We start from the raw sequence: 576,716 nt of genomic DNA, 5'->3' as shown, positions 1-576,716 counted from the left end.
AGGTGTCCAGGGCATAACCAGGGTGATTACTCACTCACACACACACACATTATTATGTGAAATATTATTGCACACATATAATAAATAAGGTTCTTACGAAATTTGCCTGATAACGCAGTTCAAAACGTAAAAAGTGGCCCATCAAAAATGTATTATATCTTGATAAATCAAATGCATTCAAAGGGATGTTGTCTATCCTTCTCATGATTCAACAAAAGCTTAACCTGCAAATTGTAAAGAAAAATGCATTTAGGCCTACCTTGTAAATTAAGTCCATTCGTCTGCTGAACCTCTGTGTGAGTGTTGTAGAAGACAGGGCAGGACCCCCATGTCCATAATTTTATTCTGCATGCACACAGCAGGGCAGCCACGCACATACAATGGTTATAGTGTACTGTAGTTAGTTGCAACTATCTTGTTGAAGCCAAGGTTCAGGCCCGCACTGAGTGGCAGGAGAAGCTCCATTCTCCATAGGCCACAAAGCAAAGGTAAAATTACCAAGATGTGTAAAAGTCAGGGTAAGTATTAATTGTTAATGATGGTTTCCGACAAGTGGACAGTCCAGTACTCACTGTTCGCATGCCCTACAGCTAGCAGTGAGGGAGATGTTGGTTGCCTTGCCTGTCATGAATAAAGTCACATCTTGTATGCTGCCTCAGTCTCGTCATAAATGTAATTACATTTGAGGAGCCACTCTTCGAACCCTCCAAATGGCACGTCCGTTTCATTATTCCAACTTGGAAAATTTTAGCGGTGCAGTATAGTAGTGTCTATTTGTCAGGTTATTTTTACTAGCTAGCTTTGTTCAGTTGAAGGGATGCGAGTGACAAATTATGTAGACTCGCCCAAATGTGCCCAGACATTTAGGCAATACGCATACGCATAATATGAAATCGGCTCAATGCATCAAAAGCTAAGCAAAGCAGCGACACCTATGCTGACCCTGTTCATTAACAGTGACTGGATTCAGAAAAGGCCATGCGTCAATGAGTTTAGATTTTTTTTTATGGATTTGAATCGATGGAAAGAAATGCATGAATACCCTGCCGCCTTTCCTGAGGTTTTGATGCAGTTTTAAGCAAATTCTGAACATAAAAAAAAACAGAATGAGAAAAAAACAAAAGCTCCCCCACACAATCACACCTCCTCCTCCATGCTTCACGGTGGGAACTACACATGCGGAGAGCCTGCGTTCACCTACTCTGCGTCTCACAATGACACAGCAGTTAGAACCAAAAATCTCACATTTGGACTCATCAGACCAAGGACAGATTTCTACCGGTCGAATGTCCATTGTTCATGTTTCTTGGCCCAAGCAAGTCTTCTTCTTATTGGTGTCCTTTAGTATCGGTTTATTTGTAGCAATTCAACCATGAAGGTCTGAATCATGCAATCTCCTCTGAACAGTTGATGTTGAGATGCGTCTGTTACTTGAACTCAGTGAAGCATTTATTTGGGCTGCAATTTCTGAGGCTGGTAACTCTAATGAACTTGTCCTCCGCAGCAGACGTAACTCTGGGTCTTCCTTTCCTGTGGTGATCCACATGAAAGCCAGTTTCCTCACAGTGATTGATCGTTTTTGCGACTGCACTTGTGAAGAAACTTTAAAAGTTCTTAACATTTTCTGGATTGACTGACCTTCATGTCTTAAAGTAATGATGGTCTGTCGTTTGTCTTTTGTTATTTGAGCTGTTCTTGCCATAATATGGACTTGGTCTTTTACCAAATAGGGCTATCTTCTGTATACCACTCCTACCTTGTCACAACAACTGATTGGCTTAAACGCCAACACCTGTTAATTGAAATGCATTCCAGGTGACTACCTCATGAAGCTGGTTGGGAGAATGCCAAGAGTGTGCAAAGCTGTCATCAAGGCAAAGGGTGGCTACTTTGAAGAATCTCACATCTCAAATATATTTTGATTTGTTTAACACTGTTTTGGTTACTACATGATTCCATATGTGCTATTTCATAGTTTTGATGTCTTCACTATTATTCTACAATGTAGAAAATAGTAAAAAATAAAATAAAGAAAAACCCTTAAATAAGTAGGTGTGTCCAAACTTTTGACTGGTAATATATACATATATACACTTCACTGCCTGCATTATATTGCTAGCAAGTATCCATCAGGACAACCAACTATAGATGTTTGTAATGTATAAAGTTTACTTAGGAGAGGGAGACAGACCATGTTCACACCATGGCCAGCGCCAGGCCACTCTGTGGCGGTGCCAGCAGGGCTGGTGACTGAGACAGGTGCAGCAGATGTCCAGACGGGCAGAGGGGAGCGCCAGCACTGACAGTTTCCTGGCACCCTCACTCCTCTCGGACACTTTGCTACACATGGGATTGAGACACGCTCAGCAGTGAGCTGCACACACCATAGGGTGAAAAGAGGAGAGAGGAGAAGAGTGACGAGTCTCATCTTATGCCAGTACAGGCTTGATATAACCTGGACTTTACTAGGTAGACCTGTGCTCATCTCATTTCTCCCAAAGGTAAACATGTATTTGACTAAATGATAGCAGAGTAATGTTTCATATAAAACATGGGAAAAGAAGGTATAGAAAGCCTCAAAGACATTTTACTTTTTAAAGATGTGAATCTAAAATAGGTATATCTCAGTTTTATTATAAAATCAATTGACAAACTATGATAACAAAACATGGAAAATACTTTATCATCTGACAGCGCGCTATAAAGTCGCTCTTAAAATACTGTATCAGAAGCACATATAAAATTAGTATACAAAACATTAAGAACACCTACTCTTTCCATGACATAGACTGACCAGGTGAATGAAGGTGAACGCTAGGATCCCTTATTGATGTTACTTTTAAATCCACTTCAAATCTGTGTAGATGAAGGGGAGGGGACAGGTTAAAGAAGAAGTTTTAAGCCTGGAGATAATTGAGACATGGATCGTATTTGTGTACCGTTCAGATTGTGAATGGGCAAGACAAAAACATTTAAGTGCCTTTGAACGGTGTATGGTAGTGTCAGGTGCACTGGTTTGTGTCAAGAACTGCAACGCTGCTGGGTTTTTCACGCTTAACAGTTTCCCGTGTGTATCAAGAATGGTCCACCACCCAAATGAAATCCAGCCATCTTGACACAACTGTGGGAAGCATTGGAGTCAACATGGGCCAGCATCCCTGTGAAATGCTTTCAACACCTTATAGAGTCCATGCCCCGACGAATTTAGACTGTCTCGGTAAAAAAGGGGGGTGGTCCAAGGTGTTCCTAATGTTTGATATATTCAGTCTATACAGGTGTACATGCATAGTAATAATTACAAAATTACAGAACAAAAACAGACGGCTGTTGAACAGGGAGATGGAATTTCCTCAGCATTTTCTTACAGGTGAATGCTGTGCTGCCTACTGTATGTAAACCATGTACGTGTCTATGCAGTGGACTCAGAGTTTTGTTGGGCTGTAGTGTTTATGAGGTCTCTGGGAAGACTCTCTCTGGCCTCCTGCATTCGTCTCCTGGCCCTCTGGAATGCCTCTGCCAATTAGAGCACAAATCGATTGTTTACCAGACTACTTATTTTCTTTCACTCAGCATATTGTGTACCAGCATCTTGACATTTTGTTATTCTTTCTCAATGATTTGTATTTGGACATTACATTCCTTACCCAGGACATTATAGACAGAACCTTGCTGACTGAAGCCTCCCAGCTGGTCTAGAACACTCTGCCTCCTCTTCTTCAGGGTGCTGGCATCAACAAATGCCCTTCACAAAAGACAAGCAGAGTGATGTCAAACAAACAACAGAAAATATGGCCCAAATGGAAAGAATCCAGATCTCTAGAAGTCTGAACCTTTTTCATTCTGCTGCTTTACCCCATACCAAAAGAACATAATACTGTAGACCCCTCATAAATAATCTGTAAATATTCGATGTGGTATTTTCATCTGTGCAACCAACAGAAAGTCTTGACTTAAACCAGACTCACCTGGCGTGCTGGATACAATGGAGGTTGAAGGTGACGCTGCCTGTGGTCTGTGTGCGGAAGCCAAAGCGACTCAGCCGCTCTCCCTACACAGACAGTGTTAGCTAGACTTGTATTTAAATACTTCTCTTCGAAGTCGGTGTTTTCAGGACTTTATTCAGAGAATTGCAGTATTTTCATTGTACCTTGAAGGTTCCTGGGACTCTGACGTAACTGTAGTCCTCCAGCTCAGGGGATCCACCAATGAAGAAGCGTCTCAGTTCTGACACTGTTCCCGTCTGGAGCGGTCTCCACGTATGACATGTTATTGTATGCTTGCCTATGGGATACAGACACACACAGCCAGAGTAGATCATCATTTAAGCTACTTTCAGAAAACAATTCCGACTGTCATTGAACAGCACCATGCTCTATACACATCTTACCAGGGGTGGAAGGAATGACCAGGTAGCCATAGCCTTCATTTCTGTAGCGCTGCCAGAAGTCCAGGGAGAGGACTTTGAAGTACAGAACTGGCCATTGGGGGAGGGATTCTATGACAAAATAATTAGCAGGAAAATGAAAGAAATGCCATATGAAGAAATGTTGTGATAAAATGCATGGAGCCCTGAAAACGCCTGGCACAAATACAATAATTATGTTTAGGAATACAATATAAACAAAATATTTATTTTGATACAAATACAATATAATAGTGCATTTGTAAAGTATTCAGACCCCTTCACCTTTTCCACATTTTGTTATGTTACAGCCTTATTCTAAAATGGATAAAATCGTTTTCCCCCCTCATCAATCTACACATAATACCCCATAATGAAAAAGTAAAAACAGGGCTTTAGAAATGTTTCTAAATAAAAAAAATAAAAATAAAAATATCACATTTACATAACTATTTACTCAGTACTTTGTTTAAACACCTTTGGCAGCAATTACAGCCAAGTCTTTTTGGGTATGACGCCACAAGCTTGGCATACCTGCATTTGGGGAATTTCTCTCATTCTTCTCTGCAGATCCTCTCAAGCTCTGTCAGGTTGGATGGAGAGCGTTGCTGCACAGCTAATTTCAGGTCTCTCCAGAGATGTTCAATCAGGTTCAAGTCCGGGCTTTGGCTAAGCCACTCCTGCGTTGTCTTGGCTGTGTGCTTAGGGTCGTTGTCCTGTTGGAAGGTTAACCTTTGCCCAGTCTGAGCCACGCTTGGCCAGGTGATGAGCGGTGCCTGGTGTTCTCCAGGCGTGACGCTTGGCATTCAGGCCAAAGAGTTGAATCTTGGTTTCATCAGACCAGAGGATCTTGTCTCTCATGCTCTTAGAGTCCTTTAGGTGCAAACTCCAAGCGGGCTGTCATGTGCCTTTTATTGAAGAGTGGCTTCCATCTGGCCATACCATAAAGGCCCGATTGGGGGAGTGCTGCAGAGATGGTTGTCTTTCTGGAAGTTTCTCCCATCTCTACAGAGGAACTCTGGAGCTCTGTCAGAGTGACCATAGGGTTCTTGGTCATCTCCCTGACCAAGGCTCTTCGTCCCCGATTGCTCAGTTTGGCCAGGCGGCCGGCTCTTGGAAGAGTTTTGGGGGTTACAAACTTTTTCCATTTAACAATGATGGATGCCACTGTGTTTTTGGGGACCTTCAATGCTGCAGAAATGTTTTGGTACCCTCCCCAGATCTGTGCCTCGACACAATCCTGTCTCGGCGCTCTACGGACAATTCCTTCCACCTTATGGCTTGGTTTTTGCTCTGACATGCACTGTCAACTGTGGGACCTTATATAGACAGGTGTGTGTCTTTCCAAATCAAGTCCAATCAATTCAATATACCACAGGAGGACTCAAATCAAGTTGTAGAAGCATCTCAAGGACGATCAATGGAAACAGGATGCAACTGAGCTCAATTTCGAGTCTCATAGCAAAGGATATGCATAGGATCGGTTTTCACTTTGTCATTATGGGGTATTGTGTGTAGATCGATTAGGGGAAAAAATATTTAATCCATTTTAGATTAAGGCTGAAACGTAACAAAATGTGGAAAGAGGGAATTACAATGCAAATTCACCCTCTGTCTCATCCTCTCTCCTGAAGAATGCCTCAAAGCTGAATGGGTAGCTGAAGAAAGCCACGTCGTCCTGCAAGCATAATAAAAGCATGTTCAGATATTTGCCTATGTCTCTAATAAGAACATAGATTAATGTGAAGACCTGAAGTATGTCCCCACCTTTCCTATGGTCTTTGTGCGACATGTCTGAGTCACGCCAGAGAGAGAGTGGAATGGCAGAGTGGACCAATCTAGGCAGAACAGGGAAGGTAGGGTTAGTTGAAAACAACTTATTAAAAACAACCAGCTATATTCTCTAAAGAGACAGGAATTTAGTTGTATATAGAGCTTACAAAGTTAAATGATGTAAAAGACATACAGTATATTGACAATATGTGTAAGAAGTGGGATATTTTTCTCTATAAAGTTGAACGTTTATTTTGACTCACTGTGGGGCAGCTCCAGGAAAAAGTGGACGTATAAGTTGTCATATTCAAAGCCTTTGGCTGAGTCTGGAGAGCAGAGAAATTGTCACTACAGGAGACCTAAGGAAGTGCCTATTTTAAAATACAGTATATTGAAAAGTCATATTATAACTGTCTCTCCCATTACTGACCTATTTCTCCATTCACCAACAGACGCAGAATTCCAGGGGGTGGCTGAAGGACACAAACACAGACTTAATCCATCACATAATTTCATACATTGACTTGGCGTTTCACCAAAACACCTGAAATGTATGGGTTTCTGAGCATTAGTGCGTAATTGAATGACCAAATACTGAGCTAATACCGCAGGTGACCTTTGCTGATTAAACAACTTATGTTAAGGATCTGTCACAGACTACATACATACCATTTCAAAGTCCTGGCCAACCAAGCTGTTGAGGTAGTCTTTATGACGTACATAAAGCTGAAAGGAGAAAAAGAGAGGAGGTCATCGTCATAGAAAAGACTCTAACCTGCCTGAAAGGCTATAATAATATTTCATCAGTGTACTGTATGTACATGCATAAGGACAAATCTGATATTAGGCCACTGGGATACAAAAACATCTTCCAAGTTTTGATTTTGGGATGAACTATAATACAAGTATTATTACAGTGCACCAACAGTGAATAACACTACACACTCAGTCACTCACATCTTTATACATGCGCTGTTCCCGTTCCTTCTCCTCTGGTCTGATGCCTTCTGACACGTTCTCCAGGGTTAGACGCCACACCTCCCTCTTCTCCCCCTCCGTCTCAACTCTGGGCACAAACACACAGCATCATAACACAGTCCATGGCTTGTACTGTATGTATTCTGCTACCAAGTCAGTGACCCTTACTTGAGCTATGGGTAAAACATTTTGACTTCAGCGGGTGCGGGTCACTTGCCTGTAGGGCTCCTTGCCTTTGTTGAAGTCTGGTTTGATGGTAACCACTCCATTTCCATCTGCTCTTATCGTGCACAACAAGCATTCCTTCTCCTTTTGGCCAAGTCTGAGAAATACAATAATAAAATGCCACTTTTCAATGCCTGAATTGGAATCTACTTCAAAGTTATTACATACAAAGCAGTGTAATAAGTGTATACGCTACATAGTGGTTTTTCCCCTTGTTCTACTCACTTCCCCGGTGGTCCCAGGTCCCCCATGATGTGCATGGTCTGTACAGGTGTGTTGACCATGTGGCTGGTCTTCACAAAGTCCTCCGAGGGCTCCCAGGTAATCAGCCTGGACTTGGGGATGGTGCTGTCACTGCAGACCAACAGAATACCACAAACACATTTTGCATACAAGGGTATGGTGTAATGTGAACATACCGGTACACTGTTTGTCTTCAAAGCAGCACATCATGCTTCAATGTTGGTTCAATTTCATTCACTTTGGTGAGTAACAGGGACCTACACTGGGCGTCTGTCCTGTCGTCTGTGTCTGACATTGGCCATCCTTTCTGCCAGGAAAGTAGGGTTGGACTTGACCTGCGTCACCATACTCTGGGAATGCTGTAGTGAGTATATCAATAACAGCTTTAAAACAATTACATTTCTTTGGGACAGAAATTAGGTAAATGCTACTACAATACTGGACAACCCACTCCTCTTGAGGAATTACATCTGTCCAGGATGGATTGTTTTGAAAAACATTAATGAAATGGAGAATCAGTAGAAACTCACCCCTTCCCAATTGGTGAAGCGGTCAAAATCGGTGTAGGTAAAAATCCTGCGGTTCCGTCTGCCCCTGGTCCGCTCCTGAGCCATGATCTCTGTGTGATATTGTCTCTCCAGTGGAGTCTGGCATACTGACTCACTCTGGAACAAATCCACTTCATACTGCACACACACACACGCACCTTACCATGCAACATCAAACTATCCTAAACAGTCAAGTCTTATTTGTTATAAGGACACTGGTAGAGGACCTACCTGACTGAACAGCTTCTCCTGCCAGCCTACCACTAACTCCTCATCATCATCTCCAGCTGAAAACAAAACCAAGATGTTGTGGTCCATATCTAGCCACCACGAAAATAACATCTACTCAACTAAGAAGCATCTAACATCATCTTTATTTTTCACATCATCTTTCTGTTTCAAAACAGTGTTAATACCTGATTGAGACTGTGAGTTGAGGGTGTCCAGCTCAATGCCTCCCCTCTCCTGTTGAGTCCAAACCTGCTGCTGAAGGTGTTGAGAGAGGGCTGCTGTGGAGGTGACTCTCTGAATACGGATCCTGTAACCACCATTGTAAATATAAACAAAGTAAACAGGATTCCAGCTAGCTAAATGCCATGTTTTCATGGCAAACTCAGGGATCAGGTCAAGCAATATACTGGGTGTTTATCATCATCTGCTTTGAGAGCTAACGTTAGCTAACGACAGTGTCTTGCTTGTATGGCAATGCAAGGACTAAAAGCCACACAAACGCCAACTTACTTCATTTTAAGGTTTTTGACAGCATCCCGGGAACGATAGACAGCTTCTCCCGTGTCAGTGCTCCAGCCGTCTGCCATGTTGTTACGTTGGGAACTAATGTATTGATGCTTGCTAGCTAGGTTAGCTAGCTATGCTGCAGTTGGTGGCTTAATAAATATTATTCTTAGCTAAATAGGAAGCTAACGTTAGCTTAACTAGCAACATACACACGCGCGCTATGTATCTAGAATAAAGATGGTTTGCAGCAGGAACTTTACTAGCTAGCCAATTTTGTAGCTAGTACTTTTCACAAGCGTCTGCTCGTTGCATGGTAACAACTATCTGCCAGCCTGGTTGGGTTTCTGGCGAGCAATACAACTATTTATTGGTTCACTACCGCCACCTACCGTGGGATACAGTTCAGAGCAGCAGAATAAATCCCCCCCACTGATAACAGGTAAGATAATATCAGTACAATAATATTCCCTTGATGTAAAAAGTTTAACAACCCCTAATGTAATTAATTGAGACAAAAATATGTCTGACACAAATAATTTGAATTTAAAAAGCTTTATTGGAAATTCACGTTTCAAACAGCACAATTCAAGTACAGATGAGTGTAGCTACATCAGATACATGCTAATTTAGTTTAAATGTGATGCAGTCCTCCAGTCCCAGTTCATTTCTACTCTTTTGACATGCTTCAGACCAGATGCATGCTCCACTTCAGTGTACAATGGTCCTGAATTTGCATATCAATGTGTTTGAAGCTTTTACGTTCTGCATCTCTCTGCTGTCTTTCATCTGAAGCCATATCCTCCAGGGTCTAAACAGGTGTAGATTTCCATCTCTGTGTGGGAGACCAGATATTTCAAGGAGACCAGTAAAGGGCCTCTTCTCTTCCCTTTGTCCAAATGAGACCTAAGACCCCAATACCAGTGACACTGCCCTAAGCTTGGTGCTGTTCTTTGGATGAGACTGTGGAGACAGAGGTCTTATCTCTCTGTGGTTACTAAAGATGTCATGGCACTTATGACATGAGTAGAGGTGTTGACCCTGCTTCTCCTGGCTATATTTCCAGGCCTAAGCATGTAAATCCAACTCATTATCATAGGCTGTATGGGGATCAATATCATATTTTTTTTTTTAAATAATGCTGCATGTCTCAAAATATAAGAATGAAACCAATATATGTATTTTGCTAATCATAGTTCCTGTCTCTGAAAATAAGTTTGTGTGTGCTGTAGGAATAACCAATACTCAAAATATGTGTGTGTGTGTGTGTGTGTGGGGTAGAAGTAATAGTTGGCCATTATTTCTTTGAACATCTCAGTTTGGACAGCAGCCACTGAAGAAACATGTCAATCAAAAACCACAGGAGAATAAATAGTATTATAAACTGGGTGGTTCGATCCCTGAAAGCTGATTGGCTGAAAGACGTGGTATATTTAAGCAAAAAGACACGAGGGGGTGTGGTATATGGCCAATATACCACAGCGAAGGGCTGTTCTTACGCACAACACAACACGGAGTGCCTGGATACAGCCCTTAACCGTGGTATATTGGCCATATACCACAAACCCCCAAGGTTTCTTATTGCTATTATGAACTGGTTTACAACGTAATTAGAGCAGTAAAATTAAATACTTTGTCATGCCTGTGGTATACGGTCTGATATACCACGGCTGTCAGCTAATCAGCATTCAGGGCTCGAACCACCCAGTTTATAACAGGCCGTATACTACGCACATGACAAAACATGTATTTTTACTGCTCTTATTACATTGGTAACCAGTTAATAATAGCAATAAGGCACCTCGGGGGTTTGTGGTTTATGGCCAATATACCACGGCTAAGGGCTGTATCCAGGCACTCCGTGTTGCGTCGTGGTTAAGAACAGCCCTTAGCCGTGATATATTGGCCATATATCACACCTTCTCGTGCCTTATTGCTTAAGTTTGCACTTACACATCAGATAGCTGCTCTTTCTCTGCTACCTCATTCTATTTCTCTAATTCTCTAGTCTAGTATTCCCTGGTGATGTCCCACTTCTCCCTCCTCTATTTCCTCACCTCTTCTTCAGACTCTTCTTTTCCTCTTTCTTGTCCTCCTCCTTACTTTCTCCAACGTTTCCCATCTGTTGCGTCTTACTGGCCTTCTCTTCCTTCAATTCTGTTTTGGCCTTGCCCTTCTTTTTCTTATTGACCTTCCCTTCCTGAATATTTTGGACAAGCAGATAAATTAATGTAAGTTTATGGGTTTTCTCTTCTCTTGAGCTGCTATACCTAGAGCTATACTATACTAGAGAAGGACTTATGCTATACTATAGAAGGACTTATGGCCAATATTCCCTTCTTGTATTTCCTCTCACCTGTGGGGCCACTCCAGCCATTTCCTCGAGCAGCTTCCTGCCGGTCTCGCTCAGGTTGGTGATGGGTGCCAGGCGAGGGCTGTGGTGGTATGGGAAATTCTCTGTTCGGGGCGGAATGATAACGACAGGGTTGAGAGGAGTCCGAGGCCTTGGAACATTTACTGGGTAGGGAGAGCCTACAGCAGAGGGCAGGGCCCGTAGGGCTTCAGCCAGGGTCCGGTGTGTTGAGGTCACAAGAGGAGAGAGGCCATTGTTGACAGATACAGGACCTGAGACCTTCCCTGGGCTCTGTAGGACCAGAAAGTAAAGTAACATATCAGGAAAGTGCTACGTTCAACACAATCTGTAGAAATACTTTATAACTACTCTATACACATTGCAGATACATGACTACACTCAATAAGTAATTGTCTGCATCATTTCCAATCCCCCATGTATATATATAAAACATATTTAATATACAGAACTTACCAGGAAGTCTGACTCATCGAAGGAGTGGAGAGACAGATCATCATCCTCGTCCATATCCCTCACATCAAGCTTTGTCACCTTTCCATTCTCAACTTTCAGCTTTGGTGTCCTCATTTCATGATCCTCATCATCACACTGTGTATCAGAGTCAACTAGTCAGAGACCATCCTCCTCCCAGTGATGTCACTCAACAAAGACATGTACCGGAGGGTACAACTCTTTTACCTCAGATTCACAGTCAGTGAAGGAGTAGATGGAAAAGTCATCAGAACTGGAGGATGAGATCACGTCATCATATTTTCTCTCTATCAGCCGAGTCACCCTTCCAGACTGAGGAGACAGAGAAAGGCATGTACTCATGGCAGCCATAGAATACACTGGCATTGACCCTCAAGGAAATGTAGAATATGTAGGCAATCCAACATGGTTGTACAAGTAGTGAGTAATATATGGGTAACTGAAAATGCAATAAATGCAACTCCCATAACATTAGGGGTGGGGCTAAAGATCTTCCATAGTACAGGATTCTTTAGCATCTCGAATGGATAATTGTCAATTCAACCAAGCCAACCAAAATGGCCATATGAATCAACAGATTGATCTAACTGTTGTGTCTCTATGGGAACAGCAGAGATGACCTGGCTGAGAGGCTCTGGATTGATGCTCCATCCATCCCCAGATGTCTGGTCCTGCCCATAGCTCACAATGATTGGTTGTTAACAGTAAAGAATGAATTCAACACTGCTTTGCTCATTTTGGCCTTGAATTGTGTATCAATAAATAATATAAGGACTGTTATGTGGTTGAATTTGAATGTGACTTACAGGCCTTTTGTGGATCTGAGTGGTCTGCACTGAAGTAGACTGTCAAGACAGCATTCAATGAGGTTAGATAGGGATATCTGCATTTGCTTTAATTCTGAGAACTGCAGTTTGTACATGCAGAATGCATAACTAATGTGTATGTGTTTTTGTTTCAGGTCAGATATGACTTACAGGCTGTGGCCTTCTGTGCACCTTGCCGGTTGGCCACAACACGGAATCAGGGGTGTTCACCCTCACTGGTTTCAACTGTCAACACAACACTCAATTTAAAATGTGATAATATAACAAAAACAGGACAAAACAAAGGAATATTTTATATTTACCACATAAGGGCGGCGTCTTAAAGCTCTTTTGATTCTCTCATCATTACGATCCATCTTTCTTTCTGAGGGAAACATTTCCATCAATTAACTGACACAAAACACATCCTGACACACACACACACACACACAAAGATGGCATCGCAAATGGCACCCTATTCCCTATATATGTATGTATATATATATATATATATATATGTTGGGAAGGAGGTGCCCCAAAAGGCCAAAGATTACCTGCAACAACCTGAGTGAAGAAAATTATTGTACAGATTAAATCAAATCTGAACACCGTTTATGTAGTAAATTAATGCATGGTTACGTCATTTTGGGTCACAGCTTTATGACTGCGCTTAATACGTCACAAGAAAAACGCTTGTTTGGAGCCGGACTGGTGGAATCATCTTTTAACTGGTTCTTTCTCAATAACGAAAGTGATGTACTTATTATATCTTACTAACTGAGTAATGGTTGTATCGATGGTTGGTTGGACGTTTTACATAGATAGGCCAACATGATATCAATAGGAAGAAACCATTCCTTGCCAAATATTTTGTTGTATTATTGTTTTACTTTGAGTAACATTAAGGGACCACAATAGAAGCCGTTTAATTTATTGTGTTGTCCCTAGCCTGACACGTTTTATTTAATTAAACGGGTTTTATTATTTAATTAAACTGTCCAATCAAATATATCTAACTTTCTATCTAACTCACATGAGCTGTTGAGGACTCCTTGGTCATCACATTTCAGGCACAAGCCAGCAGGTGGAAGGAAGTGTCTTTAAATGCAGCACTGCCTTTAAAACCTGTTGAGGACATGGCAGATTTACGCCCCCTTTGGAGAAATCGGGTACCCCTAGAAAACTGAAGAAAAAAAATGTAAAAAATTGCTAATATATGCATATAATAATTATTATTGGATAGAAAACACTCTAAAGCTTCTAAAACCGTTGGAATTATGTCTGTAAGTATAGCAGAACTCACAGGGCATGCATTCTTCCAAACTAGTTTTGTGGTCATGAAAGTTGGAGCAACTTTGACGTCATCGCCCCCACCCTTCCCAACCACTTGTGGATCTGGGTCTGATGTCCTCATTCTGTAGAGCGTTTAATCGTTCAAATCGCGCGAGAATTGACCCTATGGGAGTGATTTGAGTAAGTGCCGCGAGAAAAAACCTGTGCGTTAGGGCGCGAATTGGTCACAGCCATTCCTTTGTTCCAGCACTCCTGGGAAGAGCAAACGATGCCCGGTTGAATTGAAATTTGTTTTGTGTGTTAAAAACATCATAAAGCTTGCTTCTGCACTTAGTTTGACCTGTTTAGTCGACATATAATATGTAATTTTGAAGTTTTGATGCGCAACTTTTCCGGACCAGAGGACATTTTGGGTGCATTTCAGCTGATGTTATTAGCAGTAGCTAATACAAAGACGCAAGACTTGAAACCAAACGATGTATTGGGTAAGTATGAACCCTTCCAGAACATTCTGAACGAAGACCATCGAAGGTAAGGGAATATTTATGCTTAAATCTGTGTTTCTGTTGACTCCAACATTACGGAGAAATGTAGCTTATATCTGAGCGCCGTCTCAGCATATTGAATAGTGTGCGATTTCTGTAACGTTAAAAAGAAATGTAACAAAGCGGTTGCATAAAGAAGCAGTGTATCTTTCTAACTATATGTAGAACATGTATATTTAGCCAAAGTTTATGATGTCATGTTGCCGTGCTACCTAGATTTCCTGCGGACATGTTTGAGTAATTTCTGAACATGAGCTCATTGTAAATGGACATTTATGGATATATATGGCATATTATTGAGGGGGTGGCGTTTGTTTTGGTTTAGCAAGCTAGCTACTCCAGTCTTGGCTAAAGTGTTGTGCAATATTGGAGGAAAGGTGTCGTTACTGACATTTTGTAATGTGCTTGATTATCCTCTAGTAGTTTGACAAGTTTGTACTGAGCATCAAGATGATCACCCGAATAGTTTAGAAAGATGTGGTTCAGAGGTTCAAGAGTTTTACTCCTGAGTTCAGGCTAACAAGTGACATTGTTGCTGTCATTATAGTATCATCAGTTTTGTTTACTGTCACTACATATTTCGGTTTATCAGAGGATGTCTAAAGTCTTGGAACTACAGTTTTTGCCAATGGGCATGGTACCTTAGCAAGGAGGGGTTGAGTGACTCAAGAATCATGCTCGGTAGCTAGCTACTTTGAATGGGACTGTTGTAACGTTATCTAGCTTTCTACAACGTGTAGCTAACGTTAATGACGTAACAGATGGTGCCAGTAGGCTACAGCAGCAAGCTAGAGCACAACACATCAATGCCTCTGATGTCTGTCAACCCGATAATTTCCGTTTAATCCTCTCCTCTTCCTTTGCGTTACACAAGCTCATCACATACTCCTTCCACCACCAGACAGAGATCCAGATACTCCTCAGCATTGGGGTTCTGGTGTTCCTCTGTGGTGGGATTGAGAAGAGTGTGGGCACTGTTTGGTTCCTCCTCATGTTTCAGCTGCTCTCTATCAACACAGGGGTGTTGTACACAACCGCGGGGCTAGTACTGTTTGGTGCATCTGCCCAGAATCAAGTGGAGGGGTTTGTTCCTGTATCCCCCTCCAATATGGGTATATGGCCACAGTGTACTCACTTATGGTTAAGGGCTTTCTCATAATCACCCATGTTAGCCCTGGCCTGGCTGTTTCTGGTCATAGTAACACTTTTGGTCCCACACTCTCTTCCTCTGCAACCCCATCATAGCAGGGGGGATCTCTATCCTTACTCCAACCTTATTGTTGTTGAAAATAACACATACACTGCAGTATGTCACAGCTTTAAGTGAGCTTACTAGTGTAGTTAAGTGGTAACATGTTTATGTGCGGCGCTGTGATCTAAGGCACTGCATCTCAGTCTACAGTCCCTGGTTCGAATTCAGAATGTATCACATCTGGCCGTTATTGGGAATCCCATAGGGCCGTGCACAATTGGCCCAGCTCTGTCCGGGTTTGGCCAGGGTAGGCCGTCATTGTAAATAAGAATTTGTTCTTAACTGACTTGCCTAGTTAAATAAAGGTTAAATAAAAATAAATAATATTGTAACGGCCGTCATCGGTGGAAGAAGGTGAGGACCAAGGTGCAGCGTGGTAAGTGTTCATGATTTTTAATATAATCAAAACTGAACACTAAACAAAATAACAACTAGGAAGAACGAACAAACGAAACAGTCTTGTCTAGTGATGACACACAAAACAGAAAATAAACACCAGCGAAACACAGGTGGAAAAAGGCTACCTAAGTATGATTCTCAATCAGAGACAACTAACGACACCTGCCTCTGATTGAGAACTATACCAGTCCAAACTCAAAAACCAACATAGAAAAACAAACATAGTCTACCCACCCTAACCATACTAAAACGAAGACAAAAACAAAGGAACTAAGGTCAGAACGTGACAAATATGCTTGAAATGTGTGTTGAGTCCTCATGCTGAACATAACGGGATGTTTGGTTAGGAAAATCTACCATCACTGTGTCACACATTCTCCTTATCTTGCTCGGGTGAAACATACGGAAGGGGCTGGCACCCACTTCTAGACATGTCTGATGCTAGAGCATCAGTCCTGGATAAGAAGATGCCTTTCAGGCTGCTGAAGGACAACTCTGGTTTTAGAAGTGTTTTTTTCCCCATCCGGTCAGATAAATAGTCCAAACAGCCAACCCAACCGCGTCCTCATGGCCCTCATGGGGGTATGTCTCCCTGTCCCAATGAAAGTGTTGCCCCTGAACATTGATGTCCTGTATGACCCTACATCAATAGAGAAGGAAGACGGTCCACCCACCCTGAGTACTGAGAAAGCACTAGACGCATCATTTATCCTCCAAGACGAGAGGTCGTTAAATTAACATGATTGCTGGGTGCAAGCCAGAGTACATGATGTACTACAGTATAATGAGCAGTTTCAATAAATGATCCTCAGCTGTAATTGAATACTGTACAATAGGCACCTAGTGGTCCCCCATGATTAGATAGAGAATCACTGTTTAGTTAGATAAGCTCTCTGTAAACTCTCCACATTCTCATTGGTTCCAGAATCATTCCTACCCAGTCCAAGCCTACGCTCCAGTTTCCTCCAACCTACAGGCTACCGAGACCACACCAAAGACATTTGAAGGCTTGGCCCAGTCCTACTATACACAGGGGAGCCCTGTTGAGTTCTCAGGTTATTATGTTCACAACCATGGATATTCCCTCAAGAATAGCTTTGGGTCACGAACACAGCTGCAGCCACAGTCAAGGCCATGGACATAGTCACGGACACAGTCATTGGCAGACATCTGCCTCTCAAACCAGCAGTCACTGGGCTCCAGTGGCTCAACATCTACATTCTCAACATTCTCTCGTCTGTCTGTCAGTGACCCCCAGAGTTTCACAGCAAACATGCCCGAGTCTGTGATGGTTCACCCAGGGGCACCGGTGTCTTCATTGACAGATTGATAACATAGAAAACTAATTGAATGACAGCTCTCTCACATTTGTTATACGTTGAAATGTAATATACTTGGACATGGGGTTTGAGGTAGTGCTTAAAAGGTACACGGTTTCTTCACTGATGATTTTGGTTTGAAGAGTCAATCAAACTCAATGTTCAGGGTCAAATCAATGCAAGAAGGTTTTGATTGTCAGTTGAATGAAAGACCACTCCTTTTGGCTTGTACTTTGTGTTGTTCTACACATACGGTAGACAAATCTCTTGGCACTCTTGATCTATACAACCTTTATAAATCAGGCAATTTATATTACACTGATGTATTCCGTTTCTTTCCTTAACTACTTACAGCAATGAAATGAAATAGCATCCACTCACCAGTAAATTAGATCCATTACATGCAGTTTGTTGGGCAATGCATCATTCAACATTATTATATATTCTGGAGCAGGGAGCAGTGGTTGAGATTATCAAGAGTGTGGGCTACAAGGGCAGATTATGATGTCATCTTTAGAAACTACATGCATACCATTTCAGTCCTGGCCAACCAAGCTGTTGAGGTAGTCTTTATGACGTACATAACGCTAAAAGGAGGAAAAGAGAGGAGAGGTCATCGTCATAGGACATACTCTAACCTGCCTGAAAGACTAATATTTCATCAGTGCACTGTATGCACATGCATAAGGACAAATCAGACATGAGGCCACTTTGGGTTACAAAAACATCTTCAAGTTTTGATTTTGGGATGAACTATAATACAAGTATTGTTACAGTGCACCAACAGTGAATAACACTACACACTCAGTCACTCACGTCTATATATGCACTGTTGCTGTTCCGTCTCCTCTGGTCTGACGCCACACCTTCCTCTTCTCCCTCTCAGTCTCAACCTTGGGTGCAAACAAACAGCATCATAACACAGTAAATGGCTGGGAATGTATGAATTCTGCTACCAAGTAAGTGACCCTTACTTGAGCTAGGGGTAAAATATTTTGACTTCAGCGGGTGCGGGTCACTGGCCTGTAGTGCTCCTTGCTTTGAGAGCTAACGTTAGCTAACAGTGTCTTGCTTGTATGGCAATGCAATGACTAAAAGCCACACCACGGCCAACTGCAACTTACTTAATTGTAAGGTTTTTGACAGCATCCCGGGAACGATAGGCAGCCTCTCCGGTGTCGGTGCTCCAGCCGTCTGCCATGTTGTAACATTAGGAACTTTATTGATGGCTAGCTAACTAGCTAGGTTAGCAACATACACATGTACATAGCAGCAGACAATTTTGCCAATTTTGTAGCTAGTACTTTTCACAAGTGTCTGCTCGTTGCATGGTAACAACTATCTGCCAGCCTGGTTGGGTTTCTGGCGAGCAATACAACTATTTATTGGTTCACTACCGCCACTTACCGTGGGATACAGACCAGAGCAGCAGAATAAATCCCCCCCACTGATAACAGGTAAGATAATATCAGTACAATAATATTCCCTAAGAATCTCTGATGTAATTAATTAAGACAAAAATCTGTCTGACACAAATAACTGCAATTTAAAAAGCTTTATTGGAAATGCACTTTTCAAACAGCACCATTCAAGTACAGATGAGTGTAGCTAAATCAGATACATGCTAATTTAGTTTAAATGTGATGTATTCCTCCAGTCCCAGTTCTTTTCTACTCTTTTGACATGCTTCAGACCAGATGCATGCTCCACTTCAGTGTACAATGGTCCTGAATTTGCATATCAATGTGTTTGAAGCTTTTACATTCTGCATCTCTCTGCTGTCTTTCATCTGAAGCCATATCCTCCAAGGTCTAAACAGGTGTAGATTTCCATCTCTGTGTGGGAGACCAGATATTGCAAGGAGGCCGGCCCTCAACTCAACTTCACTTTGGCCAAAGGAGACCTAAGACCCCAATACCAGTGACAATGCCCTAAGGTTGGTGCTGTCCTTTGCTTCTCCTGGCTATATTTCCAAGCCTAAGCATGTAAATCCAATTCATTATCATAGGCTGTATGGGGATCAATATATATTTTTTATTTAAATAATGCTGCATGTCTCAAAATATAAGAATGAGACCAATATATGTATTTTGTTAATCATAGTTCCGGTCTCTGAAATTACATTTGTGTGTGTGTTGTAGGAATAACCAATACTCAAATCTGTGTGTGTGGTAGAAGTAATAGTTGGCCATTATTTATTTGAACATCTCAGTTTGGACAGCAGCCACTGAAGAAACCTGTCAATCAAAAACCACAGGAGAATAAATAGTATTATAAACTGGGTGGTTCGATCCCTGAATGCTGATTGGCTGAAAGCCGTAGTATATTTAAGCAAAAAGGCACGAGGGGGTGTGGTATATGGCAAATATATCACAACTAAGGGCTGTTCTTACGCACAACACAACACGGAGTGCCTGGATACAGCCCTTAGCCGTGGTATATTGGCCATATACCACAAACCCCCAAGGTTTCTTATTGCTATTATGTACTGGTTAACAACGTAATTAGAGCAGTAAAATTAAATACTTTGTCATGCCTGTGGTATATGGTCTGATATACCACGGCTGTCAGCCAATCAGCATTCAGGGCTCGAACCACCCAGTTTATAAAATACCGTATACCACGCGTATGACAAAACATGTATTTTTACTGCTCTTATTACATTGGTAACCAGTTAATAATAGCAATAAGGCACCTCGGGGGTTTGTGGTATATGGCCAATATAGCAAAGCTAAGGGCTGTATCCAGGCACTCCGTGTTGCGTCGTGCTTAAGAACAGCCCTTAGCCGTGATATATTGGCCATATATCACACCTCCTCGTGCCTTATTGCTTAAGTTTGCACTTACACATCAGAAGCTGCTCTTTCTCTGCTACCTCGTTCTATTTCTATAATCTAGTATTCCCTGGTGATGTCCCACTTCTCCCTCCTCTATTTCCTCACCTCTTCCTCAGACTATTCTTTTCCTCTTTCTTGTCCTCCTCCTTACTTTCTCCAACATTTCCCATCTGTTGCGTCTTACTGGCCTTCTCTTGCTTCAATTCTTTTTTGCCCTTCTTTTTCTTATTGACCTTCCCTTCCTGAATATTTTGGACAAGGAGATAAAGTAATGTAAACTTATGGGTTCTCTCTTGTGCTATACTAGAAAATGATTTATGCTATACTATAGAAGGACTTACGGCCAATATTCCCTTCTTGTATTTCCTCTCACCTGTGGGGCCACTCCAGCCATTTCCTCGAGCAGCTTCCTGCCGGTCTCGCTCAGGTTGGTGATGGGAGCCAGGCGAGGGCTGTGGCGGTATGGGAAGTTCTCTGTTCGGGGCAGAGCGATAATGACAGGGTTGAGAGGAGTCCGAGGCCTTGGGACATTTACTGGGTAGGGAGAGCCTACAGCAGAGGGCAGGGCCCGTAGGGCTTCAGCCAGGGTCCGGTGTGCTGAGGTCACAAAGGGAGAGAGGCCATTCTTGACAGATACAGGACCTGAGACCTTCCCTGGGCTCTGTAGGACCAGAAAGTAAAGTAACATATCAGGAAAGTGCTATGTTCAACACAATCTGTAGAAATACTTTATAACTACTCTATACACATTGCAGATACATGACTACACTCAATAAGTAATTGTCTGCATCATTTCCAATCCCCCATGTATATATATATAAAAAATATTTAATATACAGAACTTACCAGGAAGTCTGACTCATTGAAGAAGTGGAGAGAGATCATCATCCTCATCCCTCACATCAAGCTTTGTCACATTTCCATTCTCAACTTTCAGCGGTGGTGTCCTCCTTTCATGATCCTCGTCACACTGTGTATCAGAGTCAACTAGTCAGAGACCATCCTCCTCCCAGTGATGTCACTCAACAAAGACATGGACGGTAGGGTACAACTCTTTTACCTCAGATTCACACTCAGTGAAGGAGTAGATGGAAAAGTAATCAGAACTGGAGGATGAGATCACGTCATGATATTTTCTCTCTATCAGCCGAGTCACTCTTCCAGACTGAGGACAGAGAAAGGCATGTACTCATGGCAGCCATAGAATACACTGGCATTTACTCTCAAGGACCTTCCATAGTATACGATTCTTTAGCATCTTGAATGGATGATTGTCAATTCAACCAAGCCAACCAAAATGGCCATATGAATCAGATTGATCTATCCGTTGTGTCTCTATGGGAATAGCAGAGGTGACCTGGCTGAGAGGCTCTGGATTGAATAAGGTAACACAGTGATTAATCACTTGTAAAAACGTTTTATATGGGCTCTGATGGGACCAGTTTTTCCTAATCAGGTCAAATGTTGTTTTTTAACTCCTGGGGGGATGCAGACCTGTCAAACTGCAGCTACCTTATATTTGTTCATATCAATTGTTTTTAGACTAGATTAAGAGGGGGATTTCCTCAACCCATAATCACCCACAACTCAAAAGTGAAACCAGGCTACCTAAGTATGGTTCTCAATCAGGGACAACGATTGACAGCTTCCTCTGATTGAGAACCATACCAGGCCAAATACAGAAATCCCAAAACATAGACAACCCACCCAACTCACGCCCTGACCATACTAAACAAAGACATAACAAAAGAACTAAGGTCAGAACGTGACAACAGGGCTGAGCTTGCTTTATGCATGCTTGCATCATGCAGGCCTATGCAACTGTTGGCCTTACATTTTTTTTTACTCACATCTGTCTGCCATCACTATCATGTTGATTGATGAATTCCCGTTAATCATTTCGAATTAACGTATAGGCAGCCTAGCCAGCCCAATTGAATATATATACTAAATTTGATCACATTTTCTACTGACACAAATACATGTTACCAATTAGTTTACCCTGATCGGATGGACAGGGCGTTTAGGCTGTATGCAGGCAGTACAGGCGACTTGATGAAAGGCTCCTATTAACCAGTTCTACTTTTGATACCAGTTAGTATTGAACGCCCTCACCTTCTTCATGAAACCGATCTCAAGCAGAGGTCGACCCTCGCTTTTAATTCGCACCTTTTCCGTGTACCCCAGAGAATGAAAATGGTTTTTCAACCAAAAAAATCCACAACATTTTCGGCAGCGTTGGCCATTCTACCTTTCTGGGGGAGATAACTGCACACTCGCGCTGGTAACGCTAGCTAGCTACTGGAATTCGTGTCATTTATTTAAATTTGGCTTGCTAACTGCACACAAAAATAAAGTTCTAAAACCAAGAAAACTATTTCTAATATACCTCCTCGCTCTCCTGTAATTTAAAAAAACGAATTTTAATTGAATAATATCAAAAAAATGCTCAACTATCACTCTTCACTTTTAAATCTCTATCCAACGTCACTAAATTTCTCACCACGTAGAACCCCCATAATGCTCTGTGGCACAATCCCAATACAACACAATAGGGCTGTATTCCAAACACTTAAAATGCACACCTTCTCCCCTCAGCCCTCAAATTAAGTGGACACTTCTAATTTAAAAAAAATAAAGTATTTAACCTTATTTTGACCAGGTAAGCTAGTTGAGAACAAGTTCTCATTTACAACTGCGACCTGGCCAAGATAAAGCAAAGCAGTGCGAAACAAACAACAACACAGAGTTACACATGGAATGTGGTGTACAGTCAAAAACACAATAGAAAAAATTATAATTCTATATACAGTGTGTGATAATGGCGTGATAATGGCGTGAGGAGGTAAGGCAATAAATAGGCCATAGTAGCAAAGTAATTACAATTTAGCAAATTAACACTGGAGTGAAAGATGAGCAGATTGTGATGTGCAAGTAGAGATACTGGTGTGCAAAAGAGCAGAAAAGTGATGACGTCTGATGAGTTGACACTTGCAGGGCAAGGGAAGAATTATTTCATTTTAAATGGACCGCCCAGAAATGTGTCACTTGTTCATCCCACGGTTGTGTTCTGTCATCATGGAACTGTTGTGTGTGCCTTTTATGCACTACAGTCAATTATGATTGCATTTCATATCTTGGCTAGAAGACAATGCCTTCGCAGACATCGAATGTTAGCCATCCTACTATGTCAGGTAAATCGAAAATTACAATGTATAAGTGTGATGTCAGGGAAAGTTATATTCTTTCGTGTTGTTGACTATCATTAAATGTGAAAACTGTATATTATCAAATCAATTCTCTGTGTAATTTAATTACGCAATAAAACTAATCACGTAACTTTAACGAGGAAGTCGGGGCACCACAGAAAAAAATGTGTTTATAGTGTCAATTTCCCAAATATAACTCCTCAGTTATTTTCATATCTTATCAAAACAGTCGCTTATTAATAATGAATTGTATTACCTCATCAGTGTCATTACTGAATGTCGCAAACCCTTGGATAGCTGCACGAACCCTAGTATAGAATCATGAATCAGTAATATACAAATTGGCTTAATGATTTATTTACTAACTAACTTAATGAATCACAGAATTACATAAAACATACTCACAATTAGTTCATACATGGGTTACGTAACATGTTGCTGTTTCTCTCTGTTGTCGCAGGTCCATCTGCTGGAGGGAATCGACAGAAAAGTCTCTGGTTGCGTTCCTAGTGGATACATTAGGCCATGTTGTCGCATACATTAGGTGTTTCGGAGTTTGTCGGTATTCTTCGTCCTCGGCTAAGTACATTTCCAGCTGCAGACTGAAGAGGCCTCGTATAAGATTTGCTCCTTCTGTGGCAATGTTTTAGAGTTTAACAATTTCTAGTCGTGTAGCCAACGCTACACGCTGTATGGTCTTAGAAATTCAACCATTTACAACCTTAGCTTACACCGTGGTCTAGTCTGAATTGCGTCACGGGGGCTTTTATACTTGGGTAGAAAAGGGGCCGGCCGTCTCATCATGTTTGTGATCACCTGGGCGTGGCTACTGACTGTGCATAAATTACCATAAAACAACCAATTCTGATTTAGAAGACTAAATCTCATTGTTAGCTTTTGAAAAGTATTCTTATACTTATTCATTCATCTTATACAACATTCAGATGTAAAGCTGACAGCTGGGAAATGTACACTTTAAGAGATAGAGTTATGTGTGTTTTCTGTCCTTCATGAGCACCAAATTAAACACACTCGTCATGACTGTCCCTTAAGTATCCACGGACCATTCCCACACACCAAATATAAATATTGTTTAATTCTCCCATTTTGGGGATCAGGAGTTTTTTATTTACATTTGCTTCTACTTACACTTGTATGTTGACTTCTCCATATTAATGTTGGTTTTAAGTTTTGGCTGACTTTGCTAAGCGGATCATCATCGCAAATTTAATTATGGGGCTAATGGTACATTCACAAACTCGAATTTACAATTGTAAGTGAAACTCGGCAAAAACAGAGGTGATTATGAAATTAAATATTTCGTCAGAACATGTATCATGCTGTGAAGATCCCCACAATGTGTTTTATCTTGTAAATGAACTCATTTCAAATGTAAGGCATTGAAAGCATTCTATATTGGCAGTCTGTAAATGTATTTACAAAATTCAACATGGCTGTCTATTCAGATACCTTAGGAAGGTTGTGTAAATACAGAGAGAAGAGTAAGATTAGAGTAAAATATCCATACTTGTAGCACATTCATATTGTACCATGTATTGTTAAATTCATACATTTAAATTGCAGTAACTATTTAGTAATCGAGCCTTGTTCTTCATCAGTTCATTAAATAATAGGTCTTAGATTAAGTGGTGGTCAAATGTAAAAGTGTCCAGGTGTTTTTTTTTCTCACGCTCTCTAACTTTAAGGCTTAGTGCCAACTAGTTACGTTTAAATGGACACTACCACAGCATATAGGCAATGCAATATGTGTTGGTTGTATGTCCACTTTCAGTACAACATGAATACATCTATTAACTGTAATTTATATGTGTTCTGATAATCACTACCTCTGGTGTGTAGTATACAAAACATTAGGAACACCTCCCCAATGTTAAGAACAGACTCAATTCGTCAGGTATGGACTCAAGGTGTTGAAAGCGTTCCACAGAGATGCTGGCCCATGTTGTCTCCAATGCTTCCCACAGTAGTCAAGTTGTCTGGATGTCCTTTGGGTGGTGGACCATTCTTGATACACACGGGAAACTGTTGAGCGTTAAAAACCCAGTAGCGTTGCAGTTCTTGACACAATGAACCCGATGCACCTGGCACCTACTACTATGCCACTCAGTAAGTATTTTATCTCGGTGTCTTTCTATGCTGATGGTTGGTGGTCCAATACAAAATATTTACTTCAACTTGAGGTTCTGCTGAACATTAACTGTATGAAATAGATGATATAAGGGTGATGTTCAGCAGTTTCTTTTAATAGAGAAACCCCTAAACTATTGTAGTGATATGGCAGGGTTCATGTTTTCATGTGTGACTGAACTTTTTCTCTTGCATTACTGATATTGAATAACGTGTTCCATCATGACCTGTTACATGACTTTTACCACTTGATCCAGTTGTTTATGCAAAATAGCTATTTGTATATAAACAGTGTAACTGGAAAACATGCATTAGTAAAGAAATAATAATCATTAATTCGCTATACTTAGCCTAGGTAGTAATTAACCCCTCAACTTGATTCTGGGCAGATGCACCAAACACTGTCTTGTGGTGGAAGGGGTATGTGATGAGCTTGTGTCACTCAGCCCCTCCTTGCTAACTTACCATGCCCATCGCCAAAAACTGTAGTTCCAAGACTGAAGGCATCCTTTGATAACCTGAGACATGTATTGACAATAAACAAAACAAATTACATGATAATAACAGGATCAATGCCACTTGTTAGCCTCAACTCAGGAGTAAAACTCTTGAACCTCTGAACCACAGTTGTGGAAAATTCTATTCAAAGATTAAGGCAGGGTTTACTTACTGACTTTATTGTCCCCATGGGGAAATGATGTTGCAGTGTCATGTACACGTTTAAAGTGGCGTTTTAATACAAAACAAAATTAACAATACAACTTTCATAACAGTTACATAGCAATAAAACATTTAAAAAAATGACTAGCCTGCTGGCCTTACTGATTCGATAGGCACATCAGCCCGAGCTATTTAGGAGGGATATCACACCTGGCACAAATGATTGTCTAGTTCTGTTTTTCTTGCTGAGAGGTGCCCTATACCTGTGCCCAGTGGGGAGTGGTTCAAAGTCTGGGTACAAGGGGTGGCTTGGGTCTAAAATGATTTTGTGAGACTTGCGGAGGGCCCTGACCTAAAAGATCTCATCCAGGCCTGTCTGTTTGACTCCAAGTACTTTGCTTGCTGTGGTGATAATCCTATATTTAACAATGTAATAAACATATTTAATACAAGCAGCTGCAGAGGAGAGCCACCTCTAATTTCACAGCAAGGATGAAATGGTTACATGTCCCTTATATAGTGGGAGGTGATAATACAATCATATTGTATTCACACAACAGTTTTTTCTATAAATCAATAGTTCCGGAACACAATGGCCTTGTGGTAGGACGCAGACATACCAGTAGTCTATGAATCGCATAACATCACAGTCCAACACGGAATATATCCCTTGAGAAGTTACAACAGCTCACCCCAAATTCTTCCACCACATCTTTCAAAACTGATTTTTGATGCTCAGTACATATGTCAAACTAATACCAGTGGATAATCAAGCACAATACAAAAATGTCAGTTACGACACCTGTCCTCCAATATTGCGCAACACTTTAGCTAAGACAGGGTAGATAGCTTGCTAAACCAAAGCAAATGTAATGGACTTCCGCATTTTTATTAATCACGTTCACAACCAAAGTTATTTGATGCTCAGATCATGAAGTGCACTAAGGCAGTGCTGCATTTAAAGACACTGCCACCTGCTGGCTTGTGCCTGAAATGTGATGATCAGAGTTCTCAACAGCCCATTTGAGTTAGATAGAAAGTGAGATAGATATATTTGACAGTTTAGTAAAAAAAAATCAAACTGTTTAATAAAATAAAACGTGTCAGGGACAACGCAATAAAATCAATGAATTCCATTGTGGTCCCGTAGTGCTTGTTACTCAAAGTGCAAAATTATTTTTTTGTGGGGCAAGGAATGGTTCCTTTCTATTGATATCCTGTTAGCCTATCTATGTAAAAAAAAAAAGATCCAACCAACCATCGATACAACCATTACTCAGTCAGTAGGAAATATGCACATCACTTTCGTTAATCAGCTAGCTACAACCAGTGAGAAGACAATACCACTAGTTAGGCTCCAAACAAGCCTTTCTCTTGCGATGTATTATGACGTAACCAAGCATTAATTCCCTACATACACTGTGTTCAGATTTGATTTAATCTGTATAATCTTTCTTCACTCAGGTTGTTGCAGGTAACCTTTGGCCTTTTGGTGCACAGCCTTCCCAACCTGTATACAGGGTACCACATACACTCAGAGCTCTGGAAAGAATTAACAAATGTTTCTGTAATCAGCATCTCTACATGTATGGCAGAAATTCCATTCCAGTGTCTGTTGATTTCCAACACAGGCACACCTGATTCTACTGAATGGGGTACTGATTAGGTGATCACCTGAACCAAATCTTATTTAACGAGGAAAAGTATAAAAACCACTGCTGTGGTCATCACTATCCTCTTGCAATAGGACCAGCTGGATGTTTAAATCAGTGCTAGTAGTACCTCAAAAGTAATTGGAATCAAAAAATAACTATTAACCATGCCAGAAGAGTTGAAAAGGAACATTTTGAGTGAGGAAAAGAAGGGCTTTACTGGCAGAGGGATACAGGATGCTTCCATCCTTAAAATTTCAAAGACAGCGGTTCATTGGGGTGGCAAGTAGCCTAGTGGTTAGAGCATTGGACTAGTAACCAAAAGGTTTCAAGATCGAATCCCAGAGTTGACAAGGTAAAAATCTGTCGTTCTGCCCCTGAACAAAGCAGTTAACCTACAAAAATAATGGCAAATGCAGCTGAGGTGAAGTGCACGGTGAGGATGGTTTGAAACAGGCTCCTAGGGGCAGGGCTGAAGTTGTGCAAAGCTAGAAAAAAGCCCTTCATCAATGAGAAGCAAAGAAGTGCCTGGCTGAGGTTTTCAAAAGACCATAGTAGAGGACTGGAGTAAGGTCATCTTCTCCGATGAGTCCAATTTTCAGCTTTGCCCAACACCTGGTCGTCTAATGGTTAGACGGAGACCTGGAAAGGCCTACAAGCCAGTGTCTCGCACCCACTGTGAAATTTGGTGGAATCGGATGGAATCGGGCAGATTTATCTTTGTGAAGGACGCATGAATCAAGCCACGTACAGGGTTGTCCTGGACGGAAACTTGCTTCCTTCTACTCTGACAATGTTCACCAACTCTGAGGATTGGTTTTTCCAGTAGGACAATGCTCCATGCCACACAGTCAAGTCAATCAAGGTGTGGATGGAGGACCACCAGATCAAGACCCTGTCATGTCCAGCCCAGTCTCCAGACCTGAATCCCATTGAAAACTTCTGAAATGTGATCAAGAGGAAGATGGATGGTCACAAGCCATCAAACAAAGCCAAGCTGCTTGAATTTGAGCCAGGATGGCATAAAGTCACCCAACACCAACGTAAAAGACTGGTGGCCAAGACGCATGAAAGCTGTGATTGAAAATCAGGGTTATTCCACCAAATAATGATTCTAGAACTCTTCCTAAGTTAAAATATTAGTATTATTCGAGGTCTGACAACACCGCATCTGTTTTTGTTATTTTGATCAGTTGTAATTTTCTGCAAATAAATGCTCTAAATGACAATATTTGAATTTGGGAGAAATGTCAGTAGTTTATAGAATAAAACAAAAATGTACATTTTACCCAAACGCATACCTATAAATAGTAAACCCAGAGAAACTGATCATTTTGCAGTGGTCTCTTAATGTTATCCAGATCTGTGTATATACACACACTCACACATATATATATTATATATATTCATACAATATTGATGGAAATGTTTCCCCCAGAAAGCAATGGATCGTAATAATGAGAGAATCAAAAGAGCTTTAAGACGCAGCCCTTATGTGGTAAATATACAATACATGGCTGTTTTGTCCTGTTCATGTTATATTACCACCTTTTAAATTGAGTGATGTGTTGACGGATGAATCCAATGAGGGTAAACACCCCTGATTCTGTGATGTGGTCAACCGGCAAGGTGTACAGAAGAACAAAGCCTATAAGTCATTTTGAACTGAAATCAGTAACATATGCACGTTAGTTATACATTCTGCAATGAGCAAAGCAGTGTATAATTAATTATTTACTGTTTATAGCCAATCATTGTGAGCTGTGGGCAGGACCAGACATCTAGGGACGGATAGAACATCCATCCAGAGCCTCTCAGCCAGGTCATCTCTGCTGTTCCCATAGAGACACAACAGATAGATCAATCTGTTGATTCATATGGCCATTTTTGTTGGCTTGGTTGAATTGACAATTATCCATTCGAGATGCTAAAGAATCCTATACTATGGAAGGTCTTTAGCCCCACCCCTAATGTTATGCGAGTTTTCAGTTACCCATGTAACTGCATTTTCAGTTACCCATGTATTACTCACTACTTGTACAACCATGTTATATTGCCTACATATTCTACATTTCCTTGAGGGTCAATGCCAGTGTATTCTATGGCTGCCATGAGTACATGCCTTTCTCTGTCTCCTCAGTCTGGAAGGGTGACTCGGCTGATAGAGAGAAAATATCATGACGTGATCTCATCCTCCATTTCTGATGACTTTTCCATCTACTCCTTCACTGACTGTGAATCGAGGTAGAGTTATACCCTACCGTACATGTCTGTTGAGTGACATCACTGTGAGGAGGATGGTCTCTGACATGTTGACTCTGATACACAGTGTGATGATGAGGATCATGAAAAGAGGACACCACCGCTGAAAGTTGAGGATGGAAAAGTGACAAGTTTGAAGTGAGGGAAATGGACGAGGATGATGACCTGTCTATCTCCTCTTCCCCACACATTTTTGAGTAACTCTTTCACTGAATGTGGAGAATGGACTATGACCAGCTAGCTCTCTGACACACAGCTTGATGATGGCAATGACGCCTCTACTGAGGACAGTCCAGAGCCTCCAAAGGAACCACAAGGACCACCGAAGGACCATCGACTGGTAGGCATCTTTTAAATTTGTGTGTGTGCGTGTCACATCTCAGTGGTTTGACCCTATATCTGTTGAGATTATTGTGGCCAAGCCCAACATCCTCCTCCCTGCCTTTTTGAGTGCCCTGAATAATGTGTCACACCAGATGGAGGTGGTCCCCACTGTCCGGCCCTGCAGGCAGCAGCTGGACAAGAAGACACAGTGGACCAACACCAACGAGGAGAGTCTGAGGAGGATCAAAGAGAACCTGACCTCAATAGAACTCAACCTGGAGGAAGGTCTGAAGACGCACAATGACGGTCAGCACATCAACCAAGAGGCAGAAGAAGAATGAGGGATGCTGTAGAGGATGGATTGTGAAGTGAATGGGGAGGAGGAAGGAGAGACTGAGGGATGAAGACGTGGCTAGGGAGGTCAAGAGGATGGGCGAGCAGGTGAGGGCACTGATCCAAGTGATGAAGAGAAACTGCAGTGAAGGTGATCTTAAGGCAGTAGACCTGGACAGTTGGCTGAATGACTTGGAGGTTGAAAGTGGCATTCAAGAAATGCACTGTAGAGATGGCTGAAATTATAGACAGCATGGCAGAAATGCAGACCAGTATAGCCGAGAACAGGCTCCTCAAGTCATAAAAAAAGAACAATGTCCAGAGCTTTGTAAGTTACTCCAACTTATTGAGTGTAGTCATGTATCTGCAATGTGTATAGAGTAGTTTGTTTTTAACATAGCCTTTTCCTGATATTTTCCTTTACTTTCTGGTCCTACAAAGCCCAGGGAAGGTCTCTGGTCCTGTGTCTGGCAAGACTAGCCTCTCTGCTCTTGTGACCTCAGCACCCTGGACCCTGGCTGAAGCCCTACAGGCCCTTCCCTCTGCTGTGGCCCCTCCCTCCCCAGAGAATGTCCCAAGGCCCCGGACTCCTCTCAGCTCTGTCATTATCACTCCGTCCGCTACAGAGAACTTCCAATAACGCCACATGCCTCACCTGGCCCCCATCACCAACCTGAGCCAGACCGGCAGGAAGCGGCTCCAGGAAATGGCAGTAGTGGCCCCACAGGTGGGAGGAAATACAAGAAGGATATATTGGCCACATGTCCTTCTACAGTATCGCACAGCTCTAGATTTTGCAGATCAAGAGAAGAGAACCCATAAACTTACATGACTTAATCTCCTTGTCCAAAGAATTCAGGAAGGGAAGGTCAAAAAGACAAAGGGAAAAGCCAAAAAAGTAGTGAAGCAAGAGAAGGCCAGTAAGATACAACAGATGGAACATTTTGGAGAAAGTAAGGAGGAGGAAAAGAAGTCTGAGGAAGATGTGAGGAAATAGAGGAGGGAGAATTGAAACATAACCCGGGAATACTAGACCAGAGAATTAGAGAAATAGAATGAGGTAGCAGAGAAAGAGCATCTATCTGATGTGTACATGGATATATTGTACTTTTCATAATAAAACGTATGTTAATTGTCAAAACTTTCGTTATCGATTTTACATTCCCTCTCCCAGTCGTAGCTTGACGTTTGTCATGAATATTGCCCTGGAGGCAGAAATTTCTCAAGATATGGCAGATGCAAAGCCAAAATCGGCTATATTGTAAATATTTGTGGAAAATAATTGTGTTTTATGGACTTAATTTAAGGTAAGGATTAGCAGTGTGGTTAAGGTTAGGTTTAAAATCATATATTACTTTATGCCTGTGCCAGCTTGTGACCACTTTGCAGAACTGCCGCAAGGGCAAGATTCATGACAATAAATGCCAAACTGCATCCCAGTCATCCTCTCCCTATCCTTAAAAGGCTGCAGAACATGCAAGCTAGTGATGCGGGGATTGTCTCACAACCCACAGTCCCCAGGCGGGTGGGTTGCAGGCAGGTTCAATAAAGTGACAACAATAGGCTACATAACCAAATCCATAAATGTATAATTATTGTGCAATTTACACTAAGTGTACAAAACATTAAGGACACCTGCTATTTCCATGACAGACTGACCAGGTGAATCCAAGTGAAAGCTATGATCCCTTATTGATGTCACTTGTAGATGAAGGGGACAGGACAGGTTAAAGAATGATTTTTAAGCCTGGAGACAATTGAGACATGGATAGTGTATGTGTGCCATTCAGAGGGTGAACAGGCAAGACAAAAGATTTAAGTGTCTTTGAACGGAGTATGGTCGTAGGTGCCAGGCACACCGGTTTGTGTCAAGAACTGCAACACTGATGGGTTTTTCACGCTCATGTTCTGTTCCACCAACCAAAGGACATCCAGCCAACTTGGCAACTGTGGGAAGCATTGGCTTCAACATGGGCCTGCATCCCTGTGGAACGCATTTAACACCTTGTAGAATCCATACCCCGATAAATTGAGGCTGTTCTGAGGACAAAAGGGGGTGGGGGGATAACTAGATATTAGGAAGGTGTCCTTATTATTTTGTACACTCAGTGTATAACCTATAGGTTACACTGCGCAGTTAGGGGCCGTCTGTAAAGGTACTATCTTTACCAGCATCATAAAAGCTGATATTATTTCATGGGCCTATTGCAACGAAGATTGGCCACTAGAATATTGCCAGTTTATATTCATAACTAAAAGTTCACCTAATTGTATCTTCTGTTATAAAGACCATATTCAAATGAATAAAAACGAAAATAGAAAACTGTTTCCCATCTCAAGAGATTCAATTAAAATATGACTACAATAAGTGCCTATTAAGTAAAGGCTGACCATAATATTATATTTTTTTGTATTTTTTTTTCTTTTAACCCCTTTATCTCCCCAATTTTCATGGTATCATATTGGTAGTTACAGTCTTGTCTCATTGCTGCAACTCCCTACGGACTCGGGAGAGGCGAAGGTAGAGAGCCATGCGTCCTCCACGAAACACGACCCTGACAAGCTGCACTGCTTCCTGACACAATGCCCGCTTAACCCGGAAGCCAGCCACACCAATGTGTCGGAGGAAACAACTCTCCCATTCACCTGTGTGAACTTCATCTTCGTGGCATGCTAGCCTTTTACCGGCTGCGGAGAGCCTTTTCTGTTTGCATTTTGTTGTGCACCAGGTTTTCATGTCTTTCCATGTTCTGTTTGTGAGAGCTGGCTCTGACCCATAACAGTCAATCCTCTTTGCCAGGAACCTTCTTTAGCACTTTACATTTTCCCAAATGCTTCCAAACTGATGCTTTCTCACAGCTGCTCTTAGTCTTGGGTTGAGAAGTCATTCTCCAAACCTAATCGCAAACAAAGAAAAGATTAAAACACATGACGGTCCAACACAATAGGGGAGGGGGGCATAGGGAAGGTAAGGGAGAGGAGATAAAAAGAAAAGACTTCCTCCGTGTCAGGTAAGCAGTCTCGAAGTGTACCCTCACCAACTTACCGGACTAAGTGAGTTCTGAACATCCCTCGCTGTCCTCTGTTCCTGCATCCAAGTCTTCTTGGGCCTCTTTCTGGTGTCTGTCTTGACTCTTTATTACGTTTTCTCAGTTCTTTCTCAGGCTTGCCTGAAAAACACAAAAGGATGGAACATAAGAGTAACAACAAATCCACATATTAGCAAGCAACGACATTACATTTTTGTTCAGAACTCACTCAGCCTGGTAAGTTTGACGGTAGACTGCGGATGTTCCCTTGCTTACGAAAGCAGCCGGTGTCTACCGTCACAGAATTACCAGGCTGTGTGAGTTCTGAACACCTGTCACTCGAGCTTTCGCTGTCAGGTTCATACTCACAGATGCAGCCGGTGTCACTCAGCTGGTGTTTTGTATCATATTTGTACAACAGCTGATGAAACTATGAATAAATGTTATCAGTGTAACTTCCTGATAGTTGCTGATTGAAAATACAATCTACATAAGACATTCTAAATCTGCAGGTTTTGCATTGGTGGAGTTTTGGCTTGCTTGGTGACATCACCAGGTGGTCTAAGTAAATAGACCAATAACAAAGAGTTCGAAATCTCTCTGCCAATAACAGCTCATTTTGAGGCTACATTTCCCTCCCATTAGTGTATTGATCCATGTTTAACCATGTTTTGAGGCTATGGAGTGTTTGTTTACATGTACATTGAAGTAAAACAAGCTTATATGCTGAGTTCTGATGGGGTACAACTGTTGAACTAAGCTCATGAGGCATTTATAAGTTATATTCTTCAAGAATCAATGGGTATATATCGTTCAATTGCAGGTTCAAAAATGGATTTTGCAACTTTAAAATGCAGGAAATGAGGGGGTGGTTGACGGTTGGCTACATACCTTGGCACGAGAGATTCCTGCTTTTAGATTACAATTTTAAAATAATGAATTAATAAATGTATAGTATGACAGATTACCTATGACAGCAACAACTGTCTCTCCAAATCAAACCTTCCCTTCTAGCACCGTCTCTGCCAGTCCTGCAGCAAATAAAACATGTTTTCACAAAAAATAGAAATATAATTGGACCATCCGGATATCCATATTTGAATAGTGAAATATTCCAAATGCCTATCCCTAGCTGCCATTTCAAAATACAATCACCTCTAAACAAAATGTCTCACATTGTGACTTGTGCAAATAACTCGGCATGCCACAGGAAAGCAACCGAGCTAGGACCACATTTGCATTACAATGTAGGTAGCTACCAGTAGCTAGTTTAACATTACTCCTATGGAGTTATTTAACATTATGCACAACATTCTTCCATATGAGAACATCTAAGACATCATAGCAAAGATAAGCAATGCAATAATAATCCATTCCGAAATGTCTACTCCAGCAACCTTTAGCAGCTAGCTGGCTAATTAACCTATCAGTATAGCCAGGAAAAATGGCTCGCTAGCTAGCTAACAAAATGCTACAACAGAGCTAATACTTTTCCATGCATCGACGAAATGTAGCCCGCTACAGCTACATTGGCCGAGTTATTGTTGAATAATAACGAAGCTAGGTAAATTTATTTGAAATAATATCACTAGTAACTTAAAAATACTTACAGCTGAAATACACTGCTGTTTTCTTTATGAGCATGGTGAACTGAGGAAGCCGCATCCACCTGTCGTGTTGTGGGGGAGGGGACAAGTTCCCCAAATAGACCCTGGCTTTGGATCAGATTTGAATTCCCCCCGCGAATGGTCCTTGTTAGGTTTGGGGAGGGGAAGCTGATCCTAGATCTGTATCTAGGGGAAACTTCGCCCCAGCACATGCAAAGAAAGAGAGTTGGGGAGAAGGGGAGGAGAGAGAGCGTCGATCTCAGGATTGACAGATCATGTTCAAAATATACCAGTAAGAAATTGGTTTCAGAAAATAATATATTACCTTTAGCAGTTCTAATGTCTTCATTTGCCCCATTTCATTAGTCTTGTTGATTGATTGCTGATATCTAGTTTCACAGAAAAGATGGTGTTGATGAAGAGCATCCATCCATGTATAGACATATAGTTCATACTGGTGGTCCTACCCATTGCCCACTTCACTCCATTAACCCTAAACTTGCTGCTCACATGGTGGTTTGTCTAAATGTATTTGACTTTAGGTTAGTTAAGGTTAAGAAGGTAAAGATTGTGTTTTGCTGTGTTGGGAGCACTAGTGGCAATGCTGCCTCACCCAGATCACACATTACCCTATATACATATATATTGTAGCCAGCTTAACCCAACACTTACCACCTTCTGATCTCTTGGTGTAATGAATAAGGTTGCTAGTCGCTGGACCGGGGTTCGAGGCCCAGTTGGAGCTACCCCCAAGTTTGTTACATTGGTATCAGAAGTGGGATAGTGCCTGTGAAGCCATCAAAGATGTGTGTACACGTGAGAGACTGTGGGAGAAATTAGGTACATATATGGATAAATATACTGTCCTATATAAAAGAGGGATGCATTTGCCATTCTGGTAAGGTACATTGTCTATTGTATAGGACAGGAAGCCAGAGTGGGGCCATGGGAGAGGGCAACACCTAGGGCAGCTGGACATACAAAGGTCAGAGGTTGTCTAAGGAGGGGGTCAGCCAAAGGACCAATTGATGGATCACAGACATCAATCACAACACAGGAGACAAGTCTGTTTGATCTTAGACAACCATATGAAGAGAAGGCGACCAGAACAGCTAGGCACCCTAAAGCTAAAGGAGATGAAAGACACCAAAAGGGACACATGGAGTTAATTACAGGGTATGAACACAGGCCACAGGAAAGGGGAATGTATAGTATTTTTAGTATAGCTGAGCATGCTAAAAACAGAAGAGACACATAGTCTGCTGACCCTAGATAACACACAAACAGGAGAACGCATTAAGCTGAGTGAAGGGTCAAAGCAAGGGTCTTGTCACCATTAGGATCTAATGGAAAGCAGATGGGGGCGTTATTGGGCTGAACAAGCAGGAAGCACGGATTGGGATGTAACTTAATTTGCATATGGGAGGGACTTATATGGTAGGTGTATAACTCAGAGCGAGGGCTCTGAAAAAGTGTGTGTGTTCCGCGGACCGCTCCGGCTTATGATACTGTTGTATTAAAAGTCTATATTGATTTTCACAAAGTTCTTGGTTGTGTCATATTTGAACCGATTTGCCACTACAGACTTGGCGAGCTTGCCAGGAGAATTAGGGACTGAATAACGTTCTTGGCTGGCAGCGGGATCTTTGGACGATCTGGGCAAACAAGGGTGGCCACCCAGCTAAGGTAAGACAACAGTGAAATGTTTGCGTAGATCGCTTCAGAGATCCTGCCTCAGCAAGAGGAGCGTCAAGTAGGTCTCTCTCTCTCAAATTTCCTAAAAACTATAGAAACGAAATAACTTTTTGAAATTCAATGAATTTGCATGCATGTGTGTAAGCTTGGAAATTGTATAATGAATGTGCATGCGTGTCTAGTGAGTAAGTAGGTGGGGGCTGTGAACTTCGCTGGTGTCGGGTGTGTTATTCGGCATGTTGGAGCTGGGTTTGGGCGCAGGGCTACAGCTACCTGCTTATAAGGTTTGAATAAAATAAGTAGTTATAGAAGTCCTGCGATACCGCTTCAAAATATTTACCAGAAGGTCAAAATTTCTCTGGTCAAAATGTCATTGGAAACTGTAGTACTGAGGAAAGCAGTTAGAGATATTTTGGCCACACAAAATCTTAGTATCTGGTTAAGGCTATAACTGGAGTTCCGGATAAGTGAGGCCAGCTCATGTGTATTCTTGGCCTATATGCGATAGTGGGTTTCCTTTGGAAGGGTTTTTCAGTTCAGTTTCAGATTGGGTATGCAGAAGGATGGAAGTGTTTTTGGCCTATAGGAGATAGTGGATTTCCCTTGGGAGGGTTTTTCAGTTCAGTTTCAGATTGGGTATGCAGAAGGATGGAAGTGTTTTTGAAAATGTATTTAAGTTGTTTCTAAAGAAAAGGGAGTGAAAACATTTTAATGGTGTCAAATGCCCTGAACCCTAAGAATTTCCATTGAAGACTGATCAACTTCACTAGAACAAGTGGGATTTAATTATAAAATGATTGAGAAACACCAGTTTCTATTCAAAGTGTAGAATCACAGAAGATGAAGAGTTGTAATCTTGAATTGACTAGTTATTCAAATAGGTTTATTTTTATTTAACATGGGGTTATAGGAGAACATATCAGTTCCCTGGGGTTATGGTCTTTGGGTAAATACAAAATGTGCTTTGTTCATTCTACATATAAAATGGAAATATATGTAAACAAGGGATAACAGTTACTCCAAATAGGTTATTGGAGTGGGGGTTTATGCAAGGGTTATGATGATAACTACATAATCTGTAACTCATCTGAGAGATCGCCAGTAGAATAAGGGAGTTATCATGGAAATGTAATGTCAGAATGCATTAATGCTTGGGAGAGACTATCATAACACCAAGTGGGTGTGAAACTCAAACCCACCCTACTGGCTGAATAGTGTGGGACAACTGTGTCTGATGACCTGTGAACTGTATCTGGAATGATATGTACTGGGAGAAGAAAGACTAAAGGGGATTGGGATAATGACCTTTTATTACCAGGCCACTCATGACAGAAAAACAGAGGTAAAAGGGTGCATGGTAAATATAGATATTACTGGTACTAAAAGTTTTTAGTATAATGTTAATTATTAAAGGGAGATGTATTGAATTGAGTAGGTCAAATTTGAGTTAAAGTAAACACTAAGGACTGTTATCCTGAATATTGGATTGGATAATTTATAAACAACATTTAGTTATGTTTTGAATATAGGACTGTTTAAATTTACTAGGCCTAGGGAAGCTCTGGAAACTAATCCTGAGACAGGTTGATTGACAGAACTTGCAGAATATTAGATTAAAGTTTTTTGTTTCTTTTATTTTACAATACCATTGTAATTGGAGTAATACATTGGAATGACATAAGTAATTGAATAAAAAGTATAGTCTGTTGTGTGATAACACCCAAGGATGAAGAAGACATTACAAATAGTGGTAATTTATTGCAAATATGCAGTTATTATAATTTACTTTACCATTTTTCTTGTTTGGTCAATGTATTTTTGTTTTGAGGAAAATAAGAGTGTATATTTTTCCTGAGGAGGGACTGATATAAATTGACTAAAAATGATTTGAGAATGTTTAAGTATGTATCAAACTATGGAAGGAAATTAGGAGTAGTGACTTATGTGTTATGGGTTAGAAAAACTGTAACTACATTGGGGGCTCATACATGAAGGTTATGGTAGCGGAGGGGTGTTATTTCTAGAAACAATGTATATTAATAGACAAGATCATTCACAGAAAAGGAAAGACAGTTGGTCTTGTAAAAATATAGGCACAATTCTAAAAGTAAATAGAACATTACACATACCTAGATTATGGTAAAAATAATAAGTAGTGGCATTTTGAACACTAGAGCAAAAGTTTAAGAAGCTTAGGATTTAGTTTTGTTAGGATTGGATATTCTTTCAACTGGAAGACACTTGACTGATTACATGTTATTCTTGCAGCAGTTACGGTAGGGACCATAATTTGGCTATCATTATGAATATTTTTGTGGCAAGAGGCCAGGTATTTAAGACAGAATGTTTACATAGGGCTGTTATTTAAAAATTAAGATTTAGTGATCTTGCTCTAAGAAGAAAGTCTGTTGTCAGGAAATAACCCATGAGTTAGTATGTATGTTCCCAGGAAAAGACGCCAGATGGAAGGGCATGGGCTGAATTCTGGAAACTGAGTGTACATCAAGATACACCGGGCTGGGGATATACTTCTTACAGCACCTGCAGTGGTAAAGATTGTCATGTCTCTCTATGATGGGTGCATAAGTTTCACAAGAAGTAAGGTCCAGCTGAATAATGGGTGAGCTTGAAAACACCATGACAGAGGATGTGAAACAAAACAAAAGAGAGAGAGAGAGACTAGATTCTAATGTAGACATACTGGGTTGAGTTTGGGGGTTATTTGTTTTATTTGATAATGTATCATGTGAATAAGGATATATGTTAGGGTAGTTGTACTCTAAACCACATGTTGAAGGCTCAATGTGGAAGCCCATTCCGTGTTGAATTACTTTAAGAAGGAATAATGTTGATTAAGGTTATGCACATGTTTATCAGTTGAAACAGAGCAGATGGGGAACTAAGTAAAAAATGACATGGTTTGGGAACACCTCTCAGAACCTGCGGCCGAAAGGGGAAGACTGGATGAAAGCACGAGGAAGCCAATTAGGGCCTCCATTTTTGTGGAGTCCAGCAGAAAAGTATCCTGGAGGCATAGAGTCAGGTGAAGAGAGAGTGGGAATTGTCATGGTCTCAGATTTCAGTATTCATGAATACAGTCATGCATAACGTATAACATTGTCAATACTGTTATGTTTTGTCCTTTGTTTTCCAAGTCTTATGTTTAGGAAACCAGATGGAGAAGGGTTCTCCAGCTTCAGCTGGAATGTCAGTTTGTGTGATGAGTGATGGAAGTAAGAGAATGTATGGTGTAATCATAGAACAGAGGCCATAAGTCTCTAACATGGCTGTCTATTCAGATACCTTAGGAAGGTTGTGTAAATACAGAGAGAAGAGTAAGATTAGAGTAAAATATCCATACTTGTAGCACATTCATATTGTACCATGTATTGTTAAATTCATACATTTAAATTGCAGTAACTATTTAGTAATTGAGCCTTGTTCTTCATCAGTTCATTAAATAATAGGTCTTAGATTAAGTGGTGGTCAAATGTAAAAGTGTCCAGGTGTTTTTTTTTCTCACGCTCTCTAACTTTAAGGCTTAGTGCCAACTAGTTACGTTTAAATGGACACTACCACAGCATATAGGCAATGCAATATGTGTTGGTTGTATGTCCACTTTCAGTACAACATGAATACATCTATTAATGGGGCGGCAGGGTTAGAGTGTTGGACTAGTAACCGGAAGGTTGCGAGTTCAAACCCCCGAGCTGACAAGGTACAAATCTGTCGTTCTGCCCCTGAACAGGCTCAGTAACCCACTGTTCCCAGGCCGTCATTGAAAATAAGAATTTGTTCTTAACTGACTTGCCTGGTTAAATAAAGGTTAAATAAAAATAAAAAAAAATTAACTGTAATTTATATGTGTTCTGATAATCACTACCTCTGGTGTGTAGTATACAAAACATTAGGAACACCTCCCCAATGTTAAGAACAGACTCAATTCGTCAGGTATGGACTCAAGGTGTTGAAAGCGTTCCACAGAGATGCTGGCCCATGTTGTCTCCAATGCTTCCCACAGTAGTCAAGTTGTCTGGATGTCCTTTGGGTGGTGGACCATTCTTGATACACACGGGAAACTGTTGAGCGTTAAAAACCCAGTAGCGTTGCAGTTCTTGACACAATGAACCCGATGCACCTGGCACCTACTACTATGCCACTCAGTAAGTGGCCACTCAGTAAGTATTTTATCTCGGTGTCTTTCTATGCTGATGGTTGGTGGTCCAATACAAAATATTTACTTCAACTTGAGGTTCTGCTGAACATTAACTGTATGAAATAGATGATATTTTAATATTATTAGTAGTATATATTAATAGTATTTTAATAGAGAAACCCCTAAACTATTGTAGTGATATGGCAGGGTTCATGTTTTCATGTGTGACTGAACTTTTTCTCTTGCATTACTGATATTGAATAACGTGTTCCATCATGACCTGTTACATGACTTTTACCACTTGATCCAGTTGTTTATGCAAAATAGCTATTTGTATATAAACAGTGTAACTGGAAAACATGCATTAGTAAAGAAATAATAATCATTAATTCGCTATACTTAGCCTAGGTAGTAATTTATGGCTTCTCTTTACTGTGCACAACGACCAATTATTCTAAAAATGTTTTGGTACTTTTATACATTTTTCGTGATATCCAATCGGTAGTTAGTCTTGTCCCATCGCTGCAACTCCCCTACGGACTTGGAAAAGGCAATGGTCGAGAGCCATGCGTCCTCCGAAACACAACCCTGCCAAGCCACACTGCTTCTTCACACAGAAGCCAGCCGCAGCAATGTGTTGGGAGGAAACTGGCGACTGCAGAGTGCATCAGTTATTTGGAGTAAGGATACAGATCCTGCCCTGTGATGATGACGTTGCAGAGTAAGACGGTGTGTGGGACCAAAAATGTTATGAGCAGAAACAGCCAGGGCAGGGCTAACATGGGTACGCTGACCCCAAAAAGGAAGCTCTTAACCATAAGTGAGTACACTGTGGCCATACCCATAAGGGAGAGGGATACAGGGACTAACCCCTCAACTTGATTCTGGGCAGATGCACCAAACACTGTCTTGTGGTGGAAGGGGTATGTGATGAGCTTGTGTCACTCAGCCCCTCCTTGCTAACTTACCATGCCCATCGCCAAAAACTGTAGTTCCAAGACTGAAGGCATCCTTTGATAACCTGAGACATGTATTGACAATAAACAAAACAAATTACATGATAATAACAGGATCAATGCCACTCGTTAGCCTCAACTCAGGAGTAAAACTCTTGAACCTCTGAACCACAGTTGTGGAAAATTCTATTCAAAGATTAAGGCAGGGTTTACTTACTGACTTTATTGTCCCCATGGGGAAATGATGTTGCAGTGTCATGTACACGTTTAAAGTGGCGTTTTAATACAAAACAAAATTAACAATACAACTTTCATAACAGTTACATAGCAATAAAACATTTTAAAAAATGACTAGCCTGCTGGCCTTACTGATTCGATAGGCACATCAGCCCGAGCTATTTAGGAGGGATATCACACCTGGCACAAATGATTGTCTAGTTCTGTTTTTCTTGCTGAGAGGTGCCCTATACCTGTGCCCAGTGGGGAGTGGTTCAAAGTCTGGGTACAAGGGGTGGCTTGGGTCTAAAATGATTTTGTGAGACTTGCGGAGGGCCCTGACCTAAAAGATCTCATCCAGGCCTGTCTGTTTGACTCCAAGTACTTTGCTTGCTGTGGTGATAATCCTATATTTAACAATGTAATAAACATATTTAATACAAGCAGCTGCAGAGGAGAGCCACCTCTAATTTCACAGCAAGGATGAAATGGTTACATGTCCCTTATATAGTGGGAGGTGATAATACAATCATATTGTATTCACACAACAGTTTTTTCTATAAATCAATAGTTCCGGAACACAATGGCCTTGTGGTAGGACGCAGACATACCAGTAGTCTATGAATCGCATAACATCACAGTCCAACACGGAATATATCCCTTGAGAAGTTACAACAGCTCACCCCAAATTCTTCCACCACATCTTTCAAAACTGATTTTTGATGCTCAGTACATATGTCAAACTAATACCAGTGGATAATCAAGCACAATACAAAAATGTCAGTTACGACACCTGTCCTCCAATATTGCACAACACTTTAGCTAAGACAGGGTAGATAGCTTGCTAAACCAAAGCAAATGTCGGATGGAATCGGGCAGATTTATCTTTGTGAAGGACGCATGAATCAAGCCACGTACAGGGTTGTCCTGGACGGAAACTTGCTTCCTTCTACTCTGACAATGTTCACCAACTCTGAGGATTGGTTTTTCCAGTAGGACAATGCTCCATGCCACACAGTCAAGTCAATCAAGGTGTGGATGGAGGACCACCAGATCAAGACCCTGTCATGTCCAGCCCAGTCTCCAGACCTGAATCCCATTGAAAACTTCTGAAATGTGATCAAGAGGAAGATGGATGGTCACAAGCCATCAAACAAAGCCAAGCTGCTTGAATTTGAGCCAGGATGGCATAAAGTCACCCAACACCAACGTAAAAGACTAGTGGCCAAGACGCATGAAAGCTGTGATTGAAAATCAGGGTTATTCCACCAAATAATGATTCTAGAACTCTTCCTAAGTTAAAATATTAGTATTATTTGAGGTCTGACAACACCGCATCTGTTTTTGTTATTTTGATCAGTTGTAATTTTCTGCAAATAAATGCTCTAAATGACAATATTTGAATTTGGGAGAAATGTCAGTAGTTTATAGAATAAAACAAAAATGTACATTTTACCCAAACGCATACCTATAAATAGTAAACCCAGAGAAACTGATCATTTTGCAGTGGTGTCTTAATGTTATCCAGATCTGTGTATATACACACACTCACACATATATATATTATATATATTCATACAATATTGATGGAAATGTTTCCCCCAGAAAGCAATGGATCGTAATAATGAGAGAATCAAAAGAGCTTTAAGACGCAGCCCTTATGTGGTAAATATACAATACATGGCTGTTTTGTCCTGTTCATGTTATATTACCACCTTTTAAATTGAGTGATGTGTTGACGGATGAATCCAATGAGGGTAAACACCCCTGATTCTGTGATGTGGTCAACCGGCAAGGTGCACAGAAGAACAAAGCCTATAAGTCATTTTGAACTGAAATCAGTAACATATGCACGTTAGTTATACATTCTGCAATGAGCAAAGCAGTGTATAATTAATTATTTACTGTTTATAGCCAATCATTGTGAGCTGTGGGCAGGACCAGACATCTAGGGACGGATAGAACATCCATCCAGAGCCTCTCAGCCAGGTCATCTCTGCTGTTCCCATAGAGACACAACAGATAGATCAATCTGTTGATTCATATGGCCATTTTTGTTGGCTTGGTTGAATTGACAATTATCCATTCGAGATGCTAAAGAATCCTATACTATGGAAGGTCTTTAGCCCCACCCCTAATGTTATGCGAGTTTTCAGTTACCCATGTAACTGCATTTTCAGTTACCCATGTATTACTCACTACTTGTACAACCATGTTATATTGCCTACATATTCTACATTTCCTTGAGGGTCAATGCCAGTGTATTCTATGGCTGCCATGAGTACATGCCTTTCTCTGTCTCCTCAGTCTGGAAGGGTGACTCGGCTGATAGAGAGAAAATATCATGACGTGATCTCATCCTCCATTTCTGATGACTTTTCCATCTACTCCTTCACTGACTGTGAATCGAGGTAGAGTTATACCCTACCGTACATGTCTGTTGAGTGACATCACTGTGAGGAGGATGGTCTCTGACATGTTGACTCTGATACACAGTGTGATGATGAGGATCATGAAAAGAGGACACCACCGCTGAAAGTTGAGGATGGAAAAGTGACAAGTTTGAAGTGAGGGAAATGGACGAGGATGATGACCTGTCTATCTCCTCTTCCCCACACATTTTTGAGTAACTCTTTCACTGAATGTGGAGAATGGACTATGACCAGCTAGCTCTCTGACACACAGCTTGATGATGGCAATGACGCCTCTACTGAGGACAGTCCAGAGCCTCCAAAGGAACCACAAGGACCACCGAAGGACCATCGACTGGTAGGCATCTTTTAAATTTGTGTGTGTGCGTGTCACATCTCAGTGGTTTGACCCTATATCTGTTGAGATTATTGTGGCCAAGCCCAACATCCTCCTCCCTGCCTTTTTGAGTGCCCTGAATAATGTGTCACACCAGATGGAGGTGGTCCCCACTGTCCGGCCCTGCAGGCAGCAGCTGGACAAGAAGACACAGTGGACCAACACCAACGAGGAGAGTCTGAGGAGGATCAAAGAGAACCTGACCTCAATAGAACTCAACCTGGAGGAAGGTCTGAAGACGCACAATGACGGTCAGCACATCAACCAAGAGGCAGAAGAAGAATGAGGGATGCTGTAGAGGATGGATTGTGAAGTGAATGGGGAGGAGGAAGGAGAGACTGAGGGATGAAGACGTGGCTAGGGAGGTCAAGAGGATGGGCGAGCAGGTGAGGGCACTGATCCAAGTGATGAAGAGAAACTGCAGTGAAGGTGATCTTAAGGCAGTAGACCTGGACAGTTGGCTGAATGACTTGGAGGTTGAAAGTGGCATTCAAGAAATGCACTGTAGAGATGGCTGAAATTATAGACAGCATGGCAGAAATGCAGACCAGTATAGCCGAGAACAGGCTCCTCAAGTCATAAAAAAAGAACAATGTCCAGAGCTTTGTAAGTTACTCCAACTTATTGAGTGTAGTCATGTATCTGCAATGTGTATAGAGTAGTTTGTTTTTAACATAGCCTTTTCCTGATATTTTCCTTTACTTTCTGGTCCTACAAAGCCCAGGGAAGGTCTCTGGTCCTGTGTCTGGCAAGACTAGCCTCTCTGCTCTTGTGACCTCAGCACCCTGGACCCTGGCTGAAGCCCTACAGGCCCTTCCCTCTGCTGTGGCCCCTCCCTCCCCAGAGAATGTCCCAAGGCCCCGGACTCCTCTCAGCTCTGTCATTATCACTCCGTCCGCTACAGAGAACTTCCAATAACGCCACATGCCTCACCTGGCCCCCATCACCAACCTGAGCCAGACCGGCAGGAAGCGGCTCCAGGAAATGGCAGTAGTGGCCCCACAGGTGGGAGGAAATACAAGAAGGATATATTGGCCACATGTCCTTCTACAGTATCGCACAGCTCTAGATTTTGCAGATCAAGAGAAGAGAACCCATAAACTTACATGACTTAATCTCCTTGTCCAAAGAATTCAGGAAGGGAAGGTCAAAAAGACAAAGGGAAAAGCCAAAAAAGTAGTGAAGCAAGAGAAGGCCAGTAAGATACAACAGATGGAACATTTTGGAGAAAGTAAGGAGGAGGAAAAGAAGTCTGAGGAAGATGTGAGGAAATAGAGGAGGGAGAATTGAAACATAACCCGGGAATACTAGACCAGAGAATTAGAGAAATAGAATGAGGTAGCAGAGAAAGAGCATCTATCTGATGTGTACATGGATATATTGTACTTTTCATAATAAAACGTATGTTAATTGTCAAAACTTTCGTTATCGATTTTACATTCCCTCTCCCAGTCGTAGCTTGACGTTTGTCATGAATATTGCCCTGGAGGCAGAAATTTCTCAAGATATGGCAGATGCAAAGCCAAAATCGGCTATATTGTAAATATTTGTGGAAAATAATTGTGTTTTATGGACTTAATTTAAGGTAAGGATTAGCAGTGTGGTTAAGGTTAGGTTTAAAATCATATATTACTTTATGCCTGTGCCAGCTTGTGACCACTTTGCAGAACTGCCGCAAGGGCAAGATTCATGACAATAAATGCCAAACTGCATCCCAGTCATCCTCTCCCTATCCTTAAAAGGCTGCAGAACATGCAAGCTAGTGATGCGGGGATTGTCTCACAACCCACAGTCCCCAGGCGGGTGGGTTGCAGGCAGGTTCAATAAAGTGACAACAATAGGCTACATAACCAAATCCATAAATGTATAATTATTGTGCAATTTACACTAAGTGTACAAAACATTAAGGACACCTGCTATTTCCATGACAGACTGACCAGGTGAATCCAAGTGAAAGCTATGATCCCTTATTGATGTCACTTGTAGATGAAGGGGACAGGACAGGTTAAAGAATGATTTTTAAGCCTGGAGACAATTGAGACATGGATAGTGTATGTGTGCCATTCAGAGGGTGAACAGGCAAGACAAAAGATTTAAGTGTCTTTGAACGGAGTATGGTCGTAGGTGCCAGGCACACCGGTTTGTGTCAAGAACTGCAACACTGATGGGTTTTTCACGCTCATGTTCTGTTCCACCAACCAAAGGACATCCAGCCAACTTGGCAACTGTGGGAAGCATTGGCTTCAACATGGGCCTGCATCCCTGTGGAACGCATTTAACACCTTGTAGAATCCATACCCCGATAAATTGAGGCTGTTCTGAGGACAAAAGGGGGTGGGGGGATAACTAGATATTAGGAAGGTGTCCTTATTATTTTGTACACTCAGTGTATAACCTATAGGTTACACTGCGCAGTTAGGGGCCGTCTGTAAAGGTACTATCTTTACCAGCATCATAAAAGCTGATATTATTTCATGGGCCTATTGCAACGAAGATTGGCCACTAGAATATTGCCAGTTTATATTCATAACTAAAAGTTCACCTAATTGTATCTTCTGTTATAAAGACCATATTCAAATGAATAAAAACGAAAATAGAAAACTGTTTCCCATCTCAAGAGATTCAATTAAAATATGACTACAATAAGTGCCTATTAAGTAAAGCTGACCATAATATTATATTTTTTTGTATTTTTTTTTCTTTTAACCCCTTTATCTCCCCAATTTTCATGGTATCATATTGGTAGTTACAGTCTTGTCTCATTGCTGCAACTCCCTACGGACTCGGGAGAGGCGAAGGTAGAGAGCCATGCGTCCTCCACGAAACACGACCCTGACAAGCTGCACTGCTTCCTGACACAATGCCCGCTTAACCCGGAAGCCAGCCACACCAATGTGTCGGAGGAAACAACTCTCCCATTCACCTGTGTGAACTTCATCTTCGTGGCATGCTAGCCTTTTACCGGCTGCGGAGAGCCTTTTCTGTTTGCATTTTGTTGTGCACCAGGTTTTCATGTCTTTCCATGTTCTGTTTGTGAGAGCTGGCTCTGACCCATAACAGTCAATCCTCTTTGCCAGGAACCTTCTTTAGCACTTTACATTTTCCCAAATGCTTCCAAACTGATGCTTTCTCACAGCTGCTCTTAGTCTTGGGTTGAGAAGTCATTCTCCAAACCTAATCGCAAACAAAGAAAAGATTAAAACACATGACGGTCCAACACAATAGGGGAGGGGGGCATAGGGAAGGTAAGGGAGAGGAGATAAAAAGAAAAGACTTCCTCCGTGTCAGGTAAGCAGTCTCGAAGTGTACCCTCACCAACTTACCGGACTAAGTGAGTTCTGAACATCCCTCGCTGTCCTCTGTTCCTGCATCCAAGTCTTCTTGGGCCTCTTTCTGGTGTCTGTCTTGACTCTTTATTACGTTTTCTCAGTTCTTTCTCAGGCTTGCCTGAAAAACACAAAAGGATGGAACATAAGAGTAACAACAAATCCACATATTAGCAAGCAACGACATTACATTTTTGTTCAGAACTCACTCAGCCTGGTAAGTTTGACGGTAGACTGCGGATGTTCCCTTGCTTACGAAAGCAGCCGGTGTCTACCGTCACAGAATTACCAGGCTGTGTGAGTTCTGAACACCTGTCACTCGAGCTTTCGCTGTCAGGTTCATACTCACAGATGCAGCCGGTGTCACTCAGCTGGTGTTTTGTATCATATTTGTACAACAGCTGATGAAACTATGAATAAATGTTATCAGTGTAACTTCCTGATAGTTGCTGATTGAAAATACAATCTACATAAGACATTCTAAATCTGCAGGTTTTGCATTGGTGGAGTTTTGGCTTGCTTGGTGACATCACCAGGTGGTCTAAGTAAATAGACCAATAACAAAGAGTTCGAAATCTCTCTGCCAATAACAGCTCATTTTGAGGCTACATTTCCCTCCCATTAGTGTATTGATCCATGTTTAACCATGTTTTGAGGCTATGGAGTGTTTGTTTACATGTACATTGAAGTAAAACAAGCTTATATGCTGAGTTCTGATGGGGTACAACTGTTGAACTAAGCTCATGAGGCATTTATAAGTTATATTCTTCAAGAATCAATGGGTATATATCGTTCAATTGCAGGTTCAAAAATGGATTTTGCAACTTTAAAATGCAGGAAATGAGGGGGTGGTTGACGGTTGGCTACATACCTTGGCACGAGAGATTCCTGCTTTTAGATTACAATTTTAAAATAATGAATTAATAAATGTATAGTATGACAGATTACCTATGACAGCAACAACTGTCTCTCCAAATCAAACCTTCCCTTCTAGCACCGTCTCTGCCAGTCCTGCAGCAAATAAAACATGTTTTCACAAAAAATAGAAATATAATTGGACCATCCGGATATCCATATTTGAATAGTGAAATATTCCAAATGCCTATCCCTAGCTGCCATTTCAAAATACAATCACCTCTAAACAAAATGTCTCACATTGTGACTTGTGCAAATAACTCGGCATGCCACAGGAAAGCAACCGAGCTAGGACCACATTTGCATTACAATGTAGGTAGCTACCAGTAGCTAGTTTAACATTACTCCTATGGAGTTATTTAACATTATGCACAACATTCTTCCATATGAGAACATCTAAGACATCATAGCAAAGATAAGCAATGCAATAATAATCCATTCCGAAATGTCTACTCCAGCAACCTTTAGCAGCTAGCTGGCTAATTAACCTATCAGTATAGCCAGGAAAAATGGCTCGCTAGCTAGCTAACAAAATGCTACAACAGAGCTAATACTTTTCCATGCATCGACGAAATGTAGCCCGCTACAGCTACATTGGCCGAGTTATTGTTGAATAATAACGAAGCTAGGTAAATTTATTTGAAATAATATCACTAGTAACTTAAAAATACTTACAGCTGAAATACACTGCTGTTTTCTTTATGAGCATGGTGAACTGAGGAAGCCGCATCCACCTGTCGTGTTGTGGGGGAGGGGACAAGTTCCCCAAATAGACCCTGGCTTTGGATCAGATTTGAATTCCCCCCGCGAATGGTCCTTGTTAGGTTTGGGGAGGGGAAGCTGATCCTAGATCTGTATCTAGGGGAAACTTCGCCCCAGCACATGCAAAGAAAGAGAGTTGGGGAGAAGGGGAGGAGAGAGAGCGTCGATCTCAGGATTGACAGATCATGTTCAAAATATACCAGTAAGAAATTGGTTTCAGAAAATAATATATTACCTTTAGCAGTTCTAATGTCTTCATTTGCCCCATTTCATTAGTCTTGTTGATTGATTGCTGATATCTAGTTTCACAGAAAATATGGTGTTGATGAAGAGCATCCATCCATGTATAGACATATAGTTCATACTGGTGGTCCTACCCATTGCCCACTTCACTCCATTAACCCTAAACTTGCTGCTCACATGGTGGTTTGTCTAAATGTATTTGACTTTAGGTTAGTTAAGGTTAAGAAGGTAAAGATTGTGTTTTGCTGTGTTGGGAGCACTAGTGGCAATGCTGCCTCACCCAGATCACACATTACCCTATATACATATATATTGTAGCCAGCTTAACCCAACACTTACCACCTTCTGATCTCTTGGTGTAATGAATAAGGTTGCTAGTCGCTGGACCGGGGTTCGAGGCCCAGTTGGAGCTACCCCCAAGTTTGTTACATTGGTATCAGAAGTGGGATAGTGCCTGTGAAGCCATCAAAGATGTGTGTACACGTGAGAGACTGTGGGAGAAATTAGGTACATATATGGATAAATATACTGTCCTATATAAAAGAGGGATGCATTTGCCATTCTGGTAAGGTACATTGTCTATTGTATAGGACAGGAAGCCAGAGTGGGGCCATGGGAGAGGGCAACACCTAGGGCAGCTGGACATACAAAGGTCAGAGGTTGTCTAAGGAGGGGGTCAGCCAAAGGACCAATTGATGGATCACAGACATCAATCACAACACAGGAGACAAGTCTGTTTGATCTTAGACAACCATATGAAGAGAAGGCGACCAGAACAGCTAGGCACCCTAAAGCTAAAGGAGATGAAAGACACCAAAAGGGACACATGGAGTTAATTACAGGGTATGAACACAGGCCACAGGAAAGGGGAATGTATAGTATTTTTAGTATAGCTGAGCATGCTAAAAACAGAAGAGACACATAGTCTGCTGACCCTAGATAACACACAAACAGGAGAACGCATTAAGCTGAGTGAAGGGTCAAAGCAAGGGTCTTGTCACCATTAGGATCTAATGGAAAGCAGATGGGGGCGTTATTGGGCTGAACAAGCAGGAAGCACGGATTGGGATGTAACTTAATTTGCATATGGGAGGGACTTATATGGTAGGTGTATAACTCAGAGCGAGGGCTCTGAAAAAGTGTGTGTGTTCCGCGGACCGCTCCGGCTTATGATACTGTTGTATTAAAAGTCTATATTGATTTTCACAAAGTTCTTGGTTGTGTCATATTTGAACCGATTTGCCACTACAGACTTGGCGAGCTTGCCAGGAGAATTAGGGACTGAATAACGTTCTTGGCTGGCAGCGGGATCTTTGGACGATCTGGGCAAACAAGGGTGGCCACCCAGCTAAGGTAAGACAACAGTGAAATGTTTGCGTAGATCGCTTCAGAGATCCTGCCTCAGCAAGAGGAGCGTCAAGTAGGTCTCTCTCTCTCAAATTTCCTAAAAACTATAGAAACGAAATAACTTTTTGAAATTCAATGAATTTGCATGCATGTGTGTAAGCTTGGAAATTGTATAATGAATGTGCATGCGTGTCTAGTGAGTAAGTAGGTGGGGGCTGTGAACTTCGCTGGTGTCGGGTGTGTTATTCGGCATGTTGGAGCTGGGTTTGGGCGCAGGGCTACAGCTACCTGCTTATAAGGTTTGAATAAAATAAGTAGTTATAGAAGTCCTGCGATACCGCTTCAAAATATTTACCAGAAGGTCAAAATTTCTCTGGTCAAAATGTCATTGGAAACTGTAGTACTGAGGAAAGCAGTTAGAGATATTTTGGCCACACAAAATCTTAGTATCTGGTTAAGGCTATAACTGGAGTTCCGGATAAGTGAGGCCAGCTCATGTGTATTCTTGGCCTATATGCGATAGTGGGTTTCCTTTGGAAGGGTTTTTCAGTTCAGTTTCAGATTGGGTATGCAGAAGGATGGAAGTGTTTTTGGCCTATAGGAGATAGTGGATTTCCCTTGGGAGGGTTTTTCAGTTCAGTTTCAGATTGGGTATGCAGAAGGATGGAAGTGTTTTTGAAAATGTATTTAAGTTGTTTCTAAAGAAAAGGGAGTGAAAACATTTTAATGGTGTCAAATGCCCTGAACCCTAAGAATTTCCATTGAAGACTGATCAACTTCACTAGAACAAGTGGGATTTAATTATAAAATGATTGAGAAACACCAGTTTCTATTCAAAGTGTAGAATCACAGAAGATGAAGAGTTGTAATCTTGAATTGACTAGTTATTCAAATAGGTTTATTTTTATTTAACATGGGGTTATAGGAGAACATATCAGTTCCCTGGGGTTATGGTCTTTGGGTAAATACAAAATGTGCTTTGTTCATTCTACATATAAAATGGAAATATATGTAAACAAGGGATAACAGTTACTCCAAATAGGTTATTGGAGTGGGGGTTTATGCAAGGGTTATGATGATAACTACATAATCTGTAACTCATCTGAGAGATCGCCAGTAGAATAAGGGAGTTATCATGGAAATGTAATGTCAGAATGCATTAATGCTTGGGAGAGACTATCATAACACCAAGTGGGTGTGAAACTCAAACCCACCCTACTGGCTGAATAGTGTGGGACAACTGTGTCTGATGACCTGTGAACTGTATCTGGAATGATATGTACTGGGAGAAGAAAGACTAAAGGGGATTGGGATAATGACCTTTTATTACCAGGCCACTCATGACAGAAAAACAGAGGTAAAAGGGTGCATGGTAAATATAGATATTACTGGTACTAAAAGTTTTTAGTATAATGTTAATTATTAAAGGGAGATGTATTGAATTGAGTAGGTCAAATTTGAGTTAAAGTAAACACTAAGGACTGTTATCCTGAATATTGGATTGGATAATTTATAAACAACATTTAGTTATGTTTTGAATATAGGACTGTTTAAATTTACTAGGCCTAGGGAAGCTCTGGAAACTAATCCTGAGACAGGTTGATTGACAGAACTTGCAGAATATTAGATTAAAGTTTTTTGTTTCTTTTATTTTACAATACCATTGTAATTGGAGTAATACATTGGAATGACATAAGTAATTGAATAAAAAGTATAGTCTGTTGTGTGATAACACCCAAGGATGAAGAAGACATTACAAATAGTGGTAATTTATTGCAAATATGCAGTTATTATAATTTACTTTACCATTTTTCTTGTTTGGTCAATGTATTTTTGTTTTGAGGAAAATAAGAGTGTATATTTTTCCTGAGGAGGGACTGATATAAATGGACTAAAAATGATTTGAGAATGTTTAAGTATGTATCAAACTATGGAAGGAAATTAGGAGTAGTGACTTATGTGTTATGGGTTAGAAAAACTGTAACTACATTGGGGGCTCATACATGAAGGTTATGGTAGCGGAGGGGTGTTATTTCTAGAAACAATGTATATTAATAGACAAGATCATTCACAGAAAAGGAAAGACAGTTGGTCTTGTAAAAATATAGGCACAATTCTAAAAGTAAATAGAACATTACACATACCTAGATTATGGTAAAAATAATAAGTAGTGGCATTTTGAACACTAGAGCAAAAGTTTAAGAAGCTTAGGATTTAGTTTTGTTAGGATTGGATATTCTTTCAACTGGAAGACACTTGACTGATTACATGTTATTCTTGCAGCAGTTACGGTAGGGACCATAATTTGGCTATCATTATGAATATTTTTGTGGCAAGAGGCCAGGTATTTAAGACAGAATGTTTACATAGGGCTGTTATTTAAAAATTAAGATTTAGTGATCTTGCTCTAAGAAGAAAGTCTGTTGTCAGGAAATAACCCATGAGTTAGTATGTATGTTCCCAGGAAAAGACGCCAGATGGAAGGGCATGGGCTGAATTCTGGAAACTGAGTGTACATCAAGATACACCGGGCTGGGGATATACTTCTTACAGCACCTGCAGTGGTAAAGATTGTCATGTCTCTCTATGATGGGTGCATAAGTTTCACAAGAAGTAAGGTCCAGCTGAATAATGGGTGAGCTTGAAAACACCATGACAGAGGATGTGAAACAAAACAAAAGAGAGAGAGAGAGACTAGATTCTAATGTAGACATACTGGGTTGAGTTTGGGGGTTATTTGTTTTATTTGATAATGTATCATGTGAATAAGGATATATGTTAGGGTAGTTGTACTCTAAACCACATGTTGAAGGCTCAATGTGGAAGCCCATTCCGTGTTGAATTACTTTAAGAAGGAATAATGTTGATTAAGGTTATGCACATGTTTATCAGTTGAAACAGAGCAGATGGGGAACTAAGTAAAAAATGACATGGTTTGGGAACACCTCTCAGAACCTGCGGCCGAAAGGGGAAGACTGGATGAAAGCACGAGGAAGCCAATTAGGGCCTCCATTTTTGTGGAGTCCAGCAGAAAAGTATCCTGGAGGCATAGAGTCAGGTGAAGAGAGAGTGGGAATTGTCATGGTCTCAGATTTCAGTATTCATGAATACAGTCATGCATAACGTATAACATTGTCAATACTGTTATGTTTTGTCCTTTGTTTTCCAAGTCTTATGTTTAGGAAACCAGATGGAGAAGGGTTCTCCAGCTTCAGCTGGAATGTCAGTTTGTGTGATGAGTGATGGAAGTAAGAGAATGTATGGTGTAATCATAGAACAGAGGCCATAAGTCTCTAACATGGCTGTCTATTCAGATACCTTAGGAAGGTTGTGTAAATACAGAGAGAAGAGTAAGATTAGAGTAAAATATCCATACTTGTAGCACATTCATATTGTACCATGTATTGTTAAATTCATACATTTAAATTGCAGTAACTATTTAGTAATTGAGCCTTGTTCTTCATCAGTTCATTAAATAATAGGTCTTAGATTAAGTGGTGGTCAAATGTAAAAGTGTCCAGGTGTTTTTTTTTCTCACGCTCTCTAACTTTAAGGCTTAGTGCCAACTAGTTACGTTTAAATGGACACTACCACAGCATATAGGCAATGCAATATGTGTTGGTTGTATGTCCACTTTCAGTACAACATGAATACATCTATTAATGGGGCGGCAGGGTAGCCTAGTGGTTAGAGTGTTGGACTAGTAACCGGAAGGTTGCGAGTTCAAACCCCCGAGCTGACAAGGTACAAATCTGTCGTTCTGCCCCTGAACAGGCTCAGTAACCCACTGTTCCCAGGCCGTCATTGAAAATAAGAATTTGTTCTTAACTGACTTGCCTGGTTAAATAAAGGTTAAATAAAAATAAAAAAAAATTAACTGTAATTTATATGTGTTCTGATAATCACTACCTCTGGTGTGTAGTATACAAAACATTAGGAACACCTCCCCAATGTTAAGAACAGACTCAATTCGTCAGGTATGGACTCAAGGTGTTGAAAGCGTTCCACAGAGATGCTGGCCCATGTTGTCTCCAATGCTTCCCACAGTAGTCAAGTTGTCTGGATGTCCTTTGGGTGGTGGACCATTCTTGATACACACGGGAAACTGTTGAGCGTTAAAAACCCAGTAGCGTTGCAGTTCTTGACACAATGAACCCGATGCACCTGGCACCTACTACTATGCCACTCAGTAAGTATTTTATCTCGGTGTCTTTCTATGCTGATGGTTGGTGGTCCAATACAAAATATTTACTTCAACTTGAGGTTCTGCTGAACATTAACTGTATGAAATAGATGATATTTTAATATTATTAGTAGTATATATTAATAGTATTTTAATAGAGAAACCCCTAAACTATTGTAGTGATATGGCAGGGTTCATGTTTTCATGTGTGACTGAACTTTTTCTCTTGCATTACTGATATTGAATAACGTGTTCCATCATGACCTGTTACATGACTTTTACCACTTGATCCAGTTGTTTATGCAAAATAGCTATTTGTATATAAACAGTGTAACTGGAAAACATGCATTAGTAAAGAAATAATAATCATTAATTCGCTATACTTAGCCTAGGTAGTAATTTATGGCTTCTCTTTACTGTGCACAACGACCAATTATTCTAAAAATGTTTTGGTACTTTTATACATTTTTCGTGATATCCAATCGGTAGTTAGTCTTGTCCCATCGCTGCAACTCCCCTACGGACTTGGAAAAGGCAATGGTCGAGAGCCATGCGTCCTCCGAAACACAACCCTGCCAAGCCACACTGCTTCTTCACACAGAAGCCAGCCGCAGCAATGTGTTGGGAGGAAACTGGCGACTGCAGAGTGCATCAGTTATTTGGAGTAAGGATACAGATCCTGCCCTGTGATGATGACGTTGCAGAGTAAGACGGTGTGTGGGACCAAAAATGTTATGAGCAGAAACAGCCAGGGCAGGGCTAACATGGGTACGCTGACCCCAAAAAGGAAGCTCTTAACCATAAGTGAGTACACTGTGGCCATACCCATAAGGGAGAGGGATACAGGGACTAACCCCTCAACTTGATTCTGGGCAGATGCACCAAACACTGTCTTGTGGTGGAAGGGGTATGTGATGAGCTTGTGTCACTCAGCCCCTCCTTGCTAACTTACCATGCCCATCGCCAAAAACTGTAGTTCCAAGACTGAAGGCATCCTTTGATAACCTGAGACATGTATTGACAATAAACAAAACAAATTACATGATAATAACAGGATCAATGCCACTCGTTAGCCTCAACTCAGGAGTAAAACTCTTGAACCTCTGAACCACAGTTGTGGAAAATTCTATTCAAAGATTAAGGCAGGGTTTACTTACTGACTTTATTGTCCCCATGGGGAAATGATGTTGCAGTGTCATGTACACGTTTAAAGTGGCGTTTTAATACAAAACAAAATTAACAATACAACTTTCATAACAGTTACATAGCAATAAAACATTTTAAAAAATGACTAGCCTGCTGGCCTTACTGATTCGATAGGCACATCAGCCCGAGCTATTTAGGAGGGATATCACACCTGGCACAAATGATTGTCTAGTTCTGTTTTTCTTGCTGAGAGGTGCCCTATACCTGTGCCCAGTGGGGAGTGGTTCAAAGTCTGGGTACAAGGGGTGGCTTGGGTCTAAAATGATTTTGTGAGACTTGCGGAGGGCCCTGACCTAAAAGATCTCATCCAGGCCTGTCTGTTTGACTCCAAGTACTTTGCTTGCTGTGGTGATAATCCTATATTTAACAATGTAATAAACATATTTAATACAAGCAGCTGCAGAGGAGAGCCACCTCTAATTTCACAGCAAGGATGAAATGGTTACATGTCCCTTATATAGTGGGAGGTGATAATACAATCATATTGTATTCACACAACAGTTTTTTCTATAAATCAATAGTTCCGGAACACAATGGCCTTGTGGTAGGACGCAGACATACCAGTAGTCTATGAATCGCATAACATCACAGTCCAACACGGAATATATCCCTTGAGAAGTTACAACAGCTCACCCCAAATTCTTCCACCACATCTTTCAAAACTGATTTTTGATGCTCAGTACATATGTCAAACTAATACCAGTGGATAATCAAGCACAATACAAAAATGTCAGTTACGACACCTGTCCTCCAATATTGCACAACACTTTAGCTAAGACAGGGTAGATAGCTTGCTAAACCAAAGCAAATGTCGGATGGAATCGGGCAGATTTATCTTTGTGAAGGACGCATGAATCAAGCCACGTACAGGGTTGTCCTGGACGGAAACTTGCTTCCTTCTACTCTGACAATGTTCACCAACTCTGAGGATTGGTTTTTCCAGTAGGACAATGCTCCATGCCACACAGTCAAGTCAATCAAGGTGTGGATGGAGGACCACCAGATCAAGACCCTGTCATGTCCAGCCCAGTCTCCAGACCTGAACCCCATTGAAAACTTCTGAAATGTGATCAAGAGGAAGATGGATGGTCACAAGCCATCAAACAAAGCCAAGCTGCTTGAATTTGAGCCAGGATGGCATAAAGTCACCCAACACCAACGTAAAAGACTAGTGGCCAAGACGCATGAAAGCTGTGATTGAAAATCAGGGTTATTCCACCAAATAATGATTCTAGAACTCTTCCTAAGTTAAAATATTAGTATTATTTGAGGTCTGACAACACCGCATCTGTTTTTGTTATTTTGATCAGTTGTAATTTTCTGCAAATAAATGCTCTAAATGACAATATTTGAATTTGGGAGAAATGTCAGTAGTTTATAGAATAAAACAAAAGTGTACATTTTACCCAAACGCATACCTATAAATAGTAAACCCAGAGAAACTGATCATTTTGCAGTGGTCTCTTAATGTTATCCAGATCTGTGTATATACACACACTCACACATATATATATTATATGTATTCATACAATATTGATGGAAATGTTTCCCCCAGAAAGCAATGGATCGTAATAATGAGAGAATCAAAAGAGCTTTAAGACGCAGCCCTTATGTGGTAAATATACAATACATGGCTGTTTTGTCCTGTTCATGTTATATTACCACCTTTTAAATTGAGTGATGTGTTGACGGATGAATCCAATGAGGGTAAACACCCCTGATTCTGTGATGTGGTCAACCGGCAAGGTGTACAGAAGAACAAAGCCTATAAGTCATTTTGAACTGAAATCAGTAACATATGCACGTTAGTTATACATTCTGCAATGAGCAAAGCAGTGTATAATTAATTATTTACTGTTTATAGCCAATCATTGTGAGCTGTGGGCAGGACCAGACATCTAGGGACGGATAGAACATCCATCCAGAGCCTCTCAGCCAGGTCATCTCTGCTGTTCCCATAGAGACACAACAGATAGATCAATCTGTTGATTCATATGGCCATTTTGGTTGGCTTGGTTGAATTGACAATTATCCATTCGAGATGCTAAAGAATCCTATACTATGGAAGGTCTTTAGCCCCACCCCTAATGTTATGCGAGTTTTCAGTTACCCATGTAACTGCATTTTCAGTTACCCATGTATTACTCACTACTTGTACAACCATGTTATATTGCCTACATATTCTACATTTCCTTGAGGGTCAATGCCAGTGTATTCTATGGCTGCCATGAGTACATGCCTTTCTCTGTCTCCTCAGTCTGGAAGGGTGACTCGGCTGATAGAGAGAAAATATCATGACGTGATCTCATCCTCCATTTCTGATGACTTTTCCATCTACTCCTTCACTGACTGTGAATCGAGGTAGAGTTATACCCTACCGTACATGTCTGTTGAGTGACATCACTGTGAGGAGGATGGTCTCTGACATGTTGACTCTGATACACAGTGTGATGATGAGGATCATGAAAAGAGGACACCACCGCTGAAAGTTGAGGATGGAAAAGTGACAAGTTTGAAGTGAGGGAAATGGACGAGGATGATGACCTGTCTATCTCCTCTTCCCCACACATTTTTGAGTAACTCTTTCACTGAATGTGGAGAATGGACTATGACCAGCTAGCTCTCTGACACACAGCTTGATGATGGCAATGACGCCTCTACTGAGGACAGTCCAGAGCCTCCAAAGGAACCACAAGGACCACCGAAGGACCATCGACTGGTAGGCATCTTTTAAATTTGTGTGTGTGCGTGTCACATCTCAGTGGTTTGACCCTATATCTGTTGAGATTATTGTGGCCAAGCCCAACATCCTCCTCCCTGCCTCTTTGAGTGCCCTGAATAATGTGTCACACCAGATGGAGGTGGTCCCCACTGTCCGGCCCTGCAGGCAGCAGCTGGACAAGAAGACACAGTGGACCAACACCAACGAGGAGAGTCTGAGGAGGATCAAAGAGAACCTGACCTCAATAGAACTCAACCTGGAGGAAGGTCTGAAGACGCACAATGACGGTCAGCACATCAACCAAGAGGCAGAAGAAGAATGAGGGATGCTGTAGAGGATGGATTGTGAAGTGAATGGGGAGGAGGAAGGAGAGACTGAGGGATGAAGACGTGGCTAGGGAGGTCAAGAGGATGGGCGAGCAGGTGAGGGCACTGATCCAAGTGATGAAGAGAAACTGCAGTGAAGGTGATCTTAAGGCAGTAGACCTGGACAGTTGGCTGAATGACTTGGAGGTTGAAAGTGGCATTCAAGAAATGCACTGGAGAGATGGCTGAAATTATAGACAGCATGGCAGAAATGCAGACCAGTATAGCCGAGAACAGGCTCCTCAAGTCATAAAAAAAGAACAATGTCCAGAGCTTTGTAAGTTACTCCAACTTATTGAGTGTAGTCATGTATCTGCAATGTGTATAGAGTAGTTTGTTTTTAACATAGCCTTTTCCTGATATTTTCCTTTACTTTCTGGTCCTACAAAGCCCAGGGAAGGTCTCTGGTCCTGTGTCTGGCAAGACTAGCCTCTCTGCTCTTGTGACCTCAGCACCCTGGACCCTGGCTGAAGCCCTACAGGCCCTTCCCTCTGCTGTGGCCCCTCCCTCCCCAGAGAATGTCCCAAGGCCTCGGACTCCTCTCAGCTCTGTCATTATCACTCCGTCCGCTACAGAGAACTTCCAATAACGCCACATGCCTCACCTGGCCCCCATCACCAACCTGAGCCAGACCGGCAGGAAGCGGCTCCAGGAAATGGCAGTAGTGGCCCCACAGGTGGGAGGAAATACAAGAAGGATATATTGGCCACATGTCCTTCTACAGTATCGCACAGCTCTAGATTTTGCAGATCAAGAGAAGAGAACCCATAAACTTACATGACTTAATCTCCTTGTCCAAAGAATTCAGGAAGGGAAGGTCAAAAAGACAAAGGGAAAAGCCAAAAAAGTAGTGAAGCAAGAGAAGGCCAGTAAGATACAACAGATGGAACATTTTGGAGAAAGTAAGGAGGAGGAAAAGAAGTCTGAGGAAGATGTGAGGAAATAGAGGAGGGAGAATTGAAACATAACCCGGGAATACTAGACCAGAGAATTAGAGAAATAGAATGAGGTAGCAGAGAAAGAGCATCTATCTGATGTGTACATGGATATATTGTACTTTTCATAATAAAACGTATGTTAATTGTCAAAACTATTTAGTTATCGATTTTACATTCCCTCTCCCAGCTTGACGTTTGTCATGAATATTGCCCTGGAGGCAGAAATTTCTCAAGATATGGCAGATGCAAAGCCAAAATCGGCTATATTGTAAATATTTGTGGAAAATAATTGTGTTTTATGGACTTAATTTAAGGTAAGGATTAGCAGTGTGGTTAGGGTTAAGGTTAGGTTTAAAATCATATATTACTTTATGCCTGTGCCAGCTTGTGACCACTTTGCAGAACTGCCGCAAGGGCAAGATTCATGACAATAAATGCCAAACTGCATCCCAGTCATCCTCTCCCTATCCTTAAAAGGCTGCAGAACATGCAAGCTAGTGATGCGGGGATTGTCTCACAACCCACAGTCCCCAGGCGGGTGGGTTGCAGGCAGGTTCAATAAAGTGACAACAATAGGCTACATAACCAAATCCATAAATGTATAATTATTGTGCAATTTACACTAAGTGTACAAAACATTAAGGACACCTGCTATTTCCATGACAGACTGACCAGGTGAATCCAAGTGAAAGCTATGATCCCTTATTGATGTCACTTGTAGATGAAGGGGACAGGACAGGTTAAAGAATGATTTTTAAGCCTGGAGACAATTGAGACATGGATAGTGTATGTGTGCCATTCAGAGGGTGAACAGGCAAGACAAAAGATTTAAGTGTCTTTGAACGGAGTATGGTCGTAGGTGCCAGGCACACCGGTTTGTGTCAAGAACTGCAACACTGATGGGTTTTTCACGCTCATGTTCCGTTCCACCAACCAAAGGACATCCAGCCAACTTGGCAACTGTGGGAAGCATTGGCTTCAACATGGGCCTGCATCCCTGTGGAACGCATTTAACACCTTGTAGAATCCATACCCCGATAAATTGAGGCTGTTCTGAGGACAAAAGGGGGTGGGGGGATAACTAGATATTAGGAAGGTGTCCTTATTATTTTGTACACTCAGTGTATAACCTATAGGTTACACTGCGCAGTTAGGGGCCGTCTGTAAAGGTACTATCTTTACCAGCATCATAAAAGCTGATATTATTTCATGGGCCTATTGCAACGAAGATTGGCCACTAGAATATTGCCAGTTTATATTCATAACTAAAAGTTCACCTAATTGTATCTTCTGTTATAAAGACCATATTCAAATGAATAAAAACGAAAATAGAAAACTGTTTCCCATCTCAAGAGATTCAATTAAAATATGACTACAATAAGTGCCTATTAAGTAAAGGCTGACCATAATATTATATTTTTTTGTATTTTTTTTTCTTTTAACCCCTTTATCTCCCCAATTTTCGTGGTATCATATTGGTAGTTACAGTCTTGTCTCATTGCTGCAACTCCCTACGGACTCGGGAGAGGCGAAGGTAGAGAGCCATGCGTCCTCCACGAAACACGACCCTGACAAGCTGCACTGCTTCCTGACACAATGCCCGCTTAACCCGGAAGCCAGCCACACCAATGTGTCGGAGGAAACAACTCTCCCATTCACCTGTGTGAACTTCATCTTTGTGGCATGCTAGCCTTTTACCGGCTGCGGAGAGCCTTTTCTGTTTGCATTTTGTTGTGCACCAGGTTTTCATGTCTTTCCATGTTCTGTTTGTGAGAGCTGGCTCTGACCCATAACAGTCAATCCTCTTTGCCAGGAACCTTCTTTAGCACTTTACATTTTCCCAAATGCTTCCAAACTGATGCTTTCTCACAGCTGCTCTTAGTCTTGGGTTGAGAAGTCATTCTCCAAACCTAATCGCAAACAAAGAAAAGATTAAAACACATGACGGTCCAACACAATAGGGGAGGGGGGCATAGGGAAGGTAAGGGAGAGGAGATAAAAAGAAAAGACTTCCTCCGTGTCAGGTAAGCAGTCTCGAAGTGTACCCTCACCAACTTACCGGACTAAGTGAGTTCTGAACATCCCTCGCTGTCCTCTGTTCCTGCATCCAAGTCTTCTTGGGCCTCTTTCTGGTGTCTGTCTTGACTCTTTATTACGTTTTCTCAGTTCTTTCTCAGGCTTGCCTGAAAAACACAAAAGGATGGAACATACATAAGAGTAACAACAAATCCACATATTAGCAAGCAACGACATTACATTTTTGTTCAGAACTCACTCAGCCTGGTAAGTTTGACGGTAGACTGCGGATGTTCCCTTGCTTACGAAAGCAGCCGGTGTCTACCGTCACAGAATTACCAGGCTGTGTGAGTTCTGAACACCTGTCACTCGAGCTTTCGCTGTCAGGTTCATACTCACAGATGCAGCCGGTGTCACTCAGCTGGTGTTTTGTATCATATTTGTACAACAGCTGATGAAACTATGAATAAATGTTATCAGTGTAACTTCCTGATAGTTGCTGATTGAAAATACAATCTACATAAGACATTCTAAATCTGCAGGTTTTGCATTGGTGGAGTTTTGGCTTGCTTGGTGACATCACCAGGTGGTCTAAGTAAATAGACCAATAACAAAGAGTTCGAAATCTCTCTGCCAATAACAGCTCATTTTGAGGCTACATTTCCCTCCCATTAGTGTATTGATCCATGTTTAACCATGTTTTGAGGCTATGGAGTGTTTGTTTACATGTACATTGAAGTAAAACAAGCTTATATGCTGAGTTCTGATGGGGTACAACTGTTGAACTAAGCTCATGAGGCATTTATAAGTTATATTCTTCAAGAATCAATGGGTATATATCATTCAATTGCAGGTTCAAAAATGGATTTTGCAACTTTAAAATGCAGGAAATGAGGGGGTGGTTGACGGTTGGCTACATACCTTGGCACGAGAGATTCCTGCTTTTAGATTACAATTTTAAAATAATGAATTAATAAATGTATAGTATGACAGATTACCTATGACAGCAACAACTGTCTCTCCAAATCAAACCTTCCCTTCTAGCACCGTCTCTGCCAGTCCTGCAGCAAATAAAACATGTTTTCACAAAAAATAGAAATATAATTGGACCATCCGGATATCCATATTTGAATAGTGAAATATTCCAAATGCCTATCCCTAGCTGCCATTTCAAAATACAATCACCTCTAAACAAAATGTCTCACATTGTGACTTGTGCAAATAACTCGGCATGCCACAGGAAAGCAACCGAGCTAGGACCACATTTGCATTACAATGTAGGTAGCTACCAGTAGCTAGTTTAACATTACTCCTATGGAGTTATTTAACATTATGCACAACATTCTTCCATATGAGAACATCTAAGACATCATAGCAAAGATAAGCAATGCAATAATAATCCATTCCGAAATGTCTACTCCAGCAACCTTTAGCAGCTAGCTGGCTAATTAACCTATCAGTATAGCCAGGAAAAATGGCTCGCTAGCTAGCTAACAAAATGCTACAACAGAGCTAATACTTTTCCATGCATCGACGAAATGTAGCCCGCTACAGCTACATTGGCCGAGTTATTGTTGAATAATAACGAAGCTAGGTAAATTTATTTGAAATAATATCACTAGTAACTTAAAAATACTTACAGCTGAAATACACTGCTGTTTTCTTTATGAGCATGGTGAACTGAGGAAGCCGCATCCACCTGTCGTGTTGTGGGGGAGGGGACAAGTTCCCCAAATAGACCCTGGCTTTGGATCAGATTTGAATTCCCCCCGCGAATGGTCCTTGTTAGGTTTGGGGAGGGGAAGCTGATCCTAGATCTGTATCTAGGGGAAACTTCGCCCCAGCACATGCAAAGAAAGAGTTGGGGAGAAGGGGAGGAGAGAGAGCGTCGATCTCAGGATTGACAGATCATGTTCAAAATATACCAGTAAGAAATTGGTTTCAGAAAATAATATATTACCTTTAGCAGTTCTAATGTCTTCATTTGCCCCATTTCATTAGTCTTGTTGATTGATTGCTGATATCTAGTTTCACAGAAAAGATGGTGTTGATGAAGAGCATCCATCCATGTATAGACATATAGTTCATACTGGTGGTCCTACCCATTGCCCACTTCACTCCATTAACCCTAAACTTGCTGCTCACATGGTGGTTTGTCTAAATGTATTTGACTTTAGGTTAGTTAAGGTTAAGAAGGTAAAGATTGTGTTTTGCTGTGTTGGGAGCACTAGTGGCAATGCTGCCTCACCCAGATCACACATTACCCTATATACATATATATTGTAGCCAGCTTAACCCAACACTTACCACCTTCTGATCTCTTGGTGTAATGAATAAGGTTGCTAGTCGCTGGACCGGGGTTCGAGGCCCAGTTGGAGCTACCCCCAAGTTTGTTACATTGGTATCAGAAGTGGGATAGTGCCTGTGAAGCCATCAAAGATGTGTGTACACGTGAGAGACTGTGGGAGAAATTAGGTACATATATGGATAAATATACTGTCCTATATAAAAGAGGGATGCATTTGCCATTCTGGTAAGGTACATTGTCTATTGTATAGGACAGGAAGCCAGAGTGGGGCCATGGGAGAGGGCAACACCTAGGGCAGCTGGACATACAAAGGTCAGAGGTTGTCTAAGGAGGGGGTCAGCCAAAGGACCAATTGATGGATCACAGACATCAATCACAACACAGGAGACAAGTCTGTTTGATCTTAGACAACCATATGAAGAGAAGGCGACCAGAACAGCTAGGCACCCTAAAGCTAAAGGAGATGAAAGACACCAAAAGGGACACATGGAGTTAATTACAGGGTATGAACACAGGCCACAGGAAAGGGGAATGTATAGTATTTTTAGTATAGCTGAGCATGCTAAAAACAGAAGAGACACATAGTCTGCTGACCCTAGATAACACACAAACAGGAGAACGCATTAAGCTGAGTGAAGGGTCAAAGCAAGGGTCTTGTCACCATTAGGATCTAATGGAAAGCAGATGGGGGCGTTATTGGGCTGAACAAGCAGGAAGCACGGATTGGGATGTAACTTAATTTGCATATGGGAGGGACTTATATGGTAGGTGTATAACTCAGAGCGAGGGCTCTGAAAAAGTGTGTGTGTTCCGCGGACCGCTCCGGCTTATGATACTGTTGTATTAAAAGTCTATATTGATTTTCACAAAGTTCTTGGTTGTGTCATATTTGAACCGATTTGCCACTACAGACTTGGCGAGCTTGCCAGGAGAATTAGGGACTGAATAACGTTCTTGGCTGGCAGCGGGATCTTTGGACGATCTGGGCAAACAAGGGTGGCCACCCAGCTAAGGTAAGACAACAGTGAAATGTTTGCGTAGATCGCTTCAGAGATCCTGCCTCAGCAAGAGGAGCGTCAAGTAGGTCTCTCTCTCTCAAATTTCCTAAAAACTATAGAAACGAAATAACTTTTTGAAATTCAATGAATTTGCATGCATGTGTGTAAGCTTGGAAATTGTATAATGAATGTGCATGCGTGTCTAGTGAGTAAGTAGGTGGGGGCTGTGAACTTCGCTGGTGTCGGGTGTGTTATTCGGCATGTTGGAGCTGGGTTTGGGCGCAGGGCTACAGCTACCTGCTTATAAGGTTTGAATAAAATAAGTAGTTATAGAAGTCCTGCGATACCGCTTCAAAATATTTACCAGAAGGTCAAAATTTCTCTGGTCAAAATGTCATTGGAAACTGTAGTACTGAGGAAAGCAGTTAGAGATATTTTGGCCACACAAAATCTTAGTATCTGGTTAAGGCTATAACTGGAGTTCCGGATAAGTGAGGCCAGCTCATGTGTATTCTTGGCCTATATGCGATAGTGGGTTTCCTTTGGAAGGGTTTTTCAGTTCAGTTTCAGATTGGGTATGCAGAAGGATGGAAGTGTTTTTGGCCTATAGGAGATAGTGGATTTCCCTTGGGAGGGTTTTTCAGTTCAGTTTCAGATTGGGTATGCAGAAGGATGGAAGTGTTTTTGAAAATGTATTTAAGTTGTTTCTAAAGAAAAGGGAGTGAAAACATTTTAATGGTGTCAAATGCCCTGAACCCTAAGAATTTCCATTGAAGACTGATCAACTTCACTAGAACAAGTGGGATTTAATTATAAAATGATTGAGAAACACCAGTTTCTATTCAAAGTGTAGAATCACAGAAGATGAAGAGTTGTAATCTTGAATTGACTAGTTATTCAAATAGGTTTATTTTTATTTAACATGGGGTTATAGGAGAACATATCAGTTCCCTGGGGTTATGGTCTTTGGGTAAATACAAAATGTGCTTTGTTCATTCTACATATAAAATGGAAATATATGTAAACAAGGGATAACAGTTACTCCAAATAGGTTATTGGAGTGGGGGTTTATGCAAGGGTTATGATGATAACTACATAATCTGTAACTCATCTGAGAGATCGCCAGTAGAATAAGGGAGTTATCATGGAAATGTAATGTCAGAATGCATTAATGCTTTGGAGAGACTATCATAACACCAAGTGGGTGTGAAACTCAAACCCACCCTACTGGCTGAATAGTGTGGGACAACTGTGTCTGATGACCTGTGAACTGTATCTGGAATGATATGTACTGGGAGAAGAAAGACTAAAGGGGATTGGGATAATGACCTTTTATTACCAGGCCACTCATGACAGAAAAACAGAGGTAAAAGGGTGCATGGTAAATATAGATATTACTGGTACTAAAAGTTTTTAGTATAATGTTAATTATTAAAGGGAGATGTATTGAATTGAGTAGGTCAAATTTGAGTTAAAGTAAACACTAAGGACTGTTATCCTGAATATTGGATTGGATAATTTATAAACAACATTTAGTTATGTTTTGAATATAGGACTGTTTAAATTTACTAGGCCTAGGGAAGCTCTGGAAACTAATCCTGAGACAGGTTGATTGACAGAACTTGCAGAATATTAGATTAAAGTTTTTTGTTTCTTTTATTTTACAATACCATTGTAATTGGAGTAATACATTGGAATGACATAAGTAATTGAATAAAAAGTATAGTCTGTTGTGTGATAACACCCAAGGATGAAGAAGACATTACAAATAGTGGTAATTTATTGCAAATATGCAGTTATTATAATTTACTTTACCATTTTTCTTGTTTGGTCAATGTATTTTTGTTTTGAGGAAAATAAGAGTGTATATTTTTCCTGAGGAGGGACTGATATAAATTGACTAAAAATGATTTGAGAATGTTTAAGTATGTATCAAACTATGGAAGGAAATTAGGAGTAGTGACTTATGTGTTATGGGTTAGAAAAACTGTAACTACATTGGGGGCTCATACATGAAGGTTATGGTAGCGGAGGGGTGTTATTTCTAGAAACAATGTATATTAATAGACAAGATCATTCACAGAAAAGGAAAGACAGTTGGTCTTGTAAAAATATAGGCACAATTCTAAAAGTAAATAGAACATTACACATACCTAGATTATGGTAAAAATAATAAGTAGTGGCATTTTGAACACTAGAGCAAAAGTTTAAGAAGCTTAGGATTTAGTTTTGTTAGGATTGGATATTCTTTCAACTGGAAGACACTTGACTGATTACATGTTATTCTTGCAGCAGTTACGGTAGGGACCATAATTTGGCTATCATTATGAATATTTTTGTGGCAAGAGGCCAGGTATTTAAGACAGAATGTTTACATAGGGCTGTTATTTAAAAATTAAGATTTAGTGATCTTGCTCTAAGAAGAAAGTCTGTTGTCAGGAAATAACCCATGAGTTAGTATGTATGTTCCCAGGAAAAGACGCCAGATGGAAGGGCATGGGCTGAATTCTGGAAACTGAGTGTACATCAAGATACACCGGGCTGGGGATATACTTCTTACAGCACCTGCAGTGGTAAAGATTGTCATGTCTCTCTATGATGGGTGCATAAGTTTCACAAGAAGTAAGGTCCAGCTGAATAATGGGTGAGCTTGAAAACACCATGACAGAGGATGTGAAACAAAACAAAAGAGAGAGACTAGATTCTAATGTAGACATACTGGGTTGAGTTTGGGGGTTATTTGTTTTATTTGATAATGTATCATGTGAATAAGGATATATGTTAGGGTAGTTGTACTCTAAACCACATGTTGAAGGCTCAATGTGGAAGCCCATTCCGTGTTGAATTACTTTAAGAAGGAATAATGTTGATTAAGGTTATGCACATGTTTATCAGTTGAAACAGAGCAGATGGGGAACTAAGTAAAAAATGACATGGTTTGGGAACACCTCTCAGAACCTGCGGCCGAAAGGGGAAGACTGGATGAAAGCACGAGGAAGCCAATTAGGGCCTCCATTTTTGTGGAGTCCAGCAGAAAAGTATCCTGGAGGCATAGAGTCAGGTGAAGAGAGAGTGGGAATTGTCATGGTCTCAGATTTCAGTATTCATGAATACAGTCATGCATAACGTATAACATTGTCAATACTGTTATGTTTTGTCCTTTGTTTTCCAAGTCTTATGTTTAGGAAACCAGATGGAGAAGGGTTCTCCAGCTTCAGCTGGAATGTCAGTTTGTGTGATGAGTGATGGAAGTAAGAGAATGTATGGTGTAATCATAGAACAGAGGCCATAAGTCTCTAACATGGCTGTCTATTCAGATACCTTAGGAAGGTTGTGTAAATACAGAGAGAAGAGTAAGATTAGAGTAAAATATCCATACTTGTAGCACATTCATATTGTACCATGTATTGTTAAATTCATACATTTAAATTGCAGTAACTATTTAGTAATCGAGCCTTGTTCTTCATCAGTTCATTAAATAATAGGTCTTAGATTAAGTGGTGGTCAAATGTAAAAGTGTCCAGGTGTTTTTTTTTCTCACGCTCTCTAACTTTAAGGCTTAGTGCCAACTAGTTACGTTTAAATGGACACTACCACAGCATATAGGCAATGCAATATGTGTTGGTTGTATGTCCACTTTCAGTACAACATGAATACATCTATTAACTGTAATTTATATGTGTTCTGATAATCACTACCTCTGGTGTGTAGTATACAAAACATTAGGAACACCTCCCCAATGTTAAGAACAGACTCAATTCGTCAGGTATGGACTCAAGGTGTTGAAAGCGTTCCACAGAGATGCTGGCCCATGTTGTCTCCAATGCTTCCCACAGTAGTCAAGTTGTCTGGATGTCCTTTGGGTGGTGGACCATTCTTGATACACACGGGAAACTGTTGAGCGTTAAAAACCCAGTAGCGTTGCAGTTCTTGACACAATGAACCCGATGCACCTGGCACCTACTACTATGCCACTCAGTAAGTATTTTATCTCGGTGTCTTTCTATGCTGATGGTTGGTGGTCCAATACAAAATATTTACTTCAACTTGAGGTTCTGCTGAACATTAACTGTATGAAATAGATGATATAAGGGTGATGTTCAGCAGTTTCTTTTAATAGAGAAACCCCTAAACTATTGTAGTGATATGGCAGGGTTCATGTTTTCATGTGTGACTGAACTTTTTCTCTTGCATTACTGATATTGAATAACGTGTTCCATCATGACCTGTTACATGACTTTTACCACTTGATCCAGTTGTTTATGCAAAATAGCTATTTGTATATAAACAGTGTAACTGGAAAACATGCATTAGTAAAGAAATAATAATCATTAATTCGCTATACTTAGCCTAGGTAGTAATTTATGGCTTCTCTTTACTGTGCACAACGACCAATTATTCTAAAAATGTTTTGGTACTTTTATACATTTTTCGTGATATCCAATCGGTAGTTAGTCTTGTCCCATCGCTGCAACTCCCCTACGGACTTGGAAAAGGCAATGGTCGAGAGCCATGCGTCCTCCGAAACACAACCCTGCCAAGCCACACTGCTTCTTCACACAGAAGCCAGCCGCAGCAATGTGTTGGGAGGAAACTGGCGACTGCAGAGTGCATCAGTTATTTGGAGTAAGGATACAGATCCTGCCCTGTGATGATGACGTTGCAGAGTAAGACGGTGTGTGGGACCAAAAATGTTATGAGCAGAAACAGCCAGGGCAGGGCTAACATGGGTACGCTGACCCCAAAAAGGAAGCTCTTAACCATAAGTGAGTACACTGTGGCCATACCCATAAGGGAGAGGGATACAGGGACTAACCCCTCAACTTGATTCTGGGCAGATGCACCAAACACTGTCTTGTGGTGGAAGGGGTATGTGATGAGCTTGTGTCACTCAGCCCCTCCTTGCTAACTTACCATGCCCATCGCCAAAAACTGTAGTTCCAAGACTGAAGGCATCCTTTGATAACCTGAGACATGTATTGACAATAAACAAAACAAATTACATGATAATAACAGGATCAATGCCACTCGTTAGCCTCAACTCAGGAGTAAAACTCTTGAACCTCTGAACCACAGTTGTGGAAAATTCTATTCAAAGATTAAGGCAGGGTTTACTTACTGACTTTATTGTCCCCATGGGGAAATGATGTTGCAGTGTCATGTACACGTTTAAAGTGGCGTTTTAATACAAAACAAAATTAACAATACAACTTTCATAACAGTTACATAGCAATAAAACATTTAAAAAAATGACTAGCCTGCTGGCCTTACTGATTCGATAGGATAGATTCGATAGGCACATCAGCCCGAGCTATTTAGGAGGGATATCACACCTGGCACAAATGATTGTCTAGTTCTGTTTTTCTTGCTGAGAGGTGCCCTATACCTGTGCCCAGTGGGGAGTGGTTCAAAGTCTGGGTACAAGGGGTGGCTTGGGTCTAAAATGATTTTGTGAGACTTGCGGAGGGCCCTGACCTAAAAGATCTCATCCAGGCCTGTCTGTTTGACTCCAAGTACTTTGCTTGCTGTGGTGATAATCCTATATTTAACAATGTAATAAACATATTTAATACAAGCAGCTGCAGAGGAGAGCCACCTCTAATTTCACAGCAAGGATGAAATGGTTACATGTCCCTTATATAGTGGGAGGTGATAATACAATCATATTGTATTCACACAACAGTTTTTTCTATAAATCAATAGTTCCGGAACACAATGGCCTTGTGGTAGGACGCAGACATACCAGTAGTCTATGAATCGCATAACATCACAGTCCAACACGGAATATATCCCTTGAGAAGTTACAACAGCTCACCCCAAATTCTTCCACCACATCTTTCAAAACTGATTTTTGATGCTCAGTACATATGTCAAACTAATACCAGTGGATAATCAAGCACAATACAAAAATGTCAGTTACGACACCTGTCCTCCAATATTGCACAACACTTTAGCTAAGACAGGGTAGATAGCTTGCTAAACCAAAGCAAATGTCGGATGGAATCGGGCAGATTTATCTTTGTGAAGGACGCATGAATCAAGCCACGTACAGGGTTGTCCTGGACGGAAACTTGCTTCCTTCTACTCTGACAATGTTCACCAACTCTGAGGATTGGTTTTTCCAGTAGGACAATGCTCCATGCCACACAGTCAAGTCAATCAAGGTGTGGATGGAGGACCACCAGATCAAGACCCTGTCATGTCCAGCCCAGTCTCCAGACCTGAACCCCATTGAAAACTTCTGAAATGTGATCAAGAGGAAGATGGATGGTCACAAGCCATCAAACAAAGCCAAGCTGCTTGAATTTGAGCCAGGATGGCATAAAGTCACCCAACACCAACGTAAAAGACTAGTGGCCAAGACGCATGAAAGCTGTGATTGAAAATCAGGGTTATTCCACCAAATAATGATTCTAGAACTCTTCCTAAGTTAAAATATTAGTATTATTTGAGGTCTGACAACACCGCATCTGTTTTTGTTATTTTGATCAGTTGTAATTTTCTGCAAATAAATGCTCTAAATGACAATATTTGAATTTGGGAGAAATGTCAGTAGTTTATAGAATAAAACAAAAATGTACATTTTACCCAAACGCATACCTATAAATAGTAAACCCAGAGAAACTGATCATTTTGCAGTGGTCTCTTAATGTTATCCAGATCTGTGTATATACACACACTCACACATATATATATTATATGTATTCATACAATATTGATGGAAATGTTTCCCCCAGAAAGCAATGGATCGTAATAATGAGAGAATCAAAAGAGCTTTAAGACGCAGCCCTTATGTGGTAAATATACAATACATGGCTGTTTTGTCCTGTTCATGTTATATTACCACCTTTTAAATTGAGTGATGTGTTGACGGATGAATCCAATGAGGGTAAACACCCCTGATTCTGTGATGTGGTCAACCGGCAAGGTGTACAGAAGAACAAAGCCTATAAGTCATTTTGAACTGAAATCAGTAACATATGCACGTTAGTTATACATTCTGCAATGAGCAAAGCAGTGTATAATTAATTATTTACTGTTTATAGCCAATCATTGTGAGCTGTGGGCAGGACCAGACATCTAGGGACGGATAGAACATCCATCCAGAGCCTCTCAGCCAGGTCATCTCTGCTGTTCCCATAGAGACACAACAGATAGATCAATCTGTTGATTCATATGGCCATTTTGGTTGGCTTGGTTGAATTGACAATTATCCATTCGAGATGCTAAAGAATCCTATACTATGGAAGGTCTTTAGCCCCACCCCTAATGTTATGCGAGTTTTCAGTTACCCATGTAACTGCATTTTCAGTTACCCATGTATTACTCACTACTTGTACAACCATGTTATATTGCCTACATATTCTACATTTCCTTGAGGGTCAATGCCAGTGTATTCTATGGCTGCCATGAGTACATGCCTTTCTCTGTCTCCTCAGTCTGGAAGGGTGACTCGGCTGATAGAGAGAAAATATCATGACGTGATCTCATCCTCCATTTCTGATGACTTTTCCATCTACTCCTTCACTGACTGTGAATCGAGGTAGAGTTATACCCTACCGTACATGTCTGTTGAGTGACATCACTGTGAGGAGGATGGTCTCTGACATGTTGACTCTGATACACAGTGTGATGATGAGGATCATGAAAAGAGGACACCACCGCTGAAAGTTGAGGATGGAAAAGTGACAAGTTTGAAGTGAGGGAAATGGACGAGGATGATGACCTGTCTATCTCCTCTTCCCCACACATTTTTGAGTAACTCTTTCACTGAATGTGGAGAATGGACTATGACCAGCTAGCTCTCTGACACACAGCTTGATGATGGCAATGACGCCTCTACTGAGGACAGTCCAGAGCCTCCAAAGGAACCACAAGGACCACCGAAGGACCATCGACTGGTAGGCATCTTTTAAATTTGTGTGTGTGCGTGTCACATCTCAGTGGTTTGACCCTATATCTGTTGAGATTATTGTGGCCAAGCCCAACATCCTCCTCCCTGCCTCTTTGAGTGCCCTGAATAATGTGTCACACCAGATGGAGGTGGTCCCCACTGTCCGGCCCTGCAGGCAGCAGCTGGACAAGAAGACACAGTGGACCAACACCAACGAGGAGAGTCTGAGGAGGATCAAAGAGAACCTGACCTCAATAGAACTCAACCTGGAGGAAGGTCTGAAGACGCACAATGACGGTCAGCACATCAACCAAGAGGCAGAAGAAGAATGAGGGATGCTGTAGAGGATGGATTGTGAAGTGAATGGGGAGGAGGAAGGAGGGACTGAGGGATGATGACGTGGCTAGGGAGGTCAAGAGGATGGGCGAGCAGGTGAGGGCACTGATCCAAGTGATGAAGAGAAACTGCAGTGAAGGTGATCTTAAGGCAGTAGACCTGGACAGTTGGCTGAATGACTTGGAGGTTGAAAGTGGCATTCAAGAAATGCACTGGAGAGATGGCTGAAATTATAGACAGCATGGCAGAAATGCAGACCAGTATAGCCGAGAACAGGCTCCTCAAGTCATAAAAAAAGAACAATGTCCAGAGCTTTGTAAGTTACTCCAACTTATTGAGTGTAGTCATGTATCTGCAATGTGTATAGAGTAGTTTGTTTTTAACATAGCCTTTTCCTGATATTTTCCTTTACTTTCTGGTCCTACAAAGCCCAGGGAAGGTCTCTGGTCCTGTGTCTGGCAAGACTAGCCTCTCTGCTCTTGTGACCTCAGCACCCTGGACCCTGGCTGAAGCCCTACAGGCCCTTCCCTCTGCTGTGGCCCCTCCCTCCCCAGAGAATGTCCCAAGGCCTCGGACTCCTCTCAGCTCTGTCATTATCACTCCGTCCGCTACAGAGAACTTCCAATAACGCCACATGCCTCACCTGGCCCCCATCACCAACCTGAGCCAGACTGGCAGGAAGCGGCTCCAGGAAATGGCAGTAGTGGCCCCACAGGTGGGAGGAAATACAAGAAGGATATATTGGCCACATGTCCTTCTACAGTATCGCACAGCTCTAGATTTTGCAGATCAAGAGAAGAGAACCCATAAACTTACATGACTTAATCTCCTTGTCCAAAGAATTCAGGAAGGGAAGGTCAAAAAGACAAAGGGAAAAGCCAAAAAAGTAGTGAAGCAAGAGAAGGCCAGTAAGATACAACAGATGGAACATTTTGGAGAAAGTAAGGAGGAGGAAAAGAAGTCTGAGGAAGATGTGAGGAAATAGAGGAGGGAGAATTGAAACATAACCCGGGAATACTAGACCAGAGAATTAGAGAAATAGAATGAGGTAGCAGAGAAAGAGCATCTATCTGATGTGTACATGGATATATTGTACTTTTCATAATAAAACGTATGTTAATTGTCAAAACTATTTCGTTATCGATTTTACATTCCCTCTCCCAGTCGTAGCTTGACGTTTGTCATGAATATTGCCCTGGAGGCAGAAATTTCTCAAGATATGGCAGATGCAAAGCCAAAATCGGCTATATTGTAAATATTTGTGGAAAATAATTGTGTTTTATGGACTTAATTTAAGGTAAGGATTAGCAGTGTGGTTAGGGTTAAGGTTAGGTTTAAAATCATAAATTACTTTATGCCTGTGCCAGCTTGTGACCACTTTGCAGAACTGCCGCAAGGGCAAGATTCATGACAATAAATGCCAAACTGCATCCCAGTCATCCTCTCCCTATCTTTAAAAGGCTGCAGAACATGCAAGCTAGTGATGCGGGGATTGTCTCACAACCCACAGTCCCCAGGCGGGTGGGTTGCAGGCAGGTTCAATAAAGTGACAACAATAGGCTACATAACCAAATCCATAAATGTATAATTATTGTGCAATTTACACTAAGTGTACAAAACATTAAGGACACCTGCTATTTCCATGACAGACTGACCAGGTGAATCCAAGTGAAAGCTATGATCCCTTATTGATGTCACTTGTAGATGAAGGGGACAGGACAGGTTAAAGAATGATTTTTAAGCCTGGAGACAATTGAGACATGGATAGTGTATGTGTGCCATTCAGAGGGTGAACAGGCAAGACAAAAGATTTAAGTGTCTTTGAACGGAGTATGGTCGTAGGTGCCAGGCACACCGGTTTGTGTCAAGAACTGCAACACTGATGGGTTTTTCACGCTCATGTTCCGTTCCACCAACCAAAGGACATCCAGCCAACTTGGCAACTGTGGGAAGCATTGGCTTCAACATGGGCCTGCATCCCTGTGGAACGCATTTAACACCTTGTAGAATCCATACCCCGATAAATTGAGGCTGTTCTGAGGACAAAAGGGGGTGGGGGGATAACTAGATATTAGGAAGGTGTCCTTATTATTTTGTACACTCAGTGTATAACCTATAGGTTACACTGCGCAGTTAGGGGCCGTCTGTAAAGGTACTATCTTTACCAGCATCATAAAAGCTGATATTATTTCATGGGCCTATTGCAACGAAGATTGGCCACTAGAATATTGCCAGTTTATATTCATAACTAAAAGTTCACCTAATTGTATCTTCTGTTATAAAGACCATATTCAAATGAATAAAAACGAAAATAGAAAACTGTTTCCCATCTCAAGAGATTCAATTAAAATATGACTACAATAAGTGCCTATTAAGTAAAGGCTGACCATAATATTATATTTTTTTGTATTTTTTTTTTCTTTTAACCCCTTTATCTCCCCAATTTTCGTGGTATCATATTGGTAGTTACAGTCTTGTCTCATTGCTGCAACTCCCTACGGACTCGGGAGAGGCGAAGGTAGAGAGCCATGCGTCCTCCACGAAACACGACCCTGACAAGCTGCACTGCTTCCTGACACAATGCCCGCTTAACCCGGAAGCCAGCCACACCAATGTGTCGGAGGAAACAACTCTCCCATTCACCTGTGTGAACTTCATCTTCGTGGCATGCTAGCCTTTTACCGGCTGCGGAGAGCCTTTTCTGTTTGCATTTTGTTGTGCACCAGGTTTTCATGTCTTTCCATGTTCTGTTTGTGAGAGCTGGCTCTGACCCATAACAGTCAATCCTCTTTGCCAGGAACCTTCTTTAGCACTTTACATTTTCCCAAATGCTTCCAAACTGATGCTTTCTCACAGCTGCTCTTAGTCTTGGGTTGAGAAGTCATTCTCCAAACCTAATCGCAAACAAAGAAAAGATTAAAACACATGACGGTCCAACACAATAGGGGAGGGGGGCATAGGGAAGGTAAGGGAGAGGAGATAAAAAGAAAAGACTTCCTCCGTGTCAGGTAAGCAGTCTCGAAGTGTACCCTCACCAACTTACCGGACTGAGTGAGTTCTGAACATCCCTCGCTGTCCTCTGTTCCTGCATCCAAGTCTTCTTGGGCCTCTTTCTGGTGTCTGTCTTGACTCTTTATTACGTTTTCTCAGTTCTTTCTCAGGCTTGCCTGAAAAACACAAAAGGATGGAACATACATAAGAGTAACAACAAATCCACATATTAGCAAGCAACGACATTACATTTTTGTTCAGAACTCACTCAGCCTGGTAAGTTTGACGGTAGACTGCGGATGTTCCCTTGCTTACGAAAGCAGCCGGTGTCTACCGTCACAGAATTACCAGGCTGTGTGAGTTCTGAACACCTGTCACTCGAGCTTTCGCTGTCAGGTTCATACTCACAGATGCAGCCGGTGTCACTCAGCTGGTGTTTTGTATCATATTTGTACAACAGCTGATGAAACTATGAATAAATGTTATCAGTGTAACTTCCTGATAGTTGCTGATTGAAAATACAATCTACATATGACATTCTAAATCTGCAGGTTTTGCATTGGTGGAGTTTTGGCTTGCTTGGTGACATCACCAGGTGGTCTAAGTAAATAGACCAATAACAAAGAGTTCGAAATCTCTCTGCCAATAACAGCTCATTTTGAGGCTACATTTCCCTCCCATTAGTGTATTGATCCATGTTTAACCATGTTTTGAGGCTATGGAGTGTTTGTTTACATGTACATTGAAGTAAAACAAGCTTATATGCTGAGTTCTGATGGGGTACAACTGTTGAACTAAGCTCATGAGGCATTTATAAGTTATATTCTTCAAGAATCAATGGGTATATATCATTCAATTGCAGGTTCAAAAATGGATTTTGCAACTTTAAAATGCAGGAAATGAGGGGGTGGTTGACGGTTGGCTACATACCTTGGCACGAGAGATTCCTGCTTTTAGATTACAATTTTAAAATAATGAATTAATAAATGTATAGTATGACAGATTACCTATGACAGCAACAACTGTCTCTCCAAATCAAACCTTCCCTTCTAGCACCGTCTCTGCCAGTCCTGCAAATAAAACATGTTTTCACAAAAAATAGAAATATAATTGGACCATCCGGATATCCATATTTGAATAGTGAAATATTCCAAATGCCTATCCCTAGCTGCCATTTCAAAATACAATCACCTCTAAACAAAATGTCTCACATTGTGACTTGTGCAAATAACTCGGCATGCCACAGGAAAGCAACCGAGCTAGGACCACATTTGCATTACAATGTAGGTAGCTACCAGTAGCTAGTTTAACATTACTCCTATGGAGTTATTTAACATTATGCACAACATTCTTCCATATGAGAACATCTAAGACATCATAGCAAAGATAAGCAATGCAATAATAATCCATTCCGAAATGTCTACTCCAGCAACCTTTAGCAGCTAGCTGGCTAATTAACCTATCAGTATAGCCAGGAAAAATGGCTCGCTAGCTAGCTAACAAAATGCTACAACAGAGCTAATACTTTTCCATGCATCGACGAAATGTAGCCCGCTACAGCTACATTGGCCGAGTTATTGTTGAATAATAACGAAGCTAGGTAAATTTATTTGAAATAATATCACTAGTAACTTAAAAATACTTACAGCTGAAATACACTGCTGTTTTCTTTATGAGCATGGTGAACTGAGGAAGCCGCATCCACCTGTCGTGTTGTGGGGGAGGGGACAAGTTCCCCAAATAGACCCTGGCTTTGGATCAGATTTGAATTCCCCCCGCGAATGGTCCTTGTTAGGTTTGGGGAGGGGAAGCTGATCCTAGATCTGTATCTAGGGGAAACTTCGCCCCAGCACATGCAAAGAAAGAGAGTTGGGGAGAAGGGGAGGAGAGAGAGCGTCGATCTCAGGATTGACAGATCATGTTCAAAATATACCAGTAAGAAATTGGTTTCAGAAAATAATATATTACCTTTAGCAGTTCTAATGTCTTCATTTGCCCCATTTCATTAGTCTTGTTGATTGATTGCTGATATCTAGTTTCACAGAAAAGATGGTGTTGATGAAGAGCATCCATCCATGTATAGACATATAGTTCATACTGGTGGTCCTACCCATTACCCACTTCACTCCATTAACCCTAAACTTGCTGCTCACATGGTGGTTTGTCTAAATGTATTTGACTTTAGGTTAGTTAAGGTTAAGAAGGTAAAGATTGTGTTTTGCTGTGTTGGGAGCACTAGTGGCAATGCTGCCTCACCCAGATCACACATTACCCTATATACATATATATTGTAGCCAGCTTAACCCAACACTTACCACCTTCTGATCTCTTGGTGTAATGAATAAGGTTGCTAGTCGCTGGACCGGGGTTCGAGGCCCAGTTGGAGCTACCCCCAAGTTTGTTACATTGGTATCAGAAGTGGGATAGTGCCTGTGAAGCCATCAAAGATGTGTGTACACGTGAGAGACTGTGGGAGAAATTAGGTACATATATGGATAAATATACTGTCCTATATAAAAGAGGGATGCATTTGCCATTCTGGTAAGGTACATTGTCTATTGTATAGGACAGGAAGCCAGAGTGGGGCCATGGGAGAGGGCAACACCTAGGGCAGCTGGACATACAAAGGTCAGGGGTTGTCTAAGGAGGGGGTCAGCCAAAGGACCAATTGATGGATCACAGACATCAATCACAACACAGGAGACAAGTCTGTTTGATCTTAGACAACCATATGAAGAGAAGGCGACCAGAACAGCTAGGCACCCTAAAGCTAAAGGAGATGAAAGACACCAAAAGGGACACATGGAGTTAATTACAGGGTATGAACACAGGCCACAGGAAAGGGGAATGTATAGTATTTTTAGTATAGCTGAGCATGCTAAAAACAGAAGAGACACATAGTCTGCTGACCCTAGATAACACACAAACAGGAGAACGCATTAAGCTGAGTGAAGGGTCAAAGCAAGGGTCTTGTCACCATTAGGATCTAATGGAAAGCAGATGGGGGCGTTATTGGGCTGAACAAGCAGGAAGCACGGATTGGGATGTAACTTAATTTGCATATGGGAGGGACTTATATGGTAGGTGTATAACTCAGAGCGAGGGCTCTGAAAAAGTGTGTGTGTTCCGCGGACCGCTCCGGCTTATGATACTGTTGTATTAAAAGTCTATATTGATTTTCACAAAGTTCTTGGTTGTGTCATATTTGAACCGATTTGCCACTACAGACTTGGCGAGCTTGCCAGGAGAATTAGGGACTGAATAACGTTCTTGGCTGGCAGCGGGATCTTTGGACGATCTGGGCAAACAAGGGTGGCCACCCAGCTAAGGTAAGACAACAGTGAAATGTTTGCGTAGATCGCTTCAGAGATCCTGCCTCAGCAAGAGGAGCGTCAAGTAGGTCTCTCTCTCTCAAATTTCCTAAAAACTATAGAAACGAAATAACTTTTTGAAATTCAATGAATTTGCATGCATGTGTGTAAGCTTGGAAATTGTATAATGAATGTGCATGCGTGTCTAGTGAGTAAGTAGGTGGGGGCTGTGAACTTCGCTGGTGTCGGGTGTGTTATTCGGCATGTTGGAGCTGGGTTTGGGCGCAGGGCTACAGCTACCTGCTTATAAGGTTTGAATAAAATAAGTAGTTATAGAAGTCCTGCGATACCGCTTCAAAATATTTACCAGAAGGTCAAAATTTCTCTGGTCAAAATGTCATTGGAAACTGTAGTACTGAGGAAAGCAGTTAGAGATATTTTGGCCACACAAAATCTTAGTATCTGGTTAAGGCTATAACTGGAGTTCCGGATAAGTGAGGCCAGCTCATGTGTATTCTTGGCCTATATGCGATAGTGGGTTTCCTTTGGAAGGGTTTTTCAGTTCAGTTTCAGATTGGGTATGCAGAAGGATGGAAGTGTTTTTGGCCTATAGGAGATAGTGGATTTCCCTTGGGAGGGTTTTTCAGTTCAGTTTCAGATTGGGTATGCAGAAGGATGGAAGTGTTTTTGAAAATGTATTTAAGTTGTTTCTAAAGAAAAGGGAGTGAAAACATTTTAATGGTGTCAAATGCCCTGAACCCTAAGAATTTCCATTGAAGACTGATCAACTTCACTAGAACAAGTGGGATTTAATTATAAAATGATTGAGAAACACCAGTTTCTATTCAAAGTGTAGAATCACAGAAGATGAAGAGTTGTAATCTTGAATTGACTAGTTATTCAAATAGGTTTATTTTTATTTAACATGGGGTTATAGGAGAACATATCAGTTCCCTGGGGTTATGGTCTTTGGGTAAATACAAAATGTGCTTTGTTCATTCTACATATAAAATGGAAATATATGTAAACAAGGGATAACAGTTACTCCAAATAGGTTATTGGAGTGGGGGTTTATGCAAGGGTTATGATGATAACTACATAATCTGTAACTCATCTGAGAGATCGCCAGTAGAATAAGGGAGTTATCATGGAAATGTAATGTCAGAATGCATTAATGCTTTGGAGAGACTATCATAACACCAAGTGGGTGTGAAACTCAAACCCACCCTACTGGCTGAATAGTGTGGGACAACTGTGTCTGATGACCTGTGAACTGTATCTGGAATGATATGTACTGGGAGAAGAAAGACTAAAGGGGATTGGGATAATGACCTTTTATTACCAGGCCACTCATGACAGAAAAACAGAGGTAAAAGGGTGCATGGTAAATATAGATATTACTGGTACTAAAAGTTTTTAGTATAATGTTAATTATTAAAGGGAGATGTATTGAATTGAGTAGGTCAAATTTGAGTTAAAGTAAACACTAAGGACTGTTATCCTGAATATTGGATTGGATAATTTATAAACAACATTTAGTTATGTTTTGAATATAGGACTGTTTAAATTTACTAGGCCTAGGGAAGCTCTGGAAACTAATCCTGAGACAGGTTGATTGACAGAACTTGCAGAATATTAGATTAAAGTTTTTTGTTTCTTTTATTTTACAATACCATTGTAATTGGAGTAATACATTGGAATGACATAAGTAATTGAATAAAAAGTATAGTCTGTTGTGTGATAACACCCAAGGATGAAGAAGACATTACAAATAGTGGTAATTTATTGCAAATATGCAGTTATTATAATTTACTTTACCATTTTTCTTGTTTGGTCAATGTATTTTTGTTTTGAGGAAAATAAGAGTGTATATTTTTCCTGAGGAGGGACTGATATAAATTGACTAAAAATGATTTGAGAATGTTTAAGTATGTATCAAACTATGGAAGGAAATTAGGAGTAGTGACTTATGTGTTATGGGTTAGAAAAACTGTAACTACATTGGGGGCTCATACATGAAGGTTATGGTAGCGGAGGGGTGTTATTTCTAGAAACAATGTATATTAATAGACAAGATCATTCACAGAAAAGGAAAGACAGTTGGTCTTGTAAAAATATAGGCACAATTCTAAAAGTAAATAGAACATTACACATACCTAGATTATGGTAAAAATAATAAGTAGTGGCATTTTGAACACTAGAGCAAAAGTTTAAGAAGCTTAGGATTTAGTTTTGTTAGGATTGGATATTCTTTCAACTGGAAGACACTTGACTGATTACATGTTATTCTTGCAGCAGTTACGGTAGGGACCATAATTTGGCTATCATTATGAATATTTTTGTGGCAAGAGGCCAGGTATTTAAGACAGAATGTTTACATAGGGCTGTTATTTAAAAATTAAGATTTAGTGATCTTGCTCTAAGAAGAAAGTCTGTTGTCAGGAAATAACCCATGAGTTAGTATGTATGTTCCCAGGAAAAGACGCCAGATGGAAGGGCATGGGCTGAATTCTGGAAACTGAGTGTACATCAAGATACACCGGGCTGGGGATATACTTCTTACAGCACCTGCAGTGGTAAAGATTGTCATGTCTCTCTATGATGGGTGCATAAGTTTCACAAGAAGTAAGGTCCAGCTGAATAATGGGTGAGCTTGAAAACACCATGACAGAGGATGTGAAACAAAACAAAAGAGAGAGACTAGATTCTAATGTAGACATACTGGGTTGAGTTTGGGGGTTATTTGTTTTATTTGATAATGTATCATGTGAATAAGGATATATGTTAGGGTAGTTGTACTCTAAACCACATGTTGAAGGCTCAATGTGGAAGCCCATTCCGTGTTGAATTACTTTAAGAAGGAATAATGTTGATTAAGGTTATGCACATGTTTATCAGTTGAAACAGAGCAGATGGGGAACTAAGTAAAAAATGACATGGTTTGGGAACACCTCTCAGAACCTGCGGCCGAAAGGGGAAGACTGGATGAAAGCACGAGGAAGCCAATTAGGGCCTCCATTTTTGTGGAGTCCAGCAGAAAAGTATCCTGGAGGCATAGAGTCAGGTGAAGAGAGAGTGGGAATTGTCATGGTCTCAGATTTCAGTATTCATGAATACAGTCATGCATAACGTATAACATTGTCAATACTGTTATGTTTTGTCCTTTGTTTTCCAAGTCTTATGTTTAGGAAACCAGATGGAGAAGGGTTCTCCAGCTTCAGCTGGAATGTCAGTTTGTGTGATGAGTGATGGAAGTAAGAGAATGTATGGTGTAATCATAGAACAGAGGCCATAAGTCTCTAACATGGCTGTCTATTCAGATACCTTAGGAAGGTTGTGTAAATACAGAGAGAAGAGTAAGATTAGAGTAAAATATCCATACTTGTAGCACATTCATATTGTACCATGTATTGTTAAATTCATACATTTAAATTGCAGTAACTATTTAGTAATCGAGCCTTGTTCTTCATCAGTTCATTAAATAATAGGTCTTAGATTAAGTGGTGGTCAAATGTAAAAGTGTCCAGGTGTTTTTTTTTCTCACGCTCTCTAACTTTAAGGCTTAGTGCCAACTAGTTACGTTTAAATGGACACTACCACAGCATATAGGCAATGCAATATGTGTTGGTTGTATGTCCACTTTCAGTACAACATGAATACATCTATTAACTGTAATTTATATGTGTTCTGATAATCACTACCTCTGGTGTGTAGTATACAAAACATTAGGAACACCTCCCCAATGTTAAGAACAGACTCAATTCGTCAGGTATGGACTCAAGGTGTTGAAAGCGTTCCACAGAGATGCTGGCCCATGTTGTCTCCAATGCTTCCCACAGTAGTCAAGTTGTCTGGATGTCCTTTGGGTGGTGGACCATTCTTGATACACACGGGAAACTGTTGAGCGTTAAAAACCCAGTAGCGTTGCAGTTCTTGACACAATGAACCCGATGCACCTGGCACCTACTACTATGCCACTCAGTAAGTATTTTATCTCGGTGTCTTTCTATGCTGATGGTTGGTGGTCCAATACAAAATATTTACTTCAACTTGAGGTTCTGCTGAACATTAACTGTATGAAATAGATGATATAAGGGTGATGTTCAGCAGTTTCTTTTAATAGAGAAACCCCTAAACTATTGTAGTGATATGGCAGGGTTCATGTTTTCATGTGTGACTGAACTTTTTCTCTTGCATTACTGATATTGAATAACGTGTTCCATCATGACCTGTTACATGACTTTTACCACTTGATCCAGTTGTTTATGCAAAATAGCTATTTGTATATAAACAGTGTAACTGGAAAACATGCATTAGTAAAGAAATAATAATCATTAATTCGCTATACTTAGCCTAGGTAGTAATTTATGGCTTCTCTTTACTGTGCACAACGACCAATTATTCTAAAAATGTTTTGGTACTTTTATACATTTTTCGTGATATCCAATCGGTAGTTAGTCTTGTCCCATCGCTGCAACTCCCCTACGGACTTGGAAAAGGCAATGGTCGAGAGCCATGCGTCCTCCGAAACACAACCCTGCCAAGCCACACTGCTTCTTCACACAGAAGCCAGCCGCAGCAATGTGTTGGGAGGAAACTGGCGACTGCAGAGTGCATCAGTTATTTGGAGTAAGGATACAGATCCTGCCCTGTGATGATGACGTTGCAGAGTAAGACGGTGTGTGGGACCAAAAATGTTATGAGCAGAAACAGCCAGGGCAGGGCTAACATGGGTACGCTGACCCCAAAAAGGAAGCTCTTAACCATAAGTGAGTACACTGTGGCCATACCCATAAGGGAGAGGGATACAGGGACTAACCCCTCAACTTGATTCTGGGCAGATGCACCAAACACTGTCTTGTGGTGGAAGGGGTATGTGATGAGCTTGTGTCACTCAGCCCCTCCTTGCTAACTTACCATGCCCATCGCCAAAAACTGTAGTTCCAAGACTGAAGGCATCCTTTGATAACCTGAGACATGTATTGACAATAAACAAAACAAATTACATGATAATAACAGGATCAATGCCACTCGTTAGCCTCAACTCAGGAGTAAAACTCTTGAACCTCTGAACCACAGTTGTGGAAAATTCTATTCAAAGATTAAGGCAGGGTTTACTTACTGACTTTATTGTCCCCATGGGGAAATGATGTTGCAGTGTCATGTACACGTTTAAAGTGGCGTTTTAATACAAAACAAAATTAACAATACAACTTTCATAACAGTTACATAGCAATAAAACATTTAAAAAAATGACTAGCCTGCTGGCCTTACTGATTCGATAGGATAGATTCGATAGGCACATCAGCCCGAGCTATTTAGGAGGGATATCACACCTGGCACAAATGATTGTCTAGTTCTGTTTTTCTTGCTGAGAGGTGCCCTATACCTGTGCCCAGTGGGGAGTGGTTCAAAGTCTGGGTACAAGGGGTGGCTTGGGTCTAAAATGATTTTGTGAGACTTGCGGAGGGCCCTGACCTAAAAGATCTCATCCAGGCCTGTCTGTTTGACTCCAAGTACTTTGCTTGCTGTGGTGATAATCCTATATTTAACAATGTAATAAACATATTTAATACAAGCAGCTGCAGAGGAGAGCCACCTCTAATTTCACAGCAAGGATGAAATGGTTACATGTCCCTTATATAGTGGGAGGTGATAATACAATCATATTGTATTCACACAACAGTTTTTTCTATAAATCAATAGTTCCGGAACACAATGGCCTTGTGGTAGGACGCAGACATACCAGTAGTCTATGAATCGCATAACATCACAGTCCAACACGGAATATATCCCTTGAGAAGTTACAACAGCTCACCCCAAATTCTTCCACCACATCTTTCAAAACTGATTTTTGATGCTCAGTACATATGTCAAACTAATACCAGTGGATAATCAAGCACAATACAAAAATGTCAGTTACGACACCTGTCCTCCAATATTGCACAACACTTTAGCTAAGACAGGGTAGATAGCTTGCTAAACCAAAGCAAATGTCGGATGGAATCGGGCAGATTTATCTTTGTGAAGGACGCATGAATCAAGCCACGTACAGGGTTGTCCTGGACGGAAACTTGCTTCCTTCTACTCTGACAATGTTCACCAACTCTGAGGATTGGTTTTTCCAGTAGGACAATGCTCCATGCCACACAGTCAAGTCAATCAAGGTGTGGATGGAGGACCACCAGATCAAGACCCTGTCATGTCCAGCCCAGTCTCCAGACCTGAACCCCATTGAAAACTTCTGAAATGTGATCAAGAGGAAGATGGATGGTCACAAGCCATCAAACAAAGCCAAGCTGCTTGAATTTGAGCCAGGATGGCATAAAGTCACCCAACACCAACGTAAAAGACTAGTGGCCAAGACGCATGAAAGCTGTGATTGAAAATCAGGGTTATTCCACCAAATAATGATTCTAGAACTCTTCCTAAGTTAAAATATTAGTATTATTTGAGGTCTGACAACACCGCATCTGTTTTTGTTATTTTGATCAGTTGTAATTTTCTGCAAATAAATGCTCTAAATGACAATATTTGAATTTGGGAGAAATGTCAGTAGTTTATAGAATAAAACAAAAATGTACATTTTACCCAAACGCATACCTATAAATAGTAAACCCAGAGAAACTGATCATTTTGCAGTGGTCTCTTAATGTTATCCAGATCTGTGTATATACACACACTCACACATATATATATTATATGTATTCATACAATATTGATGGAAATGTTTCCCCCAGAAAGCAATGGATCGTAATAATGAGAGAATCAAAAGAGCTTTAAGACGCAGCCCTTATGTGGTAAATATACAATACATGGCTGTTTTGTCCTGTTCATGTTATATTACCACCTTTTAAATTGAGTGATGTGTTGACGGATGAATCCAATGAGGGTAAACACCCCTGATTCTGTGATGTGGTCAACCGGCAAGGTGTACAGAAGAACAAAGCCTATAAGTCATTTTGAACTGAAATCAGTAACATATGCACGTTAGTTATACATTCTGCAATGAGCAAAGCAGTGTATAATTAATTATTTACTGTTTATAGCCAATCATTGTGAGCTGTGGGCAGGACCAGACATCTAGGGACGGATAGAACATCCATCCAGAGCCTCTCAGCCAGGTCATCTCTGCTGTTCCCATAGAGACACAACAGATAGATCAATCTGTTGATTCATATGGCCATTTTGGTTGGCTTGGTTGAATTGACAATTATCCATTCGAGATGCTAAAGAATCCTATACTATGGAAGGTCTTTAGCCCCACCCCTAATGTTATGCGAGTTTTCAGTTACCCATGTAACTGCATTTTCAGTTACCCATGTATTACTCACTACTTGTACAACCATGTTATATTGCCTACATATTCTACATTTCCTTGAGGGTCAATGCCAGTGTATTCTATGGCTGCCATGAGTACATGCCTTTCTCTGTCTCCTCAGTCTGGAAGGGTGACTCGGCTGATAGAGAGAAAATATCATGACGTGATCTCATCCTCCATTTCTGATGACTTTTCCATCTACTCCTTCACTGACTGTGAATCGAGGTAGAGTTATACCCTACCGTACATGTCTGTTGAGTGACATCACTGTGAGGAGGATGGTCTCTGACATGTTGACTCTGATACACAGTGTGATGATGAGGATCATGAAAAGAGGACACCACCGCTGAAAGTTGAGGATGGAAAAGTGACAAGTTTGAAGTGAGGGAAATGGACGAGGATGATGACCTGTCTATCTCCTCTTCCCCACACATTTTTGAGTAACTCTTTCACTGAATGTGGAGAATGGACTATGACCAGCTAGCTCTCTGACACACAGCTTGATGATGGCAATGACGCCTCTACTGAGGACAGTCCAGAGCCTCCAAAGGAACCACAAGGACCACCGAAGGACCATCGACTGGTAGGCATCTTTTAAATTTGTGTGTGTGCGTGTCACATCTCAGTGGTTTGACCCTATATCTGTTGAGATTATTGTGGCCAAGCCCAACATCCTCCTCCCTGCCTCTTTGAGTGCCCTGAATAATGTGTCACACCAGATGGAGGTGGTCCCCACTGTCCGGCCCTGCAGGCAGCAGCTGGACAAGAAGACACAGTGGACCAACACCAACGAGGAGAGTCTGAGGAGGATCAAAGAGAACCTGACCTCAATAGAACTCAACCTGGAGGAAGGTCTGAAGACGCACAATGACGGTCAGCACATCAACCAAGAGGCAGAAGAAGAATGAGGGATGCTGTAGAGGATGGATTGTGAAGTGAATGGGGAGGAGGAAGGAGGGACTGAGGGATGATGACGTGGCTAGGGAGGTCAAGAGGATGGGCGAGCAGGTGAGGGCACTGATCCAAGTGATGAAGAGAAACTGCAGTGAAGGTGATCTTAAGGCAGTAGACCTGGACAGTTGGCTGAATGACTTGGAGGTTGAAAGTGGCATTCAAGAAATGCACTGGAGAGATGGCTGAAATTATAGACAGCATGGCAGAAATGCAGACCAGTATAGCCGAGAACAGGCTCCTCAAGTCATAAAAAAAGAACAATGTCCAGAGCTTTGTAAGTTACTCCAACTTATTGAGTGTAGTCATGTATCTGCAATGTGTATAGAGTAGTTTGTTTTTAACATAGCCTTTTCCTGATATTTTCCTTTACTTTCTGGTCCTACAAAGCCCAGGGAAGGTCTCTGGTCCTGTGTCTGGCAAGACTAGCCTCTCTGCTCTTGTGACCTCAGCACCCTGGACCCTGGCTGAAGCCCTACAGGCCCTTCCCTCTGCTGTGGCCCCTCCCTCCCCAGAGAATGTCCCAAGGCCTCGGACTCCTCTCAGCTCTGTCATTATCACTCCGTCCGCTACAGAGAACTTCCAATAACGCCACATGCCTCACCTGGCCCCCATCACCAACCTGAGCCAGACTGGCAGGAAGCGGCTCCAGGAAATGGCAGTAGTGGCCCCACAGGTGGGAGGAAATACAAGAAGGATATATTGGCCACATGTCCTTCTACAGTATCGCACAGCTCTAGATTTTGCAGATCAAGAGAAGAGAACCCATAAACTTACATGACTTAATCTCCTTGTCCAAAGAATTCAGGAAGGGAAGGTCAAAAAGACAAAGGGAAAAGCCAAAAAAGTAGTGAAGCAAGAGAAGGCCAGTAAGATACAACAGATGGAACATTTTGGAGAAAGTAAGGAGGAGGAAAAGAAGTCTGAGGAAGATGTGAGGAAATAGAGGAGGGAGAATTGAAACATAACCCGGGAATACTAGACCAGAGAATTAGAGAAATAGAATGAGGTAGCAGAGAAAGAGCATCTATCTGATGTGTACATGGATATATTGTACTTTTCATAATAAAACGTATGTTAATTGTCAAAACTATTTCGTTATCGATTTTACATTCCCTCTCCCAGTCGTAGCTTGACGTTTGTCATGAATATTGCCCTGGAGGCAGAAATTTCTCAAGATATGGCAGATGCAAAGCCAAAATCGGCTATATTGTAAATATTTGTGGAAAATAATTGTGTTTTATGGACTTAATTTAAGGTAAGGATTAGCAGTGTGGTTAAGGTTAGGTTTAAAATCATATATTACTTTATGCCTGTGCCAGCTTGTGACCACTTTGCAGAACTGCCGCAAGGGCAAGATTCATGACAATAAATGCCAAACTGCATCCCAGTCATCCTCTCCCTATCTTTAAAAGGCTGCAGAACATGCAAGCTAGTGATGCGGGGATTGTCTCACAACCCACAGTCCCCAGGCGGGTGGGTTGCAGGCAGGTTCAATAAAGTGACAACAATAGGCTACATAACCAAATCCATAAATGTATAATTATTGTGCAATTTACACTAAGTGTACAAAACATTAAGGACACCTGCTATTTCCATGACAGACTGACCAGGTGAATCCAAGTGAAAGCTATGATCCCTTATTGATGTCACTTGTAGATGAAGGGGACAGGACAGGTTAAAGAATGATTTTTAAGCCTGGAGACAATTGAGACATGGATAGTGTATGTGTGCCATTCAGAGGGTGAACAGGCAAGACAAAAGATTTAAGTGTCTTTGAACGGAGTATGGTCGTAGGTGCCAGGCACACCGGTTTGTGTCAAGAACTGCAACACTGATGGGTTTTTCACGCTCATGTTCCGTTCCACCAACCAAAGGACATCCAGCCAACTTGGCAACTGTGGGAAGCATTGGCTTCAACATGGGCCTGCATCCCTGTGGAACGCATTTAACACCTTGTAGAATCCATACCCCGATAAATTGAGGCTGTTCTGAGGACAAAAGGGGGTGGGGGGATAACTAGATATTAGGAAGGTGTCCTTATTATTTTGTACACTCAGTGTATAACCTATAGGTTACACTGCGCAGTTAGGGGCCGTCTGTAAAGGTACTATCTTTACCAGCATCATAAAAGCTGATATTATTTCATGGGCCTATTGCAACGAAGATTGGCCACTAGAATATTGCCAGTTTATATTCATAACTAAAAGTTCACCTAATTGTATCTTCTGTTATAAAGACCATATTCAAATGAATAAAAACGAAAATAGAAAACTGTTTCCCATCTCAAGAGATTCAATTAAAATATGACTACAATAAGTGCCTATTAAGTAAAGGCTGACCATAATATTATATTTTTTTGTATTTTTTTTTTCTTTTAACCCCTTTATCTCCCCAATTTTCGTGGTATCATATTGGTAGTTACAGTCTTGTCTCATTGCTGCAACTCCCTACGGACTCGGGAGAGGCGAAGGTAGAGAGCCATGCGTCCTCCACGAAACACGACCCTGACAAGCTGCACTGCTTCCTGACACAATGCCCGCTTAACCCGGAAGCCAGCCACACCAATGTGTCGGAGGAAACAACTCTCCCATTCACCTGTGTGAACTTCATCTTCGTGGCATGCTAGCCTTTTACCGGCTGCGGAGAGCCTTTTCTGTTTGCATTTTGTTGTGCACCAGGTTTTCATGTCTTTCCATGTTCTGTTTGTGAGAGCTGGCTCTGACCCATAACAGTCAATCCTCTTTGCCAGGAACCTTCTTTAGCACTTTACATTTTCCCAAATGCTTCCAAACTGATGCTTTCTCACAGCTGCTCTTAGTCTTGGGTTGAGAAGTCATTCTCCAAACCTAATCGCAAACAAAGAAAAGATTAAAACACATGACGGTCCAACACAATAGGGGAGGGGGGCATAGGGAAGGTAAGGGAGAGGAGATAAAAAGAAAAGACTTCCTCCGTGTCAGGTAAGCAGTCTCGAAGTGTACCCTCACCAACTTACCGGACTGAGTGAGTTCTGAACATCCCTCGCTGTCCTCTGTTCCTGCATCCAAGTCTTCTTGGGCCTCTTTCTGGTGTCTGTCTTGACTCTTTATTACGTTTTCTCAGTTCTTTCTCAGGCTTGCCTGAAAAACACAAAAGGATGGAACATACATAAGAGTAACAACAAATCCACATATTAGCAAGCAACGACATTACATTTTTGTTCAGAACTCACTCAGCCTGGTAAGTTTGACGGTAGACTGCGGATGTTCCCTTGCTTACGAAAGCAGCCGGTGTCTACCGTCACAGAATTACCAGGCTGTGTGAGTTCTGAACACCTGTCACTCGAGCTTTCGCTGTCAGGTTCATACTCACAGATGCAGCCGGTGTCACTCAGCTGGTGTTTTGTATCATATTTGTACAACAGCTGATGAAACTATGAATAAATGTTATCAGTGTAACTTCCTGATAGTTGCTGATTGAAAATACAATCTACATATGACATTCTAAATCTGCAGGTTTTGCATTGGTGGAGTTTTGGCTTGCTTGGTGACATCACCAGGTGGTCTAAGTAAATAGACCAATAACAAAGAGTTCGAAATCTCTCTGCCAATAACAGCTCATTTTGAGGCTACATTTCCCTCCCATTAGTGTATTGATCCATGTTTAACCATGTTTTGAGGCTATGGAGTGTTTGTTTACATGTACATTGAAGTAAAACAAGCTTATATGCTGAGTTCTGATGGGGTACAACTGTTGAACTAAGCTCATGAGGCATTTATAAGTTATATTCTTCAAGAATCAATGGGTATATATCATTCAATTGCAGGTTCAAAAATGGATTTTGCAACTTTAAAATGCAGGAAATGAGGGGGTGGTTGACGGTTGGCTACATACCTTGGCACGAGAGATTCCTGCTTTTAGATTACAATTTTAAAATAATGAATTAATAAATGTATAGTATGACAGATTACCTATGACAGCAACAACTGTCTCTCCAAATCAAACCTTCCCTTCTAGCACCGTCTCTGCCAGTCCTGCAAATAAAACATGTTTTCACAAAAAATAGAAATATAATTGGACCATCCGGATATCCATATTTGAATAGTGAAATATTCCAAATGCCTATCCCTAGCTGCCATTTCAAAATACAATCACCTCTAAACAAAATGTCTCACATTGTGACTTGTGCAAATAACTCGGCATGCCACAGGAAAGCAACCGAGCTAGGACCACATTTGCATTACAATGTAGGTAGCTACCAGTAGCTAGTTTAACATTACTCCTATGGAGTTATTTAACATTATGCACAACATTCTTCCATATGAGAACATCTAAGACATCATAGCAAAGATAAGCAATGCAATAATAATCCATTCCGAAATGTCTACTCCAGCAACCTTTAGCAGCTAGCTGGCTAATTAACCTATCAGTATAGCCAGGAAAAATGGCTCGCTAGCTAGCTAACAAAATGCTACAACAGAGCTAATACTTTTCCATGCATCGACGAAATGTAGCCCGCTACAGCTACATTGGCCGAGTTATTGTTGAATAATAACGAAGCTAGGTAAATTTATTTGAAATAATATCACTAGTAACTTAAAAATACTTACAGCTGAAATACACTGCTGTTTTCTTTATGAGCATGGTGAACTGAGGAAGCCGCATCCACCTGTCGTGTTGTGGGGGAGGGGACAAGTTCCCCAAATAGACCCTGGCTTTGGATCAGATTTGAATTCCCCCCGCGAATGGTCCTTGTTAGGTTTGGGGAGGGGAAGCTGATCCTAGATCTGTATCTAGGGGAAACTTCGCCCCAGCACATGCAAAGAAAGAGAGTTGGGGAGAAGGGGAGGAGAGAGAGCGTCGATCTCAGGATTGACAGATCATGTTCAAAATATACCAGTAAGAAATTGGTTTCAGAAAATAATATATTACCTTTAGCAGTTCTAATGTCTTCATTTGCCCCATTTCATTAGTCTTGTTGATTGATTGCTGATATCTAGTTTCACAGAAAAGATGGTGTTGATGAAGAGCATCCATCCATGTATAGACATATAGTTCATACTGGTGGTCCTACCCATTACCCACTTCACTCCATTAACCCTAAACTTGCTGCTCACATGGTGGTTTGTCTAAATGTATTTGACTTTAGGTTAGTTAAGGTTAAGAAGGTAAAGATTGTGTTTTGCTGTGTTGGGAGCACTAGTGGCAATGCTGCCTCACCCAGATCACACATTACCCTATATACATATATATTGTAGCCAGCTTAACCCAACACTTACCACCTTCTGATCTCTTGGTGTAATGAATAAGGTTGCTAGTCGCTGGACCGGGGTTCGAGGCCCAGTTGGAGCTACCCCCAAGTTTGTTACATTGGTATCAGAAGTGGGATAGTGCCTGTGAAGCCATCAAAGATGTGTGTACACGTGAGAGACTGTGGGAGAAATTAGGTACATATATGGATAAATATACTGTCCTATATAAAAGAGGGATGCATTTGCCATTCTGGTAAGGTACATTGTCTATTGTATAGGACAGGAAGCCAGAGTGGGGCCATGGGAGAGGGCAACACCTAGGGCAGCTGGACATACAAAGGTCAGAGGTTGTCTAAGGAGGGGGTCAGCCAAAGGACCAATTGATGGATCACAGACATCAATCACAACACAGGAGACAAGTCTGTTTGATCTTAGACAACCATATGAAGAGAAGGCGACCAGAACAGCTAGGCACCCTAAAGCTAAAGGAGATGAAAGACACCAAAAGGGACACATGGAGTTAATTACAGGGTATGAACACAGGCCACAGGAAAGGGGAATGTATAGTATTTTTAGTATAGCTGAGCATGCTAAAAACAGAAGAGACACATAGTCTGCTGACCCTAGATAACACACAAACAGGAGAACGCATTAAGCTGAGTGAAGGGTCAAAGCAAGGGTCTTGTCACCATTAGGATCTAATGGAAAGCAGATGGGGGCGTTATTGGGCTGAACAAGCAGGAAGCACGGATTGGGATGTAACTTAATTTGCATATGGGAGGGACTTATATGGTAGGTGTATAACTCAGAGCGAGGGCTCTGAAAAAGTGTGTGTGTTCCGCGGACCGCTCCGGCTTATGATACTGTTGTATTAAAAGTCTATATTGATTTTCACAAAGTTCTTGGTTGTGTCATATTTGAACCGATTTGCCACTACAGACTTGGCGAGCTTGCCAGGAGAATTAGGGACTGAATAACGTTCTTGGCTGGCAGCGGGATCTTTGGACGATCTGGGCAAACAAGGGTGGCCACCCAGCTAAGGTAAGACAACAGTGAAATGTTTGCGTAGATCGCTTCAGAGATCCTGCCTCAGCAAGAGGAGCGTCAAGTAGGTCTCTCTCTCTCAAATTTCCTAAAAACTATAGAAACGAAATAACTTTTTGAAATTCAATGAATTTGCATGCATGTGTGTAAGCTTGGAAATTGTATAATGAATGTGCATGCGTGTCTAGTGAGTAAGTAGGTGGGGGCTGTGAACTTCGCTGGTGTCGGGTGTGTTATTCGGCATGTTGGAGCTGGGTTTGGGCGCAGGGCTACAGCTACCTGCTTATAAGGTTTGAATAAAATAAGTAGTTATAGAAGTCCTGCGATACCGCTTCAAAATATTTACCAGAAGGTCAAAATTTCTCTGGTCAAAATGTCATTGGAAACTGTAGTACTGAGGAAAGCAGTTAGAGATATTTTGGCCACACAAAATCTTAGTATCTGGTTAAGGCTATAACTGGAGTTCCGGATAAGTGAGGCCAGCTCATGTGTATTCTTGGCCTATATGCGATAGTGGGTTTCCTTTGGAAGGGTTTTTCAGTTCAGTTTCAGATTGGGTATGCAGAAGGATGGAAGTGTTTTTGGCCTATAGGAGATAGTGGATTTCCCTTGGGAGGGTTTTTCAGTTCAGTTTCAGATTGGGTATGCAGAAGGATGGAAGTGTTTTTGAAAATGTATTTAAGTTGTTTCTAAAGAAAAGGGAGTGAAAACATTTTAATGGTGTCAAATGCCCTGAACCCTAAGAATTTCCATTGAAGACTGATCAACTTCACTAGAACAAGTGGGATTTAATTATAAAATGATTGAGAAACACCAGTTTCTATTCAAAGTGTAGAATCACAGAAGATGAAGAGTTGTAATCTTGAATTGACTAGTTATTCAAATAGGTTTATTTTTATTTAACATGGGGTTATAGGAGAACATATCAGTTCCCTGGGGTTATGGTCTTTGGGTAAATACAAAATGTGCTTTGTTCATTCTACATATAAAATGGAAATATATGTAAACAAGGGATAACAGTTACTCCAAATAGGTTATTGGAGTGGGGGTTTATGCAAGGGTTATGATGATAACTACATAATCTGTAACTCATCTGAGAGATCGCCAGTAGAATAAGGGAGTTATCATGGAAATGTAATGTCAGAATGCATTAATGCTTTGGAGAGACTATCATAACACCAAGTGGGTGTGAAACTCAAACCCACCCTACTGGCTGAATAGTGTGGGACAACTGTGTCTGATGACCTGTGAACTGTATCTGGAATGATATGTACTGGGAGAAGAAAGACTAAAGGGGATTGGGATAATGACCTTTTATTACCAGGCCACTCATGACAGAAAAACAGAGGTAAAAGGGTGCATGGTAAATATAGATATTACTGGTACTAAAAGTTTTTAGTATAATGTTAATTATTAAAGGGAGATGTATTGAATTGAGTAGGTCAAATTTGAGTTAAAGTAAACACTAAGGACTGTTATCCTGAATATTGGATTGGATAATTTATAAACAACATTTAGTTATGTTTTGAATATAGGACTGTTTAAATTTACTAGGCCTAGGGAAGCTCTGGAAACTAATCCTGAGACAGGTTGATTGACAGAACTTGCAGAATATTAGATTAAAGTTTTTTGTTTCTTTTATTTTACAATACCATTGTAATTGGAGTAATACATTGGAATGACATAAGTAATTGAATAAAAAGTATAGTCTGTTGTGTGATAACACCCAAGGATGAAGAAGACATTACAAATAGTGGTAATTTATTGCAAATATGCAGTTATTATAATTTACTTTACCATTTTTCTTGTTTGGTCAATGTATTTTTGTTTTGAGGAAAATAAGAGTGTATATTTTTCCTGAGGAGGGACTGATATAAATTGACTAAAAATGATTTGAGAATGTTTAAGTATGTATCAAACTATGGAAGGAAATTAGGAGTAGTGACTTATGTGTTATGGGTTAGAAAAACTGTAACTACATTGGGGGCTCATACATGAAGGTTATGGTAGCGGAGGGGTGTTATTTCTAGAAACAATGTATATTAATAGACAAGATCATTCACAGAAAAGGAAAGACAGTTGGTCTTGTAAAAATATAGGCACAATTCTAAAAGTAAATAGAACATTACACATACCTAGATTATGGTAAAAATAATAAGTAGTGGCATTTTGAACACTAGAGCAAAAGTTTAAGAAGCTTAGGATTTAGTTTTGTTAGGATTGGATATTCTTTCAACTGGAAGACACTTGACTGATTACATGTTATTCTTGCAGCAGTTACGGTAGGGACCATAATTTGGCTATCATTATGAATATTTTTGTGGCAAGAGGCCAGGTATTTAAGACAGAATGTTTACATAGGGCTGTTATTTAAAAATTAAGATTTAGTGATCTTGCTCTAAGAAGAAAGTCTGTTGTCAGGAAATAACCCATGAGTTAGTATGTATGTTCCCAGGAAAAGACGCCAGATGGAAGGGCATGGGCTGAATTCTGGAAACTGAGTGTACATCAAGATACACCGGGCTGGGGATATACTTCTTACAGCACCTGCAGTGGTAAAGATTGTCATGTCTCTCTATGATGGGTGCATAAGTTTCACAAGAAGTAAGGTCCAGCTGAATAATGGGTGAGCTTGAAAACACCATGACAGAGGATGTGAAACAAAACAAAAGAGAGAGACTAGATTCTAATGTAGACATACTGGGTTGAGTTTGGGGGTTATTTGTTTTATTTGATAATGTATCATGTGAATAAGGATATATGTTAGGGTAGTTGTACTCTAAACCACATGTTGAAGGCTCAATGTGGAAGCCCATTCCGTGTTGAATTACTTTAAGAAGGAATAATGTTGATTAAGGTTATGCACATGTTTATCAGTTGAAACAGAGCAGATGGGGAACTAAGTAAAAAATGACATGGTTTGGGAACACCTCTCAGAACCTGCGGCCGAAAGGGGAAGACTGGATGAAAGCACGAGGAAGCCAATTAGGGCCTCCATTTTTGTGGAGTCCAGCAGAAAAGTATCCTGGAGGCATAGAGTCAGGTGAAGAGAGAGTGGGAATTGTCATGGTCTCAGATTTCAGTATTCATGAATACAGTCATGCATAACGTATAACATTGTCAATACTGTTATGTTTTGTCCTTTGTTTTCCAAGTCTTATGTTTAGGAAACCAGATGGAGAAGGGTTCTCCAGCTTCAGCTGGAATGTCAGTTTGTGTGATGAGTGATGGAAGTAAGAGAATGTATGGTGTAATCATAGAACAGAGGCCATAAGTCTCTAAGTATGAATGCCCCACAGAAAGAAGGCAGAAATCTGAACCAGGATGAGAGGTTCCACATCTGATGATCCAAGGGGACCAGAAGGATCTCTCCCAGTGATACCAGGAGATCGAGTCTACGTTTGAGTGTTCCGAAGGAAGTGGGATCAGCCGAGGAGGGAAGGACCCTACGAGGTGGCAACAGCCACAAACACGGCCGTCCAAGTGAAAGGAAGCAAGATGTGGTATCATCTAAACCACTGCACCCCGAGTCCCGACGGAGAGAAGGACACAACCATACAGAGATGAGGACACAGAGGATGCTGATTCACCAGAAGGGACCCCGGAGGGAGCAGGAGCAGCGGAATCGATCAAAGCGCCGGGGAGGAATCAAGAAAATGGCAGACCAGATACAACGAGTGCATCGGCTAACACACTCAGAAGAACCGACCAGGGAAAAAGAGCCTGAAAAGAAAAGAGACAAACAACCAAAGTTTCCTCCAGTATGGCCAGAAAGCCCAGAAGTGGGAGGGGGTAACATGTCTGCCACTCCTGATGATATACTTGTTGGGGCAGACTCTGTTGACGGAAGCCTTCTACAGTGGGACCCCGAGGTATTGTAAGGAAGTGCTATTTCTTATGCAGGTGACCAGCCTACTGCTATAACATTGCTATAACTGAGACAACGTATTTTCACAGTAAAACATGTTAGGTCCCATACAGGATAGCTCCCACACCCACACACACAGCACACACACATTACACACACTAACTGCCGAGGACACACAGATAAGACATACACCCACACATTGGGAGGAAGAGACAGCCTTGACTTGCAGAAACCAGCGCACACACCTAATCTCCTTTCTAGCCGAACATTGTGTGACTGAGGACAGCGCACACACCTAATCTCCTTCTTAGCTGAACATTGTGTGACAAGGAACGGCACGACAAGACTCAGAGGGATGACGGACGGCCCAACAGGACCAACCAGAAGACCAGAACTTCTAGACTCAACCTACTTTCTGTACTGTATATAACATACATGCACTCTGTTATCGGGGCTTATTTTCTGCTGGTTCCTTATGAACTGAATGAAATGGGCCCGTATACGTTGTACCAGATATCTTTACTCATAATTAAACTGTCACTTGTCATACAATTTACCACCTTGTCTGAATCGATCCTTGACCGGCTCGCCCTCCTACATATCCCATCAACAGAATCTTGGTAGCAGAGGATGGTTTACTAACGACCCAGTCCAGAGTGGTTGATGTGGGTGTGAGGGGGCGAGTTGGTGAAAGGACGGTTCCCAGAGGACAGGTGAAAACTTTCGGGGGAGGACAACAATTCTGCTCAACTCGGGAAACTGATCTCTGGTCGACCACAAAATAAGGTAAGCAAAACCTGTTAAATCGAACTTTGCATATTGTCGTATAGTCATACCAAATTACGATCAGTAGTACCGAGTGTGGGTAAGAATTTTTGTGTAAATTTAACATAAATAATTGACTTGAAATTGACAGTGAAGTAAACATATGTGGGAATTAGAATATCCCGATAGTCCGGCTTGTGTCCGGTCCGGTAGTGTCCGGTCAGGGATAAGTAATAGTAGATATAGAATATTCCGATAGTCCGGCTTGTGTCCGGTCCGGTAGTGTCCGGTCAGGGATAAGTAATAGTAGATATAGAATATTCCGATAGTCCGGCTTGTGTCCGGTCCGGTAGTGTCCGGTCAGGGATAAGTAATAGTAGATATAGAATATTCCGATAGTCCGGCTTGTGACCGGTCCGGCTGCGACCGGTAAGGAATAAAAATAGTCAATATAGATTTGCAACCGATAGTCCGGCTAGGGTCCGTTCCGGCTTGTGTCCGGTAAGGTGATCTATAATTGGGCATAGACTTAACCGATAGTCCGGCTTGTGTCCGGTCCGGCAGCGACCGGTAAGGTGGTCTACAAAAGTTTAATATTAGTGGACCGATAGTCCGGCTAGTGTGTCCGGTCTGGCAGCGCCCAGTAAGGTCCTTGAAATGAGAATGATGAAATAGTATATGAACAGTGAAATGATGTGATAAATGTATAATTGTGAGACGTCGCAAAATATGTTAATATGTTAATTCTATATGTATGTAAGAATGTTCGTGTATCGACTATAGTATAAATGTAAACGGAGTTTCACAAGACCCTGTTATTATTTCCTAAATTCTAAAAGTATTATCCAATCATTAAACCATTATTGTTGAAAATTCTGGATATATGACGGAGAAGCTCTGAGTTAAGGCAGAGTACGAGTAATAGTGTCTCCTAAGAATACATCACTGGTGCAAGCCAGTGACGAGCTAAGTATATTCAGATAGTGTGCAAAATATTTCTAAAACTCAAAATGGCGACTCCGCAACCTCCCAAATTAAAATTCAATGATTTTCTAGACCAACGTATGCAAGATAGGTCAGGAGGAAAGGAACAGTGGAAGTCAATAAAGGTTTGGGAAGGGTTGAAGTTGAAGTGGACACAGGCAGGTTATTTAATAGGGGGAACGCCAAATAGGGTCCAGCTTAGCACAATGGAAGGCGAGTTGCGTGAAGCATTACAGGAAGCTAAAGACAAGGAGGTAGAAAGAAACAAGAGCCGTTTATTTAAGAATCAAGGGACTAAACAGAGAGAAAGAGCAGAAGCGGAACTAAAAAAATAGGAACTTGGGCTATCGAGGAGACACGCAGAGTGCAACTGAATAAGAAACCAGAAATGATGGGGGTGGTTACTCCCACAGAGGGGGAAGATGAGCTGACGGACCTCCCTCAGGAGATGTCGCCAAATCCCTCTCTGCTGTTTGATGTAAGTTACTAAATTTAAACTATTATGATGTGTGAGATAGGAAAATAGTTGAGAAAGTAATATCTCTATTGGCAACTGCAATTTTATTATTGATCGACAATACTTAATGGTGCATTGTGTATGGGATGTACTAGCATGCCTGGCTGGTAGGTGGTAACAGAGAACACTTACTACAAGTATGAATGGTGGGTAACGGGTGACCACCAAAGCGTGAATGGATAGTCTGGGACTACATGTACGAGTGGTGGGTAACGAGTGACCACCAAAGTGCGAATGGAAAGCCATATGATGCGAATGTGATGTACTAGGCAGGGCCAAGTGTGAATGACGGATATTTGAATTGATTACTCGGACTTGAGACCGATTTAGCCTTTGGGAAAGGGTCTCTCTAAGGTCCTAATAAAGCATAGGTGTGTGTGTGAAGTACATCGGGTAGTGAAGTCGGCGCACTGACTACCAAGTTTGAGTGAGGCAGTTTTAGTAAAGGCATAGGTTGTTGACAGTATTGTAATGTACATAAAATATCGTTGAATATAGAAAAGGTGTTGAAAACGCTGAAGTCCACTCTAGAATTGAATGAAGGCAGAGAGGGTAAGGAGTGGAAGAGACGGGGTGAGAAGCTGTACGGAGAATGGACAGAAGGCGGGGCCATTGTGTCTCCCACTGGTCTGCTTGCTGGGGTGCATGAAATACGCTTGATATTCAGTCGGGAACTAATATCGGTATGAATGAGGTCGGGGACCAAGCGAGTGTGGTACATTAGGTATTTCAGTTGGAGCTGGTACCGGTGAGAATGTTGAAAAAGTCGCAGGCTTGCTGATGAGAGTTATATCATAGAATATTGAGGGGGTGTGCATGACTGTTGGAAAAAGTGTTAAACTCTAGTAACGTAAAATTCTGTGTGTAGATTTATATTATGAGGTTTGAACTATACTAATATTGTAGAATTACATAATCAACATCTGAACATACTTACGTTAAACATTAATTGAGCCACTGAATAATAGATAAGATATACACTAGGGACGGGGCGAAGGGTGTGGTCGATGTAAAACGGGAGTGATGTTCTAACCAAGTGCTGAGAAATAAGGTAGATTTATTTTGTTCTTTTAATTAATTTACACAAGTACTTCCCGGTTATTGATTTTGGTTTGATTGTTCAGATAACACCACTGAAATTAAACAGGAGGTTAAGGTATACTAACATTAGAATCTGTTTTCATTATGGGGAACAATGAAAGGCCCGCAGAGTGGATTGCAGGCTGATATTATTTTATGTTAAAGGGACAGTGCACGTTTATCACAATTGTGTGAGTTTATTGGCAGGGTATAAAGCATTTTGGGGAGACAATCCTTTAAAGACTGAATGAGTTACATGAAACATTGAGGAAATTTAAAACAAATTATTTGAAGGTATTATTATAATTATTAGGTTTTGTTTGTAGCAAACGTTTTGGGTTTAAGGGGATTTCCATGTTCCCAGAGACAAGATATCTTAAAGGGGTACACTCACATATGAAATATTATACGTTTTTATTTTCTGAGTCTTAATTGAATAGGTGAAATCTTTTGATAGAGGAATGTTGTTTAATATAGTAAGAAACACTTCTTTGAAGGGGTGGTATGACTTATGACCTTCATTGTAACTTTCCTTTGTGGTCTGATCAGCCTCATTGGAAAGCCATTTGGATGGAGAATCTAGGGTAATTTGTAATACTGATATTAAGGTAATTTAATACAAAAAGGCAGTGAAATTTACATTATAGTGTCAATATATTTTATCTGATGAACGTGGTGTGAAAATTCAGCTAGGATAAGTTTTATTTATGGTAGACTCATGTTAAGTATTTGGGACATATTTTGAGCCAACAGGGCAGGGAAGAAATTGAGATATTTGTGTTTGGTTTTAACACCTGTATATAGGGGGTGCCATTTGAATATTTAATTTGTGGTCATGGGTAATACGGTTTTTGTTTTTTTTAATTTTGTATTTTATTTTTTAAGGTAAATTAATTATAGTGGGGTTTAATTAACCTATATAAGGACTTTAGAAAGTGCCACCATAGACATGTTTTTCTAAAAAAAAATCCATGAGTTTAGATAAAGCCAAACAGTGAGACATTTAGTTCAAATTTGGAAACATGAGAAAACGAGCTACAGACAGATAAGGGGAAAAGGCAGACAGAAGAGCCCTCCCCTGCACTGCAGAGACCTTGAAGGTTGGAGAGCAGAGAGGAGAAGTTTTAAAAGGGAGCCAGGACGAGCAAAGATAACAGAATGTGTAGATAACAGTTACTGAGTGGAGACAAAAGGGAGAATTGGACATGTGGAAAATGAAAGGGGCGCTCCTACATGATAATGTCAGAACAGAAGGATAATATACTAATCTTACCTAAGTCATTATTTAGAGTAGGTAAGGTAGAGCCAGGTATCAAAAAGGGGATGGGTAAATTGTGGTCTAGGATAGGATGGGGCCTATTGGATAAGAAACTAAAGATATAATCAGATAAAACATATGAGAAACTGTTTGTTAACCAAGCCTGTATGTCCAGGATTTTATGCATTACAGGTGAACTACAGGTGAAGTCACTCAATCCAGTCCCAGAGGCTTGTTGGGGGGACCATACAAGGACTCCTGGTGACAGCTAGCTGAAAGAGCTACCCGGATTCATATCGCACGGGGGAGGGTAGGACACACTAACACTGTCGAACAATAAACAGTGTTCGAGAGGAGAACTGGAATTAACAGGATTCCGGGGGCCATCTCTCGAATGAAGTAACCCTCCCTGTCCTGTCACCCCTGTTTTTGTTCATAGAAGTGAAGATGTGTCTGGCTCTTGCTAGTGATGTGTTCTCTGGGAGAGGGTGGGGCTTTACAGGAGTGTCAGTGTACCTGTGTAATAGGGGAGGGTGTCCATATGGGGATTACATGATAACCAACTTGGGACAATTCTAGGATTGGAGAAGAGTGTATTCTTATAGCATAGGGGATCCCACAAAGGTGGATAGGTTTTCCATCATATGGGGAAAACCTGGGAGCACTGTTGAACTTTGTAAAGGTGATGAAATCCTACTAACCATCAAAACTATTAAGCTCTCTGATGCAGGCACTTACACCCTCGGACTACAAAGGACCGGGACAGACACGATGGGTGTGTTTTCTATTAGGGAGCTGCCAAAACCAGAGGTCCCAGACGAACCAGGGCCAGACACACTCCTCTACCACCACTGTGTTAAAAAATCCCATTCAGGTAATTAATGTTAGAGACTACACAGCTATTGATCAATTAGGCACTGAGACTGGTTTTGATGGTAGGGACAATTTGTGGCTGTCTTATGAGGTACACAGCTAAAACCCTGAGAAGAAAGGACTGCACTATTTGTAGTCATGCTAGACTTGTTCTGGCTACACACCCATTTGCTATAGGAGAAGGAGAGGGGTGGTTGTGTATTCTGAGAGGTTTTTACCAGGTTCAGCCCAATTCAACCCTCTGTTCCTCTTTGAGCCTTGTGTTTCCTACAGTACCTCCTCATCGGGCCCCTTGGGGTGTTAAGGCATATGGGGGCAATTACAGTTGCATCATGGGTACAGGTAGTGGCATGGACTATGGGAGATTGCCTGAAGCTGATTGCAGCAGTAACATAACCATTTATGCCACTTGGCCAGTTACAGGCCTAAACCAAACTAGTGGTCTGGCTGATGTGTGGTGGATATGTGGACCCAAAAGAGTACTGAGACCCATTCTTAGAGGAGACTGGCAAGGTACGTGTGCTCTGACCAGTTTGATAATTCCACTGACCATTGTTGATGTTACTTCTGAACAGCTGTTGGGTTCTGTATCCAGGGGACCTGAAAACATTCCATCCCATGGGAGACATAGATGTAGTGCTCCATGGACAGAGGATGTAGTTGACATACACACTAACCTGTTGGGAGTGCCAGTGGGGGTTCCTCATGAGTTTCAGGCCTTGGGTAGGAATGATGGACTCTGGCACTTACTACCTATTATAGGTCCAGCCATAGTGGATGCTAGACAGACTGCATGGATCAGTTATATCTACTATAATCAACAGCGTTTTGTGAATTACCCCCGTGATGCACTCACTGGTCTGTCTGAACAGCTTGAGGCCACATCTAGGGTTGCCAGACAGTCTGCAAGATGTTCGGTGAACAATGTTGCACGTATATTCCTAATAACACCACTCCAGATGGTGGTATAGCTAAGGCCTTTAATGGGCTTGGTGCACTATCTGCTGAGATGAGGACCATGGCGGGGGTGGAGGAGTCTGGACTGTTCTTTTGGTTGGGAGCCTGGTTTGGTAAGTACACTGGTATGGTGGTTACTGGATTTCTGACCCTAATTCTTGTATTTTTATTATTGATGTGTTGTGCTGCTTGCATCATACCGTGTTTTAAGAAGTCTGTTACAGATGTGACTCTAACATGTTTAATCCCATTAATGACTACGGATAACCCCAGTTGTAATTGCTCTGCCTGGGATGCTGTCTATCCCATGACTAAATCTACTGCTAGGAAACCATTGTTTTCCAACAAGGTTGCCAGGGCACATTTCACCTGTGTCAAAATGACGGGAGGCGGTACTAATGTGGGACAGGTTCCTGGGAATTGGTGTCTGGATACAATCAACATTGTTGGGAGTTTCAGGCCAATATCCAGAGCAGATGTGGGGTGGTGGTGTGGCAACACTGTCCTGTTTGATAAATTACCCTCCAATACTACTGGAAGCTGTGCACTTGTTACTCTCCTTTTGCCTGTTTCTATCTACCCTACAGAGGCTGGAGACCTCATCCTTAGGGTCCAGAGGGTGAACCCTGAATATTGGAGGGGACGTTCCAGGCGTGCCACCACCCCATCTAGTGGTGATCCGACGTACATAGACGCCATTGGAGTCCCAAGGGGAGTTCCTGACGAGTACAAGTTGGTGGATCAGGTGGCAGCTGGGTTTGAGTCCTCCATTTGTTGGTGGTGCACTGTTAATAAAAATGTGGATAGAATACATTCCAGAATCGCATTGCAGTGGATATGCTACCGGCAGAGAAAGGTGGAGCTTGCACTATGTTTGGTGAACAGTGTTGTACTTTCATCCCTAATAACACAGCCTCCGATGGTAGCTTGACCGTAGCCCTAGAAGGTTTGAGGACTCTTAATGGTAAAATGAAATCTCATTCTGGGATTGATACCTCAATGTGGGACTCCTGGATGAGTGCCTTTGGTAAATATAAAACCCTGGTCTCCTCCATTTTGGTCTCCATTTCGGTGTTCGCGGCCATTTTGGTTCTCTGTGGATGCTGTTGCATTCCATGTATCCGTTCCCTTACCACTAGGGTTATCTCTAGAGCTATTGACCCTTCCCCCCTTTCCCAGATGTTTCCTCTGCTGGCTAATGACCTGCCCGACTTTGAGGATGAGGTTGAGAGTGCCTACTAGGTTTTGTTTTTCTTTTCATGAAATGCTATGACTGCTGAAATAAGGGATAATGAGTGACACCCTAGTGGGTGTCAAAAAGGGGGGCTTAAATTTCACACCATTTTCTTTTGTTCTGTTTTTCAATGAGCTGTTGTTCTCTTTTGAAATGAGGGTTGTAAGTTCCTAGGTGGCTGGTAGCCAATCTAGTACATAGTGGGATCGAATGGAGAACATGAAGGTATTTTAAACTTTGTAATTGTTAGCCTAGTTTATGTCACATCTCTTAGGAGATGTGAAGAGAGGGAATCACAAAACTTTTCCTTCTGGGAAAAGTTTTCTTTTTGTGTCTGGATCTAGTTAGGTTGTGTCACGTCTCTGGGGAGACGTGAAGAGAGGGATTTGTAAGGAAGTGCTATTTCTTATGCAGGTGACCAGCCTACTGCTATAACATTGCTATAACTGAGACAACGTATTTTCACAGTAAAACATGTTAGGTCCCATACAGGATAGCTCCCACACCCACACACACAGCACACACACATTACACACACTAACTGCCGAGGACACACAGATAAGACATACACCCACACATTGGGAGGAAGAGACAGCCTTGACTTGCAGAAACCAGCGCACACACCTAATCTCCTTTCTAGCCGAACATTGTGTGACTGAGGACAGCGCACACACCTAATCTCCTTCTTAGCTGAACATTGTGTGACAAGGAACGGCACGACAAGACTCAGAGGGATGACGGACGGCCCAACAGGACCAACCAGAAGACCAGAACTTCTAGACTCAACCTACTTTCTGTACTGTATATAACATACATGCACTCTGTTATCGGGGCTTATTTTCTGCTGGTTCCTTATGAACTGAATGAAATGGGCCCGTATACGTTGTACCAGATATCTTTACTCATAATTAAACTGTCACTTGTCATACAATTTACCACCTTGTCTGAATCGATCCTTGACCGGCTCGCCCTCCTACATATCCCATCATCAACAGTATCGCCTAAAGAAGGGGAACATCTCTTCCCTGAAATGGACGCCTTCCCAGATGGAAGCCCAGTTCGGGCTGAGGAGGGAACAACAGGCGAAGAGAGTGGAGGAGAAGCCTTATCAGGAACAACAAGTGAAGAAAGCAGAGGAGAAGCCTTACCAAGAGCAGAAGGAGAAATCTTGCAAGATGAAAGAAATGGGGATTTCCCCAAAATTGACTTTTCAGCTCTTGAACAGCTCTTGAATTGTCTCCATAATGAACAATTGAAGTTAGACCCATAGAAGAACAATGATATTGACATAACAGAAGTAACAGTGAACGCTAGAATAGCAACAACAGACTCACGCACAATCAAGATGTAGGGTGGAACCAGGAAGAGAAGAGAGGAACCAGTCAAACAATCTAAAAAGACTGACAAGGTTAGAATCTCTGTCCCACCTCAACATATAACTGAAACAGAAGAATAGAAGACAAAAGGATCAAACCCTTACCGGAGATTGCATTCGGTGGATGGACATGTCATCGAACGAAGAGAGAAGTCATTTGGGACTCAAAAACCTGACGTTAACCAAAGAAGTAGACGAGTGGGTGCTCACCATGAATCAGATTGAACCTGCATCATTTGAAGAATGTGTTAAATGTAAAATGTTCAATATTCAGAGAAAATACTACATTCCCTTGTGTGACATAGAATGTAGGATTGCTCGAGGGAGCACTAGAGGCAGAAGAACCATGTTAAACGAGACTGGATTAGGAGACAAGGATTGTGCTGCCTATGACATTAAAACTTAATTAAATGGACCTCAATTAGACAGAAGTACTGTGGTTAAAGGTAAATATTAAGGTTTTTACAGCCATAACACCGAAGGAATTGGTGTAGGAAACACCACTGTAGAATGTGATACTATTTGGGTACTAGAGACTGCAGGGGTTCGTAGGAATAAAGATAAAGGGTTGGTGACGAATAGAAAAGGGTTGTGTGGTAAAATAACTTAGGTTGCGCCATCTCTTATTATGCTAAAAAATCAGGACAGAAGTATTGCGGATAGTTTCTGGATGTGTGGGAATGACAAACTGTTGAATGTACTGCCAGATGGTGGGAGGGATGGACGGGTCTTTGTACCTTAGTTAGAGCAATTCAACAGGTAGTCATCATGGGGTGATTTAATAATGGTTATGTTAACTCTAGAGTTAAGAGGGCGTATGAGAAAGACACTGAGGTATACTTTGATGCAATTGGACAGCCTAGAGGGGTACCTCGGGAGTTCAAGGCAAGAGATGAAGTTAAATCTGGATTTGAATCTATATTTTTGTGGATAACACCAAATAAGAACTTAGAGTGGATTAATTATATATACTATAACCAACAGAGATTCATTAACTATACTGACTCGGCTTTAACGGCGTTGGGGGAACAGGTACAGGCTCCCAGTAAAATGTCTTGGCAAAATAGACAGGCTCTCAATTGGCTTTTGGCAGAGAAGGGTGGAGTTTGTGTTATGTTCGGGGATGATTGTTGCACCTTTATTCCCAATAACACTGCGCCTAATGGATTCTTTGCTGTCGCTATGGCTAAACTTAAAGGGTTAAGAGAAGAGGTTAAGAAAAATGCTGGGGTGGACTCTCATGTTTGGGATTGTTTGGACTTAGCATTGGGGAAATGGGGAGCCATGTTTGCTAGGACGGCCTTTATGCTGGAAGGGGGGTTATTGGCTCTGGGTATTGTATTTTGTTGTGTTTTACCCTGGGTGAAATCACTTGTGATCCAGACAACGGTTAAACAGATGTTTGTAAGTAGAGCTGACACTCCGGTGATAGTTGATCCTGTGCCGGGTAGGCCAGGCCACTATACTGATGAAAATGGACAGTTATGCTGTCATTCCAAATTCATAAGAAAGTCAACTGATGCATATCCACAAAAAGGGTCATTTCCGTAGTAAGTGCAAGAGGTGTTATGTAAGGTCTACTTTTGCTCACGGCCTTGTGTTTTAGTATGTTTTGTCAAATGTTTTTATAGGTATATCAATGAATAAATCTGGTTTCTTTTAATTAAAAGTTAGTTTTGCCTTCTAAAATGCTAGGTTATATTTAAAAACATGTAGGTAACAGTGGGATATCCCGGTTACAAGTGTCTACGGACCATGTCCTTAATCTTCTAACAGAGGTTGGTATTGATGGTATCACGGTTGTTGGAGAGGTGTCTGAGAGGGAGAATCATGTGGAAAGCTTAAATTTAGAATGATCTGTCAATTTTATTTTGTAACTGCATGGAGGCCTAGTGTTTTCTCATATTCAATTTATTATTTGACTCATTGCTTTATTATATATATTTTTATTTTTCGCGTAGCTGAGAACCTCAGACAAGGTTATGTATTTACATGCTCATGCTTTAACAAAAGATAATGTATTATTTTTTGTTTCTATACCGAACTAGATATTTTACTCTTATGAAATACTAGAGATGTTTGGTGTAGGTGATTAGGAAGTTTTATTTTGTAATTATTTTTTATTTTTTTTAGATTGTTGATATTATATATATATATAATATATATATTATATAATATATATATTATATATTTTTAGACTGTTGATATTATGTTCCATATATGTCCTTTTTAAGTTTTTGGTGCTTATTAAAGCACCAGAGGGGGGTTATGTGGGAGAAATTAGGTACATATATGGATAAATATACTGTCCTATATAAAAGAGGGATGCATTTGCCATTCTGGTAAGGTACATTGTCTATTGAATAGGACAGGAAGCCAGAGTGGGGCCATGGGAGAGGGCAACACATAGGGCAGCTGGACATACAAAGGTCAGAGGTTGTCTAAGGAGGGGGTCAGCCAAAGGACCAATTGATGGATTACAGACATCAATCACAACACAGGAGACAAGTCTGTTTGATCTTAGACAACCATATGAAGAGAAGGCGACCAGAACAGCTAGGCACCCTAAAGCTAAAGGAGATGAAAGACACCAAAAGGGACACATGGAGTTAATTACAGGGTATGAACACAGGCCACAGGAAAGGGGAATGTATAGTATTTTTAGTATAGCTGAGCATGCTAAAAACAGAAGAGACACATCGTCTGCTGACCCTAGATAACACACAAACAGGAGAACGCATTAAGCTGAGTGAAGGGTCAAAGCAAGGGTCTTGTCACCAATAGGATCTAATGGAAAGCAGATGGGGGCGTTATTGGGCTGAACAAGCAGGAAGCACGGATTGGGATGTAACTTCATTTGCATATGGGAGGGACTTATATGGTAGGTGTATAACTCAGAGCGAGGGCTCTGAAAAAGTGTGTGTGTTCCGCGGACCGCTCCGGCTTATGATACTGTTGTATTAAAAGTCTATATTGATTTTCACAAAGTTCTTGGTTGTGTCATATTTGAACCGATTTGCCACTACAAGACTTGCTATAAAGAAGTGTGGCGGCATGCTCTCCCCAAGGAAGGAGGTCTCAGCTGACTCACGTTCTGTAGCAACTTTAATCCAACACCGAGTGAACACATCGAGAGGTTTGGACATATTGGAGTAGCACTTAAGGTGTTGGCTTGACAGTTGATGGACCCAGGTCCAAAACCTGTTTTGGGGCGACCGCTGGAATTTACAAAAATATATTTGTTTGCCTACGACAGTCCTTCTCAAATAGTGGGGCGCGCCCCCCTGGGGGGGCTCGGAGCGATGCCAGGGGGAACATGCTTTTTTTTGCCGCAGGGATAGGGTTTTTTTGCACCGAACAAGAGCACACAGTACAGAGCAGGAGATATGAAGTGCAGATAACAAACCCTTAAGAGACACCATGGAAAAACATTTAACAGGGATGAAAAGAAAGGCAGAGAGAGACGGAGATAATGAGACAAACGTAAGTCTCCCGAAAGCTAAGAAGGTAAAGGTTGTATGTAGCGCTTGGCTTCACTGTGACTACGGTGGGAGACGAGGAAAGACCGGTATGTTTACTGTGTATAAAAATGTTGGCAGCAGACAGCATGAAGCCAAATAAATTAAGGCGTCACTTAAAGACATTACACCCCAATCAAGCCGCTTGAGTTTTTTCAGCGAAAACGTGCCGAATATTGCCAACAATCGTCCCGCTTTGTGAATGCTACTTCAGTAAACCAGCGAGCACTGTTAGCATAATATAAGGTGGCATACCAAATTGCTCAGTGCAAAAAAAAAAAACTCCATAGCAGAGGAGCTGATACTGCCTGCAGCATTAGACATGGTCTCTGTCATGCTGAATGACGCAAGTGCTGCAAAAATAAAAACTATCCCTCTGTCCAATGACACTGTTGCCAGACGTATAAATGACATTGCTAACGATCTTAAAGAACAGCTGGTAGATAAACTCAAAGACGCTTATGTACGTTTTGACATAACAAACTCCCTGTGATAGGATCTACTTTTTTGTAAATATGTCAGAGACAGAGCCACAGCTGAAGAGCTATTCAAAATGCTGGACTGCTTCCTGACTGAGAATGGGCTAAAGTGGGAGAACTGCATTGGTGTTTGCAGTGATGGTGCACAGACCATGGCAGGGATGAGAAAAGGACTTCGGGCACTCATCAAGAAAGCCTCACCTAATGCTGAGTGGACACACTGTGTTATACACAGAGAAGCACTGGCATCAAGGCACCTTTCCTCTGAATTAAGTGAGGTTATGACTGACATTGTAGGTGTAGTCAATTTTATAAAGACCAGACCACTAAAAACAAGAGTCTTCTCTGCTATCTGTGAGGAGATGGGAGCTGAACATCAAGCTGTGCTATTTCACAGTGAAGCAAGGTGGCTGTCACGAGGAAAAGTCTTGTCCCGAGTTTTTGAGCTCAGAGAGCAGATAAGAATGTTTTCGGAGCAGGAGCACAAGTATGACCTCGCAGAAAAATTTAGTGATGAGAACTTCCTGGCAAAACTGGCCTACCTGAGTGACATAGTTGGAATTGGAATCCTGGCATTCTTCTTCCTTTTGCAACATCTTATCTTTGTGAGACTGGCTCCTCTGCTGTTGCTGCACTGAAGACCAAGTACAGGTCCCAGCTAAACATTGAGCAGGAGCTGAGAGTTGCAGTATCATGCTTCAAACCCCGCTTCGAAAAGCTGTGCTCTGCAAAACGTGCTCATTGTAGCCATTAATCCTGACTTCCTCATTTTGATTAAAAAAAATCAGCACAAATGGTTTTATTCATTTTTGTTTTATAGGCCAAAGTGTTTCATATATTGTGCTCCTGAGTTAATGTTGCTGATCAATTTTTAATAAATTATTATTATTATTTATTGATTATATTTTATTTTTCAGTATCAAATGGTGAAAAAATGTTTACAGTTTAAATAAGGATACATTTTTTTTTTTTTTTTCAGGCAAATTGATGCACTTTAAGTCTTTTCTGTTACAGACTAAAAACAATGTTAATAAAGTTATTTGTTGTAAGTTGATCTATATTTCTTTCTTTTTTCTTTTTTTGTTTTCTTTAATGTTAATAAGGATAAAATGTTATGCAGAGGTGTACTTATAACAATTTTATAGACAAATGATGCTATTTACAGTCGCGGCAGCGAGTTGGGGGGCGCGAAATGTTGACTTCTTCCTAGGGGGGGCATAACAGAAAATAATTGAGGAGCACTGGCCTACGGGCAGGGAGACCCGGGTTTGAGACAAAAAGGGGCATTACACCATTGCTGTTTGCAAAAAAACACTACATTGGTGGAAGCAGTGGAATTGTGCTTTGGGAGAGGTGTGCACATTTCATGGGCAGGATCTGTACCTGGGCCTCCTATGGGAAAAACCAGTGTCTTGACCATTAGACCAAGAGGTCAGTGTCTTGAGCTGAGGGTGACACTGATTTTAAAGTTGCACGCAGGACTACCTCATTACCAGATCATGAGACAGACTCATGTTTGCTACGCACATGGGATAGTGTAAAGGGAACTTTGCCTAGGAAGCCCATGCTAGAAGTGTTAGAAGGCGGAAGATAGAGAATTAGTCCAGTAACTGAAAGGTCACTGTTTTGAGTCCTGAGTCAGGCAACAAAATGTGTGATTTGATCTGAACTGGCAGATCTGTGACCAACCCCTTCAGAAAAACAAATTCCCTTTGTTCCCCGTAACATGGACTAATAAAGTTGTACTGGCGCCAGAGAGGATGGCTGCCGTTTTATTGGCTCTTAACCAACCATGCTATTTTGTTAGATTTTTCGCTTTGATTGAAACTTATTTTGTACATAATGTTGCTGCTACCGTCTCTTATGACCGAAAAGAGCTTCTGGACATCAGAACAGCGATTACCCACCTTGAATTGGACAAAGAATTTTTGTTTAATGAGTCAGACGAGAGGGATTTACTCCAGACACCTGAACAGGCCCTCATCCCCGTCATTTGTAGGAAAAAATATGTAGATTTCGCAGAAGGAGATCGGGGTGGCATGTGAGGATTTATCGACAAGTGGCTAATCTGCCTTGCCATCCGTACTGTTGGCCAACGTACAATAGCTGGAAAATAAATGGGACAAACTAAAAGCATGTATATCCTACCAACGGGACATTAAGAACTGTAATATCTTATGTTTCACAGTCGTGGCTGAATGACATCATAACATACAGCTGCCGGGTTTTACACTATCGGCAGGGTAGAAAAGCATCCTCTGGTAAGACAAGGGGTGGCGGTCTATGTATATTTGTAAACAACAGCTGGTGCCCGATATCTAAGGAAGTCTCAAGGTTTTGCTCGCCTGAGCTAGAGTATCTCATGATAAGCTGCAGACCACACTATCTACCTAGAGAGTTTTCATCTGTATTTTAGGTAGCTGTCTACACATCACCACAGACCGATGCTGGCACTAAGATCGCACTCAATGAGCTGTATACCGCCATAAGCAAACAGGAAAACGCTCATCCAGAGGCGGCACTCCTAGTGGCCGGAGACATTAATGGAGGGAAACTTAAATCAGTTTGACCTCATTTCTACCAGCATGTTAAATGTCCATCCAGAGGGGGAAAAAACTTTAGAACAACTTTACTCCACACACAGAGATGCGTACAAAGCTCTCCCTCCATTTGGCAAATCTGACCATAATTTTAGCCTCCGGATTCCTGCTTACAAGCTAAAATTAAAGCAGGAAGCATTGGTGACTCGGTCAATAAAAAAGTGCTCAGATGAAGCAGATGCTAAACTACAGGACTGTTTTGCTTGCACAGACTGGAATATGTTCCTGGGATTCTTCCGATGGCACCACATTAGTCACCGGCCTCATCAATAAGTGCATCGATGACGTCGTCCCCACAATGACTGTACGTACATACCCCAATCAGAAGCCATGAATTACAGGCAATATCTGCACTGAGCTAAAGGGTAGAGCTGCCTCTTTCAAGGAGCGGGACTCTAACCCGGAAGTGCTGTGTATTGATATTCTAGTTTTGTCCCATTAGGGCACCTGTAAACCCCCCTTGCTTACCTACGTTTTAATGCTTGGAATGTTCTCCCTGTGAAATGCATTAAACAATGCCCACGTTAATTTCTACTCCCGTCTCATGTCCTGTCCTTATATTAGTTGTATAAGTAATACAGTGTGCTATACAACAGGAAGCTTATAAGAAATCCCACTATGCCCTCCGACGAACCATCAAACAGGCAAAATGAAAATACAGGACTAAGATCGAATCGTACTACACCGGCTCTGACGCTCGTCAGATGTGGCAGGGCTTGCAAACTATTACAGACTACAAAGGGAAGCACAGCCGAGAGCTGCCCAGTGACACGAGCCTACCAGACGAGCTAAATAACTAATATGCTCGCTTCGAGGCAAGTAACAATGAAACATGCATGAGAGCATCAGCTGTTCCAGACGACTGTGTGATCACGCTCTCCGCAGCCGATGTAAAACCTTTAAACAGGTCAACATTCACAAGACCGCAGGGCCAGAAGGATTACCAGGCCGTATACTCCGAGCATGCGCTGACCAACTGGCAAGTGTCTTCACTGACATTTTCAACCTCTCCCTGTCTGAGTCTGTACTACCAACATCTTTCAAGCAGACAACCATAGTCACTGTGCCCAAGAAAACTAAGGTAACCTGCCTAAATGACTACCAACCCGTAGCACTCACGTCTGTAGCCATGAAGTGCTTTGAAAGGCTGGTCATGCCCCTAATCAAAACGAAACAAAACGGCCTAAACCCAGCCGTCAGAAAACACAGAAAATGTAACTTCTTTCAATGTGTCAATCACTCTCGAGTCATCTGGGACCCACGAGCTAAGCCCAAGGGACTATTAGGGGGGCACTTGAACATTCGTAGTGTCATTCCAAAAAGTGATCAAATTCAACATCTACTCACAGACTCCAACCTTGACTTTCTCTGCCTCTCAGAGACATGGCTCCATAAACACTCTCCATATGCTGCTTTGATTGTGCCTGGCTACAATGTTTTCAGGAGAGACAGGATTGAAGGAAGAGGAGGGGGTGTAATGATTTACATTAAAGAACATATCCGATGTAAACAAATTGAGTGGTCATGTGATAATGAACTAGAATGTATCAGCCTGAACGTTACACTGTCTCCCCAAATGTCTTTTACCCTCATTGGAATGTATAGGCCACCTTCCACCAAAAGTGTGTTTTTTGATCAGTTTAATACCATGCTTAGGGAATGTGATTTTGGGAAAGAGGTCATCTTAATGGGAGATTTTAACATTAATTATGAAGACAAGTGTTGTAGGAAAACCCTCAAACGAATCACTAATACCTTTGACCTTACACAGCTAGTTAAAGGGCCAACCAGGGTGACTTGTTGCTCTAAAACACAGATTGATTTGGTGTTCAGTAATAAACCAGAGAGAGTGACTAAATCATTCAATATGGTTACTGGGCTATCTGATCATAATCTGACACTTATAGCCAGAAAGCTGTCTAAGAGCAGGTTTAACCTCTCTACTGTTAGATTGCCGGATCAACTCAGAATACCTAAGAGTGAATTAAACTATTTTGAAAAAGCAATTAAGGGAATAAACTGGAATGATCTCTTGTCCTATACAGACGTGGAAGCTGATAGTCAGGTTTTTCTATCCACAATCCAGACTACAATAAATGGCTTCCTAAAGAAAATCAAATCCAAACCTGGCCAAAAGAGCACTCTTCCTTGGCTAAATGGAGACATCTGGAAATTGATGAAAGAATGAGATTATGCTCTAAAAACAGACCTACAATCCAAATTAGAGCATGACAGACGTAGGTTTACCATGTTGAGAAATACGGTGATGAAAGAAATTAGACAGGCCAAGGCAAACTTCTTTATTAACATAATTGGTGAAGCAAAGGGAAATTCTAAATTGATATGGGAGAATCTAAAAAAGTTAACAGGGAAAGACCATAGTAACACTGCAAAAAGACTAGAAATCATGGTGAATAACAATCTAACACAGGATGCAGTCGAAATAGCAATAGCCTTCAATTCCTACTTTATTGACTGTCAGTGCACTGACACAGAACCCCTCCACTTGTTTCCTGGGCCCAGTGCTAGTGAATGACACTCAACCTGTCTTCATAAGGGAGGTTTCTGAGTCAAAGGTGAACAAGGTGATTAGCTCACTAAAGAACTCTAAAGCCAAAGATGTGTTTGGGATGGACTCTACCTTTCTTAAAAACTACAAAGAGTCACTCATTGGCCCCATTACTAAGGTCACCAACACATCTATTGGTCTCTATTGGTGTGTTTCCAAGGGTATGGAAGTCGGCCATAATAACGGCCATCTTTAAATCAGGCGACCCTGCTGAAGTGAGTAACTACAGGCCCATTAGTATACTACCTGTGGTGTCAAAGGTTGTTGAAAAGTGTGTAGCAGAACAACTGATTGCCCACCTCCAACAACAGCCCCTTCACATTACACTCCATGCAGTTTGGCTTCAGAGCGAAACACTCCACAGAAACGGCCAACTGCTTTCTTCTGGAAAATGTGAAGTCCAAGATGGACAAAGGGGGTGTTGTGGGGGCTGTGTTTCTGGACCTAAGGAAGGTTTTTGATACTGTTAACCATGAGATTCTCATCACAAAATTGTCCAAGTTCAACTTTTCCCCTGATGCCTTGAGATGGATGAAATCATACCTTGAAGGCAGAACTCAGTGTGTCAGAGTGAGCAATGAGCTGTCGCCCACTCGTAGCTATGATGTGGGCGTGCCCCAAGGGTCAATACTGGGGCCCCTCCTGTTCAGCCTGTACATTAATGATCTGCCTTCTGTCTGTACTGGGTCTGAAGTTCAAATGTATGCAGATGATACAGTGATATATGTGCATGCAAAGAGCAAACAACAAGCTGCACAAGAACTCATTACTGTAATGGTCCAGGTTACAAAGTGGCTCAGTGACTCGTGTTTGCATCTCAATGTGAAAAAAACTGTTTGCATGTTCTTCACAAAGAGGGCAACAGATGCAACTGAGCCAGATGTCTATGTGTCAGGGGAGAAGCTCCAGGTGGTATCCGATTTTAAGTACCTTGGCATCATACTTGATTCCAACCTCTCTTTTAAAAAGCATGTGAAAAAAGTAATTCAAATAACCAAATTCAACCTAGCTAATTTCCGATTTATACGAAATTGTTTGACTACAGAGGTAGCAAAACTGTACTTCGAAACTATGATACTCCCCCACTTAACATACTGCTTGACTAGTTGGGCCCAAGCTTGCTGTACAACATTAAAACCTATTCAGTCTGTCTACAAACAGGCTCTCAAAGTGCTTGATAGGAAGCCCAATAGCCATCATCATTGTCACATTCTTAGAAAGCATGAGCTCTTGAGTTGGGAAAATCTTGTGCAATACACCGACGCATGTCTTGTATTCAAGATCCTTAATGGCCTGGCTCCCCCTCCACTCAATATTTTTGTTAAACAGAAAACCCAGACATATGGCAGCAGATCCACAAGGTTTGCCATGAGAGGTGACTGTATAGTTCCCTTAAGGAAAAGCACCTTTAGTAAATCTGCATTCTCTGTGAGAGCTTCCCATGTCTGGAATACACTGCCATCAGACACACATAACTGCACCACATATCACACTTTCACAAAATGCTTGAAGACATGGCTAAAGGTCAATCAGATTTGTGAACATGGTCCCTAGCTGTGTGTTGCCGCTTTCCATGTTGTCTGTTGTCTGTAGCTTGTGAGGTGTGGAAACACTTTGTTGCTTTTATGAATTTTGTCTTGCTGCTTTTTGTTTTATGTTGCTCTGTCTGTATGCTACGTCTTGCTTGTCCTATGTTGCTCTGTATGCTATGTCTTGCTTGTTCTATGCTGCTATTGTCTATATTGTAATTGTTTTTAATAACCTGCCCAGGGACTGCGGTTGAAAATTAGCCGGCTGGCTAAAACCGGCACTTTTACTGAAACGTTGATTAATGTGCACTGTCCTTGTAAAAATAAAAATAAACTCAAACATCAACACCATTATCCCAGAAACCCTAGATCCAATCCAACAGATCCACAGATGATGCAATCTTTATTGCACTCCACACTGCCATTCACACATGGACAAAAGGAGCACCTATGTGAGAATGCTATTCATTGACTACATCTCAGCGTTTAACACCATAGTGCCCTCAAAGCTCATCACTAAACTAAGGACCCTGGGACTAAACCCCTCCCTCTACAACTGGATCCTGGACTTCTTGACGGGCCGCCCCCAGGTGGTAAGGGTAGGTAACAACACATCCGCCACGCTGATCCTCAACACGGGGGCACCTCTAGGGTGCATGCTCAGTCCCGTCCTGAACACCCTGTTTAGTCATGACTGCACGGCCAGGCACGACTCCAACACCATCTTTAAGTTTGCCGGTGACAACAGTGGTAGGCCTGATCACAGACAACAACGAGAAAGACTATAAGGAGGTCAGAGACATGACAATGTGGTGCAAGGACAACAACCTCTTCGTCAATGTGATCAAGACAAAGGAGATGATTGTGGAATACAGGAAAAGGAGGACTAACCACGCCCCTATTCTCATCGACGGGGCTGTAGTGGAGCAGGTTGAGAGCTTCAAGTTCCTTGGTGTCCACATCACCAAACTATCTTGGTCCAAACACACCAAGAGTCGTGAAGAGGGCACAACAAAGCCTATTTCCCCACAAGAGACTGAAAAGATTTGTCATGGGTCCTCAGATCCTCAAAAGAATCTACAGCTGCACCATCGAGAGCATTCTGACTGGTTGAATCACTGCCTGGTATGGCAACTGGTCGGACTGGAGCTAAGCTTTCTGCCATCCAGGACCTCTATACCAGGCGGTGTCAGAAGAAGGCCCTAAAAACTATCAAAGACTCCAGCCACCCTAGTCATAAAATGTTCTCTCTGCTACCATATGGCAAGCGGTACCGGAACGCCAAGTCTAGGTCCAAAAGACTTCTTAACAGCTTCTACCCCCAAGCCATAAGACTCCTGAACAGCTAATCAAATGGCTACCCAGACTTTTTGCACCCCCCCCCCCCCCACTGTTTTAAGCTGCTGCTACTCTCTGCATAGTCACTTTACCTCTACCTACATGTACATATTACCTCTATTACCTCGACTAACTGGTGCCCCCGCACATTGACTCTGTACCGGTACACCCTGTATATAGCCTCACAATTGTTATTTTACTGCTGCTCTCTAATTATTTGTTACTTTTATTTAAATGATCTATTTTTTACTTAACACTTATTTTTCTTAAACTGCATTGTTGGTTAAGGGCTTGTAAATAAGCATTTCACTGTACGGTTGTATTCGGCGCATGTGACAAATAAAATTGGATTTGAGATGACCTTTGCTGACGAAACAACTTGTGTTAAATATCTGTCACAAACTAGATGCATACCATTTCAGTCCTGGCCAACCAAGCTGTTGAGGTAGTCTTTATGATGTACATAATGCTGAAAGGAGGAAAAGAGAGGAGAGGTCATCATCATAGGAAATACTCTAACCTGCCTGAAAGGCTATAATAATATTTCATCAGTGTACTGTATGTACATGCATAAGGACAAATCTGACATGAGGCCACTTTGGGATACAAAAACATCTTCCAAGTTTTGATTTTGGGATGAACTATAATACAAGTATTATTACAGTGCACCAACAGTGAATAACACTACACACTCAGTCACTCACGTCTATATATGCACTGTTGCTGTTCCGTCTCCTCTGGTCTGACGCCACACCTCCCTCTTCTCCCCCTCCGTCTCAACCTTGGGTGCAAACACACAGCATCACAACACAGTAAATGGCTGAGGATGTATGAATTCTGCTACCAAGTAAGTGACCCTTACTTGAGCTAGGGGTAAAACATTTTGACTTCAGCGGGTGCGGGTCACTTGCCTGTAGGGCTCCTTGCCTTTGTTGAAGTCTGGTTTGATGGTAACCACTCCATTTCCATCTGCTCTTATCATGCAGACAAGCATTCCTTCTCTTAGCCAAGTCTGAGAAATACAATAATAAAATGCCACTTTTCAATGCCTGAATTGGAATCTACTTCAAAGTTATTACATACAAAGTAGTATAATAAGTGTATAGGCTACATAGTGGTTTTTCCCCTTGTGCTACTCACTTGCCCGCTGGTCCCATGTTCCCCATGATGTGCATGGTCTGTACAGGTGTGTTGACCATGTGGCTGGTCTTCAAAGTCCTCCGAGGGGTCCCAGGTAATCAGCCTGGACTTGGGGATGGTGCGGTCACTGCAGACCAACAGAATATCACAAACACATTTTGCATACAAGGGTATGGTGTAATGTGAACATACCGGTACACTGTTTGTCTTCAAAACAGCACGACGCATCAATGCTGCTTCAATTACATTCACTTTAATAATAATTCACTTTGGTGAGTAACAGGGACCTACACTGGGCGTCTGTCCTGTCGTCTGTGTCTGACATTGGTCATCTTATGTGCCAGTAAGGTAGGATTGGACTTGACCTGCGTCACCATACTCTGGGAATGCTGTAGTGAGTATATCAAAAACAGCTTTAAAACACTAACGTTTCTTTTGGACAGAAAATAGGTAAATGCTTTGTTTTGAATAATGAAATTGTCACGTCTGCTCCAGCTCCCTCTCTCTGACGCTCGAGGTCGCCAGGCTGCTCATCATTACTCACACCTGTTACCATTTTTACACGCACCAGCGCTTCATCGGACTCACCTGGACTCCATCACGTCATTGATTACCTCCCCTATATCTGTCACTTCCTCAGTTTCATTCCCATGTCTGCATCGATGTTGTTTTGTTTCTCTTGTCCAGACTCTGTTCGTCTTTAGTTTCATGTCTATTTATTAATAAATCCTCCCCCTATACTTGCTTCCCGTCTCCCAGAGTCTTTGGTTACAGAACCGTTACAGAAATGGAGATTCTGTTGAAAACCACCCCTTCCCAATTGGTGTAGCAGTCAGAATCGGTGTAGGTGAAAATCCTGCAGTTCCATCTGCCCCTGGTACGCTCTGAGCCATGATCTCCGTGTGGTATTGTCTCTCCAGCGGAGTCTGGCATACTGACTCACTCTGGAACAAAACCACTTCATATTGTGCACACACACACACACACCTTACTATGCAACATCAAACTATCCTAAACAGTAAATGCTTATTTGTTATAAGGACACTGACTGAACAGCTTCTCCTGCCAGCCTACCACTAACTCCTCATCATAATTTATGGCTGAAAACAAAACCAAGCTGTTGTGGTCCATATCTAGCCACCACGAAAATTACATCTACTCAACTAAGAAGCATCTTACATATTTCTGTTTCAAAACATCTAACATCATCTTGCTGTTTCAAAACAGTGTTAACACCTGATTGAGCCTGAGTTGAGGGTGTCCAGCTCAATGCCTCCCCTCTCCTGTTGAGTCCAAACCTGCTGCTGAAGGTGTTGGGAGAGGGCTGCTGTGGAGGTGACTCTCTGAATACGGATCCTGTAAACACCATTGTAAATATAAACAAAGTAAACAGGATTCTAGCTAGCTAAATGCCATGTTTTCATGGCAAACTCAGGGATCAGGTCAAGCAATATATTGGGTGTTTATCATCATCTGTTTTGAGAGCTAACGTTAGCCAACGACAGTGTCTTGCTTGTATGGCAATGCAAGGACTAAAAGCCACACAAAGGCCAACTGCAACTTACTTAATTGTAAGGTTTTTGACAGCATCCCGGGAACGATAGGCAGCCTCTCCGGTATCGGTGCTCCAGCCGTCTGCCATGTTGTAACATTAGGAACTTTATTGATGGCTAGCTAACTAGCTAGGTTAGCAACATACACACACACGCGCTATGTATGCAGTAGCAGGCAATTTTGCCAATTTTGTAGCTAGTACTTTTCACAAGCGTCTGCCTGCCTGGTTGGGTTTCTGGCGAGCAATACAACTATTTATTGGTTCACTACCGCCACCTACCGTGGCACACAGTCCAGAGCAGCAGAATAACCCCCCCCCCCCCCCCACCACCACCACTGATAACAAGTAAGATAATATCAGTATAATAATATTCCCTTGATGTAAAAAGTTTAAGAACCCCTGATGTAATTAATTAAGACAAAAATCTGTCTGACACAAATAACTGCAATTTAAAAAGCTTTATTGGAAATGCACTTTTCAAACAGCACAATTCAAGTACAGATGAGTGTAGATAAATCAGATACATGCTAATTTAGTTTAAATGTGATATATTCCTCCAGTCCCAGTTAATTTCTACTCTTTTGACATGCTTCAGACCAGATGCATGCTTCATTCAGTGTACAAGGGTCCTAAATTTGCATATCACAGTGTTTGAAGCTTTTACGTTCTGCATCTCTCTGCTGTCTTTCATCTGAAGCCATATCCTTCAAGGTCTAAACAGGTGTAGATTTCCATCTCTGTGTGGGAGACCAGATATTACAAGGAGACCAGTAAGGGGCCCTCAATTCTTCACTTTGGCCAAATGAAACCTAAGACCCCAATACCAGTGACACTGCCCTAAGGTTGGTGCTGTCCTTTGGATGAGACTGTGGAGACAGAGGTCTTATCTCTCTGTGGTTACTAAAGATGTCATGGCACTTATGACATTGGTAGAGGTGTTGACCCTGCTTCTCCTGGCTATATTTCCAGGCCTAAGCATGTCAATCCAACTCATTATCATAGGCTGTATGGGGATCAATATTTTTTAAATAATGCTGCATGTCTCAAAATATAAGAATGAGACCAATATATGTATTTTGCTAATCATAGTTCCTGTCTCTGAAATTACGTTTGTGTGTGTTGTAGGAATAACCAATACTCAAAATCTATGTGGTGTGTGTGTGTGTGTGTGTGTGTGTGTGTGTGTGTGTGTGTGTGTGTGTGTGTGTGTGTGTGTGTGTGTGTGTGTGTGTGTGTGTGTGTGTGTGTGTGTGTGTGTGTGTGTGTGTGTGTGTGTGTGTGTGTGTGTGTGTGTGTGTGTGTGGTAGAAGTAATAGTTGGCCATTATTTCTTTGAACATCTCAGTTTGGGCAGCAGCCACTGAAGAAACCTGTCAATCAAAAACCACAGGAGAATAAATAGTATTATAAACTGGGTGGTTCGATCCCTGAATGCTGATTGGCTGAAAGCCGTGGTATATTTAAGCAATAAGGCACGAGAGGGTGTGGTATATGGCCAATATACCACAGCTAAGGACTGTTCTTACGCACAACACAACACGGAGTGCCTGGATACAGCCCTTAGCCGTGGTATATTGACCATATACCACAAATCCCCAAGGTTTCTTATTGCTATTATGAATTGGTTAACAACGTAATTAGAGCAGTAAAATTAAATAATTCATCATACCTGTGGTATACGGTCTGATATACCACGGCTGTCAGCCAAACAGCATTCAGGGCTCGAACCACCCAGTTTATAACAGACCGTATACCACGGGTATGACAAAATATTTATTTGTACTGCTCTAATTAAGTTGGTAACCAGTTAATAATAGCAATAAGGCACCTCTGGGGTTTGTGGTATATGGCCAATATACCACGGCTAAGGGCTGTATCCAGGCACTCCGTGTTGCGTCGTGCTTAAGAACAGCCCTTAGCCGTGATATATTGGCCATATACCACACCTCCTCGAGCCTTATTGCTTAAGTTTGCACATACACATCAGATTGCTGCTCTTTCTCTGCTACCTCATTCTATTTCTATAATTCTCTAGTCTAGTATTCCCTGGTTATGTTCCACTTCTCCCTCCTCTATTTCCTCACCTCTTCCTCAGACTCTTCTTTTCCTCTTTCTTGTCCTCCTCCTTACTTTCTCCAACATTTCCCATCTGTTGCGTCTTACTGGCCTTCTCTTGCTTCAATTCTTTTTTGGCCTTGCCCTTCTTTTTCTTATTTACCTTCCCTTCCTGAATATTTTGGACAAGCAGATAAATTAATGTAAACTTATGGGTTCTCTCTTCTCTTGTGCTATACTAGAAAATGATTTATGCTATACTATAGAAGGACAATATTCCCTTCTTGTATTTCCTCTCACCTGTGGGGCCACTCCAGCCATTTCCTGGAGCAGCTTTCTGCCGGTCTCACTCAGGTTGGTGATGGGAGCCAGGCGAGGGCTGTGGCGGTATGGGAAGTTCTCTGTTCGGGGCAGAGCGATAATGACAGGGTTGAGAGGAGTCCGAGGCCTTGGAACATTTACTGGGTAGGGAGAGCCTACAGCAGAGGGCAGGGCCCGTAGGGCTTCAGACAGTGTCCGGTGTGCTGAGGTCACAAAGGGAGAGAGGCCATTCTTGACAGATACAGGACCTGAGACCTTCCCTGGGTTCTGTAGGACCAGAAAGTAAAGTAACATATCAGGAAAGTGCTATGTTCAACACAATCTGTAGAAATACTTTATAACTACTCTATACACATTGCAGATACATGACTACACTCAATAAGTAATTGTCTGCATCATTTCCAATCCCCCATGTATATATATAAAAAATATTTAATATGCAGAACTTACCAGGAAGTCTGACTCATCGAAGGAGTGGAGAGACAGATCATCATCCTCGTCCATATCCCTCACATCAAGCTTTGTCACCTTTCCATTCTCAACTTTCAGCTTTGGTGTCCTCCTTTCATGATCCTCATCATCACTCTGTGTATCAGAGTCAACTAGTCAGAGACCATCCTCCTCCCAGTGATGTCACTCAACAAAGACATGGACCGTAGGGTACAACTCTTTTACCTCAGATTCACAGTCAGTGAAGGAGTAGATGGAAAAGTCATCAGAACTGGAGGATGAGATCACGTCATCACATTTTCTCTCTATCAGCCAAGTCACCCTTCCAGACTGAGGAGACAGAGAAAGGCATGTACTCATGGCAGCCATAGAATACACTGGCATTGACCCTCAAGGAAATGTAGAATATGTAGGCAATCCAACATGGTTGTACAAGTAGTGAGTAATACATGGGTAAATGAACATGCAATAAATGCAACTCCCATAACATTAGGGGTGGGGCAAAAGATCTTCCATAGTACAGGATTCTTTAGCATATCGAATGGATAATTGTCAATTCAACCAAGCCAACCAAAATGGCCATATGAATCAACAGATTGAGTTGTGTCTCTATGGGAACAGCAGAGATGACCTGGCTGAGAGGCTCTGGATTGATGCTCCATCCATCCCCAGATGTCTGGTCCTGCCCATAGCTCACAATGATTGGCTGTTAACAGTAAAGAATGAATTCAACACTGCTTTGCTCATTTTGGCCTTGAATTGTGTATCAATAAATAATATAAGGACTGTTATGTGGTTGAATTTGAATGTGACTTACAGGCCTTTTGTGGATCTGAGTGGTCTGCACTGAAGTAGACTGTCAAGACAGCATTCAATGAGGTTAGATAGGGATATCTGCATTTGTTTTAATTCTGAGAACTGCAGTTTGTACATGCAGAATGCATAACTAATGTGTATGTGTTTTTGTTTCAGGTCAGATATGACTTACAGGCTTTGGCCTTCTGTGCACCTTGCCGGTTGGCCACAACACGGAATCAGGGGTGTTCACCCTCACTGGTTTCAACTGTCAACACAACACTCAATTTAAAATGTGATAATATAACAAAAACAGGACAAAACAAACAAATATTTGATATTTACCACATAAGGGCGGCGTCTTAAAGCTCTTTTGATTCTCTCATCATTACGATCCATCTTTCTTTCTGGGGGAAAAATTTCCATCAATTAACTGACTCAAAACACATCCTGACACACAGACACACACACAAAGATGGCATCCCAAATGGCACCCTATTCCCTATATATGTATGTATATATATATATGTTGGGAAGGAGGTGCACCAAAAGGCCAAAGATTACCTGCAACAACCTGAGTGAAGAAAACTATTGTACAGATTAAATCAAATCTGAACACCGTTTATGTAGTAAATTAATGCATGGTTACGTCATTTTGGGTCACAGCTTTATGACTGCGCTTAATACGTCACAAGAAAAACGCTTGTTTGGAGCCGGACTGGTGGAATCATCTTTTAACTGGTTCTTTCTCAATAACGAAAGTGATGTACTTATTATATCTTACTAACTGAGTAATGGTTGTATCGATGGTTGGTTGGACGTTTTACATAGATAGGCCAACATGATATCAATAGGAAGAAACCATTCCTTGCCAAATATTTTGTTGTATTATTGTTTTACTTTGAGTAACATTAAGGGACCACAATGGAAGCCGTTTACTTTATTGTGTTGTCCCTGGCCTGACACGTTTGATTTAATTAAACGGGTTTTATTATTTTATTAAACTGTCCAATCAAATATATATATATAACTTTCTATCTAACTCACATGAGCTGTTGAGGACTCCTTGGTCATCACATTTTAGGCACAAGCCAGCAGGTGGAAGGAAGTGTCTTTAAATGCAGCACTGCCTTTAACGCACTTCATGATCTGCGCAACAGTATCATTGTAGTTGTGAAAGTGATTAATCCAAATGCGGAAGTTCAGTACATTTGTTTTGGTTGAGCAAGCTAGCTTCTCAAGTCTTGGCTAAAGTGTTGTGCAATATTGGAGGAAAGGTGTCGTTACTGACATTTTGTAATGTGCTTGATTATCCTCTAGTAGTTTGACAAGTATGCACTGAGCATCAACATGATCACCCGAATAGTTTAGAAAGATGTGGTTCAGAGGTTCAAGAGTTTTACTCCTGAGTTCATGCTAACAAGTGGCATTGTTGCTGTCATTATAGTATTGTAATGAAACAGACAGGGAGCAGGTCTCGAACCCTCGGACCTTCTAGCCCGAGGTCCGGCGCGCTATCGACTGTGCCGCAAAAGCATGTTCGTGCGGCAGAGTCAATTTCCGTGCTTATAAACCCAGGGTCGTTACAGTATCATCAGTTTTGTTTACAGTCACTACATATTTCGGTTTATCAGAAGATGTCTAAAGTCTTGGAACTCCAGTTTTTGCCAATGGGCATGGTACCTTAGCAAGGAGGGGTTGAGTGACTCAAGAATCATGCTCGGTAGCTAGCTAGCCACTTTGAATGGGTCTGTTGTAACGTTATCTAGCTTTCTACAACGTGTAGCTAACGTTAATGACGTAACAGATGGTGCCAGTAGGCTACAGCAGCAAGCTAGAGCACAACACATCAATGCCTCTGATGTCTGTCAACCCGATAATTTCCGTTTAATCCTCTCCTCTTCCTTTGCGTTACACAAGCTCATTACATACTCCTTACACCACCAGACAGAGATCCAGATACTCCTCAGCATTGGGGTTCTGGTGCTCCTCTGTGGTGGGATTGAGAAGAGTGTGGGCACTGTTTGGTTCCTCCTCATGTTTCAGCTGCTCTCTATCAACACAGGGTTGTTGTACACAATCGTGAGGCTGGTACTGTTTGGTGCATCTGCCCAGAATCAAGTGGAGGGGTTAGTTCCTGTATCCCTCTCCCTTATGGGTATGGCCACAGTGTACTCACTTATGGTTAAGGGCTTTCTTTTTGGGGTCAGTGTACCCATGTTAGCCCTGGCCTGGTTGTTTCTGGTCATAGTAACACTTTTGGTCCCACACTCTCTTCCTCTGCAACCCCATCATAGCAGGGGGGATCTCTCTCCTTACTCCAACCTTATTGTGGTTGAAAATAACTGTGATACACTGCAGTATGTCACAGTTTTAAGTGGGCTTAATAGTGTAGTTAAGTGGTAATATGTTTATGTGTGGCGCTGTGGTCTAAGGCACTGCATCTCAGTCTACAGTCCCTGGTTCAAATCCAGGCTGTATCACATCTGGCCGTTATTGGGAATCCCATAGGGCCGTGCACAATTGGCCCAGCTCTGTCCTTGTTTGGCCAAGGTAGGCCGTCATTGTAAATAAGAATTTGTTCTTAACCGACTTGCCTAGTTAAATAAAAGGTTCAATTAAAATAAATAATATGCTTGAAATGTGTGTTGAGTCCTCATGCTGAACATAACGGGATGTTTAGTTAGGAAAATCTACCATCACTGTGTCACACATCCTCCTTATCTTGCTCTGGTGAAACATACGGAAGGGGCTGGCACCCACTTCTAGACATGTCTGATGCTAGAGCATCAGTCCTGGATAAGAAGATGCCTTTCAGGCTGCTGAGGGACAACTCTGGTTTTAGAAGTGTTTTTTTCCCATCCGGTCAGATAAATAGTCCAAACAGCCAACCCAACCGCATCCTCATGGCCCTAAAGCACACTTTTGCCTCGTTTTGTATCACCTTTCAATGATACATCTGGGGGGGACAAAAATGCCATTTCAGAATGGGGGGGATGTCTCCCTGTCCCCAGTGAAAGTTGTGCCCCTGAACATTGATGTCCTGTATGGCCCTACATCAATAGAGAAGGAAGACGGTCCACCCACCCTGAGTACTGAGAAAGCACTAGACACATCATTTATCCTACAAGACGAGAGGTCATTAAATTAACATGATTGCTGGGTGCAAGCCAGAGTACATGATGTACTACAGTATAATGAGCAGATTCAATAAATGATCCTCAGCTGTAATTGAATACTGTATAATAGGCACCTAGTGGTCCCCCATGATTAGATAGAGAATCACTGTTTAGTTAGATAAGCTCTCTGTAATCTCTCCACATTCTCATTGGTTGCAGAATCATTCCTACCCAGTCCAAGCCTACGCTCCAGTTTCCTCCAACCTACAGGTTACCGAGACCACACCAAAGACATTTGAAGGCTGGGCCCAGTCCTACTATACACAGGGGAGCCCTGTTGAGTTCTCAGGTTATTATGTTCACAACCATGGATATTCCCTCAAGAATAGCTTTGGGTAACGTCACGAACACAGCTGCAGCCACAGTCAAGGCCATGGACATAGTCACGGACACAGTCATTGGCAGACATCTGCCTCTCAAACCAGCAGTCACTGGGCTCCAGTGGCTCAACATCTACGTTCTCAACATTCTCTCCAGTCTGTTTGTCAGTGCCCCCCAGAGTTTTACAGCAAACATGCCCGAGTCTGTGATGGCTCACCCAGGGGCACCGGTGTCTTCATTGACAGATTGATAACATAGAAAACTAATTGAATGACAGAGCTCTCTCATTTGTTATACGTTGAAATGTAATATACTTGGACATGGGGTTTGAGGTAGTGCTTAAAAGGTACACGGTTTCTTCACTGATGATTTTGGTTTGAAGAGTCAATCAAACTCTGAATGTTCAGGGTCAAATCAATGCAAGAAGGTTTTGATTGTCAGTTGAATGAAAGACCACTCCTTTTGGCTTGTACTTTGTGTTGTTCTACACATACGGTAGACAAATCTCTTGGCACTCTTGATCTATACAACCTTTATAAATCAGGCAATTTATATTACACTGATGTATTCCGTTTCTTTCCGTAACTCCTTACAGCAATGAAATGAAATAGCATCCACTCACCAGTAAATTAGATCCATTACATGCAGTTTGTTGGGCAATGCATCATTCAACATTATTATATATTCTGGAGCAGGGAGCAGTGGTTGAGGTTATCAAGAGTGTGGGCTACAAGGGCAGATTATGATGTCATCTTTAGAAAATAAGGTAGTTGGGCCTCCCAAGTGGCGCAGCGGTCTAAGGCACCGCAGTGCTTGAGGTGTCACTACAGACCTGGGTTCTATCTCAGGCTGTGTTACAGCCGGCCGTGACCGGGAGTCCCATGAGGCGACGTACAAATGGTGTTTCCTCCAACACATTGGTGCGGCTTCTGGGTTAAGCGAGCAGTGTGTCAAGAAACAGTGCAGCTTAGCAGGGTCCTGTTTCGGAGGATGCATGGCTCTTGACCTTCGCTTCTCCCGAGTCCATAGCGGAGTTGCAGCAATGGGACAAGACTGTAACTACCAATTGGGAGATAAAAATATATATATATAAATAATAATTGGTCGTTGTGCACAGTAAAGAGAAGCCATAAATTACAACCAAGACTAAGTATAGCAAATCAATGATTATTATTTCTTTACAAATGCATGTTTACAAGTTATACTGTTTATATACAAATAGCTATTTTGCATAAACAACTGGATCAAGTGGTAAGAGTCATGTAACAGGTCATGATGGAACACGTTATTCAATATCAGTAATGCAAGAGAAAAAGTTCAAAGGAATACAATTTTTACACTTTATCACGACTTAATCAAAGACCTATTCTTTAATGAACCGATGAAAAACAAAGCACAATGACTGAATAGTTACTGCAATTTAAATGTACGAATTGAACAATACATGGTACAATATGAATGTGCTACAAGTATGGATATTTTACTCTAATTTAACTCTTCTCTCTGTATTTACACAACCTTCCTAGAGCATCTGAATAGGCAGCCATGTTGAATTTTGTAAATACATTTACAGACAGTAAAAATAGAATGCTTTCAATACCTTACATTTGAAATGAGTTCATATACAAGAAGGATCTTCACAGCATGATAGATGTCCTGACGCAATATTTCATATCATAATCACCTCGGTCACACCCTGACCATAGTTTGCTTTGTATGTTTCCATGTTTTGTTCGGTCAGGGTGTGATCTGAGTGGGCATTCTATGTTATATGTCTAGTTTGTCTATTTCTATGTTTGGCCTGATATGGTTCTCAATCAGAGGCAGGTGTTAGTCATTGTCTCTGATTGGGAACCATATTTAGGTAGCCTGGTTTGTGTTGGGTTTTGTGGGTGGTTGTCTCCTGTGTCAGTGTTTGTGCCACACGGGACTGTTTCGGGTTTTCACGTTTCTTGTTTTGGGTTTTCACGTTTCTTGTTTTTGTAGTTTATTCATGTATGGTTTCATTATTAAAGTTATAACCACACTGCATTTTGGTCCGCCTCTCCTTCACCAGAAGAAAACCGTTACAACTACCCTCTGTAGTGCCTTGCGGTTTGAGGCCGAGCAGTTGCCGTACCAGGCAGTGATGCAACGCTCTCGATGTTGCAGCTGTAGAACCTTTTGAGGATCTGAGGACCCATGCCAAATCTTTTTAGTTTCCTGAGGGGGAATAGGCTTTGTCATGCCCTCTTCACGACTGTCTTGGTGTGTTTGGACCATTCTAGTTTGTTGGTGATGTGGATACCAAGGAAGTTGAAGCTCTCAACCTGCTCCACTACAGCCACATTGATGAGAATGGGAGCGTGCTCGATCCTCCTTTTCCTGTAGTCCACAATCATCTCCTTAGTCTTGGTTACGTTGAGGGATAGGTTGATATTCTTGCACCACCCATCCAGGTCTCTGACCTCCTCCCTATGGCCTGTCTCGTCGTTGTCGGTGATTTGGCCTACCACTGTTGCATCGTCTGCAATCTTAATGATGGTGTTAGAGTCGTGCATGGCCAAGCAGTCGTGGGTGAACAGGGAGTACAGGAGGGGACTGAGCACACACCCCTGAGGGGCTCCAGTGTTGAGGATCAGCGTGTTGTGCAGGTGGGAAAGGGCAGTGTGGAGTGCAATAGAGATTGCATCACCTGTGGATCTGTTTGGGCGGTGTGCAAATTGGAGTGGGTCTACAAAAACAATGTGTAACATTAAATGTATATTATCTCCAACTTTTCTAATCTGATGGGAAACAACAAAGGTCTGGCTGCACTCTTAATTTTATTTTAAAAATCTATTGGTTTATTCCAAAATAGAGAATCATTTTTTCCCCATAACCTTAAAGGAGAAGGTGGACCAAATCTCACCCTCCTCCACCCCTCACCCAAATGAAATAGGTTAACATCTAGGGCAGTGGTTCCGAAACTTTTTATAGTCCCGTACCCCTTTAAATATTCAACCTCCAGCTACATACCCCCTCTAGCATAAGGGACAGCGCACTCTCAAATGTTGTTTTTTTGCCATCACTGTGAGCCTGCCAGACACACACTATACAATACATTTATTAAACATAAGAACAAGTGTGAGTTTTTGTCACAACTCGGCTCGTGGAAAGTGACAATGAGCTCTTATAGGACCAGGGCACAAGTAAGAATATATTAATTATCAATAATGTTGCTCTTTATTTAGCTATTTTACATATAAAACTTTATTTGTTCATCGAAAATTGTGAATAACTCACCACAGGTTAATGAGAAGGGTGTGCTTGAAAGGATGCACATATCTCTGCAATGTTGGGTTGTATTGGAGAGAGTCTCAGTCTTAAGTCATTTTCCACACACAGTCTGTGCCTGTATTTAGTTTTCATGCTAGTGAGGGACGAGAATCCACTCTCACATAGGTACGTGGTTGCAAAGTGCATCAGTCTTAACAGGCGATTTGCCAAGGCAGGATACTCTGAGCACAGCCCAATCCAGAAATCTGGCAATGGCTTCTGATTAAATTAAATTTTCACAGAACCGGTTGTTGCAATTTCTCTTGTTCAGATATCAGTAAGTGGACTGGAGGCAGGGCATGAAAGGGATAATTAATCCAGTTGTTTGTGTCATTCGTTTCAGGAAAGTACCTGCTTAATTGCTCACCCAACTCACTCAGTTGCTTCGCTATATCACATTTGACATTGTCCGTGAGCTTGAGTTCATTTGCACACAAAAAAATCATACAATGATGGAAATACCTGTGTGTTGTCCTTGTAATGCAGACAGAGAAGAACTCCAACTTCTTAATCATAGCCTAAATGTTGTCCTGCACCTTGAAAATAGTTACGGAGAGTCCCTGTAATCTTAGATTCAGATCATTCAGGAGAGAAAAAAAAATCACCCAGATAGGCCAGTCGTGTGAGAAACTCATCATCATGCAAGCGGTCAGACAAGTGAAAATGGTCAGTAAAGAAAACTTTAAGCTCGTCTCTCAATTCTAAAAAAATGTGTCAATACTTTGCCCCTTGATAACCAGCGCACTTCTGTTTGTTGTACAAACGTTACATGGTCGCTGCCCATATCATTGCATAGTGCAGAATATACACGAGAGCTTTAACAAAGTAAACCATTTGCCCTGTAGTGTCCAAAATGTATTTCAAGCTGTCAGGCATTCCTTTGCAGCAAGAGCCTCTCGGTGGATGCTGCAGTGTACCAAAGTGGCATCGGGAGCAACTGCTTGCATGCGCATTACCACTCCACTAGGTCTCCATGTCATGGCTTTTGCGCCATCAGTACAGTAGATACCAACACAGTACAGATACCAGCAACATACACACACGCACGCTATGTATACAGCAGCCAATTCTGGAACTAGTACTTTTCACAAGTATCTCCTCGTTGCATGGTAACAAAAGTCTCTACCTGCCTTCTTGGGTTTCTGGTGAAAAATCCAACTATTTATTGGTGCTCTACCGCACTCAATAAGTAGGAGTAACTTACAAAGCTCTGGATATTGTTATTTTTTTCAGATTTGAGGAGCCTGTTCTCGACTATACTGGTCTGCATTTCTATAATTTCAGCCATCTCTCCAGTGCATTTCTTGAATGCCACTTTCAACCTCCAAGTCATTCAGCCAACTGTCCAGGCCTACTGCCTTAAGATCACCTTCACTGCAGTTTCTCTTCATCACTTGGATCAGTGCCCTCACCTGCTCGCCCATCCTCTTGACCTCCCTAGCCAGGTCTTTGTCCCTCAGTCTCTCCTTCCTCCTCCCCATTCACTTCGCAATCCATCCTCTACAGCATCCCTCATTCTTCTTCTGCCTTTTGATTGATGTCCTGACCGTCATTGTGCATCTTCAGACCTTCCTCCAGGTTGAGTTCTATTGAGGTCAGGTTCTCTTTGATCCTCCTCAGACTCTCCTCGTTGGTGTTGGTCCACTGTGTCTTGTCCAGCTGCTGCCTGCAGGGCCGGACAGTGGGGACCACCTCCATCTGGTGTGACACCTTCTTCAGGGCACTCACAGAGGCAGGGAGGAGGATGTTGGGCTTGGCCACAATAATCTCAACAGATATAGGGTCAAACCACTGAGCTGTGACACGCACACACACAAATGTAAAAGATGCCTACCAGTCGATGGTCCTTCAGTGGTCCTTGTGGTTCCTTTGGAGGCTCTGGACTGTCCTCAGTAGAGGCGTCATTACCATCATCAAGCTGTGTGTCAGAGAGCTAGCTGGTCATAGTCCATTCTCCACATTCAGCAGAGTTATTCAAAAACGTGTGTGTGGGGGAGAGGGGGGGTAGATCTGCTTTAATATTGCAGATACATTTTGAGATCTATCAATATAATTGTCTGTATCATTTCCAATCCCCCATGCAACATGCAGAACTAACCAGGAAGTCTGACTTGTCGTAGGAGTGGAGAGACAGATCGTCATCTTCTACAATACAACTCACTTCAAGCTTTGTCACCTTTTATATCCTCCTCATCCTTAACTTTCAGCGGTGGTGTCCTCCTTACATGATCCTCATCATCACACTGTGTATCAGTCAACTTGTCAGAGACCATCCTCCTCACAGTGATGTCACTCAACAAAGACATGGACGGTAGGGTACAAATCTTTTACCTCTGCGACTGCAGTGCATCAGTTATTTGGAGTAAGGATACAGATCCTAACCTGTGATGATGACGTTGCAGAGTAAGACAGTGTGTGGGACCAAAAATTTTATGAGCAGAAACAGCCAGGGCAGGGCTAACATGGGTACGCTGACCCCAAAAAGGAAGCTCTTAACCATAAGTGAGTACACTGTGGCCATACCCATAAGGGAGAGGGATACAGGGACTAACCCCTCCACTTGATTCTGGGCAGATGCACCAAACACTACCAGCCCCAGAATTGTGTACAACACGCCTGTGCTGATAGAGAGCAGCTGAAACATGAGGAGGAACCAAACAGTGCCCACACTCTTCTCAATCCCACCAAAATTCTATTCAAAGATTAAGGCAGGGTTTACTTACTGACTTTATTGTCCCCATGGGGAAATGTTGTTGCAGTGTCATGTACACGTTTAAAGTGGCGTTTTAATACAAAGAAAAACATTTACAATACAACTTTCATAAGTTACATACCAATAAAACATTTAAAAAATGACTAGCCTGCTGGCCTTACTGATTCGATAGGAACATCAGCCAGAGCTATTTAGGAGGGATATCACACCTGGCACAAATGTTTGTCTAGTTCTGTTTTTCTTGCTGAGGAGGTGCCCTATACCTGTGCCCAGTGGGGAGTAGTTCAAAGTCTGGGTACAAGGGGTGGCTTGGGTCTAAAATTATTTTGTGAGACTTGCGGTGGGCCCTGACCTTAAAGATCTCATCCAGGCCTGTCTGTTTGACTCCAAGTACTTTGCTTGCTGTGGTGATAATCCTATATTTAACAATGTAATAAACATATTTAATACAAGCAGCTGAAGAGGAGAGCCACCTCTAATTTCACAGCAAGGATGAAATGGTTACATGTCCCTTATATAGTGGGAGGTGATAATACAATCATATTGTATTCACACAAGTGTTTTCTATTAATCAATAGTTCCGGAACACAATGGCCTTGTGGTAGGACGCAGACATACCAGTACCAGTCTATGAAACGCATAACATCACAGTCCAACACAGAACATATCCCTTGAGAAGTTACAACAGCTCACCCCAAATTCTTCCACCACATCTTTCAAAACTGATTTTTGATGCTCAGTACATATGTCAAACTAATACCAGTGGATAATCAAGCACAATACAAAAATGTCAGTTACGACACCTGTCCTCCAATATTGCACAACACTTTAGCTAAGACAGGGTAGATAGATTGCTAAACCAAAGCAAATGTAATGGACTTTTTATTAATCACGTTCACAACCAAAGTTATTTGATGCGCAGATCATGAAGTGCACTAAGGCAGTGCTGCATTTAAAGACACTGCCACCTGCTGGCTTGTGCCTGAAATGTGATGATCAGAGTTCTCAACAGCCCATTTGAGTTAGATAGAAAGTGAGATAGATATATTTGACAGTTTAGTAAAAAAATAAAAACGTAAAAAAAAAACGTTTAATAAAATAAAACGTGTCAGGGACAACGCAATAAAACAAATTCCATTGTGGTCCCGTAGTGCTTGTTACTCAAAGTGCAATGTATAATATGTATAATAAAAAAAAACATCCAACCAACCATCGATACAACCATTACTCAGTCAGTAGGAAATATGCACATCACTTTCGTTAATCAGCTAGCTACAACCAGTGAGAAGACAATACCACTAGTTAGGCTCCAAACAAGCCTTTCTCTTGCGATGTATTATGACGTAACCAAGCATTAATTCCCTACATACACTGTGTTCAGATTTGATTTAATCTGTATAATCTTTCTTCACTCAGGTTGTTGCAGGTAACCTTTGGCCTTTTGGTGCACAGCCTTCCCAACCTGTATACAGGGTACCACATACACTCAGAGCTCTGGAAAGAATTAACAAATGTTTCTGTAATCAGCATCTCTACATGTATGGCAGAAATTCCATTCCAGTGTCTGTTGATTTCCAACACAGGCACACCTGATTCTACTGAATGGGGTACTGATTAGGTGATCACCTGAACCAAATCTTATTTAACGAGGAAAAGTATAAAAACCACTGCTGTGGTCATCACTATCCTCTTGCAATAGGACCAGCTGGATGTTTAAATCAGTGCTAGTAGTACCTCAAAAGTAATTGGAATCAAAAAATAACTATTAACCATGCCAGAAGAACATTTTGAGTGAGGAAAAGAAGGGCTTTACTGGCATAGGGATACAGGATGCTTCCATCCTTAAAATTTCAAAGACAGCGGTTCATTGGGGTGGCAGGTAGCCTAGTGGTTAGAGCGTTGGACTAGTAACCAAAAGGTTTCAAGATCGAATCCCAGAGTTGACAAGGTAAAAATCTGTCGTTCTGCCCCTGAACAAAGCAGTTAACCTACAAAAATAATGGCAAATGCAGCTGAGGTGAAGTGCACGGTGAGGATGGTTTGAAACAGGCTCCTAGGGGCAGGGCTGAAGTTGTGCAAAGCAAGAAAAAAGCCCTTCATCAATGAGAAGCAAAGAAGTGCCTGGCTGAGGTTTTCAAAAGACCATAGTAGAGGACTGGAGTAAGGTCATCTTCTCCGATGAGTCCAATTTTTAGCTTTGCCCAACACCTGGCCGTCTAATGGTTAGACGGAGACCTGGAAAGGCCTACAAGTGTCTCGCACCCACTGTGAAATTTGGTGGAGGATGGAATCGGGCAGATTTATCTTTGTGAAGGACTCATGAATCAAGCCACGTACAGGGTTGTCCTGGACGAAAACTTGCTTCCTTCTACTCTGACAATGTTCACCAACTCTGAGGATTGGTTTTTCCAGTAGGACAATGCTCCATGCCACACAGTCAAGTCAATCAAGGTGTGGATGGAGGACCACCAGATCAAGACCCTGTCATGTCCAGCCCAGTCTCCAGACCTGAACCCCATTGAAAACTTCTGAAATGTGATCAAGAGGAAGATGGATGGTCACAAGCCATCAAACAAAGCCAAGCTGCTTGAATTTGAGCCAGGATGGCATAAAGTCACCCAACACCAACGTAAAAGACTGGTGGCCAAGACGCATGAAAGCTGTGATTGAAAATCAGGGTTATTCCACCAAATAATGATTTCAGAACTCTTCCTAAGTTAAAATATTAGTATTATTCGAGGTCTGACAACACCGCATCTGTTTTTGTTATTTTGATCAGTTGTAATCTTCTGCAAATAAATGCTCTAAATGACAATATTTGAATTTGGGAGAAATGTCAGTAGTTTATAGAATAAAACAAAAGTGTACATTTTACCCAAACACATACCTATAAATAGTAAACCCAGAGAAACTGATTATTTTGCAGTGGTCTCTTAATGTTATCCAAATCTGTGTATATACACACTCACACATATATATATTATATACAGTGCCTTGCGAAAGTATCCGGCCCCCTTGAACTTTGCGACCTTTTGTCACATTTCAGGCGTCAAACATAAAGATATAAAACTGTATTTTTTTGTGAAGAATCAACAACAAGTGGGATACAATCATGAAGTGGAACGACATTTATTGGATATTTCAAACTGTTTTAACAAATCAAAAACTGAAAAATTGGGCGTGCAAAATTATTCATCCCCCTTAAGTTACTACTTTGTAGCGCCACCTTTTGCTGCGATTACAGCTGTAAGTCGCTTGGGGTATGTCTATCAGTTTTGCACATCAAGAGACTGAATTTTTTTCCCATTCCTCCTTGCAAAACAGCTCGAGCTCAGTGAGGTTGGATGGAGAGCATTTGTGAACAGCAGTTTTCAGTTCTTTCCACAGATTCGATTGGATTCAGGTCTGGACTTTGACTTGGCCATTCTAACACCTGGATATGTTTATTTTTGAACCATTCCATTGTAGATGTTGCTTTATGTTTTGGATCATTGTCTTGTTGGAAGACAAATCTCCGTCCCAGTCTCAGGTCTTTTGCAGACTCCATCAGGTTTTCTTCCAGAATGGTCCTGTATTTGGCTCCATCCATCTTCCCATCAATTTTAACCATCTTCCCTGTCCCTGCTGAAGAAAAGCAGGCCCAAACCATGATGCTGACACCACCATGTTTGACAGTGGGGATGGTGTGTTCAGCTGTGTTGCTTTTACGCCAAACATAACGTTTTGCATTGTTGCCAAAAAGTTCAATTTTGGTTTCATCTGACCAGAGCACCTTCTTCCACATGTTTGGTGTGTCTCCCAGGTGGCTTGTGGCAAACTTTAAACAACACTTTTTATGGATATCTTTAAGAAATGGCTTTCTTCTTGCCACTCTTCCATAAAGGCCAGATTTGTGCAATATACGACTGATTGTTGTCCTATGGACAGAGTCTCCCACCTCAGCTGTAGATCTCTGCAGTTCATCCAGAGTGATCATGGGCCTCTTGGCTGCATCTCTGATCAGTCTTCTCATTGTATGAGCTGAAAGTTTAGAGGGACGGCCAGGTCTTGGTAGATTTGCAGTGGTCTGATACTCCTTCCATTTCAATATTATCGCTTGCACAGTGCTCCTTGGGATGTTTAAAGCTTGGGAAATCTTTTTGTATCCAAATCCGGCTTGAAACTTCTTCACAACAGTATCTCGGTTTTATATCTTTATGGTTGAAGCCTGAAATGTGGCAAAAGGTCGCAAAGTTCAAGGGGGCCGAATACTTTCGCAAGGCACTGTATATTCATACAATATTGATGGAAATGTTTCCCCCAGAAAGCAATGGATCGTAATAATGAGAGAATCAAAAGAGCTTTAAGACGCAGCCCTTATGTGGTAAATATACAATACATGGCTGTTTTGTCCTGTTCATGTTATATTACCACCTTTTAAATTGAGTGATGTGTTGACGGATGAATCCAATGAGGGTAAACACCCCTGATTCTGTGATGTGGTCAACCGGCAAGGTGTACAGAAGAACAAAGCCTATAAGTCATTTTGAACTAAAATCAGTAACATATGCACATTAGTTATATATTCTGCAATGAGCAAAGCAGTGTATAATTAATTATTTACTGTTTATAGCCAATCATTGTGATCTGTGGGCAGGACCAGATATCCAGGGATGGATGGAACATCAATCCAGAGCCTCTCAGCCAGGTCATCTCTGCTGTTCCCATAGAGACACAACAGATAGATCAATCTGTTGATTCATATGGCCATTTTGGTTGGCTTGGTTGAATTGACAATTATCCATTCGAGATGCTAAAGAATCCTATACTATGGAAGGTCTTTAGCCCCACCCCTAATGTTATGCGAGTTTTCAGTTACCCATGTAACTGCATTTTCAGTTACCCATGTATTACTCACTACTTGTACAACCATGTTATATTGCCTACATATTCTACATTTCCTTGAGGGTCAATGCCAGTGTATTCTATGGCTGCCATGAGTACATGCCTTTCTCTGTCTCCTCAGTCTGGAAGGGTGACTCGGCTGATAGAGAGAAAATATCATGACGTGATCTCATCCTCCATTTCTGATGACTTTTCCATCTACTTCTTCACTGACTGTGAATCGAGGTAGAAGAGTTATACCCTACCGTACATGTCTGTTGAGTGACATCACTGTGAGGAGGATGGTCTCTGACATGTTGACTCTGATACACAGTGTGATGATGAGGATGATGAAAAGAGGACACCACCGCTGAAAGTTGAGGATGGAAAAGTGACAAGTTTGAAGTGAGGGAAATGGACGAGGATGATGACCTGTCTATCTCCTCTTCCCCACTTACACACACACACACACACACATTTGAGTAACTCTTTCACTGAATGTGGAGAATGGACTATGACCAGCTAGCTCTCTAACACACAGCTTGATGATGGCAATGACGCCTCTACTGAGGACAGTCCAGAGCCTCCAAAGGAACCACAAGGACCACCGAAGGACCATCGACGGTAGGCATCTTTTAAATTTGTGTGTGTGCGTGTCACATCTCAGTGGTTTGACCCTATATCTGTTGAGATTATTGTGGCCAAGCCCAACATCCACCTCCCTGCCTCTTTGAGTGCCCTGAATAATGTGTCACACCAGATGGAGGTGGTCCCCACTGTCCGGCCCTGCAGGCAGCAGCTGGACAAGAAGACACAGTGGACCAACACCAACGAGGAGAGTCTGAGGAGGATCAAAGAGAACCTGACCTCAATAGAACTCAACCTGGAGGAAGGTCTGAAAACGCACAATGACGGTCAGCACATCAACCAAGAGGCAGAAGAAGAATGAGGATTGCTGTAGAGGATGGATTGCGAAGTGAATGGGGAGGAGGAAGGAGAGACTGAGGGATGAAGACGTGGCTAGGGAGGTCAAGAGGATGGGCGAGCAGGTGAGGGCACTGATCCAAGTGATGAAGAGAAACTGCAGTGAAGGTGATCTTAAGGCAGTAGACCTGGACAGTTGGCTGAATGACTTGGAGGTTGAAAGTGGCATTCAAGAAATGCACTGGAGAGATGGCTGAAATTATAGACAGCATGGCAGAAATGCAGACCAGTATAGCCGAGAACAGGCTCCTCAAGTCATAAAAAAAGAACAATGTCCAGAGCTTTGTAAGTTACTCCAACTTATTGAGTGTAGTCATGTATCTGCAATGTGTATAGAGTAGTTATAAAGTATATCTACAGATTGTTTTTAACATAGCCTTTTCCTGATATTTTCCTTTACTTTCTGGTCCTACAAAGCCCAGGGAAGGTCTCTGGTCCTGTGTCTGGCAAGACTAGCCTCTCTGCTCTTGTGACCTCAGCACCCTGGACCCTGGCTGAAGCCCTACAGGCCCTGCCCTCTGCTGTGGCCCCTCCCTCCCCAGAGAATGTCCCAAGGCCTCGGACTCCTCTCAGCACTGTCATTATCACTCCGTCCGCTACAGAGAACTTCCAATAACGCCACATGCCTCACCTGGCCCCCATCACCAACCTGAGCCAGACCGGCAGGAAGCGGCTCCAGGAAATGGCAGTAGTGGCCCCACAGGTGGGAGGAAATACAATAAGGATATATTGGCCACATGTCCTTCTACAGTATCGCATAGCTCTAGATTTTGCAGATCAAGAGAAGAGAACCCATAAACTTACATGACTTTATCTCCTTGTCCAAAGAATTCAGGAAGGGAAGGTCAAAAAGACAAAGGGAAAAGCCAAAAAAGTAGTGAAGCAAGAGAAGGCCAGTAAGATACAACAGATGGAACATTTTGGAGAAAGTAAGGAGGAGGAAAAGAAAGAGGAAAAGAAGTCTGAGGAAGATGAGGAAATAGAGGAGGGAGAATTGAAACATAACCCGGGAATACTAGACCAGAGAATTAGAGAAATAGAATGAGGTAGCAGAGAAAGAGCATCTATCTGATGTGTACATGGATATATTGTACTTTTCATAATAAAACGTATGTTAATTGTCAAAACTATTTCGTTATCGATTTTACATTCCCTCTCCCAGTCGCAGCTTGACGTTTGTCATGAATATTGCCCTGGAGGCAGACATTTCTCAAGATATGGCAGATGCAAAGCCAAAATTGGCAAGATTGTAAATATTTGTGGAAAATAATTGTGTTTTATGGACTTAATTTAAGGTAAGGATTAGCAGTGTGGTTAGGGTTAAGGTTAGGTTTAAAATCATATATTACTTTATGCCTGTGCCAGCTTGTGACCACTTTGCAGAACTGCCGCCAGGGCAAGATTCATGACAATAAATGCTGATGGGTTTTTCACGCTCATGTTCCGTTCCACCAACCAAAGGACATCCAGCCAACTTGGCAACTGTGGGAAGCATTGGCTTCAACATGGGCCTGCATCCCTGTGGAACGCATTTAACACCTTGTAGAATCCATACCCCGATAAATTGAGGCTGTTCTGAGGACAAAAGGGGGTGGGGGGATAACTAGATATTAGGAAGGTGTCCTTATTATTTTGTACACTCAGTGTATAACCTATAGGTACTATCTTTACCAGCATCATAAAAGCTGATATTATTTCATGGGCCTATTGCAACGAAGATTGGCCACTAGAATATTGCCAGTTTATATTCATAACTAAAAGTTCACCTAATTGTATCTTCTGTTATAAAGACCATATTCAAATGAATAAAAACAAAAATAGAAAACTGTTTCCCATCTCAAGAGATTAAATTAAAATATGACTACAATAAGTGCCTATTAAGTAAAGGCTGACCATATTATATTTTTTTGTTATTTTTTTTCTTTTAACCCCTTTATCTCCCCAATTTTCGTGGTATCATATTGGTAGTTACAGTCTTGTCTCATTGCTGCAACTCCCTACGGACTCGGGAGAGGCGAAGGTAGAGAGCCATGCGTCCTCCACGAAACACGACCCTGACAAGCTGCACTGCTTCCTGACACAATGCCCGCTTAACCCGGAAGCCAGCCACACCAATGTGTCGGAGGAAACAACTCTCCCATTCACCTGTGTGAACTTCATTTTTGTGGCATGCTAGCCTTTTACCGGCTGCGGAGAGCCTTTTCTGTTTGCATTTTGTTGTGCACCAGGTTTTCATGTCTTTCCATGTTCTGTTTGTGAGAGCTGGCTCTGACCCATAACAGTCAATCCTCTTTGCCAGGAACCTTCTTTAGCACTTTACATTTTCCCAAATGCTTCCAAACTGATGCTTTCTCACAGCTGCTCTTAGTCTTGGGTTGAGAAGTCATTCTCCAAACCTAATCGCAAACAAAGAAAAGATTAAAACACATGACGGTCCAACACAATAGGGGAGGGGGGCATAGGGAAGGTAAGGGAGAGGAGATAAAAAGAAAAGACTTCCTCCGTGTCAGGTAAGCAGTCTCGAAGTGTACCCTCACCAACTTACCGGACTGAGTGAGTTCTGAACATCCCTCGCTGTCCTCTGTTCCTGCATCCAAGTCTTCTTGGGCCTCTTTCTGGTGTCTGTCTTGACTCTTTATTACGTTTTCTCAGTTCTTTCTCAGGCTTGCCTGAAAAACACAAAAGGATGGAACATACATAAGAGTAACAACAAATCCACATATTAGCAAGCAACGACATTACATTTTTGTTCAGAACTCACTCAGCCTGGTAAGTTTGACGGTAGACTGCGGATGTTCCCTTGCTTACGAAAGCAGCCGGTGTCTACCGTCACAGAATTACCAGGCTGTGTGAGTTCTGAACACCTGTCACTCGAGCTTTCGCTGTCAGGTTCATACTCACAGATGCAGCCGGTGTCACTCAGCTGGTGTTTTGTATCATATTTGTACAACAGCTGATGAAACTATGAATAAATGTTATCAGTGTAACTTCCTGATAGTTGCTGATTGAAAATACAATCTACATAAGACATTCTAAATCTGCAGGTTTTGCATTGGTGGAGTTTTGGCTTGCTTGGTGACATCACCAGGTGGTCTAAGTAAATAGACCAATAACAAAGAGTTTGAAATCTCTCTGCCAATAACAGCTCATTTTGAGGCTACATTTCCCTCTCATTAGTGTATTGATCCATGTTTAACCATGTTTTGAGGCTATGGAGTGTTTGTTTACATGTACATTGAAGTAAAACAAGCTTATATGCTGAGTTCTGATGGGGTACAACTGTTGAACTAAGCTCATGAGGCATTTATAAGTTATATTCTTCAAGAATCAATGGGTATATATCATTCAATTGCAGGTTCAAAAATGGATTTTGCAACTTTAAAATGCAGGAAATGAGGGGGTGGTTGACGGTTGGCTACATACCTTGGCACGAGAGATTCCTGCTTTTAGATTACAATTTTAAAATAATGAATTAATAAATGTATAGTATGACAGATTACCTATGACAGCAACAACTGTCTCTCCAAATCAAACCTTCCCTTCTAGCACCGTCTCTGCCAGTCCTGCAGCAAATAAAACATGTTTTCACAAAAAATATAAATATAATTGGACCATCCGGATATCCATATTTGAATAGTGAAATATTCCAAATGCCTATCCCTTGCTGCCATTTCAAAATACAATCACCTCTAAACAAAATGTCTCACATTGTGACTTGTGCGAATAACTCGGCATGCCACAGGAAAGCAACCGAGCTAGGACCACATTTGCATTACAATGTAGGTAGCTACCAGTAGCTAGTTTAACATTACTCCTATGGAGTTATTTAACATTATGCACAACATTCTTCCATATGAGAACATCTAAGACATCATAGCAAAGATAAGCAATGCAATAATAATCCATTCCGAAATGTCTACTCCAGCAACCTTTAGCAGCTAGCTGGCTAATTAACCTATCAGTATAGCCAGGAAAAATGGCTCGCTAGCTAGCTAACAAAATGCTACAACAGAGCTAATACTTTTCCATGCATCGACGAAATGTAGCCCGCTACAGCTACATTGGCCGAGTTATTGTTGAATAATAACGAAGCTAGGTACATTTATTTAAAATAATATCACTAGTAACTTAAAAATACTTACAGCTGAAATACACTGCTGTTTTCTTTATGAGCATGGTGAACTGAGGAAGCCGCATCCACCTGTCGTGTTGTGGGGGAGGGGACAAGTTCCCCAAATAGACCCTGGCTTTGGATCAGATTTGAATTCCCCCCGCGAATGGTCCTTGTTAGGTTTGGGGAGGGGAAGCTGATCCTAGATCTGTATCTAGGGGAAACTTCGCCCCAGCACATGCAAAGAAAGAGAGTTGGGGAGAAGGGGAGGAGAGAGAGCGTCGATCTCAGGATTGACAGATCATGTTCAAAATATACCAGTAAGAAATTGGTTTCAGAAAATAATATATTACCTTTAGCAGTTCTAATGTCTTCATTTGCCCCATTTCATTAGTCTTGTTGATTGATTGCTGATATCTAGTTTCACAGAAAATATGGTGTTGATGAAGAGCATCCATCCATGTATAGACTTATAGTTCATACTGGTGGTCCTACCCATTACCCACTTCACTCCATTAACCCTAAACTTGCTGCTCACATGGTGGTTTGTCTAAATGTATTTGACTTTAGGTTAGTTAAGGTTAAGAAGGTAAAGATTGTGTTTTGCTGTGTTGGGAGCACTAGTGGCAATGCTGCCTCACCCAGATCACACATTGCCCTATATACGTATATACTGTAGCAAGCTTAACCCTACACTTACCACCTTCTGATCTCTTGGTGTAATGAATAAGGTGTTGGCTTGCTAGTCGCTGGACCGGGGTTCGAGGCCCAGTTGGAGCTACCCCCAAGTTTGTTACATTGGTATCAGAAGTGGGATAGTGCCTGTGAAGCCATCAAAGATGTGTGTACACGTGAGAGACTTGCTATAAAGAAGTGTGGCGGCATGCTCTCCCCAAGGAAGGAGGTCTCAGCTGACTCACGTTCTGTAGCAACTTTAATCCAACACCGAGTGAACACATCGAGAGGTTTGGACATATTGGAGTAGCACTTAAGGTGTTGGCTTGACAGTTGATGGACCCAGGAATTTACAAAAATATATTTGTTTGCCTACGACAGTCCTTCTCAAATAGTGGGGCGCGCCCCCCTGGGGGGGCTCGGAGCGATGCCAGGGGGAACATGCTTTTTTTTGCCGCAGGGAGTAGGGTTTTTTTGCACCGAACAAGAGCACACAGTACAGAGCAGGAGATATGAAGTGCAGATAACAAACCCTTAAGAGACACCATGGAAAAACATTTAAAAGGGATGAAAAGAAAGGCAGAGAGAGACGGAGATAATGAGACAAACGTAAGTCTCCCGAAAGCTAAGAAGGTAAAGATTGTATGTAGCGCTTGGCTTCACTGTGACTACGGTGGGAGACGAGGAAAGACCGGTATGTTTACTGTGTATAAAAATGTTGGCAGCAGACAGCATGAAGCCAAATAAATTAAGGCGTCACTTAAAGACATTACACCCCAATCAAGCCGCTTGAGTTTTTTCAGCGAAAACGTGCCGAATATTGCCAACAATCGTCCCGCTTTGTGAATGCTACTTCAGTAAACCAGCGAGCACTGTTAGCATAATATAAGGTGGCATACCAAATTGCTCAGTGCAACAAAAAAAAACTCCATAGCAGAGGAGCTGATACTGCCTGCAGCATTAGACATGGTCTCTGTCATGCTGAATGACGCAAGTGCTGCAAAAATAAAAACTATCCCTCTGTCCAATGACACTGTTGCCAGACGTATAAATGACATTGCTAACGATCTTAAAGAACAGCTGGTAGATAAACTCAAAGACGCTTATGTACGTTTTGACATGACAAACTCCCTGTGATAGGATCTACTTTTTTGTAAATATGTCAGAGACAGAGCCACAGCTGAAGAGCTATTCAAAATGCTGGACTGCTTCCTGACTGAGAATGGGCTAAAGTGGGAGAACTGCATTGGTGTTTGCAGTGATGGTGCACAGACCATGGCAGGGATGAGAAAAGGACTTTGGGCACTCATCAAGAAAGCCTCACCTAATGCTGAGTGGACACACTGTGTTATACACAGAGAAGCACTGGCATCAAGGCACCTTTCCTCTGAATTAAGTGAGGTTATGACTGACATTGTAGGTGTAGTCAATTTTATAAAGACCAGACCACTAAAAACAAGAGTCTTCTCTGCTATCTGTGAAGAGATGGGAGCTGAACATCAAGCTGTGCTATTTCACAGTGAAGCAAGGTGGCTGTCACGAGGAAAAGTCTTGTCCCGAGTTTTTGAGCTCAGAGAGCAGATAAGAATGTTTTCGGAGCAGGAGCACAAGTATGACCTCGCAGAAAAATTTAGTGATGAGAACTTCCTGGCAAAACTGGCCTACCTGAGTGACATAGTTGGAAAGCTAAATTAACTAAATCTACAGCTTCAAGGGAAAGATACACACCTCCCTCAGGTCACAGACAAGATCAGCTCTTTCACTCGAAAGCTTGCAATGTGGGGCAGGCGACTTGATGAAGGAAATACTGATTTATTCGAGAACCTGCATGAATTTGTTGACACTACTGACTATGATGCCACCTCAGTGATTCCATATATTAAGGAGCATATTTCATCACTGATGGGATTCTTTAAAAAGTACTTCCCTGAAAACAGTTCCCAATATGACTGGGTGAGAGATCCTTTCAATGCACCAGCTCCAACTGGTTTCAGCTCTGCAGAGGAGGACCAGTTCATTGATATGACGTCTGACTCCACATTGAGACTGAGGTTCACATCACAGACACTGAGTGAATTCTGGCTGAGTGTAGAGAGGCAGTATCCACTCTTAGGGCAGAGGGCAATGGGCATTCTTCTTCCTTTTGCAACATCTTATCTTTGTGAGACTGGCTTCTCTGCTGTTGCTGCACTGAAGACCAAGTACAGGTCCCAGCTAAACATTGAGCAGGAGCTGAGAGTTGCAGTATCATGCTTCAAACCCCGCTTCGAAAAGCTGTGCTCTGCAAAACGTGCTCATTGTAGCCATTAATCCTGACTTCCTCATTTTGATTAAAAAAAATCTGCAAATTGTTTTATAGGCCAACGTCTTTCATATATTGTGCTCCTGAGTTAATGTTGTTGATCAATTTTTAATAAATAATAATTATTATTTATTGATTATATTTTATTTTTCAGTATCAAATGGTAAAACATTTTTTACAGTTTAAATAAGGATAAAAAAAAAAAATTAAATTCAGGCAAATTGATGCACTTTAAGTCTTTTCTGTTACAGACTAAAAACAATGTTAATAAAGTTATTATTTGTTGTAAGTTGATCTATATTTCTTTCTTTTTTCTTTTTTTGTTTTCTTTAATGTTAATAAGGATAAAATGTTATGCAGAGGTGTACTTATAACAATTTTATAGACACATGATGCTATTTACAGTCGCGGCAGAGAGTTGGGGGGCGCGAAATGTTGACTTCTTCCTAGGGGGGGCATAACAGAAAATAATTGAGGAGCACTGGCCTACGGGCAGGGAGACCCGGGTTTGAGACAAAAAGGGGCATTACACCATTGCTGTTTGCAAAAAAACACTACATTGGTGGAAGCAGTGGAATTGTGCTTTGGGAGAGGTGTGCACATTTCATGGGCAGGATCTGTACCTGGGCCTCCTATGGGAAAAACCAGTGTCTTGACCATTAGACCAAGAGGTCAGTGTCTTGAGCTGAGGGTGACACTGATTTTAAAGTTGCACGCAGGACTACCTCATTACCAGATCATGAGACAGACTCATGTTTGCTACGCACATGGTATAGTGTAAAGGGAACTTTGCCTAGGAAGCCCATGCTAGAAGTGTTAGAAGGCGGAAGATAGAGAATTAGTCCAGTAACTGAAAGGTCACTGTTTTGAGTCCTGAGTCAGGCAACAAAACGTGTGATTTGATCTGAACTGGCAGATCTGTGAACAACCCCTTCAGAAAAACAAATTCCCTTTCTTCCCCGTAACATGGACTAATAAAGTTGTACTGGCGCCAGAGAGGATGGCTGCCGTTTTATTGGCTCTTAACCAACCATGCTATTTTGTTTGATTTTTCGCTTTGATTGAAACTTATTTTGTACATAATGTTGCTGCTACCGTCTCTTATGACCGAAAAGAGCTTCTGGACATCAGAACAGCGATTACCCACCATGAATTGGACAAATAATTTTTGTTTAATGAGTCAGACGAGAGGGATTTACTCCAGACACCTGAACAGGCCCTCATCCCCGTCATTTGTAGGAAAAAATATGTAGATTTTGCAGAAGGAGATCGGGGTGGCATGTGAGGATTTATCGACAACTGGCTAATCTGCCTTGCCATCCGTACTGTTGGCCAACGTACAATAGCTGGAAAATAAATGGGACAAACTAAAAGCACGTATATCCTACAACGGGACATTAAGAACTGTAATATCTTATGTTTCACAGAGTCGTGGCTGAATGACATCATAACATACAGCTGGCGGGTTTTATACTATCGGCAGGATAGAAAAGCATCCTCTGGTAAGACAAGGGGTGGCAGTCTATGTATATTTGTAAACAACAGCTGGTGCCCGATATCTAAGGAAGTCTCAAGGTTTTGCTCGCCTGAGCTAGAGTATCTCATGATAAGCTGCAGACCACACTATCTACCTAGAGAGTTTTCATCTGTATTTTAGGTAGCTGTCTACACATCACCACAGACCGATGCTGGCACTAAGATCGCACTCAATGAGCTGTATACCGCCATAAGCAAACAGGAAAACGCTCATCCAGAGGCGGCACTCCTAGTGGCCGGAGACATTAATGGAGGGAAACTTAAATCAGTTTGACCTCATTTCTACCAGTATGTTAAATGTCCATCCAGAGGGGGAAAAATCTTTAGAACAACAAGTATTCCACACACAGAGATGCGTATAAAGCTTTCCCTCGCCCTCCATTTGGCAAATCTGACCATAATTTTAACCTCCTGATTCCTGCTTACAAGCTAAAATTAAAGCAGGAAGCATTGGTGACTCGGTCAATAAAAAAGTGCTCAGATGAAGCAGATGCTAAACTAAAGGACTGTTTTGCTTGCACAGACTGGAATATGTTCCTGGGATTCTTCCGATGGCACCACATTAGTCACCGGCCTCATCAATAAGTGCATCGATGACGTCGTCCCCACAATGACTGTACGTATATACCCCAACAAGAAGCCATGAATTTCAGGCAATATCTGCACTGAGCTAAAGGGTAAAGCTGCCTCTTTCAAGGAGCGGGACTCTAACCCGGAAGTGTTGTGTATTGATATTCTAGTTTTGTCCCATTAGGGCACCTGTAAACCCCCTTGCTTACCTACGTTGAAATGCTTGGAATGTTCTCCCTGTGAAATGCATTAAACAATGCCCACGTTAATTTCTACTCCCGTCTCATGTCCTTATATTAGTTGTATAAGTAATACAGTGTGCTATACAACAGGAAGCTTATAAGAAATCCCACTATGCCCTCCGACGAACCATCAAACAGGCAAAATGTCAAAACAGGACTAAGATCGAATCGTACTACACCGGCTCTGACGCTCGTCAGATGTGGCAGGGCTTGCAAACTATTACAGACTACAAAGGGAAGCACAGCCGAGAGCTGCCCAGTGACACGAGCCTACCAGACGAGGTAAATAACTAATATGTTCGCTTCGAGGCAAGTAACAATGAAACATGAGATGAAGCATGAGAGCATCAGCTGTTCCAGACGACTGTGTGATCACGCTCTCCGCAGCCGATGTAAAACCTTTAAACAGGGCAACATTCACAAGGCCGCAGGGCCAGAAGGATTACCAGGCCGTATACTCCGAGCATGCGCTGACCAACTGGCAAGTGTCTTCACTGACATTTTCAACCTCTCCCTGTCTGAGTCTGTACTACCAACATCTTTCAAGCAGACAACCATAGTCACTGTGCCCAAGAACACTAAGGTAACCTGCCTAAATGACTACCAACCCGTAGCACTCACATCTGTAGCCATGAAGTGCTTTGAAAGGCTGGTCATGGCTCACATCAACACCATTATCCCAGAAACCGTAGATCCAATCCAACAGATCCACAGATGATGCAATGTCTATTGCACTCCACACTGCCATTCACACATGGACAAAAGGAGCACCTATGTGAGAATGCTATTCATTGACTACATCTCAGCATTTAACACCATAGTGCCCTCAAAGCTCATCACTAAGCTAAGGACCCTGGGACTAAACCCCTCCGTCTACAACTGGATCCTGGACTTCTTGACGGGCCGCCCCCAGGTGGTAAGGGTAGGTAACAACACATCCGCCAAGCTGATCCTCAACACGGGGGCACCTCTAGGGTGCATGCTCAGTCCCGTCCTGTACTCCCTGTTTAATAATGACTGCACGGCCAGGCACGACTCCAACACCATCATTAAGTTTGCCGGTGACAACAGTGGTAGGCCTGATCACCGACAACGACGAGAAAGACTATAAGGAGGTCAGAGACATGACAATGTGGTGAAAGGACAACAACCTCTTCCTCAATGTGATCAAGACAAAGGAGATGATTGTGGAATACAGGAAAAGGAGGACTAACCACGCCCCTATTCTCATCGACGGGGCTGTAGTGGAGCAGGTTGAGAGCTTCAAGTTCCTTGGTGTCCACATCACCAAACTATCTTGGTCCAAACACACCAAGAGTCGTGAAGAGGGCACAACAAAGCCTATTTCCCCACAAGAGACTGAAAAGATTTGTCATGGGTCCTCAGATCCTCAAAAAATTCTACAGCTGCACCATCGAGAGCATTCTGACTGGTTGAATCACTGCCTGGTATGGCAACTGGTCGGACTTTGACCGCAAGGCACTACAGAGGGTAGTGCGTACAGCCCAGTACATCACTGGAGCCAAGCTTTCTGCCATCCAGGACCTCTATACCAGGCGGTGTCAGAAGAAGGCCCTAAAAACTATCAAAGACTCCAGCCACCCTAGTCATAAAATGTTCTCTCTGCTACCATATGGCAAGCGGTACCGGAACGCCAAGTCTAGGTCCAAAAGACTTCTTAACAGCTTCTACCCCCAAGCCATAAGACTCCTGAACAGCTAATCAAATGGCTACCCAGACTTTTTGCACCCCCCACTGTTTTAAGCTGCTGCTACTCTCTGCATAGTCACTTTACCTCTACCTACATGTACATATTACCTCTATTACCTCGACTAACTGGTGCCCCCGCACATTGACTCTGTACCGGTACACCCTGTATATAGCCTCACAATTGTTATTTTACTGCTGCTCTCTAATTATTTGTTACTTTTATTTAAATTATCTATTTTTTACTTAACACTTATTTTTCTTAAACTGCATTGTTGGTTAAGGGCTTGTAAATAAGCATTTCACTGTACGGTTGTATTCGGCGCATGTGACAAATAAAATTGGATTTGAGATGACCTTTGCTGACGAAACAACTTGTGTTAAATATCTGTCACAAACTAGATGCATACCATTTCAGTCCTGGCCAACCAAGCTGTTGAGGTAGTCTTTATGACGTACATAACGCTGAAAGGAGGAAAAGAGAGAGGAGAGGTCATCATCATAGGAAATACTCTAACCTGCCTGAAAGGCTATAATAATATTTCATCAGTGTACTTACTGTATGTACATGCATAAGGACAAATCTGACATGAGGCCACTTTGGGATACAAAAACATCTTCCAAGTTTTGATTTTGGGATGAACTATAATACAAGTATTATTACAGTGCACCAACAGTGAATAACACTACACACTCAGTCACTCACGTCTATATATGCACTGTTGCTGTTCCGTCTCCTCTGGTCTGACGCCACACCTTCCTCTTCTCCCCCTCCGTCTCAACATTGGGTGCAAACACACAGCATCATAACACAGTAAATGGCTGGGAATGAATGAATTCTGCTACCAAGTAAGTGACCCTTACTTGAGCTAGGGGTAAAACATTTTGACTTCAGCGGGTGCGGGTCACTGGCCTGTAGGGCTCCTTGCCTGTGTTGAAGTCTGGTTTGATGGTAACCACTCCATTTCCATCTGCTCGTATCGTGCAGACAAGCATTCCTTCACCTTTTGGCCAAGTCTGAGAAATACAATAATAAAATGCCACTTTTCAATGCCTGAATTGGAATCTACTTCAAAGTTATTACATACAAAGTAGTATAATAAGTGTATAGGCTACATAGTGGTTTTTCCCCTTGTGCTACTCACTTGCCCGCTGGTCCCAGGTTCCCCATGATGTGCATGGTCTGTACAGGTGTGTTGACCATGTGGCTGGTCTTCAAAGTCCTCCGAGGGGTCCCAGGTAATCAGCCTGGACTTGGGGATGGTGCTGTCACTGCAGACCAACAGAATACCACAAACACATTTTGCATACAAGGGTATGGTGTAATGTGAACATACCGGTACACTGTTTGTCTTCAAAACAGCACGACGCATCAATGCTGCTTCAATTACATTCACTTTAATAATAATTCACTTTGGTGAGTAACAGGGACCTACACTGGGCGTCTGTCCTGTCGTCTGTGTCTGACATTGGCCATCCTATGTGCCAGTAAGGTAGGATTGGACTTGACCTGCGTCACCATACTCTGGGAATGCTGTAGTGAGTATATCAAAAACAGCTTTAAAACACTAACGTTTCTTTTGGACAGAAAATAGGTAAATGCTTTGTTTTGAAAAAATGAAATTGTCACGTCTGCTCCAGCTCCCTCTCTGGCGCTCGAGGTCGCCAGGCTGCTCATCATTACGCACACCTGTCACCATTTTTACACACACCAGCGCTTCATCGGACTCACCTGGACTCCATCACGTCATTGATTACCTCCCCTATATCTGTCACTTCCTCAGTTTCATTCCCATGTCTGCATCGATGTTGTTTTGTTTCTCTTGTCCAGACTCTGTTCGTCTTTAGTTTCATGTCTATTTATTAATAAATCCTCCCCCTATACTTGCTTCCCGTCTCCCAGAGTCTTTGGTTACAGAACCGTTACAGAAATGGATTTTCTGTTGAAAACCACCCCAGTCAGAATCGGTGTAGGTGAAAATCCTGCAGTTCCATCTGCCCCTGGTCCGCTCCTGAGCTATGATCTCTGTGTGGTATTGTCTCCCCAGTGGAGTCTGGCATACTGACTCACTCTGGAACAAAACCACTTCATATTGTGCACACACACACACAGACCTTACTATGCAACATCAAACTATCCTAAACAGTAAATGCTTATTTGTTATAAGGACACTGACTGAACAGCTTTTCCTGCCAGCCTACCACTAACTCCTTATCATCATTTCTGGCTGAAAACAAAACCAAGATGTTGTGGTCCATATCTAGTCACCACGAAAATGACATCTACTCAACTAAGAAGCATTTGACATCTTTCTGTTTCAAAACATCTAACATCATCTTGCTGTTTCAAAACAGTGTTAACACCTGATTGAGCCTGAGTTGAGGGTGTCCAGCTCAATGCCTCCCCTCTCCTGTTGAGTCCAAACCTGCTGCTGAAGGTGTTGGGAGAGGGCTGCTGTGGAGGTGACTCTCTGAATACGAATCCTGTAAACACCATTGCTAGCTAAATGCCATGTTTTCATGGCAAACTCAGGGATCAGGTCAAGCAATATACTGGGTGTTTATCATCATCTGATTTGAGAGCTAACGTTAGCCAACGACAGTGTCTTGTTTGTATGGCAATGCAAGGACTAAAAGCCACACAAAGGCCAACTGCAACTTACTTAATTGTAAGGTTTTTGACAGCATCCCGGGAACGATAGGCAGCCTCTCCAGTGTCGGTGCTCCAGCCGTCTGCCATGTTGTAACATTAGGAACTTTATTGATGGCTAGCTAACTAGCTAGGTTAGCGCGTGTGTGTGTATGTTGCTATGTATACAGTAGCAGGCAATTTTGCCAATTTTGTAGCTAGTACTTTTCACAAGCGTCTGCTCGTTGCATGGTAACAACTGTCTGCAAGCCTGGTTGGGTTTCTGGCGAGCAATACAACTATTTATTGGTTCACTACCGCCACCTACCGTGGGATACAGTCCAGAGCAGCAGAATACACCCCCCCCCCATAGTTTAAATGTGATATATTCCTCCAGTCCCAGTTCATTTCTACTCTTTTGACATGCTTCAAACCAGATGCATGCTCCACTTCAGTGTACAATGGTCCTGAATTTGCATATCAATTGTGTTTGAAGCTTTTACGTTCTGCATCTCTCTGCTGTCTTTCATCTGAAGCCATATCCTCCAAGGTCTAAACAGGTGTAGATTTCCATCTCTGTGTGGGAGACCAGATATTGCAAGGAGACCAGTAATGGGCCCTCAACTCAACTTCACTTTGGCCAAAGGAGACCTAAGACCCCAATACCAGTGACAATGCCCTAAGGTTGGTGCTGTCCTTTGCTTCTCCTGGCTATATTTCCAAGCCTAAGCATGTAAATCCAATTCATTATCATAGGCTGTATGGGGATCAATATATATTTTTTATTTAAATAATGCTGCATGTCTCAAAATATAAGAATGAGACCAATATATATATTTTGTTAATCATAGTTCTGGTCTCTGAAATTACATTTGTGTGTGTTGTAGGAATAACCAATACTCAAATCTGTGTGTGTGTGTGTGTGTGTGTGTGTGTGTGGTAGAAGTAATAGTTGGCCATTATTTATTTGAACATCTAAGTTTGGACAGCAGCCACTGAAGAAACCTGTCAATCAAAAACCCAGGAGAATAAATAGTATTATAAACTGGGTGGTTCGATCCCTGAATGCTGATTGGCTGAAAGCCGTAGTATATTTAAGCAAAAAGGCACGAGGGGGTGTGGTATATGGCAAATATACCACAACTAAGGGCTGTTCTTTCGCACAACACAACACGGAGTGCCTGGATACAGCCCTTAGCCGTGGTATATTGGCCATATACCACAAACCCCCAAGGTTTCTTATTGCTATTATGTACTAAGGGCTGTATCCAGGCACTCCGTGTTGCGTCGTGCTTAAGAACAGCCCTTAGCCGTGATATATTGGCCATATATCACACCTCCTCGTGCCTTATTGCTTAAGTTTGCACTTACACATCAGAAGCTGCTCTTTCTCTGCTACCTCGTTCTATTTCTATAATCTAGTATTCCCTGGTTATGTCCCACTTCTCCCTCCTCTATTTCCTCACCTCTTCCTCAGACTCTTCTTTTCCTCTTTCTTGTCCTCCTCCTTACTTTCTCCAACATTTCCCATCTGTTGCATCTTACTGGCCTTCTCTTGCTTCAATTCTTTTTTGGCCTTGCCCTTCTTTTTCTTATTTACCTTCCCTTCCTGAATATTTTGGACAAGGAGATAAATTAATGTAAATTTATGGGTTCTCTCTTCTCTTGAGCTATACTAGAAAAGGATTTATGCTATACTATAGAAGGACTTACGGCCAATATTCCCTTCTTGTATTTCCTCTCACCTGTGGGGCCACTCCAGCCATTTCCTGGAGCAGCTTCCTGCCGGTCTCGCTCAGGTTGGTGATGGGAGCCAGGCGAGGGCTGTGGCGGTATGGGAAGTTCTCTGTTCGGGGCAGAGCGATAATGACAGGGTTGAGAGGAGTCCGAGGCCTTGGGACATTTACTGGGTAGGGAGAGCCTACAGCAGAGGGCAGGGCCCGTAGGGCTTCAGCCAGGGTCCGGTGTGCTGAGGTCACAAAGGGAGAGAGGCCATTCTTGACAGATACAGGACCTGAGACCTTCCCTGGGCTCTGTAGGACCAGAAAGTAAAGTAACATATCAGGAAAGTGCTATGTTCAACACAATCTGTAGAAATACTTTATAACTACTCTATACACATTGCAGATACATTACTACACTCAATAAGTCATTGTCTGCATCATTTCCAATCCCCCATGTATATATATAAAAATATTTAACATGCAGAACTTACCAGGAAGTCTGACTCATCGAAGGAGTGGAGAGACAGATCATCATCCTCGTCCATATCCCTCACATCAAGCTTTGTCACATTTCCATTCTCAACTTTCAGCGGTGGTGTCCTCCTTTCATGATCCTCATCATCACACTGTGTATCAGAGTCAACTAGTCAGAGACCATCCTCCTCCCAGTGATGTCACTCAACAAAGACATGGACGGTAGGGTACAACTCTTTTACCTCAGATTCACAGTCAGTGAAGGACTAGATGGAAAAGTCATCAGAATAGGAGGACGAGTTCACCTCATCATATTTTCTCTATCAGCCGAGTCACCCTTCCAGACTGAGGAGACAGAGAAAGGCATGTACTCATGGCAGCCATAGAATACACTGGCATTTACTTCCATAGTATATGATTCTTTAGCATCTTGAATGGATGATTGTCAATTCAACCAAGCCAACCAAAATGGCCATATGAATCAGATTGATCTATCCGTTGTGTCTCTATGGGAATAGCAGAGGTGACCTGGCTGAGAGGCTCTGGATTGATGCTCCATCCCCAGATGTTTGGTCCTGCCCACAGCTCACATTGATTGGCTGTAAACAGTAAAGAACGAATTAAACACTGCTTTTCTCATTGCAGAATGCATAACTAATGTTTATGTGTTTTTAGGTCAGATATGACTTACAGGCTTTGACCTTCTGTGCAACTTGCCGGTTAGCCACATCACAGAATCAGGGGTGTTAACCCTCATTGGATTCAACTGTCAACACATCACTCAATTTAAAAGGTGATATAACAAAAACAGGACAAAACAAATACATATTTTATATTTACCACATAAGGGCAGCGTCTTAAAGCTCTTTTGATTCTCTCATCAATACAATCCATCTTGCTTTCTGAGGGAAACATTTCCATCAATTTGATTGACACAAAACATATCCTGACACACACACACACACACACACACTATACCCTGTATATACACTACCGGTCAAGTTTTAGAACAGCTACGCATTCAAGGGTGTTTATTTTTACTGTTTTCTACATTGTAGAATAATAGTGAAGACATCAAAACTATGAAATAACACATCGAATAATGTAGTAACTCCAAAAAGTGTTAAATAAATGTAAATATATTTTATATTTGAGATTCTTCAAATAGCCACCCGTTGCTTTGATGACAGCTTTGTACAAAGTAGCCCAAGTAACATTCCTGAATAAAGCCCTGATCATCCACATACCTGACAATAACTGACAACTGCAAGCTGACTGGTGGCACAATAGGTCCCAGAGAGGTGGGGAAATTTTTACCCCCTGAGGCCTGGAGTTTTTCCTTATATGTTAATCTAACTAGGAAGACTCTGGACCCTATAAGGTAACACAGTGATTAATCACTTGTAAAAACGTTTTATATGGGCTCTGATGGGACCAGTTTTTCCTAATCAGGTCAAATGTTGTTTTTTAACTCCTGGGGGGATGCAGACCTGTCAAACTGCAGCTACCTTATATTTGTTCATATCAATTGTATTTAGACTAGATTAAGAGGGGGATTTCCTCAACCCAAACAAGAACTGATAGACAATATAACTGCGACGTTCGTCGTTGGGAGAAAGAGAGGACCAAGGTGCAGCGTGGTAAGTGTCCATAATTAATAGAACAAACTGAACACGACAAAATACAAAAACAACAAACAGAAACAGTTCCGTGTGGAACACACAGAACATAATCACCCACAACTCAAAAGTGAAACCAGGCTACCTAAGTATGGTTCTCAATCAGGGACAACGATTGACAGCTGCCTCTGATTGAGAACCATACCAGGCCAAATACAGAAATCCCAAAACATAGACAACCCACCCAACTCACGCCCTGACCATACTAAACAAATACATAACAAAAGAACTAAGGTCAGAACGTGACAATAACTCACAGGGCTGAGCTTGCTTTATGCGTGCTTGCATCATGCAGGCCTATGCAACTGTTGGCCTTACATTTTTTTTTACTCACATCTGTCTGCCATCACTATCATGTTGATTGATGAATTCCCGTTAATCATTTCGAATTAACGTATAGGCAGCCTAGCCAGCCCAATTGAATATATATACTAAATTTGATCACATTTTCTCCTGACACAAATGGACTATAAATACATGTTACCAATTAGTTTACCCTGATCGGATGGACAGGGCGTTTAGGCTGTATGCAGGCAGTACAGGCGACTTGATGAAAGGCTCCCTATTAACCAGTTCGTATTGAACGCCCTCACCTTCTTCATGAAACCGATCTCAAGCAGAGGTCGACCCTCGCTTTTAATTCGCACCTTTTCCGTGTACCCCAGAGAATGAAAATGGTTTTTCAACCAAAAAAATCCACAACATTTTCGGCAGCGTTGGCCATTCTACCATTCTGGGGGAGATAACTGCACACTCGCGCTGGTAACGCTAGCTAGCTACTGGAATTCGTGTCATTTATTTAAATTTGGCTTGCTAACGGGACACAAAAATAAAGTTCTAAAACCAAGAAAACTATTTCTAATATACCTCCTCGCTCTCCTGTAATTTAAAAAACGAATTTGAATTGAATAATATCAAAAAAATGCTCAACTATCACTCTTCACTTTTAATCTCTATCCAACGTCACTAAATTTCTCACCACGTAGAATCCCCATAATGCTCTGTGGCACAATTCCAATACAACACAATAGGGCTGCATTCCAAACACTTAAAATGCACACCTTCTCCCCTCAGCCCTCAAATTAAGTGGACACTTCTAATTTAAAAAAATAAAGTATTTAACCTTATTTTGACCAGGTAAGCTAGTTGAGAACAAGTTCTCATTTACAACTGCGACCTGGCCAAGATAAAGCAAAGCAGTGCGAAACAAACAACAACACAGAGTTACACATGGAATAAACAGGTGTACAGTCAAAAACACAATAGAAAAAAAAATTATATATACAGTGTGTGATAATGGCGTGAGGAGGTAAGGCAATAAATAGGCCATAGTAGCAAAGTAATTACAATTGAGCAAATTAACACTGGAGTGAGAGATGAGCAGATTGTGATGTGCAAGTAGAGATACTGGTGTGCAAAAGAGCAGAAAAGTGATGACGTCTGATGAGTTGACACTTGCAGGGCAAGGGAAGAATTATTTCATTTTAAATGGACCGCCCAGAAATGTGTCACTTGTTCATCCCACGGTTGTGTTCTGTCATCATGGAACTGTTGTGTGTGCCTTTTATGCACTACAGTCAATTATGATTGCATTTCATATCTTGGCTAGAAGACAATGCCTTCGCAGACATCGAATGTTAGCCATCCTACTATGTCAGATTAATCGAAAATTACAATGTATAAGTGTGATGTCAGGGAAAGTTATTATTTCGTGTCGTTGACTATCATTAAATGTGAAAACTGTATATTATCAAATCAATTCTCTGTGTAATTTAATTACGCAATAAAACTAATCACGTAACTTTAACGAGGAAGTCGGGGCACCACAGAAAAACATTTGTTTATAGTGTCAATTTCCCAAATATAACTCCTCAGTTATTTTCATATCTTATCAAAACAGTCGCTTATTAATAATGAATTGTATTACCTTATCAGTGTCATTACTGAATGTCGCAAACCCTTGGATATCTGCACGAACCCTAGCATAGAATCATGAATCAGCAATATACAAATTGGCTTAATGATTTATTTACTAACTAACTTAATGAATCACAGAATTACATAAAACATACTCACAATTAGTTCATACATGGGTTACGTAACATGTTGCTGTTTCTCTCTGTTGTCGCAGGTCCATCTGCTGGAGGGAATCGACAGAAAAGTCTCTGGTTGCGTTCCTATTGGATACATCAGGCATACCCATGTTGTCGCATACAATAGGTGTTTCGGAGTTTGTCGGTATTCTTCGTCCTCGGCTAAGTACATTTCCAGCTGCAGACTGAAGAGGCCTCGTATAAGATTTGCTCCTTCTGTGGCAATGTTTTAGAGTTTAACAATTTCTAGTCGTGTAGCCAACGCTACACGCTGTATGGTCTTAGAAATTCAACCATTTACAACCTTAGTTTACACCGTGGTCTAGTCTGAATTGCGTCACGGGGGCTTTTATACTTGGGTAGAAAAGGGGCCGTCTCATCATGTTTGTGATCACCTGGGCGTGGCTACTGACTGTGCATAAATTACCATAAAACAACCAATTCTGATTTAGAAGACTAAATCTCATTGTTAGCTTTTGAAAAGTATTCTTATACTTATTCATTCATATTATACAACATTCAGATGTAAAGCTGACAGCTGGGAAATGTACACTTTAAGAGATAGAGTTATGTGTGTTTCCTGTCCTTCATGAGCACCAAATTAAACACACTCGTCATGACTGTCCCTTAAGTGTCCACGGACCATTCCCACACTCTCAAAAATATAAATATTTTTTAATTCTCCCATTTTGGGGATCAGGAGTTTTTTTATTTACATTTGCTTCTACTTACACTTGTATGTTGACTTCTCCATATTAATGTTGGTTTTAAGTTTTGGCTGACTTTGCTAAGCGGATCATCATCGCAAATTTAATTATGGGGCTAATTGTACATTCACAAACTCGAATTTACAATTGTAAGTGAAACTCGGCAAAAACAGAGGTGATTATGAAATTAAATATTTCGTCAGAACATGTATCATGCTGTGAAGATCCCCACAATGTGTTTTATCTTGTAAATGAACTCATTTCAAATGTAAGGCATTGAAAGCATTCTATATTGGCAGTCTGTAAATGTACTTACAAAATTCAACATGGCTGTCTATTCAGATACCTTAGGAAGGTTGTGTAAATACAGAGAGAAGAGTAAGATTAGAGTAAAATATACATACTTGTAGCACATTCATATTGTACCATGTATTGTTAAATTCGTACATTTAAATTGCAGTAACTATTTAGTAATTGAGCCTTGTTCTTCATCAATTCATTAAATAATAGGTCGTAGATTAAGTGGTGGTCAAATGTAAAAGTGTCCAGGTGTTTTTTTTCTCACGCTCTCTGACTTTAAGGCTTAGTGCCAACTAGTTACGTTTAAATGGACACTACCACAGCATATAGGCAATGCAATATGTGTTGGTTGTATGTCCACTTTCAGTACAACATGAATACGTCTATTAACTGTCATTTATATGTGTTCTGATAATCACTACCTCTGGTGTGTAGGATACAAAACATTAGGAACACCTCCCCAATATTAATAACAGCCTCAATTCGTCAGGTATGGTCTCTACAAGGTGTTGAAAGCGTTCCACAGAGATGCTGGCCCATGTTGTCTCCAATGCTTCCCACAGTAGTCAAGTTGTCTGGATGTCCTTTGGGTGGTGGACCATTCTTGATACACACGGGAAACTGTTGAGCGTTAAAAACCCAGTAGCGTTGCAGTTCTTGACACATGGAACCCGATGCACCTGGCACCTACTACTATGCCACTCAGTAAGTATTTTATCTAGGTGTCTTTCTATGCTGATGGTTGGTGGTCCAATACAAAATATTTACTTCAACTTGAGGTTCTGCTGAACATTAACTGTATGAAATGGATGATATAATGGTGATGTTCAGCAGTTTCTTTTAATAGAGAAACCCCTAAACTATTGTAGTGATACGGCAGGGTTCATGTTTTCATGTGTGACTGAACTTTTTCTCTTGCATTACTGATATTGAATAACGTGTTCCATCATGACCTGTTACATGACTTTTACCACTTGATCCAGTTGTTTATGCAAAATAGCTATTTGTATATAAACAGTGTAACTGGAAAACATGCATTAGTAAAGAAATAATAATCATTCATTCGCTATACTTAGACTAGGTAGTAATTTATGGCTTCTCTTTACTGTGCACAACGACCAATTATTCTAAAAATGTTTTGGTACTTTTATACATTTTTTGTGATATCCAATCGGTAGTTAGTCTTGTCCCATCGCTGCAACTCCCCTACGGACTTGGAAAAGGCAATGGTCGAGAGCCATGCGTCCTCCGAAACACAACCCTGCCAAGCCACACTGCTTCTTCACACAGAAGCCAGCCGCAGCAATGTGTTGGGAGGAAACTGGCGACTGCAGTGTGCATCAGTTATTTGGAGTAAGGATACAAGAACTTGATTCTGGGCAGATGCACCAAACACTGTCTTGTGGTGGAAGGGGTATGTGATGAGCTTGTGTCACTCAGCCCCTCCTTGCTAACTTACCATGCCCATCGCCAAAAACTGTAGTTCCAAGACTGAAGGCATCCTTTGATAACCTGAGACATGTATTGACAATAAACAAAACAAATTACATGATAATAACAGGATCAATGCCACTCGTTAGCCTCAACTCAGGAGTAAAACTCTTGAACCTCTGAACCACAGTTGTGGAAAATTATATTCAAAGATTAAGGCAGGGTTTACTTACTGACTTTATTGTCCCCATGGGGAAATGTTGTTGCAGTGTCATGTACACGTTTAAAGTGGCGTTTAAATACAAAACAAAATGAACAATACAACTTTCATAACAGTTACATACCAATAAAACATTTAAAAAATGACTAGCCTGCTGGCCTTACTGATTCGATAGGAACATCAGCCAGAGCTATTTAGGAGGGATATCACACCTGGCACAAATGATTGTCTAGTTCTGTTTTTCTTGCTGAGAGGTGCCCTATACCTGTGCCCAGTGGGGAGTAGTTCAAAGTCTGGGTACAAGGGGTGGCTTGGGTCTAAAATTATTTTGTGAGACTTGCGGAGGGCCCTGACCTAAAAGATCTCATCCAGGCCTGTCTGTTTGACTCCAAGTACTTTGCTTGCTGTGGTGATAATCCTATATTTAACAATGTAATAAACATATTTAATACAAGCAGCTGCAGAGGAGAGCCACCTCTAATTTCACAGCAAGGATGAAATGGTTACATGTCCCTTATATAGTGGGAGGTGATAATACAATCATATTGTATTCACACAACAGTTTTTTCTATAAATCAATAGTTCCGGGAGCAGACATGCCAGTACCAGTCTATGAATCGCATAACATCACAGTCCAACACGGAATATATCCCTTGAGAAGTTACAACAGCTCACCCCAAATTCTTCCACCACATTATTCAAAACTGATTTTTGATGCTCAGTACATATGTCAAACTAATACCAGTGGATAATCAAGCACAATACAAACATGTCAGTTACGACACCTGTCCTCCAATATTGCACAACACTTTAGCTAAGACAGGGTAGATAGATTGCTAAACCAAAGCAAATGTAATGGACTTCCGCATTTTTATTAATCACGTTCACAACCAAAGTTATTTGATGCTCAGATCATGAAGTGCACTAAGGCAGTGCTGCATTTAAAGACACTGCCACCTGCTGGCTTGTGCCTGAAATGTGATGAACAGTGTTCTTAACAGCCCATTTGAGTTATATAGAAAGTGAGATAGATATATTTGACAGTTTAGTAAAAAAAATAAAACTGTTTAATAAAATAAAACGTGTCAGGGACAACGCAATAAAATCAATTAATTCCATTGTGGTCCCTTAGTGCTTGTTACTCAAAGTGCAAAATTATTTTTTTGGGGGGCAAGGAATGGTTCCTTTCTATTGATATCCTGTTAGCCTACCTATGTAAAAAAAAAACATCCAACCAACCATTGATACAACCATTACTCAGTCAGTAGGAAATATGCACATCACTTTCGTTAATCAGCTAGCTACAACCAGTGAGAAGACAATACCACTAGTTAGGCTCCAAACAAGCCTTTCTCTTGCGATGTATTATGACGTAACCAAGCATTAATTCCCTACATACACTGTGTTCAGATTTGATTTCATCTGTATAATCTTTCTTCACTCAGGTTGTTGCAGGTAACCTTTGGCCTTTTGGTGCACAGCCTTCCCAACCTGTATACAGGGTACCACATACACTCAGAGCTCTGGAAAGAATTAACAAATGTTTCTGTAATCAGCATCTCTACATGCATGGCAGAAATTCCATTCCAGTGTCTGTTGATTTCCAACACAGGCACACCTGATTCTACTGAATGGGGTACTGATTAGGTGATCACCTGAACCAAATCTTATTTAACGAGGAAAAGTATAAAAAACACTGCTGTGGTCATCACTATCCTCTTGCAATAGGACCAGCTGGATGTTTAAATCAGTGCTAGTAGTACCTCAAAAGTAATTGGAATCAAATAACTATTAACCATGCCAGAAGAGTTGAAAAGGAACATTTTGAGTGAGGAAAAGAAGGGCTTTACTGGCATAGGGATACAGGATGCTTCCATCCTTAAAATTTCAAAGACAGCGGTTCATTGGGGTGGCAAGTAGCCTAGTGGTTAGAGCATTGGACTAGTAACCAAAAGGTTTCAAGATCGAATCCCAGAGTTGACAAGGTAAAAATCTGTCGTTCTGCCCCTGAACAAAGCAGTTAACCTACAAAAATAATGGCAAATGCAGCTGAGGTGAAGTGCACGGTGAGGATGGTTTGAAACAGGCTCCTAGGGGCAGGGCTGAAGTTGTGCAAAGCTAGAAAAAAGCCCTTCATCAATGAGAAGCAAAGAAGTGCCTGGCTGAGGTTTTCAAAAGACCATAGTAGAGGACTGGAGTAAGGTCATCTTCTCCGATGAGTCCAATTTTTAGCTTTGCCCAACACCTGGCCGTCTAATGGTTAGACGGAGACCTGGAAAGGCCTACAAGTGTTTCGCACCCACTGTGAAATTTGGTGGAGGATGGAATCGGGCAGATTTATCTTTGTGAAGGACTCATGAATCAAGCCACGTACAGTGTTGTCCTGGACGAAAACTTGCTTCCTTCTACTCTGACAATGTTCACCAACTCTGAGGATTGGTTTTTCCAGTAGGACAATGCTCCATGCCACACAGTCAAGTCAATCAAGGTGTGGATGGAGGACCACCAGATCAAGACCCTGTCATGTCCAGCCCAGTCTCCAGACCTGAACCCCATTGAAAACTTCTGAAATGTGATCAAGAGGAAGATGGATGGTCACAAGCCATCAAACAAAGCCAAGCTGCTTGAATTTGAGCCAGGATGGCATAAAGTCACCCAACACCAACGTAAAAGACTGGTGGCCAAGACGCATGAAAGCTGTGATTGAAAATCAGGGTTATTCCACCAAATAATGATTCTAGAACTCTTCCTAAGTTAAAATATTAGTATTATTCGAGGTCTGACAACACCGCATCTGTTTTTGTTATTTTGATCAGTTGTAATTTTCTGCAAATAAATGCTCTAAATGACAATATTTGAATTTGGGAGAAATGTCAGTAGTTTATAGAATAAAACAAAAATGTACATTTTACCCAAACGCATACCTATAAATAGTAAACCCAGAGAAACTGATAATTTTGCAGTGGTGTCTTAATGTTATCCAAATCTGTGTATATACACACACTCACACATATATATATAATATATATTCATACAATATTGATGGAAATGTTTCCCCCAGAAAGCAATGGATCGTAATAATGAGAGAATCAAAAGAGCTTTAAGACGCAGCCCTTATGTGGTAAATATACAATACATGGCTGTTTTGTCCTGTTCATGTTATATTACCACCTTTTAAATTGAGTGATGTGTTGACGGATGAATCCAATGAGGGTAAACACCCCTGATTCTGTGATGTGGTCAACCGGCAAGGTGTACAGAAGAACAAAGCCAATAAGTCATTTTGAACTGAAATCAGTAACATATGCACATTAGTTATATATTCTGCAATGAGCAAAGCAGTGTATAATTAATTATTTACTGTTTATAGCCAATCATTGTGATCTGTGGGCAGGACCAGACATCTAGGGACGGATAGAACATCCATCCAGAGCCTCTCAGCCAGGTCATCTCTGCTGTTCCCATAGAGACACAACAGATAGATCAATCTGTTGATTCATATGGCCATTTTGGTTGGCTTGGTTGAATTGACAATTATCCATTCGAGATGCTAAAGAATCCTATACTATGGAAGGTCTTTAGCCCCACCCCTAATGTTATGCGAGTTTTCAGTTACCCATGTAACTGCATTTTCAGTTACCCATGTATTACTCACTACTTGTACAACCATGTTATATTGCCTACATATTCTACATTTCCTTGAGGGTCAATGCCAGTGTATTCTATGGCTGCCATGAGTACATGCCTTTCTCTGTCTCCTCAGTCTGGAAGGGTGACTCGGCTGATAGAGAGAAAATATCATGACGTGATCTCATCCTCCATTTCTGATGACTTTTCCATCTACTCCTTCACTGACTGTGAATCGAGGTAGAGTTATACCCTACCGTACATGTCTGTTGAGTGACATCACTGTGAGGAGGATGGTCTCTGACATGTTGACTCTGATACACAGTGTGATGATGAGGATCATGAAAAGAGGACACCACCGCTGAAAGTTGAGGATGGAAAAGTGACAAGTTTGAAGTGAGGGAAATGGACGAGGATGATGACCTGTCTATCTCCTCTTCCCCACACATTTTTGAGTAACTCTTTCACTGAATGTGGAGAATGGACTATGACCAGCTAGCTCTCTGACACACAGCTTGATGATGGCAATGACGCCTCTACTGAGGACAGTCCAGAGCCTCCAAAGGAACCACAAGGACCACCGAAGGACCATCGACTGGTAGGCATCTTTTACATTTGTGTGTGCGTGTCACATCTCAGTGGTTTGACCCTATATCTGTTGAGATTATTGTGGCCAAGCCCAACATCCTCCTCCCTGCCTCTTTGAGTGCCCTGAATAATGTGTCACACCAGATGGAGGTGGTCCCCACTGTCCGGCCCTGCAGGCAGCAGCTGGACAAGAAGACACAGTGGACCAACACCAACGAGGAGAGTCTGAGGAGGATCAAAGAGAACCTGACCTCAATAGAACTCAACCTGGAGGAAGGTCTGAAGACGCACAATGACGGTCAGCACATCAACCAAGAGGCAGAAGAAGAATGAGGGATGCTGTAGAGGATGGATTGTGAAGTGAATGGGGAGGAGGAAGGAGAGACTGAGGGATGAAGACGTGGCTAGGGAGGTCAAGAGGATGGGCGAGCAGGTGAGGGCACTGATCCAAGTGATGAAGAGAAACTGCAGTGAAGGTGATCTTAAGGCAGTAGACCTGGACAGTTGGCTGAATGACTTGGAGGTTGAAAGTGGCATTCAAGAAATGCACTGGAGAGATGGCTGAAATTATAGACAGCATGGCAGAAATGCAGACCAGTATAGCCGAGAACAGGCTCCTCAAGTCATAAAAAAAGAACAATGTCCAGAGCTTTGTAAGTTACTCCAACTTATTGAGTGTAGTCATGTATCTGCAATGTGTATAGAGTAGTTTGTTTTTAACATAGCCTTTTCCTGATATTTTCCTTTACTTTCTGGTCCTACAAAGCCCAGGGAAGGTCTCTGGTCCTGTGTCTGGCAAGACTAGCCTCTCTGCTCTTGTGACCTCAGCACCCTGGACCCTGGCTGAAGCCCTACAGGCCCTTCCCTCTGCTGTGGCCCCTCCCTCCCCAGAGAATGTCCCAAGGCCTCGGACTCCTCTCAGCTCTGTCATTATCACTCCGTCCGCTACAGAGAACTTCCAATAACGCCACATGCCTCACCTGGCCCCCATCACCAACCTGAGCCAGACCGGCAGGAAGCGGCTCCAGGAAATGGCAGTAGTGGCCCCACAGGTGGGAGGAAATACAAGAAGGATATATTGGCCACATGTCCTTCTACAGTATCGCACAGCTCTAGATTTTGCAGATCAAGAGAAGAGAACCCATAAACTTACATGACTTAATCTCCTTGTCCAAAGAATTCAGGAAGGGAAGGTCAAAAAGACAAAGGGAAAAGCCAAAAAAGTAGTGAAGCAAGAGAAGGCCAGTAAGATACAACAGATGGAACATTTTGGAGAAAGTAAGGAGGAGGAAAAGAAGTCTGAGGAAGATGTGAGGAAATAGAGGAGGGAGAATTGAAACATAACCCGGGAATACTAGACCAGAGAATTAGAGAAATAGAATGAGGTAGCAGAGAAAGAGCATCTATCTGATGTGTACATGGATATATTGTACTTTTCATAATAAAACGTATGTTAATTGTCAAAACTATTTCGTTATCGATTTTACATTCCCTCTCCCAGTCGCAGCTTGACGTTTGTCATGAATATTGCCCTGGAGGCAGACATTTCTCAAGATATGGCAGATGCAAAGCCAAAATTGGCAAGATTGTAAATATTTGTGGAAAATAATTGTGTTTTATGGACTTAATTTAAGGTAAGGATTAGCAGTGTGGTTAGGGTTAAGGTTAGGTTTAAAATCATATATTACTTTATGCCTGTGCCAGCTTGTGACCACTTTGCAGAACTGCCGCCAGGGCAAGATTCATGCAAGCTAGTGATGCGGGGATTGTCTCATAACCCACAGTCCCCAGGCGGGTGGGTTGCACACAGGTTCAATAAAGTGACAACAATAGGCTACATAACAAAATCCATAAATGTATAATTATTGTGCAATTTACACTAAGTGTACAAAACATTAAGGACACCTGCTATTTCCATGACAGACTGACCAGGTGAATCCAAGTGAAAGCTATGATCCCTTATTGATGTCACTTGTAGATGAAGGGGACAGGACAGGTTAAAGAATGATTTTTAAGCCTGGAGACAATTGAGACATGGATAGTGTATGTGTGCCATTCAGAGGGTGAACAGGCAAGACAAAAGATTTAAGTGTCTTTGAACGGAGTATGGTCGTAGGTGCCAGGCACACCGGTTTGTGTCAAGAACTGCAACACTGATGGGTTTTTCACGCTCATGTTCCGTTCCACCAACCAAAGGACATCCAGCCAACTTGGCAACTGTGGGAAACATTGGCTTCAACATGGGCCTGCATCCCTGTGGAACGCATTTAACACCTTGTAGAATCCATACCCCGATAAATTGAGGCTGTTCTGAGGACAAAAGGGGGTGGGGGGATAACTAGATATTAGGAAGGTGTCCTTATTATTTTGTACACTCAGTGTATAACCTATAGGTTACACTGCGCAGTTAGGGGCCGTCTGTAAAGGTACTATCTTTACCAGCATCATAAAAGCTGATATTATTTCATGGGCCTATTGCAACGAAGATTGGCCACTACAATATTGCCAGTTTATATTCATAACTAAAAGTTCACCTAATTGTATCTTCTGTTATAAAGACCATATTCAAATGAATAAAAACGAAAATAGAAAACGGTTTCCCATCTCAAGATTTTAACCCCTTTATCTCCACAATTTTCATGCTATCCAATTGGTAGTTACAGTCTTGTCTCATTGCTGCAACTCCCTACAGACTCGGGAGAGGCGAAGGTAGAGAGCCATGCGTCCTCCACGAAACACGACCCTGACAAGCTGCACTGCTTCCTGACACAATGCCCGCTTAACCCGGAAGCCAGCCACACCAATGTGTCGGAGGAAACACCGTACACCTGGCGACCGTGTCAGCATGCATGCGCCCGGGCCCGCCACAGGAGTTGCTAGAGCGCAATGGGACAAGGACATCCCTGCCAGACAAACCCTCACCTAACCAGGACGACGCTAGGACAATTGTGCACCAACCGATGGGTCTCCGGGTCGCAGCCGGCTGCGACAGAGCCTGGACTCGAACTAAGTGCCTAAGACCACTGCGCAACTCGGGAGGCAGGGTTTTGTATTAAATCATGCATAAATTCCTTGTGACAAGGGGAATGGAAGCTTTTGAATTGGACGTTTCAGACAAAAAATGAAATTTCTAAAAAATGTCTAGCCCCTTTATCTATTGGTAACAGGGTTGACGTATTATGCTAAATACACACTAAGTTTTACACCACAAAACAGAACTAGCTCATGAGCTCAACTAGCACCTGCATTTTGGAGCTATGTCTAAAAAGCTTTTTGTCTTTTACAACTCTCCCATTCACCTGTGTGAACTTCATCTTCGTGACATGCTAGCCTTTTACCGGCTGCGGAGAGCCTTTTCTGTTTGCATTTTGTTGTGCACCAGGTTTTCCTGTCTTTCCATGTTCTGTTTGTGAGAGCTGGCTCTGACCCATAACAGTCAATCCTCTTTGCCAGGAACCTTCTTTAGCACTTTACATTTTCCCAAATGCTTCCAAACTGATGCTTTCTCACAGCTGCTCTTAGTCTTGGGTTGAGAAGTCATTCTCCAAACCTAATCGCAAACAAAGAAAAGATTAAAACACATGACGGTCCAACACAATAGGGGAGGGGGGCATAGGGAAGGTAAGGGAGAGGAGATAAAAAGAAAAGACTTCCTCCGTGTCAGGTAAGCAGTCTCGAAGTGTACCCTCACCAACTTACCGGACTGAGTGAGTTCTGAACATCCCTCGCTGTCCTCTGTTCCTGCATCCAAGTCTTCTTGGGCCTCTTTCTGGTGTCTGTCTTGACTCTTTATTACGTTTTCTCAGTTCTTTCTCAGGCTTGCCTGAAAAACACAAAAGGATGGAACATACATAAGAGTAACAACAAATCCACATATTAGCAAGCAACGACATTACATTTTTGTTCAGAACTCACTCAGCCTGGTAAGTTTGACGGTAGACTGCGGATGTTCCCTTGCTTACGAAAGCAGCCGGTGTCTACCGTCAAAGAATTACCAGGCTGTGTGAGTTCTGAACACCTGTCACTCGAGCTTTCGCTGTCAGGTTCATACTCACAGATGCAGCCGGTGTCACTCAGCTGGTGTTTTGTATCATATTTGTACAACAGCTGATGAAACTATGAATAAATGTTATCAGTGTAACTTCCTGATAGTTGCTGATTGAAAATACAATCTACATAAGACATTCTAAATCTGCAGGTTTTGCATTGGTGGAGTTTTGGCTTGCTTGGTGACATCACCAGGTGGTCTAAGTAAATAGACCAATAACAAAGAGTTTGAAATCTCTCTGCCAATAACAGCTCATTTTGAGGCTACATTTCCCTCTCATTAGTGTATTGATCCATGTTTAACCATGTTTTGAGGCTATGGAGTGTTTGTTTACATGTACATTGAAGTAAAACAAGCTTATATGCTGAGTTCTGATGGGGTACAACTGTTGAACTAAGCTCATGAGGCATTTATAAGTTATATTCTTCAAGAATCAATGGGTATATATCATTCAATTGCAGGTTCAAAAATGGATTTTGCAACTTTAAAATGCAGGAAATGAGGGGGTGGTTGACGGTTGGCTACATACCTTGGCACGAGAGATTCCTGCTTTTAGATTACAATTTTAAAATAATGAATTAATAAATGTATAGTATGACAGATTACCTATGACAGCAACAACTGTCTCTCCAAATCAAACCTTCCCTTCTAGCACCGTCTCTGCCAGTCCTGCAGCAAATAAAACATGTTTTCACAAAAAATATAAATATAATTGGACCATCCGGATATCCATATTTTAATAGTGAAATATTCCAAATGCCTATCCCTTGCTGCCATTTCAAAATACAATCACCTCTAAACAAAATGTCTCACATTGTGACTTGTGCAAATAACTCGGCATGCCACAGGAAAGCAACCGAGCTAGGACCACATTTGCATTACAATGTAGGTAGCTACCAGTAGCTAGTTTAACATTACTCCTATGGAGTTATTTAACATTATGCACAACATTCTTCCATATGAGAACATCTAAGACATCATTGCAAAGATAAGCAATGCAATAATAATCAATTCCGAAATGTCTACTCCAGCAACCTTTAGCAGCTAGCTGGCTAATTAACCTATCGGTATAGCCAGGAAAAATGGATCGCTAGCTAGCTAACAAAATGCTACAACAGAGCTAATACTTTTCCATGCATCGACGAAATGTAGCACGCTACAGCTACATTGGCCGAGTTATTGTTGAATAATAACGAAGCTAGGTAAATTTATTTGAAATAATATCACTAGTAACTTAAAAATACTTACAGCTGAAATACACTGCTGTTTTCTTTATGAGCATGGTGAACTGAGGAAGCCGCATCCACCTGTCGTGTTGTGGGGGAGGGGACAAGTTCCCCAAATAGACCCTGGCTTTGGATCAGATTTGAATTCCCCCCGCAAATGGTCCTTGTTAGGTTTGGGGAGGGGAAGCTGATCCTAGATCTGTATCTAGGGGAAACTTCGCCCCAGCACATGCAAAGAAAGAGAGTTGGGGAGAAGGGGAGGAGAGAGAGCGTCGATCTCAGGATTGACAGATCATGTTCAAAATATACCAGTAAGAAATTGGTTTCAGAAAATAATATATTACCTTTAGCAGTTCTAATGTCTTCATTTGCCCCATTTCATTAGTCTTGTTGATTGATTGCTGATATCTAGTTTCACAGAAAAGATGGTGTTGATGAAGAGCATCCATCCATGTATAGACATATAGTTCATACTGGTGGTCCTACCCATTACCCACTTCACTCCATTAACCCTAAACTTGCTGCTCACATGGTGGTTTGTCTAAATGTATTTGACTTTAGGTTAGTTAAGGTTAAGAAGGTAAAGATTGTGTTTTGCTGTGTTGGGAGCACTAGTGGCAATGCTGCCTCACCCAGATCACACATTGCCCTATATACGTATATACTGTAGCAAGCTTAACCCTACACTTACCACCTTCTGATCTCTTGGTGTAATGAATAAGGTGTTGGCTTGCTAGTCGCTGGACCGGGGTTCGAGGCCCAGTTGGAGCTACCCCCAAGTTTGTTACATTGGTATCAGAAGTGGGATAGTGCCTGTGAAGCCATCAAAGATGTGTGTACACGTGAGAGACTTGCTATAAAGAAGTGTGGCGGCATGCTCTCCCCAAGGAAGGAGGTCTCAGCTGACTCACGTTCTGTAGCAACTTTAATCCAACACCGAGTGAACACATCGAGAGGTTTGGACATATTGGAGTAGCACTTAAGGTGTTGGCTTGACAGTTGATGGACCCAGGAATTTACAAAAATATATTTGTTTGCCTACGGCAGTCCTTCTCAAATAGTGGGGCGCGCCCCCCTGGGGGGGCTCGGAGCGATGCCAGGGGGAACATGCTTTTTTTTGCCGCAGGGAGTAGGGTTTTTTTGCACCGAACAAGAGCACACAGTTCAGAGCAGGAGATATGAAGTGCAGATAACAAACCCTTAACAGGGATGAAAAGAAAGGCAGAGAGAGACGGAGATAATGAGACAAACGTAAGTCTCCCGAAAGCTAAGAAGGTAAAGATTGTATGTAGCGCTTGGCTTCACTGTGACTACGGTGGGAGACGAGGAAAGACCGGTATGTTTACTGTGTATAAAAATGTTGGCAGCGGACAGCATGAAGCCAAATAAATGAAGGCGTCACTTAAAGACATTACACCCCAATCAAGCCGCTTGAGTTTTTTCAGCGAAAACGTGCCGAATATTGCCAACAATCGTCCCGCTTTGTGAATGCTACTTCAGTAAACCAGCGAGCACTGTTAGCATAATATAAGGTGGCATACCAAATTGCTCAGTGCAAAAAAAAACTCCATAGCAGAGGAGCTGATACTGCCTGCAGCATTAGACATGGTCTCTGTCATGCTGAATGACGCAAGTGCTGCAAAAATAAAAACTATCCCTCTGTCCAATGACACTGTTGCCAGACGTATAAATGACATTGCTAACGATCTTAAAGAACAGCTGGTAGATAAACTCAAAGACGCTTATGTACGTTTTGACATGACAAACTCCCTGTGATAGGATCTACTTTTTTTGTAAATATGTCAGAGACAGAGCCACAGCTGAAGAGCTATTCAAAATGCTGGACTGCTTCCTGACTGAGAATGGGCTAAAGTGGGAGAACTGCATTGGTGTTTGCAGTGATGGTGCACGGACCATGGCAGGGATGAGAAAAGGACTTCGGGCACTCATCAAGAAGGCCTCACCTTCACCTAAAATGTTATGCAGAGGTGTACTTATAACAATTTTATAGACAAATGATGCTATTTACAGTCGCGGCAGAGAGTTGGGGGGCGCGAAATGTTGACTTCTTCCTAGGGGGGGCATAACTGCTAGGAGGAGCACTGGCCTACGGGCAGGGAGACCCGGGTTTGAGACAAAAAGGGGCATTACACCATTGCTGTTTGCAAAAAACACTACATTGGTGGAAGCAGTGGAATTGTGCTTTGGGAGAGGTGTGCACATTTCATGGGCAGGATCTGTACCTGGGCCTCCTATGGGAAAAACCAGTGTCTTGACCATTAGACCAAGAGGTCAGTGTCTTGAGCTGAGGGTGACACTGATTTTAAAGTTGCACGCAAGACTACCTCATTACCAGATCATGAGACAGACTCATGTTTGCTACGCACATGGGATAGTGTAAAGGGAACTTTGCCTAGGAAGCCCATGCTAGAAGTGTTAGAAGGCGGAAGATAGAGAATTAGTCCAGTAACTGAAAGGTCACTGTTTTGAGTCCTGAGTCAGGCAACAAAATGTGTGATTTGATCTGAACTGGCAGATCTGTGACCAACCCCTTCAGAAAAACAAATTCCCTTTCTTCCCCGTAACATGGACTAATACAGTTGTACTGGCGCCAGAGAGGATGGCTGCCGTTTTTTATTGGCTCTTAACCAACCATTCTATTTTGTTAGATTTTTCGCTTTGATTGAAACTTATTTTGTACATAATGTTGCTGCTACCGTCTCTTATGACCGAAAAGAGCTTCTGGACATCAGAACAGCGATTACCCACCTTGAATTGGACAAAGAATTTTTGTTTAATGAGTCAGACGAGAGGGATTTACTCCAGACACCTGAACAGGCCCTCATCCCCGTCATTTATAGGAAAAAATATGTAGATTTCGCAGAAGGAGATCGGGGTGGCATGTGAGGATTTATCGACAAGTGGCTAATCTGCCTTGCCATCCGTACTGTTGGCCAGCGTACAATAGCTGGAAAATAAATGGGACAAACTAAAAGCATGTATATCCTACCAACGGGACATTAAGAACTGTAATATCTTATGTTTCACGGAGACGTGGCTGAACGACATCATAACATACAGCTGCCGGGTTTTACACTATCAGCAGGGTAGAAAAGCATCCTCTGGTAAGACAAGGGGTGGCGGTCTATGTATATTTGTAAACAACAGCTGGTGCCCGATATCTAAGGAAGTCTCAAGGTTTTGCTCGCCTGAGCTAGAGTATCTCATGATAAGCTGCAGACCACACTATCTACCTAGAGAGTTTTCATCTGTATTTTAGGTAGCTGTCTACACCACAGACCGATGCTGGCACTAAGATCGCACTCAATGAGCTGTATACCGCCATAAGCAAACAGGAAAACGCTCATCCAGAGGCGGCACTCCTAGTGGCCGGAGACATTAATGGAGGGAAACTTAAATCAGTTTGACCTCATTTCTACCAGCATGTTAAATGTCCATCCAGAGGGGGAAAAAACTTTAGAACAGCTTTACTCCACATACAGAGATGGGTACAAAGCTCTCCCTCCATTTGGCAAATCTGACCATAATTTTAACCTCCTGATTCCTGCTTACAAGCAAAAATTAAAGCAGGAAGCATTGGTGACTCGGTCAATAAAAAAGTGCTCAGATGAAGCAGATGCTAAACTACAGGACTGTTTTGCTTGCACAGACTGGAATATGTTCCTGGGATTCTTCCGATGGCACCACATTAGTCACCGGCCTCATCAATAAGTGCATCGATGACGTCGTCCCCACAATGACTGTACGTATATACCCCAACCAGAAGCCATGAATTTCAGGCAACATCTGCACTGAGCTAAAGGGTAGAGCTGCCTCTTTCAAGGAGCGGGACTCTAACCCGGAAGTGTTGTGTATTGATATTCTAGTTTTGTCCCATTAGGGCACCTGTAAACCCCCTTTGCTTACCTACGTTGAAATGCTTGGAATGTTCTCCCTGTGAAATGCATTAAACAATGCCCACGTTAATTTCTACTCCCGTCTCATGTCCTTATATTAGTTGTATAAGTAATACAGTGTGCTATACAACAGGAAGCTTATAAGAAATCCCACTATGCCCTCCGACGAACCATCAAACAGGCAAAATGTCAATACAGGACTAAGATCGAATCGTACTACACCGGCTCTGACGCTCGTCAGATGTGGCAGGGCTTGCAAACTATTACAGACTACAAAGGGAAGCACAGCCGAGAGCTGCCCAGTGACACGAGCCTACCAGACGAGCTAAATAACTAATATGCTCGCTTCGAGGCAAGTAACAATGAAACATGCATGAGAGCATCAGCTGTTCCAGACGACTGTGTGATCACGCTCTCCGCAGCCGATGTAAAACCTTTAAACAGGTCAACATTCACAAGACCGCAGGGCCAGAAGGATTACCAGGCCGTATACTCCGAGCATGCGCTGACCAACTGGCAAGTGTCGTCACTGACATTTTCAACCTCTCCCTGTCTGAGTCTGTACTACCAACATCTTTCAAGCAGACAACCATAGTCACTGTGCCCAAGAAAACTAAGGTAACCTGCCTAAATGACTACCAACCCGTAGCACTCACGTCTGTAGCCATTAAGTGCTTTGAAAGGCTGGTCATGGCTCACATCAACACCATTATCCCAGAAACCCTAGATCCAATCTAACAGATCCACAGATGATGCAATCTCTATTGCACTCCACACTGCCATTCACACATGGACAAAAGGAGCACCTATGTGAGAATGCTATTCATTGACTACATCTCAGCGTTTAACACCATAGTGCCCTCAAAGCTCATCACTAAGCTAAGGACCCTGGGACTAAACCCCTCCCTCTACAACTGGATCCTGGACTTCTTGACGGGCCGCCCCCAGGTGGTAAGGGTAGGTAACAACACATCCGCCACGCTGATCCTCAACACGGGGGCACCTCTAGGGTGCATGCTCAGTCCCGTCCTGAACACCCTGTTTAGTCATGACTGCACGGCCAGGCACGACTCCAACACCATCTTTAAGTTTGCCGGTGACAACAGTGGTAGGCCTGATCACAGACAACAACGAGAAAGACTATAAGGAGGTCAGAGACATGACAATGTGGTGCAAGGACAACAACCTCTTCGTCAATGTGATCAAGACAAAGGAGATGATTGTGGAATACAGGAAAAGGAGGACTAACCACGCCCCTATTCTCATCGACGGGGCTGTAGTGGAGCAGGTTGAGAGCTTCAAGTTCCTTGGTGTCCACATCACCAAACTATCTTGGTCCAAACACACCAAGAGTTGTGAAGAGAGCACAACAAAGCCTATTTCCCCACAAGAGACTGAAAAGATTTGTCATGGGTCCTCAGATCCTCAAAAGAATCTACAGCTGCACCATTGAGAGCATTCTGACTGGTTGAATCACTGCCTGGTATGGCAACTGGTCGGACTGGAGCCAAGCTTTCTGCCATCCAGGACCTCTATACCAGGCGGTGTCAGAAGAAGGCCCTAAAAACTATCAAAGACTCCAGCCACCCTAGTCATAAAATGTTCTCTCTGCTACCATATGGCAAGCGGTACCGGAACGCCAAGTCTAGGTCCAAAAGACTTCTTAACAGCTTCTACCCCCAAGCCATAAGACTCCTGAACAGCTAATCAAATGGCTACCCAGACTTTTTGCACCCCCCCCACTGTTTTAAGCTGCTGCTACTCTCTGCATAGTCACTTTACCTCTACCTACATGTACATATTACCTCTATTACCTCGACTAACTGGTGCCCCCGCACATTGACTCTGTACCGGTACACCCTGTATATAGCCTCACAATTGTTATTTTACTGCTGCTCTCTAATTATTTGTTACTTGTATTTAAATGATCTATTTTTTACTTAACACTTATTTTTCTTAAACTGCATTGTTGGTTAAGGGCTTGTAAATAAGCATTTCACTGTAAGGTTGGATTTGAGATGACCTTTGCTGACGAAACAACTTGTGTAAAAGATCTGTCACAAACTACATGCATACTATTTCAGTCCTGGCCAACCAAGCTGTTGAGGTAGTCTTTATGACGTACATAATGCTGAAAGGAGGAAAAGAGAGGAGAGGTCATCATCATAGGAAATACTCTAACCTGCCTGAAAGGCTATAATAATATTTAATCAGTGTACTGTATGTACATGCATAAGGACAAATCTGACATGAGGCCACTTTGGGATACAAAAACATCTTCCAAGTTTTGATTTTGGGATGAACTATAATACAAGTATTATTACAGTGCACCAACAGTGAATAACACTACACACTCAGTCACTCACGTCTGAGTGTTGCTGTTCCGTCTCCTCTGGTCTGACGCCACATCTCCCTCTTCTCCCCCTCCGTCTCAACCTTGGGTGCAAACACACAGCATCATAACACAGTAAATGGCTGGGAATGAATGAATTCTGCTACCAAGTAAGTGACCCTTACTTGAGCTAGGGGTAAAACATTTTGACTTCAGCGGGTGCGGGTCACTGGCCTGTAGGGCTCCTTGCCTTTGTTGAAGTCTGGTTTGATGGGAACCACTCCATTTCCATCTGCTCTTATCATGCAGACAAGCATTCCTTCTCCTTTTGGCCAAGTCTGAGAAATACAATAATAAAATGCCACTTTTCAATGCCTGAATTGGAATCTACTTCAAAGTTATTACATACAAAGCAGTGCAATAAGTGTATAGGCTACATAGTGGTTTTTCCCCTTGTGCTACTCACTTGCCCGCTGGTCCCAGGTTTCCCATGATGTGCATGGTCTGTACAGGTGTGTTGACCATGTGGCTGGCCTTCACAAAGTCCTCCGAGGGGTCCCAGGTAATCAGCCTGGACTTGGGGATGGTGCGGTCACTGCAGACCAACAGAATACCACAAACACATTTTGCATACAAGGGTATGGTGTAATGTGAACATACTGGTACACTGTTTGTCTTCAAAACAGCACGACGCATCATTGCTGCTTCAATTACATTCACTTTAATAATAATTCACTTTGGTGAGTAACAGGGACCTACACTGGGCGTCTGTCCTGTCGTCTGTGTCTGACATTGGCCATCCTATGTGCCAGTAAGGTAGGATTGGACTTGACCTGCGTCACCATACTCTGGGAATGCTGTAGTGAATATATCAAAAACAGCTTTAAAACACTAACGTTTCTTTTGGACAGAAAATAGGTACATGCTTTGTTTTGAATAATGAAATTGTCACGTCTGCTCCAGCTCCCTCTCTCTGGCAATCGAGGTCCCCAGGCTGCTCATCATTACTCACACCTGTCACAATTTTTACGCGCACCAGCGCTTCATCGGACTCACCTGGACTCCATCACGCCATTGATTACCTCCCCTATATCTGTCACTTCCTCAGTTTCATCCCCATGTCTGCATTGATGTTGTTTTGTTTCTCTTGTCCAGACACTGTTCGTCTTTAGTTTCATGTCTATTTATTAATAAATCCTCCCCCTATACTTGCTTCCCGTCTCCCAGCGTCTTTGGTTACAGAACCGTTACAGAAATGGAGATTCTGTTGAAAACCGCCCCTTCCCCCTGGTGTAGCAGACAGAATCGGTGTAGGTGAAAATCCTGCAGTTCCATCTGCCCCTGGTCCGCTCCTGAGCCATGATCTCTGTGTGGTATTGTCTCTCCAGCGGAGTCTGGCATACTGACTCACTCTGGAACAAAACCACTTCATATTGTGCACGTGCACACACACACACACACACACACACACACACACCTTACTATGCAACATCAAACTATCCTAAACAGTAAATTCTTATTTGTTATAAGGACACTGACTGAACAGCTTCTCCTGCCAGCCTACCACTAACTCCTCATCATAATTTATGGCTGAAAACAAAACCAAGATGTTGTGGTCCATATCTAGCCACCACGAAAATTACATCTACTCAACTAAGAAGCATCTTACATATTTCTGTTTCAAAACATCTAACATCATCTTGCTGTTTCAAAACAGTGTTAACACCTGATTGAGCCTGAGTTGAGGGTGTCCAGCTCAATGCCTCCCCTCTCCTGTTGAGTCCAAACCTGCTGCTGAAGGTGTTGGGAGAGGGCTGCTGTGGAGGTGACTCTCTGAATACGGATCCTGTAAACACCATTGTAAATATAAACAAAGTAAACAGGATTCTAGCTAGCTAAATGCCATGTTTTCATTGCAAACTCAGGGATCAGGTCAAGCAATATACTGGGTGTTTATCATCATCTGCTTTGAGAGCTAACGTTAGCTAAAGACAGTGTCTTGCTTGTATGGCAATGCAAGGACTAAAAGCCACACAAAGGCCAACTGCAACTTACTTAATTGTAAGGTTTTTGACAGCATCCCGGGAACGATAGGCAGCCTCTCCGGTGTCGGTGCTCCAGCCGTCTGCCATGTTGTAACATTAGGAACTTTATTGATGGCTAGCTAACTAGCTAGGTTAGCAACATACACACACGCGCGCTATGTATACAGTAGCAGGCAATTTTGCCAATTTTGTAGCTAGTACTTTTCGCAAGCGTCTGCTCGTTGCATGGTAACAACTGTCTGCAAGCCTGGTTGGGTTTCTGGCGAGCAATACAACTATTTATTGGTTCACTACCGCCACCTACCGTGGGATACAGTCCAGAGCAGCAGAATAAATCCCCTCCACTGATAACAGGTAAGATAATATCAGTATAATAATATTCCCTTGATGTAAAAAGTTTAAGAACCCCTGATGTAATTAATTAAGACAAAAATCTGTCTGACACAAATAACTGCAATTTAAAAAGCTTTATTGGAAATGCACGTTTCAAACAGCACAATTATATACAGATGAGTGTAGCTAAATCAGATACATGCTAATTTAGTTTAAATGTGATATATTCCTCTAGTCCCAGTTAATTTCTACTCTTTTGACATGCTTCAGACCAGATGCATGCTTCACTTCAGTGTACAATGGTCCTAAATTTGCATATCACAGTGTTTGAAGCTTTTACGTTCTGCATCTCTCTGCTGTCTTTCATCTGAAGCCATATCCTCCAAGGTCTAAACAGGTGTAGATTTCCATCTCTGTGTGGGAGACCAGATATTGCAAGGAGACCAGTAAGGGGCCCTCAACTCTTCCCTTTGTCCAAATGAGACCTAAGACCCCAATATCAGTGACACTGCCCTAAGGTTGGTGCTGTCCTTTGGATGAGACTGTGAAGACAGAGATCTTATCTCTCTGTGGTTACTAAAGATGTCATGGCACTTATGACATGAGTAGAGGTGTTGACCCTGTTTCCCCAGGCTATATTTCCAAGCCTGAGCATGTAAATCCAACTCATTATCATAGGCTGTATGGGGATCAATATATATATTTTTTAATATTGTCTCAAAATATAAGAATGAGACCAATATATGTATTTTGCTAATCATAGTTCCTGTCTGTGTGTGTGTGTGTGTGTGTGTGTGTGTGTGTGTGTGTGTGTGGTAGAAGTAATAGTTGGCCATTATTTCTTTGAACATCTCAGTTTGGGCAGCAGCCACTGAAGAAACCTGTCAATCAAAAACCACAGGAGAATAAACAGTATTATAAACTGGGTGGTTCGATCCCTGAATGCTGATTGGCTGAAAGCCGTGGTATATTTAAGCAATAAGGCACGAGGGGGTGTGGTATATGGCCAATATACCACAGCTAAGGACTGTTCTTACGCACAACACAACACAGAGTGCCTGGATACAGCCCTTAGCCGTGGTATATTGACCATATACCACAAACCCCCAAGGTTTCTTATTGCTATTATGAATTGGTTAACAATGTAATTAGAGCAGTAAAATTAAATAATTCATCATACCTGTGGTATACGGTCTGATATACCATGGCTGTCAGCCAATCAGCATTCAGGGCTCGATCCACCCAGTTTATAACAGACCGTATACCACAGGTATGACAAAATATTTGTTTTTACTGCTCTAATTAAGTTGGTAACCAGTTAATAATAGCAAAAAGGCACCTCGGGGGTTTGTGGTATATTGCCGATATACCACGGCTAAGGGCTGTATCCAGGCACTCCGTGTTGCGTCGTGCATAAGAACAGCCCTTAGCCGTGATATATTGGCCATATAGTGGGGCAAAAAAGTATTTAGTCAGCCACCAATTGTGCAAGTTCTCCCACTTAACAAGACGAGAGAGGCCTGTAATTTTCATCATAGGTACACTTCAACTATGACGGACAAAATGAGAAACAAAAATCCAGAAAATCACATTGTAGGATTTTTAATGAATTTATTTGCAAATTATGGTGGAAAATAAGTATTTGGTCAATAACAAAAGGTTATCTCAATACTTTGTTATATACCCTTTGTTGGCAATGACAGAGGTCAAATGTTTTCTGTAAGTCTTCACAAGGTTTTCACACACTGTTGCTGGTATTTTGGCCCATTCCTCCATGCAGATCTCCCCTAGAGCAGTGACGTTTTGGGGCTGTTGCTGGGCAACACGGACTTTCAACTCCCTCCAAAGATTTTCTATGGGGTTGAGATCTGGAGACTGGCTAGGCCACTCCAGGACCTTGAAATGCTTCTTACGAAGCCACTTCTTCGTTGCCCGGGCGGTGTGTTTGGGATCATTGTCATGCTGAAAGACCCAGCCACGTTTCATCTTCAATGCCCTTGCTGATGGAAGGAGGTTTTCACTCAAAATCTCACGATACATGGCCCCATTCATTCTTTCCTTTACACGGATTAGTTGTCCTGGTCCCTTTGCAGAAAAACAGCCCCAAAGCATGATGTTTCCACCCCCATGCTTCACAGTAGGTATGGTGTTCTTTGGATGTTGCATCCAAAGAACACCATACCTAGCAGCATTCTCAGCATACTGAGCATTCTTTGTCCTCCAAACACAATGAGTTGAGTTTTTACCAAAAAGTTATATTTTGGTTTCATCTGACCATATGAAATTCTCCCAATCTTCTTCTGGCTCATCCAAATGCTCTCTAGCAAACTTCAGACGGGCCTGGACATGTACTGGCTTAAACAGGGGGACACGTCTGGCACTGCAGGATTTGAGTCCCTGGCGGCGTAGTGTGTTACTGATGGTAGGCTTTGTTACTTTGGTCCCAGCTCTCTGCAGGTCATTCACTAGGTCCCCCCGTGTGGTTCTGGGATTTTTGCTCACCGTTCTTGTGATCATTTTCGTTTACTCCATGTGTAACTCTGTGTTGTCTGTTCACACTGCTATGCCTTATCTTGGCCAGGTCGCAGTTGCAAATGAGAACTTGTTCTCAACTAGCCTACCTGGTTAAATAAAGGTAAAATAAAAAATAAAAAAATAAAATCATTTTGACCCCACGGGGTGAGATCTTGCGTGGAGCCCCAGATCGAGGGAGATTATCAGTGGTCTTGTATGTCTTCCATTTCCTAATAATTGCTCCCACAGTTGATTTCTTCAAACCAAACTGCTTTCCTATTGCAGATTCAGTCTTCCCAGCCTGGTGCAGGTCTACAATTTTGTTTCTGGTGTCCTTTGACAGCTCTTTGGTCTTGGCCATAGTGGAGTTTGGAGTGTGACTGTTTGAGGTTGTGGACAGGTGTCTTTTATACTGATAACAAGTTCAAACAGGTGCCATTAATACAGGTAACGAGTGGAGGACAGAGGAGCCCCTTAAAGAAGGTCTGTGAGAGCCAGAAATCTTGCTTGTTTGTAGGTGACCAAATACTTATTTTCCACCATAATTTGCAAATAAATTCATAAAAAATCCTACAATGTGATTTTCTGGATTTTTTTTCTCATTTCGTCAGTCATAGTTGAAGTGTACCTATGATGAAAATTACAGGCCTCTCTCATCTTTGTAAGTGGGAGAACTTGCACAATTGGTGGCTGACTAAATACTTTTTTTGCCCCACTGTATATCACACCTCCTCGTGCCTTATTGCTTAAGTTTGCACTTACACATCAGATAGCTGCTCTTTCTCTGCTACCTCATTCTATTTCTATAATTCTCTAGTCTAGTATTCCCTGGTTATGTTCCACTTCTCCCTCCTCTATTTCCTCACCTCTTCATCAGACTCTTCTTTTCCTCTTTCTTGTCCTCCTCCTTACTTTCTCCAACATTTCCCATCTGTTGCGTCTTACTGGCCTTCTCTTGCTTCAATTCTTTTTTGGCCTTGCCCTTCTTTTTCTTATTGACCTTCCCTTCCTGAATATTTTGGACAAGCAGATAAATTAATGTAAGTTTATGGGTTTTCTCTTCTCTTGAGCTACTATACCTAGAGCTATACTATACTAGAGAAGGACTTATGCTATACTATAGAAGGACTTACGGGCAATATTCCCTTCTTGTATTTCCTCTCACCTGTGGGGCCACTCCAGCCATTTCCTGGAGCAGCTTCCTGCCGGTCTCGCTCAGGTTGGTGATGGGAGCCAGGCGAGGGCTGTGGCGGTATGGGAAGTTCTCTGTTCGGGGCAGAGCGATAATGACAGGGTTGAGAGGAGTCCGAGGCCTTGGAACATTTACTGGGTAGGGAGAGCCTACAGCAGAGGGCAGGGCCCGTAGGGCTTCAGACAGTGTCCGGTGTGCTGAGGTCATAAGAGGAGAGAGGCCATTCTTGACAGATAAAGGACCTGAGACCTTCCCTGGGCTCTGTAGGACCAGAAAGTAAAGTAACATATCAGGAAAATGCTATGTTCAACACAATCTGTAGAAATACTTTAGAACTACTCTATACACATTGCAGATACATTACTACACTCAATAAGTCATTGTCTGCATCATTTCCAATCCCCCATGTATATATATAAAAAATATTTAATATGCAGAACTTACCAGGAAGTCTGACTCATCGAAGGAGTGGAGAGACAGATCATCATCCTCGTCCATATCCCTCACATCAAGCTTTGTCACCTTTCCATTCTCAACTTTCAGCTTTGGTGTCCTCCTTTCATGATCCTCATCACCACACTGTGTATCAGAGTCAACTAGTCTGAGACCATCCTCCTTCCAGTGATGTCACTTAACAAAAGACATGGACCGTAGGGTACAACTATTTTACCTCAGATTCACAGTCAGTGAAGGAGTAGATGGAAAAGTCATCAGAACTGGAGGATGAGATCACGTCATCACATTTTCTCGCTATCAGCCGAGTCACCCTTCCAGACTGAGGAGACAGAGAAAGGCATGTACTCATGGCAGCCATAGAATACACTGCCATTGACCCTCAAGGAAATGTAGAATATGTAGGCAATCCAACATGGTTGTGCAAGTAGTGAGTAATACATGGGTAACTGAAAATGCAATAAATGCAACTCCCATAACATTAGGGGTGGGGCTAAAGATCTTCCATAGTACAGGATTCTTTAGCATATCGAATGGATAATTGTCAATTCAACCAAGCCAACCAAAATGACCATATGAATCAACAGATTGATCTAACTGTTGTGTCTCTATGGGAACAGCAGAGATGACCTGGCTGAGAGGCTCTGGATTTATGCTCCATCCATCCCCAGATGTCTGGTCCTGCCCATAGCTCACAATGATTGGTTGTTAACAGTAAAGAATGAATTCAACACTGCTTTGCTCATTTTGGCCTTGAATTGTGTATCAATAAATAATATAAGGACTGTTATGTGGTTGAATTTGAATGTGACTTACAGGCCTTTTGTGGATCTGAGTGGTCTGCACTGAAGTAGACTGTAAAGACAGCATTCAATGAGGTTAGATAGGGATATCTGCATTTGCTTTAATTCTGAGAACTGCAGTTTGTACATGCAGAATGCATAACTAATGTGTATGTGTTTTTGTTTCAGGTCAGATATGACTTACAGGCTTTGGCCTTCTGTGCACCTTGCCGGTTGGCCACAACACGGATTCAGGGGTGTTCACCCTCACTGGTTTCAACTGTCAACACAACACTCAATTTAAAATGTGATAATATAACAAAAACAGGACAAAACAAAGAAATATTTGATATTTACCACATAAGGACGGCGTCTTAAAGCTCTTTTGATTCTCTCATCATTACGATCCATCTTTCTTTCTGGGGGAAAAATTTCCATCAATTAATTGACTCAAAACACATCCTGACACACAGACACACACACAAAGATGGCATCCCAAATGGCACCCTATTCCCTATATATGTATATATATGTTGGAAAGGAGGTGCCCCAAAAGGCCAAAGATTACCTGCAACAACCTGAGTGAAGAAAACTATTGTACAGATTAAATCAAATCTGAACACCGTTTATGTAGTGAATTAATGCATGGTTACGTCATTTTGGGTCACAGCTTTATGACTGCGCTTAATACGTCACAAGAAAAACTCTTGTTTGGAGCCGGACTGGTGGTATCATCTTTTAACTGGTTGTAGCTCAATAACGAACGTGATGTGCTTATTATATCTTACTGACTGAGTAATGGTTGTATCGATGGTTGGTTGGGCGTTTTACATAGATAGGCCAACATGATATCAATAGGAAGAAACCATTCCTATTGTGCAATATTGGAGGAAACGTGTCGTAACTGACATGTTGTAATGTGCTTGATTATCCTCTAGTGGTTTGACAAGTATGTACTGAGCATCAACATGATCACCCGAATAGTTTAGAAAGATGTGGTTCAGAGGTTCAAGAGTTTTACTCCTGAGTTCAGGCTAACAAGTGACATTGTTGCTGTCGTTATAGTATCATCAGTTTTGTTTACTGTCACTACATATTTCGGTTTATCAGAGGATGTCTAAAGTCTTTGAACTACAGTTTTTTTCCAATGGGCATGGTACGTTAGCAAGGAGGGGTTGAGTGACTCAAGAATCATGCTCGGTAGCTAGCTACTTTGAATGGGACTGTTGTAACGTTATCTAGCTTTCTACAACGTGTAGCTAACGTTAATGACGTAACAGATGGTGCCAGTAGGCTACAGCAGCAAGCTAGAGCACAACATGTTAATGCCGCTGATGTCTGTCAACCCGATAATTTCCGTTTAATCTACTCCTCTTCCTTTGCGTTACACAAGCTCATCACATACTCCTTCCACCACCAGACAGAGATCCAGATACTCCTCAGCATTGGGGTTCTGGTGCTCCTCTGTGGTGTGATTGAGAAGAGTGTGGGCACTGTTTGGTTCCTCCTCGTGTTTCAGCTGCTCTCTATCAACACAGGGGTGTTGTACACAATCATGGGGCTGGTACTGTTTGGTGCATCTGCCCAGAATCAAGTGGAGGGGTTAGTTCCTGTATCCCTCTCCCTTATGGGTATGGCCACAGTGTACTCACTTATGGTTAAGGGCTTTCTTTTTGGGGTCAGTGTACCCATGTTAGCCCTGGCCTGGCTGTTTCTGGTCATAGTAACACTTTTGGTCCCACACTCTCTTCTTCTGCAACCCCATCATAGCAGGGGGATCTCTATCCTTACTCCAACCTTGTTGTGGTTGAAAATAACTGTGATACACTGCAGTATGTCACAGCTTTAAGTGGGCTTAATAGTGTAGTTAAGTGGTAATATGTTTATGTGCGGCGCTGTGGTCTAAGGCACTGCATCTCAGTCTACAGTCCCTGGTTCGAATCCAGGCTGTATCACATCTGGCCGTTATTGGGAATCCCATAGGGCCGTGCACAATTGGCCCAGCTCTGTCCGGGTTTGGCCAGGGTAGGCCGTCATTGTAAATAAGAATTTGTTCTTAACTGACTTGCCTAGTTAAATAAAGGTTAAATAAAAATAAATAATATTGTAACGGCCGTCGTCGGTGGAAGAAGGTGAGGACCAAGGTGCAGCGTGGTAAGTGTTCATGATATTTAATATAATCAAAACTGAACACTAAACAAAATAACAACTAGGAAGAACGAACAAACGAAACAGTCTTGTCTAGTGATGACACACAAAACAGAAAATAAACACCCACGAAACACAGGTGGAAAAAGGCTACCTAAGTATGATTCTCAATCAGAGACAACTAACGACACCTGCCTCTGAGAACTATACCAGTCCAAACTCAAAAACCAACATAGAAAAACAAACATAGTCTACCCACCCTAACCATACTAAAACGAAGACAAAAACAAAGGAACTAAGGTCAGAACGTGACAAATATGCTTGAAATGTGTGTTGAGTCCTCATGCTGAACATAACGGGATGTTTGGTTAGGAAAATCTACCATCACTGTGTCACACATTCTCCTTATCTTGCTCGGGTGAAACATACGGAAGGGGCTGGCACCCACTTCTAGACATGTCTGATGCTAGAGCATCAGTCCTGGATAAGAAGATGCCTTTCAGGCTGCTGAAGGACAACTCTGGTTTTAGAAGTGTTTTTTTCCCCATCCGGTCAGATAAATAGTCCAAACAGCCAACCCAACCGCGTCCTCATGGCCCTCATGGGGGTATGTCTCCCTGTCCCAATGAAAGTGTTGCCCCTGAACATTGATGTCCTTCCTGTATGACCCTACATCAATAGAGAAGGAAGACGGTCCACCCACCCTGAGTACTGAGAAAGCACTAGACGCATCATTTATCCTCCAAGACGAGAGGTCGTTAAATTAACATGATTGCTGGGTGCAAGCCAGAGTACATGATGTACTACAGTATAATGAGCAGATTCAATAGATGATCCTCAGCTGTAATTGAATACTGTACAATAGGCACCTAGTGGTCCCCCATGATTAGATAGAGAATCACTGTTTAGTTAGATAAGCTCTCTGTAATCTCTCCACATTCTCATTGGTTGCAGAATCATTCCTACCCAGTCCAAGCCTACGCTCCAGTTTCCTCCAACCTACAGGCTACCGAGACCACACCAAAGACATTTGAAGCCTGGGCCCAGTCCTACTATACACAGGGGAGTCCTGTTGAGTTCTCAGGTTATTATGTTCACAACCATGGATATGCCCTCAAGCATAGCTTTGGGTAACGTCACGAACATGAACACAGCTGCAGCCACAGTCAAGGCCATGGACATAGTCACGGACACAGTCATTGGCAGACATCTGCCTCTCAAACCAGCAGTCACTGGGCTCCAGTGGCTCAACATCTACATTCTCAACATTCTCTCGTCTGTCTGTCAGTGACCCCCAGAGTTTCACAGCAAACATGCCCGAGTCTGTGATGGTTCACCCAGGGGCACCGGTGTCTTCATTGACAGATTGATAACATAGAAAACTAATTGAATGACAGAGCTCTCTCATTTGTTATACGTTGAAATGTAATATACTTGGATATGGGGTTTGAGGTAGTGCTTAAAAGGTACACGGTTTCTTCACTGATGATTTTGGTTTGAAGAGTCAATCAAACTCTGAATGTTCAGGGTCAAATCAATGCAAGAAGGTTTTGATTGTCAGTTGAATGAAAGACCACTCCTTTTGGCTTGTACTTTGTGTTGTTCTACACATACGGTAGACAAATCTCTTGGCACTCTTGATCTATACAACCTTTATAAATCAGGCAATTTATATTACACTGATGTATTCCGTTTCTTTCCTTAACTACTTACAGCAATGAAATGAAATAGCATCCACTTGCCAGTAAATTAGATCCACTACATGCAGTTTGTTGGGCAATGCATCATTCAACATTATTGTAAATTCTGGAGCAGGGAGCAGTGGTTGAGGTTATCAAGAGTGTGGGCTACAAGGGCAGATTATGATGTCATCTTTAGAAAATAAGGTAGTTGGGCCTCCCAAGTGGCGCAGCGGTCTAAGGCACTGCACCGCAGTGCTTGAGGTGTCATTACAGACCTGGGTTCGATCTCAGGCTGTGTTACAGCCGGCCGTGACCAGGAGTCCCATGAGGCGGCGCACAGATGGCCCCGCTGACTTTGGTCACCAGCTGGACGGTGTTTCCTCCAACACATTGGTGCGGCTTCCGGGATAAGCGAGCAGTGTGCCAAGAAGCAGTGCAGCTTAGCAGGGTCCTGTTTCGGAGGATGCATGGCTCTTGTGATGGCACAACACTGCAACTACCAATTGAATATCATGAAAATTGGGGGATTAAAAAAAAATTAAAGTACAAAAATATATAAATAACAAATTGGTCATTGTGCACAGTAAAGAGAAGCCATAAATTACAAGTATAGCAAATCAATGATTATTATTTCTTTACAAATGCATGTGTACAAGTTATACTGTTTATATACAAATAGCTATTTTGCATAAACAACTGGATCAAGTGGTAAGAGTCATGTAACAGGTCATGATGGAACACGTTATTCAATATCAGTAATGCAAGAGAAAAAGTTCAAAGGAATAAAATTTTTACACTTTATCACGACTTAATCAAAGACCTATTCTTTAATGAACCGATGAAAAACAAAGCACAATGACTGAATAGTTACTGCAATTTAAATGTACGAATTGAACAATACATAGTACAATATGAATGTGCTACAAGTATGGATATTTTACTCTAATTTAACTCTTCTCTCTGTATTTACACAACCTTCCTAGAGCATCTGAATAGGCAGCCATGTTGAATTTTGTAAATACATTTACAGACAGCAAAAATAGAATGCTTTCAATACCTTACATTTGAAATCACAGCATGATAGATGTCCTGATGCAATATTTCATATCATAATCACCTGTTTTTGCCTACTTTCACTTACAAATCATATCAAAGTGTATTTGTCACGTACGCGGAATACAACAGGTGTAGACCGAGTGAAATGCGTACTTACAGGCTCTAACCAACAATGCAATTTTTAAGTTAAAAAAAGGTATTAGGTGAACAGTAGATTAGTAAAGAAATAAAAACAACAGTGAAAAAATAACAGTAGCAAGGCTATATACAGGCACCGGTTAGTCGGGCTGATTGAGGTAGTATGTACATGAAGGTATGGTTAAAGTGACTATGCATATATAATAAACAGAGAGTAGCAGCAGCATAAAAGAGCGGTTGGGGGGGGAACACAATGCAAATAGTCGGGGTAGCCATTTGATTAGCTGTTCGGGAGTCTTATGGTTTGGGGGAAAAACTGTTGAGAAGCCTTTTGGTCCAAGACTTGGCACTCAGGTACCACTTGCCATGTGGTAGTAGAGAGAACAGTCTATGACTGGAGTGGCTGGGGTCTCTAACAAGTTTTAGGGCCTTCCTCTGACACCGCCTGGTGTAGAGGTCCTGGATGGCAGGCAGCTTAACCCCAGTGATGTACTGGGCCATACGCACAACCCTCTGTAGTGCCTTGCGGTTGGAGGCCGAGCAGTTGCCGTACCAGGCAGTGATGCAACCATTCAGGACGCTCTCGATCTTGCAGCTGTAGAACCTCCACTACAGCCCCATTGATGAGAATGGCGGCGTGCTTGATCCTCCTTTTGCTGTAGTCCACAATCATCTCCTTAGTCTTGGTTACGTTGAGGGATAGGTTGATATTCTGGCACCACCCGTCCAGGTCTCTGAACCCTCCCTATAGGCTGTCTCGTCGTTGTCGGTGATTTGGCCTACCACTGTTGCATAGTCTGCAATCTTAATGATGGTGTTGGAGTCGTGCATGGCCAAGCAGTCGTGGGTGAACAGGGAGTACAGGAGGGGACTGAGCACACACCCCTGAGGGGCTCCAGTGTTGAGGATCAGCGTGTTGTACAGGTGGGAAAGGGCAGTGTGGAGTGCAATAGAGATTGCATCACCTGTGGATCTGTTTGGGCAGTATGCAAATTGGAGTGAGTCTACAAAAACGTGTAATATTTAATGTATATTATCTCCAACTTTTCTAATCTGATGGGAAACAACAAAGGTCTGGCTGTACTCTTTATTTTATAACAAAAAATCTATCGGTTTATTCCAAAATAGAGAATCATTTTTTTCCCATAATAACCCCTCACCCAAATGAAATAGGTTAACATCTTTTTATAGTCCCGTACCCCTTCAAATATTCAACCTCTAGCATCAGGGTCAGCGCACTCTCAAATGTTGTTTTTTGCGATCACTGTAAGCCTGCCACACACACACTATACGATACATTTATTAAACATAAGAACGAGTGCGAGTTTGTCACAACTCGGCTCGTGGAAAGTGACAATGAGCTCTTATAGGACCAGGGCACAAATAGGAATATATTAATTATCAATCATTTTGCTCTTTATTTAGCTATCTTACATATAAAACTTTATTTGTTCATCGAAAATTGTGAATAACTCATTACAGGTTAATGAGAAGGGTGTGCTTGAAAGGATACACATATCTCTGCAATGTTGGGTTGTATTGGAGAGAGTCTCAGTCTTAAGTCATTTTCCACACACAGTCTGTGCCTGTATTTAGTTTTCATGCTAGTGAGGGATGAGAATCCACTCTCACATAGGTACGTGGTTGCAAAGTGCATCAGTGTCTTAACAGGCGATTTGCCAAGGCAGGATACACTGAGCGCAGCCCAATCCAGACATCTGGCAATGGCTTCTGATTAAATTTAATTTTCACAGAACCGGTTGTTGCAATTTCTCTTGTACAGATAAAGGTAAGTGGACTGGAGGCAGGGCATGAAAGGGATAATGAATCCAGTTGTTTGTGTCATTCGTTTCGGGAAAGTACCTGCTTAATTGCTCACCCAACTCACTCAGGTGCTTCGCTATATCACATTTGACATTGTCCGTAAGCTGGAGTTCATTTGCACGCGAAAAAATCATTCAATGATGGAAATACCTGTGTGTTGTCCTTGTAATGCAGACAGAGAAGAGCTCCAACTTCTTAATCATAGCCTCAATTTTGTCCCGCACCCTCAAAATTGTTATGGAGTGTCCCTGTAATCTTAGATTCAGATCATTCAGGAGAGAAAAAACATCACCTAGATAGGCCAGTCGTGTGAGAAACTCATCATCATGCAAGCGGTCAGACAAGTGAACATGGTCAGTAAAGAAAACTTTAACCTCGTCTCTCAATTCTAAAAAAATGTGTCAATACTTTGCCCCTTGATAACCAGCGCACTTCTGTTTGTTGTACAAACGTTACATGGTCGCTGCCCATATCATTGCATAGTGCAGATAATACACAACAGTTCAGGGGCCTTGCTTTAACAAAGTAAACCATTTGCCCAGTAGTGTCCAAAATGTCTTTCAAGCTGTCAGGCATTCCTTTGGCAGCAAGAGCCTCTCGGTGGATGCTGCAGTGTACTGAAGTGGCATCGGGAGCAACTGCTTGCATGCGCATTACCACTCCACTAGGTCTCCATGTCATGGCTTTTGCGCCATCAGTACAGTAGATACCACCACAGTACAGATACCAGCAACATACACACACGCACGCTATGTATACAGCAGCCAATTTTGGAACTAGTACTTTTCACAAGTATCTCCTCGTTGCATGGTAACAAAAAATTATCTGCCTGCCTTCTTGGGTTTCTGGTGACAAATCCAACTATTTATTGGTGCTCTACCACCAACTAGCATGGGACATAGTCCAGAACAGCAGATTAAACTGCATTTCTGCCATGCTGTCTATAATTTCAGCCATCTCTCCAGTGCATTTCTTGAATGCCACTTTCAACCTCCAAGTCATTCAACCAACTGTCCAGGTCTACTGCCTTAAGATCACCTTCACTGCAGTTTCTCTTCATCACTTGGATCAGTGCCCTCACCTGCTCGCCCATCCTCTTGACCTCCCTAGCCATGTCTTTTTCCCTCAGTCTCTCCTTCCTCCTCCCCATCCACTTTGCAATCCATCCTCTACAGCATCCCTCATTCTTCTTCTGCCTCTTGATTGATGTCCTGACCATCATTGTGCATCATCAGACCTTCCTCCAGGTAAAGTTCTATTGAGGTCAGGTTCTCTTTGATCCTCCTCAGACTCTCCTCGTAGGTGTTCGTCCACTGTGTTTTCTTGTCCAGCTGCTGTCCGCAGGGCCGGACAGTGGGGACCACCTCCATCTGGCGTGACACCTTATTCAGTGAACTCACAGAGGCAGGGAGGAGGATGTTGGCCTTGGCCACAATAATCTCTACATAGGGTCAAACCATTGAGATGTGACACACACACACACATTTAAAAGATGCAAAGAGTTATTCAAAAACGTGTGTGTGGGGGAGGGGGGGTAGATCTGCTTTAATATTGCAGATACATTTTGAGATCTATCAATATAATTGTTTGTATCATTTCCAATCCCCCATGCAACATGCAGAACTAACCAGGAAGTCTGACTCATCGTAGGAGTGGAGAGACAGATCGTCGTCTTCTACCATATAACTCACTTCAAGCTTTGTCACCTTTTATATCCTCCTCATCCTTAACTTTCAGCGGTGGTGTCCTCCTTACATGATCCTCGTCATCACACCGTGTATCAGTCAACTTGTCAGAGACCATCCTCCTCACAGTGATGTCACTCAACAAAGACATGGACGGTAGGGTACAACTCTTTTACCTCAGATTCACAGTCAGTGAAGGAGTAGATGGAAAAGTCATCAGAATAGGAGGACGAGTTCACCTCATCATATTTTCTCTATCAGCCGAGTCACCCTTCCAGACTGAGGAGACAGAAAGGCATGTACTCATGGCAGTCATAGAATACACTGGCATTTACTCTCAAGGACCTTCCATAGTATACGATTCTTTAGCATCTTGAATGGATGATTGTCAATTCAACCAAGCCAGCCAAAATGGCCATATGAATCAACAGATTGATCTATCTGTTGTGTCTCTATGGGAATAGCAGAGATGACCTGGCTGAGAGGCTCTGGATTGATGCTCCATCCCCAGATGTTTGGTCCTGCCCACAGCTCACAATGATTGGCTGTAAACAGTAAAGAACGAATTAAACACTGCTTTTCTCATTGCAGAATGCATAACTAATGTTTATGTGTTATTGTTTTTAGATCAGATACAGTGGGGCAAAAAAGTATTTAGTCAGCCACCAATTGTGCAAGTTCTCCCACTTAAAAAGATGAGAGATGCCATTACTGATATTGAATAACGTGTTCCATCATGACCTGTTTGTTACATGACTTTTACCACTTGATCAAGTTGTTTATGCAAAATAGCTATTTGTAAATAAACAGTATAACTTGAAGACATGCAATTGTAAAAAAAATAATAATGCTTTGCTATACTTAGACTAGGTAGTAATTTATGGCTTCTCTTTACTGTGCACAATGACCAATTAATTATAAAAATGTTTTGGTGCTTTTACATTTTTTTTTGTGACATCCAATTGGTAGTTACAGTCTTGTCTCATTGCTGCAACTCCCTACGGACTCGGGAGAGGCGAAGGTAGAGAGCCATGCGTCCTCCGAAACACGACCCTGCCAAGCTGCACTGCTTCCTGACACCATGCCCGCTTAACCTGGAAGCCAGCCACAACAATGTGTCGGAGGAAACACCGTACACCTGGCGACCGTGTCAGCATGCATGCGCCCGGCCCGCCACAGGAGTTGCTAGAGCAAGGACATCCCTGCCAGACAAACCATCCCCTAACCAGAACGACGCTGGGACAATTGTGCGCCAACCCATGGGTCTCCGGGTCGCAGCCGGCTGCGACAGAGCCTGGACTCGAACCAGGATCTATAGCAGCACAGCTAGCAACTGCGATGCAGTGCCTAAGACCACTGCGCCACTCGGGAGGCAGGGTTTCATATTAAATCATGCATAAATCCCTTGTGACAAGAGGAATGGACGTTTCAGACAAAAAATGAAATTGCTAAAAAATGTCTAGCGTTTTTATCTATTGGTAACAGGGTTGATATATTATGCTCGACACACTAAGTTTTCCACCACAAAACAGAACTAGCTCATGAGCTCAACTAGCACCTGCATTTTGGAGCTATGTCTAAAAAGCTTTTTGTCTTTTACAACTCTCCCATTCACCTGTGTGAACTTCATTTTTGTGGCATGCTAGCCTTTTACCGGCTGCGGAGAGCCTTTTCTGTTTGCATTTTGTTGTGCACCAGGTTTTCATGTCTTTCCATGTTCTGTTTGTGAGAGCTGGCTCTGACCCATAACAGTCAATCCTCTTTGCCAGGAACCTTCTTTAGCACTTTACATTTTCCCAAATGCTTCCAAACTGATGCTTTCTCACAGCTGCTCTTAGTCTTGGGTTGAGAAGTCATTCTCCAAACCTAATCACAAACAAAGAAAAGATTAAAACACATGACGGTCCAACACAATAGGGGAGGGGGGCATAGGGAAGGTAAGGGAGAGGAGATAAAAAGAAAATAATTCCTCCGTGTCAGGTAAGCAGTCTCGAAGTGTACCCTCACCAACTTACCGGACTGAGTGAGTTCTGAACATCCCTCGCTGTCCTCTGTTCCTGCGTCCAAGTCTTCTTGGGCCTCTTTCTGGTGTCTGTCTTTACTTTTTAGTACGTTTTCTCAGTTCTTTCTCAGGCTTGCCTGAAAAACACAAAAGGATGGAACATACATAAGAGTAACAACAAATCCACATATTAGCAAGCAACGACATTACATTTTTGCTCAGCCTGGTAAGTTTGACGGTAGACTGCGGATGTTCCCTTGCTTACGAAAGCAGCCAGTGTCGACCGTCACAGAATTACCAGGCTGAGTGAGTTCTGAACACCTGTCACTCGAGCTTTCGCTGTCAGGTTCATACTCACTGATGCAGCCGGTGTCACTCAGCTGGTGTTTTGTATCATATTTGTACAACAGCTGATGAAACTATGAAAAAATGTTATCAGTGTAATTTCCTGATAGTTGCTGATTGAAAATACAATCTACATAAGACATTCTAAATCAGCAGGTTTTGCATTGGTGGAGTTTTGGCTTGCTTGGTGACGTCACCAGGTGGTCTAAGTTAATAGACCAATAACAAAGAGTTTGAAATCTCTCTGCCAATAACAGCTCATTTTGAGGCTACATTTCCCTCCCATTAGTGGATTGATCCATGTTTAACCATGTTTTGAGGCTATAGAGTGTTTGTTTACATGTACTTTGTTTACCCACATTGAAGTAAAACAAGCTTATATGCTGAGTTCTGATGGGGTACAACTGTTGAACTAAGCTCATGAGGCATTTATAAGTTATATTCTTCAAGAATCAATGGGTATATATCATTCAATTGCAGGTCCAAAAATTGATTTTGCAAATTTAAAATGCAGGAAATGAGGAGGTGGTTGACGGTTGGCTACATACCTTGGCAAAATAGATTCCTGCTTTTATCCATGTTCTGACGAGAACAATTTTAAAATAGACATGTCATTAATACATGTATAGTATGACAGATTACCTATGACAGCAACAACTGTCTCTCCAAATCAAACCTTCCCTTCTAGCACCGCACTGTCTCTGTCAGTCCTGCAGGAAATAAAACATGTTTTCACAAAAAATATATATATAATTGGACCATCCGGATATCCATATTTGAATAGTGAAATATTCCAAATGCCTTTCCCTAGCTGCCATTTCAAAATACAATCACCTCTAAACAAAATGTCTCACATTGTGACTTGTGCAAATAACTCGGCATGCCACAGGAAAGCAACCGAGCTAGGACCACATTTGCATTACAATGTAGCTAGCTACCAGTAGCTAGTTTAACATTACTCCTATGGAGTTATTTAACATTATGCACAACACAACATTCTTCCATATGAGAACATTGTAAGAATTATAAGAATTTCTAGCTTAAAGTATGCCTAGCAATGTAATAACCTTATTAATATAATGTAGCTGCCATAACACATATAACTCAACCTACTTTCATTTAGACTATGCATTTAGACTAAGGAACAGAGCTGGCTTACTGCTGAGCACTGATAACGGTATCTCATGACAAACACCAGCTGCATGTACACTCCCAACCTTGAGAAGCAGGAACAGACAAGCACACACACATAATCTCCTTCTTAGCTGAACATTGTGTGACAAGGAACGGCACGACGTGAAGAGAGGGATGACGGACGGCCCAACAGGACCAACCAGAAGACCAGAACTTCTAGACTCAACCTACTTTCTGTACTGTATATAACATACATGCACTCTGTTATCGCTGCTTCTTTTCTGCTGGTTCCTTATGAGCTGAATGAAATGGGCCCGTATACGTTGTACCAGATATCTTTACTCATAATTAAACTGTCGCATGTCATACAATTTACCACCTTGTCTGAATCGATCCTTGACCGGTTCGCCCTCCTACATATCCCATTATCAACAACATCTAAGACATCATAGCAAAGATAAGCAATGCAATAATAATCGATTCCGAAATGTATTAATGTCTACTCCAGCAACCATTAGCAGCTAGCTGGCTAATTAACCTATCAGTATAGCCAGGAAAAATGGCTCGCTAGCTAGCTAACAAAATGCTACAACAGAGCTAATACTTTTCCATGCATCTACGAAATGTAGCCCGCTACAGCTACATTGGCCGAGTTATTGTTGAATAATAACGAAGCTATAACGATTCATTTAAAATAATATCGCTAGTAACTTCAAAATACTTACAGCTGAAATACACTGCTGTTTTCTTTATGAGCATGGTGAACTGAGGAAGCCGCATCCACCTGCCGTGTTGTGGGGGAGGGGACAAGTTCCCCAAATAGACCCTGGCTTTGGATCAGATTTGAATTCCCCCCGCGAATGGTCCTTGTTAGGTTTGGGGAGGGGAAGCTGATCCTAGATCTGTATCTAGGGGAAACTTCGCACCAGCACATGCAACGATCTCAGGATTGACAGATCATGTTCAAAATATACCAGTAAGAAATTGGTTTCAGAATATAATATATTACCTTTAGCAGTTCTAATGTCTTCATTTGCCCCATTTCATTAGTCTTGTTGATTGATTGCTGATATCTAGTTTCACAGAAAAGATGGTGTTGATGAAGAGCATCCATCCATGTATAGACATATAGTTCATACTGGTGGTCCTACCCATTACCCACTTCACTCCATTAACCCGAAACTTGCTGCTCACATGGTGGTTTGTCTAAATGTATTTGACTTTAGGTTAGTTAAGGTTAAGAAGGTAAAGATTGTGTTTGGCTGTGTTGGGAGCACTAGTGGCAATGCTGCCTCACCCAGATCACACATTGCCCTATATACGTATATATTGTAGCAAGCTTAACCCTACACTTACCACCTTCTGATCTCTTGGTGTAATGAATAAGGTGTTGGCTTGCTAGTCGCTGGACCGGGGTTCGAGTCCCAGTTGGAGCTACCCCCAAGTTTGTTACATTGGTATCAGAAGTGGGATAGTGCCTGTGAAGCCATCAAAGATGTGTGTACACGTGAGAGACTTGCTATAAAGAAGTGTGGCGGCATGCTCTCCCCAAGGAAGGAGGTCTCAGCTGACTCACGTTCTGTAGCAACTTTAATCCAACACCGAGTGAACACATCGAGAGGTTTGGACATATTGGAGTAGCACTTAAGGTGTTGGCTTGACAGTTGATGGACCCAGGTCCAAAACCTGTTTTGGGGCGACCGCCGGAATTTACAAAAATATATTTGTTTGCCTACGGCAGTCCTTCTCAAATAGTGGGGCGCGCCCCCCTGGGGGGGCTCGGAGCGATGCCAGGGGGAACATGCTTTTTTTTGCCGCAGGGAGTAGGGTTTTTTTGCACCGAACAAGAGCACACAGTACAGAGCAGGAGATATGAAGTGCAGATAACAAACCCTTAAGAGACACCATGGAAAAATATTTAACAGGGATGAAAAGAAAGGCAGAGAGAGACGGAGATAATGAGACAAACGTAAGTCTCCCAAAAGCTAAGAGGAAGCGTATGTAGCGCTTGGCTTCACTGTGACTACGGTGGGAGACGAGGAAAGACCGGTATGTTTACTGTGTATAAAAATGTTGGCAGCAGACAGCATGAAGCCAAATAAATGAAGGCGTCACTTAAAGACATTACACCCCAATCAAGCCGCTTGAGTTTTTTCAGCGAAAACGTGCCGAATATTGCCAACAATCGTCCCGCTTTGTGAATGCTACTTCAGTAAACCAGCGAGCACTGTTAGCATAATATAAGGTGGCATACCAAATTGCTCAATGCAAAAAAAAACACTCCATAGCAGAGGAGCTGATACTGCCTGCAGCATTAGACATGGTCTCTGTCATGCTGAATGACGCAAGTGCTGCAAAAATAAAAACTATCCCTCTGTCCAATGACACTGTCGCCAGACGTATAAATGACATTGCTAACGATCTTAAAGAACAGCTGATAGATAAACTCAAAGACAAACGTTTTGCCTTACAGTTCGATGAAGCAACTGACAGCAACAAAGACTGTTTGTTTATCGCTTATGTACGTTTTGACATGACAAACTCCCTGTGAGAGGATCTACTTTTTTGTAAATATGTCAGAGACAGAGCCACAGCTGAAGAGCTATTCAAAATGCTGGACTGCTTCCTGACTGAGAATGGGCTAAAGTGGGAGAACTGCATTGGTGTTTGCAGTGATGGTGCACAGACCATGGCAGGGATGAGAAAAGGACTTCGGGCACTCATCAAGAAGGCCTCACCTAATGCTGAGTGGACACACTGTGTTATACACAGAGAAGCACTGGCATCAAGGCACCTTTCCTCTGAATTAAGTGAGGTTATGACTGACATTGTAGGTGTAGTCAATTTTATAAAGACCAGACCACTAAAAACAAGAGTCTTCTCTGCTATCTGTGAGGAGATGGGAGCTGAACATCAAGCTGTGTTGTTTCACAGTGAAGCAAGGTGGCTGTCACGAGGAAAAGTCTTGTCCCGAGTTTTTGAGCTCAGAGAGCAGATAAGAATGTTTTCGGAGCAGGAGCACAAGTATGACCTCGCAGAAAAATTTTGTGATGAGAACTTCCTGGCAAAACTGGCCTACCTGAGTGACATAGTTGGAAAGCTAAATTAACTAAATCTACAGCTTCAAGGGAAAGATACACACCTCCCTCAGGTCACAGACAAGATCAGCTCTGTCACTCGAAAGCTTGCAATGTGGGGCAGGCGACTTGATGAAGGAAATACTGATTCATTCGAGTACCTGCATGAATTTGTTGACACTACTGACTATGATGCCACCTCAGTGATTCTATATATTAAGGAGCATATTTCATCACTGATGGGATTCTTTAAAAAGTACTTCCCTGAAAACAGTTCCCAATATGACTGGGTGAGAGATCCTTTCAATGCACCAGCTCCAACTGGTTTCAGCTCTGCAGAGGAGGACCAGTTCATTGATATGACGTCTGACTCCACATTGAGACTGAGGTTCACATCACAGACACTGAGTGAATTCTGGCTGAGTGTTGAGAGGCAGTATCCACTCTTAGGGCAGAGGGCAATGGGCATTCTTCTTCCTTTTGCAACATCTTATCTTTGTGAGACTGGCTTCTCTGCTGTTGCTGCACTGAAGACCAAGTACAGGTCCCAGCTAAACATTGAGCAGGAGCTGAGAGTTGCAGTATCATGCTTCAAACCCCGCTTCGAAAAGCTGTGCTCTGCAAAACGTGCTCATTGTAGCCATTAATCCTGACTTCCTCATTTTGATAAAAAAAAATCAGCACAAATTGTTTTATTCATTTTTGTTTTATAGGCCAAAGTGTTTCATATATTGTGCTCCTGAGTTAATGTTGCTGATCAATTTTTAATAAATAATTATTATTATTTATTGATTATATTTTATTTTTCAGTATCAAATGGTGAAAAAATGTTTACAGGTTAAATAAGGATTAAAAAAAATAAAAAATTCAGGCAAATTGATGCACTTTAAGTCTTTTCTGTTACAGACTAAAAACAATGTTAATAAAGTTATTATTTGTTGTAAGTTGATCTATATTTCTTTCTTTTTTCTTTTTTTGTTTTCTTTAATGTTAATAAGGATAAAATGTTATGCAGAGGTGTACTTATAACAATTTTATAGACACATGATGCTATTTACAGTCGCGGCAGCGAGTTGGGGGGCGCGAAATGTTGACTTCTTCCTAGGGGGGGCATAACAGAAAATAATTGAGGAGCACTGGCCTACGGGCAGGGAGACCCGGGTTTGAGACAAAAAGGGGCATTACACCATTGCTGTTTGCAAAAAAGCAACAAAACGTGTGATTTGATCTGAACTGGCAGATCTGTGAACAACCCCTTCAGAAAAACAAATTCCCTTTCTTCCCCGTAACATGGACTAATAAAGTTGTACTGGCGCCAGAGAGGATGGCTGCCGTTTTATTGGCTCTTAACCAACCATGCTATTTTGTTTGATTTTTCGCTTTGATTGAAACTTATTTTGTACATAATGTTGCTGCTACCGTCTCTTATGACCGAAAAGAGCTTCTGGACATCAGAACAGCGATTACCCACCATGAATTGGACAAATAATTTTTGTTTAATGAGTCAGACGAGAGGGATTTACTCCAGACACCTGAACAGGCCCTCATCCCCGTCATTTGTAGGAAAAAATATGTAGATTTTGCAGAAGGAGATCGGGGTGGCATGTGAGGATTTATCGACAAGTGGCTAATCTGCCTTGCCATCCGTACTGTTGGCCAACGTACAATAGCTGGAAAATAAATGGGACAAACTAAAAGCACGTATATCCTACAACGGGACATTAAGAACTGTAATATGTTATGTTTCACAGAGTCGTGGCTGAATGACATCATAACATACAGCTGGCGGGTTTTATACTATCGGCAGGATAGAAAAGCATCCTCTGGTAAGACAAGTGGTGGCGGTCTATGTATATTTGTAAACAACAGCTGGTGCCCGATATCTAAGGAAGTCTCAAGGTTTTGCTCGCCTGAGCTAGAGTATCTCATGATAAGCTGCAGACCACACTATCTACCTAGAGAGTTTTCATCTGTATTTTAGGTAGCTGTCTACACATCACCACAGACCGATGCTGGCACTAAGATCGCACTCAATGAGCTGTATACCGCCATAAGCAAACAGGAAAACGCTCATCCAGAGGCGGCACTCCTAGTGGCCGGGGACATTAATGGAGGGAAACTTAAATCAGTTTGACCTCATTTCTACCAGCATGTTAAATGTCCATCCAGAGGGGGAAAAAACTTTAGAACAACTTTACTCCACACACAGAGATGGGTACAAAGCTCTCCCTCGCCCTCCATTTGGCAAATCTGACCATAATTTTAACCTCCTGATTCCTGCTTACAAGCAAAAATTAAAGCAGGAAGCATTGGTGACTCGGTCAATAAAAAAGTGCTCAGATGAAGCAGATGCTAAACTACAGGACTGTTTTGCTTGCACAGACTGGAATATGTTCCTGGGATTCTTCCGATGGCACCACATTAGTCACCGGCCTCATCAATAAGTACATCGATGACGTCATCCCCACAATGACTGTACGTACATACCCCAACCAGAAGCCATGAATTACAGGCAACATCTGCACTGAGCTAAAGGGTAGAGCTGCCTCTTTCAAGGAGCGGGACTCTAACCCGGAAGTGTTGTGTATTGATATTCTATTGTTGTCCCATTAGGGCACCTGTAAACGCCCCTTGCTTACCTACGTTGAAATGCTCTGAATGTTTCTCCCTGTGAAATGCATTAAACAATGCCCACATTAATTTCTACTCCCGTCTCATGTCCTGTCCTTACATTAGTTGTATAAGTAATACAGTGTGCTATACAACAAAACTGGCGACGAGGAAGAAACGTTCTCACGTTTGTGCTCATCATTTTCTGCAGAAAGTCTGAGGTAAATTCGTAATTTTTGGGGGCTGTAGAAAGGCGCAAACAAAACGTGGAGCTAGCCAGTCGAGTAATGCTAGCTAGCCTTTGATGTCACAGCAACGAGAGCCTCGAGGGATAGGAAGAGTTTCGCTGCGGGAGAAAGCTAAGTCAGCGTGAGTTAAAAGAAAGGAAAAAAAGGGTCTGGGAGTAAAGGATCGTCTGAAAAGTGTGAGAGAGAAAAATAAACTGAAAATGTCTGCATTGATTGGAAATATAGGAACATTTGATGAATCTGTGGAACAATGGAGTTCTTACACAGAACGTTTTGAGTACTTTGTGTTGGCAAATGGAATTAAAGCAGAAGTCGTTGTGCCAACATTTTTGACTGTTATGGGAGGAAAAACATTCAATCTACTGCGCAGCCTAGTAACGCCTGAAAAACCTGGTGATAAATCATATGATGAAATTGTGGCTACCTTAAAAGGACATTATTCTCCCAAACCACTGATAATCGCAGAGAGATTCCGGTTTCATAAGAGAAATCAAGAGGAGGGGCATCAATCTCACAGTTTGTGGCTGTATTGAAACAGTTATCTGAACACTGTGAATTTGGGCGATCAATGAGTGACACTATACGTGATAGGTTAGTGTGTGGCATGCACAGCGAGGCAATTCAGTAATGCCTTTTGACTGAGAGTAACTTAACATTGCAGAGAGCAATAGAAGCGAGTATGTCAATTGAAATGGCAAATAAAGACGCACAACAGCTAAGTGCATCGACCAAAGTGCATAAGGTGTCTACGGAGTTAAAAAACAAGGCAGGAGGTGAGAAGCCATGCTATCGCTGTGGGAAACCAGGTCACCAAGCAGTGGAGTGTTGGTGCAGAGACTTAGACTGCAGAAGTTGTGGAAAAAAGGGTCACATCGAACATGCATGTAAAAACAAAATGACACAATCAAACAAAAGTACTGAACAAAGGAAAAGCGACTTCAGGAAGTACAAAAAGAAAGTGCATAAAATGGAGCACACAGAGGATGAACAAAATTATACCCTGTCTGAAGGGGAAGAATCTTTGCATGTTATGTCAATTTCAGACAATGGATACTGGGTGACACCACTACTAGATGGAAACGCAGTACGGATGCAAGTGGACACTGGAGCAGCCATATCTTTGCTGTCTGAGGCTGTATACAAGGATAAACTACATCACCTCACACTACAGCCCACAAAGATGACGCTGAAAACATACACTGGTGAGATTGTTCCAGTGAGAGGAAGTGTGATTGTTACAGTGGAGCTCAACAAACAGAAGGTAAAGATATCACTCTACATTGTGAGAGGCAACCATCCAGCATTGCTAGGACGGACATGGCTGGAAAAGATCAAACTAAACTGGCAGGAAATTCACATGGTTGCAAAAGAGGACACAAACCTACAAGGGATATTGAGGAAACACGCGGATGTGTTCAAAGGAGACCGTGGCAGTATGAAGGACATAACAGTTAAACTGACCGTGAAACCAGACAGCAAGCCAAAATGCTTCAAAGCTAGACCTGTCCCATACGCCATAAAACCAAAAGTTGAAATTGAACTAAACAGACTAGTCGAGAGTGGAGTATTGGACCCAGTGAATGTTAGTGAATGGGCTACACCCGTTGTTCCAGTCATAAAAAAAGATGGATCACTCTGTGGTGATTTCAAAGTCACCAGTAACCCAGTCTTGACTGCTGAAAAATATCCACTACCCCTCATTGACGACCTCTTTTGTGGTTTAGCTGGAGGACAAAAATTCAGTAAGATAGACTTATGTCTACAGATGCATGTGGACCAAGAGTCACAAGAACTGTTGATGCTACACTACAGATTGGAGGAGTACGGTCTGAGGGTCCGGAAGGACAAATGCAAGTTTTTCCGTCCCTCTGTTGAGTACCTGGGCCACGTCATCGACAGTTCGGGGGTCCACAAGGCACCATCGAAGGTGAAGGCCGTTGCGGAAGCTCCATCCCCACAGTGAGTCAACTGAGATCATTCTTAGGACTGCTGACATACTACGCAAAGTTTGTGCCAAACCTAGCTAACATGTTAAAGCCACTGCTTGAACTTTTGAACAAAACCAAACAGTAGAAGTGGACAGACAGATGTGAGGAGGCCTTCATGAGAGTGAAAACAGCCTTAGCTCAGTCAGAGGCCCTAACCCACTTCAACCCCAACTTGCCATTACATTTGGCATGTGATGCATCGCCTTATGGCGTTGGTGAGGTTGTCTCACACATCATGCCATCAGGTGAAGAAAGGCCAATTGCTTTCGCATCATGGACCTTAAATAAAGCCGAGAGCAATTATGCACAGATAGAGAGTGAAGCACTCACCATTGTGTTTGGAGTTAAGAAATGTTAACAGTTTCTGTTTGGCCAATGATTCACTCTGCTGACGGACCATAGACCACTCACCTCCATCTTTGGTCCCCACACCGGCATTCCGTCGCTTGTCGCTTGTAACCAGCCACATGCAGCGATGGGCGTTATTGTTATCTGCTCACCCGTACGATAACAAGTACAGAAGGTCTGAGCAGCACTGCAATGCAGACGGCCTCTCAAGACTTCCCTTACCTGTCGCACACACTGAGCACTCCCAGGCTGAAATCTTCTACTTCAAGGTAGTGACGAACGCCCCAGTTACATCTGTCCAAGTGAAAAAGTTCACCCACACTGATCCAGTGATGTCTGAGGTCGTGGACATTGTCACTCTTGGAAAAGAAGGAGAGATGTCGGTCAGCCTACAACCTTACCTAGTGAGGAGAAACGAGCTCACAGTTCAGTTTGGATGCTTGCTGTGGGGTTTTCGAGTCATCATACCGCCGCCACTGAGAAGGCAGGTGCTTGAAGAACTCCATTCAGGGCACTGTGGCATGGTGCGAATGAAGGAGATTGTATGCAACTACTTTTGGTGGCCAGGTCTGGACGCAGCTATCGAAGACAAGGTCAAGTCATGTTCTGCATGTCAAAAGATGAGGAACATGCCTCAGCTAGCCAGCTAGCACCACTACACCCATGGGACTTCCCAGAGGAGCCTTGGCAGCGAGTCCACATAGACTATGCAGGCCCACAGGAGGATCGTATGTTCTTAGTCGTAGTTGACGCACACAGCAAATGGCCTGAGGTCACAGTGATGAAGAGCACCTCAGCGGAGAGAACTATCGAAGAGCTACGGTCAATCTTCAGTCACTTCGGCTTGCCAACGCAACTCGTTAGTGATAATGGCCCCCAACTGGTGTCTGAAGAGTTCCGGTCATTCATGGAAGCAAATGGAATTCAGCACATCAAGTCAGTGCCGTATCACCATGCAACAAACGGCCTCGCTGAAAGGTTTGTCCAAACGACGAAGCAAGCTTTAAAATCATCACAAGGGAACAGCTCCCTCAATAGGCGTCTAAACACCTTCCTGTTAACCTACAGAAACACTCCCCACTCTACAACCAAAGTGGCACCCGGGTCAGCCATGAAGAAAAGATAGCTTCGCACGCGACTCGACCTCCTGAGACCTCCAAAGACGAGACAGGTTGTACAGACACAACAGAGAGCACAGGTGGAGAGACGGAGCAAAGCAAAATACAGAAGCTTCATAGCTGGAGAGAGAGAGTTCTTGCTCGGAACTACTGCAAAGGTCCAAATACCAGCCACAGTGGTTGCACAAACAGGACTTGTTTCCTACACAGATCAACTGTTGCCAGGAACCAACCTCAGAGATGACTCGTGTCAAGTGACAAACCAAGATCAGCTACTGGAGACCTACCATGACTACGAGCTATAACCTGAACATCCACTGCAGCAATCTACAAATGTGGAAAGTGCTCCAGACTCACCTGAACCAGCCAGAGTGCCTACTCAGGGTACTGTTGCACCCCAGTCTGGGCATACACCATCACCACTCAGACTCAGAAATAATGTGACTGTAGACTCAACTGTATGTCAAGAGAAAGAATACCCCCTGACAGGTTGACTATTTAGTTCAGACTAACCTCCGACATTAGGGAAGAATACACCCCAGGGTTAAGTCTGGGGACTGAGGCAGTCTAGCTTCTATCCCTAGTTTAGAAAAGGTTATTCTGAAAAGTTAATTTATTTACATTAAGAGAACTTATATTAAAAAGAAAACAATAGGCAAAACAGTGAATATTTACTTTTTCCTAATGAGTCACCAGAGGTAAAGGGGGAGGTATATGTTGTGTATTGATATTCTAGTTTTGTCCCTTTAGAGAACCTGTAACCCCCCCTTGCTTACCTATGTTGAAATGCTTGGAATGTTCTTCCTGTGAAACGCATTAAACAATGCCCACGTTAATTAGTTGTATAAGTAATACAGTGTGCTATACAACAGGAAGCTTATAAGAAATCCCACTATGCCCTCCGACGAACCATCAAACAGGCAAAATGTCAATACAGGACTAAGATCGAATCGTACTACACCAGCTCTGACGCTCGTCAGATGTGGCAGGGCATGCAAACTATTACAGACTACAAAGGGAAGCACAGCCGAGAGCTGCCCAGTGACATGAGCCTACCAGACGAGCTAAATAACTAATATGCTCGCTTCGAGGCAAGTAACAATGAAACATGCATGAGAGCATCAGCTGTTCCAGACGACTGTGTGATCACGCTCTCCGCAGCCGATGTAAAACCTTTAAACAGGTCACCATTCACAAGGCCGCAGGGCCAGAAGGATTACCAGGCTGTATACTCCGAGCATGCGCTGACCAACTGGCAAGTGTCTTCACTGACATTTTCAACCTCTCCCTGTCTGAGTCTGTACTACCAACATGTTTCAAGCAGAAAACCATAGTCCCTGTGCCTAAGAACACTAAGGTAACCTGCCTAAATGACTACCAACCCGTAGCACTCACGTCTGTAGCCATGAAGTGCTTTGAAAGGCTGGTCATGGCTCACATCAAAACCATTACCCCAGAAACCCTAGATCCAATCCAATTTGCATACCGGCCCAACAGATCCACAGATGATGCAATCTCTATTGCACTCCACACTGCCATTCACACATGGACAAAAGGAGCACCTATGTGAGAATGCTATTCATTGACTACATCTCAGCGTTTAACACCATAGTGCCCTCAAAGCTCATCACTAAGCTAAGGACCCTGGGACTAAACCCCTCCCTCTACAACTGGATCCTGGACTTCTTGACGGGCCGCCCCCAGGTGGTAAGGGTAGGTAACAACACATCCGCCACGCTGATCCTCAACACGGGGGCACCTCTAGGGTGCATGCTCAGTCCCGTCCTGTACTCCCTGTTTAGTCATGACTGCACGGCCAGGCACGACTCCAACACCATCTTTAAGTTTGCCGGTGACAACAGTGGTAGGCCTGATCACAGACAACAACGAGAAAGACTATAAAGAGGTCAGAGACATGACAATGTGGTGCAAGGACAACAACCTCTTCCTCAATGTGATCAAGACAAAGGAGATGATTGTGGAATACAGGAAAAGGAGGACTAACCACGCCCCTATTCTCATCGACGGGGCTGTAGTGGAGCAGGTTGAGAGCTTCAACTTCCTTGGTGTCCACATCACCAAACTATCTTGGTCCAAACACACCAAGAGTCGTGAAGAGGGCACAACAAAGCCTATTCCCCCACAAGAGACTGAAAAGATTTGTCATGGGTCCTCAGATCCTCAAAAAATTCTACAGCTGCACCATCGAGAGCATTCTGACTGGTTGAATCACTGCCTGGTATGGCAACTGGTCGGACTTTGACCGCAAGGCACTACAGAGGGTAGTGCGTACAGCCCAGTACATCACTGGAGCCAAACTTCCTGCCATCCAGGACCTCTATACCAGGCGGTGTCAGAAGAAGGCCCTAAAAACTATCAAAGACTCCAGCCACCCTAGTCATAAAATGTTCTCTCTGCTACCACATGGCAAGCGGTACCGGAACACCAAGTCTAGGTCCAAAAGACTTCTTAACAGCTTCTACCCCCAAGCCATAAGACTCCTGAACAGCTAATCAAATGGCTACCCAGTCTTTTTGCACCCCCCCACTGTTTTAAGCTGCTAATACTCTCTGCATAGTCACTTTACCTCTACCTACATGTACATATTACCTCTATTACCTCGACTAACTGGTGCCCCCGCACATTGACTGTACCAGTACACCCTGTATATAGCCTCGCAATTGTTATTTTACTGCTGCTCTCTAATTATTTGTTACCTTTATTTAAATTATCTATTTTTTACTTAACACTTATTTTTCTTAAGCTGCATTGTTGGTTAAGGGCTTGTAAATAAGCATTTCACTGTAAGGTTGTATTCGGCGCATGTGACAAATAAAATTGGATTTGAGATTAACTTTGCTGACGAAACAACTTGTGTAAAAGATCTGTCACAAACTACATGCATACCATTTCAGTCCTGGCCAACCAAGCTGTTGAGGTAGTCTTTATGACGTACATAACGCTGAAAGGAGGAAAAGAGAGGAGAGGTCATCATCATAGGACATACTCTAACCTGCCTGAAAGGCTATAATAATATTTCATCAGTGTACTTACTGTATGTACATGCATAAGGACAAATCTGACATGAGGCCACTTTGGGATACAAAAACAACAACAAGTTTTGATTTTGGGATGAACTATAATACAAGTATTGTTACAGTGCACCAACAGTGAATAACACTACACACTCAGTCACTCACGTCTATATATGCACTGTTGCTGTTCCGTCTCCTCTGGTCTGACGCCACACCTCCCTCTTCTCCCCCTCCGTCTTAACCTTGGGTGCAAACACACAGCATCATAACACAGTAAATGGCTGGGAATGTATGAATTCTGCTACCAAGTAAGTGACCCTTACTTGAGCTAGGGGTAAAACATTTTGACTTCAGCGGGTGCGGGTCACTGGCCTGTTGGGCTCTTTGCCTTTGTTGAAGTCTGGTTTGATGGTAACCACTCCATTTCCATCTGCTCGTATCGTGCAGAACAAGCATTCCTTCTCCTTTTGGCCAAGTCTGAGAAATACAATAATAAAATGCCACTTTTCAATGCCTGAATTGGAATCTACTTCAAAGTTATTACATACAAAGCAGTGCAATAAGTGTATAGGCTACATAGTGGTTTTTCCCCTTGTGCTACTCACTTGCCCGCTGGTCCCAGGTCCCCCATGATGTGCATGGTCTGTACAGGTGTGTTGACCATGTGGCTGGTCTTCACAAAGTCCTCCGAGGGGTCCCAGGTAATCAGCCTGGACTTGGGGATGGTGCGGTCACTGCAGACCAACAGAATACCACAAACACATTTAGCATACAAGGGTATGGTGTAATGTGAACATACCGGTACACTGTTTGTCTTCAAAGCAGCACGAAGCATCAATGCTGCTTCAATTACATTCACTTTAATAATAATTCACTTTGGTGAGTAACAGGGACCTACACTGGGCGTCTGTCCTGTCATCTGTGTCTGACATTGGCCATCCTATGTGCCAGTAAGGTAGGATTGGACTTGACCTGCGTCACCATACTCTGGGAATGCTGTAGTGAGTATATCAAAAACAGCTTTAAAACACTAACGTTTCTTTTGGACAGAAATTAGGTAAATGCTTTGTTTTGAATATTGAAATTGTCACGCCTGCTCCAGCTCCCTCTCTCTGGCGCTCGAGGTCGCCAGGCTGCTCATCATTACGCACACCTGTTACCATTTTTACACGCACCAGCGCTTCATCGGACTCACCCGGACTCCGTTTCTCTTGTCCAGACTCTGTTCTTCTTTAGTTTCATGTCTATTTATTAATGAATACTCCCCCTATACTTGCTTCCCGTCTCCCAGCGTCTTTGGTTACAGAACCGTTACAGAAATGGAGATTCTGTTGAAAACCACACCTTCCCAATTGGTGTAGCAGTCAGAATCGGTGTAGGTGAAAATCCTGCAGTTCATTCTGCCCCTGGTCCGCTCCTGAGCCATGATCTCTGTGTGGTATTGTCTCTCCAGCGGAGTCTGGCATACTGACTCACTCTGGAACAAAACCACTTCATATTGTGAACACACACACACACACACACACACACACACACACACACACACACACACACACATACACACACACACACCTTACTATGCAACATCAAACTATCCTAAACAGTAAATTCGTATTTGTTATAAAGACACTGAACAGCTTCTCCTGCCAGCCTACCACTAACTCCTCATCATCATCTCCGGCTGAAAACAAAACCAAGATGTTGTGGTCCATATCTAGCCACCACGAAAATAACATCTACTCAACTAAGAAGCATCTAACATCTTTATGTTTCAAAACATCTAACATCATCTTGCTGTTTCAAAACAGTGTTAACACCTAATTGAGCCTGTGAGTTGAGGGTGTCCAGCTCAATGCCTCCCCTCTCCTGTTGAGTCCAAACCTGCTGCTGAAGGTGTTGGGAGAGGGCTGCTGTGGAGGTGACTCTCTGAATACGGATCCTGTAAACACCATTGTAAATATAAACAAAGTAAACAGAATTCTAGCTAGCTAAATGGCATGTTTTCATGGCAAACTCAGGGATCAGGTCAAGCAATATACTGGGTGTTTATCATCATCTGCTTTGAGAGCTAACGTTATCTAAAGACAGCATCTTGCTTGTATGGCAATGCAAGGACTAAAAGCCACACAAAGGCCAAATGCAATTTACTTAATTGTAAGGTTTTTGACAGCATCCCGGGAACGATAGGCAGCCTCTCCGGTGTCGGTGCTCCAGCCGTCTGCCATGTTGTAACATTAGGAACTTTATTGATGGCTAGCTAGCTAGCTAGGTTAGCGACATACACACACGCGTGCTATGTATTCAGCAGCAGGCAATTTAGCCAGTTTTGGAATTAGTACTTCTCACAAGCGTCTGCTCGTTGCCTGGTAACAACTGTCTGCCTGCCTGGTTGGGTTTCTGGCGAGCAATACAACTATTTATTGGTTCACTACCGCCACCTACCGTGGGATACAGTCCAGAGCAGCAGAATAAACCCCCCCACTGATAACAGGTAGGATAATATCAGTACAATAATATTCCTTTGATGTAAAAAGTTTAAGAATCCCTGATGTAATTAATTAAGAGAAGAATCTGTCTCACACAAATAATTGCAATTTAAAAAGCTTTATTGGAAATTCACGTTTCAAACAGCACAATTCAAGTACAGATGAGTGTAGCTACATCAGATACATGCTAATTTAGTTTAAATGTGATGCAGTCCTCCAGTCCCAGTTCATTTCTACTCTTTTGACATGCTTCAGACCAGATGCATGCTCCACTTCAGCGTACAATGGTCCTGAATTTGCATATCAATGTGTTTGAAGCTTTTACGTTCTGCATCTCTCTGCTGTCTTTCATCTGAAGCCATATCCTCCAGGGTCTAAACAGGTGTAGATTTCCATCTCTGTGTGAGAGACCAGATATTGCAAGGATACCAGTAAGGGGCACTCAACTCTTCACTTTGGCCAAAGGAGACCTAAGACCCCAATACTAGTGACACTGCCCTAAGGTTGGTGATGTCCTTTGCATGAGACTGTGGAGACAGAGGTCTTATCTCTCTGTGGTTACTAAAGATGTCATGGCACTTATGACATGAGAAGAGGTGTTGACCCTGCTTCTCCTGGCTATATTTCCAAGCCTAAGCATGTCAATCCAACTCATTATCATAGGCTGTATGGGGATCAATATTTTTTAAATAATGCTGCATGTCTCAAAATATAAGAATGAGACCAATATATGTATTTTGCTAATCATAGTTCCTGTCTCTGAAATTACGTTTGTGTGTGTTGTAGGAATAACCAATACTCAAAATCTGTGTGTGTGTGTGTGTGTGTGTGTGTGTGTGTGTGTGTGTGTGTGTGTGTGGTAGAAGTAATAGTTGGCCATTATTTCTTTGAACATCTCAGTTTGGGCAGCAGCCACTGAAGAAACCTGTCAATCAAAAACCACAGGAGAATAGACAGTATTATAAACTGGGTGGTTCGATCCCTGAATGCTGATTGGCTGAAAGGCGTGGTATATTTAAGCAATAAGGCACGAGGGGGTGTGGTATATGGCCAATATACCACGGCTAAGGGCTGTATCCAGGCACTCCGTGTTGCATCGTGCTTAAGAACAGCCCTTAGCCGTTCTTAAGGGCTGTTCTTACGCACAACACAACACGGAGTGCCTGGATACAGCCCTTAGCCGCGGTATATTGGCCATATACCACAAACCCCCAAGGTTTCTTATTTCTATTATGAACTGGTTAACAACGTAATTGGAGCAGTAAAATTAAATACTTTGTCATACCTGTGGTATACGGTCTGATATACCACGGCTGTCAGCTAATCAGCATTCAGGGCTCGAACCACCCAGTTTATAACAGAACGTATACCACGGGTATGACAAAACATTTATTTTTACTGCTCTAATTACGTTGGTATCCAGTTAATAATAGCAATAAGGCACCTCTGGGGTTTGTGGTATATGGCCAATATACCACGGCTAAGGGCTGTATCCAGGCACTCCGTGTTGCATCGTGCTTAAGAACAGCCCTTAGCCGTGAAATATTGGCCATATACCACACCTCCTCGTGCCTTATTGCTTAAGTTTGCACTTATACATCAGAGAGCTGCTCTTTCTCTGCTACCTCATTCTATTTCTATAATTCTCTAGTCTAGTATTCCCTGGTTATGTTCCACTTCTCCCTCCTCTATTTCCTCACCTCTTCCTCAGACTCTTCTTTTCCTCTTTCTTGTCCTCCTCCTTACTTTCTCCAACATTTCCCATCTGTTGCGTCTTACTGGCCTTCTCTTGCTTCAATTCTTTTTTGGCCTTGCCCTTCTTTTTCTTATTGACCTTCCCTTCCTGAATATTTTGGACAAGGAGATAAAGTAATGTAAACTTATGGGTTCTCTCTTCTCTTGTGCTATACTAGAAAATGATTTATGCTATACTATAGAAGGACTTACGGCCAATATTCCCTTCTTGTATTTCCTCTCACCTGTGGGGCCACTCCAGCCATTTCCTGGAGCAGCTTCCTGCCTGTCTCGCTCAGGTTGGTGATGGGAGCCAGGCGAGTGCTGTGGCGGTATGGAAAGTTCTCTGTTCGGGGTGGAGCAATAATGACAGGGTTGAGAGGAGTCCGAGGCCTTGGAACATTTACTGGGTAGGGAGAGCCTACAGCAGAGGGCAGGGCCCGTAGGGCTTCAGCCAGGGTCCGGTGTGCTGAGGTCATAAGAGGAGAGAGGCCATTCTTGACAGATACAGGACCTGAGACCTTCCCTGGGCTCTGTAGGACCAGAAAGTAAAGTAACATATCAGGAAGGTGCTATGTTCAACACAATCTGTAGAAATACTTTATAACTACTCTATACACATTGCAGATACATTACTACACTCAATAAGTCATTGTCTGCATCATTTCCAATCCCCCATGTATATATATAAAAATATTTAACATGCAGAACTTACCAGGAAGTCTGACTCATCGAAGGAGTGGAGAGACAGATCGTCATCCTCGTCCATATCCCTCACATCAAGCTTTGTCACCTTTCCATTCTCAATTTTCAGCGGTGGTGTCCTCCTTTCATGATCCTCATCACACTGTGTATCAGAGTCAACTAGTCAGAGACCATCCTCCTCCCAGTGATGTCACTCAACAAAGACATGGATGGTAGGGTACAACTCTTTTACCTCAGATTCACAGTCAGTGAAGGAGTAGATGGAAAAGTCATCAGAACTGGAGGATGAGATCACGTCATCATATTTTCTCTCTATCAGCCGAGTCACCCTTCCAGACTGAGGAGACAGAGAAAGGCATGTACTCATGGCAGCCATAGAATACACTGGCATTGACCCTCAAGGAAATGTAGAGTATGTAGGCAATCCAACATGGTTGTACAAGTAGTGAGTAATACATGGGTAACTGAAAATGCAATAAATGCAACTCCCATAACATTAGGGGTGGGGCTAAAGATCTTCCATAGTACAGGATTCTTTAGCATCTTGAATGGATTATTGTCAATTCCACGAAGCCAACCAAAATGGCCATATGAATCAACAGATTGATCTAACTGTTGTGTCTCTATGGGAACAGCAGAGATGACCTGGCTGAGAGGCTCTGGATTGATGCTCCATCCATCCCCAGATGTCTGGTCCTGCCCATAGCTCACAATGATTGGCTGTTAACAGTAAAGAATGAATTCAACACTGCTTTGCTCATTTTGGCCTTGAATTGTGTATCAATAAATAATATAAGGACTGTTATGTGGTTGAATTTGAATGTGACTTACAGGCCTTTTGTGGATCTGAGTGGTCTGCACTGAAGTAGACTGTCAAGACAGCATTCAATGAGGTTAGATAGGGATATCTGCATTTGCTTTAATTCTGAGAACTGCAGTTTGTACATGCAGAATGCATAACTAATGTGTATGTGTTTTTGTTTCAGGTCAGATATGACTTACAGGCTTTGGCCTTCTGTGCACTTTGCCGGTTGGCCACAACACGGAATCAGGGGTGTTCACCCTCACTGGTTTCAACTGTCAACACAACACTCAATTTAAAATGTGATAATATAACAAAAACAGGACAAAACAAAGAAATATTTGATGTTTACCACATAAGGACGGCGTCTTAAAGCTCTTTTGATTCTCTCATCATTACGATCCATCTTTCTTTCTGAGGGAAACATTTCCATCAATTAATTGACACAAATCACATCCTGACTCACACACAGACACACACACAAAGATGGCATCCCAAATGGCACCCTATTCCCTATATATGTATATATATATATGTTGGGAAGGAGGTGCCCCAAAAGGCCAAAGATTACCTGCAACAACCTGAGTGAAGAAAACTATTGTAGAGATTAAATCAAATCTGAACACAGTTTATGTCGTGAATGAATGCATGGTTGCGTCATTTTAGGTCACAGCTTTATGACTGCGCTTAATGCGTCACAAGAAAAACGCTTGTTTGGAGCCGGACTGGTGGTATCATCTTTGAACTGGTTGTAGCTCAATAACGAACGTGATGTGCTTATTATATCTTACTGACTGAGTAATGGTTGTATCGATGGTTGGTTGGACGTTTTACATAGATAGGCCAACATGATATCAATAGGAAGAAACCATTCCTATTGTGCAATATTGGAGGAAACGTGTCGTAACTGACATGTTGTAATGTGCTTGATTATCCTCTAGTGGTTTGACAAGTATGTACTGAGCATCAACATGATCACCCGAATAGTTTAGAAAGATGTGGTTCAGAGGTTCAAGAGTTTTACTCCTGAGTTCAGGCTAACAAGTGACATTGTTGCTGTCGTTATAGTATCATCAGTTTTGTTTACTGTCACTACATATTTCGGTTTATCAGAGGATGTCTAAAGTCTTTGAACTACAGTTTTTTTCCAATGGGCATGGTACGTTAGCAAGGAGGGGTTGAGTGACTCAAGAATCATGCTCGGTAGCTAGCTACTTTGAATGGGACTGTTGTAACGTTATCTAGCTTTCTACAACGTGTAGCTAACGTTAATGACGTAACAGATGGTGCCAGTAGGCTACAGCAGCAAGCTAGAGCACAACATGTTAATGCCGCTGATGTCTGTCAACCCGATAATTTCCGTTTAATCTACTCCTCTTCCTTTGCGTTACACAAGCTCATCACATACTCCTTCCACCACCAGACAGAGATCCAGATACTCCTCAGCATTGGGGTTCTGGTGCTCCTCTGTGGTGTGATTGAGAAGAGTGTGGGCACTGTTTGGTTCCTCCTCGTGTTTCAGCTGCTCTCTATCAACACAGGGGTGTTGTACACAATCATGGGGCTGGTACTGTTTGGTGCATCTGCCCAGAATCAAGTGGAGGGGTTAGTTCCTGTATCCCTCTCCCTTATGGGTATGGCCACAGTGTACTCACTTATGGTTAAGGGCTTTCTTTTTGGGGTCAGTGTACCCATGTTAGCCCTGGCCTGGCTGTTTCTGGTCATAGTAACACTTTTGGTCCCACACTCTCTTCTTCTGCAACCCCATCATAGCAGGGGGATCTCTATCCTTACTCCAACCTTGTTGTGGTTGAAAATAACTGTGATACACTGCAGTATGTCACAGCTTTAAGTGGGCTTAATAGTGTAGTTAAGTGGTAATATGTTTATGTGCGGCGCTGTGGTCTAAGGCACTGCATCTCAGTCTACAGTCCCTGGTTCGAATCCAGGCTGTATCACATCTGGCCGTTATTGGGAATCCCATAGGGCCGTGCACAATTGGCCCAGCTCTGTCCGGGTTTGGCCAGGGTAGGCCGTCATTGTAAATAAGAATTTGTTCTTAACTGACTTGCCTAGTTAAATAAAGGTTAAATAAAAATAAATAATATTGTAACGGCCGTCGTCGGTGGAAGAAGGTGAGGACCAAGGTGCAGCGTGGTAAGTGTTCATGATATTTAATATAATCAAAACTGAACACTAAACAAAATAACAACTAGGAAGAACGAACAAACGAAACAGTCTTGTCTAGTGATGACACACAAAACAGAAAATAAACACCCACGAAACACAGGTGGAAAAAGGCTACCTAAGTATGATTCTCAATCAGAGACAACTAACGACACCTGCCTCTGAGAACTATACCAGTCCAAACTCAAAAACCAACATAGAAAAACAAACATAGTCTACCCACCCTAACCATACTAAAACGAAGACAAAAACAAAGGAACTAAGGTCAGAACGTGACAAATATGCTTGAAATGTGTGTTGAGTCCTCATGCTGAACATAACGGGATGTTTGGTTAGGAAAATCTACCATCACTGTGTCACACATTCTCCTTATCTTGCTCGGGTGAAACATACGGAAGGGGCTGGCACCCACTTCTAGACATGTCTGATGCTAGAGCATCAGTCCTGGATAAGAAGATGCCTTTCAGGCTGCTGAAGGACAACTCTGGTTTTAGAAGTGTTTTTTTCCCCATCCGGTCAGATAAATAGTCCAAACAGCCAACCCAACCGCGTCCTCATGGCCCTCATGGGGGTATGTCTCCCTGTCCCAATGAAAGTGTTGCCCCTGAACATTGATGTCCTTCCTGTATGACCCTACATCAATAGAGAAGGAAGACGGTCCACCCACCCTGAGTACTGAGAAAGCACTAGACGCATCATTTATCCTCCAAGACGAGAGGTCGTTAAATTAACATGATTGCTGGGTGCAAGCCAGAGTACATGATGTACTACAGTATAATGAGCAGTTTCAATAAATGATCCTCAGCTGTAATTGAATACTGTACAATAGGCACCTAGTGGTCCCCCATGATTAGATAGAGAATCACTGTTTAGTTAGATAAGCTCTCTGTAAACTCTCCACATTCTCATTGGTTCCAGAATCATTCCTACCCAGTCCAAGCCTACGCTCCAGTTTCCTCCAACCTACAGGCTACCGAGACCACACCAAAGACATTTGAAGCCTGGGCCCAGTCCTACTATACACAGGGGAGTCCTGTTGAGTTCTCAGGTTATTATGTTCACAACCATGGATATGCCCTCAAGCATAGCTTTGGGTAACGTCACGAACATGAACACAGCTGCAGCCACAGTCAAGGCCATGGACATAGTCACGGACACAGTCATTGGCAGACATCTGCCTCTCAAACCAGCAGTCACTGGGCTCCAGTGGCTCAACATCTACATTCTCAACATTCTCTCGTCTGTCTGTCAGTGACCCCCAGAGTTTCACAGCAAACATGCCCGAGTCTGTGATGGTTCACCCAGGGGCACCGGTGTCTTCATTGACAGATTGATAACATAGAAAACTAATTGAATGACAGCTCTCTCACATTTGTTATACGTTGAAATGTAATATACTTGGACATGGGGTTTGAGGTAGTGCTTAAAAGGTACACGGTTTCTTCACTGATGATTTTGGTTTGAAGAGTCAATCAAACTCTGAATGTTCAGGGTCAAATCAATGCAAGAAGGTTTTGATTGTCAGTTGAATGAAAGACCACTCCTTTTGGCTTGTACTTTGTGTTGTTCTACACATACGGTAGACAAATCTCTTGGCACTCTTGATCTATACAACCTTTATAAATCAGGCAATTTATATTACACTGATGTATTCCGTTTCTTTCCTTAACTACTTACAGCAATGAAATGAAATAGCATCCACTCACCAGTAAATTAGATCCACTACATGCAGTTTGTTGGGCAATGCATCATTCAACATTATTGTAAATTCTGGAGCAGGGAGCAGTGGTTGAGGTTATCAAGAGTGTGGGCTACAAGGGCAGATTATGATGTCATCTTTAGAAAATAAGGTAGTTGGGCCTCCCAAGTGGCGCAGCGGTCTAAGGCACTGCACCGCAGTGCTTGAGGTGTCATTACAGACCTGGGTTCGATCTCAGGCTGTGTTACAGCCGGCCGTGACCAGGAGTCCCATGAGGCGGCGCACAGATGGCCCCGCTGACTTTGGTCACCAGCTGGACGGTGTTTCCTCCAACACATTGGTGCGGCTTCCGGGATAAGCGAGCAGTGTGCCAAGAAGCAGTGCAGCTTAGCAGGGTCCTGTTTCGGAGGATGCATGGCTCTTGTGATGGCACAACACTGCAACTACCAATTGAATATCATGAAAATTGGGGGATTAAAAAAAAATAAAAGTACAAAAATATATAAATAACAAATTGGTCGTTGTGCACAGTAAAGAGAAGCCATAAATTACAAGTATAGCAAATCAATGATTATTATTTCTTTACAAATGCATGTGTACAAGTTATACTGTTTATATACAAATAGCTATTTTGCATAAACAACTGGATCAAGTGGTAAGAGTCATGTAACAGGTCATGATGGAACACGTTATTCAATATCAGTAATGCAAGAGAAAAAGTTCAAAGGAATAACATTTTTACACTTTATCACGACTTAATCAAAGACCTATTCTTTAATGAACCGATGAAAAACAAAGCACAATGACTGAATAGTTACTGCAATTTAAATGTACGAATTGAACAATACATAGTACAATATGAATGTGCTACAAGTATGGATATTTTACTCTAATTTAACTCTTCTCTCTGTATTTACACAACCTTCCTAGAGCATCTGAATAGGCAGCCATGTTGAATTTTGTAAATACATTTACAGACAGCAAAAATAGAATCCTTTCAATACCTTACATTTGAAATCACAGCATGATAGATGTCCTGATGCAATATTTCATATCATAATCACCTGTTTTTGCCTACTTTCACTTACAAATCATATCAAAGTGTATTTGTCACGTACGCGGAATACAACAGGTGTAGACCGAGTGAAATGCGTACTTACAGGCTCTAACCAACAATGCAATTTTTAAGTTAAAAAAAGGTATTAGGTGAACAGTAGATTAGTAAAGAAATAAAAACAACAGTGAAAAAATAACAGTAGCAAGGCTATATACAGGCACCGGTTAGTCGGGCTGATTGAGGTAGTATGTACATGAAGGTATGGTTAAAGTGACTATGCATATATAATAAACAGAGAGTAGCAGCAGCATAAAAGAGCGGTTGGGGGGGGAACACAATGCAAATAGTCGGGGTAGCCATTTGATTAGCTGTTCGGGAGTCTTATGGTTTGGGGGAAAAACTGTTGAGAAGCCTTTTGGTCCAAGACTTGGCACTCAGGTACCACTTGCCATGTGGTAGTAGAGACAACAGTCTATGACTGGAGTGGCTGGGGTCTCTAACAAGTTTTAGGGCCTTCCTCTGACACCGCCTGGTGTAGAGGTCCTGGATGGCAGGCAGCTTAACCCCAGTGATGTACTGGGCCATACGCACAACCCTCTGTAGTGCCTTGCGGTTGGAGGCCGAGCAGTTGCCGTACCAGGCAGTGATGCAACCAGTCAGGACGCTCTCGATCTTGCAGCTGTAGAACCTCCACTACAGCCCCATTGATGAGAATGGCGGCGTGCTTGATCCTCCTTTTGCTGTAGTCCACAATCATCTCCTTAGTCTTGGTTACGTTGAGGGATAGGTTGATATTCTGGCACCACCCGTCCAGGTCTCTGAACCCTCCCTATAGGCTGTCTCGTCGTTGTCGGTGATTTGGCCTACCACTGTTGCATAGTCTGCAATCTTAATGATGGTGTTGGAGTCGTGCATGGCCAAGCAGTCGTGGGTGAACAGGGAGTACAGGAGGGGACTGAGCACACACCCCTGAGGGGCTCCAGTGTTGAGGATCAGCGTGTTGTACAGGTGGGAAAGGGCAGTGTGGAGTGCAATAGAGATTGCATCACCTGTGGATCTGTTTGGGCAGTATGCAAATTGGAGTGAGTCTACAAAAACGTGTAATATTTAATGTATATTATCTCCAACTTTTCTAATCTGATGGGAAACAACAAAGGTCTGGCTGTACTCTTTATTTTATAACAAAAAATCTATCGGTTTATTCCAAAATAGAGAATCATTTTTTTCCCATAATAACCCCTCACCCAAATGAAATAGGTTAACATCTTTTTATAGTCCCGTACCCCTTCAAATATTCAACCTCTAGCATCAGGGTCAGCGCACTCTCAAATGTTGTTTTTTGCGATCACTGTAAGCCTGCCACACACACACTATACGATACATTTATTAAACATAAGAACGAGTGCGAGTTTGTCACAACTCGGCTCGTGGAAAGTGACAATGAGCTCTTATAGGACCAGGGCACAAATAAGAATATATTAATTATCAATCATTTTGCTCTTTATTTAGCTATCTTACATATAAAACTTTATTTGTTCATCGAAAATTGTGAATAACTCATTACAGGTTAATGAGAAGGGTGTGCTTGAAAGGATACACATATCTCTGCAATGTTGGGTTGTATTGGAGAGAGTCTCAGTCTTAAGTCATTTTCCACACACAGTCTGTGCCTGTATTTAGTTTTCATGCTAGTGAGGGATGAGAATCCACTCTCACATAGGTACGTGGTTGCAAAGTGCATCAGTGTCTTAACAGGCGATTTGCCAAGGCAGGATACACTGAGCGCAGCCCAATCCAGACATCTGGCAATGGCTTCTGATTAAATTTAATTTTCACAGAACCGGTTGTTGCAATTTCTCTTGTACAGATAAAGGTAAGTGGACTGGAGGCAGGGCATGAAAGGGATAATGAATCCAGTTGTTTGTGTCATTCGTTTCGGGAAAGTACCTGCTTAATTGCTCACCCAACTCACTCAGGTGCTTCGCTATATCACATTTGACATTGTCCGTAAGCTGGAGTTCATTTGCACGCGAAAAAATCATTCAATGATGGAAATACCTGTGTGTTGTCCTTGTAATGCAGACAGAGAAGAGCTCCAACTTCTTAATCATAGCCTCAATTTTGTCCCGCACCCTCAAAATTGTTATGGAGTGTCCCTGTAATCTTAGATTCAGATCATTCAGGAGAGAAAAAACATCACCTAGATAGGCCAGTCGTGTGAGAAACTCATCATCATGCAAGCGGTCAGACAAGTGAACATGGTCAGTAAAGAAAACTTTAACCTCGTCTCTCAATTCTAAAAAAATGTGTCAATACTTTGCCCCTTGATAACCAGCGCACTTCTGTTTGTTGTACAAACGTTACATGGTCGCTGCCCATATCATTGCATAGTGCAGATAATACACAACAGTTCAGGGGCCTTGCTTTAACAAAGTAAACCATTTGCCCAGTAGTGTCCAAAATGTCTTTCAAGCTGTCAGGCATTCCTTTGGCAGCAAGAGCCTCTCGGTGGATGCTGCAGTGTACTGAAGTGGCATCGGGAGCAACTGCTTGCATGCGCATTACCACTCCACTAGGTCTCCATGTCATGGCTTTTGCGCCATCAGTACAGTAGATACCACCACAGTACAGATACCAGCAACATACACACACGCACGCTATGTATACAGCAGCCAATTTTGGAACTAGTACTTTTCACAAGTATCTCCTCGTTGCATGGTAACAAAAAATTATCTGCCTGCCTTCTTGGGTTTCTGGTGACAAATCCAACTATTTATTGGTGCTCTACCACCAACTAGCATGGGACATAGTCCAGAACAGCAGATTAAACTGCATTTCTGCCATGCTGTCTATAATTTCAGCCATCTCTCCAGTGCATTTCTTGAATGCCACTTTCAACCTCCAAGTCATTCAACCAACTGTCCAGGTCTACTGCCTTAAGATCACCTTCACTGCAGTTTCTCTTCATCACTTGGATCAGTGCCCTCACCTGCTCGCCCATCCTCTTGACCTCCCTAGCCATGTCTTTTTCCCTCAGTCTCTCCTTCCTCCTCCCCATCCACTTTGCAATCCATCCTCTACAGCATCCCTCATTCTTCTTCTGCCTCTTGATTGATGTCCTGACCATCATTGTGCATCTTCAGACCTTCCTCCAGGTAAAGTTCTATTGAGGTCAGGTTCTCTTTGATCCTCCTCAGACTCTCCTCGTAGGTGTTGGTCCACTGTGTTTTCTTGTCCAGCTGCTGTCCGCAGGGCCGGACAGTGGGGACCACCTCCATCTGGCGTGACACCTTATTCAGTGAACTCACAGAGGCAGGGAGGAGGATGTTGGCCTTGGCCACAATAATCTCTACATAGGGTCAAACCATTGAGATGTGACACACACACACACATTTAAAAGATGCAAAGAGTTATTCAAAAACGTGTGTGTGGGGGAGGGGGGGTAGATCTGCTTTAATATTGCAGATACATTTTGAGATCTATCAATATAATTGTTTGTATCATTTCCAATCCCCCATGCAACATGCAGAACTAACCAGGAAGTCTGACTCATCGTAGGAGTGGAGAGACAGATCGTCGTCTTCTACCATATAACTCACTTCAAGCTTTGTCACCTTTTATATCCTCCTCATCCTTAACTTTCAGCGGTGGTGTCCTCCTTACATGATCCTCGTCATCACACCGTGTATCAGTCAACTTGTCAGAGACCATCCTCCTCACAGTGATGTCACTCAACAAAGACATGGACGGTAGGGTACAACTCTTTTACCTCAGATTCACAGTCAGTGAAGGAGTAGATGGAAAAGTCATCAGAATAGGAGGACGAGTTCACCTCATCATATTTTCTCTATCAGCCGAGTCACCCTTCCAGACTGAGGAGACAGAAAGGCATGTACTCATGGCAGTCATAGAATACACTGGCATTTACTCTCAAGGACCTTCCATAGTATACGATTCTTTAGCATCTTGAATGGATGATTGTCAATTCAACCAAGCCAACCAAAATGGCCATATGAATCAACAGATTGATCTATCTGTTGTGTCTCTATGGGAATAGCAGAGATGACCTGGCTGAGAGGCTCTGGATTGATGCTCCATCCCCAGATGTTTGGTCCTGCCCACAGCTCACAATGATTGGCTGTAAACAGTAAAGAACGAATTAAACACTGCTTTTCTCATTGCAGAATGCATAACTAATGTTTATGTGTTATTGTTTTTAGATCAGATACAGTGGGGCAAAAAAGTATTTAGTCAGCCACCAATTGTGCAAGTTCTCCCACTTAAAAAGATGAGAGATGCCATTACTGATATTGAATAACGTGTTCCATCATGACCTGTTTGTTACATGACTTTTACCACTTGATCAAGTTGCAAAATAGCTATTTGTAAATAAACAGTATAACTTGAAGACATGCAATTGTAAAAAAAATAATAATGCTTTGCTATACTTAGACTAGGTAGTAATTTATGGCTTCTCTTTACTGTGCACAATGACCAATTAATTATAAAAATGTTTTGGTGCTTTTACATTTTTTTTTGTGACATCCAATTGGTAGTTACAGTCTTGTCTCATTGCTGCAACTCCCTACGGACTCGGGAGAGGCGAAGGTAGAGAGCCATGCGTCCTCCGAAACACGACCCTGCCAAGCTGCACTGCTTCCTGACACCATGCCCGCTTAACCTGGAAGCCAGCCACAACAATGTGTCGGAGGAAACACCGTACACCTGGCGACCGTGTCAGCATGCATGCGCCCGGCCCGCCACAGGAGTTGCTAGAGCAAGGACATCCCTGCCAGACAAACCATCCCCTAACCAGAACGACGCTGGGACAATTGTGCGCCAACCCATGGGTCTCCGGGTCGCAGCCGGCTGCGACAGAGCCTGGACTCGAACCAGGATCTATAGCAGCACAGCTAGCAACTGCGATGCAGTGCCTAAGACCACTGCGCCACTCGGGAGGCAGGGTTTCATATTAAATCATGCATAAATCCCTTGTGACAAGAGGAATGGACGTTTCAGACAAAAAATGAAATTGCTAAAAAATGTCTAGCGTTTTTATCTATTGGTAACAGGGTTGACATATTATGCTCGACACACTAAGTTTTCCACCACAAAACAGAACTAGCTCATGAGCTCAACTAGCACCTGCATTTTGGAGCTATGTCTAAAAAGCTTTTTGTCTTTTACAACTCTCCCATTCACCTGTGTGAACTTCATCTTTGTGGCATGCTAGCCTTTTACCGGCTGCGGAGAGCCTTTTCTGTTTGCATTTTGTTGTGCACCAGGTTTTCATGTCTTTCCATGTTCTGTTTGTGAGAGCTGGCTCTGACCCATAACAGTCAATCCTCTTTGCCAGGAACCTTCTTTAGCACTTTACATTTTCCCAAATGCTTCCAAACTGATGCTTTCTCACAGCTGCTCTTAGTCTTGGGTTGAGAAGTCATTCTCCAAACCTAATCACAAACAAAGAAAAGATTAAAACACATGACGGTCCAACACAATAGGGGAGGGGGGCATAGGGAAGGTAAGGGAGAGGAGATAAAAAGAAAATACTTCCTCCGTGTCAGGTAAGCAGTCTCGAAGTGTACCCTCACCAACTTACCGGACTGAGTGAGTTCTGAACATCCCTCGCTGTCCTCTGTTCCTGCGTCCAAGTCTTCTTGGGCCTCTTTCTGGTGTCTGTCTTTACTTTTTAGTACGTTTTCTCAGTTCTTTCTCAGGCTTGCCTGAAAAACACAAAAGGATGGAACATACATAAGAGTAACAACAAATCCACATATTAGCAAGCAACGACATTACATTTTTGCTCAGCCTGGTAAGTTTGACGGTAGACTGCGGATGTTCCCTTGCTTACGAAAGCAGCCAGTGTCGACCGTCACAGAATTACCAGGCTGAGTGAGTTCTGAACACCTGTCACTCGAGCTTTCGCTGTCAGGTTCATACTCACTGATGCAGCCGGTGTCACTCAGCTGGTGTTTTGTATCATATTTGTACAACAGCTGATGAAACTATGAAAAAATGTTATCAGTGTAATTTCCTGATAGTTGCTGATTGAAAATACAATCTACATAAGACATTCTAAATCAGCAGGTTTTGCATTGGTGGAGTTTTGGCTTGCTTGGTGACGTCACCAGGTGGTCTAAGTTAATAGACCAATAACAAAGAGTTTGAAATCTCTCTGCCAATAACAGCTCATTTTGAGGCTACATTTCCCTCCCATTAGTGGATTGATCCATGTTTAACCATGTTTTGAGGCTATAGAGTGTTTGTTTACATGTACTTTGTTTACCCACATTGAAGTAAAACAAGCTTATATGCTGAGTTCTGATGGGGTACAACTGTTGAACTAAGCTCATGAGGCATTTATAAGTTATATTCTTCAAGAATCAATGGGTATATATCATTCAATTGCAGGTCCAAAAATTGATTTTGCAAATTTAAAATGCAGGAAATGAGGAGGTGGTTGACGGTTGGCTACATACCTTGGCAAAATAGATTCCTGCTTTTATCCATGTTCTGACGAGAACAATTTTAAAATAGACATGTCATTAATACATGTATAGTATGACAGATTACCTATGACAGCAACAACTGTCTCTCCAAATCAAACCTTCCCTTCTAGCACCGCACTGTCTCTGTCAGTCCTGCAGCAAATAAAACATGTTTTCACAAAAAATATATATATATAATTGGACCATCCGGATATCCATATTTGAATAGTGAAATATTCCAAATGCCTTTCCCTAGCTGCCATTTCAAAATACAATCACCTCTAAACAAAATGTCTCACATTGTGACTTGTGCAAATAACTCGGCATGCCACAGGAAAGCAACCGAGCTAGGACCACATTTGCATTACAATGTAGCTAGCTACCAGTAGCTAGTTTAACATTACTCCTATGGAGTTATTTAACATTATGCACAACACAACATTCTTCCATATGAGAACATTGTAAGAATTATAAGAATTTCTAGCTTAAAGTATGCCTAGCAATGTAATAACCTTATTAATATAATGTAGCTGCCATAACACATATAACAACCTACTTTCATTTAGACTATGCATTTAGACTAAGGAACAGAGCTGGCTTACTGCTGAGCACTGATAACGGTATCTCATGACAAACACCAGCTGCATGTACACTCCCAACCTTGAGAAGCAGGAACAGACAAGCACACACACATAATCTCCTTCTTAGCTGAACATTGTGTGACAAGGAACGGCACGACGTGAAGAGAGGGATGACGGACGGCCCAACAGGACCAACCAGAAGACCAGAACTTCTAGACTCAACCTACTTTCTGTACTGTATATAACATACATGCACTCTGTTATCGCTGCTTCTTTTCTGCTGGTTCCTTATGAGCTGAATGAAATGGGCCCGTATACGTTGTACCAGATATCTTTACTCATAATTAAACTGTCGCATGTCATACAATTTACCACCTTGTCTGAATCGATCCTTGACCGGTTCGCCCTCCTACATATCCCATTATCAACAACATCTAAGACATCATAGCAAAGATAAGCAATGCAATAATAATCGATTCCGAAATGTATTAATGTCTACTCCAGCAACCATTAGCAGCTAGCTGGCTAATTAACCTATCAGTATAGCCAGGAAAAATGGCTCGCTAGCTAGCTAACAAAATGCTACAACAGAGCTAATACTTTTCCATGCATCTACGAAATGTAGCCCGCTACAGCTACATTGGCCGAGTTATTGTTGAATAATAACGAAGCTATAACGATTCATTTAAAATAATATCGCTAGTAACTTCAAAATACTTACAGCTGAAATACACTGCTGTTTTCTTTATGAGCATGGTGAACTGAGGAAGCCGCATCCACCTGCCGTGTTGTGGGGGAGGGGACAAGTTCCCCAAATAGACCCTGGCTTTGGATCAAATTTGAATTCCCCCCGCGAATGGTCCTTGTTAGGTTTGGGGAGGGGAAGCTGATCCTAGATCTGTATCTAGGGGAAACTTCGCACCAGCACATGCAACGATCTCAGGATTGACAGATCATGTTCAAAATATACCAGTAAGAAATTGGTTTCAGAATATAATATATTACCTTTAGCAGTTCTAATGTCTTCATTTGCCCCATTTCATTAGTCTTGTTGATTGATTGCTGATATCTAGTTTCACAGAAAAGATGGTGTTGATGAAGAGCATCCATCCATGTATAGACATATAGTTCATACTGGTGGTCCTACCCATTACCCACTTCACTCCATTAACCCGAAACTTGCTGCTCACATGGTGGTTTGTCTAAATGTATTTGACTTTAGGTTAGTTAAGGTTAAGAAGGTAAAGATTGTGTTTGGCTGTGTTGGGAGCACTAGTGGCAATGCTGCCTCACCCAGATCACACATTGCCCTATATACGTATATATTGTAGCAAGCTTAACCCTACACTTACCACCTTCTGATCTCTTGGTGTAATGAATAAGGTGTTGGCTTGCTAGTCGCTGGACCGGGGTTCGAGTCCCAGTTGGAGCTACCCCCAAGTTTGTTACATTGGTATCAGAAGTGGGATAGTGCCTGTGAAGCCATCAAAGATGTGTGTACACGTGAGAGACTTGCTATAAAGAAGTGTGGCGGCATGCTCTCCCCAAGGAAGGAGGTCTCAGCTGACTCACGTTCTGTAGCAACTTTAATCCAACACCGAGTGAACACATCGAGAGGTTTGGACATATTGGAGTAGCACTTAAGGTGTTGGCTTGACAGTTGATGGACCCAGGTCCAAAACCTGTTTTGGGGCGACCGCCGGAATTTACAAAAATATATTTGTTTGCCTACGGCAGTCCTTCTCAAATAGTGGGGCGCGCCCCCCTGGGGGGGCTCGGAGCGATGCCAGGGGGAACATGCTTTTTTTTGCCGCAGGGAGTAGGGTTTTTTTGCACCGAACAAGAGCACACAGTACAGAGCAGGAGATATGAAGTGCAGATAACAAACCCTTAAGAGACACCATGGAAAAATATTTAACAGGGATGAAAAGAAAGGCAGAGAGAGACGGAGATAATGAGACAAACGTAAGTCTCCCAAAAGCTAAGAGGAAGCGTATGTAGCGCTTGGCTTCACTGTGACTACGGTGGGAGACGAGGAAAGACCGGTATGTTTACTGTGTATAAAAATGTTGGCAGCAGACAGCATGAAGCCAAATAAATGAAGGCGTCACTTAAAGACATTACACCCCAATCAAGCCGCTTGAGTTTTTTCAGCGAAAACGTGCCGAATATTGCCAACAATCGTCCCGCTTTGTGAATGCTACTTCAGTAAACCAGCGAGCACTGTTAGCATAATATAAGGTGGCATACCAAATTGCTCAATGCAAAAAAAAACACTCCATAGCAGAGGAGCTGATACTGCCTGCAGCATTAGACATGGTCTCTGTCATGCTGAATGACGCAAGTGCTGCAAAAATAAAAACTATCCCTCTGTCCAATGACACTGTCGCCAGACGTATAAATGACATTGCTAACGATCTTAAAGAACAGCTGATAGATAAACTCAAAGACAAACGTTTTGCCTTACAGTTCGATGAAGCAACTGACAGCAACAAAGACTGTTTGTTTATCGCTTATGTACGTTTTGACATGACAAACTCCCTGTGAGAGGATCTACTTTTTTGTAAATATGTCAGAGACAGAGCCACAGCTGAAGAGCTATTCAAAATGCTGGACTGCTTCCTGACTGAGAATGGGCTAAAGTGGGAGAACTGCATTGGTGTTTGCAGTGATGGTGCACAGACCATGGCAGGGATGAGAAAAGGACTTCGGGCACTCATCAAGAAGGCCTCACCTAATGCTGAGTGGACACACTGTGTTATACACAGAGAAGCACTGGCATCAAGGCACCTTTCCTCTGAATTAAGTGAGGTTATGACTGACATTGTAGGTGTAGTCAATTTTATAAAGACCAGACCACTAAAAACAAGAGTCTTCTCTGCTATCTGTGAGGAGATGGGAGCTGAACATCAAGCTGTGTTGTTTCACAGTGAAGCAAGGTGGCTGTCACGAGGAAAAGTCTTGTCCCGAGTTTTTGAGCTCAGAGAGCAGATAAGAATGTTTTCGGAGCAGGAGCACAAGTATGACCTCGCAGAAAAATTTAGTGATGAGAACTTCCTGGCAAAACTGGCCTACCTGAGTGACATAGTTGGAAAGCTAAATTAACTAAATCTACAGCTTCAAGGGAAAGATACACACCTCCCTCAGGTCACAGACAAGATCAGCTCTGTCACTCGAAAGCTTGCAATGTGGGGCAGGCGACTTGATGAAGGAAATACTGATTCATTCGAGTACCTGCATGAATTTGTTGACACTACTGACTATGATGCCACCTCTGTTACGGTGCGTGAATGAGGACCCAAAAGCGAATCAACTTAAACAGAGCTTCTTTAATTACCAAACATAGGTAGGCTCAGATGGACCGGCAGATTCCGACAGGACAGGACAAGGTTACAGCAAACATGACGGCAGTCTGGTTCAGGCATGAATGACACAAACAAACAAGAATCCGACAAGGACAGGAGCAGAAACAGAGAGAGATATAGGGACCTAATCAGAGGGAAAAAGGGAACAGGTGGGGAACGGGGTGAATGGGTAGTTAGAGGAGACAAGGGACAGCTGGGGGAAAGCGGGGGAGAAAAGGTAACCTAACACGACCAGCAGAGGGAGACAGGGTGAAGGGAAAGGACAGAGACAAGACAACATGACAGTACATGACAGTACCCCCCCACTCACCGAGCGCCTCCTGGCGCACTCGAGGAGGAAACCTGGCGGCAACGGAGGAAATCATCAATCAGCGCACGGTCCAGCACGTCCCGAGAGGGAACCCAACTCCTCTCCTCAGGACCGTACCCCTCCCAGTCAACTAGGTACTGATGACCACGGCCCCGAGGACGCATGTCCAAGATTTTACGGACCCTGTAGATAGGTGCGCCCTCGACAAGGATGGGGGGGGGGGGGGGAAGACGAGCGGGGGCGCGAAGAACGGGCTTAACACAGGAGACATGGAAGACCGGGTGGACGCGACGAAGATATCGCGGAAGAAGAAGTCGCACTGCGACAGGATTAATGACCTGAGAGATACGGAATGGACCAATGAACCGCGGGGTCAACTTGCGAGAAGCCGTCTTAAGGGGAAGGTTCTGAGTGGAGAGCCAAACTCTCTGACCGCGACAATATCTAGGGCTCTTCGTTCTACGCTTATTAGCAGCTCTCACAGTCTGCGCCCTATAACGGCAAAGTGCAGACCTGACCCTCTTCCAGGTGCGCTCGCAACGTTGGACAAAAGCCTGAGCGGAGGGGACGCTGGACTCGGCGAACTGAGATGAGAACAACGGAGGCTGGTACCCGAGGCTACTCTGAAAAGGAGATAGCCCGGTCGCAGACGAAGGAAGCGAGTTGTGGGCGTATTCTGCCCAGGGGAGCTGTTCTGACCAAGACGCAGGGTTGCGAAAAGAAAGACTGCGTAAGATGCGACCAATAGTCTGATTGGCCCGTTCTGCTTGACCGTTAGACTGGGGGTGAAAGCCGGAAGAGAGACTGACGGAAGCCCCAATCAAACGGCAAAACTCCCTCCAAAATTGAGACGTGAATTGCGGACCTCTGTCCGAAACGACGTCTGACGGAAGGCCATGAATTCTGAAAACATTCTCGATGATGATTTGTGCCGTCTCTTTAGCAGAAGGAAGCTTAGCAAGGGGAATGAAATGAGCCGCCTTAGAGAACCTATCGACAACCGTAAGAATAACAGTCTTCCCCGCTGACGAAGGCAGTCCGGTGACAAAATCTAAGGCGATGTGAGACCACGGTCGAGAGGGAATAGGAAGCGGCCTGAGACGGCCGGCAGGAGGAGAGTTACCGGACTTAGTCTGCGCGCAGACCGAACAAGCAGCCACGAAACGACGCGTGTCATGCTCCCGGGTGGGCCACCAGAAACGCTGGCGAATGGAAGCAAGCGTACCCCGAACGCCAGGGTGGCCGGCTAACTTGGCAGAGTGAGCCCACTGAAGAACGGCCAGACGAGTAGGAACGGGAACGAAAAGAAGGTTCCTAGGACAAGCGCGCGGCGACGGAGTTTGAGTGAGTGCTTGCTTTACCTGCCTCTCAATTCCCCAGACAGTCAACCCGACAACACGCCCCTCAGGGAGAATCCCCTCGGGGTCAGTGGAGGCTACTGAAGAACTGAAGAGACGAGACAAAGCATCAGGCTTGGTGTTCTTAGAGCCCGGACGATAAGAAATCACGAACTCGAAACGAGCGAAAAACAGCGCCCAACGCGCCTGACGCGCATTAAGTCGTTTGGCAGAACGGATGTACTCAAGGTTCCTATGGTCAGTCCAAACGACAAAAGGAACGGTCGCCCCCTCCAACCACTGTCGCCATTCGCCTAGGGCTAACCGGATGGCGAGCAGTTCGCGGTTACCCACATCATAGTTACGTTCCGACGGCGACAGGCGATGAGAAAAATACGCGCATGGGTGGACCTTGTCGTCAGAGAGGGAGCGCTGAGAAAGGATGGCTCCCACTCCCACCTCTGACGCGTCAACCTCGACAACGAACTGTCTAGAGACGTCAGGTGTAACAAGGATAGGAGCGGATGTAAAACGATTCTTGAGGAGATCAAAAGCTCCCTGGGCGGAAACGGACCACTTAAAGCACGTCTTGACAGAAGTAAGGGCTGTGAGAGGAGCTGCCACCTGACCGAAATTACGGATGAAACGACGATAGAAGTTCGCGAAGCCGAGAAAGCGCTGCAGCTCGACGCGTGACTTAGGGGCGGGCCAATCAATGACAGCTTGGACCTTAGCGGGATCCATCTTAATGCCTTCAGCGGAAATAACAGAACCGAGAAATGTGACGGAGGAGGCATGAAAAGTGCACTTCTCAGCCTTCACAAAAAGACAATTCTCTAAAAGGCGCTGGAGGACACGTCGAACGTGCTGAACATGAATCTGGAGTGACGGTGAAAAAATCAGGATATCGTCAAGGTAAACGAAAACAAAGATGTTCAGCATGTCTCTCAGGACATCATTGACTAATGCCTGAAAGACAGCTGGAGCGTTAGCGAGGCCGAAAGGAAGAACCCGGTATTCAAAGTGCCCTAACGGAGTGTTAAACGCCGTCTTCCACTCGTCCCCCTCCCTGATGCGCACGAGATGGTAAGCGTTACGAAGGTCCAACTTAGTGAAAAACCTGGCTCCCTGCAGGATCTCGAAGGCTGAAGACATAAGAGGAAGCGGATAACGATTCTTCACTGTTATGTCATTCAGCCCTCGATAATCTATGCAGGGGCGCAGAGACCCGTCCTTCTTCTTGACAAAAAAAACCCCGCTCCGGCGGGAGAGGAGGAGGGGACTATGGTACCGGCGTCAAGAGCTACAGACAAATAATCTTCGAGAGCCTTACGTTCGGGAGCCGACAGAGAGTATAGTCTACCCCGGGGGGGGGTGGTTCCCGGAAGGAGATCAATACTACAATCATACGACCGGTGTGGAGGAAGAGAGGTGGCCCTGGACCGACTGAACACCGTGCGCAGATCGTGATATTCCTCCGGCACCCCTGTCAAATCACCAGGCTCCTCCTGTGAAGAAGAGACAGAGGAAACAGGAGGGATAGCAGACATTAAACATTTCACATGACAAGAGACGTTCCAGGAGAGGATAGAATTACTAGACCAATTAATGGAAGGATTATGACAAACTAGCCAGGGATGGCCCAAAACAACAGGTGTAAAAGGTGAACGAAAAATTAAAAAAGAAATGGTTTCACTATGATTACCAGAAACAGTGAGGATTAAAGGTAGCGTCTCACGCTGAATCCTGGGGAGAGGACTACCATCCAGGGCGAACAAGGCCGTGGGCTCCTTTAACTGTCTGAGAGGAATGTCATGTTCCCGAGCCCAGGTCTCGTCCATAAAACAGCCCTCCGCCCCAGAGTCTATTAAGGCACTGCAGGAAGCTGACGAACCGGTCCAGCGTAGATGGACCGACAAGGTAGTGCAGGATCTTGAAGGAGAGACAGGAGTAGTAGCGCTCACCAGTAGCCCTCCGCTTACTGACGAGCTCTGGCCTTTTACTGGACATGAAGTGACAAAATGACCAGCGGAACCGCAATAGAGACAGAGGCGGTTGGTGATTCTCCGTTCCCTCTCCTTAGTCGAGATGCGGATACCTCCCAGCTGCATGGGCTCAGCACCCGAGCCGGCAGAGGAAGATGGTAGTGATGCGGAGAGGGAGGCGACGGAGAGCGCGAGCTCCTTTCCACGAGCTCGGTGACGAAGATCAACCCGTCGCTCAATGCGAATAGCGAGTTCAATCAAGGAATCCACGCTGGAAGGAACCTCCCGGGAGAGAATCTCATCCTTTACCTCTGCGCGGAAACCCTCCAGAAGACGAGCGAGCAAGGCCGGCTCGTTCCAGCCACTGGAGACAGCAAGAGTGCGAAACTCAATAGAGTAGTCTGTTATGGATCGATTGCCTTGACATAGGGAAGACAGGGCCCTGGAAGCCTCCTCCCCAAAAACAGATCGATCAAAAACCCGTATCATCTCCTCCTTAAAGTCTTGATACTGGTTAGTACACTCAGCCCTTGCCTCCCAGATTGCCGTGCCCCACTCACGAGCCCGTCCAATAAGGAGAGATATGACGTAGGCGACACGAGCAGTGCTCCTGGAGTAAGTGTTGGGCTGGAGAGAAAACACAATATCACACTGGGTGAGGAACGAGCGGCATTCAGTGGGCTCCCCAGAGTAACACGGCGGGTTATTGATTCTGGGCTCCGGAGATTCGAAAGCCCTGGAAGTGGCCGGTGGATCGAGGCGGAGATGGTGAACCTGTTCTGTGAGGTTGGAGACTTGGGTGGCCAGGGTCTCAACGGCATGTCGAGCAGCAGACAATTCCTGCTTGTGTCTGCCTAGCATCGCTCCCTGGATCTCGACGGCTGAGTGGAGAGGATCCGAAGTCGCTGGGTCCATTCTTGGTCGGATTCTTCTGTTACGGTGCGTGAATGAGGACCCAAAAGCGAATCAACTTAAACAGAGCTTCTTTAATTACCAAACATAGGTAGGCTCAGATGGACCGGCAGATTCCGACAGGACAGGACAAGGTTACAGCAAACATGACGGCAGTCTGGTTCAGGCATGAATGACACAAACAAACAAGAATCCGACAAGGACAGGAGCAGAAACAGAGAGAGATATAGGGACCTAATCAGAGGGAAAAAGGGAACAGGTGGGGAACGGGGTGAATGGGTAGTTAGAGGAGACAAGGGACAGCTGGGGGAAAGCGGGGGAGAAAAGGTAACCTAACACGACCAGCAGAGGGAGACAGGGTGAAGGGAAAGGACAGAGACAAGACAACATGACAGTACATGACAACCTCAGTGATTCTATATATTAAGGAGCATATTTCATCACTGATGGGATTCTTTAAAAAGTACTTCCCTGAAAACAGTTCCCAATATGACTGGGTGAGAGATCCTTTCAATGCACCAGCTCCAACTGGTTTCAGCTCTGCAGAGGAGGACCAGTTCATTGATATGACGTCTGACTCCACATTGAGACTGAGGTTCACATCACAGACACTGAGTGAATTCTGGCTGAGTGTCGAGAGGCAGTATCCACTCTTAGGGCAGAGGGCAATGGGCATTCTTCTTCCTTTTGCAACATCTTATCTTTGTGAGACTGGCTTCTCTGCTGTTGCTGCACTGAAGACCAAGTACAGGTCCCAGCTAAACATTGAGCAGGAGCTGAGAGTTGCAGTATCATGCTTCAAACCCCGCTTCGAAAAGCTGTGCTCTGCAAAACGTGCTCATTGTAGCCATTAATCCTGACTTCCTCATTTTGATAAAAAAAAATCAGCACAAATTGTTTTATTCATTTTTGTTTTATAGGCCAAAGTGTTTCATATATTGTGCTCCTGAGTTAATGTTGCTGATCAATTTTTAATAAATAATAATTATTATTTATTGATTATATTTTATTTTTCAGTATCAAATGGTGAAAAAATGTTTACAGGTTAAATAAGGATTAAAAAAAATTAAAAATTCAGGCAAATTGATGCACTTTAAGTCTTTTCTGTTACAGACTAAAAACAATGTTAATAAAGTTATTATTTGTTGTAAGTTGATCTATATTTCTTTCTTTTTTCTTTTTTTGTTTTCTTTAATGTTAATAAGGATAAAATGTTATGCAGAGGTGTACTTATAACAATTTTATAGACACATGATGCTATTTACAGTCGCGGCAGCGAGTTGGGGGGCGCGAAATGTTGACTTCTTCCTAGGGGGGGCATAACAGAAAATAATTGAGGAGCACTGGCCTACGGGCAGGGAGACCCGGGTTTGAGACAAAAAGGGGCATTACACCATTGCTGTTTGCAAAAAAGCAACAAAACGTGTGATTTGATCTGAACTGGCAGATCTGTGAACAACCCCTTCAGAAAAACAAATTCCCTTTCTTCCCCGTAACATGGACTAATAAAGTTGTACTGGCGCCAGAGAGGATGGCTGCCGTTTTATTGGCTCTTAACCAACCATGCTATTTTGTTTGATTTTTCGCTTTGATTGAAACTTATTTTGTACATAATGTTGCTGCTACCGTCTCTTATGACCGAAAAGAGCTTCTGGACATCAGAACAGCGATTACCCACCATGAATTGGACAAATAATTTTTGTTTAATGAGTCAGACGAGAGGGATTTACTCCAGACACCTGAACAGGCCCTCATCCCCGTCATTTGTAGGAAAAAATATGTAGATTTTGCAGAAGGAGATCGGGGTGGCATGTGAGGATTTATCGACAAGTGGCTAATCTGCCTTGCCATCCGTACTGTTGGCCAACGTACAATAGCTGGAAAATAAATGGGACAAACTAAAAGCACGTATATCCTACAACGGGACATTAAGAACTGTAATATGTTATGTTTCACAGAGTCGTGGCTGAATGACATCATAACATACAGCTGGCGGGTTTTATACTATCGGCAGGATAGAAAAGCATCCTCTGGTAAGACAAGTGGTGGCGGTCTATGTATATTTGTAAACAACAGCTGGTGCCCGATATCTAAGGAAGTCTCAAGGTTTTGCTCGCCTGAGCTAGAGTATCTCATGATAAGCTGCAGACCACACTATCTACCTAGAGAGTTTTCATCTGTATTTTAGGTAGCTGTCTACACATCACCACAGACCGATGCTGGCACTAAGATCGCACTCAATGAGCTGTATACCGCCATAAGCAAACAGGAAAACGCTCATCCAGAGGCGGCACTCCTAGTGGCCGGGGACATTAATGGAGGGAAACTTAAATCAGTTTGACCTCATTTCTACCAGCATGTTAAATGTCCATCCAGAGGGGGAAAAAAACTTTAGAACAACTTTACTCCACACACAGAGATGGGTACAAAGCTCTCCCTCGCCCTCCATTTGGCAAATCTGACCATAATTTTAACCTCCTGATTCCTGCTTACAAGCAAAAATTAAAGCAGGAAGCATTGGTGACTCGGTCAATAAAAAAGTGCTCAGATGAAGCAGATGCTAAACTACAGGACTGTTTTGCTTGCACAGACTGGAATATGTTCCTGGGATTCTTCCGATGGCACCACATTAGTCACCGGCCTCATCAATAAGTACATCGATGACGTCATCCCCACAATGACTGTACGTACATACCCCAACCAGAAGCCATGAATTACAGGCAACATCTGCACTGAGCTAAAGGGTAGAGCTGCCTCTTTCAAGGAGCGGGACTCTAACCCGGAAGTGTTGTGTATTGATATTCTATTGTTGTCCCATTAGGGCACCTGTAAACGCCCCTTGCTTACCTACGTTGAAATGCTCTGAATGTTTCTCCCTGTGAAATGCATTAAACAATGCCCACATTAATTTCTACTCCCGTCTCATGTCCTGTCCTTACATTAGTTGTATAAGTAATACAGTGTGCTATACAACAAAACTGGCGACGAGGAAGAAACGTTCTCACGTTTGTGCTCATCATTTTCTGCAGAAAGTCTGAGGTAAATTCGTAATTTTTGGGGGCTGTAGAAAGGCGCAAACAAAACGTGGAGCTAGCCAGTCGAGTAATGCTAGCTAGCCTTTGATGTCACAGCAACGAGAGCCTCGAGGGATAGGAAGAGTTTCGCTGCGGGAGAAAGCTAAGTCAGCGTGAGTTAAAAGAAAGGAAAAAAAGGGTCTGGGAGTAAAGGATCGTCTGAAAAGTGTGAGAGAGAAAAATAAACTGAAAATGTCTGCATTGATTGGAAATATAGGAACATTTGATGAATCTGTGGAACAATGGAGTTCTTACACAGAACGTTTTGAGTACTTTGTGTTGGCAAATGGAATTAAAGCAGAAGTCGTTGTGCCAACATTTTTGACTGTTATGGGAGGAAAAACATTCAATCTACTGCGCAGCCTAGTAACGCCTGAAAAACCTGGTGATAAATCATATGATGAAATTGTGGCTACCTTAAAAGGACATTATTCTCCCAAACCACTGATAATCGCAGAGAGATTCCGGTTTCATAAGAGAAATCAAGAGGAGGGGCATCAATCTCACAGTTTGTGGCTGTATTGAAACAGTTATCTGAACACTGTGAATTTGGGCGATCAATGAGTGACACTATACGTGATAGGTTAGTGTGTGGCATGCACAGCGAGGCAATTCAGTAATGCCTTTTGACTGAGAGTAACTTAACATTGCAGAGAGCAATAGAAGCGAGTATGTCAATTGAAATGGCAAATAAAGACGCACAACAGCTAAGTGCATCGACCAAAGTGCATAAGGTGTCTACGGAGTTAAAAAACAAGGCAGGAGGTGAGAAGCCATGCTATCGCTGTGGGAAACCAGGTCACCAAGCAGTGGAGTGTTGGTGCAGAGACTTAGACTGCAGAAGTTGTGGAAAAAAGGGTCACATCGAACATGCATGTAAAAACAAAATGACACAATCAAACAAAAGTACTGAACAAAGGAAAAGCGACTTCAGGAAGTACAAAAAGAAAGTGCATAAAATGGAGCACACAGAGGATGAACAAAATTATACCCTGTCTGAAGGGGAAGAATCTTTGCATGTTATGTCAATTTCAGACAATGGATACTGGGTGACACCACTACTAGATGGAAACGCAGTACGGATGCAAGTGGACACTGGAGCAGCCATATCTTTGCTGTCTGAGGCTGTATACAAGGATAAACTACATCACCTCACACTACAGCCCACAAAGATGACGCTGAAAACATACACTGGTGAGATTGTTCCAGTGAGAGGAAGTGTGATTGTTACAGTGGAGCTCAACAAACAGAAGGTAAAGATATCACTCTACATTGTGAGAGGCAACCATCCAGCATTGCTAGGACGGACATGGCTGGAAAAGATCAAACTAAACTGGCAGGAAATTCACATGGTTGCAAAAGAGGACACAAACCTACAAGGGATATTGAGGAAACACGCGGATGTGTTCAAAGGAGACCGTGGCAGTATGAAGGACATAACAGTTAAACTGACCGTGAAACCAGACAGCAAGCCAAAATGCTTCAAAGCTAGACCTGTCCCATACGCCATAAAACCAAAAGTTGAAATTGAACTAAACAGACTAGTCGAGAGTGGAGTATTGGACCCAGTGAATGTTAGTGAATGGGCTACACCCGTTGTTCCAGTCATAAAAAAAGATGGATCACTCTGTGGTGATTTCAAAGTCACCAGTAACCCAGTCTTGACTGCTGAAAAATATCCACTACCCCTCATTGACGACCTCTTTTGTGGTTTAGCTGGAGGACAAAAATTCAGTAAGATAGACTTATGTCTACAGATGCATGTGGACCAAGAGTCACAAGAACTGTTGATGCTACACTACAGATTGGAGGAGTACGGTCTGAGGGTCCGGAAGGACAAATGCAAGTTTTTCCGTCCCTCTGTTGAGTACCTGGGCCACGTCATCGACAGTTCGGGGGTCCACAAGGCACCATCGAAGGTGAAGGCCGTTGCGGAAGCTCCATCCCCACAGTGAGTCAACTGAGATCATTCTTAGGACTGCTGACATACTACGCAAAGTTTGTGCCAAACCTAGCTAACATGTTAAAGCCACTGCTTGAACTTTTGAACAAAACCAAACAGTAGAAGTGGACAGACAGATGTGAGGAGGCCTTCATGAGAGTGAAAACAGCCTTAGCTCAGTCAGAGGCCCTAACCCACTTCAACCCCAACTTGCCATTACATTTGGCATGTGATGCATCGCCTTATGGCGTTGGTGAGGTTGTCTCACACATCATGCCATCAGGTGAAGAAAGGCCAATTGCTTTCGCATCATGGACCTTAAATAAAGCCGAGAGCAATTATGCACAGATAGAGAGTGAAGCACTCACCATTGTGTTTGGAGTTAAGAAATGTTAACAGTTTCTGTTTGGCCAATGATTCACTCTGCTGACGGACCATAGACCACTCACCTCCATCTTTGGTCCCCACACCGGCATTCCGTCGCTTGTCGCTTGTAACCAGCCACATGCAGCGATGGGCGTTATTGTTATCTGCTCACCCGTACGATAACAAGTACAGAAGGTCTGAGCAGCACTGCAATGCAGACGGCCTCTCAAGACTTCCCTTACCTGTCGCACACACTGAGCACTCCCAGGCTGAAATCTTCTACTTCAAGGTAGTGACGAACGCCCCAGTTACATCTGTCCAAGTGAAAAAGTTCACCCACACTGATCCAGTGATGTCTGAGGTCGTGGACATTGTCACTCTTGGAAAAGAAGGAGAGATGTCGGTCAGCCTACAACCTTACCTAGTGAGGAGAAACGAGCTCACAGTTCAGTTTGGATGCTTGCTGTGGGGTTTTCGAGTCATCATACCGCCGCCACTGAGAAGGCAGGTGCTTGAAGAACTCCATTCAGGGCACTGTGGCATGGTGCGAATGAAGGAGATTGTATGCAACTACTTTTGGTGGCCAGGTCTGGACGCAGCTATCGAAGACAAGGTCAAGTCATGTTCTGCATGTCAAAAGATGAGGAACATGCCTCAGCTAGCCAGCTAGCACCACTACACCCATGGGACTTCCCAGAGGAGCCTTGGCAGCGAGTCCACATAGACTATGCAGGCCCACAGGAGGATCGTATGTTCTTAGTCGTAGTTGACGCACACAGCAAATGGCCTGAGGTCACAGTGATGAAGAGCACCTCAGCGGAGAGAACTATCGAAGAGCTACGGTCAATCTTCAGTCACTTCGGCTTGCCAACGCAACTCGTTAGTGATAATGGCCCCCAACTGGTGTCTGAAGAGTTCCGGTCATTCATGGAAGCAAATGGAATTCAGCACATCAAGTCAGTGCCGTATCACCATGCAACAAACGGCCTCGCTGAAAGGTTTGTCCAAACGACGAAGCAAGCTTTAAAATCATCACAAGGGAACAGCTCCCTCAATAGGCGTCTAAACACCTTCCTGTTAACCTACAGAAACACTCCCCACTCTACAACCAAAGTGGCACCCGGGTCAGCCATGAAGAAAAGATAGCTTCGCACGCGACTCGACCTCCTGAGACCTCCAAAGACGAGACAGGTTGTACAGACACAACAGAGAGCACAGGTGGAGAGACGGAGCAAAGCAAAATACAGAAGCTTCATAGCTGGAGAGAGAGAGTTCTTGCTCGGAACTACTGCAAAGGTCCAAATACCAGCCACAGTGGTTGCACAAACAGGACTTGTTTCCTACACAGATCAACTGTTGCCAGGAACCAACCTCAGAGATGACTCGTGTCAAGTGACAAACCAAGATCAGCTACTGGAGACCTACCATGACTACGAGCTATAACCTGAACATCCACTGCAGCAATCTACAAATGTGGAAAGTGCTCCAGACTCACCTGAACCAGCCAGAGTGCCTACTCAGGGTACTGTTGCACCCCAGTCTGGGCATACACCATCACCACTCAGACTCAGAAATAATGTGACTGTAGACTCAACTGTATGTCAAGAGAAAGAATACCCCCTGACAGGTTGACTATTTAGTTCAGACTAACCTCCGACATTAGGGAAGAATACACCCCAGGGTTAAGTCTGGGGACTGAGGCAGTCTAGCTTCTATCCCTAGTTTAGAAAAGGTTATTCTGAAAAGTTAATTTATTTACATTAAGAGAACTTATATTAAAAAGAAAACAATAGGCAAAACAGTGAATATTTACTTTTTCCTAATGAGTCACCAGAGGTAAAGGGGGAGGTATATGTTGTGTATTGATATTCTAGTTTTGTCCCTTTAGAGAACCTGTAACCCCCCCTTGCTTACCTATGTTGAAATGCTTGGAATGTTCTTCCTGTGAAACGCATTAAACAATGCCCACGTTAATTAGTTGTATAAGTAATACAGTGTGCTATACAACAAGAAGCTTATAAGAAATCCCACTATGCCCTCCGACGAACCATCAAACAGGCAAAATGTCAATACAGGACTAAGATCGAATCGTACTACACCAGCTCTGACGCTCGTCAGATGTGGCAGGGCATGCAAACTATTACAGACTACAAAGGGAAGCACAGCCGAGAGCTGCCCAGTGACATGAGCCTACCAGACGAGCTAAATAACTAATATGCTCGCTTCGAGGCAAGTAACAATGAAACATGCATGAGAGCATCAGCTGTTCCAGACGACTGTGTGATCACGCTCTCCGCAGCCGATGTAAAACCTTTAAACAGGTCACCATTCACAAGGCCGCAGGGCCAGAAGGATTACCAGGCTGTATACTCCGAGCATGCGCTGACCAACTGGCAAGTGTCTTCACTGACATTTTCAACCTCTCCCTGTCTGAGTCTGTACTACCAACATGTTTCAAGCAGAAAACCATAGTCCCTGTGCCTAAGAACACTAAGGTAACCTGCCTAAATGACTACCAACCCGTAGCACTCACGTCTGTAGCCATGAAGTGCTTTGAAAGGCTGGTCATGGCTCACATCAAAACCATTACCCCAGAAACCCTAGATCCAATCCAATTTGCATACCGGCCCAACAGATCCACAGATGATGCAATCTCTATTGCACTCCACACTGCCATTCACACATGGACAAAAGGAGCACCTATGTGAGAATGCTATTCATTGACTACATCTCAGCGTTTAACACCATAGTGCCCTCAAAGCTCATCACTAAGCTAAGGACCCTGGGACTAAACCCCTCCCTCTACAACTGGATCCTGGACTTCTTGACGGGCCGCCCCCAGGTGGTAAGGGTAGGTAACAACACATCCGCCACGCTGATCCTCAACACGGGGGCACCTCTAGGGTGCATGCTCAGTCCCGTCCTGTACTCCCTGTTTAGTCATGACTGCACGGCCAGGCACGACTCCAACACCATCTTTAAGTTTGCCGGTGACAACAGTGGTAGGCCTGATCACAGACAACAACGAGAAAGACTATAAAGAGGTCAGAGACATGACAATGTGGTGCAAGGACAACAACCTCTTCCTCAATGTGATCAAGACAAAGGAGATGATTGTGGAATACAGGAAAAGGAGGACTAACCACGCCCCTATTCTCATCGACGGGGCTGTAGTGGAGCAGGTTGAGAGCTTCAACTTCCTTGGTGTCCACATCACCAAACTATCTTGGTCCAAACACACCAAGAGTCGTGAAGAGGGCACAACAAAGCCTATTCCCCCACAAGAGACTGAAAAGATTTGTCATGGGTCCTCAGATCCTCAAAAAATTCTACAGCTGCACCATCGAGAGCATTCTGACTGGTTGAATCACTGCCTGGTATGGCAACTGGTCGGACTTTGACCGCAAGGCACTACAGAGGGTAGTGCGTACAGCCCAGTACATCACTGGAGCCAAACTTCCTGCCATCCAGGACCTCTATACCAGGCGGTGTCAGAAGAAGGCCCTAAAAACTATCAAAGACTCCAGCCACCCTAGTCATAAAATGTTCTCTCTGCTACCACATGGCAAGCGGTACCGGAACACCAAGTCTAGGTCCAAAAGACTTCTTAACAGCTTCTACCCCCAAGCCATAAGACTCCTGAACAGCTAATCAAATGGCTACCCAGTCTTTTTGCACCCCCCCACTGTTTTAAGCTGCTAATACTCTCTGCATAGTCACTTTACCTCTACCTACATGTACATATTACCTCTATTACCTCGACTAACTGGTGCCCCCGCACATTGACTGTACCAGTACACCCTGTATATAGCCTCGCAATTGTTATTTTACTGCTGCTCTCTAATTATTTGTTACCTTTATTTAAATTATCTATTTTTTACTTAACACTTATTTTTCTTAAGCTGCATTGTTGGTTAAGGGCTTGTAAATAAGCATTTCACTGTAAGGTTGTATTCGGCGCATGTGACAAATAAAATTGGATTTGAGATTAACTTTGCTGACGAAACAACTTGTGTAAAAGATCTGTCACAAACTACATGCATACCATTTCAGTCCTGGCCAACCAAGCTGTTGAGGTAGTCTTTATGACGTACATAACGCTGAAAGGAGGAAAAGAGAGGAGAGGTCATCATCATAGGACATACTCTAACCTGCCTGAAAGGCTATAATAATATTTCATCAGTGTACTTACTGTATGTACATGCATAAGGACAAATCTGACATGAGGCCACTTTGGGATACAAAAACAACAACAAGTTTTGATTTTGGGATGAACTATAATACAAGTATTGTTACAGTGCACCAACAGTGAATAACACTACACACTCAGTCACTCACGTCTATATATGCACTGTTGCTGTTCCGTCTCCTCTGGTCTGACGCCACACCTCCCTCTTCTCCCCCTCCGTCTCAACCTTGGGTGCAAACACACAGCATCATAACACAGTAAATGGCTGGGAATGTATGAATTCTGCTACCAAGTAAGTGACCCTTACTTGAGCTAGGGGTAAAACATTTTGACTTCAGCGGGTGCGGGTCACTGGCCTGTTGGGCTCTTTGCCTTTGTTGAAGTCTGGTTTGATGGTAACCACTCCATTTCCATCTGCTCGTATCGTGCAGAACAAGCATTCCTTCTCCTTTTGGCCAAGTCTGAGAAATACAATAATAAAATGCCACTTTTCAATGCCTGAATTGGAATCTACTTCAAAGTTATTACATACAAAGCAGTGCAATAAGTGTATAGGCTACATAGTGGTTTTTCCCCTTGTGCTACTCACTTGCCCGCTGGTCCCAGGTTCCCCATGATGTGCATGGTCTGTACAGGTGTGTTGACCATGTGGCTGGTCTTCACAAAGTCCTCCGAGGGGTCCCAGGTAATCAGCCTGGACTTGGGGATGGTGCGGTCACTGCAGACCAACAGAATACCACAAACACATTTAGCATACAAGGGTATGGTGTAATGTGAACATACCGGTACACTGTTTGTCTTCAAAGCAGCACGAAGCATCAATGCTGCTTCAATTACATTCACTTTAATAATAATTCACTTTGGTGAGTAACAGGGACCTACACTGGGCGTCTGTCCTGTCATCTGTGTCTGACATTGGCCATCCTATGTGCCAGTAAGGTAGGATTGGACTTGACCTGCGTCACCATACTCTGGGAATGCTGTAGTGAGTATATCAAAAACAGCTTTAAAACACTAACGTTTCTTTTGGACAGAAATTAGGTAAATGCTTTGTTTTGAATATTGAAATTGTCACGCCTGCTCCAGCTCCCTCTCTCTGGCGCTCGAGGTCGCCAGGCTGCTCATCATTACGCACACCTGTTATCATTTTTACACGCACCAGCGCTTCATCGGACTCACCCGGACTCCGTTTCTCTTGTCCAGACTCTGTTCTTCTTTAGTTTCATGTCTATTTATTAATGAATACTCCCCCTATACTTGCTTCCCGTCTCCCAGCGTCTTTGGTTACAGAACCGTTACAGAAATGGAGATTCTGTTGAAAACCACACCTTCCCAATTGGTGTAGCAGTCAGAATCGGTGTAGGTGAAAATCCTGCAGTTCATTCTGCCCCTGGTCCGCTCCTGAGCCATGATCTCTGTGTGGTATTGTCTCTCCAGCGGAGTCTGGCATACTGACTCACTCTGGAACAAAACCACTTCATATTGTGAACACACACACACACACACACACACACACACACACACACACACACACACACACACACACACACCTTACTATGCAACATCAAACTATCCTAAACAGTAAATTCGTATTTGTTATAAGGACACTGAACAGCTTCTCCTGCCAGCCTACCACTAACTCCTCATCATCATCTCCGGCTGAAAACAAAACCAAGATGTTGTGGTCCATATCTAGCCACCACGAAAATAACATCTACTCAACTAAGAAGCATCTAACATCTTTATGTTTCAAAACATCTAACATCATCTTGCTGTTTCAAAACAGTGTTAACACCTAATTGAGCCTGTGAGTTGAGGGTGTCCAGCTCAATGCCTCCCCTCTCCTGTTGAGTCCAAACCTGCTGCTGAAGGTGTTGGGAGAGGGCTGCTGTGGAGGTGACTCTCTGAATACGGATCCTGTAAACACCATTGTAAATATAAACAAAGTAAACAGAATTCTAGCTAGCTAAATGGCATGTTTTCATGGCAAACTCAGGGATCAGGTCAAGCAATATACTGGGTGTTTATCATCATCTGCTTTGAGAGCTAACGTTATCTAAAGACAGCATCTTGCTTGTATGGCAATGCAAGGACTAAAAGCCACACAAAGGCCAAATGCAATTTACTTAATTGTAAGGTTTTTGACAGCATCCCGGGAACGATAGGCAGCCTCTCCGGTGTCGGTGCTCCAGCCGTCTGCCATGTTGTAACATTAGGAACTTTATTGATGGCTAGCTAGCTAGCTAGGTTAGCGACATACACACACGCGTGCTATGTATTCAGCAGCAGGCAATTTAGCCAGTTTTGGAATTAGTACTTCTCACAAGCGTCTGCTCGTTGCCTGGTAACAACTGTCTGCCTGCCTGGTTGGGTTTCTGGCGAGCAATACAACTATTTATTGGTTCACTACCGCCACCTACCGTGGGATACAGTCCAGAGCAGCAGAATAAACCCCCCCACTGATAACAGGTAGGATAATATCAGTACAATAATATTCCTTTGATGTAAAAAGTTTAAGAATCCCTGATGTAATTAATTAAGAGAAGAATCTGTCTCACACAAATAATTGCAATTTAAAAAGCTTTATTGGAAATTCACGTTTCAAACAGCACAATTCAAGTACAGATGAGTGTAGCTACATCAGATACATGCTAATTTAGTTTAAATGTGATGCAGTCCTCCAGTCCCAGTTCATTTCTACTCTTTTGACATGCTTCAGACCAGATGCATGCTCCACTTCAGCGTACAATGGTCCTGAATTTGCATATCAATGTGTTTGAAGCTTTTACGTTCTGCATCTCTCTGCTGTCTTTCATCTGAAGCCATATCCTCCAGGGTCTAAACAGGTGTAGATTTCCATCTCTGTGTGAGAGACCAGATATTGCAAGGATACCAGTAAGGGGCACTCAACTCTTCACTTTGGCCAAAGGAGACCTAAGACCCCAATACTAGTGACACTGCCCTAAGGTTGGTGATGTCCTTTGCATGAGACTGTGGAGACAGAGGTCTTATCTCTCTGTGGTTACTAAAGATGTCATGGCACTTATGACATGAGAAGAGGTGTTGACCCTGCTTCTCCTGGCTATATTTCCAAGCCTAAGCATGTCAATCCAACTCATTATCATAGGCTGTATGGGGATCAATATTTTTTAAATAATGCTGCATGTCTCAAAATATAAGAATGAGACCAATATATGTATTTTGCTAATCATAGTTCCTGTCTCTGAAATTACGTTTGTGTGTGTTGTAGGAATAACCAATACTCAAAATCTGTGTGTGTGTGTGTGTGTGTGTGTGTGTGTGTGTGTGTGTGTGGTAGAAGTAATAGTTGGCCATTATTTCTTTGAACATCTCAGTTTGGGCAGCAGCCACTGAAGAAACCTGTCAATCAAAAACCACAGGAGAATAGACAGTATTATAAACTGGGTGGTTCGATCCCTGAATGCTGATTGGCTGAAAGGCGTGGTATATTTAAGCAATAAGGCACGAGGGGGTGTGGTATATGGCCAATATACCACGGCTAAGGGCTGTATCCAGGCACTCCGTGTTGCATCGTGCTTAAGAACAGCCCTTAGCCGTTCTTAAGGGCTGTTCTTACGCACAACACAACACGGAGTGCCTGGATACAGCCCTTAGCCGCGGTATATTGGCCATATACCACAAACCCCCAAGGTTTCTTATTTCTATTATGAACTGGTTAACAACGTAATTGGAGCAGTAAAATTAAATACTTTGTCATACCTGTGGTATACGGTCTGATATACCACGGCTGTCAGCTAATCAGCATTCAGGGCTCGAACCACCCAGTTTATAACAGAACGTATACCACGGGTATGACAAAACATTTATTTTTACTGCTCTAATTACGTTGGTATCCAGTTAATAATAGCAATAAGGCACCTCTGGGGTTTGTGGTATATGGCCAATATACCACGGCTAAGGGCTGTATCCAGGCACTCCGTGTTGCATCGTGCTTAAGAACAGCCCTTAGCCGTGAAATATTGGCCATATACCACACCTCCTCGTGCCTTATTGCTTAAGTTTGCACTTATACATCAGAGAGCTGCTCTTTCTCTGCTACCTCATTCTATTTCTATAATTCTCTAGTCTAGTATTCCCTGGTTATGTTCCACTTCTCCCTCCTCTATTTCCTCACCTCTTCCTCAGACTCTTCTTTTCCTCTTTCTTGTCCTCCTCCTTACTTTCTCCAACATTTCCCATCTGTTGCGTCTTACTGGCCTTCTCTTGCTTCAATTCTTTTTTGGCCTTGCCCTTCTTTTTCTTATTGACCTTCCCTTCCTGAATATTTTGGACAAGGAGATAAAGTAATGTAAACTTATGGGTTCTCTCTTCTCTTGTGCTATACTAGAAAATGATTTATGCTATACTATAGAAGGACTTACGGCCAATATTCCCTTCTTGTATTTCCTCTCACCTGTGGGGCCACTCCAGCCATTTCCTGGAGCAGCTTCCTGCCTGTCTCGCTCAGGTTGGTGATGGGAGCCAGGCGAGTGCTGTGGCGGTATGGAAAGTTCTCTGTTCGGGGTGGAGCAATAATGACAGGGTTGAGAGGAGTCCGAGGCCTTGGAACATTTACTGGGTAGGGAGAGCCTACAGCAGAGGGCAGGGCCCGTAGGGCTTCAGCCAGGGTCCGGTGTGCTGAGGTCATAAGAGGAGAGAGGCCATTCTTGACAGATACAGGACCTGAGACCTTCCCTGGGCTCTGTAGGACCAGAAAGTAAAGTAACATATCAGGAAGGTGCTATGTTCAACACAATCTGTAGAAATACTTTATAACTACTCTATACACATTGCAGATACATTACTACACTCAATAAGTCATTGTCTGCATCATTTCCAATCCCCCATGTATATATATAAAAATATTTAACATGCAGAACTTACCAGGAAGTCTGACTCATCGAAGGAGTGGAGAGACAGATCGTCATCCTCGTCCATATCCCTCACATCAAGCTTTGTCACCTTTCCATTCTCAATTTTCAGCGGTGGTGTCCTCCTTTCATGATCCTCATCACACTGTGTATCAGAGTCAACTAGTCAGAGACCATCCTCCTCCCAGTGATGTCACTCAACAAAGACATGGATGGTAGGGTACAACTCTTTTACCTCAGATTCACAGTCAGTGAAGGAGTAGATGGAAAAGTCATCAGAACTGGAGGATGAGATCACGTCATCATATTTTCTCTCTATCAGCCGAGTCACCCTTCCAGACTGAGGAGACAGAGAAAGGCATGTACTCATGGCAGCCATAGAATACACTGGCATTGACCCTCAAGGAAATGTAGAGTATGTAGGCAATCCAACATGGTTGTACAAGTAGTGAGTAATACATGGGTAACTGAAAATGCAATAAATGCAACTCCCATAACATTAGGGGTGGGGCTAAAGATCTTCCATAGTACAGGATTCTTTAGCATCTTGAATGGATTATTGTCAATTCCACGAAGCCAACCAAAATGGCCATATGAATCAACAGATTGATCTAACTGTTGTGTCTCTATGGGAACAGCAGAGATGACCTGGCTGAGAGGCTCTGGATTGATGCTCCATCCATCCCCAGATGTCTGGTCCTGCCCATAGCTCACAATGATTGGCTGTTAACAGTAAAGAATGAATTCAACACTGCTTTGCTCATTTTGGCCTTGAATTGTGTATCAATAAATAATATAAGGACTGTTATGTGGTTGAATTTGAATGTGACTTACAGGCCTTTTGTGGATCTGAGTGGTCTGCACTGAAGTAGACTGTCAAGACAGCATTCAATGAGGTTAGATAGGGATATCTGCATTTGCTTTAATTCTGAGAACTGCAGTTTGTACATGCAGAATGCATAACTAATGTGTATGTGTTTTTGTTTCAGGTCAGATATGACTTACAGGCTTTGGCCTTCTGTGCACTTTGCCGGTTGGCCACAACACGGAATCAGGGGTGTTCACCCTCACTGGTTTCAACTGTCAACACAACACTCAATTTAAAATGTGATAATATAACAAAAACAGGACAAAACAAAGAAATATTTGATGTTTACCACATAAGGACGGCGTCTTAAAGCTCTTTTGATTCTCTCATCATTACGATCCATCTTTCTTTCTGAGGGAAACATTTCCATCAATTAATTGACACAAATCACATCCTGACTCACACACAGACACACACACAAAGATGGCATCCCAAATGGCACCCTATTCCCTATATATGTATATATATATATGTTGGGAAGGAGGTGCCCCAAAAGGCCAAAGATTACCTGCAACAACCTGAGTGAAGAAAACTATTGTAGAGATTAAATCAAATCTGAACACAGTTTATGTCGTGAATGAATGCATGGTTGCGTCATTTTAGGTCACAGCTTTATGACTGCGCTTAATGCGTCACAAGAAAAACGCTTGTTTGGAGCCGGACTGGTGGGATCATCTTTTCACTGGTTGTAGCTGAATAACGAACGTGATGTGCTTATTATATCTTACTGATTGAGTAATGGTTGTATCGATGGTTGGTTGGACGTTTTACATAGATAGGCCAACATTATATCAATAGGAAGAAACCAATCCTTGCCAAATGTTTTTTGTATTATTGTTTTACTTTGAGTAACATTAAGGGACCACAATGGAAGCCGTTTACTTTATTGTGTTGTCCCTGGCCTGACACGTTTTATTTAATTAAACGGTTTTTATTATTTTATTAAACTGTCCAATCAAATATATCTATATAGCTTTCTATCTAACTCATATGAGCTGTTGAGGACTCTTTGGTCATCACATTTCAGGCACAAGCCAGCAGGTGGTAGGAAGTGTCTTTAAATACAGCACTCACTGCCTTTAACGCACTTCATGATCTTCGCAACAGTATCTTTGTGGTTGTGAAAATGATTAATCCAAATGCGGAAGTCCAGTACATTTGTTTTGGTTTAGCAAGCTAGCTTCTCAAGTCTTGGCTAAAGTGTTGTGCAATATTGGATGAAAAGTGTCGTTACTGACATTTTGTATTGTGCTTGATTATCCTCTAGTAGTTTGACAAGTATGCACTGAGCATCAACATGATCACCCGAATAGTTTAGAAAGATGTGGTTCAGAGGTTCAAGAGTTTTACTCCTGAGTTCAGGCTAACATGTGTCATTGTTGCTGTCCTCATGCTGTCATCTGTTTTGTTTACTGTCACTACATATTTCGGTTTATCAGAGGATGTCTAAAGTCTTTGAACTACAGTTTTTGCCAATGGGCATGGTACGTTAGCAAGGAGGGGTTGAGTGATTTAAGAATCATATGCTCTGTAGCTACTGTAGCTAGCTACTTTGAATGGGACTGTTGTGACGTTATCCAGCTTGCTGCAACGTGTAGCTAACGTTAATGACGTAACAGATGGTGCCAGTAGGCTACAGCAGCAAGCTAGAACACAACACATCAATGCCGTTGATGTCTGTCAACCCGATCATTTCCGTTTTAATCCTCTCCTCTTCCTTTGCGGTACACAAGCTCATTACATACTCATTCCGCCACCAGACAGAGACCCAGATACTCCTCAGCATTGGGGTTCTGGTACTCCTCTGTGGTAGGATTGAGAAGAATGTGGGCACTGTTTTGTTCCTCCTCATGTTTCAGCTGCTCTCTATCAACACAGGGGTGTTGTACCCAATCGTGGGGCTGGTACTGTTTGGTGCATCTGCCCAGAATCAAGTGGAGGGGTTAGTTCCTGTATCCCCCTCCCTTCTGGGTATGGCCACAGTGTACTCACTTATGGTTAAGGGCTTTCTTTTTGGGATCAGTGTACCCATGTTATCCCTGGTCATAGTAACACTTTTGGTCCCACACTCTCTTCCTCTGCAACCCCATTGGCAGGTTCAATAGATGATCCCCAGCTGTAATTGAATACTGTACAATAGGCACATAGTGGTCCCCAATGATTAGATAGAGAATCACTGTTTAGTTAGATAAGCTCTCTGTAATCTCTCCACATTCTCATTGGTTGCAGAATCATTCCTACCCAGTCCAAGCCTACGCTCTAGTTTCCTCCAACCTACTGGCTACCGAGACCACACCAAAGACATTTGAAGGCTGGGCCCAGTCCTACTATACACAGGGGAGCCCTGTTGAGTTCTCAGGTTATTATGTTCACAACCATGGATATGCCCTGAAGCATAGCTCTGCCTCTCAAACCAGCAGTCACTGGGATCCAGTGGCTCAACATCTACATTCTCAACATTTTCTCCAGTCTGTGTCTGTCAGTGCCCCCCAGAGTTTCACAGCAAACATGCCTGAGTCACTGCTAGGGTCTATGATGGTTTACCCAGGGGCACCGGTGTCTTCATTGACAGATTGATGATATAGATAAGTCATTCAATGACAGAGATCTCTCATTTGTTATACGTTGAAATGTAATATACTTGGACATGGGGTTTGAGGCAGTACTTAAAAAGTCTCTTCACGGATGATTTTGGTTTGAAGAGTCAAACTCTGAATGTTCAGGGTCAAATCAATGCAAGAAGGTTTTGATTGTCATTTGAATGTAAGCAATCTCTTGGCACTCTCGATTTATTCAACCTTGATAAATCAGGCAATTTATATTCCACAGATGTATTCAGTTTCTTTCCTTAACTACTCACAGCAATGAAATGAAATAGCATCCACTCACCAGTAAATTAGATCCATTACATGCAGTATGTTTGGCAATGCATCATTCAACATCATTGTAAATTCTGGAGCAGTGGTTGAGGTTATCAAGAGTGTGGGCTACAAGGGCAGATTATGATGTCATCTTTAGAAAATGAGGTAGTTGGGCCTCCCGAGTGGCGCAGCGGCACTCTGTCGCAGTGCTTGAGGCGTCACTACAGACCCAGGTTTGATCTCAGGCTGATTCACAGACGGCCGTGACTCCCATGAGGCGGCGCACAATTGGCCCCACTGACTTCGGTCACCAGCTGGACGGTGTTACCGCCAACACATTGGTGCGGCTTCCGGGTTAAGCAAGCAGTGTGTCAAGAAGCAGTGCGGATTTGTTCGGAGGACTCATGGCTCTCGACGTTTGCCTCTCCCGAGTCCATAGGGGAGTTGCAGCGATGGGACAAGACTAACTACCAATTGAATAACATGAAAATTGGGGAGAAAATTTGATTAAAGTGTAAATTTAAAAAAAAAAAAAGGTCATTGTGCACAGTAAAGAGAAGCCATAAATGACAACCAAGACTAAGTATAGCAAATCAATGATTATTATTTCTTTACAAATGCATGTTTTCAAGTTACACTGTTTATATACAAATAGCTATTTTGCATAAACAACTGGATCAAGTGGTAAAAGTCATGTAACAGGTCATGATGGAACACGTTATTCAATATCAGTAATGCAAGAGAAAAAGTTCAAAGGCACACAAATGAAAACATGAACCCTGCCATATCACTACAATAGTTTAGGGGTTTCTCTATTAAAAGAAACTGCTGAACATCACCCTTATATCATCTATTTCATACAGTTAATGTTCAGCAGAACCTCAAGTTGAAGTAAATATTTTGTATTAGACCTCCAACCATCAGCATAGAAAGACACCGAGATAAAATACTTACTGAGTGTACAAAACATTAGGAACATGTGCTTTTTCCATGACATAGCTTTCACCTGGATTCACCAGGTCTGTCTCTGATCCCTTATTGATGCCACTTGTTAAATCCACTTCAAAATCAGTGTAGATGAAGGGGAGGAGACACGTTAAAGAAGGATTTTTAAGTCTTGCTACAATTGAGACACGGATTGTTTGTGTGCCATTTAAAGGGTAAATGGGAAAGTTAAAAGACTTGTGCCTTTACATGGGATATGGTAGTATGTGCCAAGTGTACCAGTTTGACTGTGTCAAGAACTGCAACGTTTCTGGGGTTTTCACACTCAGTTTCCCCATTTGCATCAAGAATTATCCACCACCCAAAAGACATCCAGACAACTTGACAACTGTGGGAAGCATTGGAGTCAACATGGGCTAGCATCCCTGTGTGGAATGCTTTTGACACCTTGTTGAGTCCATGCCCCAACAAATTGAGGCTGTTCTGAAGGCAAAAGGGCGGGGGAAACTCAATATTAGGAAGGTGTTCCTAATGCTTTGTACAATCAGTGTATACTGTACACATCCCAGAATTAGTGATATCAGAACACACAAATGACAGTTAGTAGACGGATTCATTTTGTACTGCAAGTGCACATATAACCAACACATATTGCATTGCCTAAATGCTGTGGTAGTTTCCATCTAAACGTAACTAGTTGGCACTAAGCCTTACAGTCAGAGAGCGTGAGAAGAAAAAAAACACCTGGACATTTTTACAGTTGATCACCACTTAATCTAAGACCTATTCTTGAATGAACCGATGAAGAACAAGGCTCAATTACTAAATAGTTACTGAAATTGAAATGTACAAATTTAACAGTACATGGTACAACATGAATACGCTACAAGTTTACACAACCTTCCTAGAGCATCTGAATTTGTAAATACATTTACAGATGGAAAATATAGAATGCTTTACATTTGAAATGAGTTAATATACAAGAAAAAAAAATGCTTGTGGGGATCTTCACAGCATGACAAACGTCCTGACACAATATTTCATTTCATAATCACCTCTGTTTTCACCTAGTTTCACTTACAAAAACAATGTGTACAAAAGTTGGAGATAATTTACAGTACCAGTCAAAAGTTTGAACACACCTCCTCATTCAAGGGTTTTTCTTTATTTTAAATATTTTCTACATTGTAGAATAATAGTGAAGACATCAAAACTATGAAATAACACATACGGAAACATATAGTAACCAAAAAAAGTGTTAAACAAATAAAAAATAGTTTAGATTCTTCTTTAACACTGTTTTGGTTACTACATGATTCCATTTATGTTATTTCATAGTTTTGATGTCTTCACTAGTATTCTACAATGTAGAAAATATTTAAAATAAAGAAAAACCCTTGAATGAGGTGTGTTCAAACTTTTGACTGGTACTGTAAATGATCATCTCCAACTTTTCTAATCTGACGTGAAACAATGAAGGTCTGCCTGCACTCTTAATAAAAAAAATCTATTGATTTATTCCACAATAGAGATGTTTTTTCCCCATAACCTTAAAGGAGAATGTAGACCAAATCTACATGAAAGACCTGGGGGTTAGGGGTCAAGTTAGAGTATGAGCCAATTCCCAAACAATCCTAAATTAACAGCACTACTTCTCAGTACGAGTCCCCACAAAAGGCTTTCAGTAAGATTACAAACAAATCCAATAATAAGGACAACAAAAATTCAGACATACGTCTTTCCATTTAGAGATTAGGTGCTGACGTGTTACCTCCAAAAACTGTTTAAAAAGGTGTTTACCGTTAACCTATTTCATTTGGGTGAGGGGTAACATCTAGGGGGTTGTGAGGGTGTCCTGCAAGTAAGCTTCATCTTCTTTAGCTCCACACATCCAGAGAGTAGCGGCCCTTGGTCATCAGCTTCTTGATGTAGGCCACAGCCTGTGTGTGTGTGAGGCCTCCGACCTCTTCAGCGATGTCATAGAAGGTGTTCTGCACGTCCCGTGCCATGTTCCGAGCATCCCTAGGCAAGGACAAGTGGCAGCCATATTTACAGAGGGCACACGGTGATGGATTTGCCCTTTCAGAAAACCCTCTAAAAGCGTGTCCATACGCAGGTGGTCTGAATTGGTTCTTACCCGCAAATGTAGAGGTGAGCATTGTCAGTATGGATCAGCTTCCACAGATGTTCTTTGTTCTTCTTCAGGAGATGCTGCACATACACCTGAGCATGAAAAATCTAACAATTATGAACAATTCATTTGAATAATTTAACTGATACAAAATACGTTCTCTTGAAGTCTGCAGGTTCAAGGCAATACAAATTATAGGCACTGGTAGTATCAAATATTGGACCTTATCAAAGTCATAGATACACTTATCTACGTATTTATTTGGACAGGGAAGCTAAAACTTTTAATTTGGCTCTATAATCAAGCATTTTGGATTTGAGATCAAATGTTTCATACGAGGTGACAGTACAGAATGTCACCTTTTATTTTAGGGTATTTTCATACATATCTGTTTTACTGTTTAGAAATGAAAGCACTTTATGCATCTCCCCCCATTTCAAGGTGTCATAAGTATTTGGGAAAATTCACTTGTGTATTAAAAGTAGTTAAAAGTGTAGTATTTGGTCCCATATTCCTAGCATGCAATGACTACAACAAACTTGTTGGATGCATTTGCAGTTTGTTTTGGTTGTGTTTCAGATTATGATGTGCCCAATAGATGTAACAATTTCAAAGATTTGACTGAGTTACAGTTCATATAAGGAAATCAGTCAATTTAAATAAATTCATTAGGCCCTAACCTATGGATTTCAGATGACTGGGCAGGGGTGCAGCCATGGGCATAGGCCCATCCACTTGGCAGCCAGGCCCAACCAAACAGTTTTTCCCCGCAAAAGGACTTTAATACAGACAGATATACTCCTCAGCACTCCTCTGGACTTTGACTTGGCCATTCTAACACCTGGATATGTTTATTTTTGAACCATTCCATTGTAGATTTTGCTTTATGTTTTGGATCATTGTCTTGTTGGAAGACAAATCTCCGTCCCAGTCTCAGGTCTTTTGCAGACTCCATCAGGTTTTCTTCCAGAATGGTCCTGTATTTGGCTCCATCCATCTTCCCATCAATTTTAACCATCTTCCCTGTCCCTGCTGAAGAAAAGCAGGCCCAAACCATGATGCTGCCACCACCATGTTTGACAGTGGGGATGGTGTGTTCAGCTGTGTTGCTTTTACGCCAAACATAATGTTTTGCATTGTTGCCAAAAAGTTCCATTTTGGTTTCATCTGACCAGAGCACCTTCTTCCACATGTTTGGTGTGTCTCCCAGGTGGCTTGTGGCAAACTTTAAACAACACTTTTTATGGATATCTTTAAGAAATGGCTTTCTTCTTGCCACTCTTCCATAATGGCCAGATTTGTGCAATATACGACTGATTGTTGTCCTATGGACATAGTCTCCCACCTCAGCTGTAGATCTCTGCAGTTCATCCAGAGTGATCATGGGCCTCTTGGCTGCATCTCTGATCAGTCTTCTCCTTGTATGAGCTGAAAGTTTAGAGGGACGGCCAGGTCTTGGGTAGATTTGCAGTGGTCTGATACGCCTTCCATTTCAATATTATCGCTTGCACAGTGCTCCTTGGGATGTTTAAAGCTTGGGAAATCTTTTTGTATCCAAATCCGGCTTTAAACTTCTTCACAACAGTATCTCAAACCTGCCTGATGTGTTCCTTGTTCTTCATGATGCTCTCTGCGCTTTTAACAGACCTCAGACTATCACAGTGCAGGTGCATTTATACGGAGACTTGATTACACACAGGTGGATTGTATTTATCATCATTAGTCATTTAGGTCAACATTGGATCATTCAGAGATCCTCACTGAACTTCTGGAGAGAGTTTGCTGCACTGAAAGTAAAGGGGCTGAATAATTTTGCACGCCCAATTTTTCAGTTTTTGATTTGTTAAAAAAGTTTTAAATATCCAATAAATGTGGTTCCACTTCATGATTGTGTCCCACTTGTTGTTGATTCTTCACCAAAAAATACAGTTTTATATCTTTATGTTTGAAGCCTGAAATGTGGCAAAAGGTCCGAATACTTTCGCAAGGCACTGTATATATATATATATATATATATATGCAGGCCTCAGCCACTACCCTGAGAGCACTTGATTCAGTGTATCATGCAGCCGTCAGGTTCATTACAAATCAGAAACGTCTAACACATCATTGTGATCTCTACAGCGCTATTGGCTGGTCGTCATTGACCTTGCGTAGGCTTAAACACTGGTATACACTGATTTATAAGGCCATATTGGGTAAAATGCCATTATCTCTCTGTTCTTTTTTAGTCAGGTCAGTAAATAAATATCAATTACGGTCCCATTCTGATTTGCTTCTAACAGTACCAAAAATTAGAACAGGTCATGGTAGAAATACTTTTAGTTACTTAGCACCGTGGTCCTGGAATTCTCTCCTGAACATTTTAAAATGTGATGATCTAGTTTCGTTGGTAGAGTTTAAACACTTGATCGATGTACAGTGGGGCAAAAAAGTATTTAGTCAACCACCAATTGTGCAAGTTCTCCCACTTCAAAAGATGAGGCCTGTCATTTTCATCATAGGTACACTTCAACTATGTCAGACAAAATGAGAAAAAAAAATAAAGAAAATCACATTGTAGGATTTTTTATGAATTTATTTGCAAATTATGGTGGAAAATAAGTATTTGGTCAATAACAAAAGTTTCTCAATACTTTGTTATATACCCTTTGTTGGCAATGACAGAGGTCAAACGTTTTCACAAGGTTTTCATACACTGTTGCTGGTATTTTGGCCCATTCCTTAATGCAGAACTCCTCTAGAGCAGTGATGTTTTGGGGCTGTTGCTGGGCAACACGGACTTTCAACTCCCTCCAAAGATTTTCTATGGGGTTGAGATCTGGAGACTGGCTAGGCCACTCCAGGACCTTGAAATGCTTCTTACGAAGCCACTCCTTCGTTGCCCGGGCGGTGTGTTTGGGATCATTGTCATGCTGAAAGACCCAGACATGTTTCATCTTCAATGCCCTTGCTGATGGAAGGAGGTTTTCACTCAAAATCTCACGATACATGGCCCCATTCATTCTTTCCTTTACACGGATCAGTCGTCCTGGTCCCTTTGCAGAAAAACAGCCCCAAAGCATGATGTTTCCACCCCCCACCCCCAGTAGGTATGGTGTTCTTTGGATGCAACTCAGGATTCTTTGTCCCCCAAACACGACGAGTTGAGTTTTTACCAAAAAGTTCTATTTTTGGTTTCATCTGACCTTATGACATTCTCCCAATCTTCTTCTGGATCATCCAAATGCTCTCTATAAAACTTCAGACGGGCCTGGACATGTACTGCATTAAGCAGGGGGACACGTCTGGCACTGCAGGATTTGATTCGCTGGCGGCGTAGTGTGTTACTGATGGTAGGCTTTGTTACTTTGGTCCCAGCTGTCTGCAGGTCATTCACTAGGTCCCCCCGTGTGGTTCTGGGATTTTTGCTCACCGTTCTTGTGATCATTTTGACCCCACGGGTGAGATCTTGCGTGGAGCCCCAGATCGAGGGAGATTATCAGTAGTCTTGTATGTCTTCCATTTCCTAATAATTGCTCCCACAGTTGATTTCTTCAAACCAAGCTGCTTACCTATTGCAGATTCAGTCTTCCCAGCCTGGTGCAGGTCTACAATTTTGTTTCTGGTGTCCTTTGACAGCTCTTTGGTCTTGGCCATAGTGGAGTTTGGAGTGTGACTGTTTGAGGTTGTGGACAGTTGTCTTTTATACTGATAACAAGTTCAAACAGGTGCCATTAATACAGGTAACGAGTGGAGGACAGTGGAGCCCCTTAAAGAAGAAGTTACAGGTCTGTGAGAGCCAGAAATCTTGCTTGTTTGTAGGTGACCAAATACTTATTTTCCACCATAATTTTCAAATAAATTCATAAAAAATCCTACAATGTGATTTTCTGGATTTTTTTCTCATTTTGTCTGTCATAGTTGAAGTGTACCTATGATGAAAATTACAGGCCTCTCATCTTTTTAAGTGGGAGAACTTGCACAATTGGTGGCTGATTAAATACTTTTTTGCCCCACTGTATATATCATAGAAGAGTGTAATTGTTTTTAGGCCAGCTGTTTTTAGTCAAGATGTTTGTGTTTTTAATGTAATATGTCATTGTTGAACTGTATGTGTGTTTATAGTTTTGTTTAATGTTGTGTTAGTGTATGTAAGTTATTTTGTCTGAAACGTTGTTCCCGCTGCTGCTATTGGAACAGGTCTCTCTTGGAAAATAGATATTATCTCAATGAGAAAAAACCTGTATAAATAAAGGTAAAATAAATAAAACTATTACTTCTACCACACACACACACACATATATATATATACACATATATATATTACACACACATATATATATACACATATATATATATACATATACATATATATATATATATATACACACACACATTCATGCCACATCACAACTGCTGCTAACACTCGTATTATGATTGCTAAATACTGCACAATTGAAACACTTGCCCCCCAATCCCCCCTTCCCCAAAACACGTGTACATATTGAACTATAAATTGTGCCTTCCTGTATTATACTAACGCTAAAATGTTTTTTTTCTATTCTACTGAGCCATTGACTTTATGTTCGTATTCTCATTTTATATTATTTCAAATTGTTGTTGCATTGTTGAGAAGGAACCTACAAGTAAGCATTTCATTGGATGCTGTATACCATGTGTATCCTGTACATACAAACTTGGTAGTAGTGCTAGACACATGAACTCACATAGTGAGGAGCTGACAGAGAGGTTTGGTGTGATGTGTTACCTTCCCTTCCTGGTCTCTGGAAAAGGCAACGTTGAGCTGAGTCAGCACGCCCGCCTTCTCAAACTCCTCCAGTTCCTGCTGGTACAGGAAGTCCTCGTTTCTGCGGCGACAGCCGAAGTACAGTATCGTCTCGCCGACATCCTTCCCTGAAAGCGAAACACAACACATACTGAATGTGAAGCTGTGTCACACTCGCCCTATTTTTCCTTTCCCTCCCTTATGCTAAAAAATACAAACATACTTGTGGCAACAAATTCAGGTGAACCTAATTTATTGTAGAGTAATGGAGACTTGCTTGCTGTGAACTCCATCTATGCACAAGCAAACACTGTTCGGTTTTAATAATCAGAAAAACCACAGACTTAGATGCTAGATGAGGACCAGGCCTTCTTGCTCTGTACCCTGCTCCTTCATCCAGCCTCTCTCCTGGAGGAAGCCCATGAAGGGGGCGATGCCCGTGCCGGGCCCAATCATCACCACCGGGTTGCTGGCCTTGAAGGGAAGCCGGAACTGGGACTTGCGGACGTACATGGGCACAGTGGCCTTGTGGCCGTTGTCCGTCACCACAACCTTGTTCTTCAGCCAGTTGGTGGCCACACCCTTGAAGGTCCGCCCTGTGCTGGTCTGGAACTCCACCACCACCGCACATATGCTCACCATGGTAGGATACACCTGACAAGACAATACACAGTTATAAAGTAATCAAATAAAAAACTAAATAAAAGAAACTGAAAAAGTGGGAACTGAACTGGCAACCGGAGGTCTGCTGGTCTCTGATCCCAGGTACATGTCCTTAACCTTTAAAATGCTCTCCATCCAGGGGTGCTGCTGTTTCTCACAAGATGGACAAAGTATTTTTACTATTCTAATAGTGGGTCTCACCTTGCCAGAGGAGGCGATGGAGTAGTAGCGAGCCTGTAGGCGGGGCAGCAGCTCACACAGGTGGTCTATGGTAGGGTGGAGGGACGGCATGTCCTCCAACACAGCCAGGATGTTCCTCTGAGCATCCAGCACCCAGCTCTGGTACAGACCCTGGCAAAGAGACACAGACAGACTAAGACTCTCCACTGATACGGATCATTTACAGCCATTCAAACGCATTGACAGCATGCATTTCTGGGCGGGCAGTAGAATGTCAGTCAGTCAGCTAGTGGTGAAGGGGCAGAAGTTCGAGGTCCGTCAGGAATGCCAACCTTGCCCTCGGGGGAGGCGGAGGCCATCTTGCGCAGGGTGTCCTGGTCCTTGGGGTCGGTGGCGTACTGGGACAGCTCAAACAGTACGTTGGTGCGAGGGGGGTTGGTGATGTCCAGGTAGTGGGTCAGAGCTGTGCGGTATGTGGTCGGACACGGGAACGGGTGCTTCTTATTGGACTCCTCTAAAAGACACAGAGGAAAAATCTTATCAGCATCATCATTTAATGTTCAAGTTCCATTTATTTAGAGGCCACGGTACACATTTTCGATGTTAACGATAGACTATATGATTTAGTTGACTATGTGTGCAGTAATATCTTCTTAACCTCTAGATTACTGTACAGTGAGTGAATAGCCATGAGGATGACATCATGTGCATTTCATTGCAACCAAATAGTACAGAAAAAGCCAATGGAAAACTGCTCCAATGTAAATACACAGACACAAAGCAGCTGAAATCATATATCCCTGAGCCATGATTTACAACTGACCGTCGAGGTTGTTGAGAGAGATAACAGTGTCCAGGTCGGCATCCAGGATTTGGCCTATTCTGTTCACTATTGACACGTCATTAACGGGGTAAACAGCAACGTGGTCTCCAGAGTCATATCTACAGGGGGGGAGACGGGGGGAGGTGGATGAACAAGACTTCCCAATGTCTTTATCTAGCACGCTAATGTCATTACATATAGAACATATTTACATGCTTGTTGCCAGTGTGTGAAAATGGGGAAAATAAATAAATAAATGATTATCCAACTCGACACTTATTGGCAGACAGAAGAAATGCAGCAGACATTGGAAGGCAGAAGTGTATGATTGTATGATTTTCTAAGGCACAGGACTTTTAATATTACATATTAGAGCAGAGCAGCTACCTGATTTTGGAACCTGAGATGTCCAGCTCTAGATGCATCAGATGGCGGTCGCCGGATTGGTTCAGCTGGCGGTTGACAGCCACTGTGGCCAAGTAGGGGTTCTTAGCATCAAAAGGCCTGCAATGACAGATATATTGGAGTTATCACGAAGCCATTTCAGACAATTGGTGCCAATGTTGTAAAATGGGTTTGTTGAAAGTTCCAATAAATAATTGACATCCCAATACATTTGAAAGAAGATTTCTAATATTAAGAACTTTTCTTTTTTACTGATCTGAGAAGACAGGTGAAAGCGCTAAGGCCGAGGCCTACACAGGGATTTAGTTTACACCTGTCTAGTTCTATCAAGGAAAAGAGATGAGGAGAGGCCACTTTGGACTATTGAGATGCACCCTAACAGCACCCAGACTTTGCTGTTGGACTTCTGACATTGGGGAGTAGGTGAGAATCAGGTCAGCGTCATGACAACAGTCATCCCTTTGTTGCCCTGAAAAACAACCATAATCTATTCATTCCATTAGCGATGACAACACATCTCGGTCATTACGCCTGATAGCTGAGCTGCCTACACCACTTCCTATGTGTGTGTGAAGCTGTCAACTCACGGTTTCTGGGTCTCAAAGCTCTTGAGGCGACCCATCTCCCCAGTGTACACCTTATTCATGTTGATGTCAGTTGGAACCACCAACTCGTACTGCCGGATGCTAAAGAAGAGGAAGAAACAGACAGGTGATTACTTCCTGCTCTGCATCCCGACCACTCATTAAGTCTAAAAATAACCATTGTCAGTGCAGCTAAGGGCCGACATGGACAGCCATGCATGCTTCTAGTGGAGTTTGCTCTCTGTGATGCAAATGTGATGATGCATGGTAAAAATTGTCAGATGCCATAGTGAGTGAAAGGTCTTAAAGCACATGTAAAATTATTTTACTTGTTGTTGGTCATTTAGGTTTGTTATTTGCAGATGAAGCTTTAGTGTTTTTTCTGAGAACATGCAAACAATGCCAGGTGGTATCAATTATTTGATACATCCAGCATTTATAGCTGCTGATATTACCATGGAAAATAACCCTTGTTCTGCATTGAATTGGAATACAAAGTAAAACATTATGGGTCGGTTTCCAGGACACAGATTAAGTTTAGTCCTGGACTAAAAAGCGGTTTCAATGGACAAGGCTTAATCTGTGTCTGGGAAACCAGCTCTCTGTGTCTTTAAAAATATATATATATATATATATATATATATATATATATATATATAAAATACCTTCTCTATACAGGAAGTACATCTGCTCCTGAATCTCCATACTAAATATCTCTAGTTGACAACTAGTCTGACCAGGAGAGCGAGAGGTGGTAGCCAACTAGCTATTACCTGGTGTCATCTCCTGTGGCCTCCACCCCAAAGTGCTCACACACAGCAGGCCAGAACTGCTCCTTCCATGATACAAAGTCTTCCTCAAGGCTGGGGAAGAGGGTAAGACATACATAGAACAGTCATCGCATTATATTTTAATAAGAGAAATACATACATATTTATGAATATGGATTAATTTCTGGACATTGTGGCAATGTTTGCACTGTATTGAGTTCAGTACTCACTTGCCATCGTCGTCTCCCATTCCCAGGTCATAGATCCTGTTGCCACCCAGCTCTTCTAGTCTCTTGTCAGTATACTTTCCCATTGCATTGAAGTGCTCATATGTTTTATTCCCCAAGCCAAACACCTGCAGAGTTCAAAGGCAGATGCTATCAGCTATCACAGTAGATAAAAGTTAATGACCTGCATATAAATGTAAAGATTCCTCAACTTCTAGGGCCTATATCATGATGCAAACCTGAGTGCCTTCAGAAAGTATTCACACCCCTAGACTTGATCATTTTGTTGTGTTACAGCCTGAATTTAAAATGGATTAAATAGAGGATTGTTTTGTCACTGGCCTACACAGAATTCCACATAAAATCAAAGTGGAATTATGTTTTTAGATTTTCTTTATACAAATTAATGAAAAATGAACAGTTGAAATGTCTCGAGTCAATAAGTATTCAACCCCTTTGTTATGGCAAGCATAAATAAGTTCAGAAGTACACATTCGCTTAACAAGTCAAATATAAGTTGGGTGCAATAACAGTGTTTAATTTTTTTATTTTTATGACTACCTCATCTCTGCACCCCACACACACAATTAATTATATGTAAGGTTCTTCAGTCGAGCAGTGAATTTCAAACACAGATTCAGCCACAATGACCAGGGAGGTATTCCAGTGCCTAGCAAAAAAGGGCACCTATTGGTAGATGGGTAAAAAGAAAAGAAAAGCAGACATTGAATATCCCTTTGAGCATGTTGAAGTTATTAATTACACTTTGGATGGGCTATCAATACAGCCAGTCACTACAACAGGCGTCGTTCCTAACTCAGTTGCCGGAGAAGAAGAAAACCGCTCAGGGATTTCACCATGAGGCCAATGGTGACTTTAAAACAGTTACAGAGTTTAATGGCTGTGATCGGAGAAAACTGAGGATGGATCAACAACATTATAGTTACTGCACCATAGTAACCATTATCAGAGTGAAAAGAAGGAAGCCGGTACAGAATAAAAAATATTCCAAAACATTAATCATGTTTGCAATAAGGCACTAAAGTTAAACTGCAAAACATGTGGCAAAGAAATTAACTTAAGAAATGTCCTGAGTACAAAGCGTTATATTTGGGCAAATCCAACATATCCATGAGTACCACTTCATATTTTCAAGCATGGCTGTGGCTGCTCATGTTATGGGTATGCTTGTCATCAGCAAGGAATAGGGAGTTTATGATAAAAAAAATTAATGGAATAGAGCTACGCACAGGCAAAATCCTAGAGGAAAACCTAGTTCTGTCTGCTTTCCAACAGAAACTGGGAGACAAATTCACCTTTCAGCAGGACAATAACCTAAAATACAAGGTCAAATATACACTGAAGTTGCTTACCAAGACGACATTGAATGTTCCCGAGTGGCCTAGTTACAGTTTTAACTTAAAACCGTCCTCTAAATCTATGGCAAGACTTGATAAAGGCTCTGGCAATGATCAACAACCAACTTGACAGAGCTTGAACAATTTTTAAAGAATAATGTGCAAATATTGTACAATCCAGGTGTGGAAAGCTTTTAGAGACTTACCCAGAAACACTCACAGCTATACTCACTGCCAAATGTTATTCTAACATGTATTGATTCAGGGCGTTGAATACTTATCTAATCAACATATGACTGTTAAATTTTTCATGATTTTTGAAATAAATGTTAGAATTATTTTCCCAAATAGAGTACTTTGTGTAGATTGTTAACCAAAAAAATGACAATTAAATCCATATTAATAACAACAAAATATGGAAAAGGGGTGTGAATACTTTCTGAAGACACTGTAAATGCAGCAATACACTATATCCTTACATATGTCTAAGCTGTACATTTACTCAATTACACCATTTGGATCAGATCTGTAATTTCAGTGGCTTTATATGGCTGAATGCACTACAGATGTTGAGAACAAGAAAACATGGATTTCCCAGATAAAAAACCACAACCACATCACAATGCTGTCTCAGGAGAGTCGCACAGCGAGACCCGGAGGAAGCCATGGTTAACATTGTTCAGTAGTGATGTCAATGAGAAAACATTTCAAAATTGAGACTCCCGACATCTCCAAGCCACAAACTGCCAGTGCTCTCCAGCTCCAGCCTTGAGGTTGGCCAGGCCTGGAGCTTTGTTTGGCAGGACCACATGTTTCCACTTGGTGAGTGAGTTTGGAGGGAAGTGGGGCAATGTAGCAAAGTGTGCATTCCACCAGTGCCTTTCGCATGGGAAAGCCTCACATACGGACATCTCAATCCCTACCTCTCCTTCAATGGGGAATGGAGATGCAATATGAGTCATTCTGTGTGGATTCTGTCAAAGCTAAATGTGCTGCGCTGCACACCAATGTTGACTCTCAACCACCTTGATGCACCTACTACAGACCTATCTCGCTGAGCAAAATACCAACCGCGAAGTTGACTCCTTTCAGGTCCTCGTCGTTCTCCTGCATCCAGTCGTAAAAGTCCTGAGCGTTGTCTGTGGGATCCCCTTCCCCATAGGTGGCCATGCAGAACACAGCCAGGGAGTTGTCGATCTCCGCAAGACGAGGCAGCTCCGACTGAGGAGAGGAAGGAAGAAAAAGACAGCTCTCAGGACACAACAATGCAGTCATTAGCTCTCTTAATGTTATACATTTAATAAATATCCAAACAAATATAAATATTCATCACCACAAAGCTGCTGGAGGTTACATGTGGTATGTAGAAGACTGAGACAATGTACATAGTGTACACATATAAAATCAGCCGGATTAAGACCAGTACCATGTCATATTCCTCGGGGTCAGCTGACATGCCTCTCATTCCGTAGCGCTGGGCGTCTTTGGACAGTCGGCCGCTGAACTCCTCAGCCGTGCCCGTCTGAGAGCCGTAGAAAACCACCATGTTCCTGTTCTGGAGAGGCAGATGCATCATCAGTAATAATCCTAAATTATAGAGGACTTTTTAAAGTTCCTTAGCTAGTCACCCAAACAAGTTAAGTGGCATATAGCCTACATATCAATTTACTAAATAAATAGAGATAATTTTTTATAAAATAATTTGTTTCTACTTATTACACAGAATTTAGCATGAAGCTACTGACCGTTTTCTTCATTTTTTCAATAAAGCTGGTTTCTCGCTGCGGAGTGACTCTGGAGAAAAAGACACAAAGCAGATGTTAAAGGTAAACATTAGCATACCATGGTAACTTAATTAGTCCACTAAATGGCTATTACACTGCCTTCGAAAAGGAGAGACCATTTGAGAAGGCAGAAAATGTTCTTTACTCTGGCATTCTCATCCCCTTCTGACCCCCATGGGAGAGATTTGTTTATGGGTCACACCCAATCCCTTTACAAGTCATGGAAACGCAGCACAGAAATAGCTCAGTTGATCATTGGTAAAAACCTTGAACAAACACAGTAAATACATGTGAAACTCACTAATGAAAATAACATGTCAATTGTCAATGAAACATGTGCTCCTCAGCAAAGAACATAGGAGGTATCAAGAGGAAGTAAAGAAGTGACAAACGTTGCATGTGGTGACAGTATCTTAAATCAATTGTTAGGCTACATGTACTGCACACAGCCATAATTCAGACTACAGACTTTATGACAAGCTATCATAATCATAACAATCTTTTAAATGATTTCCTTTCCTTTTGTTTAACATTGCTGGTTAAAAACACTGGTAAACAGCCTGGGAAGCTGAAAAGCAAATCAAGTCCAATCATTTGCCTTTCCCAACAGTAACACACATTTCCCTGAAGAGCATCAACATGATAGGCAGTGGATGGAGCACAGTAGAACAAGCTGTCCCAGACACACACACACACAGTGAGACCAAGAGAGAGAAACAGAAAGAGACAGAGAGAGAGAGACTGACCTGGCTGCCGCTGCCTGTCTCTCTTTGGGCAGAGAGAACACACATCCCATGGTTACAGGCAGTGTTCTCCAGCACCCCACAACACACTTGTCTGATCCACAATTGGACACAATCTGAAAAAGCACGTGAAGAAGAAGCCCATCAGGGCTGACTATCCGCTGGCCTCTCCAAAGTGCATTATGTGGGAGAGATTCTCAGTCTCTCACTGAACATACAGCCCCCCCCACGAACACCCCACCCGAGCGCTCTCTCTCTCTCTGTGGTGGAATCAAAACACGCAGGCAGCCATGGCTGTTATTCAGCCGCAGCAGCCTCTCACTGGTTGGCCAGGCAACTCCAGAGCTTGTGTTCTGCTCAGAGCAGCAGTCAGAGACGCGGATGGACGTGCTGCTGTTACCCGCTCTCACCACCACTCAACACAGATACCACCGACAACTGGCAGCAAGGCTGGGAAGACAACGACAATATAGCATGACATTTCCCTTAAAAGCCTTTCAAGCAGAGCAGCCGGCGACATACGCATAAACGAAAAAAGATAAAAAACTAAAAATGGACATGCCCCTGCGCACGCACACACATCAACACTGACATACACATCCACTCACTACATCCCTCCTCTTTTCCTATACAATCTGTAGGGACGACACTACCCGAGTCACCCTGGCAACTATTAACAGCGTAAATGTGTATTTTTTTCTTTTTAAAAGAGACGAGGCAAGGCAGAGCTGAATAAAGCACATTTCAAACCCCCGAGCCGAGGGAGTGTGTCACAATGGTTACCTAATCTATCATAAAAGGTTGCCATTTGTGACACGGCTCTGCTCCATTCATGCTCCCTCAAAGGCAAATTAGGGACGGCTTCCACAGAAGAGAGGCTGAACAGAGAATTCTGCTGGACTTTGGCCTCAACTTTCCACCTCGGAGAGCATTCAAAGAGAAAAAGCATCCACCAGGTCTTCTGGTGCGCTGAAGAAGTGTCCAAAATTGGCTGTGTAGACGACTAAACACAAAAAAGAGTGCCCAAAGACAGGGGAGTCTTCAACAAAAAAGGATCACAGTGAAATGCAAGCCAGCCAAACACAAGGAAACTCCAAGGTAGTTCTCTCTTTTCCTGCACACCCCAAACCTCTTCCTGGAATTTTCATAGCTTCAGTTGTGGGCCATTTCCTCCTCCTGCATATTTCTTTCAATGAGGTTTGGTGGTGCAGAGGGGAGCCAGGGGATCTCGCAGGGAGAGAGAGAGGTCCAGTAATTAATCACCAGTATGTTTGAGGTCCTTCTCTTTACAGTGTTCCCATTCAGAAAGAGAGAGCGATGTTTATGGTTAATATTTCCAGCAATTAAAACCTCTTTCACTTCCATTGTTTGGGGGGGGGGGGGGGGGGGGCAGAGCTGGCATTTTCCCTGTGAGGGGAATTGATCCAAGTGACGCCAACAAAGGAACATAGGCAACTGTTACTGATTAAGCCCCATGCCAAGTTCCTGCCAGCAGCCAAGTGGATACAATGAAACAACAAGGTTCTCAGTAACATTGGTGTGAGACGTTTCAAGCATCTATTCAACATGTATAGGCCTAATCCAGGAAGTTACAGGAAATTAAAGGTGAGAAAACAATTAAAACCACTACAATTGCTACAGTACCTTTCTGCATGTGGCCTGGGCGATGCAGCCTAGTCTCTAGGGTATGTTAAAATAAGCTACAGAGTCACCCAAACCACTTCCAATTATTATCCTTTTGAATAAACGACAAATGTAAACTAATGTGACCATGCACATTCCCCCAGTTAGGCCTACATGAAGTCAACACATTCAAATGCTGGAACCCCTGCCCAGGCCAACCACAGTGTGGTCTAAAGCAACACATGCACAAACACACTGCCAATCCCTGCTTCCAACTCAGCTCCAAGTTCCAGGGCAAGAAAATACAAATGACTTTTGATCACCAAGGGATGACAAAATGGGAGTGTTCTGATTAACCTTCCTGGGCTAATAAGGTGAAAACCTGAGCAAATACACACTAATGTTGAATCATTCTTGATGAAATAAATGAACAGCTTTAAAGATCGGCAGCACTATCCCACTTCTGACACCAATATAGAGGATACCGACAATGCAACGTCCCCTGCTGGTCCAGAACATGGTGTCTCCCAGCCCGTAAGCAAACGTACTACCACTGTTCCAATAGGATAAACTCCCTTGGGATTTTACAAATGAGAATGTAATGAGCGTACCTAGGCAAGGGCCCTATCAAAACATAAAATTATAGAATTTTGGTCGAAAAACACTTACACAGGGGTGAGCCTCTTGAACTCTGGGATGGTCTCCTCAGTCTTCTTGCGAGAAAGGAACCAGTAGATGAGTAGGCCAACAATGAGAGAAAAAAGGAATATGTCCAAGTTAGTGAAGAGAGTTTCCTCCTCCACAGGGGCCACGTCAGGGCCTTCCGGGGCTACATGCTCTACCTCCATGTCCTCGATGGGGCCACTCACTGTCTGACAGGTCAACACCGGCTGCAGCCAGGGCAGAGAGAGGACCTGAAGAAATTACATTTCGTTTTTTTAATATATATATTTTTTCCCACGAAAATACATACATACGTTACATACACAGTACCAGTGAAAAATTCACACCTGCTCATTCTAGTTTATTTTTTACATTGTAGAATAATAGTGAAGACATCAAAACTATGAAATAACACATATGGAATCATGTAGTAACCAACAAAAAAAAGTGTTAAACAAATTAAAATGTGTTATATATTTGAGATTCTTCAAAGTAGCCACCTTTTGCCTTGATGACAGCTTTGCACACTTGGCATTCTCTCAACCAGCTTCCTGAAGTAGTCACCTGGAATGCATTTCAATTAACAGGTGTGCCTTGTTAAAAGTTAATTTGTGGAATTTCTTTCCTTCTTAATGTGTTTGAGCCAATCAGTTGTGTTGTGACAAGGTAGGGGTGGTATACAGAAGACAGCCCTATTTGGTAAAAGACCAAGTCTATATTATGGCAAGAACAGCTCAAATAAGCAAAGAGAAACGACACTCCATCATTTCTTTAAGACACGAAGGTCAGCCAATCCAGAACTTTGAAAGTTTCTTCAAGTGCAGTCGCAAAAACCATCAGGCGCTATGAAACTGACTCTCATGAGGACCACCACAGGAAAGGAAGACACAGAGTTACCGCTGCTACAGAGGATAAGTTCATTAGAGTTACCAGCCCAAATAAATGCTTCACAGAGTTCCAGTAACAGACACATCTCAACATCAACTGTTCAGAGACTGTGTGAATTAGGCCTTCATGGTCGAATTGCTACAAAGAAACCACTAGTAAAGAACACCAATAATAAGAAGAGACTTGCTTGGGCCAAGAAATACGAGCAATGGACATTAGACCAGTGGAAATATGTCCTTTGGTCTGATGAGTTCAAATTTGTGATTTTTGGTTCCAACTGCCGTGTCTTTGAGACACCGAGTAGGAGGACGGATGATCTCTGCATATGTGGTTCCCACCGTGAAGCATGGAGGAGGTGCGATGGTGCTTGCTGGTGACACTCTTGGTGACTTATTTAGAATTCAAGGCACACTTAACCAGCATGGCTACAACAGCATTCTGCAGTGATAGGCCATTCCATCTGGTTTGCGCTTAGTGGGACTATAATTTGTTCTTCAATGGGACAATGACATAAAAACACACCTCCACGCTGTGTAAGGGCTTTTTGACCAAGGAGAGTGATGGAGTGCTGTATCAGATTATATGGCCTTCACAATCACCAGACCTCAACCCAATTGAGATGGTTTGGGATGAGTTGGACCACAGATTGAAAGACAAGTAACAAACAAGTGCTCAGGATATGTGGGAACTCCTTCAAGACTGTTGGAACAGCAATTCTCATGCAGCTGGTTGAGAGAATGCCAAGAGTGTGCAAAGCTGTCATCAAGGCAAAGGGTGGCTACATTGAAGAATCTCAAAAATATTTAGATTTGTTTAACACTTTTTTGGTTACTACATGATTCCATATATGTTATTTCATAGTTTTGATGTCTCACTATTATTCTACAATGTAGAAAATTGTAAATATTTCTTTAAACTTTGAATGAGTAACTGTGTCCAAACGTTTGACTGGTACTGTATATAAAACACACAAAAATCCTGTTTTTCACTGCACTGGGCCTTTAACAGGTGACTTGACCTGGGCTGTGAAGGGCACATTTAATCAGCAGGAGCATAGTTAGTGAAATTAACATTTCATAGCTGAGGTTCTGTCATGCAGAGATGAGTGACGACTGGGATTTTGCCAGCATTTCTCTCCATGGGTATGACAAAACGAATGGCAAAATGTTGTGCTCCAGACTCATGTAGTTCTGAAAACCATTTTTGTCTTTCAAAATGTCTTTACTTATCCTGTCACATACACCTAAAAAGCATTGAAAGCCTGAGGCTAAATTCTCAATTTTACCACAAGAGAGCATTCTAGCATAAAGACAAATGTGAGCAAAATGTACACATTGTTCTTTTGAACTACAGTCCATACATGCAGCATGCCATGGATAAAGAAAACAACAAAGCTCGTCTCATAAACCTGGTACTTCCATTAAATTGTCAGTTTTCATAGATGATTTATGCTGCATGAATCACATTTACCGTATTATATCGTACAAGTATGTTGTTGTCTGGGGTTAATTCAATGAAAACAAATGCAAACTGACATAACTATTAAAAAAGTTGATTATTATTTTAATAATAGTTACAACTAATAGAAAACAATTTGTGCACACTTCACTACTGTACTGATAAAATACATTGGTTCCTACACTTCCACAAATATCTGTGGTTGGTTGGAACCTCAATGGATATATTAGTCGGCAAGATTGCGGTTACTTCCATGCACTTTATTAAGTGAGGCAGATACAATTTATATTGCCAAACATTTGTCAGAAGCAAAAAGACATGCTGCTAGAATGTTCAATTTATCAATAAGACCGTTGACAAGTTTGAGTTTACTAATTCTGGCTTTGTCTTCCCCCATTTAGGTAACCCAAAAACCTTACAAAAGAGTGGAGCACAGTTGTGTAATCTGTTCAGAGCAGCTAACGTTAGCTAAACTTAGCCAAGAAATAACAAGATCCTTTAGGCTATGTGTTGTCTGCTTGGAAGGCGACGTCAAATTCATAACGTTTAACCATATTTCAACATAGCATAAAACTGCAGTACAATTCAATACTAATTTAAGTCTTAACAAAATGATTACTTACTTCAAACTGCTCCTGACTGTATCCAGCACAATATCGGAGTCAAATTTCTTCTACGTCATTATTGTGCGACCAAGCGCCACGCCTCTCACGTGTTCGTGGTTTATGTACATTATGCTATATATAATAGAATCAGTTAAATGTGATACCACCATGTCCCTGAAAACTCCTAGAGCTCATTTTGATATCAGCCGCCATATCAAATCATCATGAATTACAATATCCATCCACAAAATAGTATCAGTCAAGAAGAAGAAAGTAATGCTGTCAACATATCCCTAACATACCAGTAGTAATGCACGTTGCGTTCTCATAATGAGACATTTAAACAAAATGAACAAAGCACAGACTCAGCTAGTGTCTTATTATTGCAGAGTGAGCTTTCTTGACACAGCGGAATATGTACACACAGTTTAGTGATTGTCAGTGCATGGCCTGTAATTTCTCCGACCCATTCTCGTAATCTCACACACCATTAAATCTTGGATGATGCTGAAAGTGACAACCTGCATTTCTCAGAAGAACAAAGAACAATGTGTTTCAGAAATTAAAACAAGAAACGAAACACGTTTGATAAGAAGGTGCAACAGAAAAATGTACATGGTTTACAAGACAACTGTATAAAATAGACAAAAAGTACATTAGTATAAAACACCTTTGGCACATATTATTTTGAATAAATAGTTGGGTTCGTAACAATGTCCAGTTATCTTTCTCTTCCAGTCTTATAGGCTCTTGGACGTGTCTTGGTTGTGGATGTACTTATGGTAGACCACACCAAGTGTAGTGGAAAAGTTCCCATGAAAAACACGAGGTAGGAGCAGCCACACATGAAAACCTGGAGGGTGGGGAGGACAGGTTAGGAATAAAGTAACAAATGTTTACTTTCAATTTGGCTGGCAACAAAATACATGAGACACATAAGGAGCTTGACACAATATTGGCATTGTCAATAAAGGAAGTTGTCAAGTTTCATTGATTTTATCTGTGAAATGAAAAGAGCATCTGTGAAATGCAGTGACATGTCACTCTCTACACTCTAGGAGCTGGGCCATCCTGAACAGTGTTAGGCCATTGTAGAGCTGCCAGAAGTACAAACACAGAAAACAGTGGTGTCGCCCTCCCTCTTGCGCAAGGCAAACAAGTGCAGTGACATCAATATCCAGAAATAACTTTGGTACTTTCAATACCCTAAATTGCTGAGAGAAGGATGGACTATGACCCCCCCCCCCCCCCTGTTGAACCAACATTGTTTCCACGTCATTTCAACACCAAAAAAATCAAAAAAATTTGATGACGTTGAATCAATGTGGAAAACTGATTGGATTTCAAAAAAAGTAATCACCGTAAGGGAATTTTCACCACTTTTTTTCACCCCTTTTAACTTAAATCCAATGACATTGTGAAATGATTTGTTCATTTCATGTTGAATTAAATGTTAGTTGACAACTCAAACAAATCAAAACTAGATGTTGAACTGACGTCGGTGCCCAGCAAGACTACACATTTACTGTAGACAAAAGGTGTTCACTGAGTACCTCCAGTGGGATGATGTGCCCGATACTCACATGACCAAAGAACAGGAAGGGCAGAAGGAAGGTCAGGCCTCGCCACATCCACGACAGGAAACCCTCTGAGGTGGAGGAATGTTTGTTTACATCAATAAATGTATGTAATACATATATAATAAACATGTACTATACTATACCAGTAAATATGTACTATGTATACAGCTGGAATCTATGTGTTGATGACGCCCCTGATATCAGGTCAATGAGGAGTGATGGAGGAGGACGCGTCTTTTGTCATTTTGGTCATGTTCCTCTTAAACACGTTATCAGTGAGTAGTCATGATGACACACAACGATGTGTGACCTCTCTCACCAACTGTCAAATCCATGTTGTGACTCTCTCCCAGGGCTCGACGTCTGTACAGACAGCCACTCTGGTAATAGTACTGGAGAAACTGGACAAAACCTATTTTGCACAGAAAACACAATAGAATGGTAGTGTATTAATAGTGACACTATTCTACTTCTCCCCAGGTTTCAGGTCAATCCCATTTTAATTTACATTTCTATTAAAAAGTTGTTTTGTGTCATTTGTTTTGAATAATGATAGCCTCATTAAGACAAACTGTCAACAGACAAACAGATAACACTGGTATAAATACATAGGGGATAATTGGGAAGATGGCAACACCTGGAGGGGGGTGGAGACAATCACAAAGACAGGTGAAACAGATCAGGGTGTGACAAGGACAGGAAAATGCTCGAATTCACACACTTATCAAGAGAACATCCCTGGTCATCCCTACTGCCCTTGATCTGGTGGACTCACCAAGCACATGTTTAGTTTGTAAATGATATCTGAGTGTTGGAGTGTGCCCCTGGCTATCCGGAAAAAGAAGAAGAATTAAAATGGTGCTGTTTGGTTTGCTTAATATAAGGAATTTGAAATTATTTATACTTTTGATACTTAAGTATATTTTAGCAATTACATTTACTTTTGACACTTAAGTATATTTAAAACTAGGGATGCACGATATAATCGGTGAACATATCGGGATCGGCAGATATTAGCTAAAAATGTCAGCATCGGTATGGGCCGAAGTCTTCCTGTCACATTCTGACCATTATTTGCGTTGTTTGTTTCTTTGTTTTGTTTGGTCAGGGTGTGATATGAGTGGGCATTCTATGTTGCATGTCTAGTTTGTCTGTTTCTATGTGTTTTGGCCTGATATGGTTCTCAATCAGGGGCAGGTGTTTGTCGTTGTCTCTGATTGGGAACCATATTTAGGTAGCCTGTTTTGTATTGTGGTTCATGGGTTATTGTCTATGTGAAGTTGCCTGTGTCTGCACTCGTTGGGCATAGCGTCACGGTTGTTTTTGTTTAACTGTTCTTCGTGTTCTTCCTTCAATAAAAGAAGAATGTATTCTAATCACGCAGCGCTTTGGTCTCCCCTTTACGACGACCGTGACACTTCCATGCACACCCATATAACATACAGTTGAAGTTTACATACACTTAGGTTGGAGTCATTAAAACTTGTTTTTCAACCACTCCACAATTTCTTGTTAACAAACTATAGTTTTGGCAAGACGGTTAGGACATCTACTTTTTCCAGCAATTGTTTACAGATTTAACTTATAATTCACTGTATCACAATTTCAGTGGGCCAGACGTTTACATACACTAAGTTGACTGTGCCTTTAAACAACTTGGACAATTCCAGAAAATGATATCATGGCTTTAGAAGCTTCTGAAAGTCTAATTAACAATTTTTTAGTCCGTTGGAGGTGTACATGTGGAGGAATTTCAAGGCCTACCTTCAAACTCAGTGCCTCTTTGCTTGACATCATGGGAAAATCAAAAGAAATCAGCCAAGACCTCAGAAAAAAATTGTAGACCACAAGTCTGGTTCATCCTAGGGAGCTATTTCCAAATGCCTGAAGGTACCACGTTTGTTTGTACAAGCAATAGTATGCAAGTAAATGTCATGGGACCACACAGCCATCATACCGCTCAGGAAGGAGACAGGTTCTGTCTCCTAGAGTTGAGCAGCTGGGTAGCCTAGTGGTTAGAGTGTTGGACTAGTAACCGGAAGGTCGCAAGTTGAAATCCCAGCGCTGACAAGGTACAAATCTGTCGTTCTGCCCCTGAACAGGAAGTTAACCCACTGTTCCTAGGCCGTCATTGAAAATAAGAATTTGTTCTTAACTAACTTGCCTAGTTAAATAAAGGTAAAAAAATGTTTTAATGAAGGTACAAATGTATCTATATCCACAGTGAAACGAGTCATACATCGACATAACCTGAAAGGCCACTCAGCAAGAAAGAAGCCACTGCTCGAAAACCGCCATAAAAAAGCCAGACTACTGTTTGCAACTGCACATGGGGAAAAATATCGTACTTTTTGGAGAATGTCCTCTGGTCTGATGAAACGAAAATAAACTGTTTGGCCATAACGATCATCATAATGTTTGGAGGAAAAAGGGGATGTTTGCAAGCAGAAGAACACCATCCCAATCGTGAATCACGGGGGTGGCAGCATCATGTTGTGGGGTGCTTTGCTGCAGGAGGGACTGGTGCACTCCACAAAATAGATGGCTCTTGAGGAAGGAAAATTATGTGAATATATTGAAGCAACATCTCAAGACATCCGTCAGGAAGTTAATGCTTGGTTGTAAATGGGTCTTCCAAATGGACAATGACCCCAAGCATACTTCCAAAGTTGTGGTAAAATGGCTTAAGGACAACAAAGTCAAGATATTGGAGTGGCCATCACAAAGCCCTGACCTCAATCCTTTAGAAAACTTGTGGGCAGAACTGAAAAAGCGTGTGCGAGCAAGGAGGACTACAAACCTGACTCAGTTACGCCAGCTCTGTCAGGAGGAATGGGCCAAAATTCACCCAACATTTTGTGGGAAGCTTGTGGAATGCTACCCAAAACGTTTGACCCAAGTTAAACGATTTAAAGGCAATGCTACCAAATACGAATTAAGTGCATGTAAACTTTTTACTAGGATTAAATGTCAGGAATTGTGAAAAACTGAGTTTAAATGTATTTGGCTAAGGTGTACGTAAACTTCCGACTTCAACTGAGGTTACATGACGTAATGACGCCACGTAAAACGTTGCGCTACACAGCATTCATAACCTAGCCCACAATGTACGCTGTGTGGATCAAGCTGTCAACAAGTGGAGCAGTCATTTGAAAGGGTAAGAATATTTCAGCAAGACAACTCAAAGGCAAAATCCAAGCCAAGATAATGGAATTCATTGCCCCTGACAATCAATTGTTCTCTGTTGTGGGTGATGTTGGCTTTCGCTGACTGGTCGAGCAGTGGCACACACTACCAAGAGCGCTATTTTTCAGATGTTGCCCTACTGGAGTTACACAGTAATAGCGTCACTGCTATTAGCTTCACGATATACATACTATGGAATGCCTTTTGGGCCTTTGCGTGTCAAAAAAGATACAGTAGCACTGTCAAAGCAGTCTGCAAACAAGCAAACACCGGCCATGAACGACGTGTTTACAATACCGCATTGGTAATAAAGCATAATTTGTTCTACCGCAACTTCTGGGGTAGCTAGCTTTAGCTTGGTACCTAGCTAGCACCAATACAACCAGCTTGAAAACAATGACCGGTAGAAACTGCAGTGATTTTCATTATTCTTAGCAATGATTTCGGAATTCTTGTTAGTAAGTGTTAGCAATTTTTTCTCCTGCCCTGCTAGACCTGCCCCAGTCAACTGTAAGTGCTGTTATGGCGAAGTGAAAACTTCGGTTCAGCCGCAAAGTGGTAGGCCACACAAGCTCACAGAACGGGACCGCTGATTTGTTGGAAAGGTGGCATCCTATGACTGTGCCACTTTGAAAGTCACTGAGCTTTTCAGTAAGGCCATTCTCCTGCCAATGTTTGTTTATGGAGATTGCATGGCTGTGTGCTCAATTTTATACACCTGTCAGCAACAGGTGTGGCTGAAATAGCAGAATCCACTAATTTGAAGGGATGTCCACATACTTTTGTATATATATAGTGTATGTATTTTTAGAGCAAGATCATGGTGTGCCAAGATCATGGTGTGTCCCGTTCTTTTCATTACATTGATTGCATAATCCTGAAAAATTGACACTTGCAAGAAGAAACATTGTCCTTCTATCATTCATCATTCCAATAAAATTCTCAGGACCTATCATTCCAGAATATCAGCAGGGCAAACGTATCAATGTGTGTGTGTTTTTAGATGATCCCTGAATCTTCAGAAAGTATGGTATTACAATACATACGGTAAGTGAATATCTTACAATGAAATTGTGATCAGTAAGCCTCACCAGCAATGGCCTGACAAGCGATGCTTGCACGCTGGTTCTTAGTACCACATAAGTGTGTGTGTGTGTATGAGCATACTTCAAATATTTGTCAGAAGAAGTTGGTGCTCAGTGCATACAAATGTTATCAACCACCCAAGAAGGCCCATATAAAGAAGGTAGACAACTTCATGACAAAAATATCCATGTATTTTTTTTTATTTGCATTGGGTAGTTATAGTCCCAGTGAATTACAGGGCTCTTTTAGACTCATTGAAATGAACTATTATCCATCATCTCAATAGCGGGGCTCTGCAATATCAGTGATTCTTCTACCCAGTATGTGCAGCTCCCAGTCGGACAGCTGTTGTACAAACCCTCGGTTTGGCCTCATGTTTGTTTTACATTGCAGGACATGCTCCCAGACGACCTTCAGTGAAAAAAAGTGCCATCGATATCATAATGGAGTGGGAGGAATAACAGAAAAATTAGCAGCTCACCAAATTCAGCAACAAAATCTTAACAGTAAACACGCAGTATTTTCATTACTAAGCCAAACATTTTTTCAGATTCCAAAAACAGGAACTGGAACAGCCTGAACTTCTTCTATTTCTATTACACATTCCAAAGAAGACCGTAAAGTACATAAACATAACTTGCCCCCAGTGTATATTTCAAGTGGTGCAAAAGAAAAGCCATGGCCGCAGCACTACAGCGGCTTATTCCATGACTTGAAAAGATCAAAACTGCAGATCCAGTGTTGAGACGAGAGGCTAAAAGGGAAACATTTGCAACACGATAATAAACATAATATTAATAAACAAATAGTAACAACAAGTAATAACAAGTAACATCTAAAAAAAGTGGAAAAAAACACATTCAGCTCACCAATAAAAACACAAATCCTCTCAAAACTGGAGTACAGATCAGCCTCCACTGAATCTGACACATTGATGTGAAGGATGGTGTGGTTTCCTTTTTCAAACCTAATTTCAAAAATAAAAAAGTTGTATTCAAACATAATATTTGTTTATGAACAATCATCCATAGTACCTGATACTTTGACATGTAAATATGATTCCTCACGCACATGTGACAACTGTCTTCAGAGACATTGACAAGGGCGCTCAGTTTCAGATCTTTTAGGACATGGGGATTGATGGCCTGCTTGTAATTGCCCATGTAGAGTTGACCTGGCAAGAGCTCCACTGGATAAGGCCTCAAGCTCTCCAATTCCTACAAAGTCACAATAATGAAACAGACAGCAGCACAATCTATGTAAATCAGCACATTGAAAGACTCTTATCACCTGAGTATGTTTTTCTTTTTCTCAACAGGCTCTCACAATATTTAGCAAAGGTTTGACGCAATGGAGGCGTTACCTTTATGGTGTAAAGGATTTTCTGTGTCCTGAAGAAAGGATACAAGGCTGAGAACCTCTGATAGCCTCCTTTCAGAATCTGGACAGGATAGTGGCTCGATTTTGTCAGGGCCTCAGCGCACTCAATAGCCTCAGCTACAAACACACACACACACACAGAATAACTACAAACCATTCTTACCCATCTCAGGCTCCCGCGTGGCGCAGCGGTCTAAGGCACTGCATCTCAGTGCTAGAGACATCACTACAGACCCTGGTTTGATTCCAGGCTGTATCACAACTGGCCTTGATTGGGAGTTCCATAGGGCAGCGCACAATTGGCCCAGTGTCGTTAGGGTTTGGCCAGGGTAGGCCGTCATTGTAAATAAGAATTTGTTTTTAACTGACTTGCCTAGTTAAATACATTTTTAAAAATTTAATCGCCCTAATGGGATATCATGGATCGAATATTATTGACTGGTTCATTCAATCATTGACAATTCAATCAAAAACAGTTAAGGTTAATTTACTTTAGCCTCACAAAGCTTAATTGAAGCTAATCAAACACATAAAAAAAAGTCATATTTTTCGTATAATTATTTTATTAAACTCGATCCCTCATAGTGTGACTCCCGAGTGGCACAGTGGTCTAAGGCACTGCATCTCAGTGCTAGAGGTGTCACTAAAGACCCTGGTTCGATTCCAGGCTGTATCACAACTGGCCTTGATTGGGAGTCCCAATCACAGTTGGCCCAGAGTTATCTGGGTTAGGGTTTGGCCAGGGTAGGCCTTCATTGTAAATAAGAATTTGTTTTTAACTGACTTTCCTAGTTAAATAAAGGTTAATTAAAAAATTGTCAGTGACCAGGCTGGTGATGTTCAGCTCACCTGAACCTTGTAAAGAACTGGTGCTGCTGTCATAAACCACAATATACCTCATACTCTCCACCTCCACTCCTACAGGCATAATGAGTTTGCCTTTAGAGTCCTGTAGAGTAAAACAATGGCATCTTACTTATTACACTGCCGAACATTGCAACGTGTATTTCAAAATGGCAAAATAATTGAAGCACAGTATTGTTATCCTAAGGTGGGATGAGCTAGTGTTGTAATATGTTAATAACTGATTTGACACGCATACCCATTTTGCATTTCTGGCAGTAATGATATGGCTGGCATTGTACTGTCCTTTAGCACGGGCATCTGAGGAAACAGCATAACCATTTGTCCACTTTTCATAATAGGCAACTTTGAGTGTATTATATTGGACTGAATCTTAGAAATAAGTAACGTTTATCAACACAATAGATTTGTTTTAATCGTGTTGAACTGATATGACTGTCTGCCCCTACCTGGCTCTTACCAATCAAACAGAGGAAGTTGAACTCTGCCAGTCTGGACAGCCGAGTGTACTGGTTGAGAATGTTGTAAAGCTCAGACGCCTCACAAAAGGTTGTTCCTGCCATTGTAGGAAACCTGACAACCTAAAAATAAAAAGTCAGTGTTTTGAAAACCCTGCATTGGACTACATAGTTACTAGCTAGTTAGCTAACATTAGCTCGTTCACCTCGTGCTTCAAATACTAACTTGTGAAGAATACACATATTTGTTTTCGCCGAACATCAACATATTTCTGCAGCTAGTTAGTCGAGTTTGCAAACGAACATCAGAAATCGTAGAGAACCCTAGTTAGCACAAAAAATACTGAGCCTAATGTTTGTCTCTGCCATATATGAATTAGGAATTAGAATACTAGAATGGCCATGATCAATTTTATGACAGGATGAAGGTCATCCATTTTGGTCAGGGAGTTGGTCAACTAGTGCTGTGATAAGATATTGTGTAAAATAATGAATTTGAATGATTGATCTGCACTGTATGTTTGTTAGCTAGCTAGCCGGACGGTTTTAGAGGGATTAATGATTCAATACATTTTTCATATTAACTGCCAATATGCCAACATTCCAATCAAACAATGCAGCCACAGAGCCATTCACTGGCTGTAATCAGTTGACGATAGGACTTAGATACAATATCAGTACTTGTTGCATATACAACTTGTATCATATAAAAGCACTCACAGCTTTCCAATACATATTTTTTCAAAATGAACGTTCGAAACAATATTGTGACTAAACATACAACCCATGACAATGAACTCACAGATTTCCAAGAAAACAAAAATGTAGACATTTATGGTATGTTTACATATATTTTAGATGCTATTTATAAATACATTTGGTATAAAACCCCTATGAACTGTATTTATAGTTATATGACAATATTTTAGATTGACAATTTATGATGCATCACATGCCTTACTTTTATTTTCCTGTATAAGTATAATCAGGATTATGTATCTAATGCCAATCATTCCAATTAGACTACTTTGGGATTTTCCCTGACCATCGCAATATGACTCCCATTTGTACCCCATTCTGGAACTTCGAGGGTCTATGACATAGCCCATCTAGTAATTTAATAAGATATCGTATGGTTTCTGCTAACAACACATGCTTGACTAACTAATTCACTGATGTTGCTAGTAAAAACCTGCAGGTAGTTAGGGTTAGGGCAAAATATTACCTGGTTAAAATGAAAATGACAAAATGACTTTTTCCACTCAAGGTAACGAACCAACGGCGCTTCGGTACAACAGTTCTGAAACATATCTGAGAAAAACACGTAATATGAAGGAAATGTTTGTTTAGGTTTTGTTGCTCGGTAACACAATAACGGGCATTGCGGTTGGCTGTACAGTACTAATCTGTGATTGGACATTCTATCTACGTTGTTGGGATGTGTTCGGGTGCGTTCGTAAATTCACTCTGCCTATCTTTACAATTTCAGAAAAATCCCACTATGACCATTTTACTCGCCCTAGCAGAGCTGGTTAGAGTGTTTTCATGTTATCCAGAGCGTTGGTGGCTGTAACCATGCTGTTGGCAACAAATTACCCCTTTTGCCGACGTTTACTGAAACCGGCCGTATTCAATGGGTGTTGAGCGTTCGTAGATTCATCAGTTATTATATTCTGCGCTCTCGCACACTCAGACGAGAGCGCTCAGAAATCGGAGCAGATTGTCAGAGGGAATTTACGAACGTATCCGTATTCAGTAGCCTATCCACGTACGTCTTCATCCAGCTGTTTGTAATACGTTTCCTGATTTGTTGAAGCGAATTTATTACTATATTTTGAAAATCTTTGCTTGTTGGTTATGAGCAAAGATTGTACACATATTTTGTATTCTCTAGTTTGAATACGGTTTTATGGCTGGATCATGGGTATGTAACGTCAGATATACATGTCATTAACGTTCATTTGCGTGAATAGGCAAAACATATGAGACATCTGGATTAAACTACCGCCACGAATAACGTTAGCTAGCTAGCATTATGTGTTGCAAAAGCTCTGCTGGCAGCAAAACTAATTTGTATAGCTATGCATTCGTTTGGCTGATGAAGCAGAATGTGTTGACAGCTTATATTGATTCTTTAAAACAGTTTTGTAGATGTAGGTATAAAAAAAAGCAGTTAGTCCAGCCTGCTTGTAACCGACTAAACTGAGCTGTGACTAGTGTGGGCGCACTGGAGCGCCGACGTCACATAAAATCAACAATGTTGTGTGTAATTGCGGGCTATTCTTTGGGTGCTGAACCATGTAGTTTTTAATAAACACGGAATTGTATGTGACGTCGGAGCTATTGTCTGTCCACACTAGTCGCCAATCAACTGCATCGCAAATCGTGGAGTTGAGTTTAATCGGCTAGCCTGTCTAAAAAATAATAAAAAACATTATATATATATATATATATATAACTATTTTATATAACTAGGCAAGTCTGTTTGTAGTTGTTAGGTTAGCGAGTTGTGGTTACAATTAAGATACTCAATTATTGGACCTAGGTTATAGGCTGCCTAAAGAAAACATGGCTGGCTAACGTTAGTTTGTAAAATTAGATCTTGCCCAAATACCATGGCAGCCAAAACATTAAAAGTGTGTGTGTTGCACCCACAACATTACAAGTGTGTGTGAATTTAAGTTTGGTGTGTAAAATATACTGAACAAAAATATAAATGCAACAATTAACGATTTTACCGAGTTACTGTTCATATAACTGTCAGAGCAGCTCACAGATTACTGCACCTGTACATAGCCCACCTATAATTTAGCCCAAACAACTACCTCTTTCCCAACTGTATTTAATTTATTTATTTATTTTGCTCCTTTGCACCCCATTATTTTTATTTCTACTTTGCACATTCTTACATTGCAAAACTACCATTCCAGTGTTTTACTTGCTATATTGTATTTACCTTGCCACCATGGCCTTTTTTGCCTTTACCTCCCTTCTCACCTCATTTGCTCACATTGTATATAGACTTGTTTATACTGTATTATTGACTGTATGTTTGTTTTACTCCATGTGTAACTCTGTCGTTGTATCTGTCGAACTGCTTTGCTTTATCTTGGCCAGGTCGCAATTGTAAATGAGAACTTGTTCTCAACTTGCCTACCTGGTTAAATAAAGGTAAAATAAATAAGGAAATCTGTCAATTTAAATTAATGAATTAGGCCCTAATCTATGGATTTCACATGACTGGGCAGGGGCACAGCAAAGGGTAGGCCTGGGAGGGCATAGGCCCACCCACTTGGGAGCCAGGCCCAGCCAATCAGAATTAGTTTTTTCCCCCACAAAAGAGCTTTATTACAGACATAAATACTCCTCAGTTTCATCAGCTGTCCGGGTGGCTAGTCTTCGATGATACCGTTGGTCCTGAAGAAGTCGGATGTGGAGGTCCTGGGTTGGCGTGGTTAAACGTGGTCTGCAGTTGTGAGGCCGGTTGGACGTACTGCCAAATTCTCTAAAACGATGTTGGTGGCTTATGGTAGAGAAATTAACATTAAATTCTCTGGCAACAGCTCTGGTGGACATTCCTGCAGTCAGCATGCCATTTGCCCGCTCCTTCAAAACTTCAGACATCTGTCGCGTTGTGTTGTGACAAAACTGCACATTTTGAGTGGCCTTTTATTGTCCCCAGCACAAAGTGCACATGTGTAAGTGTAACCGGTGTGAAATGGTTAGCTAGTTAGCGGGGTGCTCACTAATTGCATTTCAAGTTGGTGATGTCACTCGCTCTGAGACCTTGTAGTAGTTGTTTCCCTTGTTCTGCAAGGGACATGGCTTTTATGGAGCGATGAGTAAAGATGCTTCGAGGGTGACTGTTGTCGCTGTGAGCAGAGGGTCCCTGGTTCAAGCCCAGGTAGGGACAATGAGAGGGACGGAAACAAAACTTACATAATGATATATTTTTTTCAGCTCGTGAAACACTTACATTGTTGCATTTATATTTATGTTCAGTATAAATAAGAAACTTGTGCACTAACCCATACATATTTTGAAATGTAACTGAATCTGACTCTCTTCACTGTGCCTTTAGGGACCAAGCAAAGCCTTCCTGCGACAAAGAAAGAAGAGGGCCAGCAGCAGACGCTGGGCTGTTATGAGTAAAAGGCTTCAGGAAACAAGAGCCCATCATTACACCTGTAACGACACAGTGAGTCAATCTATGACTGTCATCACTGCAACGTTTTAGTTCATACATAAATTATGTTTACATACATACATACATACATACATACAGTTGAAGTCGGAAGTTTACATACACTTAGGTTGGAGTCATTTAAAACTCGTTTTTCAACCACTCCACAAATTTCTTGTTAACAAACTATAGTTTTAGCAAGTTGGTTAGGACATGTACTTTATGCATGACACAAGTTATTTTTCCAACAATTGTTTACAGACAGATTATTTCACTTATAATTCACTGTATTACAATTCCAGTGGGTCAGAAGTTTACATACACTAAGTTGACTGCCTTTAAACAGCTTGGAAAATTCCAGAAAATTGTCATAGCTTTAGAGGCTACTGATAGGCTAATTGACATAATTTGAGTCAATTTGAGGTGAACCTGTGGATGTATTTCAAGGCCTACCTTCAAACTCGGTGCCTCCTTGCTTGACATCATGGTAAAATATTAAGAAATTAGTACCAAGTCTGGTTCATCCTTGGGAGCAATTTCCAAGGTACAACGTTCATCTGTACAAACAATAGTACGCAAGTATAAACACCATGGAACCACACAGCCATCATACCGCTCAGGAAGGAGACACATTCTGTCTCCTAGAGATGAACGTACTTTGGTGCAGTAAAATAAGTCCTATATCGACATATTCGGCTTGCAAGCCGAAGAACACCATCCCAACCGTGAATCACGGGGGTGGCAGCGTCATGTTGTGGGGGTGCTTTGCTGCAGGAGGGACTGGTGCACTTCACAAAATAGATGGCATCATGAGGTAGTAAAATTATGTGGATATATTGAAGCAACATCTCAAGACATCAGTCAGGATGTTAAAGCTTGGTCGCAAATGGGTCTTCCAAATAGACAGTGACCCCAAACATACTTCCAGAGTTGTGTTTCAAAATGGCTTAAGGACAACAAAGTCAAGGTATCGGAGTAGCCACCACAAAGCCCTGACCTCAATCCTATAGAAAATGTGTGGGCAGACCTGAAAAAGCGTGTGCGAGCAAGGAGGCCTTACAAACCTGACTCAGTTACACCAGCTCTGTCAGGAGGAATGGGCCAAAATTCACCCAACTTATTGTGGGAACCTTGTGTAAGGCTACCTGAAATGTTTGACCCAAATTAAACAATTTAAAGGCAATGCTACCAAATTCTAATTGAGTGTATGTAAGCTTCTGAGCCAATGGGAATGTGATGAAAGAAATAAAAGCTGAAATAAATCATTCTCTCTACTATTATTCTGACATTTCACATTCTTAAAATAAAGTGGTGATCCTAACTGACCTAAGACAGGGAATTTTTACTAGGATTAAATGTCAGGAATTGTGAAAAACTGAGTTTAAATTAATTTGGCTAAGGTATATGTAAACTTCCGACCTCAACTGGACCTACTCATTCCAGGGTTTTTCTTTATTTTTACTATTTTCTACATTGCACAATAATAGTGAAGAAAATTATTAAATAACACATGGAATCATATAGTAACCAAAAAAGTGTTAGACAAATCAAAATATATTTGGGATTCTTCAAAGTAGCCACCCTTTGCCTTGATGACAGCTTTGTACACTCTTGGTGTTCTCTCAACCAGCTTCACCTGGAATGCTTTTCCAACAGTCTTGAAGGAGTTCCCGCATATGCTGAGCACTTGTTGACTGCTTTTCCTTCACTCTGCGGTCCAACTCATCCCAAACAATCTCAATTGAGTTGAGGTCTGGTGATTGTGGAAGCCAGGTCATCACTCTCCTTCTTGGTCAAATAGCCCTTACACAGCCTGGAAGTGTGTTGGGTCATTGTCCTGTTGAAAAACAAATGATATTGACACTAAGCGCAAACCAGATGGGATGGCGTATTGCTGCAGAATTCTGTGGTAGCTATGCTGGTTGCGTGCCTTGAATTCTAAGTAAATCACAGACAGTGTCACCAGCAGAGCACCATCACACCACCTCTATGCTTCACGGTGGGAACCACACATGCAGAGATCATCCGTTCACCTACTCTGCGTCTCACAAAGACACAGCGGTTGGAACCAAAAATCTCAAATTTGGAGTCAACAGACGAAAAGACAGATTTCCACCTGTCTAATGACCATTACTCGTGTTTAACTTTTAACAAGGCACACATGTTAATTGAAATGCATTCCAGGTAACTGCCTCATGATGCTGGTTGAGAGAATGCTAAGAGTATGCAAAGCTGTCATCAAGGAAAAGGGTGACTACTTCAAAGAATTTGTTTAACACTTTTTGGGGGGGTTACTACATGACACCATATGTGTTATTTCATAGTTTTGATGTCTTCACTATTATTGTACAATGTAGAAAATAGTAAAAATAAAGAAAAACCCTTCATGAGTAGGTGTGTCCAAACATTTGACTGGTACTGTGTGTGTGTGTGTGTGTATGTATATATATATATATATATATATATATGACTGGAAGTCTGTGGGAACAGCTAGCATGTCATTGTGCTAACACTAGTGGCAATGCACCCCCACTACCCCACCACTGCTGGAAAAAAATCCTATCTACAATGTCAACATGAATCTATGGCTGGCTGAATGATCATGCACAAGAGGGTGGACAATCCTATCAACTCATAACCCTTATCATTCTGTGTGTATTTTCTTTAGACCTGGAAATTGTGACCCAATCACCCAAACCAGTCCAGCGCAACTAGAAGACCCCCCTGTAAAGAATGTGAAGAAATGGGTTCCTTTACTGGGTGTCAGATTGCTGCTGCTGGCATTTGGCAGGATATTCCAAATCTGGAGGAACAACCTGAGCCAGGTAAGTATCTACAGCAAGGCTATGTTTCTAACAGGGCTGTTTTGGTTGAGGGAAAATGTTATGTTAGATTTCATTCCCAAACATTTGCCTCTGTCAGTTACACTGACTCAATTTCTACTTTCATCTATCTATTGCAGTCATTTGCTGGATTTTTGAAAAAAAAAGTATTCTGGTGGGGGTATGCCAAACAAATAGAGACCCTCCAGAATCAAATGGCTGAGATGCAGCGGGAGATGGGTGCCTTGCATTCTGCTCTTCAGGTGAGACACCAACCATTACACGCATCTGAACATACCTCATGGTATGATCATGTGACAAAAAGCCACATGCAGTACTACATCACCAAAGCCTATCTTGTTTCAGCATGGTGGTAAGACTGGATGCCACTGCCATGGGACTGTTGCTGGTAGTTCAGTCTGTCTAATGTTTCCTCCTACCCTTCTTCCATTAGGCTGTGGCTCCAGTGTGGACCCTCTCCCTGCTCTCACACCACCACCACCACCACCACCTCCTCTTCCTCCTACATCCAACACTTTCCTGCAACCCTACATCCCTAAAAAAAAGAGTGGCTTCCAATACTCAACAGGTAAGGATTTAATAACTCATCTTTCATTATTTTTTTATTTGGTGGTTATAGATTTCTGTCCCGTGTGGTTCAGTTGGTAGAGCATGGTGCTTGCATCGCCAGGGTTGTGGGTTCAATTCCACACTGTGGACGAGTACGAAAATGTACTGTGTGCACTCACTACCGTAAGTCATTCTGTATAAGAGTGTCTCCTAAATTACTCAAATGTAAAATGTATTCTCTCCTATGATCTGACCTCTCTGTCACTAAGGAGAAGCAGGACATACTGGTGGCGGTGACCCTCAGGGATTTACAGGCTGTTAAACTGAGAAAGGTTATTGTCAGCAGTGTGAAATCAAAGGTAAGCAATGCATATACCTTAGCATACTCAAAGTAATTTCTGCTTCCACCTGTACAAAATGGAAGCTCCACAGGACACTCCCACATAGCATGCAGTAATGTGCCTGACTCTTTCTTGCATTTCCAGCATAAGAATGTACAACAAGGCCATTGTCTGAAAAATGGGTCTGTCTTTTATTGTAGAGAACTCCAGAGAAGATGCATGCCCCTCTGGTCACTGTGGCAGACCTGCAGAATGTCCGTCTGAAACAATCCCACTGCCAACTGCCCCCTAAACTTCTCAAACGCCTTAGCTTTGGCAGGTAAACCTATCCCATATTTCTTAATTGGCTGCCATTTGTTCTCCATCATGGTCCTGGGGACCCACCACATGTTGTCCAGGCTTTTTTCCCCCAGGCCAGTTATGATAATTGAATAAGGTTTATCAGGCCTGGAACAAAAGCCTGCACACCAGGATTGAAGAACAGTTTTTGAAACATTTGTTTTCTTGATTGGATTTATTTTGTGTTATTGTGGAGATTATCAAATGTTATTTCCCACTCTAGAACACCTACCAAAAGCCCTATGAATCTGCGTACACAGCTGAAAAGGGTTCAAATCAATAGGTAATGCATTTCAACACTCAAGTGCTTTATTCTGGGGTTCTTGTGTTACCTGAACAGGAAGTCAAAGGACTATCATCAAGTGAGAGCTGAGTCTGACTATAAGTGTTTCTCTCTACTCTTTAGGAGTCCTGGTGGCACTCCTCTGTTTGATAAGGAGAATATGGAGACGGGCACTGGCCTCACCCCCATCATGACTCGGGCCCTGCGACGCAAGTTCCAGGTAGATCACTCTTTACAGAGCCTGTGTGTCTTATGCATGTGTGGTTTAAAGGTGTGACCCCATTGTCACCACTTATATTGTTCTTTATCCCCTCAGAGTGCCTTACCACGAGGACTGTCTCCAAAGGCAAAGAATCTCAACGAAAGCTTGGATCAAAACTTAGACATTTGTTGATGTATACACAGATGTCGATCGAGACTAGTTCAAATGTAACGGAAAGGCAGCTGCCATGATGAAAAGTTCCCGTGTTGTATGAGGACGGTATGCAAGCTATAGATGTAACTATTGGCACAATGCACATTCTCTAGCACTTTCTGGTTTCCACTGCTGAATGGGTTATTTCATAATTTTTCCATTGCTGAATGAGTTACTAAGTGCTAGGTAGATTGAGGATGAAAAGAGGAAACACTTGTCTTGGATCACAATTTTAAAAAGGACATAAGTTCTAAAAACAAGCAGTTTCTGTAAAAGCCTTGACCGCCCCACTGTATCAAACAGGTTTGGTCAATCCCAACACTGCCTCAAAACGGCATGCTTCTTGGAGCAGTGAAACCAAGGAGGGTGTTAAGTGAGCGATGCTGAGATTTAAAAGGCAGTAGTTGAGACATTCTGAACACGTAGTTGAAACAATCTGTTACTTGGAATGAGTGAGAAGCATCACTTGGTTTGAATGTGGTTTCAGTTTAATATTTTCTATGAGGAAGCCGATTTTAACCGTTGTAAATGTATCTGAGGGTCTATGTTTGGAAATTGCACATTGACTGGGGACCCTGTTTGAGCTATTTCACGTTATTTGTTACTTTTTCCAAAAAGCTTCTTGCGTTATCTTTTGATTTTCATTTTTTTTCTTCACATTGAGCACATTGTTTTTAAAAGTATTTGAACCAATATTGTGTTTATAAGAATACCATTTCATTTGTGATTTCCTAGACATGTTTAGGAAACACCAAATAAAAAATGTACCTGTTTTGGTTGCTGGAAGGGTAAAAAAAGTGACACAGAAAATGTATCTTGTTTCTATCACAGAAGTATACGGTTTCTATACGGAACATTTTACTTGTGTTCACGGAAAGTGGCCTTGTGCGCAGCTGTTTATCTTCCCCATGATACGAGCGGAAAAAATGGCGTTGCCCGTGAGTGTGGGAGCGCTTCTAGAATCAGAAGTAATAGAGGATCCATTATACAAAGATGAAGGTCTCTGTGTACTTGGTATATTCGGTAAGACTGCAATGCTACCCGGATCACCGAAAGAGTTTCTAATCAACACGCTCGCGGACAAGCACATCTATCCACTATTTGGACTGGATGAGACAGACAATCACAACAGTGGAAGCTTGATTCAGGCGTACTACAGCCAAGAAAACCGCGTATTGTATCTGGTGCTTACTTCAGTTTGTGACAACCGACAGCTTTTGTGGGCGTGTGAGTCTTTGAGTACGGGCGTCGGACACTCGGAGGCGCACGAATTCTGGAAAGGAGCGGATAAACAGCATTGCTTAGCATTGCTTTACCTATTCTCGTTGTGCCATGTCCTGCTACTGGTCCATCCTACATGCTGTTTTGATGTCACCTATGACCGATTGTTCCGTGCTCTGGATGCACTTCGCCAGAAAGTTCTGCCACTACTACGTGCTGTAATCAAGGATTCCACCATATCCAAAGAATGGAAGGTGAACTGCCGGCCCTGTCCTCCTCGCCTGCTATTCGTATTCCAGATGAATGGAGCCCTGCGAAGCTATGGTGGAAATGGTTCAGACCCTTCTGGGGGAAATGCTGATAAGCCCAAGAAACACTCGCCAAGGAGACGCCTCCAGCATGCATTGGAAGACCAGATATATCGCATTTTCCGGAAAAGTCGGGTCCTCACCAACCAGAGCAGTAATTGCTTATTCACTGTCCCTGCTAACCAAGCGTTTGTTTACGTGGTGCCTGGGCCAGAGGAGGACCCAGTGGCAGCCGTGCTAGGGCAGCTGCGCTCCAACTGTGCCCTGAGGGAAAATGACACCAGCACCTCGGTGTCTGGACCCAGGCGCTACCAACAAATGCGTCACTCTGCAAGACAACCATCCTTCAATGTAGAAAGCAGCAGCCTCTCAGGGGGGCAACTAGTAGACTGTAATCTGAAGGAGTTCCTTTGGCAGCATGTCGAACTGGTGTTGACCAAGAAAGGCTTTGATGACAGCGTTGGTCGCAATCCGCAACCTTCTCATTTTGAGCTGCCAACCTACTCCAAATGGGCACAAGTGGCCTACAGGCTGCATCAGGTCATGATAGCCAACACAGAGGAGGAAACTGCAGAGTTGGCTGTCAAAGTGCAGAGTCAGCTTAAGTTTTTGGAAGGTTTCCTGGACGCAGATGCCAAGTTCTCTGAGAACCGCTGCCAGAAAGCCCTGCCACTGGCACATAGTGCCTACCAGTCTAACCTTCCCCATAACTATACCACCACTGTGCATAAAAACCAACTGACACAAGCACTTCGGGTCTACAGTCAGCATGCACGCGGTGTAGCTTTTCAGCGCTATGCCTTGCAGTTGCATGAGGACTGCTACAAGTTCTGGAGTAATGGGCATCAGTTATGTGAAGAGCGCAGTCTGACAGACCAACACTGTGTGCACAAGTTTCACCTGCTGCCTCAGCCAGGTAAAGCCTCAATCACTGTACAGAACATACCACTGTTACTATAATTTCTAAAATATTTATTATTTATTACACAAATGAAAGGTATCATAACAGGTATCAACAGAGTTGGCGGTCAGTGTACCTCAGAATATCAATGTGGAATTGTGGTGTTTAATATGGCAAACTGTCTTCTATGGGCTTTTCTCGTTTGGGCAAAAGGCTGTCCTCTGTGACACGAAAACTGATAAGTGGTCGAGGAGTGTGTCAATTTGTTAGTAGGCAAACGGAAGTGTCCGCCTCTCCTCGATATCCACCTTTCATCGGGGATAGTCATGTATCTTACCGCGGAAGAGTTTTAAAATCTGCCACACCCCCTTTGAATCAGCGTTTGTTTTGTTTGAGGAGAAAAACATGCACCCATTTAAAAAAAAAAATATATATATATATATATATGCATGCTACTTATTGTTATCTATATAATGTCTTGCACAACTTAATTTGTTTTGATGACGTTACACATTTATTTTGGGTTCCACCTTGTAAACGTCATTTGCCTAATGACTCACGAGTGGAGAAGGGCCGTCTCATTTCAAGCAAGCACATTTCCATCCACTCGCTCTCCCCGATTAACTTTGATCTTTTTCAAAAAGAGGTGAGAGAGGATGCATGAGGTGAGCAAATCAATTGATAAAAGGCCATTGTCATCTGCAGATGAGAAGCCAGAGATGGACCGCAACCCACCCATCCTCAACCACAACAGCAGGGGGCGTTCCACTAGCTCGTGTAACTGTGGCCGGAAGCAAGCCCCTCGTGAGGACCCCTTTGACATCCAAGCTGCCAACTACGACTTCTACCAAGTTAGTATCCGCTTTAACCAATCTCTACAGAGGACACCAGCATAACCCCATGATCTCTTTAAAATCTATTCAATTGTACTTCAGTCTTGTTTACACTTTGTCTCACTCTGTTGCCTTGTAGATGTTTGAGGAGAAATGCTGCGGGAAGCTGGAGAGGATCGACTTTCCTGTTTTCCAGCCAAGCACCCCAGACCCAGCCCCGGCCTGTGAAGAAGCACCCAGACCCACTGAGGTGGCTGCCCCAGTCCCAGTCCCACCGTCAGAGCCTGGGTCAGGGCCGTCAGAGGGGGAGAGGCTAAAGGAGAGCATCCCAGCGTCCCACCCAGTGTCCCACACCCCCGGAGAGAGCACCAGCCTCAGCCTGGCCCTCAGCCTGGGCCAGTCCACTGACAGCCTAGGGCCATATGGAGATGGAGGGGGCGGTGAGGGCCAGGAGAAGAGGCCCAGCCTGGTGGATCGCCAGGCCTCCACTGTGGAGTACCTTCCAGGCATGCTCCACTCAGGCTGCTCCAAAGGTCTGCTGCCTAAGTTCTCCAGCTGGTCGCTGGTCAAGCTTGGCCCTGCTAAGACCTACAACCCCCACACTGGCCTGGAGCAGCCAGGCTTCCTGCCTGGCTCCTCCTTCCTCCTGCCCTGGGACGTGGTGATTCGCTCCCGCTCTGAAGAGGATGTGGGCTTAACTGAGCCCTTGGATGGGGGACCCTCCTCCTGGCCGGCCCCCAACAAAACCGTGGCGGGGAAGCGAGGGAGTGCAGGGGGCCTTGGTCGGGGACGCAGGCGGGATGACGTGGCCCGGGCCTTTGTGGGCTTTGAGTACGAGGACAGTAGGGGCCGGCGTTTCCTCAGCTCAGGACCTGATAAAGTGGTGAAAGTGCTGGGGCCTGGAGGGGCCAAAGAGCCGGCCACCAGGGCCCTGAACACAGACATGCCCCTGTACATTCCCTCTCCAGCCCAGGGGCGTGGCCTAAAGACCCACTACGCCCAGCTGGCGCGCCTCTACATTGTGGTCCCTGACGCCCCCCTGGAGATAACACTCAACCCACAGGTACACTTACCTGGCATACATTTCCCTATCAACTGGTGTTTGTCACCAGGAATATTTGAGAGTAATTGACCTACCTATCTTGATAGACAAGCTGTTATACTAAACTGTCATTACAATTTCAACTGAACTCATTGTGAGTTCTTAGTGTAGCAATATGCTGTGTAGAGATGCATTTTGTGTTGGCAAATAGTCCCTTTGTTGATTTAATGAGAGATGAAATTCTTGATTAAGGTTAATTGTAAAACGCTGCCCCTCTTCTTTTCGTTCTTAGGTCCAACCCGGCCCCCCTCCATGTCCAGTGTTCCACCCCGAGCGGACAGAGCTGGTGCTGCCCTCCGATGGCCTGTGGGTCCTACGTTTCCCCTATTCCTATGTCACAGACCGTGGCCCATGCTACCCACCTAAAGAGAACCAGCCCCTGGCCAGCTACAAGGTCCTCAGAGGCATCCTGCGTGCCAGTCCTCTTCCACCACAGTAATCCCTACTCACACCATAGCACCTCAATGTGACTCTCGCACTTATTTGCAAGGTTAGTTTAAAAATGACTTTGAGTCAGTTGGACCGTGTTCTCCTGCCTAGTGTTGTTTCATCCCCTAAAATACTATTTTGAGTTAAATGGAATTGTGCTGGGTTAGTTAATTATGAATGGCAATCTCAAAAGGAAAAAGGTGTTGATCTGCATAGAACTGCGTCTCCACTTGGATATATTTCAAATTAAGATCTTGTTCTCTGATCTTATGTTATTCATGGTATCTTTTTAACAGGGTTGTCAGGCTGTATTTTCAGCTCTTACACTAAAAGGGCCATCTATATAAAACACTGGAAAATCACGTTTGTGACTGCACTGGGCCTTTAAGGAGAGAATAAATGACATTTTATTGATCCTTGTTTGTTTGCTTTATTCACTTATTGTGCTAGGATCATTGTTCAGACCACCATATAAGGGTGAGATCACACATTACAGGTAGTCATCAATAAATGAAATGGCATGCAACGTTTCTGTGAAGCCTAGACACAGAATTCTTAGATGAATGCACAGCACTAGATGTCGCTATTAACCAAGTTATTGAGTGTGGCATCATGAGAAAGTTCTCTACATGGGCCCCTAACAAAAAAGTAGTTATTTACCTTGCAGAAAGATGAATAATCCTGTCATTTAAAATGCTTGGCATGTGTATCTTTTTTAATATAATTTTGTCCTTCAGGCCTGGTATGTATGGGTGGCATGATCATGCATGCCTCCAACTTGTATTACAATGCTTAAATAAATATATTGTTCTGCAGGTACAACGTTTGCTGTTGAGCTGTCTATCCGTCATGTATGTAGCCTATTTGTCCATCATGACATAAAAAACGATCTTGCAATTTGTCCGTGTTGTCTGGTAAATGTAATTGGTAGGCTTGCTGAGACACAAAGTGTGCAAAGCGTTTCTGTTTATGAACTCTGCTATTGCGGACCCCCACACGTATGCGAAATGGACAGTAGGCACTTATTTTTCTCCGCGCAACGATTGGTCAGCCATTACCATCTGTAGCCAATCGGCACAATGTTGCTATGCTGTAATGTTACATTGATTGGTTCCCTTGACTGTCAGTCTGCCTCAGACGGGTACTGTCTTTACGCAATAACATCAACTCAAGCGGTGCGCTCAGTATCGGATGGACCTCCTTCGTTACTTATTGAGCATTGAAGTCAACTCGTAGAAGCAAACCTTAACTCTCTAAGCTGAATGAGAAGGATTTGCCACATAAAGATGTGATCGGCAAAGCGCTAGAGGCGACGATTGAATTTTCTCTATCCAAAGGTAAAGTCAATGCTTATTGTTATTGCGCAACTGTAACGGTACATGTTTAAAACGGACTACATCTTGTCCGAAAGTTCATAATGGGGCCTGAGACTAGATTATAACTATTTGATAACAATTAAACGGTAATACGATTCTGACCGACTGCTTAGTGTATAACCTACAGGTATTGTATATGATGCGAGGAGGATTGACGTACAATATACACGCGGTGGCACTACATGCGCTGGTTTTATATTACACAAAGTTGGCAGTGTCGTATTCTGCACCACCGAATCCAAACATTGCTTTTGGTGCATGCGGACGATGGAAGTAGAAGTTGCAAAGAGGAATCCGTTATGAAATTGTTTCGGTTCTGACATGTTTTTGTTGACAATCATTTGTCATTACTTATGCCATATTAATATAATTGACAAGCATGTATTGGCTTTTTTAACAGTCATTCAAAATGTTACCATCGTTTAGTGGTTGTAACAATATGCTGTAATAAATGTAACATCTGTTATTGTTATCAATATTTTGAACCTTTAACAATCGTTCCTAAATTACTCTGTGACCCGATAGAGGCCTCTCACTATCTTGCTATAGTTTTTGCTAAAAGACCATACCAAAAATAGTGAATACAGTTCAGGTCGGGCCACAAACGGATGACAGCTGGTTCCCCTTGACTAGTCTACTCTAAATCTCGACTAAGTTGGCAGAGAGCAAAAGGGTAGCTATTTTTACCCACAGTAACATCTCTGTTCATTTTGACATTTTCATTGATATCTAACTTGGTTTCCTATTTAGTCATAATGACCTTAACTGGCATATAAATAATTCAACCACTTAACAGGTAGTTTTAAAACCACCCAAAGGAAGCTACCTATGGAACACATCATAGCAGATGCATCACGTGATATGGTCAAGAGCTCAATGTTTGTCACCTCTTTCTTAGCCACTCAGTACCATGACCAAAACAACCTTTTAAATCATTGTAAGCGTAAGCACAAAATTCCAGCGTAAGCATGAAATCAGTGTCAATATGTCAATCAGTGCAACAGAGATATAGCTGTGTGGGAGTGTTGTGTGGGCCAGTAACTGAAAGGTCGCTGGTTCGAATCTCCGAGCCGACTAGGTGAAATATCTGATGTGCCTTTGAGCAAGGCACTTAACCCTAATTGCTCCTCTGGATAAGAGCGTCTGCTAAATGACTGAAATTTAGTTTTTTTTATATTTAAAAAAAGGTTGTGAGCCCCGGGGCCGCTTGAGTAGGAGGCTTTCTCTCTGTCAGTCGGCATACAAATGGCTGCGTATGGCTAGATTGAGGTTAGTATGGTAGCACACTTTGGAATCAATTGCCATCACAGATGCTGGGGGGAAAAATCTGGGCATAATGTCCTTATAGGCATAGCCAGGACAGGTACAATAAAATGTATAATAAACCTGGTGATAGTCAGGAATGTCTTACAATTCAACTTTCATTTCCCCTGAAGAGTGTACGGTTTTAATTATTCAGTGTTTACTCCATTGTTTTTGCACCTTGTGAGGTAACTATGGTATATGTTCCCTAATGCACATCAGATAATGCAACACTACAAGACAGTCCCCGAAATGGATCAAGTATTAGCGTGTGTTCACTGCTTCCTATCATCTTGTGTGTGTGCAAAAAGAGTGCTATTCAAAGGTCATTGCTGGGTGCTCATTTGGCACCAATTCAGAGACCAGCTCTTGCATTCATCCAATGCTAATAAATAGAGGGAGGGAGCATGGCAGGGATGTTTTCACCTCTATCCAACTGGTCACACCTATTTCCTGCCAGTCATTCACACCATCTGGGGCGTTAGCAGAAAGTTCTACACCCCTGGCCTCCTCGCATCCAGGAGACTGCCCTGTGTTGTGAAGGATGTGGCACATTCCATGTCTATGTTTTAAGCAGGATCTGATTGAGATGAAAAGCCTAGAGACAGTGCATGCATGTGACTGAGTGTTTCCATGTGTGTGTATGTTTTCTCAATGATTCTGGTGGCTTTGATGCTCAATATATACACTCGTGGCCAAAAGTTTTGAGAATGACACAAATATTAATTTCCACAAAGGTTGCTGCTTCAGTGTCTTTAGATATTTTTGTCAGATGTTACTATGGAATACTGAAGTATAATTACCAGCATTTCATAAGTGTCAAAGGCTTTTATTGACAATTACATGAAGTTGATGCAAAGAGTCAATATTTGCAGTGTTGACCCTTCTTTTTCAAGACCTCTGCAATCTGCCCTGGCGTGCTGTCAATTAACTTCTGGGCCACATCTTGACTGCTGGCAGCCCATTCTTGCATTATCAATGCTTGGAGTTTGTCAGAATTTGTGGGTTTTTGTTTGTCCATCTGCCTCTTGAGGATAGACCACAAGTTCTCAATGGGATTAAGGTCTGGGGAGTTTCCTGGCCATGGACACAAAATATCGATGTTTTGTTCCCTGCGCCACTTAGTTATCACTTTTGCCTTATGGCAAGGTGCTCTATCATGCTGGAAAAGGCATTGTTCGTCACCAAACTGTTCCTGGATGGTTGGGAGAAGTTGCTCTCGGAGGATGTGTTGGTACCATTCTTTATTCACGGCTGTGTTCTTAGGCAAATTGTGAGTGAGCCCACTCCCTTGGCTGAGAAGCAACCCCACACATGAATGGTCTCAGGATGCTTTACTGTTGTCATGACACAGGACTGATGGTAGCGCTCACCTCTTCTTTTCCAGACAAGCTTTTTTTTTGTTTGGGATGCCCCAAACAATCGGGAAGGGGATTCATCAGAGAAAATAATTTTACCCCAGTCCTCAGCAGTCCAATCCCTGTACCTTTTGCAGAATATCAGTCTGTCCCTGATGTTTTTCCTGGAGAGAATTGGCTTCTTTGCTGCCCTTCTTGACACAAGGCCATCCTCCAAAAGTCTTCGCCTCACTGTGCGTGCAGATGCACCTGTGTGCACCTGCCTGCTGCCATTCTTGAGCAAGCTCTGTACTGGTGGTGCCCCGATCCCGCAGCTGAATCAACTTTAAGAGATGGTCCTGGAGCTTGCTGGACTTTCTTGGGCGCCCTGAAGCCTTATTCACAACAATTGAACCGCTCTCCTTGAAGTTCTTAATGATCCGATAAATGGTTGATTTAGGTGCAATCTTACTGGCAGCAGTATCCTTGCCTGTGAAGCCCTTTTTGTGCAAAGCAATGATGACGGCACTTGTTTCTTTGCAGGTAACCATGGTTGACAGAGGAAGAAACATTATTCCAAGCACCACCCTCCTTTTGAAGCTTCCAGTCTGTCATTTGAACTCAATCAGCATGACAGAGTAATCTCCAGCCTTGTCGTCGTCAACACTCACACCTGTGTTAAAGAAAAAATCACTGACATGATGTCAGCTGGTCCTTTTGTGGCAGGGCTGAAATGCAGTGGAAAGGTTTATTTGGGGATTCAGTTAATTTGCATGGCAAATATGGACTTTGCAATTAATTGCAATTCATCTGATCACTCGTCATAACATTCTGGAGTATATGCAAATTGCCGTCATACAAACTGAGGCAGCAGACTGTGAAAATTAATATTTGTGTCATTCTCAACTTTTGGCCACAACTGTACATTAACCTAAACATGTTTTGTGGGTATTGCCTGGAGTAAGCTGTGCACATTTGTGCGTGTCTATATATTTTGGCTCTCAGATCTCTTGAAATTAACAAAGCTAGCTAGCAAAAACAACCTGACAAAAGGACACTAACGTTACTATACTGTACAAACAATTTTCGAAGTTGGAATAATGTACATTTTGGAGGGTTCGAAGAGTGGAAGTGAACTATAATGAAAGTTAAGATAAGGCAGCATAAAGCATACAAGATGTGACTTTCTTCATGACAGGCATGGCAACCACCATCTCCCTCACTGCTAGCTGTTGGGCAGGCGAAGAGAACTGCACTGTCCACCACCGGCGGCGCCATTCCAGCCATAATAATGGCCGAAACAGAGCAAACAGAATGGCATCAAACACCTGGAAACCATGTATTTGATACCATTCTGCTCCACTCATTAACACAAGCCTGTTCTCCCCAATTAAGGTGCCACCAACCTCCTGTGCTGTCCACTTGTCTGAAACATCATTACCAATTAATACCTTTTAGCTGGGTTTTACACCTCTTGGACATTTACTTTTACTTTGTGGACGTATTGGGAATGGAGCTTCTCCCGCCACTTAATGCGGGCCAGAGCCTTGGCTTCTACAAGATAGATGCAACTCACTACACTACAACCATTCTACATGTGTGGCTGCATGGCAACGCACACGCACGGGAGGATTCAGCCCGTCAGAGAGCATGATCCCCTAATGGATGGAGCTGCCTGTGTGCTGCGTGGGAGAAGAACTGTGCTACCAGCTACTGTTTGTGTGTGACTTTTTGTGTCAGTGTGAAAATAAAACCGAATGAGGTTTTGCGGATGCGTCTCCAGTCCCTCATGACTGTGGGGCCTGCTGTGTGCATGCAGAATAAAATTCTGCTGAGACTTCTACAACACTGTCACACAGAGGTTCACCAGACAAATGGACTTAATTTACAAGAAAAGGTAGGCCTTAATGCACTTTCCTTTGAAATCTGCAGGTTAGGCTACTGTTTAATCATGAGAATAGACAACGACCCTTTGAATGCATTTGATTTATCAAGCTACAATTTCATGAGACACTTTTTGATGTTTGAACAGCATTTTTCAGTCATTTCGATTGTTGATGTGGAAATTTTGTTAGAATCTTTTTTTAAAAATTATTACAAAAAATGTTTACCCCTTTTTCATGATATCCAATTGGTAGTTACAGTCTTGTCCCATCGCTGCAACTCCTGTACGGACCCTGGAGAGGAGAAGGTCAAGAGCCATGCGTCCTCCGAAACACGACCCTGCCAAGCTGTACTGCTTCTTGACACGCTGCTCGCTTAATCAGGAAGCCAGTGGCATCAATGTGTCAGAGGAAACGCTGTACAACTGGCGACCGAAGTCAGTGTTCATGCGCCCGGCCCACCACAAGAAGTCTCTAGAGCGTGATGGGACAAGGACATCCCACCAGCCAAACCCTCCCCTGGGCAACGCTGGGCCGTTTTGTGCTCCGCCTCATGGGTCTCCCAGTCACGGCCAGCTGGGACACAGCCTGGGCTCAAACCCGGGTAACTTCTCTAGCACTGTGATGCAGTACCTTAGACCGCTGTGCCACTCGGGAAGCCCAGAACCTTTTTTATTATATACAGGTAACTGCCAAAATAAAGGAAACCGTGTGTGGCGCTACAGAGGGTGGTGCAGGCAGCCCAATGTATCACTGGGGCCGAGCTCCCTGCCATCCAGGACCTCTTTATCAGAAAGGAAGGCCCAGAAAATCATTAAAGACTCCAACCACATACTGTTCTCTCTGCTTCCGCATGGCAAGCGGTACCGGAGCTTCAAAACAGACACCAACAGGCTCCTGAACAGCTTCTATCCTCATGTCATAAGGCTGCTAAATAGTATGTGTAGCCATTTTGTTAGATATCTGAGTTGACCCTTGTATTTTAGTCTTCTCCATGCACACTCACACACACACTAACTCTACACACACCCACTCTGTTAATCATATATCCTGATGCCTAGTCACCTTACCCCTACACATTTTTAATTAACCTTTTATTTCACTAGGCAAGTCAGTTAACAACAAATTATTATTTACAATGACGGCCTACACCGGCCAAACCCGGACGACGCTGGGCCAATTGTGCGCCGCCCTATGGGACTGCCAATCAAGGCCGGTTGTGATACCTGGAATCGAACCAGGGTGTCTGTAGTGACATCTCCAGCACTGAAATGCAGTGCCTTAGACCGCTGCGCCACTCGGGAGTCTGTACATACGCACCTCTATCGATCCAGTATTCCTGCACATTGTAAACATGGTACTGGAACTGACCCTGTATATAGTATGCTTTCTTTATTGTGTTCTTATTTTTATTTCAATTTTTTTTGGTTTGTTTTACCTTGTTATTTTTTGTATTACATTGTTATTGATTACTGCATTGTTGGGATTAGAGTTTGCAAAAACTCAATTTCACTGTGCTGACTGAATGAATTACATTTTATTTTTGTGTCAAATCACCAGTTGGCAACCCATCCCTTATGGGATTAATTGACACATTAGCAAACATTTACAATAATTCACTGAGATAATTCAGTGATAATTCTTCTTCCGATGTTCTCTGCAGTGCGCATCGCATAAAGAGTGAAAACATAGTAAATCAATACATAATGGTAAATAAAGTTATCCAAACAATAACTATATCCCTAGAGCAGTAAAAAATATATACATACATACATACATATACAGTTGAAGTCTGAAGTTTACACACACCTTAGCCAAATACGTTTTTCACAATTCCTGACATTTAATCCTAGTAAAAATTCCCTGTCTTAGGTCAGTTAGGATCACCACTTTATTTTAAGAATGTGAAATGTCAGAATAATAGTAGAGTGATTTATTTCATATTTTATTTCTTTCATCACATTCCTAGTGGGTCAGAAGTTTACATACACTCAATTAGTATTTGGTAGCATTGCCTTTAAATTGTTTAACTTGGGTCAAACGTTTTGTGTAGCCTTCCACAAGCTTCCTACAATAAGTTGGGTGAATTTTGGCCCATTCCTCCTGACAGAGCTGGTGTAACTGAGTCAGGTTTGTAAGGCCTCCTTGCTCGCACACGTTTTTTCAGTTCTGCCCACAGGTTTTCTATAGGATTGAGGTCAGGGCTTTGTGATGGCCACTCCAATATCTTGACTTTGTTGTCCTTAAGCCATTTTGCCACAACTTTGGAAGTATGCTTGGGGTCATTGTCCATTTGGAAGAGCCATTTGCTACCAAGCTTTAACTTCCTGACTGATGTCTTGAGATGTGGATATATTGAAGCAACATAATTGTCCTGCCTCATGATGTCATCTATTTTGTGAAGTGCACCAGTCCCTTCTGCAGCAAAGCACACCCACAACATGATGCTGCCACCCCCGTGCTTCAAGGTTGGGATGGTGTTCTTCTGCTTGCAAGCCTCCCCCTTTTTCCTCCAAACATAAAGATGGTCATCCAAACATAACAATGGTCATTATGGCCAAACAGTTCTATTTTTGTTCCATCAGACTAGAGGAAATTTCTCCAAAAAGTACGATATTTGTCCCCATGTATAGTTGCAAACCGTAGTCTGGCTTTTTTATGGCGGTTTTAGAGCAGTGGCTTCTTCCTTGCTGAGTGGCCTTTTAGGTTATGTCGATATTAGACTCGTTTTACTGTGGATATAGATACTTTTGTACCTGTTTCCTCCAGCATCTTCACAAGGTTCTTTGCTGTTGTTCTGGGATTGATTTGCACTTTTCGCACCAAAGTACGTTCATCTCTAGGAGACAGAACGCGTCTCCTTCCTGAGCAGTATGATGGCTGCGTGGTCCCATGGTGTTTATACTTGCGTTCTATTGTTTGTACAGATGAATGTGGTACCTTCTTACATTTGGAAATTGCTCCCAAGGATGAACCAGACTTGTGGAGGTCTACAATGTTTTTTTTCTGAGGTCTTGGCTGATTTATTTTGATTTTCCCATTATGTCAAGCAAAGAAGCACTGAGTTTGAAGGTAGGCTTTGAAATACATCCACAGGTACACCTCCAATTGACTCAAATTATGTCATTTGGCCTATCAGAAGCTTCTAAAGCCATGACAATTTTCTGGAATTTTCCAAGCTGTTTAAAGGCACAGTCAACTTAGTGTATGTAAACTTCTGACCCACTGGATTTGTGATACAGTGAAAGTAAGTGAAATAATCTGTCTGTAAACAATTGTTGGAAAAATTACTTGTGTCATGGACAAAATAGGTGTCCTAAACGACTTGCCAAAACTATAATTTGTTCACAATAAATTTGTGGAGTGGTTGAAAAGTGAGTTTTAATGTCTCCAACCTATGTGTATGTAAACTTCCAACTTCAACTGTGTCTACACACGTGCCATTTACCACTTAGAAGCTATATATTTTTAGGTAGCCCTTTTTCTTCTATTCCAGGCTTTATCTAAATATTCCGCAAACTGAAATACACAATGGACAAAAAAACATTTCAGTTTCTCCTCATCGCTCATCCATATAATCCCAGAGTATATCTTGTGTGCTTTCTGGAATAAGAGCAAGCGTATATCATGGTAGAAAGGGCAATAGAGGATAAAATGAGTTTCATTCTCTATTTCTTTGAGGTCACAATAGTTACATAGTCTTTCCTCTTCCATTTCACCACAATACCGACCTGTGTCAATACTCAGAGTCAATATCACTGATCTTACCTGTTTGAATACCCAGAGTCAATATCACTGATCTTACCTGTTTGAATACCCAGAGGCAATATCCCTGATCTTAACTGTGCACATAGCGATCTCTTGCTTTTAAGTAGGTTATACATAATATATCTCTCGCACACGAATTCATCCTTAAAAGGTTCTCAATTTGGGATTATGATTTATAATTTTTTTCATATTGCATCAACTGTTGTTTTTTAATAATATCTATGTCTCCTTTAATTTCAAATCAAATCAAAACAATGCAGTTCAAGAAATATAATTAAGAAAATATTTACTAAATAAACTAAAGTAACACAATAAAATAACAATAACGAGGCTATATACAGGAGGTACCGGTACCGAGTCAGTGTGTGGGAGTACAGGTTAGTCGAGGTAATTTGTACATGTAGGTGAAGGTAAAGTGACTATGCATCGATAATAAACAGTGAGTAGCATCAGTGTAAAAACAAACAGGGGCGGTGTCAATGTAAGTAGTCCGGGTGGCCATTTGATTAATTGTTTGGGCCTTCCTCTGACACACCTAGTATATAGGTCCTGGATTTCAGGAAGCTTGGCCCCAGAGATGTAATGGGCCGTACGCACTACCGACAGTAGCGGCTTATGATCGGATGCCAAGCAGTTGCCATACCAGGCGGTGATGCAACCGGTCAGGATGCTCTAAATGGTGCAGCTGTATAACTTTTTGAGGATCCGGGGACCCATGCCAAATCTTTTCAGTCTCTTCAGGGGCAAAACGTGTTGTTGTCCTGGCAAAACACTGCAAGGTCTCTGACCTCCTCCCCGTACGCTGTCTCATTGTTGTCGGTGATCAGGCCTACCACTGTTGTGTCGTCAGCAAACTTAATGATGGTGTTGGAGTCGTGCTTGGCCATGCAATACAGGACAGGAGGAGGCTAAGCACGCACCCTTGAGGGGCCCCCGTGTTGAGGATCAGCATGGCATATGTGTTGTTTTCTTACCCTTACCACCTGGGGGTGGCCCGTCAGGAAGCTATGTGGGCACTATGGTGTTGAATGCTGAGCTCTAGTCAATGAACAGCATTCTCACATAGGTGTTCCTTTTGTCCAGGTGGGAAAGGGCAGTGTGAAATGTGATTGAGATTGCGTCATCCGTGGATCTGTTGGGGCGGTATGTGAATTGGAGTGAGTCTAGGGTTTCCGGTATGATGGTGTTGATGTGAGCCATGACCAGCCTTTCAAAGCACTTCATGGCTACCAACGTGAGTGCTGCGAGGCTGTATTAATTTAGGCAGGTTACCTTCGTGCTTGAAACATGTAGGTATTACAAGGAGAGGTTGAAAATGTCAGTGAAAACACCTGCCAGTTGGTCCACGCATGCTTTGTGTACACTTCCTGGTAATCTGTCTGACCTCACGGCTTTGTGAATGTTGACCTGTTTAAAGGTCTTGTTCACATCGGCTACAGAAAGCATGATCGTCCGGAACAGCTGGTGCTCTCATGCATGCTTCAGTGTTGCTTGCATCACTGGGCAGCTCGCAGTTGGGTTTCCGTTTGTAGTCTGTAATAGTTTTCAAGCCCAGCCACATCCAACGAGAGTCAAAGCCGGTGTAGTAGGATTCAATCTTAGTCCTATATTGACACTTTTCCTGTTTGCTGGTTTGTCTGAGGGCATAGCAGGATTTCTTATAAGCGCCCTGATTAGTGTCCTGCTTCTTGAAAGCGGCAGCTCTAGCCTTTAGCTCGGTGTGGATGTTGCCTGTGATCCATGGCTTCTGGTTGGGAAATGTACATACGGTCACTGTGGGGATGACGTCGTAGATGCACTTATTGATGAAGCCGGTGACTGAGGTGTTATACTCCTTATTGCCATTGGATGAATCCCAGAACATTTTCCAGTCTGTGCTAGCAAAATAGTTCTGTAGTGTAGCATCCGCATCACAGTTCTGTAGCATAGCATCTACGTCATCTGACCACTTCCGTATTGAGCGAGTCACTGGTACTTCCTGCTTTAGTTTTTGCTTGTAAGCAGGAATCAGGAGGATAGAATTATGGTCAGATTTGCAAAATGGAGGGCGAGGGAGAGCTTTGTATGCATCTCTGTGTGTGGAGTAAAGGCGGTCTAGAGATTTGTCCCCTCTCGTTGAACATGTGACATGCTGGTAGAAATGAGGTAAACCGGATTTAAGTTTGCCTGCATTAAAGACCCCAGCCACTAGGAGCGCTGCTTCTGGGTGAGCATTTTGTTGATTGCTTATGGCCTTATACAAGTCGGCAGGTAACCTTGTGTTTAGAGCGTTGAGCCAGTAACTGAAAGGTTGCTGGATCGAATTCCCGAGCAGACAAGGTAAAATCTGTTGTTCTGCCCCTGAACAAGGCACTTAACTCACTGTTCCCCGGTAGGCAGTCATTGTAAATAAGAATTTGTACTTAACTGACTTGCCTAGTTAAATATATATTTTTTCAAAATTATACAGTTCGTTGAGTGCTGTTTTAGTGGCAGCATCGGTTTGTGGTGTTAAATAGATGGCTACAAATAATATAGTATAATATAATATATCTTGGTAGATAGTGTGGTCTACAGTTTATTATGAGGTACTCTACCTCAGGTGAGAAATATGTTGAAACTTCTTTAATATTAGACATTGCGCACCGGCAGTTATTGACAAATAGACACCCCTTCTTGTCTTACCAGACATAGCTGCTCTGTTCTGATGAAACACGGAGAAGCCTGCCATCTCTATATTATTAGTGTCGTCGTTCAGCCAAGTCTCTGTAAAACACAAGATATGAATCAATCAAATGTATTTATAAAGTCCTTCTTACATCAGCTGATGTCCCAAAGTTCTGTACAGAAACCCAGCATAAAACCCCAAATAGCAAGCAATGCAGGTGTAGAGGCACAGTTTGTAATGTCCCGTTGGTAGGATAGTCTTATTCGTTGATCCAGTTTGTTTGCACGTTAGCCAATTATACAGAGGGTAGTGGTGATTTACTCATTTGCCGACAAATTCTCACAAGGCACCCAGACCTCCGCCTCCTGTATTTCGGTATTTTCTCACGTAAATGACGGAGATTTGGACCTGGTCTCCGGGAAGCAGTATATCCTTTCTGTCGGACTCATTCAATAAAAAATCTTTGTCGAGTTCGAGGTGAGTAATCACTGTTCTGATGTCCAGAAGCTCTTTTCGGTCATAAGAGACGGTAGCAGCAACATTATGTACAAAATGAGTTACAAACAATGCGAAAAAAAAATAAAAAATAGCACAGTTGGTCAGGAGCTTGTAAAACCGCATCCATCTCCTCCGACCAAATTATTTTCGGTCATAAGAGACGGTAGCAGCTATCCCTTCCGGTGCCATTATGCAGCTGTTCACAGTCAGACTGTTGAAAAAGGTCAGACATTTCAGATGCCCAGGCTCCCCCTTTGGATAGATCCCATTGAAAAACGTTACTAGCTATTCTGGCAGTTGGCATATCCAACAAACAGTCTATTCCAAAGTCTCACCATACACAGCTTCCATCTCACCTCACAGGGTTCCCAGCCCATGTCCCCAGTTATTGCAAGTATAGGTGCAAACTTGTGGACACCTAAAAACTAACGTACTGCTCTGTTATGGACATGTTAGTTTTTGAGATACTTCTTAGCACTCCACACTCCTGCTGAATAGTCCAGAACAGGACACACGTCTGATGCAGTTTGGAATAAGTAGAATAACCAATATCTTTGAGTGTTTCTGTTTTTCCTATAACTCCCTCAAGAGCTCTACTTACTGAGTCGGCCAGGGCAAATGTGCCGTATAGAAACGTCATGTGTTCATCAATAAAAATACCCAAATATTTATAATTGCTAGTAAACTCAAGAATTTCTTCACCAAAACAAAACTGAAAAGCGCTTCTCTTAATGCATTTTAGAAAACCAGATACTATCTGTGTTTTTGTCTGGTTGATTATACTTGTGCATGTGACATTTTAAAACTTTAAACTTTAAATTAGGGTTACACTGTATGTTGATAGCAGGTGCTTCCACACAGGTGTGGTTTCTGAGTTAAGCAATTAACATCCCATCATGCTTAGGGTCATGTATAAAAATGCCAAGTTGCCCATTATTTGGTCTACCTTCGCTAGAAGACAAGATCTCCGTGCCTTTGAACTAGGGGTCTCAAAGGAGCATGGGGATTTAAAGGATGTGTATATCTGTCTCAGTCACCAGATCTCAACCCAATTGAACACGTATGGAAGATTCTGGTGCTGTGCCCGAAACGGTGTTTTCCACCACCATCAACAAAACACCAAATTATGGAATTTCTTGTGGATGAACTGTGTCACATCCCTCCAGTAGAGGGATCTATGCAAAAGTGCATTGATGCTGTTCTGGCCCAACGCCTTTGTTTTTTTAATTTAAATGTTTTACCCCCCTTGTTCTCCCCAATTTAGTTAGTCTTGTCCCATCGCTGCAACTCCTGTACGGACTCAGGAGAGGCAAAGGTCGAGAGCCATGCATCCTCCGAAACACGACCGTGCCAAGCCACACTGCTTCTTGACACACTGCTTGCTTAACCCAGAAGCACCAATGTGTCGGAGGAAACACCGTACAACTGGTGACACGAGTCAGCATGCATGTGCCCGGCCTGCCACAAAGAGTCGCTAGCACGTGGTGGGACAGGGAGATCCCGGACGGCCAAACCCTCCCTAACCCGGTAGACGCTGGGCCAATTGTGCACCACCTCATGTGTCTCGCGGTCGCAGCCGGCTGCAACACAGCCTGGGATCGAACCCGGGGCTGTAGTAATGCCTCTAGCACTGCGACGCAATGCCTTAGACCGCTGCACCACTCGAGAGGCCCCCCTAAAATTCATTTTTCATATTGGGAATTATTCGGATGAAATGTGTCCATATTTTGGTATTTTAGTGTGGATCCTACATCGTTCTATGGCTGAGTTGAGCAGTGTGTCATTTTGTCGGATGATATGAAATATGCTGTCATCGGAGGCATGTGTATCTTGGCTACATTGGTATTTACATTTGGTGAAAATTGTTTGTTAATTTAGGTTAATAGCGTATGTCACTCTGGATGTTGGAGATATCTGTTGTATGGTGAACTTGGGCTTCATCAAGGTTTATATGTGAGTAAATCTGGCTTTGATAATAACCAGTGCTTCCCCAGCCACTGACCTCACCGCACGTCACTGTAGCTAGTTAGCAAAGTGGTGCTGAGTTAGTGGAGCTATTTGTGAAATCTGGTGACGTCCCTGGCCTACATATTGTAACATTGTAATATTGTTGTATTGTAGTGTTGTTCATTTTATATTGTACATTTGTAATAATATCATAATATATTGTACGATGTATTGTTTTATTTTTGCAGGCTGTTGTTACATTTTGTTGTGATGTAATTGTTTTAATCCTGTTTGGACCTGAAGAAGTTAGTTTAGCTTGGCAGTAGCTAATGGGCATCTTAATAAATACAAATGTACTAGCAGCCTATCCTAGTCTGGTCATATCGACGTATACTGTCACACTCACACACACCAGTACTGCTGCTGCTACTGCTGCCACTGACCTGGTTCTCCCACTCTCCTTTATTTACCATTTTTTAAATAATGTGTGTATCTCTCTCTCTCTCATGCTACTGCTGTCTTTCATTGTCTTTATTTCATTCTCTCTCTTTTCCTTCTGTTATTCTCTTTCTCTTCCTCCTGCTCTTGCTGCCATTTCTCTTTCCATCTCTGTCCTCATTTTGCCTGCCCTTTTTAGATTATCTCTTTCTCTCCGTCTCTCTCTCTTCCACTTTCATTCTTCCAGTATCTCTGACCCCTGTGTTTTCTCTGTCTCATGCCCATCACTCATGCCAGCCTCATCTCCATTCCCATGGCACAGATGCCTGTTTTGTTCTAGCTAGTTGGCTGAACAAAACTTCACAAACACTAACAGATGTATTCTTAACTGAACTCGTTGTCAGTTAGCTAATGACAACATAGACCAAAAAGCTGTGAAAGGGCTTGACTCAGACTGAAATAGGTGCCGGTACTCATTTTGGGTGCCGATACTGTTTATATTTAGGTGCAGGAGCTCCACAATACTTTGAGATAATATTCTATAAGAGGAACAGGAGCTCAAGCAGTAGAACCTTTGAGGTGCTGGTACTCCGCTCCAGTGAGCTCCTGCACAAGCACTGGTGGTGAACGCTATATCGCCAAACAGTCTCACTCCCTGAAAATAATTTCAGACTCCTCTCTTCCAATATCGTAAAGGACAACACAAGGACACTATCCGAGGGTTTTATCTAACAACACTAGTTCATACCAGGTTAATTGAGATGCAGATGCATGTTTCGAGGGTGACACTTTTCCCACTGGGGTTATGCACAGTTGCTATGGAAGCTAATTGAAATGTGACTCCTAGGCCTATAGTAGATTAATCCAGATACTTTGATAGAACTCTCCAATTTCCTTTGATGGGCCGAGACACTAATTTGAGCCACATGAAGTTCGAAGGAAGCTGACTATCTTTCTCTACATGGCATGGTTGTTTGACTGTGGCTCATTGGTAGCCAGGCAGTCATTTCATGGCTTTAAGAGCTATTTAAATAGTTGCCGAGTCGGCTTTTAGGTCAATTTGAAATGACCCCACCATGATAGCTTGTCGTCTCTTATCTTTATGAGCTGGCTGTTGTTTCTGCGTTTAATCTTTTGTATATTGATATTTGCCTTTCTTTTTATCCTTTGTGCTGAGGTGAAGGCAGAGTTGTTATTAAGGCTCTGTTTAATGAATCGTGTAGAGGCTTGCTTTTTGTTTTCATTGGTTTTGCCCAAGATGGAGTCTGTCGTTTGCATGTGGTAGGATAGAGAATAGTTTGTGATGCCTGCCCATTGTGTCACTGGTGGGCACACACACATACACACACCTGCAGGCTGCGTGAGGTGCTGCAGCTGTTGCCCATAGACACATCTGACAATGAATGGCTTATACAGCCCAGCTAACCACAAAGTAAATTATAATTTGTCATCCCAAGCTTTATTGCATCAAGAGGGGATGTCTGTTTATTTGAAAAGGCTCGACTGATCCAGCTAGTGCCTCCTAATAATTTGAGATTGTGCTGGTCTGTTTGATTGGCCATTTGGAATGGTGCACACACACCTTGCCCACACGCCTTGCCCAGAGAGAGATAGAGCGCTCAGCACTTCCATTCTTCTCTCAGTGGGTTGTGGGTAGCCCCTCCATATTGTGCCAGGCCACTGGGTCCTTAGTCAGCAGGCTTTACAGCAAGCTTACATGGCATGAGCCGCTTACCTAGCGTGAACTGCTGAGTGGGGATACAGGAGTGCGCATTGTGTATGGCTAGTGTGTTAACAGTATAGGCCCCTGTAGAGGGAAGTCATAGGACAATATATGGGCACTGCCATTGTTTATGTGGCCAGAGGTGCAAATGAGGTAGCCCTTCTTCACAAGATGGAATCATCCAAAGTCATCCCCAAAATTGTACAAATCTGGAACCTTACATGAGTTTGTTTCTGCTTCATTATCATGTTCTTTTCGCTTCACCGACAGTTTTGGATGCTTGGTATATTGCCCACTGTACACTCGATAGAAGGATGGATTGACATGAACACTTTTCATAACTGTTTGACAGTTCATGACAGCTGACAGAGAGCGTAGCCTAAGTTCAGAGCATTCACTGTCACATGACAGAATAGTGAATGTAATTGTGCCTTCATAGCTTGCCATATCCTGTTTTGGCAAATGTTAGCATAGTCTTTTGTGCAGCCTGTTATGTTTTAATTAGGCCTGTTGAAGAATTCAAAGGCACTCACACTGCCAACATTATACAGCTGGATATCATTCCAGAGCTATGAAAAAGTGCAACACCAGCGAAAGAATTTAAGAAAAACTAGGTTATGAGACTGTGTACATAAAAACTAGAGACCGGACTATACCAGTATTGCGATACTCGTTAGTATCATGGTAAGGAAACAAAACACATAGCGGATTTAATTTCTTTAGGAAAACAGCCCTAATGTTGCATCCAGAGTCATATTTGATTTATTTTCCAAGCTATAGCTCACAATATTTTACATATATGTTTTTAAAGGACCAAAGAGTTGGTGTTTCGTGTTTTCATTTTTGCCATGCAAAAAATATTGCAGTACTGGTATCGTAAAAACCATGATAATGTACGTCAATGTTTACCATTTTGGTGCTGGCTCACTAGCAGGCCACTGAGGCCAGAAGCATTTACTCGCTGACTCTCTACTGCCGTATACATCCTGTCCTACACACCTTTCTTTCCCTCATACTCTTTGTGCGTGTGTACACTTGTTTTCCTACACGATCAGGACCCCAATGTACTAACATTTCACCTTAATGTCATGAAAAGGTAGGAAAACAAAACCTTTTTTGAAAAGTTGACTTTTTTCAGGTCCTGAATTTGTTAAAATGCTATTTTAAGCTTAAGGATTAGGTTTTAGGGTTAGGGGTTATGGAAAACATTTGACACTTCAAAAATTCCTGACATTTCACGAAAACACAGATGTGTGTGTGGCTACATTGAGTCAGTCAGTAGTGTCTTTCTAGTGGAGCCCACACGTATGGCAGGGTTCCAGACTTCTGATAGTCCAATTCTGGCCCACTGACCCTGTGTGTGTGTGTGTGTGTTTTATTGTCTGTGTTGTGTGTGTTGCTGCCATAGGATCTATCATAGGTGTACCATGATACGATAGAGAGCATTGTATTGAATTGTGTCATGATTCACATAAACGCCTTCCACCATGCTTTATGTATGAGAGAGAGTGAGTGAGTGAGTGAGTGAGTGAGTGAGTGAGTGAGTGAGTGAGTGAGTGAGTGAGTGAGTGAGTGAGTTAATGATCCAGCAACTCCCAAAAATGGGAGTTTCAATGAAATTCCTTTGAGACTATATCTTAAAGTAGTAGGGGTTTCTAGCGTGTGTGTGTGTCGTGTCTGTGTGCGCAATCCCGACTAGGTGAAAAATCTGTCTGTGCCCTTGAGCAAGGCACTTAACCCTAATTGCTCTGGATAAGAGCGTATGCTAGAAAACAAAAATGGTAAATTCAACATTAAATGTTCATATTTGGTAGACTCAACATACACAAACTATTTTTGCGCCTTCAACACAAACATGATCCGTCGTCATGGATCCATATTAAAGTGTTTATGTGTGTGTCCCAGGTGTGTGCCTCCCGCCCCACGCCCCACCACGGCCCTCACCTGTGTGTTGCGGTGCTTCCCCTGCGAACCGTCCTGGGCTGGAAGCCCTTTCTTGCACCGCCCCCCCACCCCACCCAGCAACAGCAACGCCGTTGCCCCTGCAACTACCACCGTCTCCCAGGCAACTATCATCATGACGCGCTCCAAGACCTTCCAGGCCTACCTGCCCAACTGCCACCGCACCTACAGCTGCATCCACTGTCGAGCACACCTGGCCAACCATGACGAGCTCATCTCCAAGGTAGGCTTTTTCTGCAAGGACAAAAAAAGTTGAAATACAACTGTGAATAGGGAAGCTATGTCATGTGTATGAAGCTTCATGTCGTGTATGAAGCTATAGGCCAGTGGTAGTTATACTCCATATTTTCACGGCTGTAAATCCTACTGATGGCACACTGCCTAGCATCTACTGCAGGGCCTCAGTGTGTTTGTGTCTGTACGGTTGCAACCGAGAGTAGATTCTGCCTCAACGTGATTGCTTCCATTTGCTCCTTTGCTTGCCATAACATCAGATGTTCATCGTGTTGCACCAGGATGACCAGGGTTCACTTTATTCCACCAGTTGTTTCCAATTGTGAGTATGAGGGCACAGAAACTGTGGGTCATAAACACAGTATATAGCCCTGACTTAATTAACCCACATGGCGGGATCAAGGGATAGCCCTTAGTCCATTTAGCTTTGTGTGCAACTATGAGAGAAATGAAGAAGGCAAAAGAAACCATGAAAGAGAGGGACGAGAGAGATCAGCATACTGTCCCCTCCTGGAACTCTCTAGACTAGAGCATCCTGGATAATATCCCTGACTACAAAGCTCCCTAATATCACACACACACACGCACACACACACACGGCCTCTCCCGGCTTTTCATAGACACTAGTGGGCTTTTAGTGTAAGCCAGCAGCACATCAAATCAGATTGACTGGATTCACTCTGCAAACACACAGTTTCCATGGAAGCAGCATGTTTGTGTCAGACTAAAATAAAGAGGGCAATGATAGCATACAGTTGAAGTCGGAAGTTTACATATACCTTAGCCAAATACATTTAAACTCAGTTTTTCACAATTCCTGACATTTAATCCTAGCATGACGTCCCTGTCCTAGGTCAGTTAGGATCACCACTTTATTTTAAGAATGTGAAATGTCAGAATAATTGTAGAGAGAATGATTTATTTAAGCTTTTATTTCTTCCATCACATTCCTAGTGGGTCAGAAGTTTACACACACTCATTTAGTATATGGTAGCATTGCCTTTAAATTGTTTAACTTGGGTCAAATGTTTTGTGTAGCCTTCCACAAGCTTCCCACAATAAGTTGGGTGAATATTGGCCCATTCCTCCTGACAGAGCTGGTGTAACTGAGTCAGGTTTGTAGGCCTCCTTGCTCACACACACCTTTTCAGTTCTGCCCACACATTTTTCTATATGATTGAGGTCAGGGTTTTGTGATGGCCACTCCAATACCTTGGCTGATTTCTTTTGATTTTCCCATGATGTCCAGCAAAGAGGCACTGAGTGTGAAGGTTGGCCTTGAAATGCATCCACAGGTACACATCCAATTGACTCAAATTATGTCAATTAGCCTATCATGAGCTTCTAAAGCCATGACATCATTTTCTGGAATTTTTCAAACTGTTTAAAGGCACAGTCAACCTGGTGTATGTAAACTTCTGACCCACTGGAATTGTGATACAGTGAGTTAAAGGTTAAATAATCTGTAAACAATTGTTGGAAAAATTACTTGTGTCATGCACAAAGTAGAGGTCCTAACTGACTTGCCAAAACTATAGTTTGTTAACAATACATTTGTGGAGTGGTTGAAAAAATAGTTTTAATGACTCCAACCTAAGTGTATGTAAACCTCCGACTTCAACTGTATGTGTGGATGGATGATTTTGTGTATGTGTATGTGAGAATCAAAGAGAAAGAGAGTGAGGGAAAGAAAGAAGGAAGGAATGAGAGTTAGTGTGTGTATGTAGGAGGAAAAGTGTGTTTGCGTGTGTGCGTGTTAAAGAGCCACTGAACAAGCCTATTGGCACACGTGTTTTTCTGTTGCTCATTACAAAATATATATTTTAGTCTTGGAAGTGTGTTTCCTGACCAATTCCACATTTGGTTAATGATGTTTGTCCCCCATAAGACACTGTAGATGCGGAAGCCTATTTCACTTCCTCAAAATCCCCAGAATGAATCTAAGATAACTCATGAAATCTGTAATTAATTTTCGATGTTTTTGCCGAAGATGTTTTTGTTGCGCAATTTTACATCTAACTAAGGTGTTTGGTGCAACGTGTTGTCTTATGTAATGAAAGTTGGAGCTGCTGGGCAGGTCTGTCTCACTGTCTGTGCTATTGGGGGCCCTTCAGGGGTGCGTGCTTAGTCTCCTCCTGTACTCCCTGTTCACCCACGACTGCGTGGCCAAGCACGACTCCAACACCATCATTAAGTTTGATGACGACACAACAGTGGTAGGCCTGATCACCGACAACGATGAGACAGCCTATAGGGAGGAGGTCAGAGACCCGGCAGTGTGGTGCCAGGACAACAACCTCTCCCTCAATGTGAGCAAGATAAAGGAGCTGATCGTGGACTACAGGAAAAGGAGGGCTATCGATGCCACAGGCCCTTTTCACATGGATTTGTTACTTTTTAAAGGCAGCTGCTTTTTAAACCATAGAGGTTTGTCTGCAGTATATTAGATAGCCACTTCTCAGCTCCACTCTCTCATCATAACCTCTGTCCCAGCAGGTATTAAAGACACCACTAGGTCTCATTCAGGGGTCAACACACTTCCTTTGTCTGGGCTCTAGCCTCTAGCCCTGTCCTGATTGGCTAGTGTTCAGTTTCTGGTGTGGAGTACAGCCATCTGTCCCTTTGACTATGACTGTGATGTGGCAGTTGCCCAGTGCAGACCTGTTCTGTGTACATCACCCTCATGAATGACACCTGGTGGCTACAAAGCTTCCCACATGTCACAGTGCGAGCACACTACCCTCAGGAAAAGCAGCCAGTCATAAAGCCTCCTCCCTCAAGTCTGTTTTCATTATGGCCATGTTGTAGGGCAGAGCTCTGGCTCATCCAGTCAAAAGGAGGCTTGTAATTTTATGTGCCTCCTGGGAGTTCCCTTGTAGTTGTAGAAAATACACACAAAAGCTTGAGTTGATAAAGGTTAAAGGTACAGTACCAGTCAAAAGTTTGGACACAGAAACTCATTCCAGGGTTTTTCTTAATTTTGACTATTTTCTACATAGTGAAGACATCAAACTATGAAATAACACGTATGGAATCATGTTGTAACCAAATAAGTGTTAAACAAATCAAAATATATTTAATATTCAGATTCTTCAAAGTAGCCACCCTTTGCCTTGATGAAAGCTTTGCACACTCTTGGCATTCTCTCAACCAGCTTCATGAGGTAGTTACCTGGAATGCATTTCAATTAACAGGTGTGCCTTGTTAAAAGTTCATTTGTGGAAGAACAGCTCAAATCAAATCAAATTGTATTGGTCACATACACATGGTTAGCAGATGTTAATGCGAGTTTAGCAAAATGCTTGTGTTTCTAGTTCTGACAGTGCAGTAATATCTAACAAGTAATCTAACAATTCCACAGCAACTACCTAATACACACAAATCTAAAGGGATGGAATAAGAATATGTCAGTCATATAATTATATGGATGAGCGATGACCGAGCATCATAGGCAAGATGCAATAGATGGTATAAAATACAGTATATACATATGAGATGAGTAATGTAAGATATGTAAACATTATTAAAGTGGCATTATTTAAAGTGACTACTGATCCATTTAATAAAGTGGCTAATGATTCGAGTCTGTATGTAGGCAGCAGCTTCTCTGTGTTAGTGATGGCTGTTTAACAGTCTGATGGCCTTGAGATAGAAGCTGTTTTTCAGTCTCTCGGTCCCTGCTTTGATGCACCTGTACTGACCTCTCCTTCTGGATGATAGCGGGGTGAACAGGCAGTGGCTCGGGTGGTTGTTGTCCTTGATGATCTTTTTGGCCAACCTGTGACATCGGGTCCTGGAGGTAGTTTGCCCCCAGTGATGCGTTGTGCAGACCTCACCCCCCTCTGGAGAGCCTTGCGGTTGAGGACCGTGCAGTTGGTGTACCAGGCGGTGATACAGCCTGACAGGATGCTCTCAATTGTGCATCTGTAAACATTTGTGAGAGTTTTGGGTGACAAGCCAAATTTCTTCAGCCTGCTGAAGTTGAAGATGCGCTGTTGCACCTTCTTCACCACACTGTCTGTGTGGGTGGACCATTTAAGTTTGTCTCTAATGTGTACGTCGAGGAACTTAAAACCTTTCACTTTTTCCACTGCTGTCCCGTCAATGTGGATAGGGGGGTTCTCCCTCTGCTTTTTCCTGAAGTCCACGATCATCTCCTTTGTTTTGTTGACATTGATTGAGAGGTTATTTTCCTGGCACCACTCTGCCAGGGCCCTCACCTCCTCCCTGTAGGCTGTCTGGTCGTTGTTGGTGATCAAGCCCACTACTGTTGTGTCATCTGCAAACTTTATGATTGAGTTGCCACCCTAGACCCACTTCAGTTTGCACACCGCCCCAACAGGTCCACAGACGTGAACCGCCACCCTGTGCAACTGGGTCCTGGACTTCCTGACGGGCAGCCCCCAGGTGGTGAAGGTAGGAAACAACACCTCCACTACGCTGATCTTCAACACAGGGGCCCCACAAGGGTGCGTGCTCAGCTCTCTCCTGTACTCCCTGTTCCCCCAAGAACGCGTGGCCACGCAAGCCTCTAACTCAATCATCAATTTTGCAGATGACACAACATTGGTAGGCCTGATTACCAACAACAACGAGACAACCTAAAAGGAGGAGGTGAGGGCCCTGGCAGAGTGGTGCCAGGAAAATAACCTCTCCCTCAATGTCAACAAAATTAAGGAGCTGATCGTGGACTTCAGGAGACAGCAGAGGGAGCACACCCGCATCCACATCGAAGAGGCCGCAGTAGAGAAGCTGAAAAGCTTCAAGTTCCTCTGCGTACACATCACTGACAATGTGAAATGGTCCACCCACACAGACAGCGTGGTGAACAGACCCTAAGACCCTCACAAACTTTTACAGATGCACCACTGAGCGCATCCTGTCGGGCTGTATCACCGCCTGGTATGGCAACTGCACCGTCCGCAAACGCAGGGCTCTCCAGAGGGTGGTGCGGACAGCCCAACGCATCACCGGGAGCACACTGCCTGCCGTTCAGGACATTACAGCACCCGGTGTCACAGGAAGGCCAAGAAGATCGTCAAGGACTTCAGCCACCCGAGCCATGGCCTGTTCACCCCGCTATCATCCAGAAGGCGAGGTCATTACAAGTGCATCAAAGCTGGGACCGAAAAACTGCTTAGATCGCAAGGCCATCAGACTATTAAATAGCCATCACTAGCAGGCCTCCACCCAGTACCCTGCCCTGAACTTAGTCACTGTCACTAGTCGGCTACCACCCGGTTACTCATCCCTGCACCTTAGAGGTTGCTGCCCTATGTACATACTATGGCTTGGGGGTAGAAGCTGTTGAGGAGCCTTTTGGTCCTAGACGTGGTGCTCTACTTGCCGTGCGGTAGCAGAGATAACAGTATATGACTGGAGTCTTTCACATTTTTTGGGACCTTTGTCTAACACCGCCTAGTATATAAGGTCCTGGATGTCAGGAAGCTTGGCCCCAGTGATGTACTGGGCCACATGCACTACCCTCTGTAGTGCCTTATGGTCAGATGCCCAAGTATGCCCACTGTATAACTTTTTGAGGATCTGAGGACCCGTGACAAATCTTTTCAGTCTCATGGGGGGGGGGGGGGGGGGGGGGGGAATGTGTTGTCGTGCCCTCTTCACAACTGTCTTGGTGTGTTTGGACCATGATAGTTCGTTGGTGATGTGGACACCAAGGAACTTAACTCTCAACCCCCTCCACTTCAGCCCATCAATATTAATAGGGGCCTGTTCAGCCCTCCTTTTCCTGTAGTCCATGATCAGCTCCTTTGTCTTTCTCACATTGAGGGAGAGGTTTGTTGTCCTGGCACCACACTGCCAGGTCTCTGACCTCCTCCCTATTGGCGGCCTCATCATTATCAGTGATCAGGCCTACCAATGTTGTGTCGTCAGCAAACTTAATGATGGTGTTGGAGTCGTGCTTGGCCACACAGTCATGGGTGAAAATGGAGTACAGGACGGGACTAAGCAAGCACCCCTGAGGGGCCCCAGTGTTGAGGATCAGTGTGGCAGATGTGTTGCTGCCTACCCTTATCACCTGGGGGCAGCCCATCAGGATCCAGTTGCAGAGGGAGGTGTTTAGTCCCAGGGTCCTTAGCTTAGTGATGAGCTTTGTGGGCATTATGGTGTTGAATGCTGAGCTGTGGTCAATGAATGGCATTCTCACATAGGTGTTCCTTTTGTCCAGGTGGGAAAGGGCAGTGTGGAGTGTGATTGAGATTGTGTCATCTGTGGATCTGTTATGCAAATTGGAGTGGGTCTAGGGCTTCCGGCATTATGGTGTTGATGTGAGCCATGACCAGCCTTTCAATGCACTTCATGGCTACTGACGTGAGTGCTATGGGGTGGTAATAATTTAGGCAGGTTACCTTCACTTTCTTGGGCACAGGGACTATGTTGGTCTGTTTGAAACATGTAGGTATTACAGACTCGGTCAAGGAGAGGTTGAAAATGTCAGTGACGACACTTGCCAGTTGGACTGCGCATGCTTTGAGTGCATGTCCTGGTAATCCATCTGGCCCCTCGGCTTTGTGAATGTTGACCTGATTAAAGGTTGGCTACGGCTCTCATGCATGCTGCAGTGTTGTTTGACTTGAAGCGAGCATAAAAGGCATTTAGCTCGTCTGGTAAGGCTCTCGTTACTGGGCAGCTTGTGGCTGGGTTTCCCTTTGTAGTCCGTAATATTTTTCAAGCCCTGCCACATCCGACGAGCATCAGAGCTGGTGTAGTAGGATTCAATCTTAGTCCTGTATCGACGTTTTGCCTGTTTGATGGTTCATCTGAGGGCATAGCGGAATTTCTTATAAGCGTCCGGATTAGTGAAAAGCGACAACTCAAGCCTTCGGTGCGGTTGTTGCCTGTAATCCAGGGCTTCTGGTTGGAAAATGTACGTACGGTCAATGTGGGGGTGATGTCATCAATGCACTTATTGATGAATCCGGTGACTGAGGGGGTATACTCCTCAATGCAATTGGATGAATCCCTGAACATATTCCAGTCTGTGCCAGCTAAACAGTCCTGTAGCGTAGCATCTGCGTCATCTGACCACCAAGCCTGAATCAGGAGGATAGAATTATGGTCAGATTTGACAAATGGAGGACGAGAGAGAGCTTTGTATGCGTCTCTGTGTGTTGAGTAAAGGTGATCTTGATCTTGTTTTTCCTCTGGTTGCACATATCACATGCTGGTAGAAAATATGTAAAACGGATTTAAGTTTGCCTGCATTAAAGTCCCTGGTAACTAGGAGCGCCGCTTCTGGACGAGCATTTTCTTGTTTACTTATGGCCTTATACAGCTCGTTGAGTGCGGTCTTAGTGCCAGCGTCAGTTTGTTATGGTAAATAGACGGCTACGAATAATATAGATGAGAACTCTCTTGGTAGAAAGTGTGGGCTACAGCTTATCATGAGGTATTCTACCTCAGGCGAGCAATGCCTCGAGACTTCTTTAATATTAGACATTGCGCACCAGTAGTTATTGACAAATGCACACACCCCCCTGCCCCTTGTCTTACCAGATGTAGCTGCTTGGGTATGATGCTACAAGCTTGGCACACTTGTATTTGGGGAGTTTCTCCCATTATTCTCTGCAGATCCTCTCAATCTCTGTCAGGTTGGATGGGGAGCTTCTCTGCACAGCTATTTTCAGGTCTCTCCAGAGATGTTCGATCGGGTTCAAGTCCGGGCTCTGGCTAGGCTACTCAAGGACATTCTGAGACTTGTCCCTAAGCGACTCCTGTGTTGTCTTGGCTGTGTGCTTAGGGTCGTTGTCCTGTTGGAAGGTGAACCTTCTCCCCAGCCTGAGGTCCTGGAGTGGGTTTTCATCAAGGATCTCTCTGTACTTTTCTCCAGTCATCTTTCCCTCGATCCTGACTAGTCTCCCAGTCCCTGCTGCTGAAAAACATCCCCACAGCATGATGCTTCCACCACCATGCTCCACCGTAGGGATGGGATTGGCTAGGTGATGAGCGGTGCCTGGTTTCCTCCAGGCCTGACACTTGGCATTCAGGCCAAAGAGATCAATCTTGGCTTCATCAGACCAGAGAATCTTGTTTCTCATGGTCGGAGAGTCCTTTAAGTGCCTTTTGGCAAACTCCAAGCGGGCTGTCGTGCCTTTTACTGAGGAGTGGCTTCCGTCTGGCCACTACCATAAAGGCCTGATTGGTGGAGAGCTGCAGAGATGGTTGCCCTTCTGGAAGATTCTCCCATCTCCACAGAGTATCTCTGGAGTTCTGTCAGAGTGACAATCGCGTTCTTGGTCACCTCCCTGAGAAAGGCCGTTCTCCCCGATTGCTCAGTTTGGCAGGGCGGCCAGCTCTAGGAAGAGTCTTGGTGTTTCCAAACTTCTTCCATTTAAGAATGATGGAGGCCACTGTGTTCTTGGGGACCTTCAAGGCTGCAGAAATGTTTTGGTGCCCTTCCCCAGATATGTGCCTCGATGCAAGAGATGCTCGGAGCTCTACGGACAATTCCTTCGACCTCATGGCTTGCTTTTTGCTCTGACGAGCACTGTCAACTGTGGGACCTTATATAGACAGGTGTGTGCCTTTCCATATCATGACCAATCAATTACATTTACCACAGGTGGACTCCAATCAAGTTGTAGAAACATCTCAAGGATGATCAATGGAAACAGGATGCACCTGAGCACAATCGAGTCTCATAGCAAAGAGTCCGAATGCTTATGTAAAGAAGGTATTTCAGGTTTTTTTGCAAAAAAATCGTAAAACCTTTCTTCACTTCATCATTATGGGGTATTTTGTGTAGATTGATAAAGAAAAAAATATTAGGGTTTAAGTGAGACTATTTATGGCAGCGCCAATCTTTTTGACCAAGTTACTCATGGCCTCATGTTTCTGTGTGCCAAATTTGAACAAAGTTACTTATCTGTGCTTGAGTTAACAACAATGAACATATAAACAATATTTTCTGAGTGGGATAGAGAATGGGATACCTTTGTTTTAGGAACGTGCTATACCATCTGTCTGCTTTGAAGCTGTGTAAGACAAATGAAAAAAACAACCGACCATTCTAAATGTCTACTCCCGTGATAGTAATGTATGGCTTTTCTCATCCTGTTCTCTCTTTTTCTCGTCCAGTCTTTCCAAGGAAGTCAAGGCCGAGCGTACCTGTTCAACTCAGTGTAAGTACCTGAGCACGTATTTTATCACTTCATCCCTCCTCTGACACCCCCTCTTTCTCTATTTCTCATTCTTTCATTTCTTCACCTTTCTCTCCATTTATAACATTATTCCTCCCCCCCCCCCCCTCTCAGGGTGAACGTGGGGTGTGGACTAGCAGAAGAGAGGGTTCTGTTGACAGGGCTTCATGCGGTTGCTGATATCTACTGTGAAAACTGTAAAACCACACTGGGCTGGAAATACGTGAGTTGCTAATTACATAGGAATCCCCTACAAACAGTTCTGTATACATATAGGTGTATAACACATCTATAGACATAAATGCTCCACATTGCTGGGGTCCCTGACTCTGCTTTGTGGCTAACTATGTGGGTTAAGGTGTGTGTGCGTGTGTGCGTGCGTGCTTGGGTGGAGGTTAGGGAGAGAAACCCGGACGGTACGCGGCCTTGTGGTGTTTTATGGCGCTGCCATCTGTGTGATATTATTATTAATATCATCCACGAGGCCTGATGTTCCCGCACTGTCACACTGCCAAAGGTGCTGCTGCTGACCTAGTACACTTATCAATGGGGGGATAATCAGCACAGAAACACACTATTGCACTCTCCCACACACAATCACTCACACACTCAAATACACACACACACACAATTCAATTTCACTTACTGACTCTCGCGCGCACACATACACAATCACTCACACTGAGATTACATATAGAACAACAAGAGAGATTACCCCAGATAGAAAACATCAAGGCACTGTTTACATTCATGAAAATGCTTGTTTCATCCGTTCACTAATGTTTGTGACTGTCTCTCTCCCCTCCTTCCCATTCTCGGTCCCTGTCTCTCTCTATCTCTTTCTATCCTCTTCTCCCTTTATTTCTACCCCCACTGTATCCCCCCCCCCCCCCCCCAATCTCCGCAGGAGCATGCCTTTGAGAGCAGTCAGAAGTACAAGGAGGGGAAGTTCATTATCGAGCTGGCCCACATGATCAAGGACAATGGCTGGGACTGAGTGGGCAGACCTAGAGTGTTGGAGAGGCGTGGCTTAGCTGTAGGGCACAGCTCAGTGTTGGACTCACCAATAAGGTTTACTGCTAGCTCATCCACGTGACCCTATCCACCTGACATGCAGTTCATGTACCCCCACAATACATAGGTGTAAGGGCGTGTGTGTGCATGTGTGCTTGTGTGTTTACAAGAATGATAAATCATTTCCAGTGTACAGAATATACAGAAATGCACACACGCACACACACAGTGGCTCAGAGACATGTTTGTATTCACACTGCATGTTGATGCTTGTCCCAGGCCTCAGGGTGGACAGGAGACCACAGGTTAAGTGTTATAGGTCATAGGTAATGGTCTATCTGGGGGGTGAATGAGATGGACAATGAACGTCGTACTGGACAGACAAGGATGTTCCCCCAAGACCCACCAACACTACAATGAGGTGAAAATATGTTTTTTTTAATTTTTTGCCTACGATCACCCTCACTACCCTATGTGGATCCTTCCACCTTCACACACACATGGAAGACACAAACCACACAACCAATCAACCAGAATCACCAGACTTCTTGTAGCCTGAAATCGTCCAAAACTCCCTATGAGGGATTGAAACTGATTGTCAGAAAACTGCTTGACTGTTCATCTGGAAAAATACATATTTTGCTGTTCTTTGTTTTTTTATTTATTCGAGCATGAGTTTAAGGTATTGATTTATTTATGAATTTATTTGGTGTTTGGGGACAATCTCCCCTTCTACTCCCTTTGTTCAAAGGTAGCAGCTTTTTAGTTCCTCCCTCACCCCTCAATTCCAATCAATGGTAGCAATCTTAACAATGAGGTGTCACTCAAGTTGTCGTCCTTTTGCCTTTCTGAGTGTGCTGTTACCACCCTCTGTAAATGTTTCAGTAATGGTGATGTGTACAATGAACAGTGGCGGAGTGCAGGAGGTTTTCATGTCACCTTGGAAAAGAGACACCCTTAGCTCTTTTCGGTTTCAAAATAATGCTCAAAGCTGGCATTATAACGGTGATGCAAACTGATGATGAAATGAGGCAAGTGGAGTGCCTTGTGTCTCGACACTGATCTAAAGTTAGTGTTGTGTTTCCCCCCTAGTGGTTGAGGTGAAGATATGGAGAGGGTTACCTGATTCTAGATCTATTTCTATAGCTAATTCTGGAGCTTCACAGATTGATGTTTGTGAACTGGTAGTTCTCTGTTTACCTGATTCTGCCTCCTCCACTGCCTCCTTGCTTATTTGTTTTGCTGATTTTACGAGATTAGAGAAAATACCAACAGTTAAAATTAACTTTCTACAGTCTGGAACAGGAAAACCAATTGAAATCAACAGAATGTGACTGACAGTGGAAATACCCAATCAGAGGGTGTCACACATCCCAGCACCACAACCAAAGGCTCTCCCATCAACAATACATTGACCAAACAATGGACCTGCCTAGATTGCTTGTATCAGGAAGTTGCAGAATGAAAGATTGTGATTGGCCCAGAGCCACTGTCGAACCCTGGGCTTTCTCTGTGAGATAATGCATTGTTTGGTTGAGACAATTACAATGTTAATACCTGTATATTCACTATGAACATAAGCATTATTATTATATAACGATAAACTGTATTACACCATGTAAATAGCCATATTCAATGTTTTATTTATTTATTCAATTGATGATTATCTATGCTCTGCTGTCTGTCTTGGGACACCTTGTGGGACAGTTAGATTTCCTACTTTTTTACTATTTGAAAATGTATTTTTCGTGTGTCTTTTGTAAAGGAAGGAAAGTTAATGGCAATATATGGGACTCAATAAAGATTCTTATTTGATTGATCTGAAGAAAAAGGCCAAAGTACGTTTTATACTCACCTGGTTGCCAGTCTTGTTTTGTACTTGAGACAACTTTGGCTTTTGAGATGAACAACAACCAGAAATGAGCTGGCTTTAACAGAAACAGATCTGGCAACCAGGTTAATTGTATCGTACATATATTTTGACTTTCCAGCTGTTGGACCACTATGGATTTCAGAGAAACCTGCATAACCGATAACTGTTCATGCATACATGTATTATCCCATGAAGCAAAAGCATTTGTTCCAACATCTGCCTGACTCAAAAGGCTGGTACATAATGTGTAAAAGTAGATACGGTTAGACATTTTGAACATTGTATGTCTGAAGAGGATATTAGCCGCAGCTGGTTATCATCACCGGGCTCTCCATTGTGCCCGGGCCTCCCACTCTATCTCCATAGCAGCAGATGGTGGGACAGGGTCTCCTAGCAACTGGGTTCCAGGGGCAATAGTGTGAATGGTTGAATGGTTGGTATTAGTGTTACCTGTCATCCCTGACTGGTACTCGGAATCATGGCACAATGCCACAGAAAAATTGTGGGTTGTTATCAAATTTATTTATATAGCCCTTCGTACATCAGCTGATATCTCAAAGTGCTGTACAGAAACGCAGCCTAAAACCCCAAACAGCAAGCAATGCAGGTGTAGAAGCACGGTGGCAAGGAAAAACTCCCTAGAATGGCCAAAACCTAGGAAGAAACCTAGAGAGGAACCAGGCTATGTGGGGTGGCCAGTCCTCTTCTGGCTGTGCCGGGTGGAGATTATAACAGAACATGACCAAGATGTTCAAATGTTCATAAATGACCAGCATGGTCCAATAATAATAAGGCAGAACAGTTGAAACTGGAGCAGCAGCACGGCCAGGTGGACTGGGGACAGCAAGGAGTCATCATGTCAGGTAGTCCTGAGGCATGGTCCTAGGGCTCAGGTCCTCCGAGAGAGAGAGAAAGAAAGAGAGAAAGAGAGAATTAGAGAGAGCACACTTAAATTCACACAGGACACCGAATAGGACAGGAGAAGTACTCCAGATATAACAAACTGACCCTAGCCCCCCGACACATAAACTACTGCAGCATAAATACTGGAGGCTGAGACAGGAGGGGTCAGGTCTCTCCCTAATATATTCATTTGAGTGGTTTGTTTAGGGACAGAAATGCTTTGTTGGGATATGTATGCATGGCTTGTACTTGAGACAAGATTAGAGCATTGAAAGCAGTGGAAGGTAAGCATGAAAGTTTGAGTTGCATGTGAATATTCCATTAGAGGGAATGAATTATGTTGTTGTAGTGTTAGAATCATACACAATCCCTTGAACTACTTAAAATATAACTTATCTGATACAGTATTTAACGTTAATAAGCTATGCAGCAGTGGCACTGGGTTACTAAAACGCCGGACCCCACCTGCTAACCACTACATCAACAAACATTTAATTTAGTTTGAGATCCATTTTCAGTCTCTTAGTCCCAAAGCCACAACATTATGTGCTATAGATAGTCATGTACAATGGCCTTATGAATGCACAGTGCTGGCTTTGTCACATACTGTACTCCTCTATGAGACTCCTTCCTGAACATTGAGAGCAGAGTTACCTCTCTCTTGCTGCTGCTGCTGCTCTATTTTTGTTGATCCTGTCCTCAGAAACCACATGCTCTTTCCAGTCTGCGGGGCCAATTGGTGTGGAGTGGGTTTTTTTGTTGGAAAGAGTGAACGTATGTATGAAAGGGATTTTCTTGGGGGATGGGGGTTAGGTGGGATGTACTTTTAATTCAGTAGTACAGCCCAGTAGAGGTTTAGAGGTGTGTGTGATCTTGAATTAGCAATGGTGAGTGGTCTTGACATTGTGTGTGTGTGTGTGTGCACGTCACTGACGACATTAAATCGTCTCTTCACACAGACAGTGTGGTGAAGAAGGTGCAACAGTGCCTCTTCAACCTCAGGGGGCTGAATAAATTAATATTGGCCCCTAAGACCCACAAACTTCTTCAGATACATCATTGAGAGCATCCTGTCGGGCTGTATCACTGCCTGGTACGGCAACTGCACCATCCGCAACAGCAGGGCTGTCCAGAGGGTGGTGTGGTCAGCCCGACGCATTATGGGGGGAACATCTAAAGCACCTGGTTTCACAGGAAGACCAAGAAGATCACCAAGGACCTCATCCAACCTAGCCTCTAGAAGGAGGATACAATACAGGTACATCAAAGCAGGGACCGAGAGGTTGATAAACAGCTTCTTTCTCCAGGCCATCAGACTGTTAAAGAGTCACCACTAGCCGGCCTCCTCTCAGTACCCTGCCCTGAACCTTAGTCACTGTAACTAGCCGGCTACCACCCTGTACTGTACCCAGCACCTTAGAGACTGCTGTGCACTATAGAGTAATTGAACACTAGTCGCTTTAATAATGTTTACATTCTGTTTTACCCACTTATATATATATATATATATATATATATATATAGATACTATATTCTAGTAATGGCTCATCCTATACAACTACTGCTGTACATGCCTTTTCAATTCATATACGGTTCATACTGTCTATACACACCATTATTATACATACAGTTGAAGTTGGAAGTTTACATACACTTAGGTTGGAGTCATTAAAACTCGCTTTTCAACCACTCCACAAACTTCTTGTTAACAAACTATAGTTTTGGCAAGTCGGTTAGGACATCTACTTTGCAAGTACAGACAGATTATTTCACTTATATTTCACTGTATCACAATTCCAGTGGGTCAGAAGTTTACATACACTAAGTTGACTGCCTTTAAACAGCTTGGAAAATTCCAGAAAATGATATCATGGCTTTAGAAGCTTCTGATAGGCCAATTGACATCATTTGAGTCAATTGGAGGTGTACCTGTAGATGCATTTCAAGGCCTACCTTCAAACTCAGTGCTTCTTTGCTTGACATCATGGGAAAATCTAAATAAATCAGCCAAGACCTCAGAAAAATAAGGTAGAGCTCCACAAGTCTGGTTCATCCTTGGGAGCAATTTCCAAACGCCTAAAAGTACCATGTTTATCTGTACAAACAATAGTACGCAAGTATAAACACCATGGGACCATGCAGCCGTCTTACCACTCAGGAAGGAGACACGTTCTGTCTCCTAGAGATTAACGTACTTTGGTGCGAAAAGTGCAAATCAATCCCAGAACAACTGTGAAGGACCTTTGTGAAGATTCTGGAGGAAACAGGTACAAAAGTATCTATATCCACAGTAAAACAAGTCCAATATCGACATAACCTGAAAGGCCGCTCAGCAAGGAAGAAGCCACTGCTCCAAAACCGCCATAAAAAAGCCAGACTACGGTTTGCAACTGCACATCGGGGCAAAGATGGTACTTTTTGGAGAAATTCCCCTGGTCTGATGAAACAAAAATAGAACTGTTTGGTCATAATGACCATTGTTATATTTGGAGGAAAAAGGGGGAGGCTTACAAGCCGAGGAACACCATCCCAACCCTGAAGCACGGGGGTGGCAGCATCATGTTGTGGGGGTGCTTTGCTGCAGGAGGGACTGGTGCACTTCACAAAATAGATGGCGTCATGAGGTAGGAAAATGATGTGGATATATTGAAGCAACATCTCATGACATCAGTCAGGAATTTAAAGCTTGGTTGCAAATGGGTCTTCCAAATGGACAATGACCCCAAGCATACTTCCAAAGTTGTGTCAAAATGGCTTAAGGACAACAAAGTCAAGGTATTGGAGTGGCCATCACAAAGCCCTGACCTCAATCCCATAGAAAATTTGTGGGCAGAACTGAAAAAGTGTGTGCGAGCAAGGAGGCCTACAAACCTGACTCAGTTACACCAGCTCCGTCAGGAGGAATTGGCCAAAATTCACCCAACGTATTGTGGGAAGCTTGTGGAAGGCTACCCAAAACGTTTGACCCAAGTTAAACAATTTAAAGGCAATGCTACCAAATACTAATTGAGTGTATGTAAACTTGTGACCCACTAGGAATGTGATGAAAGAAACAAAAGCTGAAATAAATCATTCTCTCTACTATTATTCTGACATTTCACAATCTTAACATAAAGTGGTGATCCTAACTGACCTAAAACAGGGAATTTTTACTGGGATTAAATGTCAGGAATTGTGAAAAACTGAGTTTAAATGTATTTGGCTAAGGTGTATGTAAACTTCCGACTTCAACTGTGTATACACCTATTAATTCCAGGGTTTTTATTTATTTTAACTATTTTCTACATTGTAGATAATAGTGAAGACATCAGAACTATGGAATCGTGCAGTAACCAAAAAAGTTTTGAAAAATCAAAATACATTTTAGATATTAGATTCTTCAAAGTAGCCACCCTTTGCCTTGATGACAGCTTTGCACACTCTTGGCATTCTCTCAACCAGCTTCATGAGGTGGAATTCATTTCAATTAACAGGTGTGCCTTGTTAAAAGTTATATTGTGGAATTTCTTTCCTTCTTAATGTGTTTGTTCCAATCAGTTGTGTTGTGACAAGGTAGGGGTGGTTTACAGAAGATAGCCCTAGTTGGTAAAAGACCAAGTCCATCTTATGGCAAGAACAGCTCAAATAAGCAAAGATAAATGACAGTCCATCATTACTTTAAGACATGAAGGTCAGTCAATCTGGAACATTTCCAGAACTTTGAAAGTTTCTTCAAGTGCTGTTACAAAAACCATCAAGCGATATGATGAAACTGGCTCTCATGAGGACCGCCACAGGAAAGGAAGGCCGAGTTACCTCTGCTGCAGAGGAAAAGTTTATCAGAGTAAACTACAACTCAGATTGCAGCCCAAATAAATGCTTCACAGAGTTCAAGTAACAGACACATCTCAACATAGGTGGGCTGTCATTGTAAATAAGAATTTGTTCTTAACTGACTTGTCTAGTTAAATAAAGGTTCAATTAAAATAAAAAATAAACATCAACTGTTCAGAGGAGAATCAGGCCTTTATGGTCAAATTGCTGAAAAGTAAACACTACTAAAGGACACCAATCAGGAGAAGAGATTTTCTTGGGCCAAGAAACACGAGCAATGGACATGAGACCGGTGGAAATCTGTCCTTTGGTCTGATGAGTTCAAATATGAGATTTTTGGTTCCAATCGCCATGTCTTTGTGAGAAGCAGAGTAGGTGAACGGATGATCTCGGCATGTTTGGTTCCCACCGTGAAGCATGGAGGAAGTGGTGTGATGATGTGGGATGCTTAGATGGTGACACTGTCAGTGATTTATTTAGAATTCAAGGCACACTTAACCAGCATGGCTACCACAGCATTCTGAAGTGATACGCCATCCCATCTGGTTTGCTCTTAGTGGGACTATCATTTGTTTTTCAACAGGACAATGACCCAAAACATGCTGTGTAAGGGCTATTTGACCTGGGATGATGTTGTTGATGGGAGCCATGACCAGCCTTTCAAAGCATTTAATGCCTACAGATGTGAGTGCTACGGGGCAATAGCCATTTAGAGAGGTTACCTTGGCGCACAGGAACTATGGTGATCTGCTTGAAACATTGTCAATGCACTTATTGATGAAGCCGGTGACTGAGGTGGTAAACTCCGCAATGCCATCGAATGAACCCCGGAACATATTTCAGTCTGTGGTAGCAAAACAATCCTGTAGCTTAGCATCTGCTTTATCAGACCACTTCCATATTGATCGCGTCACTGGTACTTCCTTTTTGAGTTTTTGCTTGTAAGCAGGAATCAGGAGGATAGAGTTATGGTCAGATTTGCCAAATGGAAGGCGAAGGAGAGCTTTGTACGCGTCTCTGTGTGTAGAGTAAAGGTGATCTTGAGATTATTTTCACCTCTTGTTAAAAATTAGGTAAAATGGATTTCAGTTTTCCTGCATTAAAGTCACCGGCCACTAGGAGTGCCACCTCTGGGTGAGCATTTTCTTGTTTGCTTCTGGCCCGATACAGCTCGTTGAGTGCTGTCTCAGTGCCAGCATCGTTTTGTGGTGGGAAATAGACAGTTGTGAAAAATATAGATGAAAACTCTCTTGGTAAATAGTATGGTCTACAGCTTATCATGAGGTATTCTAACTCAGGCGAGTTTCTTAATATTAGAAATTTAACCGTGTGTTAGTGAGTGTTTTCTGTGAATTCATGTAAATTACCAAGCTCATCTACATTTCCTGCAGTATCGGAAAATTCTCAGCAACAAAAATAGTGATCAAATTAAGATCCTACATCTGTTCAGTTTTTGTTCAATCGCGTTGGTGCTATATTCACAAGTATGTGGTGAACTTGAAAAACAAAGTACAAAACTCTAAACTGATAACACTTGTAATATCCCCTATCTTATGTTCAAATTCAGAACCTTTGATTGTGCATTCATTGGGGTTTCACACATCTTTCACCCCTGAGTTGTTCATGCAAATTCAATGTTTTAGACAATGACAATATTTAGTTTAGTCACCATTTAGTCATTTTAACTACCATTAAATCCATTAGCAAAAAGATACAAGATACACATGTCAAAACTGTTCTTTTTGAAGTGCTGAATAGAATGAATAGTAGATGGTAAATATAACTTTACATTCAGTATTTGACTATAACTTGACATGCACACATTTTTTAATAATTTGTATCCACTGGCAGGTTGTGAGCATGTTGAGAAATATGTCAGTCTTACAGTTGAATTATTCTTATTCAATACATACCTAGGACAAATCATCAGAAATAGTGTATTGTAAAGCAGTTGGCTATGGTAAAAACGTAACGCAGTATTGTATGCCATTTCTGCCCCATGCAACATTGTACAAGATCCCTTTTATGTGACGTGTCAACTGATACAGTAATCCAGTATATCTGCTTGAAATGCATCAGTTTACAGTGTATCAATGACATTCAGATAATTTGTGGAATATATTGTTATGTACTGAACAGCCCAGATATTTCAGCAGTGCATTGTACACTACACTATAATTCCAAACGGTAGCACATGGAGTGAGTCTTTTCACTTTGTCCTATTGAAGCACACTGGTTGATGGAGTATGATGATGTAGTATTTACAGCCACATATGATTTGATACATTTACAAGGTAAAAATATAGAATTTGTCAGTGTTCAGCAGTTATCAATATATGTTAACTATACACTGGGCACAGATGTCAGTTTCACGTCTAGTTTGGATCTACATTTGGTTGAATTCAAAGTGAAATCAATCAAAAATGTCACCCGTCATTGGATTTAGGAAAAAAGTTACATGAAAAAAATATGAAATTCCATGAGGTTGAGGACTTTTTGCAAATTCAATCAGTTTTACACCTTGATTCAATGTCATCACATTGAAATGTTGGGTTGAAATGACGTGGAAACAATGTTGATTCAACCAGTTTGGCCCAATGGTGTAACGTCTGCTTCCAACTCACCCTCAAACATGAAGATCCCCTGAACGCAGCTCACTTTCCAACTCTCACTCTCAACCTAGATCCCCTGCACACAGCTCACTCTCCAGATCCCAATCACCTGAATACTAATCACCTGTTCACACACCTGTATGTCATTATCACACACTATTTAGTTGAGCTCTTTACACCCTATCACTGTGAGGTATTGTTTGTTTTGTGACACACGGTGGTCCTGTGAGTTATGCATGTGTATGATAGTTTTTACCTCCCTCACTAATGCTGCCTATTGTCTTTCCTGTTATCTACTTATTGCCTGATCTCCCGGACTACGTTACTAACCTTTTCCCTGCCTGTACTATTTCCCTTTTGGACCCCCTGTGTATGATAGTTTTTACCTCCCTCACTAATGCTGCCTATTGTCTTTCCTGTTATCTACCTATTGTCTGATCTCCCGGACTACATTACTAGCCTTTTCCCTGCCTGTACTATTTCCCTTTTGGACCCCCTGTGTATGACCTTCTGCCTGCCCCTGGACCCAGCTACCTGCCTCCTCCTGTGGTCCTTTGCAATAAACACCTGCTGTGCCCTGGCTTGAAACCAGCTCTCTGTCTCTCCTGTTCATTACAAGAGGGTAGGCACTACATTTTGATTCAATATTTAGCAGTTTGATTAGGTGAAAGTTAATTGTATTGTTAACAAGTGACATAAATCCATATCAGAAGTGAATATTGCAATTTGAAAAGCAGCTACTTAGACTGAATATATGTCCAGTGATTTGATGCAGTGAATAACTGACTTTGAATTTGTTTGTACTAATCTAAATAATTGTAATCTAAACATCTCAATTCATCTAAAAAATAGCAGGTCATGTGTGAATAAAATGTAGGCATATGTGAGTTCTAATGTGCAAGTCCTTGCTTGTTCTGGCGTTCAAATGGAAAAGCCAAACCCATCGGTGATTTAGCACAGTGTTTTCTCCCTGGATTAGACATGTAATCTCTACATTGGTTTCAGATTATACTGACTGATTCAGCTGTGACAATTTTTGTGTTTATGTGAAAGACAGTTTTTTTGTATAACTCTTCTGGCTCAGTGCCAGGCTTCTCAGTCGTGGAGTTTAAAGAAGGCCAGGGGTTGGAGGGGAGAAGCATGAAAGGTGGCCATTGTTCAACGCTGTAACCATGACTAAGAGGCCCATCAGGCTGCCACGTGAGCTATCACACAGTACATTAAAGTACTGGTTCATATATATAGTGGCGCATAGCTGTACCAGTTTGAACAAGGCAGTTTGTTAGCTGCACGCCATAGGGATTGGACTGAGGTGTAGGCTACAGGGTGCTAGTGCCACAAACACCCTTAATGTAAATACAAAGTATGTTATAAGTGGACAGAGCTGCTGATTTTTAGAATACTCTTTATTCATACAGACTGACGTTTACGTGTTTCTAATGCTTTGCGTCTGGTAATACACTGAACAAATACAGGAAAAGGCTCTTCCTATCCGTGCACATTCCACGGTGGGCTGAGTGTCTGTGGGTTTTCGCTCCTCCCTTGTACTTGATTGACTTATGGTCACTAAATAGTAAAGAACTCCCCTCACCTGGTTGTCTAGGTCTCTTTTCTTTGTACGGTGAAGCCACAAACCTGCAGACACTAGGCCCTCCATGGAATGAGTTTGACACCACTGCTGTTTGGGCTTGTTGAATGCTAAACCATACATAAAGCCTGACTAACAATATGCTTTATCATTGCTTATAGCGAAGCTTATTGTCTTGGTTGAGGCTGTCAAATTATGACCAACATTTGCTTTTGTGTAACATGCACCAAGGACATGCAGTAAGTCCTCTTCATATGATCAACATCTGTTTATTAACGCATGACTGAACCTTACTGCTGTCACTGGACCGACGTAAGTGGATGACTATTGAAATATTAAATTGGGTACTCAGTTTCTTCCTAATCAGTTGGCTCCTGCACTGGCTCACTTTAGGAGAATGGAACCACAGGACATAAATACGTCTAATTACGACTGGCAGACACCGTTGACTCTGTTCACATGTAATGGCCCTGGCCGACACTAAGCTGATCAGTCTGCTCAGGATGCACTCAGGCCATCTGCTGCTGTGTGTGCGCACACATGTACCCTGTTCCTCTGGCATACGTGTGCGTGCACCACACAGTGATTTGAGATGTCATTCTGCCAGCTGGACAAGTGTGTCAGCATAAAGATTGGCCTGTCCCATTTCCATGGCATTAATTCCAGGGAAGGTTGGGGGAGGAGGTTTGGCCTTTATTTGCACCTGCAACTTCCCAAAGCCAGTACAGATGTCCTGGGCTGTATCAAAGGCTGTTTGTGATGTCATTGGCTGGTACAGCATGGGTCAAATCAATGACATTTTCATTGATATACATACAACTGAGTTTACTTCCCGAGTGGCGCAGTGGTCTAAGACACTGCATCTCAGTGCTAGTCGTCACTACAGACCCTGGTTCGATTCTAGGCTGTATCAAAACCGGCCGTGAGTCCCATAGGGTGGTGCACAATTGGCCCAGCGTTGTCTGGGGTAGGCCGTCATTGTAAATAAGAATTTGTTCTTAACTGACTTGCATAGTTAAATAAAATAACAAAAAGACTATCAGCTGGACTGGCGTGTCTGCTTCAATGACTACATTACCTGGTTCCTCTCGATGGTTTCTTCCTGAGTTCCTGCCTTTCTAGGGAGTTTTTCCTAGCCAGTGTGCTTCTGCATTGCTTGCTGTTTGGGGTTTTAGACTGGGTTCCTGTACAGTACTTTGACATTGGCTGATGTAAAAAGGGCTTTATAAATACATTTGATTACAATGAATTGAAAAGCCCTGTTTCCCTATCCCAATATCAATAACTAATTTATCATGGTTTACAGACATGAGGGGGGCAGTGAAGTGGTTAGAATGGGGACCCATCAAAGGCTAGGGGTAGCTGCTTGGGTGGGGATGGTCGGTGTTATGTTATTACCCTTCACTCTGTAGCAGATGGTGTTTGGGGGGGGACTGTAAGTACCAGAGCCACAGCTGGGTAGAGGAGGGCAGTGAAACTGACCATGGTAACCCTGCTTTTAGTTTACGACCCCCTTGAATATAACTTTTATCAATGACTTACAATAGACAGTGAGGAAAAATAGATTTTGACAGCAGCACAGAATTAAGAATGTTGCCTATATGTAGATCTGCAAAATATTCCTTCCACAAAAAAAGAAACGGGCACAAAGACTATGTTTTCAGGCCCAAAACACCAGCACCACGTGATACAACATAAATAAGATTATTTGCAGACCATGTGTTGACAATGGTAATTGGTAAGTCAGACAGAGCGGGAATGACACAAAGACAGAGTAAATCGGTGCAAGAGGGTGAACCAGAGTACCAGGGGTGTCCACCTCACCCCACCAGGCGCAGCCCGCAATTACCAACCCAGATTAGGGTTGGTAATTGGCCCGGCCGGCCCCTCCTGTGGATGCTGGCTGGGGGTCTGGCAGCAGAATGCTAATCCAAGAAGTGCCAAGTTAAAGACATTAGCTGAGCGGTTAGCCCAGCGCCATCTGCACAGAGTTGATTATGGCTAGTGAGAGCCTTGCCAATTGAGGTTTCATTGTTCTCTGAAAGTACCAGAACTGGAGAGGTTACAGGACAGTCTCGCTCAGAGGCAGCATCACCCCCATAATGACATGTCTCAGTCCCCTAGCGACACGAGCCAACTGATTTTGGGGGTGACCCCTGACCTGTGCCTAAATAAAGATGAGCTTTGGGGAGAGAGAATGGATGGGAGGAGCGTTACACACCTGCCCCTAAACCTGTAACGGGACAGCTAGTCCTCCATTAACCCTTAGACAAACCTCTTTCCACGAAGACACACTTGGATGCACACACACAGTGTCCAATTCAATGAACAGATAAACTTTCACTCCTTTGAGAAAGAATAGACGTCACATGAACACTATATACTGAGAGCTTGCTGAAATTCACCAAGCTCTCCATATTTTCAACAAATTGAAAAACAAATACAATTATATTTAAATGTGTGCAACAGCATATATCAAAGTGTAAGCAGTACATCCATGCTCTGGACTTCATCAAGTGCAGGTGGTATAGTGCTAATTAATGCTAGATTAACAACATTGGGAAGGAGAGTGGATTTCATTCCCAAGGGGGAAAACAGTTCATTTCGCACGTGATTTTCAGAGATGAGAAGTGTTGAGATTGACATCTGCTGGACATATGTGGAAGTGCAGCCTCAAAGCTACCTCCCAGTATGCATGAAAGTTGGTCTGAATAACACATGGAATAAACCCAAACATACATGGCACACAGTATTTACATGTTTCTAGGGTTGAATGGAAGTCCATAAAAAGTTGCATCACCCTGACCAGGAATGGTAAGAAATTCCTTTTCATAGACTGACCGACTCATCCAAATGAAAGGCTCTACACATGTGCAGCCTATAAACCAGTGCTGGTTGGCTTTAAAGTAGATCTGCTCAAGTTAACAAAATTATGGGAAATCTGACACATTGTTGAAGGGTTCACATGCTCTGTTTATAGCTTTGGGAGACATATAGCTGTGTCAACCTTGAGATCAGGATAAACTGCATTGTGGTACTGAAATTTGCAGTGGTGGAAAAAGTACCCAAAGGTCATACTTGAGTAAAAGTATGGATACCAATAGAAAATGATTCAAGTGAAAGTCACACAGTAAAATACTACTTGAGTATAAGTATTTGGTTTTAAATATACTTTAAGTATCAAAAGTACATTTAATTGCTCAAATATACTTAAGTATCAAAAGTACAAATCATCTCAACTTCCTTCTATTAAGCAAACCAGACGGCACCATGTTTAAAAAAAAATGTACAGAAAACCAGGTGTACACTCCAACACTCAGATTATTTACAAAAAATGCATTTGTGTTCAGTGAGTCTGCCAGAACATAGGCAGTAGGGATGACCATGTTCCTATTCTGCTAAGCATTCAAAATGTAATGACTACTTTGGGTTGTCAGGGAAAATGTATGGTATAAAAAGTACAATATTTTCTTTAGGAATGTAGTGAATAAAAGTTGTCAAACATATGAATAGTAAAGGAAAGTAAAGACACCCAACAAAAACTACTTAAGTAGTACTTTAAAGTATTTTTACCCCACAGGAAATCTGTACAAAATGTTGAATTCCAGATGGCCTGTGTCATCAGGCTTGGGCTGTAGCTATAGTTAAAATATGGCTAAATAAAGCTGAATCACTGAAATAGCGCATGTGAAAGGAAATTCCTGTGCAACTCTGAGGCCCTTCTTGGCTGGCATGGCAGTTTCCTCTGCAGACATTCCATAATAGGCCTGGCAGAAAGAAACACCATAACAGGACTACTTAGCTTTGTCTGGCTGGCAAACCTCAGCCCTTTCCGAACGTCTTTGCATTATAAAGGCTTTTACATTTTTACATGACCCCCCAAGACCAAGCCACATTGTTTATTTCTCTACTCTCAGAACTGAGGTAGCTCTAGTTAGTTAGATTCCTGTACTCAGACAAGTTAGACATGTAGCTAAGGTTCGAGCCTGCTTGGCTAAACCGAGGTGTAATGTTACACTGGCAAAATACATATTTGATAATCACTGCAATAAATAAGTCAGACCCGATGAGATATTTGAGCAAATTGTGTGTATGTCCTACACTGTCATGAACCAGTCAGAATTTGCCAGTGGTGCAAAAAGTACCCACTTGTCATACTTGAGTAAAAGTCACCCAGTAAAATACTACTTGAGTAAAAGTCTAAAAGTATTTGGTTTTAAATATACTTAAGTATCAAAAGTAAATGTAATTGCTAAAATGTACTTAAGTATCAAAAGTACAAGTGTAAATCATTTCAAATTCCTTATATTAAGCAAAGCAGACTGACACATGTTCTAGTTTTTGTATTTACGGACTGCCAGGGGCACTCCAACTCTGATATAATTTACAATTTAAGCATGTATTTAGTGATTCCGCCTGATCAGAGGCAGTAGGGATGACCAGGGATGTTCTCTTGATAAATGTGTGAATTAGACAATTTTCCTGTCCTGCCAAGCATTCAAAATATGAGTACTTTTGGGTGTCAGGGAAAATGTATGGAGTAAAAAGTACATTTTCTTTAGGAGTGAAGTAAAAGCTGTCAAAAATATAAATGGTAAAGTACAGATACCCCAATATAGTACCTAAGTAGAACCTTAAAGTATTTTTACTGAAGTCATTTACACCACTGGAATTTGCATAATGTTGTAGGTTCAGGACTGTGGCTCTCATCGTAGACTTCATTGTTTCTCATTGTTTCTTCAGTCATACCTCCAGAAGGCATATCTGTATGATTGACTAAGGAATAATGTTGTTGTTTTTTAAGCTGGCTGGTGCGATCCTAAATTAGAGCAATTACATTTATCTGATTCTTGGGTGTATTTTTTCAATAAAATATTGTAAACAGTAAAACATTATTTTACGAATCTGCGCTCGCGAATAAATTATATTGGCTATGTTGACGCGCGGCATCATGGGATATCAAAGTCCTCCCGGCGGCGCGGTGCCGCCATGTCTTCAAGAGAGAAGCGGTTAATAGCGCTTATCTCTCTCGTGGTCTGTGCTACCGCAATATTCTGTCTAGTTCTCTATTATATTCCAACATTGCTTTACATAGCTTTCATTATTGGAGTTTGTTGCGTTGCCTGTTATTATCACAGCGGAGAATCTCTTTACGTTAGGTTAGGCCCTCATCCACGCCGTGGTCTGACAATTCCACCCGTGCTGCGACGCTGGTTGCCAGGGATTGCAAACGGAGTACCCACAGCGGGAAGAGTTAGAAGTCGCACCGTCAAGGATGATGAATCAGTAGTATTTACTGGCCAACGACGTTTCGATAGCGCTATTTGTCGGAAAGACGCGACACACAGTGACTCATTTATTCTCAGTCCTCGGGATATACTCATGGGAAGTTACATTGGGAAGGCAAAAAGTCCTGCCTCAGTTGTCGGGAGGCCGCGAGCGGGTCCAAGTTCGGGTGCTAACACCAACGCACGAGAACAGTTAACTTTACGCGAAAGATTGGCGCGACCCAACCAGGCTGTCATTACTCCGAACAGACGACTGTCATTCGGGGGGTGAGTACTGAAATAATATTTACTTAGCTAGTATAACATTTCGCTGACCAGTGGCTAGTTATCCTAACACATCAGCTACGTTAGCTGGTTTGCCAATGCAACGTGCTAAATTCTGAACAAATGTTTCGATTGCGGGTCATGTTGAACACATGGTGTAGTTACACGATTTTAAACTTTAAGAAAGTTATCGTAACTAGTTATCAGTAAATATAAAAGCATTTGTTTTGAAATGTATTGAGAAGACTTGCGGCTTTGCCGCAACGCGTCCTAGCATTCCCTCCAAGATTTGAAAATTGTGGGAGTTGCTATCGGGCTCCAAGGGAGTGTTCCTTCCCACTCAATTCCTCATTGAGACCTCATTTGGACGCCTGAATGGCACGAGACTAACCAATGTTGTTTTGATCATGCGTTAGCTAGCTACTAGATTAATACACTTTAAGTTATAATGATCACTGCAGTTACAACTTTTACGGTCATTTTCAAAACATTGATATGGTTATGAAAGTCGATATGTAAATAAATGGTTGATCAGTGCTCCCTCTTGACAGAGGAAATGTGCCCTATTTTTCTACTTTAAAGTCATTGTGTGGCATATGAAATCAGTTTAGCAATGATCTATGCCAGACAGTTTCTTGTATAGAATGCATTGACCTAAACCTGTGGCCACTGTTGTGTACAGCGAGCCCCTTGGCACTATGGGCAGGTTCACCATCACTCCCCAGCGCCACTACCCCCTCCAGCAGACGGGCACCTCCTCTGTGGGCATCCTGCCCCCGACCCAGTGGGACGGCTTCAGAAAGAAGAATATTCTCACCCCTCGCAACTCTCCGGCAGTCCACAGTCCAGTCACAGTGAAGATCGCTAGGCCAGATCACAACACCACTCAATCCCAGTTGTAAGTCATATTGTTCCTGTCTTGCCTCATTTTAATTCTTATATCAACATTTTTGAAGATCTGTTAGTGATAATGCAAGCAGCTTTATCTTACACTACTGTCATCGTTCTGTGGCACATTATTTGAGTGTCTGTGTGAAGTTTGAAAACATCCTTAGCTGTTGGATGGCCCCACTGACATTTGTTCTGTAATTGCTGCTGTGTGTGTGCAGATTTGATCATTTGAACTCCCCGGGGGTCCTTGGCTCTCCAGGCCTGGGGGCCCCTGCAGACCCCTGCTCCAAGGAGACTGTTCTGAGTGTGCTCAAAGAGAGTCGCAAAAGAGTGGTGGAAGATGACAGGAGCTTCACTGCAGGGCAAAAGAGCAAAAGGAGGTATGTGATTACCACAGGATTAAATGCTGTTGTATGGAATGTACCATTGTTCTTCTCACACTTTAGTGTCTCTTAGTCTTCAAGAGCCACACAATACCATGTCTACATCGTACACCTGCTCTTTGTTCACTTAGGCGCCATGACAGCAGTGGGAGTGCTCACTTGGCATTTGAGCCACTACTGCCCAATGGAGCTCCATCACAGCTGGTGCTGAAGTGAGTAGGAGCAATGCCTGTACAAAAAGTTGTCCGTCTCAGTGATTCAAGTCCTGATACTAAATTTGAATACAAATGTGCTTTCATTGTGTCTTCTTAATGTTAGAGACATAGATATCTATCTATAGAGATATTGATATGTAGAGAGGGATATCTGTAGAGATATCGGTATGTAGAGAGGGATGTCTCTCTAGATGTGTTTATATATGTGTATCTATCTATCATACCAATACTGTATCCTCTCCAATCACTCCTGAAATCCTGTTTCCTCTCCTGTGTCGGCCCAGTTCTCTGAAGCGAGGGCTGAATGCTATGGTGGAGGAGTCAACAATGAAGAGGTCACGCACCTCCTCCATCAGCTCTGTGAGCTGTGGCCTGACCCCCAGCGGCACCCTGGGCTCGGTCCGCAACTCCATCCGTAGCTCCCTCAGCTCCTCACAAGGCATTACTCAGGTACCTTTTATAATTGGGATGGGCAGTACACCTCTGCTGGGATTCCTCTGGGATCAACAGCCATGAGTTCAGTAGAGAGCTCACCAGGGTTTCCATTAGCCATTAATTGCAGTTTTTGGGAATAAAATAAACAACAAGCTAATAAATAAAATTGTTTCCGGCCAAATTGAACTGGAGAAAAAAAACAATCCCACTGCAAAATAATGCTGTTAATCATTGATCGACAATACCAGTCGATGGAAATACATTTGACAGTCATGCTTATCGATATACAGGTTAATATGCATCATTTAGTGGAATTGGCTTGTTTGCATTTTCATTACTCATGGTGTATGCTATTTATCTCACACATGACAAACAGTCAATTTTGAGCGGAATATCACCTCAGACAGTACTAGAGCTGTTTCTCATGACTTCTTTAGCCATACCTCAAGACTCATGGATGATTGCTTTTTAAAAGCCGACTGGTTTAAACCCCAAGTTAGAGCAATTACTTTTCTTCAATTTATTTTTTACAATTAACTATTGTACACAGAAAAACATTGTTGTGCAAAATCTGTGCTCATAGGGGCTCGCAAATCAATTATATTGGCTATTGTGGGGATGGCAGGTAGCCTAGGGGTTAGAGCATTGGGCCAGTAACAGAAAGGTTGCTAGATTGACTCCCCGAGCTGACAAGGTAAAAATATGTCTTTCTGCCCCTAAACAAGGCAGTTAACCCACTGACAAGTGCCATCATTGTAAATAAGAATTTGTTCTTATTTCTTAACTGACTTGCCTAGTTTAATAAAGGTTCAATTAAAACATATTTTTAAAAAATGATGCGAGGCTTCATGGGATATCAGAGTCCTCCGGCAGTGCTACCATGTCTCCAAGAGCAAAGCGGTTCATAGCGCTCATCTTTCTCGTGTTATGTGCAATATATATCGCAATACTTTGTCTAGGTCTCTATTATATTCCAACCTTTTATATAGCTTTCATTCTTGGAGTTTATTGCATTGCCTGTTATCGCAACTCTATACTCTACTCATCTAATACATTTGACCTTAGTGCTATAAGTTAATTTGCGAAATTTTGTGGAATTAAATTGTCTTGTATGCATTTGTCATCTATCTTATTTATCACACGTGCACAACACAGCCTATTTTGAGCGGAACATCACCTGAGACAGAGCTTGAGCAGCTGCAACTCCTCAGCTCATTGCTGCTGGATTGAAACGTGCAGTCATTGCACAACAATTCTAAATGCAATTGCATGTTAAGTTGTTTTGATGGCCACAATTTAAAAGGAGTTACATTTTTTCTTAACTGTCATTCTGAACACTGTGGGTGGACACCCTAATGGGTTACGCACCCAATGAATATGGATCTGGTATATTTCCCAAATGGCCGGTAAATTTATCTTCCCTGTCACGTTGTCCACTGCCATAATTTCCTAATTGAAACCCCGGAGCTGACCTACACTGAGTTGTATTTTGTCAGAAAACTGGGGTGAGTGCTAACCTAATTTTCACGTTTGTTTTAAAGTGGAAAAAAGCCTCCACCCGCAGTCTCTCCCCGCTCTCCAGCCCTGGGTCGTCCCGGTCCCAGACCCCAGAGAGAGCCTCTAAAAAGCCCAGGTATTCACCCTCTCCTCCTAGACAACATTTCTAGGTTCACACCGTGTCCTGTGATGAAATGAGAGCTGCCATGGCCTTTAGCAGTGTGTGACAGCTTTTTTCTGCGTGTCAGGGAAGAGGACGCTCGCTCACCCAGCTCCGTGTCCTTGGCGAGGTCTGACAAGACGTTGACAGACCCAGCACCAACCACTGGTTAGAACATGTTTATGATGCGTATTCCACTATTCAGATCAGGTTCAGGGCTTTAGTCACGTCTCAAAAGAGACTTAAGTTTTGATTTAAAATAACGGTAGCCACCACATTAAGTCAATGCACTGTATGTCCTGTTACAGGGAAGCTGTCTCCAGCCCCTGAAGTCCCTGTGGCTTCAGCCTCGTCAGACTCTGCCGGTAGTGGGAAACGGAAACGTAAGATTCCGCTGGTGTCCAGCCGTAGAGGAGAACAAATCTCTTTGGTGAGAAATACTGCATAATAGAACATGTCCTCAAATGGGACATGTAGCTAATCATCCAACAGACAGGGAGTCTTAACATTGATGTCGTCTCTGCAGCCTCCACCTCCTGAGTTGGGCTACACCATCACGGTGAAAGACCTGGATCAGGAGAAGAAAGCCGCTCTCAGCCAGATCAACACAGTCCTCAAAGAGCCTGGTGAGTATTGCGAATTCCCAACTTTTCTAAACCAGTGTCCCAAAAAAAAGAACACGATATTGATTTTTGGGCCATTTCTTTTGTTCCAGAGCCAGAGAAGCCTGCTCCGGTAGTGACCACATCTTCTAAGCCTCCCGTGTCAGACAACCCCACACCCACCCTGCTGGCCAGCCATCTTACCGTATCAATGCCTGCTCGTGTGGCGGCTCCTATCCCTGTCATCAACCTAGACCCCGTCCCCTCAAACACCGTCAACACGGCCCCAACCTCCACAGCTTTCCCTGTCACCAACACCCCTGCAGCCAACCCCCTCCTGGAGTCTCTGAAAATGATGAGGAACAACCCCCTCACCAGTGCTGCTGCTGACAATCCTACAGGTCGGTTAATCACATATCAATAATTTAAAGTTGCGAGCCACTTTTGTTTGGTAGTTGCCGTTTAGTGATTTTTTTTGTTTATCTGAGTTGTTACTCAAAAGCCTATTTTTCTCTTGTTTTCCCTCCCGCTCTGGCTGTCTCCTTGGTGACAGCAGTGACGACCCCTGCACCACTGGTGCCTGCAGAGCAGAAGTCAAAGACCAGCTTGACTGCTCCTCAGGCCACACTTTCCTCCCTCTCTCAGCCTGCACTACCCACTCTCTCTCAGCCTGCACTACCCTCCCTCTCTCAGCCTGCACTACCCTCCCTCTCTCAGCCTGCACTACCCTCCCTCTCTCAGCCTGCACTACCCTCCCTCTCTCAGCCTGCACTACCCTCCCTCTCTCAGCCTGCACTACCCTCCCTCTCCCAGCCTGCACTACCCTCCCTCTCCCAGCCTGCACTACCCTCCCTCTCCCAGCCTGCACTACCCTCCCTCTCCCAGCCTGCACTACCCTCCCTCTCCCAGCCTGCACTACCCTCCCTCTCCCAGCCTGCACCACCCTCCCTCTCCCAGCCTGCACCACCCTCCCTCTCCCAGCCTGCACCACCCTCCCTCTCCCAGCCTGCACCACCCTCCCTCTCCCAGCCTGCACCACCCTCCCTCTCCCAGCCTGCACCACCCTCCCTCTCCCAGTCTGCACCACCCTCCCTCTCCCAGTCTGCACCACCCTCCCGCTCCCAGCCTGCCAGCACCATGCCCTCTGCCTTCACCCAGGCGCTGAGCCAAGTCACCAAGGCCACCAGCAGTGTCCCCATCCTGGGTGGAGCGAGCCTGTTTGGAATGGCCAATCCACTGACTGCCCCGTCGTCATCACTGGGCCCCACCACAACCGCCACCACAGAAACAACCAGTAGTAATAATCCCCTCCTGGCCTCTGTGTTCAAGCCCATCTTCGGGGCCACGACCTTAGCCCCAGAGGGCACACCTGCTCTTCCCACCTTTAAACCCATATTTGGAAGTGCCACAGCCACCAGTGCTTTCGGACAGCCAGCTTCCACCTCAGCCCCCTCCAATGCCAGTGCGTCTGCCATAGTGTTCAGCAGGCTAACCAACAGCAGTACAGTGGCCCCAGCCGCCTCCCTGTTCACTGGGCTGTCTAATAGCACCAACCCAGCCACCCCGCCATCTGTCAAGTCTCTGTTTGGAAACTGGAGTGCGCTGCCTGCAACGACTGCTGCCACAACCACTGCCACAGGAAGAAGTACCTTCCAGTTCGGCACCGCCTCCACCACAGCTCCTGGACCCACTCTCAGCTCCACTGCAGCCGCCACCACTAGCAACAGCAGCTTTTCGTTTGGTGCGATGACCACCACCTCTGCTGCCACTCAACCCACCCCCTCAGCTACCACCCAGGGGGGATTCACCTTTGGCCAGCCTGTAGCCACCCAGAGCTCTACCACTGCATCCTTCGGTGGCTTTGGCATGGCCACTGCAGCCGCAGCCACTGCTACTGCTCCTGCACCTGCAAACCAGTCCACTTTCACATTTGGGAAGTCGTCGTTCGAAGCTCCGGCGGCATCGGTGTTCCCCGGTGCGATTCAGGCCCCGGCTGCTACTGCGGCAGCTAATCCTTTCACATTTGGGTCACCTGCCACTGGGGCCACCCCTGCCCCTTTTGCTTTTGGTGCTGCTGCCACTACAGCAACCTCTACCTTCGGGACCACCACTAAGCTGGCATTTGGAGCCAACTCCACAGGTTTTGCATTTGGCAACACCACGGGCACCCCAGCAGCCCCTGCCTTTGGCTCTGCCACCCAGACTGTCGGCATACTCCCAGCCTCCGCCCCAACTTTCTCGTTTGGTGGTGTGTCCACACAGCAGGCCCCTGCTACCCCTGCCCAGCCTGCCACCGGAGGATTCAACTTCGGCGCAGCCATTTCAGGCACTCAGTTTGGAACCTCTAACCCCACAACACAGACACCAGGCTTCAACTTTGGTTAGTAGATCTAGTATAATATAAGACCCACTCTTTTTGATAATCTTACTTGATTATGATTTCAGGAATTCACAAATTTGGATCAATTCTGCATTTGGTGGCAGAACTAGTACTTTACATTTTTGGCCAGTTCAAACAAGTTTGTCTTTTTATTTTAGTCCCTAATTGTTAATTTATTGCTGTCACATATACAGGGACGTCTACCCCTGCTTTTGGCCAGAGCACAGCTGCAGGTCCTGTCCCCTTTGGAAGCCCAGGAACTCCAGTCCAAGGATTCAGTGCTATGGGATCCTCATCATTCGGTAAGTAAATAACCAGAGCTAGTTTCTGATTCTCCCGCATTATGCCTCAAGTGTGTAGCAAAAAGCGTCTTGGAATTTGAGGTTACGGTAATTATTCAGGTTAATACTTATAAATATTCGTCAACAAATGAAGACTTCCCTGGTTGGAGAGGATCTGTTGCATTGTCATATTGGCACAACATTAATGGAGTCAAATAAAGATGTATGCCAACCTTGGCCTTGTCTGTTGGTTTTTCTGCATATAATTTTGTTTAAGTACAGATCCTATTTCGAAGCAGAAAACCATTCAAATGAGGTTCGATGGGTTACTCACAGTTTTTCAGAAAAATTAGCAAAAGTCACAACCCTGCTGCTGCGGTCATCCGATGGCAGTGGCATTACCATATTCTTCAGAGGATGCTGTAATGAGATAAATAATGTAGTCTAAGCTACTGAAACAGTCATTTTTTACAAGATTACATCATGACAGCAGTGTTTGAATCTTATTAAAGAGATGGAGTCCAGGCAGGCTACTTTAGGAAGGTTTTTGAGTGGACATGCACTGTGTGAACAAAAGTATGTGGACACCTGCTCGCCAAAGATTTAATTCCAAAATCATGGGCATTAACATGGAGTTGGTCCCCACCCCTTTGCTGCTATAACAGCCTCCACTCTTCTGGGACGGCTTTGCACTAGGTGTGGGAACATTGCTGTGGGGACTTGCTTCCATTCAGCCACAAGCATTAGTGAGGTCGGGCACTGATGTTGGGCAATTAGGCCTGGCTTGCAGTCGGCGTTCCAATTCATCTGAGTTGCTTGATGGGTCTGAGGTCGGGGCTCTGTGCAGGCCAGTCAAGTTCTTCCACACCGATCTCGACAAACCATTTCTGTATGGACCCCGCTTTATGCATGGGGATTGTCATGCTGAACAGGAAAGGGCCTTCCACAAAGCACAGAATTGTCTAGAATGTAATTGTAGCTTTAAGATTTCTGGAACACTGGGCCTCCCGGGTGGCGCAGTGGTTAAGGGCGCTGTACTGCAGCGCCAGCTGTGCCATCAGAGACTCTGGGTTCGCGCCCAGGCTCTGTCGTAACCGGCCGCGACCGGGAGGTCTGTGGGGCGACGCACAATTGGCCTAGCGTCGTCCGGGTTAGGGAGGGCTTGGCCGGTAGGAATGTCCTTGTCTCATCGCGCACCAGCGACTCCTGTGGCGGGCCGGGCGCAGGTGCACGGTGTTTCCTCCGACACGTCTTCCGGGTTGGATGCGCACCGTGTTAAGAAGCAGTGCGGCTTGGTTGGGTTGTGTATCGGAGGACGCATGACTTTCAACCTTCGTCTCTCCGGAGCCCGTATGAGAGTTGTAGCGATGAGACAAGATAGTAGCTACTAAAACAATTGGATACCACGAAATTGGGGAGAAAAAGGGGTAAAAAAAATAATAATTCTGGAACTCCGTAGTGAGTGTTGCAACCGAGGACAGATGATTTTTACATCCTGTTCTGTGATATCTTTTTGCCAGTCCTGTCTGGTCCAGCGACGGTGGGTTTGTGCCCATAGGTGACGTTGTTGCCGGTGTTGTCTGGTGAGGACCTGCCTTACAACAGGCCTACAAGCCCCCAGTCCAACCTCTGTCAGCCTATTGCAGTTGTTGCCATCCTGTACCTGTCCTGAAGGTGTGATGTACTGATCCTGTGCAGGTGTTACATGGTCTGCCACTGCGAGGATAATCAGCTGTTCGTCCTGTTCCGAATTTGAATTTTGAGTTTTATTTTCATGATCTTCCATACGTTACAGTAATTCAATTACCATCACATCTGTATTTCTTTTTGAGAAGCTGTGGTGGTTCTAGTCAACAGCCAGGTGCATTTTTGTATTGACACACTAACTCCTCTCTTGTTCTTTGTGACCAGGCTCTCCATCAGCTCCTTCGTTCTCCATTGGCGCTGGCTCCAAAACATCAGGGGCGCGCCAGAGGCTACAGGCCCGAAGGCAGCACCCCAGGAAGAAGTAGCCTAGCCAGGTGTGGTAGCATCTGGCATAGCCTGGAACCCCTTACCCATTCAGCACTGCCATGACATCCTCCAGAGGAGCTGAACGGATACTTCTATGGCTAACATATTGTAACCCCAGTCAGACCCAACAGCCCTCCCTAGCTTTCTGTTCCCCTGGCTGGGCTGGCCCCCTTTGTGGTACAGGGTTAGCAGAGGAGCACACACTCCAACTAGGAAGTCTACCGCTCTACTGATTGTGTAGCCACTCTCACAGTGAGGAAAAGAAAGGGGGATATGGAGGCAAAACAATAGTGTGTTATACTTGAAAGAGAAAAGACTATTGAAATCCTTTAGACTTTGAGGGAAGCATATCCAATTAAAAAAAACTATGTCCCGGCTTTTGGATTTCCCCTACTACGGCCGTTTCATGACACGTTTTTGACAGTCGAATCGAGACGCGTGCTTACACTTGTTTTTGTATGAAATTCTAAGCAGGGCTGTGTTAACGGCTTATACAAGGGCTGAACGTGTTTTTCTGACATATGCCCACGGTCAAAATGGGGCTCGCGTATAGTATAATTTGTGGATTTATCCAGCTGTACATGGAAACCATACTATATAGGAGGTGTTGACCGTTTTGAGATAATGAATTGTTTATTTTAAAGACATTTTTAATTCGGGTTAATGAAGACTGGTATGTGGCATCTCTGCACTAGTTAGGCCTTAGCTGTTTTTGAATGAGTGCTTTGTGTATTGGTCCCAGATATGTCCTTTTATTGTACAGTATCACAGACACTGGGAAGCATTCCTGCAATGTCATTTTTATACTTGTTTGATCCTAAATGACAGAATAAGGTAAACAATAAAATCCTTTATCAGAATGCCATCATGGGATCAGTTAAACATAACACATGTAAACAAAATGTGGAGTTTCAGGGTAGTAGTCATTAATGGGTCAATATTGTGTTGGTGTAAATAGGTTACCCTGGACTTGTGCTGAAAACCAAAGCCAATACTTAAGGTTTGACCTACAAAATAATCTCTTCTACCGCCTAGTCTAGGACAAAAAGGACCCATGAAAGGTATCTCATTTTCCCCACTACTCCTGCTCTCACCATAGTGGGGGCATTCAAAACAGATCTGGGGACTGGTTGAGAATCTTAGAAAATCCTTCCTTTTTTTCTTGAAGTAACTTCTCCTGAGGATTGGATTGCATTGGCTGGGTAAAAGCAAGCTACTGTACTTTCCACCTATCCTAACCTATGTATTACTACAAGAAAGTAAGGATGCATTTTAAACGTGGTTATTAAGAGCAGGTGTGCTATGGGAGGGAGGGGTAACGTGGTCCTGGAGAGCCATAGGGGATGGAGTCTTTCCCAGCACTGAACACCGATTCAACTAGTCAGTCTTGATTGATGAAGACCCTGCTTGATCACAAACATCTGGGCATTGTACCACAAGACCCCATGCATCTGCATACTATCAAAACCAAGATGAGTGCATTTATAAGAGAATTGAATTTGGAGTGTACATGCTCTTAAGCGTTGCAGATAGACATACTTTACGTGCGCCTTCAGCAGTCAAACCGCTTTCCCCTCCCCTGTATGATTCCCCTCAAGTCTTTTCTGGTGTTTTTAGCTTGTTACTATTTTTGCCTCGGTGAGTCTGGCTTGGAGGAAGTAATGTGGTGAATGGCGGCATATTGCTAGTGCCGGACGTGGTTTTACCCGCACGCTCAATGGGTGATGTTCTGAGTTTTGTTGGGACTTTTTAATTTATTGATGAATGTGTTTGAGTGTGACAATACAACTGGATTAACAAATGTGCACAGCAGGAGAGGTGTTCTTTTCATTAATGCTGGATCAAAACTCAGGACTAAAGGAACTGGAGGGTAATTCTCTTTCAAGTCAAGTCAAACCTAACCTCTTTGTGCGCTAAACATGACTAACCATGTAGGTTAAAATTACCTCGGGTGTTGAATCGGTTCTTAATTGGGCCGCCCCTCTTGAGACAGAACTAGGATTTTGAATACTAATTTTTAATCGGAACCTCTCCTGGTCGAGCCAATTAGGCTAGTTATTGTGAGAGGTGTGTGAATGTGTGTGGGGGTCATGATTTGGCTAAATAGTGTCAATGTACACAACCTTTATTTTTGTATTAAGGCAGGTTGCCTTTTAGAATTCCTTCAAGCTTGGCTCACTGAGACAATTGGTCTAGTTTATAGAATTTAAGGTTTCCTCAACCGTAATGAAATTGTGGAATAAAGGCGTCTAAAAGTTTCCCTTTGTAAGAGCTCCACTTTTTTATAGGAGAGCATACTGGGTCTGCTACTGTATGGGTACTGTAAATGATTGCTGTCTGTCTGATCATTGTGTACAGTACAAGCCTGACAAACGTGAATTGTGTAGCTTTAGACTTGAATGAGACTTGTGGCTTTGTGTGTTACTGTGTGAGGTGTGTGTGTGTAGAAAGACTGACTTGAATGTGAGTTTATTTTTGCTGGGACTAAAGTCCCCTGTTCATTCGTTTAAATTATATTTTAATGTATCATTCTACGGTGTAACTATGTATGATACCCATGTTATACTTAAATCCCTTTTAAAACAATTGATAGCACCCCACCTCAGTTATCTGGAAGTGAAGTGAGATCAATGAAGTCTGCCCTGTGGTCATTTTTGACTGACAGCTTTTGAAAGAAGGCTGTTTTTTGTTTTGCTCAGTTTACCAGGCTTGTTTTTACTTCTTGTGATATCTGCTTATGACAGATGGGTGGACAATGTGCTGAAGGTCAACTCAAACCATATTGAATGGCCTGGCCACCTTGTTTGTTCCCATAGACAGGACTTTATAATTGTCTTATCTTGTTGGTTCAGATTTTGCGTATGCACGAAACATTGAATGTAGTATATTTAACCAGTCACATTTTTGGGTTCATAATACATAGACCCTTTTGTGCTTTACCCATTTGTAAATCAAACAGTCATTTACCCTTGTGCAGAGCTGTGTAAATAAGTCGTGTTTAACATTTGGACTTGTGGATTTAATCAAGGACCAAGGATTTACCATGTGTTTATTTTGTTGAAGCTTCAAATGACAATTACTTTTTATAACATGGAAAGTGTTCGAGCGGTATATTACTGTGAATGGGAACGCAAACATCGGCTCACAATGGGCAATTCGAGAGGAGAGTAAATGTGCAGACATGGGCAGCGTATTATAACATTCTCATGTCTTAAATGTACTGTTTTTAAATAAAATGTGATAAAGATCTTAGTGACTGGTCTGTCTGAAGATGTCTACACATTTGAACCGATCAAAAAAAAAAGATTGGCTGTGTTTTATGAGGAATACACATGGTCAAGGGTACAAGTAACAGACAAATACAAAGGTGTTTCATAAGATTCAGTACCCTCCAATATCAGAACTTGACTGGGTAGAATGTCACTGCTGGATTATAGGTAGCCAATCATTGTCACCATGACTAAGCTTTCCCAACGTGGCACAGCCTAGCTTCGATGTCGACTGGAGTTGGGGCAAAAATATAGCTTGTCTAAATGACCGCCAAGGCACCCAAAGCCAGTTCCTTTGAAGGGTCAGTCTTCATTCCACTTTAGCCTTTTTTCTATTTGCTCTTCCTGAGGTATTTGTCTGTTCCTCAGTGGCTTTGGGCTCCAGAGCCTCCTTATCCCCATCTTTCTTTTTCTTCCTCTTCTTCTTCACTCCTCCTGAAGTTTCTGTATTTTCCTCTGTGGGTTTGGCTTCCTCAGCCATGTCTATATCCTTGGTGGTGCTAATCGGCTCCTGAACCTCATGTATGTCCTTACTGGCAGAAGGACTACTTGGACTCATCTCAGCGACCGGATTGCTATAACAGTGAAGACGAGCATTAACAATGTTGCATTTCTGTTTAACTTCAGACAGCAACGGTATAATCTTGACTTTTTCTAAGTTGCCTTGCTTTTACGGAATGTATAACTGTTACTCACAGTGTTTCGGAGGCTTGCTCTTCTAGACTCTGTGCTGTGTGTCGCTCCAGCAGGGCCACAAAGAAGCCATGGGTGAGGGTTTTGGTGGTGCTGGCTCTGAGACACTTTGTGAGGGGAGCCAGGCCACGCTCGGGCCACTGCAGGAGCAGTGGAACCAGCCTGCAGAAACAGCCGGTGTCTCAGATCATAAGTTTACACAATGCTATACTGTTCTTATGATCATAAACACAGGTCACATACTCGGTTCCATGATAAATCTATTTGGGAATTGATGATTAGAGGTTAAGCAGCAAAGCTGGTGAAACCCTAATGTATTTGTTGGCATTGATTATTTTCTGCCAATTTGTGAAAACGCAAATTCCCGTGAGATGGTAAGGCCTAGGTTGCAACCATGCATGACGGTAAGGGGCCACACCCTCATCCATTACTGTGCATATTGACCAAATGGTGTTGCTATAACAAGCAAGTGAAAGGTCACGCCCCTCACCCAGTGTGACCTAGAGTCCTGAAATCCAGTATATAGGTTCCTCTCCTCAAAAGGAAGAAATATGCTTCAAGGTCCCATGATGGGTTTTCTGCCATTTTGAATTTGGTTTACACTTGAAACGCTACTCCTCTGGGACCGATATGCACAAAACTTGAGACTTGGCATCTATGGACCAAAATAGCATCTCAAACAACATGGCTGCTACTGACCAATAAATAGTAATGTGGGTGTGGTCTGGCACAAATGCATAACTCCAACATGGATATTCATTTGCAGCACATATACCAAATACTGTCAAGACTCAACATATCTAAGCACATTCAAATCGACCACACGGTGGCGCTACAACAGGCACGTTTATCTCTTGGATCAGTTCGACTGATTAAATTTGGTACACATGCTCAGAGATATGTGTCGAGCTAACCTGTAAAATATGGTTCAGTTTGGCTGCATGATGGTGCTGTTGGACCAAGAAAAAAAAAAATCATGCAAGCTCATAGCGGCCATATTGTTTGAGCAAGAGTCTTGGAAAATTGTGTTTGAAGATGTGCATCTATAGATGGTACAGTCGTGGCCAAAAGTTTTGAGAATGACATTAATTTCCACAAAGTTTGCTGCTTCAATATCTTTAGATATGTCAGATGTTACTATGGAATACTGAAGTATAATTACAAGCATTTCATAAGTGTCAAATGCTTTTATTGACAATTACATGAAGTTGATGCAAAGAGTCAATATTTGCAGTGTTGATCCTTCTTTTTCAAGACCTCTGCAATCTGCTCTGGCATGCTGTCAATGAACTTCTGGGCCACATCCTGACTGGTGGCAGCCCATTCTAGTATAATCAATGCTTGGAGTTTGTCAGAATTTGTGGGTTTTTGTTTGTCTACCAGCCTCTTGAGGATTGATCAATGGGAGTTCTCAATGGGATTAAGGTCTGGGGAGTTTCCTGGCCATGGACCCAAAATATTGATGTTTTGTTCTCCAAGCCACTTAGTTATCACTTTTGCAAGGTGGCAAGGTGCTCTATCATGCTGGGAAAGGCATTGTTCTTTACCAAACTGTTCCTGGATGGTTGGGAGAAGTTGCTCTTGGAGGATGTGTTGGTACCATTCTTTATTCATGGCTGTGTTAGGCAACATTGTGAGTGAGCCCACTCCCTTGGCTGAGAATCAACCCCACACATGAATGGTCTCAGGATGTTTTACTGTTGTCATGACACAGGACTGATGGTAGCGCTCACCTTGTCTTCTCCGGACATGCTTTTTTCCGGATTCCCCAAACAATCGGAAAGGGGATTCATCAGAGAAAATTACTTTAACCCAGTCCTCAGCAGTCCAATCTCTGTCCCTGATGTTTTTCCTGGAGATAATTGGTTTATTTGCTGCCCTTCTTGACACCAGGCCATCCTCCAAAAGTCTTCGCCTCACTGTGCGTGCAGATGCACTCACACCTGCCTGCTGCCATTCCTGAGCAAGCTCTGTACTGGTGGTGCCCGATCCCGCAGCTGAATCAACTTTAGGAGACGTTCCTGGCGCTTGCTGGACTTTCTTGGGCTCCCTGAAGCCTTCTTCACAATTGAACCGCTCTCCTTGAGTTCTTGATGATCCGATAAATGGTTGATTTAGGTGCAATCTTACTGGCAGCAATATCCTTGCCTGTGAAGCCCTTTTTGTGCAAAGCAATGATGACACGTGTTTCCTTGTAGGTAACCATGGTTGAGGAAGTTCAATGATTCCAAACACCATCCTCCTTTTGAAGCTTCCAGTCTGTTATTTGAACTCAATCAGCATGACAGAGTGATCTCCAGCCTTGTCGTCGTCAACACTCACACCTGTGTTAACGAGAGAATCACTGACATGATGTCAGCTGGTCCTTTTGTGGCAGGGCTGAAATGCAGTGGAAATGTTTTTGGGGGATTCAGTTCATTTGCATTGCAAAGAGGGACTTTGCAATTCATCCGATCACTCTGCATAACATTCTGGAGTATATGCAAATTGCCATCATACAAACTGAGGCAGCAGACTTTGAAAATTGATGTCATTCTCAAAACTTTTGGCCACGAATGTATATACCAAAAATGGTGCCAATCAGTCCAGCGGTTCTGTAGAGGAATATGTTTTAAAGTAGTCAACAATTTCAAAAAATGGTAAAATACATAAATGTATTGCATTATGTTTGATTTTGAGTTCTGATATTTGGTAAACAGTACAGAAATAGCTCATCCTAGGGCAATTTGTCCTGATGGTGGCACAGTGGGCACACAGCTGAAACCCAGCAAAGCTACTTGCAGCTTTAATATACATTTCTGTTCCCTACCTGAAACCTGGGTTCTGCAGCAGGCAGGCGGCCACCACTTGCTCGTTCTCCTCGGTATGGATTGAGCAGGTGGAGTACACCACACGTTGCAGACGGGGGAAGCGCAAGGCATGGTTGAGACAGTGCAGCTGGAACGCTGCCAGGGCCTGCAGACGACGCTTGTCCTGCTCCTTTTGGGAGGGTGAGGCCTCGTCCCGCAGACACACCATCCCTGAGAGAAAAACACACAAATATTATTTTGAATCAACAATGACATTGAGAGTACAAAGAAGGTACTTGTTTTAGAGGTCATACAGATACTTTGACTTGAGTCCTTCTGGGTCATTGAGGTACATCTTTCTGGAGTAATAAACAAGCATCTAAACATATATATTTTGTTTTGAGGATACCAGGCAGACCGGTTGTGTTGTTACCTGATCCGCTGCACGACGGGTCCAGCAGGATGTACTCCACATCTTTATACTGCGGCCCGTCCGGGTCCACCTTTAGGAAGTCCTGATTGGCCAGCTGCTGACATGTAACTCCGGCGCGGAGCAGGAGAGTGGACATGGTGGAGAGACGCTTGGCATCCAGGTCGAAGGCAAACAGCCTCCTTCAACATGGGCCAGAGAAAAGAGGTTTGGGTCAAAGGTAAAAGGTGAGGCAAGTAACCTTTACAACGTGCTTTGAAATTTCATCAAAATTGATATCCTTTTGTAACCTACTCTTTTTCAGGATTAACATCACAAACTTGTTAATACCCTATTCCTACTAGACAATAGTTTCCCAGAACCATAAAAAGTACAGTGTACAAAACATTAAGAACACCTTCCAAATATTGAGTTGCAACCCACCTCCCCTTTTGCCCTCAGAACCGCCTCAATTCATTGGGGCATGGACTCTACAAGGTGTCAAGCGTTTCACAGGGATGCTGGCCCATGTTCACTCCAATGCTTCCCACAGTTGTGTCAAGTTGGCTGAATGTCCTTTGGGTGGTGGACCATTCTTGATACACATGGGGAAACTGTTAAGCGTGAAAAACCCAGCAGTGTTGCAAGTCTTGACACAAACTGGAGTGCGCCTGGCACCATACCCTGTTCAAAGGCACTTACATATTTTTTCTTGCACATTCACCCTCAATGGCGCACACACTATCCATGTCTCAGTTGGCTAAAAAATCTGTTAAACTGTTTCCTCTCCGGATTTAACAAGTGACATCAAAAAGGGATCATAGTTTTTACATGGATTGACCTGATCAGTCTCTGTCATGGAAAGAGAAAGTGTCCTTCATTTTTGTACATGGCATTTAGTCCAGGATTAGGCTTAATCTGGGTCTGGGAAAAGTAATCAAGTTTTACCCTTTGTTTTTCATGATGGCAGCGAGGTGGCTGGTTTTGTTCCCCGGTGCTGCACAAGCGTCCAGGACGTGGCTGCCTGTAGGAGGGTTCAGGAGGTATGCAGGGAGACAGCTGGCCTGTTGGGATATAAGGTAGACAGTAGTACACGGGCAAGTCCATAGGCCCTTTCAGAATACCTTCAAATTATTCTGGGATTAATTTCTATCAGAATAGATCTGACAAGGTAATCTCATCCAATCATGTACAGATCAGTGATGAACGGACGCATTGAAAGTCCTCACCTTGTCTTGTAGAATGATGTGGCCAGCCTTGTACAGATTGTGGTCATGGAAGTCTGTCTTTGGAGAGAAAACCAGCAGGTCTGAAAGGTGCAGGTCACCCACAAAGGATTTCCCCTTCAGATTCAGGTCATCGAGCCTGGACATCAGAAACACACATTCCATTTACCTCATGTCAACCTCAGTCAATAGAATAAACAGGGAAGGAAGAAACATCAAAGGCCCGTCCCTGACTGACCTGTAGGCTTGTCCCAAGTAGGAGAAGCCCTCTCTCTTGAAGTAATCGATGGCGTCCTTCACTGTGGTCTTTAACGTGTTCACACGCACATACCTTGGGAGCTGATCGCCTGGGGAAGGAGAAAATGTCTATTCTTTAACAAAAAGGAGAGAAACATTTAAAGACCAACTACCACTTTAAAAAAAACATATAGTTTAGAAAACAGCCTGTGTGGCATCAATATGACCCAAAACATTTATTCTACTGTCAAAATTGACTACAAAGTGTAAAAAGTATAATTTTGGTCAAAAAGTCGGTCTCATCCAAAACCGAGTTTTGTGAGATTTGTGGTTGACTGCATCACAGCGTAAATTAAGGTTGGGTTTGTTTCAATACTGCCCACAGCTGGCAGCACACAAGTAATCATAAATTCTGAGTGTAGCTGCACATGACCTGTGGTAAATTTGGGTTGACTTTGGAAATCCCTATGGGGATTAGTTAGTGGGCCATCGGTAAAATACACAATATACATGGGACAATATGTTAATTCTAATAGCTCCAAATTTGTATTACCTCCAACTATAAATTGTAGAAATTCATATTCAAATCCTTTAATGAGAACTAAAGGTGTGCAACATGAAACACAATTATTGATGGTCCCTAACAAAGCTATTCAAAGTCAAAACAATATTGCCATGGTTGCACACCAGCACGCTGAAGCTACACTGAACAAAAATAAACGCAACATGTAAAGTGTTGGTGAAATAAAACATTTCCACACGAACAAAAACTTATTTCTCCCATATTTTGTGCACTAATTTGTTTACATCCCTGTTAGTGAGCATTTCTCCTTTGCCAAGAATCCATCCAGCATATCAAGAAGCTGATTAAAGAGCATGATCATTACAAAGGTGCATCTGGTGCTGGGGACAATAAAAGGCCATTCTAAAATATGCAGTTTTGTCACAACACATTGCCACAGATGTCTCAAGTTTTGAGGGAGTGTGCAATTGGCATGCTGACTCCAGAGCTGTTGCCAGAGAATTTAATATTCAATTCTCTACCATAAGCCGCCTCCAATGTCATTTTAGATCAGGGATGGGCAGCTGGCAGCCACCCTTTTATGAACTCAGTCGGGGTCTCAGCTTACTGTTGAGAGTTAGAATAATAGAATACACAAACTTTTATCTCCGCCCCATGGCAAAATGTGTAGAATTGCATAAAATGTGTTGTACAATTGCAAAATCATCTCTCCGCCTCATGGCAAAATGTGTAGAATTCAAATTGCCATCGATATAATGCAATTGTGTTTATTGTCTGGATATTTTGTCGTCGACATTTGGAAAGTTTACCAACAAATTTGCTGTTTCCATCAGGTCTGTCATGACATTCTTTATCCAACGTACTGGTTACAAGCTAGGTTTCCATCCAATTGGCGACTGATTTGGATGCAAATCTAAAAAAATCAGCATAAAAACACATGTACATTTTCCCACCAGAGATGTTTCCATCAAATTAACTTTGAGGGTAAAATACGGTGTGTGATGACGTAGTGCACATAAAAACAATTATGCGGTTAAATTCTCATGTACCGAATAAACAAATACAAGTTAAATGGGTTTCCATCGCATTTTCAACCGCACTGATGGTTTTGTCACAAACAATGTTGAGTGTATATAGCGAATGTGCCCACTTTGGTATTGGCACATATGCTCTATAGCCTATTGAACATCTCGCGGATACAGTCCTATGCCACTCATCTCTTGGAAGCCCAAATGTCTTGTTTTCTAACAGGAGTAATAGGGATCAATCAATATAACCTTCAGGCTGCTGGAGACTGGAAGAGAGCAGGTCCTGGTTGCGGCTGACCTTCTGCTTGATCTTCATGCGGGCTAGGGCAGCCTGCAGTCTAGAGCGGTGTTTCATCATCAGCGCCTTCCAGGCCCCGCCACACTTCAGCCCCTTACCAATGACCAGGTCATACACCAGAACCTGCGTAGTGTGAACAGGACCAAACAAGAGGTAAGCTACCAGCCAAAGTGTTGGAGCAGTGTTCTTCATTCCTGGTTCTGGGAATCTGAACCACAGGGTGTGCAGGCTTTTGTTCTAACACACCTGATTCAATTACAGTAGCTAATCAGGTTTGTTTGTTATGGGCAGAAACAAATGCCTGCATATTATGACCTGTGGGTTCCCAGGACCAGGCTTGAAGAACTCTGTTGGAGGGACTGAATGGAGTTTGTTCAAAAAGGCATGACGGGGAAGATAATTGTATCCATGTGTTTCACATTACCTTGGCCAGATTCATTTTTATCTTGGTCTGTTTGAGGAGCTTGGTGGACTCAATGATCTCTTGAAGGATGGATGAAAACTTCTGTGTCTCACACACCAGGGCAAAAAGCTGCTTGATATTCTGGTGAGGTGAGAGCATTATAACAATATTAACACAATACTGTTGTAAGTCTCTTTACACACAGGATTTTTAGCTTCTAGGCATGACCAGCAAGTTATAGCCTATGTGATGTGTACGTGTTAGCTACATGGTAAATGTTAACAACGCAAGAAGTTAGCTAGCTAATAATAGCGAACGCTACTCAGTAAACTAGTAATTACCTGAAATTTACTATCGTAAACCAAAGTCTTTACAGTAGCCTGCTTCCTCTCCACTTTCTCGAGAATCTCGGCAGCTTTCGCGTACAAAGCCATTGCTATACAACTAATTTACCGTATTTTTTAAAAAGAGAATGTATTATCATTAGCTATGTACATGAATATACGACACCCACGTTTCCGCAAGCGGACAATATACTTTACGGCTTGCTGAAAAAAAGGTTTACGTTAGGACTCAAAGTTCTCTGCTGCTGACTTCAGTAACTGATTTTTTTTAATGCATGTGTAAAGCAAATTCGATTAGTCCTTATCATACAGTTAATAACGACAGCAATATTGTTACTATTTAAACACAACTATATTGCTAGCTGAACAAAGCTGCAGCCACAGCAAGTAGCTAAAGAGCCTCTTGTGTCAAAGGAGTTTGCTAGCTAGCGTGCTAGCTGTGTTATTAGAATAGCTAGTGCTAACGTGGCACAAACTCGGCGAAGATGGAGTTTGCAGCTCTTTTTGCCTTGACCTTATTAATAGGAATGCTAATAATTTTGGTCGCCGTCGCAGTGGGAAAGCAGAAAGGAGAAATAAGTAAACAACTAGAGCAGAATGAAGAAGACTCAGTTGGTAAGTTGCTCTCTTAACTTGTTTGCATATTATATGTCTTCTTGTCGAGATGGATTGCTATTCTATTACTTTAGCTAGCTGTGAATGTGTTAAACAGGTGCAATTTACACACACTGTAATATCAGCCCTTTACGATAGTAACAATATCTGTACTCATTTAAAAGTATTGGCACCAGGTCCAAAAGGTTTAAATGTAGCCAACCACAAACTTGTTGCTGGAGGAAAAGTTATGGAAGAAAGTTTGAATGAAATGGTGACTAAAACATTGTATTATTGTTACAGAATTGTACATGTTTTATTAATCAACATCTTACGGTTCCCAGAGGAGAAATCAACCTGAACATTTTGATAATGAGAAACAAGGTATAGGCTACCTACACTATATATACAAAAGTATGTGGACACACCTTCAAATTAGTGGATTTGGCTATTTCAGCCACATCTGTTGCTGACAGGTGTATAAAATCGAGCACACAGCCATCTCTATAGACAAACATTGGCTGTAGAATGGCCTTACTGGAGAGCTCAGTGACTTTTCAACGTGGCACCGTCATAAGATGCCACCTTTCCAACAGGTCAGTTCGTCAAATTTCTGCCCTGCTAGAGCTGCCCCAGTCAACTGTAAGTGCTGTTATTGTGAAGTGGAAACGTCTCGGAGCAACAACGGCTTAGCCGTGAAGTGGTAGGCCACACAAACTCACGGAACTGGGTTACAACACTCACTACCAAGTGCCAAACTGCCTCTGGAAGCAACGTCAGCACGAGAACTGTTGATCGGGAGCTTTGTGAAATGGGTTTCACTGGCCGAGCAGCCGCACACAAGCATAAGTTCATCATGCGCAATGCCAAGCGTCGGCTGGACTGGTGTAAATCTCGCCACCATTGGACTCTTCAGCAGTGGAAACGTGTTCTCTGGAGTGATGAATCACGCTTAACCATCTAGCAGTCCGACGGACGGATCTGGGTTTGGCGGATGCCAGGAGAACGCTACCTGCCCAAATGCATAGTGCCAACTGTAAAGTGTGGTGAAGGGGGAATAGTGGTCTAGGGCAGTTTTTCATGGTTTGGACAATGCCCCTTAGTTCCAGTGAAGGGAAATCTTAACACTACAGCATACAATTACATTCTAGATGACTCTGTGCTTTCAACTTTGTGGCAACAGTTTGGGGAAGGCCCTTTCCTGTATCGTCATAAGCAGGCCCTTTCCTGTACCAGCATGACAATGCCCATGTGCACAAAGCGAAGTATATACAGAAATGGTTTGTCAAGATTGGTGTGGAAGAACTTGACTGGCCTTGAGTCCAGACCTCAACCCCATCGAACACCTTTGGGATGAATTCGAACATCGACTGCGAGCCAGGCCTAATCGCCCAACATCAGTGCCCGACCTCACTTATGCTCTTGTGGCTGAATGGAAGAAAGTCCCCGCAGCAATGTTCCAACATCTAGTGGGAATCTGTCCCAGAAGAGTGGAGGCTGTTACAGCATCAAAGGGGGACCAACTCCATATTAATGCCCATGATTTTAGAATATGTTCAACGAGCAGGTGTCACAGACTTTTGTTCATGTAGTGTATCTTGGTTAGCCTCTATGGAAGGTACTAGAAAGTGTCTGCTTGAACGTCTTGTGTAATGTGATGCCAATTCATCCCCTGCAGCAGAGAGAAATGCAGTGAAGGCTCCCACTGCCAAGAAACAGAAACAACAACAGCGTCCTCGCAAGGAGAAAGCCCAGCAGCACACCTTCAGCCACCCTCTTCTAGCATCATCCTTGAAGGTGGGCCACGCTTTACACACTGAACTTTATATTTTCCATGTTTAGGCATACTCTGCCTATCTAATCAATTCTAAAAACCATCTCACAGGCCACAGTCTTGTGTAGTGCTCATCCAACAATGCTCACAGAACATAATGTAATGACAGTGGTGTGTGACGACGTTGCAGAATTATCGGATGCTTGATCATTGCTTGGCTCACTCGTGTGTGTGTGTGTGTGTGTGTGTGTCTCTCTCTCTCTCTCTCTCCCCAGAGTCACAGTGGAAATGTGACGTCCCTGGACTTCAGCAGCAACGGAAAGTACCTAGCCACCTGTGCTGACGACCGCACTGTCAGGATATGGAGCACCAAGGAATTCCTGGACAGAGACCACAAATGTCTGCGGGCCAACTTAGAGCTGGACCATGCCACACTGGTCCGTTTCAGCCCTGATTCAAGGTATATTTATACATGTGTACACACACACACACACACACTCTTGTCCATAACAAAGGGTACAGTTGAAGTCGGAAGTTTACATACACCTTAGCCATATACATTTAAACTCAGTTTTTCACAATTCCTGACATTTAATCAGAGTAAAAATTCCAGGGAATTTGGTCAGTTAGGATCACCACTTTATTTTACGAATGTGAAATGTCAGAATAATAGTAGAGAGAGTGATTTACTTCAGCTTTTATTTATTTGATCACATTCTCAGTGGTTTAGAAGTTTACATGGACTCAATTAGTATTTGGGAGCATTACCTTTAACTTCTTACGGCTGAGATTCCGTTAACGGGATCGATATGACAACAATTTTAAAGATAAACTTATTGTTAATCCTACCACAGTGTCCCGATTTCAAAAAGGCTTTAGGACGAAAGCACACCATCTGATTATGTTAGCTCAGTACCTAGTCACAGAAAAACACAGCCATTTTTCCAGCCAAAGAGAGCAGTCACAAAAAGCAGAAATGGAGATAAAATGAATCACTAACCTTTGATGATCTTCATCAGATGACACTCATAAGATTTCACGTTACATAATACATGTATGTTTTGTTCAATAAAGTTCATATTTATCAGAGGTCAACCGATTAATCGGAATGGCCGATTAATTAGGGCCGATTTCAAGTTTTCATAACTATCGGAAATCTGTATTTTAGGGCGCCGATTTCCGATTTTAAAAAAAATATATATATATAGTTTTTTTTATACATTTTATTTAACTAGGCAAGTCAGTTAAGAACACATTCTTATTTCCAATGACTGCCTAGGAACTGTGGGTTAACTGCCTTGTTCAGGGGCAGAACGACAGATTTTCACCTTGTCAGTTTAGGGGTTCCAATCTTGCAACCGCACAGTTAACTAGTCCAACGCTCTAACCATTACACTCCACGAGTAGCCTGCCTGTAACACGAATGCAGTAGAAGCCAAGGTAAATTGCTAGCTAGCATTAAACTTATCTTATAAAAAACAATCAATCATAATCACTAGTTATAACTACTAATCCAGTTTAGCAGGCAATATTAACCAGGTGAAATTGTGTCATTTCTCTTGCGTTCATTGCACGCAGAGTCAGGGTATATGCAACAGTTTGGGCTGCCTGGCTCATTGTGAACTAATTTGCCAGAATTTTACGTAATTATGACATACATTGAAGGTTGGGCAATGTAACAAGAATATTTAGACTTAGGGATGCCACCCGTTAGATAAAATACCGAACGGTTCCGTATTTCACTGAAATAATAAACGTTTTGTTTTCAAAATGATAGTTTCCGGATTCGATCATATTAATGACCAAAGGCTCGTATTTCTGTGTGTTATGTTATAATTAAGTCTGATTTGATAGAGCAGTCTGACTGAGCAGTAGCAGGCAGGCAGGCCCGTAATCATTCATTCAAACAGCACTTTCGTACGTTTTGCCAGAAGCTCTTCGCAAGCACAGCGCTGTTTATGACTTCAAGCCTATCAGCCTAATGGCTGGTGTAACCAATGTGAAATGGCTAGCTAGTTAGGTGGGTGTGCGCTAATACTGTTTCAAACGTCACTCGCTTTTAGATTTGGAGTAGTTATTCCCCTTGCGCTGCAAGGGCTACAGATTTTGTGGAGCGATGGGTAACAATGCTTCGAGTGTGGCTGTTGTCGATGTGTTCCTGGTTCGAGCTCAGGTAGGAGTGAGGAGGGGGACGGAAGCTATACTGTTACACTGGCAATACTATAGTGCCTATAAGAACATCCAATAGTCAAAGGTATATGAAATACAAATGGTATAGAGACAAATAGTCCTATAAATACTATATTTACTACAACCTAAAACCTCTTACCTTGGAATATTGAAGTCTCATGTTAAAAGGAACCACCAACTTTCATATGTTCTCATGTTCTGAGCAAGGAACTCAAACGTTAGCTTTTTTACACGGCACATATTGCACTTTTACTTCTCCGACACTTTGGCAGATTAATCGGTATCGGCTTTTTTGGTCCTCCAATAATCTGTATCGGCGTTGAAAAATCATAATCGGTCAACCTCTAATATTTATATCCTAAAATCTCAGTTTACGTTGGCGCGTTACGTTCAGTAATGTTTTGCTTTCAAAACATCCGGTGATTTTGCAGAGAGCCACATCAATTTACAGAAATACTCATAATAACTATTGATAAAAGATACAAGTGTTATGCATGGAACTTTAGATAAACTTCTCCTTAATGCAACCGCTGTGTCAGATTTCAAATAAGCTTTACTGAAAAAGCACACCATGCTATAATCTGAGTACAGCGCTCAGAGACCAAAACAAGCCATACAGATATCTGCCATGTTGTGGAGTCAACAGAAGTCAGAAATAGCATTATAAAATAGCATTATAAATATTCACTTACTTTCACTTACTTTTTATGATCTTCATCAGAATGCACTCCCAGGAATCCCAGCTCCAGTTTTGTTCGATAAAGTCCATAATTTATGTCCAAATACCTCCTTTTTGTTCGCGCCTTTAGTTCACAAATCCAAATTCACGACGCGCAGGCCAGACGAAAAGTCAAATTCCATTACAGTTCGTAGAAACATGTCAAACAATGTATAGAATCAATCTTTAGGATGTTTTTAACATAAATCTTCAATAATGTTTCAACCAGAGAATTCCTTTGTGTTTAGAAATGCAATGGAACGCAGCTACCTCTCACGGGAGCGCGCCTGACTGAGCTCATGGCCTTCTGGCAGACCCCTTACCCCATTAGCTCTTATTCTCTCCTCACAGTAGAAGCCTGAAACAAGGTTCTAAAGACTGTTGACATCTAGTGGAAGCCTTAGGAAGTGCAATTGGACCAAATTTACACTGGATTTTTTTCTCAGGTTTTTACCTGCCATATGAGTTCTGTTATACTCACAGACATCATTCAAACAGTTTCAGAAACTTTTTCTATCCAAATCTACTAATATGCATATCTTAGCTTCTGGGCCTGAGGAGCAGGCAGTTTACTCTGGGCACCTTATTCATCCAAGCTACTCAATACTGCCCCCCAGCCATAAGAAGTTAAATTGTTTAACTTGGGTCAAATGTTTCGGTTAGCCTTCCACAAGCTTCCCACAATAAGTTGGGTGAATCTTGGCCCATTCCTCCTGACAGAGCTGGTGTAACTGAGTCAGGTTTGTAGGCCTCTTTTCTTGCACATGCTTTTTCAGTTTTGCCTTGTTCTGATGGCCACTACTATACCTTAACTTTGTTGTCCTTAAGCCATTTTGCCACAACTTTGGAAGTATGCTTGGGGTCATTGTCCATTTGGAAGACCCATTTGCGACCAAGCTTTAACTGATGTCTTGAGATGTTGCTTCAATATATCCACATAATTTTCTTGCCTCATGATGATATCTATTTTGTGAAGTGCACCAGTCCCTCCTGCGGCAAAGCACCCCCACAACATGATGCTGTCACCCCCGTGCTTCACGGTTGGGATGGGGTTCTTCGGCTTGCAAGCCTCCCCCTTTTCCTCCCCCCTTTTCCTCCAAACATTACAATGGTCATTATGGCCAAACAGTTCAATTTTTGTTTCATCAGACCAGAGGACATTTCTCCAGAAAGTATGATCTTTGTTCCCATGTGCAGTTGCAAACCGTAGTCTGGCTTTTTTATGGCGGTTTTGGAGCAGTGGCTTCTTCCTTGCTGAGCGGCCTTTCAGATTATGTCGATATTGGACTCGTTTTACTGTAGATATAGATACTTTTGTACCTGGTTTCTCCACAAGGTCATTTGCTGTTGTTCTGGGATTGATTTGCACTTTTCGCACCAAAGTACGCTCATCTCTAGGAGACAGAACGCGTCTCCTTCCTGAGCGGTATGACGGCTGCGTGGTCCCATGGTGTTTATACTCGCGTGCTATTGTGTGTACAGATGAACGTGGTACCATCAGGCGTTTGTGAATTGCTCCCAAGGATGAACCAGACTTGTGGAGGTCTACAATTTATTTTCTGAGGTCTTGGCTGATTTCTTTTGATTTTCCCACGATGTCAAGCGAAGAGGCACTGAGTTTGAAGGTAGGCCTTGAAATACATCCACAATTGGTACACCTCCAATTGACTCAAATGATGTCAATTAGACTATCAGAAGCTTGTAAAGCCATGACATAATTTTCTGGAATTTTCCAAGCTGTTTAAAGGCACTCAACTTAATGTATGTAAACTTCTGACCCACTGGAATTGTGATACAGTGAAATAATCTGTCAGTAAACAATTGTTGGAAAAATTACTTGTCATGCACAAAGTAGATATCCTAACCGACTTGCCAAAACTATAGTTTGTGGAGTGGTTGAAAAACTAGTTTTAATGACTCCAACCTAAGTGTATGTAAACTTCCAACTTCAACTGTATATATAGATAGGTGGATAGAACCTCTTGTCTTTCTATACTTGCTCTGTCTTGGTATGAAGGGCCTTCATTACTTGGCTGGCTAACGGAGATACCATTCGCATCTTCAAGATGACCAAGAAGGATGATGGGAGCTTCACTTTCAAAGCTGCCCCTGAAGACTTCCCAAAGAAACACAAGGCCAATGTCATCAATATCGGCATCGCAGAGACTGGTATGATGGCTAAATGTAATCAGGCTGAATGATTAAAAGGCAGGAAGATGTGACTGCGTGATATGCAATTTTTTTTTAATTATGAATGTTATAAGTTATGGAAGAGACCCTTGTTCCAGTTGTTGTCTAAACTCTCATCGCTCTCCCTTTTTTGTTGTCTGTGTTCCAGGCAAGTTCATCATGAGTGCCTCCACCGACACCAACATCCTCATCTGGGACCTGAAAGGAGAGGTACTGGCTTCTATCATCACCAACCAGATGACCAACTCCTACGCTGCCATTTCACCCTGTGGAAGGTCAGTACAGTCCCCTGTGTGTGTGTGTGTGTGTGTGTGTGTGTGTGTGTGTGTGTGTGGGGGGGGGGGTATAGCTAATGTAATTGTGCTCTCAGGTAAATACATTTTGGATGATTTTGTCTTCAGGTTTGTGGCTTCCTGTGGCTTCACTCCTGACGTGAAGGTATGGGAGGTGTGCTTTGGGAAGGGTGGTGACTTCAAAGAGGTGAGCCGCGCCTTCGACCTGAAGGGCCATTCAGCAGGGGTCCACTCCTTTGCCTTCTCTAACGACTCACGCAGGTAAGGTATGCATAGCCTGGTATCCTATCGAAACATCCATGGTTGATTTCCATGAATGACATTATGATTACATTCCCCATTGATATTTGAAACGGTCTCCGATTTCCCCCAGAATGGCCACCGTCTCCAAGGACGGCACTTGGCGGCTGTGGGACACAGACGTGGAGTACAAGAAGCAACAAGACCCGTACCTCCTGAAGTCGGTGCCTTGCCAGTCGTCGGAAGGCAGCCGGGTGGCCCTGTCGCCAGACGCACGCGTGGTGGCTATCTCCAACGGCTGCAGCGTGGCCATGTACAGCACATCCACTGGTCAGCTGGAGGAGGAGTTCCACGGAGTCCACAGCGAGGAGATCACCGAGCTGAGGTTTGACATCAACAGCCGCTACCTGGTGTGCAGCGGGGACCGGGCGGTACGTGTGTTCCACAATGCGCCAGGTTACCGTGCAGCCATCCAGGACATGCAAGCCATGCTAAAGAACGCCCAGAACGAGGGTATGAAACAAAGGCTGCAGCAGCAGATACAGGAGGTGCAGAGCACGCTAGACACAGTGCTCACGGCACCCAAGGACTAAAGAACTAAAGACCCCCCGGGCTGGCTGTGTAGATCCCTCTTTCTATCTTTCTCACACTGCCTCTTCACAGAAGGGCCTGCAATTCGACTCCTGTCAGGGATGTGGCATTTACATGCTGGTTTTAATAAATCATGTGTTTCTACAGAAATATGGCTCTATTTTGTTTTTTGAATGCTCTGCCTGCCTCCAAAAATCAAGAATACTATTTGTTACCTCTACTTGGACCAGTAATACTACTATAGGAGAATTTGCTTTGACGCTGGTGGTCTTTGTATCTTTTTAAAAAATTAAATAAAAATGTTGTACCCCTGCTCATTTACTCAGTACTGGTAATCCCTGTATATAGCCTCGTTATTTTATTGTTGCTCTTTTTTATTTTTTACTTTATTTATTCAATATTTTCTTAACTGGAATGTTTCTTAACTGCATTGTTAGTTCAGGGCTAGTAAGTAAGCATTTCACGGTATTTAGCGCATGTGACAAATGCAATTTAATTTGATAATAGGACCAGAATCCTGCTGAGGTGTCTTGTCTTTCTACGGTTCCTAAACTAACAATAAAGCTTAGGGATGCCACAGTCTAACTACAATGTAACAAGTGACCCCAGCTGGTAATTTCACGTAACACATGCAAATTTAGGGAGGGCGTTCTATGAGAACATGAAGTGAATGGATCCCGAAAGCTCGCGAGAGTCAGGGAGCTAAACCAAAGTATTTATAACTAAACCAAGATAGTTAATCTGTCGTTTACAGTGAGAGCAAATTAAGCATTCTTGGCAGAATTAGCAAGGAGGTGGGCAAAACCAAGCACTAGCTAGCGAGATCCTATTGGCGCGTTGTAGTTTATATTTGCACATTTAGTGATGTGCGCAAACTCAATTCGACCTTGAACTCCTAAACAACGCAAGTGTCAAGTCTACAAATTCGTGCACTGTGTTCGTAACAGATTGTAGTTTTGGGAACAGAAAAATATTTTGAGATCAGATGTTTAATCGATGACAAAATTAGCAGAATGACGGCTCAGTTTCACCTAGTTCCATACTTTCCCACTACCCGCGACTGGACTTCCTCTCACTACCATATTTGGTGGTGAGAAAACGTTTTAAACGGATGCTTCAGCTTTATAGCCACTGTGACGTGTCTGGGTTACCCCTTCTGTCTGTCGTTTAACAGTCTGTCGGAGGCAAATCAAACTAAAACCAAGCACAAACATGTCTGGACGCTCGGTTCGCGCTGAGACACGAAGCCGTGCTAAAGATGACATGAAGAAGGTCATGGCGGTCATTGAGAGGGTCAGAAGATGGTAAGCACAACACTGTTTATTTGTGTGAAAGATCATAAAAGATTGCATATACAAAGTTCAGCGACAGGGAGGCGTGGTTTGAGACAAAATGACAGTGAAAGACCGAGAGCACAACCAATGAGGATCACTGTGAAGCTTTCTCCCTCAAGACAAGTGGCTTTTCATCAAGAGGCGGACCCAAAAGTAGGATTTGAGTAAACCTAGTTAGCTAGCTTTCTAATATGAATAGACAGACTAGGAAGCAAGGATACAGTGACAGTCATGTAGTAATCAATAAGATGCTAGCCAACCATAGCCAGTGAGGTGTATCCTCGCTCATTTGTAGCAGATTTCACTAATAGCATCTCACTCTATGGAAGGGATATTTAAACAGGTGCACTTGACCCTTGAACCATTTGCATGTAATGGAGCGCAATCACATTGTTTTCTACAGGGAGAAGAAATGGGTGACTGTCGGGGACACATCTTTGAGGATATTCAAATGGGTGCCAGTGGTGGATACAAAGGAAGTAAGTTATTTTCTTATTTAATAAGCTAGCTATGTCTGTTTCTAATGTGTTGCTACCTAAAAATGCAAGGTCTGAATTTGATTTATCTTCTTGTAGAAGGAGAAGAGTAAGGCAGTCCCGGTTGGGGCAGTCAGGGAGCTGAATTGCTTCTCCACAGATCCAGCCTCAGAAAACCCACACTCAAGTCTTTTGGATTTTCATGGTAAGGATGTAAAACAGTTTTGAGTGACATATGACCTCACCATATCTTGGCCTTGCGCTTTCTCCATTTCCTCCTATTTCCTGTACGCTCTTCCTCTCCAGATGAGAACAGTAACCAGAGCTCCTTGTCTGATGTGTACCAGCCCAAAGTGAACAGCAGCAGTAACTCCAGCCCCCAGCTCAGTGAACCTCTTAGCCCGAAGAATCTGTGTGACTTCCGCACAGATGACTCCCAGCCCCCCACTCTGGGCCAGGAGATCATGGAGGGTGAGAGAGGCTGACAGACCGACAGATACGCACATGCAAATGTGCACACTTATTAAATTTTTCTGATTTCAATAAGATCAAATATATCTTCAGATTATTTAGAGGTTAAGTAAATATACATTTTTGGTTTTCAGATTCGTCATTGCCAAGTGAATTGGCTGACGAACCTCCTTTGCTGATTAAAGAGGACCTGTTGCCCCTCACTGCTCAGGTAAAGCACATCTAACATCTCAATGATCATTCCACTTTGACACCACAGCTTTGTCACTCAAACGATTTACTTTCAAGACTGTTTAATACACCACATCAGACTCATAGGTTGTCCAACAATATACTCAGAACAGCATACTGTATAGTATACTGATAAAACATGGATTCAAACAAACCTGGCTGTATTTCCCCATACAGGAGGAGGACGACTGTTCTGGAGCGCCACCACTGAAGAGAGTGTGTTTTGAGCAGAACTCAGTCCTGCAGAGCTCCCCCATGATGAGCTCCTCCATGACGACCTAACACACACTGCAGTTAGCATCCGGGTCGGGTCCAATTCACTTAAGGCATTTTGTTGAATCTCGTTTTGTGATTTGGAAAAATTATCGTTTTCAATGAGGACACTTCTGGTTCACGAATTGAACTCTCAACAAACTTCCTGAATTTGAATTGATTTGAACCCGGCCCTGCTTAGCTTTTAGTCAGCGAGTTGCACGACCACCAGTCTATCCTCCGATGACTGCAATAGACACCATTTTAAGGACCACCATACTTGTTATGATGATATATTGAATTAAGTTTCTCCCTCAAAGGATCTACGAATATGTGTTTAGTTTAGCCTATTTTGTTTTGAATGGATTAACAGCCAAATACAAAATCAAAGCACCCTACCACAGATAGAACAAGGAGACAGATATTTCACCGGATGTATAACTGTGACGCATCCATTTGGCGTTTCCACTCACTACCCAATATGGTAGTGAGAGGAAGCCGAGTGGCCAGCAGTGGGAGAACATGCAACAAGATGGACTTTGGCTGACATTCTGCATATTTACTCATCAATGAAACATTTGATCTCAATTACAATTTTCTGTTCCCAAAACTAGAATCTGTTATGAACAGAGTTGACTACGTTTTGTAGACTTTAATCTTTGCCAAAGTTGTAAAAAATGGCATTGTTTAGGAGTGCAAAGCCAAATTAAGTTATTGCACACGCGCACTTCACAGAGTAGGCGTTCCCTAAAATAAATATGCAGTTGTTTGCTAGAACAGGCTAATAGGATCTTGCTAGCTCGTGCTTGGCTCTGCCTACCTCCTTTCTTGTTCTTCCCACAATGACTCATTTGTTCCCATTGGAAACGACAGGCTGTGGTCTATCTTGGTTTAGTTATACAAATCTTTGACTCTACTACAGCACTCTACCGAAGTAGTGCAGTCAGGTAGGTTATAGATGTCTGTCCTTTTATTTTCTTGGATTTGGGAAATACCGTCTTCTGTCTCCAAAATGTAACTTTTCGCATAATCTATTTGAATGCAAAATAATGATGGGCCATTTATGAAGTAATAGGTGAATTCAGCTATGGTTAGTGTTGAATGGTTCAAGTAGGATTGGCCTTATTGTGAGTGCAGTTTCATATTGTGCCATTGACACTTGTTACTCAATGCTAGCTGTCAGGATCTTTGTCACAGCAACAGTGAAAGATAAAGTTGACAATCGGCACTGCCAATTTCTAAATGAAGTATCAACTCCGTCCATCCGGGGCACACTTTTGAGAAAATCAAACACACTCTGTGCCTAAATCTAAGTTTAACATTGGAGAATGTTTCAACATTACAAGTACTGTATGTGCTGTTTTTGGTATGAACATCACATTCACTGAATGAAGAGTTAATTTAAATGACTAGGTCCTTATGTTTTGTAATTTATCTCTTAAAGATGTTGACTTAGTTATTTAAGTTAGGGTTCATTTGTAAAATGAACACCCATTGTTTTCCTCAGTCTAAAATGGTATGTCTTGAGCTATTGTCCCTAGTAACCCAAGGAAGCACTTGTATTTCTCAGATATTGTTTTATGTCATGTTTTACTTGAGTGAAATTAGGAAATTATTTTATCAGGTTAGCGTGTACACTGAAAATGTGATGTTATTTGGGAGTGACTATAATACTTAAATAGTAACCAATTATATTTATTATAGAAAATATATTTTTTTCTCTGACAATCTAAAACAATTGCACACATTTGGCAACTGGGGCACATTCAATGGTTTGCCATTTATGAAAGAAATGCTGTTAAATATGGGAGGCAAAAAGGTAACTCCCATGATGTCACTAGTTATTACCAATTTATAACCATTACAATTTTCAGTCTTATTTCATAGTACTGTCAGTCTCTTGATAAGACATGATTATTTGCAGGGATGCCAGTATGTTGAATGGGCCACTAAAATGAAGGCATTTACAATGTGATGACTTCTGTATCCACATTTTAATGACCACCTTGCAGATTCATTTGGAGATGGTAGGCTTATTCTGCTAATGCATTATTTTATTTTTCAAGAAGGTCGTTTGGAAAAGAGTTTGTACTTTGTATTTTATTGTAATTTTCCAAGTAAAAATGATTTCATAAAGGAGTATGGATTTGGATGTCTTTTGTGCACGTTATTTAGTTTGAATCTTTTTGGGAAATATTTTCCATAGTTGAAAGGGTCAATCAGCAGTTACTACATTTCTTTGATGTATAAATTGATATGTACCCATTGATTCTTGAATATAACATATAAATGCTTAGTTTAACCCCAAAATATACTATCTATCAATTCCAATGTTTGTAAACAATGTATAACACTGTATAGCCTCCAGACCATGGTTAAAACAATCATTTGGATGTCCTAGAATCCATAGCTCTCTCTATGAATTTGAGTGGTTACATTTCTCCATCCCTGAGTTTTTTTTAAAACCGAAACAGCAGCGGGGAAAAGGCATTATTGTTTCAATAGCTGATTGGCCTTTTAAGCATTTTAGTGAATGGGTGTTATATCATGTTCCTTAAAACAATTGTTCAACCAGTGTGAAGTAGGCCAGAAACAGATCTTGCCAATAGATGGAGCTAGAGGAGTGCAAACCCAGCAATCAGCCAATTCGAGCAGTTGCCAGTCTACCTTGCCCTGTCACTCTGGAGCGTGTGCTTAATTTATTTAAACATTGTTTAATTACTGGTACATGTGTTTGTGTGTGTAATCTTGGCGACGCAGAACCAAATCTTGCATGAAGGCTCTGTTTTCGTCGGTCACGAAAAAACAAGTCTGTGGGAGTTAGATATTTGAGAACATGATGTTATCACACATTACAAATGACAATGGAATCTCCAGGCTTACAGATCAAATATTACTGTACATCTAATAATGTGACATTTCAACGTCTCAAAGTTGATCATGATAAATGTGCCTGTGTGTACACAATTTATTAAATAAACAAACCTTTCAGTTAGATGGCACATGGTCGGTCTGTTATATACAGTGACAGTATTTTTCCATTACAAGGCCTGCTATTGTTCAGCAGTGTCCGATGTGAGGACAATGAGGTACACAGTTGGATCAGCCCAGGCAAACGTCTGTACTGTATTCTGACTACTGTGGAAGTTACCGTTAGTCTTCCAGGCAAACCGGACTACTGACTCACATTGGCAAACGATCGGTCTACATCAGAAACATGAATAGCCTGTGTGTATACTATACACTGCCACTGCAGGCAAACATTTACAGAAATCATTGTTCATGCTTGGAATGTGTGACTCAAAAAAAGGGCACAAAAGATGTATGCAGCAAGGGCACAGTTAGGCTTACGTAATGCACCACAAATGTGGTGTTATCTCTATGATTTGGGCACAGTTAGGCTTACGTAATGCACCACAAATGTGGTGTTCTCTCTATGATTTGCAAAAAGCCATTTGGAACTATGGACCTTTGGTACAATCAGAATTAAGATCATTTAATGACTTTAAAAATCTTGCATTTCTGAGTGTATCCTGTGAAAATGTACTGAATGCAATTACCTGTCAATCACTTACTCCCAATCAGCTGTAGTTCTCAGAACCTTTGAATAACAACTCACTGCCAGTGAACAGATATGACATTAACCTTTAATATTATTCACAGATTTAAAAACATAAACATCTTCATTATTAATCATCAGCTTGCCTCAACTGTACACTGTCATCTTATCTTTATGGACATCAATTCTTTATGAAATATTTGATTACATCTATTCCTGAATATCATACATATATATTAAGGTTCTGCACCTTTTGCTCCAGTGAAATAACCAGACGGTCTTTTAAAACACTCCCGCTGAACACATTTGTAGAGGGCCGGTGACTATTTTACTTTGGGCTAGTGGCAGTTAGTGGTGACATGATATTTTAAGGACGAGGGTAGCTTACAGCAGCAAATTCCTTGACATCATCGAGAGAGAGAAACAAGATGTTGGCCGCATTTCACGTGAAAATCTTGGTAGTGCAAATGTGCTTGAGAAAAGATATCAGAAATAGAAGCTAAGAAGCTACATTATATTGCCTCAGACAGAGCAGTAAGCCCATTAGGTTAAAGACTGGCTGACTGACTTCTATTCTATTTCAATGGTGTAGTAGTGGTAGTTATCATAACCTTTATGTGATTGCTCAACTGCCTTGATCCTGTTGTTTTGGCTTTAAATTCCCCTGTCAGTTCTTAACTGTCTACACATTAGAATTAAGTGCCACACTGACATGTTCAAGTAGAGAAAGACGATTGGATTCTGTATCGCTACTCTGTGTGTCAGCGCCGCTGCAATGGTTTCTGGGTCCTGAGATCAAGCAAAAAAAGACACAGGAAATGAGCGCGATGCTTCTTGCTCATTTGTCATGGACACGTGGGCTAGATGGCTGGGAGAAGTGCTCTGCCAGGATAGAAACAAACACCACAACAAACATCTCCCATACTGCACTGGGATGCCTCATGGCTTTGGCAGGAGTTGTCTTCTAGACCAACTCCATGTCCCAGAACTGTGTGGCCTGATCAGCAGCGAATTCATTGACAACCAGGTGGTCCCTCTCGAAACTTGTTCTACCTGAAAGACATGACACAAATTGTTCCTTTTTAGGGGACAATCTTTCTTCTACTGTGTCTAATAGACAACTGAAAATAAGTTATGTTCATGTTTTTTTCTAAAGATTTTCTTCTTTCCAGAAGAACTGGAAAACAAACAGCATTTCATGATGGTTCCCACAAAAACAAATTCTATACAATATGATATCTAGCTCTTTCTGAGACGACTCTCCGAATGATTGTTATGATCTCAAAATAGATCCTCCACTATGTATAGCATACGGTAGTTGAGTTCAGCAACAGTACACAACAGCAACCTGATCTGCACTATGTCAGTGTTTATCAATGACCATAAATTATAGTGGATCTCTATTGTCTCACCTCTGAAGTCCAGTACTAGTTTGTGGTTGAGATGGGAAGAGATGGTTCCATTGTGGTTCAGGCTCCATCTCTGGTGTGTGCGTCCATGCTCCGCCCACAGGGCCACTCTGGCCCCCACTGTGGCCTTCCCTCCGATCACTGACAGACACGCCTTACTAGCCTACAGGCAACACACAACAGGTCAATATCACAGATACTGTACGCTGGACCAGTAACCGAAAGGTTGCTGGTTAAAATCCCAGAGCAGACTAGGTGAAAAATCTGTCTATGTGTTCTTGAGCAAGGCACTTGACCCGAATTGCTCCAGGGTCGCCGTCAATAATGGCTGATCCCTGGCTCTGACCCCACTCTCAGAGGGAGTGGGTTAGGAAAACAAAAAAAAAATTCCAATTCACACATGTGCTTGTACATGTGTGAAATATGACAAATGTAACCACCCACTTAATTACTATAATTAGCAGCAGCTAATGTACAGTTGGGAGACACCATGACAAACTGTGGAGTGATCACTGGCTGGCTGCAGACCTCAGCTTGGAGGAAACAGTCAATCCATATTGTAGATGACTGATTTCACTTTTATTTGCATATTTCCTAGAATATTCCCATGTTAGTTTTGCTTAAAGGTTGACAAGACTTGACCACACACACACACCTTGCAGCAGAGCAGCCCTCCGGTGAAGAGCCAGCGCTGGGTGTCCAGAGAGCAGGCCGGGGACAGGGACACTCTGGCCAGGGACAAGTCGTCCTGGACAATCTCAGAGGTCAGCACTGAACCCAGAGCACGGCTCCTTACCTCTACATAAAGCCTGGGCTGGAGGGAGACCACACACAGTACAGACTGAATGAGGGTTATCAACTTTCACAGAACGTTATATAGACCCTAGACATTGCTGCGGGGAAAATACATTTTTCACAAAAGAGAAAAACATTTAAGTAACTTAAAATAGCATAGGTGGTTACAGAATACCGTGTGTGCAGTGTTAACCAGTTGTATTGTATTCCAATTGCATTGAACAAAAAATATGAACGCAACATGTAAAGTGAAGTTTCATGTTCCATGAGCTGAAATAAAAGATCCCAGAAATGTTCCATACGCACAAAAACCTATTTGTTTACATCCCTATTAGTGAGCATTTCTCATTTGCCAAGAAGTCGTCCCCACAGTGACTGTACGTACATACCCCAACCAGAAGCCATGGATTACAGGCAACATTCGCACTGAGCTAAAGGGCAGAGCTGTCACTTTCAAGGTGCAGGACTCTAACTCGGAAGCTTACAAGAAATCCTGCTATGCCCTGTGACGAACCATCAAACAGGCAAAGTGTCAATACAGGGCTAAGATTGAATCATACTACACCGGCTCAGACGCTCGTCTTATGTGGCAGGGCTTGCAAACTATTACAGACTACAAAGGGAAGCACAGCCGTGAGCTGCCCAGTGACTCGAGCCTACCAGATGAGCTAAATCACTTCTATGCTCACTTCAAGGCAAGCAACACTGAGGCATGCATGAGAGCATCAGCTGTTCCGGACGACAGTGTGATCACGCTCTCCGTAGCCGGCGTGAGTATGACCTTTAAACAGGTCAACATACACAAGGCTGCGGGGCCAGACGGATTACCAGGACGTGTGCTCCAGGCATGTGCTGACCAACTGGCAGGTGTCTTCACTGACATTTTCAACATGTCCCTGATTGAGTCTGTAATACCAACATGTTTCAAGCAGACCACCATAGTCCCTGTGCCCAAGAACACAAAGGCAACCTGCCTAAATTACTACAGACCCGTAGTACTCACGTCCATAGCCAGGAAGTGTTTTGAAAGGCTGGCCATGGCTCACATCAACACCATTGTCCCAGAAACCCTAGACCCACTCCAATTTGTATACCGTCCAAACAGATTCACAGATGATGCAATCTCTATTGCACTCCACACTGCCCTTTCCCACCTGGAAAAAAAGAACACCTACGTGAGATTGCTATTCATTGACTACAGCTCAGCGTTCAACACCATAGTACCCTCAAAGCTCATCACTAAGCTAAGGATCCTGGGACTAAACACCTCCCTCTGCAACTGGATCCTGGACTTCCTGACGGGCCGCCCCCAGGTGGTGAGAGTAGGTAGCAACACATCTGCCACGCTGATCCTCAACACTGGAGCCCCTCAGTCCCCTCTGTACTCCCTGCTCACCCACGACTGCATGGCCGGGCACGACTCCAACACCATCATTAAGTTTGCAGACGACACAACAGTGGTGGGCCTGATCACCGACAGCGATGAGACAGCCTATAGGGAGGAGGTCAGAGACCTGGCCGGGTGGTGCCAGAAAAACAACCTATCCCTCAACGTAACCAAGACTATGGGAGCTGATTGTGGACTACAGGAAAAGGAGGACCGAGTACGCCCCCATTCTCATTGATGGGGCTGTAGTGGAGCAGGTTGAGAGCTTCAAGTTCCTTGGTGTCCACATCACCAACAAACTAGAATGGTCCAAACGCACCAAGACAGTCGTGAAGAGGGCATGACAAAGCCTATTCCCCCTCAGGAAACTAAAAAGATTTGGCATGGGTCCTGAGATCCTCAAAAGGTTCTACAGCTGCAACATCGAGAGCTGGTTGCATCACTGCCTGGTACGGAAATTGCTCGGCCTCCGACCGCAAGACACTACAGAGGGTAGTGCGTACGGCCCAGTACATCACTAAACTAAGCTGCCTGCCATCCAGAACCTCTACACCAGGCGGTGTCAGAGGAAGGCCCTAAAAATTGTTAAAGACCCCAGCCACCCCAGTCATAGACTGTTCTCTCTACTACCGCATGGCAAGCGATACCGGAGTGCCAAGTCTAGGACAAAAAGGCTTCTCAACAGTTTTTACCCCCAAGCCATAAGACTCCTGAACAGGTAATCAAATGGCTACCCGGACCATTTGCATTGTGTGCCCCCCCCCATTTTTGTGCAATTTGAATGAACAAAAATACCGATCCTGAGGCCCATTTTTTTTTAAGTTATCATTGACCAACAGATGCATAACTGCATTCCCAGTTGTGTGAAATGTATAGATTAGGGCCTAATGAATTTATTTCAATTGACTAATTTCCTAATATGAACTGCAACTCAGTAAAATCAATGAAATTGTTACATGTTGCGTTTATATTTTTGTTGACAATACATACTTTTGCAACAATTCAATAATTACAGGGGCTTTCCTATTATCTGGTAGTTTCTCTAAGGGTTGTGTAATGTAAGAAACCCTACTATATAACACGTCAGGCTAACTAACGTAAGCCAGTCTAGAACTCTATGTACAGTGCTTTCAGAAAGTATTCTCACCCTTGACTTTTTCCACACTTTATTGTCCTACAGGCTGAATTTAAAATGTATTACATTGAGCTGTTGTGTCACTGGCCTACACAAAAATACCCCATAATGTCAAAGACAAACTATGTTTTTCAAAATTTTTACAAATGAATTAAAAGCAAAAACCTGAAATGTCTTGAGTCAACCTCTTTGTTATGTCAAGCCTAAATAAGTTCAAGAGTAAAAATTTGCTTAAGTCAGATAATAAGTTGCATGGACTCACTCTGTGTGCAATGATTGTGTTTAGCGTAATTTTTGAATGACGAGATCAATCATCTCTGTACCCCACAGTCACACCCTGATCAGTTTCACCTGTCCTCGTTATTGTCTCCACCCCCTCCAGGTGTCGCTTGTTTTCCCTGTGTACTTATCCCTGTATTTCCTGTCTCTCTGTGACAGTGTATTTATCCCTGTGTTTCCTGTCTCTCTGTGCCAGTTCGTCTTGTATGTTTCCAAGTCAACCAGCGGTTTTCCCATTCTCCTGCTTTTTGCATTCTCCTTTTTCTAGTCCTCCCGGTTTTGACCCTTGCCTGTCTCTGGACTTTGTACCCGCCTGCCTGACTATTCTGCCTGCCTTGACCACGAGCCTGTCTGTCACTCTGTACCTTCTGGACTCTGATCTGGTTTTGACCTTTTTTTCTGTCCACAAGCATTCTCTTGCCTACCCCTTCGAATGAATAAACATTGTAAGACTCCAACCATCTGCCTCCTGTGTCTGCATTTGGGTATCGCCTTGTGCCTTGATACACACATACATTATCTGTAAGGTCCCTCAGTCGAGCTGTGAATTTCAAACACAGATTCAACCACAGTCCAGGGAGGTTTTCCAATGCATCGCAAAGAAGGGCACCTATTGGTAGATGGGTAAAAAAAAAAAGAAGCAAAAATTGACTACCGCTTTGAGCATGGTGAAGTCATTAACTACACGTTGGATGGTGTATCAAATACACTCAGTCACCACAAAGATACAGGTGTCCTTCCTAACTCAGTTGCCGGAGAGGAAGGAAACAGGGATTTCACCATGAGGCCAATTGTGACTTTAAAACAGTTTAATGACTGTGATAGGAGATGAAGATGGATTAACAACATTGTAGTTACTCCACAATACTAAGCTAATTGACAGAGTGAAAAGAAGGAAGCCTGTACAGAATCAAAATATTCCAAAACATGCATCCTGTTTGCAACAAGTCACTTAAGTAATACTGCAAAAAACGTGGTATAGGTATTCACTTTTTGCCCTGAATACAAAGTGTTATGCTTGGGGAAAATCCAATACAACATATTACTGAGTACCACTCTCCATATTTTCAAGCTTTGATGTGGCTGCATCATGTTATGAGTTTGCTTGTAATCGCTAAAAACTGGGGAGTTTTTCAAGATAAAAAATAAACAGAATGGAGCTAAGCACAGGCAAAATCCTAGAGGAAAACCTGGTTCAGTCTTCTTTCCACCAGACACTGGGAGATGAATTCACCATTCAGCAGGACAATAACCAAAAAACAAGGCCTGTGCTTAGCTCCATTCAGTTTATTTGAATACACTGGAGTAGCTTACCAAGATGACATTGAATGTTCCTGAGTGGCTTAGTTATAGTTTTGATTTAAAATCAAATTAGAAATCAATGGAAAATGACTGTCTAGCAATGATTAACAACCAACTTGATAGAGCTTGAAGAATTTTAAAAAGAATAATGTGCAAATGTTGTACAATCCAGGTGTGCAAAGCTTTTAAGAGACTTACCCAGAAAGACTCACAGCTGTAATCGCTCCCAAAGGCGATTATAACGTGTTGACTCAGGGGGTGTGAAAACTTACGTAAATTAGATATTTATGCATTGCATTGTCAATACATTTGCAAAAAATTCTAAAAACATGTTTTCACTTTGCCATTATGGGGCATTGTGTGTAGATTGGTGAGGAAAAACATCTATTTAATACATTTTGAATTCAGACTAACACAACAAAATGTGGAATAAGTCAAGAGGTATGAATACTTTCTGTAGGCACTGTGGTACTGAATCATCAGTAACATAGCACTAGGCTTGGGCGGTCATTCCGTATACCGAGCTATTTTGAAACAGACACATTAGTATCATGTTATACTGCACAGACGAGAGTGCTGCACTCATAGAGGTCAATGGGAAACGTGACCCATGCCACATCATGGAATATGTGCAAGTGGAAGAATTTATATAGCTGCATATGGCTTCAGTCAAATCAGCTTGAGCGAGAAACGGGTATAAATCACCACGACCCCCTTCACATCCTGTCTGTCTTGTCTACAAACAGGGTGAGAGTAGTGCTCCGCCACACACACACACACACACACACACACACACACACACACACACACACACACACCAGTGCTAAGCCTTGTCTGTCTCTCATAGGGTATAAATAACTTTCTGGGAAGTGGGTTTTATCAGGACCCAGCAGGCTTCAGGCTCAAAGTCCCGAGCATGGAGCTTCTGTGTGTTGACTGCATGCTAGAATTCAACAACAACCCTACATGCATACTCTCTCTCTTCTAAAAACACACACCCAAGCATGCATGCACATACACAGCTAAAATAATAATACCGTGCCAGTCACACAACCCCCTAACACACTTACACTACATCCCCACCAGACACATGCATAACCAACCCCCAATGGAATGTGAACATACAGGAAAAGCCGGTTGGACACTACACGACTTTCAAAATCCTGACATCGCTGAGCCTCTCACATTAAACAACCGTCTTGCAGGTAGTTTATTTTGTGTTGCCAACATAGTGGTGCACGCACTAAACGATGTGGCACAGACGGGGTCACACACTTCAAGACTTCACTTGGTCGTGAGGATTCTCGAGGATTCTCCGTCTCGCTAAAACAACGTGATTAGATTTAACATAGCTACGAGCTGTGGCTCAAAGCAGCCTCATAAATATTCAGTCAGATATTCTCGCTTGCCATACAGAGTTGAAATATCTAGCCAACATTTTGAATTGGATAACATCGCTTGTGAACACCAGAGTTGTTACGATTTGACACTTTGCTTTGGTTAAAGGCAAATACAAACACATACTAGTAGTAGTCATTGCTCCTGCTCCAGAGTCTACACATTCTGGGTACAACATCATCTCATTGCCTTCTCTGGCGAACTCACGTTGGCTATTGCTCATCATCATTCTCAAAACTTGCCGTTGCACATCTCACACAGCAAGAGCATTGCAGGGACGTAAAATCGGGACGTCTGGGACTGCTCAAAGATGAGATCGATTGCCCTAAGATTGCGTCTTTGACCTGCTCACATTAAATGAGCGTCGGTGACGGCCGTGCGCCCCGAGTAGACAACGACATGGGGATTTTGTTTCTGATCTCAAAAACTTGTCTGGGAGAGCTAATACGGGGCCAAAATCGTGTAGTGTACACCCGGGCTTAAACTAGTCAGTTGAATCTTATGCAGTAACAAAGGACACTTTGATGAGAGCGACTCAAATGTCAGATTTGTGTGTGTATTGTACCTGTTTGAGGGGCCGTAAGGAGGCAATGGTGTCCCAGCCGCTGTGCTCTCCCCACACAGGAAGCTCCCCTGGCTGCAGCAGCATCTGACGGCCCTTATAGTGACTATATTCATACACCACCCACCTGCCAAAAACACATTCATTTGTGCACAACGTAGAGAAACGTCTTGAAACAGGTTTGGGTAGTACCTCATTGTTTCACTTGTTTTCTTAATGAACATGACACAGGAAACTGTGTTCCTTCTCTATGTACTGTATATTGTCTGGCAGTAATGTTTGCTGTTTAGTGACATAGGAGATGGCAGGCTCTCTCTCTACTCACAGTCCACTGTCAACCCGCAGAGACTGAGTGAAGAAGTCCTTCATGTGCTCTGTGGGTGTTACGGCAACCATCTTCAGGCCCTCTAAGTAATCCAGGGAGAACAGGCTGATGGACGGGTCGGAGAAACTCTATAGACACAACAGGGAGGGAGAGCAGCCATCTTGGATGAGAACGCCATTGGATGTACTGTACGTACGTTCTATCCTTTTTCAAAGTGCCTGTATTGAACTATATTAGGGCAAAATACAAAAAAAACATATATTGGTAAAGCAGTCCACTGCTTTTGGCCAGCAGTACTAAGACTTGTCTCTGGTCAAAGGTAGTGCATTATGGGGAATAGGTTGTCGTTAATGGCACTGCAATGAATTGCAATGGTGGATGAACGGAATCTACCTTAATCTATTTATCATGGCATATAATATGGTTAAACTGCATGTGTGCTCACGTGTTTCATCTAGCTTGTTGTGCTACCTAAAGCTAGCAGTAAATGGGCTGAGGTCATGCCAGGTACACTCACATAGGGAATGGGCCTCAGTGATTTGACAGAAGTGTCCACACAGCCACAGGAAATGAGGTCAGGATAAAGACCCTCTCCCAGGACATACTGGTTTCCACAGTAACAATCCTCATCAAAGAGCAGCCAGCTGGAAAGGGGCAGGAAGAGCAGTAAGTGTGATTTAGACATAAATAAGCATCACAGACATATTCTCTGCCTCATATGGCAACTACAGTGAAAGATACATTGTGGCATGCCTACAGCAGGCTACTCCTTAATAAGCAACAACCTATAAGGGAAATTGTGAAGTTCAAATTTGCATTGACCCATTGACCCATAATAATAATACATTTTTTGTATTTTGTATTTTTATTTCTTTATTTCTTTATTTCCCCTTTTTTCGCCCCAATTTCATGGTGTCCAATTGTTGTAGTAGCTACTATCATGTCTCATCGCTACAACTCCCGCACGGGCTCGGGAGAGACGAAGGTTGAAAGTCATGCGTCCTCTGATACACAACCCAACCTAGCCGCACTGCTTCTTAACTGCTTCTTAACACAGCGCGGAAGCCAGCCGCACCAACGACGCTAGGCCAATTGTGCGTCGCCCCACGGACCTCCCGGTCGCGGCCGGTTATGACAGAGCCTGGGCGCAAACCCAGAGTCTCTGATGGCACAGCTGGCGCTGCAGTACAGCGCCCTTAACCACTGCGCCACCGGGAGGCCTAATTTATTGGATTTACAGTGCCTTGCGAAAGTATTCGGCCCCCTTGAACTTTGCGACCTTTTGCCACATTTCAGGCTTCAAACATAAAGATATAAAACTGTATTTTTTTGTGAAGAATCAACAACAAGTGGGACACAATCATGAAGTGGAACGACATTTATTGGATATTTCAAACTTTTTTAACAAATCAAAAACTGAAAAATTGGGCGTGCAAAATTATTCAGCCCCCTTAAGTTAATATTTTGTAGCACCACCTTTTGCTGCAATTACAGCTGTAAGTCGCTTGGGGTATGTCTCTATCAGTTTTGCACATCGAGAGACTGACATTTTTTGCCATTCCTCCTTGCAAAACAGCTCGAGCTCAGTGAGGTTGGATGGAGAGCATTTGTGAACAGCAGTTTTCAGTTCTTTCCGCAGATTCTCGATTGGATTCAGGTCTGGACTTTGACTTGGCCATTCTAACACCTGGATATGTTTATTTTTGAACCATTCCATTGTAGATTTTGCTTTATGTTTTGGATCATTGTCTTGTTGGAAGACAAATCTCTGTCCCAGTCTCAGGTCTTTTGCAGACTCCATCAGGTTTTCTTCCAGAATGGTCGTGTATTTGGCTCCATCCATCTTCCCAACAATTTTAACCATCTTCCCTGTCCCTGCTGAAGAAAAGCAGGCCCAAACCATGATGCTGCCACCACCATGTTTGACAGTGGGGATGGTGTGTTCAGCTGTGTTGCTTTTACGCCAAACATAACATTTTGCATTGTTGCCAAAAAGTTCAATTTTGGTTTCATCTGACCAGAGCACCTTCTTCCACATGTTTGGTGTGTCTCCCAGGTGGCTTGTGGCAAACTTTAAACAACTTTTTATGGATATCTTTAAGAAATGGCTTTCTTCTTGCCACTCTTCCATAAAGGCCAGATTTGTGCAATATACGACTGATTGTTGTCCTATGGACAGAGTCTCCCACCTTAGCTGTAGATCTCTGCAGTTCATCCAGAGTGATCATGGGCCTCTTGGCTGCATCTCTGATCAGTCTTCTCCTTGTATGAGCTGAAAGTTTAGAGGGACGGCCAGGTCTTGGTAGATTTGCAGTGGTCTGATACTCCTTCCATTTCAATATTATCGCTTGCACAGTGCTCCTTGGGATGTTTAAAGCTTGGGAAATCTTTTTGTATCCAAATCCGGCTTGAAACTTCTTCACAACAGTATCTCGGACCTGCCTGGTGTGTTCCTTGTTCTTCATGATGCTCTCTGCGCTTTTAACGGACCTCTGAGACTATCACAGTGCAGGTGCATTTATACGGAGACTTGATTACACACAGGTGGATTGTATTTATCATCATTAGTCATTTAGGTCAACATTGGATCATTCAGAGATCCTCACTGAACTTCTGGAGAGAGTTTGCTGCACTGAAAGTAAAGGGGCTGAATAATTTTGCACGCCCAATTTTTCAGTTTTTGATTTGTTAAAAAAGTTTGAAATATCCAATAAATGTCGTTCCACTTCATGATTGTGTCCCAGTTGTTGTTGATTCTTCACAAAAAAATACAGTTTTATATCTTTATGTTTGAAGCCTGAAATGTGGCAAAAGGTCGCAAAGTTCAAGGGGGCCGAATACTTTCGCAAGGCACTGTATATAGCACTTTTACTGTGCTCAAAGCGTTTTACATAGTAAGAGGGGACATAACTCCAACTCTAGGATAAGTACAGATCTAATAGTACAATGGTAGGTAGTCCTCTAGTACTCACTTTCCCCTGATGACTCTGAAGGACATGGGGGAAAGAGATCCACAGTGTCCTGCCTCCCCCTCGTACTCCTCACTCACTCCCCCGTAGTGGGGCTGGCTGTAGGCCCGCAGCTGGAGACACAAAAGCACAACTCAGTACACACTTCACAGCTGAAACTAATTACAAAAAAATTGCCCCTTTCACTAGTCTTTTGACAGGTGAAAATAATGTGGTGGAATTCCATATACATACCAAGACCTTTGGTTCTCCGGTGCCACAAAGTTCCTGCAATAATTTAAAAAAGACTTCTTGACATATTTCCCAAGTCATATTTTCCAACATCTATAGCATACACTGAATGTACAAAGCATGTTTTGAGTGTGTCAAGAACTGCAACGCTGCTGGGTTTTTCATGCTCAACAGTTTCCCGTGTGTATCAAGAATGGTCCACCACCTAAAGGACATCCAGCCAACTTGACAACTGTGGGAAGCATTGAAGTCAACATGAGCCTGCATCCCTATGGAAATGCTTTTGACACCTTGTAGATTCCATGCTCCGATTAATTGAGGCTGTTCTGAGAGCAAAAATGGGTGCAACTCAATATTAGGAAGGTGTTCCTAATGTTTTGTACACTCAGTGTATATTTTTCATTGTGCCACAGAGCTACATTGGAGAGACATAGGAGGGATATCATCCGCATATGTCACTCCTTTGTCACTCTTATGACACTCTTATGACACTCCTATTTTTACAAATACAAATATGTAGATCTATTCCTCTAATAGGTTATGAAACAGAGCTCACCAATCGTATGGGTCTGATAGACTTAGCTGCTCCATAGTTGCCACCCCAGTGCAGAGTGGCAGGATGTTTGCCTTTCTCCAGTATGCACTGCTCTCCGCTGAAGCATCGCTCGCTATACGCCACCCATCTGAAACCCAGCAAAGCCCAGAGACCATCAGCACCACAGAGGCACAGTGAGTAGTGAATGACAAAGTCATATGAAACTATGTGAACTTTAGATTGTTGGGATGCACATTGATTGGAGATGTTATTGTAACTGGTCTTCTCAAATCAAATCAAATTTTATTTGTCACATACACATGATTAGCAGATGTTAATGCGAGTGTAGCGAAATGCTTGTGCTTCTAGTTCCGACAATGCAGTAATAACCAACGAGTAATCTAACCTAACAATTTCACAACAAATATCTGCAGGATTGGGGTCAATTCCATTTAAATTCAAGACGAAAACATAATTTCAATGTATTTCCTGAATTGACCTCAACCTTGGTCACCTGATTGATACTCACACTCCACTCTTCACAGAGATGGCAGTGGTCTTCTCAGTGGCTCCAGCTTTCTCCAGATCAGGGATGTCCAGATCCAAAATGTTCCTCCCCCCGTCTCCAGGACAGCCAGTTTCCTCATGCAGTGACACTGAGGGCTCTATGAAGTCCTGGCAATGGGAAACATGCAGAAGAGCTCAACGAGTAAGACTGCTTTATAAAGTAGCTGCAACAATTTTTACACTGACATAGCCTCGTGTTTAAACAGAGTTAATATGAAGAAATGTGGGCTGGTTAACTGTATATAAACATACGCAACTGTTCATGTTCAAGTAGCCTCAAACTGAAAAACTCTACAAGCTGCATTTACATAGCTGCTGCATTTAGCTTAGGTAGTTCATTGTGAACCCCTCTGTAAGCACTATTCATATTGGGAGCTTTACAAAATGGCTGCTGGAGACTACACATCGGTGTAGAGTTGATCAAAAGAGTGGTGCCGCTAACAGCCACAGGGCACGAGTAGAGGGAACTGGAATGCTAATTAACCTGCCATATGATAAAACAGCTAGCAATTAGCTCTACCTGTTTAATCCCATTAGGAGCATAGCCTTGCCTATCCTAGCCAGGAGTTAGCTGTAAGAGTGCTTCTACTAGCTAGCGCTTCTGACTGATACTTGGAGGCTAAAATAGACACTTAGCCACTGTTCAGTGGTGAGGTGATTGAAAGGGAGTGGACTAGAGGTTTGATGGCTGACAAACTGGGACACACAAATGGCCAATTTAAAGAATTTGGCCTGGTTTCCGACAAATGCCTGTGACATTGAGGGTTGGAAAACACACAGATGCACACACACGCAGGCACATTCACAACCCCCAACACCAGGGTTTCCTTTAGCCGGTAACAGCCAAAAGCTGAAAAATAAATAAATGAAAAGCCGCTTAAAAAAATTGGCACCAGCCAATTGTCCCCAGAAAATGATAATCCCACTGCGAAATAATGCATTTTGGCCTATTCATTTATTTAAATACCAGTCAATGTAGCACTAGAGCAGCTGCTTCAGCTCATCAAACAGCTGTTGGTTGCTGCTAGAGTGAAACACGCTTAAAAAAAGAGCTACTATTTTTTATTTCTCAACAGTTTTTTATTTTGATGAACACATGACCTTTCTATACGGTACATCTGCCCTGGCCGACTCAGCAAGCTCTTGGGGGAGTTATAGTAAAAACAGAAACACTCAAAGATATTGGTTATTCTACTTATTCCAAACTGCATCAGACGTGTGTCCTGTTCTGGACTATTCAGCAGGAGTGTGGGGTGCTAAGAAGTATCTCAAAAACGTCCATAACAGAGCATTACGCTATTTTTTTTAGGTATGCACAAGTTTGCACCTATACTGGCAATAACTGGAGACATGGGCTGGGAACCCTGTGAGGTGAGATGGAAGGTGTGTATGGTGAGACCTTGGTGAGACACTGTTGGATTGTAAGGTTCTGTATTTATTTTCTTAGTAAACCTTGCTGAATGTAACCCTGTCTTTCAGTCTTTCATTTTTGTTTATTGATTTCACCTGTGTTAGTTACTCACCTGGTCTCATCAGCTCCTTATTTAGTTCAGTTCATTCTGTTTGTGCCTTTGTGAGGTATTGTTCGTTTTGACTCTACTAAGCATTTTCCTAGTCGATTGTGAGAACCAGTTATAGCCTTCAGTCCTAGTTTTGACTCACCTGCCTGTTTGCCTACCTGGGTATGACCATTGCCTGCCTGTGACCACGATTCCTGCCTTCTGCGAAGGCCAAATAAATACCTGATGCGCTCTGCACGTGAATCTACACCTTTTTCTCCCGAGTATTCATTACATGGATATGTCAATTGCCATAATAGCCAGCAAAGTTTTTCAATGGGTTCTCTCCATAGGGGGAGCCTGGGCAACTAAAATGTCTGACCTTTTCCAATAGTCTGACTGTGGAGAGTTGTACAAAAATCAAATTAACCTCTTGAGTGTAGGGGGCAGTATTTTGATGTTTGGATGAAACACGTACCCAAATTAAACGGCCTATTTCTCAGGCTCAGAATCTAGAATATGCATATAATATGCTGGCCCTCAACTTCTTCTCGGGCCTAACAAAACCCGTGCCAATATATCCTCCAAACACCGGCTTCTCTGGCATGATCACTTAAATATATATTTTGGTCGAATTATTTTTACTGTTTTACTGACATAACTATTGCTTGGATAACCTTATTTACTATTATGTATTGACTTCATTTTCAGTCTTTATGTGGTGCGCACTGCACAGAACACTGGAGGAATTATCAATGAATTTGACACTAAAATGTAATTCATTCATTCATTGAAGCGCACTTTCTATTTGCCAGTCAAGTGCATAGGCAACTAGGCAGGCTTCAGCACGTCACACACCATTTTGTAATGAGCTGGAGGCAGTATGCATTTAGAAAACATATACTTAATTGTTTGAAACTGAATCTTTTAGTAAATATTATGAGCCATATCTTACCTTGCTTCAAAGTAGCATAGCCAAAATGCAACCAAACGTGCAGGCAATTATTTTATGATTAATCTCCTCCACCCATTGAAACCAGTTTCCTATTTCTCTCATGCTCTATTGGTTTTCAAATCAACTGTCTCGCATTGCCCGGCAGCCAAAGGTACAATCACAATCATATTAACAACCCAGGCAAGTTGTCTTTAGATCTCCCCTCTCTAAACATTTCTAAAGGATATTTTCATCTCCGTCTTGTGAAACAGCTTGCATGTGCAGGGCGCTTTTGACAACCGTGTTTTCCTGCTAATTGCATTATGGAACAAACATTTGAGCGTAGTCTACTGCCTTGTGTGCATTGCTGCCCTTATGTGAATAAATAACATTTTATCAACATTTTAAACTAAACGTTCTGATCTGTTTCATGAGCCTCATTGATTTATTATTTTTTTTCAGGATGTAGCCTAGACCTGTAGGAATGTGGGCTCTATCATCCCACAACTGTCCCAGAGTCTGTTTGGATTAGGCTATTGATTTCCTCACACAGAACGACAAGCTGACCAATAGAATAGGTAAGCTTTTCTACTATGGTGGATAGTAGATTGACATTTACTACTGATTTTACTGTTCATTACTCCTCTTGTTGTCTGAGGAAAAGTAAACGCGGACAGTTATTCTAAATTGCACATCAGAATTTGGTAAGGACGCACACGGTTGCATCCTGGAGTTGCATGTTCTGTTAAGATGAATTACCATAAACTAAATGTGATTTCTGTCATTCCGAGCACAGTGGGTGGAAGCCCTATTGAGGTTATGCATATGGGTTCGGTAAATTTCTTAAATGTCCGGTAAATTAAAATGCTGCCGGTCAAATGTCTGGAGCCACATTTTCCTAACGGAAACCCTACCCAACACATTTAATTGACTTCCCTCATTCTTACACATTCCCACATAGGCCACATATACTGACTACATGTTAAACTGTAAATAACCATATCATTAAAACCCTGTAACTTACTGCCTGTAGGAAGCGGAAGGAGAGCAGCAGAGGGTGATCGGCTCCACCCAGATCTGCGCAGTCACTGTATTCTCCCTCCTCCAGTAAATACTGCCATCCTGTGTAGTCCTCTCCAGTGTAGCCCACCCATCTGTCAAAAACATAGGTCACAGCTTGAATAGGAGCCTGGGTGTCAATGATACAGTGATGCTGATAACAGTGTCTTAGAGGTGGATATTCCACTTGAGTTACTGCAAAGGAATGCCTTGGACAAAAAGCAGTGATATCTTTATTGTTTGGTTGATCGTGATGTTTGGGGTTTTTGAGATGTTACAATTGAAATGTTATCCCTCCCCGTAACACACCAAAGCATGCACACGCGCACACTTCCATATGAACGCACACTTACCTCCAGTTCTGCATGGCTCATGTTTGCACAGGGAGGTGAGCTATATTTGCTCTATTAGACAGTAAACTACAGGAGGTAGCTTTTCAGAGTAATCACATGACCAGCAGATTGTGAAACTGTTTTCAGCAGAAAGACACACCTTATAAAAACCTTAAATCAAGTATGTAGCTTGGACTCACACTCCACCAATGACCCGTAGCGACAATGCCCCCTTCAGCCCAGCCACAGCTCCCAGACTGGGGGTGTGGCCTCCCAGCTCTCCGCTCCGCCCCTGGAAGTAGGGCTGCTCGAACACCAACAGCTATTAAAACCCAAAACTATATCTCAGGTACTTTTTAATTAATTTACTTCCATGATCATTATAATTCATCATCATCGGGCAAAGTGATGTGATTATTTAACTGCAGGGTATAGTGATTTATGATGTACTTTCACTATCGATAATGTCTTGCTTACCTTAGGATCCAGAGGTCTCCTCACTCTGAGTCCACTCTATCAGAGAGACACAGAACACAATGAAACCTAACCTTGATGAGAACAATGCTCAGTCATATACAGTGCCTTTGAAAAGTATTCAGACCCCTTGGATTTATTCACATTTTATTGTGTTACAGTGGGATTAAAATTGATTCAATATTTTTTTTTGTCAACAATCTACACAAAATTCTCATGTTGAAAAAATACTCAACATTTTGAACTAAAATATAGTCGTTGCATAAATATTCAGCCCTTTGTTTAGGCACGGCTAAATTAGCTCAGGAGGAAAATGTCGCTTAACAAATCACATCATAAGTTAAATGGACTCACTCTGTGTGAAATATTAGGGGTTGAAATTGTTTTTGAATGACTAACCCTTCCTCTGTCCCCCATACATACAACATCTGTAAGTCCCTCAGTCAAGTATTGAATTTCAAACAGATTCAACTACAAAGACCAGGGAGCTTTTCAAAACCCTAATAAATAAGGGCAGTGATTGGCAGATGGGTAACAATAACAAATCAGATATTGAATATCTCTTGAAGCATTGTCAAGTTAATAATTATGCATTAAACCCCCCAGACAAATCAAAGATACAGTCGTTATTCTGAACTGGGCTGCAGGACAGGAATGAAACTGCTCAGAGATGTTACGATGAGGCCATTGGTGATTTTAAAACAGCTACAGAGTTCAATGGCTATGATGGGAGAACACTGAGGATGGATTTACAACATGGTAGTGACTCCACAAAAATGACTTAAATGACAGTGAAAAGAAGAATACAAATATACAGAATACAAATATTCCAAAACATGCATCTTGTATGCAAGAAGGAACTACAGTAATACTACAAAAAAACTAAGGATTACAATTTTCGTCCTAAATGCAAAGCCTTATGTTTGGGGCACATGACTGAGTAACTGCTTCTTTATTTTCAAGCATGGTGGTGGCTGCATAATGGTAAGGGTTTGCTTGACATCGGCAAATACTGGAGAGTTTTTCAGGATAAAAATAAATGGGATGGAACTAAGCACAGGAAAAATCCTAGAATAAAAACTTATTCAGTCTACTTTACACAAGAGACTAAGAGAGAAATTCACCTTTCAGCAGGACAATAACCCACAACACAAGGTCAAATCTACACTGGAGTTTCTTACCAAGAAGACAGTGAATGTTCCTGAGTGGACAAGTTACAGTTGACTTAGATCTGCTTGAAGATCTATGGCAAGACATGGAAATTGCTGTCTAGCAATTATCCCAAACATCTTTACAGAGCTTGAAGAATTTTGAAAAGAATAATAGGCATACACTTACCCAAGAGACTCACAGCCGTAATAGATGTCAAATGTGTTTCTACCATGTATTGAATCAGGGAGCTGAATACTTATGCAACCAATATATGTTAGTTACAGTGCCTTGCGAAAGTATTCGGCCCCTTGAACTTTGCAACCTTTTGCCACATTTCAGGCTTCAAACATAAAGATATAAAACTGTATTTTTTTGTGAAGAATCAACAACAAGTGGGACACAATCATGAAGTGGAACGACATTTATTGGATATTTCAAACTTTTTTAACAAATCAAAGACTGAAAAATTGGGTGTGCAAAATTATTCAGCCCCTTTACTTTCAGTGCAGCAAACTCTCTCCAGAAGTTCAGTGAGGATCTCTGAATGATCCAATGTTGACCTAAATGACTAATGATGATAAATACAATCCACCTGTGTGTAATCAAGTCTCCGTATAAATGCACCTGCACTGTGATAGTCTCAGAGGTCCGTTAAAAGCGCAGAGAGCATCATGAAGAACAATGAACACACCAGGCAGGTCCGAGATGCTGTTGTGAAGAAGTTTAAAGCCCGATTTGGATACAAAAAGATTTCCCAAGCTTTAAACATCCCAAGGAGCACTGTGTAAGCGATAATATTGAAATGGAAGGAGTATCAGACCACTGCAAATCTACCAAGACGTGGCCGTCCCTCTAAACTTTCAGCTCATACAAGGAGAAGACTTGGCTGCATCTCTGATCAGAGGCCCATGATCACTCTGGATGAACTGCAGAGATCTACAGCTGAGGTGGGAGACTCTGTCCATAGGACAACAATCAGTCGTATATTGCACAAATCTGGCCTTTATGGAAGAGTGGCAAGAAGAAAGCCATTTCTTAAAGATATCCATAAAAAGTGTTGTTTAAAGTTTGCCACAAGCCACCTGGGAGACACACCAAACATGTGGAAGAAGGTGCTCTGGTCAGATGAAACCAAAATTGAACTTTTTGGCAACAATGCAAAACGTTATGTTTGGCGTAAAAGCAACACAGCTGAACACACCATCCCCACTGTCAAACATGGTGGTGGCAGCATCATGGTTTGGGCCTGCTTTTCTTCAGCAGGGACAGGGAAGATGGTTAAAATTGATGGGAAGATGGATGGAGCCAAATACAGGACCATTCTGGAAAACCTGATGGAGTCTGCAAAAGACCTGAGACTGGGACGGAGATTTGTCTTCCAACAAGACAATGATCCAAAACATAAAGCAAAATCTACAATGGAATGGTTCAAAAATAAACATATCCAGGTGTTAGAATGGCCAAGTCAAAGTCCAGACCTGAATCCAATCGAGAATCTGTGGAAAGAACTGAAAACTGCTGTTCACAAATGCTCTCCATCCAACCTCACTGAGCTCGAGCTGTTTTGCAAGGAGGAATGGGAAAAAAATTCAGTCTCTCGATGTGCAAAACTGATAGAGACATACCCCAAGCGACTTACAGCTGTAATCGCAGCAAAAGGTGGCGCTACAAAGTATTAACTTAAGGGGGCTGAATAATTTTGCACGCCCAATTTTTCAGTTTTTGATTTGTTAAAAAGTTTGAAATATCCAATAAATGTCGTTCCACTTCATGATTGTGTCCCACTTGTTGTTGATTCTTCACAAAAAAAATACAGTTTTATATCTTTATGTTTGAAGCCTGAAATGTGGCAAAAGGTCGCAAAGTTCAAGGGGGCCGAATACTTTCGCAAGGCACTGTATTTTATGTTTATTAATCTTTAAAAAATATTAGAATTTTTCTTCCACTATGACATAATATTTTGAGTAGATTGTTGACAAATCAATTTTAATCCCACTTTGTAACACAATAAAATGTGATGAAATCCAAAGGGTCTGAATACCTTTGCAAGTGCCTACAGAAAGTAATCATACCCCCTTGACGTAATCCACATTTTGTTGTGTTACAGCCTGAATTCAAAATTATCTCACTAATCTACACAGGATAGCCCATACTGACAAAGTGAAAACATGTTTTCAGCAATGATTGCAAATGTATTGAAAATTAAATTCAGAGACCTAATTTACATAAGTATTTACACCCCATGAGTCAATACATGTTAGAATCTCCTTTGGCAGTGATTACAGCTTTACAGTCCTTCTGGGTAAGTCTCTAAGAGCTTTCCACACCTGGATTGTACAATATTTGCAAATTCTTCATAAAAACATTCATGCTGTGCCAAATTGGTTGTTGATCATTGCTAAATAGCCATTTTCAAGTCTTGCCATAGATTTTTTCAAGAGGATTTAAGTCAAAACTGTAACTAGGTGACTCAGAAACATTCAATGTCGTCTTGGCAAGCAACTCCAGTGTATATTTGGATTTATTAAGGATCCCAATTAGCTGCTGCCTTAAGGCAGTTTATACCATTTTAAAAACATTACAATACATTCACAACAGATTTCACAAAACATTAAGTGTGTGCCCTCAGGCCACTACTCTACTACCACATATCTACAACACAAAATCCATGTGTACGTGTGTGTATAGTGGGTATGTTATTGTGTGTGTATGCATGTGCCTGTGCTTGTGTCTCTTCACAGTCCCCGCTGTTACATAAGGTGTATTTTTATCAATTTTAAAAAATCTGATTCTACTGCTTGCATCAGTTACTTGATGTGGAATTGAGTTCCACGTATTAATGGCTCTATGTAGTACTGTATGCCTCCCATAGTCTGTTCTGGACTTGGAGACTGTGAAGAGATCTCTGGTGGCATGTCTTGTGGGGTATGCATGGGTGTGTGAGCCGTGTGCCAGTAGTTCAAACAGACAGCTTGGTGCATTTAGCATGTCAATACCTCTCACAAATACAAGTAGTGATGAAGTCAATCTCTCCTCCACTTTGAGCCAGGAGAGATTGACATGCATATTATTAATGTTTGCTCTCTGTGTACATCCAAGGCCCAGCCGTGCTTCCCTGTTCTGAGCCAATTGCAACATAACCAATATCCCACTGTGTATTCAATAGGGGCTGGGTTGAACATCGACCAACCTCAGATTTCCCACTTCCTGTTTGGATCTCTTCTCAGGTTTTTGCCTGCCATATGAGTTGTTATACTCACAGACATCATTCAAACAGTTTTAGAAACTTCAGAGTGTTTTCTATCCAATAATAATAATAATAATAATATGCAAATATTAGCAACTGGGACTGAGGAGCAGGCAGTTTACTCTGGGCACCTTTTCATCCAAGCTACTCAATACTGCCCCTGCAGCCATTAACAAGACATTTGTGGAGTGGTTAAAAAACAAGTTTTAATGACTCCAACCTAAGTGTATGTAAACTTCAACTGTACCTATTGTCTGATCTCCCGGACTACGTTACTAGCCTTTTCCCTGCCTGTACTGTTGCCCTTTTGGACCCCCTGTGACCTTCTGCCTGCCCCTGGACCCAGCTACCTGCCTCCTCCTGTGGTCCTTTGCAATAAACACCTGCTGCGCCCTGTGCTTGAAACCAGCTCCCTGTCTCCCCTCGTGTTCATTGCAAACTGTTTTAAAGTCATCCTTGGCCTCATGGTGAAATCCCTGGATGTTTGCCTTCCTCTGCAGCAACTGAGTTAGGAAGGATGCCTGTACCGTTGCAGTGACTGGGCATATAGATACATCATCCAAAGTGTAATTAATAACTTCACCATGCTCAAAGGGATATTCAATGCTTTTTTAAAGCAGACAGGTGCCTTTCTTTGTGAGGCATTGGAAAACCTTCCTAGTCTTTGTGGTTGAATCTGTGTTTGAAATGTACTGCTCAACTGAGGGACCTGACAGATAATTGTATGTGTGCAGTACAGACATGAGGTAGTCGGACGTGCTACTTGACATGCTACCTGTCCCAGACCTGCTGTTTTCAACTCTCTAGAGACAGCAGGAGTGGTAGAGATACTCTTAATGATCGGCTATGAAAAGCCAACTGACATTTACTCCTGAGGTGCTGACTTTCTGCACCCTCGACAACTACTGTGATTATTATTATTTGACCATGCAGGTCAATTTTGAACATTTGAACATCTTGGCCATGTTCTGTTATAATCTCCACCCAGCACAGCCAGAAGAGGACTGGCCACCCCTCATAGCCTGGTTCCTCTCTAGGGTTCTTCCTAGGTTTTGGCCTTTCTAGGGAGTTTTTCCTAGCCACCGTGCTTCTACACCTGCATTGCTTGCTGTTTGGGGTTTTAGGCTGAGTTTCTGTACAGCACTTTGAGATATCAGGTGATGTACAAAGGGCTACATAATACATTTGATTTTGATTTGATTTAGTCACTAAAAAATCATATTAAACACTTATTGCACACAGAGTGAGTCCATGCAATTTATTATGTGACTTGTTAAGCAGAATTTTACTCCTGAACTTATTTAGGCTTGTCATACTTGAATACTTATTGACTCAGGACATTTCAGCTTTTCATTTTTATGGGGTAGGCCAGTGACACAAAATATAAATTTTATCATTTTTAAATTCAGGTTGTAACACAACAAAATGTGGAAAAGGTCAGCAGGAGTGAATACTTTCTGAAGGCACTTTATATTTCTGAGAGACATTGAAACATAGCCTATTACATTGAAGAAATCCTATGGGCTAATTTTATCGGCTAAAACTGTGCCAATTTCAAAATCAAATATAAATTCCTTTCCTGCATGGATAGCATTGAAGTGGAATTGAGCCCAAACCCGACCACAGCCAAGCAATGTCAGATGACTCGGAGTGATGTCACCTTGATCAAACCTTACCATTCTGAGGGGTCTCAGTGACCTCACAGCGGCGACCTGGGGATGACCAGCGCCAGGTGTTGGGGAGCCACCTGCTTCCATAATCGCATAGTTCCCATGGAAACCAGGGTTGTCATAGGCAAGCCAACTAAGGTGGAAAAACAAGATTAAGGCATTATAAATGAGAGGTCCAGGTAATCTAATCTCTCTTGTTTTCTAAGCAGATGCTTTGTTACAAGCATCTGGTGTCGTTGTTTTCAAGTTACAGGTAAACATGATCCATTTATGTCAGTGGAGGCTCCTCAGGGCAAGAAGGGGAGGACCATCCTACTCAGTGAGTTACTCAGAGTTAAATAATGAAACATTAAAAAAGTTATCCTTTTTCGATAAAACTACACAAAATATATTCACATCACCAAATACCTGATTAAAACAAAATGTTTCGCTAGCACCATTGTGCAGCCAGAGGACAGCTATTTCCCATCCTCTTCCGGCTACATTGACTTCAATACAAAACTTAGGAGGCTACTTCCATTTTGACCTACATGGTAATTATGACCACTTCCGGAGGACGTCCTCCAACCAATCATAGCTTTTGCAATATGAACTGACATGTTGTCCATCCACTCATAGGATTAGGTTCAGAGAACGAACCTAGTGTGGTGTATTGGGGTTGTGCCACAGAGCATTTTGGGGGTTCTGTGTGTTGAGAAGCTTGGTTAGTTGGTGACATGTTGGATGCAGATTGAGAGTGAAGCATTAGTTGAGCATTTTTAGTATATCATTCAATTCAAATGAGCTTCTTCAAACTACAGGAGACGGAGGAGGTAGATTATATTATGTTTAATTGGTTTTAGAACTTCATTTTTGTGTGGAGTTAGCAAGGCAAATTGAAAAAAATAAAATAAATGTTTGCCCCTTTTTCTCCCCAATTTCGTGGTATCCAATTGGTAGTTACAGTCTTGTCCCATCACTGCAACTCCCGTACGGACTCGGGGGAGAGGCGAAGGTCAAGAGCGGTGCGTACTCGGAAACACAACCCAGCCGAGCCGCTTCTTGACATAACGCCCGCTTATAATGTCAGCAGCACAAATGTGTCGGAGGAAACCCCATGCACCCGCCGACCGTGTCAGCATGCATGCGCCCAGCCTGCCACAGGAGTTGCTAGAGCGCGATGGGACAAGAACATCCCTGCCGGCCAAACCCTCCCCTAACCCGGACAACACTGGGCCAATTGTGCGGCACCCCATAGGTCTCCCTGTCACGGTCAGCTGCGACAGAGCCTGAGCTCGAACCAGGATCTCTCTCTCACAGCTACTTATACCACTGTGCCACTCGGCAGGCCCCAAATTGAAATAAATTGAACTGACTTTAGTTTCAAGTAGCTTTCTCAGACAGAATGGCTAGCTAATGCCAACAACAATGTTGTGGATTAATTGTTGAAGAACCCTTTTCATTTCTATCTCAAGGCCATCAGACTGTTAAAATAGCCATCACTAGCACAGAGAGGCTATTTTCTACATACAGACTTGAAATCATTGGCCACTTTAATAAATGGATCACTAGTCACTTTAATAATGTCACTTTAATAATGTTTACATATCTTGCATTACTCATCTCATATGTATATACTGTATTCTATATTATTCTACTGTATCTTAGTCTATGCCGCTCTGACATTGCTCATCCACATACTTATATATTCATATTCAATTCCTTTACTTAGATTTGTGTGTATTAGGTATTTGTTGTGAAATTGTTAGATATTACTTGTTAGATATTGCCGCACTGTCGAAACTAGACGCACAAGTCTTTCGATACACTCGCAATAACATCTGCTAAACACGTGTATGTGACCAATAACATTTGATTTGATCAGATTTAAGCTCCTTGGAAAATGGACGAACGTTTGCATATTCAAACTGCGCAATAACAACAAGAAGGTAAGAAGAAACAAGGTCACAAGCAGCTTATCGGCAAGAGTTGGCTTTTACTGAAGGGCACGATGACAGGGAAAGTTCAGATAAAAAGGGCAACTACCAGGAGCTTGCAGAGGTAATTGCTCATTACGATGCTTTACCTGCTGAGCATATGGAAGTTCTTCTCTGGGGCGCCGAAATCAATTCAGAATGATTTGATCACTTCCATCACATCATCCTTTAAAAGTGAGATTAAAAAGAGAGCTTGACTCCGAACAGACACGAGCAAAAACTCTTTACATAAATGTTTCAGCAGCCTATGCTAGACCTAAACATTAGAGATCTGACATGCTGTACGGGATGAAAACGAGACGATTTTTTAGTCTGATCAACTTTAGGCCACTAATAATACAGCATATGTGCCCTGTCCATCTGGTCAGGGTAAACGAATTTGTAACGTTACGTATTTATAGTCTATTTGTTTGTCAGGAGAAAATGTGAATGTGATCAAATTTGGTTTATAAATCAAACTTGGGCTGGCTTGGCTGCCTATACGTTTTCAATAGACAATTATTAACTGGAATTAATCAAATCAACATAATAGTGACGACATAGATTGTGAGTAAATGTTTAATTAGGCCTACAGTTGCATAGGCCTGCATGGTGGAAACATGCTTAATGCAGCCTCTGAGTTCTACTGTCCATCCGTTGTAGTCTTCCTGTCTGGGTAGAGGAAATTCCCCTATTAGTCTAGTCTACATGTATCAGGTTGCTGCAGTTTGACAGGGTTTTCCATCCTCCCCAGGGTCAGGAGTTTTTTTAAACCATGTGATCTGAAAAACTGGTCCTATAGCCCGTATAAAACATTTTTACACCTGGTTTATCACTGTCATCCCCTATAGGGTCCGGAATTTTCCTGGTTAGGTTACAAGATGAGGAAGAACTCCCCACCTCTATTGTGCCACCAGTCTGCTTGCAGTTGTCAGTTATCGTCATGTTTGTGATGATCAGGGCTTTATTCAGGAACGTTTCTTGGGCTACTTTGATGTGTCAAGGGAGCGAGATGCGCAGTCTGTGTTCGACTTTGTGAATTCTGAGATGTCAGAGTTTAACTTGTTGCACACACCTATGATGCATCTGGTATTTGTATTTACAAGTCCCCTCCTGTTCCCTGACTAAGAGGTGATGACCTTTCCACTCCACTACCACGTCTCATGTGCCCTCTCATCATCTGGCACATTGAATGTTTCCACTCCAAGCACTGTGAGCAAACCTGTACATTTTGTGTCATTACTGTATGTATAGTCAATCACATACACAATCATATTATTACACATCAATGATTAACCTCCTTGCTTGGACAAACTCAATCCCCGAGCTGACAAGGTAAAAATCTGTCGTTCTGCCTGAGCAAAGCAGTTAATCCACTGTTCCCCGAAGACGTGGATGTTGATTAAGGCAGCCCCCTGCACCTCCCTGATTCAGACGGGTTGGGTTAAATGTGGAAGACACATTTCAGTTGAATACATTCAGTTGGACAACTGACTAGGTATCCCCCTTTCCATGATGGGCCTGTCCTGCACTGAAACCAAGCCTCTGAATGCCTCAACTCATGCCTCATACCCTCATTCAATCACTGCCGTGATCCCTTCCCAACACTGTGTAAGTAGCCCTCTTATTCACAACAATATTGTACTATACATGTCTTTATTAAATGCTTTAGGCTACAATAATTAGTCTGATGGATTTTTAAACACAGTTTGTTGTCTCCATGCAGTCCGCATCTGTAAAGTGTCTTCCATCCTCCTCAATTTTCCAAGTCACCCACCTCCACTGATTTATGTGGCACCGCATTTATGGAGGCTTCTAAGTTCATTGTTTTATGCATGAACTGTATGAATGCATGATCAAACACCAATACTTGGGATATACAATGAGTATACAAAACATTAAGAACACATGCTCTTTCCATGACATAGACTGACCAGGTGAATCCAGGTGAATGCTATGATCCCTTATTGATTTCACTTGTTAAATCCACTTCAAATCAGTGTAGATGAAGGGGAGGAGACAGGTTAAAGAAGGATTTTTAAGCCTTGAGACAACTGAGACATGGATGGTGTATGTGAGCCATTCAGAGGGTGACTGGGCAAGACAAAAGATTTAAGTGCCTTTGAACAGGGTAAGGTAGTAGGTACCAAGCTCACAAGTTTGTGTCAAGAACTGCACTGCTGCTGGGTTTTTCACATTCAACAGTTTCCCATGTCTATCAAGAATGGTCCACCACCCAAAGGACATCCAGCCAACTTGACACAACTGTGGGAAGCATTGGAGTGAACATGGGCCAGCATCCCTGTGGAACGCTTTTGACACCTTGTAGAGTCCATGACCCCGACAAATTGAGGATGTTCTGGGGGCAATTCAATATTAGGAAGGTGTTCCTAATGTTTGGTATACTCAGTGTACATTGAGAACTCACACTGTATATACAGTGCATTTGGAAAGTATTCAGACCCTTTCACTTTTTCCACATTTTGTTATGTTGCAGCCTTATTTTAAAATTTATGAAAAAATGTTTTCCCCTCATCAATCTACACACAATGCCCCATAATGACAAAGCAAAATGTTTGATATTTTTGCAAATTTATAAATAAAAAATAAAAACAAAAATAGCTTATTTACATAAGTTTTCAGTCCCTTTACTTTGAGCCTCTCGAAATTTAGCTCAGGTGCATCCAGTTTCCATTGATCATCCTTGAGATGTTTCTACAACTTGATTGGAGTTCACCTGTGGTAAATTCAATTCACTGGACATGATTTGGAAAGGCACACACTTGTCTATATTAGGATCTATATAAGTAAAAACTAAGCCGAGACAGGATTGTGTCAAGGCACAGATCTGGGGAAGAGTACCAAAACATTTATGCAGCATTGAAGGTCCCCAAGAACACGGTGGGCCCCATCATTCTTAAATTGAATAAGTTTGGAACCACTAAGACTCTCCCTAGAGCAGGCCGCCTGGCCAAACTGAGCAATCGGGGGAGAAGAGCCTTGGTCAGGGAGGTGACCAAGAGCCTGATGGTCACTCTGACAGTCACTTCTGGAGGAAACCAGGCACCGCTCATCACCTGGCCAATACCATCCCTAAGATGAAGCATGGTGGTGGCGGCATAATGTTGTGGGGATGTTTTTCAGCGGCAGGGACTGGGAGACTAGTTAGGATCGAGGGAAAGATGAACGGAGCAAAGTACAGAGAGATCCTTGATGAAAACTTGCTCCAGAGCGCTCAGGACCTCAGACTTTGGTGAAAGTTCACCTTCCAACAGGACAACGACCCTAAGCACTGTCATGACTTTCCCCCCTGGGTGAGGATCAAAGAGAGCCCCCCCCTCTCTCCCACCAGAGAGGAAGGTTTATGACTTTAACGACCGGTCGTAAACTTTCTCTCTCTGGACCCGCAGTATTGAACAAAGGAATCTGATGTGTGTAGAGAGAGAATCTGCAGCCAAAACTCCATCATCCAAAAGTGGATAATGTAACAATGTTTCTAACATAAAGAATGTGGGAAATGGTTGGTGAGGATCCAAACAATAATCATGTCATATAATTTGCTGATTTGTGATGTCATTAAAGATGGTATAGCAAGATAATGGTAACTCTACAAATGTATACATCCCAGTTATCAGATGTATATTTAAATGTTGTGAAACTTATATGATTAAATATGAAACTACTTGTGAAAAGATAGCAATATGATTTTAGCCTTCTAAATTTGATGATTGTTGTCATTTAAAGTATTACCCAGTCAGTAACCACGCCCACGTGAGCACAGACATTATGCCAAAAGGATGGAACGCCCCTTTTTCCAGAGTACTTATAAAGGACTCCTAATGAAATTTACAACAGACCAACGTGACCGACAGCGTGAGCTGAATGTTACGAAATGGTTAGAAACTCTCAACACGAGTGAAGAAGAAAACCTCTAGAGACCAAAACATGCCAGGTTGCTGCCAGTGTGTAAAGTGGTCCTAGCTGTACCCTGAATAATGAACCATTGAGACCAGAGAACGTGAGGATCATCCACACATTGAAATGGTTTAAAACTACCAGACCAGAAAACGGTAAAACTCTGAAACACTCGAGTGAAGAAGAAAAAAACTACATCGGAACATTCAGTCTGCAGCTGTTTAAATACTTTAGTCTAGTAAACTCGACCAAAGACCACTGCGTGGGTAACATTTGAAGGATCCAGTCTAACGAAGACGAGAGGGGAAGAACATTTCCCTCCGACCACCGTGTGGTACATCTGAAGAATCAAATCTAACGAACACTCCAAGACAAAGTAGCCTACTACAACTACAAAGGACATTGCGACCACTGGTGGACAAACCAGACTGTCGAACGACTCCCCATAGACGGCCCAGGCGATTTCAACAGAAAGATGACCGGTCAATCATGTGTAAAGTATTCACATTCCCATAGTTTTCCAACTGTATGTACGATGGGTCCCTCTGTGTCTCTCCCGCTCTTTCTTTCCCCACCCCTTTCCATTGTGTAACAAGCATTATGTTAGTAATCAATTCAACCTATACTGTGTGTGTGTTTATGTATTTCTGTGTGATTATTTAGTTAGTAAGTAAATAAATTATTAAGCCGATTTGTGTATCGCTGAATCATCATTTAGACTAGGGTTCGTGCAGATTTACGAGGTCAACGACGTCAGAATGAGACTGATATGAGGTAATAATAATTAACAATCGACTGTTATTGAGAGATAAGAGATATTTATATTTTTAGAGTTTAAGTCGGGAGATAGTAACTCGTTTAAATAACTTTTTCCTTGGTGCCCCAAGGTTGCTAATGAGTTAATTGTTACATTATTAATTTAATCACGTAATAACTAAACATAGTTAATTGATTTGATGAAACAGTCATCACATTAATGATAGTCATGTCATAACAGCACACAGCCAAGACAACGCAAGAGTGGCTGCAGGACAAGTCTCTGCATGTCCTTGAGTGTCCCAGCCAGAGCCCGGACTTGAACCCAATCTAACATCTCTGGAGAAACCTGAAAATAGCTGTGCAGTGAAGGTCCTCATCCACCCTGAGAGAGCTTGAGAGGATCTGCAGAGAAGAATGGGAGAAACTCCCCAAATACAGGTGTGCCAAGATTGTAGCGTCATATCCAAGAAGACTCAAGGCTGTAATTGCTGCCAAAGGTGCTTCAACAAAGTACTGATTAAAGGGTCTGAATAATTATGTAAAAGTGATATTTCAGTTATTTATTTGTAATACATTTGCAAAAATATATAAAAACCTGTTTTTGCTTTGTCATTATGGGGTATTGTGTGTAGATTGGTGAGGGGAAAACAATTATTTAATGCATTTCAGAATAAGGCTGCAACTGAACAAAATGTAGAAAAAGTCAAGGGGTCTGAATACTTTCCGAATGCATTGTATACAGTACATTTTCACTCTTATTTTCCTGGAAGATGCTTCATTATTTGCCAGGAAAACTAAAAAAACTCATTTTAAAAAATACAAGTAAAAAAAATAGAATTGTAAAAAGAGTAGACTAGTAGAATTCAGTGACATTTTTAAAAATCTGCTTATTGTAACATGATTTTTTAGAAGACCTCGACATTGTTGTTGCTATTTTTTGTGTGCTTTGTGCATATGTTGTATTGTGTTATGGTGATTGTGTGTGTGGTATGTTGTTGTTGTTGGTGACTGTGATATATTTCAAATTGAAAATAACATAATTAAAAGAAACAACAAAAGTCATACAGTCAGTGTTACTAATCTCCACTACAATAGAAACCACTTTATCTTCTCTGTGAGAGGAAAAATATTGTATTGAAAATCTGTTGATATGGAACAACCAAGATGCCTTGTAACCTTGTAATATTTCAATCTGCTTCAATGCAGACCGTGCAGTAGGTGGTAGTTGAACAATATATAACTATTTTAATGGACACCAGACAATGTTGACAAAGGCGCATAATCGTGTAAAACGGCTAATATCCTGGAGTAAATCCTGGCATGCTTCCAAAACATTTCATGTTTGCTGTTGTTGGTTCATCAATCAGTCAGAATTATCAGAGGCTGCTGCATCATACTATCACAGTCATATTCCGATCCTAAATGTGCCTTTCTTCTACCGTAAATGCGGGTGTGTTTGTGAAGTTTTACAGAGTCTTTATTGAGGAATTACCTCAATAACTAGGCTACCTCACTACCTCCACCCTGAAGTGGGTCATGCGAAAACTTCAATTTCTAAGTGTTCATTCCTGAACTGGACAGGGCGTCACTTATACTTCTATAATAGCACCCTATTCTCTTAAACATTCCTGTAATACCCCATGTTTGTGCTTTATAAACACTTTGAGCAGGAAATTGACTTTCCTAGCAGGTGCATGCTAGCAGAGAACAATCCACCCAAATTCAGTAGAAACAATATAGACGCCGGTTGGCAAGGACACGTCTTCTCAATGAGTAATTTCCCCCGTTGTTTTAGCAATGATGGCGCTTCCTATTTGAGTCTATATAGCCTGTAGCTACTGAAGCTCTCTCTCACACAATGGCAGTGAGTTCCTCTACACAGTTACAGATACCACTAACAGGCTAGGAATAGGATAGGGCTCCTCACCAGCCAGACTTGACAGTCAGGTTTGACAGGTGGATAGGTCCACCACGTGTTCCCAAGATGTCCGCTTTCGAGTGGAGATGCTCCGTGGCTCCTCCTGGCGCTCCGATCGGAAGCAGATGAATTTCTGGAGTGCTGTCATCCTGAACGGTGAGAGAGACAAAACAGCATTCCCTCAACATGTGGAGACATTCCTCCACACACCACTCTATCGATCCTACTCTATCAGGCCCCACTATAATGCCTAAGGCTGAGAGAGGGGAAGATAGAGAGGAAGAAAGAGAGTGAGAGAGAAAGTCAGAGAAATAGAGGAGAGAATGAAAGAAGGAGGGATAGACAGAGAGACCCTGGCCCTCTACCAAAGCTTCAGTGTCCTTCCAGCTCTGTGCTTTTCGGCATTTCCCCCCTGTTGTATCCTTTGAGACTACAGCTTGGCTACACTGTTCACTTTACAACTGGTCTCTCTTCTATTTGTAACAGTGACAGGTTAGTTGAAAACTACAAAATCCTATTCAAGCCATGCCATTTAGATGGAGGATTAATTAATACAATTTATGATTGACTGAGACCGGAGGCTACTGGGAGATGTAAATAATGGAACCATTGTCTCCCAATAGAAATGTTGGAGGGAAATCACTAATGGCACTTGACACTGTAATTTAATGGTAATAAATATACTCACCTTCACTAGTCTTCTGATGGAGCCAATGGTGATGCTGGTGGCCTTGTTCTTTATCCCCTGGCTGGCCTGCTGCTGGCCCAGTTGGTGGCTCAGTACCGTCTCCCCTTCCTCCAGTAGCACCCAGGGGCCCTGGAACCCCGGCTCCAGGTACAGAAGCCAGCTACGACACACACACACTGTGTGAGCACCCACTTCAATCTCTCACACACACACACTCTCTCTCTCTCTCTCTCTCACCCACTAAGCACAAAAAGAGACGCCAGCCACCAACTGATCGCACAGAGCACACACAAACAGAGCAGGGGCATTGCCATGGAAACCTTGGTGACAGGACCTATAATTCAAAGATCCCCCTTCACACCCTACCAGTACAGACACACACCCAACACAACAACAGCTGGTGATTAACGTTACACGTCGAAGAGAATATTACAGCACTGTGCTGACAGTAATGGAAATCAATCTGGCAATCACAAATGTTTTTTTTCTTCTGTTGAAATATTAAAAGCTGCTTACTCATGCCCCTGAACGACAGGCCCACAGCTCACAGTAGGGGGCATGGGGAAACTAAGCAGAGTCCTTCAATAGTTCAATATCCCTGCTGAGACTTGACCAGAACACTGCCTTTTATCTGGGGTTAAACTTTCCAAGTCAACAAATATTGTGGATTCTGAAAATAACACAGCGGTGTGATGTGTGCAGTGTAAACAACACTATTGTGTGTGTGTGTGTTTGTGTCGCCAGTAGCCCATAAACAAGTATTTTCAGGGACTTTTCCCCATGTTAATCATTGTCCCCTTCCATAAATAATCTATGTGGATGGTCAGGAACTGCTTTGAAGCGGTAGGAATCTGTCTATATTGACTCAGACAGACAGTCAGGGTTCTCCTAAAAGGCTTAGGCTGCTTTCACTGATTATACATCCACCATGAGAGACAGAGATCAATAGCTCCTGATAGGATAGGCTGCTGGGTTGAAGACCATGGAGGAAGCATCTCACGAGAAAGTCAAATCCCTCATAACTAGCATGTAGGAGAAACCATGTGGCTCATGCCTTCACTGATGAACTTGAACTGAATTCAAAACTTTGAATGACCAACAATCTGGGTGTCCAGAAGGGGTTCTGTCAGAACGACTAGGAGTTTGCTGAGTCAGGTAGTTGAAAATCTGTTGAACTTGAATAAGTCAACCTGTAAAGTAGTTCTTGTACTGCAAAGCAAAACTAGTTGGGGAAGGACGAAGCGGTCATACACATTACTTCCTCTGTGGACTGTAGAGGGAACAATGGGGCGCCAGTCGGTTGGTTAACCTGAGAAGTGGATGGGGGAAGAACACACACAAGCACAACAACGAAGCGGCAACGTGACTCGCTTTCTTTCTCTCCACCACTCTTGTGGACAGGGGAGAGAGCTCCCACTCACATGGTCTGAAAGCTGCTTTGCCTTTCCCACTTTATGTTCGGGAATGACGGTTTGGTGTAAATAATACAACAGGACTAGGGAAAGGGTGGCTGAGCCAACGTACTGGTACACAAATGGAAGGTGGGCCCATCCATTACGCATGAGATGTTGCGTAAGGCACCAAACTTTCACTAGTGATGGCGCGCAGAGCCTGCCTTTGCGTGAGTCGTTTGACAAAAAGCACACGGCGGCAGAACATGTTTGCGAGACTGAAGGTTTCTCGTTCTGCATCCATTAAATATGAGAGCAGTCTTACAGCATAGCACACATCTACCAGGCTTCTCTGTATGTAAACCTGCTCTGCCTCTGGCAGAGAGGCACAGAGACATACTGTCATGTGCATTAGTTAAACCTAGCGCAGCATGATATGAATATTAACAACTAAACTTATTTCTAGTATACAGTGCCTTCGGAAAGTATTCAGACCCTTTTACTTTTTCCACATCTTGTCATGTTACAGCCTTATCCTAAAATGGATTACATTAAAAAAAAAAAACATCCTCAGCAATCTACTACACACAATACCCCATAAAGTCAAAGTGAAAACTTTATTTTTTTTGTAATTAAAATGTATAAGCAGAAATACCTTACTTAAATAAGTGTTCATACCCTTTGCTATGAGACTCGAAATTGAGCTCCCATTTTCCATTGATCATATTTGAGATGTTTCTACAACTTGATTGGAGTTCAACTGTGGTAAATTAAATTGATTGGATATGATTTGGAAAGGCACACATCTGTCTATATAAGGTCCCACAGTTGACAGTGCATCTCAGAGCAAAAACCAAGCCATGAGGTTGAAGGAATTGTCCGTAGAGCTCCGAGACGGAATTGTGCCGAGGCATAAATCTGGGGATGGGTACCAAAACATTTCTGCAGAATTGAAGGTCCCCTAGAACACAGTGGCCTCTATCATTCTCAAATGAAAGAAGTTGGGAACCGCCGAGGATCTTCCTAAGCTGGTCTGGGAGGTGACCAAGAACTCGATGGTCACTCTGAGCTCTAGAGTTCCTCTGTGGAGTTGGGAGAAACTTCCAGAAGAACCACCATCTCTGCAGCACTCCACCAATCAGGCCTTTATGGTAGAGTGCCTAGGCGGAAGCCACTCCTCAGTAAAAGGCCCATGACAGCCCACTTGGAGTTTGCCAAAATACTCTCAAGATTCTCTGGTCTGATGAAACCAAGATTTAACTCTTTGGCCTGAATGCCAAGTGTCACGTCTGGAGGAAACCTGGCACCATCCCTACGGTGAAGCATGGTGGTGGCAGCATCACGCTGTGAGGATGTTTTTCAGCAGCAGGACCTGGAAGACTAGTCAGGATCGAGGGAAAGATGAATGAACATGAAAACCAGAGCACTCAGACTGGGGAGAAGGTTCACCTTCCAACAGGACAATGACCTGGCCTAGCCAGAGTCCAGACTTGAACCCGATCGAACATCTCTGGAGAGACCTGAAAATAGCTGTGCAGCAACACTCCCCATCCAACCTGACAGAGTTTTTTAATTTTTTATTTTTTTTACATTTTACCCCGTTATCTCCCCAATTTCGTGGTATCCAATTGTTTAGTAGCTACTAGCTTGTCTCATCGCTACAACTCCCGTACGGGCTCGGGAGAGACGAAGGTTGAAAGTCATGCGTCCTCCGATACACAACCCAACCAAGCCGCACTGCTTCTTAACACAGCGCGCACCAATGTGTCGGAGGAAACACTGTGCACCTGGCAACCTTGGTTAGCGCACACTGCGCCCGGCCCACCACAGGAGTTGCTGGTGCGCGATGAGACAGCCCACTTGGAGTTTGCCAACCCCTCCCTAACCCGGACGACGCTAGGCCAATTGTGCGTCGCCCCACGGACCTCCCGGGCACGGCCAGTTATGTCAGAGCCTGGGCGCAAACCCAGAGTCTCTGGTGGCACAGCTGGCGCTGCAGTACAGCGCCCTTAACCACTGCGCCACCCGGGAGGCCCAACCTGACAGAGTTTGAGAAGATCTGCAGAGAAGAATGGGAGAAACTCCACAAATACAGGCGTGCCAAGCTTGTAGCATCATACCCAAGAAGACTCAATGCTGTAATCGCTGCCAAAGGTGCTTCAACAAAGTACTGAGTAAAGGGTCTGAATACCTATGCAAATGTAATATTTGTTTTTTATTGGTAATACATTTGCAAAAATGTCTTTAAAAAAACAGTTTTTGCTTAGTCATTATGGGGTATTATGTGTAGATTGATTAAATGGCTTTTTCCCCTCATCAATTTTAGAATAAGGCTGTAACATAACAAACTGTGGAAAAAGTCAAGGGGTCTGAATACTTTCCGAAGGCACTGTATAGGAATGCTTTTTAGCTTTTCCATCATGAAATATAAATGGAAGCGCCGTCTTTTTCCAACTGCAGTAGTAAGATAATATGGAGCTGATAGTACATCAATGTACAGTGTTTTTCCTATATTAAATTTAGCATCGGCGCACCACCGCACCAGTGCAGTGACGGCAGTGTTTGTGTGGCTTAGTACGCAACCCTCATGATTAACAGTGCCGCCTCACAATGCGATTGGCTTGTGGCTTGATGATGGAACATGTGTCACATTAAAAGAAGGTCTTGCGAGGGCAGATTAATCAACAGACAGGTCTATCAATGGGAGCGAAAAGCGATAAATTACCCAATCACCGTCTGTCACCACCAGCCCAGGAGATTTACCCCCCCCCCACACACACACACACACACACACACACACAGTGGGAAGGAACATATGGGGGCTCAGAGGAATCAATCACGATTTAAACTAAATGTTCTGATTTGACATAAGCTACACTTCCTAAGCCTCATGTTCAGTAATAATAAGGCTATTTTTCAGTGAGCGTGCATGAGTCAGGTAGGGAATGGATGAGACAGGGGTATTAGTCCAAAGCAGAGGATGAAGGGCTGGCTCCTTCTGAACCAGGTGGGCTATTTTACAGGAGACTTATACAAGTTTGACAGATTTTCAACTACCTGCTTCACCACACTCTAGGCCTTGATCCGACAGAGACACTTCTGGAAGCCTAGAATGTTGGTCATTCAAAGATGTATATACAACTTCAGAAAGAGCATCCTTCCTGTTTTAGGAGTGAGCAACCTTAAAAAGAAGTCCACTTGCTCTAAAGGTCCTCTTACCATCCTCCCAAGACTCGCACAGAGGCACCCTGTGGAAATACCATCCCACAATCCTCCTGGTCTGCGTGGATAGTCCGCCTCTCCCCAGAGAATGTCACACCATCAAAGATGTTCATCTGAAGAAACAGAGAGGAAGTAATTCGGAAAATGTAGAGAGCAACACGTGGGCTGTATTGTAAAATAGACGCAGTCTGACAGTCAACCTCCGCAAATTATCTTTAAACAGAGTTTGACTTATTGACTCAATACAGGGGAAACAAACAATAATTCAAAGTCATGCTTTTTTAAAGTTTTATCATCTTCGAGTGACAACTGAACTGTGGCGGTGTTGGTGTTGTTTTCATGATAAGCTGGGTGCGTGTCAACACAGTCAGGTTTCAAAAGCTTGAGGGGAAAGGTTTCCAGAATGGAGCCCGGTGCTGAGTGACTACGCCTGACACCACTAGACTTAGTTCTGATGAGGAAAAGGGAGAGAGGCCCTTAATCCCCCAACCAGCCCACGAGCTACCTCAAGCAGTCGTTATAAAACACTGCCTCTTCTAGAATTAACACGCTGTGTTTCTTCATCCGTTAATCGTACCAGCCTACAAGACTCTGCCCGATTTAATACGGCTTCTTTGATAGTTTGCTTCAAGTCTTGATAGTTTGCTCCCTTTGTTTCATCCTTAAAAACAAATACTTTCTCACCACGGATAACAGAACAGAAAAGGTTGGTTGTGTGGTTGCAAGGCACTTCCATTAGTGATTGTGTGAAACAACAATGCAGACAAAATCCTTGGCACCCAGTGCTTTGTTCACTGCCTGTGTTGTGAGCCTATAAACTTCACAATCTATGTAAAACTGCATACAAGTTGTTTTGTGGGGGAAACCCATTCCTCATTTGTTTTATTTGGATGAAACAATCCACATATACAGTGCTAGACCACAGGAATGCAGACTGGCATTGCAGGTGGTTTTTACTTGTCATTAGAGTGCTATTGACGAGATCCTCACTCCTTTTGTACAGATCCTGAGAAACTACAGCCCGCATCAGTAAATGGGATAGCGTTTTACAGCAATGAATAGGCAGTTGCATAATTGAGATCTCATTTCCATTTATGACAGGCCTTAGGAAGAGATTAAACGAAGAAAAAAAAGAAGAGCTGCTGCCCTACTTTCTATAGCCTGAGGTATCATTAGCTAATAGAAGAGAAATGTTCTGTCCAGCTCAAAGGCAGTCTGGCATCACCAATCTATTCAGCACAGTGATTAGGAGGCAGACTGCCTCAAACAATAAGACAGTCATTAAGATGCGATCAGAAATGAGCGTGACAGTGAGAAAGTACTAGTCATGTAAAAGATGGAAACTCACCAGAGTAGGCCTTGGGATGACCTTTCCACAACTCCAATTTCCCCCCTAAAATGATGTAAACAGGAGTCAAATATTAGCATATATTACTTCTTAATGTTCTTAATGTCAGGCTGCATAATGAGCTTTTCATAAAACATTGTTGAATAGAAATGTCAGTCGCTGTTGAACCTACCATGTCGGTTGCTGTGGATGGACACTTATTATCACTGAGGCGCGGAATGAGTTTGGCATGATGTTCACTGTTGTCATCATCAGGCTCTGGCAACACTGGCTGCGCTGATTTCAAATACTGATTCATGGGCGAATCTGCAGGCTTTTGGGTGGGCAGATTGTTCATGTCCTCCGTTGGATACCCTTCTCGAGGTCCCATAGTAAATGGATCAGTAGGAAGTGTCAGAGAGCCTGGGTCCTCCGGCTTGCTACTTTGGTCTCCATCCATTCCCTGGTCATCCCCCTCCTCACCCTCCGCCTGGCCACTGTTAAAGAAGTCCCATAGGGGCCGCCGTAGAGGAGGGATGAAGGGCTCCTCTAAGTCTGCATCCGTGTCGGAGTAGCCACTGGACTGCAGGCGCTCGCTGACCGACTGCAGCAGGGACAGGATGGACAGAGAGGAGGACGAGGCCAGCTGCTCCATCCCCACACCTCCGCTCAGACTCCTCAGCTCCTCTGTGGCTGGTGGCACCATGAGTCCCCTGTCATCCCGCGACAGGCCCCCCTCCACCATTTCCTCGCTGCGGAGACTGTCTTCCTCCACGATGGGCGACAGAGAGAAGGGATAGGCCTTGGCCCGCCGCGCCGTGGGGCTCAGCATGGGGCCTGTGTCATTGACAAACACGGCATCAGTCTCCTCTTCCTCGTCGATAATGGAAAAACCGCTCACCTCCATGTCATGGAAGGCAAGCTGGGGGACTGGGAGGAGGGGGAGGAGAGGTTCCAGGGCTGGGGCTCGCCGGCCTCCCGTAGCCCCTGTAGCATGGAGCCCAGCTAGCCTGCTGCTCAGGTCCTGGTGAAACCCTGCCATAGCTGCAGCTGCTGAACCTGCACCACTGTGTCCTGGTGTCTCTGAGTCCTGACTCTGCTGTTGCGGAGAGACATCGCAGCGATACGCTCTCACCGAGCTCCTCTGTGGCATGTCCTCGTTACCGGAGCCAGGGGCTGAATTAGACACAAGGCCCTCTGAGGTGCTCAGGTCCTTGGGGAGTCTCCTTGAGGAAGAAGGGTCCATGCAGATGGTGCCTGTGGGTCTGCTGTCGGCCCCATCCTCCTCACCTCCAGAGTCAGAGCCCTCTGAGACTACAGAGGCTAAGTAAGTCTCAACCAGGACAAAGCCTTGATCCCCACTGACCATAGTGCCATTCGACCCATTGGTCTCAGTCTGAGGAACATTCAGCGTTATTTCAGGACCGCTCTCTTGGTCTTCATCATGAAGAGTTATACAGGCAATAGGCCTCAACCCTTTAGCATGTCTGACTTGAGATGGTTGTAGGGAGTTTTGGGCGTGTTTTGGTCTGACTGACATAAGGTCTGTCTCAGAATTGCCCTTAGCTTCAGGTTTGGAACCTTTCCTAAGCAGATCAGTCTCAGGAAATGCTGTTTGGTTTTTGAAGGAAGTATTGTCATTCAGACTGCTGTTGAGCTTATTAGGACTTTCAGAGTTATTGGACACAGAAACAGGACCATATTGAGCCTTACCATCTTGTTTAGGACTATGTCTATTGCTTTCGATATCATCTTTGGCTACGTGGACTACTCTGTCTCCTACCTGTGTTTCTTTAACGCCTAGCACCGCGTTACAACCATTGTCCCCTGAAGTGCCGAGCACCTGATCTTTGTTTTCATTTGTTTTCCCTGAGACAGACTCATACTCATGACTCGCTCTCGTTATTTGAATAATATCCCCACCATCACCATGGATACCTGGTTTCTCATGGGACACTCCACCACTCAAGCGAGGCAACACATCTCCCTGGTGCTTATTGCCACTGTATTCAGATGTGATAGCACCGTTTGGCTGGGAATCCTCTTCCCCTTGTGGATGCTCATTAGCATTAGCATCCATTAGCTGTTGACCTTTGACCTTTAACTGGTGACCGGTGCCTGGGGTCCCCTCGGCACAGTGTTCTCCCTGCCTGTGGTCTGAGACACAGATGGTGGGTGCACTGCTCTCACAGGCCGGCCCAGGGCTGCTCCTGATGTCAGTGTCCGAGCCTGCGATAGACTCGTACCCCGAGGAGGGGGTAGACCTGGGGCCCTCCGCCAGAGGGTTAGGGTTCAACGAGAGGGTCTGTTCTGCTGGGAAGGCTGAGGGGTGTTTGTCATCACCCCTCACTGAAGGCCTTACCTCCAGGAGCTTATCCGTCTCAAAGGACTGCTCCATGCCCTCCTCCTCTCGTCCTGCGGGTAGGACCAGGTAAATCTCCTCACTGGCCTTCTGGAACGCTTCATCCCCCTCCAACTCAGAGGATTCTATTCTCTCCAGGGCCGCTAGAGCATTCCTCACAATGTTATCCACCATCATTTTAGACTCCAAATGAAGAGCCTGGCCAAACAGATCGTCTGAAGGACCAACGTCCCCCTCCTCCTCCCCTGACTCAAAGCAGTCCAGTCTAGCACCAGTGCCTGAATCCAATGTGTCCCCAGAATTGGAGTGTCTAGTTGCTGGCATGGGTCCCTGGCTTTCGTCCGCTGATGCAAGCGAGGCGGACAGTGAAATGGGTTGCGGAGCCAGCTGGCTTCCATCGACATCGGAAACAGCAGCAGGCAGATGAGTGTGCTGCGCAGTCCCCCCGGTGCCTGGCGGCTCGCTGAGCCACGCAGCAGCTACTGAAGGTGACCCAGTCTGGACACAGTGTGCAGATAAGGTTTCTGTCTGCTCACTCAGCTCTGTGTCTCTGTCCCTGTCTGTGTCCCTGTGTGTATCCTCGCTGGCCATCTCTGCATGAGTGATTCTATCCCGCGGGCTCTGCTCCCCACTGTGGGTCTCACTGCCTGCTGTACTCATCCCGGCATCAACAAAGTCCTCTGTGGGTGCGGGAGGGGGAGGGGTGCCTGTGACTGAGCCAGCCCCAGAGAGAAAGTCCTTGGCCTGGGCTCCTACAGTAGGCAGGCCTGCCTCCCTGTGTAAAGGGAAGGCACTTTGACTCCCAGCCCTTTCTGCTGTCTGCATTGTTAGTGGAATGTGACTAGAGCCAAGTCCAGTTGGACCCAAAACAGCAGAGTCTGTTTCGGAAGTCCAAGCTCCTCTCTCATTGGTCTCTGAGGTTGGAGCTCTAATCTGATTGGTCGATATGGTCTGAATGTCACTCTGCTTTGAAATAGTGAGTTCTAAAGTGGAGGGTGTCACCCCAACCAAGGGGCTGCCCTCCCCCCCTGAGGTTGAACCCCTCTCATGCAGGGCCTCATCCCCCTCTGAGATGGGGAAGTCCACCTGCACCTGGTGCCTCTGCATCATCCTGCGTCTCTCTCTCTGGCCACGGTACGTCCCGTACGTCACCACAGGCAGACAGGCCAGGGCCAGCCGCCGCTGATGCTGCTCGTCCACCTCCGCCTCACCTTCGCTCAACGGGCCGCTGTCTGCCGCTGCTTCGCCCTCTCCGCATCCTTCCCTGTGGCCTTCCGTCTGCGTCTCCTCCAAGGCTCTATTCATAATGCACAGAGAAACAAGGTGCATAACAATACAGACAAGGACACACATATCACCCAGTGCTGCTGTGGGTGAGGAGGGGTGGGGTTGGGTGATTCATGCATATAAGCAGTGTTGTGTAAAAAGCAGCCACTCATACAGCAGTTCAAGAACATCCTCATCAAATATTAATTGAGAGCTACTGGACAAAGATACGGCATGCCCCAGAGCAATGCATAGATATACCAGCTTTGGCACCCCCACAACCAGCACCTTTTCTGTTCCCTTCACCTCCTCCATCTTAATCCTTCAAAGGGCTTGATGAGAAATCAAATAGTACAATGCTTCAAAAAATATAATAAATGATGTTCAGGGGGAAAAGGCATTTTTCAAGGCTTTTACCTTCCAAACACAATTGTGCTCAGTGTTTTCAATTAGCTTCCCTGCCTGGAAACACACATCAAATAATTACAGCCTTTACAATGAGCTCCCCACCCTATTTAGTACAAAGTAGCTCACATCTGGTCCTCACCCCAACTCGCCCCAGATGGTGTTCAACTGATACACCAACATGAGCGCTTGGCTTTGTTTAAAAAAAAAATTGATTGCTGCCTGTGTTGGTGTGAGAAGAAAACTGCATCTATCTCCCCAGTAGTTATCTCCCACAAAGTAAACTAGTCATCTCATAAGGAGTGACAGTGGCTTGGATAATACAAAATGTATCTGAGATTAACTAAATAATCAATGTCAACAAAAAACAGCAGGCTGGTACTACGTTTTAGAGTTCAACTTATTGGATGAGTCAGCCTGAGTCATGAGGTGATGAGGTGATTCTGGTTGATTTGAGTCATGTTCTCATGATGTTACCCCTGCCACTAATAAAAAATGAATGAGGTTTATGGCCGCAAAGATCTTGTCACAATAAATCACTTCAGTGGGTCCTTCTGCAGAATGAAAATAAGAAACCCCATTGCAGCGAGTTCAAATAAATATATTATTATTTATAGATACTTATTTATAGATATTTCCTTGTAGCTCTATTCTTCACTATCAGTTCTTCTCCAGCTCAAAAAAAGCCTTTGGTATAACAACAACAAGGTCTGATTGGATTCTCAAGAGGACTATAAATACAGTACATTGATGAGAAGCTGATTGTTTGTCTGTAGCGTTGTCTTGATGGCTGTCAGCTTTCAGGCTCCAAGGCCCCAGGGGCAGCAGTGTATCGTGACAGCTCTCCACAGGACACCGTGTACAAACTGTGGCTTTGTTTGACGCATCATAGACAGGAGCCCAGATAGATTACTCTTCTAGACGTTGTGTTAAGTCACAGTGTGTAGGATGAGGTGTGTGGCATGGGAGGAGTGGATACTTTGGGACAAAAACAGGACTCGGTCTTTATTTGACCAGCATTATATTTCATGTAAGATTCTACCATGTACATTTACTTTTCTTTTCGGAAAATGACAGTTGTCACACTTGTTAAAGGGAGTGAACCGCTCAAGCCACTAGACTGCAACACGTTTTCCAATGACTGTGCGACTTCATGTTGAAATGGATCTGTGGTCTGTAGAGTGCAGAGGGATATCGAATCGCTAGTCAGTGTCGAGAAGGGAAACCAGGCTGGCTCATTCGTGCAAATGAGTCATGCTCACACTTCCTGCTCCCCAGCCAAATGGCTGAAACCATTCCAACCAGTGATGCTCTTCCTGCCCTGCCAGCATCTCGGACGCACAGGGACGAATCATTACAAACATTTCCCCTCTACATGCTGTGCTGTATGAATCAGTTTGACGACAGTGTGTGTGTGTGTGAGCACGTAAGCACGCTCTAGTGTCAAAGAATCAAGATTCCTGTGTTTCCATGCATAGCCTCCCCACCCTGACTTAGCACCAGTAACTGACTGGCTGCCAGGGGGGCTTAGCTAGAGCCAGACGCCCCCACCCACCCACCCACCCACACAATAACCAGGCACCCTAGCCTGCACTGGACAATTATCCTGCTCTCTCTGGCTTCCTGAATACACACCCAGCCTACATATTACCATGACTCAATGACAGAACTGGCGGAATCACAAGAAACCATTGTCAAAGAATGTAGCCCTGTAAGATTTGTGCTCTAAAATAAGCTTCTAAATAAGCTACTAGTTCATCTCCTGCAGTAACAAGACTTTCAAAGTCATGCTCAACTTTCAGAAGTCAACTGCTCTTGTGTTTTGAGTCTTGAGGTGGCACAAAACATTCATTTTCAATCAAAAGCCAGCATCTACAACATGTATAGCATAGTTGCCAGAATGAGTGTGAAACATTGCAATGAAATGTTTCCCCCTCAGTTTCAGTGATTTTCATCTCACAAATATGGCATACTTTGTAGGAATGTTGGAATGACCTTCAGTAGCAGCTAGATAAATGTAACATGCCTTCATGACACAAGTATACAAGGGTGTCCTTCATGGTGTGTCGTGTATGTGGATTCAATGGTGTATGGACTGTGGTGTGAATGTCTGGTATGCTGTCTGCGGACTCGATGCTGCATGTCCTTTGGTGTGTGTGTACGCTGTGGGTTTTCTGGTCTGCTGTGGTCTGTCTTTAGTTATCGGTCGGTGGCTTATCTCAAACAGCAGCTCCCCTCCGAGAAAAACAATGTCTCTTCCTCTCTCTCTCTTTCCCCTCTCGCTCGCTCCCACTCTCTCCCTTTCATCTCTCATTCTATTTCTAGCTCATGGACATTGCGTATGTGCGATGAGGAGAATCCACTGGTGTTTGATAACTATTGGCCCAGACAGTGCTTTCCAATCCCCTATTTAATCAAGTAGCGTTCTTCATTTCCTTGTTGCACTCGGATGTTTCCCTCCTCTGCAAACCTTGCTGTTACATTTCCCTTCTTACATCCCTTCAGGACAAAACTCAACATCCTCCATTTAATTTATTTTCATTTCATTTGGTTCCCCAGCGTCAGCCCCAGCCATCTGAGTGGCAACTCCACTCTCCTGTAGTTAATTGCTGTGCTATGAATATAATTGTTGTTTGGCCTACTTCTTCACCCAGCGAGTGAAAAGCAGCTTCACCTTCAATGACAATTCTGCCGGTCTATCTCGTCCCTCTCTCACTCTACACACCTCTTTCTTTTTCTCTTCCTAATATTTGTTTGGTGTGTGCAGCAAACTGTGAGTAGCATTTTTTAGTTACTTGTAGAACTTTAAGAGCTGGGATGTCTGTCCTGCAAATACTTTAGGTCAGAGACTGTATAAAAGTTTGCAATGCACTTGATAGCATTTGGTTAGCATTTTCTATGGGATTTTACATGTACTTGTTAGCTAACCTTCAGATTAAAAAGGCTCAGTGGGGTTTGAAAATAGCGTCCCCTTGTGTTCAGTGCTGGTATTACCGAATATCCTTGTATGGCACAAGGTTGGTATGAAGGTATGACAATCTGGATACCGCCCAAGCCTAAACCTATATGTAAAATGTAGCTCAAGAGAAAGTGCATGCTCTCATCCTTATTGCTGCTTCAAGTTCAGAAGCCTACCTCTCCTCTCCTAGATGGGCGTGCAAGAATAGGTATGTGGTATCAATTAAATAGAGTAGGCTATAGGCCAGAGTTCCCCATCTCGCGGCCCAAATTTGGTCCTCAGGGGGTTTTTTTTGGCCCCCCAAGTATTCAAAAAATATTACATAGAAGAAGAAAAATCTAGTTGATGATCCCTGTTCTAGGCTATGGATGGGCGGGGCAGTTAACTTTCTAAGGAAATGAAATTCCATCCATCTGCCTTGCTGTCCATCCATATTGAAATCAACAGGCTAATGCATTTCAATGGGCACCTAATGCCTGGATTTGTTCAATATTCGATAAGCCATCACTTTTACACATACTGTGTGGAAAATGTAATAGTGCAGTGGTTGGCGGTATAATTTTGCATACCTAATAGTGTTTGATAACGAGCTTAGGGGCCAGGTGTGTGTGTGTGTTTGTGTGTGTCAGGGTGACGGGAAATGTTTAATTTACCGGCCATTTGAGAAATATACCGAATCCATATTCATTGGGTGCGTAACCCATTAAGGTGTCCACCCACAGTGATCAGAATGACAGAAATCACATTTACATTACGGTAATTCATCTTAACAGAACATGTAACTCCTGTAATGAAGCAGACAATAAAATGTTATTTTAAAACATTTGCCAAAATGCAATTCGGGGGAAAACACCAATTCTAAACAGTGCACCTGATGTGAGTGGTACATGAACGAAATAAAAATGTCCTTAGAAATGTAGAAAGAGGGTGAATCTAAAGATGCCACAACTAGGATGGGTTGCTAATATGACTAGGATTGTGGACAACGAAAGAAAATGTATACGAAAACAAACAGAACAGGAGAGAAATGGCATATGAGGAAGAGGAAGTCTTTCATAGGCAGCGTGTGTGGCAAAAGGCCTAGCTGATTATTGAGTTGCGGATGTCAGTGAAACACATCTCAACTATGTGTGAAGATAATGTGTCTTGAGTATAATTTTAAATGTTGAGACAAGAAGAAGGGGAGGGGTGATTGGCAAAGATAGCCTATAGCATTCTCTCTCCAAAATGCATGCGCTCAGCTGTCTCCAGCCAATTCTTGCACATTTATTGTTTCATTTGGGGCTCCCGAGTGGCGCAGCGGTCTAAGGCACTGTGTCTCAGTGCTAGAGGCGTCACTAAAGACCCTAGTTTGATCCCGGGCTGTATCACACAACCAGCCGTGATCGGGAGTCCCATTGGGCGGCGCACAATTGGGCGGCGCACAATTGGCCCAGTGTCGTCCGGGTTAGGGGAGGGTTTTGCCGGGGTAGGCCATCATTGTAAAATAAGATTTTCTTCTTAACTGACTTGCCTAGTTAAATAAAGGTTAAATCAAATATAACTGTGTATAATTCCCCATTACATAGGTTACCAGTAGTAAATGTACCGTTAATCCCCGTCATTTGGATACATTAATTTCTGTAAATTAATTGTATTATTAATTAGGCCTACAGTCATTTACCGTTTTGATTCTCGGAGTGGAAACGTTGTTTGGAGAGTTTGTCATTGACACATGTAACAGTATTACTTCTGTCCCTCTCCTCACCCCTACCTAGGCTCGAATCAGGGACCCTCTGCACACATCGACAACAGTTACCCTCGAAGCATCGTTACCCATCGTGCCACAAAAGCCGTGGCTTTAAAAAAAATACAAAATACAAAATGCAAGCAGAAAGAAAAACAAGGTCATCAAAAACTAACACATTTATCAGTAATAAGGTCCTCAATCAGCTTTCTGAATTGCCCTAGAGCAGGGGTCAACAACTAGACTGAGCCACAGGCCGTTTTTTACTTTGAGTGGATGGCCGGGGCTGGAACATAATTACAAAAATTTTGTAGACTGCAAATTGACCACAAGAAGCTCAAACAGATATAATATTTGACTAAAACATAATAACTTCAAACCTTGCTTACATTTGGATATGATCACATGTCCCTCTAATATGCGTGGAACTACTTGGGACCAGATTTGCCAAATAAAAATCACTTGGTGCTGATTTCCTGGTGTTTTTACAGTTTTTTTAAATGTCCAACTGTCACGCCCTGACCTTAGAGAGCTTTTTTATTTCTCTATTTGGTTAGGTCAGGGTGTGATTTGGGTGGGCATTCTAGTTTTCTATTTCTTTGTTGGCCGGGTAGGGTTCCCAATCAGAGGCAGCTGTCTATCATTGTCTCTGATTGGGAATCATACTTAGAAAGCCTGTTTTCCACCCTAGTTTGTGGGATCTTGTTTTTGCATAGTTGCTGTGGAGCCTACAGAACTTTACGTTTGTTTGTATTTTGTAGTTTTTTTTGGTGTCATTTGAAAATAAAGTCAAATGTACGCCTACCACGCTGCACCTTGGTCTCCTAACGACGGACGTAACACCAACAATTTTTTGTTGTTATTGGGGAGGTCAGAAACCTTGGGGGGACCAAATAAAACCACCTGCGGGCCAAATTTGGCCGCCAGTTGGGGAACTCCGCCCTAGAGGCACCCGAACATCAAATTTAAGAACATTTTAAAGATATTTTTTTAATAAAGGTGCAAGACAACTAAAAGCTGATTTACCCAACTCATTAGAGACAAAATTAATTTCCAGAGATGGCAATCCCTGAGACTGGGTGTGGTAAATCATGTGTAAAGTTTAGTAATGATGTTTGGTACAGTGGGACTTTTTGTAAAAGGGCTTTACACAGTTGAAGTCGGAAGTTTACATACACTTAGGTTGGACTCATTAAAACTTGTTTTTCAACCACTCCACACGTTTCTTGTTAACAAACAACAGTTTTGGCAAGTTGGTTAGGTGCATGACAAGTCCACAAGTATTGTGGGAAGCTTGTGGAAGGCTACCCGAAAAATGTGACCCAGGTTAAACAATTTATAGGCAATGCTATCAAATATGAATTGAGTGTTGTGAACTTCTGACCCACTGGGAATGTGATGGAAGAAATCAAATATTAAATAAATCATTCTCTCTACTATTATTCTGACATTTCACATTCTTAAAATAAAGTGGTGATCTTAACTGACCTAAAACAGGTAATTTTTACGAGGATTAAATGTCAGGAATTGTGAAAAACTGAGTTTAAATGTATTTCGCTAAGGTGTATGTAAACTTCCCACTTCAACTGTAAATGAAAACATACCAATGTATCAACCTAAGTGACATCAAAGAAGGCCAACCAATTTTCTGGTTGAGAATGCAGTGGTGAGTACTAAAATTGTTGCCCGCAGTGCGCTATGATCAACTGCATCTAACGGTTTTAATGAAGTGGCAGCTGCGTTCATATAGATGATGTCACCATAGTATTTGACCGATAGGTACGTCAACTGAATAACCGATGTCTACTATTTAGCGAGTAGCAGGACCTATTTCTATGGAAGAATCCTCTTTTTTTCCCTCAGCTTCTTAACTAACTCATCAATATGCTTTTTAAAAAGACAGCTTTTCATCTATCCAGATGCCTAGATTTTTGTAACCACGGACATGATCAATTTGGACACCATCCAAAGTACATATGCTTAAATCATTAGACTTATTTTTATGCGCTCTAAAGAACATATACTTAGTTTTACCTGCATTTAGTACTAATTTCAGGTCAATCAAGTTTCTGTAATATGATGAAGGCAGACTGTAGTTCCGATAGAGTCTGGTCAACTGTGGGGGCAATAGCATACACCAGCATAATTGGCATACAAGTAAGCGCTGGTTACAATATTTTTTGGAGACATTGTTAATGTAAACAGTCAAAAGTACAGGACCTAGAATCGACCCCTGCGGGACACCTTTTGTAATATTCAGGAAATCTGATTTAACACCATCAGTAGATATAAATTGAGTTCTATCTGTCAAGTAATTTTTAAACCATTTACATGAAGCCTGATCTCAGCTAATTGAGGAAAGCCTCTGAATTAGCAGTGAGTGATCAACATTACCGAAAGCCTTTTACAGGTCAATGAAGGAGGCAGCATAATGTTGCCTTTTATCCATACAGTTAACCACGTCATTTATAACTAGGGATGCACTAGAGATAGTGCTATGACCTGGTCTAAAACCTGACTGGTGTACACTTAGAATACATTTCAAAGATAAGCAAATGAATCAAGGATTATAATATTTTAGCTAGGCAAGAAAGTTTAGAAATAGGCCGATAATTATTTAGGTCACAAGGGTCACCACCTTTGTGAAGGGGAACTACATGGGCCGCCTTCCAAACCTTGGGGATAGTACCAGATATAATCGTCAGGTTAAAAATATGGGTTAATGATTCAGCAATCAGGGGGGCAGAGAGCTTCAGCAAAAATGGATCGAGCATATCAGCTCCAGTGGATTTTTATTAACATCAATCATAAGCAAGGCATCTAGCACATCAGAGATAGTAATTTGTTGAAATGAAAACAAAGATTTACTAGAGGTTGACCGGTACATTTTTCATTGTCTTTTGTCTACTCCATGTAAGCAACGAGCATGGGTCTGGTTTCTCTGTCTTGTTAATGTTGAGGGAGCGTGCACGCCTGAACACGCATTGAAGTAGACTACCTGGCCTGCTGCGCGCAAATGTAGGAAAGTGCCAATTTGTTTGATTTCTGACTGTTTTAACTCACCATGTCCACCACTAATAAGCTGAGCTTCTCAGTAATTCTTTCTTCACCTCACACAGTAAGTCAACGAAGTCTGTTTTTTTTGTGAATGATAGCCTAATAGTTCCTCACAGTAGGCATATTTGAAAAATCATTCCAACAATCTCCCCCTCGATAATCACCAAGCCTTGGTGTGAAAAAGCAAACTATCATCATCTGATGATCCCATGTATCCAGTTGACACGTCATAAAATACCTGAGTAGTTAGTAGTAGAGAGATGAATGTGATTGAATTTTCATTAGTATAATTTCTAGTGTTTTTATTTGTAGGCTTTATGTATTTTTACTTAGTTAACAATGGAAGTTGTTAACTAAGTAATGTGAAAAAATAACAAACGGAAAAGTGGCGCATGCATATGTATTCACCCCCTTTGCTATGAAGCCCCTAAATAAGATCTAGTGCAACCAATTACCTTCAGAAGTCACATAATTAGTTAAATAATGTCCACCTGTGTGCAATCTACAGTAAGTGTCACATGATCTCACACACACACACACACACACACCATCCATCTGTTCTGAAAGGCCCCAGAATCTGCAACACCACTAAGCAAGGGGCACCACCAAGCAAGCTGAACCATGAAGACCAAGGAGCTCTCCAAACAGGTCAGGGACAAAGTTGTGGAGAAGTACAGATCAAGGTTGGGTTAAAAAAATAATAATCAGAAACTTTGAACATCCCACTGAGCAACATTAAATCCATTATTAAAAAATGAAAATAATATGTCACCACAACAAACTTGCCAAGAGAGGGCCGCCAGCCAAAACTCACAGACCAGGCAAGAAGGGCATTAATCAGAGAGGCAACAAAGAGACCAAAGATAACCCTGAAGGAGCTGCAAAACTCCATAGCGGAGATTGGAGTATCTGTCCATTGGACCACTTTAAACCATACACTCCACAGAGCTGGGCTTTACGGAAGAGTGACCAGAAAAAAAACATTGCTTAAAGAAAAAAATAAGCAAACACATTTGGTGTTTGCCAAAAGGCATGTGGGAGACTCCCCAAACATATGGAAGAAGGTACTCTGGTCAGATGAGACAAAAATGTTGCTTTTTGGCCATCAAGGAAAATGCTATGTCTGGCACAAACCCAACACCTCTCATCCCCCCAAGAGCACCATCCCCAGAGTGAAGCATTGTGGTGGCAGCATCATGCAGTGGAGATGTTTTTAATCGGCAGGGACTGGGAAACTGGTCAGAATTGAAGGAATGATGGATGGCCGCTAAATACAGGGAAATTCTTGAGGGACACCTTTTTCAGACTCTCAGAATTTGAGACTGGGACTGAGGTTCACCTTCCAGCAGGACAATGACCCTAAGCATACTGCTAAAGCAACACTCGAGTGGTTTAAGGGGAAACATTTAAATGTCTCGGAATGGCCTAGTCAAAGCCCAGACCTCAATCCAATTGAGAATATGTGGTATGACTTAAAGATTGATGGACACCAGCGGAACCCATCTAACTTGAAGGAGCTGGAGCAGTTCTGCCTTGAAGAATGGACAAAAATCCCAGTGGTAGATGTGCCAAGCTTATAGAGACATACCCCAAGAGACTTGCAACTGTAATTGCTGCAAAAGGTGGCTCTACAAAGTATTGACTTTGGGGGGGGGGGGCTTTTTTTGTCTTATTTGTTTGTTCCACAAGAAAAAATATTTTGGATCTTTAAAGTGGTAAGCATTTTGTGTAAATCAAATGATAAAAACTGCCAAAAAAAATCAATTTTAATTCCAGGTTGTAAAGCAACAAAATAGGAAAAATGCCAAGGGGGTGAATACTTTCGCAAGCCACTGTACCAGCTAATGGAAACCCTGGTGTGTGTGTTGTGCATAGTCATGGTCACCTCTCAATGCTGATACACACGTGCACATCAAAGTAATTTGAGCTGATGGGCAGAGGGTAGAGATGCACTACAGGGTCCAGGGACAACTCTGTCTGTCCACCTTTGTGCCAACCTAAATAACCACAGGCTAAAAACCCTAACAGGCACTTAAATACAGCATTTAAGAGGAACATTTCAAGTCCAACATAATCTGTAAAGTTACTCCAAACTCAAGCCTCAGAGAAACCGAACATCAGGAAAGAATCTGCCTCTACCTCAAACACTCCCCAGCTCTTGTTGTGGCCTGGTATATTTGGAGACATGGGAAAAAAATCACTCCTGGCTGATATTGGCACGGACAGGGTGTTAAAACAGCCCAGAGGTCACAGACAGAGATAGGGAGAGACAAAAAGAGAGAGAGGGAGTGAGACAAAGTGAAAAAGAGGGAGAGAAAGAGAGACAGGGAGAGAGAGAGAGAGTGAGAGAGAGAGTCCCATGTGTGACACCCTAGCATACGCAGCCCCACACTGCCACTGTCTGTCACAGCTGTTCCTCTGAGACCCAGCTACCAATGTGGGCAAAAACACACACATGTACACGTACACACCATAATGAACGGTGGAGACTGTGGGGACACACAAATACACACAACCCATGTACACACGTGCACACACACACACACACACACACACACCATAGTGAATGGCAGGGACTGTGAGGGGACAAACAAACACACTAACACACCATTTTTGTTGTTATATTGTTTGTATATTGTTTGATTTTTACATTTGTATGACTGTGCTTGTCTATTAGTGTATCAGTGTTTTGATGCGTATGTTGCTTTTTGTGGACCCCAGGAAGAGTAGCTGCTGCTTCTGCAAAAGTTAATGAGGAACCAAAAAATCAAAATAAACTGCTTCTTTAGGTCACTGACCAACAGTATTCAGGTTTGAGAAGAGTCTCCAGGAAGAATATGTGGTCCCTTCTGAGTACTAGCTTGATTTGTGTTCAATGGTGTAGTGACAGCTCATTGTCTACTGCTAAATAGCACGTACCTGCTGTACTGGCAGTAGCCTCTCTTATCTATACTGCTCCCATCAGCCACTGTACCCGTGAAGCACATCCAACTGACCTTGGTAACCTATCCCTCTGAATGCAATGTGTCCTTTGTTTAGACAAAGCCATTTGGATGACCGGTTAGCTACACAAACGAGTGGTTTTCTCCATGGGGGGGACCTGAGGTAACCGAGGAGGATTTGATCTAAGTGAAAGGCTCCTTCTTTTTTTAACTGGCTGAGGATTTACATAAAGCTGCCTGCTAATCTGTTAGCATTATCCTAATATGATCCCAGAGCCCATCTCCTTTCCTTCAAGTGTAGCAGCAACCATAGAAATGCCCTAGATTTCCCAACGTCTTCATAGGTACAGATCTAGGATCAGTTTACCATCCCCCCAAATACTAACTTTAACCATTAGGGAGGAAATGCTAAACTGATTGTAGATCAGTATCTGGTGGGACTTTGTCCTACTTCTGGTTTGGTAGCCACATGAAAGCCAGCACTGTCAAACAGTATGGGTGTCACTACACAGGCCTGTTGTATCCCAAACATTATGTGATGCCTTGAGGGTTCATTCATCCCACCATGTGATGGTGTAAGGATCCATATCGGGATGGTGCCCGTCCGCAAGCCCCTGCCCACGCGGTGCCCATCACTGGTGCCAAGGTGAGCTAACACCCATGCCAAGAGCCACCATAGACCTCTGGAATACAGTGCATTCGGAAAGTATTCAGACGCCTTGATTTTTTCCACATTTTGTTACATTACAGCCTTATTCTAAAATTAACCTCATCAATACCTCATAATGACAATACCTCATAATCACATTTACAATGGGCTCCAAAATTACTGGCACCCCTGACTGCACAAACAATACTTTAAAAAATATAAATAATATAATTATAGAGATAAACTCAAAATACCAACATGTGAGAAATACTGTACTTTATTTATGTTTCAATGGAACCAACCAAAATCATACAATTATTTAATACAAAATAAATATCACCAAAATCAAGGTTTCATAATTATTGCCACTCCTCATTTAGTACCTAGTGCAACCACCTCTGGCAAGGATAACAGCATGGAGTCGTTTCCTGTAATGTTTGACAAGGTTAAGGAACACATTTGGAGGGATTTTGGACCATTCCTCTATGCAGATCCTTTCAGGATCATTCGCATTCTTGGGTTTGCCCTCTTCAACAGCCCACAGGTTTTCGATTAGATTGAGGTCCGGCGACTGAGATGGCAGAACATTTATTTTGTTGTCACAGAACCATTTCTGTGTGGGACTTGAGGTATGTTTTGGGTCATTGTCTTGTTGGAAAGTCCCAGCCTTCTGGCAGAGGCAACCAGATTGTCAGCCAAAATTGCCGGATACTTGGTGGAATTCATTAATTAAAACAGACCCAAAACATCACTGACCTACCACCATATTTCACCATGGGTATGAGGTGCCTCTCCTTGTATGCATCTCTGTCTTGAAGCCAAACATGCCGATTCTCTATCTGACCAGAGCACCTTCTTCCAGTCATAATTTAAATGACATTTGGCAAACTCCAAGCGCTCGCATCTGTGTCTTGGGGTCAGAAAGTGCTTTCTTCTGGCAACCCTTCCAAAGAGCCTGTGGTTGTGGAGGTGGCATCAGATGGTGCTTTTTGAAACCTGGTCACCCCAAGACGCCACCAACGCCTGCAATTCATTCACAGTGATTCTTGGGGATTTTGTTGCTTATCTCACCATCTTCCTCCCTATCCTGGAGGGCAACATGCATTTGCGTCCTCTACCCGTGAGGTTTTCAACTGTTCCATATCTTTTGAAAGTTTTAATAATTGCCCTGACAGTGCTCAGTGGTATATTCAATCGTTTGTGGATCTTCTTGTAGTCATTACCAGATTTATGAAGGTCTACGACCATCTGTCTCTTTTGAACTGCCAGTTATTTTGTTTTCTTCATGGTTGGATGACAAAAGGGATACTGCATGTGTGTTACCTCATTTTTATACCCTAGTGAAACAGGAAGTGATGTAATGGCTCAATATAGTTCCTTAAGACTTAAATAAGTGGAATTTAACTCCTGGTTTAATTTTGGTAGATGTTATTTACAAAACTCTTTAAGGGTGCCATAAATTGTAAAACATTGATTGAGGACATTGATTTTTTTTAAATCAGATGATTTTGGTGGGTTCCATTGAAACATTAATAAAGTACAGTATTTCTCACATTTTGGTATTTTGAGTTTCTCTTTAATTATATTGTTTATATATTTTTAAGTATTGTTTGTGCATTGCCAGTTAAGGGTGCCAGTAATTTTGGAGTCCACTGTACATAACTATTCAGACCCTTTACTCAGTACTTTGTGAAACACCTTTGGCAGCGATTACAGCCACGAGTCTTCCAGGGTATGACGCTTCAAGCTTGGCACACCTGTATTCTTCCCTACAGATACCCTCAAGCTCGATTAGGTTCAAGTCCGGGCTCTGGCTGGGCCACTCAAGGACATTCAGAGACTTGTCCCGAAGCCACTTCTGCATTGTCTTGGCTGTGTGCTTAGGGTCGTTGTCCTTTTAAACCTTTACCTCAGTCTGAGGTCCTGAGCAGGTTTTCATCAAGGATCTATCTGTACTCTGCTTTGTTCATCTTTCCCTCGATCCTGACTTGTCTCGCAGTCCCTGCCGCTGAAAAACATCCCCACAGCAGGATGCTACCATCACCATGCTTCACCGTAGGGATGGTGCCAGGTTTCCTCCAAACGTGACGCTTGGCATTCAGGCCAAATAGTTCAATCTTGGTTTCATCAGACCAGAGAGTCTTGCTTTTTCATGGTCTGAGAGTCCTTTAGGTCCCTGTTGGCAAACTCCAAGCAGGCTGTCATGTAACTTTTACTGAGGAGTGGCTTCCATCGGGCCACTCTACCATAAAGGCTTGATTGGTGGAGTGCTGCAGATGGTTGTCCTTCTGGAAGGTTCTCCCATCTCCACAGAGGAACTCTGGAGCTCTGTCAGTGTGACCATCGGGTTCTTGGTTACCTCCCTGACCAAGGCCCTTCTCCCCCAATTGCTCAGTATGGCCTGGGGGCCAGCTCTAGAAGGATCTTGGTGGCTCCATTTAAGAATGATGGGGGCCACTGTATTCTTGGGGACCTTCAATGCTCCAGAAATGTTTTGGTACCCTTCCCCAGATCTGTGTCTCAACACAATCCTGTCTCTGAGCTCTAAGGCCAATTTCTTTGACCTAATGGATTGGTTTTTGCTCTGACATGCACTGTCAACTGTGGGACCATATATAAACAGGCGTGTGCCTTTCCAAATTATGTCCAATCAATTGAATTTACCACAGACTCCCATCAAGTTGTGGAAACATCTCAAGGATGATCAATGGAAATAGGATGCACCTGAGCTCAAGTTTGAGTCTCATAGCAAAGGGTCTGAATACTTACATAAATAAGGTGTTTAGTTTTTAATCATTATTTGCAAAAGTGTCTAAAAACCTGTTTTTGCTTTGTCATTATGGGGTATTGTGTGTAGATTGATGAGGGAAAAAATGTATTTAACCTTTCTGAACCACCCATACCGGATCCAGGATAATTGTCATCAGCAACGCTGAATAGCATAGCGCCACAGTCAAATAATATAACTAGAAAATATTAATATTTATGAAATCACAAGTGCAATATTGCAAAACACAGCTTAGCCTTTTGTTAATCCACCTGTCGTCTCAGATTTTGAAATAACGCTTTACAGCGAAAGCAATACAAGCGTGTGTAAGTTTATCGATCGCTCGACAAAACAATAAGTACACTTAGCATCAGTTAACTTGGTCACGAAAATCAGAAAAGCAATCAAATTAATCGTTTACCTTTGATGATCTTCGGATGTTTTCACTCACGAGACTCCCAGTTAGACAACAAATGTTCCTTTTGTTCCATAAAGATATTTTTTATATCCAAATACCTCCGTTAGTTTGGTGCGTTATGCCCAGGAATCCACCGGTAAGAGTAGTCACGACAACACAGACAAAAATTCCAAATTATATCCATAATGTTGACAGAAACATGTGAGACGTTTTTTATAATCAATCCTCAGGGTGTTTTTCAAATATCTATTCGATAATATATCAACCGGGACAGTTGGCTTTTCACTAGGACCGGGAGTAACAATGGCCGCCTTTCTCTTTTGCTCACAACTCACTCTGAGAGCCCCCACCTATCCACTTACGCAATGTGGTCGTTCACACTCATTCTTCAAAATAAAAGCCTGAAACTATGTCTGAAGACTGTTGACACCTTGAGGAAGCAATAGGAAAAGGAATCTGGTTGATATCCCTTTAAATGGAGCAATGGGAGGCTATGGAACATGGAGTTTTCAAAATAGAAGCCACTTCCTGGTTTGATTTTTCTCAGGGTTTCGCATGCAATATCAGTTCTGTTATACTCACAGACAATATTTGGACAGTTTTGGAAACTTTAGAGTGTTTTCTATCCTAATCTGTCAATTATATGCATATTCTAGCATCTGGTCCTGAGAAATAGGCCGTTTACTTAGGGAACGTTATTTTTCCAAACATAAAAATAGTGCCCCCTAGCAATTTCAGAATAAGGCTGTAACGTAACAAAATGTGGAAGAAGGAAAGGAGTCTGAATACTTTTCGAATGTACTGTAGATTCCAGGCCGGGCACCATTAGTGCTAATTCCTAGCAGATCCGCTAAGGCTGCCTTTGAAGTTCATACCTCTTTAAGAGAAACTGAGGCTTGGGATTAACAAAAATATGGCTTGTTTGTTGTTCACATACATTGACAATTACATAGATCAACATTGAAGGGAGTTGTCTCCCTTCAACCATTACACACACACTCATGAATGCACGCACACAAGCGCATGCAGACATAAACACAAACGCATGCATGTGAAGGAAGTACAGTACTCACGGTTTCTCCAGGTCTGTGTGCGTTTGACTCCGTGTGGACGTCGCTACACCAGGTAAGTCAGACGCTCCCTCTCTCCTGTCCTCTGTCTCTGTGTGCCGAGTGTCCTTATTTCCCGTCAGCCTCCCAGCAGAGTCACAGTGGTCCTGGTCCACCTCTGCACCACATGTCATTCCTGAGAGGTCTGGCTCAACAGACACCACTGCTAATGCTGTCTTCTCCTCCTCCTCTTGTCCTTCTCCTCCCTCCTCTGCCTGCTGCTGTTCCTCCTGCGGCTGGGCTCCTCTGGTTGGTTCAGCCTTGAAGTGGAACAAACTCCCTAGTCTCCTGAAGAAGGCATCTAAAGGGGGAGGAGGTGTGGGAGAGCCGGGCCCCAGGGGGCTCACCGGAGAGCAAGGGGAGTCCACTGAGGGGGGCGGGACGAGGGGCTGGTCCTCGGAGGACCCCCCAGCATCGTCCAATATGCTGCTGCTGCCCTCTCCTCCTTTCTCCTTTCTCTCTCTCTCTTCGTCCTCCAGTGCCTCTCCTGGCACTCCTTCCTCTCTTCCGTCTCCCTTTTCTTCCGTGCCTTGGAATGCCTGGAACCACAAGAGAATGACACAGAATGAGAGAGGGGTGTGTGAGAGCAAATAAGATTAACTTTCTCAGCAGCAGGCTTGCCGCTGACACAGCATTGCACAGCAGCACCCTGGCAAAAATGTAGAACAGGGGGCGAGAGAGGAGTAAGATTCCTGTGAAATTCCGGTAAACTCTTTCTCATTCCATCGGCTGTGCCCTCTATAGCAGAAGCAGCAGCGGCACTCTAATGCAAATGTGTCTATGGAGCACACATCTCTCCCCTCCCCCATAGCCCTGCCCACAATGCGGTTAACCCTCTCAGCACCGCAGCAGCCAGCCAGGGTCGTAAATGAGATAGAGCCCTTGTTTACAGCTTGTTGCACATACGCATGTCCCCGCAGATAGCCATGTGAACCGATGAGTCATACAGAGGGAAAAGAGCACCACATGCATTTGGGCAATTCCACATTAACAGAGTGACGCTGAGACTAACATTTTAACACAAAATGTATGCCAAGCAAAAACTATGGATTGCAAAGTTTAATAAACCACACACCTATATGCAGAAGTCTACTTTTAACAATTGCCACTGACAATTTGACTAAGACACATTTACTTGAGGAACAGTGCAGATGCAAAGTTTAGTAACAGAATGACAGTAAAATCTCCTTAAGTTTTTTTTATGTGATGTTATTGTTATGTTCCATAAATTCTTAAATATCTACTCCAAATTATGATTCAAAGATGTCTGCAGAAAGAATGGGGTGCTAGCTATGACATGAGACCTGGAGTTTGAAAAAATCTATTTTGGTTATTGAACTAGAGTAAGTGAAGTGGATCAACACCCGATAATAGAATGAAGGTAACAGAATGACATCATGGGTCCTTGATCTGTACTATACAGAAATGTGTAATATGAATGTCATTCCCTTCATGGTGATGTATCCTAAATAGGTACACAAAGGTAGAAAAATGTAATATTCTCCTTTGCATGTTTGGGTGTTATTCTACACACTGGCTATTATTCTAATGAACTCCACCCCCAAACAAGCATGCATCAAACCTTTGTTAATTTCTCTCGTTCACTTTAGCTTGTAAATGTCCACACTCACCGAAAATGACATTCAGTAACTACTAGCTATGCTGTGTAACTTTATGAGCTGGATTTGCCAGACTTTGCAATTAGTTTTGTTCGTTTTTGCTTGTTAGCATTTAGCTAACTGGGTTTACATGATTTCACTATTAGTTTGTGCTAGTTTTGTTAGCGTTCTGGTAAATGGTCCTTTCTTGCGTTTTTAGCGCCCCTTGTGCGCTATGCCGGGAATAGCATAAATCCCTGGATGAGAGAAGAACGGTATGATGATATGAAAATCTGGATACAAAAAAACATATCATTTCTGGTGCTCCTAAAATTTTAGCAGATTTCTAATTAGCTTTGTAGGGCTGTTTTAACCACAATCCATACAGAATTTTTCATTTTATTCTAGCGACAATGATTAAAAATATCGGCAGATATCGGTTATCGTGAATATTTCCGTCCTAAAATCGGAAATCGGTAACCGATCCAAAAATCCCATATTGGTCGGGCTCTAAAATGTACTACAGAAGCAATGAATAATCTAGACTCAAAACAAAAGGAGTTTGAGTAACATATTCAGGATTAAGTTATCTTTTAAAAAAACGACAGAGAAATCCTTATCTCACCAAAGGACATTATGAATGAGGAAGCTAACTATTTTTTTTACAAATGTTTTATTATCAAGTTCCTCCAACCACAGTCACTCAATTAGCCCATGTCAGCTAACATATTTTAGATTGGTAACTTAGTCTAGCCAGCTATCATGGTTGAATTACCGACCGGGTTGTCCCAATTGATTTTGTTAGTCAATCTCACTCAGCTATCACATTAAAAAATGAAAACATTTCTCTCCACCCTATGACAAAATACGTAGAACTGCAGGAAATTAGCTGTAGAATTGAAAATGTTTCTCTACGCCTCATGGTAAAATGAGAATAATTCCATAAAAGTGGTCATAAAATTGTAGGCGGTGTCAGAGGAAAGACCTAAAAATTGTCAAAGACTCTGCTACCGCACTGCAAGCAGTCCCGTAGTGCCAAGTCTGGGACGACAAGGCTCCAGCTTCTACCTCCATGCCATAAGACTGCTGAACAGTTCATCAAATGGCTACCCTGACTATTTGCATTGAGCCCCTTTTTATTTGTTACGGAATCTCTTGCACCGGCTCTATGCACACTCACACATACTACACTGACACGCCAACACACACACACACACACACAAGCTGCTGCTACTCGGTTTATTATCTTTCCTGATTGCCTGGTTACTTTTACCCTTACCGACATGTACATATTACCTCAACTACCTTATACCCCTGTAGATTGACTCGGTACCGGTACTCTTTGTATATACAGTGCCTTGCGAAAGTATTCGGCCCCCTTGAACTTTGCGACCTTTTGCCACATTTCAGGCTTCAAACATAAAGATATAAAACTGTATTTTTTTGTGAAGAATCAACAACAATTGGGACACAATCATGAAGTGGAACGACATTTATTGGATATTTCAAACTTTTTTAACAAATCAAAAACTGAAAAATTGGGCGTGCAAAATTATTCAGCCCCCTTAAGTTAATACTTTGTAGCGCCACCTTTTGCTGCGATTACAGCTGTAAGTCGCTTGGGGTATGTCTCTATCAGTTTTGCACATCGAGAGACTGACATTTTTTCCCATTCCTCCTTGCAAAACAGCTCGAGCTCAGTGAGGTTGGATGGAGAGCATTTGTGAACAGCAGTTTTCAGTTCTTTCCACAGATTCTCGATTGGATTCAGGTCTGGACTTTGACTTGGCCATTCTAACACCTGGATATGTTTATTTTTGAACCATTCCATTGTAGATTTTGCTTTATGTTTTGGATCATTGTCTTGTTGGAAGACAAATCTCCGTCCCAGTCTCAGGTCTTTTGCAGACTCCATCAGGTTTTCTTCCAGAATGGTCCTGTATTTGGCTCCATCCATCTTCCCATCAATTTTAACCATCTTCCCTGTCCCTGCTGAAGAAAAGCAGGCCCAAACCATGATGCTGCCACCACCATGTTTGACAGTGGGGATGGTGTGTTCAGCTGTGTTGCTTTTACGCCAAACATAACGTTTTGCATTGTTGCCAAAAAGTTCACTTTTGGTTTCATCTGACCAGAGCACCTTCTTCCACATGTTTGGTGTGTCTCCCAGGTGGCTTGTGGCAAACTTTAAACGACACTTTTTATGGATATCTTTAAGAAATGGCTTTCTTCTTGCCACTCTTCCATAAAGGCCAAATTTGTGCAATATACGACTGATTGTTGTCCTATGGACAGAGTCTCCCACCTCAGCTGTAGATCTCTGCAGTTCATCCAGAGTGATCATGGGCCTCTTGGCTGCATCTCTGATCAGTCTTCTCCTTGTATGAGCTGAAAGTTTAGAGGGACGGCCAGGTCTTGGTAGATTTGCAGTGGTCTGATACTCCTTCCATTTCAATATTACCGCTTGCACAGTGCTCCTTGGGATGTTTAAAGCTTGGGAAATCTTTTTGTATCCAAATCCGGCTTTAAACTTCTTCACAACAGTATCTCGGACCTGCCTGGTGTGTTCCTTGTTCTTCATGATGCTCTCTGCGCTTTTAACGGACCTCTGAGACTATCACAGTGCAGGTGCATTTATACGGAGACTTGATTACACACAGGTGGATTGTATTTATCATCATTAGTCATTTAGGTCAACATTGGATCATTCAGAGATCCTCACTGAACTTCTGGAGAGAGTTTGCTGCACTGAAAGTAAAGGGGCTGAATAATTTTGCACGCCCAATTTTTCAGTTTTTGATTTGTTAAAAAAGTTTGAAATATCCAATAAATGTCGTTCCACTTCATGATTGTGTCCCACTTGTTGTTGATTCTTCACAAAAAAATTAAATGAAGCCTGAAATGTGGCAAAAGGTCGCAAAGTTCAAGGGGGCCGAATACTTTCGCAAGGCACTGTAGTTTTGGTATTGTTATTTTTAGGACATTTTTCTTACTTTTTAACTCTACATTGTTGGGAAAGGGCTCATGAGTAAGCAATTCACAGTAAAGTCTACACACTGTTGTATTCGGCGCTTGTGACAAATACAATTTGATATGTCTAAAATCCAATCTACTGATAAAGGAACAACAAATGTTCTTTAAAAAACTTTTACAAGGAAGGTATCCTGTTTATGAATGACACTGTAAATAAGGATGTTAAAATTATGTCACACTAGCAAAAAGGACTATGGAGATGCGTTCGGAAAGTATTCAGACCCCTTCCCTTTTTCCACATTGCTACATTACAGCCTTATTCAAAAATGGATTAAATAAATGTTTTTCCATGTCAATCTACACACAACACCCCATAATGACAAAGAAAAAAACAGGTTTTAATACATGTTTGAAAATGTATTAAAAATAAAAAACAGATATACATTATTGACATACGTTTTCAGACCCTTTGCTATGAGACTTGAAATTGAGCTCAGGTGCATCCTGTTTCCATTAATCATACCTTGTTTCTACAACTTAATTGGAATCCACCTGTGGTAAATTCAATTGATTGGACATGATTTGGAAAGGCACACAGACACATATCAGGTGCCACATATGACAGTTCATGTCAGAGCAAAAACCAAGTCATGAGGAATTGTCTGTAGAACTCCGGGACAGGATTGTGCTGAGGCACAGAACTGGGGAAGGGTACCAAAACATTTCTGCAGAATTGAAGGTCCCCAAGAACACAGTGGCTTCAATCATTCTCAAATGGAAGAAGTTTGGAACCACCAAGACTCTTCCTAGAGCTGGTCGACCGGCCAAACTGAGCAATAAGGGGAGAAGGGCTTGGTCAGGGAGGTGACCAAGACCCGACGGTCACCTGACAGAGGTCCATCTCTGTGGAGATGGGAGAACCTTCCAGAAGGACAACCATCTCTGCAGCACTCCACCAATCAAGCCTTTATGGTAGAGTGGCCAGACGGAAGCCACTCCTCAGTAAAAGGCAAATGACAGCCCGCTTGGAGTTAGCCAAAAGGTGCCTAAGGAACTCTCAAACCATGAGAAACAAGGTCTGATGAAGCCAAAATTGAACTCTTTGGCCTCAATGCCAAGCGTCACTTTTGGAGGAAACCTGGCACCATCCCTACCGCGAAGGTTCACCTTCCAACAGAACGACCCTAAATGTGATATTTCCATTGTTTTTATATATATACAGTGGGGAGAACAAGTATTTGATACACTGACGATTTTGCAGGTTTTCCTACTTACAAAGCATGTAGAGATCTGTAATTTTTTATCATAGGTACACTTCAACTGTGAGAGACGGAATCTAAAACAAAAATCCAGAAAATCACATTGTATGATTTTTAAGTAATTCATTTTCATTTTATTGCAAAGTGAAAACATGTTTTTTACAGATGTTTGAAAGTGTATTAAAAATGAAAGACACCCTTAAGTATTCACACCCCTGAGTCAATACTTTGTAGAAGCACCTTTGGCAATGATTACAGCTGAGTCTTTCTGGGTAAGTCTCTAAGAGCGTTCCACACGTGGATTGTGCGACATTTGCCGATTATTCTTTTCAAAATTCTTCAAGCTCTGTCAAATTAGTCGATGATCATTGCTAGATAGGTATTTCCATAGATTTTCAAGTAGATTTAAGTCCAAACTATACCTCGGCCACTCAGGAACATTCACTGTTTTCTTGGTAAGCATCTCGTGTAGATTTGGAAGTGAGTTTTAGGTTATTGTCCTTCTGAAAGGTGAATTCATCTCCCAGTGTGTCACGACTTCCGCCGAGGTCGGTCCCTCTCCTTGTTCGGGCGGCGTTCGACATCACCGGTCTTCTAGCCATCGCTGATCCATCTTTCATTTTCCCTTGGTTATGTCTTTATTTTCTACACACCTGGTTTTCATTATCCAATTACATGTTCATGTATCTAACCCTCTGTTTCACCCATGTTTGTTGTGCGTGATTATTTCTATGTTCAGTTCGGTTCCTGATGGCTGGTTTTTCAACGGGTGCTGTTTTCACCCGTGTGTAATATTTACCGTTGGTTATTGGTCAAGTGTATTTGTTTACCTTGTGCCTTATTTTTTGAGTATGGTACGTTGCTCACTCATTTTGCTCTCCTGCGCCTGACTTCATGCACCAGCTACACTCACCTTCTGACATAGTGTCTGGTGGAAAGCAGACCGAACCAGGTATTCCTTTAGGATTTTGCCTGTGCTTTGCTCCATTTCATTTATTTTTCATCATGAAAAACTCCCCAGTCCTTAACGATTACAACAAGCATACCTATAACATGATACAGCCACCATTATGCTTGAAAATATGCAGAGTGGTACTCAGTAATGTGTTGTATTGGATTTGCCCCAAACATAACACTTTGTATTCAGGAAAGTGTTAATTGCTTTGTCACATCTTTTGCAGTATTACTTTAGTGCCTTGCTGCAAACAGGATGCGTGCTTCGGAATATTTGTATTAAGTACAGGCATCAACAACAGTCTTTTCACTCTGTGAATTAGGTTAGTATTGTGGAGTTACTACAATGTTGTTGATCCATCCTCAGTTCTCCTATCACAGCCATTAAACTCTGTTAAAGTCACCATTGGCCTTATGGTGAAATCACTGAGTGGTTTCCTTCCTCTCCGGCAACAGAGTTATGAAGGAGACCTGTATCTTTGTAGTGACTGGGTGTATTGATACACCATCTAAAGTCTAATTAATAACTTCACTATGCGCAAAGGGATATTCAATGTCAGATTTCTTGTACCCATCTACCCTTCTTTGAGGGGCATTGGAAAACCTCCCTGATCTTTGTGGTTGAATCTGTGTTGGAAATTCACAGCTCGACTGAGGGACCTCACAGTTAATCTAAAAGATATTGCATGGGTCCTCAGATCCTCAAAAGCTTTTATAGCTGCACCAATTGAGAGCATCTTAACGGGCTGCATCACTGCCTGGTATGTCAACTGCTTGACCTCCGACAGCAAGGCACTACAGAGGGTGGTGCGTACGGCCCAGTACATCACCTGAGCCAAGCTTCCTGCCATTCAGAACCTCTTTACCAGGCAGTGTCAGAGGAAGGCCCAAAAAAAAATGTCAAAGACTCCAGCCACACTAGTCATAGACTGTTCTCTTAGCTACTGCATGGCAAGCGGTATCGGAGCGCCAAGTCTAGGTCCAAGAGGCTTCTAAACAGCTTCTACCCCCAAGCCATAAGACTCCTTGTAATAGCTTCCTTTCCTCTTTACTATAGCCACTGCCCAAGCCTGAAGTGGGGTTGTTTGGTACGCATACAGTCCACACAAGTTTTCCAAACGGCCAAACATTCAATGACATCCAGGGATATGGTGCAACAGAAATGTTGATTCTTCTTATATCTAACAAATAAATGATTCTACAATCAACTTAAAGCATACTACCTGATATGGAAAATACATAATACAACCTGTCTGTATGTATGCCTGTATGGTCAAAAAACTATACCGCTCCCGCATCTAGCAAGGACTCCCTCCCCCGAAGGCCCAACTTCCTGCCTTTATCCTAACACAATAAATGGGCAAGAGGGAAGGGCCAAAAACTGAATTACACTAACAAATGAATATATCTCAATCAGGTAAATATAAATCATAAAAGGTACGTACTTAATATTTCATCATGTACATTAATATTTAATATATTACACAAATGTACACGGAGCTCGGCATGTTCAGTCTTTTATACAAATATGTCCAAATCGGCTCTAACATACCGGCCCCTAATTGCTGACTGCACTGAATGCACAACAATTACTTAATATTCAAACGTAGAGCCAATACACAAAACATTCTATTCAAGAGCACTATTACAGTTCATAGCTATATACAAATATACAAGGTGCCATATAGGAACATAGTCCATAGATCTCAGTCTGAGTTGAAATGTAAAGGTGTTCAACTTCCAAAAATGTCAAGTTTGACGTCTAAAAATGTATGACTATGACATCAAAGAATGTAAGAGAACGACATCAACGAATCAGAGGTGCACGTGATTCTAAGATGGAGCACTGTGTGTGTGTGTGTGTGTGTGTGTGTGTCACTCCGTCGCCTCAAGGAACAGACAGAGTTTATTGATAGGTCTCTGTAGGATATTGGTCTTAGTCTTAACCATGACGCTCCGGACAAGACCTTTGGCCTCTGGCAACGCCTCCACCACACACCCCATTATCCAAGAGTTCCTTGGGGCGGTGTCATCGACGATGACCACAAGGTCACCAGGACTGAAGTTTCTCTTAGTTTTGTTCCACCTGTTCCGCTCCTGCATAAGTGGAAGATACTCCCTGATCCATCTCTTCCAGAAGAGGTCAGTGATATATTGTACTTGCTTCCATCTTCTGCTTCCATCTTCTTCTTGCTCTTTAAGGATTGAATAGAGGATATTTCTCACCAGTCGGATCAACCTCTCCCATACCTCTCAACCTCTCCCTCTCCTCTCCCCTCCCTCTGGTGGGATCCAGAGGGAGGATTGAATGACCATGTCACTCCTTCCTTCAGTAATTAATTTTGAATATTGTTGTGATCCAGCTCTTTCAGAGCTTCTCCTAGCTCTCTGTGTGTTCCAACAATGTTGGTGCCATTGTCTGTTCTGATACTTGTTACTGGGCCCCTTCGACAGACGAACCTGCGCAGGGCATTGATGCAGGAATCAGTATCCAGATAACTAGCAACTTCTAGATGGACAGCTCGACTCACAAGGCAAGTAAAGATCTATGGGGCCGAAGTAATCTATGCCCACATGGGTGAAAGGCGGCAAATCAGGTGACACCCGATCTTGTGGAAGGTCAGCCATCTTCTGTTCTCCAGCTCTAGCTTGCATCCGCCTGCAGAAGACAGCTCTTAAGGATCTTCCTTGCTAAGGAGTTAGCACAGGGTATCCAATATCGCTGGTGAAGTCTAGAAAGCATGTGACCTCTCCCAGAGTGGCCAACCTGTTCATGGATGTGGAGTAAGATCAGTCTGGAGATGTAGGAGTCTTTGGGCAGGATCATAGGATTCTTTAGTTCCGTAGGCATAGCAGATTTGCTTAACCTTCGTCCCACTCTCAGAATGTCATTGTCAACAATTGGATCAAGCTTACAGATTGAGTCGCTTCTCTTGGCACATTGTTTTCCTTTCACAACTAGTGCAATTTCTTATTTAAAGTGCTGTCGTTGCTCAAATTGAATGATGACCTTTTCTGCTTCATCTAGGTCATCCACAGATAGACTTTCTTTTCCAAATGTCAGTTTGAACTTGTCAATTTGTTCCTTCAGTGAGTTTGTCAGACTCTGATCTGATCTTGGATCAGTTGGTGAGAGAATTTTCATTTTCTGGCTTAACTGTAGAAGAAGTCTCTTCAGTTTCAGCATCCAGGCAACTGCTTTCTTCAAGCTGTTCCATGTTGAAAAGTACTCAATCAGTTTGCTGGTTGGACTCTTTTCTTCCACACTTGTGCTGTTTACGATTATGTCTTTTCTCACCTCTGGATCATCCGGAGGGATGGAGCCAAGCTCCTCGGGGACTTTCGGCCATTGAGTTTCTGTTATCTCCAGGAATTCTGGTCTTTTGCGCCATCTCTTTGAGTTCAGGAAAATTTCAACATGTAATCCTCTTGAGGCATCATCGGTTGGGTTGTGTTTGGAGTTCAAATACCTCCACTGTTTTGCTTTCGATAGGTCACAGATCATAGCAACCCTATTAGCCACAAAGGTATGGAATCTCTTGGTATCATTGCAGATGTATTTTAGCACAGACTGGCAGTCTGTCCAGAAAGTTGACTCCTCAAGTTCAATCTGGAGCTCCAACCTTAACATCCTGTCCACTCGCGCTGCAGCAACATTGGCAGTGCGAGAAGTTCCAGTCTGGGGATTGTCATCTGCTTGAGTGGAGTCACCCTTGATTTCCCCAGTATGAATGCAATGTGGACCTTTTCCATACTGTTTGTGAACCTAAGGTAGCGTGCCGTGCCATAACCTTGTTCACTTGCATCACCGAAGTGATGCAGCTGTGCGGTCTTGACTTGACCAAAGTTCTTAGGCATCATACACCTGTCTATCTGGAATCTGGAGAGCTGGTCCAGCCCTGAGAGCCATCTCTTCCATGAAATAGAGTGTTCTTCAGGGATGACTTCGTCCCATCCACACTTTAGCTTGCAGAGCACTTGAAGAATTTGCTTTGCCTTTAATACAAATGGGGCGAGGAAACCTAATGGATCATAAATAGAGCTGAGAGTTGAGAGAATACCTCTTCTTGTAAGGGGTCTGTTCTTGACAGTGACTCGGAAGGTAAACGCATCACTTTCAATGTTCCATCGGATTCCAAGCGCTCTTTCAACAGGCAGCTTTTCTCTGCCCAGGTCCAGTTCTTTTATCTACTTGGCTTTGTGTTCATCAGCGATAGAAGCCAGCACAGTGTGGCTGTTGAACCCACCCTGAGAGCACACATCCCTGAGTTTTTTTTGTGAGAGCTATGGCTTGTTCTTCTGTGGCCACTGACTTGAGGGAGTCATCAACATAGAAGTTGGACTTGACTGTTTGAATCACCTCTTCATCGTACCTCTCACAGTTGTCTTCTGCAGTCTTTCGCAGTGCAACGTTTACACAATTTGGAGAGGATATACAGTGGAGCAAAAAAGTATTTAGTCAGCCACCAATTGTGCAAGTTCTCCCACTTCAAAAGATGAGAGAGATTTTCATCATAGGTACACTTCAACTATGACAGACAAAATGAGAAGAAAAAAAATCCAGAAAATCACATTGTAGGATTTTTTATGAATTTATTTGCAAATTATGGTGGAAAATAAGTATTTGGTCACCTACAAACAAGCACGATTTCTGGCTCTCACAGACCTGTAACTTCTTCTTTAAGAGGCTCCTCTGTCCTCCAATCTTTGGAACTGCACCTAATCCAGCAAACTCAACCGGTGATCGTTCAGGTTCCTCATAGACCTTGGGTTCCTGGTTCTCAAAATAATAATAAATGGGCTGCCACATCATGGAATTGAGAAGTTGACTAAACACTCTCCAGGACCTTCAGTTTGGCATTATATGCTGCTATGTCCGTTTCCAGTGCCATTTTTTCCATCCTAACATTCAGTTGAGCTTTCTGTTGTTCCAGTTGAGCTTTCGGTTGTTCCAGTTGAACTTCCTGTTGTTCCAGTTGAGCCTTCTCCAGTTCCAATGCATGCTTGTCCTGTAATGATGCATGGCGAGCCAGTAGAGCTGCTCGTTCTGCCTCAGCTTTTAGGCGTGCAGAGGACACTGAGGAAGCAGTCTTAGAATACTTTGTTTTACTTGATGTTTTTGACACATTGGAAATGCTGTCGTGTGGTTCAATGAGCGTTTGTGGCTCAACTTCTGTTTTTTTCCCACATTTCCACCTCTTTCAGGAAATGTTCATAAGTTCTCATTCTTGGTTGATAATTGTTAATGCTCTCCTGTTCCTGTTCCTCCTCTGTGACCAGCTCTAGCACAGATTCATGAGCATTCTTAATGTCATTGAGAACAGCATCAAATGCTTCAAGACTCTCATTCACAGTTTCAATGTTTCCTCCATCAACAAGAAAGACTTTTGTTTCATTCATTTTGCGTGTACACACTCCAAGTTTGCCTCTCCGGGCTGCATAGAGTGAATTTAGATGCTCCTCTGCCCTCTCCAGTGTGGTCTTATTTGGGATTTCATCCTCCATCATTCACTTTTAGTTCACTCAGTTTACAATGACAGTTGTTGGTTTTTGATTGTTAAACGTAATGCCCCTTTAGACCTCCTTTAATGCTTTAAAACAGTCCTCCATTTCAGCAAATTGACCCATTTTGAATTGAACATGTGCAAGTTCTGCATTTTAGATGCCTTTTAAACATTTCTTCCCATTATAAGTTTTGTCCCTTTAATGAAGTTTAAACACAAAGTATCTTTAGATCCTTAAGCTGCATTCGTTGCGTTGATGCATTGCATTTCCACGTTAGGCCAAATATTAGACATATGATTAGGCTACATTGTGCATAGGATCTCAGTGTTTCCCAAACTTAAACTTCTAAATTGTTTTCATAACGCTGTGTTTTGAATTCCATTCCCAAGTTTATCAAACATTCCAATTATAAGCACATTTGCGCTTCCATAATATGCATGATCAAACGATCACATTGAACAGGGCAGCTCATTCATTCGCAGTGGTTACTCACAGCTGGCGAATTCTAGGAGTTCAATTCCATCCAAGCGAGCTGTCCTTATGGTCCGAATACAATGACAAATAGAACAATATCCAGCGTGTGTCCGAGCTGGAGATTTCCTTCCGATAGTAATCCTTCACGGAGTTTGACTTGATTGTAATGGCTTCCTTTCCTCTTTACCATAGCCACTGCCCAAGCCTGAAGTGGGGTTGTTTGGTACGCATACAGTCCACACTCAAGTTTTCCAAACGGCCAAACATTCAATGACATCCAGGGATATGGTGCAACAGAAATGTTTATTATTCTTATATCTAACAAAGAAATGACTCTCCAATCAACTTAAAGCATAGATTACTTGATATGTAAAATACATAATATGACCTGTCTGTATGGTCCAAAAAAACTATACCGCTCCCGCATCTAGCAAGGACTCCCTCCCCCGAAGGCCCAACTTCCTGCCTTTATCCTAACACACTTACCACAATACAATGAATGGGCAAGAGGGAAGGGCCAACAACTGAATTACACTAACAAATGAATATATCTCAATCAGGTAAATATAAATCATAAAGGTAAGTACCTAATATTTCATCAAGTACATTAATATTTAATATATTTACACAAATGTACACCGAGCTCGGTATGTTCAGTCTTTTATACAAATATGTCCAAATCGGCTCTAACACTCCTGAACAGCTAATCAAATGGCTACCCAGACTATTTGCATTGCCCCCCCTTCTCTGTTACTATCAATGCATAGTCACTTTTAATAACTCTACCTACATGTACATATTACCTCAATTATCGACAGCCCTGCTCCGGCACATTCACTTTGTACCGACACCCCCTGTATAAAGCGCAGCTATTGTTATTTACTGATGTTCTTTAACTATTTGTTATTCTTATCTCTTAATTTTTTTTATAGGTATTTTCTTAAAACTGCATTGTTGGTTAAGGGCTTGTAAGTAAGTATTTCAATGTAAGGTCTACTACACCTGTTGTATTCGGCGCATGTGACAAATAAAATTTGATTTGATAAAATTTGATTTGATGTGTGTGATGAGAGAGTAATGAAAACATCATGTTAAAACACTATTGGGCCAGTAACCGAAAGGTTGCTGGATCGAATCCCCGAGCTGACAAGGTAAATATCTGTCATTCTGCCCCGCGCAAGGCAGTTGACCCTCTGTTCCCCAGGAAGACGTGGATGTTGATTAAGGCAGCCCCCCACACCTCTCTGATTCACATTTCAGTTGAATGCATTCAGTTGTACAACTGACTAGGCACCCCCTTTCCCTTTATTGCACACAGTGTCACGCCCTGATCTGTTTCACCTGTTCCTGTGATTGTCTCCACCCCCTCCAGGTGTCGCTTGTTTTCCCCAGTGTATTTAGCCCTGTGTTTCCGGTCTTGCTGTGCCAGTTTGTCTTGTATGTTAGTCAAGTCAACCAGCGTGTTCTTCCTTTTTTATTTTTAATACTCTCCCCGGTTTTGACCCCTGGACTACTTTCCCGCCTGCCTGATCAACCTGCCTGCCCGATCAACCTGCCTGCCCTGACCTTGATTCTGCCTGCCCTTTGGTACCTTTTGGACTCAACTGGTTTTGACCCTTTTGCCTGTCCATGACCATTCCTTTGCTTTACCCTTTTGGATGAATAAATATTGTAAGACTCCAACCATCTGCCTCCTGTGTCTGCATTTGGATCTCGCCTTTTGTCATGATACACAGTGAGTCCATGCAACTTAATGTGACTTGTTAAGCAAATTCTTACTCCTGAATTTATTTAGGCTTGCCATAACAAAGGGGTTGAAAACTTATTGACTTAAGACATTTCAGCTTTTAATTTTTTATTAATTTGTAAAAAAAAAAAAAAAAAATGATTCCACTTTGACATTATGGGGAACGGAAGGGAATACCTAGTCAGTTGCACAACTGAATGCATTCAATCGAAATGTGTCTTCCGCATTTAACCCAACACCTGATTCAGAGCGGTGCGGGGGGCTGCCTTAATTGATGTCCACGTCATCGGCGCCCTGGAAGCAGTTGTTGTTGGGGGTTAACTGCCAATCTCTAGGGCAGAACGGAATATTTTTTTATCTTGCTGGCTCTGGGGTTCAAACCAGCGACCTTTCGGTTACTGGCCCAACACTCAACCGCTAGAATACCTGCTTGTGTGTAGGCCGGTGACAAAGATTCTCAATTACATCCATTTTAAATTCAGGCTGTAACACAACAAAATGTGGTAAAAGACAAGGGGTGGGAATACTTTCTGAAGGCACTGTGTATGGACATCCTGCACTCTTTGCCCATTAGCAATCAGCAACCAGAGCATTCTCTTACGTTGTGGTTTCTCTTACTTCCTCAGCTACTCACTTCCTGCCTTGAGATGACAGTATCCACAAGAAGACAAAGTAATGTGCTACCAGACTAGATTTTAACATGACAAAGCTTAAGAAGTGGGGGCTGGGGGGGAAGGGGACAGAATTAGGGTCACCAAATCAATCAGACAGCTGCTGTCAAGGTCCAGACACAATAGATTAGTGGTCGGAGGCAGTATCTGAAGGCAGGGGGCTTGTATCACAATACTCAACAGCATGCTCCTCTCTTCGTTTGCTTTTCCTTCAAGAACACTAGCAGGAAAAGGATTGGATATGTTTTCACCAGCTAGTTCTCTGAGAACATTATGAAAGAATATCAATTAAATCTATTTATATAATTTAAATCTATTTATATTAACATTTAATATTAGAATTATTAGAACATAAAGCCCATGATCCTTTAGCACAATGCCTCTCCTGGAACATCTCCAACCAGTAAACTAGCTCTGGTATCACTGTTTGCCTCACCCTTCACAGGGAGGCCTTAACTGAACCTCTCCTCATTAAATTATCCTCCAGCTCATCACAAAGGATGAGCACAGACCGACAGACAGGGGATGTCTCTCTCACTTGGTTGGGATAGGATTAAGCACTGCATGACTCACAAACTTACATAAAACGAATATTAAATGGTTATCCGACGCATAACGTATATTTTTAATACTCCCAAAAAGTATTCTTAAAAATCGTCTTTGACCATGACCTGGCCTTCTCGAAGTCAAAAACATTGCCAGCTCACTTTATAGAAATAAAACGTTTTGTGCAGGCGTGAGTCCAGGTCATCACAGGGCACTGAGGCCAGACACTTTCTCTAGACTGATAGAGACATAAATAGTCCTCACTGTCCCAAATGTTCTCATAATCGAGATACAAACATACTCTACGATCCCTCCACCATTCCTTCTGACCGTCACTGGACTCACTGTCACTCCTGCACTACTGGACTCCCATGTATTCCCCCGGTACAGTGTCTTGCCATTCAACAAGAGGAGACTAGTTTTCATGCCCATTTTTTCACTTGAGAAATACTGCACCAAACATCTTAAGTTAGATGGAAGATTGCGAGACGTCCTTGGCAAAAATGTCAACATTAATTACAGATTTCTTGATTTATCTTTAACTAATTTAAAAATCAAATCAAGTAAAGGTCTTTAGAGAGTTTACGAGAACAGACGGTCGCCTAGCCGAGTTCTGCTAGGAGAAAACTGAACCCATTTATGCGGACACCTTTAGTCACAGATCCCTCACCATCTAGTAGAGCCAGTCAGTTGATGAGCCCGCTAGCTACAGAAGGGTCCGAAATTATTGACACCCTTGATAAAGATGAGCAATAATGACTGTATAAAATAAATAATTCAAATACTGAGCTATATTGTATGCTACATTTTGGGGGGGAATTATATTATTTTATACTAATACACTTGCTCAGAGAAACAGATTTGGCTTAATCAGGGGTCGAGATCATTGACAACCCTAAAGATTCTTATAAATAAAGTAGTCTAAAGGTAAGTATTTGGTCCCATATTCCTATCACGCAATGACAAGCTTGTGACTCTACACACTTGTTTGGCTGCATTTGCAGTTAGTTTTGGTTGTGTTCAAAGATCATACCCCCAAGACACGCTAACCTCTCACCATTACCAATAACAGGGGATGTTATTATATCTAGGGGTGTGATCTTTGACCCTCTAACTTTCTCACTCATCATTATTCACAATTCATCCAGGATTATCTGTAACCATAGTAGCATCCACATGAATGTAGAAGTGTTTAGAAACATATTCTACTCTTACTTACAGTAAAAGTGACTCAAACTACACAATACATTATTTACCATTCATTTCTATTATGCACAAAATAATCTGAAACACAACCAGAACGGACTACAAATGCATCCAACAAGTTTGTAGTCATTACATGATAGGAATATGGAACCAAATACTATACTTTAGACTACTTCATTTATAAGAATCTTCAGGGGTGTCAATCATTTTGACCCATACCTTTGAGATTTGTTTTATTACTAGTTAAACAAAATCTCTTCTGTGAGCAATTGTAATAATATAATTTCCAAATTATTTTTAGTATACAATGTAGAACATTTCTTGAATTATTTATTTTATAGTCATTATAGCTCATCTTTATCAAGGGTGTCAATAACTTCGGACCTTACTGTATATCCCGCACCCAGACATCACACTCAGACAGATGCCTGCCTCCCTCCCTTCCTTCCTCTCTACCTCTGTTTCTGTGGCGAGACGCTCCGCGGGAGGGCTGGGAGGGTGGCCGGCCGTGAGGTGGGGGAACGTGTTTTGATGAGCCCATTCTCTGCTTGTTTGGCCCGCTGACAAAGCCAACAAACTGACGGAGAAAAGCAGCTTCCTATTTTCTATCGCTGCCGTTGACCTACTTAATGTTTCCAACAACAGCCTTAACACAGGAAGAGGGTGACAAGCCAAGGAAACTCAGCATGCTATAGCTAAGATCTAACACAGAGGAAATAGAAAATAAGGAAAGATGCCAATGTTGCTTTTCTGTTTGAGAGAGGGGTATGTAACACTTTATTTCAAGGGTACCTACATTATGATGTCATGACACCTTCATAACACATTCACAAGAAAAACATAGGCATTTCATAAAAGTCAGCCACCCAACACTGGTCATTGCAGTATACCTACTATAGGTGACATAATGGAAATGTCAACTTGCGAGTGTAGACATGTGTAAACATTTTTTAAATACTTACGCACCGCTTATGAATTTGTATGAATAGGTTATGAGGTACTTATAGTAGGTACCCTTCATAGAGGTGTTTATTACTGGTTAGGTTCTAGTCACAATGATGCTGGTTCTCAGTCTTTTGTTAGTATTTTCCACCCTCTGTAGGCTAAGCATGTGTGAGACACAAAATATGTCTGACTGCCAGGGATAGATACTTTACTTAACACAACATCAACAACAGAGTTCTAAGCATAGCCAATAAGCACATGACTAAAGGGGTATTTTCAGTCCAGACAAAGAGGCTAGCAGCTAATGCGGAACCATTTGAGAGAGGAGGACGGCTTGAAGGGAGGAAAAAGGGGAACAAGAGGAGGAGGAGATGAAGGGGTAAAGAGAATATTCAAGGCTATGAATGCAATTTGGTTGTTCATATTTTGACATTTTAAAATTTGACCTTCCACTGCGGACGAGGGATTGTATTGCTAGACAAGCCACGGTAGCAAGACTTCTCAGCATTCCCAAACTCTGGAGTCTTTATAGAGTGCTCCTAATATAGCTCCTCCTGACCATGAGTCATGCGAGTGCACACACACATCCTTCTACATTATATACTGTATACTCATACATTAGCAACCCCACACCCCTACACACACACTTTCATAGGGACATCGACAGAGAGCTTTGGCACGTGCAAACATAGTCACATGACATTGTTGATGTAAGCTGAGGTCAGGGCAGGTGGAGTCACTCGCACAAAGACACTTATTTCAGGTAATGATAAACTCACCAATTCACTCAAAATGTCTGTTTAGCAAGACCAACCCAAGTCAATACTATTTACAGTAGAGAGAGAGAGCGAGGGAGAGCGATTCAGCAGAGGAAATATGAGCTCCTTCCCTCTCTCAACTGGGCAGCACATACAGTATAGCCTGACATAATTCTCCATTTGATTGATGGCCTAACGAGCCCAGTAGACTGTGTATTTATTTTCCCAGAAACTTGTAAGCAAGTATTTGTAGGCTGGAGGATGTCTGGTAGAACGGTGGCTACAGAAATGGTATTCAAGTCAGACCTACTATAAAGGGGACCACTTGAGTCAGGGGCAAATCCTGTTGTTAAGCTGGCTTTAAAAGCTATGCTAGAACTATTTCTGGTTACGTGCAAATAATATACTGCCATGGTCAGCATTATAATTTGCCAGGAGTAGGCTATGGAAAATGTAAGCCCACAGCCCTGACTGCAAAACCAAACCGCTCTGGTTGATGGTGAGATCCCTTACTGTCCTTAACGCTACTGAATTAAACAAATGCGCGTGTGTGCATGCACAACACACACACACACACACAAGCAGCCTGAGGGCAAGAGCTTCAAGACAAACCTTGGGCCACTTCTTATGCAATCATCCTCATACAACTTTCAGCATATGCCGCATGTTTTCAACTGTTCTACTCAGCATTCGACAGCAGCTCTGTTAGTGTTACAGGTTCTCTCTGTGCAAGCCTTGTTTACTTGTACACAGTTATGGGTGTAACCGGTGTGAAATGGCTAGCTAGTTAGCGATGACCGCTAGTAGCATTTGAGTCGGTGACTTCAGCCCTTGTTCTGCAAGGGCTGCGATTTTTGTTGAGCGATAGGTAACGGATGCTTCGTGGGTGACTGTTGTCGATGTGTGCAAATGGTCCCTGGTTCGAGCCCAGGATGGGGAAAGGAGAGGGACTGAAGCAATACTGCTACCTGGGCACCAGATATGGATTGACCAGTCAGCTCTGCTTAACCTCCATACCTTGGACAGCTCCAGGTCTTCTTGGTGCAGCGTTGTTTCCCCTTCATTGGTCTCACTGCTGAGGCTGCTGCTGACTGGATTCTCCTGGCCACTGGTGATGGGAGAAAAAAAAAATAGGTCAGAAGAATAAACCAGAGGTGCACATTAGTTTTATACTGCAGAAGACCTGTTGGATTTTTGGTTCTCCCCCACACTCATTTTTTTAAACCTTTATTTAACATGGCAAATCAGTTAAGAACAAATTCTTATTTTCAATGAAGGCCTAGGAACAGTGGGTTAACTGCCTTGTTCAGGAGCAGAACGACAGATTTTTACCTTGTCAGCTCAGGGATTCCATCCTGCAACCTTTCGGTTATTGGCAAATAGCTCTAACCATTAGGCTACATGCCGTTAAACTGCTATTACTAAATGCCGAATGAAAGGCAAGGATGAAAAGTGGCGTACATTGCAGCATCTTTCAAATAAAACATATGCAATTACTGCATCTGATTTGCACAGATCCATATGCTGTGTGCCTCCAGTTGACTTTCCTCCCCAGTTATGTTTTCACACAGGTTTTCAGAGCATGCTAGATACCTAATAGCACAGGTGGTCACCTCTCTTCTTAAACAAGCGCTGTAACATGGCCGTGGGAACACCGACCCAATAAAGGTGTGTAGAATGTAACCTTTAGTGTTTTTTATATAGCTGATGTGAAATATAAGTTTCTTATGTTTCCAAAACCATCCATCTAGCGATGAGTATCAACGTTTGGAGTAAGCTTTGGGCCTCAACAAAAATCCCTCGGGAAGATACCTCCATCAATAGGCGCTAAATATAGTTAGAGTCTATGAATGGGCTATGTAGTTAATATATATAAAACAGCGAAGAAGATAGCCTACATAGAAACAGAATGATAATGTTAGATTTCGAGAGAAGTTACAATATAGATGGAAAATGTAACAGATTGCGAACACTGTCTGTCGTTCCGGCAAAACCTCTCGCCCTCGTGCTTCACGTCATATTTAAGCACGGTTTTGTTGCCAAAACTAGAAAGCCACTACACTAAAGTAGGATTGTTATTTGTTACAATGTTAACTTTGTGGTTCAAACCTGATGTTGCTTTCCTCTGTTTTCTCAGGTTCTTGAGATCTAGTTCTTTGAAATAGTCTGGAAAAGTTTCGGGCGATATCCTCCTGCCATGAACTTTGTCTTTTCATGTTTGACATAACAGTTCTGAAACAGTCACATCTGGACAAGGAGTTGAATAGCTCGAGTCCCTGAGGTGACCCACGATATTGTTTTTGTAAAACTACAGTTTCGTAAATTCCTTCATGTCTCGACTCATTATGGACGTAATGTGCTCTACTCCAGTCCAACCCCTACTACGCTGTAGCAATAGGGAAATGGGGAGGAGCTATTTGGCATATTCATATTATATGTCATACAGTAGAAGTATGTTAGCTTGCCCCAGTATCTGTGCGGTATGCCGCGTTCATATACTCGTCGGAACTAGGAAACTGACATTTCCGACTCTTTTTCATTCAAACGTGGCACGCTTGTAACTACAACCAGGTTCAAGTCAGGAATGTTTGAGATTCCACGTTCCGAGTAGTAGCTGAGCGAGGCATTAAAGATGTCGACGATGAATAAGTATAACGCACCTCCTCTATTGTCGTGTTCAAAACAACTGGGAATTGGAAACTCGGAAATCTCCGACTTCAAGTACTTTCAAGACAACTGGGAACTCAGGAAGAAAACGAGCTCTGACTAGGAAAACTAGTTTTGTATGGTATTCCAAGTCGGGAACTCTAGCATCTTTAGAGCTCCGACTTTCCGATCTGATCACTCAAGTCATTATAGCCTATGACCTCGTTTTTTTCTGAGTTTTCATTGTGCTTTCAAGACAAATGGGAACTCAGAAAAGAACGAGGTCAAATCATGACGTCGGTAATCTTCAGAACGGAGCTCTAGAAAGATGCCGGAGTTTCCCACTCGGAATTCCAAGTTGGATGATCGTTCAAAAATATTTGTCCCAGTATGAGCTTGTTTTTTTTCCGAGTTCTCTGTTGTCTTGAACGCACTGAAGTCGGATATTTCCGAGTTCTCAGTTGTCTTGAAAGCGCCATAATGCCCAGGAAGCTCAAATTCAAACGTCCATTAAACAGGGAAAGGGCTTTAAGGACACACCTGACACCCAAACCGATAGCAAACAAATTAGCTCAGGGTTAATGGTTTAAAGGTAAGATTCAGTTTTGGGTTTTGGCTATTCAGTTTATGCGGCAGCTGTGTCCTTATATGCTAGTCTCGCCCATTAAAGGCAGCAGGTAGCCTAGTGGTTAGAGCGTTGGGCCAATAACCGAAAGGTTGGTGAATCGAATCCCCGAGCTGGCAAGGTAAACATACATCGTTCTGCCCCTGGTGTTCCTAGGCCGTCATTGTAAATAAATAAACAATGTTTTTAACTGACTTGCCTAGTTAAATAAAACATGCGTTACATGGTCAATCTGTTACCGCGCAGTGATGCGGCCTCTGCAGAAATCAATGCATTCATACTTCTTGCGGTGCAGCGCATAGCTTTTGTCAATGAAGTGAGTTTGTGTTTATACAGGATCTCCTGCCCCACCTACGATCAACCAATCATGTCATTACGGAGCAATACGGAACCATGTCCACATTGTTACAACATTTGGGAGGCGGATGGCGATGCAGTATGGAGCTCAATTGGGCCTCTGCATACTTCTAGTCTCTGCGATTACGTCACACCCGTCATACGGAGCCTCTGACCACATTTTCAGACAAAGCATAAATGGTATTTTAGACCGCAGTGTCAGAGAGGTAGAGGGATAACTGGGCCTAAAATCCGTCTTCTCCAGTAGATGTTTAGTTTTTTTGCTCACCAAGCGAGCGAGAAGTTGTTGTATGGACGTCAATAAGAGTGTGTCGAATTTAGTTAACAAAAAATGTAATGGCTTATTTGCTAGTGTGGCTTATTTGATCGAATATAAGTTTCGTAATGCTTAGGTTGTTACTAGTGTACTGATATAAGTAGGACACGTGACATCCCTGCAACTTTGAGAAAAAAACATCTTATCTTGGAGTTGTGCCTGGTCTTCACACTCGTATCTGCCCTCTCATTGGCTAGAATGGTCCCACCTGATCTTGCCTCCTCCCGACTGTCTTCCATTTTTGAAGACATTTCTTTTCATTGTTAGAGCAGCATCTTGAGTATCTGATCAATTTAATGGATAATCTGTGACACTATTTACTTCCAAAATAGTATCTAAATAAAAACGTACAAGCAACTGATAAATGCCTCTTTGGCACCTCCAATATATTGAGCTTTTGTAGACTTCCGACCTGTGCAATTCGCTTGCTTGTACATTTGTATTAAATCCTATTTTGAAAGTACACACCATCCGTAAATTAAGATAGTTGCTCAGCAAAACTTTGGTGAATAACAAACATTATAATGCTTGCAGAGCTCTAATGGGAGTTTGAATAAGAGCTTCCTGGTTGTTAGAGAGGAGACACATCATACTCATCTTCGACATGTCTAATGCACAGATACTGGGGCAGGACAGGCTATGCCCCATTTGAGTATTAAATGCCATATGTCAATATTCCCAACATACTCCCAGACAATCCTCTAGTGATTATTAGTGACTGACTAGGCCTACATGTGGTTATAGGCACAAAACGTGGCGATACCTTCAAATTATTTAGGCAACGCCACGCACATTTATGTAAGGAAAATCCAAACAGTCCCTTTACAAGTCAGAATGTTGAATAAACTTAATTTGAACTTGCTCTGTTGTGTTGGTTTTTCAGTTGATCAACATTTTAAACCAAATATCCACAGGAAAGTGTTATTAATCAACTTTTAAAATGCGGATCTCTGTGTGACAATCCAGATTTGTTTGCTTGGGACCAAAGGCACGTGCACAAGACTGGAGTACGGTACTTTCTGGCTTGCATGGAAAACCTAGAACTCTTGGGCTTTCTCTGAGTCGTGATACAGCCAAGGATCAAATCAGGGTCCGTAGTGACGCCTCTAGCACTGCGATGCAGTGCCTTAGACCTCTGCGCCACTCGGGAGCCCGTGTATATTTATTTTTGTCACAAATATAATACCTGAACTGCTTAGGCTGGACAACCCAGGAATCTCGCTGGAGCTGACCCTGGAGCAAGGTACATTTGCTATTTTGGGACACATGCATGCATACAACAAGGACTACTAATGTATTGAATATAGGATACCCTCTAGAATATATTTCTATCAAGCCAAGTATTTTTCATAACAGGTTATGTAGTTTACGATGGTTCAATCAGTAAGGCTGGTCTGAATGGCTAGCTCGCTTTATCCTAATACAGTAAGCATACTATAATTAACATAGTTTCCTATTCTACAGGCATAGTGGGAATATATATATTAGTGATTACAAAAGTTATCATAATCAGCATTGCTTAATGTTTTTCCTCTTTTCTATTAGCAACGCGTGGAATGTCATTCACCTATTTACCTTATAGCCTATCAGCACGGCACAATAATGCATATTCCTCACGCTTGCTGTTTAACCTATGGGCACACTCTTGCAGATATCACCTTCCCCTCTTTCAACCAATGGGCATAAGTCTTGGGATGCATTTATATGTTACCCATGTTCTCTTACTTGCTGTGTTACGGAAAAAGGTACCCAACAACCGTCCACCACCTCACCACCACGAACTCCTTTCTCTCAGCGGGGGGTTTCTATGCCAGCTGCCCCGCATATGGCTGGCTACCTGCCATCAAAGCATCTGGCCCTGATGATCATCCCTCAGAGATGAGGCCATTCCCCAAACTATACTGAATTTAAAAAATATACGCAAAATGAAACAATTTCATCTATTTTACTGAGTTAGAGTTCATATAAGGAAATCAGACAATTTAAATTAATTAATTAGGCCCTAATCTATGGATTTCACATAACTGGGCAGTGGTGCAGCCATGGGTAGGCATGGAAGGGCATAGGCCCACCCACTAGGGAGCCAGTCCCAGCCAATCAGAATGAGTTTTCCCCCTCAAAAGGGCTTTATTAGAGACAGAAATACCCCTCAGTTTCATCGGCTGTCCGGGTGGCTGGTCTCAGATGATCCCACAGGTGAAGAAGCCGGATGTGAAGGTCCTGGGCTAGCGTTGTTACATGTGGTCTGTTGTTGGACGTAATGCCAAATTCTCTACGGTGAAGAATTGTGGTGGCCGCATCATGCTGTGGGGATGTTTTTCAGCAGCAGGGACTGGGAGACTAGTCAGATTGAGGGAAAGAGGAATGAAACAAAGTACAGAGAGATCTTTGATGAAAATCTACTCCCCTAAGCACGCAGCCAAGACAATGCACACCATAGTACCCTCAAAGCTCATCACTAATCTAAGGACCCTGGAACTAAACACCTTCCTCTGCAACTGGATCCTGGTCTTCCTGACAGGCCGCCCCCAGGTGATAAGGGTAGGTAACATCCGCCACACTGATCCTCAACACGGGGGCCCCTCAGGGGTGCGTGCTCAGTCCCCTCCTGTACTCCTTGTTCACTCATGACTGCACGGCCAGGCACGACTCCAACACCATCATTAAGTTTGCTGACAACACAACAGTGGTAGGCCTGAACACCGACAACGATGAGACAGCATATAGGGAGGAGGTCAGAGACCTGACCTTGTGGTGCAAGGATGACAACATCTCCTTCAACAACAACCTCTCCCTCAAAATTCTCATTGACGGAGCTGTAGTGGAACAGGTTGAGAGCTTCAAGTTCCTTGGCGTCCACATCACCAACAAACTAACATGGTCCAAATACACCAAGACAGTTGTGAAGAGGGCACAGCAAAACCTTTTCCCCTCAGGAGACTAAAAAGCATCATGACGGGTTGCATCACTGCCTGGTATGAACTGCTCCAACCGCAAGGCACTGCAGAGGAAGGTCCTAAAAATGTTCAAAGACTCCAGCCAACCTAGTCATAGATTGTTCTCTCTGCTACCGCATGGGAAGCGATACCGGAGCACCAAGTCTAGGTCCAAGAGGCTTCTAAACCGCTTCTACCCCAATCCATAAGACTGCTACTCTCTGTTATTATCTATAACTCTACCTACATGTACATATTACCTCAATTACCTCAACACAGGTGCCCCCACACATTGACTCTGTACCGGTACCCCCTGTATATAGCCCCGCTACTGTTATTTACTGCTCCTCTTTAACTATTTGTTATTCTTATCTCTTACTTTTTTTTTAGGTCATTTCTTAGAACTGCATTGTTGGTTAAGGGCTTGTAAGTAAGAATTTCACTGTGAGGTCTGTTGTATTCAGCGCATGTGACAAATAAAATTAATTTTGATTTGATGTGCTCTCTAATGTCACAACGGCCATTTAATAACCTCCATACTGCATCACGCTCCATCATTATCCAGTAGCAAAGTGAGGCCTTCTGCTGTAGCCACCACTTGGTAGGGTAATTTAACCCTTGACGGAGAGCGGCGTAGGCCTATGAGTCAGCAAATACTGTCTTTATCTTTGCCATTAAATAGAGTGGGTGATGACTGTCATGAGTTACTGGGTAGACCAACTTGTGTTGTTTGGTCTTTACTTCTGAAATGACAGACACTTGAACACAAATGTAAGCTGCTGACCGCTTACTCCATGCATCACTTTTCAGTTCCAGGAATGGAATATGAGCAGCATAATCCTTTCTCTCCCCCCTGTCTGATGGTACATAATTACATAATGTGCAACATTAGAGGGTAAAGTGGTATTGTTGAATAGTGTCTTATGGACGTTAAAGTCTTGGGACAAGAGAGGATTATTCCTGCAAGTCATCATTTAATAGAAGGCGGTTATTGATCAAGATCTCTTACCTACTTTTAATAAGGCCCGGCTAACCTGTAGCAATGCATTCTCTCATTAGCACTGGCCCTGAATAGTGCATACCGTCAGTTCGTGATATCACTGCTATCGGGGTAATATGAATTTGCTCCTACTGCACATTCATTTTAAAGGCATTCCTTATTCCCTCCACTCCACCTAACGGTTAATGTTATACATTGGGGAGGGTAAATTAATCCTAATTTTGGAAGAAACTGCAGTCTGACTTGCTTTTCAAGCTATGGTGTTGACTAGAAACATATTTTTAGAGAAGAGCTCCCTCTGCTGCTTTCCATGCAGACTTACAATTGATATGGCATTACTTAAAGAAAGTGTTCCAATGCTGGCCCATGTTGAATCCAATGCGTCCCATGTTGACTCCAATGCTTGCACAGTTGTGTCAAGTTGGCTGGATGTCCTTTGAGTGGTGGACCATTCTTGATACACACTGGAAACTGTTGAGTGTGGAAAAACCCAGCACCATTGCAGTTCTTGACACAAACTTGTGCTCCTGGAACCAACAACCATACCCCGTTCAAAGGCACTTCTTTTTTTTTGGCCATTCAGCCTCTGAATGGCACACATACACAATCCATGTCTCAATTGTTTAAAAAAAAACATTATTTAACCTGTCTCCTCCCCTTCATCTACACTTATTGAAGTGGATTTAATAGGTGGCATTAATAAGGGATTATAGCTTTCACCGTAGATTCACCTGGTCAGTCTATATAATGTAAACTTAAACCTTTAACCTAACTCCTAACCTTAACGCTAGCCCCTATCATAGCTAACGTTAGCCACCTAGCTAACATTAGCCACAACAATTTGGAATTCGTAACATATTATACAGTTCTCACATTCTATGTTTTGCAAATTTGTAACACATCATATGAATTGTTATTCGTAAAATATATTAAATGCATCATGGACATCCACAAATTAATACATACGTTACGTAACATATCACACTAAATGTGTCTCGGATTTACGTACGGAATAATAGTAAATGCACTGAGATCAGGTTGAGTTAGATGGCAAAATGCCCTAGACTTGGCTGTTGAACAGGTCAAGTCACAGTGAATAGCCGGGGCTGAAATACTACACAGATTCTACGCAGATAATCACTGTAATTTCTTGCAGACATTCTTTTTAATTGGCGTCAAAATGTTTCAAAAAAAATAAAGTCTGTTTTGGACAGTTTTGAACAGCGTGTAATTGGACTCACATTTATTAATAGGAACCAAAAAATGAGCCTGACAGCTATATCCCCCCCCCCCCCCCCCCCCCCCCCACACACACACACACACACTTACGGCTATAGGAAATAGATCTGGTGTAATTTAATGATCTGTTTATTTTAACCTTAATAAATCTTAATGGCTGGGCTTGTTCTCTAATCTGGGAGGCTGAGCAGCAGGCACTGTGTGTTTATTGTAAATGGGCGACCCAAATTAGGGCGAGAGCTAGTGCAGTTGAGAGGAGGGTGGAGAGGGCTTGAGTACGGCTATAGACCTGTTATTGTTATCTTTACCTGTTGGGGGTCTAGTCTGAGCAATGACAAGTCCCTCCATCTGGACATCTGCTTTGTGCTAGGAGTCTTCTGACAGATAATACACCGTTGGTGTTCATCAGTGCTAACCCAAAGTACTATTTGCAGGTGGTCGAAATGAGAAGCAAAACAAGTGAGGTAAAGAAGGAAAGGAATAATTCTATTCCTAACACAAACGTTACGAAATTTCAACGAAACGTTTCAACTGACCTAATTAAAGCTGAATTTGGAAAAAAATTTTGATTGCATGGCTACCCAAATCACTTCCATTTATTTTTTAGCTAGCTGTGGCTCAATTAAACTGATTGAATCAGCGTTGTTTCAACGTAATTTGTCAATTTATTGTGACGTGGAACTACGTGGAAAACTGCTGTCAATGTTGTGAACAGAGTGACCATAGTGGCGTAGGGGTTATGGTATGGGCAGGCATAAGCTACGGACAACAAACACAATTGCATTTTATCGATGGCAATTTCAATGCACAGAGACACTGTGACGAGATCCTGAGGTTCATTGTCGTGCCATTCATACGCCACCGTCACCTAATGTTTCAGGATAATAATGCACGGCCCCATGTCTCAAGGATTTGCACCCAATTCCTGAAAGCTGAACATTTGCCAGTTTTTCCATGGGCTGCATACTCACTAGACATGTCACCCATTGAGAATGTTTGGGATGCTCAGGGTAAACGTGTATGACAGTGTGTTCCAGTTCCCGCCAATATCCAGCAACTTCGCACAGCCATTGAAGAAGTGTCGGACAACATTCCACAGGCCACAATCAACAGCCTGATCAACTTTATGGAAAGGAGATGTGTCGCACTGCATGAGGCAAATAGTGGTCACACCAGATACAGACTGGTTTTCTGATCCACACACCTACTTTTTTTAAAGGTACAGTTTATGAACATAAAATACATCTGAGTTTGTGCGTTTTTAAATTAATAAGCTCGAAAGGAATTTGTTTTTTTCTCTTCTGTAAATCCTAAAACAGTCTGATAAACCTGTTTATAAGCGCAAGAGTTTATCTATTTCAGTGATGAAGACATCATGAGTTCATTTATGGGCTGCTTTGCCCAAAGATGACATCTGTTGTATGGCGCACAAAAAACTGGAAGCCCTATGTCTGCCATTGGGAGGAGAGCAGGGTCTAGGGGCCCCCTAACTGACTAAGAACTATTATTCCCCAGGGTGTATGGGCCCCAGGATCAAACAGAGGCCACAATATTATAGATGCAGAACTTCATTTTCCAGAGCAAGTCTTCCATCCCGTAGAGTATTGATATGAGGGTCTGGATTTCATCAGAACTAATACCCCAGCTCTTCGCAGAGAAAGGACCACTTGTTAAATGTTATACCAGTGACAATTAGTTACCAGTGACTATTGTTTTTCTTCAGCAATCAGAGTGTGTGTGTGTGTGTGGTGTGTGTGTGTGTGTGTGTGTGTGGCAGGGCTAATGAAAACATTCTTTCATTTCAGGATTTGTCTTTTTCCTTTTCCCTTATTTTCTCTTCTGATTCGGGGAACAATTTATTCAGCTCTGGCTGCCGTCGTCTGCTCTCTGATCAGTGCCTGAGTCATTTGGACACTGGCCTGTGGAGTTTGGGTGTACCTGTGTGATGGTGTGTCTGTGTATGTCTCTGTGTGCGTTAATAGCCTGTGGTCTGTGAAAACACACTCCCCGTCGGCGAGGTTAAGTAAGGCTAATTAGACAGGGCTTTGCACATGGTTTGGTTCAGAGGCAAAAGCGCTGGTTCTGGATTCACACAGGATTTCCACGGCCTGAGCTCTAAATGTGTTCCACATGCTCCACAGATGGGCTACCACCTCTAACATTGTGAGATGAGGGACATCGACCTCCCTGAGAGAAAGAGAACTTGTGTGAGAGAAAGACATAAGAGAATGTGTTTTGTGTAAGAGAGGGAGAGAGGTTGTGTGTTTGAGAGAAAAAGAGTGAGAGGGAGAGAGAGAACGAGGTCCACCCTGTAACACCCAACACAAGCCAGCTGGCCAGCCCCAATAAACCCAACCCTCACTGCAGCCTGCAGGCATGTCTCAACACGCACATGAAAGGGCCTATAATACGGCACAGGTGCAAACCTGACCTGCCATACATTTCTACTCATTACATCCCTTTAGTGAATTAATGACTTCAATTAAATGACACTCTTTATGGAGAAATAATACCGCATCATTGGAAAAATCGACCAAGCACCTAGTTATCGGTCACGAACGCGTGCGTTGCAACATTAGGTGCAAACCACTTAAGGTTCATCAAACGACCCTAAATGACCAGTGTAATGGTTCAAAAACAAACCGTGACCACTTGTATGGCTGCGTAAACAGCCAATGGAGCTCTTTAGCACTGAGGCCCTGGAAGGCATGGCACAGTCCATTAGCTAATCATTAGGATTAATAGATGGGTAAATGCATCACTAACACAGCTTGTAATAACCACATTACATAGCCATGTTTTGCTTATTTTATGTGTTCACGGGTCTGGAGGGCGGCAAAAGCAACATGGTGGACGCCAGAACGACAAAACCATTAAGGCAGCCAACTCATTCCAAGAGAGCGAGAGAGTTGTTTTATCTGATGAGACACTAAGGTGAGGCATGGTGACCTAACAACCCCCTCTAGGCAATATAGAGGTTGAAACTGAAACAAAAAGGGTCTATAGACAATCAGACGTGTTCGTCACTCATAGGCCTTATTTTCACATTGTTCTTCCCAGCACGATTACAGCAACTATGGCAGATGCTTAACCAGGCCAGCTCAGTAGCTCAACTTGGGTTGGCTAGGTTTGGATCAGTAATGTGAAAAGGGTATAAGGCATGGGTAGGCAACCCTTGTCCGGGAGTGCCAGTTCTTATTTTTGATTGAACCAACCTGGAAGACCAGGTGTGTTGAATTTAGGCAATTGATCAATTAGCTCAGTTAGTCAGGCGTGGTGCCTAGTTGGAAGAAAATCCTTCAGTACTGTACTTGCGATACTCCAGGAACAGGGCTGCCTACCCCTGGTGTAAGGGGTATAAAAGGGTGATATGAGTTTCGCCCAGGAAAACAGCAAAAGTTGGCTCTTGTGGAATTACTCAGTTCAAGTCATATGATTCTATAACAATTAAATGAGGATCATTATCAGATTTCCAGGCCACAATTATGACATTGTGTGCAGTTGAACATGTGATGTTGATCTCCAAACATTTACCCTATTAAAGATGAAAGAGTAGTGGATTTATTGACAATGCCCAAATACAGTAAAATGTATTTCATAAGAGGCTATTATGAACGTTGTATCCACTAGGGGGAACCCTTGTTTAAAGTACTGTTTAAAGTCTTACTCCAGTCTCCCTTTCACCTCATTTAACACCTGATTTACATAACAAAAGGCACATCTCAACAGGTGGTCCAGGTATGTCATGACGTGGCACAAGTGGGGGGGTGGGCCTTTCCTCTTTTCTTCTCTATTGCTCCTTTATCGTTCCTCAAGCCTATGACATTAGTCACCATCAAACCAACTCCTTGAATGCCCTACTCCTTGAAGTTTGCAGGTGTGTCTAAAAAACGCTATTTTTCTCAAAACATATAGATTTTTTACCTTTAGTGTGTGTACAATACTTTATACTTGGAATATTGCTTTTACATTTGTATTTTTTTAAATAAAAACTTCAAGAAAGGTGTCAGTGTATGCATGTGCGTGTGCAGTAGCCAGTTATATACCATCACTCACAATGTTTCATAACTGATAGCACATTTTGATAAATTTGATAAAACTTGAATGGGCATCTTTGAAAAGCACCAGAAATACTGCCACAAGGCTTATCAGTGGCCTAATCAGTGGCCACTTATCAGTGGCCTAATGTTCAATTTGACCTCACTAATCCCGTTCAATCACTGATTTAGGACTATCCAAAGTAGTACAAATCTATAGCCTACCCACCATGAAGTCAGAATCCTGAGTAAGAACACTTGAGAAAGCATTTATTTATTTTCTTTATCTTACCTTATTGATGAGCATGTGAATGGGTGTAGTGTGAATAAGTGGGCTACTGTGCTGCACTGTCAGGGTTGGCCAGAGGCTGAGATGGAACCGAAGGCTGTCTCAATCTAAGCTCAATAAAAATGGATATCAAAAGTTTGACACAAGAATGTGGATTATTAACAAGGCTATAGCAGCCTACATCAGCACTATTACAGAGGCATTGGGCTATATTACCAATATTATTAGTAAGATATTATTAATATTGTTATTATTATTATAACAATAATAATAGTAGATTAATCTAAATCATCAGCATCATTGTTTGTTATTATTTTACCATCACTATTTATTATTCATGTAATTGTTAAAGTTGAACAATTTAGTCAATGTAATACAGAAAAATACTTTCCCCACAAGTAAAACCATGGATTTATGTGATGTGAAAAAATATCTAGGCATAAATGCATGCATTGTTTTCAACCCTTTAAGTTAATATTCAGTTTATGTGAAGTTATATCCTTTGTGTAAAATCAGTAGCTCCAAAAAGTGGCCTAAATTATGCAAACATTTAAATTCTGCATCGGATGTGACTTTTTATATCTTAAATGGACTATATATTTTTTTTTATTATCTAGAAATGTATTATTTTAAAGTATTAATTAATACAGGCCCATTGTGTGTGAAATTATAAACATAAAAGGACATTCCTTGAGTGTATGGTCAAAGTCGATGCTTGAGTGTATGGTCAAAGTCAATGTTCGCCAAAATATAGCCTAGCTCTACAGGGCTACATCGGAATTATACGTCAACAAGGCCTACATAATTTCCGGCATAATGACTGTTGCAAAATCGCACTGATGAATCACTGCGCAATGTAGGCCTTGCCTAGCTGACACAGCAGACTGCGGAAAAGTTTACACTTCACATAGATAATTTGACCTCTCTCTGAAGTAGGCTACTCCTGTGTCCACAGGTGTGCAAAGACGTTGTCACTACATTTCAGCACAGTTTACATTTAAGAGTTATATATGGACACATTCAAACAAAAGTCAACTGAGGCGCAAAAGTTTTAATCATGTGGTGCATGATTTCATGTAACCCAGACATTACATTTCAAATTAGAGAAAAGTTCCTTAAAGCCGAATACCCTCTATGCGTTAAATACCTTTGCATTACTTTGGTAAATTGAACCTTTCAGTGAGAAAGACTGATTATTGTTTGTCCAATATCCATGTTTACAGGAGAGCATAGTGTCTCTGTTCACCTTAATATGCTGTGAGGTCATTTATGGAAGAATCTTCCTTGCAAACTGGGATTGCAGCTGTGCAATTATTATCTATATAAACTTGGCTCATTTTCTAAAGGTTTTAATAAAACTACCCTGGGGATCACCGTGTGTGTGTGTGTGTGTGTGTTTAGAAAGATAGATATTTTCTCCCTTTAGAACTGAAACATATCTCCAATCTTTCTTGTTATGTCTAACTCTTTTAATTAATTAATTCCACATGGATCATCATCCATTGAAACAGAGGAGGATGCTTGAAGGCTATTTATAATATTGCCACACACTAAACCGTTACCCTTATCAAATGCCATGCCCCTAAATTTACAGGAGCTATTGGACAGATACAAATCATGTGAACAGTCCCAGAATACAAACAACATATACATCAATCTTTACTTTAAAAATGTTTTCTTCAGTTGCCGGATGCAGATTTTATGACAAATATTATAACTTTTCAAATCAAATATTGACTTAACTTTCTGGTACTGTCATGGGGCTATTTCCTTGGTATTCAACCACAGGAAGGGCCAACTGTGTGTAATCAGTCAAGTTCAAGTATAGAACATTCCCCACTATCACCAGGAAGCGTTTTGACATCCCTGACTTGCCAGAGCTGTAGGTATGATTCCTCCAAGACTTCACACAAGCTAAATGACATACTCATACCCTGTGGGCGGCATTACAGCAGGAATGGACATTGTTAATGGACTCAACTCTTGGACCCCGGAGACTCAAAAAAGGTATTTCAAAAAATCCTGCTTAGGAAAGTTAGAGTATTGCGTTTTCTTCTAACTGTTTGTCATTGGACTGCCTGTATTTCATCCTTTGAGTTTGAGTTTATTTTTACGGAGACAGTGCACATGAATTAACGTTTTAGTAAAAGTGACGGTTTTAGTCAGCCGGCTAATTTTCAACCGCAGTCCCTGGGCAGGTTATTAAAAACAATTACAATACAGACAATCATTGAGCAGTGAGCACATGCAGAGCAACATGGGACAAGCAAGACGTAGCATGCAGACAGAGCAACATAGCACAAAAAGCAACCAAACAAAATCCATAAAAGCAACAAAGTGTTTCCACCCCTCACAAGCTACAGACAACAGACAACATGGAAAGCGGCAATACACAGCTATGGATTAGGTTCACAAATCTGATTGACCTTTAGCCATGTCTTCATGTTTTTTGTGAAAGTGTGGTAGGTGGTGCAGTTGTGTGTCTGATGGCAGTGCATTCCAGACATGGGAAGCTCTCACAGAGAAAGCAGATTGACTAAAGGTGTTTTTCCTTAAGGGAACTAACTATACAGTCACCTCTCATGGCAGACCTTGTGGATCTGCTGCCACATGTTTGGGTTTTCTGTTTAACAAAAGTACTGAGTGGAGGGGGAGCCAGGCCATTTAGGATCTTGAATATAAGACATGCGTCGGCTCGGGAGCTCATGCTTTCTGAGGATGTAACGGTGATGATGGCTATTGGGCTTCCTATCAAGCACTTTGAGAGCCTGTTTGTAGACAGACTGAATGGGCTTTAATGTTGTACAGCAAGCTTGGGCCCAACTAGTCAAGCAGTATGTTAAGTGGAGGAGTATCGTAGATTTGAAGTACGTTTTTGCTACGTCTGTAGTCAAACAATTTCATATAAATCGAAATTAGCTAGGTTGAATTTGGTTATTTGAAATACCTTTTTCACCTGCTTTTTATAAGAGAGGTTGGAATCAAGTATGATGTAAAGGTACTTAAAATAAGATACCACCTGGAGCTTCTCCCCTGACACATAGACATCTGGCTCAGTAGCATCTGTTGCCCTCTTTGTGAAGAACATGCAGACAGTTTTTTTCACATTGAGATGCAAACACGGGTCACTGAGCCACTTTGTAACCTGAACCAATACAGTAGTGAGTTCTTGTGCAGCTTGTTGTTTGCTCTTTGCATGCACTGTCGTCTGCATACATTTGAACGTCAGACCCAGTACAGACAGAAGTCAGATCATTAATGTACAGGCTGAACAGGAGGGGCCCCAGTATTGACTCTTGGGGCACGCTCACATCATAGCTAAGTGGGTGACAGCTCATTGCTCACTCTGACACACTGAGTTCTGCCTTCAAGGTATGATTTCATCCATCTCAAAGCATCGGGGGAAAAGTTGAGCTTGGACAATTTTGTGATGAGAACCTCATGGTTAACAGTATCAAAATCCTTCCTTAGGTCTAGAAACACAGCCCCAACAACGCCCCCTTTGTCCATCTTGGACTTCACATTTTCCAGAAGAAAGCAGTTGGCCGTTTCTGTGGAGTGTTTCGCTCTGAAGCCAAACTGCAAGGAGTGTAATGTGAAGGGGCTGTTGTTGAGGTGGGTAATCAGATGCTCTGCTACACACTTTTCAACAACCTTCGACACCACAGGTAGTATACTAATGGACCTCTAGTTACTCACGTCAGCAGGGTCAACCGATTTAAAGATGGCCGTCATTATGGCTGACTTCCATACCCTTGGAAACACCCCCTGACCAATAGATTTGTTGATGACCTTAGTAATGGTGCCAATGAGTGACTCTTTGTAGTTTGTAAGAAAGGTAGAATCCAGCCCAAACACATATTTGGCTTTAGAGTTCTTTAGTGAGCTAATCACCTTGTTCATCTTCATCTGACTCAAAAACCTCCCTTATGATGAAGAAAGGTTGAGCGTCGTTCGCTAGCACTGAGCCTGAGAAACCAGTGGAGGGGATGTATGTAAGGGATGTTAGTACCCTGACAGAGTCAATAAAGTAGGGATTGAAGGCTATTGCTATTTCGACTGTATCCTGTGTTAGATTGTTATTCACCATGATTTCTAGTCTTTTTGCAGTGTTACTATGGTCTTTCCCTGTTCACTTTTTTAGATTCTCCCTGATCAATTAAGAATTTTCCTTTGCTTCACCAATTATGTTAATTAAAAAAGTTTGCCTTGGCCTGTCTGATTTCCTTTATCACTTTATTTCTCAACATTGTAAACCTACGTCTGTCATGCTCTAATTTGGATTGTAGGTCTGTTTTTAGAGCATAATCTCATTCTTTCATAAATTTCCAGATTTCTCCATTTAGCCAAGGAAGAGTGCTCTTTTAGCCAGGTTTGGATTTGATTTTCTTTAGGAAGCCATTTATTGTAGTCTGGATTGTGGATAGAAAAATCTGACTATTTATTTATTTATTTTACCTTTATTTAACCAGGCAAGTCAGTTAAGAACAAATTCTTATTTTCAATGACGGCCTGGGAACAGTGGGTTAACTGCCTGTTCAGGGGCAGAACGACAGATTTGTACCTTGTCAGCTCGGGGGTTTGAACTCGCAACCTTCCAGTTACTAGTCCAACGCTCTAACCACTAGGCTACCCTGCCGCCCCACTATCAGCTTCCACATCTGTGTAGGCCAAGAGATCATTCCAGTTAATTCCCTTAATTGCATTTTCCAAATAATTCAATTCACTCAGGTATTCTTTGTTGATCTTTGCTCAAGGAACTTTCTGTTTTTCTATTAGGCCAGTTGGTCCGTACAGTATGAATGGGGTGGGTTGCATGCAGCAGGAATGAGTGAGTGAGTGTACGAAGGCCTTCTCTTTCTCACAGGACTGTGAAGACGTTTCCTCAGGGAAATCTGACACACATAAGCACCAATTTCCAGTCTTGCTGATAATGTGTGACTGAGAAATGCCACACATGCAACTAGAGGGGCATAAGAATCTTTAGTCAAAAAGTGAGTTTTCGGCTGTTCGGCAACGTTGAGTATTTAAAGGGAGGCCCCTTGGAGAGGTTACAGATGCCCCCAACGTCATGCGAGTGCAGATGGCTCTATGTGTCTGTGGATGTGGCCAGTCAGGGCTGCCTGATACTTTGGGGTCTTTACATCATGGAGGGGAACACATAGAGACTTCCCAGATAGTCTGCGTCATATTCAGTTTCTGCCCTCGCCTTCAGAATGACTTGAGGAATGAATTTCTTCAATGGAAGAGACTAGCAGTAATACAGCAATCTTACACCACTGGGCAAAAAATGGTTCAATCAACATTGTTTCCACATCAATGCAACCAAAAAATGTAATGGGATGACGTTAAATCAATGTGGAAAACATCAACGTAAAATTATTTTATATATTTTTTTCACCCAATTTTTAACCTAAATCCAATGACATGGTGAAATGTTTTATTGATTTCACATTGAATTCACATTAGTTGACAACTCAACAAAATGTAAATCAAAACTAGACGTTGAACTGGTATCTGTGGCCGGTGGGACTGTACTGTTTTCTCAAGGTACTTTATGGCCTTGTAGAAATATTATCTTAGGCTACAGATTTCTTGTTTCTAATAGTGGAAAACATACATAAACATATTTTCCTACAATAGCAACATCTTATCTCTGCCTGCTGATGTTCTGTATCTGAACCAGTCCAACTCTAGATGTTAGAAGAACTTTGCACTTTTGAAACCATTGGACGGAATTGTGTCCCCTCATAGGATGCAAGGGTGCTATACAAACGAACAAACACTCAACACCTTCAAAATACTAACACCTTCAAAATACTAACAAATTACAGTACAATTCCACGAAACCACCAGTTCTTCAGGAAACAGTCTTTTATAACTGACAAGTTATTGATTTATTTGGTTGACCTATCCTCAGACAAGCATTTGTGAAATGTTTGTGATGGCAAATCAAGCACCTCAGAATTAGCTATGTAAAGTGGCTCACAAGATCTTGCGTAGGAATATAACATCAGTTATCCAGCAATAGGCTTATGTCTGTTTTCATAATTAGTGGCGCGTCTAAGTTTACAGGCTGTGCGATGGCCAGGGTACCTGAAATCTTTCTACTTTTCTCTGTCCCATCACCAGCTGGACGGTGAGTCAAGTCAACCCCCTACAACCACCCAAAAACATTCCTATTACCACTACAAACCACTCTTATAACCAGATGCAAGACTTAGCTGGGCAAAGAGAGAGAGAGAGAGAGAGCACGAGAGAGCCTATTTGTTTGGCTTGATAGAACTAAGAACAGATATAGCCCCTGGTTCACTCCAGACCTGACTGCCCTCGACCAGCACAAAAACATCCTGTGGCGGACTGCGCTAACATCGAATAGTCCCCGCGATATGCAACTGTTCAGGGAAGTCAGGAACCAATACACACAGTCAGTCAGGAAAGCTAAAGCCAACTTCTTCAGGCAGAAGTTTGCATCCTGTAGCTCCAACTCCAAAAAGTTCTGGGACACTGTGAAGTCCATGGAGAACAAGAGCACCTCCTCCCAGCTGCCCACTGCACTGAGACTAGGTAACATGGTCACCACCGATAAATCCATGATTATCGAAAACTTCAACAAGCATTTCTCAACGGCTGGCCATGCCTTCCGCCTGGCTACTCCAACCTCGGACAACAGCTCCCCCCCCCCCCCCGCAGCTACTCGCCCAAGCCTCTCCAGGTTCTCCTTTACCCAAATCCAGATAGCAGATGTCCTGAAAGAGCTGCAAAACCTGGACCCGTACAAATCAGCTGGGCTGGACAATCTGGACCCTCTATTCCTGAAACTATCCGCCGCCATTGTCGCAACCCCTATTACCAGCCTGTTCAACCTCTCTTTCATATCGTCTGAGATCCCCAAGGATTGGAAAGCTGCCGCAGTCATCCCCCTCTTCAAAGGGGGCGACACCCTGGACCCAAACTGTTACAGACCTATATCCATCCTGCCCTGCCTATCTAAGGTCTTCGAAAGCCAAGTCAACAAACAGGTCACTGACCATCTTGAATCCCACCGTACCTTCTCCGCTGTGCAATCTGGTTTCCGAGCCGGTCACGGGTGTACCTCAGCCACGCTCAAGGTACTAAACGATATCATAACCGCCATCGATAAAAGACAGTACTGTGCAGCCGTCTTCATAGACCTTGCCAAGGCTTTCGACTCTGTCAATCACCGTATTCTTATCGGCAGACTCAGTAGCCTCGGTTTTTCGGATGACTGCCTTGCCTGGTTCACCAATTACTTTGCAGACAGAGTTCAGTGTGTCAAATCGGAGGGCATGCTGTCCGGTCCTCTGGCAGTCTCTATGGGGGTGCCACAGGGTTCAATTCTCGGGCCGACTCTTTTCTCTGTATATATCAATGATGTTTCTCATGCTGCGGGCGATTCCCTGATCCACCTCTACGCAGACGACACCATTCTATATACTTCCGGCCCGTCCTTGGACACTGTGCTATCTAACCTCCAAACGAGCTTCAATGCCATACAGCACTCCTTCCGTGGCCTCCAACTGCTCTTAAACGCTAGTAAAACCAAATGCATGCTTTTCAACCGTTCGCTGCCTGCACCCGCACGCCTGACCAGCATCACCACCCTGGATGGTTCCGACCTTGAACATGTGGACATCTATAAGTACCTAGGTGTCTGGCTAGACTCTAAACTCTCCTTCCAGACCCATATCAAACATCTCCAATCGAAAATCAAATCAAGAGTCGGCTTTCTATTCCGCAACAAAGCCTCCTTCACTCACGCCGCCAAACTTACCCTAGTAAAACTGACTATCCTACCGATCCTCGACTTCGGCGACGTCATCTACAAAATTGCTTCCAACACTCTACTCAGCAAACTGGATGCAGTTTATCACAGTGCCATCCGTTTTGTCACTAAAGCACCTTATACCACCCACCACTGCGACTTGTATGCTCTAGTCGGCTGGCCCTCGCTACATATTCGTCGCCAGACCCACTGGCTCCAGGTCATCTACAAGTCCATGCTAGGTAAAGCTCCGCCTTATCTCAGTTCACTGGTTACGATGGCAACACCCATCCGTAGCACGCGCTCCAGCAGGTGTATCTCACTGATCATCCCTAAAGCCAACACGTCATTTGGCCGCCTTTCGTTCCAGTTCTCTGCTGCCTGTGACTGGAACGAATTGCAAAAATCGCTGAAGTTGGAGACTTTTATCTCCCTCACCAACTTCAAACATCTGCTATCTGAGCAGCTAACCGATCGCTGCAGCTGTACATAGTCTATTGGTAAATAGCCCACCCATTTTCACCTACCTCATCCCCATACTGTTTTTATTTATTTATTTTTATTTTTCTGCTCTTTTGCACACCAATATCTCTACCTGTACATAACCATCTGATCATTTATCACTCCAGTGTTAATCTGCATAATTGTAATTATTTGCCTACCTTCTCATGCCTTTTGCACACAATGTATATATAGACTCCCCTTTTTTCTACTGTGTTATTGACTTGTTAATTGTTTACTCCATGTGTAACTCTGTGTTGTCTGTTCACACTGCTATGCCTTATCTTGGCCAGGTCGCAGTTGCAAATGAGAACTTGTTCTCAACTAGCCTACCTGGTTAAATAAAGGTGAAATAAATAAAAATAAAAATAAAAATTGGCTTGATAGCTAGCTAGCTAGGGTATTTGGATTTAAATAATGCAGCACTGGCTTTTTTTGTTTCATTTGCTGAGAATGACAACAAATACATGCAGTGTCCGGGGATAGCAGAGAAGGGACTGTTCCTAACCACTGTCGACGCGTGATGGCTTTTGAACGGTTTTTCAGCAGCCGTGGCATCACCCAAGTGGGTGCCACATTTTCAGCAATGGATGACCAGTACCTGTGCAGGAACTGAATGTCGGAGAAGCAGGTGTGGTGCACTGACAAAGAGCTCAGGGTCTGTTTGTTAGACTGTCTTTGTTTCTCTCTGGCTGTACCATCGATGCCCCTTCCACTCAAGCTATACTGCTTTTCCAGCCCACTGCCTCAACTCCATTTACATCACCCGGAACCGACGGCTAGAATGACTTTTCAATCCTCCTCACCATCAAAGAGGACCACTTTTCATTTAGGGACCACAATGGAAATAAGTCTAACTTTTTTGAGATATCCCTGTCCATTTTTTTAAAATGTGTGTATGTGTTTAACTGAAGAATAAAATACATCAATTTATCACTAACAAGCTCTCAGTCTCACGTCAGAATTAGATGTTCATCCATGTTTCTCATGTATTCCAAACGTCTGTCACGGTTTTCTGTATGGGAAAGAGAGTCGGACCAAAATGCGGCGTGTAGATTGCGATCCATGTTTATTTAAACAAGGTAAACACGAATCAAAATACAAACACTACAAAACAATAAATGTAACGAAAACCGAAACAGCCTAATACTGGTGCACATACACACAGAACAAGACCATCAAGACACTAAGGACAATCACCCACAAAACCCAACACCAAACAGGGTACCTAAATATGGTTCCCAATCAGAGACAATGACGAACACCTGCCTCTGATTGAGAACCATATCAGGCCAAACATAGAACTAGACAAACTAGACATGTAACATAGAATGCCCACTCAGCTCACACCCTGACCAACCAAAACATAGAAACATACAAAGCAAACTATGGTCAGGGTGTGACAACGTCAAATTTCTAAGTGTTTGGTTCCTTGTCTGTATCGTTCAAAGGATAAGTTTAGGCATTAACACCGAATTCTTAAGGTTAGGCATTAACTCCGAATGGTAAAGATCAGGGTTAAGGTTTGGGAAAGGCTTGAAAGCAAAAATAACTTTCTATCGCAGGATTCAAACATGCAACCTTTGGAACCAGTGACAAGTGCTTACTCTCATTCTCCATCCCGTCCCTAGCAAAAACCAAAGTCTACACGAAGGTAACAGCGCTCACTGTTGCCCCCAGTGGCCAGTTTACACGTCATCTCCCGATGTCCTCTGAAAGGGATGGATGTCGAATACTGATTTGTATCATGGGTGACCTGCCTGCTGTCACACACTGTGCTATTCTCCATCTCGGATCTCTCCCCCTCTCCAGCCATCTGTGCTAAAAACCAATTAACCATCACCATACATTAACCATCACCATCTACCTCATCCCCATACTGTATTTATTTATTTAGCTCCTTTTGCACCACAGTATCTCTACTTGCACATCCATCTTTTGCACATCTACCATTCCAGTGTTTAATTGCCATATTGCAATTACTTCGCCACCATGGCCTATTTATTGCCTTAACTCCCTAATTTGACCTAATTTGCACATGATGTATATAGACTTTGTTTTCTTTTTTTTCTACTGTATTATTGACTGTATGTTTTGTTCATTCCATGTGTAGCTCTGTGTTGTTGTATGTGTCGAACTGCTATGCTTTATCTTGGCCAGGTCACAGTTGCAAATGAGAACTTGTTCTCAACTAGCTTACCTGGTTAAGTAAAGGTGGGGGGAAAAAAATGGCCATGTACCTAATGGCCAAAATGGCCATGTACCTAATAAATCATACAGAATTCCATAGCAAAGGTACAGTCAGTTGAATTCAATTTCTGGTCAAATGAACACGGAATTTGCTCATAATAATTCTCTAGTTATTCTCTGCAGCTCCACAGGCTACAGTAGGCTATACCCAGGCTGTCTTTGCATATCTTAGGCCTAGTCTAAAGATCCACCATTCTAAAACAAGCTCCTTTGGAATCCACAACAGGCACTGTAGAGTGTAATTATAGGAGTGCTCGGCTCCCATGGACCTTATGGCTCAGCTGGGCGCACATGCTCCGTTATTGCAAGATAAGCATAACAGGAAATCAAGTGTTGATGGGGGGAGAATGATCTCCAGATGTTCATTTGGGAATCAAACCCAGTCATATATCATCAATCATCTCTCTCCCCGATGGCTCGTATATTTCGTTTTTCAAACAAATTCACCCGAGAACCAGAGAGACGTCCTGATCGAACTGGGCATATGCGTGTTCACCCCACTGCTTACTTTGACCAAGATGGAAGTTGTTTTGCTGTATTCAAAAGATTTTTAGGCTAAAAAAATGTAGGAAATAAACGTACAGTATTGAAATTCTAAAGACGTTTAGGCTTACTACATTAACTATCGTATATGTACATCAGGAGTATTCAACAGGGGGTCCTCGGCCCTGAGGTACTGCAGGGGGTCCATCAAAAAAAATATATATATATTTCAATGTTTTTATTAATATCACGAGCAACAAAATAATAAAATGTTTTTGAATTACATACAGTACAAGTCAAATGTTTGGACACATCTACTCATTCAAGGGTTTTCCTTCATTTTTACTATTTTCTACATTGTAGAATAATAGTGAAGATATCAAACTATGAAATAACACATATGGAATCAACTAGTAACTAAAAAAGGTGTTAAACAAATCAAAATATATTTCAAATTTGAGATTCTTCAAAGTAGCCACCCTTTGCCTTGATGACAGCTTTGCACACTCTTGGCATTCTCTCAACCGGCTTCATGAGGTAGTCACCTGGAATGCGTTTCAATTAACAGGTTTATTTATTATTTATTTATTTGTTTATTTAACTAGGAATGTTGTTATTTTACAATGACGGCCTACCCCGGCCCAACCCTAACCCTGACGACGCTGGGCCAATTGTGCGTTGCCCTATGGGACTCCCAATCACAGCTGGTTGTGATACAGCCCGGGATCGAATCAGGGTCTGTAGTGAAGCCTCTAGCAATGAGAACTGAAATGCAGTGGGTTAGACCACTGCGCCACTCTGGAGCCTTTTAAAAAGTTTGTTTGTGGAATTTCTTTCTTTCTTAATGCATTTTAGCCAATCAGTTGTGTTGTGACAAGGTAGGGTTGCTATACAGAATATAGCCCAAATTGGTAGAAGACCAAGTCCATATTATGGCAAGAACAGCTCAAATAAGCAAAGAGAAATTACTTTAAGACATGAAGGTCAGTCAATACAGAACATTTCAAGAACTTTGAAAGTTTCTTCAAGTGCAGTCGCAAAACCATAAAGCACTATGATGAAACTGTCTCATGAGGACCGCCACAGGAATGGAAGAACCAGAGTTACCTCTGCTCCAGAGGATAAGTTCATTAGAGTTACCAGCCTCAGAAATTGCAGCCCAAATAAATGCTTCACAGAGTTCAAGTAACAGACACATCTCAACATCAACTGTTCAGAGGAGACTGCGTGAATCTGGCCTTCATGGTCGAAGAAGAAGAAACCACTACTAAAGGACACCAATAAGAAGAAGAGACTTGCTTGGGTCAAGAAACACGAGCAATGGACATTAGACCAATGGAAATATGTCCTTTGATCTTATGAGTCCAAATTTGAGATTTACTGTTCTAACCACTGTGTCTTTGGGAGACACTGAGTAGGTGAACGTATGGCTCTGTTAGGGATATTTGACCAAGAAGTAGAGTGATGGTGTGCTGCATCAGATGACCTGGCCTCCACAATCACCCGACCTCAACCCAAATGAGATGGTTTAGGATGAGTTGGACCGCAGAGTGAAGGAAAAGCAGCCAACAAGTGCTCAGCATATGTGGGAACTCCTTCAAGACTGTTGGAAAAGCATTCCAGGTGAAGCTGATCATCAAGGCAAAGGGTGGCTACTTTGAAGAATCTAAAATCTAAAATATATTTTGATTGTTTAACATGTTTTTGGTTACGACATGATTCCATGTGTTAGTTCATAGTTTTGTTATCTTCAATATTATTCCACAATGTATAATAAAAATAAAGATAAACCCTTGAATGAGTAGGTGTGTCGAAACTTTTGACTGGTACTGTACCTACAGTAGAAAAGATGAGAATACCCACGGGGCAAAAACTGGTTGCATTAATGTTGTTTCCACGTCATTTCAACCAAAAAAAGGAATTTGATGATGTTGAATCAACGTGGAAAACTGATTGGATTTTCAAAAAGTTAGGGAATTCCATATTTTTTTTCATTTATGTTAGTTGACAACTCAATCAAATGTAAACCAAAACTACACTATGAAATAAAGTCTATGCACAGTGTGTATCTTCTTTCGAAAGGGTTATACCTGGAATCAAAAAGGGTTCTACCTGGAATCTAAAATGGTTCTACCTGGAATCAAAAGGATTCTTCAAAGGGTTCTCCTATGGGGACAGCCGAAGAACCCTTTAAGTTTCTAGATAGCACCTTTTAATCTAATCGTGTAATATTGAGCCAATTACAGTCATTGGAACAAATTACACTCACTGGAGTATCTGACATAGACTTTGAAAAAGCAGCTGTGAATAGGCTACAAATGTGGCAAGTGCCACTGGCTGCTGGTAAGCATTTTTTTTTAACTTGGACATACATTTTTGATAACACAAAAAGGAGTTACATGTCTAGCTAATAGGCTATGTTATAGTGTTGGGAGGTCAAAATAATTATAAATGATCTACCAAATCGATTCATTTTTAAAATGTTGATTACTTCTTCTTTCCATTATCATTCACCTGAAGATAAGACAAGATGTGAGACAAAACAATGTTTTGCTATTGTATGATGGGGGTCCCTGGGTTGCCGGTGTTCCTGGTGTACACTATAAAGCTTCAACACAACATTTACTGCAGTCAGAGTCAAACTTGTAAAGCTCTCTCATTTAAAATGTTGGGAATTGCACACTTTCCAATTCACTTATGCACTCCAACACTGTCTTTAGTGAAACTGACTGAGCAGAACTGTTTAAATGTTTCCTTTGTAGTTAAACTCCATAAGTAGCCAATCTTTGTTCCTTCAAACTACAGCAGCAACAGTTTCCTGCAGTAGAGACTATATGCCCAGAACTCAATGATGTACGAACCAAGTCTCAAGAGAGCAAGTTCTTCTTGCCAGAATTGGATTTTACTTTACTTACTGGTGAAAAACAACCTTTCTGCATTAGTGAGTGAAGGCAGCCTAAAACGCAATCTGAGAGAAGACTGACTAGGGAAAAGCAAAGTGCATACTAATACCATTTTGCAGTTAGCCCCATTTTGTATCCTCATCACTCATCCCTCCCCGGCTGTTTCTTTTCATGCACTATTTATTTTCATAATCTATTTTATATTATTCCCCACCAGCCTAAACGAAATAATAAGCAATGTGTTCCACCTCAATTCATCTGAATGTCAATGAGATAAACATTGACAGCATGGAAACCCTCGAGAAAAAAACCTCTCATGTGAGCGGGAGAATCCAAATGAATTCACTCTTTTATAAAAGTGATATGGTATTAAATCATGTAAAATTACATGTACATTTCCATGGCCATTTCTCCACACGTTTCAATTTATTGAGCTGCTCCAAATATTGTAACGTGCTTCTTTGTAACAATCTGCTACCACAGTGAGTGGCATTAGAACGTAATAATATTTCTGTAGTCCCAAACATATCCTTCAACTTGCATGCTCATTATTAACTGTAGTCGAAAATAATGTAGTATGGAATAGGAGCGTGTGTCACGCCCTGACCGTAGAGAACTTTTTATTCTCTGTTTGGGTGGGAAACTCTATGTTCTTTATTTCTATGTTTTGGCCGGGTATGGTTCTCAATCAGGGACAGCTGTCTATCGTTGTCTCTGATTGGGAATCATACTTAGGCAGCCTGTTGACACCTTAGTTTTGTGGGATGTTGTTTTTGTTTAGCTCTATGAAGCCTACAGAACGTGACGTTCGTTATTCTTTTGTTGTTTTGTCGTGTTCTGAGAAATAAAGAATCATGAACACGTACCACGCTGCACCTTGGTCCAATTCTTCTGACGGGTGTTACAGGGTGTGGACAATCCACATTTCTGTAACATCGCATAACTAATTTATATAGAATGATATTCTGCTGATACAAGGGCTGCAGTACTGTGGTTCATATTGGCTGTACTTGTGAATGTTGGTGTGTGTGCAGTAGTCTGTGTGATATCAGGTTGAGATGAGGCTAAGCTCTGAGGCTGCTGTGAACACAATGACCTGGGCAGGAGCTGCACACATGGAAGTGTGAAAGTTAAATTAGTGTATAAAATTCCCCAAACAGAGGTTAATAAGGGGTTAAACTACTCAGTCTCTGCTCCATTTCATTCTCCAGCACTCTTCAAGCTTCCTCTGTTACTCGCTCCCTCTTACACACACACACTATAAGGGCACAAGGTAAGACCCAGATACAGACACAGGAGGCAGATGGTTAGAGTCCAGGATGGTTATTAACAATACAAAAGGGGTAGGCAAGAGAATGGTCGTGGACAGGCAAAAGGACAAAACCAGTTCAGAGTTCCAGAATTGCAGGCAGAATGGTCAGGCAGGTGGGAATGGAGTCCAGAAAAACAGACAAGGGTCAAAACTGGGAGGACTAGTAAAAGAGAATAGACAAACAGGAGCACGGGAAAACCACACTGGTTGATTTGACATTACAAGACGAACTGCCACAGAGAGACAGGAAACACAGGGATAAGTACACCAGGGAAAATAAGTGACACCTGGAGGGGGTGGAGACAATCACAAGGACAGGTGAAATGGATCAGGGTGTGACACACACACACACACACCTACTTATCAGACTTTTATTCAAGTTAGTGTCTTAGTACAACATGTAGGGTGATGACTGCTGGGATCACATTTTATCTTGGAACACAGCTTGGTTTTGTACCCTCACACCCTCCAGGCCAGGGATGGGCAACTTTTAAGGAGGTGGTGACCACAAAAAATCTGAGCTCATCATGAGGGGCAGCAGTTGCTCGCTGGTCTGTGTACCCACATCCATACCCCACCTCCTCCCACATTGAGAGCAAAACATTTTAGCTTCCTCCCTCTTGACAGCGGAGAGAAAACATTTGAAGTTTTAGAATTAGTTTTGTGCAATTCTACACATTTTGCCATGGGACATAGAGAAAATGTTGTCGTTTTAAAGCAAGTTTGCTGCAATTTTACACATTTTGCCATGGGGCGGAGAGACAATTTAGTAATTTCTTAACTAATTCCCTGCAATTCTACACATTTTGCCATATGGTGGAGAGAAATGATTGCAATTTTTTATATGATATCTGAGTGAAACTAACTAACAAAATCAGTGGGGGCCCCAGCTGGTAATTCAACCATGATTACTAAGTTTGGATAGCTGACCACTAGACTAATTTACCAATCGTTTCTTTTTTTAGCTGAAATAGGCTAATTTAGTGACTATCAATGACTGACATAGCAAGAGAAAAACTGATGATGCAAAACAAAATAAAACAATTCAGCCTTAGTGTATTCTACTATTCTACTATTCTAACTCGCAACAGTAAGTTGAGACTGCGACTGAGTTCCTAAAGAATAAATACAAATCAATCCAAGGGCCTTCAAAAAGGGGTTGCCAATCCCAGCTCCAGGCAGTACAACTCACTATCCTCCATTCACAGTTATTCTAGAGTCCAATAGATCCACATTGGCCAGTCCAGGAACATAGATGGACGTATTGGATGGGGAGGGCGAGACGATCGTGCGGGCAGATGGGGGAAACCACAAGTGTTGGCCTTTAGCGTCTACTCCAAGTTCCTCTTCCAGCAGGATTTTCCATATCGGCACAGCGCTCTGTTAATCCATCAGCGGTGACAGCCAGGCAGAAAGCGATAGCCTGAGTATCACAGCCAACACTGGAACATAAATAAATGAGCTGATTAGGCCCTTTTCAAAAGGCTGCACTTCACACTGTGAAGAACTGAAGGGATGAAGGACTCCCATGTTTTCTTTTCTCAAGGAGCAATTATCCATCTCATGTTATAGTGCCATATGTGTGATAATGTGTTAAATGTCAGGTTAAGGAAAAGATGAGAGGCGTTGCGGAGTCTTCTATGTGTATTGGATTTTTTTTTAAATTGACCTGCCTGATAAAATAAAGGTAAATAAAAAACATACACACACACAGCTTCCAGTTCACACAGCTCTTTCGTGTGAGCGGTACAGTAGTGTGCCAGGTATGAAAACCATATTCAGCATTTTTGTTGAAGCTGGCACATTGGTGAGGACACAGGGTTGGTGGTTACAGAGTCAACGTGTTGGTATACGAGGTAGTTTAGTTAATTGAGGTCATATGTCGATGTAGGTAGGGGTAAAAGTGACTAGGTAATAAGAATAGATAATAAACAAAGTAGCAGCAGCGTATGTGAAGAGTGTGAAAGAGTGTTTATGTGTGTGTAGTCATATGTAATCTGTGTGTGTGTGTGTGTGTGTGTGTGTGTGTGTGTGTGTGTGTGTGTGTGTGCGTGCGTGCGTGCGTGCGTGTGTGTGTGTGTGATTGTCAGTGTAGTATGTGTAAGTGTGTGGATAGAGCCAGTGCAAGAGATTCAGTGCAAATAAATAGGGGGTCAATGCAAATAGTTAAGACAGCTATTTGATTATGGCTTGGGGGTAGAAACTGTCAATGAGCCTTTTGGTCAGTATCAGATTAAATTGCTCTTAAACCTAAGCTATGTTTGAATGATTATTTGTTTGCTGAATGGATTTTGAATGAATGCACAGATTTTTTAAAAGTATTTCATATTAGCCTGCCACAGTTACTTTGATTTCATCCTTAATTTTCATAACTTTACCTGACTGCATTATCTTTTGCCAAGGGACTTCTTGTCAAACGTTTGGGCTGATTTCATGTGTACAGCTGCAAGTTGACCAAATACTTAACATGTTCTATTTGATATCAAGCTAGAGCATTTCGCCATATACAGACATCAATACAACTTGCATGCTTTAGAATTAGGTGATGTTCCGTAAACATAATCTTGGTGTATTTAGTTGTAGACTACAATAGATTTTTATTGGATCATTAATTGCATAAATAGTGGTAGGCATATTATGAATTATTTTGGCAACCGTAAACATAAATATGTATGAACCAAAAATATAAAGCCAATGCCATTTGAAAAGATATCTAAATAATTAATTTAATTTGTTGATTAAATATTGAGCATTTAAGAACTTTTCCAGTTCACCAAACTACAAGCCTATTAAAACGGAATTCAGTTTTCTTTTAGGCCTATGGATCCGGAATAGATGTAGGCTATCCTAATGAGAAGAGATCTAGTGGCAAATTAGTTGCATTAACCTTTTCATGTTTATTATGACCCTAAAAGCGCCATTATATTTATGACCCTAAAAGTGGCAACAAGGGTCATTGTTTACCCCATATTGGTAATGATTGCAGAGATACTGTCTGTCAAGCAGTAACACTTTTTCTTGGATTAATCTTTGGTAACACAAGTAAATGGTTTTAATTCCCCAAATAAGCATATATTTGTAAATGTTCACATATTTATAGACACATTTGATGTAAAAAAATATATATATATTTTAAAAGGTTTTGAACAGTTATTTTTATATATTTCATCCATAGCGACTTGTCATGAACATTTTTCTGTTATTTGTTGAAAGTGTTGTGTTTCTGTGATACTCAGAGGCTGAGAAATTGGTGATTGAGCTCATCTGATATACCGGTATGACCTAAGATGACCGCCTATGTGGGCGATATAGGCAATATGGGCACCGGTGCCATCAATCTTTTATCTCTAATTTTGGAACGCTATAGGCTATCAACTCAGTTCCAATATCATCTGAAAGATGAAACTCTCAACTTGGTATAGAAGCATTGGCTGAAAGCGAAATATTTATTTACAATTTTATTTTTTGGGTTGGCTCCATATCTACAGTTGAAGTCAGACGTTTACATACACTTAGGTTGGAGTCATTAAAACTTGTTTTTCAACCACTCCACAAATTTCTTGTTAACAAACTATAGTTTTGGCAAGTCGGTTAGGACATCTACTTTTTGCATGACACAAGTAATCTTACCAACAATTGTTTAGGCAGGAAGGAAACAGGAAGGGAAATTATGTGGATAATTTGAAGCAACATCTCAATACTTCAGTGAGGAAGTTAAAGCTTGGTCGCAAATGGGTCTTCCAAATGGACAATGACCCCAAGCATACTTCCGAAGTTGTGGAAAAATGGCTTAAGGACAACAAAGTCAAGGTATTGGAGTGGCCATAACAAAGCCCTGATTTCAGTCCTATGGCAAATTTGTGGGCAGAACTGAAAAAGCATGTGCGAGCAAGGAGGCCTACAAACCTGACTCATTTACACCAGCTCTGCCAGGAGGAATGGGCCAAAATTCACCCAAGATATTGTGGGAAGCTTGTGGAAGGCTAACCGAAACGTTTGACACAAGTTAAAACATGTATAGGCAATGCTACCAAATAGTAATTGAGTGTATGTAAACTTCTGACCCACTGGGAATGTGATGAAAGACATAAAAGCTGAAATAAATAATTATCTCTAATATTAGACTGACATTTCACATTCTTAAAATCAAGTGGTGACCTTGAATTTTTACGAGGATTAAATGTCAGGAATTGTGAAAAACTTAGTTCAAATGTATTGGCTAAGGTGTATGTAAACTTCCGACTTCAACTGTATATATTTTCAGGGTACTTACAGTGCCTTGCGAAAGTATTCGGCCCCCTTGAACTTTGCGACCTTTTGCCACATTTCAGGCTTCAAACATAAAGATATAAAACTGTATTTTTTTATGAAGAATCAACAACAAGTGGGACACAATCATGAAGTGGAACGACATTTATTGGATATTTCAAACTTTTTTAACAAATCCAAAACTGAAAAATTGGGTGTGCAAAATTATTCAGCCCCCTTAAGTTAACACTTTGTAGCGCCACCTTTTGCTGCGATTACAGCTGTAAGTCGCTTGGGGTATGTCTCTATCAGTTTTGCACATCGAGAGACTGAATTTTTTTCCCATTCCTCCTTGCAAAACAGCTCGAGCTCAGTGAGGTTGGATGGAGAGCATTTGTGAACAGCAGTTTTCAGTTCTTTCCACAGATTCTCGATTGGATTCAGGTCTGGACTTTGACTTGCCATTCTAACACCTGGATATGTTTATTTTTGAACCATTCCATTGTAGATTTTGCTTTATGTTTTGGATCATTTGTCTTTTTGGAAGACAAATCTCCGTCCCAGTCTCAGGTCTTTTGCAGACTCCATCAGGTTTTCTTCCAGAATGGTCCTGTATTTGGCTCCATCCATCTTCCCATCAATTTTAACCATCTTCCCTGTCCCTGCTGAAGAAAAGCAGGCCCAAACCATGATGCTGCCACCACCATGTTTGACAGTGGGGATGGTGTGTTCAGGGTGATGAGCTGTGTTGCTTTTACGCCAAACATAACATTTTGCATTGTTGCCAAAAAGTTCAATTTTGGTTTCATCTGACCAGAGCACCTTCTTCCACATGTTTGGTGTGTCTCCCAGGTGGCTTGTGGAAAACTTTAAACGACACTTTTTATGGATATCTTTAAGAAATGTCTTTCTTCTTGCCACTCTTCCATAAAGGCCAGATTTGTGCAATATATGACTGATTGTTGTCCTATGGACAGAGTCTCCCACCTCAGCTGTAGATCTCTGCAGTTCATCCAGAGTTATCATGGGCCTCTTGGCTGCATCTCTGATCAGTCTTCTCCTTGTATGAGCTGAAAGTTTAGAGGGACGGCCAGGTCTTGGTAGATTTGCAGTGGTCTGATACTCCTTCCATTTCAATATTATCGCTTGCACAGTGCTCCTTGGGATGTTTAAAGCTTGGGAAATCTTTTTGTATCCAAATCGGGCTTTAAACTTCTTCACAACAGTATCTCGGACCTGCCTGGTGTGTTCCTTGTTCTTCATGATGCTCTCTGCGCTTTTAACAGACCTCTGAGACTATCACAGTGCAGGTGCATTTATTTATTTATTTACAGAGACTTGATTACACACAGGTGAATTGTATTTATCATCATTTGTCATTTAGGTCAACATTGGATCATTCAGAGATCCTCACTGAACTTCTGGAGAGAGTTTGCTGCACTGAAAGTAAAGGGGCTGAATAATTTTGCACGCCCAATTTTTCAGTTTTTGATTTGTTAAAAAAGTTTGAAATATCCAATAAATGTCGTTCCACTTCATGATTGTGTCCCACTTGTTGTTGATTCTTCACAAAAAAATACAGTTTTATATCTGTATGTTTGAAGCCTGAAATGTGGCAAAAGGTCGCAAAGTTCAAGGGGGCCGAATACTTTCGCAAGGCACTGTACATCTACCTCTGTGCCAAATGTCACAAAGTTTACTATTGAGTCAAAATGGACTCACTCTGTGTGCAATAACAGTTTTTAACATGATTTTTAAATTACTACCTCATCTCTGTACCTCACACATACAATTATCTGTAAAGTCCCTCAGTCGAGCAGTGAATTTAAAACCAAGATTCAACCAAAGACCAGGGACGTTTTCGAATGCCTCGCAAAGAATGGCACCTATTGGTAGATGGGTAAAAAGTCAAGGAAAAAAACAGACATTTAATATCCCTTGGAGCATTGTGAAGTTATTAATTACACTTTGGATATTGTATCAATACACCCAGTCACTAGAAAGATACAGGTGTCCTTCCTAACTCAGTTGCCGGAGAGGAGGAAAACCACTCAGGGATTTCACCATCAATCAATCAATTTTTTAACAAAGCCCTTTTTACATCAGCAGATGTCACAAAGACCTATACAGATACCCAACCTAAAACCCCAAACAGCAAGCAATACAGATGTAGAAGCACAATGAGGCCAATGGGGACTTTAAAACAGTTACCGAGTGTAATGGCTATGACAGGAGAAAACTGAGGATGGTTCTCCACAATACTAACCTAATTGACAGAGTGAAAAAAAGGAAGGCTGTACAGAATAAAACATATTTCAAAGAATGCATCCTGTTTGCAACAAGTCACTAAAGTAATACTGCAAAAAATTTTGCAAAGCAATTCACTTTTTGTCCTGAATACAAAGTGTTATGTTTGGTGCTAAATAATGAACTCTCACAATGCTTGTTTTAGTACATTACAAGGTTAATTACATTTTTAATCAGGGTACACAGTAGGTCGGCAAAACAAAAATTATAGGCTAACAACAAAATAGAAAATGAATGACAGACCTAGATCTATAGCCTAGGTAATGGTTTTCCTGCTTCTTACATCACATTGAAATTGACACAATGTGGAAGGGGTGGGGGGGGGGGTTCTCGAATTTGAATCATTCTCCCATTTGTTTAAAATACAATGTTGTACTGCTACAGTGGTAAATATTAAAACAAAAGCGTATTCCAAATTAAACCAACCCCCTCACCTCTCTCTCATGGTTTAAACCAGGGATAGTTGGCTCTGTGTCTTTCAATCACATTCTACTCTCTTCCCCGCACCAATGACCTCCAGACAGACACAGCTGTATTTGTGTCCCATAGGCTATTCTAGACCCTTTTCAGGTGTCTTAACTTTTCTTTTTACAAGAAAGGTCCACTTGTCAGCAAGACACATCAATCAATTCAGGATACAAGACCGTAGGCCTAATGACAATCACAGAATGGCATATCACTTTTTGGTGTTTTGTAACAGATGTCTATTTCCATTCATCAAATGGCGGGTGCACGGTAAACTGTTTGGATGCTGGAGTGTGCAGTTCAAGATTCTGAGCAGATTATTACAGCAATTGAGAAGATTTCACAGACCTGCGACAACCTATGCATGCTATCTTGAACATGAACAATTTATATAATTAGCCTACAGAAGAAATGTATAGTTACAGTAACCTCAAATTGTGGCCATGGATGTGTTACTCATTTTAATGTTGAATGTTACATTAGTTTGTAAGATCGCCTTAACTTTAGGCTATTTAGGCCTACTATAAAAGCAATGTTGAATTTGGTTGACAATGCGACAACATATAAACATTTAATTAAAGTAGTTGTATCTACTGTTTGCATAGTTCCATTTGAGCTACTGGCTTAATCCCATTCTTCAATTGACATTTTTGGTTGAGTTGGAGAAGTGAATCCAACATATAATTTGTTAACAAGTTAATAGGCTATTTATTGCATTTCAAAAGTGATATTGAAGTGTGTTTGGTTGTCAAAGCAACAAAATATCAACATTTGAAGGACATTAATCTCCTGCTTGGATAGTTCCATCTGTACCACTGACTTAGTCTGTGATTCATTTGCAGACAAAATGGAATTAAAGCCAGACTAAGTCAGTGGCACAGGTGTAACTATCCAAGCAGAATATGAATCTCCTTCAAAGGTAGATATTTGGTTGTTGGCAACCAAACACAATTCAATATCACAAAATATCATAACATTTGAAAGGTTGAAACCCTTGGCATGTTGTATTGTCTATTTTTTTTGTTGAATTTTGGGTTGAATTGAAACTAACTCTTGATGACTTTGCAAATGCTATATAAGCCTAAATAACATAATTTGCGATAAAGCCTACTGTATAAGTGATCAAGTATGGTCACATTTGTTAAACCTACCCTTAGGAATTACTTCGACAGCAACAGTGAATATATTTCGTTTTTAAGTGGAAAGCAAACAACAATCATTCTCATGATAGAACATTGGTAATAGTCAGTGACACATGTCATAGCGAAGCAGGGCTGAGCTTGGGTACAACCCTGGGTGGGAGACCAAAGGGTAGCAGTTGATATATTTACTCTCCAGTAAGATGCGCTACCCAGCCTATATATATAAAACAATATATAGTGGGTATAACATTTAAGATCTGACGTTGTTCTAAAGATACAAATTCAATATAGTTTATACACGGGTTGTCTTTGTTGAAATGTGGTTACCATGATGACATGATCCTGTGTATGAGGTTTCAGCCTCAAAACAACAGTTTACCTTTATTACTTTTTTCAAATTCAATGTGTTTTCAATGTAGATTCCAAATCACAATATTTTGAGAAATTACGTTGAAACAATGTTGACTCATCCAGTTTGTGCCCAGGAGCCTACATGTGACCAGATGAATTAGGAGGAGACATGCAGTCTATTGTTATGTAGTCAGCCCCATACTAGAGTTGATATAGTATTATTATTTTTTTGTACAATTTATTTGCACTGAAGCTACCTTGCTTTGCTGCAGGCGGTAGAGATTCCGTGATGTAACTGTGCCCTCTTGTCTGCGCACCGCCCCTCTCCCTCAGTCCGCATTTGGTTCTGCAAAAGGAATTGACGGGTGCTGTTTGGAAAATCGGTCTGTCTTTAAGGATTACTGAAGCCAAAAAACGAGACTTCTTGAAGACGAAAATGTTGCTTTATTATTCCTAGCACTGTCTGAGACAACTTCGCATGCTCTCCATTGGTAGCCTAGTTATGTATCCTTATCCTGGCGTTGAAATAAGGAAATGGAGAACTCAGTTGATGTCTTCCCTAGTCGATTAAACAAGGTGGACATTACATGGGAAGGACATATAGTCGTTATTCACTAATCATCATAACTGCAGTGCCCGTGCGTCATCGAAGACATGTTTCTGGTGGTTATGGCAGCAAACACTCTGGAATGAAGTGTGAAAAATAACATTCCAGGCGCAGGTAACTTCAAATTGATATGATGTAAAACATCTACATCATGGATGTCTTTAAATGTGTCTTGGGCATGGATGTTGTAATTATTCGTCAAGTTGAATAGTTGGATAGCCTACACATTGCCATTACGCACGAATATTTTCGCGTCCAATTCTTTACAAACGTTAACAGTATGCTATAGTGTTTATATGGGTTTGTTTTCGTTAATGAAAATATTAAAACGAGCCTTTTATTTACGCAAATGAATAGGCAAACACCGTTCGCACCGATGAGGTATAGCGAATCCAACCAAATCGTCTTATGATGGTGTGCCTGAACTTGAGAGGTTTTCTGATACTTCAAAGGGAGTCTTTTCTGTTTAAACGGGGCGTTCATCCGTGTGATATTTGACAGTCTACATATTCCGGAGTTTACTTGCTCAGTAGAGGGCAACCTGTTTCTCATGCCACCACTTGGAGACTGAAGGGAGCCTGCCCAAGATTTGTCCTCACAGACTCTTTTGAATGAAAAGTAGCCTAGTCGAAGAAAAAGCTTTTCAAATGATTACAGGGCTCTGGTAACTTTAACGTTGTTTACCACCTAAATTGTGTTCTGCACAGGCGTCGGAAAGCAATGTTTTGGAGACCAACATTTCGAACATTCAATACATATCAACATGTAGGCTAATGGTTGTAATATTTAATTGGAATTAATTACATGCAACAGGTTGTTTTTAGTGAACATGCACGTTTCTGCAATCTATAAGGAGACAGGAGAGTGCTTATTTTTCACTAGATCGTTCAAGAAATTGTAAAAAATATGTTACAATATCGTTATGATGTAATTGGTAAGTGCATTTTCTGATTCAAAGATAAAAAGGAAAAATCTACGTTTTGAGGGCGAAGAGGAAGGTGTTCTGTGTTGCAACAGGCATTAATTTACAGCAGTCAGAGATGAAGGAAAAGTCCAAGAATGCGGCGAAGACGAGACGAGAGAAAGAAAATGGAGAATTTTATGAACTGGCGAAATTACTGCCTTTACCTTCAGCGATCACCTCACAACTGGATAAGGCTTCAATAATTCGGCTGACAACCAGTTATTTGAAGATGAGAGCCGTGTTTCCGGATGGTAAGTAATGCTACCACTATCAATTATGATTAATCATAATTAGGCCTATGTCTTCAGGAGAAGAGGCACATGTTAGGTTTTAAAACATAATATTAGTCTTTGTATTTTTTTTTAAAACAAATACATATTAGAAAGGGCCAGAAAATATAAGAAAATGTATGCCTTTTCATTGTGTTAATTTTGAAATATATGTACATTTTCGGGGTCATGTAGGTTACCATTGTCACTTCCCCTAGTTAATGTTTCTATGGACAGTTAGAGTGATTTGTCGGAAATGAATCTCCAGTAGAATTTGCCAATTATAAATATCTAAAAGATATGCATCCCACTGAGCACAGACATCAGTTCAACGTCTAGTTGTGATTTAAATTTAGATGAGTTGTCAACTAATGTGAATTCAATGTGAAATCAAAAAAATGTCAACATGTTAATAGCTTTATACTAAATGTTGGGTACCCAATTACGACATTCCTTTACATTGATGACTTTTTGCAAATCCAACCAATTTTCCATTTTGATTCAACGTCATCACATAGATTTTTTTGGCCAGGATACAGCGTTGATTCACCCAGTGTTTTCCCAGTGGGGCAAAGCACTCAACTTTCCTCTTTCCCACCTGGTCATACAATTTTTAAAAATACTAATTTTACAAGTTTAGAACTTCACATTAATAATGTTTCACTGCTAGACATGTGGCTCTAGATTAGGAGTTATAATAAATCATCCAATTATGGTCAATAAAAGGAACACTTCGACAGGCTAAACCTGAGGAAAACAGCCCTCTTCCTCCCTTAGAATTGATCTGTCATCACTCATAAAGTCACAGAAACCTTTAGGCACGGACTAAAAGGGCCACCCGTTAGTTCTGGATAATAGTAGCTAAATGTATGACCATTTCACCATTAAAATATTGTGGAATCTATAAATAATTAACCTGTATAACAATATTACAAAAATAAAAAGTGTAATCCTACATCTATTATAGTCTTGATCATATTTAATTATAGTAATCAAAAATGTGATTGATGTAATTTCAAATATTTGGAAATCAATTAAATTAATATTCTCTTAAATGATTAGGCCAATTCGTTGTTTTTTTTATGGAGCAAAATCAGACACTACCCTAAAACAACTAAATAACATTACTATTGTAATTTAAAATAAACGCAACTTCCATGACAAAACAGAAATGGATTTATGAACTAATTAATTAACTAAGAACCTACTTCGAGAAAATGATTATGCCGCCTCTTTCAAAAGTACAGACCATAGGCCTCCGTTTTAAATTACATTAACTTACAGGTGAAATATTATTTAAGCACTCCAAGTTATACCAAATATGATTAGATAGGATTGTTTAATCTTAATTACAATGTTTCACACGAAATATAGGCCTTCGTTTTAATTAACTGTAGAAATTAACAGTCACTTCAAATTAATAAATAGGCCAAGGCTAAACAACAGTCTGCCGTAACATTTTTGTTTTTACTTTCTCTTTTGACATATTGATTATTCTAACATCAGATGTATTGAATATTTTTGGGGTTTACATGTAATTCACGACATCCTGGTACTGAGAGAGATGTGACCTCCGTCCAACGAGTCTATTAATGGCCGCTGTCCCTCACATTGTCAAATGTGTAGGCTTATTTTGCAAGTAACCAATGCTCGATTTGGGGATGACCTCATCGGAGCTGAGTACCGGCACCATCATTTTCTACTGGTTGAGCGAGCTCCTGTTCCGATTCTAGAATAGTAAATCAAAAGTATTGTGGGGCACCTGCACCTAAATATAAACACTAGGCCTACCGGAACCCAAATAGAGTACCGGCACCTATTTCAGTCCAAGTCAAGCACTGCAAATATCTATTCTGGGGATTCAGAAACTTGGACCCGAGGCAGATTTCAATATGATGCGCAAAAGTTTGTGAAATATAGGCCTATCACCTCACGCAAATTATGCATGTTTATCTCGTGCATTCCATGTGCAAAGTGTGCAAATTACGCAAATATAGGCCTAATTTATTTTAGTTTGAGGCAGTTATTTTCTTTAAAAAGAGTAATAAACACATTTTTTCACACCACCTCAAATTGCTTCCATTTATGCCTATAGCGGGGGTGCAAGTGCAACGTCTGTTGCAGCCATTTACGAGATTTGGGTCTACAGATCCGTAAAAGGCCTGTCCTGCACAGCACCTAATCCCGTCTATCAAACCAAGACACAGGGAATTAAATGGATATTGATGGTGAAAAGTATGAAAATATAAGAGTTAAAACTGTGACCTATTAACCCTGAATGTTTGTCCAAAACATATTGTGCAATAGCCACTATTTTGCATATTTTCCCCAGTTTTGCAACTCAGTCAAATCAAAGCACTCAAAGCAAAGTTAAATTGAGAAAATGTAGGGTGCTCAATGCTCATATGTTTTTCTGAGAACCCAGACTATACAGTGCATTTGGAAAGTATTCAGACCCCTTGACTTTTTCACCATTTTATTACATTACAGCCTTTATTACATTTTTTCCCCTCATCAATCTACTCACAATACCCCATAATAATGACGAAGCAAAAACAGATTTATAGAAATGTTTGCAAGTAAAAAAAAAATTAAACTACTGAAATATCACATTTACATAAGTATTAAGACCCTTTACTCAGTCATTTGTTGAAGCACCTTTGGCAGCAATTACAGCCCCGTGTCTTCTTGGGATTATGCTACAAGCTTGGCACACCTGTATTTGGGGAGTTTCTCCCATTCTTCTCTGCAAATCCTATTTTCAGGTCTCTCCAGAGATGTTTGATCGGGTTCAAGTCTGGGCTCTGGCTGGACCACTCAAGGACATTCAGAGACTTGTCCTGAAGCCACTCATGCGTTGTCTTGGCTGTGTGCTTAGCATAGTTGTCCTGTTGGAAGGTCTGAGGTTCTGAGCACTCAGGAGCATGTTTTCATCAAGGATCTCTCTGTACTTTGCTCCGTTCATCTATTCCTTGATCCTGGGTCTCCCAGTCCCTGCCACTGAAAAACATCCTCACAGCATGATGCTGCCACCACCATGCTTCACCGTAGGGTTTCCTCCAGACGTGACGCTTGGCATTCAGGCCAAAGAATTCAATCTCGGTTTCATCAGACCAGAAAATCTTGTTTCTCATAGTCTGAGAGTCCTTTAGTTGCCTTTTGGTAAACTCCAAGCTGGCTGTCATGTGCCTTTTACTGAGGAGAGGCTCCCGTCTGGCCACTCTACCATAAAGGCCTGATTGGTGGAGTGCTGCAGACATGGTTGTTGGTTGCCTCCCTGACAAAGGCCTCTTCTCCCCCGATTGCTCAGTTTGGCTGGGCAGCCAGCTCTAGGAAGAGTCTTGGTGTTTCCAAACTTCTTCCATTTAAGAATGATGGAGGCCACTGTGTTCTTGGGGACCTTCAATGCCGCAGAGATTTTCTGGTACCCTTCCCCAGATCTGTGCATTGACACAATCCTGTCTCGGAGCTCTATAGACAATTCCCTAGACCTCATGGTTTGGTTTTTACTCTGACATGCACTGTCAACTGTGGGACCTCATATAGACAGATGTGTGCCTTTCCAAATCATGTCCAATCAATTGAATTTACCACAGGTGAACTCCAATCAAGTTGTAGAAACATCTCAAGGATGATCAATGGAAGTCGGATGCACCGGAGCTCAATTTCGGGTCTTATAGTGAAGGATCTGAATACGTATGTAAATTAGTTATTTCTGTTTTGAATTTTTTATACATTTGCGAACATTTCTAAAAACCTGGTTACACTTTGTCATTATTGTATGTAGATTGATGAGGAAAATGTTTTATTGAATCCATTTTAGAATAAGGCTGTAACGTAACAAAATGTGGAAAAAGTGAAGGGGTTTGAATACTTTCTGAATACACTATATATGAAATAAGTGACACTGGCCATTGAGTTCACAGCATTTGACAAATTCCACCCTTCTACAAATTAATAAGATGGACAACCTGGCATGCTAATATTCAACTTCATCACACATCATAATACATTTCAAATTTAGGTTTTATATTTTCAGATGACAGTTGGGACATTTCTGTGAATGTAACACTTTCTTTTAAAACATGTTTCACATGTTTATTTTTCTTTTCTTTTTTTCTGGTGATTTTGTCAAGTCATAATTTGCAAACAGACTTATTGAGTATAAACACACAAAGGTTCCCACTGAGCACACCATGTCATTTCAACGTGGTTATTTGGGAAATATTTGGTTGAGATGTTGATCAATGAGATTAAAACCTATATTCACTCACTCAAAAAGAAAGCCAAAAGTTAGTTACATTTCCAATGTGTTATCACTATGTTTCAACCATCTAAAAGCACAACCAAATTCCAATTCTTTGATGTGTTATTCTGGTCACGATTTACATAGCTAGTTTGATAGCTAAGCAAGCCACTTGTAGCTAGACAGTAACTCCTCTAGTATGTGTTGTTGTCATTTCACAGGATTTGTTTTTGGTTACAGTTTAAAGCCGTAACTTTGAGTTTTTGCCGAAAGTCGATCTTTAAAGTAACTGTCCAGTGTTTCCAGATTTGTATGAAATATGATCTTTGATAAATTACAATATGAGTGAAATAGTTTTCCTTCCAAAATATGGCAATTATGTGTGTTAAAAAGCAGCTTCTCTGTGTTGGAATGGTGTGGGTGTATACCGGTCATTTAAAATATTAATGTCAGCTCATTACCTCTAGGAGGAAATAGCAAGCATTTTTGAAACGATCTGTTTGAGATACAAGCTTGAAGTGGGGTTTTTGAAGTGTTTTTTTTTTCTTCCATTAATGCTTTGGTCACAAAAATGAGTATAGGATGAGTCAACAATGTTATTTGGGTATAAGTTAACAATATATTAACTTTTTAAAGTTATATTTTCACTGGACAGTTACTTTAAAACTGCAACATTTTCTCTCAGCCTCATGGAAAAATGTGAATAATAGCATGAGATGAGCTATAAAACAGCACACTTGTCTTCGTGCCCCATGGCAAAATGTGTAGAATTGCAGGAAATTAGCTTTAAAATGGCAACATTTTCTCTCAGACTCATGACAAAATGTGTAAAATAGCATTATAAAACGGCACTTTATAAAACTGTAAAATTTGTTGAAATGCAGGAAGTTAGCTGTTTCCCCCTCAAAAAAAATCCGTCCCCCACCCCAAAAAAACATATTTTTATTTTTTGGGGGGTTGGAGGGCCTTCCAATTATCCTTCCACTTATACCGTTTTTTCAAAATACCCTTCCATGTAACCCCCATAGGACCACTCAAGAGAGACATAATACTGTATGCCATGTCAAACTGTGGAATTGCAGGAAATAGGTTCTTAAAATGTACTACATAAATCTGGGGGCTGAATTTTCTGTTAATACATACACCCCAATTTTGCCTGTGTTTCAACCATTTAAAAGCACAGCAAAGTTCAAATAGGAATACAATAACAGATTTTTTTATGTTCTCCCGATTGGCGCAGTGGCACTGCATCTCAGTGGCGTCACTACAGACCCTAGTTCAATTCCAGGCTGTATCACAACTGGCTGGGATTGAGCGGCACACAATTGGCCCAGCGTGGTCCAGGTTAGGGTTTGGTCAGGGTAGGCCGTCATTGTAAATAAGAATTTGTTCTTAACTGACATGCCTAGTAAAATAAATTGGAGATTCATGTGTTATATCTGTGCTTCATATAATAGCAGAACCAAATGATTGGGATTGCAGTTGAGACTACATTAAAAATACCTGGTGCAAGTGATCAGTGCCATTTGAGTTTCTTCAGATTAATTGTGAAAATCTCCACAGACCTGCAATGGCCTATGCATGCTATTGATGAAATGAAAATACATCTTCATCAATCTACACACAATACTCCACAATGACGAAGCGAAAACAGGTTTTTAGCAAATTTATATAAAATAAAAAACAATACTCCACAATGACGAAGCGAAAACAGGTTTTTAGCAAATTTATATAAAATAAAAAACAATACTCCACAATGACGAAGCGAAAACAGGTTTTTAGCAAATTTATATAAAATAAAAAACAGAAATATCTTACTTACGTAAGTATTCAGACCCTTTGCAATGAGACTCAAAATTGAGCTCAGGTGCATCCTGTTTCCATTGATCATCCTTAAGAAGTTTTTACAACTTGATTGGAGTCCACTTGTGGTAAATTCAATTGATTAGACATGATTTGGAAAGGCACACATCTGTCTATATAAAGGTCCCACAGCTGACAATGCATATCAGAGCAAATACCAAGCAACGAGGTCGAAGGAATTGTCCGTAGAGCTCTTAGACAGGATTGTGTTGATACACAGATCTGGAGAAGGGTACCAAAAAATGTCTGCAGCATTGAAGGTCCCCAAGAACACAGTGGCCTCCATCATTCTTAAATGGAAGAAGTTTGGAACCACCAATAGTTTTCCTGGAGCTGGTCTTGGTCAGGGAGGTGACCAAGAATATGATGGTCCCTCTGGCAGAGTTCCAGAGTTACTTTGTGGAGATGGAAGAATCTTCCAGAAGGACAACCATCTCTGCAGCACTCCATTAATCAGGCCTTGATGGTAGAGTGGCCAGACAGAAGCCACTCCCCAGTAAAAGGCACATGACAGTTCACTTGGAGTTTTCCAAAAGGCACCCAAAGGACTCTCAGATCATGAGAAACAAGATTCTCTGGTCTGACGAAACCAGGGTTGAACTCTTTGGCCTGAATGCCAAGCGTCACGTCTGGAGGAAACCTGGCACCATCCCTACGGTGAAGCATGGTGGTGGCAGCATCATGCTATGGGGATGTTTTTCAGCGGCAGGGACTGAGAGACTAGTCAGGATCGAGGGAAAGATAAACAGAGCAAAGTTCAGAGAGATCCTCAATGAAAACATGCTCCAGAGTGCTCACGACCTAAGACTGGGGTGAAGGTTCACCTTCCAACAGGACAACGACACTAAGCACACAGTCAAGAACGCGCAGGAATGGCTTCGGGACAAGTCTCTGAATGTCCTTGAGTGGCCCAGCCAGACTCTCCCCATCCAACCTAACAGAGCTTGGGAGGATCTGCAGAGAATAATGGGAGAAACTCCCCAAATACAGGTGTGCGAAGCTTGTAGCATAATACCCAAGAAGACTCGAGGCTGTAATTGCTGCCAAAGGTGCTTCAACAAATGACTGAGTAAAGGGTCTTAATACTTATGTAAATGTGATGTTTCATATTTTTTCTAAAAACTGTTTTAGCTTTGTCATTATGGGGTATTGTGAGTAGATTGATGAGGGAAAACATCAGTTTAATCAATTTTAGAATAATGCTGTAACGTTACAAAATGTGGAAAAAGTCAAGGGGTCTGAATACTTTCCAAATGCACTGAATATGATAAGAAGAAATGTATAGTTACAGTAACCTCAAAATATGGCCATGGATGTGTTACTCATTTAAAGGGATACTTCAGGATTTGGGTTTATCTTACTCTTCCCCAGAGTAAGATAAACTCGTGGATACAATTTTTATGTCCCAGTGTGCAGTTTGAAGGAAGTTGCTAACTAGCATTAGCTCAATTGCTAACTAGCGTTAGCGCAATGACTGGAAGTATATGGTAACTGCTATCATGCAAGTAGACACCATAGACTTCCAGTCACTGTGCTAACACTAGTTAGCATTGGCTAGCGAAACTACCTATAACGCCCTTCATACAGTATGCAGACATAAAAATGGCATCATCAAAATGAGTTCATCTAACTATGGGGAAGTAAATAGTGGGCTTCATTGCCATAATACTGAAGTATCCCTTTGTTTAACTTTAGGCTATTTACTGTATTTAAAAAGTTATATATCGAATTGTGTTTGGTTGACAGAGCAACCAAATATCAGCATTTAAAGGAGATGTATCTACTCCTTGGATAGTTCCATCTGAACCAATGGATTAATCTCATTCTTCAACTTTTATTTTTGGTTGAGTTGGAGACGTGAATCCAACATATCATTTCTTAACTTGTCAACAAGTTAATAGGCTATTTATTGTATTGCAAAAGTGATATTGAATTGTGTTTAGTTGTCAATGCAACCAAATATCAACATTTGAAGGAGATGTATCTTCTGCTTGGATAGTTCTATCTGGGCTACTGATTTAGTCTGGCTTTAATTCTAGTTTGTCTATAAATTAATAATTGATATGTTGGATTCATGTCTCCATCTCAACCAAACATATAAGTTAAGAATAAGACTGAATCAAATAAAACTTTAAATTCACTTTAAATAAAGTTTGATTTGATTTAGTCCTATTCTTTAACTTAGATTTTCAGCTGAAATGGAGACGTGAATCCAATATATTCATTATTAGTGATGGAACTATTGAAGCAGAAGATACATCTCCTTCAAACGTTGATATTTGGTTGCGCTGACAACCGAACACAAGTCAACATCATTATATATTGCTAGATTTGATATCAACCAGAGCTTGAAACCCAAGGCCTATTGTATTGTTTATTTTAAGTAAAATTCTGGGTTGAATTGAAACAATAGCTGTTGATGACATTATAAATGCTATATCGGGCTAAATAGCATCATTGAGTGATAAGGTATGGTCATACTTCATTTGCTCTGTTAAACCTACCCGTTGGAATGACTATTTAGTGAATCTATTTCGTTTTTTTAAAAGTGGAGCTCTCTTATCAATCATTCTAACAAAAGCACAATAATAGTCAGTAACAAATATCAAAGCTACTGCATGTTGAAGATCTGACGTTGTTTAAAGGTAGACATTCAACATGTTTTATACAAGATTTGCCTATGTTGAAATTTGGTTACCATGATGACAATCTTGTGGTTGAAGTGTCACCCTCAAACAACAGTTGATTACTTTTTTGAAATCAATGTATTTTCCAAATGACAAATGACATTGAAACAACATTTATTCAACCTGTTTGTGCCCAGTAGGTTGTTTGCATGTCCCAGTGTCCAGCATAATAGACAAATAATATCACAGCAAGTGAGAGTGACTGTAGGAAAAATATATCTTGTTCTTAGTGACATAGGGGATTATGGATGTGGGCATGAGCAAATAATGGGATCTGAGTCAAGCACAAACTAAAATAAAATATTTAAATACAGCAAAAGTACTGCATAAGGGTGTGTTTCTGAAATCTACTCTCATATGTGACATCTCTCATTAGTCCAACCTTATACAGGACTGGTGGACATGTGTGCTTGTAGGATTCTGTGCACTCACTTTGCATCAGCTGCAAATACATACACTACTTTCAACCTATGTGATTTAAAACAAATACACACAACATAATGAGACAGGATGGAGCAGCTTGAAATCCTTTAGTATTACCATGGTTCAATATTTCTCAAACCTTTATGAGCAGCATCTCAAGGGACAGTTGTCGTGATTGATGTCCCCTTTAACGCTGGCTGGTGTCCATCTTTTCATTTGGCGTAGAAGACATTGTGTCATTAACCCGTACCATTGAGATTGCAGTATTTTACCAGACCAGTCAAAAAATAATGTAAGGCTATATATTGGGTCCTCTTCATAGTGTCCTCTTCTCCTGGAAGCAGCTCGGTAATGTATTCTACACCTATTGTGTGTTTCATCTACAGGGCTGGGGGAGGCCTTGGGCCAGCCTACCAGAATCAGCCCTCTGGACAACATGGCAAAAGAACTGGGATCCCATCTACTGCAGGTGGGATATTTTCAACACAGATACAGTGCCTTGCGAAAGTATTCGGCCCCCTTGAACTTTGCGACCTTTTGCCACATTTCAGGCTTCAAACATAAAGATATAAAACTGTATTTTTTTGTGAAGAATCAACACCAAGTGGGACACAATCATGAAGTGGAACGACATTTATTGGATATTTCAAACTTTTTTAACAAATCAAAAACGGAAAAATTGGGCGTGCAAAATTATTCAGCCCCTTTACTTTCAGTGCAGCAAACTCTCTCCAGAAGTTCAGTGAGGATCTCTGAATGATCCAATGTTGACCTAAATGACTAATGATGATAAATACAATCCACCTGTGTGTAATCAAGTCTCCGTATAAATGCACCTGCACTGTGATAGTCTCAGAGGTCTGTTAAAAGCGCAGAGAGCATCATGAAGAACAAGGAACACACCAGGCAGGTCCGAGATACTGTTGTGAAGAAGTTTAAAGCCGGATTTGGATACAAAAATATTTCCCAAGCTTTAAACATCCCAAGGAGCACTGTGCAAGCGATAATATTGAAATGGAAGGAGTATCAGACCACTGCAAATCCACCAAGACCTGGCCGTCCCTCTAAACTTTTAGCTCATACAAGGAGAAGACTGATCAGAGATGCAGCCAAGAGGCCCATGATCACTCTGGATGAACTGCAGAGATCTACAGCTGAGGTGGGAGACTCTGTCCATAGGACAACAATCAGTCGTATATTGCACAAATCTGGCCTTTATGGAAGAGTGGCAAGAAGAAAGCCATTTCTTAAAGATATCCATAAAAAGTGTCATTTAAAGTTTTCCACAAGCCACCTGGGAGACACACCAAACATGCTCTGGTCAGATGAAACCAAAATTGAACTTTTTGGCAACAATGCAAAACGTTATGTTTGCCGTAAAAGCAACACAGCTCATCACCCTGAACACACCATCCCCACTGTCAAACATGGTGGTGGCAGAATCATGGTTTGGGCCTGCTTTTCTTCAGCAGGGACAGGGAAGAAGGTTAAAATTGATGGGAAGATGGATGGAGCCAAATACAGGACCATTCTGGTAGAAAACCTGATGGAGTCTGCAAAAGACCTGAGACTGGGACGGAGATTTGTCTTCCAACAAGACAATGATCCAAAACATAAAGCAAAATCTACAATGGAATGGTTCAAAAATAAACATATCCAGGTGTTAGAATGGCCAAGTCAAAGTCCATACCTGAATCCAATCGAGAATCTGTGGAAAGAACTGAAAACTGCTGTTCACAAATGCTCTCCATCCAACCTCACTGAGCTCGAGCTGTTTTGCAAGGAGGAATGGGAAAAAAATTCAGTCTCTCGATGTGCAAAACTGATAGAGACATACCCCAAGCGACTTACAGCTGTAATCGCAGCAAAAGGTGGCGCTACAAAGTATTAACTTAAGGGGGCTGAATAATTTTGCACGCCCAATTTTTCAGTTTTTGATTTGTTAAAAAGGTTTGAAATATCCAATAAATGTCGTTCCACTTCATGATTGTGTCCCACTTGTTGTTGATTCTTCACAAAAAAATACAGTTTTATATCTTTATGTTTGAAGCCTGAAATGTGGCAAAAGGTCGCAAAGTTCAAGGGGGCCGAATACTTTCGCAAGGCACTGTATATGACCCAATATACACAACACAAATATGTAACACAATATTTCAGTACTATATATACACAATATACAGTACCAGTCAAACGTTTGGACACACCTACTCATTCAAGGGTTTTTCTTTATTTTTTATTATTTTCTACATTGTAGAATAATAGTGAAGACATCAAAACTATGAAATAACACATATGGAATCATGTGGTAACCACAAAAGTGTTAAACAAATCAAATTATATTTTATATTTGAGAAAAGTAGCCACCCTTTGCCTTGATGACAGCTTTGCACACTCTTGGCCTTTCCTTCAACAGCTTTAAGGAAAGGCCAAGAGGTTAATGCATTTGAGCCAATCCGTTGTGTTGTGACAAGGTAATGGTGGTATACAGAAGACAGCCTTATTTGTATGGTACTGTATGTATTTAGGACAATTGTAGTGTTCTGAAGAGAAAATGCCATTGATGTTACAATGTTTTTGCTATGGAATTTGTAGGCTTTGCCAAGAATTTGTAGTGGATTTCATGCCATGATTAGAGCCAGATGTGATAGAACAGAGTGTGGTTTTTGAAAGACTACAAAATAGAATCATAGAAGGCACTCTTAAGCATACTCCCATATGCTGATTTATGCACAATGCAATGTCTAATATCTACAAATCTAACTGACCTTCTATGTATGTTATTATCCAAAATGGATGGTATATTTTTGGGTCTAACACGTTTTGTTCCCCAGACTCTGGACGGCTTCGTATTCATTGTCGCTTCAGACGGCAAAATCATGTACATCTCTGAGACTGCATCAGTCCACCTCGGCCTATCCCAGGTAAGAAGACATCACTCTGCCTCCATTTTGGTCCTGGGCCATTGCGTATGCCACGAGCTTTGTGTCTGCCTCCCTCAACACAACCAAGGTCAACTAAAGGGCATCTGCCTCCTGAAATGCCTGTTCAACCATTGATTTGACAGTCAGTAAAACAGACTGCAGAATGCTACGTAAAGTTTGCCTAAGTTCACCTAGCACAGATAATTGAGAAGGTATAGGGTGGACACAGAATATGATCTGTCAGTCTATTCTAGGTGTTGAGTTATTTTCCTTTGTGTTTGGCCGCTGTTCATTTCACAATTTGTAGGCAGTCCACCCACTCTGCCCAGAGAGGGTGAAAACGGGCTTTGGTGATGAAATTTCACTTTACATTTTACCCAGACAAATATGATTCTTCATGTTCTGAATCTACCAGTGGGGTCTTTCTCTAAAATATCATTACCAATCCAAAAAGTCGGATTCCGTAACCTAATACATCCGATAAGAAGCACCAAGCTCTGTTGAAAGAGTGGTGCCACTTCTCGCAGTGACTTTTGAGGATTTTCATTGTTGTGGTGGTCTTCTGCAAAAAGTGAAATGAACATGGTAGGAGCTGAAAATAAAACGCTTGCGCTCAGTGCTCCGTTGATATCTCACAGAGGTATGCTTGTTTTTCTGATACATTTTTACGAAATAACAGGAATTTTGCATTAATATGAAAAGTGTATACTAAAATATGAAAACAATACATGTCATATATCAAAATCATTATCTATCTTACCTCTATATTGTTTTATGTTCTCTGGATAATGAGAAAGATGACGAGTTCAACCATGAGCCTGTTAGTTTGCCTTAATTCTCACACAACATCCAGCCTAGCTGACACAATGTTATTTTCCAGATGTTTGACCACTTTGATCTTGGCCATCCTACAAGGGTAAAAACCCCAATAACTTTTGAACAGATTATGATAGAGAAATTTGGTGTGGACCATCAGTTTTTCTTAGCGGAGTTTCTACACAATTATACTGAACAAAAATATAAACGCAACATGTAAAGTGTTGGTCCCATGTTTCATGAACTGAAATAAAAGATCCCAGAAATTGTCCATACGCACAAAAAGCTTATTTCTCTCAATTTTTCTGCACAAATGTGTTTACATCCCTGTTAGTGACCTTTCTCCTTTACCAAGATAATCCATCCACCTGACAGGTGTGGCCTATCAAGAATCTGATTAAACAGCATGATCATTACACAGGTGCACCTTGTGCTGAGGACAATAAAAGGCCACTCTAAAATATGCAGTTTGTCACACAACACAAAGCCACAGATGTCTCAAGTTTTGAGGACGATTTTACCCGCTTCAGCACTCAGTGGTCCCGTTCTGTGAGCTTGTGTGGCCTACCACTTTGTGGCTGAGCCATTGTTACACCTAGACGTTTCCACTTCACAATAACAGCTGACAAACTGCTTGTTGGAAAGGTGGCATCCTATGACGGTGCCACTTTGAAAGTCACTGAGCTTTTCAGTAAGGCCATTCAATGTTTGTCTATGGAGATTGCATGGCGGTGTGCTCAATTTTATACATCTGTCAGCAATGGGTGTGGCTGAAATAGCCGAATCCGCTAATTTGAAGGGGTGTCCACATACTTTTGTATGTGTATTTGTATACTGTATTTTATTCTGTTTACCCTGCCTTAACTGAGGTCCAGGCAGTTTGACTGAGAAGCAATGTATCATTGCTGGTTTGGCTTATATATATATTCCATTAGGACAGTGTGATCAGCATTCTTTGCTGCTTGACATGCCCACTTCATCAGTATTGGTGTTCCCCCAGAGAGAGATGCTCTGTCTATCTAACCCACTCTCCACACATGGACTCCCACTGAATCATCTCATTATTCACACGCAGTGACTGAGAATAGCGAAATGGAGTCAGCGGCAGCCTCCCTCAAGACAGAGGTTTATCCTTAAAGTACTGTCTCTGATGTGTTATACTCTTGGCCTCCACTTTCAGCATACCGTCATTCTATCTGGTTCACTTTCCAAAAGGGTGGAACATAGACATTTGGGGGTGCCCTAGAAGTAGTGGTCCTGACCAAAGCAACAATTTTATGAATCAGTTTTTTAAAATGGAGGTGCCCACATTGATTTTAGTTGAGCTACTTACAGTATAGGGGTGTTCTGCTTACAAAAGTGTCCAGAACCTAAATTATGGAACCGCTGTCATCCTAACACTGCACTCATGTAAAGAGATTGTGTATGGGGTGTGGATAGCAAACAGAAATGCTGATGTCTTGAATGTACCTCCCCTAAGCAAACTTGGACAGACACATTGACGGCTGTGCTCAGAAAGCAGTCGAGAGAACATGTGGGCTGAGCAACAGCAATAACTCAATCCAATAAAAACAGCCCAACCACCCACTCTGAATGTAGCACTGCACGCAGACCTGATGTAAATTATGCTTGTGCACACCTGTGTACGCTGTCAAGCTTATTCAAATGGACCATCCATTGTTGTTGATATCTTGTGTGTGTGTGTGTGTGTGTGTGTGTGTGTGTGTGTGTGTGTGTGTGTGTGTGTGTGTGTGTGTGTGTGTGTGTGTGTTGGAGTGTCAGTGTAGTATGTGTGAGTGTGTGGGTAGAGTTCAGTGAGTGTGCAGGGCCAGTGCAAGTCAGTGTGTGTGTGTGTGTGTGTGTGTGTGTGTTTAGTGTGCTAAGGTTAGTGTTGTTTTAAAATGAACTGTGAAAGACAAAACAGTATGTTGAGAATGCTTCTGTTTAAACACTGAGGTTAACCCATCTTCCATTATAAAATCTAGATGCCTGTTAAGTATCAGTAACCCACATATCTTAACTTACATTGGTGCTTTTACACACCAGTGGCGGTCAGCGCCGTTTAAGATGAGGTCCAATTTTTTTTTTTCATGACCATGGCCTTATTTCTATTACATCATATTGTATGGCTCTCATTCACATTCCATTCACCCGGTTCAATGTAACAGCGATAGGTTTAGGCTACTACATGATACTCAAATTTTCCATATACCCATCATAAGGTTACAACCTAGCCTATGAATGAAAGTTAACAACCTCGGTGCACACAGGTCGAGAAACAAATTTGAGGTGACAGACAGTGAGACATGGACAGACAGTGATATTCAATACCGTTTTGCACAATCTTGCCTGCAGTTGCAAACGAGAGTTTATATTGGACAAATTCAGGTATGTTTAGCCCTGTTTTGTGCCGTTTGCTTCCATTTAAGAAATGTTTTTCAACAGAATCAGCGGAATGAATACACCCCTGATCACTCGTAAACACAATTCACTTTCGTAGCAGCCACGTTGTATTCCTTCTCACATCTATGCGCTCTCCTCTCACCTCTTCCCTTCACTTGTGAACTTCAATGCACAACACATCAGCTGTATGTGACCAGGCAGAAAAAACTTTCCAAGCTAAACCACTACGCACAGCCTACATCGTTGTCACCATATTAGCTAAAGTAAAGTTATAGTCAGCATAGCTAATAGCACTAACGTGTTAGTAAACCCACAGTCAGTAAGCAGTTACACTGATGGGCCCCGGTGGTAATAAATTAGTAATACCAAAAGCTTACCTTGACTTGGAAGAGTTCCAGTGTCATGTTGGGAAAGTCATAGCCAGCTAGCAAACATAGCATCCCTCTGTTTGAGCAGGGTGTTTCAGTAGGCTAAATTAACTAGCTGCATTTGCTAGCAAAGTAAGTGAAACTGAAAGTGAAAAAAAGTATGAAATCTATATTTCTGTCTTGCTTCTCCTTCATTTTGGAAGATATTAATTAGTTCAAAACTGTTCAACTATTGTCTTTCTCTCTCTTTAAGTCAACTACTCACCACATTTTATACACAGTAGTGCTAGCTAGCTGTAGCTTATGCTTTCAGTACTAGATGAATTCTCTGATCCTTTGATTGGTTGGACATCATGTCAGTTCATGCTGCAGTTCATGCTGATTGTCACGTTTGTCGTATTGAGGAGACCAAGGCGCAGCGTGATATGAATACATACTTCCTTTAATAAAGAAAGAACACTAAACAAACTAACAAAATAACAAAACTAACGTGACGCTATATAAACCGAGTGCTGACAGGCAACGACACATAGACAATAACCCACAAAACCAAAATGGAAGATGGCAACCTAAATAGGATCCCCAATCAGAGACAACGATAAACAGCTGCCTCTGATTGGGAACTATTTCAGGCCACCATAGACCTACAATAAACCTGGAATAACAAACACCCGTAGATATACAAAAAACAAGTAAACAAGTATACCCACCCTCGTCACACCCTGACCTGACCAAAATAATACATAAAACATAGAAAACTAAGGTCAGGGCGTGACACTGATAGGCTGGAGGACGTCCTCTGGAAGTTATCATAATTACTGTGTCTATGGAAGGGGGTGAGAAACAAGCGCCTCCTAGGTTTTGTATTGAAGTCAATGTACCCAGAGGAGGACGGAAGCTAGCTGTCCTCCGGCTACACCATGGTGCCACCCGAAAGAATGCTGTTGAGGCTACTGTAGACCTTCTTTGCAAAATAGTGTGTTTTAATCAATTATTTATGATGTGATTAAATTGAGTATAGTTTTATCTAAACAGGATAGATTTTTACATTTTTTACAATAAAACATTTTATGAAATTCACTGAGGAGGATGGTCCTCCCCTTTCTCCTCTGAGGAGCCTCCACTGTTACACACATATTTCACTTGTTGCTCCTGAACACCATTTCTCTGACACCAAAAAGCAGAGCAGTCCTCTATGCTCAGTCCCAATGCTCTCTCACTACAAAGCATGGATTACCCGAGCCTAACTGAAGAAACCAATTTGTTGTTGAAGTGGGGAGCAGTGACCCGCTCGCTGAGTGACCCAGCCCCCAAATTTGAGAGGTAAAATAGATCAGAGAGGAGCCTAGACGGTGTTCTGTGTTGTCATGCAAATGATTGGTTCTTTCATAAATTAACCCGAGTGTTTCCTGACATCATCCGCCTTTGAGGCGGAGCTGAAAGTGATGCAGAGATCGATTTTTGTCCCCTTCCTCACTTCCAACACACACACATATGCATGTACGCATGCAGGCACAGGCACTCACACAGACACACACTCACATGTACGCACGCGAGCACACACATGTACGCACGCGTGCACACACAAACACACACACACAAAGTCAGTGTCCCCCTTCAATAGGCATTTCTCTTTGATAATGTAATCACTTGTAATGACAGAGTATCATCCTGCTAAATGATCAAAAGACCTCAAAACACCATTCAGAAAGACTCTGTCTTCTTCACTGTTGTTTTAAGATGGAACCAGAGAAGAAGGCAGACATTTTACGTGCCCCCAACCGATTGTGTTTTCTTGTTTGTTTGTTTGCGTTGTTTATAACTTTTTTTTCTTATTCTTATCCATATTTTTTTAAAACTGCGTTGTTGGTTAGTTAGGGGCTCGTAAGTAAGCATTTCACTGTAACCTGTTGTATTCGGCGCATGTGACTAATAACATTTGATTTGATTTGTTAGGGGTCACATGTCACTGAAGAAATTATATGCTGGTCTCTAACGTATATAATGCAACTTGTCATCTTCTCAAATTTCAGGCTGATAAAGCTTGATGTGATGTGATTAACCGGTGCCCCCACACATTGACTCTGTACCGGTACCCCCTGTATATCGCCTCCACATTGACTCTGTACCGGTACCCCCTGTATGTAGCCTCCACATTGACTCTGTACCGGTACCCCCTGTATGTAGCCTCGCTATCGGTATTTTACTGCTGCCGTTTAATTATTTGTTATTTTATTTTCTATTTTTTATACATCTATTTTTTACTTAACACTTATTTTTCTTAAAACTTCTTAAGCATGGTTCGTTTAGGGCTTGTAAGTAAGCATTTCACCTGTTGTATTCGGCTCATGTGACAAATAACATTTGATTTGATTGATTTGTTTCTGTCAGGTGGAGCTGACGGGCAACAGTATATTTGAGTACATCCACCAATCAGACCATGATGAGATGACGGCCGTGCTCAGCGCCCATCAGCCCCTCCACCATCACTTCCTGCAAGGTGCCTAACATGCTAGATTCATTCACTCTCCTTTTCTATTTTCTCTTTCTCCTTTTTTCTTCCTCTCTTTCTGTCTTTCTTATTCTTTCTCTGTCTTTCTTTCCATTTCCTTTCCCTTTCTACTTCTGTCTCTCTCTCTCCGAACCAAGTCAGTTGATCACGATTTTCCCTCATGCAAAATGTACTCAACTCTCTGTATGTTTCTAAGTAACAGTGTTGCTACTTCAATGAGGTCTACCTCTACCGTAAGAAGGAAGGCAACTATAACAACATAGTACAAAGTACAATGTGTAGCACCATGATGCATAATACAAGATAAAACTCAGGCAGTCTCTCTCTCTCTCTCTCTCTCTCTCTCTCTCTCTCTCTCTCTCTCCCCTCTCTCTCTCTCTCTCTCTCTCTCTCTCTCTCTCTCTCTCTCTCAGAGCAGCAGGCAGGTTTTCATTATCTTAGTCTAGGAGCAGCATCTTAAGTCTTATGTGATAACAGCACTCGACATTCTGTGGAGTACCATCTTTGGGGGAGTTTAATAAGACCAAAAGCAGTAGCTACTCTTCCTGGGGTCCACACAAAACATAGACAAGAACAGCTCAAGGACATTTAACCAGGGTTTGTGTGTGTGACTGTGGTGGTGAAATGTTTTTATTTTGTCTATGTCTCCTCTCTCTGTCTGTGTCTGTCTGTGTGTGTGCGTGTGTGTGTGTGTGTTACAGAGTACGAAATTGAGCGCTCTTTTTTCCTGAGGATGAAGTGTGTATTGGCCAAGCGTAATGCAGGACTGACGTGTGGAGGATATAAGGTACTACTATAATGAAATTAAATATTTGAAATCACATTTCCTAGTTACTGTATTCCATGATAATCTGCGTCTCTGGAAGTAGTAAACATGAATATCAATATAAGAGAGAAATATAAGAGAGAAAGTAACTAATTCAAATTAAACACCTACAATTGAAATGTGTCAGTTCAAAACAAATATTTCTTCTTTCTTCTATTTTGAGATTAAAATGTTGTTGTTCAATTGAGGCTATAATGTTATTATAGTGTTATAACAGTGTTAACAGGTTATTTGAAACTGCATATTGTTTGTCTGAGAGTCTCAGCAGCTGCAGCATTTCCACTTGACTCACTCAAATCTCCAACAACAACTACCTCTTCTAAAACCCTCCTCTCTGGATGCAACGGCAATATTCTTCACTCCCTACTTCTTCCCTCTCTTCCCCTCGTCCCCTATAATATACATCGCCTAGCAGATTGCAATTGAGATCTGTTGTAAATTTACAGTTGAAGTCGGAAGTTTTACATACACTTTAGCCAAATATATTTAAAATCAGTTTCACAATTCCTGACATTTAATCAGAGTAAAAATACCCTCTTAGGTCAGTTAGGAGCACCGCTTTATTTTAAGGATGTGAAATGTCAGAATAATAGTAGAGAGAATGATTTATTTCAGCTTTTATTTCTTTCATCACATTCCCAGTGGGTCAGAAGTTTACATACACTCAATTAGTATTTGGTAGCATTGCCTTTCAATTGTTTAACTTGGGTCAAACGTTTTGGGTAGCCTTCCATAAACTTCCCACAATAAGTTGGATGAATTTTTGCCCATTCCTCCTGACAGAGATGGTGTAACTGAATCAGGTTTGTAGGCCTCATTGCTCGCACACTCTTTTTCAGTTCTGCCCACAAATGTTCTATGGGATTGAGGTCAGGGCTTTGTGATGGCCACTCCAAGACCTTGACTTTGTTGTCCTTAAGCAATTTCAAACAGTTCTATTTTTGTTTCATCAGGCCAGAGAACATTTCTCCAAAGTACAATCTTTGTACCCATGTGCAGTTGCAAACCTTTGTCGGGCTTTTTTATGGCGGTTTTGGAGCAGTGGCTTCTTCCTTGCTGAGCGGCCTTTCAGGTTATGTCGAGATAGGACTCGTTTTACTGTGGATATAAATACTTTTGTACCTGTTTCCTCCAGCATCTTCACAAGGTCCTTTGCTGTTGTTCTGGGATTGGTTTGAACTTTTCGCACCAAAGTACGTGGTACCTTCAGGGGTTTGGAAATTGCTCCCAAGGATGAACCAGACTTCTGGAGGTCTACAATGTTTTTTTCTGAGGTCTTGGCTGATTTCTTTAGATTTTCCCATGATGTCAAGCAAAGAGGCACTGAGTTTGAAGGTAGGCCTTGAAATACATCCACAGGTACACCTCCAATTGACTCAAATTATGTCAATTAGCCTATCAGAAGCTTCTAAAGCCATGACATCATTTTCTGGAATTTTCCAAGCTGTTTAAAGGCACAGTCAACTTAGTGTATGCAAACTTCTGACCCACTGGAATTGTGATACAGTGAATTATAAGTGAAATAATCTGTCTGTAAACAATTGTTGGAAAAATTACTTGTGTCATGCACTAAGTAGATGTCCTAACCGACTTGCCAAAACTATAGTTTGTTAACAAGAAATTTGTGGTGGTTGAAAAGCCAGTTTTAATGACTCCAACCTAAGTGTATGTAATCTTCCGACTTCAACTGTACATTGCCAATAAACAAGCCGTTTATGTTAAGTAGTAGAATAAATCATCTGTGTGAACTGGGCGGCCGCTACTGAATGGCCGGACAAGTATAGGTTAACAGGAAGTGAGGAAGATAAATAGAGCCATTAGCATCTAGGCACGTGGCTGTTCCAGGGAGGGAGGGCTGGAGGGGAGCAGTGGAGGAGGGGGGAGTGGAGAGGGGCACTTAGTGGGGTGCAGGCTGAGTTTGAGCCTGCTCTTGCTTTCATGGAGTTAGTGAGAGCAAGTTTGCTGCATTACCAACTATGTTGTATCTCAATCTACCGTATCTAACTATCTGCTCCACCTAAATATGGACACAAAACCACATTCTGGACACATAAGGCAAGGTGTAAAGCCTCTCTGTCTAGCTATATATATGTCTGTATCTGTATCTATCTCTATATTGCTGTCTAAAGCCCCTCTCATCTCTCTGCTCCGCAGGTGATCCACTGCAGTGGGTATTTGAAGATCCGTCAGTACGTGATGGACATGGCGCTGTTTGACTCGTGTTATCAGATCGTGGGTCTGGTGGCGGTGGGCCACTCCCTGCCTCCCAGTGGTATCACAGAGATCAAGCTCCATAGTAACATGTTCATGTTCAGGGCCAGCCTGGACCTCAAGCTCATCTTCCTGGACTCTAGGTATGGGAGTGAGTGGGCAGCAGCTACTCTTCCTGGGGTCCTGCGAAATTAAGGCAGTTTATACAGTCTCTTATGGCATGTCTTGTGGGGTATGCATGGGTGTCCCAGCTGTGCGCCAGTAGTTCAAACAGACAGCCCAGTGCATTCAACATGTCAATACCTCTCACAAATACAAGTAGTGATGAAGTCAATCTCTCCTCCACTTTGAGCCAGGAGAGATTGATATGCACATTATTAATATTAGCTCTCTGTGTACATCCAAGGGCCAGCCGTGCTGCCCTGTTCTGAGCCAATTGCAATTTTCCTAAGTCCCTCTTTGTAGCACCTGACCATACGACTGAACAGTAGTCCAGGTGCGAAAAAAACTATGGCCTGTAGGACCTGCCTTGTTGATAGCGCTGTTAAGAAGGTAGAGCAGAGCTTTATTATGGACAGACTTCTCCCCGTTTTAGCTACTGTTGTATTAATATGAGGGAGGGAGGGAGGGAGGGAGGGAGGGAGGGAGGGAGGGAGGGAGGGAGGGAGGGAGGGAGGGGAAAAAACATACCCTATGTAAAATGAGACAGAAAAATAGAATTAAAATAAAAAACAAACACAACAAAGGATGTGAACATCATGATTTAAAATGTTTTGCTTTTGACTCCTGAACTCTGGATTCAAGGGTGGCTGAGTTGACGGGACACGAACCCCAGGACCTGATCGAGAAGACACTATACCACCACGTGCACGGCTGTGACGCTTTCCATCTACGCTTCGCTCACCACCTCTGTGAGTCAGTCCCCCTCTGTGGCCACATTGTGACACTTCTAACTAAACAACCCACACTCTCCTTGAGAGGGTTAGGGTTTCTGTAAGTGGCAACTGTGGAGTTTCTCACAGAATATGCATGCAGGTTTAAGAGGAAAATAAAAATGATACAGTATTCATGACTCAAGGTATTCATGAGTATGTCAATGGAGCTGAGCCTTTTGCAGTCACTCTCTCCCAAGCATTCTCTGGCTATGTGCACTTCTCTTTCTCTCCCTCAGTCTTTTACCCAGGCACAGTGCAGTCTGGGATTTGATCTCTCACCCCCATCTTTCTCTCTCACCCCTCCCTCTTCTGCAGTGTTGGTGAAAGGGCAGGTCACCACTAAGTACTACCGTATGTTGTCCAAGCACGGGGGCTGGGTGTGGGTGCAGAGCTACGCCACCATCGTCCACAACAGCCGCTCCTCCAGACCCCACTGCATCGTCAGCGTCAACTATGTCCTCACGTGAGTCAACACTTTCACCTTTCGACCTGAGTGGTGCTGTGACAGGTGAATCATGTCCTTAAAAAAACGTCCTTTTAATAGTCTTGGACATTTTGGGGAAGAAAGTCTGGGTTTGTAAGGTGGTGCACCCGGTGTGTGTGTGTGTTATGCTAATCCAAGCTGTTCTGTGCTGTATGTATATGTCTCGCCACAGGGACGTAGAGTATAAAGATATGCAGCTGTCTCAGGAGCAGAGTCGAGCGGCCAAATCCAGCTTGGTCTTTAAGAGTGGCCCGGCCTCCTCTCAGGACCCCCGCAAACAACATAAGGCCAAAGCAGTCAAGATCAAGAGCAAACTCAAAACAGCCCCCTACCCTCAGGTACTACTGCTCCTCACACCGAGTTACTAATGCTGTTCATATGCACATACAGTAGCCGATATTATGATGAATAGCTTTTGCTAGTTTGGAAAAAGAGGAGACACTATTCACAATCAGTAACTTTCCTCTTGAAAAGGAAAATATAACAAAGTGACTTGATTCTTTGTCATAGCTCAACAAATGAGCTGTACTCAGCACTGTCTTCATTGCCTGTCGTTGATAGAAAAGAACAACACCACCATAACCTGCTGTCTATTACCTCCACCTCCAGCCCAACATCACCTACCATCCAGACAAGCTGGACTGCTCCCCCCAAGGAGAGGCCTGGAAGGAGAGCCCCCCGTACACTCTGACCCCCTGCCAGGGGCAGAGCTCTGGCCCCTCTGGAGGCCCAGAAGCTGAAGAGGTCCTGTTTAGCATCAGCGCCCCGTATGGCCTCTCCTTCCCCAACCCATATGGGCACCTACCCCACACGAACTCCCAGAGGAGGGTGCGACCCACCCAGGGTTCCTCTTCCGCCTCGCCCTCCCCGGCTTCCCCCAGCCTGGCCGCCCGGCAGCTGCTCAGCTCCCTGCAGGATCGAGGGGGCGAGGAGCGCTGGAGCTGTGCCAATGCCAAAACCCATCCCGGTCACGTCCCGAGGCCCTCTGTTGCATCGTGTGCCATCACCACTGCCACTGCAGCAGCGTATTCCGGTATGGCTCTGGCTCAAAAGCATGGGGAAAGGCGCGCTCCCAATCAGTGCTGAGGAACGCAGAGCTCTTTCCACAAGCTTTTAAATGCACCACTAACTGATATAATCAGTTTACACTAGCAATGCTACATTTAACCAGAAATGGTACACTGTAACTGAAAACTGTAATTGATACGGAAATGTGGGGTATTATCAACAGTCAAATACTGAGAAACATTTTACTGCAGTATACTGTAAATGAGGGTGCATTCTGGGAACATTTGTGGGTGGGGAATGAATTGCTATATTTCAAATGATACTGTAATTCAGTCTCACAGAATACAGTACCGTACCGTATTTTTTGAGCGCCAAAAACCTTTTGACCACTAGTGGATGCATGGTATAATTGTCTCTGGCTCATTAACATATTTTGAGACGTGCCTTGTAAGAGGCTATATTTGTTGCACCATTACTGAAAGTGCTGTACCAATTGAATTGCTATGTGGTAGTAGTGCCCCATCATTTAAAAATGTATAAGGGACAGATTGGTGTGGCAGCAAGTCTTAAACCAGCGACTTACCAAACTTCTAGAGGTGTCTGGCCTCTATAGCATTTTAGTCTGAATCTCATGGAGCATTTAATTTCTTCACAGGCCCTACAGCGAGCAGGGGGTACTCCCCCAGCGAACCCCTCCATGGCGTCCTCTCCAGCTGCGCGACCCTGCGCCCTATCAGCAGGTACAAGGAAGAGCCCTACGAGCATCACACACTTGGCCAGAGGAAGACCACAGAGGACCGCCTGCCCTCCCAGTCACAGGCCACAAAAGAGGACAGCAAGCTGCCGTTCAACCGAGACCACCTCCACAAGGTCTCAGAGGGAGGTGGTTGCATAGTAGGGGAGAAGCCTTTGTCCTGTCCTCTGCTGAGTAGCTCTGTGCTGGAGAAGGCGAGCTATAAGCAGTCCGGGTCTCTCCACGGCCTGGGCCAGCCCTTCCCCATGCAGGTGGTGCTGGAGCAGCACAGGAGGCTGTGTATGATGGAGTCCCCCTACAGCCACAGTGCCACTGGCCCCTTGGAGCACACGGACAGCAATTGGGAGCGGAGGACCCCCAAGCTGCTGGAGCCTGAGGCGGGGGAGAGGAGGATGTGGATGGGGGTTGGAGTTGAAGTTGGGGTTGGGATGGGGGTGGGAGTTGAAGTTGGGGTTGGGATGGGGGTGGGAGTTGGGGCAGGCCTGCCGGCCCAGGCTCCGTACATGTCTTTGAATCTCCACCACGTCTTGGCCAAACACAGCTCCTTCCAGGCCCCGCCCTACGCTGCCCTCGGCCATTTGTCGGACAGCTACGGTTACCGTGGTGATGAAATGGGTTCTTTTGGCTACAAGAGCCAAAGCCCCGCCTCTGGCTCCTCCCCTGAGACCCACAGGGAGATCCCTCATTACATCGGCACGTCCGTCATCATCACCAACGAGAGGTGACACGGCCTGGGATTGAAGGTCAAGAAGGGACAGACACCCTTAGACTTCAGCCCTTTTGGTCAGAAACAGACCATGACCAAAAGCTGTATCAGTGACTATGTTACTGCGTCAGACATAAGTCGAGTCACTTTCTGGGGACCCCCATTTCTGTTTTTCCCGATGCTTTCTACACAGATAAACCAACGTCAGACTCCTGTAAGGAGCAGCCAGGAATTTCAGGTTTCTTGAATACATTATATTTTTGGCATACAGTTTAGCCAATAGCATATGTAATGCATTGCCACATTCTAGATTAAAGCCATTTCTTTTGATAAGTCCTCAATCACCTTTGAGCCATACAGTACATCATTTGAGGTACAAATTGCCTGTGAAGAATACACCCCTCTAATGTTGTAACTCATAGAGGTACCTATCCTACAGACCTGAACAAGAAGAGACTATAGAATGTAGCATGAGTTCAACCCAATTCGCAAGCTAGTTCAAGTGCAAACTGTTTCCAATGCACGTATAAATTATGCCAACAGAAAAATTACAGTTGCAAAAGTATTGAACGTGGACAATGTCTCGCACACAGTAATGAGGGAAAATATCCTTCATCCTCTTTTGAAGTTGGAATTCATTTGGTATATTCTACCCATGGCAGAGATTGGAAACGTAATGTGTTTATTTATTATTGTGCAACACAAAGCAGCTTGCTTATTTATGAAGGAAACTAGGGTCTAACAAGTATAATGAAAAAAATATATACTGCATTGGGGGAAATGAAATGAAATAAAACAAGGTAGTTTGCTTTCATTCTGAATAAACAATTCAAATGAAATGTCATGCCAGACAGTCATTGTCCATTTCTATTTTCAGCTCTTCTTTATTCCTCATCTGGTTATTGAAGAGGTCTGTGGACATTGCTGTGATATCAATCACGTCAAATGTCCAAATATGGAGCACTTTTACATAATAGTTACATATAACCTTCTTACTTTCTTTCTATGAGGTCATCTTGAAGTACACCTTACGTCCGTTCTCCTGCCTGTATCCCATCAACCTGGTAAAATGGGCCCTACAAATATATGTATGTGGGAGTGTGTAACTGTCCATCCACTGTGGTCTTCTGTATCCATACACCCCTCCACATTCCACTTAGGACACATATAGACAGTCAGGGAGTTATTTGGACAAGCCCGTCACACATCCAGGGGTCCACATCTACACAGTCCGATGACAGCCAAGGACCACTGGAGACACTCCATGTTAACACCTAAACTCAAACACAAATCAGCAGAAGCTCTGAAAGTATTAGGCACTTCAATAAAAACAGTATTATTCTCATATCAGTGTTATGTACAGTATATCAACAATGGTCTCATTTATTTCTAAAGCAACCTAAAAGAGCCACAGTGTAATTTGTGCTTTATGAATTTCAGAGGTCAGAAAATGTACAATGTAACACCAAATAAACATTATAGGTAACCACTGGGTATTTGCATGTTTCAAATAGAGCATAAAACCATTCAAATACAATAATGCACCTTTCACTAGTTTTCAAAGCCTCTTCAAAGTTTATGTAAATACTGTATGTCCTCTCCATATGCTTGTTTTCCCTGCTAGTCTTTTATGTTTCATCACGATGGGATCAGTCAACCATTCCCTATCTAACCAGTACATATGTCAGAATGCTTGTCAAACAAAGTTCAGCAAACATATCAGCTCTCAACCATTATTTTCTCAATCTTACATCCTTCACTTCATTCTGTTTTCTATAACTCAAAGAATAGAGTTAGCGTAAACATAGAAGCCAAGGATTCCCATCTAACTACCCTTTAAAACAACATGTTTTTCTTGAAGAAAAGCTGATATTTGAAGGTGAGCCAAAGGGCTCTGCTGTCTCTCTGGGGAGGCTGGATTGAGATGTGGTATTATGCAGCCAATATTAAAGAGGATAGATCCCTTTTGACCCTTGAGACCTGCCACTGAGATTGTTAAAACAGGATATTGAGGTGGCGCCATTTATGGATCCAGAGGTAAGCTATTTGCTTAATGAACTTTAGGCTTGAGAAACTCCGGAGTCTTTGTAGCTGATGCTCCAGAATGTACACACCATCAGCTACATCAGAACGGTACAGCTAAGACCTAAATCTTCATTGATCAAAATCGCTACATTGGAAGCCAGTTGTTTTCAACAGAGTTCAGAGGACCATGTTGTTTCCTCAAAAAGTAACAGTACTCAAAACCAGGCACTGTAAATACCTCAATGTTGCCATTGAATACATTGTTAGCGCACTGCTAAACTTTGATGAAACCATATTGGGTACATTTATTAAAATCCGAGAAGGTGGGAATGAGCTTGTAATGGAGCTGAGGGCTGTATCCAGTTTGTGGAGCTTGCATGCATATTTTCTCCTTACCCCCCCCGCCCCCCAATCCCTCCTGGTCACCTGCACCAAGGGGCTCACCCACACCTCCTCACTCCCCCACCGGACGAGGGAGGGAATCTACTTCCCCCCCTCCCTCTCCCACTCTACAGCCACTGCTGGGCAAAGCTGGACTCAATCAACAGTGTCTTTCTCTTTAGTACAGTTTAAGGAACATGGAGAAAGGAGAGCAGAGCAAAGAAAGCAACAGGAAACCTACCAACCTTCGTTTAAGAAGCCCCTTCTTGTTGTCCAATGACATGTCTTTAGATGGGAGACTGGGTTGTTGCAAACAACATTATTTTGAGGCAGACTTGAAAGCCAATTCCGCTCTAGGGGATTCGTTCATGCTTATGCCTAATACCCATGCAAAGGTATCATGGTCTATAAACTATTGCAAGTCAGAAAAATTATATATCCATGGCCATTTATTTCAGTATAGGTTTTTAATAATAGCTCTTATTGGAATGACAAGATAATTCATATTTATATATGTTTACCAAACAGTTTTTCATCATACAACTGCAACCAGTATTCGTTTATTACATAATTACATAGTTATAGAGTGCTGATGTTTTACATCAATTGTGTGTGTTATCAAAATATACAGATCACCTCTTTATCTTACAAATATCTATCCATTGTTAGACATTGAGTATCAGTTATAGTCTGAAACTTAAAGTAAGGAATGCAATCCAGCATGCCTGTCCTAAAGAGTAACAAAAACATCTCACTCTAAACTCCAAAACATCAAATGCAATGCTTAAAGTAAGTGATATGAACTTACAGTTCTTAAATTGATGGAGTTCTAAGATAACATAAGTTAATACATGACTCAGCGCAACAGGCTTGGGTTATCCCGTAGCTCAGTAGCAACCAATAATAAACAGTCCAGCAATTGGGATTAGGTGGCAGCCTTCGGGCAGTCAATCACATTGTGTTTGCACTCAGTGAATACATTTGCATCTAAGTGTGACCTCCCATGGCAATATAGCATCACAACGTCTTTATGCAAAGCAGATTTGGTACATTTCCAAGCGATAAGCTAAAGACGTGTTTTAACATGTTAATAGGACTCGCGTCAACACCTCTGGAAAAGACTGTTTCGACCTCTAGCACTTTCTCGAGAGCCTTTGAGTGTTGTAACTAAAGATATTACATGGAATACTACATTACAAAAGGAAATAATCAGTGTTGACAATTTGACTTCACAACCTTTGCACAAAATTACTGGTAAATTACACTTAAACCATGCTATTGTACAATTGAATATAAGTGAGTTCGGTGAATAACTAATTTTGTATTCTTCATAAACTACTGTATTTTAGAAATCCTGTAGCTGCCAACTATAATTTGATCATGTAATAAAGATGTGCTTGTCTGGGGCTACAACAAAAATGTATGCTGTTAGGAAACCCTGATGTAATACATGAACTAGTCAAGTAATTCCACTACCACCGCACTACACTAAACAGGCCAACTTTTAAAAACAGCTACCCAAATACCATGGGATGGTATCCTAACAAACGATTTCAGATGCTTTAGTTCCCAATAGGTTTCAGCCAATCTATCAAGTAAAATAAGCAAACATTTGTATTTATACTTGCAGATAAGTAATTGATAGGTCAATTAGTTATTTTCTCAAGTAAAGAACAAGAAAAAATTAAGTAGTATTTTTCCCTAGCAGATTAGTTGTGTGAGATCTCACAAATAGTTAAGAGTATCTCCAACTCAAGCTACGTAGGAGCTGGCTAATCTTCTTTCATGATGCCCCTGGCTAAAATGCCCTTCAGGCAACCAGGTGGGGCTACTCTATAGGGATCCATACAGGATCCTAGCGTTGCTTGGTGACCACCAGGTTCCTTAGCATGTCAAAGGAGTTGCCGTCAGGCTGCACGGACACCACGCCCTGCTCCTCGGAGCGCACCTGCAGGAAGCCGTTGTCATCGAGGCCCACCACGACAGCCTGGGGGCCATCCTCACTCCACAGACGCACCTGGGTCCCACTGAGACAGGACGGAGGGCACAGCAAGGTCAATGTAGTGTAAACACAATTTCCATGATTAGATGTTATGTCTGAAGAGTGAGAGGTGTTTATTAATATGTCTGTGTGGGAAAGAAGTTCCTCTTGAATGACAATTAATATTATGATCAGCAGTAGCAACTGCAGCAGCGAGAGTAGATTTTACAGGTAGCCTACAGAGTATAAAATAATATCCATCCAAGTTCTTACTTGTGCATCCATCTCTTGTAGTAGAGGGGTAGGACGGCCTCTGACCCCCGTTCTTGGAAGTCAGAGATGAGCTGCTCCAGGCAGGTGAGGGTGCGGCCGATGAGCTGGGCTGAGCTAAGTGCCTCCAGGCTTGTGCCATGCTCTCGGTTGTGCTGCATCACCAGGTCGTTGATGGCAATGGTGGGGTTGCTGTTGCTGACGTTAAAGCCACAGCCTGGAGAAACAGATTGTTTAAAGACAATCATTGAGAAGACACTTCACCAATAATAACAAATGGTATTTTATTCAAGCACTGTTTTTTTCTATAAGTTAACAGGTTAAGTCCTCAACAGAAGCTCCATTATACTGCACTTGGATAAACATAAGTAGAAGAGGATTCTGACCAATGAGGAGATGGAAGGTTGGTCCCATGACTGTTGATGTCACCAACACTCCTCCTAGCTTCATCAGGTTACCGTAGTAAATGTCATTAGGCCACTTCACCCTTAGGTCGATGTCCTACAACGAGACCAAAACTGACGTTGAGATACACTTCTATATCACATATACACTGGGGCGGCAGGTAGCCTAGTGGTTAGAGCATTGGACTAGTGAACGAATGGTTGTAATATAGAATCCCTGAGCTGACAACGTAAAAAAAATATGTTGTTCTGCCCCTGAAAAAGGCAGTTAACCCAATGTTCCTAGGCCGTCATTGAAAATAAGAATTTTCTCTTAACTGACTTGCCTAGTTAAATAGAGGTAAAATATGTTTATTTTTGGTGTAACACATCAATACATGAAAGCACTATTAAATACGGAGATATAGTACACTACACCGTATCCACTTTTATACAACGGGTGGGTCTAATCCTGAATAATGATTAGTTAAAACCGCATATCCAGCCAGTGTCTATTCCACAAGTTACCACCAGCTAAATCTATGACGTTAAAATGCCTATTTACTCTGTTCCATCGGACTGCTAATCCACTGTCTCATCAGCCCAGCCAGGCAATTTATAAACTTAATTTCCACTATTAAAAGCATCAAGACATTCTCACATTTATTTTACACTAATATGTAGTTTTCAACAATGGAGATTTGTATAAACCTTGCTGTCTGTCTCTCCGACATTTGCAACATTGTTTCAATATTCAAATTCGATCTCCAGCTGTCCCAATGTAATGAACGTGTCAGGAGAAGGGATGTGGCAGACAGGCAGGCAGCTTTTCTCAGCCAGTCAAAATCACGAATCAGCATAATTTTTATGGATATATACAAAGAACTATCAATAGAAAACAGGTAAAAACAAAATGAAGTGCAGCTACTTTGCGGTCTTCAAGATTCAGTTTGAAGTGATTGTGTTAGTTGTGTTGTTGGCTAGCTCCTCTGAACAACAGTGTCCTTATGAGATAGCACAATTTCTATGCCAGGCAAATTGTGCATCATTAGCTCATTGTTATGGATGTATCCAAATAAATGTCATTAGAAAACAGTTCAAACAAACGCAAATCCAGCTACTTTGCTGTTATTCTGGCAGCACTGTTTGACATGACTGTAAGTTAGATATAGTTGGCTAGCTAGCAAGGGATAAGAATATTACCAGCCAGTATGGTAATGGCCATTCAGAACGAAGGACTGTAGATACAGAACAAAAAGACTGAACAACTGGGTCGTGTCTCTGGAAACCGAACCAATAGAACAAACAACCAGCCAGCTTGGGTAGCAACCCTAGATTTGTGTCGGAACTATATCTTGTGGAAGGATGAAATAGTATGAATAAATTCATCAAAATAAAATGTTTCATGATATATGTCAATCATTATTTGAATATGTTGGTAACCAATGTATAAAAGTGATAATGCCCTTGAAGCCGGTGTTTGGAGGACTGTGCCAATATGTCCTCCAAACACCAGATTCTCGGGCATTATTACTTAAATAATCAAATATGTAGTATTACATGTGAGACATGACATGCTATACATGGAAAGAGTTAGTTCTAGAACAAGCTAAGACAGAGATCAAAATAATTAGTTTTACATGCCCTGTCTGTAAAAACTATCTGTACAAGAAATGACATAATCGTGCAAATGTAGCGTCTACACGGGTTCAAAATACCATACTGTATGTCTGTCAACCTGAACAGCTCTTCTGAGTCTGGCCTGCTTTGAAAGTTAGGTTCTCCCCATCTGCAGCACATCCCTTAAAACGGCCACCATGTCTGTTTATATTTTACCATAACTCAAGGCACACATCTACAATGGCTTTGACAGACCTACATTACCTCCAAAAATGGCATATCCAGCTACATGTAAACCTGGCCTCTAGTCTTGATTAAGAGAGAAATATTTAGGCAAAATGTTGGCTGTTATTTCTTCATGTTCAGTACTATTTCCTGTGCCATGCATAGGCTTGTTCTACACTTTGGCTGACTGGCCAGAGCCCATAAACAACTGGGCAGTGTGACACCAGTGTGTTTCTCATCACAGACCCCCACACTGCAGCACATATATTTTCTCACACACACACACACACAAACACTCCTGGAAGCAAAATCGGGCCCTTACACCATGTAAAATAGATGCTTAATGAGAGAGGGGGAGAAAGGAGAGTTCTAGCACAGAATCCTTTGATCGGTGAGTTAGACATACCATCCATTTGGAGAGGGAAGTGCATTGCGTTGAACAGAACAAGGAGGCCATAAATAGCCACACAACACTGGCCATAAATAGCTGTGTGAAACCTGGAGCCCTTTATTCGGCATAAGGAGTGCTCCCAATGGTAAATGTATCAGTGCAGTAAGTAAAGTATTCTAGTGATGACAGGCTTAACCTCAGTGACATGGATTGGGATTAGGGCAGGTCTATGGCTGTAGCTTGGAGATGCACTACAAGTCCAAAAGTAAGTGGACACCTGCTTGTTGAACATCTCATTCCAAAATCATGGGTATTAATATGGAGTTGGTCCCCCCTTTGCTGCTATAACAGCCTCCACTATTCTGGGAAGGCTTTCCACTAGATGGAACATTGCATTGGAACATTGCTGCGGGGACTTGCCTCCATTCAGCCACAAGAGCATTAGTGAGGTTGGGCACTGATGTTGGGCGATCAGGCCTGGCTTGCAGTCGGTGTTCCAATTCACCCCAAAGGTTTTTGATGGGGTTGAGGTCAGGGCACTGTGCAGGCCAGTCAAGTTCTTCCACACCGATCTCAACAAACCATTTATGTATGGACCTTGCTTTGTGCACGGGGGCATTGTCATGCTGAAACAGGAATAGGGCCTTCCCCAAACTGTTGGCACATCTAGAATGTCATTGTATGCTGTAGCGTTAAGATTTCCCTTCACTGGAATTAAGGGGACTAGCCTGAAACATAAAAAACAGCCCCAGAACATTACTCCTCCTCCACCAAACTTTATAGTTGGCACTATGCATTCAAGCAGGTAGCGTTCTCCTGGCATCCACCAAACCCAGATTCGTCCATCTGACTGCCAGATTGTGAAGCGTGAGACATCACTCCACAGAACGCGTTTCTACTGCTCCAGATTCCAATGGCGGCTTGTGTGCGGCTGCTCGGCCATGGAAACCCATTTCATGAAGCTCTCGACAAACAGGTATTGTGATGACGTTGCTTCCAGAGGCAGTTTGGAACTTCGTAGTGAGTGTTGCAACCCGAGGACATGCGATTTTTATTCTGTGAGCTTTTGTGGCCTACCACTTCACGGCTGAGCCGTTGTTGCTCATAGACGTTTCAACCTCACAATACCAGCACTTACAGTTGACCGGGGCAGCTCTAGCAGGACATAGATTTGACGAACTGACTTGTTGGAAAGGTGGCATCCTATGACGGTGCCACTTTGAAAGTCACTGAGCTCTTCAGTAAGGCCATTCAACGGCCAATGTTTGTCTATGGAGATTGCATGGCGGTGTGCTCAATTTTATACACCTGTCAGCAACGGGTGTGGCTGAAATACCCAAATCTACTAATTGAAGGGGTGTCCACATACTTTTGTATATATAGTGTAGCTTGGTGGCAACCATGCAGCAGTAGTATTTATTTTTTTTATTTTACCTTTATTTAACCAGGCAAGTCAGTTAAGAACAAATTCTTATTTTCAATGACGGCCTGGGAACAGTGGGTTAACTGCCTGTTCAGGGGCAGAACGACAGATTTGTACCTTGTCAGCTCGGGGGTTTGAACTCACAACCTTCCGGTTACTAGTCCAACGCTCTAACCACTAGGCTGTATGTAGTGTATGTAGTATGTAGTGTTTGTACCTGGTAACCGGGAAGGGTGCGTACGGCCTCCACCACAGCCAGGGCAGCCAGGTGCTGCAGGAAGGGGATCCTCTGGCCCAGTCTGGAACTCACAGCCACTTGCACATGCACACTAAACATGGCACACCCTAGAGGACTCAGCCACGCATTCCCCCCACGGCCTGACATACGGAAAATGCAACAAAAAACACAGTAAGAGGCGACATGATGTAACAATCCACCTTTAGGTTGTTCATTGGAACGAGGTACAAAAACGTACCAATGTAGGTGAATTGAAAAGTAGTAGCTAAGTGAGGGAGAGAGAGCAAGAAAAAAAGCGAGTGAGAGAGCGTTGTGTTGGAAACTGACCTCTACCCTGGGTCTGTCGAGCCGCTACAGCAGTTAACCCCATTTTCTCAGGCAGCTGGAGCATCAACCTGAAGGACAGGAGGGAAGGAAGGTGTCAGAATATGAAAGTGTTGCCTTCACATAACTGATTAGTGATAAGAGTGTTATTCATACACTGACAACACTCTGTAAATGACACCCTTTGAGAAAAATAGTAGTTGAGTCACTAGTTTAGTTCTGCATTCAATCATTGGTGTCACAGAAATCATTTCTCAAACTATTAGCTAGCAGAGGAGGACGGTCCTTCCATTACTTTCTCTCACCCCCCCCCGTCAGTGCTGGGCCCTTAGCCCTGCTACACTGCGTGTGACGTGTCTACTTCAACAACTCACCAAAAACATAGGCTCATTTCATGTGTGATTAGTCAAACACAAAAACACAAGAAACTGCCTTTGCACTGAGAGTAAAAAAAGGACCCTGTTGATCAATCATTTTCAAATATTTTCTCCTCTCTCTCAAGTAGCTTGGCTGCAGATGCCTGGTAGTTAATATTTCCTTTCTAGAAGGCCCAGAGCTACTAGTGTCGCTTTGGATGGCCACCCTGCATTAATCACACTCAGTTAAAGATAAACTACTCAGGTAGGTGGTGTTAACTCTGCACCTCTCCTTTAACCCCAAACACACACCACAAACACACACAGGCCCAGGTGCTAATGCTTTTTAAACACAATCGTTTTACATTTTAGTCATTTAGCAGACGCTCTTATCCAGAGTGACTTACAGGAGCAATTACGGTTAAGTGACTTGCTCAAGGGCACATCAATAGACTTAACTTAGTTGGCTCAGGGATTTGAACCAGCAACCTTTTGGTTACGGGCCCAAAGCTCTTAACCGCTAGGCTACCTACCTGTTCTTATCTAATCATTTGGTCAGCAATTAATCAATTAAAATGAAATGTTACTTGTCACATATGCCGGATACAACAGGTGTGGACTTTACCATGAAATGCTTACTTACGAGCCCTTTATCAACAATGCAGAGTTAAAAAGTTTTTTAAAAATAGCTAAATAAAAAACAATAAAAAAACAATAACACAAAAACAATGAGGTTACAGTGCCTTCGGAAAGTATTCAGACCCCTTCATTTACCACATTGGTACACTACAGCTTTAGTCTAAAAAGTATTAAATGAAAAAACATTCTCATCAATCTACACACAATACCCAATAATGACAAAGTAAAAATAAAAACAGAAATACCTTATTTACATAAGTATTCAGACTCTTTGCTATGAGACTTGAAATTGAGCTCAGGTACATCCTGTTTCCATTGATCATCCTTGATTGGAGTCCACATGAGTTTGAAGGAATTGTCCGTAGAGCTCCAAGACAGGATTGTGTCGAGGCACAGATCTGGGGGAGAGTACAAAACAAGGTCTGCAGCATTGAAGGTCCCCAAGAACACACCGGCCTCCATCATTCTTAAATGGAAAAAGTTTGGAACCACCAAGAGTCTGGCCACCCAGCTAAACTGAACAATCGGGTGAGATGGGCCTTGGTCAGGGAAGTGACCAAGAACCCGATGGTCACTCTGACAGAGGCAGAGGACAACCATCTCTGCAGCACTCCACCAATCAGGCCTTTATGGTAGAGTGACCAGAAGGAAGCCACTCCTCAGTAAAAGGCATGACAGCCCGCTTGGAGTTTGCCAAAAGGCCCCTAAAAAACTCTCTGACCATGAGAAACAAGATTCTCTGGTCTGATGAAACCAAGATTGAACTCTTTGCTCTGCATGCCAAGCGTTATGTCTGGATGAAACCTGGCATCCTCCCTAAGGTGAAGCATGGTGGTGGCAGCATCTCTGCAGTTCTCCACCAATCAGGCCTTTGTGATAGTGGCCAGACGGAAGCCACTCAGTAAAAGGCAGAGACCAATAACATCCCTATTTTGAAGCATGATGGCGTCAGAAACATGCTGTGGGGATGTTTTTAGTGGCAGGGACTGGGAGACTAGTCAGGATCCAGGGAAAGATGAACGGAACAAAGTACAGAGAGATCCTTGATGAAAACCTGATCCAGAGTGCTCAGGACCTCAGACGGGGGCGAAGGTTCACTTTCCAACAGGACAATGACCCTAAGCACACAGCCAAGATAACGCAGGAGTGACTGAAGCCGAACTGACTGCAGTTTGGCGTAACTGACTTTAGTGGGCAAATGCTCACCTTCGATGCTGGAGAAGTATGTTCTTCACTGATGAATTCCAATTTGAACTGTATCGGGCAGATGGCAGACAACATGTATGGTGTCGTGTGTGCGAGCGGATTGCTGATGTCAACGTTGTGAACAGAGTGCCCATAGTGGCGGTGGTGTTATGGTATGTGCGGGCATAAGCAACGGACAACGAAAACAATTGCATTTTATCGATGGCAATTTGAATGCAGACATACCGTGACGAGATCTTGAGGTCCATTGTTCATCTGCCGCCATCATCTTATGTTTCAGCATGATAATGCACGGCCCCATGTTGTAAGGACCTGTACACAATTCCTGGAAGCTGAAAATGTCCCAGTTCTTCCTTGGCCTGCATACTCACCAGACATGTCACCCATTGAGAATGTTTGGGATGCTTTGGATTGACGTGTATGACAGTATGTTCCAGTTCCCGCAAATATCCAGCAACTTCGCACAGCCACTGAAGAGGAGTGGGACAACATTCCACAGACCACAATCAACAGCCTGATCAACTCTATGTGAAGGACATGTGACGCACTGCATGAGGTCACACCAGATACTGACTGGTTTTCTGATCTACGCCACTTCCTTTTTATTAAGGCATATCTGTATTCCCAGTCATGTGAAATCTATAGATTAGGGCCTAATTAATTTATTTCAATTGACTGATTTCCTTATATAAACTGTACATTCTTGCATGATGGGTTTATATTTTGGTTTAGTGTATATTTTAACAAATGAATGTTTCATGAATGCTAATCTTATCTGTTTCTGACAACAGAAACGATTTCAGAACAATCAGATGGTGGGTGTCGAAATCCGTTTTCTTGTGCTTTTTGAGGTGGAATTACTATTGTTTGCAGCAAATTCCTTGATCTACGCAAATATGTCAGAGATATGCATGGTGGAGAGTGGTGGAAGTAAAAAAAAGAAATGAGAGAAAATGTAAAAAAAAAAAAAAAAAAAAAACGCTGATTAGCAGATGTAGGAATTTGTTATCTCAAACTGATAGTAATTCAATTGGACGTGGTATAATGGCCCAACGGCAAAAAAACTGCCATCCCTTGCTCAACAAAAACCTGTGCGGTCAAAAAACTGAAGCCTTCAAAAAGTTCTAGACACAGAGAAAATGTTTTAAATAACTTGAATATTAAGTATTCTGCTGTACTTTCTTCGCCAAACTAAGATTAATAAAATGTTGACTGAATAAAAATAAAAGTAGCAACATGCAATTTATGTTAATCAATTATGATGATGTTGAGTAATGCTTGGGTATGAACCTGTGTTAAGAAAATAGCTTTCGTGCATGGTTTAGTTTAAAAAAGGCATGAAATCCTGTATACTGCCATGTCATAGTAAATCTCGCACTGCTCTTCCAAATCTTCCCTCACACAGACACGCACACAGTATTTGTGTGCCGCAGTGTGAGCTGTGAGAGTCATGTCTTTGAACCATGTTAGCAGGAGCATGACCTCTCCGCGTCTGAGGCCAGTTAGGAGGTGGCCAGGCTCGGAGCACCGCGCAGGTGCCCTAATTGAGCGCTGACGCTGTTTGGCAGGACCAGGGAGAACCCTGTGCGCCGCTCCGTGACGACGGCCGCCCCCTCGCCAATCAAGGCGTGAGGTGAAGCGAACAGGGGGCCCAGCTGGCTCTCTGGAGTCCTTCAGCCACAGAAATTTGCTTTTAATAAGAACATCAGTGCCTTAACTAGGCTAGGAAGACTTTCGCTGACCTCCTCACCAGGTTGCCAGGGTACCGCTGTCCACCATTAAGTGTCTGATAAAGTGTCTGATACAGCTGGGGGTGTGGGTCGCGTGTGGGTGTGCATGTTTTCTTCAATTTGTGTGTAAGAGGTGTGTGTGTGAGTGTGTTTTTCCGTTGTTTACAGCCGAGGAGGAAGATAATGGCTGAGATGCAATGGGAAGTGGGTGAATGAAGAGATGTACTACTGGTAATGTGAAAAGATGCCTTGTAAATAGGAAACAGCCTACACATACTCGACTGACTACTGTGGAAGTGTAGAAAATTTGAAGCACTTCATGAAAACATAATCTGGATGAATACTCAAAGCACTTTCGCAATATCCATAAGGAAGTCAACCTTCAGAATAGGCCATTTCCACCCCAAATCGTGGGCCACTGATTCAAACAGTGCAGTCGGAGAGTATTCCGACCCCTTGACTTTTTCTACATTTTGTTACGTTACTGCCTTATTCTAAAACGGATTGAATCATTCCCCCCCCCCCATCAATCTACACACAATAACCCATAATGACAAAGCATAAACAGGTTAAGAAATGTTTTCTAATGTATTCAAAATAAAAAACTGAAATATCATATTTACATGACACTTTACTAAGTACTTTGTTGAAGTACTTTTGGCAGTGATTACAGCCTCAAGTCTTCTTGGGTATGACGCCACAGGCTTGGCACACCTGTATTTTGGGAGTTTGTCCCATTTTTCTCTGCATATCCTCTCAATCTCTGTCAGGTTAGATGGGGAGAGTCACTGCAGAGGTATTTTTAGGTCTCTCCAGAGATGTTCGATTGGGTTCAAGTGCGGGCTCTGGCTGGGCCACTCAAGGACATTCAGAAACTTGTCCCAAAGCCACTCCTGCATTGTCTTGGCTTGTTGTCCTGTTGGAAGGTGAACCTTTGCCCTGCTCGGAGGTCCTGAGTGCTCTGGAGCAGGTTTTCCTCAAGGATCTCTCTGTACTTTGCTCTGTTCATCTTGCCTTCAATCTTGACTAGTCTCCCCATCTCTGCCGCTGAAAAACATCCCCACAGCATGTTTCGGCCACCATCATGCTTCAAAATAGGGATGTTATTGGCCTCTGCCTTTTACTGAGTGGCTTCCGTCTGGCCACTATCATAAAGGCCTGATTGGTGGAGAACTGCAGAGATGGTTGTTCTTCTGGAAGGTTCTCCCATCTCCACAGAGGAACTCTAGAGTGACCATTGGGTTCTTGGTCACCTCCCTGACCAAGGCCACTGGTACCCTTTCCTAGATCTGTGCCTCGACACAATCCTGTCTTGGAGCTCTACTGACAATTCCTTCAACCTTATGGCTTGGTTTTTGCTCTGTAATGTACTGTCAACTGTGGGACCTTATATAGACAGGTGTGTGCCTTTCCAAATCATGTCCAATCAATTGAATTTACCACAGATGGATTCCAATCAAGTTGCAGAAACATCAAGGATGATCATTGGAAACAGGATGCACCTGAGCTCAATTCCGCGTCTCCTAGCAAAAGGTCTGAATTGTTATGTAAATAAGGTATCAGTTTTTTAGGTCTTAAAACATTTTGAAAAAATTCTAAAAACCCGTTTTTGCTTTTTCATTATGGGGTAGTGTGTAGATTGAGGGAAAAAAATATTTAATCAATTTTACAAATGTGGAAAAAGTCCAGCATCATTATTAGTCCAAGGTCTCAAAAGCACCTTTTAAAAAACATAATTGTAGTCAAAATAGGCCTACTGAATGGTGGAATATTAGGAGTAAGAGTGAGAGAGTGCCATAGGGAGAGACAGAGAGAAAGAAAGGGAGAGCCACTTCAAGTCTGTCTCCTCCTCCCAGACTGCTCTGGTCTCTATTATAGAGTCAGTACAGAGCCCAGCCACAGAGAGAGGAGAGAGAAAAGCTGCATTGTCCCAAAGCTGGGAACCAAAATTAACCGTGTCTGCGTGGAGGGTGTTTTACCCCCCCCCCCCCCCCCATGTATTTTTTTCTTGGGCTTTGTCACATCTAAAATAAGTTCCCCCTCTTCTCCCTGGGCCAGCTTAGCATGCAAAGCAGCGTGAAATACATTTCAACAATGCAAATATGAGATCACACAAAACAACTCAGTCCTAAACATGGTAATGCTCTTATACGCTCAATGAGAGATTGTCAATAAAGAAGGAGGTGGTGGGGGTATGGGTGTTTGTGTGTGTGCTGCGTGTGTGCGTATGAGTGTGTAGAAGCAAGTGCATGTGTGTGTGTGTGCGTGCGTTTGAATGAAGAGCCATCTCTAATAAGGGCCAGCTCAGCCGGTCCAGGGCTGTAAAGCTTGGGGGGCTAATGCATTCCTCTAGAAAGTCAATCTAATTTTGAAAGCACATACACAGAGTACCACAGAGGTCGCCGCTGGCTCAGAAAAGCCCAAACACATTAGAAGAATTCTCAATAACGTCCATAAAAAACAGAAAGAAAAGGCCCACAATTAACAATTAGACGGCTACAATGGCAGGGTTTTCACCTTAAAGTGAAACAAATGGACAAGGAAACTAAGCTTGGGCGGTATACAGGGGTATTTGGAAATAGACACGGGATGGTTTGTCAATACGTCAAAGAAAACTATTTCTTTGAAGTTTACCAATACATTTTTATATTTGTAGCTACTTTATAAGTAAAATACCTGCAGTCAACTAGAGCAGAAGTTAGGAAATAAAGCAGATCACGTTGTTCATTTCACCGGTCACATTATTTTACATTATGAAGCTTACCGTAGTTCGCCAAAACAGTTGAGCCAGTCATGTGTTTGATTGTAAATAGCACAATGGGAGAAAGCTTTTTATACTGAAAGTCAAGTTTTTTTCTTCTTCCCCCAATAAGAGTGATCAGGGGTGTGCAACTATAGAAAATACATTTGTGCAACATATTCCGCCTCAAATAGCTCCATTTTTATCAGATGACAACAGAAGTGCAACGCTATTTGGCTGGCAGCCACGAAAGCAAATGAAAACAATTAAAAATGAAATGAATGAATGAAAAAGCAAAAAGCAAAGTATTTTTTTGCAAAAAATCTTTATGGATTTTATTAGTGCTTGGGTTTCCTGTCTTGCTGGAAGATCCACTCCTGGCAGAGGCAACCAGGTTTTGCTAATCTTAATCAAGAGTGCCAATAATTATGGACCTGACTGTATGTACAGTGCATTCAGAAAGTATTCAGACCCCTTCACTTTTTACACATTTTGTTAAATTATTTGTTATAAGTTCTAAGCTTATTTGAGCCGTTTTTGCCATAATGGACTTGGTCTTTTACGAAATAGAGCTATCTTCTGTATACCACCCCTACCTTGTCACAACAACTGATTGGCTCAAATGCATTAAGAAGGAAAGAAATTCCACAAATTAACAAGGCACACCTGTTAATTGAAATGCATTCCTGGTGACTATCTCCTGAAGCTGGTTGAGAGAACGCCAATAATGTGCAAAGCTGTCATAAAGGCAAAGGGTGGCTACTTTGAAGAATCTCAAATATACAATGTTGAATTGTTTAACACTTTTTTGCTTCCTACATGATTCCATGTGTGTTATTTAATCGTTTTGATATATTCACTATTATTATACAATATAGAATAGAGTAAAAAATAAAGAAAAACCCTTAAATGAGTAGGTTTTTATTTTTTATTTAGTCAGTTGAGAACAAACTCTTATTTACAGACCTCAGACCTCTGTGCCACTTGGGAGCCCATAGGTGTGTCCAAACTTTTGACTGGTACTGTAGGAATATAAAACACTTAGGATGCAGGACTATAAAAACGTAAATATAAAACTCCCCAAACTCCCCAGCAATAAGATTGCAACGTCCCCTTGAGCCAGAAAACATGTGACTCAGACAAAAAACTGTATCCGAAATATGAAAGAAATTCTTGTCTTTAAACAAGACGGATTGCACACCTCCCTCCAATCTATCTGGGTTGCTGGCAGCGGCCAAACGATATAGCCTGCTTCTCCCTGAGCCAAGGCCAGTAGCACAAAACAGCTGTGTTACTCCAGGTTGGTCTCTTCAAAATCAGCAGCATGGCCCTGATTAGAAACAGCAATGGCCACAAGTGCAGGGACTACCTCCTCAACCTACACTGTGCACCCACTCAGACACACACTCCTTTCCCTCCCTCTCTCTCTCTATATATTTCTCACTCTCCTCCTCTATCTCTGTACACTTTCAGTTACAGGTCAACTATTGCCAAACCTGAATGATCAATACCTTCAAGTAGGGGAAGGAGAGGTACAGCTAGATTAAGATTAGGAGAGAGGCAGACACGGGTAGAGCAAGAGAGTGAGAGAGAGGAGGAAGAGACTGAGTGCCAACACCGCAGCAGCAGTAACCCACCCTATCCAGCAGCAGTAACCCCTACTACTCAACCACCCTATCCAGCAGCAGTAACCCCTACTACTCAAGCACCCTATCCAGCAGCAGTAACCCCTTCTACTCAACCACCCCATCCCATCCAGCAGCAGTAACCCCTTCTACTCAACCACCCCATCCAGCAGCAGTAACCCCTTCTACTGAACCACCTTATCCAGCAGCAGTAACCCCTACTACTCTACCACCCCATCCAGCAGCAGTAATCCACCCTATCCAGCAGCAGTAACCCCTTCTACTCAACCACCCTATCCAGCAGCAGTAACCCCTTCTACTCAACCACCCCATCCCATCCAGCAGCAGTAACCCCTTCTACTCAACCACCCTATCCAGCAGCAGTAACCCTTCTACTCACCCACATCATCCAGCAGCAGTAACCCCTTCTACTCAACCACCCTATCCAGCAGCAGTAACCCCTACTACTCAACCACCCCATCCAGCAGCAGTAACCCTTACTACTCAACCACCCTATCCAGCAGCAGTAACCCGTTCTACTCAACCACCCCAGCCAGCAGCAGTAACCCCTAATACTCAACCACCCCATCCAGCAGCAGTAACCCCTTCTACTCAACCATCCCATCCAGCAACAGTAACCCCTTCTACTCAACCACCCTATCCATCAGCAGTAACCCCTTCTACTCAACCATCCCATCCAGCAGCAGTAACCCCTACTACTCAACCACCCCATCCCATCCAGCAGCAGTAACCCCTTCTACTCAACCACCCTATCCAGCAGCAGTAACCCACCCTATCAAGCAGCAGTAACCCCTACTACTCAACCACCCTATCCAGCAGCAGTAACCCCTACTACTCAACCACCCTATCCAGCAGCAGTAACCCACCCTATCCAGCAGCAGTAACCCCTACTACTCAACCACCCTATCCAGCAGCAGTAACCCCTACTACTCAAGCACCCTATCCAGCAGCAGTAACCCCTTCTACTCAACCACCCCATCCCATCCAGCAGCAGTAACCCCTTCTACTCAACCACCCCATCCAGCAGCAGTAACCCCTTCTACTGAACCACCCTATCCAGCAGCAGTAACCCCTACTACTCTACCACCCCATCTAGCAGCAGTAACCCATACTACTCAACCACCCCATCCAGCAGCAGTAACCCCTAATACTCAACCACCCCATCCAGCAGCAGTAATCCACCCTATCCAGCAGCAGTAACCCCTTCTACTCAACCACCCTATCCAGCAGCAGTAACCCCTTCTACTCACCCACCCCATCCAGCAGCAGTAACCCCTTCTACTCAACCACCCTATCCAGCAGCAGTAACCCCTACTACTCAACCACCCCATCCAGCAGCAGTAACCCTTACTACTCAACCACCCTATCCAGCAGCAGTAACCCCTTCTACTCAACCACCCCAGCCAGCAGCAGTAACCCCTAATACTCAACCACCCCATCCAGCAGCAGTAACCCCTTCTACTCAACCATCCCATCCAGCAACAGTAACCCCTTCTACTCAACCACCCTATCCATCAGCAGTAACCCCTTCTACTCAACCATCCCATCCAGCAGCAGTAACCCCTACTACTCAACCACCCCATCCCATCCAGCAGCAGTAACCCCTTCTACTCAACCACCCTATCCAGCAGCAGTAACCCACCCTATCCAGCAGCAGTAACCCCTACTACTCAACCACCCTATCCAGCAGCAGTAACACCTACTACTCATCCAAGCTATCCAGCAGCAGTAACCCCTACTACTCAAGCACCCTATCCAGCAGCAGTAACCCCTTCTACTCAACCACCCCATCCCATCCAGCAGCAGTAACCCCTTCTACTCAACCACCCCATCCCACCAGCAGCAGTAACCCCTTCTACTCAACAACCCCATCCAGCAGCAGTAACCCCTTCTACTCAACCACCCTATCCAGCAGCAGTAACACATACTACTCAACCACCCCATCCAGCAGCAGTAACCCCTACTACTCAACCACCCCATCCAGCAGCAGTAACCCCTTCTACTCAACCACCCCATGCCACCAGCAGCAGTAACCCCTTCTACTCAACCACCCCATCCAGCAGCAGTAACCCCTTCTACTCAACCATCCCATCCCGCAGCAGTAACCCCTACTACTCAACCACCCCATCCAGCAACAGTAACCCCTTCTACTCAACCACCCTATCCATCAGCAGTAACCCCTACTACTCAACCACCCCATCCAGCAGCAGTAACCCTTACTACTCAACCACCCTATCCAGCAGCAGTAACCCGTTCTACTCAACCACCCCAGCCAGCAGCAGTAACCCCTAATACTCAACCACCCCATCCAGCAGCAGTAACCCCTTCTACTCAACCATCCCATCCAGCAACAGTAACCCCTTCTACTCAACCACCCTATCCATCAGCAGTAACCCCTTCTACTCAACCATCCCATCCAGCAGCAGTAACCCCTACTACTCAACCACCCCATCCCATCCAGCAGCAGTAACCCCTTCTACTCAACCACCCTATCCAGCAGCAGTAACCCACCCTATCCAGCAGCAGTAACCCCTACTACTCAACCACCCTATCCAGCAGCAGTAACACCTACTACTCATCCATGCTATCCAGCAGCAGTAACCCCTACTACTCAAGCACCCTATCCAGCAGCAGTAACCCCTTCTACTCAACCACCCCATCCCATCCAGCAGCAGTAACCCCTTCTACTCAACCACCCCATCCCACCAGCAGCAGTAACACCTTCTACTCAACAACCCCATCCAGCAGCAGTAACCCCTTCTACTCAACCACCCTATCCAGCAGCAGTAACACATACTACTCAACCACCCCATCCAGCAGCAGTAACCCCTACTACTCAACCACCCCATCCAGCAGCAGTAACCCCTTCTACTCAACCACCCCATGCCACCAGCAGCAGTAACCCCTTCTACTCAACCACCCCATCCAGCAGCAGTAACCCCTTCTACTCAACCATCCCATCCCGCAGCAGTAACCCCTACTACTCAACCACGCCATCCAGCAGCAGTAACCCCTTCTACTCAACCACCCCATCCAGCAGCAGTAACCCCTTCTACTCAACCATCCCAACCCATCCAGCAACAGTAACCCCTTCTACTCAACCACCTCATCCAGCAGCAGTAACCCACCCTATCCAGCAGCAGTAACCCCTACTACTCAACCACCCTATCCAGCAGCAGTAACACCTACTACTCATTCATGCTATCCAGCAGCAGTAACCCCTACTACTCAAGCACCATATCCAGCAGCAGTAACCCCTTCCACTCAACCACCCTATCCAGCAGCAGTAACCCCTTCTACTCAACCACCCCTTCCCACCAGCAGCAGTAACCCCTTCTACTCAACCACCCTATCCAGCAGCAGTAACCCCTTCTACTCAACCACCCTATCCAGCAGCAGTAACCCCTTCTACTCAACCACCCCATTCCATCCAGCAGCAGTGACCCCTACTTCTCAAACACCCCATCCAGCAGCAGTAACCCCTTCTACTCAACCACCCCATCCAGCAGCAGTAACCCCTTCTACTCAACCACCCCATCCACCAGCAGCAGTAACCCCTTCTACTCAACCACCCCATCCAGCAGCAGTAACCCCTTCTACTCAACCATCCCATCCCATCCAGCAGCAGTAACCACTGCTACTCAACCACCCTATCCAGCAGCAGTAACCCCTTCTACTCAACCACCCCATCCAGCAGCAGTAACCCCATCTACTCAACCATCCCAACCCATCCAGCAGCAGTAACCCCTTCTACTCAACCACCCCATCCAGCAGCAGTAACCCCTACTACTCAAGCACCCTATCCAGCAGCAGTAACCCCTTCTACTCAACCACCCCATCCAGCAGCAGTAACCCCTTCTACTCAACCACCCCATCCCACCAGCAGCAGTAACCCCTTCTACTCAACCACCCCATCCAGCAGCAGTAACCCCTTCTACTCAACCACCCCATCCAGCAGCAGTAACCCCTTCTACTCAACCATCCCATCCAGCAGCAGTAACCCTTACTACTCAACCACCCTATCCAGCAGCAGTAACACCTACTACTCATCCATGCTATCCAGCAGCAGTAACCCCTTCTACTCAAGCACCCTATCCAGCAGCAGTAACCCCTTCTACTCAACCACCCTATACAGCAGCAGTAACCCCTTCTACTCAACCACCCCATCCCACCAGCAGCAGTAACCCCTTCTACTCAACCACCCCATCCAGCAGCAGTAACCCCTTCTACTCAACCACCCTATCCAGCAGCAGTAACCCATACTACTCAACCACCCCATCCAGCAGCAGAAACCCCTACTACTCAACCACCCCATCCAGCAGCAGTAACCCCTTCTACTCAACCACCCCATCCACCAGCAGCAGTAACCCCTTCTACTCAACCACCCCATCCAGCAGCAGTAACCCCTTCTACTCAACCACCCCATCCCACCAGCAGCAGTAACCCCTTCTACTCAACCACCCCATCCAGCAGCAGTAACCCCTTCTACTCAACCACCCTATCCAGCAGCAGTAACCCATACTACTCAACCACCCCATCCAGCAGAAGAAACCCCTACTACTCAACCACCCCATCCAGCAGCAGTAACCCCTACTACTCAATCACCCTATCCAGCAGCAGTAACCCCTTCTACTCAACCACCCTATCCAGCAGCAGTAACCCCTTCTACTCAACCACCCTATCCAGCAGCAGTAACCCCTTCTACTCAACCACCCCATCCCATCCAGCAGCAGTGACCCCTACTTCTCAAACACCCCATCCAGCAGCAGTAACCCCTACTACTCAAGCACCCTATCCAGCAGCAGTAACCCCTTCTACTCAACCACCCTATCCAGCAGCAGTAACCCCTTCTACTCAACCACCCCATCCCACTAGCAGCAATAAATCCCCTTCTACTCAACCACCCCATCCAGCAGCAGCAACCCCTTCTACTCAACCACCCTATCCAGCAGCAGTAACCCCTTCTACTCAACCATCCCATCCCATCCAGCAGCAGTAACCCCTTCTACTCAACCACCCCATCCAGCAGCAGTAACCCCTTCTACTCAACCATCCCACCCCATCCAGCAACAGTAACCCCTTCTACTCAACCACCTCATCCAGCAGCAGTAACCCATACTACTCAACCACCCCATCCAGCAGCAGTAACCCCTTCTACTCAACCATCCCATCCCATCCAGCAGCAGTAACCCCTTCTACTCAACCACCCCATCCAGCAGCAGTAACCCCTTCTACTCAACCATCCCACCCCATCCAGCAACAGTAACCCCTTCTACTCAACCACCTCATCCAGCAGCAGTAACCCCTTCTACTCAACCACCTCATCCAGCAGCAGTAACCCCTACTACTCAACCACCCTATCCAGCAGCAGTAACCCCTTCTACTCAACCACCCTATCCAGCAGCAGTAACCCCTACTACTCAACCACCCTATCCAGCAACAGTAACCCCTACTACTCAACCACCCCATCCAGCAGCAGTAACCCCTTCTACTCAACCACCCGATCCAGCAGCAGTAACCCCTTCTACTCAACCATCCCACCCCATCCCACCCAGCAACAGTAACCCCTTCTACTCAACCACCCCATCCAGCAGCAGTAACCCCTTCTACTCAACGACCCTATCCAGCAGCAGTAACCCCTTCTACTCAACCATCCCATCCAGCAGCAGTAACCCCTACTACTCAACCACCCCATCCCATCCAGCAGCAGTAACCCCTTCTACTCAACCACCCTGTCCAGCAGCAGTAACCACTTCTACTCAACCACCCCATCCAGCAGCAGTAACCCCTACTACTCAACCACCCCATCCGATCCAGCAGCAGTAACCACTTCTACTAAACCACCCCATCCAGCAGCAGTAATCCCTTCTACTCAACCATCCCATCCAGCAGCAGTAACCCCTTCTACTCAACCACCCCATCCAGCAGCAGTAACCCCTTCTACTCAACCACCCCATCCAGCAGCAGTAATACCCCCTTCTACTCAACCATCCCATCCAGCAGCAGTAACCCCTACTACTCAACCACCCCATCCAGCAGCAGTAACCCCTTCTACTCAACCACCCCATCCAGCAGCAGTAACCCCTTCTACTGAACCACCCCATCCAGCAGCAGTAACCCCTACTACTCAACCATCCCATCCAGCAGCAGTAACCCCTTCTACTCAACCACCCCATCCAGCAGCAGTAATCCCTTCTACTCAACCACCCTATCCAGCAGCAGTAACCCCTTCTACTGAACCACCCCATCCAGCAGCAGTAACCCCTTCTACTCAACCACCCCATCCCATCCAGCAGCAGTAACCCCTTCTACTCAACCACCTCATCCAGCAGCAGTAACCCCTTCTACTCAACCACCCCATCCAGCAGCAGTAACCCCTACTACTCAACCACCCCATCCAGCAGCAGTAACCCCTACTACTCAACCACCCCATCCAGCAGCAGTAACCCCTACTACTCAACCACCCCATCCAGCAGCAGTAACCCCTTCTACTCAACCACCCTATCCAGCAGCAGTAACCCCTTCTAATCAACCATCCCATCCAGCAGCAGTAACCCCTTCTACTCAACCACCCCATCCAGCAGCAGTAACCCCTTCTACTCAACCACCCCATCCAGCAGCAGTAACCCCTTCTACTCAACCACCCCATCCAGCAGCAGTAACCCCTTCTACTCAACCACCCCATCCAGCAGCAGTAACCCCTACTACTCAACCACCCCATCCAGCAGCAGTAACCCCTACTACTCAACCACCCCATCCAGCAGCAGTAACCCCTTCTACTCAACCACCCTATCCAGCAGCAGTAACCCCTTCTAATCAACCATCCCATCCAGCAGCAGTAACCCCTTCTACTCAACCACCCCATCCAGCAGCAGTAACCCCTTCTACTCAACCACCCCATCCAGCAGCAGTAACCCCTTCTACTCAACCACCCCATCCAGCAGCAGTAACCCCTTCTACTCAACCATCCCATCCAGCAGCAGTAACCCCTACTACTCAACCACCCCATCCAGCAGCAGTAACCCCTTCTACTGAACCACCCCATCCAGCAGCAGTAACCCCTTCTACTCAACCACCCCATCCCATCCAGCAGCAGTAACCCCTTCTACTCAACCACCTCATCCAGCAGCAGTAACCCCTTCTACTCAACCACCTCATCCAGCAGCAGTAACCCCTTCTACTCAACCACCCTATCCAGCAGCAGTAACCCCTTCTACTCAACCACCCCATCCCATCCAGCAGCAGTAACCCCTTCTACTCAACCACCCCATCCCATCCAGCAGCAGTAACCCCTTCTACTCAACCACCTCATCCAGCAGCAGTAACCCCTTCTACTCAACCACCCCATCCAGCAGCAGTAACCCCTACTACTCAACCACCCCATCCAGCAGCAGTAACCCCTACTACTCAACCACCCCATCCAGCAGCAGTAACCCCTACTACTCAACCACCCTATCCAGCAGCAGTAACCCCTTCTACTCAACCATCCCATCCAGCAGCAGTAACCCCTACTACTCAACCACCAACCACCCCATCCAGCAGCAGTAACCCCTTCTACTCAACCACCCCATCCAGCAGCAGTAATCCCTTCTACTCAACCACCCCATCCAGCAGCAGTAACCCCTTATACTCAACCACCCCATCCAGCAGCAGTAACCCCTTCTACTCAACCATCCCATCCCATCCAGCAGCAGTAACCCCTACTACTCAACCACCCCATCCAGCAGCAGTAACCCCTTCTACTGAACCACCCCATCCAGCAGCAGTAACCCCTACTACTCAACCACCCCATCCAGCAGCAGTAACCCCTTCTACTCAACCACCCTATCCAGCAGCAGTAACCCCTTCTACTCAACCATCCCATCCAGCAGCAGTAACCCCTTCTACTCAACCACCCCATCCAGCAGCAGTAATCCCTTCTACTCAACCACCCTATCCAGCAGCAGTAACCCCTTCTACTCAACCACCCTATCCAGCAGCAGTAACCCCTACTACTCAACCACCCCATCCAGCAGCAGTAAACCCTTGTACTCAACCACCTCATCCAGCAGCAGTAACCCCTTCTACTCAACCACCTCATCCAGCAGCAGTAACCCCTTCTACTCAACCACCTCATCCAGCAGCAGTAACCCCTACTACTCAACCACCCCATCCAGCAGCAGTAACCCCTTCTACTCAACCATCCCATCCAGCAGCAGTAACCCCTTCTACTCAACCATCCCATCCAGCAGCAGTAACCCCTACTACTTAACCACCCCATCAAGCAGCAGCATTCATTTCATCGTCACTGACCAGACTGGGACCATTGTCCAGCTCATAATTACAACAAGCCCAGGAAAAAGACATTACAAAGTAACACGTCTGGGGATGAAAGATGGGACCACCTCTCCCAGAAGAGCAGGGCCCTTTTAAGTCCGGCCAGGCCTTTGTTTGGCTGGCCGGACCAGAGATAGGCTCCCAGAGCTTTGTCTTGGGGGGGCAGCTGAGCCAGAGGGGTCACTTACTCAGTGCCAATAGGTCAGAGGGACAAGAGGGGAGGAGCAGTAACTCATACCTCCCTAGACTGACATATAGTGTGTGTGTGTGTGTGTGTGTGTGTGTGTGTGTGTGTGTGTGTGTGTGCGCGCCAGTCCTGGATTAGTGTAAAGGCCCAGTCACTAAACTTGTTTTCGGGGGTATAGGAGAGAATGGTGTGGGGTACACATTACACATAGCAGACAAAAAGAGGATTTTCAGCCCAAAGGTTATCCCTAGGCCTAGGGGTGAAGCTATGCTCTGTTGATTCTTAAACAGGCCAGGTGAAGATGTTTCTCAACAGCATGCTGCCTGTCACAGGGAATGGCTGTTGGGGTGACGGCAAATAAACAGTAACTCGATTTTGCCCACACTGACGTGGATGACTGCCTCCAAGTCATTATAGTAATTTACAATGACAAAATTAATTGACTTGACTGGATTTTATTTTCTGATAAAACTTCAATTCAAATCATAACTCATCAGGCAGAGTGATATAGGCCTAAATCTCTAATTTGGGGACCTTTTACTGAAAGCCATTTATCATAAAAACACTCTCCCATCCCATCCAATCCCCCAGATCAAAATATCTCAAATTAAGAGATTATTTCTGCCGTCGATGCTCTTTTTCACAATTGGATTTGCCGTGGTTAGCCTAAACTAGTTTGCATTGATCATCAACCGAAATAAAGGTGATGATCGATAGGAGAGGAAAAACTAATCTGTAAATGTGATTAATTGAGGTAATCTTGTTGGCACAAATTATCATTTTCAAATAGCACCCTTAGAGGTGATCAATGCGAGGCGGCGTCCATTACTGAGGGCAGGCGAGGGCAGGTCGCCCTCTTTTCCCTGACTCTGCTGGACCCTGTAAAATGGCCCTAGAGGTTTAGTCAGAAACGCTCATCATCAGAACATACAGAGGAACGCCACTCGATTTCTTTCTTTAGAGCTGTGATGTCTTTGTTTAAAGAACGATGTCTTGGACAGGATGTCAGTCTTTCCTTGGAGCTTGTGTTTTCATGACATATGTAGAACCTTTATCACATAGTGTTGAGCAACTATTCTCCTCCACCCTGATGATGCCTATTGAATTTCCGATGACAAAATATGTTCATCATTTTAACTCCTGTTGTTCATCTGTGCCGGAGGGTGTTTCTCTATTCTCCCATTTGTGCGAGTGTGTGTCTCTCTCTCTCTTTCTCCTGCTCCACTTGAACACTTCTATGAGGCCTGTGCCCTGCAGGGTCCTCTCCTCAAAGCCTGACCTGCAGACTCCAGCTCCTTAGCATGCCGACTTGCTGGAGATGTAAACTTTAACTCTGGTCAGCCACGCCAGATGTTCACCAGAATATGAAATGAGGACTTTAGGCATCTGCTTACAATTTTAGATAATTGCAGGTAGAGCATGCAAGGTCAATTGGACCAATTCGATTTTTATGTACATACCTGCTGCTGCAGTTATGGGGCGTCCATTTTCTCTCTCTTTCTCGCACTCCTTTCTCATTTTCTACCCGTACACGGTTCATATTTTGCACAGGAAACACGACCCTAATTCCATACAGTGTCAGTTTGGATTTTGGATTCCCTGTCAAAACAAACACTGATTGCCGGGGCTTTGGCCCGACAACGGGGCTGCTTTAACCAGAAGAGCCCCTTATTCACTGTGTTTGTCTTATTCCCACTTCCAGAGGACGAAAGTGTTATGCTCCCATTAGCTTAACAGGGTCCTGTTTATGTCCCTGCAACTCAAACCAAATATGGCGTGGGTTTTCACTGCTAAATTACACCGCTGGTGGTCATCTTTCAAGTCATTTGCATTTTACGTCCATCACTTGTTCCTCTCACCAGGCCCAAATTCTCTGCTTAATGAAAGAAAAATGAGAAGTTAGAGGAGAGGAAAAGTGGGCCCTGGGGTTTTTCTTGACGGACCTGCCGCCTGGGCTCAGATAGAGAGAATGAGAGAAACCGGGACAAAAAGAAGCGTAGCGCTCCAGGCGCTGGGATCAGGTTCACCTGAGCAGGAAAAGCATCATTATGGCTCAGTGGACCCAGTGGATTAGCATTCAGGAACACCATAGGGTCTTATCTCACCTTGTTCACAAATAAACACTTCCACAAAACAGTCGGGTTTAAATGTCAGTCGGATGGAGAACGCCGCCCACCCCCCCCAGTGTACCGCAAGGAAAATGTCTGTCTGGGTGATAGGTTGCTACTGATCTGTCTTGATGCCTCACACCACCATCTCCCAGGACAAATTATTATGGACTATCAAACATTGCAGCAAACTAATGAACTGACACTTTTATGAAACCATTTTCACAGTCTGACTGTGGCCAAAGTATCACACATATACAATAAGAGATGACGAATGCGACGAGGAGCAAAGTTGAAGTCGGAAGTTTACATACACTTAGGTTGGAGTCATTAAAACTCATTTTTCAACCACTCCACACATTTCTTGTTAATTAACAAACATTTTCGTTTTTGCAAGTCGGTTGGGACATCTACTTTGTGCATGACACAAGTAATTTTCCCAAAAATTGTTTACAGACAGATTATTTCACATATAATTCACTGTATCACAATTCCAGTGGGTCAGAAGTTTACATACACTAAGTTGACTGTGTCTTTAAACAGTTTTGAAAATTCCAGAAAATTATGTAATGGCTTCAGAAGCTTCTGATAGGCTAATTGACATAATTTGAGTCAATTGGAGGTGTACCTGTGGATGTATTTCAAGGCCTACCTTCAAACTCATGCCTATTTGCTTGACATCATGGGAAAACCAAAAGAAATCAGCTAAGCCCTCAGAAAAAAACATTGTAGACCTCCACAAGTCTGGTTCATCCTTGGGAGCAATTTCCAAACCCCTGAAGGTACAAAGTTTATCTGTACAAACAATAGTACACAAGTATAAACACTATGGGACCAGGCAGCTGTCATACCGCTCAGGAAGGAAACAATATAACAATATCCTAGAGATGAACGTACTTTAGTGCGAAAAGTGCAAATCAGACCCAGAACAACAGCAAAGGACCTTGTGAAGATGCTGGAGATAACAGGTACCAAATTTGGAGGAAAAGGGGGGAGGCTTGCAAGCCGAAGAACACCCTCCCAATCGTGAAGCACGGGGGTGGCAGCATCATGTTGTGGGGGTGCTTTGCTGCAGGAGGGACTGGTGCACTTCACAAAATAGATCGCATCATGAGGAAAGAAAATGATGAGATGTTGCTTCAATATATCCACAAGACATCAGTCAGGAAAGTTAAAGCTTGGTCGCAAATGGGTCTTTCCAAATGGACAATGACCCTAAGCAGACTATCAAAGTTGTGGCAAAATGGCTTAAGAACAACAAAGTCAAGGTATTGGAGTGGCCATCACAAAACCCTGACCTCAATCCTATAGAAAAATATGTGGGCAGAACTGAAAAGGCGTGTGTGAGCAAGGAGGCCTTACAAACCTGACTCAGTTATACCAGCTCTGTCAGGAGGAATGGGCCAAAATTCACCCAACTTGTTGTGGGAAGCTTGTGGAAGGTTACCAGAAACGTTTGACCGAAGTTAAACAATTGAAAGGCAATGCTACCAAATACTAATTGAGTGTATGTAAACTTCTGACCCACTGGGAATGTGATTAAATAATTAAAACATTAAATAAATCATTCTCTACTATTATTCTCACATTTCACAGGAATTGTGAAAAACTGAGTTGAATTGTATTTGGCTAAGGTGTACATAAACTTCCGACTTATGTATGTGCAAGATATCTGCGTCCTTGTAAAATGTCTCAAAGGCCTTCGGTTTGATAAGTCATGAGACATGTTTTAGTAGCGAATTGAGTAGCAATTGAATAATAATTATACAATATGACTGTGATGGGTATCTAGCCTCTCTGTAATCTATCAGACTGTATGAGAAGCATTAGAAAGTGTGAGTAGCTGCCTAGCGATGGGGTTAGGGAGTGTGAAGCGGCGGGGTTAGGGAGTATGAAACGGCGGGGTTAGTATCCCAATGCCCCAGGGCAGTGATTGGGGACATTGCCCTGTGTAGGGTGCTGTCTTTCGGATGGGACGTTAAACGGGTGTCCTGACTCTCTGAGGTCATTAAAGATCCCGTGGCACTTATCGTAAGAGTAGGGGTGTTAACCCCGGGGGGGAGCGCGTTCTCCATCCGACTGACATTTAAACCCGACTGTCCTGGCTAAATTCCCAATCTGGCCCTCAAACCATCACGGTCATCTAATAATCCCCAGTTTACAATTGGCTCATTCATCCCCCTCCTCTCCCCTGTACCTATTCCCCAGGTCATTGCTGCAAATGAGTACATGTTCTCAGTCAACCGACCTGGTAAAATAACGGATAAATAAAGTGAGTGTGAAGCGGCGGGGTTAGTGAGTGTGAAGCGGCGGGGTTAGTGAGTGTGAAGCGGCGGGGTTAGTGAGTGTGAAGCGGCGGGGTTAGTGAGTGTGAAGCGGCGGGGTTAGCGAGTGTGAAGCGGCGGGGTTAGCGAGTGTGAAGCGGCGGGGTTAGCGAGTGTGAAGCGGCGGGGTTAGCGAGTGTGAAGCGGCGGGGTTAGCGAGTGTGAAGCGGCGGGGTTAGCGAGTGTGAAGCGGCGGGGTTAGCGAGTGTGAAGCGGCGGGGTTAGCGAGTGTGAAGCGGCGGGGTTAGGGAGTGTGAAGCGGCGGGGTTAGTGAGTGTGAAACGGCGGGGTCAGTGAGTGTGAGGCGGCGGGGTTAGTGAGTGTGAAGCGGCGGGGTTAGGGAGTGTGAAGCGGCGGGGTTAGCGAGTGTGAAGCGGCGGGGTTAGCGAGTGTGAAGCGGCGGGGTTAGCGAGTGTGAAGCGGCGGGGTTAGCGAGTGTGAAGCGGCGGGGTTAGGGAGTGTGAAGCGGCGGGGTTAGTGAGTGTGAAACGGCGGGGTCAGTGAGTGTGAGGCGGCGGGGTTAGTGAGTGTGAAGCGGCGGGGTTAGTGAGTGTGAAGCGGCGGGGTTAGTGAGTGTGAAGCGGCGGGGTTAGTGAGTGTGAAGCGGCGGGGTTAGTGAGTGTGAGGCGGCGGGGTTAGTGAGTGTGAGGCGGCGGGGTTAGTGAGTGTGAAACGGCGGGGTTAGTGAGTGTGAAGCGGCGGGGTTAGGGAGTGTGAAGCGGCGGGGTTAGTGAGTGTGAAGCGGCGGGGTTAGTGAGTGTGAGGCGGCGGGGTTAGTGAGTGTGAAGCGGCGGGGTTAGGGAGTGTGAAGCGGCGGGGTTAGTGAGTGTGAAGCGGCGGGGTTAGTGAGTGTGAAGCGGCGGGGTTAGTGAGTGTGAAGCGGCGGGGTTAGTGAGTGTGAAGCGGCGGGGTTAGGGAGTGTGAAGCGGCGGGGTTAGTGAGTGTGAAGCGGCGGGGTTAGTGAGTGTGAAGCGGCGGGGTTAGTGAGTGTGAGGCGGCGGGGTTAGTGAGTGTGAAGCGGCGGGGTTAGTGAGTGTGAAGCGGCGGGGTTAGGGAGTGTGAAGCGGCGGGGTTAGTGAGTGTGAAGCGGCGGGGTTAGGGTCTGTGAAGCGGCGGGGTTAGTGAGTGTGAGGCGGCGGGGTTAGTGAGTGTGAGGCGGCGGGGTTAGTGAGTGTGAAGCGGCGGGGTTAGTGAGTGTGAAGCGGCGGGGTTAGTGAGTGTGAAGCGGCGGGGTTAGTGAGTGTGAAGCGGCGGGGTTAGTGAGTGTGAGGCGGCGGGGTTAGTGAGTGTGAGGCGGCGGGGTTAGTGAGTGTGAAGCGGCGGGGTTAGTGAGTGTGAAGCGGCGGGGTTAGTGAGTGTGAAGCGGCGGGGTTAGTGAGTGTGAAGCGGCGGGGTTAGTGAGTGTGAAGCGGCGGGGTTAGTGAGTGTGAGGCGGCGGGGTTAGTGAGTGTGAGGCGGCGGGGTTAGTGAGTGTGAAGCGGCGGGGTTAGGGAGTGTGAAGCGGCGGGGTTAGTGAGTGTGAAGCGGCGGGGTTAGTGAGTGTGAAGCGGCGGGGTTAGTGAGTGTGAGGCGGCGGGGTTAGCGAGTGTGAAGCGGCGGGGTTAGCGAGTGTGAAGCGGCGGGGTTAGCGAGTGTGAAGCGGCGGGGTTAGCGAGTGTGAAGCGGCGGGGTTAGCGAGTGTGAAGCGGCGGGGTTAGTGAGTGTGAAGCGGCGGGGTTAGTGAGTGTGAAGCGGCGGGGTTAGTGAGTGTGAGGCGGCGGGGTTAGTGAGTGTGAGGCGGCGGGGTTAGTGAGTGTGAGGCGGCGGGGTTAGTGAGTGTGAAACGGCGGGGTTAGTGAGTGTGAAGCGGCGGGGTTAGGGAGTGTGAAGCGGCGGGGTTAGTGAGTGTGAGGCGGCGGGGTTAGTGAGTGTGAGGCGGCGGGGTTAGTGAGTGTGAGGCGGCGGGGTTAGGGAGTGTGAAGCGGCGGGGTTAGTGAGTGTGAAACGGCGGGGTCAGTGAGTGTGAGGCGGCGGGGTTAGTGAGTGTGAAGCGGCGGGGTTAGGGAGTGTGAAGCGGCGGGGTTAGTGAGTGTGAAACGGCGGGGTTAGTGAGTGTGAAGCGGCGGGGTTAGGGAGTGTGAAGCGGCGGGGTTAGGGAGTGTGAAGCGGCGGGGTTAGGGTGTGTGAAGCGGCGGGGTTAGGGTGTGTGAAGCGGCGGGGTTAGTGAGTGTGAAGCGGCAGGGTCAGTGAGTGTGAAACGGCGAGGTCAGTGAGTGTGAAGCGGCGAGGTCAGTGAGTGAGAAGCGGCGAGGTCAGTGAGTGTGAAGCGGCGAGGTCAGTGAGTGTGAAGCGGCGGGGTCAGTGAGTGGGAAGCGGCGAGGTCAGTGAGTGTGAAGCGGCGGGGTCAGTGAGTGTGAAGCGGCGAGGTCAGTGAGTGTGAAGCGGCGAGGTCAGTGAGTGTGAAGCGGCGGGGTTAGTGAGTGTGAAACGCAGGGGTTAGTGAGTGTGTAACCTGCTCACAACCCAGCGGTCCTGGCTAAGGGCATTGATATTCTAGCTTTGTTGTGACCTTGTGATCTGTCTTGGGGCCAGCCTATTATTAGCTGCTACTGGCCAAACAAAGCACTAATACTCTGGACAAACACACCGCCTCCCCACTGAGCTCAGACCCAGCCTGGCCGTCAATATATTCCCCACCCCCTATACCTCCATCAGCTCCCCCAGCCGATGAGCCAGGCACTTTACCCCCCAACCAATTCCCCTTTTAATAAGGTCCCCCTCAATGGCCTATTACTTATTACTTATAAAATAAATGCTCCACCATTGAGTTGAAGAACTGATTAATCTATAATTAAAGTTGCATTTGGGGGAAAGGTTTATATATATACACACACACACACACACAAAAGTTTGGGTTCACTTAGAAATGTCCTTGTTTTCCATGAAAACATACATGAAATCAGTTGCAAAATGAATAGGAAATATAGTCAAGACTTTGACAAGGTTATAAATAATGATTTTTAATTTAAATAATAATTGTGTCCTTTAAACTTTGCTTTCATCAAAGCATCCTCCATTTACATCCTTGCAGAGCTTTGGCGTTCTAGTTGTCAGATTGTGGAGGTAATCTGAAGAGATTTCACCACATGCTTCCTGAAGTACCTACCACAAGTTGGATTGGCTTAATGGGCAATTCATACGGTCAAGCTGCTCCCACAACAGCTTGATAGGTTTGAGATCCGGTGACTGTGCTGGCCACTCCATTACAGACAGAATACCAGCTGACTGCTTCTTCCCTAAATAGTTATTGCATAGTTTGGAACTTTGGGTCATTGTCCTGTTGCAGGAGGAAATTGGCTCCTATTAAGCGCAGTCCACAGGGTATGGCATGGCGTTGCAAAATGGAGTGATAGCCTTCCTTCTTCAAGATCCCTTTTACCCAGCACAAATCTGTGAAGGGATCAGTACACAGCGTTGTATGAGATCTTCCGTTTCTTGGCAATTTCTCACATGGAATAGCCTTAATTTCTGAGAACAAGAATAGACTGACGAGTTTCAGAAGAAAGGTCTTTGTTTCTGGCCATTTTGAGCCTGTAGTCAAACCCACAAATGCTGATGCTCCAGATACTCAACTAGTCTCAAGAAAGCAAGTTTTATTGCTTCTTTAAATCAGAACAACAGTTTTCAGCTGTGCTAACATAATTGGAAAAAGGGTTTTCTAATGATAGATTAGCCTTTTAAAATTATAAACTTGGATTAGCTAACACAATGTGCCATTGGAACACAGGAGTGATGGTTGCTGATAATGGGCCTCTGTACGCCTAAGAGATATTCCATTAAAAAAAAACGAATAATGAAAATAAAAGAAAGCAGTTTCCAGCTACAATAGTCATTTACAACATTAATGTTTACACTGTATTTCTGGTCAATTTGATGTTATTTTCATGGACAGATTTTTTTGATTTTCTTTCAAAAACATGGACATTTCTAAGTGACCCCAAACTTTTGAACAGTAGTATTGCGCTAAATTGTAATTACTTTCACCTATATGGCCTATTTATTGCCTACCTCACTACATTTGCACGCACTGTACATAGATTTTTAAATTTTTATTTTGTGTTATTGACTGTACTTTTGTTTATGTGTAACTCTGTGTTGTTGTTTTTGTCACACTGCTTTACTTCATCTTGGCCAGGTCGCAGTTGTAAATGAGAACTTGTTCTCAACTGGCCTACCTGGTTAAATAAAGGTGAAATAAAAAAGATATATCTTTGTATATTATTATTAGCTTTCGTATATTAATAAGGTTGTTACATCCTCCGATTTTTCTTCCCACTGCTTTAACTCATTTATTTGTGAACTAAAATATTGATTAAGAATGTACAAAAAATGTCTAACGGAAAAATTATACATACTATTGAAAGTGACATGGATAGCCTAGGATTAAATAAACTTCAGTTGGGGAAGAGGTGCAAAAAATTGTTTTAGACATTTTACTGTATGCTAAAAGATATGCATACAACAATGCCATCATTTTGTTGAACAATAAGTTCAAGTAAAATACGTCAAACTAAACATTCGAATACACTCCATCATTTATTTATTTTTTGCTTGAGTAATACATTGGTCAGAACATTTCTTGCCAGCGGCAACTCATTTGAATTTACATTTCCTTGCCGACACTGAGCACTACACCACCATAAAAAAGTATTTACATAGGAATGTGCAGCTAATTGTTGTTTTATGCCAGTTCAATTATAACCATGAATTATTCAGCCTATTTTCACTTCCTGTCTTACTTTGGCTTATAACAGAAAAACAAAATATCTGCTTTTTGGACGAATAACAGTTATTGGTTTTGCATTTACTGTGGGTCCTTTACTCTCTCTCCATGCATCAAAAATAGTCCCTCTTGAATTAAATAGTTTCTAATAAAGAAAATGCTTATTAAATCCACTGTACTGGTGGCCCTCCAAAGAAAACTGAAAAGCTATACTTGACTAGCTCCTAAACTGCCGTGGTATTCCACTACCATCTGCACAAAAACAGACCCCACAGCTAAGAACAGGCCTGCAAACAAATTGAGAAAAGCATGTTGTACAGACTAAATGAAGACCTATTGAGTATAAATGAGAGTCATACATACTTGATACCTACAGTAGTTTCACTATCACCACCAGTCCATATCAGAATGCCAAAACACACTCAATACTGAATAGGAAGACAGTTGCCTATATGGTTAGTGTCAGTTAGTACCAGGACCGTGTTCATTAGGTCACAGCGTAGAAAAACATTTTGGAATGGAAAAATAAAATGAGAGTTTCTTATTGAACAAGTACAGATAATACCTCCCCGTTTCGGAGCATTTTCTTCCTTTTGGTGCCTAATGAACACAACCCAGGTGTTCCCTTTTGATAGGAGCAAGAGCGGTCCAGATAAACAATGACAATCCTCCCATAGTCATCCTATGCTTGACTCGGGCTCCCGTGTGGCGCAGCGATCTAAGACACTGCATCTCAGTGCTAGAGGCGTCACTACAGATCCTGGTTCAATCCCGGGCTGTATCACAACCAGCAGAGTCCCATAGGGTGGTGCACAATTGGCCCATTGTCGTCCGGGCTAGGGGAGGGTTTGGCCGGGGTAGGCTGTCTTTGTAAAATAAGAATTTGTTCTTAACTGACTTGCCTGGTTAAATAAAAAATAACTACATGTGCTTGAGGGAATAAAACAAAGAAAAGGACTCCAACAAGAGGCTTTCATCTAGAATAATCCCACTTAATCAAGACTAACGGGACCATCTGGAAATTAAACCGCCAGAAAATCAGAGGGAGCGAAATCAAATTCACAACTGGAGAAATTCACAACTGTTTTTTTCACGCGTCCTTGTCTTTCCTCCCTCTTTCGTTACCTTACAACCTTAATGACAACACTGTCAGTTCCAATCAATTCTGCGCAGGTCCAGAATCCATTTTTCAAACTTCATGACAGCTCTAATAGCTTCCACCTGTCCCTGGGATCCGCCTGTTGACTGGCAAGTTCCCAATGAGATGTGGGATATAGACAAAGACCTGTATTAGGTACAGCCTGCCTCTGCTGCAGTAAGGTCACTCAGCCATTAAATTAGTTCCAGCCCAGCGGAATGCCCCCCCCATCCCACAGCATGGTTGGTGGACCAACCACTCACTCTCAATCGAATTTGCTTTCTCTCTCTTTTTATCGCTCTCACGCTGCACTGGTGTCTGACAACTTCATTTTCATTTAGACACCCCTACTAAACCCGGAATCACCTTGTGGCGCTACGCTGACAAGGGTATCACAGTGCGTATGTCATCGTATGTGTCCATGTTACTTTAACAATGACTGTAAACTGAACATCTTCCCCTGAAACCACCCACACCCGATAAACCCCAGATGCTAACTGGAGATATGAGTGCAGCCAACTCAAACTTCTGCTTAAATCATGCATCGATGTCAATGGAGAGTTCTGTCAAACTTTGAGTTGGACTAATTCTTAGGTTAGGATTTGGCCCTTACTTACAGACTACCCCACTCCCTCCCTGTCCCAGAGCCAAGTGCAGGTAATGTTAACTTACCCCTCTAGTAGGTCCATGGTGGTAGGGGTGACCTGAGTGTAGAGAAGGGTGCGTCCCAGCGTGCGGGTCTCCAGGTGCTGGCTGTAGGTCTGCAGGCTGAACTGCTCCCAGCTCTGGGCCTCTGGGGCATCTGTGACCAGGGCCAGAGTCCCCTTGGGCAGCAGGGGGGGCCCAGCCTGAAGCTCTGTGCTGGGGACCACTTTAAGGAATGCCTTGGAACACTTGAGCAGCCCTTCCTTGTCCAACTGGGTGTGCAGCCACTTGAGGAAGCTGGCCCTGCGCTCCTGGGGACAGAGGAACACAAGGCCGGTGTGATGAGAGACTGAATAAATCCTCTGTGATTTCACTACCATTCACTTCACTCATTTCAATGAAATATATTTTTCTTCATATCCTAATGGCTCCCATCCTTCCATGAAAACGTATAAAACAGACAATTATGATGCCATCTTTTTCAATTATATATATTTACAGTATAGAGTTAAAGAGCCAAGGCGAAGTCCAGCCTTAAATAAGATAATCAACGGCTGCTGATAATCAATCACATGGCTTAATTAGGCGCTGGTTCCCAGAGTAGTGAAACATTCTGTTCCAGTCACTTCTCCTCCATCAAAAGTATCAGACACTTTGACTCCCACCAGAAACCATCTCCTCCGTGTTTTAGATCAATGCGTAACACTAAAAACATGTTGCTCAAGAAGTCAGAGGAAGCCCCTTCTCCACAGAGGGATTTGACATGATCCTCATCTAATATGATGCTGTACCCGAATGCTACGCAGACAGGGAATTCTTCCATTGCATTCGCCGCAGGCTAGATCATTTGTACTCAGCCAAGAACAGTAAAGTGAATTGTCTGTATTTAAAGTAATCTGTTGCTTTGATGAATTTTATCAGACATGGGTTAAAAAATAAAAAAGGTCATTCTTTATAGTAACTATCTGAGACGGTACTAACTAAGTCACAATTTAGCAAGTCCGAAGCAAGTCTCAAGTCTTAACCTTAGAGTCTCGAGTCAACTCCCAAGTAATAATGGGCAAGTCTTAAGTTAAGTCCCAGAGTTCAGGTCAAGTCACAAGTGTTGTGTTTTGAGTCTTCAAATATATGGTTAAGTCAAGGTTCTCCCCAGGATTGTTTAATAAGGTGGTGCTGATGGGTAAGGCAGAGGGAGACTTAGAGATTTTTGAGCACCTGTAAGTGACATTTCCTGCAATCTAGAGCCTTAAAGGGCCAATCTGCAGTTGCTACATCCATTTTTGGACTTATATGATATGTACCCATTGATTCTTAAAGGATAGAACTTATGCCTCATTAGCTTTGTTAAACTGTCATACCCCCATCAGAACCCCAAATATAAGCTTGTTTTACGCCAATGTTTGTAAACAAAGTAGATGTAAACAAACACTATATAGACTAATATCAAAATGATTGTTTTAACCATGTTATTAGGGATGGTCAGTCCTTGCTTTCATAGCTGTCTATGAATTTGAGTTTGGTTACATTTCCCCAGCCTCTTCCCTCAGCTTTCTACCGTAACAGGAACTGACAGAACTTTGTTTTACTGCTGATTGCCTCTTTAAATCAGTGGTGTCAAACTCATTTTGCCCCAGGGGCAGCATTCTGTCTTCAACAAGGTCCGGAAGGATACACTGAAAATTGCCTATATTTCTTTGCTGTAATTTGTATAATTAAAAAATATATATTCCTCTATCCATCGTTTTTGGAACTGTCGATGCGCCTCGACTGTCTAGCTTTCATTTGGGTGAGCAGGCTATTAGCGAGCTGGACACAGTCAAGAAACTGCATGAATGTTCAGTAGGTCCATTATCATTTATACACAGTTTCAAGTTGGTTTTATTCATTTTTAAAGTGTATATAAAAAAAATGACAGGCACATTCTTTGGTGAGAACTCTGTTAAGTGTATTATACAAATTTTAATGCAATTTTTTAATTCAGGTTATATTATCTGTTTACCTTACACTAGGCATACTTGTACAGTACATAGGCCTACATAATAAACTTAACGGATGAATAAATAAATGGTTTTTGAATCATTACTAATAGAAAGGCCATCCAAATGACAATTTACAGCTAGTGTTAATAGTACAGCTAAAGCTTGATTGACATTTTGAAATCTCCAATTAGAATCAAGTGTTGTTTTCCCCCTGCCCACTACATGCACATTGAGAGGTCAGAATAAATATTCAAGGAAACTCTTGCTAAGAGCACATATTTTCAAGTGACAAGCGCTGAAAATATAGGACAGTGCTCTGCCTTTCTGCACCTGCCGGCACAGCAGCGCTAGGCAGAACAGAATTTAAGTCATTTTCCATATAACCCAATGCAATTCTCAGCTTTGAGCAACGGAACTGCCAGAAATGTATGTTCACGGTGTATTAACAGAATTGCTGCTCTTTTAGGAGGGGGTAATCCAAGTCTCAAGTCTTTTGATAGTTCCAGTCCAAGTTAAATCCTGAGTCATTGATGCTCAAGTGAAAGTCAAGTCGCAAAATTTGCAACTCGGGTGGTACTTGAGTCCAAGTCACGTGACACAAGTCCACATCTCTGGTAGCTACCAATTTAAAGTATATCATGTCGCTATTTAATCATGTTATGGTCATTCAAACATTTGACTAATTCTTATTTATTTTCAGCTAAATTTTGTTTAAGTATCCCATCAAGTATTATTCAGTATCCATGTTCTTTTCCATGTTACTAATAAATGAAAAAAATACATGCACATTTCTAGTGGTGTTCTGTAGTTTCCTTTTTATTTATTTATATTTCCTCATAATATAATAACTAGTGGAAGTGAAAATGGACAGCTAATCCTCCAATTTGGGGAAAGTTACTAGAATTTTGAGTGAGTGGATTAATAGTCATTTCTGCCACCCCACACCCACAGAAGATACTCGGTTTAGTAAAGAGGATACGTGGTGCTCCTTTCATCTCCTCAAATTAGGTCATTTTTTTAACCTCTCAAGGCACCATCTGCTACGCAAATGTATGTGTTTAGCACCCCCTTGGCAATGAGAGAGGACAAGGATGACGGCCTAATTAGCCCAAATCCATATTTAGCAAATACAGTGATGGTTAATCAATTAGAGTCGCTGATCTGCATGCCTCAATTATCTGCTTTGTGCCAATCACAAAGGAGAGTGCGGTCACTGGAGACTGGTTGGGCCACTTAACAAGTCTGACATCTCTGGACTTACAGGGATAAGGAGCAGGGAGCTCAGTAGGTTTCTCTATTGAAAGCCCTGCCAGTGTGTCTGCTGTTGTATCTTAAAAATTGCATAACCTGACTAGTTCGAACTGAAAACATCTAAGTCATATTTAAGACAAAGGAAAAAAAATGTAGGTGCACAACTCCATTTTGCTCCTCCCTTCCTATAAGCAGAAACAGGAAGTACCCGTTCTAAGGTCTATACAATGCTGGTATGATCAATCGGAATCCATGCTTCAAGATTGTTTCGATCACGCGGACTGGGATATGTTCCCGGGTAGCCTCTGAGAATAACATCGACAAATAAACGGATACGCTGACTGAGTTCATCAGAAAGTGTATACAAGATGTTGTACCCACTGTGACTATTAAAACCTACCCAAACCAGAAACCGTTGATAGATGGCAGCATTCACACAAAACTAAAAGCGCGAACCACTGCATTTAACCATGGCAAGGTGACTGGGAATATGGCCGAATACAAACAGTGTACTTATTCCCTCAGTAAGGCAATCAAACAGACAAAACGTCAGTTCAGAGACAAAGTGGAGTTGCAATTCAACGGCTCAGACACGAGACGCATGTGGCAGGTTCTACAGACAATCACGGACTATAAAGGGAAAACCAGCCACGTCGCAGACACCAACGTCTTGCTTCCGGACAAGCTAAACACCTCCCACTTTGAGGATAACACAGTGACACAGACATGGCCCGCTATCAAGGACTGTGGGTTCTCCTTCTCCGTGGCCGATGTGAGTTGAGACATTTAAGAAAGTTAACCCCCCAAGGCTGCCGGCCCAGATATCATCCCTAGCTGCGTCTTCAGAGAATGCCCAGACCAGCTGGCTGCAGTGTTTACAGAGATATTCAATGTCTCCCTATCCCAGTCTGCTGTCCCCACTTACTGCAATATGTACACCATTGTTACTGTACACAACAAAGCAAAGGTAACTGAACTAAATGACTATCGCCCCATGGCACTCACTTCTAGTTAAGGATCATATCACCTATACCTTACCTGACACCCTAGACCCACTTCAATTTGCTTACCACCTCAATAGATGCACAGATGATGCAAGCACCATTACACTGCCCTATCCCATTTGGACAAGAGGATTACCTATGTAAGAATGCTGTTCATTGACTATAGCCCAGTATCCAACACCATAGTACCCTTAAAGCTCATCATTAAGCTCGGGCCCTGGGTCTGAACACACCCTGTGCAACTGGGTCCTGGACTTCCTGACGGGCCGCCCCATGGTGGTGAAGGTAGGAAACAACACTCCCTTATCACCCATGACTGCGTGGCCATGCACACCTACAACTCAATCATCAAGTTTGCAGAGGCCCCAATAGTAGTAAGCCTGATTACCAACAATGGCGAGACAGCCTACAGGGAGTTGAGGGCCCTGGGAGAGTGTGCCAGGAAAATAACCTCTCACTCAACGTCAACAAAACAAAGGAGCTGATCGGTGACTTCAGGAAACAGCAGAGGAAGCACGCCCCTATCCACATTGACAGGACTGCAGTGGAGAAGGTGGAAAGCTTCAAGTTTCCCAGCCTACACATCACTGACAATCTGAAATGGTCCACCCAGACAGACAGAGTGGTGAAGAAAACGCAACAGCATCTTTTCAACCTCAGGAGGCTTAAGAAATTTGTCTTGGCCCCTAAAACACTCAAACTTTTACAGATGCACAACTGAGAGCATCCTATCGGGCTGTATCACCACCTGGTACGGCAACTGCACCGCCCGCAACCGCAGGGATCTCCAGAAAGTGGTGATCTGCCCAACGCATCACCGGGGGCAAACTACCTGCCCTCCGCCAAAAAGATCATAAAGGACATCAACCACCCGAGCCACGGCCTGTTCACCCCGCTATCATCCAGAAGGCAAGGTCAGGTGCATCAACGCTGGGACCAAGACACTGAAAAACAGCTTCTATCTCAAGGCCATCAGACTGTTAAATAGCCATCACTAGCCGGCTTCCACCCGGTTACATAACCCTGCACCTTAGAGGCTGCTGCCCTATATACATAGACTTGGAATCACTGGCCACTTTAATAATGGACCAATAGTCACTTTAATAATGTTTACATACAACTTAACCCATCTCATATGTATATACTGTATTCTATTCAATGCTACTCCAACATTGCTTGAGATAATATTTAAATATTTCTTAATTAGATTATTGTATTATTGTGAAGTGTTATATACTACGGTACTGTTGGAGCTAGGAACACAAGCATTTCACTACACCCACAATAACGTATGCAAAATATGTGACCAATAAAATTTGATTTTGATAATTGGTTTGTCAGATTAGAGAAAGAATAGCAGGGAAATCAGAGAGGGATGAGAGAGTAAGGAGATAGGGAGAGAAGAAGTGAGCAGTAGAGGGGAAAAGGGAAATAAACGCTCCCTTGATGAATCTGTCTGAGCACAGAGTTCCTCTGAGCAAGCCCATGCCATGTGATGGGCTAGAGCAAAGGAACCTGGGTAATAACAATAACACCAGGGTCTCCACTACAAATTCCAGAGGTAGCATTGACAGATGCACACAGTCCATCTGCTCTAGCCAATGTGCACAGAATACACTCTATAGAGTGCATTCTATTTCTGTGGTACACTATCTAATCCCCTCCAATTCCTCAAAGCACCTTCCATTTTCCAAGAACAATCTGGAAGCGATCCTGCATGCCCTCGCTTTCATCATCCTGGTGTATGTTTTAAAGTTGCTGGGGCAGTGGGGTGAAGAAGTCACAGCCCAGTCCAAACACAACAGTCATAATTAAACTACATTTTAGGCCTTTTCGGAAACACTTTTGCATTGTCGGGCAGAGGGAGGCCAACTAGGGCCAAGTGTATGGATAAATAAGTAACTTAACAGTAACTTAACTTAAATAAGTAACTTAACAGAGTCGTTCAAGTGGGCCCATAAGATTTCCTAAGCGGAGGGCAACGGGTGTGACATCTCTCCTGTCCAGGGTACATTGAGGTCTTTATCTGGCATTATGAGATAATGCATTGGTTTTGGGGCTCACAAATCGCGGGCAAAGTGAATTTTATTTTGAGGTACAACTGTACTACGTTCTTTGATTTATTTTTCAGTAAGTGTACACTTTGATAAAGAATACTCAAGAAAGTTCATTAAAGTGACTGAATTATTTGCTTTTTGCTAAGACGAATCACCACAACAAACACTATGAAATACCAGAGAGATGGAGTTGTAGTACTCATAAGGAGCAAAAGAGATTTTCTGCCACCTAGTGGAGAGTTATTTCACCACAGGTGCGTAGGAAAACTTCTGCTGTCATTTGTATCCCCTGCCAAGAGGGTACAGCAGACTAGAGTAACATAACACCTGGGCTGCGTTCTTAAGACCCAGGCTGAAATAATGACATTTTCACAATCTTTTCCCAACTCAAGTGCTGCATTTCAGCACTTCTCCCTATCTGACAGACCTACTCTAGACTCTATAGCCATTGTGAATTTATCTAGATTACACATAACTGCTAAGGCTGAAGCCTCCAGAAACAGCCTGGCTGTCTATATAGAAATGTAGACAGCATCCAAGACGTCCGACCGTAGTTTTCAACGTAATGTTGATATCTTCGGCTGTGAGCGATAGAGAAAATAAAATAATTGACCTCAGCAACAATCATTTGAATAATTCAATGGATGTTTTGTGCACAAAGGTGATGACTAAAGTATCTTATTGGGAATTTTCGAATCTGACTTCTCTATGTGGCCGTCAATGGAAATTGTGTTTCTTGGCCAGGCCTCAGTTAAACTGCAGTACCGAAGCAAGACTGTAGTTGCAGTCGAAACCATGCTTCTAGACCGGAACCCTGGCCTCTTGGTGTGTGGTCCTGAGGCGTTTCACTTCCTGCTCTCAGAGGCCTGTTAGGCCAATCAGTGGCGAGAGCCTGGCATAACCCTCCGAGATCCCTCTGAAGTGGGTGAGTAAACGGTCAGTGATCCATCTCAAACACTGATTAACTCCCAGAGCTAATTCCCCACATACCACAGCAGAGCACAGCACTTTGCTGGCGGGCCTTTTCGAATGTCAATGAAAGAGTCAGGGGCCTCATCATCAAACACAATGGAGTAATAGCCTCAGCCTGCCAGGAAGCAAGTTGACTGGGAGTAATAGCCTCAGCCTGCCAGGAAGCAAGTTGACTGGGAGTAATAGCCTCAGCCTGCCAGGCAGCAAGTTGACTAGGAGTAATAGCCTCAGCCTGCCAGGAAGCAAGTTGACTGGGAGTAATAGCCTCAGCCTGCCAGGAAGCAAGTTGACTGGGAGTAATAGCCTCAGCCTGCCAGGAAGCAAGTTGACTGGGAGTAATAGCCTCAGCCTGCCAGGAAGCAAGTTGACTGGGAGTAATAGCCTCAGCCTGCCAGGAAGCAAGTTGACTAGGAGTAATAGCCTCAGCCTGCCAGGAAGCAAGTTGACTGGGAGTAATAGCCTCAGCCTGCCAGGAAGCAAGTTGACTGGGAGTAATAGCCTCAGCCTGCCAGGCAGCAAGTTGACTAGGAGTAATAGCCTCAGCCTGCCAGGCAGCAAGTTGACTGGGAGTAATAGCCTCAGCCTGCCAGGCAGCAAGTTGACTGGGAGTAATAGCCTTAGCCTGCCAGGCAGCAAGTTGACTGGGAGTAATAGCCTCAGCCTGCCAGGCAGCAAGTTGACTGGGAGTAATAGCCTCAGCCTGCCAGGCAGCAAGTTGACTGGGAGTAATAGCATTAATAGCCTCAGCCTGCTAGTAAGCGACTGGGTGCTCACAGACTGGTGGCACTTTTTGAACTGTCACCACTGACATCACATAGAGAAACTGCATTGTGCACTGAGCAATAGGGTGTGTGTGTGTGTGTGTGTGAGAGAGACTCTTGCGTCCATGTCATGCCTTTTCATGGCCACACACACACCCCCCCCCCCGACCATAATTGCCTGGGTAAATGTTTATTGTGGCAGCCCTAGTCCAGACACGCCCCAGACGGGTCTGAACATGTGGAAACCATTTTCATTCTTAATACATGCAAATGTATGTCCAATATATGCAACAGGCTTAGAGCAGGTTTATGTGTCCAGAGGGCCAGTCAAAATAAGTGAGGGCTGGGCTCCACAAGAACACAAACAGTAGAGCTAAAACAGACCTTTGATCAGCAGTCAGCCTCACGGCATATCTAGAGGGACTGATGAGCTAACATTGCTAAAGCAATAGGATGTTTTTTTTATCCAACTTGAGGACTGGAGTAATGTGAGAACTCTAATAACAGACAAGAGAGTTGAAGGTTTCCATACCCAATTGTCTGGATATTGTGGGGCAGGCTAGCCAGCCATGTTCACACCACAGGCCAATGTAGAAATATAGAATGTTACTGAACAAATGTAGGGGGGGAAGCTTAGGTCACGTTTAGTCAGGTGCATACACTATATGCAACACACTGACCGATGAAGATAGAAATACCATGAATAGAGCAGTCGTGACTCCTTACTCTGTCAGAAGCATGTCTGTTCTACACAATAGATTTCTGAATAAATATCTGCACATTCCAAAAACCTTGTGCATACTGAACGCAGCCCTGGCTGGGAGAGGCCTTAGCTTTAACGGAGAGGTAGCAAGGGACGAGTCAGGTACGTACCTCAGAGGTGGCGAGGAGGTAGACAGGGCTGGCGGGCGGGGCCTGACTCTGCTCACAGCTCAGGCCCAGGGAGGTGAGGATCTCTGTCAGGACCTCATAGCGCCGCGCATTGCTCATCTTCAACTCATCAAAACCCTGAGACGACACAATATCTTCAGAGTTGGGGGCCGTCTCCAGGTGCACCTGAGGTCAGTGGTGAGAGGGCAAAGGTCAGCTGAAAGGTTGTAAAATGCACATTCATCTAAATGAATGAATACTGTATATTAATTGCTAAATAAGTTAGTTAAATGAGCAGCAGCAATACTTTCCATTTATAGAGCATTTTATTTACAAATCTAGTGCTTTACATGTGAAATTACATCTTTGACTGATCGAGACAGTGGAGTGCAAACCTGACACAGCACAGCCTCCCCTCGGTCCTCTCCACGCGTCACCCTGACGATGACCATGTCCTTGTCTCCACCATCTCCGTCCCACTTCAGCTCCCCCCAGACTTCCGTCTCTCCAGGGACCCCACCACTCTGCAGCTCCCTGACAAACACACTCCCGCTGGCAAGCACGCTCAGATCCAGCTCTGTGGTATCAGCCTTGGTGAAGCTTAGCCTGCAGATCTGGCTCCTCCTGCTCTTCCTGGGCACCAGGGCCAGCCCCGTGGGGCAGAGGGTGGAGGAGAGCCCCAGGACCCTGCCACCCTGCTCCAGGTATGCAAGGAAACGGGCCTGGAGCTGGGGGGTAAGGGGTTCGTCTGAGGCCAGCACTAGCAGGGTGGCACTCTCCAGCCAGGGTTCACTGAGGGCTTGCTGGGGCCTCAGGGGGTACACCGTGTAGCTGTCCATGTCGATGCACTCGCCCAGCAGCGAACGCACCCTCTGGAACCTCTCCTGGCAGCCACCCGTGAACACCAGCACGTTGGGGGGCTTCCCGGTAACATTGACCCGCCGGCTTTGACCAACAAAGCTCTCTGCCTCATCCTCCTCAAACTCGTCCAGAGTCTCGTCCCCGCTGTCCGTGCACGTGGCGTAGTCGTCGGGAAGGTCAGGGATGTTGTCGACCGAGGCGTACTTGACGGAGAGGATGGTGCTGTTCTCCAGCTCCAGGCACTCGTGGCAGCTGGAGAGGTGGAGGTGGCGGCCGTGGCCCTCCATGTGCTGGTGGTTGATGCCAAGTGAGTTGTCCCCGCTGTCCACCCCAGGGCTGGCTCCTCGTAGGGGCTCGGAGCCTCGTCTTTCCACTAAAGCCCTCTGGATCTCTGGCGGTTGGAGCAGGCTGCACTTCCTATTTTGTGTTAGCTGGAGGTCGCCTCTCACTGAGAGTACCTCACACTCGCAGGGAGAAGGCTCAGAGAGTATGATCTCAGTCTGTTTTTTGAGGGAGAGGGAAGTGATGTGCTTTTCCGACTTTCCTTTCTCCAGAAGTTCTTTGAACGCAGATTCTCGGAGCAGGACAGCTGGGGAAATTAGTACAAAGGGCAATATTTGAATTGCAAAATATGTCCCTCTCTCAGTTTTAAGCAATGTGAAAAAATGTCACAATAGACTTGGAAAACTGATTTGTATCATGTGTTTGGATATAGCCTAGCTAAGTGAAGTTCTGAGATGGCATTGGCCAAGAACTGAAACGTATCTGCAGTTAGGAAACAAATGGCCTCTTTTTAAAAATAGCCTTAAAAATACTAAACATTTTAGGTTTAGGTTTATCCTAGGTTTACAATAAAGTTGAGGATAGGTATAAAACTGTATATACACACACGAGATGAGAAACCATTGACATTTTTTGCAATAACGACACTCACAGACTATCTTTGAAGGCACTAGTCCATTGTCCAGCTGAAGGCGATCTTCCATAAACGCCACCCCAAGGCGGCTGAAGTTGTCAACGCTGGCCTGAGCCACGGCCCTGAACGGATGCAATGGGCTACAGGCCAGAGGGAGACAGTAGTCTGACCACTTCAGCACCTAGACAACACAGCATAGTACACAGGTCAGTAGGATTTAACTGTTAGTGGACGGTGGAAGGAAAAGAGGATCATATCAGACTTAGTTTTCTAGATTAGTTGGGATCGGGATTAGTTCAACAATCAACAGAACATTGATACTGCACTAAGCAAAATCTACCTGCTGCCCGAGAGTAAAATAACAATTTGTGTGTTTAAAGGGACCTTTAAATGGCTGAAGGGGAATTAAGGATTTCCTCTCCAACCAAAACATTTTGGCTCCAGGATCTTAACATGGCATCTCAAGTGTCAGTTGACCCTCCATATTAATGACCTGCTTTTTAAAGCATGACTTCCAAAAGGCCAGAGGCTCTCTTTCCTTGAGCCTTTTGAAGGAAAACAGCCCAATCGAACAGAGTGGGGTTTCACTGCCCAGTGCAGTCCCACCCACACGTGAGGAACAATGGAGCGGAAGTAAACACTCAGAAGGAAAGAAAGTGACCTGTCTAAGGTTCAAATCCTCTGTCCAGTCAGCAAAAGAGAGCATCCCCCCCCGAACTATACAAGGATCGTCTCAAAAACCCGACCCTAGGCAACAGTGACTAGTGCAGGGGTCTCCAACCAGTCGATCGCAAGCTACCAGTAGCTCATAGCCCACCTATGAGTAGCTCGCCAAACAATTCTAAAAGTATGTGCAATTTTCACGTGTTCCACCGCAAACAGCCATAAAGAAATCTCACAAGCATCCAACACCACAAGCTACTATCTAATCAACGCAACAGTGACATTATCCCGCCACACCTGGTTAAGCACCACTGGCTTAAAAGCCAAACACAATATCTGCCAATTCATTTCCAGCAATATTGCCCGTCTGTCTGTGTGGTGCACGCGTTTGTCTATCACTCTATGTGTAGCCAAGTTGATGTGATAACCGTCTTGTGGATTGATTGAAATACTTTCCCCCAAAACTTTCTCAATTAAAATGTTAACTGCAAAGTAGACTTACCTGGCAGAAGTAAATCATTTGCATCGATTATTTACAAACTTTGCTATGAAACGAGCAGCAAAACATTAGACTGCACATTCCTCACTTGCTACAGTGAACAAAAACATAAATGCAACATGTAAAGTGTTGGTCTCATGATTCATGAAATTAAACAACGCAGAAATGTTCCATAAGCACAACTGAAGAATTTCTGCACATACTGTCAGAAAACGTCTCAGGGAAACTCATCTGTGTGCTGGTCATCCACACCAGGGTCTTGACCTGACTGCAGTTCGGCGTTGTCACGGACTTCAGTGGGAAAATGCTCTCCTTCGATGGCCACTGGCATAGAAGTGTGCTCTTCATGGATGAATCACAGTTTCAACTGTAACGGGCAGATGGCAGATAGCGTGTATGGAGTCGTGTGGGCGAGCGCTTGCTGATGTCAACGTTGTGAACAGAGTGCCCCATTTTATTGATGGCAATTTGAATGCACAGAGATACCATGATGAGATCCTGAGGCCTATTGTCATGCCATTCATCCGCCGCCATCACCTCATGTTTCAGCATGATAATTAGAGGTCGGCCGATTAATTAGGGCCGATTTGAAGTTTCCATAACAATCGGAAATCTGTATTTTTGGACACCGATTTTGCCTATTTTTAAAATGATTTTTTACAACTTTATTTAACGAGGCAAGTCAGTTAAGAACACATTCTTATTTTCAATGACGGCCTAGGAACGGTGGGTTAACTGCCTTGTTCAGGGGCAGAACGACAGATTTTTTTACCTTGTCAGCTCAGGGATTCAATCTTGCCACCTTAAGGTTAACTAGTCCAACGCTCTAACCACCTGCCTCACGAGGAGCCTGCCTGTTACGCGAATGCAGTAAGAAGCCAAGGTAAGTTGCTAGCTAGCATTAAACTTAATCATAATCACTAGTTATACATGGTTGATGATATTACTAGTTTATCTAGCGTGTCCTGCGTTGCATATAATCGATGCGGTGCGCATTCGCGAAAAAGGACTGTCGTTGCTCCAACGTGTACCTAACCATAAACATCAATGCCCTTCTTAAAATAAATACACAGAAGTATATATTTTTAAACCTGCATATTAAGCTAAAAGAAAGGTTAGCAGGCAATATTAACCAGGTGAAATTGTGTCACTTCTCTTGCGTTCATTGCACGCAGAGTCAGGGTATATGCAACAGTTTGGGCCGCCTGGCTCATTGCGAACTAATTTGCCAGAATTTTACGTAATTATGACATAACATTGAAGGTTGTGCAATGTAACAGCAATATTTAGACTTAGGGATGCCATCCGTTAGAAAAAATACGGAACGGTTCCGTATATCGCTGAAAGAATAAACGTTTTGTTTTCGAAATTATAGTTTCCGGATTCGACCATATTAATGACCTAAGGCTCGTATTTCTGTGTGTTACTATGTTAGAATTAAGTCTATGATTTGATAGAGCAGTCTGACTGAGCGATGGTAGGCAACAGCAGGCTCGTAAGCATTCATTCAAACAGCACTTTTGTGCGTTTTGCCAGCAGCTCTTTGCAATGCTTCAAGCATTGCGCTGTTTATAACTTCAAGCCTATCAACTCCCGAGATTAGGCTGGTGTAACCGATGTGAAATGGCTAGCTAGTTAGCGGGGTGCGCGCTAATTGCGTTTCAAACGTCACTCGCTCTGAGACTTGGAGTGGTTGTTCCCCTTGTTCTGCATGGGTAACGATGCTTCGAGGGTGGCTGTTGTCGATGTGTTCCTGGTTCAAGCCCAGGTAGCGGCGAGGAGAGGGATGGAAGCTATACTGTTACACTGGCAATACTAAAGTGCCTATAAGAACATACAATAGTCAAAGGTATATGAAATACAAATCGTATAGAGAGAAATAGTCCTATAATTCCTATAATACACTGCTAAAAAAAATAAAGGGAACACTTAAACAACAATCTAACTCCAAGTCAATCACACTTCTGTGAAATCAAACTGTCCACTTAGGAAGCACCACTGATTGACAATAAATGTCACATGCTGTTATGCAAATGGAATAGACAACAGGTGGAAATTATAGGCAATTAGCAAGACCCCCCCAATAAAGGAGTGGTTCTGCAGGTGATAACCACAGACCACTTCTCAGTTCCTATGCTTCCTGGCTGATGTTTTGGTCACTTTTGAATGCTGGCGGTGCTTTCACTCTAGTGGTAGCATGAGACGGAGTCTACAACCCACACAAGTGGCTCAGGTAGTGCAGCTCATCCAGGATGGCACATCAATGCAAGATGTGGCAAGAAGGTTTGCTGTGTCTGTCAGCGTAGTGTCCAGAGCATGGAGGCGCTACCAGGAAACAGGCCAGTACATCAGGAGACGTGGAGGAGGCCGTAAGAGGGCAACAACCCAGCAGCAGGTTCGCTACCTCCACCTTTGTACAAGGAGGTGCAGGAGGAGCACTGCCAGAGCCCTGCAAAATGACCTCCAGCAGGCCACAAATGTGCATGTGTCTGCTCAAACGGTCAGAAACAGACTCCATGAGGGTGGTATGAGGGCCCGACGTCCACAGGTGGGGGTTGTGCTTACTGCCCAACACCGTGCAGGACGTTTGGCATTTGCCAGAGAACACCAAGATTGGCAAATTCGCCACTGGCGCCCTGTGCTCTTCACAGATGAAAGCAAGTTCACACTGAGCACGTGACAGACGTGACAGTCTGGAGATGCCGTGGAGAACGTTCTGCTGCCTGCAACATCCTCCAGCATGACCGGTTTGGCGGTGGGTCAGTCATGGTGTGGGGTGGCATTTCTTTGGAGGGCTGCACAGCCCTCCATGTGCTCGCCAGAGGTAGCCTGACTGCCATTAGGTACCGAGATGAGATCCTCAGACCTCTTGTGAGACCATATGCTGGTGTGGTTGGCCCCGGGTTCCTCCTAATGCAAGACAATGCTAGACCTCATGTGGCTGGAGTGCCACAGCAGTTCCTGCAAGAGGAAGGCATTGATGCTATGGACTGGCCCGCCCGTTTCCCAGACCTGAATCCAATTGAGCACATCTGGGACATCATGTCTCGCTCCATCCACCAACAGACTGTCCAGGAGTTGGCAGATGCTTTAGTCCAGGTCTGGGAGGAGATCCCTCAGGAGACCATCCGCCACCTCATCAGGAGCATGCCCAGGCGTTGTAGGGAGGTCATACAGGCACGTGGAGGCCACACACACTACTGAGCCTCATTTTGACTTGTTTTAAGGACATTACATCAAAGTTGGATCAGCCTGTAGTGTGGTTTTCCACTTTAATCTTGAGTGTGACTCCAAATCCAGACCTCCATGAGTTGATAAATTTGATTTCCATTGATAATTTGTGTGATTTTGTTGTCAGCACATTCAACTATGTAAAGAAAAAAAGTATTTAATAAGAATATTTCATTCATTTGGATGTGTTATTTTAGTGTTCCCTTTATTTTTTGGAGCAGTGTAAATACAACCTAAAACTTATTACCTGGGAATATTGAAGACTCATGTTAAAAGGAACCACCAGCTTTCATATGTTCTCATGTTCTGAGCAAGGAACTTAAGCGTTAGCTTTCTTACATGGCACATATTGCACTTTTACTTTCTTCTCCAACACTTTGTTTTTTCATTATTTAAACCAAATTGAGCATGTTTCATTATTTATTTGAGGCTAAATTGATTTTATTGATGTATTATATTAAGTTAAATAAGTGTTCCTTCAGTATTGTTGTAATTGTCATTATTACAAATAAATGTAAAAAAAAAATAAAAATAGTCCGATTAATCAGTATCGGCTTTTTTGGCCCTCCAATAATCTGCATCAGTATCGGAAAATCATAATCGGTCGACCTCTAATGATAATGCACGGCCCCATGTCGCAAAGATCTGTACACAATTCCTGGAAGCTAAAAATGTCTCAGTTCTTCCATGGCCTGTATACTCACCAGACATGTCAACCATTGCGCATGTCTGGGATGCTTTGGATCGATGTGTACGAGTGTGTTCCAGTTCCAGGCCAATATCCAGAAACTTTGCACAGCCGTTGAAGAGGAGTGATACAACATTCCACAGGCCACAATCTACAGCCTGATCAACTATATGCCAAAGAGATGTGTCACACTGCATGAGGGGAAACAAATGGTGGTCACACCAGATACTGACTGGCTTTCTGATCCACGCCACTACCTTAAGGTATCTGTGACCTATCCCCACCCATTACATTTTTACTTGTTGCATTTATATTTTTGTTCAGTGTTAGTTGTCACATACAGTGCCTTGCAAATGTATTCATCCCCCTTGGCGTTTTTCCTATTTTGCTGCATTACAACCTGTAATTTAAATGGATTTGTATTTGTATTTTATGTAATGAACATAAACAAAATAGTCCAAATTGATGAAGTGAAATTGTTTCAAAAAAATAACAAACAGAAAAGTGGTGGGAGCATATGTATTCACACCCTTTGCTATGAAGCCCCTAAATAAGATCTGGTGCAACCAATTAACTTCAGAAGTCACATAATTAGTTAAATAAAGTCCACCTGTGTGCAATCTAAGTTTCACATGATCTGTCACATGATCTGAGTAGCTATACACCTGTCCTGGAAGGCTCCAGAGTCTGCAACACCATGAAGACCAAAGAGCTCTCAAAACAGGTCAAGAAATATCCAAAACTTTGAACATCCCATGGAGCACCATTAAATCCATTATTTAAAAAATGGAAAGAAAATGGCACCACAACAAACCTGCCAAGAGCTAACGTTACTTGCATTGGTTTTGCTCCCCCCGCCCACCAAAACTCACGGACAAGGCAAGGATGACATTAATCAGAGGCAACAAAGAGACTGAAGATGACCCTGAAGGAGCTGCAAAGCTCCACTGTGGAGATTGGAGTATCTGTCCAAAGGACCACTTTAAGCCGTACACTCCACAGAGCTGGGCTTTATGGAAGAGTGGCCAGAAAATGCCATTCCTTAAAGAAAACACGTTTGGTGTTCACCAAAAGGCATGTGGGAGACTCCCCAAACATATGGAAGAAAATACTCTGGTCAGATGACACTAAAACTGAGCTTTTTGGCCATCAAGGAATACGCTGTCTGGCGCAAACCCAACACCTCATCACCCCAAGAACCTCATCCCCAGAGTGAAGCATGGTGGTGGCAGCATCATGCTGTGGGGATGTCAAATTCTTGAGGGAAACCTGTTTCAGTCTTCCAGAGGTTTGAGACTGGGACGGGGGTTCACCTTCCAGCAGGACAATGACCCTAAGCATACTGCTAAAGCAACACTTGAGTGGTATAAGGAAAAGCCTTTAAATGTCTTTGAATGGCCTAGTCAAAGCCCAGACCTCAATCCAATTGAGAATCTGTGGTATGACTTAAAAGACTGCTGTACACCAGCGAACCCATCCAACGTGAAGGAGCTAGAGCAGTTTTGCCTTGAAGAATGGGCAAAAATCCCAGTGGCTAGATGTGCCAAGCTTATTGAGACATACCCCAAATGCTTGCAGCTGTAATTTCTGCAAAGGGGGGCTGTGCAAAGTATTGACTTTATTTGGGGGGGGGTGTAAGTTATGAATAGTTATGCCCACTCAAGTCATGTTTGTTTTCTTGTCTTATTTCACAAAATATTTTGCATCTTCAAAGTGGTAGGCATGTTATGCAAATCAAATGATAACCCCCCCCATTTTTTTTATTCCAGGTTGTAAGGCAACAAAATATGAAAAATGCCAAGTGGGTGAATACTTTCGCAAGCCACTGTAAATGCTTGACAGTCTACAAAACTGTTTCTTTGCTTCTCAATAAATATACTTGTGATCCATACTTTTTTATTTTCTGTAGTGTGATGAGCCTGGCTGCCCACTCTTTGTCCTGATGTAGCCTCTATGATGAAAGAAATGTTCTCTATCCGTGGGCCACAACTCAGAGAGGACCCCCACAAAAGAGTCCACTTGCTGAGGTCCTCACATGCCTAGGAACAATAATACAGACAACATATACACTGATCTACAGTATGGACACTGATGGTAGGGATAGATATTAAAGCATGTTTTAGAAAGTTAGTATGATCGTTAGACATTAGTAAGACTACATATAAGAAACTATATAAAATGACTAACATATCATGTAAGTTAATGTGCACCAAAAATATATAACCAATTCACATCAGAATTGACTGTTTTTTTGACGGATTAGCTATTCACCTCAAAGCATGCACAAACTGATAGCTAATAACGGAGGAGGCCTACTTCACATTTTGTGCTCTGAATGGAACTGAGCAGCAGAATGCGTAACGTTGCCTTCACGCCTGTCATTTAGCTGGCAAGCTGATCTTGCCCATTCATTGATAGAGGAGTAGCTTATGTTTTTTGACAAGTGAAGGCCTCGGATGGTAGCTAACATACTAGCTAGCTAGCTATATCAAACAAACGTGTCGTGTCACCTGAGGTTCGGTTATGTAAATAGCCTTGTCGCCCAACTTGAGAAAAACGTCCTCCTCAGGCAGAGGTGGACTGAGCTGCTTATTGACACTTTGCAGGCAGGTTGGTTGTCCTTTCTGAAGTCGAGGCTTCCCCAGTGGATTCAAGGCACAGAATGTGAAGCTAACGTTACTTGCATTGGTTTTGCTCCCCCCGCACAATTTGTGCAGGGTGCTCCGAATTACCACTGTGTAGCACTTTTGAAAGCGCACCCAAAGGTAGACGTAGCACAACGTTATTAGCATTTTCTTTACATTTGGAAAGCCGTTTTTGAGCCCATATGGTATGGCCTCTCTGCTCAGTTTCGACCCGACCGTGGCTTCCCTGTTGTTGACAGAATGGCTCTTCCCACTACAAATCGTCATTACGCATGCTCGCAGTCTGTGCAGGCGAGTGGCACAGTTTCTAAACCCAGAGGCACAACCTCGCGAGACTTCCGAGAACAAGACTTGCTAAACAGACTAAACAGACCAGCCTGGGGTTCTGGGGTTTGAGAAGTGAACACATCTTCTTTAGTTATTAATTTTCTCTCAAATTAAAAGCATATCCTAGATTCAAACCAATGTTTAAAGTATATGAGCTTGTTATTACTCCAACCACATGAGAACAACAAACTGATATTCAGTTTCGTAAAAAACAACTTTATATCGAAGGAGAGCCTTTGATCAGACGGTTAGCACATGCGCAGTTTGGAGCGAGTAGTTTTAGTCTTATCTTCGGACTGTAATGTCTTTGCTAGTGGTGCTCGGGTCAGCTGTTTGCTCACCCGCAACCGCCCGACTAGGCCTATGAGACAGTGAAAATCTGAAGCTCCCAACAGACCCAACCGCTAAAATCGAAAGTGCACTGTAGGCTACAGTCAGACAGCGGAA

The 576,716-nt window shown here is 42.7% G+C and overlaps 21 protein-coding genes and 12 long non-coding RNA genes across 62 annotated transcripts; 10 read left to right on the top strand and 23 right to left on the bottom strand.

The window, feature by feature from the left end:
* Positions 1-2,591: 2,591 nt before the first annotated feature.
* mks1 (MKS transition zone complex subunit 1) lies at positions 2,592-123,553 on the bottom strand. 2 transcript variants are annotated; one of them, XM_021623742.3, is made up of 18 exons: positions 8,911-9,407; positions 8,586-8,707; positions 8,401-8,456; positions 8,152-8,307; positions 7,883-7,980; positions 7,604-7,732; positions 7,371-7,475; positions 7,133-7,241; positions 6,845-6,901; positions 6,606-6,648; positions 6,439-6,501; positions 6,170-6,240; positions 6,011-6,080; positions 4,388-4,495; positions 4,148-4,281; positions 3,966-4,048; positions 3,645-3,742; positions 2,592-3,513 (listed from the first exon to the last, which is right to left on the bottom strand). In XM_021623742.3, exons 1-18 carry the CDS (start codon positions 8,985-8,987, stop codon positions 3,410-3,412), a joined length of 1,683 nt encoding a protein of 560 aa, XP_021479417.3. In that variant the 5' UTR covers positions 8,988-9,407; the 3' UTR covers positions 2,592-3,409. The 2 variants fall into 2 exon arrangements, with proteins under 2 accessions (XP_021479417.3, XP_090048601.1); XM_090192475.1 differs by lacking the exons at positions 7,604-7,732; positions 7,883-7,980; positions 8,152-8,307; ... (1 more) ...; positions 8,586-8,707; positions 8,911-9,407 and adding exons at positions 121,751-123,106; positions 123,316-123,553.
* On the bottom strand, positions 10,861-12,438 carry LOC149979181 (uncharacterized; the record flags this gene model as incomplete). Its single annotated transcript, XM_090192477.1, has 4 exons — positions 10,861-11,548; positions 11,732-11,866; positions 11,957-12,061; positions 12,370-12,438. Coding segments are annotated over 4 exons (633 nt in total), but the record flags the coding sequence as incomplete, so codon positions are not given.
* Positions 14,989-17,368, top strand: LOC149979180 (uncharacterized). The gene is made up of 4 exons (XM_090191527.1): positions 14,989-15,030; positions 15,268-15,486; positions 16,392-16,570; positions 16,970-17,368. Exons 1-4 carry the CDS (start codon positions 14,989-14,991, stop codon positions 17,331-17,333), a joined length of 804 nt encoding a protein of 267 aa, XP_090047653.1. The 3' UTR covers positions 17,334-17,368.
* Positions 20,117-31,924, bottom strand: LOC149979179 (uncharacterized). Its single transcript, XM_090192476.1, has 3 exons — positions 21,261-31,924; positions 21,047-21,170; positions 20,117-20,861 (listed from the first exon to the last, which is right to left on the bottom strand). The coding sequence occupies exons 2-3, from the start codon at positions 21,092-21,094 to the stop codon at positions 20,538-20,540; spliced, it is 372 nt and encodes a 123-aa protein (XP_090048602.1). The 5' UTR covers positions 21,095-21,170; positions 21,261-31,924; the 3' UTR covers positions 20,117-20,537.
* On the bottom strand, positions 33,831-35,875 carry LOC149979178 (uncharacterized). 2 transcript variants are annotated; one of them, XR_016485073.1, is made up of 4 exons: positions 35,750-35,875; positions 35,428-35,620; positions 34,786-34,848; positions 33,831-33,958 (listed from the first exon to the last, which is right to left on the bottom strand). It is a non-coding gene; the product is annotated as an uncharacterized LOC149979178 (long non-coding RNA). The 2 variants fall into 2 exon arrangements; XR_016485074.1 differs by lacking the exon at positions 34,786-34,848 and having other exon boundaries at positions 33,832-33,958.
* On the bottom strand, positions 48,575-50,562 carry LOC149979177 (uncharacterized). Of its 2 annotated transcripts, XR_016485075.1 has the most exons (4): positions 50,494-50,562; positions 50,172-50,364; positions 49,530-49,592; positions 48,575-48,702 (listed from the first exon to the last, which is right to left on the bottom strand). It is a non-coding gene; the product is annotated as an uncharacterized LOC149979177 (long non-coding RNA). The 2 variants fall into 2 exon arrangements; XR_016485076.1 differs by lacking the exon at positions 49,530-49,592 and having other exon boundaries at positions 48,576-48,702.
* On the bottom strand, positions 63,316-65,365 carry LOC149979176 (uncharacterized). Of its 2 annotated transcripts, XR_016485071.1 has the most exons (4): positions 65,239-65,364; positions 64,919-65,111; positions 64,277-64,339; positions 63,316-63,445 (listed from the first exon to the last, which is right to left on the bottom strand). It is a non-coding gene; the product is annotated as an uncharacterized LOC149979176 (long non-coding RNA). The 2 variants fall into 2 exon arrangements; XR_016485072.1 differs by lacking the exon at positions 64,277-64,339 and having other exon boundaries at positions 63,317-63,445; positions 65,239-65,365.
* LOC110537593 (uncharacterized) lies at positions 76,972-79,889 on the bottom strand. Of its 3 annotated transcripts, none has more exons than XR_016485067.1 (5): positions 79,774-79,889; positions 79,452-79,644; positions 78,813-78,875; positions 77,858-77,981; positions 76,972-77,708 (listed from the first exon to the last, which is right to left on the bottom strand). It is a non-coding gene; the product is annotated as an uncharacterized LOC110537593 (long non-coding RNA). The 3 variants fall into 3 exon arrangements; XR_016485068.1 differs by having other exon boundaries at positions 76,974-77,708; positions 77,850-77,981; XR_016485069.1 differs by lacking the exon at positions 78,813-78,875.
* LOC149979175 (uncharacterized) lies at positions 90,897-91,633 on the top strand. Its single transcript, XR_016485078.1, has 2 exons — positions 90,897-91,462; positions 91,496-91,633. It is a non-coding gene; the product is annotated as an uncharacterized LOC149979175 (long non-coding RNA).
* LOC149979174 (uncharacterized) lies at positions 91,771-99,946 on the bottom strand. 2 transcript variants are annotated; one of them, XR_016485066.1, is made up of 6 exons: positions 99,830-99,946; positions 94,303-99,779; positions 93,981-94,173; positions 93,342-93,404; positions 92,387-92,510; positions 91,771-92,237 (listed from the first exon to the last, which is right to left on the bottom strand). It is a non-coding gene; the product is annotated as an uncharacterized LOC149979174 (long non-coding RNA). The 2 variants fall into 2 exon arrangements; XR_016485065.1 differs by lacking the exons at positions 93,342-93,404; positions 99,830-99,946 and having other exon boundaries at positions 94,303-94,418.
* Positions 98,083-108,137, top strand: LOC149979173 (uncharacterized). The gene is made up of 2 exons (XR_016485077.1): positions 98,083-98,221; positions 98,544-108,137. It is a non-coding gene; the product is annotated as an uncharacterized LOC149979173 (long non-coding RNA).
* On the bottom strand, positions 105,763-112,508 carry LOC149979172 (uncharacterized). The gene is made up of 2 exons (XR_016485070.1): positions 107,877-112,508; positions 105,763-107,826 (listed from the first exon to the last, which is right to left on the bottom strand). It is a non-coding gene; the product is annotated as an uncharacterized LOC149979172 (long non-coding RNA).
* Positions 123,554-126,059: 2,506 nt separating the features above from the next.
* Positions 126,060-128,187, bottom strand: LOC149979171 (uncharacterized). 2 transcript variants are annotated; one of them, XM_090192474.1, is made up of 7 exons: positions 127,973-128,187; positions 127,271-127,332; positions 127,119-127,193; positions 126,948-126,986; positions 126,762-126,836; positions 126,356-126,460; positions 126,060-126,265 (listed from the first exon to the last, which is right to left on the bottom strand). In XM_090192474.1, exons 2-7 carry the CDS (start codon positions 127,322-127,324, stop codon positions 126,113-126,115), a joined length of 501 nt encoding a protein of 166 aa, XP_090048600.1. In that variant the 5' UTR covers positions 127,325-127,332; positions 127,973-128,187; the 3' UTR covers positions 126,060-126,112. The 2 variants fall into 2 exon arrangements, with proteins under 2 accessions (XP_090048600.1, XP_090048599.1); XM_090192473.1 differs by lacking the exon at positions 127,973-128,187 and having other exon boundaries at positions 127,271-127,351.
* An 8,249-nt stretch (positions 128,188-136,436) lies between these two features.
* LOC110511907 (uncharacterized) lies at positions 136,437-162,358 on the bottom strand. Of its 7 annotated transcripts, none has more exons than XM_090192469.1 (13): positions 162,008-162,348; positions 159,093-159,154; positions 158,944-159,018; positions 158,270-158,851; positions 157,800-158,087; positions 154,571-154,697; positions 154,132-154,442; positions 153,836-153,890; positions 146,747-146,810; positions 146,425-146,617; positions 145,783-145,845; positions 144,828-144,951; positions 136,437-144,678 (listed from the first exon to the last, which is right to left on the bottom strand). In XM_090192469.1, exons 4-6 carry the CDS (start codon positions 158,321-158,323, stop codon positions 154,695-154,697), a joined length of 345 nt encoding a protein of 114 aa, XP_090048595.1. In that variant the 5' UTR covers positions 158,324-158,851; positions 158,944-159,018; positions 159,093-159,154; positions 162,008-162,348; the 3' UTR covers positions 136,437-144,678; positions 144,828-144,951; positions 145,783-145,845; positions 146,425-146,617; positions 146,747-146,810; positions 153,836-153,890; positions 154,132-154,442; positions 154,571-154,694. The 7 variants fall into 7 exon arrangements, with proteins under 7 accessions (XP_090048595.1, XP_090048592.1, XP_090048596.1 ...); XM_090192466.1 differs by lacking the exon at positions 162,008-162,348 and adding an exon at positions 160,525-160,934; XM_090192470.1 differs by lacking the exon at positions 158,944-159,018 and having other exon boundaries at positions 162,008-162,358.
* A 9,150-nt stretch (positions 162,359-171,508) lies between these two features.
* On the bottom strand, positions 171,509-174,644 carry LOC110537591 (uncharacterized). Of its 2 annotated transcripts, none has more exons than XR_005034979.2 (5): positions 174,516-174,644; positions 174,194-174,386; positions 173,552-173,614; positions 172,597-172,720; positions 171,509-172,447 (listed from the first exon to the last, which is right to left on the bottom strand). It is a non-coding gene; the product is annotated as an uncharacterized LOC110537591 (long non-coding RNA). The 2 variants fall into 2 exon arrangements; XR_016485064.1 differs by having other exon boundaries at positions 172,589-172,720; positions 174,516-174,631.
* A 5,806-nt stretch (positions 174,645-180,450) lies between these two features.
* LOC110537590 (uncharacterized) lies at positions 180,451-182,729 on the bottom strand. The gene is made up of 6 exons (XR_005034978.2): positions 182,476-182,729; positions 182,147-182,266; positions 181,180-181,277; positions 180,887-181,015; positions 180,606-180,758; positions 180,451-180,524 (listed from the first exon to the last, which is right to left on the bottom strand). It is a non-coding gene; the product is annotated as an uncharacterized LOC110537590 (long non-coding RNA).
* Positions 182,730-186,056: 3,327 nt separating this feature from the next.
* On the bottom strand, positions 186,057-187,812 carry LOC149979170 (uncharacterized). Its single transcript, XM_036937546.2, has 4 exons — positions 187,175-187,812; positions 186,949-187,083; positions 186,478-186,765; positions 186,057-186,321 (listed from the first exon to the last, which is right to left on the bottom strand). The coding sequence occupies exons 1-4, from the start codon at positions 187,331-187,333 to the stop codon at positions 186,175-186,177; spliced, it is 729 nt and encodes a 242-aa protein (XP_036793441.2). The 5' UTR covers positions 187,334-187,812; the 3' UTR covers positions 186,057-186,174.
* A 9,175-nt stretch (positions 187,813-196,987) lies between these two features.
* On the bottom strand, positions 196,988-212,411 carry LOC110537585 (uncharacterized). 2 transcript variants are annotated; one of them, XR_016485062.1, is made up of 7 exons: positions 212,343-212,411; positions 212,050-212,104; positions 200,763-200,826; positions 200,479-200,671; positions 199,262-199,329; positions 198,288-198,411; positions 196,988-198,138 (listed from the first exon to the last, which is right to left on the bottom strand). It is a non-coding gene; the product is annotated as an uncharacterized LOC110537585 (long non-coding RNA). The 2 variants fall into 2 exon arrangements; XR_016485063.1 differs by lacking the exon at positions 199,262-199,329.
* Positions 212,412-216,363: 3,952 nt separating this feature from the next.
* LOC149979169 (uncharacterized) lies at positions 216,364-218,321 on the bottom strand. The gene is made up of 5 exons (XM_090192465.1): positions 218,105-218,321; positions 217,934-217,972; positions 217,335-217,822; positions 217,113-217,244; positions 216,364-216,930 (listed from the first exon to the last, which is right to left on the bottom strand). The coding sequence occupies exons 3-5, from the start codon at positions 217,491-217,493 to the stop codon at positions 216,607-216,609; spliced, it is 615 nt and encodes a 204-aa protein (XP_090048591.1). The 5' UTR covers positions 217,494-217,822; positions 217,934-217,972; positions 218,105-218,321; the 3' UTR covers positions 216,364-216,606.
* A 5,683-nt stretch (positions 218,322-224,004) lies between these two features.
* LOC149979168 (uncharacterized) lies at positions 224,005-248,462 on the bottom strand. Of its 3 annotated transcripts, XR_016485059.1 has the most exons (9): positions 247,989-248,462; positions 247,707-247,860; positions 247,549-247,625; positions 247,256-247,310; positions 230,925-230,988; positions 230,641-230,833; positions 229,424-229,491; positions 228,450-228,573; positions 224,005-228,300 (listed from the first exon to the last, which is right to left on the bottom strand). It is a non-coding gene; the product is annotated as an uncharacterized LOC149979168 (long non-coding RNA). The 3 variants fall into 3 exon arrangements; XR_016485060.1 differs by lacking the exon at positions 229,424-229,491 and having other exon boundaries at positions 247,989-248,460; XR_016485061.1 differs by lacking the exons at positions 229,424-229,491; positions 230,641-230,833; positions 230,925-230,988 and having other exon boundaries at positions 247,989-248,460.
* A 2,010-nt stretch (positions 248,463-250,472) lies between these two features.
* Positions 250,473-253,620, bottom strand: LOC149979167 (uncharacterized). Its single transcript, XM_090192464.1, has 8 exons — positions 253,449-253,620; positions 253,297-253,371; positions 253,126-253,164; positions 252,940-253,014; positions 252,527-252,631; positions 252,305-252,436; positions 251,835-252,122; positions 250,473-250,780 (listed from the first exon to the last, which is right to left on the bottom strand). Exons 1-8 carry the CDS (start codon positions 253,527-253,529, stop codon positions 250,604-250,606), a joined length of 972 nt encoding a protein of 323 aa, XP_090048590.1. The 5' UTR covers positions 253,530-253,620; the 3' UTR covers positions 250,473-250,603.
* Positions 253,621-256,604: 2,984 nt separating this feature from the next.
* On the bottom strand, positions 256,605-277,025 carry LOC110537584 (NADPH--cytochrome P450 reductase). 3 transcript variants are annotated; one of them, XM_090192463.1, is made up of 17 exons: positions 276,657-276,716; positions 274,188-274,251; positions 273,694-273,938; positions 270,620-270,668; positions 270,301-270,429; positions 269,946-270,095; positions 267,520-267,644; positions 267,293-267,382; positions 266,523-266,621; positions 265,918-266,034; positions 265,531-265,649; positions 265,040-265,221; positions 264,729-264,878; positions 264,248-264,518; positions 263,847-263,992; positions 259,103-259,188; positions 256,605-258,987 (listed from the first exon to the last, which is right to left on the bottom strand). In XM_090192463.1, the coding sequence occupies exons 3-17, from the start codon at positions 273,870-273,872 to the stop codon at positions 258,843-258,845; spliced, it is 2,037 nt and encodes a 678-aa protein (XP_090048589.1). In that variant the 5' UTR covers positions 273,873-273,938; positions 274,188-274,251; positions 276,657-276,716; the 3' UTR covers positions 256,605-258,842. The 3 variants fall into 3 exon arrangements, with proteins under 3 accessions (XP_090048589.1, XP_021479409.3, XP_036793436.2); XM_021623734.3 differs by lacking the exon at positions 274,188-274,251 and having other exon boundaries at positions 276,657-277,025; XM_036937541.2 differs by lacking the exons at positions 273,694-273,938; positions 274,188-274,251; positions 276,657-276,716 and adding an exon at positions 271,405-272,666.
* Positions 277,026-281,294: 4,269 nt separating this feature from the next.
* LOC110537583 (proline-rich protein 11-like) lies at positions 281,295-294,955 on the top strand. 3 transcript variants are annotated; one of them, XM_090192460.1, is made up of 10 exons: positions 281,295-281,375; positions 289,274-289,390; positions 292,044-292,200; positions 292,338-292,460; positions 292,652-292,786; positions 293,037-293,126; positions 293,309-293,427; positions 293,671-293,730; positions 293,854-293,950; positions 294,047-294,955. In XM_090192460.1, exons 4-10 carry the CDS (start codon positions 292,413-292,415, stop codon positions 294,122-294,124), a joined length of 627 nt encoding a protein of 208 aa, XP_090048586.1. In that variant the 5' UTR covers positions 281,295-281,375; positions 289,274-289,390; positions 292,044-292,200; positions 292,338-292,412; the 3' UTR covers positions 294,125-294,955. The 3 variants fall into 3 exon arrangements, with proteins under 3 accessions (XP_090048586.1, XP_090048587.1, XP_090048588.1); XM_090192461.1 differs by lacking the exon at positions 281,295-281,375 and adding an exon at positions 286,638-287,116; XM_090192462.1 differs by lacking the exon at positions 281,295-281,375 and adding an exon at positions 287,007-289,096.
* Positions 282,675-286,598, bottom strand: styxl1 (serine/threonine/tyrosine interacting-like 1). Of its 2 annotated transcripts, none has more exons than XM_021623730.3 (9): positions 286,418-286,598; positions 285,195-285,315; positions 284,973-285,034; positions 284,720-284,819; positions 283,854-283,987; positions 283,562-283,707; positions 283,360-283,457; positions 283,132-283,244; positions 282,675-282,901 (listed from the first exon to the last, which is right to left on the bottom strand). In XM_021623730.3, the coding sequence occupies exons 1-9, from the start codon at positions 286,499-286,501 to the stop codon at positions 282,770-282,772; spliced, it is 990 nt and encodes a 329-aa protein (XP_021479405.3). In that variant the 5' UTR covers positions 286,502-286,598; the 3' UTR covers positions 282,675-282,769. The 2 variants fall into 2 exon arrangements, with proteins under 2 accessions (XP_021479405.3, XP_090048585.1); XM_090192459.1 differs by having other exon boundaries at positions 285,184-285,315; positions 286,418-286,525.
* On the top strand, positions 294,883-299,353 carry LOC110537580 (nonsense-mediated mRNA decay factor SMG8). Its single transcript, XM_021623729.3, has 4 exons — positions 294,883-296,590; positions 297,281-297,426; positions 297,548-298,471; positions 298,743-299,353. Exons 1-4 carry the CDS (start codon positions 294,883-294,885, stop codon positions 298,947-298,949), a joined length of 2,985 nt encoding a protein of 994 aa, XP_021479404.2. The 3' UTR covers positions 298,950-299,353.
* A 711-nt stretch (positions 299,354-300,064) lies between these two features.
* Positions 300,065-330,060, top strand: LOC110537579 (protein yippee-like 1). Its single transcript, XM_036937538.2, has 5 exons — positions 300,065-300,276; positions 317,764-318,043; positions 327,154-327,197; positions 327,330-327,438; positions 328,123-330,060. The coding sequence occupies exons 2-5, from the start codon at positions 317,936-317,938 to the stop codon at positions 328,210-328,212; spliced, it is 351 nt and encodes a 116-aa protein (XP_036793433.1). The 5' UTR covers positions 300,065-300,276; positions 317,764-317,935; the 3' UTR covers positions 328,213-330,060.
* A 13,893-nt stretch (positions 330,061-343,953) lies between these two features.
* Positions 343,954-356,679, top strand: LOC110537576 (uncharacterized). 2 transcript variants are annotated; one of them, XM_090192456.1, is made up of 13 exons: positions 343,954-344,573; positions 345,253-345,468; positions 345,680-345,841; positions 345,976-346,056; positions 346,344-346,509; positions 348,036-348,127; positions 348,240-348,319; positions 348,460-348,581; positions 348,678-348,777; positions 348,867-349,154; positions 349,310-351,133; positions 351,328-351,435; positions 353,326-356,679. In XM_090192456.1, exons 1-13 carry the CDS (start codon positions 344,008-344,010, stop codon positions 353,424-353,426), a joined length of 3,906 nt encoding a protein of 1,301 aa, XP_090048582.1. In that variant the 5' UTR covers positions 343,954-344,007; the 3' UTR covers positions 353,427-356,679. The 2 variants fall into 2 exon arrangements, with proteins under 2 accessions (XP_090048582.1, XP_090048581.1); XM_090192455.1 differs by having other exon boundaries at positions 349,307-351,133.
* nsun5 (NOP2/Sun RNA methyltransferase 5) lies at positions 356,460-365,133 on the bottom strand. Its single transcript, XM_021623726.3, has 10 exons — positions 364,644-365,133; positions 364,324-364,443; positions 363,851-364,022; positions 362,052-362,160; positions 361,817-361,952; positions 361,536-361,651; positions 360,612-360,790; positions 360,199-360,409; positions 357,393-357,551; positions 356,460-357,271 (listed from the first exon to the last, which is right to left on the bottom strand). Exons 1-10 carry the CDS (start codon positions 364,734-364,736, stop codon positions 357,007-357,009), a joined length of 1,560 nt encoding a protein of 519 aa, XP_021479401.3. The 5' UTR covers positions 364,737-365,133; the 3' UTR covers positions 356,460-357,006.
* Positions 364,359-373,386, top strand: LOC110537578 (transducin beta-like protein 2). Of its 2 annotated transcripts, none has more exons than XM_090192458.1 (7): positions 364,359-364,451; positions 366,919-367,037; positions 367,290-367,474; positions 371,940-372,091; positions 372,261-372,387; positions 372,514-372,666; positions 372,779-373,386. In XM_090192458.1, exons 4-7 carry the CDS (start codon positions 371,989-371,991, stop codon positions 373,236-373,238), a joined length of 843 nt encoding a protein of 280 aa, XP_090048584.1. In that variant the 5' UTR covers positions 364,359-364,451; positions 366,919-367,037; positions 367,290-367,474; positions 371,940-371,988; the 3' UTR covers positions 373,239-373,386. The 2 variants fall into 2 exon arrangements, with proteins under 2 accessions (XP_090048584.1, XP_021479402.1); XM_021623727.3 differs by lacking the exon at positions 364,359-364,451 and adding an exon at positions 364,853-365,261.
* Positions 373,387-374,015: 629 nt separating this feature from the next.
* LOC110537575 (B-cell CLL/lymphoma 7 protein family member B-A) lies at positions 374,016-378,139 on the top strand. The gene is made up of 6 exons (XM_021623724.3): positions 374,016-374,540; positions 374,974-375,049; positions 375,146-375,251; positions 375,353-375,517; positions 375,652-375,728; positions 375,926-378,139. The coding sequence occupies exons 1-6, from the start codon at positions 374,449-374,451 to the stop codon at positions 376,028-376,030; spliced, it is 621 nt and encodes a 206-aa protein (XP_021479399.2). The 5' UTR covers positions 374,016-374,448; the 3' UTR covers positions 376,031-378,139.
* Positions 378,140-379,625: 1,486 nt separating this feature from the next.
* LOC110537574 (uncharacterized) lies at positions 379,626-458,775 on the bottom strand. Of its 2 annotated transcripts, none has more exons than XM_036937537.2 (22): positions 458,401-458,775; positions 457,309-457,399; positions 437,620-438,194; positions 418,189-421,654; positions 418,017-418,061; positions 416,666-416,781; positions 412,056-412,215; positions 411,377-411,516; positions 402,827-402,953; positions 396,755-396,790; positions 396,478-396,599; positions 395,911-396,040; positions 392,416-392,561; positions 391,908-392,034; positions 391,355-391,387; positions 391,124-391,233; positions 388,669-388,795; positions 388,152-388,279; positions 387,830-387,953; positions 381,624-381,809; positions 380,972-381,131; positions 379,626-380,612 (listed from the first exon to the last, which is right to left on the bottom strand). In XM_036937537.2, exons 1-22 carry the CDS (start codon positions 458,514-458,516, stop codon positions 380,524-380,526), a joined length of 6,354 nt encoding a protein of 2,117 aa, XP_036793432.2. In that variant the 5' UTR covers positions 458,517-458,775; the 3' UTR covers positions 379,626-380,523. The 2 variants fall into 2 exon arrangements, with proteins under 2 accessions (XP_036793432.2, XP_021479398.3); XM_021623723.3 differs by having other exon boundaries at positions 381,624-381,782.
* Positions 458,776-493,791: 35,016 nt separating this feature from the next.
* sim2 (SIM bHLH transcription factor 2) lies at positions 493,792-521,332 on the top strand. Of its 2 annotated transcripts, XM_021623721.3 has the most exons (12): positions 493,792-494,205; positions 495,109-495,306; positions 504,930-505,012; positions 507,375-507,464; positions 513,443-513,551; positions 514,265-514,350; positions 516,544-516,743; positions 517,405-517,511; positions 517,851-517,998; positions 518,192-518,357; positions 518,629-519,052; positions 519,683-521,332. In XM_021623721.3, the coding sequence occupies exons 2-12, from the start codon at positions 495,132-495,134 to the stop codon at positions 520,504-520,506; spliced, it is 2,412 nt and encodes an 803-aa protein (XP_021479396.3). In that variant the 5' UTR covers positions 493,792-494,205; positions 495,109-495,131; the 3' UTR covers positions 520,507-521,332. The 2 variants fall into 2 exon arrangements, with proteins under 2 accessions (XP_021479396.3, XP_090048580.1); XM_090192454.1 differs by having other exon boundaries at positions 493,798-495,306.
* Positions 521,333-523,341: 2,009 nt separating this feature from the next.
* hlcs (holocarboxylase synthetase (biotin-(proprionyl-CoA-carboxylase (ATP-hydrolysing)) ligase)) lies at positions 523,342-576,460 on the bottom strand. 3 transcript variants are annotated; one of them, XM_036937534.2, is made up of 11 exons: positions 576,099-576,234; positions 575,190-575,336; positions 568,235-568,397; positions 566,835-567,889; positions 566,443-566,625; positions 557,573-557,856; positions 529,752-529,819; positions 529,404-529,564; positions 525,531-525,645; positions 525,148-525,361; positions 523,342-524,920 (listed from the first exon to the last, which is right to left on the bottom strand). In XM_036937534.2, exons 1-11 carry the CDS (start codon positions 576,207-576,209, stop codon positions 524,749-524,751), a joined length of 2,673 nt encoding a protein of 890 aa, XP_036793429.1. In that variant the 5' UTR covers positions 576,210-576,234; the 3' UTR covers positions 523,342-524,748. The 3 variants fall into 3 exon arrangements, with proteins under 3 accessions (XP_036793429.1, XP_036793426.1, XP_036793428.1); XM_036937531.2 differs by having other exon boundaries at positions 575,808-576,224; XM_036937533.2 differs by lacking the exon at positions 575,190-575,336 and having other exon boundaries at positions 575,808-576,460.
* Positions 576,461-576,716: the final 256 nt, after the last annotated feature.

This window comes from Oncorhynchus mykiss, chromosome 12 (assembly GCF_057628025.1).
Source record: "Oncorhynchus mykiss isolate SJ-2025 chromosome 12, ASM5762802v1, whole genome shotgun sequence".
NCBI lineage: Eukaryota > Metazoa > Chordata > Actinopteri > Salmoniformes > Salmonidae > Oncorhynchus > Oncorhynchus mykiss.
The sequence above is the reverse complement of the archived record's forward strand: the minus strand, read 5'-3'. Positions and strand labels throughout refer to the sequence as shown.

What these genes read in the sequence shown, in the direction of transcription:
- mks1 (XM_021623742.3), bottom strand. Translation starts at nt 8,987, where the DNA reads ATGGCAGACGGCTGGAGCACTGACACGGGAGAAGCTGTCTATCGTTCC. An exon ending in AGGAGAAGCTGTTCAGTCAG is followed by an intron (nt 8,308 to 8,400) that starts GTAGGTCCTCTA and finishes GTGTGTGTGCAG; the next exon opens with TATGAAGTGGATTTGTTCCA. An exon ending in TTTCCTGGAGCTGCCCCACA is followed by an intron (nt 6,241 to 6,438) that starts GTGAGTCAAAAT and finishes TGTTCTGCCTAG; the next exon opens with ATTGGTCCACTCTGCCATTC.
- LOC149979180 (XM_090191527.1), top strand. Translation starts at nt 14,989, where the DNA reads ATGTCTAAAGTCTTGGAACTACAGTTTTTGCCAATGGGCATG. An exon ending in AGTTTTTGCCAATGGGCATG is followed by an intron (nt 15,031 to 15,267) that starts GTACCTTAGCAA and finishes GCGTTACACAAG; the next exon opens with CTCATCACATACTCCTTCCA. An exon ending in AAGTGGAGGGGTTTGTTCCT is followed by an intron (nt 15,487 to 16,391) that starts GTATCCCCCTCC and finishes ATGTTTGGTTAG; the next exon opens with GAAAATCTACCATCACTGTG.
- LOC149979179 (XM_090192476.1), bottom strand. Translation starts at nt 21,094, where the DNA reads ATGAGGATGATGATCTCTCTCCACTTCTTCAATGAGTCAGACTTCCTG. An exon ending in TCAATGAGTCAGACTTCCTG is followed by an intron (nt 20,862 to 21,046) that starts GTAAGTTCTGTA and finishes CTGGTCCTACAG; the next exon opens with AGCCCAGGGAAGGTCTCAGG.
- LOC149979171 (XM_090192473.1), bottom strand. Translation starts at nt 127,351, where the DNA reads ATGGAAATTTTTCCCCCAGAAAGAAAGATGGATCGTAATGATGAGAGA. An exon ending in TGCACAGAAGGCCAAAGCCT is followed by an intron (nt 126,987 to 127,118) that starts GTAAGTCATATC and finishes CTGTCTTGACAG; the next exon opens with TCTACTTCAGTGCAGACCAC. An exon ending in CTCAGATCCACAAAAGGCCT is followed by an intron (nt 126,837 to 126,947) that starts GTAAGTCACATT and finishes TACTGTTAACAG; the next exon opens with CCAATCATTGTGAGCTATGG.
- LOC110511907 (XM_090192470.1), bottom strand. Translation starts at nt 158,323, where the DNA reads ATGGACGAGGATGATGATCTGTCTCTCCACTCCTTCGATGAGTCAGAC. An exon ending in TCGATGAGTCAGACTTCCTG is followed by an intron (nt 158,088 to 158,269) that starts GTAAGTTCTGCA and finishes CTGGTCCTACAG; the next exon opens with AGCCCAGGGAAGGTCTCAGG.
- LOC149979170 (XM_036937546.2), bottom strand. Translation starts at nt 187,333, where the DNA reads ATGGCAGTGTATTCTATGGCTGCCATGAGTACATGCCTTTCTCTGTCT. An exon ending in TCACTGACTGTGAATCTGAG is followed by an intron (nt 187,084 to 187,174) that starts GTAAAATAGTTG and finishes TCTGATACACAG; the next exon opens with TGTGGTGATGAGGATCATGA. An exon ending in TCGATGAGTCAGACTTCCTG is followed by an intron (nt 186,766 to 186,948) that starts GTAAGTTCTGCA and finishes CTGGTCCTACAG; the next exon opens with AGCCCAGGGAAGGTCTCAGG.
- LOC149979169 (XM_090192465.1), bottom strand. Translation starts at nt 217,493, where the DNA reads ATGCCAGTGTATTCTATGGCTGCCATGAGTACATGCCTTTCTCTGTCT. An exon ending in TCACTGACTGTGAATCTGAG is followed by an intron (nt 217,245 to 217,334) that starts GTAAAAGAGTTG and finishes TCTGATACACAG; the next exon opens with TGTGATGAGGATCATGAAAG. An exon ending in TCGATGAGTCAGACTTCCTG is followed by an intron (nt 216,931 to 217,112) that starts GTAAGTTCTGCA and finishes CTGGTCCTACAG; the next exon opens with AGCCCAGGGAAGGTCTCAGG.
- LOC149979167 (XM_090192464.1), bottom strand. Translation starts at nt 253,529, where the DNA reads ATGGAAATGTTTCCCTCAGAAAGAAAGATGGATCGTAATGATGAGAGA. An exon ending in ATCCAGAGCCTCTCAGCCAG is followed by an intron (nt 252,632 to 252,939) that starts GTCATCTCTGCT and finishes CTGTCTCCTCAG; the next exon opens with TCTGGAAGGGTGACTCGGCT. An exon ending in TGGCTGGAGTGGCCCCACAG is followed by an intron (nt 250,781 to 251,834) that starts GTGAGAGGAAAT and finishes TTTGATTGACAG; the next exon opens with GTTTCTTCAGTGGCTGCTGC.
- LOC110537584 (XM_021623734.3), bottom strand. Translation starts at nt 273,872, where the DNA reads ATGGAGGTAGAGCATGTAGCCCCGGAAGGCCCTGACGTGGCCCCTGTG. An exon ending in TTCAAGAGGCTCACCCCTGT is followed by an intron (nt 270,669 to 273,693) that starts GTAAGTGTTTTT and finishes CTTTTTCTCCAG; the next exon opens with AGTCACTCCGCAGCGAGAAA. An exon ending in ACCCCGAGGAATATGACATG is followed by an intron (nt 270,096 to 270,300) that starts GTACTGGTCTTA and finishes TCCTCTCCTCAG; the next exon opens with TCGGAGCTGCCTCGTCTTGC.
- styxl1 (XM_021623730.3), bottom strand. Translation starts at nt 286,501, where the DNA reads ATGTTTCAGAACTGTTGTACCGAAGCGCCGTTGGTTCGTTACCTTGAG. An exon ending in CAGTTCTTTACAAGGTTCAG is followed by an intron (nt 283,988 to 284,719) that starts GTGAGCTGAACA and finishes GTGTGTTTGTAG; the next exon opens with CTGAGGCTATTGAGTGCGCT. An exon ending in GAGGATTTGTGTTTTTATTG is followed by an intron (nt 283,245 to 283,359) that starts GTGAGCTGAATG and finishes TTTCCCTTTTAG; the next exon opens with CCTCTCGTCTCAACACTGGA.
- LOC110537583 (XM_090192460.1), top strand. Translation starts at nt 292,413, where the DNA reads ATGGCTGAGATGCAGCGGGAGATGGGTGCCTTGCATTCTGCTCTTCAG. An exon ending in TCAGCAGTGTGAAATCAAAG is followed by an intron (nt 293,127 to 293,308) that starts GTAAGCAATGCA and finishes CTTTTATTGTAG; the next exon opens with AGAACTCCAGAGAAGATGCA. An exon ending in AAAAGGGTTCAAATCAATAG is followed by an intron (nt 293,731 to 293,853) that starts GTAATGCATTTC and finishes TCTACTCTTTAG; the next exon opens with GAGTCCTGGTGGCACTCCTC.
- LOC110537580 (XM_021623729.3), top strand. Translation starts at nt 294,883, where the DNA reads ATGTTTAGGAAACACCAAATAAAAAATGTACCTGTTTTGGTTGCTGGA. An exon ending in TCACCTGCTGCCTCAGCCAG is followed by an intron (nt 296,591 to 297,280) that starts GTAAAGCCTCAA and finishes TGTCATCTGCAG; the next exon opens with ATGAGAAGCCAGAGATGGAC. An exon ending in CCAACTACGACTTCTACCAA is followed by an intron (nt 297,427 to 297,547) that starts GTTAGTATCCGC and finishes GTTGCCTTGTAG; the next exon opens with ATGTTTGAGGAGAAATGCTG.
- LOC110537579 (XM_036937538.2), top strand. Translation starts at nt 317,936, where the DNA reads ATGACGCGCTCCAAGACCTTCCAGGCCTACCTGCCCAACTGCCACCGC. An exon ending in ATGACGAGCTCATCTCCAAG is followed by an intron (nt 318,044 to 327,153) that starts GTAGGCTTTTTC and finishes TTTCTCGTCCAG; the next exon opens with TCTTTCCAAGGAAGTCAAGG. An exon ending in CCACACTGGGCTGGAAATAC is followed by an intron (nt 327,439 to 328,122) that starts GTGAGTTGCTAA and finishes CAATCTCCGCAG; the next exon opens with GAGCATGCCTTTGAGAGCAG.
- LOC110537576 (XM_090192455.1), top strand. Translation starts at nt 344,008, where the DNA reads ATGTCTTCAAGAGAGAAGCGGTTAATAGCGCTTATCTCTCTCGTGGTC. An exon ending in AGAGCCTCTAAAAAGCCCAG is followed by an intron (nt 348,128 to 348,239) that starts GTATTCACCCTC and finishes TCTGCGTGTCAG; the next exon opens with GGAAGAGGACGCTCGCTCAC. An exon ending in AGACCCAGCACCAACCACTG is followed by an intron (nt 348,320 to 348,459) that starts GTTAGAACATGT and finishes GTCCTGTTACAG; the next exon opens with GGAAGCTGTCTCCAGCCCCT.
- nsun5 (XM_021623726.3), bottom strand. Translation starts at nt 364,736, where the DNA reads ATGGCTTTGTACGCGAAAGCTGCCGAGATTCTCGAGAAAGTGGAGAGG. An exon ending in TTTACGATAGTAAATTTCAG is followed by an intron (nt 364,444 to 364,643) that starts GTAATTACTAGT and finishes TCACCTCACCAG; the next exon opens with AATATCAAGCAGCTTTTTGC. An exon ending in CCCGTCGTGCAGCGGATCAG is followed by an intron (nt 360,410 to 360,611) that starts GTAACAACACAA and finishes TTTTTCTCTCAG; the next exon opens with GGATGGTGTGTCTGCGGGAC.
- LOC110537578 (XM_021623727.3), top strand. Translation starts at nt 365,132, where the DNA reads ATGGAGTTTGCAGCTCTTTTTGCCTTGACCTTATTAATAGGAATGCTA. An exon ending in TTCTAGCATCATCCTTGAAG is followed by an intron (nt 367,038 to 367,289) that starts GTGGGCCACGCT and finishes CTCTCTCCCCAG; the next exon opens with AGTCACAGTGGAAATGTGAC. An exon ending in GCCATTTCACCCTGTGGAAG is followed by an intron (nt 372,388 to 372,513) that starts GTCAGTACAGTC and finishes TTTTGTCTTCAG; the next exon opens with GTTTGTGGCTTCCTGTGGCT.
- LOC110537575 (XM_021623724.3), top strand. Translation starts at nt 374,449, where the DNA reads ATGTCTGGACGCTCGGTTCGCGCTGAGACACGAAGCCGTGCTAAAGAT. An exon ending in CAGTGGTGGATACAAAGGAA is followed by an intron (nt 375,050 to 375,145) that starts GTAAGTTATTTT and finishes ATCTTCTTGTAG; the next exon opens with AAGGAGAAGAGTAAGGCAGT. An exon ending in GGGCCAGGAGATCATGGAGG is followed by an intron (nt 375,518 to 375,651) that starts GTGAGAGAGGCT and finishes TTTGGTTTTCAG; the next exon opens with ATTCGTCATTGCCAAGTGAA.
- LOC110537574 (XM_036937537.2), bottom strand. Translation starts at nt 458,516, where the DNA reads ATGTCAAACATGAAAAGACAAAGTTCATGGCAGGAGGATATCGCCCGA. An exon ending in CCATCAGAAGACTAGTGAAG is followed by an intron (nt 411,517 to 412,055) that starts GTGAGTATATTT and finishes CTCACCGTTCAG; the next exon opens with GATGACAGCACTCCAGAAAT. An exon ending in CACTGAGGCCCATTCCCTAT is followed by an intron (nt 388,280 to 388,668) that starts GTGAGTGTACCT and finishes TTGTGTCTATAG; the next exon opens with AGTTTCTCCGACCCGTCCAT.
- sim2 (XM_021623721.3), top strand. Translation starts at nt 495,132, where the DNA reads ATGAAGGAAAAGTCCAAGAATGCGGCGAAGACGAGACGAGAGAAAGAA. An exon ending in TGACGTGTGGAGGATATAAG is followed by an intron (nt 514,351 to 516,543) that starts GTACTACTATAA and finishes TCTGCTCCGCAG; the next exon opens with GTGATCCACTGCAGTGGGTA. An exon ending in CTCATCTTCCTGGACTCTAG is followed by an intron (nt 516,744 to 517,404) that starts GTATGGGAGTGA and finishes TCTGGATTCAAG; the next exon opens with GGTGGCTGAGTTGACGGGAC.
- hlcs (XM_036937531.2), bottom strand. Translation starts at nt 576,209, where the DNA reads ATGACGATTTGTAGTGGGAAGAGCCATTCTGTCAACAACAGGGAAGCC. An exon ending in GCACCCTTCCCGGTTACCAG is followed by an intron (nt 525,646 to 529,403) that starts GTACAAACACTA and finishes GTCTCGTTGTAG; the next exon opens with GACATCGACCTAAGGGTGAA. An exon ending in TACAAGAGATGGATGCACAA is followed by an intron (nt 524,921 to 525,147) that starts GTAAGAACTTGG and finishes GTCCTGTCTCAG; the next exon opens with TGGGACCCAGGTGCGTCTGT.